The 448,024-nt window shown below is 42.0% G+C and overlaps 5 protein-coding genes and 3 long non-coding RNA genes across 14 annotated transcripts; 3 read left to right on the forward strand and 5 right to left on the reverse strand.

Moving 5' to 3' along the window:
• Positions 1 to 18,524: 18,524 nt before the first annotated feature.
• Positions 18,525 to 38,591, reverse strand: Nipal1 (NIPA like domain containing 1). 2 transcript variants are annotated; one of them, XM_048415129.3, is made up of 6 exons: positions 38,434 to 38,591; positions 28,738 to 29,004; positions 26,445 to 26,501; positions 23,270 to 23,360; positions 20,336 to 20,496; positions 18,525 to 19,511 (listed from the first exon to the last, which is right to left on the reverse strand). In XM_048415129.3, exons 1-6 carry the CDS (start codon positions 38,477 to 38,479, stop codon positions 18,883 to 18,885), a joined length of 1,251 nt encoding a protein of 416 aa, XP_048271086.2. In that variant the 5' UTR covers positions 38,480 to 38,591; the 3' UTR covers positions 18,525 to 18,882. The 2 variants fall into 2 exon arrangements, with proteins under 2 accessions (XP_048271086.2, XP_085547916.2); XM_085691790.2 differs by lacking the exon at positions 38,434 to 38,591 and adding an exon at positions 38,253 to 38,413.
• A 19,235-nt stretch (positions 38,592 to 57,826) lies between these two features.
• Positions 57,827 to 59,359, reverse strand: LOC148121152 (uncharacterized). Its single transcript, XR_015738562.1, has 2 exons — positions 59,253 to 59,359; positions 57,827 to 58,950 (listed from the first exon to the last, which is right to left on the reverse strand). It is a non-coding gene; the product is annotated as an uncharacterized LOC148121152 (long non-coding RNA).
• Cnga1 (cyclic nucleotide gated channel subunit alpha 1) lies at positions 58,822 to 83,074 on the forward strand. The gene is made up of 9 exons (XM_085691791.2): positions 58,822 to 58,990; positions 69,280 to 69,400; positions 70,143 to 70,241; positions 71,627 to 71,689; positions 75,109 to 75,150; positions 75,240 to 75,350; positions 76,591 to 76,698; positions 78,157 to 78,263; positions 81,238 to 83,074. Exons 2-9 carry the CDS (start codon positions 69,294 to 69,296, stop codon positions 82,629 to 82,631), a joined length of 2,031 nt encoding a protein of 676 aa, XP_085547917.2. The 5' UTR covers positions 58,822 to 58,990; positions 69,280 to 69,293; the 3' UTR covers positions 82,632 to 83,074.
• LOC146893832 (uncharacterized) lies at positions 79,979 to 87,440 on the reverse strand. Its single transcript, XR_015002694.2, has 2 exons — positions 87,247 to 87,440; positions 79,979 to 82,355 (listed from the first exon to the last, which is right to left on the reverse strand). It is a non-coding gene; the product is annotated as an uncharacterized LOC146893832 (long non-coding RNA).
• Positions 87,441 to 92,928: 5,488 nt separating this feature from the next.
• Nfxl1 (nuclear transcription factor, X-box binding like 1) lies at positions 92,929 to 134,211 on the forward strand. Of its 2 annotated transcripts, none has more exons than XM_048414781.3 (23): positions 92,929 to 93,062; positions 93,389 to 93,628; positions 96,411 to 96,584; positions 100,004 to 100,113; positions 102,068 to 102,198; positions 105,792 to 105,970; positions 106,183 to 106,344; positions 106,435 to 106,535; positions 107,118 to 107,232; positions 108,493 to 108,617; positions 109,447 to 109,569; positions 112,638 to 112,728; positions 115,206 to 115,326; positions 115,533 to 115,692; positions 116,615 to 116,706; positions 120,258 to 120,279; positions 120,640 to 120,780; positions 122,598 to 122,764; positions 124,002 to 124,071; positions 129,239 to 129,343; positions 131,336 to 131,422; positions 132,374 to 132,427; positions 133,394 to 134,211. In XM_048414781.3, the coding sequence occupies exons 2-23, from the start codon at positions 93,391 to 93,393 to the stop codon at positions 133,565 to 133,567; spliced, it is 2,742 nt and encodes a 913-aa protein (XP_048270738.1). In that variant the 5' UTR covers positions 92,929 to 93,062; positions 93,389 to 93,390; the 3' UTR covers positions 133,568 to 134,211. The 2 variants fall into 2 exon arrangements, with proteins under 2 accessions (XP_048270738.1, XP_048270740.1); XM_048414783.3 differs by having other exon boundaries at positions 96,414 to 96,584.
• A 3,894-nt stretch (positions 134,212 to 138,105) lies between these two features.
• Positions 138,106 to 335,769, forward strand: Corin (corin, serine peptidase). Of its 4 annotated transcripts, none has more exons than XM_087908967.1 (22): positions 138,106 to 138,319; positions 168,735 to 168,876; positions 181,154 to 181,357; positions 200,604 to 200,811; positions 213,557 to 213,741; positions 265,499 to 265,612; positions 272,710 to 272,817; positions 274,972 to 275,082; positions 277,089 to 277,205; positions 279,755 to 279,862; positions 290,468 to 290,699; positions 293,248 to 293,393; positions 294,116 to 294,223; positions 300,582 to 300,695; positions 302,447 to 302,557; positions 303,620 to 303,749; positions 314,724 to 314,837; positions 316,847 to 316,896; positions 317,048 to 317,222; positions 329,971 to 330,242; positions 332,374 to 332,507; positions 333,657 to 335,769. In XM_087908967.1, exons 1-22 carry the CDS (start codon positions 138,251 to 138,253, stop codon positions 333,849 to 333,851), a joined length of 3,147 nt encoding a protein of 1,048 aa, XP_087765093.1. In that variant the 5' UTR covers positions 138,106 to 138,250; the 3' UTR covers positions 333,852 to 335,769. The 4 variants fall into 4 exon arrangements, with proteins under 4 accessions (XP_087765093.1, XP_087765094.1, XP_087765092.1 ...); XM_087908966.1 differs by having other exon boundaries at positions 138,116 to 138,824; XM_087908969.1 differs by lacking the exons at positions 138,106 to 138,319; positions 168,735 to 168,876; positions 181,154 to 181,357 and adding an exon at positions 199,242 to 199,444.
• LOC125387332 (uncharacterized) lies at positions 260,334 to 268,494 on the reverse strand. 2 transcript variants are annotated; one of them, XR_015738563.1, is made up of 5 exons: positions 268,395 to 268,494; positions 263,182 to 263,716; positions 262,093 to 262,467; positions 261,223 to 261,411; positions 260,334 to 260,572 (listed from the first exon to the last, which is right to left on the reverse strand). It is a non-coding gene; the product is annotated as an uncharacterized LOC125387332 (long non-coding RNA). The 2 variants fall into 2 exon arrangements; XR_015738564.1 differs by lacking the exon at positions 263,182 to 263,716 and having other exon boundaries at positions 268,395 to 268,459.
• Positions 335,770 to 336,494: 725 nt separating the features above from the next.
• On the reverse strand, positions 336,495 to 426,476 carry Atp10d (ATPase phospholipid transporting 10D (putative)). The gene is made up of 23 exons (XM_048414828.3): positions 426,026 to 426,476; positions 397,850 to 398,176; positions 395,561 to 395,755; positions 390,123 to 390,327; positions 387,603 to 387,688; positions 384,706 to 384,812; positions 384,305 to 384,436; positions 383,823 to 383,950; positions 383,460 to 383,712; positions 374,732 to 374,970; positions 369,261 to 369,449; positions 366,397 to 367,006; positions 365,728 to 365,834; positions 363,795 to 363,921; positions 361,922 to 362,106; positions 354,120 to 354,426; positions 353,355 to 353,431; positions 352,090 to 352,215; positions 347,748 to 347,948; positions 342,658 to 342,738; positions 341,435 to 341,539; positions 339,395 to 339,582; positions 336,495 to 338,318 (listed from the first exon to the last, which is right to left on the reverse strand). The coding sequence occupies exons 2-23, from the start codon at positions 398,137 to 398,139 to the stop codon at positions 337,991 to 337,993; spliced, it is 4,266 nt and encodes a 1,421-aa protein (XP_048270785.3). The 5' UTR covers positions 398,140 to 398,176; positions 426,026 to 426,476; the 3' UTR covers positions 336,495 to 337,990.
• Positions 426,477 to 448,024: the final 21,548 nt, after the last annotated feature.

Consider the following 448,024-nt stretch of genomic DNA (forward strand, 5'->3'; position numbering starts at 1 on the left):
GAGGAAGCCTCTCTGATGATGCTGAACTAGCCACTGATCTATGAGTATAACAGAATATCATTAGGAGTCATTTTATTGTTACTATTTTAGACCAGAATATTTGGTTTTACCCTAGATCTCTGGGCTATCTAGTCTCTGGTTTTGGGTACCTGAGCAGTATTCTAGCTGTCTCTCCCTGCATCCCATCCCTCAACCCTATTTTCTCTCCCCTTCCTAACCTGATCCTCTTGTTCCTGACTCACCCTGACCCCACTCTACTATAAAATCTACTCTAGCTCCCCCTCCCAGGAAGATCCATGTATCCCCCTGGTCCCTTCCTTTAGACCTAAGCTCTTTGGGTCTATGGATTGTAGCTTGGTTATCATTTATATAATTGCTAATATCCACATATATTTAATACCTATTGTATTTATCTTTCTGGGTCTGGGTTACCTCACTCAGGATCTTTTTTTTTTTCTAGTTCCATTTATTTGCTTGTAAATTTCAAGATGACATTTTCTAACAGCTGAGTAATACTCTATTGTGTAAATGTACCACATTTTCTTTATATATTCTTCTGTTGAGGGACACCTAGGTAGTTTCCAGTTTCTGGCTATTATGAATAGAGTGGCAATGAACATGGTTGAGCAAATGTCCTTGTGGTAGGATGGAGGGTCCTTTGGGTATGTCTCCAAGAATGTTATAGCTGGATCTTGAGGTAGATAGATTCCCAACTTCCAGAGGAACTGCTATATTGATTTCCATAGCGGCTGTATGAGTTTGCACTCCCACCAGACTGACAGACAAACTTAAAAGATATATTTAATCTAGCACCAGGTTCTTGTTGTTGCTTTATAGAGGGAAACATAGCAGAGTCTAGAGGATATGCAGCCTCTTGAGTCTATGAATGTCCACCTGGTCTCCATGAAGCCAACCAACTCTCATCCTCACCTGCCCAGAGAGCATGCATGATTTCTAGGGTTGGAAACATAACATGTGGTGTAGGGCGCCAAGGCGCCACAACCCTGCTGTCATTTCCTGCCTCTCAAGCAGCTTCGGCCCCGCCCTGAGGCGCTTGGCGCGCTTTCCTGAATGGCACGATCCAGCCACCAATCGTGAGCTGACGCATAAGATCAGGAGCGGCCAGAGCCATTCAGACTCAGACACGTCTCAGGCTTTGTTCTGCACTGCTTATAAGCCGTGCGCGCCAGGGTCCGGGGTCCTTCGCCATCAACCTCAAGTTTGTACGCTCCCAATAAAAGTATGTTCTGAGAAGAATCCTGTTGTGGTCGTCTCTTCTGCTGGCGGACGCGGCGTGCCACAATGTGGGGTTCACCTTTATGCTAGAACTCCCCTTCCTTGGTTTCCCACTTGCCATGTAGGCTGATAGTTCACTCGTCTCCATTCTTTCTGTTACCTAACATGTCTTAGGATCTGCAGGGTACACCACAGATGTGTGGTCTGGCATCCCACATTTCAATTTTGTCTTGAGTCACTTACAAAGGACTGGTTCTGGGAGGAAGTAAACTTAAAGACTCCCTAGGTAAGTTCTAGGTCTTACAGAAAAGCAAATTGGCCTGCTATGTCACCCTTTACTCTCACACACATCAGTACACAGAGCTGGCAGCATTGCTCAGAAATACTACACATGCTTATCATGGACGAAGTTCTCTGTTCAATTGCCAGCTAAAAGCATTTTTTCTTTAAAAACTTCTCTTAATTTTTTTCATATATGGCGTAGGAGTTTCTTCTGTTCATGTGTTGCTTTCATTGGTTTATGTATAAAGAAACTGCTTTGGGCCTGATAGGGCAGAACTTAGGTAGGCAAAGAAGACAAAACTGAATGCTGGTAAGTAGGGCAGAGAGGGAGAAGCCATGGATTCTCTGCCTGAGATGGACGCTGGTTAGAATCTCCGGTAAGCCATAGCCACGTGGCAATACACAGATTAATGGAGATGGGTTAAACTAATATGTAAGAGTTAGCCAGTAAGAAGTTAGAGCTAATGGGCCAAGCAGTGTTTTAATTAATACAGTTTCTGTGTGGTTATTTCGGGTGTAAGCTAGCCGGACAGCCAGGACAAACAAGTCACCCTCTCCATGTAACACCCTCCCACCACTCCTCCGAGATGTCTCCAGTTTGCTCACTACAACAAAAGTTAAAATCAGAGCAGGGAAAACTAAAAACTATAAAACCAATCAGACCAAAGAGCAAAACAAAACTAAAACAAAGCAAAAACAGCACACACACACACAAAAACATGGAGTTCATTTTTTTGTTGGCAGAATATTCTTGGGCATTGGGCCTGCTTTTAAGTGTGGTTGATATATCCAGTGACACTTCATTTGAGAAAATTAGTTTCCTGTTTTTTCAAAAGATATCAATTGCAGAGGACTTCTTGGTTAGAGATGAGACTTTGTATCTGTGGTGGTTTGAATGAAAATGGCCCCATAGGCCCTTACAGAGTACTTATTGGAGTAGATGTGCCCTTGTTGGGGGAAGTTGTCATTGGGGGAGGGGCTTTGAGGTTTCAAATGTTCAAGCCAGGCCCAGTGTCTCACTCTTCCTGCTGCCCGCTGGTCTGAATGTAGAACTCTCAGCTACCTCTCCAGTGCTATGTCTACCTGCATGGCACTATGTTTCCTGCCATGATTATAATGAACTTAACCTCTGAACCTGTTAAGCCAGCCTGAATTAAATGTATTCCTTTCTAGGAATTGCCATGGTCATGGTGTCTCGCCACAGCAATAAGACCCTAATTGAGACAGTGTCCATTTTCCCTTCTTAGTGCTGGAACCTCCTTTGGCTTGACTCTGCAGGTGTTGTGCGAGCTATCACAGGCTCTGTGAGTTCACATGTGCATCAGTCCTGTTGCATTTGGAAGAGGCTGTTTCCTTGGTGCCCTCTACCACCTCTGACTCTTACAATCTTTCTGGCTTTCCTTACACAGGGATCCCTGAGTTTTGAGGGGAGGGGTTTGATAAAGACATCCCATTCAGGGCTGAGTGCTCGCAAGTCTCTCACTCTCTGCACACTGTCCACTTGTAGGTCTCTGTGTTAATTTCCATCTACTGTAAGAAGCTTCTCTGATGAGGGCTGAACGATGTACAGATCTGAGTCCCTGCCTGGTGTGGCAGCTGTATTGACTGAAAACAAATTTAAAATTAAAGAAAATGAAAGCACACAGTGTGTGGATAGTCTTAAGTTCATGATGTGCAGACATAAGTGTAGCCAGACACAGGCTAAGAAGTGATATTTCCCAGAATTCCAAGCAATCTGCATTCCCTTTCTAAATTACTAACCCAAGAGTTGTTTGAAATTTTTTTTCTTGAATTAGAAACAGTGTCTCTCTATGTAGTTTTGGTTGTCTTGGAACTCACTATACAGACCAGGCTGGCCTTGAACTCAGAGGTCCTTCTGCCTCTGCCTTCAGGGTTCCAGGATTAAAGGCATGTGCTGCCACATCTGGCAATAAGTAGTTTGGGTATCATGCTCTCTAACACCAAGGATGAGTGTGAGCTATCTCAGTGTCTATATGGATGGGATCCTCTAGTAAGTACTCTTTGGTACCTGGCTTTCATTACTAAATAATATGTATTTTTGGTCTATCTGTGAGTTGCATCACATTTTACTTTTTCATTTCTGCATTGTCTTGCATTTTGTAGTCATTCCACTCATCTGTTTTACTTTTCTTGAAAATTTGCACTTCCTCTAGCTTTTGAACTATTAAGATTTTTCTGCTGTCTTTTGGTGAAAATATGTCTATAATTTTGTTAGGTGTATGCCAAGGAGCAGAATTTCAGCGCCAAATCCATATGCACATTTAGTCTTTGGAAAATATTAAGCAGTGTTTCTAAATGAAGATGCCAAGGATGCTACCAGTAGCCATGTTTGAAGGTTCCACTTACTCCTTATCCTCAGTTATGCCTGGCCATGAAAGTGGCCTAAAGACTTTTAAAGATGACTTGGATCAAGTTAGGTTTTGTCAATGAGCAATGATGCAATATAATCTCTATTCCCCACTGTTTGCTGTCACCATTGCAATATATTTCAGATGCAATTTAAAATATTGGGGAAAACTGAATAGATTTTAGGTGCGACAAAAAGAAAATTTAGAGGTACGATGCAGGGCAGAAAGGGAGAATTTGGCAAGAGAACTCGAAAAATGGAGACATGAAAGATGTATGTTTACTGTAACTAAACACATGTGCGCGTGTTCACACACACACACACGCGCGCGCACACACACATACACACACAGTCTCACTCCTGTGGGTTTTTGCCTTTTTAATTGCCTTGCAAGGAGCCTGGGTATTTTTAAATATTTGATGAGGAAGCTGATCGATCTGGCTGATCAAGTATAGGGGTTAGCACGGAGACTGATGCAATGCTTGTCCTAATCAAGGAAGTAAAAGGAACTGGGGAGGCACATACACAATAGCTGGAGGAAGGGCAGTGCCTGCTGCCTCTGGAAGACTGAGAGAGAAGAGATGTCTACTTTGTTAGGCTGCCCGTGATGTGACTTTTCTTTCCTTGCTCTAGATTTCAGGGGAGTCTTCTGGGATTATGAGTACAATGTTAGACTGGATTTTGATGCATGTGCAAGAAGCATGTAGGATGTATTTCAAATCTGGTTGAATATGACACATATGAACAAGCAGAAGCCAGGGAGGCAGAATACCCAAGAACATGGGCTGGAGAGTTGGCTCAGCAGTTCAGAGTGCTGGCTGCTCTTGTAGAGGACCCGGGTTCAGTTGCCAGCACCTACACAGCAGTTCACAAACACTCTTAATTTCAGTTCTGGGGATCCAATGCCCTCTTCTGGACTCCAAGGGCATGTCACTCATGTGATGCACATATAAACATGCAAGTAAACACTCAAACACACACAACAATAAACACACCCTTTAGAAAGGATACCCAATAATATAGCCTTCCCCTACCCTCCAGGATATGTAAACCATACATGACTTGGGTATAGCTCAGCACAGGGCATTTGCTAGTGTGCTCCAGGCCCTGGGGTCTATCCTTGGCAATGGAAAAGAATCCTGTCTAAACTGTGAAAAAGGCTTTGGGTAAATGTCAGCGGTGTGGTTGCCACACTGGCAACGGGATGAGTTTGTTGGCTAATTTAGCGAGATTTTGAGGGTAAAAGGAGTTTTTGCTAATATTGGGGCTATCGATAATAGATACTTAACTCCCAGCCGCTTGGAGCAGCTCATATCTGGGTAACAGCTGCATTGTGAAACAACCAAAGCATAAATGATGAGCGATGCAGAAGAGACGCATCAGCCACGAGTGCAGGTCACCAGGAAAAGCAGTAGGGCAGGGAGAGTTCCCTGAGCCATCCTGGGGAAGAATTTCTCTGTTCCTTTTCCAGAGAGGGAACTGGAGAAGCTGAAAACACACACACACACACACACACACACACACAGAGAGAGAGAGAGAGAGAGAGAGAGAGAGAGAGAGAGAGAGAGAGAGCTGGTGCAGATTCCCAATGTTCCCTGTAGGAAGTATGACACTGATCAAATTGAATCACATTCTGTCTTTCCTTGCTATGGTTGGTGAGAAATGCCTGTTGTTGGAAGATGCTATGCCTGACTCCTTGGGGATAGGTAAGAACTGCAAGACTTTGCATGGACAACAGAGCTGAGCGCCAGGTGAGGGGAGCTGCCTCAGAACCCGTGTGTTCCGTTGTTCTTGCCCAGGTGTAGGTGTCTCCGGCATTCTGATACTGTCAGACCTGAAGAGTCTTCCTGAAGGAATCTCCCAAACTGACAGTGGGTTCAGTCACCAGCTAGTTACTGCTTTCAGGAAAGTCATTTTCTTCAGGATTTAGCGTCTCTACCTGATCTGGACTCGTCTTCCCATTCTTAGAGTAAGAAAGACTATCTTGGCATTTGTTAAAATAGTAAGGAAGTTTGTTTGTTTTAAATATGGTTGCAGAGTGGACCAAGACCATGGCAGTGGGGAGAAAGACTGAAAGCAGCTTTCCATACAGGAAGGATAGGGACTGGTGGGGAGAGGGGACAGAGAGACGGACGGGTCAGTGGTACCAAGGCTCCTGATGGGGAAACCAAGGGCAAAGGCAACCTTGCTAGGCTGGACTAACCAGAGGTTAACCTTTTGGCTAGATAAGGATCAGGATAAGAATTTTGACGTTCAGTGTGTTGATGAGGAATTTGATCAGATATCATCAGGGTGGGGAAATTGTTGCTAAACTGGCTTATCAGGATTAGCTGGGCTTAGGAAAAAGAGCTCAGGAGAGGCAGGCTACAGCTGGGACACTTGACAAACTTTCCTCAACACCCATCACATAACTCGCTCACCTCAGGATGTCAGGGGTTTGCAGGTGCGCGCTTTGCTCCCCCACTGCCACCCCCAGCAACAGCCTCTTTTGTGACACTCAGATTAATTGCTCTAATTCGATTTAAATGTCATCCTGGACAATGTAGGGATGATGTTAGGTGCCCAGTCCTGGAGGGCCATAAACTCCTTTATGCCCACAGAAAGCAAAAGCAAACAGAAATGCTTCTGTTTCCTTTCATAACGGATCCTGCTCTTCTGCCTGCATTGTACTTACATACAAAAAAAAAAAAAAAGGAGTCGGGAATGGAGTCGACTCACATAGAAGTCCACTTGAAAACAGGGTCTGAGAGCTGTTTGGAGGACCGAGGACATTATTAACACAGATTTGACACTCTGGCCAATCATAGCCCCCCCTTGCCTTTCTCTACACTTTTAAATCATAGCTCTACATGGAGAGAAACTCTGGTCTTTTCCTGAACAGTATTAAACAAACTCCATCTTTTTACTTTTTCATGGGGTGTTTCCTTTGGTCTGTTTTTCCGCTCTCTGCCCCTGCAACTCTAACACTGGGAAGAACAAGGATCTTGTCTGTTTATTCACCTACATCACAGAGCCCAGAATAAAGCAGAGGAAAGAAACATTCGTAATACAATCCAAAGAACAAGTGTAACGGGACCATGCAAATCTTTGTCTTCCAGAAAGAGGAGCTGGGCTGGTAAATGTCTTTCCTCTGGGGATTCTGGGCTAACTCATTATTCTGTGACAGTTGTGGGCTAGTGTACCATCTGGGTCCGTCTGATGACCTTAGTCAGTGCTCCTTCTTGGGCATATATCTTGCTTTTCCCAGAATAATTTCATTCATATACAATTTTCTAGATCCCACTTTCCATTTTTAAATGGAGAGATATGGATTATTTTAGGATCCGGGATCAGATTAATGGACATTCACGGAATTATGAATGCATAATTTGGGTGTAGAGGAAGCAGATTACCGTTATATGCACAGTGGGGATGGAACTTGCCCTCTTTTCTTAGAGGTGCACGCAAAGGCAACCTATACCTTCTTTACCCTGTATGTAACTGCTCTGATTTTCCTCATGTCCCCTGCTGGCTGGTAGGACTGGGAAACATGGTATGTTTTAACCTGTAACAAGTGCAACAATGAGAATATTCTCCTTAGGTAAAGGAGGTGTGCCTCAGGTTTTCCTCCCCTTCCCTCTGTCCTTGTCCAACATGTAATGTAGGTGTAGAAGGGGGACAGGCATGGCATTATCCCGGGTGATATGAGAACATTTAACAGCTGACTTGGTATAGGCACAGATTGGTGGGAAGGAATGTTGTCTGCCTAGACTGACCCTATCTTTCCAGAGCAGAGCATGACCAGGTAGGTGACCTTGCAATGGTGAGAAGGAAAAGGGAAGTTTGTACGGGACCAGCGTCTCCTGGCACACGGGCTCACAACAACATTCTTATCACCCTGCTTGCCCTTGAGCAGTTGGTGACTGGCATAGGCTGGTCTCTTCTGACCTGACCAGGCAACAAAAAGTTTTTCCTGGGCGGTAAAATGTCACCAGAGCTCTCACAAACCAGGATTTTCTGGAGACTGTAGGTCACCTTGCCCCTGAACGCTATTTCAACCCTGCTGCTCAGGGACCCGTACTGAACACAGACAGGAAGGTCTGGGTTCTGTGCATACCACTTGGGTCCTGAAAATAGCTCAGAGCACCGAAACAGGGAACTCACATTCCAGCTGCTGCCTCAGCCTCCTGCTTCATCAGCCTGTGCTCAGGGCTTAACTCACTGCAGCTGCTTGTGGCCACCTTCAACCAACCCTCCTAACTCTGCAGGGCCTTCAACCCATCCAACAGCGCCATCCCACAAGCCACTGCGCCAAAGGATGTAAGCCTTTAATTTCCTCTTCCTGGTGTGGCACTTTCTCACAAGATGCAGCTGAGAGCGTCTCAGAAATACTCCTGAGCTTGTTCATATTCTAACCCACTTTTTGGTCCTGATTTAAGTTCGCTAAGTGTTTGCGAAACATTACTGTTTTAGAACCTTTCTACACACACCCCCAGCGCCCCCTCCCACTCAGGCTTTCTACGAACCTCAGAGTTGAGAGCCACATCCTAAGCCTGTAATTCATTAATGATTTGAATCATTTAGGGGAGCTTTGAAAAAAACCAACACTCAGGCCAGACCACAGCCCCAGCTAATCCCAATCCCAACGGTAGGTATTTACATTTTCCAAGTTATTCCAATAGCATCCAAATAAGAAAGCCAGGGTGTTTTAGATTGTGTCTCTCGAACTTTAATATACACATGGGCATCTGGAGAGCGGCGCAAAATCTGATTCAGAAGGTGTGGAGTGGGACCTGAGAGCCTGCATTTCTAACATGCTCCGAATTGATGGCAAAGGTACTCGTCTCCGGCTCTGCCTGCCTTCCCACTGCTATAATCTCCCTCTCCAGGCTCAGTTAGCAGGGTGCTGGGAGAGGAAACCAGACTTATAAATAAAGGAAGGTTTCAAAAACAGAGTGGGTGCCTGAACTGGCCTTGGCCCATAACCATACTGATGAATATTTTGCATATCACCATAGAACCTTCATCTAGCGATGGATGGAGATTGAGACAGAGACTCACATTGGAACACTGGACTTAACTCCCTAGGTCCAAATGAGGAACAGAAGGAGGGAGAACGTGAGCAAGGAAGTCAGGATCAGAGGGAACCTTCATCTGACGATAGATGGAGATTGAGACAGAGATCCACATTGAAGCACTGAACTGAGCCCTCAAGGGCCAAATGAGGAACAGAAGGAGGGAGAACATGAACAAGGAAGGCAGGACCACGAGGGGTGCGATCACCCACTGATACAAAGGGACTGATCTAATGAGAGCTCACCAAGGCCAGCTGGACTGGGACTGAACAAGCATGTGATCAAACCAGATTCTCTGAATGTGGCTGACATGGGGACTGTCTGAGAAGCCATTGATAATGGCACTGGGACTGTTTTCGTCTGCACGTACTGGCTTTTTGGGATCCTAGTCTGTCTGAATGCTCACCTTCCTAGACCTGGAGGGAGGGGAGAGGAACTTGAACTTCCCACAGGGCAGGAAATCCTGACTGCTCTTAGGACTGGAGAGGGAGGAGGAGAGGGAGTGGGGGGAGTGGGAGGGTATTGGGAGGAGGGGAGGAAGTGGAAATTTTTATAAATTATTATTAATAATAATAATAATTTAAAAATGAAATAAAATAAAACACACCTGGGGCTGGGGAGATGGTTCAGTGAGTGAAGCGTTTGCCTCACGAGCAGGAGGACCCGGGATCAGATCCCTAGCACCTACATGAAATTCAGGTGTCTGTGTGTGCCTGTAATGCCAGTGCCAGGGAGGAGATGGGAGGATTTGGGGACCTGCTGGCCAGTCAATCTAGCCAAACCGGCGAGCTCCAGGTTCAACGAGGCACTTTTTCTTAACAAATAAGATGGAGACACAATTGAGGAAGAAACCTCACATCGACCTCTGGCTGCTACAAAGGCATAGCCGCTCCTTCCCCACCCACTCCCACAAAACAAAGTGTAGTCATTGGAGACAGAAATAGTTTTCCAGCAAATACTGAATTGAGCTTTAAAGAATCATTTGGAACCCTTTCTGTCTGTTATGCAAGACTACAGCAATGCATTTTCTGGACTCTCTTTCATAAAATACGCACATGAAAGAGTTTCATGTAATGGTACAGCTGCCAGTGCCCAGGGAGGACTTCTCAAATAAATAGCCCATGGCTCACTAAAATGAGAACCTTTTTATTGGTGGGTACTCTTTCTGCCTGGGTCATGACTTGGAGGTACTGAGGTCTAGTTTTCATTGAGGTCTGCAAGGAGGCAGATGAAGATAAAAACATAAATGTAAAGTTGATAAATAAAATATGATATGTTGAGCAGATAAGAACTCCAGAAAGCCAGGTGTGGTGGCATACATACTCCTTACATCTCAGGAGCTGAGAGGCAGAGGTAGGTGAATCTCTGTGAGTTAAGACTAGCCTGGTGTACACAGTGAGTTCCAGGTCAACCATAGCTACAAAGTGAGGCCCCGTCTCAAAATAACAACAACAAATTTTATTTCAGAAAAAACAAGTAATTTTAGTGTAAATATGGTGGTCACTCCCAAGGTTGTCACTTCCAAAAATTCATACACTCTTCTGTTGGTCCTTTTCCTGCTATAACAAAATAGCAAGACAGAAGGGTCTACCAAAAAAGGGTTTGTTTCATCCATAATTAAGAAGCTGAAGCCAAAGACTAGTATCTTCCTTTAGTTCAGCCTCTAGTGAGGCTTCATTGGCCACAATGCATCATGGATGGCAACACTATGACTGGGGGAGGGGCTGGGGGGACTGGGGGCTGGGAGCCATTCATGTGCTTTTATAGCGACATTTTCTGGGAACAAGTGGCTTCTCCTAAGAACTCTCCTTATTCCTTGCAAGGGTGGTATCCCAGTGATCCCACCACTATCCAGTGTAGTAGCCTTTCTCTTGTATTCTAATAAACAAAGCTTACCTGGGGATCGGGAAAGTGAAACAGCCACATTGGCCTGTCTTACAGACCAGCCAGCAATGACATACACCTTTAATCCCAGTAGCCACAATGACAGGTAACTTTGATCCCAGTGGCCACCCTAGTTGAAACCAGGCAGTGTATGTCTTTAATCCCAGTGGTACACATCTTTAATCCCAGCCCTAGAAAGGATTATAAAACCAGAGGAAACAGCTCTCAGACACAACCTCATTCTGAGATTCCTGGAGACAGGATCGCCATTTCAGACTGAGGTAGAAAGTAAGAGCCAGTGGCTGGCTGCTTTGCTTTTCAGGTCTTCAGGTTGCGCACCAATATCTGTCTCTGAGTTTTTATTATTCGTGCTTTAGTCTACTAGGTCCAGCCTCTTCAAGGTGCCACAGCAGGGGCCTGGAGGGATGGCTCAGGGATTAAAAATCCTGGCTGCTCTTCCAAGGGTACTGAGTTCAATTCCCAGGAACCACATGGTGGCTCACAACCATCTGCAATGGGATCTGATGCCCTCTTCTGGCATAAAGTCAAACATTCAGATAGAGTACTCATACATAAAATGAATCAAAAAAAAAGATGCCACAGTACCTCTCTACATCACCATTCTGGATGCCAAGTTCCCAGCACATGAACCTGTAGAGGGCAAACCAGATTCAAAGCAGGCAGCCTCCTGTCCCAAATGTACTTCAGATGTTGAGACTGTTGATACCATCTCTACAACAGGAATTCCCATCAGATGAGGTCTGTGGGTCAATGGGGAGGATTTCTGGGAGATCAGGTGTGAAAATAAGGAAGAAAACAAAAAGGCTTCCTCTGGGTGTGTTCAAGGGTCTGAGGCTTGTGGATCTAAAGTTCAAACTGGCAGCAAAGAAAACGACACCCAGGCTTTCTCAACACCCTGCACAGGTGTGGGGCAGAAGAGAATGGGGAAGTGGCTGGACAAAGAAGCTGCCAGCATCCATAAAAACTGGAATCTACTTCCTTATTATCATAAATACAGCAAGTGACATGCTGATCCAAAAAAAAAAAAAAAAAAGATCTAGGCCTAGTGTGCTTTCGCTATGTATCAGACAACACTACTCATGGTATGCATTCTATTGCTCTGCAGAGACATAATGGTACCACTTAGAACAGAAAGCATTTAACTGAAGCTTACTCACAGTTTCAGAACTTTAGTCTGTTATTTCCATGGCAGGGAGCATGGGGCACAAAGGCAGAAGTAGCTGAGCATTCTTCATCAGGATCCGTAGGCGGCAGGAAGAGAGAGACATTGGGCCTGGCTTGTGCTTTTGAAACCCTCAAAGCCCACCTCCCGTGACACGCTTCCGTCAAGAAGGCTACACCTCCCAATCCTTTCAAATAGTACCACTTCCTGGTAACCAAGCATTCAGATCTACAAAGCTCTGAAAGCCATTCTCACTCAAACCACCACAGTGTGGGATGAGCTTGCATTCTTTCCAGACATGCTGAGCTGCAGGCTTGTTGCAGGAGATAAATGAGTCCCTACTCCTTTAAGCTATTAGTCTCATATTTAATTACCCAGAGTTAATTCAGCTCATAAATAATACATCTCTGTTTACTTTCTGCACAGTAGTTACTGTTCAGTACATGTCTGCCTGGAAATAGCCATCAAGCTCTTTGCTGTATTGATGGTACTAATAGGGTGACTATCACCAATGCCCAGGAGTATTAGTGGTTCAGTCCAGTTGTGGGGGGCCAATATTGACTGTCAACTTGATGGGTTTTAGAATCACTTAAGGAATAAACCTCTGGATAGGTATTTGGGGGCATCTCCAGAGATGCTTAGCTGATGAGGAACAGGCACCCTGAATGTAGGTGGCATCATCTGGTGTCCCAAACAATAAAAGCAAGAGAACAGAGGACCAGCATCTGCCATTCCACTTCCTGACTTTGGCGGGAATGTGACCAGTTACTTAATGCTCCTGCCACCTTCTTATCATCTACCCATGTGCCAAAACAAATGCTTGCTCATCTAAGCTGCTTTTATTGGGTATTTATCTCAGCAACAAGGGATGGAACTAGTGCTCCAGCCTCGCTATGTACTCATTTTTAGTGGTTCGAGCCAACCAAACCACTGGATCCTCAAACTCTGTAAAATGGGGACAGCAGCCCAGATCACTGTAAAATGGGGATAGCCCAGATCTCCCCGAGCTGCTAGAATTCAGTAAGGATGGTTGTCCAGGGTGAGAGGAAGTGGACTTCATTGATATGGGAATGTCATGCTCAGGGATCCAGCATGGTGGGGTCCGAGAGGGCTGTCTTCCTGGCAGTAGACGACCAAGCTCTTGTAATAACTTATGTGAGAGAGGAAGACAGAATGAAATTCCTGGTGTCTCTTTTTACAAGACCACTGATCCTCTTCAGAAGGCTCCTCCATCAGAAGCTCATTTAATCTTAAATCTCTCCAAATCTTCTGCTCCCAGAGAACATTAAACTGGAGAGTGAGAAACCCTCTCTCGAACAGCCCTCCCCCAAAACAACAACCGAGATCAGTACCTCTTTAGGTGAAGGTCTGTGCTACCAGCCCACAATCATGGTAGTGGATTAAAGCCCTGTGAACATACATTTGCTCTGCATTGATGACAGCTGAGGTTTATTAACAGGCAGGATGAAAGAAGAAGCATATTCTCCAGTGCCTGGTGACTAACAGACTTTACTGGGATGTGCCTGGCTAAGTCATCACATGCCGGAGATAGCCATTCTGCTGCTTCACTGATGGACAAATTCTAAGGCAGGTATCAGAAACTCAAATAGCTATGGGGTCAAAGCTGAACGATGCAGGGAAAATACAGTGAAAACAACTAAAAGTCCACGACCAAGGCAGGATGTTGTGGTCTCTCAAGCATTGGCAAGATGGAGAAGCTAGAAGAATTCTCATCAGTGGGCACACTACATGTAGAGTTTCAGGAAATCTCAGAAGACGTTCCTTCTTCCCCCCCCCCTTTTTTTTTTCAAGACAGGATTTTTTGTTGTTGTTCAGCCTCTGGGTGTCCTTGACCTCTCTCTGTAGACCAGGCTGGCCCCAAACTCAGAGATTTTCCTGCCTCTGCCTCCTGAGTGCTGGATTAAAGGAATGAACCACCAGTGTCCAGTTTAAGTTCCAATATTTTTTTAAAATAGGACTTGTTACTTTGTGGAGTCTGCAGTTAATTTGAGAAATAAAAATCAAATGAATTTATTTTTAATTAATCGTTCCAATTTTCTTTTGTACATGTTTCTACTTAGCAACCCTCTTTGACCTACTTCAATTGTCCCCTTTTGGAGGCAGTAGACACCCAGATGTGTTGGATGGAGGTAGTAGACTGGGAATTGCTCAGCTCCTGGGACAGTGGGTCACATGGCCATCTTACGGGTACATAGGGCAGCACCTGACCTCACTGGACCGGTTTTCTTTCTCCTTTCTGCTGCAGGCTAATCTTCAATCAGCAGGTGCTAGCCTGTAGTGGAACTCTTGTGTATAACTTGAATCATATCAGGCCCCCTAAGCCCTGCCTGTTTCTAAACCAGTTTCGTTCCCACAGTGCGGCAACATCATTTTGTAGCCTGCCTTTCCTCTGACTCAGGGAACCTCTGTGCCGTGACTTATCTCGGCTGAATGTCTTTCTCAGTACTTGGTGCAGGGACAGAACTGCTGCATTGTGGATGTGCTTATGTCCTGTGGTCCTGAGAAGCAGGCTCCCCAAACACTGGGAAACTTTGCCCTCTTTTTTGTGTGTGCATGCAAGACTACTTGGAAGGAATTTTGTTCAGTCTTGGTAACCATAGTGCAATAAAGCCCTGTTTCACTGTGCCCAGAGGGATTCCTGCTGTCTGTTTTCTTCAAGTCTTCTTCATTAGAATTCACTGTTAGCAGTACCATGGCTAAGCAGTGAGAAATTTCTTTTCTAAAAACGTTATTTTATTTTTATATAAGTTTATGTGGGTGCAGGTGACTCACAGAGGTCAGAAGAGGATGTCAGAGCCTCTGTAGTTGGAGCTGTGAGCCATCCAGTGTAGATTCTGGAACCTGAACTGAAGATTTCTGATAAAGCAACAAGTGTTCTTAACCACTGAGCCATTTCTCTAACCTGAGAAGAATCCTTTTGCTGTTGTTGTTGAGACAGAGTTACTCTGTGGAGTCCTGGCTGTCCTGGAACTTGCTCCGTAGACTAGACTGACCTCAGACTCACAGAGATTCATCTGCCTCTGCCTCCCAAGTACTGGGATTAAGGACATGCGCTTCTAGTTGGGAAAAATATGTGGTTCATTTATTAAAGTAAACTTTGAGAATCTTCATAACCCAAGCGTACCTCTATGTGGCGTGTGTGTTTGTGGTATGTATGTGTGGTACATGCATGTGTGAGTGTGGTGTATTTGTATGTCTGGAGGCTGATGGCAGGCTTCTTCTCTTACACTGCACCTTATTTTTTGAGACAGGAGCTCTCACTGAAGCTGGTGTTTGCTGGTTTGACTAGACTGGATAGACGGGATTTTGCAGGAATCTTGTCTCTGCTTCCTCAGAGTTGCGATTACAGGTGTGCCAATAGGCTGGCTTTCCCCATGGATCTTAGCCATCCAAACAGGTCCTTGTGATTGTGTAGCACATATTTCACCAACAGAGCTGTCCTATCAGCCTCATTATCTGTCTCTTGATGGCTTCATTTAGGTCATGGACAAGGAGTCGCTGCTTTTTACACACAGCCTGCTCTGGAAGACTAAAGTCTGTGTGGCTTCAGTGTAGACACACTGTTCCAGCACACAGACACCGCTGGCCAGCTCTCCCACAGATCTACATTCCGTGGACTGGGTAGCTGGTTGTTGCCTCTGCCTCCCGAATGCTATTTGTTTACAGGTTTCTGTCCCACCTGGTCCTGCAGTCATTCAGTCTCAAAGAAACACACAGAGGGAGGTCTATAGTAATTATAAAGTGGTTGACCTATTAGCTCAGGCTTCTTCTTTACTCTTACAACTTATAATAACCCATAATTCTTAGCCATGTGGCTTGGTACCTTTTATCAATGAGACATTCTCATTTTGCTTCCTCTGTGTCTGGATGACAACTGCAGACTGAATCTTTCCTCTTCCCAGAATTCTCCTGTTCTGGTCACCCCATCCATACTTCCTGCCTGGCTACTGGCCAATCAGCATTTTATTAAAGTACAAGAAGACAAATCTTCACAGGGTACAAGACCATTGTCTCACAGCAGTTGCTGCATTGGGAGGCTTGCATGCTGGGAGCCTCCTTCTGGCCCTGACTGGGTGTGTTAAGGCACAGCACATTATATCCCCTTTTATTTATGAAATAGAGGAAAGCAAGGGTATGGGGCACAGGAAAGAGAGAGGTTTTGTATGGTACCTTAGACAATTCCTTTTATCTGAATTAAAAACAACTGAGGGAGCTGTTTTCCAGCCCGAGGTTGAGTCTATAACAGTTGCATTGGCTTGGGTGTCAGCTGTCCAGAGACGCTTAGGTCCCCAGGACATGCATAGGTAAGTACTGTGCCACTTTATATAAGGGACTTGAGCTGCCATGGGGGTGGTCTGGAGCCAATGCTGTCATACATATGATTGGCAGCTGCTGCCCCTTGTCTGTCTGTCTTTCTCTCACTTTCAAGCCAGGGTTCTGTGCATAACTCCGGCTGTCACAGAACTTTCTCTGTAGACCAGGCTGGCCTCAAACTCAGAGATCTGCCTGCCTCTGCCTTCCAAGTGATGGAATTAAAGGCGTGTGCCACCATGCCTGGCTCCCTTTTCTCTTTTAAGTTATTGACCTGAAGGAGATTTCAGTATACTAACTGCTTGGAATTTCTATTTTGTTTAACAAATCGTCGCAGGATGAGACAGTTTCTTCTGTCCAGGCACCAGGTCTGCTCTGCTGGGCGGTTTGGTGGCGAGTCTTACCCAAACAGATTGCAATGTGAAAGAAAAGGCCATGTGAGTTCCTGTGCAGCCATGTCCCCCAAACTTTCGAACTTTCTTTTAAATCTCAAAACAAAATGGGAACAGTTCTTAAGGCCTACAAACTCAGCACCAAAAAGCACAGTACAACCACATTATTTTATTTCAAATATACAGAAATATTACAAATTTATAAATCATCTAAAATGAACAGTATTTACAAGCATTCTTGAAAAATATAAACTCTCATGAACACAGTTTATCAAAAATATTTGAGAACATTCAACATATTTCTATGCCTCCCCCCCATAAAGCTTTGGCAGGTGAAAGTGATATTTAGTTTGGCTTCGCTGGTTTTATCATCCCCCCTGGTGTTGAGGATCAAATCCACTGCCTTGGGTACGTGCTGATGGAGCACAGGCTGGTGGCGCCACCGAGCTACATTCCCCCTCTCTAAGAAAGATGGTTTTGTTGGAATGGTTTTATATTGTCATTGAGAGTAGACAGTGATGAGGTCCCCTTCACTTGATGTCTAGGGTGAATAATGCGGCCGAAGTTGAGGAAAGACAGGGATTCATGAGATCTTGTGCTTGGAAGTCCTCCTCGTTCTAGGGAGAAGACACATTGGGTTAGAATGTGGGTTCAGTGTGAATCAGCTTTAGCGAAGTGCCTGCTCTTTCCTGGGCACGATATAGGAGGCATTCCACATTCGCAAATTAGTAGCTTCCGTTTTTTTAGAGATAAGTGTTAATTCAATCCATTGTAGCTAAATCTAAAGAGTTTTATGAATATCGTTTGCTCTGGACTAAAAACAGAATCATCAACCATTGACCTAACAGTGAAATTATGATTGACAAAAAGCTGTTTTCTTTGCATAAGTATTGATATTGACCAATAAATCATACGCTGTCCATGTGCTGACAAGGTACATTCAAAGGCAGAGTATGGGCCAAGCAGTTCCAGTGACAGGGAGTGGCTATAGGGACCCAGCAGTTCACTCTGCTTAAGCATCATCTTCTTGAGAAAGGTTCCGTTTTGGTGTTTGATTTACAATAGAATTTTAATTTCCACAGAGTTTTCACCAATATTTCATTGTTTCTCCACATATGACAACTCATTAAATCTCTCACTCTTTCTCCTGGGCATATATGTCAACACAAGTTCATCTTCCAACCCAGGACACATCGATTCTTGTGTTCCAGGAACGTCTGACCCGTGCACAGTGTACCGAGGGCAACACTTGACAGCTAAGATGTCAGGTAACAAGTGACAGTTAATAAACATCTACAAGTTAAGACCACTAGAATGGAGAACTGCCACAACCCGAGAACAGAGGTCCAGAGAGATGACTGATGTCCTCACCAAGCAGATGCCCCGGAGGACCCAGCAGGGTTCTCACAGCTAAAAAACAAAACCAGTAAAAGAATTTGTACAAGTTTCAAACACACTACCCCTTCAGAAGAAAATTCCCTACAAACTTGTGTTCACAGCTTATCTACCCGACACACAAAGGGAGGCAGTGATGGATTGTAAACATGCATTTGACTTGAGGTATCAACTCATGGGATGCCCGTGGCTTATCAGCTTCCACAAGCAGACACTGCAGTGAGCACTCAGCAATAACCCCCGCTGGAGATCCTCAGAGCAGGGATCTAGAGTCAGAGAAATCCAATGCAAAACGGTAAGGAGCAAAAGACAATTTCTGTAGTATGTCTGGGGTCTTAACACTTTGTTTTTAGAAGTTTCTCTCTCCCTACACACTTATTAATGAGCTGAACTGGAAAGCGTGGCCAAGACAAATTTAATAGAAAAAAATGCATCCATAATTCAAAACAACAGTAGACTGTGTTCATTCTGAAAATTCAAAAACTGTTCATAATTTCCTTACTAAGGGTGAAAGTGGGAATTATCCAGAGACAAATATAAGTCTTTGACTACTTTTGTGCGCAGGGACTGTTTCAGTGGTTGTGAAAACATAAGAGAAAGACATGAATCTTCTAGAAGAAGATCAAACTTGATCCAATTTGATGGTGAGAACAAAGTCTTTCTTTTTTCTTGGCCTCCCATCTAGAGTGTTAAATATGCGAACACACAAACAGACATTCCAAAAGTAAGTTTCTCTCCAGGTTTCTCAATTGAAGTTCAAAGTTTATGGAGACTTCGGTCATCAGTCCTGCTAAACAGGGTGACGTCATCATCATAGCCCGAGGCTGCACAGTCTGCATTCTCTAATAAAACATAACTGTTCTGATGGCAATTTGGAGAAAGGACTTCCATCTTAGCAGTGGATGTGAGCTCACTCCAGGTGATGTCTGTGTTTTTAAAAGCATGTAGAAGAAAGATGCCATTGATGATGGTGAAGAATCCACTCAGGGTCCCAATGACATCTCTGGCTTTCATGCCATACCACTCCTGGAACAAAATGGCAGAACAGGTCACCACCATGGATGTGAAGAACACGTAATAAATGGGAGTCACCAGAGATGTGTTAAAAGTGTCCAGGGCTTTGTTGAGATAGTTAATCTGTGTCGTCACTGAGAGGACAAGCACAGCCAACAGGATGAAGACGAGGGGGTTCTTGTAAACAGGCTTCCACTCCAGCAGCTCCTTGGCGGCGATTCCCAAGCCCTTGGCAGAAGAAACTGAAAAGGCTCCGATCAAAGAGCAGATTGCAATGTAGACCAAGATATTGGTCTGTCCTTTCTTTGGTGCCACGAGCACAATCAGCACCAAGGAGATCACAGAGACGATCAGAGCAAAGGAAACGAACCCTGTTAGGAGGAGAAAGAGTCAGACTCAGGAGATGCTAACAGGACCAAACCTTCCTGAGGTACCACGCGTCATCAATTTAAGAGCACAGGATTTCGAACAAGTGGAGTAAATAAATGCCGTTTGGCTCCTTAGTGATTCATAGAGCAATTCACAAACATATCATCTGAATCGCCACAGTATCACTGCAAGACTGGCCAGGTGTAGCATTTTCTATTTTTCCTTAAGGAAGAAGGGGCAGGAATTTGGGATCATTAAGAATCCTTTGTTGTCGGGCAGTGGCTCACGACTTTAATCCCAGCACTCGGGAGGCAGAGGCAGGTGGATCTCTGTGAGTTCGAGGCCAGTCTGGTCTACAGAGCTAGTTCCAAGAAGGCTCCAAAACTACAGAGTAACTCTGTCTCGAAAAACCAAAACAAGAGACAAAACAACAACCAAAAATACAACAACAAAAACCAAACTAATTGTTAACTTCTTGAAAAAGTTATAATGAACAAATCTCACTGTGGTTTACAATCCGTGGCAGACTTGTTGGGCACCTTCAGTATCAACACACATTTCCTTTGGTGATGGACATGGCGGAGCATGGGTGATGTCAGTACTCAGGAGACTGACAAAGAGGGCTGTACATTCAAAACTCTCCTTGAATGTGTGTGTGTGTGTGTGTGTGTGTGTGTGTATCTCGAGGGCCTATCACAATCAAACCAAACCAAGACAAAAGCAAGTATGCAGACATCATTTAAAGGAAAGAAGAAAGTGACATCAGTGGGTTTTATTTCTTCCCTTTTGTTTGGTTTTGCTTTGTTTTTAAGGCTGAATCACTGACCTGGATCCCTCAGTTTTATTTCCATCTCGTGCAAAGAAGTGACTTCTTCCTCTTGCGGGGCATGGATAACCATCACAGTGGACCCCAATATGCTTAATATGCAGCCTATTTTCCCATGAATGTTCAAGTGCTCGTTTAAAAAGTAGGAAGACAATATTGCGCTGTTGAGAGAGAGAAACAAAATCACCACCGATCAACTACTGTTTGATTCCACCGCAGTTTAGAGGTCGCACTAACGCTCGTGTTCACTGCACCCCACGGAGCTGACTAGAATATGCTCTGTGACGCTGAAAGGCCTTAAATGAATAGCTCAGAAATGATGGTTAAGAAAAAAAAAAAAAAGAAATGATGGTTAAGGATCCCTGTTCTACTGCGTTTACAGCTTGGGAGACACCATAGGCATGGAATGCTCCTGTTTTCTCCCCATTGCCACAGAGTTTAACTAGCTTCCAACCATCCCTTGTAAAGCAACTGCAATGAAAAGTATTTTATAGCTTTCTGGCAACAGTGAACACCCTTATCTGCAATGCTTCGGTGGCAGGTGTTTTGGAGGTGGCTTGTTTGCAAGGACGAGAGCTCTTAGGGAGGGAGCCTGACCTTAAATAGAAGATTCATCTGTACGTCATAAAGGCTTGACAGACTGACCGGAGGGAAATGTTACACAGTATGTGTGATACGCTCATGTTTCCACTCCAGTCTGTCACGTGAGGTCAGGCAAGGAACTTTTCACGCAGGCATCCTACGCAGGCTCAGAATATTTCCAATTTAGGATGACCTTGGGTTTGAGTTTTGAATTAGGGATGGTCAAGCTGTACCCTGCTGTTTCAAAGGTACACACCCTAGGCTGAGGAGATGGGCCATTCAGTAGTGTCGACGGCACAAGAATCAGTACCTGAGTTTCACAACTAGGACTCTTATAAAGCACAAACAAACAAACCAGTGTGGTTGTGCATAGTTTTAAAACCCCAGTGCTGGGGAGGTAGAGACAAAAGGATTGAGGGCTTGCTGGTCAGTGACCTATTTGTCAAGTTCCAGATCGGTGAGAGACCTTGTCTCAAGATAAAAAGGTGCACAATGTGTGAAGAATGACCCTTGAGGCTGTCCTTTGGCCCTCATTACACACACACACACACACACACACACACACACACACACACACGGGGTGGGGGAATAGATAGATACCTAGCTAGCAGGTGCTCTGTTCAGAGTTGATACATAACTAACACATACCTGTACAACCATACAGACTGTCAAACAGTGAAACACTTTCTCATGTCTACTCCTGCCTGGGTATTTCTGACTAGCTAATGCTCTCAATGCCTCGCTTGCCATGGTTTGCTTGCTAAGTGCTCAAGGTTGGCACTACCATAGATACCATAGATACCATAGATAGAGTAGGACACTCTGCTGCCACACCAAACAGCTCTCTGAGACTTCTGCCCATCAGCCTCCTTTCTTACCATTCCCAATAAATGGTGCCATTTGACCTCTAGACTGTGAGTATTTAGGAATCAGAATCAGGTGCTTTCTCAGAGTTGCCCCCTCGTGGTCACTTGTGGGACTGCAGTGCCAGCGAAAAAAAGTCTTCAGACAGCTAACACATTAGTTTATTTAATTCTCTCAATTCTATAGAGACACAAAGGAGAAGTATATAGGCCTAGCCAGAAGTTTTCTACTAGGTACTGATAATTTACAGACTCTAAAGAGACAAAGACAACAAACTGGAAGTCAAGGCACACAAAGAGTTCACAGGTCATCAAGCAAGTTGGTTGGAAGCTCAACGCAGATCAACTCAGAAAAGTCAGACCCCGTGTGCTGGTTGGTTTTGTTAACTTAGCACAAACTAGAGTCACCTGGGGAGAGGGAGCCTCAATTATGGAGTTGCCAACATCAGACTGGTTTGCAGGCATTTCTTGATTAATGATTGATGTGGAAGGGCCCAGCCCACTAGGAGTGTTGCAACCCTGGACAAGTGTTCCCAGGTTGTAGAAGAGAACGTGCTGATGGAGCCGTAGGGAACCAGCCAGCGAACACTGTCTGCATGGCTCCTGCTCCATCTCCTACCCTGAGCTCCAGCCCTGGCCTCCCTCAGTGACAGACTAGATAGGAACTGACCCTGCCCTCCCCCAGCTCATTTTGGTGACTCGGTTTATCCCAGAAACAAAAATCCAAGTAGGACCGCCATGTACTGTAAGACAGGAAATCCTGCCACAGGGCACCCAGCACAGGTACCCGGCAGGCAGGGGTGGGGTTTTAGTGAGGGCTGAAGTGTAGCTTAAACATGATGGGTGCCTTTGAAGCCCTCTGATAACTGCTGTCCTTAGTCACTATGGCAACAAGGAAAATTCAAAGGAGTTTCACAGTTTACTCAGATGAGAGGTACAAACCACACCAAAAACCTCTAGCTAGGCTTCACTGTGTCAGCACACACACACACACACACACACACACACACACACACACACACACACAATTTATAATCACCTTGTTAGTAGTAAGCCAAGCTCTCCTGTCAGGTTTTTCTCTCTCTTCTTTTTGTTTTTATTTTGCTTGTTAACAACTTGCCAACGTATGTCTTATGTCTCTTGCTGTCTTTATGTAGATTTCTCAAAAAAATTTTTTTTCAGAGGCAAGATTAGTTTTTTTTTTCTTTCCTGGGGATCAAACTCAAGGCCCAAGAAATAATCTTTTATGCCTATATTATAAATGGCGTCTCTCTACACTCTCAGGAGTCCCAGACATTATTTGAGGCCGTATGTGTTTTAAGAACTCAGGTGCATTGTGTGTGTGTGTGTGTGTGTGTGTGTGTGTCTGTGTGTGTGTGTGTGTGTGTGCATGCTTGCACGCGCTGGGATTTCTTAGCAGAATGCTTCTCGTTTGTGCCCTGCTGACAGCATCTAGCCACAGAAGCCAAGTTCTCTGTTGTTCACCTACCTTACAAGAACACTCAGAGCCCCCAAGGGGGTGATCAAGGTGGCAGGTGCAAAGGCATAAGCTGCAAAGTTCGCTGCCTCTCCAGCTCCCACTGGAAAGCAAACAGAAGTATGAGTGGGCAGGATAATATCAGAAGAGACAAGCAAACAACTCATGACAGCAGCAGACTTCTGTCTCAAAGATGCTAAGCCCTACCTGAAAGCAAAGGTTTAAACTTCTTGAAGCCTGTGGGAAAGGACCACTATTACTGGATGTACAGCTATGTAATTGTCAGTAAACAACAATGTAACAACGCTGAGGGATGAATGCACATTTTACACACTTTTCAGTTGAGACCAGCTAGCTCCTTGTATGTGGAAAACATATTTGGTCAGTTGAATGAAGTCAGTAGAGGAAGCTTTGGAGTAAGTTGGGAATGAGCAAATTTGCAATTTAGCTATAGCAGTACATCAGACATCTTATAAAATGAGAAGGGCCTATAGGGATCTGGTGTCTGGGAGGAAGATACCCAGGAACCCCCACCACAGGCCCACGGCAGGAATCTCTGAATTGGAGATGACCTATAAGCAAGTGATGATGTCTCAGAAACTCAAGAAGATCCAAGTAGCTAATGTTATGTCATCTGAGAAACCTGAGATCCGCACCAGGTAGTGTGTTGCAAATAACTTCCAGAGTGAGGGCAATTCCCCCCAAGAGCTGGCTTTTGTGTGGAAGACAGTTTATTCTCAGAGACCACAGTGGGACACTTTTCCAGAAACTGCAGTATTCCACGTTGTCCAACTGTGCCAAGCAAACACATACAGAGAGAGAAAATAGCAGTGTATAATCTTTCTTTGTCTACTTTGCTACCACACCCAACCTACAGGAAACCCAGCATTAGAACATCATTAAAAAAATCTAAATTGTTGTAGAAACTACTTTAACTATGTTTACACATCTTTAGATGTGTTACATTTGTTTACGCTGTGGAATATGACTTAAGCTGTGGAAGGGTGCGTTACATTTGCTTATGCTGCATATGTTTAATGATGCACGGATGTGTGTTTAGTTATGTAAAGATGAGTTTCATTTGTTTCACCTTGCCTGCCTAAGGCACCTGACTGGTCTAATAAAGAGCAGAACCACCAATAGCTAGGCAGAGAGGGACAGGTGAGGCAGGCAGGCAGTGAGAATAAATGGGAGGAGATATCTGGGCTGGAAAAAAAACGAGGATTGGGAGAAGAGGAGAAAAGAAAAGAGGAGACAGAGGAGTCACCAGGCGCCAGCCACTCAGCCAGCCATAGAGTGAAAAGGAAAGAAAGACATATAGAGTAAAGAAAAGTAAAAATCCCTGGGGCAAAAGGCAGATAAAGAGAAGCAGGTCAATTTAAGTTAAACGAGCCAGCCAGAAACAAGCCTCAGCTAGGTCGAGCACTCAAAACTAATAAGTCTCCATGTCATGATTTGGGAGCTGATTGATGGCCCCAAACAAAAAGCCTGGTACACTAAATTTTCAGAGCAATTAGAAGACCACTCTCATTAAAAGAGCCAAGGCAGCCTTTTCAGACTACTCGGCTTCCTTTGAAGCCCTTATGTTGTTTATAGTTTCTATTTTATAGATGTCCTTCCAGGCAAAGCTTCCTCTCATATGCTGATAGCGAGATAGCCCCTCTAACGCATGTTCTCATCCACAGTACCACAGCTTTCCTTGGTATACATGGTACTGTAAATGCAGCCATACGATTTTCTCCTTAGATTTTCATTCTAAGATTTAGTTTTGTTTCATGCCTATGAGTGTTGGCAGGCATGTATATATGTACATTTTGTGGGTGCCTAGTGCCCACGGAGGTTAGACGAGATGGTCAGAACCCCTGAACTGATATTGAAGATGGCTGTGAGCCACCATAGTGCTTGGAACTGAACCCAGGTCCTCTGCGTGAGTATCATGTGATCTTAACCAGAGAGGCGTATCTCCAGTCCCTATATTTTTGTTTGAAAATGGGGGGAAGAGTGAGGAGATACATGTAAAACACACACAGAGAGTTAGAGGATCACATAGATAAGACAAACTGGAACCTTCCCAGGGCAGAGCAGTCAACTTTTATTCAGCAAACGGGTATGAACACTTCTGGAAAATGGAAAGAGCGCTACAAAACTTAAATGTTTTTTCATCACCCCTTTTAGCTTCCATCCTTGTTAGTCAGAAGATACTTAAGCTGTTTCTTTTGAAAAATTAAAAAATGTTTTCTTTATTTTGTGTGTATAAGGGGTTTGCCCCAGCGTATGTCTGTCCACCTGGGGCCTGTGGGGGTCAGGTGTCAGATCCCCTGGAACTGGAGTTACAGTTGAGGGCTGACACATGGGTGCTGGGACTCAGACCTGGGTCCTCTGCAACAGCATCGGTGATCTTTACTGTTGAGGCATCTCTCCAGCCCCCAAGTTCTTTCTTAGAGCAGGGTTTCTTAAATGTTGAAATAAGTTACTTGGCCATGGAAAGCAGGGACACTTTTGAATGAAAATATAAATTAATAAATAAGCCACCAAGCTGAGTTAAGAACTCAGAAAAAGAGCTGGAGAGATGGCTCAGAGGTTAAGTGTACTGGCTGCTCTTCCAGAGGACCGACTAGAGGACCTCGGTTCAATTCCTGCACCCACATGAATGCTCACAGTTACCTGTAACCCCAGTTCTGCAGATCTGATGCCCCCTTCTGGCCCTGTCATGGATAAGGTGCACAGACAGCCATGCAGGCAAAGCACTTATACACTTAACATATAAATAAATCTTACAAAAAAGAACTCAGAAGATACAGGAGGGAAGATATTTCTCAATTCTCATAGGAAATAGGAGAAGTTTGTGATAAACTATATTGGGACTCCCCATGGGAGGCTTCACCCTCACTGAGGAGTAGTAGGTGGGGGGAAGATAGGGGAAGCGGGAGGAGGGGGAAAAGGGGGGGGGACTGGGATTGGTATGTAAAATAAAACATTGTTTAAAAAAATAAAATAAATATAATACTGGAAACACGAATTTCTTCCTTAGCATTCCTTAGCCAAAGCAGGAGGTGTGAAAACAACCTATATAATACACAGTTAAATAGAAGGTGATGTGTGACATCACCAGTCATTTCCAGACAGTTCCATCCTCTGCAGGAGGGAAGGGTAACTGAGTCTGAGAACTCCCGGCTTTCATACTTACTCGACAGCAGTCCTGCCCACCACATCCATTCCTTGAGGTAAGAATGTCCACCTTGCCCTGGGAAAAAGAAAAACAGAAAACAAAAATCAGGTCATCACCTCAGGAGATAAGAGCAAAACTGACTCCTAGGAGAGGAGTTGGGTGTTCTGCAGAAGGCAAGGCTCTTCCTGATCACCTCAGCAGCTGTCAGTCCTTCCCAAGGCCTTTCCGGGTTTTCTGTTACCTTTGACTCCCTAGAAAGTTTCTTTGACTTGTGGGGAATTTTACTTAATCACCAGGTTCAATAGCAATATCAGTCGGCAATACAGGCACGGGTATTATAAATTCTGAATTTCTTTGTTTCAGCCATGGTTAGCATTAAAACCCAAACCATAACTTGCAAGAGACACTGGTCCTAGAGGGAAGAAAATATTGGAGACAGGAGTTTTTGAGACTGTGGACGAGTCAGTTAAAGAACAACAAGCATTGGACTGGTGGGCTCTGTTTCTCCTTCATCTGGAGATATGGAAGGCTTTTCTGAAGCTGCCTGGACTCACCTCACCATGACCACAACGGCTGACCTGAGTCACTGCTAACATGTTAGCTAGAGAAAGGGGAATTTTCTCAGCTCTAACACTTCCTGACTTTGGCCTCAATGATTCAATAAACTAAGAGGATCTATAAGCAATAAAGATGATCTTGCAAAATTGTTTATCCCTACTTCTTTAGTATTTTCTCCTCATCGAATTTACTAATGACTAGACAGGCATCACCTCATCACACTGGAGGTTTGCATCTCTTCTCTGTGCTTTGTACTTGAAGGACTGACCTATTTCGTCAGGTGTGGTGGTTCGAAAGAAAATGACCCCCAAAGGGAGTGGCACTGTTAGAATGTGGCTTGTTGAAGTGAGTGTGGTCTTCCTGGAGGAAGTGTGTCACTGTGGGGCGGGCTTTGAGGTCCCTTTCATTCAAACTTTCTTCAGTGTGACTGTCCACTGACTTCCTTTGCCTGCAAGACGTTAACTCTCAGCTTCAGCACCATGTCTGCTTACTGCCGTGTTCCCCATCACGATGCAATCGCTCTTTATGTATTAGGAATTTTTATAACACTGTGTCATGTATTCATAGCCTCCTACATCATCTGATTGTTTAGTTTCAAGTAAGTTATTTCCAAATAGGATGTCTGTGTGTGACCTATTTTACTCACCTATTCAGAGAATTTCTTAAGTTACATAGAATAAATAGTGTTCTGCCAGGCGGTGGTGGCGCACGCCTTTAATCCAGCACTTGAGAGGCAGAGGCAAGTGGATCTAAGTGAGTTTGAGGCCTGGTCTACCAAGCAAGTTCCAGGATAGCCAGGACTGTTACACAGAGAAACCCTGTCTTGAAAAAAATACAAAAAAAGGTAGAATATAGTCTTCCTTTATACAGAATAGATTCATGCTTAAGAAGGCTTTTGGGGGGGGGGGTTAAAATTATTTCGCGTTCATAGAACCTGGAGTGTATTTTGCAGAATGGTAACAGGCAGAACTCTCACATTTTTCCCCTCTACTTTTTCCAAAGTTGTCTCAATATTTTTAGTTGAATAACTCATTTTTATTCACGAGTCTGAAATACTACTTTTAGAAAGTATGTACTAGTGGCTACGTGTAATCTATTCTACTCGGACATCTTCAACAATCCCTTACTATTTATTTTAATTCCAGCACCAATTTGTTTTCATTAAGTCCAAAATATAGTATTTTTTTTTGATGGAGCAAAGCTCCTCACACACTGTCCCTTCAGAAACTTGTTTACATAACTTATAGTCACTTATTTTTCCATATTGACCCAGGAAAAATATTTAAGTTTCTTGTGCTATTATAGTTTATAAAATGAATATGAATGTGTGGATAATACAATCAAACAGGTTACTTGGCATCTGAAATATCACAATAAATAAATTGTAGTATAATTGTATCACTATTCATTGATTCCACAAATATTTGGTGGGTGCTAAACACTGTTGAGTGCATGTTTTATGAGTCTACTATCAATAAACAAGTAAACCTGATGACTGAAATAAATAATACATCCAATATCTTAGAGGCAATGAAGGGAACTGTGTGGTTCAATGACAGACACTGAGGGGGGGGTGGTGAAGGAGACCGGTCAAGGGAGGTGGACTATGGCAGAATTCAGAGCCGTCAGTCAGCTAGACGAAGGGCAGCGGGATGAGAGTTTTAGGAAAAGGGAAAAGCTCCTGGGGTAGAAGGGAATGTGCTCTATTTCAAGAACTCAGGTGAAGACTTTGCCTGTTGAACACGTTTCTTACCTGCTCTAGTAATGCCCTTGTTGGCCAGTTGCAAGAGACCCTTCTTCTTGAGTATGAAACTTGAGCCGATAAAAATGCTGGCGCTGATGGCCAGTGCCAAGCCGGCATATAGACTGTATTTGTTTTCCACGTTTGCTGAAATGCTGACATTGCTTAGAGTGGAGTTCAGGTCCGTGTAGAGGACAGGATAAGGCAGCAGCTGTGACACATTTGTGATTTCACAGGAAGCCTGGGAAGAGTTTGGACAGACCAGAGACAGCACGTAACCTGGTAAAAGAGAGAGGAGGAGATGTTAAAAATGCAAGGGAGCTAGGTAAAGGCTTATTCCTTTCCACAAAAGAGATTTCAGTGGATGGAAGCAGGGAACTTCCTAAGAGGTGGTCCACAGGTCAAAGATCTTCTTCTTCTTCTTCTTCTTCTTCTTCTTCTTCTTCTTCTTCTTCTTCTTCTTCTTCTTCTTCTTCTTCTTCTTCTCCTCCTCCTCCTCCTCCTCCTCCTCCTCCTCCTCCTCCTCTTCTTCTTCTCTTCTTCTTCTTCTTCTTCTCCTCCTCCTCCTCCTCCTCTTCTTCTTCTTCTTCTTCTTCTTTTCTTCTTTTCTTCTCCGTCTCCTCCTCCTCCTCCTTTTCCTCCTCCCCCTCCTCTTCTTTCTTTTTTCATTCAAGACAAGGTTTCTCTGTTTAGTCCTGGCTATCCTGGAACTCACTCTCTAGACCTAGACCTGGCTGTCCTCCAACTCAGAGATCTGCCTGCCTCTGCCTCCCTAGTGCTGGGATTAAAGGTAATGCGCCATCACTGTTCAGCCCTATACACACTTTCAATTTAGCTTGCACACATTCTTAAAATTATTTAAAAATGAGAGATTTCCCATGGAAGTTCAGGATCCTCTATCAATTGGGAGCACGTAGGTCTTGGTTCCAGTAAGGAAGCAGCCTCTTGGAAACGTGAGTGCTTGCGTGGACGTGGCTGATGCTCCACAGTTCACCACAGCCCAGCCCACCCCATCCACTGCACTCCTCATGATCAGGCTGGCTCTCAGAAAGAAGGGCTTGTGGACAGGAGTGTGGAGAAGGTTATGGCAATGCTACTGGCTTATAAACTACCCTATTATAGGAAACTTAGCTGACCCATTTGTGAGTTAGGAATTGTGCATTCCAGAAAATACATTAAACTTTAATTTTGCATGCCGCTTGCCCAAAGAAAATCATATTTCAGTCTAACTAATTGACTTGCTCCTGAATAAACAGAATATTGTGGGAAAAAATGAATTAAACATCAGTAGGCTTTATAAAGAATAAGACCCAAGTAAGAATGCAAACCCACTGCACCAGACCCATTCCATGCATTGGAATTTTTAGACTAAACCCTAAAATATGAAATGGAAATATTTTACACAAGATAAGAAACTTCTAATAGTTTTTCACTCAAACAGATTCTGAGTCAAAACTTTTAAATATTTTTAAAAAATTACATAATTTAAGGGATTTCTGAAAAAAAAATACACTGAGAAATGTTCTAGAACATTGCTCTAAATGAGTAACTGCACATGTTTCCAGTAGCCAGGACTCCATGCTCTTCCAGTGGGCATCTCATCAAACCCAAGACGTGAGCTGTGCGTGGTGGCACTCCCGTGTAATTCAGGCCCTTGGGAGTTCAGCTTACAATTTTGAGGTCAGCCTGGATTACAGGAGGAGAAGCAAGCAAGCAAACAAACAAACAAAATATAGTCAACCAAAGAAACAACCAACAACAAACAGATGAAAAGAGAGCCCGGGAGCATTTTTGCTCGGTGCAATTCTGATTCCATTCATTCCTGAGAAAACATTGAACTTAACTTCCCAATGCATTCCTGTCCTTCACAGGCAGCTAACATAACCATTCCAGAACTTCATCTACGAAATTGGGGTGGGCGGACCTCATTCCAGGAAAACAATATGCCTTCTAAGCAGCTGATGGAGCAAAAACATTTCCTCCTCTTTAGGGGGTGTGGGGACAGCGGCACAAAGGGAATGAAATAATCTTGGTTGTATTTTCCAACTTCTCTGCATAAGGGGCAGAGTAGAAGCCTGGGAATTTTGTGACAGGAAAAATAATGAAAGTCTTGCCTGGTTACTGACCTTAGAACGTCAATCATTTTATGCTTTGGGAGTGTGTTCAGGGAGGGAAGCCCACAGAGGCTGTGACTGAAGGAGAGGGTGTGGAGGTACCCAGCACATGGGGACAAAATGGGTGGGGCAGAATGTGTGGGTAGAGACCCTGGAGAAGTTTCAAAGCTATCTCTAATCAGAGTAGGCGTCTCAAGATCCCAGGAAGCCAAGTCATTATTCAAGGAGTTCAATCTAGACTTTACTCAACACTGAAAGTCTATAATAGTCATTTAAAAATTGTAATAGACACTGTCAGTCACTTTGAAAGTGACGTCAGACAGCTTGCTCAACCGCTCAGCTTCTCTGATGTTATTTCTTAAAATATTAAGTGAAAAATAGGAGATATGTGTCATTTGTAAAAAAAATAATTAATAATGCTTGAACTATGTCAATGAATCAACCACACAACTTAAGAAATAAAATATTACTCCTTATAGGTGGCATCTACCCTGGACTCTCTTTAAACATTTCTCTCCTTAAAATGGTGACTTCCTTGCTATAGTGCCACTGCAAAGGGCACAGCTAAGCAACCTGAGTCAACCTTTTTATTTCAGAAAATTATAAACATAACAGATTAGTAAAGCCTGTAAAATCTTAATGTTCACACAAAGATGAAACGCTTTCATCTCTCAAAACCTTATATGCCTATAGAGAATCATTTAACTGTCCAGTTTATGACAGGCTATCTGACATCTAGGAAGTGTGTGGTTGGGGACAGCTACATTTCAACTTGAGAATCAGAGCAATGCATTCCCAGGCTGCAGAAAGCATTGTCTCACCATCTAGTCCTCTGCGTTGATTATCAGCCTTCCCACTGTCGGCAGATGGTTCTTCCCCTGATGTAGACCAGATGTTAAATGTTCAGGAAAAGCCTCCTGCCCAGGGCAGTACTATTGGGAGAGAGCGGCACCGCCAAGAGGTGGGCTCTAGTGGGCAGGGGGTCTTTGAATCATTGGAGGTGTGCCCTATCATGGCACACCTTCCAGGTTTTTCCCTCTCCCCATGATGAGGTGGGCAGTTTAGGCCTGCTACATGCTCCTACTGTGACAGGCTGCCTTACTACAGCTCCAAAGTAATGCGATAAGATGTCCCAGACTGGAACTTCCAAAATTATGAGCCCAAATGTATTATTCCTCTTTATAAATTGATTCTCTCGGTTGATTATTCCTGCACTGATACTAAAAGGTCACCAGAGGTGATATGAATCCAAGCTTCAGCTTGCTCATAAAACCTCTCACTATCTCTTCCTCCCTCAGAGGTCTTATTCAGTCGAGGCTGGCTTTGAACTTGCTACGTTAGCAAGAGTGACCTTGGACTTGGGCTTCTCCTACACCCAAATGGTGGGATTACAGGCATGCACCATCACACCTAGTTCATGTGGAGTTTGAGATCAAGCCCAGGGTTGTATTATAGTTGGTAAATACTCCACCAAATGAGCAACATCCTTAGCCTGAGAAGACTCTTGCACATCTGGAATTCTCAAAGCTGCTGCTGGCCTTTCAGCCTGGGTCCCACTCAGGAAGAAAACACAGAGAAGACCTGAGAACCAGTCGCAGGCAAATACGCGGCCTGAGGCAGGAACCCAGTCTAGCTCACCCTCAGCTGACTTGCAGACACACCGGCAGGAGTAGAGTACAGCTACCCGTCTCTTTGGCATAGAAAATCTGAAGGAAGTCTTTCTGCCCACCACAATTCACTCTGCAGACTCGAGTCACCGTCGGCCAGGTTACACCTTCCTTCCTCAATCTCACGAACTATAGCGTCGTTTTCCATCCTGATTACAACAAAGCTTCAATTGCTCCCAACCCTCGACTTTAGAACCTCATATGCTCTGGAGCTTGCTGGCCTCTGACCCTGTACTACATCGCTTCCCCCTCTCACCCGTTCCTCAAACAGTACAAGTTATACCTCCATTCGTCCATCCAAATATTCACGGACTTTCGACTGCCCCGAATCTTTTAGAAGCTGGGGGTATAGCCGTGAGTGTAACAAAATTCTCACTCTCTTGTTTCCTAACGAGGAAGGATAGAGAAAGGAACTGTGTAATATGCTTAAATGCCAAGAAACGCAGGGAAGGTGCATATATGTGTGTATTCCAGAAACAGGATGAGGCAGGAGACGTCTCTGCTACATGTAAAAGCCAAAATTGGAGACAGAAGGGTGTCTGAGGGTAAAGGGACTGTGTAGTCAGCTGGGTGACAGGGGGGAGATGCAACAAGATGTGGTCTCAGGGCAGTTGGGGCAAGATCGGGTGAACTGAGCTGGTGGCAAAGAAGGTCACACCCTGTCGATCTTCTGTCTTCTTTCCAGAACTCTGCACTGACTCTCCTTTTCATTTGGAAAGCGCAAGCACCCTGCCCTGTACTCTACAGACTTGCATCCTGCTTCCTCTGTGAACCCTCACTAGATCCAACTCCTCTGGAGTTGTCTTAGGCTAGTTCTTCCTCGCCTTACAGCTTTTGTAGAGGCTACTATTCAGTCCATTATAGAGAGCTAGCACACATAGCCAGCTGCTTCTCGGCACTCAAATGCTTCCTCCTAGGTTTGTGGGCATAGCTCAGCGTCAGAATGCTAGTACAATACACCCCACCACACCACAATCCTTAGACAGCCATTCTCTGCAGTCCCAATCAAAGAAGCTTTCAATTCCCTCTCAGCAAAGCCCCCCAGTTAATGCCCCGGATCAACTACCCTTCTCCTCGCAGCCTACGTTGTTATAGCACTTGCATATCCACACAGTTATGGATTTGCTCAACCAAGCAGCCGTTGAGCCCACACCACCCAAGACGCCAGGCTAGCTATGTATTTATTCACGGGTAGTCAGTGAACTGGTGAGGGAGGTCAACAGGACAAGCCAACTGGCTGTGGCTCCCACAGAGTCGACGGTTTTAACGAAAGCACAAGAAACCAGAATAAATGGGGAAGGCAGAACAGGAAAGAGAAACCATTTAGACTAATTTGAAACAGAATGGGGGTTAGAAATAAATTAGAACAAATTTGGAGCAAAATGAGGAAGAACTGCACAGATTTGGACATCACTTCAGAGCAGACAGATGTGCATGTGAATTCTCCCACAGCTGAGTAAGATGCCCATTATCCCAATTAACAAAACAGAACTGAGAGACGAGGGTGCAGCTCAGAAGCACATGCTTGTCTGGCATGGGGAGGCCTGAGGTTTAACCTCCAAGCACTTCAAAGACAAAGAAATTGCAACGAAAAACAGTGCGGTAGATGCAGCAACAACAAAATGCTTCAAAACGGAGGTGAGAAGCTGCCACAGGTGTAAAACCTCTATTTTCATGTCAGGTCTTCTCCAAGTGGCCTGCGGAAGGGCAGTGTCACAGGACCGCTGGCCCTGAGGCTTTCCATAGTGAGCTGCTGCTTTCCCACACTCTACCACCAGTAAGACAGGTCAGCCAACTGCTAAGAGTTGAATCCTCTTGGGGGCCGCGGGACCACGGGGGTTGGGGGCACCCAGGTGTGGTTGTGCACACCTTTAATCTCAGGGCTCAGGGGCAGAGGCTGGGTGAATCTCTAAATTTAAGACCAGCCTGATCCACATTGTGAGTTCCAAGCCAGCCAAAATAAATAAATAAATAAATAAAATGTGTAGTGAGACCCTTCCCCCAAAACACTAAAAATGAATAAATGAGCACATAATTTGAAATGAAAAGCAGGAAAGGAACACAGGGGCATTCCAGTGACCTTGCACACATACTGAGCATTTTAAAAGCAATCATTTATAGTTCATACTAAATATTAGGCTCATTAATGGACATCATTGCTTTCTGAACAACTTTTAGTGGAGAATTTTATTTTCTTTTTAAGTAGTGCTTAATTTTGGCACTTATGAAATCTTTATGACTTAGAAAAAACCCTTATCTTAGTTTTCTTATTAAGATACAAAGAAAATTTCCTTCTGAGAATTTGATAAGCAGTTATACTTTATACAAAAAATGAACGTCTTAATAAAATCTAATCATATGATAGATTTTGAGAAACGTCTTTCACGTGTATTTTTTTTTTAAAAGTGACACATTGAAATTCTAAACTCACATCAGGTCTCAGGGGCCATAAAATGGGTAGGGCACTGTGTGTTAGCTCCAGCTGGAATAACCAAGCAGCGCCTATGTTGATCTCTAAACAGGAATTATTTCCCACATCTCTGGAGGCTGGGAGTCTGAAGTCAGCCTGGCCTCGTGGTTGGGCCCTTGGCGACAGCCTCCTCTTCCCTATAGGGGGAAATTTCAGGCACTATAGGCCCCAAATCCCAGATGCTACAAAACATCAAGCTTTAGAGCACTAATAAATAGGACATTAGGGGGAAATTCCACACCAGGCAACTCAGTTTTATCTAAAAACTTATTTAAAAATATTGTATAAAATGATCTTCAGAAAACATGTATAATTTTTATATGAAATGTGTGTGAATTTATTACTCAGACTTGAGTCCCATTCCCAAGATATCTCATTATGGTTACATAAATATTTCTCCAATCCCAATATCTGAAATACTTCTGATCCTAAGCATTTAAATGAGGGTCACGCAGGCTGTAATCTCCTGCATGAAGGCCTCATTCAGCCCTATGACCAAAGGCCCCATTCCTCAACCCTGCCACATTGGAATCAGGGCGGCAACGTGAATCCAGGAAGGACGCACTGCTCAGTGTACTGCATGCCCTTTCAAGCGAAATACAGGCCCAAATAATCCCATGCTTATTGAACACTCACTCTGAAGCCGTATTAAATTCTCCAGTTCAGTTTCTGTATCTGTAAGATGGAGACTAGAACTACGGAATTTAGTTATGCACGAGAGTGAATGAATACACATTTTATATGAATGTCTCGATATTTCATCAATATGGAAATAGACGAGGAAGGCATAGCCAGTTCTCAAAGAGTCATAATTCCTCAGTTGCCAATTCTTAAAATTTTTTAAAGTTATTTTTATCTCAAGGATATGTGTTTTGCCTACGTGTGTGTCTGTGTGCTACATTCTTGCATGGTGGCCGAGGTCAGAAGAGGGGGCTAGATCCCCTGGAACTGGAGTTGCAGATGGGTGTGAACTGCCTTGGAGATGCTGCAGTTAAACTCACGGCCTCGGAAAGAGCCCTCAGTAGGCCTGACCACTGAGCCATCTCGCTAGCTCCTGGTTCCCGCTTCTTAAAACCAAAGATATTCAGGTCAGGAAGACAGACAGCAACAACCCTATACACCATCACAGAGCCTTTTCTCTTTTGTCTAGCCATAACCTGAAAAGTGGCTCGCTCCATGAAAGAAAACTTTGGAAACCCCAGATTCCTCTCTGTCTGAAGCTTGCTTTTCCAACCCCAAGTCAGTTAAGAATTCCTCTGAGATGAGAATTTATAAATGTCCTTTTGGTTGCCAAGTCATCATAACGTCACCTCCACAGTCCCTGACAGAGGATGCTTCTGCAGTTGGGGTGTCCCAGGTGACGGCTGTAGTTTTCACATTCTGTTTTTATGGGCCACGTCTCCAATGTTAATAAAGCCCCACTGGCTGTTCAACTCCATCTGAGTTCTGTTAGAACACTTGCAAACAGTACTGAAAAAAAACCAAACTTTTTTTTTTTTGAGATAACTTGGGGTTATAAGGTGTTTTGAAGTATTCAGTCATGGTTTAAAAAATTGAAACCAAAGTGCTACTGTAAGTTTTTCTCTGTGGGCCTCTAATGGGACTACTTTATGTTCAGACTCCATGACTGGAGCCTCTTTTGGTCTCAGCTAGACTAACACTTTCTCTAAGGGATCTGGGCCCCCAGTCTTCAGGACCCCGCCCCCACGCTGTCAGGGTCTTATCTCTTAGATTTTGCCACCATCATAGGGCCATTATCAGTTCATTTGGGTCTTGGTAACTATCTGTCACTAGGGTAGGAAACTGCATGAGCCTTCTAGAGTCAGGGCCAGACTGATGACAATTTTTCCTAGAACCTAGGCCCAGTGCTTGGCTCACAGAACTCTTGTTCATCACCTCAGAGGAGTCAGTGAGAAGCACACTCTGTCTAAGCCCCCATCAGGCACTGCCCTGTGGGTTTCCGGTGGTATTACACCAGCACCTACTGTGACTGCCAACAGCATGATTTCTTGCCACTTTAGAGATAAAGAAAGAGTCTCTGCCTCCTACTGGAAACACAGATGAACCTCTCCCGACTTCCCCAGCAACTTCCTGCACAATTAATCACAGAGGTGAAACAGAGCTCCAATATTTTGTCTTACTAAACGCATGCGTAAAGCAGGAAAAATATCCAGAGGTCAAATGAGTGGGTGCAATCAGCTTACAGATCCCTGAACAAACAAGGGCAGGGTGCATTAGTGCCAACATGACTTAGTGACTTCAGAATTATTTAGAAAGGGGATTAACTCCAACATGGCTGTCTAGGAAGTAACTCTAGATACAGCTGTCTTAGAGACCACCAATGTCAATTCGAGGAGAGTTGGTGAATTGTAGCGACATTTTCTTTTACATGTCTCTCCCGTTTCTTACTAGCTGTGTTTTGATGCCTTCCTCCCTCTCTTCCTCCCTTCTCTCTCCTCTTCCTTTTCTTTCGATTCCCCTAGTAAGCTATACACCAGAGAAGCCAATAGGAAACGACATGAAAGATGTTGGCAAAAACTGAAAGGTGCGGTTTTACTAGACAGTTCTCTGCCCTCTTTCTCTTTGAGTCATTGGCAAGTAGATTAGAAATGGCCTTTGCCCGGACGCTGTAAAAAATGATCACTTCATTTGCAATGCACACTTCCCAAGACTGCCCCACTCCTTCCCTGCTTCCATCCCAGTTCACTCTCGCATTCTGTGATGAGACGGTAGGAAGCCAGTGGATGTGCTGAACATCTATCTGGCAGAGAGCAAGGCCCAGGGATTTTACAGGGCAAGGTGAGGGCCGTAAATCCCACAGTGGTCCGCTGGAAGAATTTACAAAAGGGCACGCCCAGTTCCCTGTTTGAGTAATTTCCCTACTCAAGGGACTGCTCGGCAAGTCATATTCTTAGCTCGGTGGGAGCTGTTCCATTCCGAAGGCAGAGCAGCCACGCTAGCGCCCGCCCGACTGTGCCGAGCGACTTCTCAGTGGGACCCAGGCGCAGCCACGAAGGACGCAGCGTGGGAGACCCGCGGGTTCCCCGGCACGCCCTCTGCCCAGTAGGTGGCGTGGATCACGGACTCTGGAATTGAGGCTGAGTCAGAGGAAACTTCCTCCGCGGTCCTTAGCATCCCGAGTTTCCCCGCCACACATTCATTACTACGCAAATGACACGGGCCCGCCCCGAGACCAAGTGGGCGTCCCGTCAGTCCTGCTCCCATTTGGGCTTTCCCATGGAGCCTGGAGTGTGGTGGGCACAGCTCAGCACTTACTGTCCGGTTGATGGAACAGCCGACTGAACGGTGGGAACACTGAATGACGAGGGAACCATGTTAAAAAAAAAAAAATTCGCACATTTCCTCCGGTCTGGTTGTATCTCAGTCCGCGCATCTGGGCTCCCAGCTACTTAAGTGCAGGTATCCCGACTCCCCCGCCACCGGGGCTGACGCTCACCTTCTCGGCAGGGCTCTCCGGGCGGCAGCCTCAGCTGACCCCCCATGGCCTGGGGTCCGGGCTTCCTCGGCGCCGGCGTAGTTTCTCACACACCTGTGTCCCGGGACCCGCGGAGGAGCTTCGGAGTCCTCCGAGAGTGTGCGGTCTCCTCCCCCGTGGCAGCCTCAGCCAATGAGACTGGCGGGGTGTGGCAGCGGAGCGAGCCGCGCCCCCTGGTCGGGTGGTTGGAGGCGCATTCTCCGCCCATCGACAGCCGCCGAGGTTCCTCCGGTGTCCTACGTGTCTCTAGGGTGGACCAGGGGTTCTGCGGGTGAGCTGTCCAGAAACACCTGTTCCAGAAGTTGATGAGGTCACAGCGTGGATGCTGCCGAAGCCAGTCGGGGAGTTTACTGGAGTAGAGTCTGTGCTGAGCCCCGCTTCTGGCTGTCCGGGAGCCGAAGATGTGCTGGCTGGTGTCTGTGGGTCCTGCTCATGGGGGAGTCTTCCATCACTGGCTTTTGTGACACAGGGCTGGAGGCTGCCGCAGAGCCCTGTCTGCGGGACTTCTGAGCTGAGTGCATGCGAAAGTTTATTTTGGAAATTTTTGAACAGGCTTGGGGCTTCTGGTTCTCTTACGTACCCCCCTTCGTTGTTCTCCACGCCTGCTTATTTTCAACCAGCAGACATCGCCCTCTCCTTACCCCCACGCCCAGTCATATAGATATGAAATGAGCTTTTAACGGAACAGCAATGCCCAAACTGACAAGATCTGTTCCCACACTGAGGTTTATGGTATTAGCAATACGTCACACTACAGGCACATACATGAATCGACTCATGGTATCGTGCGGTTAACTCTAGTTCGCAGAGGAGGGATTCAAAAGAAAGAGTGAGGCGGAGAACCTAGCCACGAGGTATCTATACCTCGAGAAGTGGGCACACTTCCTGCTGAAAGTTTCAGAAGGAAGAACCGGAAGCGTGCATGCGTGTGGGCTGCTTTTGTGCCCTGTCTCTTAAACGCTGTACTCCTATCTGCTCTCCTCCCTTTTACTCTGGGGGTTCTTGAGCAGCTATTAACTTAATTGCCTAAGAGTTTCACTGCAGAGATCCAGCTTGCTTTTCTTGTTTCCAGGCTTATGAGACAAGACTTAAATCCAAGTTAGTCAATAATTCAAGGTGCATACTTTTTACGTGGGTATGACTTGTGGAAGACTAATGGGGTGGGAATAGGAACAAGTGCCAGTGGCAAGGCTGACTTAAGACAGCTTTAGGTAGGGAGCCTTGTGAAACAGACGTCTATTTAAACGCTTTCCTCGGACATCAGAGTTGAAGTTTATCTTCATCGCATTGGCAATGATTAATAAATCGTTATCAGGTACTTATATCGGGTGCATATGACTATTTAACGAACATCAGTTACTATATGGCAAAAAGTATCCTAAGCACGTCATAAAACTTTTTTAATTCGTATTTTTAAAAAAGCCAGAAGGGGATACCAAATATTTTGCTCTATTGCTCTTCCCTTTATTCCCTTGAAATGGGGTCTGTTCCTGAACTTGGCCCTAGCCTAGGCAGCAAGTCCCAGAAATCCTTCTGGTTTTGTCCTCCAGAATGCTGCATGTAAGCCATGTTAGCTTTTTAAGTGGGTTCTGGTCCTCTTGCACATGCGGAGATGCCATTACCTTCCAGGTCACCTCTCCTGCACTCTGAGATGAAGGTCTGTTTTCACAGGAGGTACATTGTTAGAATTCTTGCTTATTTCAGTTCTGGAAATATAATTAAAAAAAACTCTGAAAAAAAATATTCAAACTTACTTAAGATCACTGATGTCCCAAGTCCAATGTGGCCTACGCAGAAATCGACCATGAATTTTCCTTCCCTGACTACTTCTAGATGAACAGATATGTGGACACCACACAGAATGTCATTAGTGCATTAACGGGGGTGAGTGCTATTCCCATCCAAGACTATGCTGTTTAACCCAAAGAAGAATAACACTTAAAGGTCTCCAAGGTGCCCACTCTTGATTTTGGGAAATCCTTTTATGATTCAAAACATAGACTGTGACAGCAAACAAGGCATTCTAAAAGGCAGACTCCCATTTACTGGACTCTGTGCAAGGTCACTAGACCCAGCGATGGTTGTGAAAACTGAAGGTTGGTGATGCTTCTGAGTCTGAGGAATCAAAGTCACACTGTCTTGGAGCTTGGGCAGGTTCGGAGAGTGCCTCCTGTATGAACTTTTAACCTCCAAACTGCTACATTATGGTGAGTTGCAGTTCCCTGGGCTGGGGGTGGTGGCAAGATGAGGGGTAGCTGGTAGGTAGGCAGTCATTTGTAATGTGTTCTATGTAACACTAGCTCACTGCTGTTAGTTTGTCATGGTCCCCACCGTTTATCAGTCTATTTAAGGGGCTGTCAGTTTTGATAATCTTCCTAAGAAGCAACTGATTTTCTTCTGCTGACTCAAAACTCATTGTCTCCTGTTCTTATTTTGAATACTTTCTTCCTTATACTTTGAATTTAATTTATTTTTTGTACTTTTCAATGGAAAATTTCAGATAATTGATAATGAGCACTTATTGTCTTTTAATATGCATATTTCAAATATGTATATTTGAAAGGCTAGGGAGATGTGTCTGTGGTTAAAAGTGGATACTGTCTTGGAGAGAACCTGAGTTTAGTTACCAACATTCACACCTGACAGCTCACAATTTATGATTTCAGCTCAAGGGAACCCAACACCCTTTTCTGACTGTCATGAGCTCATGCACACACACACCTTTAATCTCAGCAACTCTGGAGGCAGATGCAGGTGGATCTCTGAGTTTGAGGCCTGCCTGGTCTACAGACCAAGTTCCAGAAACTTGAAAAACCAAAACCAAGCAAACAAATAAAGCAGAAAACTATGTATTTGAGGCTACCATTTAACTGCAAGTACTACATCAGCTCCAGCCTACAAATTTTGTTGCATTGTGTTTTTATTAACATTTAGTTCACAATATTTAAAATCATTCGTTTTCGTTTCTTCCTTAATCTGTTTCACTTAGGAATACATGGCTTGGCTTCCAGACGCTTGGTACTTTCAGGGCTGCAGTTTCCCATTTCTTTCGGACTGACCCTACTTTCTACAGTATGTAGAAGAAAATGGGAAAATCTTTCACTTGGTCCAGTAAATCCTAGGAACCACATATGCAACACTTTACTTCCCAGATCTCCCTCCCCCTAGTATGTTCTTGGTGCCCTTTCTGTCTTGTCAAGCTAACCTCTTCTTGAGTTGCTTTAAGTCAAACAAATTCAGCATCACTCTTGAATCCATCTTTTCATTCCCACCCCGCAGCCACTCAATCAGCAGATCTTATTTGCCTCTGCTTTAAATCTATATTTAAAATCTTATCCCTTCCTTCCACCCAACTCCCACCATCCTGGTTAGAGTCACAGTCACCCCTTACTGAATTACTGCCACAGTGTTCTAGCGTTCCCTGCCTCATCTTCCTTCTCAGACCGTAGTTCCCTAACTTCCTCTATCCCTTGCTAATGATGACGGTGTCTCTGCTTCTCCTTGACAATCCAACAGAACCTTTCCCGGGAAGTGGGCATGGCTAGTACCGTCACTGAACTCAGGTCTCCCCTGAAAGAAGCTTTGCCTAAGGCCTCCCTTGTGCCATTTTCCTCCTGACCACACCTGGCTTACGTGTCCCTCCTGTATTTGATCCTTCTCCTCCTCATCAGAATGCTTGCTTCATGAGGGTAGAAATTCACTCTTGTTAGCTATTGACTTCCTAGTGCTTAGAAGAGAACCTGGTATTTCATATACTTGAATGAATAATTTTGCATCGTAGTGAGCCACACGCTACATGTTGAGTAACAAGCAAATAATGGGCACAGCCCTAAACTCAGAGGGTTTATAGTTCTTACAGGAAAGATCATCATTTTGTTGTTAAGCAATTAATTATACAATCTTTAATCCTAAAAGTGGAGGTGTCATAAGGCCTGAGCTGGCTGAAGGTCTTGGTGGGCTGGGAGACAGGTTATCATATACCTAACACAGAGTCAAAAACCAGAATTTCTCAAATCATAGTTTTTTAACAATGGAGATTCATAAACAACCGATTTCATGCAAATGAGCATCTATAGTTACAGGCACTTGAAACAGGATTATAAGACTGAGAGGACGCTGACTAAGCAGGACAGAGAGCCGGGGGAAAGTAGCCTATTAAGTAGATAATCCTTGTAGCTGTGTTCTCTCTGTCAGTCAAGGTTACCACAGATCCCAGGAAATGACACTCAGCGACAGGTGGACTGGGTCAAGCTAAACACACTGTAGAGGGGAAAATAAAACATCACAAAGTATCCTTACCCCTTTAAACTTGAACTGGTTGGGGAAACTTCCTATTATATGTTTCATATACACAGACAAAATTTCTACTTACCTTCAGCTTCACCAAGAAACACACCCCTTCCCTAAGGCTTCCGTGTTCTCGTCCCTTCCTTCTTAAATAGTCATGCTCCTTGCATGTGGTCCCTCAGGTCTGTATCACAACCTCTCCTAATGGTCTCCCTCCCCAGCACGGTCTCTGAAGACAGGACTCAGACCCCCGCTCCCGAACAGCTTCCCTGTCCATCACAGGTGCTCAGGGGTAGCTGCTCCCGGCAGCTCCTCTAGCTCATCACCGTCTCTTTGAAAAGTGTCATGACAGGGAAATCACAAGAATGCGAACATCCTGCTGCTTGAGGACACCTGTTGTATTTATCTTAGTTGCATCTTCCATGTGTGAAGGACAAGAAAAGACTGCGCCAAACTAGTCCTAGAAATGAACATTTGAAGCCAGAAAAAAATGTGTGTTTATTTAACTTCTAAAAGGAATCAGACACGTTTGTATAAGAACATGAGTAATCACTGTAATTTAAAGTTATCCCTAGCTACTTATCTGTTAAACGTTACACTAACTACCTGCCCATTTGAGGACTTCCACAAATATCCTTATTACTGTGTCTCGTTTTAATACTTGTAATATTATAACCCTGGAGAAAATTGGCAACAAGATTTTAATAAAATCCATTAGGCAGAATTTTTTGTTTGATTTTCAAACATTTGAAGCGATGTCCCGTTGAGAAAGGCCTTTATTTATCAGACACATGCAGATTAATGGGCTCAGGTTCACACCAAGGATAAGGATGACTTGGGTGGTGTTATTTTCACCTACACACAAATCCGCAAATCCAGGACTGAGCCGCGGACGTCCTCCCCGGCCGATGCCATGGAACTTACTTTTCTGAGGAATAATTAATAAAGCGAGCCATTTGTGCCGCTTAAGGAGAGGAAGAACAATGTCATATTTACTACTAAAGGAAAGTTACAACTGAATTTTGACAATGCCAAGATTAACCATATATCTGAGTCTGTTTTGGATGCATCACTGATCGACACTGCTGGGAGACAGGCATCTCATTTAAACAAGCACAGGTAAGAGCCCAGTGATAATTTTAGATATACATACATACATACATACATACATACATACACATACATACATACACATACATACATATACATACATACACACATACATACATGTACATACATACATATACATACATATATAATATATAAAATTTATGTTGGCATGTGTTTTTATTTACAAATATCCAAGATTTTGTGTTGGTTCCCATGATACAGGGTTTGTAGAAACAACTAATAACTGAATCTTGATCGTCTCTGCATTTTGATTCAGATTTGTGAATTAACATGCAAGTTTAATTAAAATTAGCAACAAAGAAAGGTCTTACACTATGACTTTGTTAATCTGGATATTATAGCTGTAAATACCACTGGGATTTTGTGAATTTAAATTTACTTTAAGAAATCCAAGGCAATGATCGTGACAGCTGTGTGTTTCCCCCAAAAAAGCATTAGATCTTTCTCTTTACAGTGTGTGAGGATTGAACACCAAACTCACACAAATGGTGACAAAGTGTTAACTGTAGAAATGTGAATTCCAATTTTTTGGAGACTTCCAAGTGTTCTGGGCTTTTAGAAGTACTTCTATGTTAGGTTGGTCCTCCATTCAGAGACGAAGACGTGGTCTGTGGGGAAAAAGGGACTCACAGGGGTGCCCCTCTCTCTTCAGTGAGGGCCAAAATTTCACCATGCCAGCTACTTTCTTTCTGCTCTCTTTTTCCAGTGTGTGTGTGTGTGTGTGTGTGTGTGTGTATGTGTGGTGTGCCTGTGTATATGTGTGTGTGGTATGTGTTGTGCCTATGTGTACACGCATTGTGGGCTATGTGTGTGTGTTTGGTGTGCCTGTGAATATGTGTGTGTGGTGTGTGGTGTGCCTGTGTATATGTATGTGTGTGGTGTGTGTGGTGTGCCTGTGTATATGTGTGTGTGTGTGTGTGTGTGTGGTGTGCCTGTGTATATATGTGTGTGTGTGTGGTGTGTGTGGTGTGCCAGTGTATATGTATGTGTGTGTGGTGTGTGTGTGGTGTGTGTGGTGTGCCTGTGTATATGTATGTGTGTGGTGTGTGTGGTGTGCCTATGTATATATGTGTGTGTGTGTGTGGTGTGTGTGGTGTGCCTGTGTATATGTATGTGTGTGTGGTGTGTGTGTGGTGTGTGTGGTGTGCCTGTGTATATGTATGTGTGTGTGGTGTGTGTGTGGTGTATGGTGTGCCTGTGTGCCTTGTGTGGTGTGTGTCTGTGTGTATATGTGTGTGGTGTGTGTTGTGCCTGTATGTATATATATTGTGTTATGTGTATGTATGCGTGTATATATGTGTCTGTGAATGTGTGCATATGTATGTGTGAGGTGTATGCCTTTGTGTGTGTATCGTGCATGTGTATCAGCATGCGTGTGAAGGGCTGAGGTTGAAGTCAGGAGTCATCCTCTATTACTCTACCTTATTCACTGAGGCAGAGTCTCTCAGTCAAACTCCTAAGTCACCGACACGACCAGTCTTGCAAGCCAACTTACTTTAAAGCTCCCCTGTGTCTACCTGCTCTTGGAAGTAGAGGCAGACCACGGTGCCCTCAGGATACTTCCATGGGTTTCTGGCTTCCTGAACTCAGGTCCTTTACCTTTGCCCAGCAAACTTCACAGCTGCTGAACCCTCTCTCTGCCTCGCCACGTCCTTGACTCTCCACAGTAAGCATGCGTATTCTAGTTAGACCTCAAAGAAACCACTCTTATCAACTACTGCCATACTTTATTTTAATATATTTAAAAACTGCATTTATCATTTTATCATCCTTTTACTATGATTTAGCTTCTTTAAATGTTAGTAATTTAGTCTATATTAGAAAGTTAGATACTATTAAACAAAACTTTATGAAATGCTCCTCTCAGTATATGCCGAACTCCTGGTTTTTTCGTTTTGGCATTTCTATGTATACATCATTACACTACCTGTTCTGCTATTGCTAATGTGTGAGGTCACTTCCTGCTCAGCGGTGTCCTTGCTAGATCAGCCACCAAACAAAAGAAGGCAAGTGTGGAAAATCAGAGCGTAAAGGTGCTTAAGCACCCAATCTTTATCTTCTGTACCATGTATCTATTAGGAAATACTCCCTTTCCTCTCTGGGAACATTTGTGGATATTGCTAATAAAATAATTCCAGTAAAGCAAAACAAAACAAAATCAAAACAAACAAACAAAAAACAAAACCCACAAGGCCAGAGAGGCAGCTCTGTGGTTAAGGGCACTTGTTGCTCTTCAGAGGACCAGGTTGGATCCCCAGCATCCACGTGGCGGCTCACAACCCCCCATACATACATAACTCCAGCTCCAGGCTACTGGATGCTCTCTCCTGATCTCTGAGGGCACCAAGCACACATGCGATATACAGACATACATATAGGCAGAACATCACACGTACAATAAAGTGAATAAATCCTATTAAAAAGAAGGCCATACAATCTGTATGTTATGGCCATACTCAAAGTTAAAAATGAAAAAGAAGTATGTAAATTAATGCTCCTATCCCTTGGAAATGACCTTTTTTTATATTTAAAAAAATAAAGGAAAAAAATCAAAAACCCAAACAGCTTTTCATTAGTTGACAACAGTAAAATCCATTCTTGCTGATCTTTGTTTTCTTTGGAAGGATTATTTTTAAATTGTGTAGTTGCTGTGCTAAGATAAAAAAAAAATCCAAGTGAAATTATATTTTTTTAAAGAGGAACCAATGCATAAATTTAAAGTAAGAATCAAAAGTTAAACTAGCTAATAATGAAAATGAAAAAAAAACTGACAATAAATGTCCAAGAACTACCTCCAAAAAGTTACTGCAGCCCCAAATATGTGGTTTTTACTTGTTAGTCTTTTCTACAAATGTTTAATACTTTCACAATTCAAAGTGTCGTCCCCCCCCCCCCGCTTTTATTTTGTTTTTCAAGACAGGGTTTCTCTACAACTTTGGAGCCTGTCCTGGAACTAGCTCTTGTAGACCAGGCTGGCCTCGAACTCACAGAGATCTGCCTGCCTCTTCCTCCCGAGTGCTGGGATTAAAGGTGTGCACCACCACCGCCCCAGCTCAAAGCATTTTCCTAAACAAAGACTTTTCTTTGCGTTTTACTGTACTCTCCAACCAACAGGTCAGAGGAACGGTCTATGTGGTGCCAGGGCTCTTCAGTTCATTTGACTGATAGTGTGTGACAGGCAAGCCATGATGACACCTTAGGTGTGGCTGTGGTCTTAACCCTGCTTTCTCAACAGGTTCTTCACACCCCTCAGAGGAGAAATGCATCCCTGCTCCTCGGCAGATAAACTTGGCCACCATTCTGAATGACAATAATTGGGGAAGTCTTTGCTTTGGGGGTAAAATGCTAATTACTATTCCTGACAGTTTTCGAATGTCCAAGTGTGGATCAGCTTGAGGTTTGGCTATGTCTGTGCAGTTAATAAGAAAGTAATTGATAAAATATAACCTTTATTCTTGATAGAATGGTAAATTTGTAAGCAAGAAAGCTTAATGCAATAGGAAAATGTATTTAAAATTAATAGACCATAGGAAAAATTCTAGATACTAAAAGAGTTCCAAATATAATATTTATTGTTTAATATTGTTTCATCCAATATAACAAAACAAGAAAAAGATTAAACATTGAAATTCTTAGATTCTTTTTTTCTTTTCAACTTTTGAGACAAGATCTCACTGTGTAGCCCTGGCTTGCCTGGAACTCACTATGTCACTATGTAGACCAGGCTGGACTGTAACTCACAGAGATCTGTCTGCCTCTGTCTCCTGAATGCTAGGACTGAAAGTATGCTCCACCATGCCTTGATGTGAGATTAATTTTTGAAGATATTTATCTATGAATAATATGATTGTGGGCTCTAAATTCTCCAGTGGATTAATTTAAAAACCATAAAAAGGGATCAGCTTAATGAGATGATAGATCACAAAATAAAATATGAATGGTTAACTTTTCTTTAGATAATGTGAGGGCAGATCTTATAAAAATGTGAATTGTATTATATAGAGTATATTAATGAAAATTGTCAAAAGTACAAATCAGGTTTTCACCAAGAAAATATCTCTTGTCAGGTGATAAAAACTGATATCTTAATACATTGATTCTTCTAACATCAGCCTATAAATTTAATAAGATCTCTTTTTAGAGCACACGAGTTTTCTCAGGATCATCTTTTTCTGAGGACAGCAGTGATCAATAAGCACATGGTTTCCACTTGCAGAACAGTCGTGGTAATCCAGGAACAGTCTGTAAAGGGCCGCTGAATACCAACGCTTATTTTATTGGACGCAGGTGTGGTGTTTGTGCAATGAAAGAAACGACAAAAGTTAAAAGAAAAAGTTGGTTGCTTATTATGGGCTTGATACCACATAAATTATAGAGCAGTGGTTCTCAACCTGTGGGGCGTGATCCCTTTGGGGGTTGAATGACCTTTTCACAGGGGTTGCCTAAGACCGTCCTGCATATCAGCCATTTACATTACAATGCATAACAGTAGCAAAATTACAGCTATGAAATAACAACAAAAATAATTTTATGGTTAGGGTCTCCACAACATGAGGAACTGTGTTAATGGGTCAAAGCAATAGGAAGATTGAAAACCACTGTTATATATAACAACGGGAGCTCAGGGATGCTTGTTCTCAAGTCTGATGGGCGAGGGGCTCATATACAAGGACCGGTGTAACATAATGACTCTGCACTAATAACAAGTTCTCCAGGAAGAGACAGTAATACCTGGTACCCCAAACCCAACTGTGTCGGTTTACTTGAAAAACCACAGCAAAATGCAGCCAGAGCCCATCGGTCGCAGAGCAAGAGTATTCCAAATTTGTGTCTCTGTTGAACTCATAGATATTTTGGTTGTTATGTCCTAGACAGTTCAGTGGATCCACTGTTTGCATTCCGGTGGCCATCAAAATGGATGCTCGGGTGACTTGAGGTACAATGGAAGAAGTGAATCAGGTTCACAGGCTGGGCAGCTGACACAAGAGAACACCCATCTTGTGACTCTGGAGGCTGTGTCCAAGGTCAAGCTGTCTTCCCTGCTGAGTTGTCTCCCCTGGCAACTCTAGAACACACTTGTACCTAGCATTTCACCCTTTCCCTCTCGTTTCTCCTCTTTACCTCTCAGCAGCCTACATGGCGTTGCTTTGAGAAAGCAGTCAATGAATGAATGAATGAAGGAGAAGCAAAAACTGTTGAGGCACGGGTTGGACTGTATACTATTTTCAGGTTCTTTCCAGTCAAAATACAATTATTTTGTTTTGTTTTTTGAGACAGACTTTCTGTGTAGCTTTGGGGCTTGTCCTGGAACTAGCTCTTGTAGATCAGGCTGGCCTCGAACTCAGAGATCCGCTGCCTCTCCCTCCTGAGTGCTGGGATCAAAGGTGTGCACCACCACCACCCGGCTAATACAAATATTTTTAGTGTGTTCATTTGGAGATGAGGTATAGACTTACGGAAGAAGACAAACTGTTACATTGAGTGTTGACTGTGGACTGTAACTGACAGAGTGTGTGCAGTTACCGTCCAGGGGACTCCATGCGCTCAATCCTGAGTATTTGACTAAAGTGTTGACTCACCTTTATTAGTACCATAAAATGCGAGAGTGATGAAGTAAGAGAGAGAAAGGGAACTCCCCACCCTCAGAGGCCTACAGAATATTGAGACAACAGGCCAATTGCCTGTAAACATAGATATGTGTAACAGGAAGTGGGTGCTTAGGGCTTGTCTCTTTTCTACTTCTACAACAACAGAATAACAAAACAAACTTCATGTTTGTTGAGCAGTCAAGGAGTGGTCATGGGACTGTGGAGGCCAAAGATCAAATATTCAAGGTTCTGAGTTCCTTCTTGTTTGTGGAGAATGAGAAACCATATGGTCTCCCGGCATTATGTAGCCTGTGTGTTTACTCGTGATTAGAAAAGCATATGGATTTTGAAGAAAACGTTTTGGTGATGGGAAGATCTTGTGATGCTCCAGGGTCATAATTGATACGCTATAGTTTGGATCTTAAATGGTCCTAAAGGTCCATGTGTTGAGAGACTGAACCCTTGGGTGGGACTGTTGGGAGATGGTGAAACCTACAGAAGGGACCTAGTGGGGAGGTTGTAGGTCACTGGAGTGTTCATGAAGGGAACAGTCAGTTCTGACAAATTCCTTTTCTTCTCTTTTGAGTCTTAGCCTGGGGGAAGTAATTTTACTCTAAGCTCCCTGATTTTACCATCTGCTACTCTCATCAGATTTCAAAGCAGTGGCTCAACCTTGTCTTGAACTGGAGCCTTGAGCCAAAGTAAACCTTTCCACCTGTAAGTTGATTATCTCAGGTATTATTTGTTATAGTAACAGAAGGATAACTGACATGTTTTCATATAATAAATATGCTAAATTAAATATTAAAATATACTATGATTGCTTTCTCTGATGTTTTATAGTCCTATAAGTTTGCTTTTATTATTTATGCTGGCTTAAAAGGAGCAGAGGAAAACATTTGATGGTTTTGTTAATTTCACTATTGATTGAGATTTTTATCTTGTGGGAGATACTTTATGCATTATATGTGGTTATAGCAATTGTAATAATGTTCATTATAATATTAATTTCCTTGTTAAAACTATTTATTCCCAAGAAAGTATTGGGGGTTTCTTCCTACAGTGCTAGCAGTTGGCTTAGGGAACTTGGCAACCCATCTCTTCTCAAACAACATACATACTTATCAACAGTGTTGTGTCGGATCTGCAACAAGTCTTTAAGAGAATTACAGCTTGCTTCTGCTCCTGTGATGATAATTATTATTTTCTTAATAGTTCCCTTGACAATCTGGGCTTCTCAGAGTGATGATTCCGGGGTAGAGGATGATTTTCATCACGCTGGCATTTCATTTTGAGACAGGGTCTCACTTTCTAGGCCAGACTAGCTCCTAACGCATGGTGATTCTCCTGCCTCAGCGTCATGAGTGCTAGGAGTAAAGGTGTGAGCCACCACATCTGGTTTACCATCGTCTGTGTAGCTGAACTTGGATTACATGATTACATTATCCACTCGTATTTGTGTGACTTTTTAAGCCTTCAGTGTACTTTTAAGTCCTTTAGCTTTCCACAGAGAGCCATTACGATAACATGAAGGTATCACAGAGAGCCATTACAATAGACATGAAGGTGTCATCCCTGTTTGGCAGAAGAGGAGAAGGCCAGAGCTCAGAAAGATCTCAGTTGAGGCTTCATAGCAATTTTCTGAAGTCTGTGCTTAGAAACCACATCCTTGCTAAGCAGGTGACTGCTGTGGAGCAGGCCAAGCCTGTTCTGGTTCTCCATAGTAACAATGCCTTGAATATTGCTGCATGGTAAGAAACAACTAAGCCCTGCAATTAACTGAGATCGGGCAAGACTGGAAAACAAGCCTGGTTGGCTGTTGGGTTATTTATCCTGCCTTATATGCCAGAGCGTGCTCTTGTCTCAATGGAACTTCACTCTCTTTGGCCAACAAACATCTTTTGCATTAATGAAAAAAAAAACCTCACATTATTTTAAATTGAATGTGCTGGACTGGAGGGATGGCTCAGAGGTTAAGATCACTGGCCACTCTTCCTGAAGAACCAGGTTTGATTCCCAGCACCTATGTAGTGGCTCACAACCATCTGTAACTCCAGTTCAAGGGTATCTGACAACCCCTGACATCCTCTTCTGGCCTCCACAGGTACCACATTTATGTGATGCACTGACATACATGAATGCAAAACACTCATACACATACAAATTAATTAAAAAAACAAAAAGCAAAGGTGTTTGCACAAGTGCCTTTTGCTGTTTAGGAGAATTTCATCTATGAAATATCTTTTCCCCAGCAAACAAAAATATATTAGGATAAAGTGTGGACAGACATAAAGAACAAAGAAAGAATACTCAGCGTCCCATGACTTAACATTAATATGAGTTAGTATTGGAAGTTTATCCTTTCTGTGTGCATTATATAATTTTAATAAAATTCTATCACTATAAATATTGCTTTAAATTATGTTTTTTCTACCTAATGTATTTATTCCTATTGTTAAAAATGCTCTTTAAATAAATGTATCCTTTTAGTATAAAATTTAAGCAATGCAAAATCATTTAATTCTAGGCTCTTCAGAGCTATCATCTTACAGAGGTCTGTACCTTTTTGTCCCCTTATACTGAGAATATTTTTTTTCTCATATAACATATCCTGATTACAGTTTCCTCTCCCTCTACTTCTCCTGTCTCCCCTACCTTCCTTCCCATCCAGATCCATTCTCTTTCTGTCTTTCATTAGGAAAGAACAGGCTTCTAAGAGATAATAACAAAACATAATAAAATAAAATGTAACAAGATAAATAAAAAAAGCCATCATATCAAAGTTAGACAAACCAACAGAAGAAAAAAGCCTTAAGAGCAGGCACTAGAATCAGACACCTACGCACTCACTCAGGAGTACTATAAAAATACTAAACTAAAAGCTTTAATAAATATATAAAATATATATACAGAGGATTTGGTGGAGTGATCCGTATCTATCTCTCCCTCTTTTGATTTTTCGAGACAGGGTGGATTTCTCTGTGTAATAATAGCCCTGGCTGTTCTGGAACTAGTTCTGTAGACCAGGCTGTCCTCAAACTCACAGAGATCCTCCTGCCTCTGGCTCCTGAGTGCTGGGATTAAAGGTGTGCACCACCAGCGCCTGCGCCCCCCCCCTTTTTTTAATTCAACCTGAATTTCACTTGTTGCCTTGCTGTAGTGGGTGACTGTGAACTCCTGATCCTCCACCTGCTAGGTCCTGAGTGCTGGAATTGCAGATCTGAGCCACCTGTTTACAGAGCATGGCATGGCAAGCACTCTATCGGTTGAACTACATTCCTAGACTGTAGCAGTTTATAAAGAAACATTTTGATCGAATGGAGAAGAGAACATCTCTTAGTTTTTGAAAGGCACATATGGAAAAAGTGCATATGTTAGAGGGCTGAAGAGATGGCTCATCAGTTAAGACACTTGCTGCTCTTGCAGAGGACCTGCCTGGGGCTGGCTCTCAGCATCCACATCAGGTGTCTCACAACTGTCTGTAACTCCAGTTTCAGAGGGTCCAATGTCAGTTTTTACCTCTGCAGGCACTACATGCATGTAGTATATATACATACACATAAATACATATGTACATACACACAAAAATTTTAAAAATTTAAAGGTGTATACTTTACTTTTACATTCAAATGCTACAAATAATGCATAAATACCAAGAGTACTATCTATAATAAAGCTTGAGACCATTTTCCCTGGAACTACCAACATGCAGGAAGCTTCTGTTCAGTCATGTTTGGCCATCTTTAAATAATACTTTCTGTGAGCTGCAAAATATATAAACATCTTTGCTTGAAAATTATGCTTTAGGGTTTATATATTATACCAACCTTATGAAATATATCCTCCAATTTGTTTGTGATTTATGTAGAAGTAGTGCACTGCTTAGGTGACAGCATATATGCAGAACTCTGAATATATCAATAGAAGTATATTTTATTATATATTAATATATCATTATCTATGTGTGTATACATATATATATATATGGTTCTAATGATAATTAATATTATATTGTTGAATCCCAGAGAAGCTAGACAACAATGAGGACCCTAAGAGAAACATACATAGATCTAATCTACATGGGTAGTAGAAAAAGACAAGAACTCCTGAGTAAATTGGGAGCATGAGGTCCTTGGGAGATGGTTGAAGGGGAGGGGAGAGGCAGCGAAGGGAGCAGAGAAAAATGTAGAGCTCAAAAAAACCAATAAAATAATAATCATAAGCTCAAAAAAATTAAAAAGATTTTATTGTTGAGTTGCTATACAAGTCATTACCTGGCCAATAGGACACTTACTTTTATGACTTAGTATGTTAGTAATGAACACAAAAACATAAGCAGGTGACTTCTGAAAGGTAAAATTCAAAGTTCAACCTTAGTTTCAAGACCAGAGAGATAATGATGCTATAAACATAGCAGTCATTTATTAAATATGTGCTCAGTTTTTAGTAAGAGAGAATCCAACAAAGATAAGGACCAAGGGTATGAATATGAAGGGTATTAATCTAAAAGAATGTAAATGACTCATAAACATGAGAGATCTCCAACTTTATTAACACATCCACACCAAAAACTTCACTGCAAAAATGTTCACTTATCAGATAGAGGAAAACTTTGTTTGACAGTCTCAAGTGTTGGTCAGGAGCAAGTGCCAAGCTTGTTTTGGGCTAGCAGAATGTCAAATGGAATGGCCATCATGGCAGCGATGTGGCTGGTTTAATAAACTAAGCTAGAGCTAGCAATACTGTTCCTGGACTTACATGTTGGAAGCGTTCCCAAGGCTGTGTCTATGGAGACATACAAAGGGTGTTTACTATACAGCGAAAGTATTCTTAAGCACCGAAGTATTTAAATGGCAAAAAATAATACAAAACTGTTACTATTTTTCTTACTACATTTTTGTTTTGTTTTGTTAATTTTGGTTTTATTGATATAGGATTTCTTTGTGTATCTCTGCTGTCCTGGAACTCATTCTGTAGGCCAGGCTGGCCTCGAACTCACAGAGATCCTCTTGCTTCTGCCTCCCTGAGCACTGGGATTAAAGCCATGCACCACCACCACTCAGCTTCTTACTACATTTTTACAGAGAAATTTTTTTTTCTTCCTATCAATCTTACTCTTTCTACCCTGTCACCATAGGGCATAGACCCTTTGTAAAAGAGATGGGACCATATTATCTTTGTGGAGAACTGTCCATACAGAAGAATCCTCTGAGTTTTAAATACTGCATCATATTTCATGGTTTAAGCCATCTTTTTGAATTTTTTTTTAAGTTTTGGAAGAAAGGGGGAAAAAGAAGATTAGAACTCAATTGCTGAAGAAAGGACAATAATTCTGTAAACAATGATGAAATCTTGTAGGATCTTGAACAGCAGTGAGTGTGAGAATAGAAGCTCCTTAAAAAGAGTAATTAGGTCCAATTTGTGTTACCCATTGGTGGTTTTTGGCAGAGGCGGGGACACAAGGGTAGGAGGGTGAACTGGGAGAAATGGGAAATGAGTGTGATAGGGTGCATTGTATAGATTCACAAATAATTAATGAAAATATGTTGGGGAAAAAAGATTAATTAGGGGGCTGGAGAGAGTGCTCAGCAGTTAAGAACACAACACTCTTTCAGGGAACTGAGCTGCTGTACCAAGTAACCATGCTGGGTGACTCACAACCATCAGAACTCCAGTTCTAGGGAGCTGACACTCCCTTCTGACTTCCACAGGCACTTGCCACATGATCTTGTTGTGCCCTGTGAGGATGAGTCTTGACCAAGGTGCCTTCATAAAGAGCTGAATGGCCAAGAGCTAGGCAGGAGAGGATAGGCGGAATTTCCAGGAAGAGAGAGGGAAAGGAGAAGGAATCTAGGTGAGCAGGAGATGCCAGCAAGACTCAGACCAAGTTGGACAAAAGTGGTACAGAGAAGAGGCAACCCAACCATGTGGCAGAGTGTAGATTAATGGGGAAAAAAATCAGGTTAATTAAGTTATAAAAGATTGTTGGAAACAAGCCCAAGCTAAAAGCAAAACTTTCATAAGTATTAATAAGTCTCTGAATCGTTATTTGGGGACTGGTGATCCAAAGATAGTCCGACAAGGAAATAAACAACAGGCACTCACACACACACGTGTGTATACTCACACATAGACACACACGCATGCACATACACACAGATAAAACTAAACCTTAAAAAAGAAAATGAATTAGGGAGTACTGTGCAGACATGGAGGGAGCATGGGACTGGGACAGAATAAACACCTTTAGAAGCTTTGTCGGAGAGAGATAATAAAAAGCATCTGACAAGTTGAAGTGGGTGTTCATATGAGAAAGTAGAAATAAAGGCAAAATCCTTGTAGGAGTGGACTATGCAAGACTTGACAGGAGCTAATGGGAGGGGAAAAACTCAAAGATAAGCCGTCCCAGTTTTAATAAGCCTGGTGAGCAAAGACATAGAGACTGTGTGGACAGGAGTGGTAAGAAGGGAGGTGCTCACAATATTTAGATTGGGTAAAGGGATGAAATGTGTATGGGAACTAAGCAGGTGGTTAAGGCTGGTGTATGGAAGTGTGTGATGGTGTAGGTGGATGCTACACTAACAGGGTCTAGAGTCAACTAGGAAGCAAGCCCTTGGGCGTGCCTGTGAGCATCACCTAGACCAGATTAACTGAGGCGGGAGGGCCTGCCTTAACTGTGGACCATATTATTCCCTGAGCACAGGTCCCGGACTAAATAAAAAGGAGAAATTGCCACTATCGTACTTTGGGGGATAACCAAGAGGTATCAGATTGGACTTATGAACCACTAATTAGGGGGTAATTCAGGCCTCATATTAGAAACCTAACCACTATCTGGGGATGGGGAGGTCGTGGACCCCCAAAAGGGAGCCTGCTCCCACCACTTTTCTAACCCAATGAGATTTCTTTCCTTTGGTTTCTCAAGACAGGGTTTCTTTGTGTAGCCTTGGCTGTCCCGGAACTTGCCTTGTAGACCAGGCTGGCCTAGAACTCACAGAGATCCACCTGCCTCTGCCTCCTGAGTGCTGGGGTTAAAAGCACGTGCCACCATGTCCTGCTTAACTTCTAACTGCATTCTAAGCCCTAACCTCATGTCCACAGAGAAGTGTAGCTTTCAACCTTCAGACGGACTCCGCATCTACCTCAGAATGCTTGAACTCGTATGCACTCAGTAGACATTTCTTTTCTTATTTTTCTCTGTCCCTCAGCCTTAAAGCACAGAGGTGGAAGGCGACATCGGTTCTCATCCTGCCCACCGCTGTGACACCAGGGTGTTAAAACACAAACGATCCCCGTGACATTTTCCCTGAAGCGTCAGTTATAGATGTTTTTCCTCAAGCCTGAAGAGTTGATAGCACACAGACTGAAAGTCCCGATGGAACTACTTAGAAAGTCAGTGCTGTCCTGCCCCAGACTGCTGGCTCTCCTTCAGCCCCTGTGACTCAAACCCTCATCACACTGCTATGCTTTCCCACGGGCATCTGGACCCTCTGCTCCTTTGTCCTGTATGTGCACTGAGCTCCGTGGTGCTGCCTTGTGAGACACATGGGACACTGATGTCCTTCCAGCTGAGTGTCCCTGCCATTCCGGGCAGTCTCAATCGCTGTGCAGTTCTATTGCCGTTCTCCGCTCTGGAGACCTTCTCTTCATTTCCACCATGGTCACCCGAGCCCTGACTGGAAGCTGCTTCACAATCACGTGCTCACTGAGAACCCTCGGCTCCTGGCGTCCGCCCTGGAACTCTGCTTTTCTCATTAGACCTCTCCCTCAAATTTGTTTAACAAATTTGTCCCCTTGACTTCTACTTCTCCATTATGTTTCATTGTCTGGCATCTCCTCCTCAAAGCCTAGAGCAGGCCATCTCCCAGTTAAGTGTCTTGTGATCTCCTTATCCCGTTTGTATGGCTGCGCTTCCACTCCCACCACCCTACCGACCCCCAGTCTCGGAGTTGATATCCAGCCTCCTCTTTATCATTGGAACCACTCAGTGCTGGGAGACAAAGGCCATGACGTCACGGTACTGCCTGCTCCACCACTGTAGCATTGGGCACCTAGTGCTATCTTATCATCTGTCTATTGCTTACCACTCTGGTCATCTCCTGCCACCTATGGAAGCTTTTGTGTCCTTCTGTCTCTCCATAAGTTATCGTTCCATTGTAAAACTGGCAGTGTCTCACTTAAAAACCTCCAACCCTCATCTTCTTTTAGAAAACAGGCTACTCAACATATCAGTGACTCTCTCTCTCTCTCTCTCTCTCTCTCTCTCTCTCTCTCTCTCTCTCCACTTACTCCCATCTCTCTGCCCCTGCTGTGCTTTTCCGAATACAACCTTGTTTCATTTTTTTAAAATTTATTTATTTATTAAAAATCTCCACCTCCTCCCCACTTCCCATTTTCTTCCCACCTCCCCTTCTCTCTCCCCCCTCCAGTCCTAAGAGCAGTCAGGGTTCTCTCCCCGTGGGAAGTCCAAGGTCCTCCCCCCTCCATCCAGGTCTAGGAAGGTGAGCATCCAAACAAACCAGGCTCTCACAAAGCCAGTCCATGCAGTAGAATCAAAATCCAGTGCCATTGTCCTTGGCTTCTCAGTCAGCCCTCATTGACAGCCATGTTCAGAGAGTCCGGTTTGATCACATGCTTTATCACTCCCAGTCCAGCTGGCCTTGGTGAGCTTCCATTAGATCAGTCCCACAGTCTCCGTGGGTGGACTCACCCCTCGCGGTCCTGACTTCTTTGCTCATGTTCTCCCTCCTTCTGCTCTTCATCTGGGCCTTGGGAGCTCAGTCCAGTGCTCCAGTGTGGGTCTCTGTCTCTAGTACCTACTGAAGAGCCTACATGGAATCCTGTTTGGATCAGTGTTGATGGTTCTGCTCAAGATTGCTCTAGACTTTCTTTCTTTTCAGGGAATTTTCCTCCAGATTCCCTGAGGAGGAGTGGGTGGATCTTCTTGGCTTCTCTAACACCTCTGTTCTGAAGCACCTCTGTGCAGGTGTGACATTGTTGCTCCTCGGTATTGCTCCATCCGTTTTTAAGTGAACTCTCTGGAGATGAATGCCATCTTTACCTGTTGTGTCTGCATGGTTTCTGTGTCATCCAGTGCAGAAATGCAGCAGGAACTCAGTGCATGGGGCAAGGGGCAAGGGGTAAGGGGCAGGTGGTGAGTCAGGATAATGAGTACCCAGGATGGGCCTCTCTGTGTGCTGGCCTTGTGTTATCTGTGCTATCTGTTATCTTGTGTTATCTCTTATCTTGATTTCAAATTAAGTCACTGTTCCTGCACCATTCCTTGTGCTGGTTGGTTTTTGACAACTTGACACAAATCTAGACCTGTGTGGAAAGAGGGACTATTAACCAAGGAATTGCCTCTATCACGCTGGCACGGCCATGTCTGTAGACGTTTTCTTGATTGCTGATTGACATGGGAAGGCCCAGCTCACTGTGGGCAGCATCATCCCTGGGCTGGTGGTCCTGGGTGCTGTAAGAAAACAGGCTGAGCAAGCCGTGAGAACAAGCCGGTAAGCAGCTCCCCTCCATGTACCCGTTCCTGCCTCCAGGTCCCTGACTTGAGTTCTAGGCTCAACTTTATGGGATGATGGGACAATGTAGTTGTTGTGTTTTCTTCCCCCTTTGAGGGCCTGCCACCAGCTCCCAAATAAATACACAGAGACTTGTTCTTACTTATAAATGCCTGGCTTTAGTTTGACTTGGTTCTAGCCAGCTTCTCTAATTAAATTATCCCATTTTTCTTTAACCACATTTTGCCTCTGGGCTTTTTACCTTTCTTTATTCTATATAGCTTTTTTTCCTTTTTACTCCAGGGCTGGTTGTGTGGCTGGGTGTCTGGTCCCGGTGCCCTCTTCTCTTTCTCCTTTTCTCACTCTTCACCCTCACTCTCCTCCCTAGATTTCTCTTCTTATTTATTCTCTGCCCACCAGCCACGCCTATTTCTCTCTCCTGCCTAGCTATTGGCTCTTCAGCTCTTTATTAGACCAGTCAGGTGTTTTAGACAGACGAAGCAACACAGCTTTACAGGGTTAAACAAATGCAGTATAAAAGAATGCAGCCCATATTTGTATCAGAATGGTCCAGAGATGTCTATCTGGTCCTTTTGGTATGGGGCATGGTTTCGTTCATTTATTTTTATTTTAATTTTTTTCACTTTAAAAATTGATTTACTTTTTGGCAGTTTCGTACATGTCTCTTTCTCCTTTTCTCACTCCTCGCCCTCACTCTCTTCCTTAGATTTCTTCTCCCAGGGAGTCCCCCTCTTATTATCAGATCTTTTCGTTTTTGCTTTGTTTTTCCACTGTGTTCAACCAAGGCCATTTGTTTGTGGCTGGAGCTACACATTTGGAGCATGGGCAATTCAGCAGTGACTCTACCACTAAAAACAAGGACCCCCCCCATCCTTCAGCAACAATGAGTTGCCAATATCTGCTTGACCAGTGCTGGGGCCCCATGAGCCCCTCCTTCATCCATAACTGAATGCTGACTGGTCCAGTTTTCTGCAGGCCGTGTGCAGGTAAACAGCAACCACTGTGGATCTATGAATGCAGCAGCCATATCATGTCCAGAAGACAACATCTCATGGCGCTTGTCTCTATCGTCTGCCTCTTACCTTCTCCCCGCCCCCTCTTCTGTGATGTTCTCTACCCTTGGAAAAGTGATGTGGATGCCCATTCTGAGGCTGCGCACTCAGCAGTGTCTTATTCTCAGCACCTTATCCAGTCCTGAGTCTTTGCACTAAGCACTGTTCACTGAAAAGAGAAGTTTCCCTGACACATCTGAAGGCAGCACTAGCTTCCTATTTGAGGTAGTTTAACAACATATCCATCTAGCATGGCAGGAGCAGGTTCACTTTAGTTTCTATGAGTTCCCCAGTCATGAGCCTTGGCCAGATCCCCAGCACCAGGCATGAACTCGTTCTTATAGAGTGGTCTTCATACCCAAACAGAATGAAATTGGTTACTCCCAGAACAATCATTTATACCATCATGCCTGTCAAGTTGGTATTGGAGCAGGTAAGGCCCACAGCTAGGGAAGCCCACGGAGGACCTTTCTTCCTTGGCTGATTGCATTTCAGCTTTTACCGCTGTGAGAACTGAGGAATAGGAAGGGAGCTTCCAGGGAAGCTTCAGCAGGATCTTTCTATGTCCAAGCCCAAAGTATGTGTTATCTTAAGCTGAGGGACTTTGCGGTCTAGTTCTTGTGGTCAACCAAGGGCAGGGTCAATACACTCTGTTGCTTTGGGACAGGGGAAGTTACCTGAGCCTGGCATTGCTGCCTTCATTAAATAGCAGGGCTCCTGGGAGAAGAATTATTCTCTCACTTGGGGGGCTTCTGCTTAAACTCTTAAAAATTGTATTTTTAATTAACTTATAAAGTAATAGGTTTCCGTACGACTTCTTCATATGTTCTTAGTTTGGTGACTCTTCCCTCTATCATTTCTCAAGTCCATCCTCCTACCTCCACATGCCTGTCTTAGCGTGGCCACCCCAGTGTTTCTCCTACCTTCATAAAACATGCGTTCTACTAGCCTCGCCTCTCTGAAAACCTCCCCAATCCATCACAGCTTCTTTCTAGATTTCAGGTCTCTATAGACATTCCAAGATAAACATGAAAATTTAAATATTCAAAGCTCTCATCTACATATAAGAGCTAGCATGAGTCATTTGACTTTCTGAGCCTAGCCTACCACTCTTGGTATGTTTTCTAGATCCACCAATTTTCTTATATTTCATAATTTCATTTTCCTTTTCAGCTGAATAAAATCTCATTGTGTATGTGCCACATTGTCATTGTCCGTTCTTGAGATGATGGACATTTAGAATAATTTCATTTTCTAGCTCCTGTGACTATAGGAACAATCAATGTGGGTGCACACATATTTCTGTAGAATGCCATATACCTTCGGGTATTTTTCCAGAAGTGGGATATCTGGGTCACATGGTAGTTTTATTTTTCTTTTTCTGAGAAAGTGCCAAACTGATTTACATAGTGGCTGCCCCATCCGTGCTCATCAACAATGTATAAGGGCCCTGGGACAGGGCTTCTTAAGCATTTCTACTTGTGACCCCTGAAAAAATTTTGTGGGACTCCCTCTAAATATATAGATATATAAAATGAGTGTGTAAATCAAACATTAAGAAATAGTAAGTCATGAAGAAATTGATTTTCAAGCAATTCTTTGGCATACATATAATTTTATTATTTATTAAAGACTAAAGCAAATTTGCATACTAATAAGATGGATGTATTTATTTGCTTCACATATAGAATAAATTCTAACTTAATGTTTGACACTTCAGGTTGTACAATGTATTTTTCAGAGTTCATCAATATTTTGTTATATAATTGTTAATGATGAGACTATCACTTTCTATAAATACTTAGCACAAAATGGTTTAGGTATGTTTTGGGCTATTTGATACATCGTTGGAAATCCTGTTCTAACTAACTCTAAGCTGGAAATCAGTTAATGACTTTTTTATGCAAAATAAAACTGAAGTCAGAAATGCAACCAAGAATTATAAAACAAAGAAAACAAAAGCCATGTGTTACACTGACACTGCACAATCTAAAGATAAGCATTTAAATTTAATGCATGCTAAGGAACAAACATAGAAAGTCTAAAGTTTTCCTGAAGCTAAACCATTATGTTCCATAAGAGCAGAAAACTTCCTATGGTGTAAAAACACCGCAGTTCAGAGCAAACAGTCATCTTGAATCTGAACTGAGGTGTTTTGGACCCTATTTGTCGGTGCCGTGCGATGCGACAGCTTTTCTCTGCAGACTGCACGTGCTGTGCACTGGGAACCAAGGCTGCAGTGCAGCCTCTGCAAGTCACTGGGTGCCAGGAATGCCTCACATCCACTATGCTTTGGATTTTGAACTACCCCTTGTATCATACCTAGACTCTTTTCAGTGTTGTCAAAAATGCTGTGACCCCCAACATTCAGCTGTGTGACCCTCAAGTGGGGATGAAACCTGCAGCTTAGTGTGCTTCTTTGATGGGAGAAAGGAGCTACTCTATTCATGGGTGTAAGAATATGTATTTAGATACAGTTAGAAATTATATTGATTTAGGAAAATGGCAATAGCCTAGAATCTATGACCTCTTTAGCCATGGTTTTTGGTTTATAGTATCAGGCATGAGCTCCTTCCTATTAGAAGGGCTGTAAGCACAGTTAGACAGTTGTTGGTTACCCCAAGATAAAAGTGTCACTATTGCACCACTGGGTGGGCCTTAATGGCCCTGTCGCTGTTGTGGTCGGTGGGCTTCACAGGTGGGCAGAGAGCTGATTATTTTATTCCTTGGAAGTTTGTGCAGCGCCTTTAAACACTGTGAGAGCTGGAAGTTAGGGCCTAGGGTAAAATTTAACTTTGCTGTGCCTTTGCTGATTGCCTGTTTAGGGTAATTTAATGCTGCTATTTCTCGGTTGCGATCTGTCTGTTACCGTTACAGCTAGCATTGTCTTGTATACTCTCGTTCTTTTGTACACAACTGCTACAGTCATGTTGTGTGTGATGGTTACTATATTGCATAGCACTATTATTGCGCTGGAGTCTCTTACTCTAGGTATGTTATTATTTGCTTCATAGCCGGATGTTCCTGTTAGTGCTGTGGAGGCCTAATCCTAATCTTTCCTGGCCTGTACAGTTCCGGTGGATAAATCCGCTGTCAGCTAATCTGAGGCAGCCCTGCGTGAGGTCTTCTGTTTGCCTTTGCACACCTGAGAATCTTCTTTTTGTCTTTCGCTGGTAACAGCTTGGTTATAATATATCCTGGAGTAGACTTGGCTGGCAGTCCTGATGCCTGTACCTATGTGTAAGGTTTTTGTTAGTATTTCTTTGAATAAGATTTCTACTCCTTTAACATTCTCAAATCCTTCAATCCCAATAGTTCAAAAATCTGTTCTTTTAATACAACTCTAAAGGAGTTCATAAGCTTTATTCATTTCCCTTTATTCTCTTCTCCTCCAACTGAATATTATAGAGTCTGTCTTTGAGGTCACAAACTCCCTCAGGCTGATCTATCCTCCTGTGATAGTTAGATGTCATTGTTAATGTAATCGGGATTCAGAATCAATATGGGGACATGCCTCTCTGATGGTCTGAGTCTTTTCCGCAAATGTTTTGTTTTTGTTTTCATTTTTCAAGACAGGGTTTCTCTGTGTAACATCCCAGGCTGTCCTGAAACTCTCTCTGTAGACCAGGCTGGCCTCAAACTCAAAGATCCGTCTGCCTCTGCCTCCTGAACTGGAATTAAAGGTGTGTGTCTAGCTTTAGCCAGTTTTAATGGAGCAGGAAAGACCCATTCTGAATATGAGCCGCACTGTCCTATGGACCGGAGTCCCACACTGAATGGAAAAGAGACAGGGAGCCGTACACTAGCGTTCGTCTTACTCTGCACCCGGAGGAAGACCAGCCTGACCTCCACTGCTAAATGAGTCCCTCCCTCCCTTAAATTGCTTCTTGTCAGCTGTCTTATTACAATGAGGAATGTAGCTAACCCACCTCTTATGGAAATTTTTTGTTGTAATTTAATCTCAACACTAAACTGTGCTTGTAACTCAAGAATTTGATTTTTAAAAAATGTTCCCATTTCAATTTTCTCAGGATATTGGAATATTATTGTCCAATGTTGGCTTCAAACGAATCGGGAATAAAAAGTGGTCATTTTGAATTCTTTCTGAGAGTCCCTCCATGCTGACTACTGTCTGGCTAGTTTCTGGCACTTCAGTAAAGTGAAGTCAAGAGTCTTTAAGCTTTTGCTTGAGATTAAAGGATTGGGTGCCCTCGGCTTCCCAACTTATCTCTGTGCTAGGCTTGGCTTGTGCGGTCAGGAAGAATGAGAAGAATACCTAGAAAGAGTAATCGGTTGCCATAGGCACCCTCTGGGAGCGGGGTGGCCCCAGATACTGTGTTCATAGTGTCTGCCTGTGATGACACTCCAAGATCTGCCTTGCTCTGGGAGCAGTTAGTTACCAGGTGGAGCCGCTTCAGGTTCCTGTATGACTCATCAATGTCACCAAGGCTACCAATCCATGCCACACCCTGACCTACAGCTCATCGAGACTGAAACAACACAGCACATACGTAGTCCCACACTATTATAGATTGCCCAGTGCCAGGGTAGGCTTGTGGGCTAAGAGCACAACAACCAGCCATGGGTGGTGCCAGCTAGAGCAGAATTCTATTAGACGTGAACCCAGTATCATTTCTGTAATAAAAATATAGAGAGTAGAGGAATGGCTCCGCAGTTAACAGTGCTTGCTGTTCTTGCTGAGGCCCCAAGTTTGGTTCCCAGCATGGTAACAGGTGGCTCCCAACTACCCGTGGCTCCTGTTCCCAGACCTGGGTGACCTCTGGTTTCTGCAGGCACCTGAGTGTACATGTACATAAACTCACGCAGGTAGACACACAAAAGCACACCTTTCAACAGTTTACAATTTTTGAAATATTTTTAGATGAAATAGAATTACATCACTTCCTCCCTCAGACCCTCCCAGTTACCTTCCCTTGAACCCCTCTCATGTCCCTCAAGTTGATAACCTCTATCTTTGGTTATATTTGGCGGTGTGTGTGTGTGTGTATAGACAGAACCTGAAGAGTCCATTTTTGTTGCGTGCGTATACATACTTTCAAGACTGAACTATGCGTTGGACAACTAGTAAGAGGGCTCACCTCTGGGAGAGGCTAGTTCTCCTTCTCCCGGCAGCCGAAAGTTGCTTGTAGTTATTTGTCTGGAGATGGGGGCGCCATGAACATCTCCCCTTTCCATGCTAACATGTCCACTGATATCACTATTGTACAGTCATGTTTATGGAGTCCTTTCTAGAAGAGACTATCTCACAGCAGGCTTCCTGCTATTCTGGCTCTTAAAAATCTTTCCAGGGCTGGGGAGATGGCTCTGTGGTTAAGAGCACTGCCTGCTCTTCCGAAGGTCCTGAGTTCAATTCCCAGCAACCACATGGTGGCTCACAACCATCTGTAATGAGGTCTGGTGCCCTCTTCTGGCCTGCAGACATACACACAGACAGAATATTGTATACATAATAAATAAATAAATATTAAAAAAAATCTTTCCACCTCCTCTTCCCTGATGTCCCCTGAGTTATATCTGTAGGACTTGTGATGTTTATGTAGGTATTTGGTTGGACTCCCCATTATCCATTGATTTTAGCATTGTGTCCAGTTGCAAACACAAACTTTTTTAAATCATAAAAAGTAAATACAAACTGTGGATCTTGCTTCATAACTTATGTTTTCACTGAGAGTTAAAATAACGAAAATAATGAATTACATTTTAGTACAGAGGACTTGGTGCCAGACTGGTACATTTATATTTTAAGAAGCTTTAGTGTATGCTAAATATTATGATTGGCAGTTTTGGATGAACTTTCCTCAAAAGTGCACACTGCCAAGGGGCCAAGCACCTCAGTACCTGTGTATTAAGAGGTAGACACCGAGAACTATGGGAACAAAAATGTGTGATGAATTCTTCCCCCCCCCCCAAAAAAATTTACTGAAGTCATCACAGAGGGGATAGCGGAATTGGTTTTTGATCGGCAAGTAGGATTCTTTCTGGGAAAGCAATGAAGAGTTCATGTTACGGGGGCTGGAGAGGTGGCTCAGTAGTTTAGGGTACTTTTTACTTTGGTGGAGGACTTGGTTTCAGATTCCAGCACCCACGTGGCAGCTCACAATTGTCTGTCACTCCAGTTCCAGGAGGTCCTATCTACTTCTGATCTCTGCATGTTCGGCATACATGTTGTATACATACACACACTCAGGCATGTGCATACACACACACAAAATAAATATTGAAGAAGAATTCATGCTATGGGAGCAGCATGATCATACATGTAAACGTGCCTGCCATGTACACTGTCAGGTGTACAATGTAGAGAAATGAACAAAGTTGATCAAAGTTCCCAGATTTTGGATACCTCAGTATGATTTCTGTTCAGTGAGAGCAGTTCTACAGCTAACAGAACATTCCTAGGATGAAGGAAGGGTATTTCCACATCACTGTTATTTTTAGTTGTGTGCACTTAGGGTGTATATGAGTACATGTGTGTGCATGGAAGGTGCAATGTGGGGAGAGCAGAGGTTGACACTGGGTGTCTTCCTCAATTACTCTCCACTCACTGAGTCTGGAAGTTTCTGATTTAACAAGACTGGCTGACGAGAGAGCCCCAGGGATCCTGCTGTTTCTGCCTTTTCAGCATCGCCACACAGCAGCATTATGTGCACTCTGAGGAATCAAACTCAAGTCCTCATGGTTGCATGGAAACCACATCACCACCAAGCCATCTGCTGGCCCTGCCTCATCTTTCTTTGAGTTTCTCCTCATGCTTGTCTTAGTTGAAGGTTTCTATGGCTGTGAAGAAACACCGTGGCCAAAGCAACTCTTACAAAGGAAAACATTTCATAAAGGGTGGCTCGTTTACAGTTGCTGAGATTCCTTCCATTATCATCATGACAGGGAGCGTGGCGGCATGCAGGATGACGTGGTGCTGGCTACATATCGATCAGAAGGCAACAGGAAGTGAGACACACCGTGTAGTATCCTGAGCATAAGATACCTCAAATCTAGCTCCCACAGTGACACTCTTCCTCCAACAAAGCCACACCTCATAATAGGGCCACTCCCTATGTGATGATAGAGCCCAATTATATTCAAACTTCCACACTTGTGAACTTGGGGCATACTTTATAATGATTTTTGGTCCTTCAATAAATGACCTATGAATGCATTTAAGAAGAAAATGTTCTCATTGTCTTGCAAGTTTAGACTAACAGAAAACTTTGCACAAATTATAGAAAATACTATGCATATCTTCAAAGAGCAGCAGAAAAGTTTAGCCACTAACATTCTATTTTATTATGTCTGTGTGTGTGGTGTATGTATGCATGTTCGCATGTGTATATTACTACGTGTATGTTCATGTATGGGTGAACATACATGTGGAAGCCAAGGTTGATGCCAGGTTCCTTTCTTGATCCCTTTCCACCTTATATATTGACTCAGAGTCTCTCCCCTGAACCCAGACGTCATTAATTGATCCAGTCTAGCTAGCCAATTGCCAGGGATACTGTCCCTGTCTCCCAAGCTCTGGGATTACAGATTCCAAGCCTGCTTGGCACTGGGTTCCAGGGGGTCTAATTCAGGTCCTCATCCTAACATGACGAGTACTTTATCTATTTACCAAGCCCAATCCCCAGACCCGATGTTACTCTTCTATGTTCTCCAAATAATAAAATCTGGATGATGCACCAGCCTTTCCTTCGCTCTCCCACTTCTCCATCTCCCTTCTTGCTTTACTTTTACATACTCACCATCTCATCTCCTCCCTGACTCTCATTTTGACAGTGTCTTCCAGCACTCTGTGTACTGACAGTCGAGAAAAGAGTTTGGTCATTTTCAAGCACTAGATGGCACACCAGTTATTCCCTGCCCCCTTTTCTTCCTCTTCTCCTTGGCTTTATTTTGGGGGACCAGGACCCAACGGTCATTGTAAAGCTGGGGGTAACAGGCTCCAGACTGAGTTCCAACCATGGTTCCTAAGCAGCATCCCAGACCTGTCCCGCAGATAGCTTCTTCCACCCCCCACCCACCCCACCCCACCCCCCCCCCCCCCGTCCCAATCTAGGAGGTTAGTGAGAAGATGGCGCTGGAGCTGTTTTAAAGGAACGCACCTTCCAAACTGTGAGTCAGAGCTCAGGGAACCACTTCTCCTGGAGCCTGATTGATCTCTGAGGCTGCCCTTTCTTCTACAGTTCCCCAGTACAAATGGAACGCCTGGTTCTTAGGACCCAGAGAACTGGTGACTGACTGGTCAGGGATTTCTGCCTTAGAAAACCCAGGGCTCCCCTTGCCTATTCTTTTTGCTATTGTTTGTTTGTTTGCTTGTTTTTGTTTTTCAAAACAGGGTTTCTCTGTGTAGCTTTGGAGCCTGTCCTAAAACTCACTCTGTAGACCATGCTGGCCTTGAACTCATAGAATTTTATTTCATTCTGTCTTGGTGGACCACAAAAGCACATCATAAATGGAGAGGATCGGATGTTATGGGCCAAGAGAGAGGACTGGATGCCGTGTGCCAAGGGAGAACATTGGATGTTGTGGGTCAAGGGAGAGGATTAGATGCTGTGGGTCGTTCCCTGTATTTTACACCCCCAACAACTGTTTCAAAAATCCTTGTAAATTTACCAGATTTTAAAAACTTCTGAGGGAATGTTATGTGAGTAGAGTAGAATTGTTAAAATGTAACAGCAAGATTTAGGGCTGGAAGTAGAACTCAGTGGTGGAGAACATGTCTACATTCTATTCACAACATCAAAGAAACAACAATAGCTTGTCCCCATCACAGAAAACAAAACAGGATTTGCTCAATGAGCAGCTGTTTTTAAAGTCTATTATATGCCAAGCACCCTGCTGCTGAGGCAGAGTTCTCTACAAAGCTCGCAGTGTAGCTGTGAAGATGGAGAACGTGGCGGTTTAGCCTATGAGGGAATTATTCCAATGGATGTACATTGCTGTAGCAGAGAAGGGGGGACGCGGTTAATTTACTTTGGGGTGAAGATTCCTTGCATCGGACTCGAGAGATGGCTAGCACCTGCCTAGACTCAGTTCCAGGGGTCACTGGCAAAGGCACGGAGGCGTGGAACAGCGTGGCTCAGTTGAGGAACCACAGCCTGGACACGTTTTCTTCCTTAGTAGAGCTCTGTTGTCGCAGCCCGGCCTCTGACGTGTGAACACAAAAAAGTCTTCTCATTAACAAGTCTCGTTTCTTTTCAGACCTTAACCTCACCATGAAGACGAATATTATCAACACGTGGCGGTCCTTTGTAAGTATCCCCAATGCGATCGTCCCCGCTCCTGGACAGGAAATCCGGCGGATGGAAAACGGAGCTTGCAGGTGAAGCTATGCTCCTTCTCACGCCTTGTTAATGCAAGCCCAGTTTTTTTTTTAACTTATCTAGGTTTGATTTCAATTTAGCTTTGTAATATGTATTCTTAAAATTCATAATCTATCTAACTTAGTGAATGTATTTATACTCTGAACCAGCAAAGCTTGTCTATCGCGTGAAGACTGTTATGGAGGGTCGTTTATGGAAGCACCTATTAAGTGACTGTGACAAATACTTCTTTACTCACAGATAGGGTCTTTCCCCATGGAAAATATAAAATCCAGATAGATGACATTGCTATGCATCAATGTGAAAAGGTATATAGAATATGAAATCTAACAATATAATTTGATAGTATAATTGGAAATAGTTACCCTTAAGTGACTAGAATATGTGTGTGTGTGATAGAATTTTCTTTTAATAGAAAGAAATATCAGGAAGTGGTAGTTCATTCATATGTATAAAATAATCTAAAATTAGACACTACACTTGCTATCAGATAAACATTGTTGTCGACCAGGGCATCAAACAGTAGAGATGCTGAAGACTTAGCGTGTATTCCTAGCAATCACTGAGAGAGGGCGCACACTCTATAAAATGCTGTTCCTACCTATTCTCACCATACATGTGCGTGGGTCTGAAGAGGGGTGGAAAAAGATGGAGTGAGGGCTCACCTGGATGACAGGTGGCCTTCCTCTGAGCCGGTTAGAACATGAATCCTGTTCACCTCTGCTTCCCTTTGAATGGCAGCTCCTTTTCTGACGACGACAATGCCTCTCTGTCTGAAGCAGAGAGTGAGGACTCTTTCTTTAGAAACGGCTCACAGAGAGGGCGAGGACCATCCCAGAGGTAAGCAGGGCCGTCTACCCTCGGAATCCTTCTTTTAAATATCACTAGAATGCAAAGTCTCCTGTTCCTGCCACGGAGTGGCTTGACACATGCTCTTGTCAATGAGATACTTTGCAAGATCTCATGAGTACCTTGCTATTTCTGTCTCTTACCTTTGCCCTCTTTTGGAAAGCTACTGACGTTCAATTATTTATGACCCCAGGGTTCCCAGTCATAAATATTCCCCGTCACGTGCCCTGAAACTAATGCCTGTTCCTCAGAAACTTGCCCCGTTTCCTCCCTTGACCTGAACCTGCAGGAACAAGGGTCCCGAACACTGAGATGTTGAGTAGGAGAACTGGGGATGGGAGATAAAGATGAGAAAAAGAGAAGACAAAGCAATAGCTGGGACCAGGCGGCATCGCATAGGATGACCTATGCCGAGCAACTTTAAGAAGTACAGCTTTATATATACTATCACGGGAAGAAAGTGGCCAAGAGCAGCAGAGAGCTGAATCAGATGATGTTAGCAAAGAGAACACATCTCAGACACAGATGCCCCAGGGCTGATCATCACAGCCCCTGGGAAGAGCTGGGTCTTCAGAATCTACAATCTTGACTCCTTCGAGGCCCTGGCTCCAGTCTCAGACTGGCCTTGTCAAATCTGTTCCTGGACAAGGACAGAGAACTAGAGTTGCCTTTGTCTTATCATCAGGGCCTCTTAGAAAGCCTTGGGTAGGTCTGGGTCCCCACATTTCCTTGATTTCCTACTTCTTTTGAATTCCTTCAGGGTCCTGGAGCAGCTGCACACGAGAGGGTGGGCTATCATTCTCTAAACTGCTAGATCTGGCAGAGCCTGCTCCCAGGAAATAAAATGTGAGACTAGAAAAGTATAATGTCCATACAGGAAGTAAAGCAGGCATGTTCAAGTATAGACCCTGAAGCCATTGAAGATTGAAGGAGTGTGGTAGAGTAGGGATCAGGGTTTCTGATCCTATGCAATGTACTGTATTCTTTGTTATCATTTTCCCTCTTTTTATTCCTTCCTGTGTCTAACTATAGCTTTCCACTATTTCTTTGAAGTATTTATTCCTCCTCTTTCTGTCTTCTCTGACTATCTGGGGTCTTTTGGTGGAAGTCGGTGCCATCCATCTGGGCTCACTCCAGACCGGAGATGATGCTAATTTTGGTATGCACCTTAACCAACAGTCGTTCGCTAACCACTGTGGGGTCAGTGCACTAGCTTCTGGCGAGCTGTGTGTCACAGAGGTTCCGTACATCTTAAACAGTAACCTGGGCAATGCTATGAAGTGAGCAGGAAACTGTAAGTCCTTTGATTTTTAAGGCAGTTTGCTGACCATGAGCAGGGTGGTCATTGCGCTCTCTCTGTGTTTTTCCTCTTCCAGGGAGCAGTACTTGCCAGGCACTGTGGCTCTTTTCAATGTTAACAACAGCAGCAACAAAGACCAGTAAGTACGTCTATGGAGGAAAATAAAGACAAGTAAAAAATAACTGGCAGTATCTGTACTTGAGATACAGCTAATACTTAGACTTGTACTAATTTAACAGAGGTGATCTTCTATTATTTTCTTGTTTGCTTTTCTTGTTAAATATATATTGTTTATATCTGGAAAATGCAGCTGTTCCCTATTAAAAGTAGCATGTATATATTTTACTCCTTTACTTGTGTATGTTTTTAAAAGGTTCATGTTATATATGCAATTGCCCTTCCTTAGGACAGAACGGATGTCAAAGGTCACACAACACTGAACCCTTGTACCTTGGACCACATTCTTCAGGAGACAGCCTCTGAGATAGAGGTCTGTGTGCAGATATTTATGGAATGTGCCCTGTAGCATGACATCCTGGAGGGAGTGAGGGTGACAGAATTAACTGGGCAGAGGGAGATGCTGATTTCAGAGAAGAGGTTTGCTCTTAAGGGAGTTTTGGCATCTGTATGTGCTTTCAACTCTGTGCCATCCTCAGGTGACAGAACTGGGCCTTTGCAGTCACACGGAGTCATCCAATGAGAGCAGTCCCAGGAAGCTGGGAGATAGATTTTAGGATGGTAGTGGTTTCCTTGTTCTAGGCCTTCCTTCCGGGGGCAAGGAGAAGCTGGGTTGTCAGCAATTAAATGTCGGTGCATTGAGAATGAATACCTGAGACCTATGTGTAATTGTAGCCTCACAACCCAGCTGTGCTCTGCTCAGATGCACTCTTTTAAAGGAAAATTCTGGGCTGCCCTCTTCCGGGCTTCTGGATGTTCTTTTGTCCTGTTCAAGCTTGCAAGAAGAACATCAATGGGATGCAGAAAGATCTCTGACAACGTTAGATGTTTCTGAGGTTTACATAGAAACCCCTTATCTTCTTTAATTCATTCTAGAGCCCTGCCATCGTTGTGTAGATTTTCTCCCAGTCTAGGAAAATGCAAACATTTAGCTAATCACCATGCCTTCCCTGGGATGTGGCTACTAGACTTGTCCATCCACTATAAAAGATGGGCTGGGGAATTCCAAAAGATGCCATCATGGATCCTGTGCCCATCAGATACTTTTCTGCTTTCTCATTGCATGACAGCAGCGCTGCCTACTTTTGATGATCAGCATTATAAACTTTCCAGTCTGGTGATTCTTCTCTGCCAATTGGTTTCTTGGAATGAGAAGTCGAAAGTGGCTAGGAACTAGTCATAGATTAATATTTAATAGGACTGTAACTGTTCTCTTTGGCACAAGTGTAGATGCTCTTTCATCAAATGAGGACCTCTAGAGTCACAAAACCTAGGTGTGCAGGGTTGGGAAGTGTACTTTCCCTAATTAAGTACCTTAGTTCCTAGGCCGATTCATTCTGTTCATGTGTAGGTGTAGAGCACCACCTAATGACCAGCCTCTTCTCACACACACAGTGTCCTGGATTATAGTAACTCACCTTCAAGAAATCTGCACTCCATGGCAACATTTCAGTGGTGCCTTCTGAAGCTCACTCCATACCTGTACCATGTCAGACACTTCTGGGTGGAGTAGCATATGATAAGACCATTAGATTCCAAACTCAGATTCTGTGCTGGCTACTTTTCTGTCAACTTGACACAAGCTAGAGTCAGTAGAGAGGAGGGAGCCTCAGTTGAGAGAATGCCTCCATTAGATTGGCCTGTAGGGTATTTTCTTACTTCCTGATTGATGAGGAAGGGCCAAGTCCATTGTGGGTGGTGTCATTACTGGGCTGGTGGTGCTGGGTTCTATAAGAAAGCAGACTGAGCAAACCATGATGACCAAGCCAGTAAGCAGCACCCCTCCATGGCTTCTGCATCAGATCCTGCATCCAGGTTCCTGCTCTGCTTGAGTTCCTGTCCTGACTTTCTTTGATGATGAATAGTGTGATGTGGAGGTGTAAGCCAACTAGACCCTTTCCTCCCTCTCTTGCTTTTGGTCATGGTGTTTCATGACAGCAATAGAAACCCTAACCAAGGCAGTATCCAATGCCACTCTTCTGTAAAGTAGACACAAAGTGATGCTGCATAGCACTCTGTATAGGTGGGCCATGCTTTAGAAACGCCTACACAGGGATCCTGGTCAAGTTTGTAGCAAAAAGCAATATATACCACAATATAAATCAGTTAGTATCAAAAATATTTGATGTCTTTTCTCTGTTGGCAAGGATTCAAGGCAGTTAATTTGCCATCAAATGACTACTCTCCTTAAGGGTTAAGCATGGAGTCATGTTATAACAGCGGGGCTACCTACATGATCCTGTAACTGAAAGACATGTTCGACACCAGCTATACTGATCAGGAGGCCAAACATGGCTTTTATTTTTTGTTGCCATGGATGCTGTATTTTTAACTATATTGTGCCAGTGTGTAGATGTCACATGGAGGCTGGATTTATCAGCTGAGTCCTTCAGTCTGCTTGGCTGTTCTCTCACCTGGGGCACAAAGATTTTCAAACGTTGTGCCCATGACTCTATTAGTCTACCTTTTCTCTAGAACTGCTCTGCCTGATCATTCAGTCCTTTTCCCACCTAGGTCCTTAGCCAAACAGTTAAGGCATTTGCGAATCTTCATGTATCCTTAAGTTAGCCACACTTTTCCCATAGAAAATGAGCGACTGAATGGTACTTGAAGCTGTGTCACTGGGGAGATTGCCTACACCACTGTGTTTCAAAACCACTTATAGTTTCATAGTATAAACATAGCCTCCTTGGGGTTGCCCACCCGACCCATCCACGATCTATGCTTCAATAGTTACTCCTAAGGAAACTCTTCCTACAGGTAGGCCATGACGGGTGGGTGCCCATGAAATAGCGCAAAGCGACATGGGATGGCATGGTGTGCTTATCCGCCTTCTCAGCTGCTTACTTCTTCCCTGTGGTTCCTGATGTGTCTCAGGTCTCCTGCTTGATCATATTCTGGGTTAATGTCCAACCTCATGATCTGATTGAATGACCACAGAGCTCTTTTTTTATTAATCACGAAAAAAAATGCTGTCCACAAGATTATTCTCTTGAAAAAGAGTTTATGACATTTTCTTGAGATTTTTGGTGTTTTAAATTAAATGTATATGTGAACAGTATTCAAAACTTTAAAAAAAACCATTACTTTCACATATTATAATTCTGGAAGTATACTTATTCGGAAACTTATTTATTTAAAGTTAGTGAGTTCTTTTTTTCATATTTTACTCTGTCCTTTTAAACTTTTGTTTTCTGTTAACCTGGACATGTTTGGCTTATCTGTCTGGATACCTATTTGATTTTGGCCACCATTTTAGTTTCCAAGTACCGTGGTAGGACTTTGACTGCACAGCTAAGAACCCTTGCTCAATGGAAAGCAAAGTAGTAAGAAACTGGGGTTGAACGATGTGATCATGTGACAGATGCTGTTTTTCTTTAGAGACCCAAAAGAAAAAAAGAAAAAGAAGAAGGAAAAGAAGAGGTAAGTCAGACTTGGCATGAGTGCCCCTAAATGTTTTTCTGCCTGTGCATTACCTGCATATGGTAACAATACATACTCAACTTTTCCAGCAAGACAGATGATAAAAACGAAAATAAGAAGGACCCAGAGAAGAAAAAGAAGAAGGAGAAGGAAAAAGAAAAGAAAAAGAAGGAGGAGAAAGGCAAAGACAAGAAAGAAGAGTAAATAGTTTTTACTGGTATTGGAAACAGAAATGAGCTTGCAATGGGTTTTAGACGTAGGTAAAATTTCCCAAAGAAAGCTTTGAGCAAAGAGCCCCAGGTGAAAACAAATATCTTTAAATACTTAAGAACAAACATTTTGTATAAATTGTTATCAAAATAGATTAAAAACTTTCTTCTAGGTTCCCTAAAATTAGCAAGTATAAATTTTCTAATTAAGAATTTTTGCTGTGTTGGGAAATTTTCCCTCACAAGCATCACTGAGGAAGAACTTCCCACTCAATATTCAGGATAATGATCATTGGGTACCTAGGAGCTCATGAGTCTGTAAAGACCAAAATAAAACTTGATAATCTCATCAACACTTCAGAGTAGTCTCTGCTGTCTGACAAGTATCCTAAAGCCACGATGCTTTCGGCAACAGCACAGTGCCTTCCAAATGCTGGCTGTTGAGGGCCTCCTTTTCAAGCAGACAGGCGAAAGCTAGAATTTCCCAAGAGTAAGGCAAAGTTATGTTTGCAAAGCTTTTAAAGAAAAAAAAATTACCAAAGAGAACTTGTTCTACAAAACAACCTATCAAACAACAATTCAACTATTTGTGCCTGTTCCAAAAATTGCTGAAGCTTGCGCAAGGAAAAGAAATTCTTAAAGATATCGACTTGGTACCAGAACATTTAAAACACTCTAGTATTGATCGAGTGTTTTATTCCTTTATCCTTTATGCCCTCTACTACCTCCCTCAAAGATCATTCCTGAAAATATTTGATTGAGAATGATACTAAATTGTGCTGCACTATCGTCTTTCTCTACAGATGAGTTGCTGAGTCACACCCCTTCCCCATCAGTGTAGTTCATGGCCATTTTGTTTCCAGATAGGGGTAGGGAATTGATGGCAAAGTCACCATTCTCTCAACCTTAACCTTACAGAGGATTGTTGGGAAGTCTATAGTTTCCAGTAATTTATATCCTTATTTGCACTCAGTGATTGGGGTATAAAACAGACAGCATCATTGTGGTAAGCACAGGGCTTCAATGAGATTCTTACATATGGTTCAATGTAGGACTGGTGATTTAACTCTCTATTCACCCCTTACTAACTAGCCAGTTTTTTGTGGTGAATATAATTATTGAGCTAATCTTCCTAAGTTAAGGGGATCCATTTTCTATTTACTCATGGTTGATTGACATGCCATATTTGATATGATAAATAACTGTGCTCTTCGTTTCTAATTGTGGCTAGGGAGAAGAAAGAAGTGGTGATTATTGATCCTTCAGGAAGCACATACTACAACTGGCTGCTTTGCATTACTTTACCTGTGATGTACAACTGGACAATGATTATTGCAAGGTTTACATATATGTTTTCTGTGGATATCAGAGCACTTAGAAGCCTACTGCCAACATACTTTGACCTAGGGTTCTTGGGGCAATCTTCTCCACTACATGTTGGGAAATGTGGCTGAATCATTCTCAATGTGTTTACCTGAGGTCAGGGTGTCTTTGATTCTCAACGTGTGTAGACATACAGTCCTGGGATGGGACGGGGAAGAGAGTAGAAGTGTTCTTTTAAACTTCTAATTGTTCAGTCATGGGATTCGGACACTAGGAGAAACGTAATTCTTGGTCTATCATATATAATGATGATGATGATGATGATGATGATGATGATGATGATGATGATAATGACGCCCATAATGGAAAACAATGAAAGATCTGGTATCTTTTAGAAACATCTCAGTTGTTCAAGATTAGGAACATTTTTCCCTGAAGCTTTTTGGGTATAGACAGGGAATACAAGCTTTGTGATCAATGAAGTTTCATCCCGTGATATTTGATTTTAGCTTCAAGCTATTTATCAATTTAAGCATATATATGGGATATGTGTGTGAGGGTGCACATGCACATGTGTGCATATGTATGTGGAGGCCAGAGGTCAGCCTTGTGTGTCCTCAGGATGCTCTCTACCTTGTATTTTGAGATAGGGGTTCTCACTGATTTGCCGATATGACTAGACTGGTTGGAGTGAAACACAGGGCCATGCTCCTCTCTGCTGCTCCAGAGCTAGGATGACAAGCATGTGCCAACACGGCAGCCTTGCTGTTGGTATCACGCTTGTTAATGTGGGTTCTGAGAACTCATGCTTGCACAGCGAGCACCTTATCAGTGGAAGGATTGCCAGCTGAAACAATGTATTCGGTGGTGGTGGTGGTGGTGGCTTTTGAGACAGGGGTTTTCTGTTGTAGCCTTGGCTGTCATGGAACTCTCTCTTTTGACCAGGCTGGCCTTGAATTTAGAGAGCCTCCTGCTCTGCTTTCCAAATACTGGGATTAAAGGCGTGAGCCATCATGCCCAGTTAATTTTTTTTTTTTTTGGTTTATTTAACTTTATTTTCTGTCCATTGGTGTGAAGGTGTCAGATCCCCTGCACTGGATCCCCAGGCAGTTGTGAGCTACTATGTGAGTGCTGGTAATTGAACCCTGGTCCTCTGGAAGAGCAGTCAGTGGTCTTAACCACTAAGCCATCTCTCCAGCCACAGCCCAGCTAATTCTTATCGAATGTCTATCTATACAAGTCCAACTAGTATTGACGGAAAAGATGTTAGAATTCAGAAATATGGGGAGATGAATTATTCCCATGAAAGGACTAATTTGGAAAAACTGTGATTGACCAAATGCATTCTAAAAACCCCTTTAGCCTTAGCATGTTGTATGTCCCATCACAAACAATATACACAAAGGGACAAAGGGACTTTTTATTTCAATTCGTCTCCATGTCATTTTTTTTAATGCATGTCTTTCTTTTACAGAGCATGTTTTGACGAACTCCAGTCTGATTACATAGAATACTGGCTCATTTTTGATTACGTATCAGACATAATCTACGTTGTTGATATGTTTGTACGAACAAGAACAGGTACGTGTGATCTACTTTGGGTCATCTGAAATTTCTTGCTTTTATCTCCACCCAACTGTTCTTCAAGGTAAACTCACAACCTCAGCTGAAAACATGAGTGACATGTTCCCCCTCGCTGGCTTAGGTCACTCCAACTGATCCAGAAAGATGTTAATGTTTTTTACATTTATTTATTTATTTATTTATTGTATATGGGTGTTTTGCCTGCATGTTTGTCTGTGTACCATGTGCATGCAATACCAGAGAAGGCCAGAAGAGGGTGTCAGATGCCCTAGGCCTGGAGGTACAGACTGTTGTGAGCTACCATGTGGGTGCTGGGAATTGAACTCAAGTCCTCTGGAAGAGCAGCCGGTGCTCTTACCCTCTGAGCCATCTCTCCAGTCCCCTCAGTAATCTTTTGAGTGTGGCTTAGTGGTTTTCCTTCGTTATTTTAGTCATTTGGCTTATGCCAGGCAGAAGACTAAAGAACAGAAATATTTAGTCAGTCTCTTGTGGGTAAAGGGCAATCTCTGCCACATATGGAGATACTTTGAAAGGGCACAAAGAAAGTGTCACTGCTTTCCAGGAGCCCCTTAATAGAGGTTTTACAGGAAATATAAACTTTGTAGTTCACAGAGGTGTATGTTAAGTAGGGTTTACCGATCTACTGCCTCTCTACTTAGTGTTTAGTAAGCAGGTGTAAAGAGTATTGTTTTCACACTGCCCGCTCCCCTCCACCCCGCTGTAAATGCTACACACAGCATAGAAGCCTCTAGGAGTCCCTGAAAGCTTGCTCTCTAGAGGGCTGGGCAGGGCTCAGCTGCCGGAGCTTGCCTGTCGCTTTGGTAGCCACTGTAGGAGAAGAAACAAAGTCCCTTTCCGACACAAGGCTTCAGTACGCACGCCAGGCCCACAGGGACAGCCCAGAAGAGAAGATCCTAGGTAATGAAGGACGGCCTGCAGGACAAGAGCGAGAAGGGCAAATGCAGTCTGAAGGGAGATTGATGTTTCATGCTGAAGGTCAAAAGCATGTTCATGAGAAACAGTATGATAAAGGGGCAGGTGTCGACACTTCTGAGAGCAGGCCTAAGATTCTGCCAAGGAGTATCTGCAATGTTTGCTACAATGTCATCGTTCTGAAGCTAACTAGAGTTAGTGAGACCCTGCAGGTTAAGGACTGGGCCTGGTAAGGCTCTTCCTTACTTCAGGTGTCTGGCACACTGCTGGAAGCAAACACCTGTATTTTGTTTACAGCCATCTTACGTTCACAAGTAAGATATTCACCTTTGCAGGCAAGTTCTGGACCTAGGACATTAGCCTAGTGAGACCTGCAGGCACCAGGCTTTTAGCAAACAATTTGCATTTTCCTTTGTTAGTCAACAATCACAGACCCTCAGGATTTACTTATCAGCTAGGGTCGGCTCCAGGCCTGAATTCCAGCAGACCTGACACACCTCCCCTCCCACTGGCCGGTTTGCTATATAACAGCTTCTGAGGATATAATAAACGGCGGTTTGATCAGATATACTGTCTTGCCGTCATTTCTCATGTCTCTGGCTCTTCCATTCGTCTCCCATAGGTTTATCAGGGACCACCGTTCGCATCCCGCTGGTCGGGATAGACACGACTCAACCTGCATTTCTGATTAAATAAGTATACGTTAGGCTTCCCACAATCCCTCCTCAGCTTCAGCTATTGACTTGCATGGCTCACCAAACCAAAAAACAAAACCAAAAACACATTTTCTAGTTTATTCTATTAATAAAGGTTGTAATAAAAGACGTGAACAGGCAGATGCCGAGGTACGGAGAACAAGTGTAGAAGGGCTTGAGAGCAGGAGCTGCTGTCCTCGCGGAATTGGGTTATGACATTCTTCTAACACCCTACATTTGCTCTCTCACTTGGATGCTCTCTGATCCCCAAAGCTGTGGGACCCTCACCCCTTATTCTCAAAGGGGCGAGAAGAAATTTCTTAGCAGAATATTTTCCCAGGAAGATAATGGCCTTCCCCTCTCCCAGGGAGATTCTGAGCACAAGGTCACTTTGCTCAGCCCAGCCAGCCACCTGGTACAGGCTGCTAAAGATGGCCTAACTCAAGAACAGTGGCCTTGCTCTAAGAACAAGAAAAATGCTGACTTAGCAAGATGGGAGGGAGCAAAAGTCCTTGCATCCGTGCCAAAGCAGCTCCAAAGAGTCTCTTTGGAGTTATGCCTTTAAAAGCTTACCCCACAGAGGAGATACAACTCCTCTCTCTACCTCGTTGTAACGGGGATGGAGATGAGTTCCAAGCATGTTTGTATTATGCTGATTAAACCTTGCTTTTTACAGTCTGGGCCTCTCTGGTGGTCTCTCTGGGGGTTGTAATCTGGGCACAACAAAGCCAATGATCTTTATGGAAGGCTTTTATTGTATAGTAACAACACAATAAGTAACAAAATTAAGTTCCTTTCCAGCATCCTCCTCCTGGAGAAAGTGGGGGTGGAGGTTAAGAATATCAAGTCTGTAAATGTCTGTTTCTGGGGACCAGCCCCATCAGGCCTGCCAGGAGTGGCCTTACAGAACAAAGATATCTTTACCACCAAGAAATTCAAAGCACTGGAGCTCTGCATTGGGAGCTGAGGCCATGACCAAATATCAGAACAAAAGATACCACTAGCATTTTGGTTTCTCAGGAAAGCGTAAGGATTTTAACAGTGGTGTGTCAGAAATTGGGGACAGGAACCAAATGTGCAACTTATAATAATGCTGCAGAATATGAATGTGATTCATTAGAGAAATGATTTTACCTGTGTAACCAAAATCATATATCAAAGGATCAATTAATCAATCATTCTATCTACCTACCTATTTACCTATCTGTTTATAGATTACCTTTATACTAAAAAGTGTCATTTTCTATTTCTACAACAGACTCTTCTATAATGACATGTAGGTTTGGTCACAGGGGTCATTGTACAACTAGGAAACAGCCTGGCTTTCCTCTCTTCTACCGCAGGTTATCTGGAACAGGGGTTGCTGGTGAAAGACAAAGTGAAACTCATAGAGAAGTATAAAGCCAACTTTCAGTTTAAACTTGATGTCCTGTCAATGGTGCCCACTGATCTGCTGTATTTCAAGATGGGGTGGAACTATCCAGAAATTAGGTTAAACCGACTGCTAAGGATCTCTCGAATGTTTGAGTTCTTCCAGCGGACAGAGACAAGGACCAACTATCCAAACATCTTTAGGATTTCCAACCTCGTCATGTACATCGTCATTATCATCCACTGGAATGCGTGTGTGTACTACTCCATCTCGAAGGCCATCGGGTTTGGGAATGACACATGGGTCTACCCCGATGTGAATGATCCTGAATTTGGCCGTTTGGCTAGAAAATATGTCTACAGCCTTTACTGGTCTACGCTGACTTTGACAACCATCGGCGAAACTCCACCTCCTGTCCTGGATTCTGAGTATATCTTTGTGGTAGTTGACTTCTTAATTGGAGTTTTAATTTTTGCCACCATTGTCGGTAACATAGGATCTATGATTTCCAACATGAACGCAGCCAGGGCGGAATTCCAAGCACGAGTTGATGCGATCAAGCAATACATGAATTTCCGAAATGTGAGCAAAGATATGGAAAAGAGGGTTATTAAATGGTTCGACTACCTCTGGACCAACAAAAAAACAGTTGACGAGAAAGAAGTCTTGAAATACCTACCTGACAAGCTAAGGGCAGAAATCGCCATCAACGTCCACTTAGACACGTTAAAAAAGGTCCGCATCTTTGCTGACTGTGAAGCTGGTCTGTTGGTGGAGCTGGTGCTGAAGCTACAGCCCCAGGTGTACAGTCCTGGCGACTACATATGCAAGAAAGGGGACATCGGGCGAGAGATGTACATCATCAAGGAAGGCAAACTTGCTGTGGTGGCCGATGACGGAATCACCCAGTTTGTCGTGTTGAGTGATGGCAGTTACTTCGGTGAGATCAGCATCCTCAACATCAAAGGCAGCAAGGCCGGCAACCGAAGAACAGCCAATATTAAAAGCATTGGCTACTCAGACCTGTTCTGCCTCTCAAAAGATGACCTCATGGAAGCGCTTACGGAGTACCCAGACGCCAAAACTATGCTGGAAGAGAAAGGAAGGCAGATCTTAATGAAAGATGGTCTACTGGATTTAAACATTGCAAATCTGGGCAGTGACCCCAAAGACCTGGAAGAAAAGGTCACACGAATGGAAGGCTCAGTTGACCTCCTGCAAACACGATTTGCCCGCATCTTGGCTGAATATGAGTCGATGCAGCAGAAGATCAAGAAAAGGTTAACCAAGGTCGAGAAATTTCTGAAACCACTTATCGAAACAGAATTTTCAGCTCTCGAGGAGCCTGGAGGAGAAAGTGAGTGAGCCCACAGAGTCTGCATGGGACTGAAAAGCTGGACGTCAACAGAAGCATGCACATCTCATAATCTTCATGAGCACTTGGCCAGAAACAACTGTACAGTGGAAGAAACAGATTCGTCTGGGAAGTTTTTCTACGGGGAAAATGTGTGTGGCTGGATGGCATAAAGCCGTTGTGCAATACTACAATTAAAGACTCATCTAACCCTGGGATTTTTCACAACGGGTCGTGTGCAAGGACTGGACTGATTACTCTGTCTGTGACAGGATATGCTCCCCCCCCCACAGATGCCCCTTTTCTGTAATAATCTTTGTAAAAGCGAATCAGTATTTCACACTTCCAAGCCGCTTGCATTGTTGAGGAGTCTGTTCAGTGTGACTGTGCCCACTGTGTTTGAGATACCGTTTTATGAAGAATTAGGATGCAATAAAGTGAAACTGATTACAAATCCAGAGTAAATATGATTTATCTGGTGACTAAGTAGGGAATAGTAGTGTCTGGCAGACTTCAGGCCACTTGAAGGATACTTGCCTTTGTGGTAAGATAAGTCTGAAAGGGTGATTGAGGGAAACTTCTTATTGATAGGAGCATAATAAATCAGATTTTATGACAAGAAAATATATGTGGACATGAGTATTCCAGTGTTTATTGACATCACAAGATGATGTAGGAATCTTTTAATGTTACTGTTAAGGAGCTCTCAGAGTATTAAGGCTTGACATCAGAGACTTCTTCCTTTCCTGTCTGAGTTTTTATTTCGCTTCCTCCAAACTCACACTGATGCTTTTACATTGGACTGCTGATGGGTGTTTGGTCAAAAGCCTGAGGTAAGGAATTATGCAATTCCTTTCTTACTCCTCTAGGGAGAGGGCTCTGGTGGGCTAATATGCTGTTGATGGTTTAGGTTAGCAATGAAAGGACGCCAATGCAGAGGTTCAAGACTGGGCTCCAGCTTCAACTGGGAGTTAAAAGACAGGATAGCTCTCAGGTGGTGCCCTGGCGGGTTCTAGGGTCCATTTTCCTATATGCTGCAGCTGGTGAGGGGCAGGGCCAGTTCTCTCACCTGCCACCCCATAGCAAGGGGTGGGGGAGAGGGTGTCTTTCCCTCACCCATGCAATCACATGACAGATGAAAGGGACAGGGTCAGGTCTTCGACTGACTCTCATACTCTCAGGGTTGGCTCGCCAGCGTCACTATCAATAGGTTCAGCTCAAGTGCTAAACTGGCCTGGCATGCAAAGACATGCAGTTGAGCCAACCCTGAGGGTGAGAACAGGAAAGCTGACCCCGCCTTCCCCCCCACCACAGTCGGGACAGAGGGCTCTGCACTTTGCCTGAGGAAAACAGTGGAGCTGGCCCTGGTGGTGGGAGTGTTAGTGAGCTGGACAGAGGGACTGAAAGCAGAACAGGCTGTATTGAATGACTGTCCCAGGTGGTACGGGAGAGTTGGGGGGGGGGTGGAGTGTAAAAATAGGGGAAAGCTGGTCCCAGGCCCTGGGCTGTGAGTTGGCTCACCCCAACCGCACCTCCTCTATGAACTGTCAGAGCATGAGAAGGGGACAAAACTACAGATCTAAAACTAAGATCTTCACAACACAGCGAAGTCCACAGGGAGTCCTAGTGAGAACCCTTTGTAGATGATGTGACCGAGGATGGAGGCCTCGAATCAGACAGCTGACCCATGGCCATGAACTCTGCAGATGAAGATGAAAGGACCGAAGGGTAAAATGTATGTGGGAGTCCCTGGGCTTCCCTGGGAAGTGTGTGACCACAGCTGCCACAAAGAGATTTTTTTTTTCTTTTTTCTTTCTTCTTTCTTTTGCTTTGTTTGCTTGGGTTGTATTTTGCTTTTCTTTTAAAATTTGTTTTGCTTTGGAGGGTTGCAAGAGGGGGATGCTGGAGGTGGGGTGGGGAGATAGGATTGGGATGTGTGATGTGAAAACCACAAAGAATCAAGATTATATATATAGAGACAATACATATGGCTTTGGGGAAGCCCACGCCAAGAACCTGGGAACATGCTAAAGCATGACCTCACCTTTTAGCTATGCAGAAACCAGACCTATCTAGACAACAACTTTTGTCCAGGGTGAGCATCTTTAATGTATTAAGACAAGGACAGACATGGCACCAAGGTGGGCGAGTTTGGGATGAGAGAGGAAGCTAAGGTGGAAGTTTGCAGGTAAATTCTGAGAATTGAAGATGGCAGATCACTGAAGAGGCTGGATACTGGTGAGTGTTCCTCCATGTCCCAGCACTTTTCTGTGATACTCACAGGAAGAGACAGTTTTGAAGCATTAAGAAAACCCCAAAGCCTGAAGTTGCATGTTTTTCCATTTAGAAATTATCTAGAGCCTAATTCATCCCTATTATACTGGCTAGTTTCATGTCACCTAGACACAGCTAGAGTAGAGTTATTGGGAAGAGGGAACTTCAGCTGAGAAATGCCCCTATCAGGTTGTCCTGTGAACAAGCTTTGGGGCATTTTCTTGCTCAATAGCTGATGTGGGAGGGGCCCAGACCTCTGTGAGTGGTGTCACTCCTGGGCTGGTGGTGCTGGGCTGTCTAGGAAAGCAGATCAAGCAAGCCGGGAGGAGCATGTCAGTAAACAGCATTCCTCTGTGGCTTCTGTCCCACTTTCTGCCTTCAGGTTTCTGCCCAGAGTTCTTGTCCTGGCTTCCATCAGGGATAGACTTACAAGTTGTAAGGTGAGATAACCCCACCGCACCCCCAACTTGTGAATGGTCATGATGTTTTATCACAGCAATAGAAAGCAATTAATAAGCCATTTAGTTACTTTCTATTGCTTTGATAAAACATCATGACTGGGGAGTAGAGGAAGTCCTGAGTGAGTGTATAAGGAGCAGATGAAATCCCGTGTGAATGTGTGCTGTGGACATAAGCACAGCCATGTCAAGGGTAACGATAGCTCAGACTCATGGGAATGGCAAAACCTTCCACGGGGCAGACTCAGAGAAATGGCAAAACCATCCAATGGGCAGACTCAGGGAAACGGCAAGGCCTTCCCCTGGTGGATGTTGAGAGTATAGACAGAAAATGAGACCACAGCTTCCTCCTAGGAGATATTTACAGCCTGAAGCTGCTCCCCTACAGAGATTTGCTACTGAGATGAACTAAGCCTGCCTCCTTGTCCAGCTACACACAATAAACTCACCTTCTTGATTCAGATGTATAGAACAAATGAATTGAGCTTTTGGGTTGCTGCTGGTGCATCTCTACCAGAGTGAACAGTCCACGCAATCCCAGCTTTTCTGTATGTGTCTATCTTTTCCTTACTCCCCATTGCCCCAGTCAGGTCAATCCCTAAACAATGTAGGTCATGAAAACGACCCTGGCAACTTTTGAAAGGAAGGGTTTATTTGGGCTTATAGTTCCAGAGGTGTAAGCATTCCTTAACATCACAACAGGGAACCAGGGCAGTAATCAGGCATATCAGTAGAATCAGTTAAAAGCTTAAGCCACAAACAGGAAGCAGAGATAGCAGACTAGGAATGGTGCCAGACTTCTGAAACCTCAAAGCCTACCCCAGTAACACATTTTTTTCTAGCAAGGATATCCCCAACCATCCCTAGACAGCGCCACCAACTGGAGACCAAGTATTCAAATACCCAAGACTATGGGGGACATCTCATCTAAACACCACAGTCTCCAAACTTTGATCCAGGGATGTCAAACAATAACTCATATCTTTACAAGTTACTTTATATTTTAAAAATCACAGAAAGTTTACATAAATGAAGGACAGATTTATCTGCAAAAATCTAGGTTCCTTATTAATGCATGAAAATTATGCTTACACAGAAGTCAGAGAAAGAATCACTATTGAACCTAATACCTCCACCAGAGGTGGGGACCAAAAGTGTCAGTAGCCACCACGCCTAACAGACCTAAAAAAAACCCAGATTTTGTTCAGAAAGACAAGTATGAGATCTTGTCCTGCTTGTCAACACCTCTTAGTTTTGTTTGGAAAGCGAAGACAAGCTTTCACGGCTACTTGAAGTCTTGAAAAATGCCTTGTGCCTTTTTCGTAGTCATAACTTTATGTCTGGTAATACCTTGCTATGGTGAACTGAAGGAATCAGCAAATAAAAAATGAAATAATTGAATACAAATTAAATAAAAAGTAAAGAAAGAATGGTGTGGGAAATCCTTTTATATATGCATTGCTTTGATTGGCTAATAAAGAAGCTGCTTTCGGCCAATGGCTTAACAGAATATAGCCAGTCTGGAAGATTATGTGTGTGTGTATATATATATATATATATATATATATATATATATATATAGAGAGAGAGAGAGAGAGAGAGAGAGAGAGAGAGAGTAGGTAGAGTCAGGGAGAAGCCATGTAGCTGCCTGCAGGAGATAGATACACCAGAAACTTGCTGGTAAGTAAGTCACAACCATGTGGCGATAATAGAAATGGGTTAATTTAAGACATAAGAGCTAGTTAAAAATATGCTAAAGCTATTGTTCAAACAATATTGTAATTAATACAGTTTCTGTATGATTATTTTGAATCTGGGCAGCCAGGAACTGATAGGGGAGTTCAGCCAATCACATTCTGTTCGTGGGGTGTGTCGCCCTAAGGCAAAAGTTTACCTTTAAACTTGGCGGGTGAAAGCCCCTGCAGCTCTTTCTCTCTCTCCCGCTCGACCTGGCTTGGATCCAACGTTCCAGCAGGGTGAGATTCTGTATAAGTTTTCCCTTCTGTTTTTATTAAAGCTGTATCTTTTGTAAGATAGTCTGGGGACTTTTCATTACCGATCGCCCTGCGGCATCAAGGAACGAATGAACAGATTCTGCCAACAAAAGAAAAAGAAAAAAGTGTCACAGATACACACACACACACACACACACACACACGCACACACACACATGTTTGCCTCAGCTTTAGTGACGAGATCTTAACTTGGAAGCAATGCAATTTCTGCAATGTAGGAAACAGCTAAAATGAAGACAGAATAGTTATCACAGAAACATACCAAGAAGCCCTTAAGTTATGTTGCCACAGCCTCTCTATATAAATTTTATTTAAGTATTTTGCAAAGACTGCTCAGTTGTTAAGACTATTTGTTGCTCTTGGAGAGGACATAGGTTCAGTTTCTGGGACCCACATCAGTTCAAACTTGGATGAAGGTTATTTGCTTTTACGTTCAGGACTTGGCCTCCTTGGTTTTTTTTGGGATTCCACAATCTAGACACAACAGTGGGCTGGCCACTAGGCTTAGTAGGTGTTTGACAGGTTAGTTAGATGAATGTTTGAAACAACATTACATTAAATATGACAAATTTTTGGTATTTTTTTTTTTGTAGCATGAAAAATAAAAACCCAGAGACAGATATTGGGGTTCAACCTGAAGATCAGAAAAACAAAGCAGTCAAGCCACTAGAGAGCTCTTACCTCTTCAGACCGAAAGAGCGAGTTCCTGTCTCACCCCACTTTATATTCCTCTCTAGTGCTGGGATTAAAGGCGTGCACCACCACCGACTGGCCTCTATGGCTAACTAGTGTGACTTCTGGGATTAAAGGTGTGTGTCACCACTGCTTGGACTGTATGGCTGACTAGTGTGGCTGTTTTGCTTTCTGATCTTCAAGCAAGCTTTATTTATTAAAATACAAATACAATATCACTACAATTTTGGTATGAAATTCTTTAAAGAAATAATAAAATGTTAGTTGTTAAAATTATTTTATTTTCATAAAAGTCACATTATAAATACTTTGAAATATAATCATTGTGAGTATTACTAAGTCATTTCCTAGTTACATACATTTTAACCTGGTCCGAAAAATCAACCTGGCTACCTAATGTTTCTAATCATTCTCTGCCCCAACTATGGATGAACAGCTTTTAATTTCTTACTGAATGGTAAATTTGCATTGTATATTGCAGTATTTGAATGAGAATGGCCCCCATAGGCTCTTATAATTGGCAATTTGGAAAGAATCAGAGGATCAGGAGGTGTGACCTTTTTGGAGGAAGTGGTTTCCGAAGCCCACAACAGCCTCAGGCTGTAGTCTCTCTGCCTCTGTCTAGAGTTGGGGATGTGGCTCTCAGTTAATGCTCCAGTGCCTGACTGTAAGCTCCCTTCTATGATGATAATGAACTAAAGCCCTGAATTTGTAAGCAAGTCTTACAATTATAAGAGAAATGCTTTCTCTTGTAAGAGTCGCCTTGTGTTATTCCTTTTGATCTCTGGTCCCTTTAAGGGACAAGCCACGCCCACTCCCAGCGACTTCTGACCTCTCGTCACCATCTTAACTTTCTTTCTGTTCCCTCTCTTGGCGTGTGCACACGTGTTTTCTGTCTTTCTCTCTCGCTTTTCCTGTTTCTGTCTTTCTTTCTCTTTCAAGTAATAAATGTTCAGCCTTATGTCTATTTACTATGTCCTGTAAGCCTTTTATCCGCCGTCTCCACCTGCCTGTTTGGGTGACTCTCCCGGCCGCATGGCAGCACCAGCCTGTACCGCTCTGGCAGCCGTCTCTGGCAGCCGTCTCTGCCTGGACTAGCGGCTGCGGTCATGCCAGCATTATATTTTTTTAAAGAATAAAACCTTGGTCGTGGTGTCTCTTCACAGCAACCATAAGAGAGTGTTTGCTATGGACCGGCTCAAGGGAGCCACTCAGACCGTAAGGGAATCAGGGCGAAGGCACAGGAGAAATCAGGATACAGCGAGGAAAAGTGACACACAGACACTCTCAATGTTTTTGAGACATGCTGTTGCGATTTACTTACTTCAGTGCAGGATTATATATTATTACAAACAAAGAACTTGGCAAAGGCATATATCATCAGATCATAAAATAGAAAAGAACAGCATAAAACAGTTTTACAAAGAGAATCTTTAAAGATGCTTTGGCATGAGTACAAGGACTTTTGCTTTCTTACATTTGTAAAGTTACCCCTTCTTTTTTCTTGTTATTAGAGAGACCATTGTTCTTGAGTTAGCCCACCTTTATCAGCTTGTACCAGGTGGCTGACTTGGGCTCAGCTAAGTGACCTTGTGTGTCTGGGTGAGAAAGAAGAAGAAGGCTACTATCTTCCTGGAAAAACTTTCTGAGACTCATTTTGTACCATTAATCTCAACTCCTTTCCCTTCCCGACTCTCAGGGTCAGACGTTGTAATTAGCCTAGGTTTTCTGGCCATAAGGAAGGTTGCATAGGCCTCCTGTTAAGTTGCACATAAATGCCTAATGCTGTTTTCCTGTAGAAGGCTTCTAAGGTTTTTTCTGCTAAGATTAATTCCTTTTATTCCACATTATCAAGGAATTGTCCTAATGATGATTTTGGCAATTCCCAGAACTGGCTACTTTTTTAAGGCTTTAATTAATAGTGGAGCAGAATTCAAAAATGTCCTCAGCAGTCTTGTTTATATCCACAACTGCCTGGAATAGTCTGATCTGTTAGCAATATGTAAGGATCACAAAGAACACACAGACAAGGGAAAAGACACACATATGGCTCCAAGGACAGCCAGGTCGAGTCAGTACTAATGGCGACTCAGGCAGCATTACACCACAACTGGTTGCCAAGGGACTGCCTGGAACACACAGCTCCTAGAAGCACAAATCCCAATCCTTCCGGCAATATCTGTCCATCCAGTCAGCATTTCTGCTACACTGGTGAGACAGCCGTGGATGTAGGCTGATGGAGACTTCCCATAAAACACGAAGTGCCCCTTTCCAAGTGGAATTCAGATCTTATCAGAAAGGGTACAGTTCTGCACAAGGGCTAGCAGAGGGGGCGGGTGGTCTGTTCTGCACAGAGCCAGTCTATGGGGCAAGCAGGAAGTAAGGTTTCGGAGTGCCCACAAGGGCAGGTGATAGCAAGCGGTGGAGTGGGAGTGTTGAGAGCAGGACAGCACTGGCAGGCTGAGCCTGATCTGCAGTAGATACGGTGCCAGCGAGAGTCAGGACAAACATCAATGGTAAAGAGAATGGTGGGTCAATGTGTGTGTGTGAACATGGATGGATGACTGACTGCCACTGTCTGTGTTAGAGGAAAAGTATTGTGAGGCCACACAGAGCTGCCAGGCGACTGACCTGCTGCCGTGTCGCATCCACAACTAACACCAGGAACTCACTTCATGCCTGCAACTTATCTCTAGTCCCTTCCATGGTACTCAGGATGCTTAAAGGAGTCAGGGTCACAGGATGTATGTACAGGATTGTGAAGAGAGAGGCAATGCATTCCTAACTGGCAGTGTTTAAGATGTACATGTAAAAGATAAACACATCTGAAGAGTTGAGTATAGAAACTCTGACAAAACCAATCCAAATAAGGACCATATGTCAGTATGTCAACTAAACTGCATTGTCAGATGGCTGGACAACAGGCATATCCAGGTATAAGAGATCTCTAGACTTAGTTTGGAACAGCTTTTAAAAATAGAGGAATAATGAACATGTAGTGAATGGTGTAAGTCACAATACATACATGATGAGTTATCATGTCTGTACATGCCAGAGAAAGTACTCTTCTTATCGGGACAGAACATTTCCACACCCAGGATTACTACTTTTCCCGGAGGAAGTCTTAATTCCACCAGAAGTGAGCATGAGCATTAATCTGCCTTCTTACACTGGTTCAACAAGTTCATAAAAATGGAACTACAATGACTGTAACAGATTTTAAATATATCCTCATGAGTCATCGCCATCTATTAAATATGAAAAATTTAAATATGTATTGTAACGTTTGCGTTACTCTCCACAGTACAGTTCGCACTACTGTACCATTCGCTAGCAGGGCAAGGGTCTGGAGATTAAAAGAACACACATGGGGCATTTGTGAGGAGATAATGCAGTCTATTCAAGTTTAGGAAAACCCTTATACACCTAACAGCTGCACAATGGAATTCCCCCCAGGCAGGTGGGAAATTACCAGGCCCAAGATGGAGTAAACAATGGTCCTATAGCTAACCACCAAGGGGGCTGAGGGAGCCCAGGAACAAACAGGATGTTTAGCCAGAAATTGCAACAAGAAGTCTGTGGAACTGACTTCTTAAAAGAAGTCCCACACTAGGTCAGAATTGAGAAATAGATGGTTATTTATTTAGGGGTAAACTCACAAATCAGAATCCTCTGTTGGAACGGAGATCAGAAACCGAAATCCGCAAACAGAACAGAGAGGCTGGAAAAATGGCTGGTCACATGCTCTGCATCAGCATATCTATTATTAAGAGACCACGCCACAGAGGGTGGGTTACCACTAGCTGTAATACTTTCTGCAGCACCTCCCCCTTTTGTTTAAATAAGAGAGTTCTAAGCCTAATACAAAATCATATACAATAATAACAAATATATTCAATAATTATTCTATCCTAGTTTAAGTCTTACATAATAAATAACTTGGCCAAGTCAGGCGAGGAAAGTAACTACAACTATCTAGTCTTCAACCCCACTGAAGATCCAAGAAGGGAAATAATATTACTTGAGTAAGCAGGAAGTGCAATCAAGCAACTTCCAAAATGTAACTGTTCTTAAGATGAACCCCGGGAGGAGGGGCAGACCTGTGGGCCCTACAATGTATAAATACATATATTCAAATGCAACATATATGTGTAAATATTTTGCACACTATTAGATGTTTATGACAAATTCTAGACGGTAATTTAATGATTGTATAATTCCAAATATCAACCAAAATTCTGCTCGGTCCCAGACAGATCACTAAACGCAGACGGACCACTAAACGCATTTCTGTAATCTATACCTGTGTTATTGTATACTCAGTACAGTCTAAAAGATTAGCTCTTGGCTCTCAGTTATTTTCCTGAAGGAAACATACTTGAGGGAGCAGTCTTGAAGGTAAAATAAGACGTCTCCAGGGGAAAGCTTGTGACGCTATGAAAGAGGTAATAATAGGGGTTGGATTTCTTTGGGAACTCAGAAGGGAGCTTTCTCAACTCAAGCCATTTTCCTACAATGCTCCAGAAGCTTTCCCGATCCGGTTTCCCACGGCGACCACAGTATTTTCTTTGTAAAAACATTCCAGGCGAGAATCTTCCCGCCACCTGCAAGCAGCAAGACTGCGGCGAAGACGGCTTTAGGTCAGCTGAGTGCTCTCTGACTGAATCCTGACACCCGCGGATTTCCGGAGAGCGTTTGCTAATGGATGGGTTAGGAGCAAGCTCTCAGCGCGCCCACCAGAGAAGGTGTTCGGCTTTCACGAGCCCCAGAGCACGCTGGGAAATATAGTTCCCCAAGGCTGGGAAGAATCCCGTGGGCGCACGCGCACCAAAAATGCATTAGCCGCTTCCGGACGTGGAAGCGGCCGCACTGCCACGGAGTCTGCGGTCCGCGGGCGGTGGCTTCTGGGAGTTGTAGTCGTTGGCGGTGAGCGCCGTCGGTAAGGAGACGTAGCTTTCGGCTCGGTCCACCACAGCGGTTGGTTCCCGGCTGCGGCCGCACGGTCAGTCCTCGCTTCTCTGCCCACCGCAGTTCTCCTGAGCCCGAGGAGGAGTTCCGGTGATCCGGCGCTTCCTGTCCCGGCTTGGGGGGGGTCCTCGTGACTCCGCGGTTCATTTCTGCCCCAAGCCCTCTCCCTCCTCACCGGTCGCTGCAGCCCGGGTTCGGCGGGGACTCGCCCTCGGGAGACACAGGGCCGCGACCTCCCCAGACCAGGTCTCCGTGTCGCGGGGTCCGTCGGCACCCAGGCTCGACCTGGCGGCTCCTCGGCAGCCACCAGCAGCCTCGGACCCCCGCTCACGCTCCTTCCCCTTTATCTCTCCTCTGCAGGGATGGAGGCTTCCTGGCGCCAGGTGGCCGCTGGCCGAGGCCGAGCCCGAGGACGGGCTGCCGCCGTCCCCTCCTCGGGAAATGGAGACCCTCTCGGCGGCGCTGGAGGAGGGCGAGTCAAAGGGTCCGGGAGCGCGGTGCCCTCGGGCCCCAGTCCCGGCGGAGCAGCGACCCTGCCCTCTGCAGGTCGCAGGCAGCGATCAGCGGGAGGCGAAGCCGTGCAGATCCTGGGGACCAGCGGTGAGGATGGCTCGGGTCCCTGGCCCTACCAACCTCCCCAGGCACTTACCAACTTATCCGTGGTTCCCAGTGCCCTAGTAGTCTCAGTCACTTTTTTTTCTTTAAAAAAAAACAACTGCTCAGGGAGTTTAGTATCGGGACCTTCTCAGAACAGGTAGATTTCCATCTCATCTCTTTTATCTTCATTTTAATTGATATTGCCTTTGTTTTTTTCTCCGGCCAGGCCCTTCCAATCACTAGTTTTTACCTACCTGAATCCTCTAGACCTTAAGTTTTACATGATGTTCAGTTGATCTGGTCTCTTTGTTCAACGCACTGCTTGTTTGCCGGTAAATTGATCGCCAGTGTTTGTTTTCTTTGAAAATCTAAAATGTGTAACTTTTGTTGTTGTAAAGCAAGATCTTGTGCCTTCGCATGTTTGTGTATGGTAACAGCACGCTGCGCTAAGGTCTCAGAATCCCAGGCGGGATTGGGACCTCCATCCTACATTAATGCTGCTTTGAAGAGCAGGCATTGATAGCCGTGTTTACCAGGCCACCTGACATCTTTGACAAGCGCCTTGATTGTTGCAGTGTTTCCGACTGATTCCTCTTCATAAATTTCAGGTCTTTCTTCGGGTGTATCTAGTATTGCTGCCATGGATTTGTCAATAGCCTTGGTCTAAGATCTTGATTTAGTGGAACGTTGAGAGCAATTCCATGTGCATGGAAAAACATGGAATGATCCCTGAAATCATTTTGTGTTTGGGATGTAGTTTTCAGAAAACTTTTAACGTTTTTTTTTTTTTTTTTTTGGAAATCATATAAATGCTTCATTTCTCCCTTCCCTTTAGGAGCAAAGTTGAGCCTCTGAGTGGGTTTCTCTTAGTGTAACTTGAAAGTGTTGATTTTCATTACAGTTGGCCAGTTTACCAAGGTGAAGTGTACAGTTTGGAGACCTGTGAGCAGATTGATAAGCTCACTTGGATTTTGTGGGTAGCAGAAAAGCAAGCGTTCTCTAGCTGACTAGCTGACATTTGACTGAAAGGAATAATGTGTGAGAAGACTTCTTGGTCACCTTGTCTGTGATTTCCCTCCAGATGGTGTTACCTAATTTATGGTAACATATATACTTACCAGAGTCTTAAGTGTTTCTATTATATCTTCCCGACTCTTTTTTTTTTTAACACCCCCTCCCCTCAAGATTAATGGCATCCTCCTTATTTTGCGACTTAGGTCTTACAGCAGTTACTGTTCTGCCTTCTAGTTCTTAAAGATTCCTGATGTAAGTGCATATACATTTTCTTCCAATTTTACTCCAAACCGTCTGGTTTGCTTAAATAATCACCAATTGAGTGAGTGAGTAAGAAAAGGGAAACATTTCCTGAGGGAAACTAAAGGTATACTGTTAAGTACAAATAGACCACCTAAAGAGGAGATTTACTCTGATAGCTTGTCAGCCTGTTGTAGGAAGGAAGTTTTTAGTTAGTGATTTAGGAAAGTAAATTTAAAATCCTCTAAATATGAGCACCCATTCAGCTTGTGAGTCTTTTCTGAAGCACCATTGCCAGCTACAGAGCATAGAGCTTGTTAGCGGAAGCACAATTCGCAGGACCTTATTCTCAAGAAGTTGGAAGTCTCATTGCAGACATGTGCTGGGAAGTTATCTGGCTCGTTCTGTATTATTGTAATTAAGTAACAGTGAGGAGTACAGAGAGTGCTCTAGAAAAGACTAGAAATGAGAAGATCTGGCTCAAATGTTATTTCAGACCCCTTTTCTGGACAGTAGTAGAAAAACAATCCAGTCCTAGTTAACATTTTTTTTGGAGTGAAATTGTTAGAAGCATGTTTTTCCTGTTAACGTTGTGTGTGACTGCCGAAAATGTCGTTCACCTTGAGGGCTGGAAGGATTGGAGCTTTATAGGAAAGCAGCTAATAAATACAGTAGATAAACCATGGATATTAATGTGCAAAGGCACTGTGGGCCGGACTGGGTTCTGAGACTGGTTTGAAGAAGCATTACCTCCTGTCACTCTTGTGTGCCCCCATTGAGTATGTTCCCCAATTTCTTAAAAATTATGTATAATGTATTTTAGTGATTTCTATTCTTATTTTTGAGGCAGTATTTTACTATGTAGCTAGCAGTGGCAGGCCTTGAACTCAAAGATCTACCTACTTTGGTCTCCTAAGTCCTAGGATGTAAGATGTGATGTGTGTTGTCATACCTGGTTTCTACAACTTTTTTTATTGATGTTCTTTTTTTTTTTAAATAGAACAGAGTCTCTGTATTATGTAACTTTGGCTGTCCTGAAGCTCTCTATGTAGACCAGGCTGGTCTCAAACTCACCTGACTCTGCTTCTTGAGTACTGGGAGTAGAGGCGCTTGCCACCACGCCTGACTTGCATAGTGTATTTTAACATCTCATTTCCGTTTAAATTTTTGTTGGTATTTTTATTTTGAGACCAATGAGCTGTTCCGCACTATTACTTTACTTTTAGATCTTCTCAATAGTTTGTTTGACTCTGTAGCTCTGGCTCTTGATTGCTTTGGTAGGATTCGTTTAGTGTTTGTCGTGTGGTTTTCTTTGGTTCTGTGGTAAGAGATTAGATTTTCTTTCTCAGGTTGTAAGAAGATAGGCTGTTCTAAAGGTGGCTTTCAAATGTGTGTTTAAAACTGACCCAATAGTCAAATAAATTGATGCTCACTGGCCTGAACACTAAAGGTGCCATCTCCATCATACCGTGCTTTGGGAAGAAACCGATTGATTGGCAGAAATGAAACCTTTCTCTTTCTGCTTTGCAAGCAGAGCTAATGTCTCAGAGGAAGTTTGAGGAGATCAAGAAGGCCAATCAAGCTGCAGCCAGGAAGCTTGTGGAGGAGCACTGCAGCTCCTCCGAAGAGGAGGGGGATGAAGACTTCGAAGGAAAGCAGGGGAAAATCGTCGCCAATACATTCATCTCATACACTACTCACACAGGTATTAGCTTACCAATTTTGACCTTTTTCGCTATATAAGTAGAAGTATATTTCTGATGTTGTTTAGATATAACTTAAATTACTATAGAATAGTTTTTCATTTTCAATGTGGATATCTTGTGAAGTTGAGTACATTTTGTTATTTAGATGATGTGTTGTTAATACTAATCTTTGTATAAAGTAGATTGTATGGCAAGTGCTCTTTATAGCCCTAACTCCTAGAGAAACAGGCCGGGGGAGTAACTGACTATGGTTCTCTTAGGCTGCAGGACTGTGGGGCCACCTCTTTGAGTATATTTTTCATTTTTTTCTTAATCACGTTAAAATTACCTTAAAGTCCATTTTTTCTTGACTTTATTACTGAGTTTTATGTCTTATATTTCATTTTCGTACTTTTTTTTAAAATTAAATCTTTAAAAGTCTGACATATTCATTATCTGTTGTATGTTTGGGTTATACTTGAAACATCCCCCTCCTTTTTTTTATTTAATATGAGAGAGTATCATAGTGATCCTGGTATATATATTTATTATTATCAAGTTATTAAAATAGATATTTCAAGATCAGTACTTAAGTCATTGGAAACATCTCTCAGTATTTTATATTTTATGCTATTTATATAGTCTTACATTCTCATTTTAGTTCCTTTTTTTACTTTAAAGTCTTGTTAGAGCTAGACAATTTTTTTTTCTAGGAAATGACTCTTCATAGGAGAGAAGATTCTCCCGATATGACACAATTAGTAACTGGCAAAGTTGGCTTCTATCTGATTTGCTCAGCTTTGAACTTTTTTGGGGCTCATTGTATTTTCTGTGTAAAAGCAACATGATTCTGAAGTAGACAAGACAGCTGCTCTTGAACCTGTCTGTTGCGAAGGGGCGGGGAGTGGGTGCAGTCAGTAGACTGGTTAAAAAGTTGGCTCGCAAACCAAGTTGCTAAGATTTGGAATTGAGCGTTGCTCGTGTCTGACTAGTATTTGATGTGCTCACCTTGGCTCAGGGTCTCTGTTATGTGGAATGAGTACACATTTTGTAAGCTTAAGTATTAGAAGTTTTCTACCGTAGTTGATTTTCTTTCTCTCCTTGTTTTTTTAAAAGATTTCTTCCATTAAAAAAATTCTGTCTTTCTTTAGGTATAGACCTTCTATCATAATTTCCACATGAGCTGTCTTCTGTTTGTTACTGCTTTGTTCCTTAGTTATTACACAGTGCTCTACTAAGAGCAGGATTGCTAGTTCAACAGGGTCAAGCAGAGCAGAATTTGTATATTAGCTGGAATAAACATGAGTTAGGAAGGCTTCAGACTGAGACGCATGTAGTGTGTGTGTCACGCCCCCCCCCCATCCATCCTCCTTTGGGTGCTTTGTGAGTTACCTGTATGCATCGATGAAATTAGCTGCAAACGTTGGTATGCATTCTCTTATGAAATTGACCTCTCCTGAGGAGTGAAGGAAGTCCAGCTAAAATGTCAAGCCTAGCAAAATAACATCTGATGGAAGCAGTTTTAAGGCTAGAGAAGTTCTTGCTTCTGGATGACTTCCTAAATAGTGTATGGTAAAGAGGACCTCTCTTCAGTCATTCTAGGTGAGAGGCAGGTTTTACCTTTCCATGTGGCATATAGTAATAGGATACAGCTGTCTTAGTGTAGATAGTAAAAAGTAACTATAATTTTCATGCTTTATGAGTTTTTAGCATAGTTTTTATCTCAATTTCTGTTTTTGTTTTTCGAGACAGGGTTTCTTTGTGTAGCAGCTCTGGCTGCCCTGGAGCTCACTCTGTAGACCAGGCTAGCTTCAAACTCACAGAGTTCTGCCTGCCTCTACCTCCCGATTGCTGGGATTAAAGGTGTGCGCAACCACTGCCTGACTAGAATATTATTTTGAAGTGTGTTCTTTTGTTTATGCTCTGGAACATTTGTTTAATGATGCAAAGATGTGTTTGATTAAATAAAATTCGCCTGTGGTCGGTAGGTTGCATCAGCAATTAGCTGACAGAAAGTGGTAGGGAGGAGCCAGGTGGAGGAGGGGCAAGGAGAAGCACAAGGGCTTCTGACGAGACAGGAGGAGAGGAGGGGAGCTACTTGCTCTTCAGCCTCTCTGAGGAGCAGAATTCCCTTTTAACCTTTGAGTCTTGAGTTCTTTAGAGGGACAGAGATTTAGTTAAATTCCTCTCTTAGCTTTGAAAGAGTCAAGTTGGTGACTGAGGAAATGGAATTCTATTAGGCTGCAGCTTTTGTGGCTTAAACCGTGGATTAAAAAGCAACCACAATTATAAAAGAGGACAACACATTAATACTTTGATTCTCATTCCTGGATGTTCTGCTGTATGCATGTGATAAATTAAGGGAACTGGACCAGGTAAGTGTTTTAATTGACTAAATGCTAGAGCAGTGAGATGGTCTCCATCTCACACTGGTGAGTTGAACACTAACATTACCAAGAACCCTTCCAAGTTTTCTGATCTTAGCCTTTGCATAGCTTTATTCTAAAGAATATGTCATCTTCATCAGTGGATACTTCACGCTGGAAAAGATAACTAGATTATTGCCATAGTGTATTTTGTCCTTGGTTAAGCACGTATTATTGACTTATTTTTTTTGGAAATTCAGTCAGTCTTTTTGAGTCATTTTGTTTTATTAAAGGCATGTAAGTTCATTTTCTTACGCTAACATGACCTGGATTACCTCCCGTTTGGTGTCATTTGTATTTTAGAGTGCTGCCCTGTCATTCTTTCATTAACTGTTTTTTTTTTTCTTGAACCTTTTTTTCCATTAAAGCAGAGGATAGGGATTGAGAACTCTCTTAGTCAAACTGAGGTCACTGACTTCTGTTTCTCAGATTTCCCATGTATATCAATGAGGTGATAATAGTTGAGCTATGGCGATAGTCTTAGTGCTTAGAGAGAAATACAATACTTGCTTAAAGGAAATAGACGGTCTGGTAATTTCTTTTCCCTAAAAATGTTTATACTGCTCTTTAAAGCAGAAGTAGTGAGCATAATTTAATGAAACGTGGTTGTTGTGCTATAGGAATCTCAGCATCTTCTCATTCACAAGATTTTATTAGGAGTGTGTTACATGCTAACCCCTTCCTTCAGGAGTTAGCTTTTCATTTTCCTTTGTACTTCAGTTTTTGATACTTCATTACTTGCCATATTGGTGGTCTTGCCAGTGGTTCTGTCTCCACCAAAACTGCCAGGGATTTTAAGCAGAAAGCAAACTAGTGAGTGAGCTGCAGTGCTGTTAGTTCATGGACTTGGTAACCCTTGTCAGTTCATTGAGTATTTGTTTTCCTTTGTTAAGCTTTGAGTTTTCCTGTTTTCTGCAGTTAAAATTGTTTGGCATTTGTTACATAACATGATTGTTAGTGAAGATGTATTGTTTCCAGGTGTTGTTTACTATTTTCAATTTTTAAATTTTAAGATGGCGATATACATGAATTAGAGCGAACCAAACAGTATGTGAATGAAGCTTTTCAGGCCGGGGCTATGACGTGCCTCATTTGTATCGCTTCAGTGAAGAGGAACCAAGCAGTAAGTTCTCCTTTGTGATACGTCTCTCTCTAAGTATCACTCACATTTATATACTTAGTTCTTTATTGTACTTTCACTTAAAAATTTATTTGATGATTTTGTATATGAATTTATCTTCATTTTGTAAATCTAAAAATGTAAGGAATTATCTCTAGGTAATATTTAGCAATATTGATATCTCAGACAAGTATTTCAATCTAATGCATGTGTTGTTTTAGTAAAGTATTTTTTGGCATCTATTTAGAGATTCCTACAAACACGAAAATGTTACTATGTGGTGCTGTGATCTAACCAGAGCCTAGTGCATGCTAGGCGAATGATCTACGGCTGAGTTACATACTTTGCGTGTGTTTTAAATAAAGATAGGCATGGTCTTTGCCTTGGAGGAACTAGCAGTTGATAGTGAAACTCAAGGCTTATTAGCTTCTAACAATGTTGGAACATTGTGGCCAGGGTCACTGGGGGAAATAAAGAGTCAGACATTACTCATACTGTTCTGAGGAGCGCTTTTCCTGATGGTGAAGCTGTGGTAAATTTAAAAGGGCCTTAGTGAAGCAGTTAAAGAGAAGTGACAGCTGGGCATGACAGGCTCACCTGTGAGACCTCATTCTAATCCTTTCCTGCTTCAGCAGCCTTAGAGCAGGTCCGATGAAATGCTTTAGTCATGTAGGGTGAAGCTGAAGTCTAATATACGGACGGGTTGGCTAGGGCTGTGCAGCAGTGGCCGGTGTCATAGTCCTCAGAGTCCTTAGCTTTCTGTGATTCTAGCTCCTGAGTAGTGTATCCGCACCAGTGCTTGCACAATGCTTGCTTTTTTGTGTGACTGCTACCATATCCCCTAACTTTTCAAGGTTGTTGTCCACCTTGGGAACTGATTTCAGCCAATATACAGGCTCAATGCAGCACTGAGGAGTTCGTGTCTCCTGGAACAACATTCTTCACCAACATCCCATTGGTGAACGTCCCAATCTTGTTAGGGTGTTAGAACACTTTTACAGTTCTTTAAAGGACTTACTGCAGTGTTGAACTGCTGTGGCCTTAGTTGTAATGACTTCTACAAAATACCATTATTTGGCATTTCTTCCTCCTCATTTTGTCCACTCATTCCTCTAGGTTCCCATTTTAGGTAGGCATTTGGGGAATCAAAACTAAGGAATTAGCTGTTTCTTTTTATGTAGTGCTGCTGTCGACATTGTTTCACGGTACATGTCTGCCCCCCCCCCAATAGTTGTAATAAGGAAAACAGAACTAAGGCAACTTTGTGGACTTTTTCCTTTATTTCTATGTGGGTTCTGGGGATCAAACTCAGGACTCTACACCTTGCACACTAAGTGCCTTTAACTGGCGAGCCATCTCATCTTTCTTAAGCTTTTATGTTGTATGTATTCTTAGTTTTTACTCAGTTTTTTGAATTTTGTGTAAGTGCTGTACTTGGAGGATTTATATAAAAAACAGGTTATACATAGAAATTTTATGGCTAGGATCCTTTTCTTATATTCTTTATAATTGGGAATAATAGATGACTAGCAATAAAAAATTGATGAAATATGATACATCAATCTATGTGATAAGATGTATAGGTGTATTTGGCAAGAAAATGTTTATATCATGTTATAGAAGATGTTACCAGTCAGCACCAGTATGTGTATTGAATATATATATGCACATATACATATGTGCATGTTTGTGTGTGTGTGTATATATATATATAAATTAGACATCATTTAGATTTGTTTTTTTCTAACTGAATCTGGGTGATTAATATTTTTGTTTCATATATTATACCCCTAAATACACTTGTAAATATCATGTCTTTTGTGATATTAGAAGCAGTTTGTTTTGTTTTTTAGTCTTTAGGTTAGTCTTGAACATCAATGTGTGATAATCATTTTAAAGTGTTGTATAACTAACAAAGAAAAATCATGTATAATGCATTTTGACACCTTTGTCTTAGGTTTGGAGCTGCTCTGGATGTTTCTGTATATTCCATATGCCCTGTATTCAGAAGTGGGCTAAAGACAGCCAGTTTCTTGTATCTTCTGTGACAGATGAGGATTTTGGAAAGAAAGATTATCCTTGGCCATGGTAACTATTTTCTGGGTCATTGGATTTAAGTTGTGGAATAAATGAACATTACAGATCAGAGGTTGTGCTGCTGGGCGCTTCAGTCCGTTTTGCTTTCCATCACTCGTCTGGTTTGTGAAGATAAGAGACCTTGCTAATTTTCTCCTTTCAATTTTTATGTAAATGCTCGTATCTTTCAATAATTAACAAATCATTAGACTGGTTTTCCTGTGTGTTGTAGAATGGGTGTGGGTTCCTGTAGGTCCGTGGGAGAAGACACAGGCACTTTAAGGGTGATTTTAGCCTTTGCAGCTGCAGGAGTCCCAGCTTCTTAGAGACTGAGTGCTCTCCCTTCACCCAGGGCTTTTTTATTTTCTCCTATTTACACCTTTAGCAAGTTGATTTCCACATCCCCAAAACATAGTAACTTCCAGAGGGACAATGCCAAATGCAAATTCTCGATTAAGGAATATTACAGTGTGCTGGGATTTTTCCCAACCAAGTTTTACACAGGCTTTGTACCCTTGGGAAACACTCAGACACATTCACATGTTAAACAGAGGTGCTAAAGGCAAAGGGTAGATTAAGGCTACAAGCTGACAGTCCCAGCCAGCTGCAGCTATGTAGAAGTTTCCCTACACCAGTGAAACTGTCAGTTCTGCTTTCAAGGACTTATCTGTGGGAATCATTCAAAAGTGTTACCTCTCTTTCCTCTAGTTCCTGTTAATAATCATTAGTGTCAGACTGTGTCTGTTTGTCATCTAGTATATTTTGATTGTATGGTTTCCAGTTATATCTTCAATTTCAACATTACATTTGTGTATTACTTATCATTATTAATTTATCTGCATTTATTTTACCAGTTTTGTTTATTATTGCTGATTATTGGATCTTGGACTTCTGCTATTTTTTGAGGAAAAAGTGGAGAAGTAAAATCATTTGTTTCTGCTAGTCTGCAGTGGTAGATTCATCGTTAAGGTTAATTAAATATAAGCTCAGGGGGGTATTGTATGCTTATATTACAATTTTTGTAACTGATTTTTTTTTAATTTATAAGGTAGTGTTCCTTTTCCTAATACCTTCCAGATAGTACAGGTTTAGGCCTAATAAAATCTGGTTTTGATTCACGTCTTCCTAATTATCCTAAATACCAAGATATTTGTAAAATTGTTGTGGTATAATTTTTAAAAAATATTTTAGACAAGGACTATTTTTTTGTAAATAATTCTCAGCAATCTTGAGATTTCTCCTGTTATCCCTGAGACGTGCAAGTTAGCTGAGAGCAGCAGTGAGCTCACACTGCTAAGAGGCAGAGCTGCAGTTCGAACCTAGGATTTATTCTTTCAATTGTAGCCTTTTTGAATGCACCGAGTTAAGCGTGGTAGACTGCTTTCTGTCCCGCACATTCTGTTTTGAAAGACTTTAAATTTGAAGTCTATACTTGTTACTTATGGCGGAGGATTTCAGTGTTGGGTGCAGAAGAGAGCCAGGTGCCCAGCATCATTGGCTTTAGAGATTTGAGCTTCATTCTTTCGCTTTTGCTCTGTTCGCTTCTGTTTTAAGTAGTGATTTTTCTGTAGAGGAGCAAAGTGTCAGTTACCAGAGTAATGAATTTCTACTTCTCTCCTAGGCCTGGAAGACAAAAGTGTAATGTTCTGTGTAGTATTTCTCATGCTATTCTGAATATAATAAATGAAAATAAGTGGTTCTTTAAGACCCTTCTTTGTTTACCTCTTATCAAGATGTAACCAGAACCTGGTAAAAATTATTACAAAGTAATTTTATTGAAATGAACTTATACTTTGTTCTTCTAAGGTCAGTGCTTGTTGAGTAAACAGGATAAGACCTTGATTGTTGATGTTCATCATTTTAAAGTGAAACTATGCATCACCCCTTACACACATCACCCCTTCCAAAGTAGTTGTGTGTCTCTGCAGGCAGGCAGTAGAGCACATAGTCAGCACACATGGATAGTGTGACACATAGTCAGTGCCTGTTAACCATCTAAGTACATCTCTTTCATAGCAGCTATAAGAAAGTCATTTTCCTTTTAATAAAGGGAAATTTAACTCTTTGAGCAAAATGTCATTTATTTATAAACATGAGGTGTGGCATTAGTTTTCAGTTTTTACTTTAAAAATCATTCTGTTTAATTGTGCATGCGTGTGTATTGTTTATCTCTGGATATGTGCATACACATGCTCTGCAGAGGTCAGCACTGTTGTGATCTGGAGCTGGAGTTACAGGTTATTGTGAGCCGCATGAAACTGATCTGGGCACTGAACTTAGGTCCTCTGTCAGAGCAGCAGAACCATCTCTTTATAACTTGTTTTTGAAATTTAATTATGAGAACAAATGTGTTTTGGTTATTCTGAACATTTGCGTGGCATTTATTTGGAAGTACAGCATGTCCTCATAGCAGTGAAAATACATTGATTTTTATACAGAACAAATTTAAATGGTGATGCACAAATAGCCTGTTACAGCACACTGACTGTTCCAGTTTGAGAAGAAACAAGGTGTAGAGCATCTTTTAGGAATCATCTGTGATGATCTCCAAGTGAATTTTTGTTATTCTTGTACCCAAATTTACTTTGATGTATAACTCACTCTGCTTTATCGGAGAATATAAAATTATATTTAAACTTTTCTTGACTTAAGTAAGCTTGAAATATATGTATTTTGTTTTAGAAATTGAACATTAGGGAATTCTCAGAGCTGGAGAAATGGCTAGTGGTTAAGAGTACTTCCTGCTCTCGCAGAGGACTCAAATTCGCTCCTAGCACCCATAGGGTGGCTCACAACCGTCTTCAACTCCAGTTTCAGGGCATCTGATACCTTCTTTGGGTCTTCATAGGTACCAGGCATATATTTGATTCATATATGCATGCATGTCAATTTTTCATAAAATAAAAAATAGATACGCCTTTTAAAAAAGGAAAATTAGGAAATTGTTTGCATTCAAGTTTTCTTTTTTTCTTTTTTCTCTGAGACAGGGTTTCTCTGTGTAGCTTTGGCTGTCATGGAACTCACTCCGTAGACTAGGCTGGCTTCTACCTGACGCTTTTTCCCCTCTTAATTCTTATTTGTTATGTTTCTTCTTGCTATATTCAGCCTATGTATAACATGATTGCATTTTTATTTTTCTTTGATCATGTATTTTGTTTATTTGTAGAGTATATAACCAAACTTAAAGAAGCTGAGACTTACATAAATCCGGGTGAATATTGCAGAAATGTAGTTTGTAGAAATTTTGGTTAAAAGTCTTGGCTAGTAGAAAGTTGCTTTCTTTTTGTGGTTGTACTTTGGATGTCTGTGTTTAATGCATAGAAACTCACTACATGAAGCTATCTCACGTTTTAGAAGTATAAATACGGAAAAAGTAGTTGTTGCCAAGTTTTATGCGTAGCTTCATCTCACATGCCATATTTGACTGTTGGCTCCTGTATTGAAGAGTATTAGTATAAAACATTTCCATATTTCAGAAAATTATGTCGTGCAAAGATTGTAGAAAAATTTATTTTTTTTGCCTAACAAAATAAAAGTATAGTTTTGTTACTGTTATCTCTTACGTTACTTTTAGTGATGGGATTAATATTTCATTTTTTTTGTAGTCCAAAATGTAGATTTGAATACAAAAGATCAGAAACACCTAGTAGATATTATTGCTACTGTGGGAAAGTAGAAGATCCACCTTTAGATCCGTGGCTTGTACCTCATTCATGTGGCCAAGTATGTGAGAGGGAATTTAAGCCTCCTTGTGGCCATAAATGTTTACTTCTTTGCCATCCAGGTGAGTTTCATATTTTATGTGTAGTTGTTTTTGATTGGTTGTTTTTTCTTAATGTTGAAGCACACAGAATTATCCAAACTGAATTGAAGTTTGCTGTGAAAAGGGATTGTCTTTAAAGTAACAATGAAGAAAATGATAGAGGTTTCAGGAAAATGTAAATTGAAGACATTTTGGTGACTTTTAATTACCTCACCCCCTTTGTTATATTCCAGGTCCCTGCCCTCCTTGTCCAAAGATGGTCACAACTACTTGTCACTGTAAGAAAGCAAAACCTGTCCCTCGCAGGTGCAGTGCCAAGCAGTGGTCTTGCCAGCTGCCGTGTGGGCGCAAGCTGCTTTGTGGGCATCATAAGTGTGAAAATCCTTGTCATGCAGGTAAAAGAGCGGGCATGGGAAACTGACTTTAAACAGAGTCAAATTCGTTGCTTTTAGTATTTGTGTACTAATGAATGATTGTAATTTTAGGAGACTGTCAGCCTTGTCCAAGAGTTAGTAGACAGAGGTGTGTTTGTGGCAAAAAGGAAGCAGAAAGAAGTTGTGCGAGCCCAGTGTGGCATTGTGACCAGGTAAGTGTTGGTGCCCTCTGAGAGTGTTAGAGTACAGATTGCTGGAAAGCACAAGTGCTTGTTCGCTCTGCAGGGTAAAAGGGAAGGAGGAACAACACATGTGGCTGTTTTACAGTCGAATATTTTACTACTGGAGACAAAGTTTGCTTTTTTTCACCTCAAAATAAGTTAGTTGCTGAATTCTTAATTCAGTGTGTTGTTTGTTTTACCCCTTCCCTTTCTCCACTGAGCATTAGCTTCTGCCGTTCTCCTCTTGAGATAATGCCACTGAGAAGGTAGATTGTTTTTGTGGGTTGCTTTTTCTAGCATTGGAACGGGTATAGTACTGGTTAGAAGTCTGGTGGATGGTCACACAAAGCTGAGGATATATCTGTCCTTTCTCCATTTGTATGATACACTCTGATACACAGGAAATAAGAATTCATATGTGTAAATGTGTACATATATATGACACCACCTGTATTAGACATAAAGCATAATAATGTGAGGGGCATAATGAAGTTGTTTGTGAGTACAAATGGGTTATGTTTTATATTACCTTTTTGTCTAGTTTTAATCTCTTGATGAGTGCTTTTATTTTAGGTGTGTAGAAAGACACTGCCATGTGGTAATCATACATGTGAACAAGTTTGTCATGTTGGTGCTTGTGGAGAGTGTCCTCGCTCCGGGAAGAGGTCCTGTCCATGTCAGAAATCAAGTAAGACTTGTTTCAAAGGAAATGAGCTATTGAACTATGAGAAGATGGGGAAGAAATGCTCATTTATATTACTAAACCAAACAAGCTAATTTGAAAAAGATGTGTGCTATAGGAATCAAGCTACATGACGTTCTGGAAAAGGAAAACAGTGACAGACTCGGGTTAGGGAGAAGAAGGGCCGGAGAGCTAGGCGTAGGGGGTTTAGGGTGCTGACAGTCCTCTGTGAGATGTTATGTGCCAGTTCTGTTCATGTCCACATGGCATGAGTTCTGAGTAATTGTGATGTAACTTTGTGAGGTCATGAGTTGTAACATTCCGTCTCTTGGTGTACATTGGTACTGAAGGAGGCTGTGCTGCTGTTGTCTCTAGGTATCAGCTTCCCCTGAGAACTTAGTTTTTCTTTGTTTCTAGAGCAGTGTAGTAGCTGAGTAAGCTTGCTTGAGTCATTTGTAAGACTGTTTTTACTACCTGTCATAATGTGATTGTTAAGGTGAGTTTTTATGGTATTTTAAGGTTTGTCCTTTTTTTCCATCCTGTGAGATTGATCACATTTAAAAAGAAATTTTATGTAGAAATCCCTCAGAGTTTTATGTCCTCATACTCATTTCTCTAGCTAACAATTTCTGAAGTAGTTTGCTCATAAAAATGTTTGTGTAAGCCAGGCACTGGTGACGCATGCCTTTAATTCCAGCACTTGAGAGGCAGGGGCAGGCAAATTTCTGTGAGTTCAAGGCCAGCCTGGTTTACAAGAACTAGTTCCAGAGCAGACTTCAAAGCTACAGCAAAACCCTGTCTTGAAAAAAAATGCTTCTTTATAGTAATTTGTGTATCACATTTCTTCATAAGAAAAAGCTTACCAGGTATGATGATTTCCACCTTTAATCCCAGCAAGTGAGAGGCAGAGGCAGGTGGATCTCTGCCAGTACGAGGCCAGCTGGTCCACATAATGAGTTTTAGGACAGCTAGGCCTACATAATAGAGAAACTGTTTCTCAAAGAAAGAAAAGAAAAGACAGATAAGCTTGCCAGTGTTGGCAGTGGTTGGGAGCTGTAGGCAGGAGAATTGGGAATTTAGGTTTAGCCTTGCAGAAACATTAGGAATTATTTTTATTAAAGTTAATTTTTTTCTAATTTTATGTGGTTATAAAATTTTTATAGTTCAAAAGGGCTGTCATTCTTCAGGAACTAAAGAACAGGGGCCTTTGTTAATGACCCATGAATGATGCATCTTGTTTAATGTTGACATTTTGTCTGCTTTCAGAGTTTTCTTTGCCTTGTACAGAAGATGTCCCAACTTGTGGAGACAGCTGTGACAAAGTGCTTGAATGTGGGATCCATAGGTGTTCACAGCGTTGCCACCGAGGGCCGTGTGAAACGTGTAGACAGGTTAGTTGTGTCCCATACGCTTTCTTTCAAGAGCTTTGCATCAAAATATGTCAGAAGAAACTGATTTTTTTTTATTACTTTCATACACATCTGTGACATTGTGTTACTCAGGAAATCAAATCTGAGCATTACCCTCTATTGTTTCCCTTGGTACAAGTTAAAATGTTCTCATTTGCATAGTTCAGTATGTGGGCTGTTTGCCACCAGAAGTTAGAACTCTGTTGAATTCAAACTAGTTGCATTGAGAATAGTCATATCTAGATTTGACACTGTAAACTTAAATATGTACATTGTGTGAATTCAACCATACTACTCCATTAACCAGCTAGGATGCTAAATATCCCATTTGTCTTGTACTGAGATGAGATGGAGGTGTTATGGTTGGAACCACCTGTAAATGGTCCTGTAATTTATTAGTTTTACTGTTCGATACCAGATTTCTACTAAATTTCATAATTAATTCAAATATGAGGTCCAATTTGGAATAAAGTAAAGCAAGTGTTTTAGAAGACCGCTTTGGTTTAGTTATTTTTTTTAAAGACTTATTTATTATGTATACAGTGTTCTGCTTGCATGTATGCTTGCACTCCAGAAGAGGGCGCCAGACCTCATTCAAGTGGTTGTGAGCCACCCTGTGGGTGCTGGGAATTGAACTCGGGATGACTGGAAGAGCAGCCAGTGTCTTAACCTCTGAGCCATCTCTCCAGTCCCTTAGTTAGTTTTTAATATAAATTTGTTATTAAGATTTTTATTTATTTAGCAATATAGAAATTGCTGTGTGGAGCAAAACATTAAGTCAGTTTAACGATGTTTCTTGTGCTTGGCCTAGGAAGTGGAAAAGCAGTGTCGCTGTGGAAAGCATACAAAGCGAATGCCGTGTCACAAACCTTACCTTTGTGAAACTAAGTGTGTTAAAATGCGGGACTGTCAGAAGCATCAGTGCAGAAGAAAGGTATGTATGATAAACTTGCTAACCTGATTTAAGAGTTGAAATTTTCCTTTTGGGTGTATGATAAACACTGTTTTGATTCAAGTATTCAGGCGTATTCTTTGTTTTCTATATCAAATAATAGTAAATATTGTAGGTTAACAGTTTTTTATCAGTGGGAAATCATGCCAGTTTTTGAATGTGGTGACACAGATGGGTCCATCACTTAAGACTCTGAAGCAGAAGGATCTTGAGAACAACCTGGGCTCATATAGCCTGGCTTTGTTACTAAACAAAAAACAAAACAAAATACCAGAGACTGTATGTAGTCTCTGACTCACACACTAACTCTCAGCTTGGGTTTGGGGTGGTTTTGTTTTCTGATTGAAGACGCTTAGAGTGATAGTATTTGGTGGTTGACGTCTAACAAAGGTTAGGTGGTATATTAGGGTATCTACGGCTGTGAAGAGACACCATGACCACAGCAACTGTTACAAAGAAAGCATTTTATTGGGGTGGTTCACTTATAGTTCAGAGGTTTATTAGTCCACTATCATATCAGGAGGCAAGGACGTACACGGGTGCTGGAGAAGGAGCAGGCAACAGAAAGCTGTCTGAAACACCACGTAGTATCCTGAACATAGGAAACCCCAAAGCCTACCCCCACGGTGACACCCTTCCTCCAGCAAGGCCATATGCACTCCAGCAAAGCTACACCCCCTGTTAGTACCACTCCCTATGAGTTTATGGGGCCAATGGCATTCAAACCACCACAGATGGTAATAGAAATTAGTTGGATGCCTGGCTTGGAGTGAATCTGACTCTAGTGTTTTGTTGGGTCTGTAGAGTTGTAGGTCTTTTGTATTTTTTCTTTCCTTATAAAGTATACTTTGTTCCTTGGCAAGGTTCCTGGTTTTTAAATTCAGTGAAATGTGAATAATTTCAGCTTTTTTTGTTTACTGTTAATGTATGTCTTTTCTCATTCTGTTAGACTTTAAACCTATTTATGTCTTTAATGTGCATTTCTTACAGTGAGCATTTAGACTTCATTTAATCCATGGTGGCACTATTTGTCATTTAATTTGGCGACTCATTACTTAGATTTAATGTGATTATCTTAGTCTGTTAAACATCTTTGTCTTGAGACAGGGTCTCAATATATAGCTCTGGCTGTTCCTGGAACTCACCATGTAGACCATGTAGATAGAGCTCTGCCTGCCTTTGCCTCCCGAGTGTTGGGATTAAGACCTGTGCCACCATGCTTACCCTGTTAACCATCTTGATAGTGGTTTTTCTATTTATCCATTTCTTCCTTTCTCCTTATTTGGCTTCTCTTTGACCTGTTTCTCAGTGATTTCTATGTTTTATATCTGTGTGTTCAGAAACTCCAACTATATTACTTTTATTACTGTTTTAAATAGTTACAGTTTTGAAGACTTACTATGTGCATTTGTTTCTGTCTGCCATGTGAGTGCAGGTAGCTTCAGATGCCAGAAGATAACATTACATCCCCTGGAGCTTGAGTTACATGAAATTTTGAGTCACCCGACATGGGTGCTAGGAACCAAACTGAGGTCCCCTGGAGGAGCAGCAAGTGCTCTTAACTGCTGAGCCATCCCTCCTGCTTCAGTATTATTATTATTTTTTTTAAGAAATGTTTGAAAGAATGAAAAGTAGTTTTTTGCCATTATATATATCATTACTTTTTACTTTTTGTGTAGATACAGATTATTACTGCCTGGGAGCCAGCCTCCAGCAGCACAGGGCTCAGAGGGAATCCACGGAGTCAGCACATACTAGAACTTTTTTATCTGAGGGGGTTAGGGAAAACAACACTGACTCTCTCTCTATAATTTCCTTCTTTATATTTTATTCTTCTATATTTTTCCTACTGTATACGATTTTTCTACAGCTTATATACCCCAACAAAATTTTTCAGGTAATATAGAAATTACTATGTGGTTACATTCAGTTTTTCAAGTGAATGATTATAATGAGTACAGGTAAAAACAGCATGTTTTCCTTATCTCTTATATGATTAAATATTTTGCTTATTACAGGCAAAAAACATTAACCTAAGAATTCACGTACATTCATGCCCAAGCAACTTGATAGATTAACCGTGTGGGCAAGCAAGGTATTCTTCTCAGTCAAGCCTTTTACTGGCCAGCTGCGTTTTGCAGTTACAAAGAAAGGGCCAGTTACTTTTTTACTTATCTTGAGGTGATAATCTCATAAAAAGTTTTAAAGGGATCACAAATCTAAACTTTTATATATGGAAAAGAATCGGCCACAGTCTATACAGCTCTTCAATAGAAATTCATGTGTTCTAGCTGTGTGACTCTTCCTTGTTTTATTTTTTGTCATCAGAACTATATCTTAGGTTGCAGTCATCTTTATAATAATCCACAGGTAAAAATGCCCAGTAGAATGGGATGTCTCTGTGAGATAAACAAACTACATTACAGGCAGTGGAATCTCCCCACACCCATTCATATTATGTCAGATTCACCAGAGAAAGATGACAGCAACAAATAAAAGGCACAGCAGAAGCAAATACACTTTGGGGTCTATGGTCGTGGGCCTTGCCTATCCAAGATTCGCTCGGCGGGAATTTGGCTCTTGGTGAACTGACACCCTGAAGTCAACTGCCGCCTGCCTCTCCTCTGACAGGGCCACCTGCATCACCTTTGTTTCTTTCTTAGTTGCTTTCTCATCCTGTGTTTTGAAAATAACCGACGGCCTACATATTCAGCCAATTTTATTTTAATATAAATTAGCCAGACTCATGGTTTGAAAATTGGACTGGATTTGATCAAATTCTTAGGTTAATGTAATTTTCTGAATAGAAAAGTAAGTGAATTTTTGCAATGGAAATATGTCATAAAATAACTAAGAGAAAAGGAAGTTTAGCTTGGTGTTAAATTCTTAATATATTGTATTATTATTTACTAGAATAATGTTGATACTCTTGAATAATTTTATCCTTAGAGTGAAAAGAAACTTTGCTTTCTAAAGATTCTGCAAATGACTAGGACTAATGTACAATGTGTGGGGTTTCAAAAGCTCTTTGTATATTGTTTTCTCTCTAGTGTTGCCCTGGAAACTGTCTACCTTGTGATCAAAATTGTGGACGGATGTTAGGATGTAGAAACCACAAGTGTCCGTCTGTCTGCCACAGAGGTAAAATAGCACAGTAGATGTTATTTTCTGTTTGTTTTCTTAGTTCTTTAGAGTTAGTAGAGAACTTCCAGTTCACTTCCTTGTTTGGGCCTCCTAACACTCAGGAGAAGGTAATATAGTCACTAGACTACTAGTTTTGAACAAGGTAGTTAAAATTAAGTCCCTTAGGAAAATGCCTAGGGAGAGGTGTGGCAAAATCCAAACTCAAGTTTGGTGGTAAGTTGTATCCTCTTTGTGACACTACAGTGGCTTTTCTTAATCTCGTTTTTTTTTTTTAAAGGTATTCATTGATTTGGTTGTACTCTGAATTTTATATACTTTTATGGATTTTAGATGTAAAAGGGTTATCCTATCTATGCTAGTGGAGATTTTAGTCTCAGGATCCCTTATACTTTTTGAAACCCTGAAAGTTTTTGTTAATGTGTGAGTTTTATCCATTTATATTTGTTGTATTTGACATTAAAATAAAATATAACCACTGTAAGTGGTTTATTTAAAATTATTTTTTTTGTAAAATACACCCTTTATATTTTGATACAAATAGCATGGCTTTTAATTTTTGGTAAAGATTAGAAAAATTGGGAGGAATAGAGATATGAAAGAAATATATATGAAAGAAATACACAGACATAGGTTACAACTGGAAGGGTTTTCCAGTGTATACTGAATACTGAATACACATGTCCACATTTATTTTATATGCTTATATACCCCAATCCAAAAAGGGGGGAAGAAAGCAAAATACTGCTATAACATGACACAAAGGACAACCAGACAGTTATGTGTTTCAATACTTGAGACATCAAGCCACTATTTCCTGAGTTAAGCATTTTGATGTTTAGGGCAAGATAATGCAGCAAATATACCATAGACCAGTATCCTGTTGGCAGCCTCTCCCTGGTTCAAACCTCCTGTCTTAAAATGAAGGAGCAGGAATAGGCTTGAATTCTCTGACTTTTGGTCAAGGTAGAGCAGACCCATATCTATGAGTCATCTTAATATCCAAAACACCAAGTAACCACACCCTAGGTCAGGATATCTTGTTTGTAGCCACACCTTAAGTTAGACCTGTTGTCAGTAACTTTGAAAGGGCAAGAGTAGGCACAAACTCTCTGACATGTAGTCAAGACAGAATAGGCCCACATCTGTGGACCCTCAGATGAGAAATGAAATCTTAACCTAAATATAAATTTTTTTTATCACTGACAGACATATTTGATTTTGAAATTCTTCCTTTTAATAGTTTTTGATTTGTGACTCACACCAAGTCAGAATGTCTTTTGGCCATCGAATGATGAGCTTTAAATGTGTCATTTCCCTTATTATTTTTTTTAAATGGCTTATGATTTATTTGAAGAAATTAGGTAGCTCATTGGTTTCCCAGTCTGGATTTTGTAGATTGCCTCTCTAGTATATTTTAAAATATTTCTTTATCCTCTGCAATTTCCTATAAAATGTTTGGGCTAGATTTATGACATTTGTTGTTGTGACAATGCTTATTAGCTCCCAAAGAATCTTCCAGGTGCTTAAAATGATTATTTAGAAGATGGTCGTATCACTCTGAACATCGGTTTAACTCAGTTTGATACGTAGAATCATTATTTCATACTGTTTTCTTCAGAGAGAGAGAGCTGCTAGGCTGTGATAGACTGCAGCCTCTGACCAGCAGGGCCTCCCAGCACTCACTCATTAATAGCCAACCACTGGTCATAAGAGAAAAGTTGCCCTTCTTGAGGGAATTTATCCTTTGAATAGATGTAATGAAAATAAGCCAAAAGATTATTGTTAGTGTTAGATTCTGCGAAGACTTTGTTTGCTTGTTATGGTTTTGAATAAGTAGCATGTTAAATTTGTTACTTAGAACAGAACTTTCAGAAGCAAGGATGTTTCTAAAGGTTACTGAGGTACTGATATATGTAATGAAAGATATAAAATCATAAGTGTGTGGTGTTGTGAAGCTTGTGAATGTGATCATGTACTGGATCCAGACCATTAAACAGAGCTCGACCAGTATTTCTCAAAGCTTGTATCCTGAACTACTCTCCTGCTTTTGAACTGGCTGTCAGTTTTTTCTATTTCCTTTGTATGTGCGGAATCAAGCACTGAAGCACACAGCCTTTGCATATAGCTTATTTTGTTTGATGTGCTAAAAATAGTTCATATTACTGCTTTTCTTTTTTATTTTTCTCAAGACAGGTTTTTTTTTTTTTTGTTTTGTTTTTTTGTAGCTTTGGAACCTGTCCTGGAATTAGCTCTTATAGACCAGGCTGGCCTCAAACTCAGAGATTCACCTGCCTCTGCCTCCCTAATGCTGGGATTAAAGTTGTGTGCCACCACTGCCTGGCCGAACTGCTGCTTTCTAATGGCAGGGTATTGCATTGTGCATTGTACAAATGCATTAAGTTTATCGATTAACTGTTGATGTGCATCTTGGTAAGCCTGTCAGTGTCTTCTAAAGTATTGGATGTTTCCCTCAGGCAGTTGCTATCCATGCCCAGAAACTGTAGAAGTGAGGTGCAGCTGTGGTAAGGCCAAGGTGACAGTGCCCTGTGGCCGAGAGCGAACCACGAGGCCACCCAAGTGCAAAGAACTGTGCAGGTTGGTGAAACTCTCCACACCCCAACATCTGATGCCTTCACCTTTAAATTCTTACTGACTTTAGGTAGTATTCTAATTTTATTTTGTGTTAGTGTTTTCAAGCAATATTCATAGCATAGACTTTTTCTATGATTTTTGAAAGTACATAAATAATTGCACTTCAGATGTATTGTTGTCAAAAATAACTTAAAAATTTTCTGATTTAGTCGACCACCAACATGTCATCATACAAGTCAAGAAAAACATCGCTGTCACTTTGGCTCATGTCCACCATGTCATCAACCTTGCCAAAAAGTGTTAGAGAAATGTGGGCACTTGTGTCCTGCTTCATGTCATGATCAAGCATTAGTGAGGCAGACTGGCAAGGTAAGAACAGTGGTGAGGAGTTTCTGCTTGGCTGTGGGTTGTGTTTTCTTCACTGATTATTTAACAAGTAACCAGAAGGGTGTCTTATGAGCATTAAGCATTCTACTCGGATCTGGGGGTGAAGAAGACAAGACTTGGTCTTTTGTCTTAAGAAACTTGAAAAGGCTGGTGTATTGTTCAATGGTGGAGACCTCCCCAGTATCTCCAAGGTCCTGGGTTCATTCTCTAGTACTAGGAGGAAGATGGGAGGGCGTGACTAATAAATATTTGTAAATATAGTATGATAATTATGATATTTAGATTAATTAACCACTTTCCCTTCAAATATGGCTAGGGATATGTTTATTTGTTTGTTTATTTTTAAAGATATATTTATTTATTATGTATGCAATGTTAGAAGAGGGCATCGGATCTCATAAATGGTTGTGAGCCACCATGAGGTTGCTGGGAAATGAACTCAGGATAGCAATCAATGCTCTTAACCTCTGAACCATCTCTCCAGCCCTAATATAGATATTTATTAATTTACTTTTATTTATTCAGTATTTATTGAACCCCGGTTATATGTAGAGTTCTAGGTGATGAGGAACATAGGAGATTATCACATCTAGTTGGTGGATACTGGAGTTTAAATGTGCTCATTTTGCTTTTGGTTTCCAAGAGGTTAAGGAGACTATGCTGCCTCTGTTTTAGCTTCTAAACTGATAATCTGCCTTAATTTTTAATATTGAGTGTATGTGGAGAGGAATAATCTTCACAATGCAGATGGAATAGAATGTTTTCAACAAGCATGTTTTGTTGAGTAGTTGGATCTAGTTGCCTGTGGGAGCAAAAGATCCACAAGAACTATTTCCTTAGTTTGATAGGAAGGCTGCATGGGATCGCCCTTCTGACTTTACAGTGTATCGCATTTTACTCCTAGCATCAGCCTATAGGCCCCTGGGAGCAGCCAGCCGAGCCAGCATTTATTCAGACTGCATTGCCCTGTCCTCCGTGTCAAGTTCCTGTTCCTGTGTAAGAACCCGAATTTTAAGCTTTAAAAAAAAATGTTTCTGACATAGTATGAACTTCACCTTCTTCACTTTTTAAGTTTTATATTTCAGGTCTGATCTGCATACTATAGTCTCTTTGTTCTAGTTCATTCTTTCTTGTTTTTGGTTGCTATGACGCTAAGCTTCCTATGCATGTCTCTCTGTTTTCCTTGCGCTTGAGTGCACGATCCTTAGTTTCCATTGCAGCAACAGGTACCGACAGTTCTGAAAATATTTCCAGGAGGCTCATTATTTGTTACTTTTCCTGGTGATTCTCATGCTAAAATGCAATGTTTCTGAAAACAGCTAGGTTTAGATGTTAAACTTGAAGGCGAGTGTGCGAAGGAAGCATTGGGAATCCAAGCAAAGTTTCCTGGGTGGATCAGGGAATGGTAGAGATTGAGTTTTAAGGAGCTGAACCTGGTAGAATGGAGAGTCCTCTAATGTGTCATACTTTCAGCAGAGGCTGTGGTTTAGAGAAGAAAAGGAAACAGTTCTGAGGCGTAACAGGTATTAGAGAGGGGACTGTTAACAGCAACTTAAGGTTCCAGACCAGCAATTGGTATGGATTTTCAAAGATAGAATTCTGGTTTTTGCCCTTTCTAGAAGTCTCATTTTTCTTCTGCAACTTCTTTTCTGCTATTCATGGTACTTAATCCCTTTTACATGGTGCTGGATTCAGTTTAGTCGTATGTTAAGTTTTTGAACTGGTTGGAGAGATAGTTCAGTGATTAAGAGCAGTTCTGCTCTTTAAGAGGAACCAGACTTGGTTCCCAGGACCCACGTAGCTGCTTACAACAATAACTGTCTCTAACTTTACTTTTAAGGAATCTAATGTCTTCTGGTCTCTCTGGACACCAGGGACACACATGGTACACATGGATATCTGTGCAAAATAGCCACACACATAATAATTGAATAAATATTTTTTTAAAGTAAAGACTTTTAAAACTCCAAGTGTGGTAAATATGCCTGTAATCTGAGCATTCAAGAGTCTAAGGCAGGAAGATTATTATAAGTTTAAGGCCATCCTGGGCTATCTAGTGAATTGAGTTCTCGTGAGAGGTTGACAAAGTGAAGTCTTATATATTTTTTTAAAAAGAAAAAAAAGTCAAAAATCTCCATTAATTTTGCAGTATTAGTATTGAATATTAGCTTGTATTCTTATGGTGTCTTTTTTTTTCTTCCTGGTTTTATAATTGTAGAAGTACTAGATTCTCTGAAAAAGTTGGGAAATACGTCTCTTTAAAGATTAGTGTGAATTCTTCAAATGTTGGTTAGAACTGAAGCTTCTCATCCTGGGCTTTTCTGTGCTTGTTTTTGTCTGTTCCAGAGCTTCATACACAGTAGTTGGGAGTCAGAAGCCGTTTCATACTGGCCTTTTATTTTGCTTAACTTATACATTTAGGTTACACTTTATTTCTTTAATACTTTGATACCTCACTTCTTTTTATCACTGAATAACAACATTATTGTACTTCCTGGACATCCTATAGTCTTTTTTAATATAATATTTTATTTAATATGATATTAAATAATATATTATTTATTTAATATTTAATAATATAATATATTTATTTAATATAATATTAAATAATATAATATTTTATTCTTTGAGAATTTTATGCACAGTAGTTTGATGATATTCTCCTCCTATCCTTCTCCAGCCCTCACCAGATCCATCCCCACCTTCCCACCCACTCTCAACTTTGTGTGTCTTATTTTCTTTACTAACTCACTGGATCCAATTTATGTTGGCCACATACACATGGGTGATCTCACCCATTAACCTATAGTGAACATTTTGGTTGTTTTTAATAAAAAATAAAACTGCTACAGATGTTTATGTGCAAATATCTGTGTATGCATAACTTTTAACTCATTTGAATAAAAACTTAGGAGTGTAACCGCTGGATAGTATGGTGAGTTGATGTTTAGCTATTTAAAAAGCTCTCAGATTAGCTACCAACGTAGCATACCAGTTTGCGTTCTCAGCAGCGTTACCTGCTCTGCATCCTATTAGCATAGGGCATTGTCAGTATTTTAGCCATTTTCTTAGATTCATGGAGTACTGTCTGTTAATTTACAGCTTTCTAATGACTTGATGCCAGGCAACTTTTCACATGTCTGTTCAGCATCTGTCGGTCATTTTGATAAGATTTATTTTTGTTCAAGTCTTTTGCCCATTTTCTGATTGGGTTTTGCTTTCTGTCTGTTGTTAAGCACAAGAGTTCTTTGTATTGCTTACCAGATAAGTTTTCCAAATAGAGTTTACTCATCTGTCTCCTTTCTGTTGGGTTCTTAGCTACAGACATTTTTAGTTTAGTAAATTAGAACTCACCTGTTTCCTTTTATGGGTTGTGCTCTTGGTATTATGTCTAAAAAGTAGTTATGAAACCCAAGATTATTTAGGTCTTATCCTGTGTTTTGTATTTAGGTCTGCAATCCATTTTGAGTTGGTTGTCAAAGGTGTAATGTCTCTGTTTTAAAGTGGATATAAATTTGTTTCAACATTACCACTTGTTGAAAGGAATATTCATCCTGTAATTTGCCTTTTCTTTGTCATAGACCAACTGATTTTATTTGTATAGACCTAATTTTGGACTCTTTGTTCTAGTTCACTAATTTGTCTTTCTGTTTTTTTCATCACTACCACATAGTCTGAACAATCTACCTTTGTAGTAAGTCTCATACCTGTCAGTGGATGTTAACTCTTTAGCTTTGTTCTTCATCAAGTTTGTGTTGACTGTTTCATGTCTGCTGATTTTTTTCATGCGGACTTAAGATTAGATATTAGGATTTTGTTATTTTGTTTTGATTTTTGAGCCAGACTACCATGCAACACAGGCTGGGCTTGACCTTGCTTTGTAGGAAGTCACTGTAGAGTTCGTACTGGCCTTAAACTCCTCATACTCTTTAAGTCTGAACACTGGAGTTACAGTGGTATACTACCTCGATTGACTTTGGGTGAGGTCTTGGAATTGTGTTGAATATAGATAAAGTTGAGAAAAAATTTTACCCTAAAATTGAAGTATTTACCTTCCTGTTTTTAAGCATGGAATCCTAATTTAAACTGTTTTCTCCTCAGCATTTTGTAGTGTTTTTTTTTAACCGTGTTGTTCAGCTATAGTTATATTTTTTTTGTTTTTGTTTGTGCCAGTGAAAAATAAGTGTCATGTCCCAGTTGCTCACTGCTAGTCTTTTGCAAAGAATGAGCCTGCGTAAATCAACTTTACACTCTGCTGCTACTGTAATTGCTTATTTCCAAGTTGTTTGTTTGTTTACAACTTAATAAAAGCTAGTGTAGTAAGCATATTTGTTCAGACACCCTGGTGGTGGTGCATGCGTTAATTCATCAGCACTTGGGAGGCAGAGGTAGACAGAGCTCAGTGAGTTCAAAGCCAACCTGGTTACAGGACAGCTAGGACTGTTTCACAGAGAAACCTTTCTTGAAAAACAAACAAACAAATAAAAAAAAAAAACCAAAAAGCAAAAAAGAATCTCAAATGTTTTCATTTTATTTTTTTCTTACAGGGAATGTCTGGGGAAGCATGAGGTGAGTTATAGGTGTAATCTTTAAGTTTAGTTTGTAGTCTTTATCACTTTGCCCTGGAGTTGTTAGAAATAATTTACTGTCTTGGGCTTATACAGACTGCCTAGGATTAGTCATTTAAGCTGTATACTCTGCCTTATGTGGGAATTAGCCTCTGTGTGTTCAACTTTCCTCTCATTAATAGATGCTTAGAGGAATGTCTTGATATGTGCTTAGTTTTGATATAAATAATTATTAGTGGAAAAATGTTAGACCACTGTGAAAATTGATCTCAGATCAGTCACTTTGGAAATACAAGACCAGAAAGTTTTGTGTAGACATGTGTGTTGTGCTAGTTGGCTATTTCTTATATTTATTTTTAAGGTGAGTCCTCTACCATGCCATGCTGTAGGACCCTATTCTTGCAAGAGACTTTGTGGAAGAATGTTGCACTGTCAAAATCATACATGTATGAAAGAATGCCACAAAGTGACTGAAGTTGATGGCTCTACTGTCAAAAATAAGGTAACGTTCTTAGGATGGAAGCACGCATAATGACTGTATCCTTGATACCCCAAATATGTTATCTACCTTCCTTTCCTTTCCTCCCTCCCCCCCTCCCCCCTCTTTCTTTCTTTCTTTTTTTCCCCCTTTGGAGAGAACATTCTCATGGGCCTAGAACTGGAACTCACAAATAGGCCAGACTGGCCACCTGGAGGATGCCCAGGGGTCTGCCTGTGTCTGCTTTTCCAGTGGTGATATTCCAAAAATGGTTTACTGTGCTCAGCTTTTTATGTGGGTTCTAGGGATTGAACTCGAGGCAATCCCAGTCTATATCGTGAGTTCTAGACTAGCCACAGCTACATAGTGAGACCTTAAAAACAAACAAAAAGAAACATTATTTGTAAAAGAATATTTTTTTTATCATTTGATATGTTGTTTTAAAATTCTAAATACCAAAATGGCTTAGACTTTTTTGAAAAAGGATTTATTTTTTAGTTATGCATATGTGTATATGTTTCTGTGTGTAGAAATGCGCATAAGTGTATAGATGCCCACCAAATCCGAAAGTGTTGGATCCACTGGATCTTGGATTACACATGCTTGTGAGCTTCCTAATGTGGTGCTGGAAGCTGAACTGGTCCTCTGGAAGAGCAGGAAGTGCTTGTACTGACTGAGCTGCCTTTCTAGCCCCTGACCACTTAGAAATCCTTGATAAATTGTTATAATTGTGACTTCATTTAGGATGTCATTAAAAATTCTTAACCTTTAAGTCTTAGTGTCTATATCTGTAGCTGTTTTGTACATTATTTCATATAGAATGTTTGAAATAATATACTACAGTTAAAATCTTTAATCTTTGGTAGACTCTAGCCCTAGTTATGTAACTAATTGATTATAGCAGAGGGAAGTGCATTGTTAAGCTTGAGGTACACTTTTGAGTATAACTTAATTTTATACGTTGTTAACAATATATTATTTCTGTAGTTCAGTGATAATTGTGTTTGTTGGGTTAGAATGTACTGATAATGTTTTATTTGATGTTTCTTCTTTTAATGGTTATTTCTAGGAAGTAATGTACAGTTTTAGTAGGGATACTCTGTGTGGTTAGAGTAATTATAAAGGTGAGGTGGATTGACATAAAGTTCATAGGCATAAGAATCTGAACGGTACTGGTCCTATTGACAATCTTGTTATTTTTATCTTGGTTGATTTTTAAGATTAAGAACAGGTACCATTTAATTAATTAGTTAATTAATTAAAAGAGTTTCTCTTTTTTTTTCTTGTACATTCTATTTATTTGTACATATGTATCTGCAGAAGCCAGGAGTCAACATCAGACATCCTTTTCAGTCAGTCTTCACATTGGTTTTGGTTCTGGTTTTATTGAGACAGGTTTCTCTGTGTAGCTTTGGTGCCTGTCCTGGACCTAGCTGTTGTAGACCAGACTGGCCTCGAACTCACAGAGATCTGCCTACCTCTGCCTCCCAAGTGCTGAAATTAAAAGCTTGTGCCGCTACCCCCGCCTGGTCAAATCTTTTGAGACAGGGTATCTCACTGAACCTGGAACTTTTCAGTTGGCTAGAGCAACTGATTAGCAGGGCCCAGGGCTGCTCCTGTCCCTGCCTCCCCAGTGTGGTTGATAGAGATACACACCTCCATACCTGACTTTTACATGAGTGCTGGGGATTATTCAGCAAGCTCTGTACCTGCTGAGCAATCTCTCAAGCCCTATTATCTGAGGCTGAACTACTTTGTTTTAGTGGGGTCATCTACCATTTGTAACCTTAATATGGAAATGTTATAGATATTTTGGTGATTTATTTCTTTGTAATTTTTAGGCTGGCCCAGAATGCCTTCAGTGTGAAGAAGGGTGCTCTAAGCCACGGCCTCTGGGTTGTCCTCACCCGTGTGTTTTGCCCTGTCACCCTGGAAAATGCCCTCCTTGTGTTCAGATGCTCAGATTAAAATGTCACTGCAAGATCACAAGCCTCTATGTGGAATGTAGGTAAGTAGACAGAATACTCCGTTTAGCAAAGATTATCACTGACGTCTCCGGAAGAATCTTGTAGAATACTTAGAAAACATTGTGTGTGGCCGAGACTCTGTCTGGTGACTGAACTTTCAGCGGGGACCTGAAAGGAGAAGCTGCAGCCTCACCTCCAGTGCCTTGCTCTGATGTCAACCAGCCAAGTTCTGCTTCATTCTGTTTGGGGGTTTGTAGAAGATTTGGCTAGGAAAAAGTTGTATCACTGCTTTCACATGTTTAGATTATGGTAGAACATATAAGTGATGGTGTAAACCTAGAAATGTTTTGGATAGAAATTTGCCTTGTTGATAGCTACTTAGGTATGTTTTTTGATTTGTATTTTTAAAAGGTAGATCTTTATTATTAAAAAAAATCTTATAACATTTATCATAGTAGTATTTGCTTTGTCTTTTTTTCTTACCTAAAACTATGTACATTGTGTAGAGGGGGGAAAATTGCCATTGTCATCTTGATAGATCTAACATAATTTACTATGTGTGGTTGCCACTTTTACTTTAGACTTCTGAAAAATCAGGCTTGTGAGAGTGCCTTCCAACTAGCTTCCGACTCTCACAGACATGTTCCCATCTGTTTTTCAGCATTTTCCAACTTTTTGGTACAATGACAGCTCATGGCTAATTTTGAACTCTTACCTTGCTTTGAAATCACTTGCTGGATATGTTTTTCAAGTTTATTTTTGTAATAGTTTTTCAAAGTAGTTGCATATAAATTTTAGAAATCCATCTAATTTTCTTGAGTGTTTTTCTTTCAGAATTTTATTGTGTGTGTATGCGTGCTCTCTCTCTCTCTCTCTCTCTCTCTCTCTCTCTCTCTCTCTCACTCTCTCTCTCTCTCTCACACACACACACACACACACACACACACACTTTTGCATGTGCACACCTTTGCATGCCATGGCACATGTGGCGGTCAGAAGACAACTCTCTGGAGTCATTTCTCTCCTCTCCCTTTAAGAGGGATCTGCAGATTGAACTAGAGCATCAGGCTTGTGTGGCACATGCCTCTGCCACATGTGCTGAGTCATCTCCTCAGCCCCCATGGTACCCTAGCATAATTGTTATGGACATAATTTAAATATTCTATGGGAAAATGAATTATGATGCTTTTATAGGTATGCTTGAAATCATGAATGCTTAGAAAATGTACAAAAAATGGACTTTGGTTTAAATGTCATAAAAATTTTTCCTATATTTAGAAAAATAACCACAGCTGATATAAATGAAAAGAACCTCCTCAGTTGTTGCCAAAACCAGTGCCCCAAGGAGGTAAGTTGTAGTTGGTTTTTTAAGTTTAATGTTCTTGGACATTGCTCCCTCTGGTTTTCTCCTTGTTGACTGCCTCAGTTCAGTTCCTGCTGGACCCACTAGAAATGTGCTGTATGAAAACGGTTAGGATGGATGCACATCTCTGTTGACTTAGGCTGTCTTAGTTAGGGTTTCTGTTGCTGTGACTACCATCACTCCTATACAGGAAAGCATTTAATTGTGATGACTCTCTTATATACTTCAGAGGTTCAGTCTGTGTTCATCATGTGTACATGCGGTGTGCAGGCAGACATGGTGCTGGAGAAATAGCCAAGAGTCCTCTATCTCACAGGCATCAGGGAGAAGTCTGAGACACTGGGTGGTATCTTGAGCATATATGAGACCTCAAAGCCCACCCCCACCGTGACACACTTCCTTCAGCAAGGCCACACCTCCCAGTACTGTCACTCCCTCTGGGGCCCATTTTCTTTTAAACCACCAAAGGGGTTTACGGGCCTAGTACAAGAAGTGACTTATTTTTGTTTTTAGGGAACAGTTTTAAAGCCAGCTTATACATTTTACTGTAGAAAGTATTGACTAAGTGCTTACTGTCTAAAATAGGACTACAGATTAAAACTGTGAGCCAGAAACAGTAGATTATTAAAAACAAAAACAAGGTGCATGTGTACACGTATATATTTGATTTTAAAAAGGGAACTATCATATAGGTTCAGTAGGATATAAACAGGGAACTATCACGTGGTCCAGTAGGATATAAACAGGGAACAAGAAACACTGAAGGGACATGAAGGAGTGATGTAGGTGATGAACATGGGTTCTGAGTGAGGAGAATATGAAGCTAATTAATTGTTTTTCTAGTTCCAATCCTGTCCTGAAATTTTTGTTTTGGCAGTGGATAAACCCATAGAATATATTCAACACTGAAGGTGTAAAATTTAATGTAAAGTCTCACAGCTTCCATTTCGAATGCTAATTTTGTTTATAAGTCCATTAAGTTGTATAGACTTGGGGTATGGTTAATTTAGGTGTATGATTTTTTTTATTTACAGGTTTTAAATATAATAACATTTTAAAAATGAAATGTTACATATGTGTACATAGCATATATATTTAATACAGCTAGGAAGTCAATATTTTATAATTCCACTCTCAAAAAGAAAGCATTGTTGGTATCTCCAAAGTCTGTCCATGTCTTGTCCTGAATGCGTTTGTTAGGCATTTTTTTCTATTCTAAATGTTACCACCACTTACTGTAAATTTTTTATTGGGCAGGGGTGCTTGTGTGGAAGACAGAGACAGCTCTGTGGTGTTGGTCTCCTCCACCTGTACGTAGGCTGGGATTTCAAACTCATTGTCAGGCTTGCTCAGCAAGTCTGAGCAGTTTGATCCGCTGAGCCATTCACTGGCCTTTTATTTATAGGTCTTGCTGCAGGTATGTGCAGCTACAGAAACACGACTTAGTATTTTAAAAGCGTATGCTTTTGGGATTTGTTTGTACATTTTGTCCCTTTATTCTGTCATAGGTGTGCTCTATAGTTTTTGAATAAATATTTGGGTTATTTCTAGCTTGGGTTGTTACCAAAAACACTTGTGCTGACTAGTCTTACGTGAACTTGACACACAAGGCTGAGTTATCTGAAAGGAGGGAACCTCACTTGAGAAAATGCCTCCATGAGTTCCAGCTGTAGGGGATTTTCTTAATTAGTGATTGATGGGGGAAAGGCCCTGTCCATCATACGTTGTACCATCTCTGGGCTGGTGGGCCTGGGGTTCTTCTATAAGAAAGCAAGCCAAGTAAGCCAGGAGAAGCAAGTCAGTAAGCAGCACCCCTCCATGGCCTCTCCATCAGCTTGTGCCTCCAGGTTCCTGCACTTTTTGAGTTCTTTTCCTAACTCCCTTGGGTGATGAATAGCAGTATGTAAGTGTACGCCAAATTAATCCTCTCCTCTCCAACTTGCTTTTTGGTCATTGCGTTTGTTGCAGCAATAGAAACCCTAACTAAGACAACACTGCTATGGACACATGCTGCTTTGTGTATGCATAGGTTCCTATAGGCACATAGAAGTGGTACAGTTCCTTGCCCACAGAGAACATTTGTTTAATTTCAACCTTAATAAATCATATTGAATTGATTTCTAAAATGATTTTATGTACCAATTTATTGACAATGAATTTTCCAATTATGGAAAATTATCACATTTTCATACTTTGTGAAAGTTTCTATTGTTACCCATTTTTGCTAATACTTACATTACCAATTTTTTAAAAAATTGTTTTTTTATGTGTATCTTACAATTTTACTCCTGATCAGTAGCGCGTGAATGTCGTCAGGATTGTGGCATCCCTTTTTGCCTTTGGGTGCTTGGACATACCAGCACCGCTGGTTCTAGTGAACAAGTTTCACTTCTAGTTGCAAGCTACAGAGCTAGTTTTGAGTAACTTATAAAAAGAGTGAAGTTGGGGGCATATCTTAGGGAGGACATTGGGTGTTGGCATACAGAGTCTGAAGGAAATGCCTTATAGCCAAGCATTCAGCTGGTCAGGATCTGTGTCTACAGAGAGACATCAATCCTGCCTTGTCTCCTTGACTACTTCACCTTGGGTCTAGACACTTACCTTGTCTTATATCTACAGACATAAGGCAGGAAGCTGGAATAGCATATGTAGCCATGGCTATGATACCAACTCTTGAAGTGTAGATTAAGAATATTAAAAATTTCTAATAAGATAATTTATTTAAACAGTTGTAAAAGAAATAGGAAACTGGGTAGGCCCCTAGTTCATGAGTTCTATCAGTTCTTACGGGTTGTGGGGGGGGGGGAGCAAGAGCAGCGAAGACTGATTGTTAGATGAGATGGCAAGGTCAAATGATGGATTTGAGGAAGACATGTGTAATTAGGGCTCAGAAGACCAGAAAGAGGCCTGCATGCTAGCAGTGGCGTTCTGGAAAGTGTGAGGACTTTTAGTATCAGGAAGGCGTGACATAGCACCAAAGCTTTCCACCCTTTCATCAGCCTCCAGTGCATTGGAGGAGTAGAGCAGTGACGAGTGAGGGCCTCACTGGAGTCATGGCTCCTTCAGTGGTTTTGTATCCCTTTATTTATTTATTTATTTATTTATTTATTTATTTATTTGTTAGACTTGTTTATTCAAGTATCCGAAAACACTCTTTCCACTTCCTCCCCTCCTCCCAATACCCTCCTGCTCTCCTCACCACCACACCCCCCCCCCCCCCCCCCCCCCCCCCCCCCCCCCCCGCGCTCCCTCTCCTCCTCCCTCACCATTCCCCAGAGCAGTCAGGGTTTCCTGCCCTGTGGGAAATCCAGGTTCCTCCCCCCTCCCTCCAGGTCCAGGAAGGTGAGCATCCAGACAGGCCAGGATCCCAAAAAGCCAGTCCATGCAGACAAAACAAGACCCAGTGCCATTGTCAATGGCTTCTCAGTCTTCATTTGGACCTTGGGGGCTCAGTCAGCCCCCATGTCAACCACATTCAGAGAGTCCGGTTTGATCTCATGCTCGTTCAGTCCCAGTCCAGCTGGCCTTGGTGAGCTGTCATTCAATCAGTCCCCTTGTATCAGTGGGTGAACGCACCCTTCGCAGTCCTGACTTCCAGTGCTCCAATGTGGGTCTCCGTCTCTATCTCCTTCCATCGTCAGATGAAGGTCCCCTCTGATTTTGCTTTCCTTGCTCACGATCTCCCTCCCTCTGCTTCTCATTTGGGCCTAGGGAGTTAAGTCCAGTGTTCCAATATGTGTCTCTGTCTCTATCTCCATCCATCGCCATATGAAGGTTCTGTGGTGATATGCAAAATATTCATCAGTATGGTTATGGGCCAAGGCCAGATCAGGCACCCTCTCCTCTGCTGCCCAGAGTACAGTCTGGGGACCTCTCCTTGGGCCTGGGAACCCCTCCAGAATCAAGTCTCTTGCATACCCTAAAATGGCCAACATCAAATTGAATGGAGAGAAACTCAAAGCCTTTCCACTAAAATCAGGAACACGACAAGGCTGTCCACTCTCTCCATACCTCTTCAATATAGTGCTTGAAGTTCTAGCAATAGCAATAAGACAACATAAGGAGATCAAGGGGATTCGAATTATAAAGGATGAAGTTAAACTTTCGTTATTTGCTGACGATATGATAGTGTATATCAGCAACCCCAAAAACTCTACCAAAGAACTCCTACAGCTTCTAAACACCTTTAGTAATGTGGCAGGATACAAGATCAACTTCAAAAAATCAGTGTCCCTCCTATACACAAAGGATAAAGAAGCAAAGAGAGAAATCAGAGAAACATCACCTTTCACGATAGCCACAAATAGCATAAAATATCTTGGGGTTACTCTAACCAAGGAAGTGAAAGACCTATTTGACAAGAACTTTAAGTCTTTGAAGAAAGAAATTGAGGAGGATACCAGAAAATTGTATTTCTTTATTTCCTTTGACCTTGAGAATCGTGGAGTTCAAACTGAAGTGCAAGATTTGAGTAGAGGAGAATGTTTCACGTGAAGGCTTTCAGGATAGAGAGATAGCAAATAATTAAATATAATTAAACACCGTGGCACTGAGTTGTCTTGACGACCTAAATAACACGTATTAAAGTAGTGTTAAGGGTAAACAGATTGAAAGGCTGAGCAATTGTGACAGTGACAAGAATCCTTCCTCATGTTTCAACAATGTAAGGAAGAGGCAGTACTCCTGGGCTCTCTGTGTTCACTTAGCAGTCCACGTTAGCCTGCGCCTGACCTCTGTCACTCATGGCTTCCATTGTTGCCCCAGGGCTCCTCGTTTCCGGGACTCTGAGAAGGGACGTGCTTTAAGGCACACAGCACTTACGCTTGCTTACCTTTATTGGCTTAGTCACCTGGCTATAGGGTAACAGTGACATTTACACTTGAAGTGGAGATTGAGAATATTAAAATTTTCTAATAAAAATAGTTTGTATACAGGGAGGGGAGCAGAGAAAAATGTAGAGCTCAATAAAGAAATAATTTGTATAAATAATTATAATAGTCTGTCTAAAAAAAGTTGAAGGATCAGTTCATTAATTATTCAGGGTTAATTGACACTATGTGTGACACTCTTAAAATAGCCGTTAGGGAAAAAGGAAAGGTAGAGTATGAGCAAAATGTAAATGACCAGTGTTTTTTTTTTTTTTAAACTTTAGCTTCCTTGTGGCCATAGATGCAAAGAGATGTGTCATCCTGGTGAATGCCCCTTTAATTGTAACCAGAAGGTAAAACTTAGATGCCCTTGTAAAAGAATAAAACGGGTAGGTATTTTAAATGATAGAATTCCTGTTTGCTTTGGTTTGTGTGTTGATAATTCTTTGGCTGTAATTTTAAGGTTTTAGTTTTTAGAATCTTTTCATTATATATAAACTAAGCCAATTTATTTTTGTAAGTGCTCGTCTAAAAATCAGCATTCACAGTCAAATTTTTGTAACTTAGAGAAATGAAAGATGGCTTTCTCTTGGCTCAAGCTCGGTGCCCTTTGTTGGCATATCACTGCTGCGCTCCGAACTGAAGTGTGAGCAAGGGGCTGTGAGAGTGATGGGGTGGGCTCCTGGGGTAGGAAATGGTCTGGAGTTAGGTTTGTTGTCCTTTTTATATGAAGCTTTTATTTGCTGTCAGTATTCTCCTTGAAAATAGTTCCTTGAAAAAACTTTATAGCCATAAAGTAAGCCTCATTAAATAATACTCAAACCTGGAAAAAAGTAATTGTAGGATAAAATATTTTTTAAAGTTTATTTTTTATTTATTATGTATACAGGAGTCTTTCTGTATGTACATCTGCGGGCTAGAAGAGGGTACTATATCTCCTTACAGATGGTTGTGAGCCACCATGTGGTTACTGGGAATTGAACTCAGGACTTTTGGAAGAACAGCCAGTGCTCTTAACCTCTGAGCCATCTCTCCAGCCTTGGATAAAAGATAATGATGGAAGAATAAGCACGTGAAAACTTAGTGACCAGAAAGATCATCCTATAAGAATTAAGGCTGGGTAGTGGTGGTGCACACCTTTAATCCTAGCACTCGGGAGGCAAATGGAGGAGGATCTCTGAGTTTGAGGCCAGCCAGCCAGAGTTCCAAGCCAGCCAAAAAACCCGCAGGGTTAAAAAAAAAAAAAACAGTTAAGAAAAACAATTTTTTTACTCAGTTTTCAGTTGACCTCAAACAGGTAGAGGGGACTCCTTAAACACTTTCTTTGATTTGCCATGCTGCAGTTATAGCTGTATCATGTTATACTGTATTCTCATGATCCTTTCTTTAAGCTAGTTGGTTTCTCTTTGCATTAATTCTTTATTCTTCCATGCAACAGACACTTGTTGAGTTTCTTCTGTGTGGCTCTTGGATTTCCTTAGTTTTCATAAATTTTCACTATACTTTCTTATAGTAGATAAATTCACATTTAAATTTGTATTTAGTTTGTATTTAAATTAACCCCATTTACAAGAAAATATTTGCCAAACTATTTTTAATCTGGATGTGTCTTCAGTTTTCTGAAATCTCAGGTTTTGCCCAAATGTAGTTTCCTACTCAGTACTTAGAAGTGAAGGATTTTCATAGGAACTTGAAAATGTTAATAGTTGAAAGAAATCTCTATAATTCTTCAGGAAAGCTCCAGACTGTTTTTCGCTAGCAGCACTAAATGTGAGTATATTACCGAGGTAGATGGAGCATGATAGAGTTTTGGCGCACTGTGCATACTCACACAAGTGTGTGGTCAACATAGGTGGTTGCGAACGCTCTACCAGATAGCAGACAGCCAGAGCCTTTCCTTGTCTCCAACAGAGAGCTCTGTTGGGGAGTACTGCTTTAGAACATTTCCTAGATGCTTTGGAAGAATAACAAGAATCAATATATAAAGGATAAAATATTAAGTATACAGGATAAAAATAAAATTCAGCTGAGTTGATAGAGGCATATAGTAAATTATTAAGTTTATTATTTTAATTTTATAGTTTTAATTATCTTAATTAAATGAAGTAGGGGAATCCCTTTGTTTTGGTTCAGAGTATATTGCTCTTTCAGGGTACCTCATGGCAGATTCCACACGCATCCTGTAACTTCAGCTCCAGGCACACGTTGTGGTGTCTGAGTACTGCATTCATGTGCACCTACCCCCAGCCAGAAAAAGATAAAAAATAAAGGAGTATGCATGAAGCATATTTATAACCTTCAGCTGTTAGGTGAGCTTTGCTGACATATAGTTGTGATTTGAAAGAAAAATTGACTAAATTTTCAATTTTTATTACTTGTAGGAATTGCCATGCAATAAAATACGTGAAAGTCAGGTTTCAGTGGAATGTGATGCAACATGCAAGGAAATGAAGCGGAAAGCGTCTGAGGTGTTGTCTCGTTAGATTTATTCCTAGTGCACTAATGGCCTTTTCTCTGCGATTACCCAGTTCTTTATATTAGTAAAACCACTGTGCTTAAATTAAGAAGACTCCTTGTATAGGCTTATTTTGGACCAGAGGTAGTTTTATTGCTTGCTGTGTATCTAAACTTTTTGTCTTTTGTATTCGTTTGTGTGCTTGCTCTGGCCCATAGCCATTTTTTATAATGATACTGTTAGCCTCCTGAAAAATTGGCTAAAGTAATGCAAACGTAAGATTTGGGGATGGTTTGCAGTTTGAGATGTCTTTAGTGTTGATTCTGCCAACCAGCCAGTCCACAAATGATTGGTTTCCTTAATTCAAAGTCTTGTCTTCCAGACAAGCATGTGAGAGAAATGATCAGTTTCTTTTTCATATTTATTTATTTATTATGTATACAATATTCTGTCTGTGTGTCTGCCTGCAGGCCAGAAGAGGGCATCAGACCCCATTACAGATGGCTGTGAGCCACCATGTGGTTGCTGGGAATTGAACTCAGGACCTTTGGAAGAGCAGCCAGTGCTCTTAACCTCTGAGCCATCTCTCCAGCCCTCAGTTTCTACTCTAGGAAAGTGTTGTATTAATAATTGATTCTTAATATGGTAACTTAAGGAAAAGTTAAAGTGTTTTAATTTCAGAGTCTTAATGATTTGCATTGTGATCTAATCTCATAAAGCTGATAAGAGGGAATGTTTATTTAAATTATAATAAAAACATAAATTATATTCACTACCCTGAATCTATTAGATGGAATGGAACTTGATCAAAACTTCTCAGTGTAATGTTTACATTTCTTTATAGGCTTTCCAGTGTAAGGCTACCAAAAGTTGCTTTAGATCTGTAGAGCCTGGGTGGGAAGATGCCAGACTGCTACAAAGAATTTGATACCTAGTTGTTTATTTTACTTTTAAATGTAAATAGATTAAAGAAGCAGAAGCCAACGCTGCCCTGGAAGAAGAAAAACGAAGACAGCAGGTACCTCAGTGCCGGGCAGGCTGTCTCTTCTGTAGTTGTTCAGCATGCAGCGTGGCGGCTAGAGTCACCAAATGCATCCCAGCATTGAGTTTGTTCTGTGTATCAAAATTCACTTGAAATATTCTGGTTTGTTTTGTTGACAAATGCCTTTTTATATTAAATGAAATTCACTGATAGATGGTCTTTAAGTGTAACTTATAGCTACAGTAGCAGGTGTGTTAGTGAGGATTTACATTTTCTTCAGTTAAACTATGTTGTGTAGATAGTAGATCTTTGCTTACTGGCCATCATTGTTTAGTCAGTTACTGTGCACTGTGGTGCATTCTATTCTCATAGTAACTTAGTGGTGCTTACGGAGGAAGAGCCAGCCTCTGACGACGACTGCCACTCCAGCTGTCTTCCTTTACAGTTGGGTTTCAGTTCTCCCTAAAACACTCACTTGCGTTAAAGCATGAAGCGGTTTTTTTTTTTTTTCCATTAAAGAAAAAGTATTTGATAAAGAATCTAGTTGAGGCAACTTTTTATTCCTTACTTGTTGGCTTTCTGTGATATAAGCCACTAATTCTTATTTCCTGCATTATAAAAAGGCTAATATTATATGTGGAGCATCTCTGCATTTTGAGTAAGGTGCTCTGGAGGTAAAAAGTGGAGTTAAATTAAGAAAGCCGTTGTCTACATTCTAGCATCCTTTGACTCAGTCAGTTGCATGTTTAATATCAAAGACAGGCTTGCAGTCTGAAGGAATCACTTCATTGGCACTGAGTTCTGTTTTTCACCTAACTAAACTCTAACATTTGTTGAATACAGTCAGCAGTCGATGAGAGGATCTTTGTTTCTGTTTAAATTAATATATTTATTGTACTGTTACTATCAACATTTCTCAAATTGTTTAATTTTGATTTCAATAGAAAGTTGCAATTCAGTATATTCTTTGAATTTAATACAAATGAAACTGTTTTGCTTTAGGCTGAACTGGAAGCTTTTGAAAACAGGCTGAAGGGTCGCCGGAAGAAGAACAGGAGAAGAGATGAAGTGGCAGAGGAGCTGTCTCTTTGGCAGAAATATAAGTCCTACCTCTTCCCGGTGTTCGGGGTCTTGGTGGCAGTGCTAGTTTGGTACATTGCCCATGGTGTGGATTAATGATTCTTTAAATCTTTTAATATACCTCAGACTAGAGTTAAGTAAATGTTCAGCTTAAGATATCAGAAAACGTGCTTTGTAGAACATGACACGTTCACATTTTTCTGTGTCCTTGTCTGGCTATGGTTAGGACAGGTACTTAGCTTTATCTGAATTCGTGACCAGAGGCAGTGAGGTACAATCTGAAGTCAGAGCAGAGAGCTTGGCTGGTGGCACCGTACTTCCTTAGTCTCTTTGTCTGATGGTTTCCATGTTCAGTCCTCTGTCCATTTTGTGACTTCAGATAAGACTGAGCCATCTGTGCAGCAACGGGAATATTTCTCTGGTCACTTACCGGGTACTTTTCTTGATCATGTAACTTTGTACTTTTTTAAAGAAGTGATTCTATAAAAGAATCTGAAATTCTATATAATTTCAGGCTTTATAATTAGATTCCAGATTAGTTTATCAGAGAGGAATTTTATTGGCCATTGAAGCAAATTTTACACCGTTTTCCTCAGAAAATAGAAAGAAATGCCCTACTAGGTTCCTTATAGGAGGCTGTTTTTTGTACAAGAAGCTTAACTGAAGTTGGCATGTTTTGTAAAACTTTTATGTATCTTTTGATGGTAATAATAAAGGAAAACTAAGATTTCTGAGCAATACGTGCTGAGCACAGGGTTGTGAGCTTTATGTACGGTTTCATTTCTGTTTGCTGCAATTCTGATATATTATAGTTGGGAACAATCAACTTTATAAAATTAAACTGATAGAGAAATAGTCAATAAGCCAGATTACATAATTTGTAAGTCATTTAAAGTAGTTTTGCTATTTAATTTTTGTATTATTGTTTTCATTAAAAATTTTCATACCAAATTTGTAATAAATAATATTTCTTATTTAGAATATGCAGGAGCTCCTAGTTTTAGGTTAGACAATTAGTATTGATGGCTAAAACTCTAGTGATAATGCAGAAAAAGAACAATAATATTAGTAATATTAGCAGTAATAGTTTACATTTTAAACATCACTCCAAAGGAAGATTGTAAAATCTACATAAGATAGGAAGCAGAGTAGACTCACAGAGAATGAGTGTGATTCCATGTGATAAGTGGTATTCAAGACAATAAATGGTGCTGGAGAGACGGCTCAAAGTTAAGAACACTGTTCTTCCAGAGGACTCAGGTTTGATTTCTAGCACCCATGTGGCAGCTCACAGTCAGCTTCTTTCTCCAGGTCGTGGGAATCTGATGCTCTTTTCCAACCTCCACAGGCACCAGGCACTCATGTGATATGCAGTAAAAACACATATACTACACATAAAACACCCAATAAATCTTTATAAACCAAATAAGACGAGAAATAGTATAGAAAATGATAGAAGGGTGGAAGGGGTCTAGTTCAGGTGAGAAAGTTCATCAGAGAGTTCAGTGTTTGAACTGTGACCCTGTCTGAAAACTGGAGGGAAAGTCTATGAGAAGGGAAAGCAGTAAATAAAGGCACTAAATTTGGAATTTGATTCATTTGGCACAGCTGAAGATCAGAAGGAAGGGCTGAGAAATGAGAATTTAAGTTAAATGTAAATTGAGAGGGGGCAGTACTCTATCTAGGCCAGTTCTGGTTGGGGGAAGACCATGCTAAGGATTTGGGTCTTATTCTAGTCGGAGTGGACAGCATTGAGCAGTTTTAAGCAAGGAAGAGACTTGTTTGGGTTTTTGCGGTTGCTGCTGTTGTGAGGAACAAAGACTGCAAGGGGTGATTTAGGGGTAGGATTTGGGGAGCAGAGGACAACTTGTTGGGCACGGGGTGGGGGGATTGTGATTTAGTTACCTGGGACTCAGTGACTGGGGTGAAGATGCTGCAGAAGTTCCTGTCTGCGAAGAATGCGGGGAAGGTGAGGAGGAAGTGGATACCTTAGGTCAAGGTGGAGTTACCTTTTGTCCACATTCCCAGGTAAAATGCTGTCCCATTGGTAATGGTGTGGGACGGCAAAAGGAGGAAAGAGAGTCACCCAGTAGTCGCCAGGAACTGCAGAGGTAAGACCGTTCACCCTTAAGTGTAAGCATCTCCAACACCTACCTAATGTTTGTATTTTCCTTGCTTTCCTGTCCACATCAGAGTGAGTGCTGGGAATCAAAGGGCAGTCACCACACCTGGCTGGAATCAAAGGCACGCCTCACCTGACTGAGTTCAGAGCTGTTAATGTTAAGGATTTTAATCACGGGAAAATCGTTTCTGGTCGGAAGTAGAATTTGAACACAGAATCTCCAGAACTTCCAAGAAATACATCTTTGACATAGCGTCCCATGTCACCTCCAGTGTTCTTTATTGATGCCCATAGAGTCCTCTGTCTTCTGAGCACCTGGTGCAGTGAATAGTACTCCCCATCCTGCCGTGTGCATAAATTTGTTGTGCCTTTGTCCATTCCAGCAGACAAAAGGAGTGACTAGCCAAGTTAAGACACAGTGGGGAAAAATGGCCCCTTTTGATGAGTTCAGTGCTAAGGGTGACTGTCTCAGCTTCAGGCCTTTTATAGTCAAAATTATTGAAACATTGGAAAATCTCCAGTCTCCAGGACGGGTAAATGGGCATGGTGGTACAGGAGAATTATACCAGTACCCAGGAGGCTGAGGTAGTAGCAGGGTTGTGTATTTTAGACCAGACAGGGCTTCAAAGCAAGACCTGTCTCAAAGTGGCACACCAGAACTTACACATTCTTTTGTTGTGACATCCTTAACTTTGAGGGTTCTGTTTGTTCATAAGACTCAGTCAAAGAAGATGAAAGCACAAGTTCTTAGGACAAACACACACAACTATTTTGTCAGTAATTTCTCTAAGTTTCTTTAATCTTTGTGTTTTTTTTAAAATTATGCAACTAGTTTGATATATGCTTGAAGTGCTAAACAATAAAACTTTCAGGATGGTACAAGAAATGTTAATTTTTTGTAATATTAAGATTAAGACATTAGACAGGTATTGGCACTTTTTAAAAATGAATTGAGGGGCAAGGGCTTTGGTTCAGTGGTAGAGCACTTGCCTAGCAAGCCAGCAAGCACAGCTTTAAATAATGTAAGCTGAAGTATTTATGAGATTATTTTTATAAGAGTAATTCCAATTGGTTACAAAAAATCAGTGAACACTATAATTAAATTGAGTATAAGACACATTTGAAAAAAAAGACACATTTGATTTCTTACAGTATGAAAGTTAATTACTAAGTATAAACAGGTGGTCACCCTCATTTTTATACCCCCTCTCCCCCAGCAGCAAAAAACACCTCCATCACTGGTTCTGTTAGGGTAACTGGAGCTGTTTGAATCGAGTTTGGGCAATGTTTACCTTAATAGTACAATCCGCTTTAGGAACACAGCGCAGAAAATCGAGGGAGAGACCATGTTGACTCCACTTAGCTAAGTCTGTTTCATAGATCCCACAACACCTCCACCAGGGGGCAGAACGTGGAAAAGAAAGGCTCATTGGGCGACAGGGTGGGTGTTCCTTCACCTAGTGCTTCATTCACAGACGGAGGGAAGATCTCTGGCCCTCCAGGTGCTGCTGGCAGATGTGCCTCCTGGGTTCCGGGTTCCCTGATGGTGGAGGTGTGTGATGATGCAGGGTCCCACTGATGCTGGAACAACATGAAGTCAGTTTTTAACTATACACCACCTATATGCTATTTCCCAGACTGCTTGTCATTTTGGAATTACCCATTACCACTGCCTTCCAGTTGCACAAATGTGCCTTTGTCCGCGCAATGATGCTCAAGGGACAGGTCACACAGTAGCCTCCTATAATGGAGATGGACTACGTCAGTATAAACGAGTAAGTTTTAAAATTTTGAAGATTTTGATTGAAATTAAATAAAAAACAGGTCTAAGAAAACTTGTCTTTGGCCCCTTTATTTTATCCTCTTATTATTTGATTAAACATTTAACAGTTGTCTTGGTCTTCAAGTGGCAATGCGACCTCGGCGGTGGAAGGTCTTCAGTGCCCTTCTTGCTGCCTTAGGAATGTGGCTCCCTGTGGATGACAGGGGTGAATTTGCTGAGCCCAGACTTCAGCCTATGGATGCTCTTGGCAGGCAGTCACAGGTTGGAGCTCTCTCGCTCCGGAAAGCCTGAGCAGCGATTCAGTCTTGCAAAAAGCAGTTTCCTCTCTAAACTCTTAGCAGAATTTTGCAGTTTCCATAATGCAAATAATGCCTGCCTTCAAGCCTTCCGTCTTTTTTTTAAACAAAACAAAGTTAGCATTGAATTGTTAGTGTCTGTGGCAGTCATTTGGTACGTGCCTGGCTAGATTCCTGCCTGAAGGGATGGAGTGTCCTGGGGCGTGATCAGGAGAGTTCACTATCATTCTAAACAAAGTTCTGGCCTCTGCTGCTCCTGTCCTTTAAATTTTTTTGTTTTCCTGGTGTGGAGGATTGGGGCAGTAGACTCTTGACTTCCCATTTGCCTTAGAAGAATTTTTTTTTTGAAGGCGGGGTGGGTATGCAGGAACTGTCATTATTAGGGTTATGGGTAGGACCCAGAGACGTGAGTGGAGGGAGGGAGTGGTCTGCGGGTGGGGTCTGCCAAGCAGACAAAATATGGGGCTCCTTTCCCCTGAGTACAACTTCACTACGAGTGAAGAGAAAGACACCCGTAGTGTCTCTTCTGTAGAGCTGAGAAAAGCTACTGAGATAAGAGTGGACGGAGAAAAAAAGATATGTTCATGAAACGGCCCCCCGCCTTTGCTCCGGAAGAGCACGGTCGCCGAGCTAGAGCCCCAAAGAGGGTAAGATCCACATTCCGCGCTCCTCTCACGCACAGGTTGAGTGGCCTGAGTCCTGGTGACTTCAGATTCAACCCTTTTCTCCCTGTCCCTTCCTCCCTTCATCGGTTGCCACCTCCTCCCTGTCTGTGGTTCAGTGAGTACGGACTTCTCGGTGACACGCTCAGTCAGTGCCCTGAAGCCGATTCCGAGGCGGACGGTCCTCCACTTCGGTGACTTGGCGTCGGGGACGCTGGCAGTCATGGGCAGGGTTTTCTTCAGCGTTCCGGTCAACTCAGTGCGGAGAGCCCGCTGCTCCTGTCCCGGGCGATGCTACCTCTCCTGCAGAATCCCTCCTACTGCTGCCCTCCAAGCACCGAGTGGGCTTGGCTGCGCGCGGGTTCCGGGGAAGGCTGCAGGTGGAGCCGTCGGATCTGGCCCCTCGGGGACCGGTGGCTTCCTCTCCGGGCCCACGTTCCAGGTTCCCGGCAGCTGGAAGGATAGCGTCGGAGCCCCGCCTGCCCCAGACGTAAGCTAGCAACCCTACTGCACTCAGCCGGGCTGCGCGCAGTGACTGGGTCCCGTTTGCAGAAGCGTCCCCTATTGGGGGCCAATCTGCGCCCCGGAACGGTCCCATGCGTTGGCACGGCAGAACAGAGTGCTGGGAAAGCTCTCAAACTTTCCCTCGGGCGGGTACCGGTCCCCGAAGCACCGGCGCCAGTGGCGCAGCAGGCTTTGAGCTGCTAGGGTTTGGGACCGGTTTTCACGCCGTCCCGAGGAGGGGTGGCCTTGGGGCTACGCTCTCCAGAGAAAGGGAAGGGCACTGCAGAGCTTTCCCCTGACCCGAGCCTGAGGAAACCCAGTCTCGGGTCCCCTTGGCTGCGGAGTCATTAGGGTCCTGGAACCTCCTGGTTCCTGCCAGGGTCCCAGCTGCGCAGAGGCAGATAGGACCAGTCCCTGCCGGCGGGGAGAGGGCTGGTTAGGTGTCGCGTCAGGCCCTGCTAGAACTCGGTCCGGGACTTCCACACGGGTGCTCTGGAGGCCGGAGGACGGCAGTGTGCGCGCTCTGTGCGGCTTCCCATTCTGGGGAGCGAGTTGGGGCCTCAGTTTCTAGCTTCTCAGGAAGGTTGTCCCGGCAATGCACTCTCACTGAAACTTCCCAGAACAAGGCGCTGAGAAGGCTTGCGGTACAGGACTTCAAGAGTCTCTATGTCCACGTCTGTGCTTTATAGTTATTCCATTTTTAAGATTTGAAGGAATCCACCGATGAACTCGGAGAATCCGAGAGTGCCACCAGAAAAGGGAGCCCAACCAGGCACCGCCTCAAATTGTCCTTCTAGAACTTATTTTGGCAGAGATGAAGTTAGAAGTGCGGCAAATATTAATTTTGGCAAATCCCCCAAACAAACAACAAAATCCTATGCTTTGGGGGTATGTATGTCAATCACAATACCGCCAGCATTAGCTGGCTGCCTGGTACCCCATAGTCTTGTAGGAGATTGCTCAAAATCAGTTTCTGAAAGCAGGGTTCTGGAGTTGCCAAGTTCCTACTCAGTGGAACAGTGAAGACCTGCGGATTCCTCCTTATTCCAAGCGTTTTCACTGTATAAGTGTCTTTAGAGTGCGGGGAAAATGGAGTAACCTAAGCCCCAGGAAGCTGTGAAGCTTTTATAGGGAAGGGACCTATTCCAGAAAGTTCCTTGTGGGTAGGGTTACAATACAAACAAAAGCCTGAATTGTCCTTCCAGTTGGGTAAGGGGAGGAGGGAAGAAATTCTTTAGTAATCTCTTCAAGTAGATTTCCAAGAATGAGGAATTTTTTTAAGACACGGAATAGATTCCACCATAAACTTCCATGTTGCAGAGATCTCAGCGTTAGCAGAGTGGGCACCAGGGCCCTTGTGTCTGCCATATTGGAAGGAAAGGGGGCCGAGGAGGAGGTCCTGCATAACTTCAGGATTAAACAGGGCCAAGGCGCACACACAAATGCAGTTAGGTTCAGTGTAGTCTGGGTGATTATCATCTCAGTTGTGTGTATGTGTGTGTGTAAAGCTTCAGGAAGCCATCCAGGGTAGCATCAGTTCCCAGAACAGGGTGATTGCTGCTGCGTTGCAATTGCCCCCCAGTCTCACCATGGGGCTGCTCTCTCCATGAGTCTCATTGTTCCTGGCAGGGCTCAAGGCAACCACTGTGAATTTCGAGGTGCCTACTCTGGGACATCTGGAACAGGTATCATAAAAGCTGGTGAAGGACAGTGTCATCACGTCCCTACAAAGCTAGCTTGTGCTTCAGGCTTGAGGGGGCGAGACCATTTGTAGATAGAAATTCTTTTTTTAAAATTTTTTATGATTTATTTATCTTTATTTTATGTGCATTGGTGTGAAGGTGTCAGATCACCTGGAACTGGATTTTCAGACAGTTGTGAGCTGCCGTGTGGATGCTGGGAATTGAACCCGGGGCCTCTAGAAGAGCAGTCAGTGCTCTTAACTACTGAGCCATTTCTCCAGCCCCCAGATAGACATTCTTTAAATTATTATCTGTTAGATATCCTCAGGCCCCAAGGAAGAGTCTTTGCCTTTAATAAAAGCAGCCTCTGAGGTTTGTTCCATGTCTTTCCCTGACAGTAGAGGGGGTCATTCGGGTTGGCAAGGCAACAGAGCCAGCAAGTGCCTCCAAGCTGCCCTAGTTCCTCCACTGTCCCTCCACTGTCAGGGAGAGAAAGGGAGGGTAGTGTCTCCAGAGAGGGAAGACGCACTGTGTCCTCTCTCCATCCCTCATTATACAACTTCCACTCTGAGAGGGCTGCTCCACGCTGCTCCAGGACTTCCCCCCTCTTTCTTTTAGCCTAGTGTCCTTCAACACAAAGATATTAATCTCCCAGCGCTGTTCTGGGAGCTCCCTGGGGACAAGGAAGAGCTGTGCCACCAACTGTTTGCTGAAAAAGTCTACGTCAGACAAGGATTGCTTATCCCGTCATCTTTGCCTTAATAAGATAACCAACAAGTACGTGTCCATGCCCTATCTGTCCCATCCATTCTGTCCAGGCAAATGGAAAACCATCCTGGCTGGCTTAGGGATACTGACTGAAGTTCTAGGTCCCCGCCAAGAGGTCAGGTAAACCAGGTTTGCTTTGTTGTTTCCTCCAAATTTCAGCCTCCACCCCTGTCCTGATCTTTCTCTGGTTCAAATGGAGGAACTAGTGAATGAGATGTGCCATAGCGAGCATTCTTAAGAGAAAGAACGGACTTGGTGTCAGAGCGCCAGCTCAAGGACCGTGGTCAGGTCAAGTCCCTTGCCAAATCTGTTTCCTCCCTCAGAAAGTGGGGACGGTGCTGTTTCCGCCTACAAGGACACCGTGCGATGGAGGAAACCCTTATGATAAGCAGCTGTATGTAATAGTCAGTGCATTCTGTAAAGCCTCATTAAGTATTTAAGAAGATTTCTCACTAAGGTCTTGATGTTTAAAAATATTATATGCCTCTAATGTATACAATTAGATTTTGAAATAAGATTATGACCCTGAAGCCACCACCACAATGAATTCCACGAATGGATCTAATGCCTCTTTCTGCCCTCTTAATTATGCTTTTATCATTTTGCTATAAGAATATCTAGCTTGAGATCTATTCTGGTAGCAAAAAATAACTTATAAATGTAATTTAGTATTGTTACTTAGAGGGTAGCTCTCCAGGCCTTAGTCATCTGGCAATACTTGAATTACATGCCTTTTCTGAACACTTCCCACGTCTCTACCACACCCACCTTGCTCTGCTCTCTCTTTCTATGAAAGGGACTCTTAGGAGACTCATACGAGTGGGATCCTGTGGGGTGTTTATGTCCGTGTCTGGCTCATCTCATTCGGCATAAGATCATTCATCTTCTTAGAAACAGGAGGATTTTCTTCTTCTTTTCTTTTTTTTTTATGCTTGACTAGTACTCCATTGTGCGTCCGTACACTTTTCACCCTTCCTTCACCCACCATTTGACCTTCAGGCTCTTCCACACCCTGAGCATATGAACAGTTACTGCAGTAAACAGTTTTTTCTCAAGAGCCAGTTTTCAACTCCTTTGAGCCAGTTTTCAACTCCTTTGGGAATATTGTCTGTCTGTCTGTCTGTCTGCCTGCCTGTCTGTCTATGTCTATCTGTTCTATCTATCCATCTAGTATTTAGAGTAGGATGGGTGGGCCCTAAGGCATCTCCTTTGAATTTTACAAGGAGCTTTCTTTTTTTTTAATATTTTATTTATTATGTATACAATATTCTGTCTGTGTGTCTGCCTGCAGGCCAGAAGAGGGCGCCAGATCTCATTACAGATGGTTGTGAGCCACCATGTGGTTGCCGGGGATTGAACTCAGGACCTTTGGAAGACCAGGCAGTGCTCTTAACCGCTGAGCCATCTCTCCAGCCCTACAAGGAGCTTTCATACTGCCCTTTCACACCGTCTCCTATAATGGCTGCACCAATTTATACTCTTTCCCCGTGCGTCTCTGCCAAGTCCCTTTTATTCTCTTGTTTTGGGATTGCGGACAGCGTAGCCAGTTGAACAACTTCCATGTACCCAACGGCCATTTGTGCAATTTCTTTGGGAAAATGTCTGTATGAATCTTTTACTTAGTTTTAAAATTGTGTTATTATTTATTTATTCATCTTTGCCATTGGATTATAGGCGTTCCCTATAAAGATAGCAAAGGTTCATAAGATATTTAGCTTGTGACTATTTTCTCCATCACACAGTTGATGTTACTTCCAGATCATTTCTCTTGCAGGGCAGAAACCCCGTGTTCTGCCCTAATCCCAACAGTTCACTGTTGCTTTGTTACCCAAGCATCCTAGGAGGAGAAATGTTTCTTGTTTCCGCCAGGAGTTTTGCAGTTTGAGGTCTTATCTTTATTCCTTTAATCTAGTTTTCTTTCTTTTTCTGTATGGTGTGAGATAAAGGTCCATGATTACACTTCTGAATGTGGGGATCCAGTTTCCCCGGCACTATGTTGGAGAGAGACTCTCTTTCCCCTAGTGTGTATTCTTGTTACCTTTGTCGAGGAGCACATATGTCTGGTCTTGTAAGCTCTGTTCTTTGATCCACAGGTCTGTTTTTATATTAGAACTAGAAGGCTTTGATTCCTGCAGGTTTATAATATCATCATAACTGCTTAAATTATTTCGATGTAGATTAATCCTTTAAATTCAAGTTTTCACTCTCACTAGTGGTATCCTGAGCTCAGTACCATACGTGACTGACTACGGCTTAGACAGCAATGCTGGAAGGCCCTCTTCATTATGGACTGGGCCTTCTTCCCACTTATTCCTCCGGTAGTGAAGGTTCTGCCTAGCGCCCCCTTCCTGAATGGCTTTGTGCAGCTGAACCATTTCAGGGGTTCTGAAGTCTTCCATAGCTTCAGCTTTTGTTGACGACTGCAAAGAAGGCAGCTTGTGCACCCTAACCATCAGCTCCTCTGGAACTTTCCTTTCGGCCTCTTTCGCTTTCTCCATGGATGGGAATGGTCAAGACTGAGGCATTCTTGACTTTGGAACAGACCCAGCCTCCACAAAGGGGCTCTTTCCCACCAAATCTTTCCTACCTTGATGTTCTTTTACAAGAATTAAGGCATTAGAAGGCCGAGTTTGATGTTTGGTACAAAATCCACCAAGGGTGCATGGTTTGTGGAGGTTGTAAATGACTAACTCACCTCACTCTGTTGGGCCTTTCCATGATATATCATCATTTGATAAACTCTGCATTTTACTTTTTCCTTGGACACTTTATTCTACCTTATTCTAGAATATAAGCTTCCAAGGGCAGAGCTGTTTCAGCATCTTTATGTATTATTATGAGTGCCTGGTATACAGTGGGCGCCTAATAGTTATCTGTGAGTGGCTGAGGTAAATTTGAACCTGGCCAAAAGAGAGAGGTGCTACGTTAGTTTCCGATGGCTGCTATGATAAAATGGAAACTACAGAAAAGACAGTTTCTGGGGCCACACACTTGATATCAGGGTGTTGATTGGGTCTTGATCCCTTTAAAGGGTTTATGGGAGAATCCTTCCCTTAAGATTCCTAGCTTCTAATGAATATTCCTCAATGTTCCTTGGCTTATAGATATGTCATCCCAATCTCTGCCGACATTGTCACATGTCTCCCCTCTTGTCTTCAGGACACCTGCCACATTGGATTGGCAACTCACCCTAACTCCGTGTCTTGTTATCGTCAGTGGGCCTTCATTTCTTACTTCCGAAAAGGTTTTCTCTTTCTGCTTTGGCAAATGTGTTTTAGAGCGGGGACCAAGTTGTAGTTATGAATTAGCAATCAAGTGATTTTACGGTTGGAGCTCGCCATAAAATGAGGGACGGTCTTAGAGGGCTGCGGTAGTAGGAAGACTGAGAACTTTAGAGTAAGTTATCTACTTACTCTAATACTTACTCTAAATACAGCGCAAGTCTATTGTTCTTGCAGGCGCACAGGCCCCGGGCTGCTGGGAGATGACGCTCTGCTAACCGGAGCTCTCTACCTGGGCACTGAACTGCAGGTCCGAGCGCCCCTTTTCAGGTTGTTACCGTCCCAGGATTCTCTCTAGTCCTTATAAAAAGAGAACCGTGATGCCTTGAGGCACAAACTACCCTGTCTCACTCCTGCCGTCTGCCGAGCTCTGCTGAAGGGTGTCCAGAGCCTGTGAGTTTTGTCTTTCTCTCATCCCGTTGGCTGTTGCCCCATCAGCTCCCCTGTGGGGCATTTCTCTATATCTATCCCCTCAGAACTGGTAGTGACAAATGCATGCCAGCCCCTGATTAGATTGGTGGAAGGGCTAGAGGGACCCTGCAGGTGATCTGTGTCACCATTCGGCAGTGGTGCTGATGCATATGGAGAAGGAAGGACAGCGAGCAAGCCACCAGGCTGACTTAGGACAACGAGCAAGCCACCAGGCTGACTTAGAAGTACAGCGAGCAAGCCACCAGGCTGACTTAGCAGGGGGGCTGAAAAGAAAGGGGGTGGGTTATAAAGGCCTTCTGGCAATACCCATACACTTGCTTAGTTCAGGGATCCTTTAGGGTCAATGGCATTTGAAGAGTTCTTTCTGTTTCCAGTATCTGGGTGAGGAAGGATTTAAAGAATAGTCCCTTCTGCCACGGTGGAACATGGATCTCTCCGAAGCCATGGAGATGTCATTTAGTTAGAGTGCCCAGCCTATGAGAGAAGACAACATCAGGAGCCTTCTGTTATTACTTTTGCTTTTCTGAAACAGGGTCTCATGTAGCCCAGGCTGAACTTAGACTCCATATGAATTGCTGATCTTCCCATGCTACTTCCCAAGTGCTGGGATCACAGGCATGTACCATGACGCCCAACCTGACAATACCAGGGGCTCTTACCTGGGGGCTCCATGGCCTTCAAAATGGTGAAAGATTTCTTTGCAAATAGTTTGGTGTGGCTTTTTCCAGATAGGGCAACACAGCTCCCCAGGGGCTGGCAGGTGCTGGGTCTTTGAAGCGCTCATGGGCACAGCTTGACCTGGACAGGAATAGATTCTCTCATCCAGTTGGCTTATACGCCAAGCATGGAACTAGACCCTTAGGGATCTATTGATGAACAAAATGAAGTTCCATGCACTTGGGAAGCTCAACTTGACTAAGCCTGATCTTCACCCAGTGACCTTGGTGAACGCAAGATGATGTAGAGCAAACTGCCGTAAAATCCTGGTGCCTTTTTGTGTACTTTTCTTATGGTTCACAATGTGGTCCTGTGTTAAGGATGTGTGCTCTCTTCTCCTCTTGGCTGGAGCCAATGAGCTAATTAGGTATTCCACTGAGGAGTCTTATTCCACCTCTGGAGAATACATGGAATCCAATGATAGAAATTATATCATTCTCCGGTGCAGTGCTCCACTAGGGATTTTCAAGACGTATTTTGATATTATGAAATTGTCACCTTTGTCTATTTCAGAGCCTCTTCCTCCAGGTAGGCAGGATGCCTGTGTGGCTTGGAAGTCAGAATGTCGTTGATTTGCTTAATATTTCTCTTATGCTTAAGACATTTTTGTCCCAGTCAAGTAAGATTGGAAATGGGAGTTTAGCACTAAACGGATGCTACGAAGCCATGGGACTTTGCAGGTGGAAACCAGGTCCCATTTTCTGTGTCCGGGAGCTGCACTTTTGATGTGGTAGTGGGAAATGAGCAGGGCCTGCGCCACTTCCTCTCTTCTTCCCGCTCAGCCGTGGTGACAGTTGGTGACCTGGTGTGCTCTTTTCTCCTGCCATCAGATGCGTGGCTTTTTATAATGCCACTTCTCCAACTCCCTGACACCAACTCAGTGCCGACAATTAAACTCATTTCTGACAGTCTACCTGGAGCTAAAGGGCTCGTCCTTCAGCGCTCCCTCCCGATGCTGGTGGCAGGTCCCCAGCCGCCTGACTTCTGACTGATGAGCTGTAAGCCGTAGAGACCCCACAGCCACTCTCCAGGTGTGGTGATTTGGGGAAAACGGCTCACGGAGCTCGGGAAGATGTTTTCCTTAAACTTCATAATTTATGATGAAGGGCACACATGATCGGCCAGGAGAAGGGGTACGCTAGGGTGTGGGTGAACCCCTCTGGCATGTGATGCACTGGCTAAATAACTCAGAAACTCTCTAAATCCCAGCATTCAGGGGCTTTTGTGGGGGTTTAATCAAACAGGCGCAATTGATCGGTAATTGAATTTCCAGCACCCAGCTTTGTCAAGGGGACTGAAAACTGCCAGCTTCTAATCAAGGTCTGGTCTTTCTGGCAACCAGCCGCGTCCTGGAGCTTTTTAGGGGCCCATCAGGAATCCAGAATCACCTCATTAGAACAAGAGGTGTCCTTATCCCTGCTGTCCCTCAGAAAATTCCAAGGGAGGATTCAGGAACTCTGTGGGAAGTGGATGAGGGGAGTGCCCCAGGAGGGCTGCCAGGAGACAACGCCCCACGCAGACCTCAGCTTGCTTTCCCTCTTAGCGTGTGTTTTCTGGCGCTTATTATCCTGAACCTCAGCCAAAGGTAAAATTGCCTGTTCAGCACCCAGGGAAACCCAATCAGAGCAAACTTGGCCAGCAGTGTAGACCACTGCAGCCCTGGTTTCTCTGAGGGTCGCTGCTTTGGCTACAGGTCAGGACTGAAACTGCGCCTGGGTGTGAGGCACGGGGAGGCGGGAGGAAGGGAGAGGAGGCAGTTATAGAAACAGTCTTGCACCACCTGGCCCGGAATCAAGTCAGGAGAGAGGTGGGCTCCAGGGTACCACTGAGGAAGAACTTGGTACCTGAGGAAAACGCCCCTTCTTAAATAGCCATATATCTCAAGTTATGAAATAGGACGGAACAAACAAAATGTGTTCAGAATAGCAAAGTAGCCGAATTATCGAGTAATGAGGGAGAATTCTGGGGTCTCTGGAATTTAGGAAGGTTGGGGATAAAGCAGTTTGGTAAGTAGAGGGAGTCTGATTAGCAAACCGGGATAACCTTTCAGGCAGCCCTGGGTACAAGGACCTAGGAGAGTTGCTGAAGTCTCTCTCTCATCATCTGCTGGCTGGGGTCCCTCTAAAAGTTCCTTTCCTGGAGAAACAGTACTTCTCTTGTAGGCTCATGGCGAGGTCTTGGGAAGGCGGGCTTCCTGAGACTTACTGTGTAGCTGCAGTCTTTTCCTTGCTGCTCCCATTTCCAGGTGGCACACTTTGCTGTGTGTATCCTAGAACAACATCCGTTTTGATAAGAAATATGCATGCTAGGAAGTCACTTGTTCTCCCAAAGGAGATTAAAGGAAGAAGTGTTGCTTTTCAAAGATAAGTTTCTCCCATGAGCAAGACAAAAAAGCAAAAGCAATCAGAAGTTGATGTGGGTTTTGTCCAACAAAAACACAGTAGCCACCGATACTGTCTCTTGGTGCACTTCCAACAGAACCAGATGAACTGAATTTATTTTCAAGGGCTCAAAAACCAACATTTTATAGTTTTAGCATGTAGCAAATATAGTTATTTAATATTTTATCATGTTTTTCTTGTAACAAATCCTTATGCTTGGCAACTCTTCTATCTAGTGTAAATTCAAATAAGAAACATTCCGAGTTCTCCCTCATTGGGTCATACAGGGCTACCCAGCAGCTGCTGATGCATAATCAAGAACCTGGGAATGCAGTTGCTTGGAAAAGGAAGGTTTCAGAAGTAGCTCAGTTGACGATTTGGAGAAGTCAGTCCATCCTGGCTTATCTGGGGGTGCGGGAGATGTGATTAGAACAGGCCTCTGAGGACGAGGCCTCGGGTCAGGGTTTTGACTCAGTGATATGATTACAGATGAAGGTGGGGAAGTTGTGCTTTGAAGGGACAAGAAGGGACCACAAGACGAGGAATTCAGGCTGCCGCCACAGCTGGAAAAGGCAGGTAATAGTCTGCCCTCCGTACCTTCAATGGAAACAGCCCTGAGGCTGTCTTGATTAAGCCCAATAAGACTGATTTCAGGCTTCTGTCTCCAGAAGGAACGAGAACATTGCTTTAACCCATGTAGCCTGTGGTAATTTGTACTCACGGGATAGGAAACAAATACATCGCAAATACATTATCGCTAGCATCTTTCTCAGGTCCTCTCTGGACGTGTTCCCCTGGACTGCTTCATCTAAGCATGGATTCCGGTATCCGCAGCTGGGTGCCTGTCTGTTACTGCCCTGCCTACTCTGGCTGGAGCCTGCTCTTCCTTGGATTCAGCTGCAGCCTTTGATGATAAAACTCAGTTGGGATCTTAGCTGCCTTAAGCAGGGAATTGAAGTTTTTTCATAGTGGGTTACAGTACATAGCAGCGAGAAGGAGGTTGGGAAAAGCTACCAGCTCTCTTGAGTGTTTGCTTCGTTTGGGGTGATGAAGTTGGAATGTATTTTCTTGAGTTGATTGTGCGTGCACTGTATGAGTGTGGCATGTGTGTGATAATGTGAGTGTGCACATGTGTACATGTGTGTGCATGCATGAGTTCCTGAGGTGTTCACAAGCCAACTTCAGTTATCTTCCTAAATGCTCTGGCTCTAGATCCTCCCGACTCCACCCCCAGTGCTGGAGTTACAGATACATACTATACATACCATGGCATCCCATGACATGACTTCACAAGGGTCCTGGGGGTCAAACTCAAGTCCTCACGCTTCCCTAGAAGGTATTTTACTGACTGAGCCATTTCCCTAATTACTAAACAATATTTTTAAAGCTAAAGATCACTGATATATATATATATATATATATATATATATATATATATATATATATATATTCCTAAGAGAATCAGTAGGTTTAGAGCATTAGTCTATGAATGTTAGCCATGGTCTCAAATGACGTGCCAGCAGGCTATCATCTGGAGGGCCTGGTCTCCCAGGGGCTGTCAGGCCCTCTGTCAGTTTCTAGCTTGGTGTGCCTAGGACAAGGCTCAAAGTCTTTAGTCCATCACGTCCTGGGCACTACTGATGAATATCTGACCTTCAGGAAGACCTCAGCGTGACACCCCTGTGCCGAGGGATATTGCTGAGAGAGACCCCACAATGGCCTTTCTGGCCAGTAACATAATCCTCCCATCAGCGAGTTCAGTGGTCACTAGGGAACTTAGGGGTTGGCTGCTGACCCTAAAACTTTCTTCTGTTTTGTGTCTCCCACTCTGAGGTCTAAAGCAGACGAAAACCCCGAGCTCCCCACTTTTCAGCTAAAAATACCTCTTTCGCCACAGACCCACTGAGTTCTCAGATTTCCCAGCTGGAGTGAGTTTTCCGGACATAGGGCTACCCCAGTGGAAAGTCTATAAGCAGAGAATACCAGGTTAATAATAGTTCTGGGGAGGCCCCTGCCAAGCTCTCACACCCAGCTGCCCAGTTGGGGTAATCAGTGACAGGGACGGGGTAGGGGTGGGAGGAGCCGGTCAAGGCAGCAATGATGGAGGGGCTGCTTCCTGCATCCACTTTCTTTGCCTAGTAGGGAAGGGTCGCTTGCTCACTTGACCTGGCTTTTGTGGTCAGATCCTAGCCTTGATGAATTTGGCTGTGATGTCTCTTACCTTGCCTTCTGTGTAACACTGGCACTGAATGTCCCAAGCCGTTTAAAATGAAAGGAGGTCAATTGCACACCCCCTTACCCCCTAGGGAATAAATGGCCTCCTTCAGGGCTAGCAGTGTGATGAGACGGTAGAACTCTTGCTTAGTGTATAGAAGGCCCAGTTCAATCCGACAGAGAAAAAGTACAAAAGGGAAGAAAGACCTCTTCTGGGGAAGTATCCTTCCAGTGGAAGAAAATGAAACACATGGACTATTTTAAAAAATATTTTAGTTAAAAATGAAACCTGTATGTATTTATGGATGGATAGATGGGTCAATTCATTGTTTTTTGAGATAGGGTGTCACTGTGTAACCGAGGCTGGTCCTGAACTCCAGATCCTCCTGCTTCAGCCTCCCTGCGTGCTGCAGCCTCCCTGTGTGTTGCAGCTGCAGGGATGTGCCCTCTACTTTGGTTATTTCATTTTAAATACAATTTATCTAATTTTATTTTATGTGTGTTGGTGTGAGGGTGTCAGATCCCCGTGAACTAGAGTTACAGACAGTTGTGAGCTGTCATGTGGGTGCTGGGAATTGAACCCGGGTCCTCTGGAAGAGCAGCACCCAGAGCTCTTTAACTGCTGAGCCACTTCTCCAGTCCCTTTATTTCATTTTTGAAAAAGGAGATCTTCCCATTAGAAAGTTTGTTGTCCTTGCATTATGTTTCTAAAACACACAGACGGACACTGAAAGTATGTCCAAATTGGCCTTTTCCAACCTGCAGTATTGGAATCTTTGGGCTCCTGTTTTATCCGGTTCTGGATGAGAATCATCCCTTTGTCCAGCATGTTAATACAGACTAAATTTCTTGTGTGATAGTGGTGTTCATTGTTTATTGCTGTCTTGGTCCTGCAGTGCTTGTATTTGCACAACCCTTTCTTTCCTTAATAATGGCCTGTTGTGGAATATTACCTTAGGTGTGTTACATTTGTCTATGCTCTGGAACATTCGTTTAATGATGTAAAGATGTGCTGCTTTTGTCTAGACTGCATTTGTTTAACTCTGTGAAGCTGTGATTCTTTGCCTGTCTAAAACACTTGACGGTCTGATAAAGAGTGAAATGGCCAACAGTGAGGCTGGGGAAAGGATAGGCGGGGTTGGCAGGCAGAGAGTGTAAATGAAGGAGAAATGAGCGGGAGGCAGGAGAGAGAACAAGGAGAGGAGGATGTCAGGGACCAGCCACCCGACCAGCCACGGAGTAAGAGTGAAAGTAACGTATACAGAAGTAAGGAAAGGAAAAAGTCCAGAGGCGAAAGGTCGTCGGGATAATTTAAGAAAAGTTGGCAAGAAACAAGTTAAGCTAACGCTGAGCATTCATAAGTAAGAATAAGCCTTCGTGTCATGATTTGGGAGCTGGGGGGTCAGACCCCACAAAATATCAAGAGAGTAAGAACAAAAAATAACAATGGCCCCAAAAGACACAGATAGTATTACCAGAAATTCAGATGTACTGAAGAGAAGTGTGTCCTTTATTGAAACAGTCAATTATTTTTTTGAGACGGGGTTTCTCTGTGTAGCCCTGGGTGTCCTGGACCTTGGCCTACAGACCAAATTGGCCTGGAAGTCAGAGATCCGCCTGCCTCTGCTTCCTGAGCACTGGGATTAAAGGCGTGCGCCGCCACTGCCCCACTGTTTGGGGCTTTATAAGGAAAGAAAAAGTCATAGGCTGAAGTTGCTCTAAAAAAGAATGAGAAAAAAAAAGTTACCCAGGGGAATTTGATGAATGAGAAGACATTTCTGTTGCTTTTGCTGTCAAATTGCTAATATGAAGGTTCCAGCCACAGTGCACGCATGCGTGTGTGTGCTCAGGCAATGTCCCAGGGGCCTTCACTCTGGGTCTATATTTGGAGACAGAGCTGAGGAAGCTACGTGAGGAACCAGTCTTCCACCTTTATCTCCACTGCCTTCCTCTGACCCCGATCTGGACTCAGGCATTTTCTTTCAGCCTATCCTGACAGATCAGCGTAGTGCGTGCAGGGGACCAACTCTTCAGGGTCACCATGGAGCAAGGGTCACGGAGAGGCAGGAGCAAAGTTGAAACTTTAATGAGTTTATCTACTAAGCTCCTGCATTGTGCTGGCATGACTCTCAGGAATGCTTGGGAGTAGGTGATGTGTGGAGAAGAGCGGAGGGGGGGGGGTGATCGGGAGAATACAAAGAGAGGAATACAAAGAATAGGAAGACACAAAGTGAGTTTTGAAGCCTGATTTGAAACCATTGCCTCCCACTTTGACCCTCTTCTGAGTATGCGTGTCCACTCCAATAGGAATTGCCTGTGGTGGTCCTGGTCCCCATGGTATGAGAATCAGACATAGAACACACACAAATTCACACCCCTACTAACTGAAAGCACCCCAGAAACATGGCAGAGGTGGTGCTTGTCATTCTACTTATCTATTGTGCAGTTTGTTAAGAGAAGAAAAAAAGGTGTAACGTGGATTGCTTTTCATAGATTTCAATATTTTCATGGTGTTTTCCTATCCAGACCCCACAGAGCATCACTATTGAGGCACGATGGTGACTCCATGGAGTCAGGATGATGGGTTAGTTGGGTGTTGGTTAGTCTGAGGTGATCAGTGCTGAAGCAGGGTAAGGGAAACGTGTACGTGCCGGGACAACAAGCAGCGTGTGGGGACCTGGAGAGAATTAACATGGCATCCCTCTGGAACACAGGGAGGAGCAAGACAGATTAGGCACGGACTGGAGGATTAACCAAATAATTAACTACATCAACAATCCAGCTCTCACATTGTTGGAGAAATATGGCGGTAGCACACTAGACCTGGGACCTTGCGACACAGGATTAAAGGTGGGGATCCGAGGGAACGGGAAGGGAAATAGAACTACACTCAGATGTAAATCGTTAGGCGCTCTGTGTAGCCACGGCTAATGTGCTGAGGAGAGCAGGAGAATGGGGCAAAGCTGCATTGTGGCTGATGGCTTCCGAGGGTTCAGGTTCATGGTAACTTGGCCTGCTTCAGCAGAACATCATGGTGGTGATGGCTTGTGAGGTAGAGGAGGTTCTTTTCCTCATGATAGATGGGAAGGCAGACTAAGGGACTGAGGAGCAGGTATAACCTTCAAAGGCTTGACTGTAGTGGCCTACATCCTCCATCCAGGACCTACTTCCTAAGGTTTCAAACCCTTCTAAAATAGCACCTTGAGTTTTGGACCTAGTTTTCAGTACAGGAGTCTGGGGGTGCAGTGAGCATTTCATATTCAAACCACACACACACACACACATGCATATATAATGTGTTTATGTATGTGTATAATGTGTTACATGTATAGTTATGTATACATTTGTATATTATATATACATGTGGAGAGTGTACCATATATGAATACCTTTCAACTCTACATGAACTACTGTGTAACCAAGGATGCTCTTGAACTTCTAATCCTTCTACCTCCATCCTCCCAATTCTGGGATTCCATGTGTGCACCATCACTCTGGATTTAGTTAGTGCTGGGGATTGAACGTGGGCTTTGTGCGTGGTAGGCAAGCACTCTACCAATTAAGCAACATTTTCAGCCCCATGTTGAATGAAACAGGAAACCACAAATCCACTCTTATTTAAAATTAAAAAAAATGGAAAATTTGGAGGGAAGGGTTATTAGCAAAGTTCAAAGCATCTTGTTGCAAATGTTTTAGTTATACTGTTACACTGGCGAAGGAAACAGTGTTCAAACTGAGAGACTTGGTTCACACACTCTTATCCTGTAGCTAATACGATTATCATCAATACAAACCAGGCAAATTGATAAAGTGCAATGGGAATATGATACCACTTTTAATGATATTTCTTCTAAAGATGCCTGAATTTAAAGTGAAACTGTACCTGGGAGACATTCTAAAGGATTGCTGGCTAGTAACTTACAAAAGTTGTCAAAGTCCTGGAAATGAGACTGAAGAAGAAGCAGACAAGCAAAACATGAAAACTGAGTCTGACCATTAATTCTGAGGTTTCCCTTTTAGGTGTGCTATGACTGTTAGAGTTATGAGTGAATCTTGAGTGGGGCCTGAGGATAAGATGGCAGACATGCATAGGTGCAATTTCTTGATTTTGATGGCCATATTTAGGTCATCTGGGAGGTGATTTGTGGTTGTAGGAACTATCCAATAGTAAGTTACAAAAGCACGAGACATTGCGTCAGCAGTTCAGTATCAAGGACTGGGAAGAATAAGAAATTCTTCATCCTTTCCCCCTCTCCCCGCACAGTTTTTCCCTAAATGTATAGCTTTTCAATTTTTTTTAAAAAGGAGAAAATGGTAATTTTTCCTTCAATTTTTAAGTTAACTTATGTGCACATATGACAAAATTTCTTTTTTCCCCTAGTGGACAACTTAGTATAATGCTAATAGACAAGTTGACTTGACAATTATGAAAGAATATTTTTCAAAATACTTCAGTCACAAATAGGATTATTTAAAATCATTAATCATAATCATAACTTTTAATTGTATATTTCCTCCAAAGTCTGAAAGTTGGTGCATCAAGGCAAGTAGTAAATATTAAAAGAAAAATAAATTAGTTAGCTTAGTCTGGCTTGGCTTTGATCTGAGGGTTTGTCTTTGCATAAGCAAATTTGGTACATTTATCATACTAAGCATATTTCTAAATATTATTTATATGTTTGATTTTGACTTAAAATACAGACAACGTTAACATGGGTAATAAAAGTGAGACAGTTGAAAGGTGGTATATATTTTCGGTGAAATAAATTGTTTGAAAGTTGTTTCATTGTTACAGTTACCAACTGTGAAAAAATGTGGAAACAAATTGAAAAATATGATTGATAGAATCCTGGGATATGACTACTTGAATCCTCCTTTTCTATCACTAATATCTGATAATTTTAGGGATTGTTATTTAATTCTTTATACTTTGGTTATTCTGACCATAAAAGTCAAACATTTATTGGAGTTTATATCATAAACATGAATTAACATATTAAAAAACAAAACCACCAGTGGAAAGAAGCTGGTATGTTCAATTATTTGGTTAAGGCTGAAATAATTCTGAGATTCATTTGGAAGTACTAGTAAGGAAGTATTCACTGATCCTTTGCCATTAAAGTATTTTGAATAATAAATGGTTTCCTGTTTTAGTTGAACTGGGAATTTTATTAAAAAGTAGAAGTCAGTTTTGCAAATTATTTTTCACATTATAAATCTTTTACTCCTTATTTTTTTTTTCCATGAGACAGAGTCCCAGGCTAGGCTGGCCTCAAAATCATGGCAATCCTCCTGCCTCAGCTTTCTGAGTACTAGGATTACAGGCATAGGCATTGTACTTAGCCTTGTACTTCATCTCCACAGCATTTAGTAAATGGATCTTTATGTCATTTATGGCTGTTTTTCTCCTCAGTCACACTGCGTTACTTGAGGACAGGGACTTGGAACTTGCTTGCCCCTTTGCAATCTCTGCCTCTTAGTATAGTTTGTGAAGCCATTTTCTCATGTGATTTTAGTTTGTATTGTGTGTGAGCTCATTTGTGTGTGTGTGTGTGTGTGTGTGTTTGGGAAGCGGGTTCTTATGGAAATACAGAATGGCTTTGGTTTGCTTCTGAGAGGCACCTTGGGGGCTTCATCAGTCTGGGATTACTTTTAAAATCATTTCTTTTACTTTTGGGAATAATAATATAATTATATCACCTCTCCCTTCCTTTTCCTTCCCCAAACCCTCTCATGTACCCTTCTTTGCTCTTTTTCAAATTTATGGCCTTCTTTTTCATCACACACACACACACACACACACACACACACACACACACACACACATTTCTAAGTAGGCGAGCACAACCTGCTCACTCTGTCTAATGTTGACTTGTATGTATATTTTTAGGGTTGACCATTTGGCATTGCTTGACCAAGTGATGTGCTCTTCCCTGAAGAAGACTATTTTTCCTTCTCTTGGTGTTCCTTAGTTGCCTGTAGTTCTTCATGTAGGATTGAGGCCTCCTGACCTCCCCCATGTTAGCATGCCTATTGTTTTTGTCTGTGTTCAGCTTGTGTTTAGACAGTCATGCTGATGAGACTTTATGGGTATCATCCTGACATTACTAGGAGACATAACCTCACAGAAACCTCCCTCTGGCTCTTAATATATTTCTACCTCCTTTTCCATAGCTCCCTCCTCCTGAATGATCCTTAGCCTTCAGTGAGGGACTTGGATCATAGATGTATCCCTTGGCATCGGCTCTACAGCTCTTCATTTGATCATGGTAGTTTCTGTGTTGGTCTCTGTCTGTTGCAAAGAGAATTTTCTTTGATGCAGAGTGAGGACTACATATATGGATAGTTATAAGGAGAAATATTTAGAATGTAAGGGGGGAGCTACCAACACTCACTGAGCTATGACATCTATGTCATATGACCACAACAGTAACCAACATGGTGTGATAACCCAAGGGTGCAGTAGTGGCATGCATACTTTTGCGGTAACCAACAGCTCTTTAATCAGACTTAAGACTGCTCAATAAGAGGGAACTCATTCCTTGTTCTGGAAACCTACCCAGGTCTAGCGAAGTCATGGGTCTTGGAAGAGAACCTACAATCTCCACTCTCCCGAATAGCATAATCTCTATCTACACTGCAAATATTATGATCTATTTTTTAAACTTGCATTTCAAATCTTGGGAATTCTATAGCAGCATAATGTAAGTTTATTGATCATGCTTACTTATAAGATAGTCTTGGGAATTTTTATTTCTCATGTCTTTTCTAAAACATATTTTTAAATCTTTACATTTTTCCTGTCACTGAAAACAATTTTTTTGTAGACTGTATTCTGATTATGTGTTAGTTTCCCCTCCTCTAACTCCTCTGAGATCCTCCCTTCCCACCCAACCCACACCATTTCTTTCTCTCTCTCTTCTTCTTAAAAATTTCCACATATTTACCACTTTTAGAGAGCTCCTCAGTAGAGCTTTCCAATCTGTCTTCATGGAGATTGTAGCAGTGTGGAGGGTCTAGCTTTAGCCAAGGCTCTTGGCTCCAGTCACTAACCCAGACCTTTTTTTGGGTCCCTTTACTCTCATTCCAACCCAGGGTCCAATCAGCTGGTCCTGATGGGGTGTAACTCCCTTCCGCCCTTGCCTCTAGATTCCAGTACCATGTTAGCATCAACCTTCACCACTTGGTCCTGACTTTCAGTCTCCTTTTTCAGCTTCCAGAGATGTCTCTTTTCTTGTGAATATATTTACACTGAATGGGTAATCATCAACAACGCTGTGGTGGCTACTCTGGAAAAGAGGAGGGAAGTGACTCATATTGTATATTTTCTTAAGCCTCTGGAAAGGAGACTGTTTACCTTGGCTTCAGGGTTGTGGCAACATTTTCAACCAAAGCTGCCTTCAGCTGCCTGTGAGATTAGGGGTTTGCCCATGTTTGCTATTACTCTATTGATTTGGAGTCTTAGAACCCCCTTAGAATTGTCTACTCCAGAGAAAAGGATTATGTAGGTGACCTGGTACCTCACATGTCCTGAGGATGAGAGGCAGACAGGCATTAGAAAGGACTAGAACTTGGAAGAAGCAGGCTAGTAGAACTGAGAGACATGAACAAATAGTTGTGGGTACCAGGAAAGAAGTTGAGTGCCTCTGCTGGGCACGTGTATATGAGGGTGTTAGAAAATCTGCATGCTGATGGGAGTACACATAACTGTTTCTCTCATCACCGCCCCTGCGTTGGTGGACTCTGAGTCTCTTCCTACATACCACACGGTTCTTTTCTCACTCCCTTGCACCTTCGAGACAGGGTTTCTCTATGTAGCCCTGACTGTCTTGAAACTCACTTTGTAGACCAGGCTGGTCTGGAACTCACAAAGATCCGCCTGCCTCTGCCTCCAGAGTGCTGGGATTAAAGACGTGTGCCACCACTGCCAGGCTGTCTTCGAACCTTTGATGGTTGCTTCCTTACTAGTATTTCTTAGGTCATGCCCAGGTAAGTCAAATATCTTGAAATGCACAAGAGTCCACAGGGAAAAAAAAAATAACTGACCTGCTCAAGAGACAATGATGTTACTTCCTTCAAAAGCACCCCCTTCAGTCACCACACACATACGTTGAGATTCATTGAAATGCATGGTCAAGAAATATGGTTATCTCGGTGCAAAACGCTGTATTACTGTTTCTCTGCTGTCCTTTATTAACTTGCCCGCATTACCTTGTCCCTGGGTGTGAAACTGAACTGGAGCCGTGATATTGTTGTTCTCTTGGAGGGAGGCAATAACGGGCCCAAGGGCAAGGATTATTCCTCATCCTTGTGTCTCTGGATCATATTGGGCACAGAAAAGGCTCCAAATAAACATTCCTGGAATGAGCCACGCTAGTATCAACTTTTGATACAGTTTGTAACATATAGGTACAATTTGTTATGAGGTACAATTTGCTATGAGGCTCTCAGCACAGATTTTCCCTTTCCTTTCCAACTAGAAGATTCACAGCATGGCGAGCTATGTAATGCCTGTTAAGTGTGGATTCCACCCTCTGCTCTAGGTGTTCAGAAGGCAACTGTCACTTCATCTAACACATACCATCCCTCCTCGTGCCTCTGCGTGGCGGGATCCCTTTCAGCAGGTGGGGTCAGGAGGTCAACCGCTCCACATCTGTTTATGCTTTGCTCTGCATCAAAATGCTTGAAATGGGTTGTTGCAGAGCATAAAATCCATTTGGTCGTGTATGCGCTCCCTTATTATTTTCAGCTGGAGAAAGCCAATATTTTAGGTGCCTGCTCCTGTTGCCAGTCGCTTTCAATCTTCAAGTCACAGTTCCCATTGATAGAGGCTCTGCGAGTCAGTGAAGTCTCTGTGGCGTGGACACATTCCAGTCTCCACTTGGCTATATGAAAAAGGGATTGCTTCCTTTTACAATGTGCCCAGCCTCTTTAGCTGTGTGGTAACATAATCTCGATGCAAAATTTAAAGCATTTTTTTATGAATAAAAAGTCAAATATTTAATTCCCTGAGGAATGGATCGTCCAACCTTCTTTTTTTTTCTTTCTTTCCTCACATCCTTTGTTCTAAAAATACAAATACAAAGAGAAAGAGATAAGGAGAGAAAAATGAAACACATCTTTCGGGCTCTCCACTGTGTGCGGAAAGAGTTCCAGCACAGTATCTGCCTTCAAGGAAAACTTTCATTTTCTTTAGGTTGTGTTTTCCATAAAATGACAGCATTGAAATGTTGGAGTATGAGGGTAAAGTCATCTCCAAAAAGGACGTGTGTGTGTGTGTGTGTGTGTGTGTGTGTGTGTGTTTATCCTCCTTGTTCTCCTAGTCCTCCTCCTCCTCAGGAAAAAGGGAGTCTGTTGTATGTTTGTAACTATTACAGAAATATGACCCTCCCAGCTTGCTCTGAAGAAAACAGGACTTAAAGATCTTCTTGTACCTCTAAGATAAAGATGATAACTTTCCTTCAGGGAGCTGACTGGAGAAGACACCCTCTGAGCTGCTTCACCCAGGGAGAAATCAGGTCTCAAAACTTTGTGAACTTGTAAGAAAAAAAAAAAAAGAAAAAAAACCCTGTTTGTTCTTTTCACTAATTTCACATTTTTTGTTGCATATTTGTGGTGTATCAAGGCATTGAAATTTTTGGTTTCTAATTTGTAGATATAGGCATAAGGTTAGGGTGAAGGGATGGCTTTATAAGGTCACCTAAACTTCTAGTAGTCGAGACAATTGCATAAGTCGCCTCTGAAACATTCCAGTCTGTTCTCTCATAATTCACACTTGAGCTGAACAATGCCACCTTGAAAGCGGGAGCATGAATGTGACATGCTGTCTGCATTATGGGGTAATTATTATCTCGTCTCCCGGACAGAGTAAACACTGTGCTGGTATTTAGCCTCTAGATTGAACATCCATTCTTAGAAGTGTGAATATGTGTCTCGGGAGAGGACTGTCTGGTGCTGCTGCAGTTTTCAGAGGGGGAGCCGGGGGCAGGGTTGACTTGCCAGAGCCATGTGTGCTGGTGTGAACTCAGTAATTTCATTTTGAGAGAGGGCATTGGGCTATTGGAACCTCGTCTGCTTCAATTAAACGACAGAGAATGGGCTGAAAAGACTTACTGAGAACCAGATGCTTTCTCCCTGTGCCTCCCGGGACATTCAAAACAAACATCACAACAAAAGACACTTGGGTCCAGAGGAATTCTGACGGATGGTTTGGAAGCGTTTTGTTCTCTGGTAGAGCAGAAGCTAATACAGAGAATTGACAGATGGTTGGTCTGAGAAGTACCTACATTGTTGATCTCTTATTCAACAAATCTGCTTTTAGTTCACGTGAGGGACACTTTCGCAGTTGACTGAAAACAAAGTGGCGTGTATGTAGCACTGGCAAATATTCACTATTCATTTGGGGTAGCAATTGTCTTGCTGATGCTTGGTGCACACTGAGTGGAGACGGACTGAAGAGACGCCATCTCTCTTTAGTACTGAAAAAGTTCTCAAAGCACATTTGGGCGCTGATATTTGGGGCATAAGAACGTTCTAATCTGAGTGTCCCGCGGGAGCCCCCTGTCGGCGCTGCTGAGCCTGCAACTATGATAGTATGCAATCTCCACAGCATTTTCAGGAGCTTCCTGTGGAAGACTCAGGGATGGGAGTGACCTACTGCCCTCGCAGCCAGTTGCATGCACGCTTTGCTAAAGCAGCAGGACACAAACGCATTTGCAGTTCCTCATCTTCCTACCTCAAGAACTAAGGGACCAAGTTTTCCGCAAACAAAAGCAGTGTTGATTTTGGAGGACTTTTTAACTGACAAATACTGCAACCTCACTCAATCTTCTGTGCTGACTTCATTCTATTCTACCATAATTTTAAACATGATCTCCTCTTCTCATTGTGACTTAATAGCCCAAAAAATAACAAAAAAGTTAGCTAGGTGCTATAATAAATTTTGCACCAAAAATAATTTTAACTAAATCCACCAGATGGTTACCAGAATTAGGGTAACCCTCTAGCTAGGAATGGTTGGTCACCCCAGATTTGCAGACTCTTGGGATATACATTTACCTGTCTGTGTAATTTTATGGTATTCTTGGGAATACAAGGATTTTGGTCTTTGTATTTAATTACATCTATGGTAGAGAGACACATTTTTTCAGGTGGAATTAACTTGCATACCACACAAAGCCTGAAGTGTCTGTCTGGCACTAATTTAAACAAACCATACACAAAATAGCATTATTGGAATATCTGTATATATGATGCTGTAGTATAAGACAGAGCATACCAATGTCTCTTTGTAGACATTATCTGAGGGTGAATATTATTTCTTAATAAGTTATTGGAGGCTAAAGATGACATTTGCTTAGTGACACCTTGGGATGATCAGAGAATATGTTCGTTGTTGTTTTTTTAAGTTAGGTTGTTGATTTGTCAAATCTGAACTTGAACCCTCTATGTCATTTTTTAAAACAATATTTATTGTTTTAGTTATGTGTGTATATGGGAATATGGGGTATTTATACATGAATGCAGGTGCTTGAGGAGGCCAGAACTATTGAATGCCCCAGAGCTAATGTTACAGGCGGTTGTGAGCCACCTGATGTGGGTGTTGGGAGTCAAAAGGGTCCTCTGGAAGACAGTGCGTGCCCTTCACGGTTGCTCCATTCCTCCAGGACCTCCTTTATATCTCAGCTTTTACCACTGCCTTAGTTACTTTTCTATTAAACACATCCCACTTAGGGTGCAGTTGTTGCATGAGAATGGAGCGGGATTGCTCCTTTCAATACCAAAGTCGGGTCCTTTTGAATGACAGCTAAAAGTTTAGGACATGGAAGCTTATAAATTGGCAGACCAAGGTCCTTAATAAATCGACCAAACTGTAGGCATCTCTTTTTGACTGTAACTACTATCAGGTACCAGGGAACAAGAATGCCTAGGCATTTCTGATTTCGGGGTTGGTAGATTTACAGGAGCATTTGTTCTCAGAGTCTTCGCGTGGCTGCGCTTGTGGTTTTGTTTATAGTAAGACTCACTACACTGTCTACAACACAAAGTTTCCTATTCAACTCCAAAGTTCAGAGGAAGGGGTACAAGTGTGGCCTTCCACTTGCAGTCCTAGGAAACTTGGTTTATTAACTTTAGGATGCTTTCCATAAAAAAAAAAGCCCTATCTCACTTAACATTTTAATATTGGCTGTACATTTGCAAATAATTTTCACCGCAGAGACTTTGGATGATTTAGGAGTAGAGTATATGGCGACAATCGAGGGACATATTATTTTAAAAGATGTCATTTGCATAACTGCAGAATAATGTTGTTTGGGTGATTTATCGACTCATTTATTTGAAAGTTGTTAATCCCCTCCAGTGGTTGGAGTGGGATATAGGCTTAAGGATGATACAACGAGCAGAGCTGGATCTTATTCCCTGTCCTCACTTTTTGTGTGGGTATATAGTGTGCATGTGTGTACATGTATGCTTTTGCACGCATGTCTCTCTGTGTGCACGTGTAAAGTGTGTGTCTGTATGTGTGTGAATGTATGTGTGCAGTGTGCGAGTGTGTAGATGTATGTGTGTGTGCGCATGTGTATAAATGTGTGTGTGTGAATGTATGTGTGTGGTGTGCATGTGTGCAAGTAAATGTGTGTGTTTCATGTGCGTGTGTGGTATGTGTGCCTCTGTGTGTGCACAGGTTGTGCAGGAGGCCCCAGGTTGATGTCAGGAATCACCCTTTATTGCTTTCTACCTTAGTCATTGAAACAGGGTCTCTCCATGAAACCCAGAGCTTGCCAGTTATTCAGTTTTACTGACCTGCTTGCTCCAGGGATCCCTTGTCTCTGCCTTTCAAAGCTGGGATTACAGACAAGCCATCAAACCCACCCAGCAGTTACCTGGGTTTGGAGAATCTGAACTCAGGTCTTTGTGCTTGCCATCCCCCTAGTCTAAGACTTAATTAAGCTTTTAAGCTTGATAAAAAACTGGCAATAAAGGATACGGTGTTGGAGGAAGGGGACGGGGGGGGGGAGGAAGATGAAGGGGTGGGGAGAGAGGGTTAGAGAGGCTTAAAAAGGGTGAAGGTAAGGCTTCTGAACAAGGTGGTAGGATCTGCAGTAGAGGTGGAAGGGCCGTCTTAGATGGGGATGGTGGTGAATTCAAGTACAGAAGTGAAACAGGTCTACGGCTCTAGATTTGGGAAAGTGTGCTAACCTCCACACAATGGTTTTACTGTTTCTGTAAAATAAGAATTGTTCTCAGAACAGGAGAGTTTGAGAAGGAAGCTTTGAACTCACCAGCCAAGTAGCCCTGCCAAGTGGCTCACCAGCACATTCTACCATCCAGACAGAGAAGAGTGGAATGTTCACCTGCTGTTGGCTTTAGAAGCCAAACTAAGCGACTGTCTTAGTTTGCTTTCTATTCTGTGACAAAGATTGTGGCCAAGAGAAACTTAGGGAGGAAAGGACTTTTTCAGTGTCAGGGCACATCATCTAAAGAAGTCAGAGCAGCAGGTCACACGGGAACCTGCAGCCAGGGACTGAATCAGAGCCGTGGAGACATGCTGCTTATTGGCTTCATCTCCTCTCCTTGCTCAGTTTGCTTTCCACCTGGTCAAACTGGGCCCACTGGGCTGAGTCTATCTCTGTCAATTACCAACCAGGAAAATGCCTTATAGACTTCCAGGATGGAACCTCAATGGAGGCTTCTCTTTCCACTTGACTCTCACTTATGTCAAGCTGATGAAGCTCTAACCATGGCAGTGAGGGGGAAACCCAGAGGAATGGGGGTGCTCAGAGCAGCTGTAGGGGTTATGGCAGTAAAGGTTCAAACACAAACACCCTAACGCAGGCAAATGGAAAAGGAAAGTCAGCAGACTGGGGGAAGATTTAGGGGCTCACTGGTTAGGAGGCCCCAAGGGACTGAGAGAGTGGATGTCACAAAGCTGATAAAAATAGCAAGTTGAGAGACAAACACATCAGAGTTAGGAACATAGAAGACAAGGAGGAGAAAAGCCCCAGTGGAAATTAACTGACTTAAGAAAATACCCCCGTTGGGAAGAATCTATCATTATATGCTGTAAAAGCAAACATGGTAGCTTTTCACATGAATGCTGTTCTTGAGATGCAAGAAGCAAGTTTCCTCCGGCGAGATTAGAACAACACCAGAATGAATTGCTTTATAATACACATGTGCAGTTCTGACGAGATGCTTAGCTCCCTGAACTTACTGCATAGTCCCAAGGGTGAGGAGGTTCAGTTCTGGAAGACTGGAAGATGAATGCCACCTGGGAGAGCCTCCTGAAAGGAAGCTTAGGAACAGTCTTTGCGGTTAGCTCGCTGCTGTGGTGATGGCTGCTCTTGGTTGCCAACTTCGACTGCATCTGGAATGAACTAAAAACCCAAGGGGCTGAGTACAGCTGTGAGGACTTCTCTGAGTCATTTGATGTGGGGAAACCCATCTTCCAGCTCACCTTCAATCTGGGCCGCACCTTCTGCGGGCAACCCCTCGAAAGGACATGGAAGAAGGAGATGTTTGCTCTTTGCCCGCTTGCCTTCCCTCTTGCTGGCGAGTTCATCCTTTCTCTTGTATTAGAGTCTACTTCCCTGGGGTTAGGGCATACACTGAAGACCTGCTGGGACATTCAGTCTTATGGACTGGACAACTCTGTCTTCTTTCATTTTCTGTTGGTAAACAGCCAGTGTTGGACCAGTGGGATCACAGCCTTGTAAGTCAGTGGTTCTCAACCTGTGGGTCACCACCCTTTCGGGGGGGGGGGTGTTAAGTATTTTCTTAGATGAGTCTCTCCGCCGACATAAATAATCCTTATCAGACCAAATTAGACCAAATTAAAGATGCCCGTGTTTAATGGAGTGCTCCCGAGTGCCCCCAGGAAAACATGGAGAGGGGGAGACCATGCAAAACCTGAAGACTACATGTTTATTCTCTGGGGGGCAGTTTAAGTAGCCTGTGGGAGTGGTTCCGACCTCCCCTGGGGAGGGATTACCATTTGGCAGGCTTTCTTGACTCTCCCTGAGGAGGGGCAATTGTTTAGCAGGCTTTCTTGGAGGTGGAGTTTGAGCTGAGGCAACTCCCACGGGAAGGAGTTTATGCCAGGAGCTGGGGTAAAGCCCCCAGGCAATCCAGACTTTTTGTATAAAGGGATGTTAGTGAACTGACATGATGCTTCTGACTAAACATTCCAGACTTTTTTGGATAAAGCTCGTGAGCTGAGGTGAAGCCCCTCAACCAAACATTTTAGACTCCTTGGATAAAGGGGCGCCAGCTCAAGTCTGGCTGCTTCCTATGGGCGTGGGGCGATGTGGGAGAGGGGAGAGCTGAGAGTTGGTGGGCTCACACTCAGTGAGAGGTGCGGCTGGAGCTGCATCCAGTTTCCCGTCATCCTGGAGACCTCACACAGCTGTTTCTAGAGGGAGATGAGAAAAAAATATATTGTTATTATTATCCCTATGAATGGGGCTAGTCATGGGGAGAGTCACTAACTGCCAGAAAGAACGGGACAGAGAAGTGTCCTGGTTTGTACAGGTGAGGCTTGGGTGTATAAGTGGGATACAATAGCAGATAAAACCAGATTTTAGTTGGAATGTGTCCTTGGTGTGTTAGGGAGCGGAGGTGATGCTTCCGACCAAATAGGGTGGAATGGCCCTTCCACAGGGGTCTCTTAAGATCATTGGAAAACACAGATATTTACATGATAATTCATAACAGTAGCAAAATTAAGGTTTCGAATTAGCAATGAAAATAATTTTATGATTGGGGGGTCACCACAAAATGAGGAACTCTATTAAAGGGTCACAGTATTGGGACCAAAATAGCTCATTTGGGAGAACATTAGGCTGAAGCGTCACGGCATTATGAAGGCTGAGAACCATCGCTGTGATCCACTCGAATAAATCCCATCTATATTTTATCAGTTCTGTTCGTCTAGAGGGGCTTGACTAGGACAGGTCTGCCCTGCATGGTTCTGAACCTCACAGACCACCTAGTGGACACGGCATTTCCAGCCACAGAGCAGCCAGACAACCACGTGACTGAGAAGACAGAACTAGAATACTGAGTTGTTTTTAGTAGTTCTCCCTTCTCTTCTTTAAAAAAGAAAAAAAAATAATAAAGGCATCAGTTTCCTAGCCATGGGTAAAAATATTGAGACGAATCAGGAGTGCAGTGTCCAGAGGTTGGGTACTTACGGATATGCGCTTCTATGGGGTTCTAGAACTCTGGCCTCTGATTCTCTCCTGGGGAATACTAAGTGATCTGTGCTTTGCTACAGCATTCTGGACAACAAGGAACCACTGTGTGTAACCTGGGACAGCTATCAGTAAAAATAGTCTCATGACGACCTTAATGGAGCGACGGCTTCTGTCATTGCTGTGGGGAGTCTGAGAAAGTTTGCGGTTCTTTGCCTCTCTGGATGTGTTTCCATCTCTAAGAGGCTTTTCCAAGGTTACTTTTCTAAGACTTATGCTGGTTGAAGTGAATCCTCCTTGTAGTCCTTTCCCGGGAGACCATATTCCATTCTTCGGTTCCCCATGACAGTTATTGTGAAGTGAGCTCGGTGAGGTCACTGGTTGGAAATCATCGGTAGACTTACTGTAGGCATGCGATACCTAATTGAGTACATTGGTCCTGTCACTATCTCTGTTGGCCTGCAGGCCTGCCAGATCAATGTTATCTCCAGGCCTGGAAGGGTTCCCTGTGTCCAATGACGGAGTTGTGATTGAGGCACCGTCGCAGACCTCCTATTTTATTATGCCGTTATTCTATCTTCCTGAGAATCAACTGTAGACTGATTAGATGAAGACACCTTGGCTGGTGCCTTGAACCAGGTGCGGTGAGAACAGGTTAGTAGATACGTGAGCCTAATAAATGAAGCCCTTCTAAAACCAGCATCCCAAGTTCTTTCAAACAGTGTCCTTTCATGGAGAATTGCTAAGGTTGCTGAAGACAGCATTGCATTCTGTGGGGAACGCTGCTTGCTGTAGACCTCAGTGACCATTTTAACGGGGCGAGGGGGTGTGAGGAAAGCAGAAATGGAGTATCATGCCTGCTTCAGAGAGAAACTACCTCAGTTCATTTCCTTTGCATGTTGTGGAAAGGACCATGGACCAGTTTTAACAATATTACAGGACCATTCTGGCAGAGCAGTCTGGAAAATGAAAAGGCTTTATGCAAGGCCGTTCTTTTTTTGAAAGCTACATATTTATTACAGAGGAAGAGTACTGGCCATGTGTGACAGGGGTTCATGAGAAGAAGTGCTTGATATTGGGATTGTTAGAATAGGAGAGATTCTCTGAACACACAGAAACCAGGCAAGGATAAGTTCGGAAGTAGGGAAAGAGAAGTGAACTAATTTTGGGTTTGGGCTGCTCAGCATCTGGAACAGGATCTGTACAATCTAACAAGAAAGAGAGCTCAGGACTGGAGAACCGTGGTCCAAAAGACCTCACAGACACTAACAGCCAAGTGCAAAGCTGTCAGAAGACCAAGGCCAGGGTTCAAGAATCAGGAACTCTTGTGCTCGGGGGACTACAGCAACAGCCTGTCATAACTCGAAGTACTTTCAGCAACATCTCGGGCTTCTGCTGAGACAGCGTCAGCCTTCAGCTAGCCGACTGTAATAAACAAATTCCCAGACAGGAGCTTGAACTTCGCACAATGGAAATCATTTGCTGACGAGAGGTTCTGAGCCATCACTGTGGTCTGTCTCCCTCTCTTATGGATAGACTGTGGGGAACTGTCAACAGCAGAGGGTGTCCCCTGAGCTGTTCTGTTTCCCCGACACCCAGGATGGCCTCTTACTTTGGACTTGTTAGTAGACGTGTGGTCAGTGATACTTAACGTAGTGGAACTATTACCACCTAAAAACGTGTTTTATCTAGATGGGAATGAGGCAAAGAAGAATGTAGTCTAGTTAGTGTCCTGTTTGTTCCTACACACTGGCATTCTATCTGCGCCAGACACCCCTGTACATCTGGCTCAGGGCAAGTTCGTGCTATGGTAATTCACAGCATTTGGAATACCGCCAAACTGATACATGTTTCTTTAAAAAAACATGCTAAAATGTTATTAAAAGTTTATCTAATGAGAAGATTTTTCAAAGTAAATAATAAAAAAAGCAAGAAGAAAATTTGGTAGAGTGTTTGCCTAACATGAGGGGACGAGGAAGAAGAGAAAGAGGAGGGAGGATTGGGAGAGGGGTGGAGGAGGGAGACGAGGAGGACTTATTTGTGTGTGCCATCATTCTCTTGCTCGTTACTGTTAGTTGAGTGCCTTATTTCATGCCCTCAAGAACACAGTGTCAAACCTCTTAGGAACGGCAATTCCCGAGAAGACAGCTGTAATGTAGAATTTCACACCAGACCCTGAACTGTTGTGTGATTTTAAAACCGTGTTTCATCTCTCCCTCTTCCGGCAGGTCTTGAGAGCCGACAGCGGTGTGGGCGAGGGTTGTCCTCAGAAGCTGGTACCGGCTAATCTGCTGCGCTTCCTCCTGCTGGCGCTCATCCCCTGCATCTGCGCCCTTATCTTGCTGCTGGCCGTCCTGCTGTCTTTCGTGGGTGAGTGACGCCGCCACTCAAAGAAAGGAAGTCAAAATTGCAGTGAGCGTGTTTTAGTGTCCCTGGGGAAAACTTGCAGTTTCAGCCACGTAACTGTGTGACCTGCTGTTGCTATCAAATGCCAATGATGGCTATAACAGAAACAATTACTCGTGAACACCGTGAAAAGTGCGGGATGGCTAGACCTGTCATTTTCCATAAGAGCTCACGGGTGCGAGGAAAGAATATCACACAGGACACACGCGCTGAAGATGGAAGGATGTGGAAGGTCCTTCGACTCAGTATGGCACAGGGGAGTTAATTAACACCTGAACCTTTGCAGGGAGGTGGATAGAAATTCAGGTTGAGGGCAGCAGCGGGTGCAGGAGCCAGGTAACTCCAGGACATACAGAGGTAGATGTCAGAAACTGGTTAAAAAAATTGGCAACATTGGAAAATGCAGCGGGACAGACGCAACCCACATGCCAGCAGGTTGTGTCTGTGGTAGGGAGGCATCCAGCCTTTAGTCTGTTGGTCACTGGCTTTCAAAGCTCTGCGGAGGAAGACCCAGGGTCACATTAGGTCAGCTTCGATTTTGAAAATTGAGACCTTCAGCACATACTCTAAATGTTACAACGGCAATCAAGTAATAGGTGCCGCGCATCCGTTCATTCGCCCATCTCAGTTTAATGAACAACAGCCTAAATTAGAAAGGCAGTCTCTTGGGAAAGACCAACAACCTGTTTTGATTGCTGTCCACCAATGTATTGGATCAGGCTCTTTTAACTGCATGTAACCAACTGAAACAGGTTACAAATAGCAAGATAGAGATGATCAGTTCCATCACTAAAGAGTTGAAAATAGTAATTTCATCAAAGCAATCAATTATTTTCTTGGACATTGGCTTAAGAAAGCCATCCATTTAGACTTGACAAGGTAAGTTAATTCCAGTAAATATAAATGCCTATTTGTTCATGCATGTTAGGATCATACGTGATATTTATTATAAAGTAATACTGTACTATCTTGGTATCCACAAAGGATTTATTCCAAGGCCAAACCCATAGTAGCTCACAGCGCTTTGTATACAGCTAATGTGCAACCTCCAGTTACTTAAAATCAACTTTAGATCTCTCATAATGCCTAATAAAATGTGAATGTAAAGTTAGTTGTTCTACTGCTCAGGGAATCATGAGAAAAAAAATGAAGTGTGTGGATGTTCCAGGTAGATGCAATTTCTTTTCGCCTCCAACACGGTCCACTTGTGGCTAGTTGGGTCTGTGGATAGAGAGGAAGGATTGTTTGTTTGCTGTGTGAGAATGTTTGACACTCATTGTGATAGGCAGTGGGTTACGGTTGAAGGGGCTTTGTATAAAAGAAGAAACCTGACCATGTTTATTTTTACAAACGATGGCAGAGATAGATACTGGACTTGGAAGGAACAAGTAAAGAAAGGAGGCTGGCTTAGGGTTCTGCCTCTGACCTAGATAAACTCAAGTTTGAAATAAAGTCCTGGGTGCATTAAAATAAGCAGAAATCAAGATGGATTGGATTGGAAGGTAAGAGAGGTAAAGAAATCAAGGCTGTTTCGTAGCTTGCTGGCTTGGGTAGTCAGGTTATTTGGGCCATATATGCAGGGGGAGCAGTGTGATGCAGGCAGGTGGAGGGCTCACTGGAAGATCACTTTATACACTGGGGTGCCATGTGACAACTGAGTTCAACAGAATTACAGCCTCCATGGCTATGACTTCTGTCAATTCAGCTTGGCCAAGAAATTGAGGAATATAAGAATTCCAATACGACACGTTCTTGGGGAATGTGTTAAAGCTATATTTGATATTTGTTTTATGGTTGTCTTTTGAATTTGCCTCTATCCCACTGCCTCAGGTCTGAATCCGAGGCATCAGTAGGGACGCTGAGATGGAGCCCGGCTGCCCTGAAGGATAAGGGAGTATCTGGCATAGCTGAAGAAGCAGGGGGTTGTGAAATATGAAGAGAAATGTATTAGTTAAAAGCCAAAGATCAGATAAAGAAAACTGGGTATGTAAAGACAGACCAAGGAGGGTTGGAGAACAAAGGAATGAGTCTGCAAACTCTGAGTTTCTCAGATGTTGAGGGAGTTGAATTGTGGTCAGATAGTGGCCAAGCAGGATGAGGACAGGGCCTAGTCCGGGAGAGAAGGTCAACTAGTGCATTCATCAGTGGCCAGCTGCAGGCAAGACTAGTCGAGAGCTCTTAGCCTCCTTACTGCCATGTCCTCCCAAGATCAACTCCCAACAGACTTACCTGCCGTACCTTCTCTGGAGCCGCTCTGTGGTTGCTGCGTTTGCAATTTGTCCAGATTGGTAGTTTTTATCTCTGGGAACACCTGTCTCTTAAGCGTTCCCTTGGTCACAGTGCCGTCACTGCTAAAACTCATTCTCATTGTAGGATGAATAGCTCACATCCCTGAAGACTATTTCTTTCATACTTCAGGTCGCATGTTCACGGAAATTTTAACACATGCTTGAGAGCCTCCATGCTTGGTAACTTCAGGAAGGGTGCTACTGAAGCAGGCCTGGTTATTTTTGAATTCATTTTTATTTGTTTTTTTTTTTGAGAATTGTATACAATATATTTTAACAATATTTATTCTTCTCCCTGCTCCTCTCAGATCCACCCCTCCTTCCCTACCCATCTGAATTTATCTCCTCTTCTTAGAAAATGCCCATTAAGTCCAGTTTAGGTTGTCCTTGTGTTATTTTTAGATCTGTGGCTTGCCACTGAAGCTTGGTTGACTTACCCAGGGTTACAATCTTAAAGAAACCTGATTGTCCCTCTTACTGCAGCTATCAGTTACGAATAATTCTTAGCTAGAGGTGGGACTTTATGCCCACCTCCCCATCTTGTGTCGGGATTTGGTCTGACTTGAAATTGCATAGGTCTTTTGTATACTATCAACTGTTCATGTGTGCAGTTCATATGTGTACTTGCGCTGTTGATTTATAGCCACCATTTTGGGTTCTTGGGATCTTTCCGCCCACTCTTCAACAATGATCCTTGAGAATATGAATCAAAACATCGTCATTTTTGATGACTGAATAATATCTCATTTATGGCCGTTACAATGTTTGTTCATTGAGTAATAGATGAACAGTTGAACTACTTTTGGCTCATGGCCTCTAATTTACCTGATAGCCTGCTGTGAATATTCATGTGTAAGCTTTTGTGGGTATAAACATTTTCATTTCTCTTAAGGATACCCCAACAGTAGAATTTTGCATACTTATGTGTGACACTGTGGACGCTTTTGCTTTGCATCCATCCCTAAATTAAATCTTGCTTGTACGCTGGAAACGTCTGCAAAGTAGGGATTTTCTGACGCAATCTTCAAAAGCGTTTTTCTACGTTCTGCACAGCACGATTTCCTCGTGAGGCAATATCTCCCCCCATAAACATTTCACAGTTTATAACTGAGACGCATGCTGTTGTCCTGCGCACCATAGCTGCTTTCCATCTTTGCTACTAAACTCTCATTAAATCCTGCTTTCGCTAGAGAAGTTCTAATTGCTGGGGGAGGCAATTCCAGGCTTCCCCAGCTCTTGGCTGTGGCTCACGTGTTCACGGGGACTGCTCAGGCATCCTGGGGTACAGGCTGTGGTCTCCGTTTCCAGTCTTTCCCATCCTGACTCAGCTTGTGACAGCATGGGAAAAAGATTTCTGAAGAGGAGGGTTGACCTTTGCAGCCGATGAATTTGAGGAGTGGCATGCAGGGTCTCACACAACACTTAACAGGAGCCACCAAGGCGAAGGGTAGCACCTTCAAGCATTTCAGAAGCTTAAACTGTCTGTGTGGACCCCAAGATGTGGATGTAAAATCACGATTTGGAATTCTGTAAGAAACTGAAATGCAAGAGAATTCATTATAGCTGGCTTTTTATTCCCTTGGTGATCATGCAGTCCTGATGGGCATACGACATAGAAGGAAGGGTTTACTTTTGAGAGATGAATTCTTTTATTTAGAAGAACCAAACGCAGAGCTGGAGAGGTCCAACCACTAAGAACAGAGGATGCCCTTGCCCAGGTCTTGAGCTTGGTCCCCAGCACCTGTGCCAGGCAGCTCATGGTGCCAGTAGCTCTAGTTCCATGGTACTGGGCACCCTCTTCAGGCCTCCTCATCATGGGGCACTACAGAATAACTGTCACCACATATCGCCACAGTTCTTCTAGTCCTTTCTTGTGAGCTTTGCCTTTAACAACCAAGCCATTCCCCCAGACTTCATCTCCACATTTCACAGGGGCTCTGCAGGGATACTCTGTGCTGCTCAGTGTGACTAGAGGCCAGACTTTCACCTGCCATTGTTCTCTGCTGCTCTGGAGAGCTTGAGTGTGACATGGTGTCACGGCTGTAGCCTCTCTATTAGGTACCTTTGACTACCGAAAGAAGCCTGGGTTGAGCAGACAGGGGAGAAATGTACAAAGTGGCCTTCGGAGGAGGTAGCTAACCTCTCCTAAGACAGGCTTAACCTTTTGGCCTGTTCTGTGTTGTCCTGTGTGTCATCTGTGAACTTCTGTGCAGGCTAGGAAACCTCCCATAACCCCACTAGAAAAGCCTCTGTCTGTCTGTCTGTCAGTTGCCTCCCTGGGAATTCCAGCTTGACTTCACCACAATCACCTGGAGCTGACTCTTCGTCTGTCTCAGTCCCCCTCGTTCCTTCCTAAGGGTTTCAGCATCTTATAAACCCCATTTCCTCACCAGCTTAACCAATTAGAGCCTCCAGGACCTTTCCTGTCTCATAAAGGTCAGGTCTCATTGTGGAGCCCAGCAAAGCATCAAAGCCCCATCTAGTCTTAGGTCATTGCTCACTTAATTTCCTTCTTAACTCTCCATTGAACACCGACCTATTAAACCCAGTGAGCTTGGTGCCAAACACTACCTCCCTCATGTTCTCTCAGTAACACCTGTTTTCCTATTGTCTTTCAGTCCCTGATGTTCATAGGGACCACGGTTGATGGTAGCCAAGCATCCCTAATGGCTATTTTGAGCTAGTCTGTCAGGCATTGATCTCCCTTGTATTTCCTTGGGCTATGCAGTCTTTTCTCATGGAGGCATGAGTTTATTGCTCATTTCCCCACTTTCACAGAGCTAAGACTGATCCAATCTACACCTATGCCCTACAGCCTCTTGACTAGGCTGTCCAGATTCCTTAGATTTCTTTTTCAAGTCTTCCCCACTTCAAGTAATTCAGAGGCAGAGTAACTGTCTGTACTAGCCATTATTAATGCCCTGCCTACAATGTGAATCATGGATTTCCTCTTCCTTTCTAAAGCAAATCTCTATCACTTCTACCTTGCTCTCTCTTTCCTAATCATTCAAATTTTACCATAAATTCCAAGTTTTGGGAATGCCAATAACTTCTTTTGCACAGAACTAATTTGAATTCTCTCTTGTACCTTGCCAGACACAAGAGATGGCAATCTCATCTCATCTCTTTCTTTTCAAATTTCGCTTTTCCTACTGGAAGCTAGTATGAAGGATAGCATCCCTCTGTCTTTTTCACAGTGTTTTTCCTCCCTTGTGTTCTTTAGGCAGTTGGGACTCAGCTGCATGTCATACGGTAGCCCAGGGGAGAGGCCAACATCTGTTACTCTAACTTGCATTTGTCCTATAAATGCTACTTTTGAGAATTGTTATATATTCTCTAGCCCATTGGTCATTTGAGGGGCATGCCCACAATCCCACGCGATGCTGTATTCAAGGACACATGTCACTCTATACTAAGTGGAGGAAGATGGCTACCCTGGGATTTCTCCATCTTCAGGTAGCTGATGTCTTGCTTGATAACCCCACTCCCCTTTATTCTGCAGGGTTGAGGGTTGTAATATGGCTTCCCATGTGCTAAACCAATGCTTTGTCATTAAGCCACATTCCAGCACTTTTAATGCTTATAATTGTTGCTCTGCAGAGAATGAGGTGATATGGGTTGAGCGTGTGTCAAGGAATCTTCATAGTCATGAGGTCTGGTTTGAACTGATTTTTCAAATTGTTGTTCAAGTCAGTTTTGTTTCAGCAACACTGTGGTCTAAAAGTCTCGCTGGAAGGATACTGAATCTTTCTATCCCAGGCCATTGAAATCTTGTATACAAAAGCCTTGAACTTAACAATGTCAACAGTGAATTGCTCTTGTTTTATCTGTAGGCTTCTGGAGAGGAGTCTGAGGTTACCTCTCTCGCTCTCTCCATGCCGTGAAAGCTCTAGGTATGGCTTGTTAGACTTTTATTTCCTGACATGAAGAAGAATGAAAAGGCAGACTGGTAGAGAGATTGCAGGAAATGTGTTACATTTTGCACCCACTTCTCTTGAATTCAAGAGAAAAATAGTCTTCAAAAGTGGCATTCCTTCCCTCAAGTGGCTAGTTGAATTTGAGAGTGTTGAAGCAGAAACTGCGTTTTTTTCCCTCTTAGCAAACTTCCTAACAGTTTAGAGCTTCTATAAACATTTGGAATTATAAAACTCTAAACTCCTTAATTCATAATGTTGGATTCTGAGCATCATTTTCAAATGAAACACTCCCCAGGTTCTTATTTACACTAGAAAGTATAGGGTTCCCGATGATCTGTTGTGACCTCATTTCTTAGTGCTTATATAAATCTTCAGATTCTTTTCATAACGTCAGCTTTCTGGTACAGATTCACCAAGGGAAAGTTTTCAAACACAAGCCTATGTCTTCGTCAAGTCCTTAGGCTGAAGTTAGATCCACGCCTCAGGTTTCCTGAAATGGTGATCAAAGGGTTTGTACTCCAAGAGCAGTCTGTGGACCAAGCAGCACATCCTCCTGGGGACCTTGAACTGCAGAATGTGGTCTCAGGCCCACAACAGTGATATCCCTTGGAGATCTCTGTGGCTCTATCCACCCTCCCCACCCTGCAATAGATCTTCCTCTTTCTGTAGGCCAGTGGATCTTTCTTATCAAGGCTACCAAAGCTTTTTGTCTAATAGGCTATATCTGGAACTGATTGTTATTAGAACCAGACTTTGAAACAAGAAGCGTATGTCTGCTCTCTGGGTTCTGTTCCCTTAAGGTCATCCTTCTCTGTTTGTCCAGCAAATGTCAAAGTGTCTACCTCAAGTTCCGCTCTCATTTTATACACATCCCTTTCTTGGCAACGTCACCCTTTCCCATCACTCCATTTATCATTTGTACATCCAACAAGCAACTACGGTGGAGGACAGAGCAGGTTCTGAGTGTTCTTCTGGGGCTTGAAACAAACAATTCCTCATGGGTGCCTTCCTAAAGTGTAAACATATGTGCTCCAGGAGCGTGATGAAGGGGCATTTTATGGGGAGCCTGGCAAGGCATTCTGCAGGAGTTTTTTACATTGCTTCAGCTTGGCCCTTCCCCTTAAATAGTGCCAGGGATTTCATACTAAATATATGCAAATGAATTGTAACAAGATAAGCCTCCACAGGTTGAGTTTGCGTTCTCTATTATCCTTTTCACCAGTCAGGCTTGGTTAGACACTGCTATATAACAACAAATGTCAAGACATCAGTGGTTTTGAAACAGCACAGCTCTACAAGTGGTCTGTGGGCTGTTGGTGGGGGAGAGTGCACCTTGCAGGTCTTCCAGGATTTGAGCTGATGCAGCAGCTGTCATCCTGAACTTTGTGTCTGTTGTAGAAAAGGTCTAGAGGCTGTGATAGCAGCAATTAAATGCTTCTGCCCAGAAGCAACACTTGTTAGTTTTGCTTGTGGCCTCAAACTTGTTAGAAGGCTGTACCCAAAAGGCCAGGGACTGAAGTCCCTCCATGTTTCTTACTGGAAGGAGTCAGAGTGAAGCGTCTGGTGAGCAGCACCGAGGACAAGCATGCTTACCATGTATGTGAATGCCTTCCGAGTCCCACATGTGTAAGCCTTCCCCTCATACACTTACTGATTTTGCTTCTGTCTCTCTTTGCTGCTTTTGCCTGGAGTAAGAGCCTAGCTTTCCCACTTAGATTGTGACAACGGCTTCTAATTCTGCTCTGTACTTGATCCCTTTAAACATCACCTTCGCAGCACAGTGGTCATTCCCATAAGACTCTTAAAAGTTCCTCATCTCAACATGATGTGTTCCAAACCATTGACACGAGCTGGTTTCCATGTCTGACCTCTACTTTCCTACAGCCTTTCCTCTGGTTCCTTGTGTGCTATCCGTGTTTAATTACTTGCCGCGAGGCTTTTCTGTGCCTTTTGTTCTGTTTAGAAAAATGTCTTGTTTCATATTTCCACCCGTTATTCCTCACAAATACTTTGTTCCAACCTAGAAAATCTGTAATCCTCCTTGAAGATCTCCAAGGATGCTTCCCCCTAAGAAATACTTTCTGACTTTCTCAAATGGAATGATGATGACGGCTCCCTCAGTTTTAGCCAGCAGACAATCCTATGCGTATCTTTCTCAAAGCACACTGTTTGTATTCTATAGATTTCATGCTTACTTTACTTAAACAATCTATGCACATTTTGATGGCAGGAACATGGTTACTAAGTCTTATGTTTTCGGAGAGAATAATTATGCAGTTCCTGGCACATGGAGAATGTGCCATGAATTTGTCACACACATCCAAAGACACAAAGATAAAACCACACCTCAGAGGACGATTCTGCAAACATATAATGATCTATCTGCCTATCTATCATTTATTGGTCTATATTCTTTGTCTGTCTGTCTATCTATCTATCTATCTATCTATCTATCTATCTATCTATCTACCTATCTATCTATCTATCTATCTATCTATCTATCCTCTGTCTGTCTATCTATCCTCTGTCTGTCTGTCTGTCTGTCTGTCTGCCTGCCTGCCTATCTATCTTTCTATCTATCTATCTATCTATCTATCTATCTATCTATCTATCTATCTATCTATCTATCTATCTATCTAGTTTGGAGTGAGAATTCTGTATTAGGTGTATGTCTGTGTTCTAATCATGTTCTTGGGCAAGTTAGCCATCAATAGCTTTCTCTCTGATACTCTTTGAAGAAGGCTTAAATGATTTTTCTCATTTCATAGGCTTGCTAGAAGGTCAACTCATTGATGCTTATAGTGAAGGCCCCTAGCAGCCTGTAGAGGTTCCTTACTACAGCTTTAACAAATGATCACACTCTTGGTAGCTTCCATGCCTCTGTTATCTTAGAGTTAAGAAAGTCAGAAATCCAAAATAGGTTTCACTGGGCAAAATTTCTTCTGGAAGTCCTAGAGGAGTAATCCATTTCATTACCTATTCTAATTTCCAGAAACATTTTTCTCATTGAGTCTTTCCCATATTTTATGACTGACACGCATGGCTTTTTGGTTTAGAAGGACCCCTCTGAGTATGTTAGAGTCTGTTGAGAAACCCAGGATAGTGCTTCAACTTAAGATCCTTGGTTTAATTGTATCTGCAATGTCCCTTTGTTGTGTGTGGTATACAAAGCCACACAGTCACAGGTTCAGAGAACTGAGATGTGCCCGGTTCAGAGGAAGCGTTACTCCGCTGACCTCTGTGCTCTTTCTCACTATATAGGGTTGTTATCACATGTCGATCATCACTCGAGCTACAGTTACTTCTCAGACCTTGTTAAATTGTTTTTGTTTTAGAACCCAGACACTCAAGAACCATACATCCTTGGTGTAATGTATCATCTACCAATAATTTAGTTTGAAAGAGTCATGATGTTTTCACTCTGAATGTGTGTTAAGTGCTTAGCCTTTGAAACTTAGTCATTCTGTGATGCTGGGGAACACACTATAGTGAGAGAAAGTTGAGATGTAAAAATATCTTAACAGCACTGAGAACAAGATTCTGTTGTCGCCTAGAAATGACCAACAGCGGTAGAGACGTGACCGCAAGCTCAGAGCTGCTTAAGCGTCTATACGCAAGCGTAAGCGTTGACGGGCGAGGTCTCCACAGCGAGCCTCTAAACGTCAGAGTGCGTCTGTTTTCCTTATTCCACGGCACTTGAGAGTTTGCCCAGCTAAGGGCAGAAAGTGGCAGAGACGGGGCTTTAAAGCAAGGTGAGCAGGCTGCAGACACTGTCCTGTTACCTGCAGCACCATGAAAATCAGAATGGAGACAAGGCTGGGTGAGTTTAGCAGAATGAACTCGTGCTCTGGGCCCCTAGAGCTCACCACCTCTACAGTCCTTACCATGGTTCTGGTTGGAATCATGTAACATTGCTGACTCATCTCATCTTTATAAAAAGTTTATAAAAAGGCTCACTAGGCGACGACCAGCTATGTTGGGAGTGGTCAGCTTCCAGAGATGCTTAAAAACATCTTAAAAACATTTTTTTAGGAAGTTCCAACTTTTAAAAGTCATCTTTTAAGTCCCCCTCAGCTCTCACCATCTGCTCCATTCCTCTCCTCTCTTTCCCTCCTCCCCTTGCTCTTCTCCTTCCCCCTCCCTCCTAAATATCCTTCAGGAATGTCAACTTCAGCAACTGTCGAACATTATCTTTCCCTGTATTCTGACAGATTGCTTTGCCACGCAGAGCTGAGGGCTAGGAAGCTGCCTGTTATTTTAAAGGAATGTGTTTTCTGAGGCAGTGTTTTCTACAAACACCATTGTTTCCAGGGAGGGACTTCTTAGCCCCAGCAGATGCTCATAGCACGCTCAGTACCATGGCGAGGCTAAAAATATAATCAAGATTATTAATAAGACTAATGATTACAAAAATATTAGAACCAACTGTTGAAGCATGCCCTATGGCAAGGAGCTGATGTTAGCAGAATTACCCAGAGGTGTGGTCGAAAGGGGCGGACCTGTGCCGTGCAGGAAGTATGTTAATGAAGCTTGTTGCCTACTCAGGGCTAGCACGGTGAGAATCAGCTTAGTGGATCTTTTTTATACATCCGCATTAGCAGAAATACGTTATTTAAAAAAATCTACGCAGAAATAAGCCAGGAAAGGGAGTCGTTAACATAGAGGTGAAATTGCAAGTAATAACAAAATAATGCGAAATTAGAAAGAGTCAAGAGCTCAGGTAATTAACCGGTCATATTCACAGAGAGTCAAATGGAAGATTATCGAGCGTTTGTAATACAGCTTACGTAATAGTGGTGCTTACATACTCATTTTCTGCGATTGATAATAGATTCTGAATTGTTCGGGAACTGGAAACAGTGGAGCGGGTGGGTGCCTTGCTTCTTCATCTGCGCCTGGCATTTCCTCACAGCCACTCACGGCTGAAGAGTGTGTTACCTGCATCACGAGGCTCGCGTTTGTGTCCAGCGTTTAATTTAGACTCCTTTGGCAGATGAAGCCGTTGACCTGTTAGCCGGGAACAGCTGCTTTGCTATTTTGATTTGGAGTTAATGTTTTCCTCATGCAGAGGAACTTTTCTCCCCCATCAGACCGATAGTAAACATTGTATTTATATTTCCCTTGTGTTTAATGGTCCTTGGGAATATTTAGAAAAGTGATATCCAATTAGATCATTCACTATAAATGCTTTTTAGAAAAAAAATTCTCTCTTGGGTGTTTCTAAGGAGGGGCCAATATCACACTCCTTTGCTTTCATTGTTGGGCTTGGTTACATTGCCGAGCTCACAAACCAGAGTCTACTATCTATTTTGATTGAGTTAAACACACGTGATCTCTTTCAAGATCTTAAAAGTTCTGCCTAAAATCAAACAAGGGAATTATCAATAATCTTAAGAGCTTATTGACTCTCATTTCATGTATTTATGTTGTTTTGGTTAAAGATGAAAGTAATTTACCTTCTCCATTTATTTTGTGCTATAATTGGAGTTTTTTTATTTCTATTATATTTTGTGATAAATAAGTCTGGTTAATTTTGTTTATCTCCAAATTTAATTAAGCCCTGGAGAAATTTAAGGCTGAAAGCAAGCAGGTTTCACTGTTTTTGGGTGACTCGTACAGTATAGAGTCACGTGAAGTGTGTGTCCTGAGTCCAGGGCCATTCAGTGATCTGTGACACGGAGAAGCTAAGACAGTGGAAAAGGAGCAATACTGGCCTCGTGATGTTTTATCCCTGGTGAGTCTCAGCCGGCATAAAATTGTCCCACATTCTTTGCGTTCCAGACACAGCGGTGCATTTGAAGTTCTGGAGAAAGCAACAGTTTTCTTGAACGCTGTCTGATCCATGAGGGAATAAACACTCACTCACGCTGTCCCCATGAAGACAGCGGGTCTAGCGGTTGTTACCTTGCCTTCTGTGTTTGCTTGGATAGATGACAGTTGGGCAAATAACATAACATTTTCTTGATGTTTACTTTTTTATAGAATTAACACTTTGAAAAATATTTAAAATATGTATGTGTATATATTGTCTTTCAGGAACATTAAAAAAGGTTTATTTTAAATCAAATGCAAGTGAACCTGTCGTCACTGATGATGATGTTCAAGTGCCTGGTGTTTTCCTGGTCACTACAGTATATAACGAGAGCACAGGGGCACCTGCTACGCCCCCCAGCCAATTCACTCCGGCCTGGACGCCTAGAGCTCCTCCTCACTCTGTGGACCAGAGTCACAGGAATGCAAGTAAGTCTGAAGTTGCTGAGCATGAATGCCTTGTTTTCCGTGACGACTCATGATCTGAAGTCATACTCACAGGTCATATGAATACCTAGACGGATGCCTGTCCTTTTATTTTGGAGTGCCAGCTGCTCTGCAGGCAAGGCTGAGACGGAGTAGGCGACAGCAATGAGCCAGCATTTCTGAACTTTGTGAGAGCTGCTGGCACCACCATGAGCGCTGGGCTAAAGTTACCTATTTAGAAGTTATTAAGTTAGTAAGTGAGGTCACGTATGTGTTCTCAGGGCCTCTCTGGAGGGACTCCCCATCCCTACAGGAAGAGGAAAGCATGATTAAACTCACCCTGTTTGCTTTAGAGGTGCCCCTGTGTTCTTTGTCCCTTGCCTCCTTTTATTCGCGGGGACAGTGACTTGACATCTCGGAGACGGAAAGCAATCACACCTTCAGGAAAATGGCAAGTACTGCATTCCTGTCGGGTGAAGTTCAAGGGAGGAGTTTGTTAGTTCTTCTGGAAAAGGAGCTGGGCCAGAGAGAAAAGACAGACTATGGAGACATCCTCTGGAATGTGACTGAGTCCCTAGACAGTTCCAGGACCCTCAGTAAAGTTAACTCCACTTTCAGAAGACCTGGTGGGATGGGTTTATATACAAAGGCATTCTCAAACATACAAAAATGTATGAAGTCCTTCTCTGAAGTCCCTATAGCAAGGTGATGCCATCTGGAATTGTATAAAACTCATCCATTCATGATCACATTGTTTTCTCTCCCTTCATGACACCCACCAGGGGAAATCACATCCTAGTCTGGGCCAGAGTGTTTATTTTCATTCTGAATTAGGAAGGGAACGCTTAAGCTGCCTTTTAGCTATCAAGGTGTGGATTTACCAGTGCTTGAGAAAAAGCAGAATTGTTTTGTTACTCCAACTTCAAAAAAGACAGACTGCTTAGATTTCACTATTTCAAAGTGTACCCACTGGTACCAAACATCTCTTAGACTCAGTGTTCGTCAGTGATCCAGATGTAGGCTTGCTTATGACCTGACAGCAATGCGACAAAGCAGAATTATGCCACGTTGAAATTATTTTCCTCAGGAGTTTAATTTCGAGGTTTCATATTTTGCTCAAGCACTTCATTACTCTCAAGGACAGTGTTTTCCATCAGACATGAAGAAGTCGTTTACATAAAGACAACCCAGTTAATGTGGCCGCAATTATAGCAACTATTCTCTAAGTGGAATTGTTGGTAGTTAGAACGTCCTGTCATTCATTAAGATTCAAATAAGTTTGACAAGCACATACCCTTGAGAATAAAACAGAACAGAACAAACATGACAAAGCAAAAAAAAAAAAAAAAGAAAAAAGCACAGGGTGCCTGCCATTTAGTTTGGAATTTTGATAGAACTCTGACTTGGTCTTTATCCTCTTCCTCTGGCTGGACTGGAACTTATTTTGACATGCAGATGAAATCCAGGTGAGATTACATGAAGAGACAGCCTTTCACATGTTGCCCCTCTGTGTTGTTCCTGGGTTTGACTGCATGCAGCTGATCAGGGGACTTTCCGATACACTGCCCACATTAACTGGAGCCGTTGGCCACTCCAGTTAAAGTACCAGCCTGAGCTTACGGAGGGTTTGATGGTTTTCAAGGCGTATCTAGATGTGAGACCCACAACGGACTGCTGCAGTTCTCAGGATGGGTAAGCACATACTTCAGTTTTTGAGGCGTAAGATCAAATTGACAAGTCCAGTATCATTTGCTTGGTGATAGGTGACTGAGAAGCTGTGTCTCAGATCTCAGGACTCCTGGGTCAGTGCTCTCCGACGGTTCCTGGTAGAAGTTTATTGTTTCCCTTACGGTGCTTGCTGGGTTACTGCACACATCTCAGGCTATGGGAGAACAGCGTCACCTACGTTTGGCTTTTTTGTCCTCTTTTTTTGTTTTTGATGGATAGACAAGGTATTCTGATATAAAAGTGATCACTTGAATGAAGAGGTGAAGTGAATTCCATGAGAAGTGCTAACATACGATTTTGTCACATTCTTTAGTGGCATCTGGTCACACTCCTACTGTTTCATGTTGTTCAGCCAACTTTAAAGTATCATTTAGTGTCTTCTTTTTATAGTACCACCTTGCAGGAAAACTTTTTTTTCTGTATTTTCCCTCCCCTGTTTTATTACTGTTCTCCAATTAAGAGTTTTTAAAGTTTCTGGCATATGCAAAAGCTATTTAAGTGTACTTTGGTCCCGAAATACTATAACCAGACATTCTACCTGAATTCTTTGCCAGCTCTTGTCCAAAGGTAGCTGGAAATAGTCTTGCTCCAAGACACTTCCTCCTGGGGCACCCCCATGCTATGCCAAAGTTAAGAATCCTGTAGTTACAGGATGTGATTAGAATATACTGCGTAACTGTGCTTCACTCTGTGGCTCCCCAGCCTTTCTGCGTGCAAGGTGGCTTGATGTGACAGGCTGTACTTCTGGGGTTTCCTTACCACTCTGCAAACTCCAAGGGCAATATAGGGGAGGAAGTGACCCACCATAAACTTTAATGCTGTATTTCAACAAGAGATTTTTCTAGGCTGCTTGCTCTATCTGGGTTTCAATTTATAATGTTTTCGCTTTGTATGTATTGTAAGTATTTAAACACATGTTGAAGGAAAGGGAAAACTGATTAACAAGAAGTCTGGGATCACACATGGCGTGATTCCTGCTAAAGTCACCTGTGTGCTCTGGTCAAGTGTTAGAAGGCAGATGGATGTCCCGAGAACTTGAAGTGTTCTCTTCGCAGATCTCTAGGAGCTAGCCTCTAGATAGTCTGCTTCAGATAAAAGTCTTCCTTTTCATTCATTCACTTTTTAAAAACAGTGGCTTTTACAAAGCAAAACCGAAAGAAAAGAACATGAAAGAGGCATGGGGACTTGTGTGTGGGGAACAGTGGGGTGCAAGATGCATACAAAAGGGAGGAGGGATGTCTGTGGCCAGAATGCATTCTATACAGAGACCGAGTTGTCAAAGAACAAATTAATAAAGTAACTGTTCCTTGTCAACATATTAAGTCCACCTTTGAGTGTGTACAATTCAGCAGTTTTTAATGAATTTATAACATTTATAAAGTTGTACAATTATCACTACAACCTAATCTTACTTTTTTGGCAGCAAATATGCTGTATACTATATCTATCGCTCCATATTCCTTTTTTGTGCAATCCCTAGTCTAAACTATTCTAATTATGTCTTCAAGGGTTTGCTCATTTTGAAACTTGCAGCTCTGTCTAACCTGAGGCCCATGACCTGTGTCTGGCCAAAGACAGCCACAAATATACCTCAAAATCAAAGTTGATTTAGCATTTCATGAAATGGTTTTAGTAACTCAGTTGTGTGGTTCTCAGTGTGAGCTTCATACAGCACAACGTGGTATCTTGATGTTAAAACATTGGGCGTATGTGGAAGGGATCAAACCACACAGGCTTCTTTTAGTATGCTATAGAGTGCGTCCATATCAGGTATGATGATGTCATCTTTTTCTTAGGGCTACATCATACCCATCAAATGGATCTGTAACACTTATCTGTCTGTCCTTCCACTGAGAGGTACCCGAGTTGTTCCCATGGTTTTAGTGCCCTTGAATTGTACTGCTGGGATTACTTGTGGTATGGACATGTGTCTCCAGTTTTGCTGGTGTTATAAGGGGAGTGGAAATGAGCTGTTTCTCTAGTTCTCTAGCCGGTCACTGTCTACTTGTTCTATCCACTAAGAAGAGCAGGTATTGACACCTCCAGCTATCGTCATTCTCAACATCATCTTCTTCCTCATCATCTTGCTCTTGGCCATTTTCTTGACTATTTCTTGGGCCTGGGGATAGGGTATACTTGAATGATCTAAGAATGCTATGTAAAATTTTCTTAATTATATGTTTTCTATTAAGGGTTATAACATGGTTTAAGTCTCTTTTAGATCACTTGGCAACATAACTTCTAACAGTTATCGCCATGGAGTTTGGGTGCTTGTTTGTGTTTTTATATGTAATTACATCATTCAGTAGTTATAAAAAAGAAATGAAACACATTGATTTTCTTCTCTATTGAAGACAAAAGGGTGCCTTTGTAGTAGCTCGAAAAGAGAAAAATGGCCATATAGTCACTTAGCCAGGATCAGCATGGTAGAAACTTCTTGAATATGTAACTTACATTACAGCAGCTAACTTGGTACTCAGCTTGTTTTAGCATAACAGCAGACATATTAATTAATTATTAACTAATTTAAATTTTATTGATTTTGTTTATAGTTCCTTTGTAAAATCCATGGGTTTATATCTATATCTATATCTATCTATCTATCTATCTATCTATCTATCTATCTATATTCCAATAATGTTTTCTTTCTTAACTTTTCTATGCCCAGGACTCCTTTGGCAATCTGGTGAAGGCAAATGCCTTTCCAGAATATTTTGATCCTAAAGTAAATTACATAGAGTTAAAATAATGAGAATAAAAAACAGTCACTAAAATGTTATAAATGTAAAAAATCCATTAAATAGTCAAATGTCTGCTTATGTATTAATGTATTAGATAGTGAGGTCTAGCATCTGGTCAGAAGTCATAATTTCTAACAGGAATGAACATAAATAGTATTCTGATGTCTGCAGGATCTCCCTGTGTTGATCGGTTAACATCTCTGATCTGTGTATTTTTTTCTCTATTTGTCGCCCATGTTGGTAATTTAATTACCACACATTTTAGTCAGAGATTGTGGGACAGAGATGCTACTTTGCTCTCATACGGGTGTGTAGACAGACCGAATCTTTCGTTAGACTACTAAGGTCTGCATTCTGATGAAGGTGGCTCGAGACAGAGGAAAACAGTTTGCTGGTGCTTAGCAGGATCTTCTGTCTCTTTAGGTCTTAGGATTACTCACGAAGTTGACAGCGTCATGACTCATGAACATCTGCCCTTGTGTTCCACTGGGGACCAGTGTTGAGCCCAAGTGGCCATGTTCAGCTGTTGGCCCTCTTCTATGTATTAAATCAAATTACCCAGGCTAAAAGCACAGTTAGGAGATTTAGCCATGACTAATGTAAGTATCTAAGTATGAACAAGTGAATTGCTGAGTAATTGTTTCATGCTGGCTGTTGGATGCTCAGGTTTCTGGTGAAGACCCGGACAGCTATTGGGAGAGAAGGATATGCTTCCTCGCTCTCCTTCTTCCTTACCCCATCTCTAGCTGCTTTCCCTGCACTGTATTAGGTTTCCCCAGGAGACAGCAAACTGAACCTGCCGTGCAGAACTGGGGCTTTGGAAGAGGTAAGGGAACAGGGTCCGCATCATTCTTTTAAGATAGTCAGTATTGTTATTTCTGGAGTTGTTCTCCAACCCTTTCTCTTAAGAAATTTCTGTTACATCCCCCATGTGCCCCTAAAGGTAATGTTCCCACAGCATATTGAGTCAGATTAGCCATGCTGGAGAGGTTTGTGGCTCAAACCTTTCCTTTCCAGATCCATTACCACTGCATCTTTAGGAGAAACAGCCCAACATCCTTGATCTAACTAGAGGGAAAACCACGCACAGTAGTGCATTGATGTCAGCAGCACTAAACAGTCTGGCCAAACTCAAGGCAGGAAGCGATCCTGCAGAAACCAAAGGCTCAGCTAATAGCACAAATTCAACCCAAACTGAGTGGTCCGCTTTACTATGCGGTTCTCAAAGAAAATTGATACTATATATGTATTGACCTAAATCATTCAATTGGCTCAGGGATTGGGGCTTTGTGCAGTTTTGTATTGAGAGTGGAAAGGCTCAACTGGTGGGAATTCGTTGGCTGTTATTTGTGTCTTCGGAGAATCAACCTTTCCATATAGTTGGCGTTGAAATGAGTATGGTGATGAATTTTCCAAACCCAAAGCCTCTTATCTGTCCCCGTATGATGCAAACCATTCTTGTGCTTTCGTGTTGGCACATACTATTCCTTTCTCCCTCTACTCTGAGTCATTCACCTAATGTTTGCCTGTGGTGTTTGAGTCGACACCACTTACGACACTTCGCTTATCATCAGGTCAAGCTGTGGAAACCTCTGCTGGTGCCTGTGTCCACTTCCAAGTTTGATGGGATGGTTCAGTTCCAGAGCATTTGGCTTAACCTTCTGTGAAGCTTTTATTTATCTGTGCTTATTTGTTGGGCCCTAGCTCTGGGTTGTCTCCATGGACCTTAAAGTTAAGTATGCTAGAAATCCCATCCATCCATTCAGGTCATTGCCTTGAGACCTGAAGGCATTACTTATAGTTTGAGGGAGAAAAATGAAAAATTATACAGAGGTCCAAAGCCGGAAAAAAAAATGTGATCCCTTTTAATTCACTAAAAATAATATTGCTATCTTATGCAATTTTAATGCTATAATGAACATCTCATTTCCTCAAGATTAAGTTTTAATTACAATTATAAAAATATGTTTTCATTTAAAAGTCTATCCTATAGCTTCCATATTTTATTACATGAACTTATATTCTTTTTCATCATGTACTTGTCTGTGCTTTTCTTTATTATGGGGTCTCTGGGAGCGTTTCTGTAACGAATAGTTTCCTACTGGAGCACTTTCTACATGGCCTACTGCTAGCCACTGTTACAAAACTGTTGCCAAAACTACTGGCGCCCATGTCTTTTCCTAAAGTAGGTGCCAAATAAACTTTGAAAGTTCATCCCCATGAGAAACTCCATAGGTATTTCAGACTCACTTTATCTAAAACCAAATTCATTATGGCTTACAGGCTCCAATCTTTTTCTACAGAATTTGGAATTTCCCAACAAGCCATTATATTAGTAAATTTAGAAATTTATAGTGTATGTGTCTTCAAACAATTGAACAGGGGCTTTACTCTTTAACTACAGCAAATGGGAGGTCAACCTTGTACACACAGAACTTTTATCACCTTAGGAAGTTGGGGAAGTAGTAGTTTACACTTCTTCCTTTAGACGTGCCCTTGAATTCTTCACTCGTTTATTGAGTAGCCAAACTCAGACAGCTTGGTTTGCTTTGGTTAGAGTTTGTACATTTGCTCTGGCGCATGTCCTTCGGGTCATTCTTTATCAGGAGAACACTGCTGTTTGATAAGCTGGTGTCTGTTAGACCACAGCTGTTATGTTATTTTATAGTTGGTATTACAGAAAGTTTCCCAATGAATCACAGGAAGGTTTCTGTGAAAAAGAACTGGAGACCTGAAATCTAAAGCCCTGATTTATTCTGGGGTTTAGGGAGTGGCCAAGTGGCCTTGTCCCTGTTCATCAGGCAGAGCAGTGAAGGAGGTAAGCTGGGGATACGTAAACACCATCAAAACTCATAAAGGCGTGCGCCTACAGGTGTCAGCAATATCTTGTCCAGACAGTCGTCAGGATTCTGGGGCCCTGTCAAGAGCAATCGCAGCTATTATTCCTAGCATGTGAGGAAGCAGTGAGCAGTTGATATCAGCAGACTCTAGTACACTAGGTTGCCTACGGAAACTTCCTGCCTTCTCTCATCTTATTAGAATACTCTTCACTTTCTTTTTAGTTATTTGTTTATATTTATCTAGTTATTAATACATTTTATTTATTTATTTTACATCCCAGCCGTAGCTCGCCTCTCTCCTCTCCTCCAGTCCCTCCCCCACCCCCACTCTGTTCCATCCCCCAATCTACTCCTCTTCCATTTCTGTTTAGGAAATGAGTATCAACAAAACGTGATATATCAAGTTGCAGTAAGACTAAGCAACTCCCCATGTATTAAGGCCGAGCAAGGCAACCCACTATGAGGGGTAGGGTCCCAAAGAGTCAGAGATAGCCCATGTTCCTCCAGTTAGGAGTCACACATGAGGACCAAACTACGCAACTATAACATATACACAGAGTGCCTCGGTCAGACCCATGCAGGCTCCCTGATGGTTGGTTCAGTCTTTGTGAGCCCCTGTGAACCCAGGTTAGTTGATTCTGGGAGTTTTCCTGTGGTACCTTTGTCCCTTTTGGCTCCTACAAGTCTTCCTCCCCGCTTTCTGCAGGATTCCCTGAACTCTGTCTAATACTTGACTGTGGATCTGCCTCTGTTTCCATCAGGTGCTGGATAACACCTCTCTGATGACAACTGGGCTAGGCACCCATCTGGTCACAGGATATGGGCTACCTATCTGCTACTACTAGGAGTCTTACCTGGGGTCATCTGTGTAGATACCTGGGAGATTTATACCTGATCCTGAAAGGCCCCCCTGCCCCAGTAGTCTCTTTCAGTACTCTCGTCCTCGACCTCCCAACTTTATCACTCATGTTCCAATCAGTCTACTCACAGAATCTCTATTTCCCCTTCCCAGGAAGATCTGGGCATCCCCCACGAACCTTCCTTGTTACCCTCCTAGTCTCTCTAGTTCTGTGGATTGTAGCGTAGTTATCCTTTACTTTACAGACAATATCCACTTATGGGTGAGTATATACATTATTCATCTTTCTTGTTCTGGGTTTCCTCACTCAGGATGATATTTTCTAGTTCCATTCATTTGTTTTCAAATTTCCTGGTGTCCTTACTTACTTTTAAAAGCTGAATAATACTGTATTGTATAAATGTACCACATTTTTTTTATTCATTCCTTGGTTGAGGGACATCCAGGTTGTTTTTCAGTTTCTAGCTATTACAAATAAAGCTGCTATGAACATAGCTGAGCAAGTGTCCTTGTGGTATGATTGAGTATCCTTTGGGTATATGCCCAAGAGGGGTATAGCTGGGTCCTGTGGTAGATTGATTCCCAGTTTTCTGAGAAGCTGCCACACTGACTTCCAAAGGGGCTGTACAAGTTTGCATTCCCACCAGAAATGGAGGCTTGTTTCCCCTTACTCCACATCCTCTCCAGCATAAGCTGATGCTTGTGTTTTTGATCTTGAGCATTCTGACAGGTGTAAGATAGAATATCAGAGTCATTTTAGTTGCATTTTCCTGATGGCTAAGGCTGTTGAACATTTCCTTAAGTGTTTCTTGGCCATTTGACATTCTTCTGTTGATAATTCTCTGTTTAGATCTCTACCCTATTTTCAATTGGATTGTTTGGTTTGGTGGTATCTAGTTTCTTGAGTTCTTTATATATTTTGGAAATCAGCCTTCTGTCAGTTGTGGGGTTAGTGAAGATCTTTTCCCATTCTGTAGGCACATTTTGTCCTATTGATGGTGTCCTTTGCCTTACAGAAACTTTTCAATTTCATAAGGTCCCATTTATTAATTGTTGATCTTAGTGCCTGTGCTGTTGGTGTTATGTTCAGGAAGTTGTCTCCTGTGCTAATGTGTTTGAGATTATTTCCCACTTTCTCTTCTATCAGTGTATACCAGTGTATCTGGATTTATGTTGAGGTCTTTGATCCACTTAGACATGAGTTTTGAGCAGCGTGATAGATACAGATCTATTTGCATTCTTCTACATGCTGACATCCAGTTAGACCAGCACCAAATTTGTTGAAGATGCTTTGTTTTTCATTGCATAATTTTGGCTTTTTTGTCGAAAATCAGGTGCCCACAGGTGTATGAGTTTACATCTGGGTCTTCAGTTAGATTTCATTGACACAATTGTCTGTTTTTATGCCAATACCATGTGAGTTTTGTTACTATAGCTCTGTAGTAGAGCTTGTAATCAGAGATGGTGATACCTCCAGAAGTTCTTTTGTTGTCCAGGATTGTTTTAGCTATCATGGTTTTTGTTTGTTTGTTTTGTTTTTCCATATGAAGTTGGGTATTCAACTTCAAGGTTTCAAGCTCTTTCAAGGTTTATAAAGAATTTTGTTGGGATTTTTAGTGGGTATTTCATTGAATCTGTAGACTGCTTTTGCTAAGAGGGCCATTTTTACCATGTTAATCCTACCAATCCGTGAGTATAGGAGATCGTTCCATCTTCTGATATCTTCTTCAATTTCTTTCTTTAAAGACTTGAAGTTCTTGTCATACAGGTCTTTCACTTGCTTGGTTAGAGTTGCACAAAAATATTTTATATTATTTGAGGCTATTGTAAAGGGTGTTGATTTTCTGGTTTATTTCTCAACTCATTTATCATTTATATACAAGAGGGCTACTGATTTTTTTTGAGTTAATCTTGCACCCAGTCACTTGGCTAAACGTGTTTATTAGCTGTCGGAGTTCCCTGGTAGAGTTTTTGGAGTTGCTTATGTATACTATGATCTACAAATAATGACACTTTGACTTCTTCCTTTCCAATTTGTATTCTCTTGATTTCCTTTAGTTGTCTTATTGCTCTAGCTAGAATTTCAAGTACTATATTGAATAGTATAGAATGGACAGTCTTGTCTTGTTCCTGATTTTAGTAGAATTGCTTTGAGGTTTCCTCAATTTAATTTGATGCTGGCAATTGACTTGCTGTATATTGCTTTTATTATGGTTAAGTATGTTCCTTGTATACCTGATCTCTTCAAGATCTTTATTATGAAGGGGTGTTAGATTTTGTCAAAGGCTTTTCCAATATCTAATGAGATGATCATGTGTTTTATATGGTGGATTACATTGATAGATTTTCATATGTTGAGCCATCACTGCATCTCTGGGATGAAGCCTCATTGGTCATGACGGATGGTATTTCTGTTTTGTTCCTGGATTCAGTTTGTCAGTGTTTTATTGAGTATGTTTGCATTAAGGTTCATGAGTGAAACTGGCCTTAATTCTATTTCTTTGTTAAGTCTTTGTGTGGTTTGGGTGTTAGGGTGACTGTGACCTCACAGAAAGAATTTGGCAATGTTCCTTTTGTTTCTACTTTGTAGAACGCTTTGAAGAATATTGGTAATATTTCTTCTTTGAAAGTCTAGTCGAATTCTGCATTAAAACCATCTGGCACTGGACTTTTGTTGGTTGGGAGACTTTTAATGACTGCTTTTATTTCCTTAAGGGTTATCAATCTATTAAATTGTTTATCTGATCTCGATTTAACTTTGGGAAGTGTTATTTATCAAGAAATTTGTTCATTTCTTTTAGATGTTCCAATTTGTGGTGTACATGTTTTTGAAGTATGACTTAATGATTCTCTGGATTTCCTTGAAATCTGTTGTTACCAGATTTTGTTGATTTGGATATTATCTCTCTGTATTTAGTTAGTTTGGATAAAGGTTTATCTATTTTGTTGGTTTTCTCAAAGAACCAGTTCTTTGTTTCATTGAGTCTTTGTATTGTTCTCTTTGTTTCTATTTTATTGATTTAAGTCCTCAGTTTGATTATTTTATGCCATCTCCTCCCCTCAGGAGTGTCTGCTTCTTTTTGTTCTAGAGCTTTCAGGTGTGCTATTGCTAGCATGAGATTTCTCCAAATTCTTTATGTGGCCACTTAGTGCTATGAATTTTCCTCTTAGAACTGCTTTCATTGTGTCCCGTAAGTTTGGGTATGCTGTGCATTCATTGCCATTAAATTCCAGAAAGTCTTCATTTTTTTCTTTATTTCTCCCTTGACCCAGTGGTAAACCAGCAGAGAGTTGTTCAGTTTCCATGAGTTTGTAGGCTTTCTGTTGTTTCTGTTGTGGTTGAAATCCAGCTTCAGTCCATGGTGGTCTGATAAAATACAGGGAATTATTTCAATTTTTTTTGTATCTGTTAAGACTTGCCCTGTGGCTAAGTATATGGTCAGCTTTGGAGAAGGTTCCATGTGGTGCTGAGAGAAGGTATATTCTTTTGTATTTGGGTGAAATGTTCTGAAGATATCTGTTAGATCCATTTCAGTCATAATATCTGATAGTTCATCATTTCTCTGTTTAGTTTCTGTCTGGCTGACCTGTCTGTTGGTGAGAGTGGGGTGTGAAAGTCTCCTACTATTATTGTGTGTGACTCGATGTGTGATTTAAGCTTTAGTAATGTTTCTTTTACAAATGTGGGTGCCCTTACACTGGGGGCAGAGATGTTCAGAACCGAGACATCATCTCTCTTATTAATTTTCTGAGGACACAAAATTCTTTCAAATTGGCTGGTTTGAGAAATGACTCTGGCAGAACGTTCGCTTTTGTGTAAGTTATCGAGGATGGCATTCATCATTCTATCCAACGGGTCTATTTCTGACCTGGGTTGACTTTGCTATACAGCCAGAAATAGACTGCAAGCTCTGCTGTCTAATTGGCCCATAGGTGAGGGCTTGCAACCTGTTTCCCCCTCAATGCAAGTCCTGCTGCTTTCATATGAAGTATAAGGAAAAGCTGTTGTTAATTATCTGGGTCTCTTTTTGACATGCAATATTTAATTTTTAAGAGAACATGTACAAGGCATCTTTTAACAATTTTCAAAGTGTAAAACACTGTATTAGTGCCTGTACTCAGTGCTGTACAACAGGCCATTCACAGTCTTTCTTCCCATATAACTCAAGTTTTGTGCCCTTTAAAACCATTATCTCAAAAAACAGAGATACAAACAAACAAACAGCCCAGCATCTCCTAGTAATTACCTCCTCTCACTTCAGACCCTGGTGACTGCAATATTACTTTGGTTTTTTTAAGATATTGAAAAAAACTTTATTGTTTTATCTTATGTATATATATATATATATATATATATATATATATATATATATATATTGTCTGCATGTATGTCTGTGCACCATGTGTGTGCCCAGTGCCCGGGAGGCCAGAAGGATACTCCGGAACAGGAACTACATGTAAGTGTTAGCTACCATGTGGATGCTAGGGATCAAAACTGGTCCTCTGGAAGAAGAGACCATGCTCTTAACCTCTGAGCTATCTGCCTAGTCCTGATATGAATCTGTTCTTAATATTTTAACAATTTCAGCTTCCGTGTATATGAAAAAACCATTGAGTGTGGTTTTTTTTGTGCTTGGCTTGTTTTGCTTAGCACAGTGTTCTCTTGGTTCACTCATGTTGCTGCGGATATCAGAGTTTCTTCTTTGAGTTTCAATCCAGAGCTTCAAACTTTTTAGACAGGCACTCCCTTCTTTCCTCAAGTTGCTTCTTACCAGGCATTTTGCCATAGAAAAGAGAAAAGTAACTAATACTGATGTTAAGAGACTGGTGTCTCCCAGCATTGTAAGGGGTCACTTTCTTAAACCCAGAGCAGCAAGTTTTCACCCAAGACCAAGAGTTTAGAGTCTACTACTGCTGTTCCTCAGCTCTATCCTTTGCACCCCAATCACCCTCAGGGTGATTATAGCATTATAGTATATACTGTTTATCTCTTCATATTTCACCCACCTTTGATGTTGGTTAGAATAGCCCCCTTCTTTCCTCTTGTGCAGTGAGGTCGCCTGCTAAAGCCAATGAGAATGAAAAGGGGTCACAGTGCAGCTCTTTCGGGACAAAGATGAGAGGCTCCCCTTTAAACTAGAGAGCTACTCACTGTCCAAAGGATAGTTGAAGACAGAAATAGAGCTTATGGCGGAAACCGCATGGGGGCACCTCATACACCATCAAGACTTCTAGGGCTATTCAAAACAATAGCAGCCATGTGCGTCAGCAGCAGCAAGGCCATGGGGTCTCAGATATAATGGCTTTCTCCAGCTACCTCCCTACCATTCCATACAAAGTCTTTTGAAGCTAATAGTTTGTCTAATTTAGTCTCATCTTACATGCATCGAATAACCATTGGGTGTACCCCCGTGACATTCCAGGGAAAATGTATTATTCTGAAGTGGGAGGGTAATGGGAATAAATTACTAACCAATTTATAGTTGGTTGACTTCCATTTCTTTGGCATGCCTACAGTGGAAGCTCTGCTTTGTTTGAGTTTGGAACTTTGGTCTTCTCCCGGTCTGGCAGAGCGTGATGCTATGTTCTCCTGAGATTCTTGGCAGTTGCAAAACCTCAACTTCCAGTTGGCTACCTGATCATGCAACTGGTGCCAGCTCCACACGACTATATTATACACAGTGAATACATTTGACCTATTCTACCTTAGTTTTTGTACTGCCAGGGGTTCCTAGGGCCGCACACATGCCAGACAAATGCTCTACTACTGAGCAGCTCCCCAGCCCTCTTTAAGATTTTTTACTTGTTACTTTGAGACAAGATTTCCCTAAGTTACACAGGCTTGCTTTGATCTCATTCTGTAGTTCAGGTTGGCCTTGAACTTGTGCTCCTTCTATTTTAGATTCCTGGGTAGTTAGGGTAACAACCTGTGCCGGGAGACCTGGCTGATATTTGCAATTTTCAATGGATTTATCAGAACCTACCTCCATCAAGTTGAGGTATACCTATATTCCTTGATGTGATAAGGAAGATAATATTTGATATATTGTGAAAAGGTGCAGGAGCACTTGAAATGCGATGCTCTTGGGATATGCTTGTTGACTGAAAGCTTAGATGTCTGAGTCAGGCCTGTGCTATGGCTCCATTCCCCTCAAGGGTGGCTTAACTGTGGTGATTAAGCCAGGAACAAGGAGGGAATTGCTCCCTTTTGATGATCTCATCTGATGACTACAAATCCTCAATAAATGTCAGACGATGACGCCATAAGTATCGTAATAGGAACAACGAAGACAGAAAGCAAAATGTTTGAATAGGAACATAACTTTTGAGGAAAATAAAAGAGTTGGGTCAAGTTGCTCCTTTTGGCATTTGAATCTTACATTTTTGCTGCTTGATTATTTAGTTCTGGTATATTTCCCAAAGGAGGAATTTTACATTTAAAGCTGTCAGTTCAAATAATAATCATAGTTTTTCCAAATATTAATTAGGTTTATTTGTGAATAGCAGAGCCCTGCTATGGAAATATGCCTGACATAGTGAACTATGGGCATTCAAAGTGGAGGCAAGGGGAATCTCTTTTTGGTGGAAATAGGGATTACATATTTTGAAATAATAATCCTTGACTAGAGGGATTAGCTCTACAAGGGTGACTATGTAAGGATAGTGTCAGTCCAAGATGAAGGAAATGGTCCTTGGGCAGATGTCCTTGCAGATATATTTTTATGTAAGTTTGCAGTGGCTGTTGTGCAAGACAGCCTTTTGTGGTCCCTTCAGCCTTTTGTGATGGTTATTGTTGCCAGAAATTAATGCATGAGAGCGCATTGTGCAAAAACATCCCCAATTAATTAACTACATAATTAATTGTTAGGGTTGATAAAGAGACTCCATTTGATTCTATGAGTAGTCCTCAGCTCACTCTTAGTAAGAATAGGCGGGTTGTGGGTAAGAATAGGTGGGTTGTGGCTGTGCATCTCTCTCTGGGTCGGTGTGTCCCTTCTTTGGTTCCTTCTGAGCATCAGGCTCATGGGCACATGTCTCATTGTATGAGCTAGGCACTGGATATTTATATGTATTTGTTCTGAGGCTCCTCCCCCACCAGACTACAAACTTTTAAAGGCAGGAACTTTGCTTACTTCTCATTATTTTATCTGTGTCAAGAGAAGTGCCTGGCAGGCACTGGAGTACAACCGGGATTTGTCATGCGAGGAGAGAGACCTCTGTGGAAGTCAGAGCCATGGTACATGGGGCTCTGCAGAACTGGTATAAATTAGGTAAGAAGATGCCTGGGCTAGGAGACAGCTGCTGGTGGGAAGGGACTTGAGCCTGGGCCGAGGTAGATCGAGTTAGAGTCCAACCCTGCCATTTGCCAGCTCTGTGGACTGTCGGGGAAACGACCCTACCTTGTTTCCTCAGCTGTGAATCTGAGATAGCGGTTGTAAGCAGAGCAAATGAACTCATGCCTGAGAATGGGCTGGGGACAATGCCGGGAGCGCTACGGCCGCTCAGTCAATACCGAGCACAAAGATACACAGACAGAAGTGAATGCAAGAATGTTCACAGCAATGTCACCGCATAAAGGACTGAGGGCCACATGGGAAGTAGCGTCAAAATTAATGACAGACTTTATGAGAGTAACTAAAGGGAACTTTGGAAAGAAGGCCGATCCTGCCGTGACTTTCTCTCCAAACCACTGAGCAGGACTGTGTACAAAGAGCTTGGCCTCTTAACCTCACAGAGCCACAGGCCTTGGAGACGGGCAAACACGTGGAGGGACATTGCCAGGGGAGACGGAGAGGCAAAACCACGGCTTAAAAATGCATTTTGGGCAAATTAGGGCAAACCGATTGTCTCTGATACAATCTTCTCTCCTGATGTGATGAAGCTCAGACTAGCAGCCCTTTAATTAAAATGTGGAATTGTATCTGTTTCCTGATACGGTATCAATTAGACTGAAGATGGCAAAACTCTCTAGAAAGCAGATTTGTCATTATTTTTAATTTGAAGAACTCCTGCCTGTCAATTGCATATTTACTGTGGCTTTGTTACTACTTTGCTTTCATTTAAAAAACAGATTTTATTTAATCTTAAGAAATATTTAAAAGAAAGCACTGTTGAAATAAATGCAAGTCAAAATGAAAGCACACTATTACTACATTGCATTGATAAAAAAATGAGACATTTAATTTGTGATTAAAAATGAGAAAGAATGTTACTGATAAAATAGAAAAACCCAGTACCAAAATGTCTAAGGAGCGAAACTGGAGTCTTCCCTCCCATAAACTTCAATATCCTTCCCAGAAAGGTCAGGCCATGAATATTGTCATTTAAAAATTATTCTTAATTCTTTTAGATTCATTTATTTTTTTCTTATATGTATGAGTGTTTTGCTTGCATGTTTACCTGTGCACCTGTGTGCTTGGTGTCTCTGGAGACCAGAAGAGGTGTTGGATCTTCTGGGACTAGAATTACAGATGATCGGGAGCCATCATCTGGGTACTGGGAATTGAACTCCTAGTCTTCAGGAAGAACAGCCCATGTTTTTAAGCTCTGAGCCATCCGTCCAGCCCAGGTGATCATCAATTTAAGGTTAGTTGTGCAGAATCTTAGATCATCGATGTTAGTTTAGACAAGTTAGCCATTTATTCTTTGCGTTTACATTAGTCAAGTACGTAAGAATTCTGACTCTCCTTAATTCCTGATAAAACAGAACTTGGAGCTTAATGAACACAGGGGAAACCCCTATGGAAGACCCGCCTTCAGTTTCTAAGTGTAGCATTGAAATCCTACATTCTAACTCAGTGAGATCCCAGCAGCTCAACCCCAATCCAACCTAGAAGACCACTTATGTTATGTTATGAAAGCAAAACTCCCAAATCACGAGCACAGCTATCAGGTGCGCTGTGCTTCCACAGCTCGGCATCCTCATGAAAGGGAAGCTCTCTATTAGTCAGTGAATTTTATGACAACTGTCGTTGAATCACCGCTAGCTGGAAGCACTTGTTTGGAATTGAGGCATCAGCGAGAATCAACAGTTCAGCAGGGCCAGGCAACAGTTTTCCTCCTTCAGGTCTGTCTTCCAGATTCTCCACCACAGTTTTGCATCCGAAGTAACTATTCTTCAAGATGAAATATAATAACCAAACAATACTGTCTATAAGGAGCACCAGGGCCAATTATGTCCACTGTATTTTATATGCGTTCTCATGCGTCAGTCCTGGCCTCTAATTTCCATGAGACTCTCTGGTAAGTTCTCAGGAAAGAAAAATACCCCCTGCTTTTCCTCCACCCTATGAAAAACAAGTTTGATGTAGTAGAAACCGTAAATGAGCCCATTTTCAAAAGGCTGGCCCTCGTCCCCACAGAGAAGTGACTTTTCACGGTGCACAGTACATTGCTGGCTTAGGAAATAAATCTTTGTTGGTGAGAATGTGCACACAAACAATATGTGTTTCAGAGACAATGGAGCATTCTAGGAAAAAATAATATTTGACCCACACGTTGAGGCAGGAGGGATAATGAGAAAGAAACACAATTGTCTGCACATAAAAGAGTTGCAGTTGGTAGCCTTTGAAAAGAATTCCTTTTTCTATTTTTTGGCCATGGGTGGATTCTTTCTTAGGTTTGTTGAGTACTCTGTCCAACCTTAAGTTTTACAGTTTTTCATGTCTCTGGCAATTATAAAGCAGTCTGTGGTCATTGTACCAGTCAGCACTGCCCTCCTTTGTGCCATCTGCCAACCTCGAATTTGTACGTGTTTTCACCACCTAAATGGGTTCTTCCTCACAAAAGTTCGCAATCTCATTCCCTGTGTTTCTTCAGTGTTGGCTGTGCTGTGGACAGGTACAGAGCAATGAGTAACTGTACTAAAGGCTAGGGTGCCTAAGCGTCGGCCTCACTCCTGTTGCTGGCCTTCTAAGTTTCTGTAAGTCTCTTTTTGTTATCTTGTCTGTCTATTTCTATCTGTCTATCCATTACCTTTCTCTCTAACTACGTATTTACGGAAGTTGTAGCTCCTTCATTCATAAAGAGAAAATTCATGTTGTAGTGTTAGACTTGAATTTTATGATATAATTGTGATTTGGAAAATCAGTCTAGGGATATAAGACATTGTTATTTGTGTCCTTCCCTCCTCTTTTTTTTCCTCCGTTGAAGGAAGGTTAATTGTTTCACTACATTTCTGAAGCTGCTGAATTTTGTTTTTAAGTAGTAGCTTGCATAAATAACAAAAAACTTAAGTTAACTTAAAAGTATTAAATGGTCATTAAACCCATATAAGAGTATAGAATAAAATGGTAAAATAAAAGTATACTACGATTGCATTCCATGAACCCATACCAATATTTTGACTTATATTAGACTAAGCGTACATGTTCCAGGGTGGAAGAATTGACTGGGCCATGGATCTGACATTGCCTATCAGAACTGACTATGAGAGAAAATGAGATCAGAGGCTCTGAGATGACTGTGAAGTATGCTGGAGTCTGGATAGTAGGTCCTTATGCCATTGTATGTCTTTAGATAGACATATTTTCCTAAGGGCTGTTTTTGCTTATTAGCTCATGCCCACCATTCCTTATGATTAAATGGTCTTCCAAAGCACCTTACATATGGAGAGTTACTTGTTCCAGTGTCTGTTCATGTAGTTTAAACACATCTCCACTGCTGAAGGCTTGGATTTCTGTCTTTGAAAGACAGCTCTGTGTGGTCCATATACATAAATCTATGTTCTCAACCATAACTATTTCCCTAAGATAAATTCCTGTAAGTGGCATTAGAGTGTCAAAGATTATGGATGTTTAAGCACATTGATACGTATCATTCTTCCCAGGTAAGGCTCTACAGCAGCTCCCTATATGAGAACTTTCTTTACTTTCTGAGGAAACACTGGCTCTCCCTCCCTTCATAAATATTACTAAATTGATTTCATTGATATACTTTCATATAATTATGTGCATATAGTTTTACTATAGTACTGTAATATGGAATATATGCTGCATTATGAACTCATTAACTGGTCGCAGTGCATAAGCTTACAGAGATTTCTTACGTGACTTCTCAATGTAACTGTCTCCACTTCCCAGGTGCCTGCATGGCCATCACTCACAGCCAGTGTCAGATTCTTCCGTACCACAGCACCATGGCACCTCTCTTGCCAATTGTCAAAACTATGGACATGGAGAAGTTCCTCAAGTTCTTCACGTACCTCCATCGCCTCAGTTGCTATCAACATATCCTGCTATTTGGCTGTAGCCTCGCCTTCCCTGAGTGCATCATTGATGGTGATGACAGGTACTTTGGAACCAAATCATTCAATGATAAGAGCCCAGTTATTCTAGGGACAAGTGTCCAAGAGGAACAAATCGTCCTGTTACTATCTTTTATTTTTGCTGCTTTTAGGAGGAGAGAGGACCCACATCTGTCATAGCTAGTTGTAAGTCTCTGAAATGAAAGTATTTGGAAAATACAGATGAATTTTTATTGGAAGCAATTACCCCTGTATTTGTTGGTGCTTTCGGGAGGATGCTCAATTGCTGTTTCAATAAGGGTCTGATAGAAGGAAAGAAATGCACCCAAAGGGGTAACTGAATGTTTGTTGGTGAGACTGGTTATGGAGGTATAGGAGGGGAGAGAACAGTTGATGAAGAGAAGCACCAAGATGAGAGGGTGTAGCTCTACTAATGAAGGCTTGAAGAGAAGAAAAGGGTCCAATTAGAAACTCGTAGCTAAGAGGGAGGGGTCTCCAGAATGCCGGTGCCATGACCCACGGTGACAACAGAGGAGAGAAATAAATACCCCAACCCTTTCTCCAATCATCCTTCCTGTCAGAGAGTTTACTCAATTGCAGGGGACAAAGACATCCAGTGCAATGGATGAGATCCAGAATCTCTTTAAACCTCATCATCTAAGAGGTTCCAAATCCTATTTAAATCAATTATGAATGACATTCTGGATGGTTCATCTCATCAACATGAGGATCTTGTGCTCGGGTGGAGGGTTAGATGCAGAGGGACAAACAGACTATTCAATAAGATAGACATAATTTTTAATAACAGTCACCAACCCCAAGAATGTCATGGTTATTTGAAGTACCAAATGTGTATTTTGGAGAATTTCAGAGCATGTGGTAAGTACCTATTCATGTACAACTTCAATTATTTTCTGAATTGAAATGTTAGGAGCTTTTCAGAATAGTAATAGCAGAACACATGTCATTTTTCAAGTGAGGTGCATCATGTCATTAGTGATAATTTCAACAAGTATCATACACACTGCTTAAACTGTGTGTGAAACACAGGGCACATGGGTTTCAGGCAAACACTTGCTATTTTCATCACAAGCTGCTGCACTGCCATCGGGCTGCGGCAGAGCAGAAGCAGTGGATGCTGACCTGTAGAAATAAAGGACTGGGAGCGTGTGCAGAATTCAGAGAAACTTGAATCACCCAGGAGTCAGGTACAGAAGTTGCTTCCATGGGACACAGATAGAGAAGCGGGATTTGATCTTTCTTGTGGATTAAAATACAGGATTCTTGTGTGGGCTGTTAGTATGAGCTGGTGGCCATAGTGCTTGCTTCGTGCCCTGCACTCAAAATAAAAAAAGTTAATCACCAAGAGATGCTTTATTTTCCCAGACTGTGGCGACATAGTTGGTGGCTGTATTGGTTTTCTTGGGTGGCTTTAACAAATTGCCACCTGCTGAATAACTGGCTTAAATAGCAGAAATGTCTTCTCCTATAGTTCTGAAGGCTGAAAGTCCGGGAGTCTGTGGGGGATGTCTGGTTCCCAGGACTCTGGGGAGAACTCATTTTTCCCTTTGCTGGTTTCCTATTATTTCTGTTCCTTTTTCTTGGGCCCACGTTTCTCCAGTGTCTTCCTCTGCCATCACAGAACATCCCCTGCCTGTCTTCAGCTCTTCCTCTACTGTGTCCTGTAAGGATGCTGTCATTGAATTTATGGATCCACACAATCTAAGATAAGAGCTTCACCTCAAGATCCTTAATTATACCCACAAAGACCCTGTCTCCAAGTGAGGTAGCACTCCCAGTCCTGGAGATTATGATGTGGACCTCTTGCTTTGAGGCCGTGGTTGGGAGAGCAGGGTAAGGAAGCTGTGTGTCATGGCTTCCTCACCCACAAAAGAGAAATAATAGTTATACTCACGTTACAAAATTCGTGGGAGGATTTAATGACTTGTGGGGCTTGGGAGACTGCCTGTTTCTTAGGAAAAGCTCAATAAATATTAGCAATAACTGTAAAGTGGTGATTTGTGAAGGACAAGTAGAATTAATGGAGACCACAAAAAATACTTCTAATATATATACTATATGTGAAGGATTGCAAGGATAGATAGATAGATAGATAGATAGATAGATAGATAGATAGATAGATGCTAGCTGACTAGATAAAATTGAGTACTCCTTTGCTTAAAAAATTACATAAAATGTCAAAGGTTTTTTTAAACTGGATTTTCATCCCATTTTTGTTTAATTTCCAAGAATTTCACTTATAGCTTTTAAGTTTAACTCCTCTGTGGCTTCATGCATGCACACAGGAAAACAATGAAATAGAGTGTATTCAGAGTCTTGGAACCAGTAGGTTCATTATGTTGAGCCTCTTAATTCTAACCCAGTCTCTCTTTGAATAAACACTTTTGAGCTGTCCACAGTTTTCAGGGCACTTTAAGATAAATTTGTTTTCCCCTTGACCTGATTTATCCTTTGATAACTGCACTAATATGAAAGTTTTCCATTTTCTGTTATAATGAATAATAATTTACAGTTACTTTTTAAGTGTTCTTTGGGGATTTATCCTATTTTTATTATTACATTTCATTTTGTAATTGTAGTGTTAGACCACGCTTCCTGCTGTCGTTTAGTGTGTGTGTGGGAACTGTAACTAATTTAATAAGCAGAAAAAGTTTAGCAAAGCAAATGTCTTGAAGAAAACCATTATAAGGTCAAACATATTTTTCTTGTATTTTACTATTTTGTATCATTTATTATATGCTACGCTATTGAAATAAATGAAAAGTGTTTGTTTTCTAGTCTAGAGAAAATAGTTACTTAATAACATTTAAAATTTAATTGTAAAAGATTATAGTGGGATGTATAAACAGTATAGTTTTTAACCTGATTCTTTGAAACCACAGACGTTACTGAACTACATTGTATGTTTAAACAATGGACTTTGATTGTCTTTTAGACTGAGATTGCTTTGACCAAATGTGTGTTGACATGTACTTCAACATAGTCTAGTTGAAAGGCAGGAGGACATATGGATTCAGTGAAACATAGCTAAAAATATATAATGTTTACTGATAAACTATTGGAATGGCTCTAAAGTGTGTAGGTTAGAGGGTATTGATTAAAAATACCAAGTAGCTATCAAGAAAATATTGGTTAGCTAAGAGTATGAGATGTAGCTGACCTTTGGGTATATGAAACACATGCCAAGTCTTGGCATACTTTTGATAGGTAACTGTCACCTTCTCCCACCTTCTTCAAACAGCTGACTTGTAATTTTATCAGCCCTGAGAGTGTGTTAACATCAGTTGACTTAGCTTCTAGAAGATTCTCTGGAAACCTCACTCAAATCTTCTACTATGTTGTAGGGAATTGATGGGTTAAAGTAAGGAAATTAATGCATTGGTTATTGATCTTTCTCCTCAGGAGAATAGGCTTTAGCAGAAATACCCAGAGCAAGGAAATGTAGTACCATTTCCCGTAGTAGTCTAGATTTCTATAGGGTTGCGTTGGAGAGTAAATGAACTTCCTCAAATGGACGTGTGTGTGTGTGTGTGTGTGTGTGTGTGTGTGTGTGTACTCTTGCTTGCTTGTGAAGGTCAGAGGTCAATCTCAGTGTCATTCCTTAGGAACTAGATGCCTTGTTCCCTGAAACAGTGTCTGTCATTAGCTTGTAGAGTAGGCAGGCTGGCCAGTCAGTGAGCTCTAGGCATCTTCTTGCTTTCACTCCCCAGTGCTGGGATTACAAGCATGTGGGCACCATGCCCACTTTATTTAAAAAAAACCACACACACAAGTTCTAAGAATTGAATTCAGGTTTCTGTGCTTATGTGGTAAGCACTTTACTAACTGAGCCATTTCCATAGCCTGGACGATAACTAATTTTTAAGTGTAAGAATTTCTAGTCATATAAAATTATACAAATTTAAGAAAGAGTAAGAACCTTTCTGAGCAATCCTTGCTTAAACTAACCCTAAAGTTACTGACAGTTCTGATTGTGTCTCCTTCTTTCCTATGACTTACAGAAAGTATTCATGCATGATCTACACCACTGGGCAGATAAATTCTTCCTAAACTGCGGTTCCTATTATTGATGGAGTACATGAATTTCTGGGCTGATATAAACTTGATTCTGTGTTTAGAGATGCCAGATTTTTTTTTCCGTTAGACTTGTTTATTCAAGTATCCGAAAACACTCTTTCCACTTCCTCCCCTCCTCCCAATACCCTCCCGCTCCCCCCACTCCCCCCACTCCCTCTCCTCCTCCCTCACCATTCCCCAGAGCAGTCAGGGTTTCCTGCCCTGTGGGAAATCCAAGTTCCTTCCCCCTCCCTCCAGGTCCAGGAAGGTGAGCATCCAAACAGGCCAGGATCCCAAAAAGCCAGTCCATGCAGACGAAACAAGACCCAGTGCCATTGTCAATGGAGATGCCAGATTTTTATTGTCCCCTCCCCCTTTCTTACTCCTGGCTTTTAACTGCTGATCCTTTAACTACCCACGAGATCATTTAAGAACAAACTATATAGCGCCGTTACCCAGACACTGTCATCTCTGGGCTTTCTTTGAGGCTTAGATGTCAAGCTGAACTTCATGACATAGCTTTTGAAGCTCTTCTTGCCTCTCAGGTATCACAGACCCAGCCTATCTTCCCTGACCTTCCTTTCCATTTTTCCATAAATGCAAACCTCTTTTGAGCAGCCTTTGTGTGCACATGCTGTTCTTTTTGCCTCGAGCTTTCCTCTCACATTGAGCCCACGGACTCCAAGTCCAGGCCATAGTGAAGTCTTTTCTGAACACCACAGGTTTTCTTTTGTCCTCTCATGGCTACCTGGTGATGCTCTTGTTTTCATCATATGTTAAGTGTTTTCTACATAAGAAGCCTATTAGCTTTTGTATAGAAAGCAGGAGGAAGGAGACATTTGGGAAATGGTTGAGTTTATGGGCTTTGATGATCGTGAAGGCGTCGCAGGTACTTAATTTGCAAACTCATCAAGTTGTATGCATCAATTCTGTAGAGCTTTTATATGTCAGCCTCACTTTGACATACTGATGAACAGATAATAGGATTTTCCTGTTTGGAAGTCATCATACTATAAACTGAGCCTGAGATGCCTCCAGGAAGTAGTCAAGATGTGCCCAATGGTATATTGGAGTGTTTTTTGAAAAACCAAACTTCTTGTTTTACAAAACTACAAAACCTTTAAAGAGCAATCTTAACTGTTCATATACCTGGTGCTTTCAAGCTGTTTTTGAGGTGGACTTTCCTAATAACGTTTCAGTTGAAAAGTAACACATTGGCTTAGAATATAGTTTTCGGAGCCTTCCTGTGTGGCAGTGTTATGTCACGGCACAACCTGTGACAGTCGCCTATGCACATGCAGCCCTGGCATTGTGGTAAATTCTAATTGTCTAATAGGAGTTAGGCCATTCTTTGGCGAATTCATTAAATGTATTAAGTTGCCATAATCTTATGGTATTGTTCTCTAAAAAGAATGTGCACATTGCTAATTTATCTTACTAAGGACTTTAACTCTATCTTAGAGACCTTATGGTGTCATCTTTGGGTACACAGGGAAAATTGGAATTAAAATAATCATATTAAAAATGTATAGGTCATTGTCCAAAGAAAACAGACTCTGATCTGGTGTGGGAGGTCCTTCTATCTATGTGTTGTTTTCATTGGTTAATGAATAAAGAAAGTGGCTTGGTCTGATGGGATAGAACAGAACTTAGGTAGGTAGGGAAAACTAAGCAGAGGAAGGGTAGAGTGAGAGAGAAGCCATGGAACCTCAGCTGAGACAGACGCTGGGAAACTTGCCTGGTAAGAAACAGCCATGTGGAGATACACAGATTAATAGAAATTGGTTAAATTAATACAAGAGTTAGCCAATAAGAAGCTAGCGCTAATGGGCCAAGCAGTGATTTAGTTAATACAGTTTCTGTGTGATTATTTCAGTTCAGGGCAGCTGGGACAAACAAGCAGTCTCCTTCCAACACTGATCCTGTTGCTAGCTAAGTATTCCAGACTGTGCAGTGGCCTTCCCTTGATGGTTCTCCTTAAGTTCCAGATACTACCCCTTTTTCTTTTAAAATTTAGATGTCAATTGCTCCTGGCCCCAGACCATCACACTAACTCTTGCTGGTACTAGAAAACCCTGCCTTTGTCGGTGGTCCTTACACTGAACACCATGCAGTGCCCCAACTTCAGTGGATCATTGTTTCCCTACTGGAATCATAATAATTACAAATAGAGACAAGATAATCACAGTCCTGGTTGTTAGAGGTCCAGACTAAAGTGAGTAAGGGATGCTCTGGCTCCTTCCATTATCTCCTTTCTAATGGGAGACAATGGCAAAGGCAAGCCTTCTCTTGTACACTTCTTCATCTCCATGCCTAGTGCAACTGAAGCCCAGGGTCACTTAGCTGACTCTTCTACTCCACAGACTTAGTGTGTATTAAGGTGTTGGCTAGAGCTGAGGTCTTATCTGAAGGCTTGAATGGGGAAGAATTTATTTCTGAGTTCATGAATTATTGGAAGAGATTCATTTTCTCAAGGTCTGTTGGACAATGGGTCACCCTCAATAATGGGGTCCTTAAGAGTCCAGCTCATAAGAATCCCTCTCAGGCTTCAATTAAAGGTACCATAAATAAGCAAAAGGAACTAAAATCTTAGGGCTAAGAAAACTACTCATAATACCTTCTTCCTAACCATGTTTCTTTCTTCTTTTTCTCATTCCCTATTCCTCCTGTTACAAATGTTCCCAGTCATATATACCCTTATAATGACCAATTCTCCAGCCCTACACATAAATACATACATACACACACACACACACACACACACATACAGAGAGAGAGAGAGAGAGAGAGAGAGAGAGAGAGAGAGAGAGAGAGCGAGCCTTGGCTGCCAATTCAAAGGTGGGAATGGCTAGTGCATGTCTGGTGAACTCCTTAATGGAGAAAGTTAGTTAAGAAAGGAATTAAATCATTAGAGAAGTCTAGAAGGGAAGGCTAGTGTGCTATGCTGCATTGCTAGGTGGTAGATAAAGAACTAAAAGGTTTATTTTCAGTAAAATTATAAATAACCCTCGGATTGTGTTTTAAAGTCAGTGTGCAGCGTTTTTTCTCCCAGCATGCGGAGATGGCAACCTACGTAAACAGTCAGGAGGAAGCTTATGGCTTCTGATCTGAAACTAATGGCTCATTCAACAGACACTGCAAATTCTACAGGTCTTCAGGTTCAGAGTTTACACATATTGCTCTAAGAAGTAGAAACAAAGAGGAGACCCAGGCCTCCAAATTATCAGTTCCAGGCTATGCTGATATCAGTCGTTCTGATCATGGGCATTGTGGGTCTATGACATCAGCAGGAAGGAGGTCTTTTTCTGGGTTGCAGTTAATTATCTCTTCTGCTGTCCTTGAGAGTAAAACACAAGCATTAAATTTCCTGAACTAAAATCATCAGTAAACTGAGGTGAAAGTGAGAGTAAGGAGTTAGGAATCTTTTAAACGAGGTAAAACCAGGGCATGCGTATTCTTCTGGCTATCTGAGTAGCTATGATTCAGCAGCTATGAGCAAGTAGCAATTCTGTGTCCTTGGATATCTGTGTATATCTTAAATGTAATGCTCTTGCCTGCACCCTAAATACTGACCAAACGCCTGCTGATAGATAATTGCAGGAAGGCAGATCTCTGCTTTTACCTAAAAGAAAGGAACGAAGGTCTGGCAGTGGGAAACTGTTTTCACATGTAGCTAGGGGAATGTGATCAGTGAACCCCAAAAGCATAGGAAAAAGTTCTGAGCTGTGGGAATTAATTCCCAAATACATAACAGAAAGGGAGTCAGCTGCAGTGAAAATCTATAGCAAAAACAGCCAATGTATTCACAAAGCAATAATCCCCAAACTCCTTGAATTTTGGCTTAATATTTACCAAAGGCCCTGGCTCTGATAAATTTCTCATGAGTAATTACTATGAAGTGTTGCAGCTTGTAGCACCTCAAGGCCAACCATGTAGTTTACCTAATATGTATGGCGACTTGCTTTGTAAAAGCCAGCAAGAAAGTGGTGGGGTGTGAATAAGGTAGAACTCACAATCCTATGTAGCTCAGCATTCAGATGGCATCCTGCTAGTTTCTATGGCTGGAGTAAGTCCATAGGCCAGCACATAGTCAGGAGAGGGCTCTCACTGGCAGGAGCAGTAGAAGGCAGAGATCATGGATCATGCTTTAAGTTCTCTCCACTGCAAATCATCCTCCCAACACCCATAAAAAAGACTTTTAAGCCTGGAGTTCTCCTAATATATTTTAAGCCTTGCTCATCAAAAATAGAACCTGACAACTGCACTATGAGATTCTGAATGGGGATATTTGACAGCATTTAGAGAGGACATTTGTCCCAAAAGGCATTGGACTACTGTTAATTTCTTGGTTTTTTTCCCCCTAAATATAGTTATATGAAATGATTGTTTTGGGGGAGAACCCAAGGGAAAGCACCTACATAGCACCTGGTGGGGGGAGGGAGGGCATAAGCAGGAACTTCCCCATCTGAACTGTGTGAACTGCAGCAGTGAGCAGTGTGGTAAGATAGACCGAGCGCAATAGTGGCAAGAATGCTATGGGGGTAACTATGACTCCAATTGTAAATCTCATAGACCCTAGGGGTTGAGCCTACTATTATTATTCTCTCCAGTGGATGAGTTAGCAAACTGCTCTCTAGCTTTGAATCTCCAGACCCATCAATTAGTGCGGCTCTTAGATGTCGTCAGAGACGTTTCTTCGAGCAGTTGATGGTGGCTAAGGCAGATGGTGGCTGGTCAGCATGCAGAGCAGAGGAGAAGTGTTGGTGGCCGGCTCAGCCACAAGTGGACCGTCTGTTAGCACAGCTCCCCCACCCCAGCCAAGGCTCAAGGACCATCCTGTAAAAAACGGAGAGAAAGAGTGAGAGAAGTCAGAGGTCAGAGAGGACCAAAGCAAAACAGGGTCTTCTGGACTTGGTGTGATCTCTGTAATCATCATTCCCACAGCAGCTGTGGCCACCTGCCCAGGACCAGGCCAGCCAACCATCTATTGTAGAGCGAGAAGGAGATTCTTGAGATCTCACCTCCGAGGACCTGTGAACAGCTGATGTCTTTTGTGTATGGTCTGCGGTGGATCAAGCACACTCTAGTGGACGGCTCTGAATTCAGCAGTATATGGGGAGCACAGATTGGACTCAGTAGCTTATTAAAAACAAAAGGACACAAAACTGGGGGTTAGGAGGTGATGGTGGATCTGGAAGGCAGCAGGGAGAAATAAGGGATGAACTTGATCCAAAGATATTGCATAATGGTGGTTATGTGAAGGTCTCAAAGAATTTTTATAAGTATTGCTAAACAGTAGCTCAAATTGAAAAGAAAATGTTTTCAAAAAGAAAAGCATGATTTATAATGCTTAAAAAAGCCTAGTGGCCCTCAGTTTATTTTGCAGCTCTTGCCTATTCAGTAAATTTACATTTATGACTATTATAAAAATTTTCTAGATAAACATCTATATATTTTTAGATATATCATAATAAAATTTCTTGGAAATAAATTTAGTAATAAAGTTATAGATAAAATAAAAAATATTCTTGGTAGATTAATTATTTAAAAACATCCTTCCTAGTGAATGTACTGTAATTCCTTATTATTACTCTGGGATAGCTTATTTCCAAACCCATCAAATGTGTCAATGAGCGGCTGTAGAGGTACATCAGAACTCTCCACGTTCACTTGGGTGTCAATGAGTAGCTGTAGAGGTACCTCAGAACTCTCCGCGTTCACTTGGGTGGAAATGCGTTGGAGACCTTTTTGCAGCACACCGAATGTACTTCACACATCAATTAAGAGCAATCACCCTTTCTAAAATAGTCATTCTGATAGCCCAAGTGGACCTTCCCTTGTGTTGAGCACTGTTTTCCAGTTGCCAACGCGTTGTTGCTTGGATATAGATACTTATATTCCAAAATAGTGTAGGCTGTCTCACCACCCTGCCCCTGTAATGAAAAGCAAAACACATCCACCCCTTGCAGGCAGCCAAAGTCCAGGCTAAGCAGGAATAGATGGCTCCTCATTTGCTCACCGTTTGCAAGGGCTCCTAGTTGTTCATGCTCCACCCTAGCTCACATATCCCAGCCAAGCGATGTAAAACTCATGGGTTTCCGTCAGTTACGCCTTTTAGGAGACCTATTTGGAAACACTCTAGACAGTTTCCCTAGGCACTAATATTAGAACAGACGGTCTGATGGTATTTTAGTATTATATTTAGTATTATATCTCCCCAGCACAAACCTTGAGAAGAATGTCCATTACTTCTTGCAGTTCAGCAAGAATGACGGGGTTATCAAGGCCTCATTGCTCCTCTGAGAAACATGCTCTAAAGAATGAATTTAAATTTACAAAGTCTTCATAATAAAAGAATTATGGGAGCTAGCCCAAACTCGAGCTCCTGCAAATCCCTCATTTTTTAAATAGGGAAACTGAGTCTCAGCATGAACGAACTGTTGTCTTAAGGTCAGACAGTAGCAGAGGATCCAGGGGAGGGTCTGGGGTGGGGGACTTAGGAAAATGAGCATAGTAGAGCGTCAGGGTCCATGATGATGGGCTGGTTTCCGAGTTAAAGACTTAACTTCAGGACGTGACAAAGGGCTACTGGGTTCTTGTGTGAAACCTCTTCATCACTGTTGCCCTGGGAGAGGCTGCGAAAAAACACACAAGGTGAAGAATAAGAGGCCTCAGAATGGAAGAAGTTCTCACAACCACTGGGGAGACTCGTCTACTCTTAGTTTGTTCTACAAATATCTAATTGTGGTTTGAGCGAAAATGGCTGCAATACGCTCATACGTTTAAATACTTAGTCTTAATATTGGTCCAGTTGATGGAGCTCTTTGGGAAGGGTGGAGGTGGGTGCTGAAGGAGCTCTGTTACTTGGGGGCAGGCTTTGAGGTTTCAGAAGCCCTCACCCTTTCCAGTTACTTCTCTCTGCCTTCTACTTATGGATCTATGATGTGAGCTCTCAGCTGTTCCTGCTACCATGCCTCTGTTCTCCCATCACGGGTTCTAACTCTTCATAATCATAAGCCCCAAATTAAATGCTCAGGGATGGTTATGTGCTATGGTTATGTGTTGTGTCACAGCAATAGAAGCACTAACACACTACTATGTTCCTGAATGGTTATCAGGACCAATCCATGTTCTCAATGTAACTTGTTCAAATGCAAAACTTCTCTTCCTATACCTTCACCATCAAATTTGGTTGCATATTGACCTAAGTAGATTATTTTAAAATGTAATTTTAGTATGGCTTTTTAAAAATCAAAAAGTATTTTTTTTAATTAGAATGTTATTGTTGAAGGATGCTTTCTGGTGAAGGCATGTAATACCAGCAGCGTGGCAGGTTGATGCAGGATGATCACAAATTTAAGGTCTGTTTGGGCTATGGAATGAGTTCAAGGCCAGCATGGGCAACTTAGTGAGATCTTGTCTCAAAGTAAGGGCAGAAAATGAGAAATCTAGGATCAGTAGCATGGGCAGCTCACTGAGTATGACCACACAATGTAAATCTTGAGAACTCCTCCACTTCTTAGATGTAACAAAATCTCTCCTTCAGGGCTTTCATAGACCATGTTAGATCCAGTGTAATCCCTGGGTGGTAGATCCCATCGTGTTTCTGTAGACTATGGGACAAATGGGGTATGCTATCCAAGCTTGTCTGATCAAGGAGTATGTAAAGTCCAGTTATCATATGAGAATAGACATTGTTATATGGTGTATAGATCAAGACCTGGAAGCTCACACACATGCTTTCTCTTCTTACCTCTGCCATCGGGAAGTCAGTAGTAACAAGTGTGTGACATTTGACTCTGTCTCAGAATCTTCATTGGTCTGTGCTTCCCAGGAAATGTTTATCACAGTGTTCAAACGCTGTATGATTCTGTGATATCAAGATTTGAAGTAGTTGTTTTGATGGGATTCACTAAGTTTCTACTTCTTTATCAGTTTCCTTTAAGTCCTTTGACATGTCTTTGGCAGAGAGAATGACAAGGATGAAAGATACAGACCAACAGCTGTGAGCCTGAGAAGGCCACTTGGCTCCGAGAGAAAGCCAGACCACTGTTAGCACTTAAGTTGACATCCCTGAGCAAAGCTGGGGTCTTGGAGGGTTTGGTTGCAGGCAAAGAGGATGAGGACAAGCTTTTGAGGCGTCATTGCTTTGACCTTTAACAGACACTGGCTCACATCTTTTACTTGACAGAATACAAAATAGAAGACTGGTAAGGTTTTTTGTTGTTGTTGTTATTTAGTACACAAGATTTTCTGAGTTGCAACTTGTCTATATGAGTTTCCATGAAAGCCAGGGAGGAAAAAAGAACAGTTTTCTTTATTTGCCACTAAGAGATAGTTTGGATTTCTCAAAGGAAAGATAAAATAGAGAGTAATATACCTTTTGACCTACTTTTGATCTTTCAAATTGGGGGAGCCTCCTTTTTTCAATTTTGTTGACCAGTACATTTTAACACTAGAAGCTTAAGAACAATCATTTTGGGGAAACGCCGCATTATGTGCTGCGAAAGGAGCTTCTTCTCTTCAGAAACCGTGTAATTGGACGGCTGAAACTGTCCTGGGACTGAATATGGAAGTTTAAGTTGCTGACTGTAGATAAGAAATGTAAGCTAATAGTCCACATTAACTTGCTGCTGGCTAGCTTTCGTTTTATTATTATAGTCTTGGGACCTGGTCTATCCGATATTAACTCCCCGCTTCTCTCTGTTTTAGGCGTGGCCTCCTTCCCTGTAGATCTTTCTGTGAGGCTGCACAAGAAGGGTGTGAATCTGTCCTGGGGATGGTGAACTCCTCCTGGCCCGATTCCCTCAGATGCTCTCAGTTTAGAGACCACACCGAGAGCAACAGCAGTGTCAGCCGGATCTGCTTCTCACCGCAACAGGAACATGGAAAGCAATGTAAGTGCCTGTGGTTCCTTGGAAAGTTTTATTTAGATATACTACCTGCTCAGAAATAGCGGCATAAAGAGGTCTGCAGTTTGGTGTGCTTTAAAAAAATGAGAAGACTTATTAAGGTTAAGAAACAAGGTACTAAAAACACCTAAAAGTGCGCCCAGTAACCCTCTTAATTTGCAAAAGGAATCTCTATCTGGATTCCCATCACCTGACTAGCTTTGCTTATTACAGAACTTCATGTCACTAAGATAATTATATCTATCTATCTATCTATCTATCTATCTATCTATCTATCTATCTATAATTTAAAAATGCATGATAGTTTTGTGTCTTGCTGCATTTGCTCAACATTATGCTTGAGCAACACAGTGTGTTTACTACAGGTTCCATTCCTTCTCACCGCATGCAGTGCTCTAATAATTGAGAAATGCACTGCAATTATGGCAGGTCCCATTCCTTCTCACTGCCCTAATATGTAACATTATGCTTAAGCAATGCATTGTGTTTATTGTAAGTTCCTTCCTTCTCACTGCATGCAGTGCACCCAATACTCCATTATACAACAATGTATTTCTCTAGTCTGGTAATGGTGGACATTTGGGCTACGGGCAATTTCAGTTATGATGAAGAGCAATACTGTTACTATTTTTGCACATGTCTTTGGTTAAACATAGTTGTGGGTTTGTTCAGTCAAAATAGTTCTCTAAACTAGTTGTATGGTATAGCTGTAGCTGGAGGTATTTTCTCTGTCCCATCTGGTCCCGCTGGACTGCTTTTTCTCCCGCCCACCAGTCCCCACAAGCACATATGAAATAACCATTCAGAGGTTTAATATTAATTATAATTGTTTGGCTTATGGCTCAGGCTTCTTACTGACTAGCTCTTCCATTTCTAATAATTGTATATTGCCATGTGCCCCTGACTTACTGGTAATACTCTGGTATCTTACTCCCCCTGCAATGGCTGCTGGCATTGTCCTGACTCCACCTTCCTTTTCTCTTTATCTTTGCTCTTATGTCCTGCCTGGCTCTATTCTATCTGGCTATTGGCCAAGTCAGCCTCTTTATTAATCAAAGGTAATAAAACATATTCACAGCATACAGAGGGGCTTCCCACACCAGTATGGACTTATACTCCTGGCATCTATGTGTAAAAGGTCAGCTTGTTTCTATTTACTACTGACATTGGCATTTTTTGCCTCTTGCATTTTTACATTTTTGGCGAGAGCCTTAAGGCATCTCATGGTGATTTTAAGTTGTTTTTCCAGGAGAAATGTGATCATATTTTTAAAAATGTTTAACTTTTTCACTATCCATTCTGTGGTACAAATATTTGTCCATGTCCCAATGGACTCATTAATTTACAGCTTCATATGTAGCATGGACATACCTCATTATGGTTTTGATCTGAAATGTTTCACAAAGACTCATTTGCTAAAGGCCTATCTACTGGCCTGTAGCACTGTTGAGAGTCTCTGGAACCTTTAGGAGGTAGAGCACAGTAGTATGAAGTTGGGTGTCTGGCATCTAGCCTCTGAAGTGGGTATTGAGACTCTGGCCCTTTCCTTCCTTCCTTTTTTCCTTCCTTCCTTTCTTTTTTTCCCAGTCAACATGAGGAGTTGAAGCCTCATCTACCATGGGCCTTTACCATTATATTTTTACCTCTTATTAGTCCCAAAGTGATGTGGGTGACCCTGGACCAAAATCTGAAACTCTGAGGTGAAACAAATCTCTCCTCCATTTAGACTGTTTACTTCAGGCATTTTGAGATTTTTGTAGTGGAGCAAAACTAGTAATACAGTTAGTATTTACTGGGCAGATGTATTGCCAGTATCTCTGACTGTGCTTCCACATTTCCAACATGTATGCTTCTCTTTTCTGTACATAGAACAGAAGCAGAGTTTTCCCTTTATTATTTTTGTTAATTATTTGAAATTTTCATATGATGTACTTTGATCTTATTCACTCCTCCTGTTTCAACTCCTCTGAGATCCGCTTGTTTCCCACCCATCCAACTTTGTGTCTTCATTTAAAAAATAATCTACTGAGTCTGATTTCTGATGCCCATGTGCTCTTGGGTGTGTGGCCATCCATTGGAATGTGGTCAGCCTACAAAGTGCTAGATCCTTAAAGAAAACGGACACTACCTCCAGTACCTCTCTATTGCCAATAACTCTTTATCCAGGGGTGAGACCTCATACCTACCTCCCTACTTAATGCTGGGGTTTTGTCTGGTGACAAGTTGGGTTCTCTGGAAACAGTCACTAAGGGGACGTCTGAGATATGCTTACTTATTAGACTTCAGGTCGTTTGTTGCAGAGAGGGAAGAAATCAGCTTTGGTGGAAGGAAAGGCTTAGAATAGGATTAAGTCCCGTCAAAGTCTCAGCCATACGCAAGGGCACCTTATAAACTATTTGGTCTCAGTCAGAAATGGCCCATGTTCCGCCCTAATGGTCAAGTCTTTCAGTTTTTACCTCTATCAACCATTGACGTTGTACCTCCTGGGAAGGGAAGAGCATGCCCTTGAGTAGGGCACCTCTCTGCAGAAATCCGTGGGTGAACTAATGGTCTCAGTGTCTTGAAAGCTAAGGGCTGTTAGCTCATGGGTGGAGCCACAAATCCTTTCTTGAAGCAGAGGAACATCGAGTGGACCGAGATCACTTAACAGGAATCTGAGATGACTTTGTTCCATTTTTTGTAAGACTTCATGTAACTCTGTCTTGTGTCTGTCCTGAGATGCATTCCTCCAGGGATCTAAGCTTGAAACTCAGGGAGTGGCTGTGTTCCTCAGGTCCCAGGATAGGTCTGAGTTCAGTTACTTTTATTCTCAGAATAGCATAGTTGCTGTAATTTCTACCTACTTTGAGAATATTTCTGCTTGGTTCTTTAGACTCTTGCTTTTTTTTAAGATTTATTTATTTGTTATGTATACAACATTCCATGTATGCCTGCACACCAGAAGAAGGTACCAGATCTCATTTCGGATGGCTGCGAGCCACCATGTGGTTGCTGGGAATTGAACTCAGGACCTCCGGAAGAGCAGCAAGTGCTCTTAACCTCTGAGCCATCTCTCCAGCCCCTAGACTCTTGTTTTTGTGATAAGTGCCATAAGGAGCCTTCCTTTTAGGTATCAGGATCCCCTTCTGTATGTCTTTCCTTGCTACCCAGCCACTTCACTCCTGTAGGGTTGGAAAACTCTATGGCTTCTGGGACTCCTTACAGGGGCTCCGTGCCCAGACTCTCAGTTGTAGAAGCATGGCAAGAACTGGCATAGGGTGTGAGGCTTATGAAAAGAACGTGGATTTTTTCTTATTTATTTTTTTAGATTACATTTTAATTGCATTTCTCCTTTCTCTTTCTACTCTTCGAATCCTCCCATATACCCCTCCCGCTCTCCTTCAAGTTCCCTGTCCTTTGTCAGAAGGTGGATCTTAGCTCTGTAGATACCTCTCTCAGGGATCTTGGCTGCTCATGACCTAATTATTTCCTTCTCTCAGTTGCTTTTAAACAGAATTTTTTCGTGTTTTATCTGCTTTTTCTGTTTGTTCCTGATGGAGACCCTGACCGCTCACAATTTGTTACACTGTCCAGAAGTAGAAATCTATCTCATTTCTTTTGAACACATTGTTTTAGTGTGCTGTTAATTCCCGATTCCCACTCCCCCAAGCCGGCAAAGATGTTGCAATATGTTCTCAGAAGGGAGGGGGTGGGTCTGGAAGGGTTCTTCAAGCCTTCCTCACTAGCTCCATTTGTTCCTGGCTGGACAAAAACAGTGTGTTTATTCGTGTTAATTTTGAAAATATCACAGTTGACATAAAATTAAGAATCCATCAGAGGTCTGATGGTCAGAACCTGAGGAAATATTTTGATCAAAAAGTAGCAGTTTTTTAAAGTTAAAATTACACACACACACACACACACACACACACACACACACACACACACACCTGTATCTACTCTTCAGTAAGTCACCCTGAGATGTCATTGGGGATATCAGTTCTCCACCATCAGGAAATGTTGCACCACTTCTAATCTTAGAAAAGATTGATGGTTTGAGGGCAAGATGCTGTAACAATTATAATCAGAACCATGTGTTCAATAGAAGAGTAATTTCTTAAGTACAGTAATCAGAGTTTTGGGTTCTTAGTTGCAGTTATTTTTAATGTTACTTTTTTCCTGAAAGTTTTTTCCATCACACGTCATCTGTTTGATAAAATATTTTTCTAGAATTTTAAATAATTTTTTCTGCCTTGTACCTGGTGGACCAATAAGCTTATACCAAATAAAAAATCATTGATATATATAATCTTTGTGTATGTATAAGAATATGATTTCTACTGTACCTATATAACAACTGAAAAGGGTTTATATGCTAATAATATATTGTATATCAAGTAGAAAAAATATTTATTATTTAATACAATCATATAGGGGGTGTTCTATAAGGGCACTTTAAGACAGTCTTTTTCCCCTGATTTTTATTTATTGAGCAAACTGAGTGCCTGTTCTATCCTGAATATCACCCCATGGCCTCTGAAAAAATGCAGTTGACGATAGTGAACATAGTATTACTATTTATTCACACAATGAAGCATTTCTTAACCATAGAAGATTTTTCAACAGCTCCCATTTTTCCCATGGGAATGTTCATTAATATATATTCACATTTTCAGTTGTTACACTTCAGTAGAAAAGAGGCTGTATGACTGAGTCCATCGTTGAGATCAGACACCCTGCTAAACATCCCTCAAGAAACAAAGTACAGTCCCCATTTAAAAATGATCTGTGATCCAAAATGTTAGCGATGTTGAACTTGAGAAACTCTGACAGAAGTTTATGTTTTGAAAAGTTCTCTCTTAAATCCCATCACTACCTCCACTGCCACCACCACCATTAGTATCAGCACCACCACCAAAGTCCGCATCGTGACTTTCAAGGGGACCCAAACATAGTCTATGACAGACACATGTAAAAAGAAACAGAACGCCAGCGAGTCGTGCAAGCATGTTGACATTCAGACATTGCAGAGACATGGGACAAATGGCAGGAGGGCAGTGTGGAGTCAATCCCGTGGATGAGTAATGAATATTTAAGTAGAAAAGGTGTTCTTTTGGGCAAAGAGGAAGGGAGAAAGTGTTCTCATGTAGGCAACAGACTGAAACTGTGCCAGTGTTGGGTTCCTGCTTAGCCCTAGACACGAATAAAAACTGACTCCCATCCTGGTCCCCGCCTCCTCACTTGTGAAATATTTGGCCCGATGACAGTGGTACCCCCTTCCCCTTTATATTTGGTACCTCATTCTCTTTACTAAACTGCTTTCACGGCTGTTAGCTCCTTTTGCTTCAAGTAAGTCCCTGAGGTATTTTCATCTTCATTTTATAAATTAAGAAATTGGGGGTGAGAGAGGTCATCCAAGCATTATTTTAAATCCAACCCCTCCACCCCCAATCTCCCACTTTGGCTCCCACCAAACAGCACGCTATCCTGAGAGTCCATTAGTAACCCTTGAATGCTCCCCTCCACTGCAGGCCCTTTCTCACCAGAACTCTCCAGTGTCTTTCCAGACTGCGTTGAGCCAAAGCCTACAACCTGTAATAACTGCTTTTCCCTTGGCATGATTCTGTGAATTCATGGTTCTGTGAACTCGGCTCCTCTTGGCTGCCTTTAAATCACTCATAATTCCTGAGACATTTGCTCTCATACAGGCCACACAATTGTCTTATCCTTTCTATCTCTGGGCCCTGCAAAGTAAATAACATACTAAAGTGATAATGCTGTGGGAACCGTTTTTAGGAGGTTTAAAAATAAACATTTCTGCGTGTTTCCATGGCCAAGTTGAGAGAACCCCAGGGGGCTAAAGTTCAAGGCCCATCAATCATTCTAAGTGTTCCGACTAATCCTTTACTTTACCTTGGTTGTAATCATAAATGGAAAGTAGTTTTTAAGTGGGCTTTCTGTGAGTCTAAAGAGCTCCCCTGCCAGGAAAGAGCTTAAGATATTTATTCTTCCATTTTCTTCCTCCTTTTCCTAGTATTGTATTTACTCTGCCTGGCTCTCGTTGCTGATAGCAACCACTTCATGGTATCAGACTCCCTAATTGCAGTTTCTGGATCTTGGTAAAACATACACTCTCAATTTCTATTGAATCGCAGGTTCATTTCAGAGAGATTACGCCATACTATTTCTTTGAGATTCTTAGAATCAGTGTTTGGACAGTGATTATAGGCAGTACCCTGAAACTATTAAAAACTAGCCATGCACTTTTCAATACAATGACCGGCTTTAGATAAAACGTTTTTTTTTTTTCCCAGAACCTCAAATCTTTTTCCCTTTATAACTTTAAATTATTTGTGTTTTGAGATTACCTAAACAACTTTTCTATGCATAGGTATTAGTAGGGCTTTGACTTAGCTTCAGATGGCTTTATAACCGTTGGGACTTGCGAAGGTCGAAGCCCTTCAAACATCTACCCCTCAGTTTCATGCCACAAGAAACAAGGTTTGACTGTGGAACCATTTTACTCCCGAGATAATGCGTTTCAGACAGCTTTGGAAGACATAATGCACTTTGCGTATACAAATGTTGCAGTTCAGAGGTCACACTCTTGGTGTCAGATACTCTAGTATAGTTAGAAACATGCCCCTTTCTCATGATTTCACAGGCTGCTGAAGCAAGAGATACTTAAGCATAGACTCCAACCTCAAACAAGGAGTTGGCCTCAAAAGGCATATTTGAGAGAGACATAGGTTAGGGCAGGTTGGGGGTTGGATGGGAGTTATTCAGTGAAGGAAAATGGCCAAAGGAGTAGTTTATTGGACTTTGATGTGGATTGGTGGTAGAGTCCTTGCCTACTAAGCAAGAGACCCTGGACTGAAAAACAGGGCAGAAAAGAAGTAAATTACTAAACCGTTCGCTGTAACGGGCAGCTGGCACTGTAGGCAATGGGAATGGACCGCAAACAGTACACAGCCCGCTAGTCTGAGAGTGAGCAGTACATTTTCTTCCTACAGTCTTTGAAACTGAGAGGACTTGGTATAGCCCTCGAATACTACTCCTTAGAGGAGATGTGAGGAGAAAGGAAGAATGGCGACATCCTGTGGGGGACGCTTCCGTCCCTGCTGTTTCTCCAGCTACAGTGTTGTTTACCTTTAGTTTCCAGAACACTTCTCTGACACGACCCACTTCCCCGCACTCCGGCTACACGCTAGACTCCGTCCTTTGCCTCTACTGATACCGTAATTGTTGATATTCCGCAAGATCGCAGTTTTAGCCTTTCTTTTTTTCTCAAGGCTTTTCTGTTTTCCCTGGGAATTCTCATGTGCTCCAGTCACAGAAGCGCAGACAACGGAAGCCTATTTTATCTCATTTCCCTAAGTTTGGACCCACAGTCTCCATCTTTGCTTCCAAGAAGAGTCTCCCCATCACCGTCTCCAAGGCTTCTGTCCACGTTGCCTCCATACCCGGTCCATTCCTCCTTTGCCTTCGAATCCCTCTTCTCGGTTTTGACCTCCGCTCTTGATTCCCAGAGAGAGCTCCCTCCTCCTCTCGCGGCTTAGGCTCTCTCTCCTTTGTTCTTTTCTCTTTATTTCCCTCACCTCTCAACAGTGGAAAGCAGGCTTCATCCTTAGACCTCTTTCTGGTGACTGAATAATTATGGCTGTTAATGCTGCTGATACCCGAACAAGCTCTGTTAGGGACTGCGGACCACCAGACCCTGAATTTCTGGTAAACTTGTTTTCCTCTGCTCTGAGCATCCTGCAGCTGCTCTGAGCACGAGACCATGATGAAAGATCCCGAGAGCTGGGGCGTGGCCAGAGCCCTATATAAGCTGCCCCTGGGCACAATAAAGTGGGCATTCGTGGCATTCTTGTATGAAGGATGACCCGTGTCCCCCGTCTCTGTCTCTGTGTTTGTCTGTATGTATTTAAATCTCCAGCCTGGTTCCCGGCTTGCGTACCGTAGAACATAGAGCAGACACTGTGTTTTATCAAGCTCAAAGGTGGGTCTCTACTACACCTTCCTTCTGAATTCTCGACCTATGTGCATACATGTGTTTTCATATGCAAACATGTATACATGAAAAATACATACACACACACTCAATAATTCTCTCTCTCTCTTTCATACATACTCCCTTCTTTTTCTTCCCATGTGAGTCTCTAAAAGCCTTTTTAGATGTGTACCAGCCAGCCTGATACTGCCTTTGTCTCTCCTCTCATGCCTGATTTTTCCATTTGGGCAAATAATAACTCTGTTTGTCTAGTCATCCTAGCCCCAAACTTGGGTTATTCTTGAATTTCCTTTTTTCCCCATTCTGATGTATGTAAGCAGTCAGCAAACTTCATGAGTTTTTGTGTTAAAGTACATGTGCGGACCAACCAGTGACCAGTCACTATCCTGACAACCACGGCGTGGACCAGGTCATCCTAGTTCATGCTGAACGGCCCTTCTTGTCCTATATCGGCTCCCATGCTACCTTCCTATGCTCCTGTAGATTAGGTGAGAGTCGGAATATAGATCAGGCTGGTCTTTAACTGCTCCGTGAGCCTCCTCCTGAGTGCTTGGGATTGTAAGCGTGCCTCACTACAGGTGGCTTGGAAGTTCTTCACAAGATTTGGCCCGTGACTAAAATAAGAAGAACCACTGTTAGCTGTAGGCTTCTCTTCCTCACCTGTACTGTATAAGCCAGGCTCTTGAGAAGCCCGTGGAAGAGGTTAAGGCCAGCCCGATCTACTCTGACTCTTCACACAGCAGCAAAAATGATCTTTGAAATGTTCATATTCCTCTTCTGAAGAAATTGTAAGATCCACCTTTCTCACTTAGCACTGAGACTACCAGTCCAGACAAACACAGATCCTCCATCAGACTGCTGTATGACGCAGTCTGGGGGAACAACAGTCACGTAGAACTCAGTGTGAATACAGTCTTCTTCAGCCGAACACTGCAGACAGCTTGCTTTTCATTACTTCTCTGTCTTCTAATACTTTAATAATACTTCTAATACCTAATACTTTCTTTTTACATGCTAGGCTCCAGCTGGTCTGTTTCATTTGTCCATACTAGTATTCTGATAAATATGTGTACATAATTCTGATATATATATATATTTATATGTACTCTATCCTGATATATATATAAGAATATGTCTATAATAATATAATATATTAATATACTAATAAATATATAATATATAAATATATATAATGGATGTTTATTGGAATGACTTACAAATTGCAGTCTGACAATGGCTAGTAATGAATGGAAAGTTAGGAATCTAGTAGCTGTTCAGTCTCACGAGGCTGGGAGTCTCAGCTGGTCTGCAGGAGTCCCATAAAAGGAATGGATGAGCTGACGAGGCGTGGGCAAACAGGCGAGGAACAAACCCTACTTTCTTCCATTGCCCTTAAGCAGGCTGACAGCAGAAGATGTCCAGATTAAAGGTGTGTCTTCCAGCATCAGGGTCTGGATTAAAGGCATGTTGTCCTCTTGCCTCAAGATCCAGATCACAAATGTGTCTTCCATTGTTGGATTATAGTTCCTTCCAGTTGCAATCAAGTTGACAATCAAAAATAGCCACCACAGAAGGATACTTCTAGATGAATTTTTCTGGGATTAGAATTTGATCTTGCTCTGTATTGAAACTTATTTTCTTAAACCATCTCACCCCTGATATCTCCTTTTGATCTTGGACCACAGACCTGCTCACCTTGGACCATGGCTGTTTTGGGGGAACCACAGTCCCATTTTGCCTTTGCTGTACATATACTCAGCCATAAAAAAAGCAGGGCAAATAAAAACTCTTTCTTGTTGAGCCTGGGAGCTGCCTGTTCCCCCAGGAATCAGTGCTCTTATTTAGATTGTTTGTGATAAGGATTCTGTTCCCTACCAAGATTTGTTTTGCTTAAGGGAGCATGGTGTTTTCTACACTGAAATGGGAGGATGGCTCTCCTCGCTTGTGCCTGGACAAGTCAGCTGCTCAGACAGAGGCTGAAATCAGGGAGGCAAGAGTGTGGGTTAACCCCTGTGTTTCTTTAAGAAGACTCTCATGATCTGTGTCTAGAGACAAGAGCGTCTATCTACTCTTAGTTCAATGTTTTGCTCCACGTCAGACATCTTATTTGCGATTCAGATTCCAATAGCGTGTGAGAATTTTCAGGAACAAATCAAAGCCCTCTTTCGATACAAGTACCGTGTAGTTCTAAGGCCACTTTGACGCATGGTCAAGTAAAACTCTCCAATAAAAATGTTGCTCCTCATATCCTAAATGATTCAGACTCTCATCAATTTTAATTTTTACTTTAGCTTCATATCCTTGTTGGTGATCAACTTAATCCTATCTAACACACCTTTAGATCACCAAGTGAAAAACTTTCCGTTCTTTCCCCTTTCTCATGGGAGGACAGCTCCACGAAGCTTAAGCAGTCCTTGGAGCTGGGCTACAGTGATGTGGTTGCCTAGGAACTCAGACATCATAGACTTTGAACTCTTAGCCCTGGACCACCCTGTGAAACTAGCACAGGATTAAAAATCATGTCAAAAAATCTGTGTGTCTCTTCTGAAGTCGAGACTTCATTATACCAAACAACATTGCCGTCTTCCTGGCTGTGACCCTAGCAATCAGAAGGCAACTTGAAGTCTCCCTTTTCAACAGCTTGATCCTGTGTTTATTTTGTGTCTAAATCCCCGACACACTTAAACAAAACGAGCTAAGCCCTGAGGCAGGATAGCAATATTCCACAGCCGAGTCTTCCCAAATAGTTTGCTTATGTTTCCCTAAAAGAATTTTGAAACATGACACGTCTCTTATGCGACTTCAAGTTAATTTCTAAAAACTCGATGATTACAAATGATGGCAGAGAGTGTGGAATAATGGGTACTTTAATAACTAACCTTCTATTACTTCCCTCGATGTGCTGAATGGCGCTGAAGTCCCAAAGTGGGTTGGCTGTCATCTACTATTCAAAAATTACAAGCTCCTCTTGTAACATTCAGCAAAATTTTACATTGTTACTTTTTGTCTGAATTAATTTCTACTTCTCTTCTCTCACAGAGCCTCATTTTGGCTCAAGATCTAGTTAATATTTAGAATAAATAATCTCTGAAGCAACACCATGTAGAAAAATAGAGACCAGTGCTTTAAAGTTGTCCCCTCTGCTGTGAGACTAAGTATCAATAGTTTCTTTTGATTAATTTATCATGATACTTTTGACTTAAGAATATGTAAATATTTGTAAATAATTACTCTGGTTAAATTTGAGATTCGTCAGAAATTTGTATTTTGATATTCTTGTTGTTTGAGTGGTGTGGGAAAATTGTCTGTATTCTGTGAATCATGTTTTAAATAAACGCTGATTGGCCAGGCAGGAAGTATAGGTGGGTCAACCAGACAGGAAGTAGAAGCAGGGCGATGAGAACAGGAATATTCTGGAAAGCAGGAAGCTCCCTCCACCATTCCTGCCCAGATCACCAAAGAAACAACATGTGAGCTGACAGCTGAAAAAGGTACCAAGTCATATGGCTAACATAGATTAGAATTATGGGTTAATATAAGCTATAAGAATTAACAAGAAGCCTGAGCTAATGGACCAATCAGTTTTATAACTTATGGAGATTTCTGTGTGATTTTCTTTGGGATTTGCCAGCTGTGGGGTACAGGGTGGGACAGATACACCAACAAGCCGGCCTTCATGTTACATTTGAGAGGTTTTGCTTTTAAGGAGCAGATTTGTGTGGTTGGAGAGATGGCTCGGAGGGCACCCATATTGGGCAGCTCACCACTGTCGCTCCGCCTCCAGGGCTCCTGTCTCCTCTGGTTCTGTCCCTGCACTCATGCTTACATACCCACACAGAGATGCGTGCACAAACTCATAAATCAAAAGATGGTCTGTGCAGAGTGTGTCAGGAAATTACCACTCTTCATGTTTGACTTTTAGATGGCAATGTTTTGGAAACTCATTCCTACAGTTGAGAACATGGTAATGGAGGGTGCTTTATTGTAACAATGGTGTTCAGTTGACTGAGCAGCTTTCCTGTCCAATGTCCAGATCACATAATAATTGATCTGTCATTAACACACAGAGCTTGTGAATGGATTGGTGCATGCCAACAAGGAAATTCACGCCCTCCATTTCTGGAAACATTACCGGGAGTTATGGGTTTATGCGGGGGGCCATCCTGGCCTGCAGGAATGAATGCCACCAAAAACGAGAATTCCTTCTCTGGTCACATCTTTATTTGGAGCATTCCCTTGAGGAAAATTGGGGAAGGGAAGATAGAGCAGGGACGAGAGAAAGCTTAGAGAGAGCGTTGGGCCCAGAGGCAGCTGCTTTTAAGCGGTGGAGAGGCTTGAACGCTGTCCTGATTGGTTAATGCCATTCTGCTGTTCTGAGCATGTGCAGGCAAGGGTGCAGGCAAGGGTGCTCAGCCCCACGTGGCTACCTCCAAACTGCAGGACCACCTGTGCCTCCAGGTGGCTCCCAACAGGTTTATGCTTATTATTCTTATTTAATGGAACTTTAAAAAATTCTACATGCTCTACAAAAAGTTAGAAAGATTGACATATTACTAATTTCAGTTGATCTCCAGCAATATGGGAATTCTTTTTTTTAAATTCATTTTACATACCAACCACAGTTCTCCATTCCTCCCCACTGCTCCCCGACCTCCTATCCACTCCTCACAGAGGGTAAGGCCTCCCATGGGGAGTCAAAGAAGCCTGGCATATTAAGTTGAGGCAGGACCAAATCTCCCCATCAAGGCTAAGCATGGGGAATGCCCATTTCCACCATGGGGAATGGGCTCCAAAAAACTAGTTCATGCACCAGGAATAAATTTTGGTTCTACTGCCCAACAAAAAGACTAAACCATACAACTGTCACCCACATTGGAGGATCTAGTTTGCTCCCAAGCAGGCTCCCCAGCTGTCAATCCAGAGTCCATGAGCTCCCACTAGCTTGGGTCAGCTGTCTCTGTGGGTTTCCCCATCATGATCTTGAACCCCCCCCCCACTGCTCATATAATCCCTCCTCCTCTTTGACTGAACTCCAGGAGCTTGGTCCAATGTTTGACTGTGGATCTCTGCATCTGCTTCTGTCTTACTGGATGAAGGGTCTATTATGGCAATTAGGGTGTTCATCCATCTGATTACAGGAGAAGGCCAGTTCAGGTACCCTCTCCACTATTGGTGAGTCTTAGCTGGGGTCATCCCTGTGGATTCCTGTGTGTTTCTCTAGCCCCATGTTTCTCCCTAACCCATAATGGCTCCCTCTATCCAGGGATAGAGTATCTCATTGCTTTCCTTCTCTGTTCTTCCCCCAACTTGGCCATGCTGTTCCTTCATGTTTTTATCCCCCTTCCCTGTCCCCACTCCCTGTTTACCCAGGAGATCTCATCTATTTCCCCTTCCTAGGGTGATCCATGAGTGTCCCTATTCGGGTCCTCCTGCTTACCTAGCTTCTCTGGGACTGTGGGTTGCAGCCTGGTAATCCTTTGCTTTACATCTAATATCTGTTTATGAGTGAGTATATACCATGTTTGTCTTTCTGGGTCTGGGTGGTCACTCAGGCTGTTTTTTTTCTAGTTCCATTCACAATATGGTAATTCTTGGCAAAGTGTATTGTGAGTTACCACCTGCTTAACAAAATATCAGTGTTGTTGGTTTTACCTGTTCAATTTACATTAAATTGGCATAAGTGATCAAAAACTATCTTTAGTGGCAAGCTGATTCCGCATTATGCATCGACAGTGAGAGGCTAACTTTTCTATTTCCAAATTTACATATAATATAATTCACAGTTTTGTGCACAGGTTCATAGGTTTTAACATACCATATATTTTTGTAATCATTAACAGAATCAGGTAGTTATAGAACAATTCTCTCAAAGCCTGTCCTGCTATCTCTTGTCTGTGCATCTTCACTCCTCTTCACCCCTGGGGATCCCCAGTCTAGCCTCCCCCAAGAGAAGTTTTGCTCTTCCAGCATGTTATGTGCATTACATATATTATATATTATGTATATCATATTATATATATATGAGAATATATATATTCTCACACTGTAAGCTACCATTTGAAGGCAGCTTCTTTCACTTAACATGCTAACTTTATCATTCAACTGTGTTATCCTGTGTATCAACAATTTACTCTTATAACGCTTACTGGTATTTCACTGTGTGGCTGGATTTCAATTCGTTTATTCACTCATTTGTTGGAGAATATTTAGTATTCCCCCCAGGGTTCTTATAGTTAGGAAAATTATTGCTATTATAAACATTTACCTATATTAAAAATGTTTATTTGTGTATGTGTGTGTTATGTGTATGTTTTATGCATGTATGTATGTACACATATACTTGTATGTGAAAAAATGCACCTTTGAGCCAGCAGTAGACTTTGGCTACCTTCCTCTTTTATTTTCTACATTATGTTTTTAAGTGTCTCTTATTGAACCTCGAACTCACTGTTGTAACTTCCCTGGCTAGCTAGGAACCCCCAGGATCCTCCTGTCTGCTCCAAACTTAGAGCCTCATAGCTATGGAGTGAAAACTTACCCTCTAATCCTTCTCTCTAGCCCACTTAGCAACTTCTAGCATGTTGAATTTCATCAAATGTTTTTCCTACATCTATTGGCATGATCATATGATTTACTTTAGTTTGTTAACATAAGGATCACGTTTATGGGTTTCTAATGCTTTACCTCGTGTTCTCTAAAAACCGCCGCTTGTCGGAATGTTGTGTATCTTGGCATGGTTGTCTTTGTGTTTATCCTATTTGACTTTTTCTGAGAAGCCTGAGTCTGAATTTATACCTTTGATTAGATTCATGAAATTTTAGCCACTAGCATTTCAAAGCCTTTCTTCTATGTATGTCTTATTCTGGTGCCTTTTGGATCTCAGTGACGGGAAGTGGAAGATCTCTGACTGTTTATGTATGTTTCCTGACTGGTGTTGTGACCACTTTCCCCTCATTCTCCCGCTGTCATTCATTACATGGCACTGATCAATAAGCCCTCTGCCTCTTCTCGCTCCCTTCATTCTGCCACATAGTGACTATTCAAGTCAGTTTATTGCATACTTTAGTTTTAAATTTACATTTGATTCTTTTTAGCTGTTCTTTATATACTGTAGACTTTCACGAGTTTGAAATTTCTTGTCTCCTGCTTCATTTGACTCTTCCTTCAGGGAGTGTGGTTATAATGGCCATTCGACGGTCATTACATAATTTCCACACCTAGGTCATCTCAGGAATGATGTCGCTGTTTGTGTCTTAACTCTAGAGTTGCCGGGAATGGCTTGCTTCTTTGTGTGTTACTCTAGAACTACACACAAAGTTTGACTGTATTGTGTGACAATGAGCCCTGTTGGAAGTTGCGTTGCCTTTTGTCCATTGCTTGCTTTTATTCAGTGTTATTTGGCTTGGTTAGATCACATGCCCCATTGACCCCTGTAGACTTCAACTCCATGTCAGGACTTTTCCAGAAGCGGCCTGGCACATGGCTATGGGCTACTCTGTGGTTTACTTTTCAAATCGTTGATATTCTTCAGATCAGTTCCATGCAAGCATGCCTAGTGGATAAACTAGGACTTAGTATAAGTACCTTAACAAATATTGCTCTTCCATGAATTTGTGCAAGTAGAACATGAGAGGGTTGGGGAGAGATAAATGATACATTTTAATTAAGATAAAAAAAATAAAGAAAAATACCCTTAAACCACTTCTTTCTCTGTGGTTTTGCTCTATTTCCTTGATTCCTGTGGACCCTTCAGCCTGGTCAGGGTCAATACCAAACTTGGCTGCTGTAGCCACCGTTCTCGGCACATGCAGCCTTGGGGCTGGGTCTCCCTTCCAGAGAAACTCCAGGACTGTAAGCAGTGGCAAGGGTTCCCAGCCCCTCTACATCGCTGGAGCCCCTCCTCTGGCTCCTGTGGCCATTCTATTCTATCGCTGTACATGGTGTATTTTGTATGGATGGGTATTTCCCCGAATCCCACCTACTGCACAGTCCAGTCCACATTTGTACTGTCCCCATTTTCCTCGAGGAGATAGAGATAGGAAAACGCTCACCCAGAACACTCACCCACTCCTCCCCAGTTTTTCTGCTGTTCTTTCATTGCCAGACATGGCCGACAGTTGCTATATCTATCTATTGTAACCTTGAGTTTTTTAAATTCATAGGAGAGGAAGAATGAAACATTCTTACTCAACCTTAGCTGTACTTGTAGCTTAGAAACCTCAGATTTTGCTCCTAATTTTAGTGTATATACTTAGATGGACAGGCTGCCAGGAAAATATAAAAAAAACCAACCAAATAAAAAACCCGAATATCTTGACAGGAGTTTTGTTGCCTCCCTTCCCTCCTTGTGCTGTTTGAGCTTCACCCTAGAAGTAGGGCAACACATATCCTTGGCCACTCTTTGGGGTTAAGAAGGCAAGGCAGCTAGGCGGGGACTGGTTTGATTGTTTATGTGTTTGGGATCCTGGATGTTGTTGATCCCGGGAGAATGTGCAGTCTCAGGTTGGGACTGGATGAGAGGTGTGCCTTTGCTTTGCTCAGTTGGAAAGGAACACGATGAAAAGGGAGGTGGGAAAATACAAAAATCTTGATGGCATTACCCTGGTGGTGACTTCCATCCTGTAGCCCCAGTGCTCATAGGGAGAGATTGGAGGCAGCAATGTGAGAATCTTTGGAAGGTCATTGGCTTATTAGTCTGACATACTTAGAGGCAACAGCCTGTCTTCAACAAGGTTGAAGTGTCTTTGACTTCCACATAGATACTGTGATATGTGGGTCCCCTCACATCCTCACCATATACAACTGTCTCTGACCATGTAGTCAAGGAAACCCCTGCTTAATCGAAGCATATCGCATAGTTAGAAGATGACTATTGGACTATATTGTAGTATCTGTATTGTTCTGGTCCTCCTTTTAAAACGATGATCTGTATGTACCATCATGCATACATGATGAAATATGAAATGATTGCATTAACATACCTGACAAATGTCAAGAACAGAAAGCTCTGAGTTGTAAGGATAGGTTAGCGAAATGTAAATTCATATAAAATATGCCATGCATATAAGTAGATGAGCCTTCATTAACGGTGTAAATGGTCAGATCAGATTGCTCACAAACCACAGCTTCTTTCTGCTCCTTCATGGAAATATTTCCAATTTTTTTCTTGATTTTTTTTTGTGTGTGTAAATATCAAAACAGGGCATAGGAAAGATACAGTTGTTGGGCTTAGAACTGCTGATGTCAGCCTGGTAGGCAGGAGTTTTGAGGTCTGGTTTCATTCATCTTGTGGATGTCAATGATGTCTGACTTAATCTAGGCGAAGAATTTGCACTGAAAATAAGTCTTTTGGATGACTGACTTCTAAATTAAGGAAACATGATGGTTTAAGTCTACCCAGTATAGAACAGCGGGGGCAGAAATAAGAGAGCCTCAGAGTATCTTTGCTTCGAGAGGTCTCTTATTTTGGACATTAGGTGCAGATGCAGACATGAGCACTCTGACCACTGACTTGTTACTCATGGCATATCTGTGCTATTTTTGTGAAGCAAAGCAGTGCAGGCTGGCTTGACTAGAGACTTGGTGCCAAGAAAAGATTCACTACCACGGGGCTGCATATTCCTTATGCACCTGAGCGTCGGTCTTAGAACCAATTCAAGTGGGAACAACAGTGTGTTTCAGATGAAGAGAACCACTCTGAAGTCTAGAGGGAATGGTAGATGAGTTACTCCTGTCCATAGAATAGAGTACAGAGACTCCTAAAGGGTTAATATTTCCCCAACTTGCCTAACACAGCGTGTGGCCCCATGGGATCTGAGTTTTTACTCCATAGGATTTTGTGAAATATTATTCTTTTGGGTTGTTAAGCTGTTTCCAATTTTCCCCATTTGACACTTCAGAGGGCTCCCTGCTAAGTGTAGCTTTTGAACAGAGGATTTTTTTCCCCCAGATTTTAAAGGATATAATCTGAAGACTGGAAAATGTCTTGCTTAACTGGGAAACTCAACAGCTGGGGGATTAACACTAGAACATTGCAGTAAAATAAATAGTAGACTGTTGTTCTGGTGGAAAACAAAACTATTTCATATTATTTAATAGCTTTGTTTATGTGAACAAATTATAGCATTATTAAGAGCTAAGTGGAGAAGAATTATTTTTACTTTTTTTTTCAGAACATAGCTTAAAGAAATGCATTCACTCTGCCAAAAGACAGATGACAAATTTAGTTAGGATCTAATTTGCTTTTATTTGTAATTTATGGGTTAGGGCAGCCTCCATCATATGCAACAGAGCGAGTATTTGCAATGGGGAATAGCAAACCCAGAATTAGGTAAGGAGGGGATAAGGAAACAGCTACAGGAGGGACACTAGCTGACACCAGGTGACATTTTCTAAGAACTGAAGGAGAGGGAATTTTATCAGGATGCTTTCTCAGTGGGCAGTATATCCTGCTTTCAGGAAAATAAAACAAAACAAAAGCTTAACTGTTTTTTTGGGAGCTATCTTCTTAGAAGATTCAAATTGTTCATGTGGCATTTAGCAGGAATGATACTGTTTTGATTTTTACCTTGGTCCACTGAGGCCGGATGAAGGACCTAAGGCTTAAACAGTGGCCTCCACATTGGTTGTCAAAATTCCTCTACTTCTGTCAGGTATGAACAACACTGATGGCCATCGCAGTAATGGCAGTCCTGACTTCCTGTTACAACACGCTGTTTCGTGGCAACAGTGCCCTCACACTCACTCATTTATTTGATTTTGGGGGGGGGTCACAGACCATTTTTGTTTGTTTGTTTTGTTTTTAGAGACAGGGTTTCTCTGTGTGGTAGAGAAACTAGCTGTCTTGAAACCAGCTTTTGTGTTGTAAGAAGCCATTTGTTTGTTTCCAGGCCACCACACTCCACAAATAATCACGCAGAAACTCTATTAATTAAATCACTGCTTGGCCCATTAGCTCTAACTTCTTATTGGCTAGCTCTTACATATTAATTTAATCCATTTCTATTGATCTGTGTATTGCCACAAGGCTGTGGCTTACAGGGTAAAGTTCCAGCATCTGTCTCCACCAGGGCCACATGGCTTCTCCCTTTTTACTCAGCCTCCTTTCTCCCAGCATTCAGTTTGGTTTTCCCTGCCTACCTAAGTTCTGCCCTATCAACAGGCCAAGGCAGTTTCTTTATTCACCAATGGTATTCACAGCATACGGAGGGGACTTCGACATCACTCTTGTAGACCCAGGCTGGTCTCCAGCTCACAGAGATTCACCCCCCCTCTGCCTCCCTTGTGCTGGGATTAAAGAGGTCACAAACCATTTTACACTCAGTGAAGAGATGATTCCGGACATTGAGAACTTGAGAGGTTACAGTGTAACAACACTATTTTATTGTTGTTGCTGTATACATTTGTTACATACAACTCTAGTAATAGCACTATTGTGACTACTTACAGGGTGCTATAATGTGCTTGGAGTTCACCAGCTTCTTTATAAAACCAAGCAAAACTGAACATATCAACCATGGTCTAGATGAGAAATTTATCCAATCAAGTTGAAGAGTCTGTTAAGATTTTTTTTAAATAAATAAATTTATTTATTTATTTATTTATTTATTTATTTATTTATTATGTACACAGTGTTCTTTCTCCATGTATGCCCATATGCCAGAAGAGGGCACCAGATATCATTACAGATGGTTGTGAGCCACCATGTGGTTGCTGGGAATCAGGACCTCCGGAAAAGCAGTCAGTGCTCTTAACCTCTGAGCCATCTCTCTAGTCCCTGTTAAGATTTGCAGTTAGTGAGTTTTGCAGTGGAGTCTATGCAGTTATCCACACATTTATCTGTGTGCCTTTGGGTGTGTCAGGAGCTGCGTAGACTCCTCCTCCTTTAGCTGCTGGGCAGCAAATCCTACATCTTATGACCGTGTTGTTTAAACACAGAGTGCAAACCAATGGCTTAGAAGTCTACCTTCTATAAAAAGGGCTTCCTGTAAAATATGAAGAATTCTAATGTGCCTAAAATAGTCACTGACTAGACAGGAGCCTTTTGGATTGGAAAAATTCAAGTTTGACACAACAGATTCAACTCTCTATCATGTTACCACAGAACCTACTGAAGGGAAGATTCAAACTACAGCATTATGTTGCTTTGTGAACGAGATAAGTGTCAGCAAGTCAATGAGAAAGTTATGAGACTCAAGGTGAAGAGGTTTCTTTTGAGGCGTTGAGGAAGGCTAGTCACATTTTTTAGGATTAGAAAGGCTAGTCAGTTTTTCATCCTGATTCACAGTTCAAATTCTCTGCTTTAGGGATGAGAATTGTGGTCAATCATTTGCATACTTGAGCATCAAGATAAGGGCTGTGTCCTGAAATTTACATTACCATACGTGACTTCAGCTTACAGGGACTTAGCAACACAATAGTTCTTGTTTGGAGTGTTTTCATGAGAGAAAATTGGACTGGAGGAAAATTCAGGGTCCAGTTCAGTTTGCAGGTGGATACTAAAACTCAAAACTGAATTGCGGGGCCACAGCCTAACATGTGCTTCTGAAATGTGATCCTTCCTCTCTGGAACTCCCCCATCTCTACAGACACAGAGCAAGACAATGACTTTCTCCATCACTGTGACAGAATCCCGGACAAAATCAACATAGTTTCACACAGGCAGGCACAGAGACGTTCACAGCACTGAAGTAGGACCTGGCTCATACCCCAGTGGGTCAGAGGTCACTGAGGCGGCACCACAGTCGAGGGTGCTATAGCCTTTAACATGTCAACATACTAGACCCCACCCCTAAAGCTGCTGCAACCTGTCAAATCAGTGTCACTAGCAGGGACCAGATATTCATATGAGTGAGCTTGGAGAAGACATTTCATGTTCAAACTCTACATAACTGGTGAGTGTTCAGCCTTAAACAGAACAGCCATATTACATTCCCCCAAGGGCTCAGGGACTATTTCTGAAGACAGGGCAGAGCAATTTAAGGGCTGGAAGATGGAGAAAAGTGTCAAGAGAGGCATTCATCCCAGGAATGATTGCCACTGAAACTGTGAACACACAGCAGCTATCCATACCTGCATAAGTGTGGGTCCTTAGCCGTTCTGTCTCAGAATCAGATAAGTCCTAAAGACAAACACAAAGAGCAGAAACTATCATTTCAGGTTGCAGCACTCTGATTCTCCAGTAAGCAGTTGTGAGCGTATCCAAAGTTCAAAACCCTGTACAGTTACGGAGAAGGGCAAGTCCATTGTCCTTCTGAGGTGCATGCATGGGCAAAGCTGCCTGTTGCTGATGTAACTGTACTTCTTGCCAGTGATTTATCGGCCACCGCAAGTGCCAAAGGCCAGATGTTCTCTCGAGAAATACCTGGTACTCATCCTGAGGTCATGTGCTGTCCCTCACAGCACAAACTAAGTATAGAATTGGAAGCCAAAAGAGCTTGAAGACCCAATTAAAAAACAAGCGGGTTATACTCCAGAGGTGCCCACTGCTAATCCACGGTCCCTGGGCAGCAAGTGAAAGGCAGAGCCCGGAGAGAAGAGTTTGCAGGATGCCCAGCAGTGCTGGCCGCCTCCTAGTGGCTGCAACTGTCAGAAGACAGTTCCTTTTAACATTTAGTTTTAAATCTTCTAATTTTTTTTGTCTGTAATTCATGGGTTTGGTTGGCTTCCAAACAGAATGAGAGCTCCTGGAACAGAACAGAACAAGGGGTGTAAAATGGGGGCAGCATCGTAAAATGGGGAAACCTGAGCGGCCACATCAGGTCACTTCAGATGACCCTTCCTTAGGGGTTAGAGCTCTGAAGAACATCCTTATTAGTGGGGACACGAGAATCTCATGTTTTAGAAAGAACTGGTCTATTTGTGGCTCTGTACGCTTCACTGAAGTTTTAGTTGTTTACATGGAATGTGGCATGAGTGACTTCACTCTCATTTTTAGCCTGGTCTGATGGGCTGAGTGCAGGAACTCAGCAAAAATGATGATCTCTCATAAATTTTATTTAAAAGCTTCATTCTGCAGAAAGCTATAGATCACCAATCACGATCCATTAATACATCACACATGTTTATGAAGGGGCTGAGGAGATGACTCAGCAGTTAAGAGCATTTGCTAGTCTTGTATAATACTGGGGTTCGGTTCTCCGTACCGTCAGGTGGCTCACAGATTCAGCAGAATCTGATGCTGTCTTCCGGCCTCTGCAGGCACTGCATTCATGTTCTCTTATGGAGAAGCAGGCACACTCACATACACATAACTACAAATAAATAAGACTTCCCCAAAGGTTTATGGAGTAGCCCCTCTATGCTGGGCATTGTTTCAGACACTGGGGATTTGAGAACAAACAGGACAGAAAAAAAATCTCTGTTCTCAAGGATTCACAGACCAGAAAATTTGATGATCCACCGGGAAGAGGAAAAGGTGGAAGGCATCCTGGCCACTACTGTTTAGGTCTGATTTTCATAATGTCCATTCTCTAAGAATATTATTTATTTATATTCTCTAAGAATCATATTTGTTTATAGTTTATAACTAATAAGCATTTCTTTACTTTCTACTGTAACACACGTAGTATAGCTGTTTTCTGTGTCTTGATCTTCCAGTGAGCATGTTATTTTTAACACCGTGAAAGTCATGGTCGTTGTACTTGCCAATGTAGAAAATACGGGGAAAAATGAGAGTCTGGAAGAAAGAACACTTGGGCCCGTGAATTTCCAGACTATAGCGCGTGTACATGCCTGGGATTCAGAGACTAGTTTGGGGCTAAGTGAATAGGAATTTGAGCATCCTTAGCACACACAGGAGGTAAAATCTCCAGCCTGGCAAGAGAAGGGAAGGGGAAGTGGGGAGCAAGCAGATGGGAGGAGGGGACAGCACAGGGCATCTTACAGGTGGCTTGTGGGAGTGGTACTGACTGCCTCTGCCTTCCTCGGGCTCACAGGGGATATGGGTGACGGTTCAGTATGCATACCTGTTAACACAGTTGAAGAAACACTAAATCTAATTATTAAGCAGGCTGGGCTCCTTCTAGGTTTGGTCAATTGGAAAGAAATTACAGGAAACTCATGAAGATAGCATGGGTCATTGCATTTTACAAAAAGATAGAAAATGTGTACAGTATACTTGAGCGCTGATCTAAAACTCAAAATTTCCTAGACCATAACTCAAGTTAGGTTACAATAGTGCCAATGTTTTGTTGTCTGTTAAGAACAAAAACATTTGTTTGTGTGAGACTGGGCCTTACTATGCAGCCCCACAGGCCTGTAACTCATTATTTGACCAAACTGCCGTGAACTTGTGTTGGTCTCCTGTCCCCTGCCTCTTTGGTGCTGGGATAACAGGTTTATACCACCAGGCTCCACATTAGCAAGGTTCCTATACTGATAATGACACCAACAATAATACTGATGCTGACTGCATGCATGGTGGGTACCATTCCTTTCTATATTGGATACTGTCTATGACCTGCTTTAATTTTGGCACAGCCCAGTAGATATATCTTATTATTCTTATTTTTATCGAAAAAGAAACTGAGGTTCATCATTTAAGAATATCTTATGATGGGGCTGGAGAGATGGCTCAGTGGTTAAGAGCATTGCCTGCTCTTCCAAAGGTCCTGAGTTCAATTCCCGGCAACCTCATGGTGGCTCACAACCATCTGTAATGAGGTCTGGTGCCCTCTTCTGACCTGCAGGCAGACACACAGACAGAATATTGTATATATAATAAATAAATAAATATTTTTTAAAAAAGAATATCTTATGACTTAATCACCTGTCATTGTCCATTTTTGAATGAGAATGACTAAATTTTTGTAGAAAAACATTAATTATTTTCATTGTAATGGGGGGGTCACATCTTGATTTGTATGAATGTGAAAACACAACTTATGCCTTCAAGGGGATAAGAGATAGTTCATCGGGAAGCCAAATATGAGTGACCATGGCCTGGGAATATAGATTTAGGCTGCTTCAAATCTATGTTTCAAGCTGGTAACAGTTTGATCACATTCTTTTCGTGGTAACAGAACAAAGACAGCCATAAATCAAGGCGCTTTAAGAATGGGTTGTTGGAAGTATTAATGAGGTGGACCCAGAAAGAGGAAACTCAGCTATAGGCCTCAGATGCTTTCTGATGGCCTTTGTAGACTTTTGATGGGTGGAAACCAGGGTCAAGTAAGTTAATTGCTTTGATACATTTTAATTAGACCCCAGGCCTGTGGCATGCCAACCTCTCCACAACCTTGGAAATTCTGGTGCGTTAGAGCATTCAGCAAAAGTGCTGCTTCTGTCCGGGAACTGCCGTTTACTTGGTGCTGGGAATAGTAGCGGGGGCAGTGCCCTGTGTGGCTACCGCTGTGCATCAGTTTAGCATGTGGGACAAAACCAGAAGCCATTGTCACCCCATGTGGCAGCTTTCCCCATACTCGGGGAGTCTGTACTGCTCGGCTGCCCTGTTCCGTCTCTTAGACACTATTGCTCTCCTCCCACTCTCTCGTTGCCACATCATAGGTGATGAGCGGCAAGGTTGTCTCTCTGTCGTATGGTAGCTGCAGAACTGCAGAACTATAGTAACTATAGTAACTGTCCTAGCTTCCATCAGCCCCAGCGTGGTTTCTGAGGTGATATCGATGGAAATTCCTATCCAGGGCAGTCAGGAAATAGACCAGGAAATTTCTTTTGCCTTATTCTCTCTCTCTCCCTCTCCCTCTCCCTCTCCCCCTCCCTCTCCCCCTCCCCCTCCCCTCTCTCTCCCTCCCCCTCCCCTCCCTCTCCCTCTCCCCCTCTCCCTCTCCCTCTCCCTCTCCCTCTCCCTCTCCCTCTCTCTCTCTCTCTCTCTCTCTCTCTCTCTCTCTCTCTCTCATGTGTGTGTATGCACATACATGTGTGTGACTGCACGTAGAGGGCAGCAGACAACCTCAAGTGATGTTCTTCAGACCTCACACACCTTATTTTGGGACAGTTTCGAACTGGCCTGGAACTCTCCAAGTTGGCTCAGCTAATGGATCTCAGACAGGCTCAGAGATCCACCTGTTTCTTCTTCCCAACAGGCCCACAAATTTGTGCCACTATGCGTGGCTTACTTAGTGTGGGTCCTGGGAATCCAATGTAGATCCTTGTGTTTTCAAGGCAAGCATTTTACTTGCTAAGCTACCTTCCCACCATCCTTGTTTTTCTTTTTTTTTTTTTTAAGACAGGCTCTCAAGCAGTCCCAGGGTGTCCTTGAACCTGATATTTAGCTGAGGGTGACTTTGAGTTTGTGTTCTCTCTGCTTCCCTCTCCTAAGTCCTGGGATTATGTGTGTGCATTATCACATGCAGATTTTTGTGAGATCTAGTAACTGAGTCTTGTGTCTTTAAATGTGAGGCAAGCATTCTTTTCTGTCTACAGGTCTAGGAGATGAATCAAAAGGTAAAACACACAAATTTGCTGTGTAGGTCTCTTCCTGTCTTACAGTCTCTTGTCCAGCTCACATGTGCAGGCAAACGCAGATGGGTCCTGAGCCTAAGTTCAGAGGCACTCACTCCAGGGAAGAAGGCTGTTGCTAGTGGTCTGAGCCAGTGCTGGGGGTTTCGGAAATAGGATGGCTGGGAGACAGGCAGGGAATCAAAGGAATGTATGAAGGGCATCTTGACTGGGAGAGCATGGAGTGGTCAGGACTAAAGCTGGGAGGCGGCCTTTGAAGCTGCGGCCCGGAGTCTGCTCTTGATAAGGAGAGCAATCATGGGACCACTGTGGGATTGGTGACCCGGTCAAGGCTGTGGATGAAAGAAAACAGTCTCTAACCAACTGGTGAGGTAGAGTATGCACCGGTTGTTGACGCTTGAGCTGTCCGTGAGACCCAGTGAAAAGCCAGAAGGACAATGGCAATGGAAAGTAAATGACAAAGATCTGGGATTCAGAGAATTCTGAATTTCCACACAAAAAGTGATTTTTCCTTTAGCTAAACTAAACAAAGCATCTCTTGTCAAGGCGTGGCCATCTTTTTGATGTTGTTAATTTATTTTTAATGCCACCCTTTTGTTCTGATTTTTGTAATAGTTCTGCTATGGGGATTTTGTATAATATCAGTTACAGCTCACAGATATTTCCCTTGCTATTTTAAGGAAGATAATATGTCTCATTCCAATATGTCATTCTGGTGGTTAACGTTTCACTTCTAACTGTGTGTGAGTGGTTTCAGTTAGGACGGCTTTTTAAGTACTTTGCAAAACATCAATATTATTGTGTGGGACTGAAACCTTTCTTTAAAAAGTAGATAGAAACAAAGGACCAATGAAATAAATGAAGCTGTCCTTGAAACTATGTTTATTATAATTGCATTACATGGGAACCTATGCAAAAATAAAAAGCTGTACTCGCTCTTTATAAATTTTACATATGCACACATATTCTGTGTACTTTAGTGGACTACTGAATTGGGATCCTTTAACTAAGAGGTTATAATTTTTCCATGAAAAGAAAAAATTATAGGAAATGATAACGGCCCTGTGATGAGACTGACTTATGGCGCACTGGCTGTGTCTCTGAAGAGGGCAAAGTCATCAAAATGCTTCATGGTTAGGCCTGTCTTGTTACTGAAAGCCCACTGAGTGGAAGACATTGCATGTATAGAACTGTCATAACTCCGTCTGTTCCTCCCTCACCTGGCTCCTTTTATGCATGTATTCTTCTAAACTCCTTCCCCAAAACAAAAGGTCAAGTGTGAAACCAAATATTGGAAAAACTCAGCTGGTTTGTGCTGAATGCTGACCGCTCTGTCATCGTACAAATGGAACAGGTGTTGGCAGGAAGCTGATGGGAAGCAATGAACCCGGTGCTCTCACATCTTGTCCCATGACTCTTCAGTCTCTCCACTGGTGAATGTGCCTTCCAAACAACCAGTTTACTACTAAGGAGCAACATAAACATTAGGGGAAATAACGTGCTACATTTAGTTCAATTGAGCGTGTCAAACGACAATTTGAATCACTCCCCAAATGTTTAAGATTGGGAAGTCTTCTACTTCCCTTTTTCTTCTGGGATACCTCCTGCCAAATAGACGCCGAGTTCAGACTTCTCTCCAAAACTCCCTAGAGGAGGCTTGAATGGTGTTCCTTGGCATACTCTCAAGGAAGTAGAAATTGGTCCAGGCCTCCAATTGCCAAAATGTATTTTTTCATGTGTCCTTACTGGAGGGGAGACGCGGAAGTAAGGACTTTCCTCCATGAGCCTTCTCTCTCTGTGTTTGGGGGCCAGCAGCATCAACAAGACCTAATGCGGCCAGGTAGACTGGAGAACCTTTCTGGTTTTTGCAGTTTATTGCCAGCTTTGATTCGAAACTAAGCATAGTGCCTTGGGAGACGGTGGCTGGTGTGAAAAGTATTGCTTGCATGAGTAAGATATTCCCACTTCCTGTAAACCAGTGTAGCTTGGAGGGAGATTTGTATTTCTTTTCAGGTTAGCACACCCTTCCTTAGAGAGTTAGTTTTGGTTCTAACGTTAGTTTCATCACTATTTTAGTTCTGGCTTCTGCTTCTATCACTGTTATTTATCCAACACAGTTCTGAATTCCACCCTGTGAGCAGCACTTTCTGGTTATTACTAAGGTGATTTTGAAAGCTGCGGGGTTATGACTTGAATATGAGCTGTCCCATCGCACACCGCTTTAATCTACTAGTCACAAGAACAACATTTAAATCCCGCTCTCCCGAGTGCTCTTATCATCCTGGTTTTCTAGAGGACGGGCAGCAGCAAAAAAGCTCTACTGATGTGCAGTTAAATTTGTCATGCTTCCTTTATTAAGAAATTCTGTCGATGACCTAGTTCAGAGGTCATCAGGCTATAATCTGTGAGCCAAAAGCAGCCTGTTACTTTCTGTTTCTGTGTGTGTAAGTCTTGTTGAAAGACAGTCACATCCACCACATTTTATATGGTTTACAGATGTCCTTGTTCTACAATGAACAGTAAAACAGATGCTTGTGCACCATAAAGTCCAGGTCCTTTACTTTGTTACACATAGAAAAGTTTGCCCATGTTCCCTATAGAATAATCCATAACTGTGTAAGAGCACTACATTAACAACAAATTACCTTCACTTCTGTTATAGTTTACACAGAAATTGTACTCTACAGGTTCATCTTTCGAATGCTTAGTCTCCAGTTGGCGATGCTGTTTTAGAAGGTTCTGGGAACTTCAGGAGTTGGTTGGAGAAAGTAGATCATTGGGAGTGAGTCCTTGGCAACATCTTGTCCCTGGTCCCATCTTCTCTGCTTCCTGTCTTCTAAGGGATGAAGGACAGCCTCATCCACACACTCTTGCTACTGTACGTTCTTGCCAAGTCCATGGGGACATGCATGGATTAAATCACTATCCTATATAAATCTTTCATCTTTAAACTGCTCCCTTGCAGTCATGGTGATATGTACATAAGTGACAGAGTGCCATTTCTACTCCCTAAATATCTTCAGAAGCTAGTTAGTTAATTAATCATGACTTTAGTTTTGCCATGTTAGCTCTTAGGCCTTGGTTTGCTCCTTTAGAAGGCAGGACCATATCACTGATGATGTTTTCTAGCTTAAAACCTTCAATCTAGAACATTGAATTAATCGTACCTTACCTAAATACTTGAAAAGAAACGTGCCACATCTGACCGAGGGCTGATCTCCAAAACAAATAAAGAGCTCAAAAAAGTAGACATCAAAATACAAAACAATTCAATCAAAAATGGGGTACAGAGCTAAACAGAGAACTTTCATCAGAAGAATTTCAAGTGGCCAAAAGACATTTAAGGAATTGCTCGACATCCTTAGCTATCAGGGAAATGCAAATCAAAATGACTCTGAGATACCAACTTACACCTGTCAGAATGGCTAAGATCAAAAGTACTGAGGATTACTTATGTTGGAGAGGATGTGGAGTCAGGGGAACACTCCTCCACTGCTGGTGCAATCATGTACAGTCACTTTGGAAGTCAGTATGGTGGTTTCTTAGAAAATTGGGACTCAATCTACCTTAAGACCCAGTGATACCATCCCGGGCATATACCCAAAGAATACTCAATCATGGCACAAGGACACTTGCTCAACAATGTTCATAGTAGCATTATTCATAATATCCAGAACCTGGAAACAACATAGATGGACCTTAACTGAAGAATGGATAAAGAATATATGGTCCATTTAGTATTACTCAGCTATAAAAAACAATGAAATTTGTAGTCAAGTGGATGGAACTAGAAAAAGACATCCTGAGTGATGTAACTCAGACTCAGAAAGACAAACATGGGATGTATATAAGTGGATATTAGATATAAAGCAAAGGCTAACCAGACTACAGTCCACATTTCCAGACAAGGTAGATAACAAGGAAGACCCTAAGAGGGACACATAGATCACCCAAGGAAGGAAAATTAGATGAGATCTCCTGGGTAAACTGGGATTGAGGGGAAGGGATGGGAGGTGAGAACTTGAGAGAACGGGTTGGTCAAGGGGAGAAAGGGATGGAGTGGGAGAGCAATGAAGGAGAGATCTTGATAGAGAGAGCCACTGTGGGGTTAGGGAGAAACCTGAGCTAGGGAACTTCCCAAGAATCCACAAGAATGATCCTAGCTAAGATTCCTAGCAATAATGGAAAGGGAGCCTGCACTGGCCTTCCCCTGTAATTAGACTGGTAAATACCCTAACTATAGAGCCTTCATCCAGCAACTGATGGAACAAGATGCAGAGATCCTCAACCAAGCACTAAGCCTAGCAACGGGAATCCAATTGAAGAGAGGGAGGAGGAAATATATGAGCAAGGGAGGTCAAGATCATGATGGAGAAATCTACAGAGACAGCTGAACCAAGCTCGTGAAAACTCACGAACTCTAGACCAACAGCTGTGGTGCCTCCATGGGGTTGAACTAGTCCCTCCATATGTGGAAGACAGTGGTGAAGCTTGGATCCTCTGTGAGGCACCTGGCAGTAGGAACAGGATCTATCCCTGGTGTATGAGCTAGCTAATTGGAGTCCATTCCCTATGGTGGAATGACATGGCCAACCTTAATACAGGGGTTACAGGGGTTACTTGGTCCTGCCCCAACTTAATGTGTTAGACTCTGTTGACTCCCCATGGGAGCCCTTACCCATTGGGAGGAGTGGATGGAATCTGGACTGGGGAAGGGGAGGTGGTGGGGATAAGAGGACGGGTGGGGAAAAGAATTGCGGATGGAATGTAAAATGAAATTTGAAAATTAAATTAAAAAATATGCTTGGGGTTAAATTTACAGCTGGCAGGAATCATAGAAATGTGTGCACTGAGGATGAACAGTAACGATATGTAGCTCACATAGCCAAGCTTTCCATATGCCAGGTGTGGAGAGCTTGTCTCATGTAACCTTCAAAAATGCCTCATTAGTGTGCATGTTCCCATTTGTTTCTTTGTGGTTCTGGGACTTCAATCCAAGGCCTCACACATGCTAAGCATAGCATATACTCTACCACTGAGCCAGGACCCAGATCCAATAGTTAACTCTTTTTTTGTTTGTTTGTTTTTTGAGACAGAGTTTTACTGTAGTTTTAGAGTCTGTCCTGGAACTAGCTCTTGTAGACCAGGCTGGCCTCAAACTCACAGAGATATGCCTGCCTCTGCCTCCTGAGAGCTGGGATTAAAGGTGTGCACCACCACCACCCAGCCCAATAGTTAACATTTTAAGGTGCTGAGATTTGAAGACTTCTACAGCTGGTAAGAGGCAGAACTGGGACCTGAACAGAATCCTACCCCATGTTCTCTCTACTATAGCAACACTGTGCCTTCCCAAGCACCACCTTTATTTTAATTGACTATCTGATGGCACCTCACTTATCTAGAGACTGTATCTCAATTATGTAGAATACAGCCAATGATTACATAGAAGAGAAAATGATTAATATCTAATTATGAAAGCTTGGCCTTAGTTTAGACTTTTTCCCAACCCACTTAACACTTAATTAACCTATATATTTTTTTTAAATCTACATTCTACTATGCAGCTCAATGACCTCTTCTTAGTACGGCACATTTGACTTGCTCTGAGTCTGCCGGCAAAATCTGCATGCCTAGAATCCTTGTTCTAGTCTCTCTCTCTCTCTCTCTCTCTCTCTCTCTCTCTCTCTCTCTCTCTCCCCCCCCCCCCCCGCCCCGTACCAGGAAGTTCCGCCTATTCTTTCCTGCCTAGCTACTGGTCATTTAGTTCTTTATTAAACCAATCAGAAGGCACTTTAGGCAGAGACATGTCTTTACAGTGTAAACAAGTATTCCACAACAGGGAATTGTTTTACCACCTCGTATATCTTGGTTTAGTATTTATTTCGTATATTTTGGAAAGGTCTGCTAAAACTTCTTGCAGAAACCAAAAGTTCCAAAAACAGTCGGCACCTCGTGGCTCTGGATCTGCAGGTCAGGAAGGAGGACTGTTGCCTGCGTCCTTCATAGGACATATCTTTAAATGTCTTTGTTTTCCTGTCTGTATTATGACATCAGTTTAATACTGTCAGTCATACTAGAGAACCTTGAGTTATTGAAAACTCATCTACTGTCAATCATGTTGAATGATTTACAGTCTCATTCAACTAATAAATCAGTTACATTTGGAAGATGAGCTTCCAAATTAGTGATTTCAAATATGGGAGACGTTTCTGGCAGAGGCGATGGTGTGGGTGCATGTCTAGGCTGAGCTGGATTGCTGGAGTCTGTTACATTTGTGTCTAAGGTATAAATGAGCCACACTGTGGGAAGGCATGCCAGCTTCTCACTGGGATGTGCAGGGTCCATCTCTTCCTGGGCACTCAACTCTTAAGCCAGGACTTGCTGTTGTTCTCTGATCAGCCCAGCAGGTCACACTGGCACAGGAGAACACAACCAGTATCACCCAAGCATCCCTGACACATAGTCGCCTTGTGCAAATCACATTTATTTTTCCTTAGCTAAGCAGGAGCATTGAGATACCCTTTCCATTGTGTCAGGCCAGCTTGTCCTATGACGTCATCCAAAAATCCGGCTCCACCTACTTCTTGCTTCAGCAGTCTGTGCACTATGGCCCCAGTCTGGTGGCTGAAGTCCTCTATCTGTATTCCAGCCTACGAGGCAATGAGAAGAAGCTCATGGCAGTGAGTCAAGGACAATCCGGTTCTGTTAATGTTGGGGAGAACTTTGTCACGTGACACAGTCCCAAGAATGGCCACCTTGGGTGCATTGTTAATGTCCTTACTAGATATGAGTTGGGGAGAGCATTAGGATGACAACCAGGTGTGGTGATACTTGGTTTGTGATCTAACAAATAAAGCTTGCCTGAAAACCAGAGTGTGGAGGTAAATCACTATGGGCGATAGAGGCCGGGCAGTGGTGGCACACACCTTTAATACCAGCACTGGGGGGGGGGGGGGAGAGGCAGATGGATCTCTGTGAGTTCAAGGCCACCCTGGGCTACATTGATCCAATCTGCAAGAGAAACAGCCAGGTGGTGACTTCCACCTTTAATCCCAGTATTTGGGAGTCACACACCATTAATCCTAGCACTAAGGAGATGAAGACAGGAAGGGATATGGCTAGGGGGAGAGGGGAATATAAGGCAGGAGGAGACAAGAGTTCATTGCGTTCAGTTTGAGAATTTGTGGAGACAGGATCTTGCCCCCTTGGCCTGAGGATTTCATAGAGGTGAGAACTAGTGGCCGGCTGCTCTGTTTCTTTCATCTTTTAGCTTTCACCCCCAAATGTCTGACTCTGGGTTTTTATTATTAAGACCAATTAGAAATCATGCTACAACCAGGAGTCTCTCTTAGCACAGTGGTGGGTCTTCTGTGTATGCTGTGCTTCCGACAGGATGCAATCTGGTGGGCGTGTCAGAAGAGATGAGGGTGAGCAAGGAGAGGCATATGGCTATGAGATCAGGCATGGAGGAGCATTGGGATGCTGGGACTTTGCTACTGGAACTTCTCAGGAACTCTCTTGGGGTTTTTGTCTCCATCCTAGATTTCTTTGGAAGGTTAAGCTCTGACTGACTTCCTGGGTTGGTTTACTATGTATTAGTGTGGGACTCCACTCTTTTAAAGACTGTGCTAGGCTTCGGCACTACCATTGTTCCCTGGTAATTTTGTTGTTGTTGTTGTCCATTTGGTTTTACTTTTTTTTTTTAATTTTTCTCTCACTATGCATACCTGGCTGGTCTAGAACTCACTCTGTAGACAAAGCTAGCCTGGAACTCACTGAGATCTGACTGCCTCTGCCTCTCTGTACTACTATGGCCACCCTCCCCTGGACTTTTTATTGTAATTCTTAACAATATGATCTTTAAGTGGCATCTGATGGGACAGCAGACTTGCTTCTGAGCCTCGACTGTATCCTATGTGGTAGCATGTTCATCAGAACACATGTGAATTTGTTTGGTGGGCAATGTGGATGCTGAACAATTGGCCTGGCTCCCCAAGGCAACATATACCTCAGGACTGTCTGTCTGAGACCTCTAAGGACTCCATAATTACTGGACCTGACCTTGATCCCTACTGGCAACAGCAGGAGCAGCCAAGATGGCAGCAGCGACCATAGGCAGAGGGAAAAGGAGTGGTGAACACAAGGGAAGTAGTGGGGTCTTGGTTATTATACCTGGGGTCTGCCCTGTGGCATCTGCATAAACATTACCTCTCTAATGAAACTTGAGGCAGAAACCACTGGCTTTTCAGAAGCAGTCTTCGTTAGTAAATTAACAGTGTAAAATGAGAGCCTACATGGGAATCAATAAAACATCTATCAAAGAGTCCTAGAGTTCTGGAATTTTAAAATTTTGAATGCTGAAATATTACAGAGAAAAAGTCATAGACTTGGAGGAAAAAATACATTTAATCTTCTGAATGGAAATAGTCTGTACTTTTATATTATTTTAGGTCAGCCAATTATCAATGAGGAACATAATACACAATGAAAAATTTCAGCCAGATGGCGGTGCACACCTTTAATCCCAGCACTTGGGAGACAGATCTCTGTGAGTTTGAGGCCAGCCTGGTCTACAAAGTGAGTCCCAGGACATCCAGAGCTACACAGAGACACTGTCTCAAAAAATAAAACAGATAAACACCAAAATAAAAATTTTCCTTAAAACTTACAATGTATTTATCTAAAACACAAGCCTAATAATATATATTTCTTTATGCAATTTGAGATTATACAGAAATAATAAATATACCTTCGATTTCGTATGTGGTCTTCTAATTTTATAGTAAATATCAGAAAGAAATTTAATCATTTCAACATGCAATTTCATATAAAATTAGGATCTGAACAAGACCTGGTAGGTCATGCTTATAATCTCAGCATTTAATAGCCTCAGACAGGAGGACTGGAATGAGTTTGTGGCCAGCTTTGGTTACATATGGATTCCTTGTCCAATGTGGGTTACAGAATGAGACCCTGCCACAGGCAACCAGAATAAGTAAATAAAATTGGATTCAGAACCATGCAAAGAAATTCATGTGCACAGCTAAATATTTTCACTGAAATAATTCTACGGTGGGGCTGGAGAGATGGCTCAGCAGTTAAGAGCACGCTGGTCTTCCAGAGGACCAGTGTTCAGTTCCTAGCCGCCATATCAGACTGTTCATGGCTACCACAGTATCTCCAGCTTTAGGAGATCCCATGTCCCTGGCCTCCACAGGCACACACATGTACCCGAGCATGTGTGCATACACACAGCCTGTATATATATATATATATATTTACACATATTATATATATAAATATATATTTATATAATATAAAATTATTATATAAATAATATAATATTAAATATATATTTATATATAATATATATGTATATATATATAAATATATATATATTTACTTAAAATCAAGTAAAAATCTTTAGGCTACTTCCACGCATGTCATCAACAATGCTAGATATACTCAAGTTTGTGATTGAAATGATCTTCCCGAAATTGCTCTAAATAGTTTGCCCCAGAATACTCCTAATAACCCCATTGCCATCGCTAAAGAAGAAAAGTCCGTGTCGGAATTGAAAACAAACAGAGGCTGCTCGCAGTCTGTGTTGGTGCAGAGGTGCTCGGCAGCACGGCCAGCTAAATAGATTGAAAATGACTTTGTGAAAAGCATACATTTTGATGGAGAACTAATGAATTTTCAGAAAAAGTCTTACTGAGCCATCAAGAAACACACTAGCAATGCCTTATCACTTATTGTATCAAATTGTAGAATAAAATACTTATGCTGTATATACATGTATGTTGTTTCTTATCTGCCATTATTGCTGCTATTATATTTTAATGCAACAAAACATTTTTAAAAGAGAAAAGTTTATATTTATAGTTGTCTTAAAGTTCCATTAAAAAACGAAAAAAACTTGTGCAAGGACCCCTTCATAGTCTATCAGACCCTTCCAGTTTGGTAACTGGACACAGAAACCACTCATACATGGATTCAGATTATTGTGTTTGCTTATCACTTTCTCATTTCTTATGGTACTGGGGGCTGAATCTAGAGCTGGGCTTGCCAGGTAAAGACCTGGCCTCTGTCCCGTCCCTCTGGTCCTATAGTTATTGTCTTTCCATGTTTACCTCTTCGCTTGCCTTTCCTGTGTCTTTGCGCATGAGATCTTACACCTTCTCTTTCCCCATTAGTTGCATGACTTTTTGAAGTTTCTGTGGGGTCGGGGTTGTCAGTAGCAATGGAGAAAGAGAAGGAAGTCAGTGCCAATTTAGCAAGGAAAGCTAAAAGCACACGAACCTGAAAGGCGCACAGGCAGAAAGACACACATGTCTCTTGGCTGCTCCAAGATGTGACCGGATTCCTTCAAAAGATCAGTTTTGAGTCTTTTGAATACTTTTATGGGGTAGGAATTGAGCAAGTCTACCCCTAGTTATCTTGAATGGCTAAGAAACCTGCTACCCGGGCAAACGTAGGCACACGTCTGTAATACTGATACTCAGAACATAGGAGGCTAAGGAAAGAGGTCAGACTAGGCTACGGAGTTTCAATTCCAATCTGGCAACAAAGCAAGAGAATCTTCTAGACCTGTCTCAATCAATAAACCAATCAATCAATCAATCAAACAAGCAAGCACGCAAACAGAATAGAGTTAACTCAAACTGAACCAAGGGCTATGACTAGAGAACATCTTTGATACAGGCCATGGGAAGCAGGACGGAGGGCAGATCAGCCAGGAGGACAGAGGCCCACTTGTCTGAATCAGCCATGGAAAGGAGGGCCTTTGCATGTAGAAGGAGCATGATGAAACAGCCAGACATCTGTGGTAGGCAGAATGATGCCTGATGCCCTCTCTTTGCTAATCCCTGGATATGTTAGTTATCTGGTCCTAGGGAATCAACACTGGAGATAGACAGAGAGCTGCTCTCCTGTGCTCCATACAGAGTGAGTCTCCTGGGTTTCCTCGGTGGCCTTGGAATAATAACAGTTTTCTGAGAAGTGGAGAGGGAGACGGAGAGATCAGTAGAAGATGTGGGGACAGACTCAGGTCAAATGACTCAGGTCATTGTCAGCTTTGGCAGTGACAAAGGAGACAAGTGGTAAGGCTGAGAGAACAAGGTCTGTTGCCTTCACCCAGGTTGCGGCAGACTTGGCAGTTGCAGGAAGTTAATGCAGGCCCTTGAGCATTTGTTGAAACAGTCAGGGCTCCAAAGTCTATCTGCTTGGATCCTCTATGTAGCTCTGTTGCCCATCAGCCCTTTATGGGGAGAGCTCGTCACTTTACAAAGCCTCAGTTTCTCCTCTGATAATTGAGGTCTTCATGTCAGAGTTGTCTGCATTCTAAAGGAAAACAGAAACAAAGCCTTCAGGACATACCCCATACCTGGGAACATTCTTGTAAGCATTACCTAGAAGCAAACAAACACCGTGGATGGAGTCAGGAAAAATGGTTCAGCCCTTATGAGCACACACTCCTGCAGAGGATCTGGGTTTGGTTCCTAGCACCCATGTCAGCTGGCTCACATGGGCCTGGAACTCCAGCTCCAGAGGATATGTACGGCATTCTCTTTCTGACCAAAGGAAATTGTATTCACACGGACCCCACCCATCTCACATATACATAATTTAAAAATGAAACATAAAACAGTTCCTGGATTTCTCAGTCTGGGATGCTTAGTGTGACAAAGGGTGGCCCTCCACTCTTTTTTAATTGATTAATTAATTAATTAATTAATTAGATACCAACCACGGTTTCCCCTCCCTCCTCTCCTCCCTTCCTCCCCCTCCAGCTCCACATCCATTCAGAAGGGGTAAGGCCTCCCATGGGAGTCAAGAAAGCATGGCATATCCAGTTGAGGCAGGACCAAGATCCTTCCCCTTGCATCAAAGCTGGCCAAGGTATCCCACCATAGGGAATAGGTTCCAAAGCCAGATCATGTGCCAGGGACAGGTCCTGGTGCCACTGCTAGGGTTACCACAAAAGATCAAGCTACACAACTGTCATCAGATGTTACAAGGAGAGGGTCCCTTGTTTGTGCCAGCTGCCCGGCTAGCTTACACCCAAAATAACCACACAGAAACTGTATTAATTAAAACACTGCTTGGCCATTAGTTCTAGCCTCCTATTGGCTAACTTTTACATATTAGTTTAACCCATCTCCATTAACCTGTGTTTCGCCATGTGGCAGTGCTTACTGGAGATTCTAACTGGCCATCTCAGGCAGGGAATCCATGGCGTCTCTCATTCTGCCCTTCTTCCCAGCATTCAGTTCTGTCTTATCTGCTTCCCTAAGTTCTGCCCTATCAGGCCCAAAGCAGTTTCTTTATTCATTAACCAATGAAAACAACACATGAACAGAAGAACCTCCTACACCAATCAGACACAGAAGGCCTACATCAGTACCATGCTGGTTCCCTAGCAGTTGGTCCAGAATCAGTGAGCTCCCAGTAGCTCAGCTCAGCTGTCTCTGCAGGTTTCCCCATCATCATCTTGACCTCTCCTGGCTTATATAACCCCTCATCCCTCTCTTCAACTGGAATCCCAGAGCTTGGCCCAGTGCTTGTTTATGGATCTCTACATCTACTTCCACCAGTTACTAGATGAAGGGTCTATTATGACAACTAGGGTAGTCACCAGTCTGATTATAGGGGGAGGCCAGTTCAGGTCCCTCCACTCTTAATGCTCGCGTACTTTTGTAATTTTCTGCCTTTTCTTCTTCAGCTTCTATTGATCTTTGGCTTTTGTTCTAGTTAGGTTTACTCTTGCTGTGAGGAAGTACCATGACCAACTTGAGGAGGGACACTTTTATTTGGCTTACACTTCCACATCACTATTCATCATCAAAGGAAGTCAGTATAGTCATTCAAACAAGGCAGGAACCTGGAGGCAGGAGCTATCACAGAAACCATGGAGGAGTACTGATTACTGGCTTATTCATCCTGGCTTGCTCAGCCTGCTTTCATACAGGACCCAGGACCACCAGCCCAGGGATAGTCCCACCCGCAATGGGTTGGGCCTTCCCCCATCAATCGCTAATTAAGAAAATGCCACACAGCTGAATCTTACGGAGGCACTTTTCTCAGTTGAGGTTTTATTCTTTCAGATAACTCTAACTTGTGTCAAGTTGACAGAAAACTAGCCAGCACAGTTACCTAGGCCTTTCGACCTATTAGGTTCACGCCTTGTCTCTGTTCCTTGGGCGCCACTTTTCCTTACATCCTCACACTAGCTTTCTAATGTCTTTTTAAAAAAATAAGTAAAAAGAACTATTTAGTGCTCCCTCAGTGTTTGTGGGTGATTGGTTTTGGACCCCCACTCCATCCACAAACCTAAGTCTATGGATGCTTACAGAATAGACTGTAATATTTTTATATACCCAAGGTGTAGTCTTTCTGTGTGCTTCAGATCATCTCTAGGTCATGTGCAATCGCCAATACCATGTAAAATGTTGTACAGTTCATCATTCTAGCACATGGTTTAGTGAGTAATGTTGAGGGATTATATGTATTGTGCGTGCATCGTGTACGTGTGCTTGCATCTGTCTGTCTGTGTCTCTCATTCAAATGCAGCCATCACAGACCTAACTACATGTCTGATCCATAGATAGGCAAATCCACAGACAGGGAACCCAGGAACACAGCCAATCATACGTATGACGGTCGCTGGTTTCCAAGACAGGTTTTGCTATATTCTAGGCTACACTATTTTCAAAGTCTTTAGAAACCCTGAATGAGCAACTGAATAGAGAATCCTCAGGAATTGTCTTTTAATTGAGGACCTTGGGCTTCTCTGAAATAAATAGACTCCAATGTGAAAATTTTCCGCTGGGAAATGTTTTGGAAGGGAGACCTCCCAGGAGTCCTCTGAATCAAGCCTAATTTTCCGTGTTGGCTGTCAATTTTTTCTTTTGGAGTGAAGCTGCTGAGAGAAGTTGACAAATTTCTTTAAAATTCTTAGAGTACAGCAGTTTCGCGTTTATGATACAAGCGATTCCAGAACTTTCTTACAGCTGTGAAGAGTTTTATTCCTATTGGGATGACATGGTGAGAAAGTCTTAACAGGGATCCATAATGAGATTATCTTCTAATGAGAGCCCCCACGGAAAACTTCATTTACACTCCACCAAAATCACATTGTATATGAGTTACAATGGCAAAAATATATAAAAAGCCACTTGAAACAAAATTGTCTGGGAAAAAAAAACAAACCCTTGGTTCCTGAGGTTATTTCTTATTATGACAAATGTTAGCTCTGAAATATAAGCACACAAAACATAAATTAACATTTTGCAGTCGTGGAGTCTGCGTTGTTATATAAAATGCAAAGTGCCCTTTTAAAGAAATGCAATTTTGTTAAAAATAAACATTGAAAACACAATACAATTGTTTTGGAATTCCTTCACACCCTGGGGTACCTTCCGGGTGTGTTTTCCACAGCTAAGGGCGTGCTCGCCCTCTGGTGGCTCATCCTGAGTTATGAGGTGGCTCCTGCTAATCAATCGCCTTTGACCTTTTCCTGAAACCTAAATCTGAACAGTATTCTGCATCAGAGACCTGGCTTCTATTCCATGAAATCCAGGTTGGTCCATGTAGTTTGTGTTTGGGCTGTGTTAGTGGTATGGGAAGGTTAACTACTCTAAGAAAAATCAATTAGGCAGTTATTCTGTGGATTTCTCCCATGGCCTTGTCAAATTCAGTTTTGACAGTTAGGGAATATGTCTTGATTTCTTTATCCCTGTGGACTATTTTTTTGTGTACTTTGGCCAGAATACGGCCCTGAATTTTAGCCATGGTATTTTCTATTTGCTCTAAAAGGCTCCATGTTGGATGCCAAATTTCTGTAGTTCATGAGGTGCATCCAGCTCTCTCCCAGTTCCTGTAGCTACAGCTGGAACTGGAAGAGACAAAAGGCACTGCCCTCCTTGTGCTGTGATTTATGGAGACATCACTCATAAAGGTGGCATATTTTACTTCACATGTTGTCCGTTAAACATTTTTATAGTTAAAGAGTCCATAAATTTAAAAGGTAAACAAATGATGGACAGTAGCAAATTATGGCAATATGAAAAGTCCTGAGAAATCAGTAAAGAAAAGCCCCCGGAAAAATGCACAAAAGGCATGGGTGTGCTCATGAGTTGTGCGGGACGCCCCTCTAAGTCAGTCCTGGCCGAGGCAGGGTTTTGGGGTTTCAGACACACAGCTACAAACCAAGCTGTGGGTACCCTTGGGAAAAGCTGTATTCCGGTGGAGACTCATTGAGACTCCAGATCCTCTCTCTCTCAAGATGAGGCTTTCAGAAAGCTTCTTCCCCATGTGACCCCTGCCCCGGGGCCCATCCAGCCCCTATCTTGTACTTTGGCTTGAAACTGTATGTTTCCTTTAGGAAAATCGTTTGGTTTAACCTTAAGAAAAGCCGCTCTGCCAGCACAAATAACTCCAATTAGACCAGATTAGACCAAATTAAAATGCCCGTGTTTAATAAACACATAGCATGGCGGGGAGACCATGTGTTGTGCCCCCCCCCTCCACCCGACCAACCCACAGTGAGCCTAAATACCTGTCTCCCTGGGGAAGGGTCAGCGCTTGGCATGCTGGGAGTTTCAGTCCTGGCCAAGGCAACTAGGGGGAAAGAGGGCTGAGATGGAGCTTTTTGCTCCATTGGTGCTCCGTGAATGACTGCCAGGGGCTGGGGTGACGCCCTCAACTTAATATTACAAAAATGGCAAAATTCCACTTTCCAATAAAAGTGATTCCCACTGTTGTCCTCAATACCCCTATGTCACCTGACTTTGACCAGGACCCTTGTCCTAAAGGTCTTGGAACTAAGCAAGTCACTTGGGACTGGCAGTGCTGGCAGAGGAGATACCAAATGCAGGCAGCAGCGAGGGAAGCAGCCTTTGAGTGTCCAGAGTCTTTCCTCCTCTCAGGGATGATTGGCAAGCGATTTCCAATCCCATGTGTCTTTCTTGAGACTGCTTCCTCTCCTAAACGCCCACCTCTTGTTTCCTCTGCTTATCCCATCCCTCTGACTGGCTCAGTGCGGACTGCCCACCGTGGTCTGGACTGGATATGATATTTCTTTTCTTTTTTTTTAAATATAATATTTCTTTACTGATACAAAAGAACATAGGAGTCCGGAGAAGATGTGGGAAGAGTACATTTACTCCAACCCTGTGTGCTTGGGTGCTGAGTCCTTAGTCTTCCAATATATTCGAATTGGTAGCAGTGACTCTGGAATGCAAGTTAATTGAATTGTACTTATGTTTCCTTCAAGGAAGGTTCATCCCCCCCCCCCCTTATATTTGGTCTGTGTGGCTTTGTTATAGACTTTCGTAACTAGGGATGCTAGGTGTGGGTCTCTGTTGCTGTATCAGAGGCCTAGCAAACAGTAGCAGAAACAGAGGAGACCAGGAAGAAGGACGCAGGCCCCTCCCTCTTTCTCTTTTATGTAAATGATTTCACAGGGCAAAGGATTTGGCTGCACTGATCTGTTTTTTTTTTTCTAAAGCAATTGACTCCCTTCTCTGCCTATAAGTCAATAAATCATTAGCAAATCCTTTTTAGATGTTGTTGTATTGGTTCTTGTGTGTGTTCATTTCAGAGACACAATCTTAGAAGTAATTGTAGCTTGGTTGTTCCAAAGAACCCATCTTCCCTTACCTTTGCTGTGTAGGTAGGCGGTGATGTCTCCACAAGTTGGAGCCAGGAGTTTTGGTTGTATGCAGATCAACCCTTTAAGCATCCAGCATGCCTGGCTCTTTCAGGAGAGAATCACACACTTCCTGGCCTCAATGAACAGAGCACACTGGGCTTTGCCCATTCTGCAGCATGCACCATTGTTATCAATAGAGATCACATCATTCAAGACAACGTCAAATAGGTAGAATTCAACTAAAACAAAACAAACCAAACCGAAAGCTCAGGCGCGTAAAACAGTTTTCTAAAGCAATACAGATACTTTAATTTAAATCCACAGCTGTACTTCTCCAAGATCACTTTTTTGATATGTCAAAAGTATTGCAAATAGTTTATTTTTGCTTTGAACTTGCCCCCCGTCCCCTACACACAAAATTCAAGCTGGGTATTAGGTGAGTTTTGAGAATTACTTTTTTCATCATCAACTTTTCATTCTTTTAACTATGAAAGTGTTCAGGAGTGGAGTCACTTGACTCTTTGAGGGGCAGCTTGCACAGGACCAGTCAAACTGCTTGAAATAGCCAGGTTTTCCCAGCTCTTCCCTGAGTCAGCCACTGCGCGCTGTCACTGTGGGTTGCTCCATGGAATGAGGCAGTGGTGTGGTTAGTGACAGGGATGAGGACAGCAGATGACCTCAGGCTGAACTCTGACACAGAGCTGCAGAATCTGCTTCCAGCCCCTGGCTGTCTTCACATCTGGAGGGTGGATGAGGTCCCTGTGCCCTGACCGTTTGAAGGATGATAAATCTCTGGAATAGACTACATTATACCAACAGGAAGTGATCAGAAAGAAGTATGATGAGTGTTCACAGGAATCATAGGGAATTTATACACATGTGATCCATCTTTAAAATTCACAAAATAATATAAATGTATGCTTGTTCTATTCTTGCTTATTGGTCAACATAATATTATAGAATCATAAGCAATTTATTTTAATTTTAAGTGGTTAGTACATAAAAAGAACTAGAAAGAATGGTTATTAAATTTTCAGTATGGTTATAATGAAATCTATAGTGTCTTGATACATCAAATGAAACCTGTCCAATTTCTAAGACCCAGCCCACCCAAACGCCATCGTGTATCAGTTTAGTCCACTTTTTTACTGCTATAACAAGATCTATAAGACCGGATCCTTTGTAAGAAGTTTGTTTTGGTCCATAATTCTGGAGGCTTGGAAGTCCAAAAGCATGGTCCTGGGTAAGGGTCATGTTCTGCTCCACCTCTTGTGGGAAGCAGCGAGCAGGCATGTGTGAGAGAAGGAGACGTAAGAGCAGCCTCTTTGTATAACTGCCCTGTTTAGTTTCTCAGTCTAGGTCCATGTGCGAATGTGAAGCTGGACATTCTCTCCACATCCTGTATATTTCCTTTATTCTGTCCACCTTCATGTGTATTCACTGGCCTCTAGAAAGCTGCTCTCTTTTTATCTGGCACTTGCCAAAGGTAATTTGCATGCCATCATACGACGATGGCTTTGCAGCCACAGTAGAGAGTTGAGGATGTCACTGGAGGAGGCCTTATGTCTCTAGAAAAATCTCAAAACCATGTCAATGGTCTGGAAAACCTTTTTTCTCTTTTAGAAGTTCAGTATTTATTTTCTAAGGCAAATTCCAAAAGTGGGTGGATAAAAGTTTTTAATCTCTCAAAACTCTAAATAAGTCATTATCTTGGAATTTAGAAATACCTGCCTGGCTTATTGAGCAGTTAAACTATAAATAGATGGTTTTGAATTTCTGTGGTTTTTTTTTTGAATCTTTACATAACATCGCATGTGTCTTATTTGCCAGTGAGTTTTTAAAAAAATGTGGCTCAGAGTCCTATTTGAGGATTAATATTTGTAGAGTATACTAGAGTGTCATCTTCGTAATATAATCCCGGTCTGGAAGATTCCGTGATCCTTTTTGCCTCTCTCTTTTCTTCTGCCCCTCATTCCTCTCTCCTTCCTCCCATCCTTCCTCCCTCCTTCTCTTTACATTTGAATTGAACCCAGATTTCTGTGTACTCTGCATCCTTGTACCTCTGTCTGGCCTCTGTTTCTGTCCGTCTCTGGTCCCCCGGCTGAATGGTGGCATCATCTTACTGAGCCATCACGACACACTAGCAATGCATTATTACTTATTGTATCAAATTGTAGCCTAAAATATTTATGCTACAACTGAACGGTGGCATGGGGCTGCTTTAGAAATTCCACTCACATTCTCTTTCCACTTACACATGAAGATTTTATTTCCTCCCGATCACTTTTAGATAGCTTTGTGATGACGAATTTCTCTGTAGAGTGATAGATCTTCCATCATGCTGTCAGACAGGTTCTACCTATGCTTAGCTCTTACTTTTAGGAATTAAAGCTGAGAGCCATATGGGAAAGTCCCCACAGACCCAAAGCATAGCTTGATTTCATAAAAGGGGTGGGGGTGGGGTGGGTTAAGTCCAGGAGTAACTCAGGCATGGAGACATTTAATTGGGGGAGTTGTTTTGGATTTTATTTGATCTTTTGTTTGACAGAGACAGTTTCTTACTAAGTAAAAGATGCATAAAAAGCCCCTATGAGTATTAAATTAAAGAGCTGTGTACACTGGTTGAAAGGCTTGGTTTCACATGGTGTTTGCAGGTGGGGCACACCATGGACCATAAAAGAAGCCACCGTAACACTGCTCTTTCTAGAATATCTAGGTTATGGGCCATCTAAACGAAGCTGTCATTGGTCACCTATCATGTACTACTTTTGAACAATGTTCTGTGTAAGTCAGAAGGTTCCTAATTGGGAGTTTTGCTCTTTGAGGAAGAATAAAATCTATATCATGAAACCATTCACTGAGAACTCACGATGATGTGTGTTCTCACCTTTGGAAAGGGAGATGCAGCTGGCAGGTGGGAGAGAGATGTGGAGAGCATGTGGGCTTGGCCAGCACGACTGGTGTGCAAAGAAGTGTTTGCTTTGGTCTGGGGGGCATCGGGAGCACGTGGTAGCTGCTGCCTGGGATTTGGCATGTCTTTCCTTTGTTTAGGGGGAAGAAACAGCATCTCAGAAGAGAATGGCTGTGAGGGAATACTTAGAAGCAGGCCCCTGGGGACCATTAGAGGAGATGTGGCAGAATGTCCTACCTGACACAGGCCTGAGAGCTGGGTGACCATAGCCCCATCAGCAGCTCTCAGAGGTCTTTCCTTAGTTCTTCAACTTAGTTCTTTCACTTAGTACCAGGTGAGCCCCACAGATCCTTGCACCATGGCCCTGTTCTACGTTGCCAGAAAGGTCCCTGTAGAACACGTCTGGATAGTTCTCACTGCCATTTAGAGTGCAGTGTGACGCAATGTGATTCTGGTGAAGAAGCTGTTGTGGCATTTCCTTATTTAACTGTTTTGTTTTTACATGTGCTTATTTAAGGAGGCCTGTCAGCGCAACTGTGGGGAAGGTCTAGGAACACATGCAGGAGCGGGTTCTCTTGTTCCGCCATGCGGGTTCTGGGAACAAACCCAGTTATCAGGCTGGGCAGCGAGCGCCCTTACCTGCGAAGCCATCTTGCTGGCGCAGATACGGCATTTCTCATATCCATGGGTGGGAGAGTTTAAAGCTATACCCCACTGCTTCTTCAAGTCACTGGGCGCCACTCTGAGAACTTGTGGTTCCAGGCATCAGTCCGCATCCTCCTTTCAGAAGCATGGAAAGTAGGAGGGACGGTTCAGTCCTTTCCTGAATCTTCTGCCTCATAAAAGTGACACTTCTCTTCTTCTCAAATTCAAGTATAATGAATAATAACTATAACAAAAAGATGAAGACCTATAATAGAAATTATAGCCATTAATAACAAAATATGAGCTATGTTTTTACAGGTTTGAATTGAACACTTACAATCTTCAAGAAGGAGTTTTAAGTGCTGATTGGGCAGCAAAAACCTTTCTCAGAGGAGACTTGCCTGTGCCTGTGTATGACACAGCCCCCCTACATCCCTTTCCTGCCCATCACAGACATTTTCAGACATACGCCATCCCAATCCAAGGAATGGGTGAAGTTCCTGCAGATGAGGGGCTGGAGCATCAGACACAGGCCAGAGGAGACAGCTATTTTTGGTAGAATATTCTTTCCCTTCCTGTTATTTGAGAAAATAGCACTAGAAACAGGCCTTGTCTGCAGGCTTGACAAATATCCCCCTGACACTCCGAGAAATTTTGATATTTTGTTCATTTATTAATCTATCAGTGAAAAGAACATCATAAGATATTCATTATCCTCGAATATGGAGGGCTGCAACCCCAGACCATCATTTCGTTCTACTTTCTAGGCACCTCATGTTCCCAGGCTTCATTTATTACTTTATAAATAATCTAATTTCTTCCTATTATGTGGCAGTTTCATCTGAGACTCGGGACACAGCCCTAGGAAAACTAACAAATCCCTCACTCTCAAGAACGATACATTCTAGAAAGGAGCCAAAGACAACTTTTTAATGTAAATTGTGTGAGTTGTAACAAATGCTTTTTTTGTAGCTTTGTAGGCTAGCTTGACTTTCGGCTGTCTGTGGTTGATGGTCCCGGATGTCCGCACTAGTGGAAGTGATGGACAGAGAGCTTTGGGTCAAAGGATGCTGCTGTAGTTGAGCCTCGTGATGCAATCATGTAAACTCAGCTCCATTCCGGGCAGGGCCAGTGAGACCAGGAACTCTCAGCCGACCTGGGCTCTCTACTGAGATCCAGTCTCAAAACAAACCTTGAAACAAAACAAAACAAAATTTAATCGAAAAGAAAAAAAGTGATGTATAAGAAGAAAATGAGAAGGATTTCTTGGCTTAGTAGATAGTCATATCTGAGGAACCCTCGTTTTTGTAATGAGTTAGAGGGATAGAAAGATGGAGTCTCCATGTTAGATTATATATGCATTCCCGTGTCTATTTCAGTGAGTGGTCATTATTTACTTGGCCCGTGGGCAATACTTAGTGTCTTTCCTGCGGCTCCTACAGAACACGCCCATTCAAAGGCATTACAGCCTTCATCTTAAAACCCTGTTTTGTGCACATCGACCATAACATTTACTTGCTTTCTTCTGCAGCAAAGTTGTTCCTTCTCAGATGCTCGCCACCTGCTCCTTCTGTTGACACATCCCTTTCTGGCTTTTGCCCCAGTACTTCACTGAAACTCTCCTCAGGGTCTGCACTGGCCTCTGCATTGCAGATCTGGAGTTAGTCTCCATCCAAAGACGGGCACTCGCTCAGTTGTGCAGGGACTCTCTTTCTCAGAAGCATCCAGACTGCGGTGTCCTCCTTTCCTTTTGGGGACTCTCACTCCTTCCATACCCAGCCTTCTAACTCGCATTTCTACCCTAACCTTCACCAAATGGAAGGCTCCCTTATTATGACTCACCCTCCTTCTTGGCAGGCAGAGGCCGAGTAGTTTGGTAATTTGATCAGACCCTTGGACCTTCTCTTCCTCTCTTTTTTTCTTCCCGGAGCTGAGGTCTGTCTCTTATTCATAAAGACACTGCACTCTCCCCGGCAGTAGATCAGCCCCTGGCAGATTGTACTTGCTCTACTTCACGGATTCAAGTAGCCTCTGAAAGGAGAGAGTGGGAGAGGGTTACAGCAAGCGCTTCCAGCCCTGTGTGGACTGCAGCCCTGACAGGCTCCAACTCTGGGTAGAGCCCCTGGAGGTGCTGTTCCAGCTTAGCTTTCCCTCTAGAGGTGGAATTGAAGCTGAGCTGCAGGCTTTGAGGAAGCTCAAAGGGAGGGCTGCTGGGGCTCCCGCCATCAAGAGCTGGTGGGGTATTTCTGAGATTCTAGGTTGACCACTGAAATGAGAGGGCATTGCCAAGATACGTTCATGCCTGGAACTGAGAGAGAAGCCAATAAAACTGGGAGCAGTTGAAGAAACTTTGAAGGCAATTTTGGGTTGTGAACTGTTATTTCAGAAATTTGTTATCACACACTAGAATATTGAGAAGGGTCAGCCGTTCACACGGGGACACACTCTCCCGCGGCCTTGGCAGCCAAAAGTCCAGGTGGTTCATAATTCACCCCATCCTACCTGGACACCGAAAGTGGCATCTCAGGGGACACAGCTGAACACTGCTGTTCTTGTGGTAGTATTAATTGTCCTAGGTATAGAAGAAATTCAGCACTGGTGAAACAGTTTCAATAGATGATCAGTTGCTGACATACTTGACTAAGGTGGGGCCTTTGCTTTCTTCACTGCAGGATCTATAGGGACTGGATTGGGGAGGCACTCTGTAAATACCTTCTCAGTTAATTTAGGAATCTTCCATTTATCTATCTGCTCTTGATTTTAAGGCCAGTACATTCCTTGTAGAATTGCAGAGGAAGCTGTATGTGGTGTCAAGATGGCCCAGCATGGCTTCCCCTCGGGGCTCCGTCTTTAGCATCCAAGTGATAACTCAGAAGCTGTGGGAGGATGATTGGGAGAAGATGATGAAATGTATGGCAAAAACTCCGCAGAAACTTGATAAGTTCTCTCTTCGATTGTCTTCCAACGAAATAGTGCCGATGTGGAGTGTCATCTCATCTGGATCCGATTCACCTGACCATCTGACATCTGTCTTTTGTTTACAGAGAAAAATGAAGGCAATTTGAACTTTGGCTCAGGTCCAGTGCCCTGGAATCGGAGAGAGCAGAACAGGGCAATGGAGGATTAGACGGCAGTCTGTGCATCAAGATTCCAGGCTGATTGTCACCTCGTACTAGCAATGTGGCTTTCGGCCATGGCTGTCTTAACCTCTCAGTGCTCTGGTTATTCTGTCTGTAAAGTACCATTGCCCTCCAGGATGTCAGGGCGAGAATGCCTGCCTCAAATTTCAAGATTTCAATGTTTATAGCCTTTGGTAAACTGAAAAGCTTACATAAGAACATTGCAAATTCTGCATACAAGAATCAAACAGAAAAGATTCTTTATTCTTTAAATTTTAAAAAGTGGTACTGATGGCAGGACTTGGAACTTCTTTATTATCTCTGTGTGTCCACTGCCCACAATATTGTGTTTCATAAGGACGTGGTGATTCAGGTATACACTGTGCTTTATGCAAATTCCCTCCTGCTTTCTCCTGCCATCTTCTCCACCCTCCCCATCCAGTTAGTCACCTTTGCTCCCTAGACAGTTTTACCTTTACTCTCCTACCAAATAGACACACATTACTTTATATATTAATATAGATGTTATAAAATCCAAAGGAGAGAAAATGCATACTCTTTGTCTTTTTGAGATTGACTTAAGCACAATGTTTCAAAGAAAGAATAAGGACACAGTTTTCAACATCTTAAAACCAGAGAGATTTCCCCACCCCCTCCTAGTGTGGCACCACGTAGAAGTCACCTTCTGCTGAATCAGCCAAGACAAGAGAGGCCAACGACGAGGCAGCCCATGCCGTGCAGGGGTTTAAATTTGATCTGGATTTGAGATGGCCACATACAAGAAATGGCTTCACTAAAGTCATATTTACATGAAGTCTTGGGATGCACTCTGGATGTCGGAACTAATTCATGTTGACCTTTCACCTGCATCTCCTGAGGACTCGTCAGAGCCGTGGGTGGGGAACACCACTGAGGCAGCCGCTGAAAAGACATGGCCTCTTCTGCCTCATGGTCTGTGTGGTAGAGAACCACGCTCACAGTGGGATGCACACGCCGTTACAACTTTCTCTTAGTTCCAGGGGAGGGCTCTGCATAGCCAGCTAGTGAGCTCCTAGTGCACTGTTTCATCTTCTGTCTGGTTGCCCGTGTGCCTATTAGGAGTCTGGATTGTAGTTATAGGTATTCAGGCATGTGCTAAATTCTCCAACCCCGCACACATTAGACATGTTGAGTGTTTCGGCAGTCGAGATCCACAGAGGTGATTAATTTGATTGATTCTGAAATGATACGATCCAATGAACATCATATTATTGATACTGCAAGATTATCAAATCAGCTAGGCCATTGATTTTTTTCCTGAGAGCTTTTGGGGAAAAAAAAATCTATGGATATAGCTTTATTTAATTCTTTGAGGCTTTGTGATGATGTCTGGCCCCATTGGAGATTTAGGTGGCTTTCCCCATCAAATACTAATTTAGAACCTTCTGAGTGCCAGGCCTGAGCAAGTGAGACCTGTGATAGATGGGACTCCCTACCTGTAACTCTTGCTCTGTGCTTTTCTGCATTCCCATGTCTAAATCAAAGAGTTCTCAGGTTCGTAATTCCCCTTATTATGTGCACAAGGGTCACAGAATCAAGGAATACACCGTTCAGAAGGCCGTGGCCAGGCACCCATGCCTGTGACTAAGATGCACCGGAGCTTTAGCAAAGGGAGGCAGTGTTGATTTTATTTTCTATTGTTCTGACCGTTGCTTTCCCTCCCCCCAAATCTAGCACCTTCCCTGACTAGAGAAATACACACAATTGCTATATTTGTAAAATTCAGAATAAAATGAGGCAACAAAAAAATGTTCCCTAGCCTTCTTGCTAGAGATAATTAACTACAGTAGTTGACCTTGCACTGTGACAAATTATAATATGCTTTTTAATCAATAGGTTTTTTTTCCCATTTGAAGTATCTTGAACTCCCTCCCCCCCCAGGATGCTGAGTATTTTCCATCCTGTGTATTTTCATTGATAATCGCAATATTCTTTACTGTGGAGCTAGCAGATTTATTTAGGCAGTCCCTTCCAATTACAGAGTTCTGTCTATGGTTTCCTAGTCATAACCAAGGATGGGATGAAGAGCCTTAAAGTAAAACTCGCCTATGTTGATACTGACTTCCCTTGCACTCAGTCCAAGAAATAAGATTGTTAGTCTACATTTCTACAGTTTAAAGGGTACCCTGTGCACATAAGCACACATAGAAGTTTGTTTGTCTCTGCTTTATTGAAATGACTTACCTATTTATTAATGACCCTCCTTGATACTACTTCTACCTTTCTCTCTGAAATTTGTTGCATATTGTAATTTTCAAGTAATCAGATAGTTTTCAACTTTAAAGAAGAAAAAAACAAATATCATAATAATAAAAGCAAAAAAAAAAGAAAAAATTAAAGAAATAACTGAATGTAACTGTTCACTGTCAGGGAAAAAGAGAAGGAAAATAGTATATGTCATGTCACAATCCTTGTGCCCAGACAAAGGCAAATGTATTTCAAATACAGGGCATGGGGTCTTTGTGCCCATATCCCAGGGCACATCAATTGTCTCACTCTATTTTTATTGGCACCGTCTCTGTTCCTGCACACAGCAGCATTTTAAGAGGGAATTGTTTGTTCGGTTAATAACACTCCACTTTCACATTGTTCACAATTGTTAAGAAAAAATATTCCCATTCGGCATTTTCGCCACATAAATCATGCAGTTGTTGGGGGCTGCACACTCTATTGTTCCCCGAATACACAAAGCTCTTGTGCAAGCCCGCTGGTAAATTGTACCCTGGCTGTCTCCAGCAAGCACTGTTTGGGTTACTTCCAGGTAATTCTACCATAAGTGTTCCAAAATCCAAAGGAAAATTGATGACAAATGGCAGCGAAGGGACCTGCACGCAGATCTATCAAATCACAAAGGAAGGTTTTCTTTTTTTTTTCTTTTTTTTTTTTTTTAATTTCTCTCTCCTAAGTTTAAAAGCAGAAAGGAATACAGTCTGATCTCGCTGCCCCACTTTCTCTTTCAGCGCTCTGTGGAGGGGGCGAGAACTTCCAGTGTACCAGCGGGCTCTGCATCCCGGAGAAGCTGCGATGTAACGGCTACAACGACTGTAATGACTGGAGCGACGAGGCCCTCTGCAGTATGTGACAGGCTGCGTGGGTTTGCCCGGGTGGGAAGGGATTCCTCTCTTCGGGGGGGCGAGGGGAGGGGGGGCTCGGCGCTTAAAACACCTCACAGTCAAACGCTAACACCCAGGTGGGTCGCGAGCAGCCTGCCATTGTTTGCCAATCTTAAATCATCCAATAGATTTGCCACCCCCCCCCCCCCCCAGCCACCATCCTGGGTTTGTACCCGGCTCACAGGACCACTGAGCTAGATGCCCAGGATAACAAACAGCTCAGAGATTAAAATGGTTTTCCAAAAATTTGTCCTACGATTGGGAGGAAGGTTTGGGTTTATTTTGTTTGGGCGTGGAATTTTGTTTTTGTTTTTAAAATTTCATGAGTATAATGGTCAACTGTTTTAAGGAGATTTTTTTTTTTAAAAGAAAACCCTTTTATATTAGTGATTCTAACCTTGAGAATTACACTACACCTTCCATACTCAGAGCAGAGCTGAGCAGTTGTGAGCCAGTTGTTTTAATAGATAGATGATTAATCACAGTCAGCATGAGCAGAATTGTGTTTCCGTCCCAGGGAGACCTTCCCATCTTTTTGGAAGGAGCTGCTAGTGCTGCCTTGGCTAGAGTCCTCCGCTCTGTTTGCCGGGTGCCAGCTCCTCGCCCTGTGGCAAGGCCTAGGAGGCTTATCTGCTGGAATTTTGGGCAGGTGGCATATTGTGGTATCAGAGCGCTGTTCGCCAGCATGTGGTTTCACAGTACTTGAGTTCCCAAAGGATGACTGAGTGAAAAACCAAATGATGAGGGCTGGGCCTGTGTCAGCCTCTTCGAGGGTTTCAACACATCTTGATCTATTAAAGCACTGAATATTATGTTGCAACCGAAGTCAGTTTTGCTTGATTCAACATATCTTCAAACTTTTTCTCCTGTGAACTTTCACCCTTATTTATTTGTACATATATTTGTTTTGTATACTACCTAGCACTTGGTAGAAATTAAGTTATGCTGCGTATATTTTAAAAACTTCCTTTTAAGTAAACCTTTGATTTGTTTTTACAACATGGAATTTTCAGGAACGCCTATGCACACAAATTAACACGTGAGACATTTTCGTAGGTTATATAGTCACATTGAGGACATCAGCAGAAAATCCTGTGCACAACGACCATGGTGGGGAATTCTGAAAGGCTCAACTGAATTATGTCCATTTTAGGGGAATGCAGCAGAATCTCTTTTATCTCCTGCGGTGGCCAGTATTGGGGCCTAACCCAAGGTCAGCCTGCGCCTTTACCCCTGTGGTGGGCCAGAGCTGCTTGCATCATTTTGTTCTCTGTGGTGCTGAGCTTTGGTTACACTGTCAACACAGGCATCCCCTCCGGCTGAAGCTTTTAAAGTGGAATTTGAGGGAGTCAGTTTTCCTAGTTACCAACTGAATGAGACGGTATTGCTCTTCTGGAAGGTACCTAACCATGTCTAGGGAACAGGTTTTAAAATAAACTGGTCACTGTCTTTCATCATAGTCATACTTCAGAGTGGCACAGTCTGGCCCATTGAGAAAATGCAACCCTTTAGCAAATGTCCCTGTGAAAACTCACAGTGAGGCATAGATAAATGTTGGCGCACTATCATTCCTGACCATCCGAGGGCACTTAAGCTTTCCATGTCTGGAGCATTGCACCACGAACGAGCCTTTGGTGACTGACCCTACTCTCCTGGGGTTACTACCATGTGGGGAGAACCATGTGTGTCTAAAGGACGGGGTGTGTGCAAATCAGAGTGTCACCACAGCCCCAGGTACTGAGGAGGAGAGAGGCTTGGCTAAACATCCCTGGGAGAAGCAGAAGAAAATACCTAGCTCCATATCCTAGGGCGCAGAGGCCAGACAAGAAAGCAAGCTAAGATGCCCCCTTGTGCCAAAATTCAACAGAAGCAAGGGAAAGGGCCTATCTGTGCTGAATTATCCAGCAGCCATGCCAGACGCAGTTACCTGGGCTTTCCTTAGCATGGTTTTCCTGCACTAGCATCCCCACCCCTCGCCCCACCAAAGAATACTGATATACTAGGTCCGGAGGTGACTTTTTTGCATAGTTGCCCAGGTAATCCAATACGTAGCCTTTGTACCAGAGGTAACTCATCTCTTTTGTTGTCCGTGTTCTGTATTCTTTTGACTGAGGGACCATCTCTGAGAACAGTTGAAGCAGGGACTGGATATATTTGGCACACAGCAGGTGATTATAGGTAGGAATTGCTTAAAAGCCCCAAAGAGCTGGAGGGATGGTTTAGCAGTAAAGAGTACTCATGACTCTTGAAGAGACACAGATTTGATCACCAGCACTTACATGGTGGCTGACAGTCTTTCATTCCTCTGGGTCCAGGGGATGTGGTGGCCGTTTCTGAATTCCAAGGGAACCAAGTATGTACGTGCTGCACAGACACATATGCAAGCGAACCACTTGTACACAAGAAATAAAATAATCACTTCTAAATCCCAAAACAAGTTCCAAAGAAAACAGTTTCCATCCTTTGGTTGAAAAAGTTCTGCCATCCAACAGTGAACCAGATCTGACCCTGCTGGCTTCCGAAATCAGCTGACGTTGGGCTTGTTCTCAGAGGTGTGACTCTCTGGTACAAGGAGTCAACCAAACACTTTTGGAACTCTTTACTCTGAACTTGGGGTAAAATTGGTGTACGTATTATTATTTTCTCTTTTGGAGACAGTGGCTACTTAATTGTGAGGAGTGACATACAATATAATGACCAGCTGTGTGCATGCTGAGCTGGCTGCCCATTTCCCTGTACTTACCACTCCTGTTTCTGTGACCTTGGGCACGGCAGCCCTCGCTTTCTTTGCCTTCATTTCTTCATGAGCAATGTGGAAGACTTTCTCTAGAACTGAATTGTTGGCTAGAAACCTATGGAGCTCTGTCACAATGCCCCAGGAATGCTGAGGTTCGAGGGTATGGTGGTGCTTGTCACTCCAGTTAGGGCAGTCTCTGCCCTCCATTTTGTTGCTCGTGACTAAGCCAAGTACTCTAGAGAAACAATTTAAACGGAGAAAGAATTTTATTTCTATGGGTGGGGGAGGTTTTGTTTGTGCGTGTTTTGCTCATAGTCTGGGGTGACAGCACGTGTGGTTGTCTGGAGTCTTCCTGGGTCAGAATGCCATGTGGCGCAGTGGCTCCCCTGGTGGTGGCCAAGGAGATAACAAGGAAGCACGCGCCCATCATCATCACGTCTCTGGTAACCTGTTTTCTAGACACCTTTTTCCTGAGATAAGGACGCATGTAAATACTAGAAATCATTCCATCAGAATAATAAAAGCGCCTCATTTGACATCTAAGAAAAGAGTTTCAAATGTGTGCAAAATTCATTTAGCGTAGCGACTCCGTGAAAAGTACTGACTCAGCGAAGCAACTGTGGTTTCTTGAATTTCAGCCATCCGTGAACCACGGTGTAGAAACCCAGTGAGCAGATATGTTACAGGACTTTTAGTCTACTCAGGGGAATAATACACAAACACAGAGAATGCCGAATCTTTTCTTTTTTGTTAATTGCCATTGACGTTTTTCCCCATGTAGAAAACGCATTCTAATGACCATCACCTTCTACCCATCAGCTTCTGTTTTCCTACCAGTCTCCTTTGCACACTATTGACTTTTTGCTTCGTTTTGTTACCTACTGAGTTTATCTGGTACCGTCTGTGTGACCATTGGTATTTACCGTGTGTGAGAACGAACTGCAAGACATACAACGAAATCCACTTAAAGAGTTTTTATTAATAAAGAGTAGAGAAGGAAAAGGAGAGGGTGCACAGGTCTGAAAGAAACATGGAGAGAGAGAGAGAGAGAGAGAGAGAGAGAGAGGGCAAGAGAGAGAAGGAGAAAGAGAGGGAGAGAGCTGGGCGTGTACGCTTTTAAAGGTAGCTCAGCACATGCGTACAGGGGCTTAGGTAGCCACGCCACGAATGCCTATAGATTAGTAGATTACCTAGCCACACTGCCACGAGCCACATGCGCATAGATTATGGAGGGAATGCTGAAGGCGCATGCACAGTCGTGGCTTACCCCCTCCCGCCATGCTAACACCTGGACCTGGGGTGACTAAGCAGTTTGCTCGAATGCTAATGGGTGCAGGCTGTGATGGAAATGCTAACAGCCATGGATTTGGAACCATCAAACAGAGTTTGGTGAGGTCACCATTGGGAACACCATTGAAGACAGTGACTTTCACTCTTCAGAACCTTTTCAGTCGTCAATTTTCTGTTAGGGAGAGGTGGAACCCTATGATGCCCTCCTCATTCAGAGCTGATTGGCGACAGGCCTCACATAGGCAGTTGCTGCCGGATTCAAGACAGCAGTTGTTGCATTATGCCCAGATGCAAGATCGACTTCTCAGGTACCGTTAAACCTCAGTGATTAAATCAGATACAAAATATGACATTTCAAATGCGTTTCTGAAAGCACAAATACAAGAAATGTCATAAAACCAAACAAGGTGGTAGACAGGCAGCGACACAAGATCCTATTATAGGGAAACAGGGCCACCATGAACTGGGCTGTGCAGAGAGGCCGGTGGGAAAAGGAGGCGTTAAGCTAGGCCTGTACCCTGTGTTTATGTGCTAGGACAATGATTCTCAACCCTGGAGATGCCATTTTGCAACGTGCGGGGACATTTCTCACTGCTACAACTGTGCGCGCTAGCGTCTAGTGGTTTTCAATCAAGAATGCTGCTAAACATCCGTTCCCATGCATCAGTGAATTACTCCAAGATGCTAGTAGTACGGCAGGTGAGAGCCCTCCTCTGGAGGTAGAGAGCAGTAGAAACAAAAATCCAGGTATTCACAAGGCCAGCCTCTTACAAGTCTGTTGAGAGAGGAGGCAGTGCCTGCCAAGTCTCTTAACCTCTCTGGTCATGTCACAGTGAGAAGGTTGCACGAAATGACCTTTGCTTACTAATTCTGTAGAAGGAAACTAAGCTGTCCTGCTTGCTTCTTGAATAGAGGCAAAGCAGCTTGTGTTTATGGAGTGGGAGACTGGGCAGACGGAAGGAAGTCCTGAATAAAAGGTCTTTCTGTGTCTTGGCATTCGGCTTTAATGTAATGGTAATTTTGAGGGACAAAGGTTAATAGTATACTTCTCAGATGCCAAACTGAAGTAAATATTTACATGGGAAAACTTCAGAAGAAACATTTTTCCATCAAGTTTTCTGGGAGAGAGAGAGAGAGGGAGAGAAAGAGAGAGAGAGGGAGAGGGAGAGGGGAAGGGAGAGAGAGAAAGAGAGAGAGAGAGAGAGGGAGAGAGAGAGAGAGAGAGCTGGAAGGGAAAAAAAGCAAAAACAAACCAAACAAAAACAAAAATCTAACTTAGGTCCAGGCAAAAATTATGCTTGAACTGAGCAAGAAAATCACAGCAAGCACCTTTTGAAAATTATGATTTGTTGGCCCCAAATTGCGCTGACCACATCTCTTTTCAGTGCAAATAAACATTTACTCCAATAAAAGGAGCCACTATGATCTTTGCTGTTTGCTGTGGGCTCCTGGCTGCATGGTATTCTTGGTTAGGGTTTCAAGTGTTTACCGATCTGAAGGGCGGTGTGGAAGTCACAGGCTGTTTTCTAAGCGCAGAGAATTTGGTATCTAACTTCTGAGAGGATCTCGTCACTGAGGAGGCACCCATGGAAGTTGCATTAATTCTTTAAACAAATACCATTTATGTGGTAGTTCAGCAAATGACAGTGCTAATCTTAAAAACTTCTCTGCAGAGGTGTTTTGGTATAGATTACCAAAGATCCAGAGCAGGCTTCCCAGAAGACACAGAAACTTCTGGAAATTTCTAGTGTGTTCTTGGTTAATCAAATGCTAAATGGAGTATTTAATTCCCTAGTGCTCCTACCATCAGAAAAAGTAAAGCACACTGCTTGAGAAGAATGTTATTCATGGTTTCCAACCTTCCCCTCTCCTCTCTGGGAGATGCATGGACTCTTACACTCATGGCTAAGTTGAGTAGACTATTTTCCGGGTTAATGCTTGGTCTACCAAATTAATTCAAGACTTCCTAAAAATAATTCAATTTAAACAAAACGAAAATGAAAAGACCTTTTAAGCACTCTCAAAAAACTACACATTTCTGAATGTCCACTCCCTTCTCTGCCCTGTGGATATCAAAAGCAAGCAAGGCCATGACCTTCCTGGGCCAGCTGTCAATCACATGCAGCAGAAGGGTGCAGTATGGGAAGACAGTTCCCTCTGTCGCATAGAAGGAAGCAGGACTGTCAATATGAAGACTAACACCTCTTCTTGTTCTTATATTTTCCTTTATTATTCCACCCTTGCTTGAAAATTATTCAGGTTGGGAGAAATAAAAAAATAAAAAGTGCTTAAATTTTTCTGTATACATGTAAGTGTGTAATATATAGTATGTATATATGTATATGTATATATAATTTTTTCTTAATGAAATCACTGCAGAGGATCTACAAGGCTCATGCCATTCTTAAGATGAGGTGATTCTAGAAGTTGAGATAGTTTCTCACAGAAGAAATTTTTTTGAAATAGATGTGTACGAACTGTTTAACTGATCTATGGCAAAAAAAACCCTCTCATTTTAAATTGGCACAGCAATTGCATATACTTACTGAGTATGATGTGATAACTCAATAATGTATACACTATATAATGATCAAATGCGTCCGTATTTGGTATCACTTCCTTATGCTTACTCTTTAGTCTCTCTTAAGATTATCAGAGACTATGGCCACTCTACTGGGCTTTAGGACGCTAGAACTTGGGGGAGGCTGGAAAACAAGTGCAAAGACTCTGTGAATAATTGCTGTTGAGCTTAGCCTGTGATGCTAAAGGTCTGCTCACCATGTTAAGTAAAAGTCAGATAAAAACTTCTGGAAAACGATAAGAGACCTTGACTTGGGAATCAGTGTCTTGGTCCTGGTTCTTCAGTGACTCTGCCAGCCATTGGGTGTCTCTAACTCCGTACGTATAAGACAATAAATAGCCAGGGGTCAGGTCTACAGCGAGGTTTCCCTCTCATCCTAGCCTTTGTCCAGCTAGACACTAGTGCAGGGCGCTGCTCCGATGGCACATCTGTCCTTTTCCTTGTCCGCAGACTGCACCGAGGACCTGTTTCACTGCCACACGGGCAAGTGCCTCAGTCACAGCCTCGTCTGTGATGGGTACGACGACTGTGGGGATCTGAGCGACGAGCAAAACTGTGGTAAGTGCAAGGCTCCCTCAAAGGACTGTCCTAGAAACCACAGGCACTTGTGACCGAGAACATATATCTGTCTGTTCACTGTCTGACTAGAAGGTTGCAAAACAAAGCAAAGCAAACCAACCAACTTCCCTGTTCAGAAGGAACAGTGTGAACACGGGGCTCAGTTGTGTCTTCTGCATCTGTACCCTGCTTCTTACCTAACCGCCACACTAAGGGACTGTTAGGGACATAGAGAGGAAAGGCGGCGGGATTGTTGCAGTGCTAGTGTATCCCCGTGTTTTGTTCTGTTTAGCCTCTGGCTACAGCGGGCTTTTGTTTGGATTTTGAGCTCCTGAGCAAAACTTTGCTGAGAGATATATTATAAAGTGTAACATGTGGCCAAGGCTCCCATCCCCCACAGCATATGACTTTAGTGACTCTGTGCATGGTGTATTCAACAAGGGTTGGATGCCAGATTGGTTTTATGTGCAGATGCTGAGTTTTTGTTTTTCCAAACATAAGCCTTCCTTTGAAGGCACATATTAATTCTGCATCATGTCTTTGGAATCTAAACCAGCAAAATATCTCTCGGTTACTGATCTTTATATATCTTGTGATTTTATATATCTTGTGATTAGCTTTACATGTTTATGCAATATATTATTGAGAGTTGGAAATTTGTAATATGTACCAAAGGGCAAACTGGAACAAAGACAAGTGTTGGACAATAGTCAACATTTGGGATTATCTAACGGGATGCTAGAAAGAGTTGGAGTGTAAGGCAAAGGAAGCCTTGAAGTGGATATAGTCAGCAGATAGCCCCAAGTGGGGAAATTTGGTAGTTTCTAGGAGTATTGTCTAACTTTTGCCCACTGTATCCATAAAATATTAAAATTCCAGGTGTATAATCCACAAACTAATTATTAGATATAGGTGGGACTGTCTAGATTTGGGACAAAGAACAAGTGAAAATTGTAATCTTGCCCATTACAGAATCTAGTGTGAAGAACCCTTGCAGTTCATTTAATCTACACCCTCCCCCCCTTCTCCAATGAAGGAACTGGGAGCTGGGAGGTTGGGAAAGTGCCAGAGTAGGTGGGGTTTGAAAAGTGGGTGTGTTAGTAGGTAGTATACTTGTGTGAAAAGGACTGTAAGTACCAGAGGCCTCTGAAGACGAGCAGATGTTGTTCAGTCTATGCTTTCAAGATGCCTTCGTAAACTAGCAGCAATTAGTCCTCCCCTGGACCAGTCTTTGCTCCGCTCTCTGTCTCCAGTGGACTGAGCATGGGCGGATCTCCTGGTTCCTGCCCGAGCTTGTGGTTACTTTTTTCTCCACACCGTGCCTTCCGTAGTCTCTGTTTTACTTTTCTACAATACCTTTGGTGATTCACTGTTGCTCAGGAGGCTATGACAGCAGTCACATTCATGGAGACATGTGAAACTTTCTCATTATTGCACCTGCTATTTCTGAACCCTTACCATTCATAGAACCATTATGTTTATGTCACAATAGCCCTCAGAGCTATGAATTCTTCCCTGCAAGAGAGGAAACTTGCTAATTAGTGAGCTCCCCAACTTGCCATATTCCAGAAATGTGTGGATTGGGGCAGAAGAGATATCCAGATGCAAAGAAATCGTAAGAAAATAGTGATTTTCCTTTCTTACCTAGCAGTTCTTTCAATCATGAGCTATAGATTAGGATAATCCAGTAGAAAATCCAGGCTTAGCGTCGGGGGGTGGGGGAGGAGGGATGACATAAGGAGACACTCATCTTTCCAGCTTGCCAGGGAGATGTAATTCTTAGAAACCCAACTGGCCTGTTATAGACACACCAATCAACCCTCTGCATCCGGAACCTCACAGCTTACTTCTGGTCATTTGACTCACTGGAAAAGTCATAGGTTTTTTTTCCCTAAATAAAGGAAACCAGACATGCCAACCATTAGAACACCTGCCCCGAGAAACAAATGAGTCTGCCCACAGGAATGTGGACAGTGGGGTTTGGCTTGGTGGAAGGCGGCGTGTGAGCTTGGTTGGAGCCATCCTAGGGACGTTAGTGATGGAACAGAAGCAATGAGAGTGGATTCTCTTCAGCCGGAGCGGTGGGCACAAGTCTAAGTATTCCCCATGCTCTTCCTCTCCCTCCCCATCTTCGTCATCTTTCCTTTTCTCTAGACTGCAACCTCACAAAAGAGCACCGCTGTGGGGACGGACGCTGCATCGCGGCTGAGTGGGTGTGTGATGGGGACCACGACTGCGTGGACAAGTCTGACGAGATCAACTGCTGTGAGTGCCCCCGTCCCCACCCCCGAGGAGTCTCAGTTTGCTTGTTGTTCTTTTTGTTCCTGTTCAGACTGCACGGAAACCAAAGTCCATTATGTAAACAGCACGCAAGGAGGATGATTGCTTAAACTTTGGTTCTATCAATCTGATTCCATCTTCTGTCTATGAATGCAGCATTCAAGAGGTGTGAGAACAGTATCACTGTAGCTGTGACCTCAAACCTCTCTCCTCCAAAGTCCAAGCTTAAATTGGCCGATCTGGCCCAGCAGTGCCTGCGTTTTCTCTTACTGCTCCTGTATCCTTCATGTTTCTGGGAGCTTTCCAAGGGCAATTCTCTTCCCAGAGCCCAGGGAGCCCCCTTTTCTCTGCCTATGATATACAAGCAGTTAAGCCTCCAAGCATGTTCTTAGGGGCCATTTGTGGGAGGACTGCCAGAAAGAAGGGAGCATGCTATGATCCTATAGTAACACGGAGAGAATCTGATAGCGATTATTATTTTATAGCAGGCTATGTTTCTAGATAAACGGAAACTTGTTTTCACATCGACTCGTAACAATTCTGATTGTTAGTCATGTTCTCCCACTTGGGAAACACTCTGTCCCTTGGAAGACAGACATGAAAAAAAGTTAATAGTAACAGTTACATGTTGAAATAGTACAACATCTGAAATGATTAAAATGACATATCTATATGTATTTGAATGAAATATTTCATTTCACTTGGTACAAAGGGTTGACACACAATTTCCTTGTGGTATCTGCATTAATTACAGAACACTGGGTAGATGTCACAGTCTGAGAATCTTTATATGGAAAGGCATGGTATTGTGTTTAGCCCATTCATGTCTCCTATGTTCTAGTTCACTTATAAAATGCAGTACAATGCATATGCTTCTATACAGTTGTTATACCAAATTGTTTAAGAAACAATAATAAGGAAAACACTCTGTGCTTGATACAAATATATTTGCCTCAATATTTTTTATTTGTAATTAGCTGAATCTGTAAACTTAGAACCCATAGATATTGCATATGAAGTTGAATATTTACTTGGCTTATTCGTTGAGGCAAAAATAGAAATGAAGATAAAATAGTTGTATTTTGACAGATGAGAAGCTGTATAAAACGTTTCCTAATCATGGTACCTGGCTTTCTCTTCCTCTGCTTAATTTGAAGTCTTTGCTTGGTAAGCCCATGGGCTAGAGTGGCTGTATTAAAGGATTGAGGAGAGCGAGGCTGTGGTGGGCTAAAGAAAACATCTGGTGGGGAGCCTTGATTCAAGAAGTGGGTCTTAACGTTAGATGATAACTCAGCGAAGACTGAGGTCTCATGACACATGCGTTTCTGATGCTTTAAAATGCTGGAAGTTTAGAATTTTGAGAAATCACAAGAATCGAAAAAGCTAAAGGTAACCAGACACCCCATTTACAAATGCCAGCCATCAATAAAAGTCAGACAATGAAGTATTCACTGTGTAGTAGGTATTCTGGGATTTTTTTCAAACACATTATTTCACTGCCTCGTTAGATTAGAAAGCTGTGGACTGAAAGGCCTGGTGTAAAGTCAGACAAGCTTCTTTTCATAGTCTTTCCCTGCCTCCCGGCAGCCTCGTGACTTAGAACTGAGCGAGGTGTTCTCTCAACTTCAGTTCCCCCATCTGTAAAACAATGCTATGACATCTGTTTCATAGGGATCTGACCTTAATATGTAAGACAAGCCTACTACGGTTTTTGTCACAAAGTACACCCCTTATTAACTGCAAGTGTTTTTTCAATCATTGACTGTATCATTGAAAAGCACTCAGTTCTTAATAAGTGCTCTTTTATAATGGAGAGAGAGTTCAGAAGGAAAGAAAACCTTCCAGAAACTCTCGGAAATAGAAAAACAAGTAGCACCACACCCCCTTATGCTTGCACAGGATTTGTCGGTGATACCTGGTAGGTGGCTGTCATTTGTATGGTCAGTAAGGGGCATCAGTAAGCAAAGTGATGGTTCTTTCGCCTCCCCTAGCTTGCCACAGCCAGGGCCTGGTGGAATGCAGAAGTGGGCAGTGCATCCCTAGCAGCTTCCGGTGTGACGGAGACGAAGACTGTCAGGACGGGAGTGATGAGGAGAGCTGCGTTGACCGTGAGTGTGTCCCCAGTGTCCCCAGCCCCCAGAGCGTCCTGTTTTGGTGGCTCTTTCTATGGGGGAATGAACAGGATTTCCTTACAGATGATTCCAGATTTCCTGGTCACCCCTTTCTCTTGGTGAATATGGAATACTTAAGCGGCACAGGCTGGAAACTCTTCCCTAAGGCTAGAGAGGAAGCCACACGCTCAGATTCTGTTGAGTCTTCTAGGGAAAGCCTAGTAAAGAGAAAACTTCAGTGTGTAGCATGCAATTAAACGTGATTAGATCCCCAAAAGAAGGAACTGGCTCGTGAAATTAAGTGTAACTGCATCCTAATTTGGCCATGTTCGGAGACTCAGTTTAATGTTTCACATTGCCAAGCAACAGGCTTAAATATACTTTTTAAAAAAGAACATAATATCCAGGCATGATGGAAATTAAACATGTTGGGTTTTAAATGTGATTATACACACACACACACACACACACACACACACACACACACACACACACATATATATATATATATATATATATATAAAGCAAGTTCCATACTGATTATTTTAAGACCCGGTTTGTCTGGAAACCTCCCAGCATGTGATTGACAGACTATTCCCAAACTTAATAACGCCCCCCATATTGTCTTGTATGGTATTAACAACCAACATTGCACGGGGGCATCAGCATGGCCACTGCACCCTGTGCTGAGCTTCATGCCTCGTGCGACTGCTTGCTGCCTGGGTGGCTTTAGGGGAGTCGCTCCACTTTTCTAGGTCACAGTTTCTCTATCATCTCAGATGATGATAAGTCCTATGTGGGGCAAACGCCTGGTGAGAGCTGAACAAATACGGCATGTTTTCACAGGGCTCATATGGGAACTCAGTCTAACCAAACAGCCGACGGAGCTCACAGTCTCACGAGATGGGGAGGCTCACGGTTGATGTCCAATTGTGTAGGACAGGTGGCAAGGAATTCAGGGTGCTGGGCTTCTGCAGGCTTGACAGAGAGCCCCCAGAAAAAAGGGTATGGTGGAGATGTACTAGAGTGTCAAGCTGAAGAATGAGAGGCGCTCTTGAGGAAGCGAGGAGCTCCCATGAGCTCGGCAGGCCCACAGCACTACCCTACCAGTGGTCTTGAAATAGGAAGTGGAAGGTGTGTTTAGGCTGCAGAGTGAAGACCATGTTGAGAGTTTTGCTCCAGGCTTCTTTTCTGTTGTGTTCCTGCTCAGAAAGACCTTCGCTTCTCAGGACAACTTCCCCCACTTCTTTAGGCAGCTTTGCCCTCCTGAGGTAGTCTGCTTCAACTTTCTTGATAAACACCTCTGGTAAAGCTGTGTTTTTGCAGCCCGGTGAGGTGGAGCTCACTACACCATCCATGCTAGACTTTGAGATTCACAGAGGAAGCCATATGCTTTTGTCTTCCAGTGTTCAGTTTCTGGTTTGTTGCATAGGCTTGCTGCAAAGCAGACACTTAATATTCGCTGAACTGTTGACTGCATGATGTCCTAAAATGTCACAAAGAGCTTACACTTATAAAAAAATGTTTAAAGTTGCCTTGAGGGAAAAAAAAATTGCCCCTGATCTGATAGCTTTAAATGACAAGAGTGACACCATTTCTGCAAGGTGGCAGTATATAACATTTCACTCTAGTAGGACTGGAGGAAGAATTCCAGTATAATACACAATGCCTTAGAAATATGGATAAGCATGATTGCATATGTACATATATGGCTGCTTAGAGTGCCTTACAAGATATTCTGGATTCCAGATGGCGTGTCTGAAAGTAATTGACCATAATAACCGGGGAGAGATGGAAAGAGAATGGGTAGCAATTTATTTCTGTATCCACTTAAGCCACCAATGACCGGGAAATCAATGGCAAAAACAGTTTTCTCTCCACACACCTTAAGGAAAAGCCATCAGGGTGGAGGCTGCCGCCGCCCTGCCCCCATTCATTTGGGAAGAAGAAGCCCTGATCTTAGGTCCTCAGAGCTTGGCTGTTGATCATGTGCAAGGATACAAAAATTATGGGTAGCAGCTATGAAAGACTTGCACCATGCTCACGGATCCTTGGAATGGGGCATTCATTTTGATGCCCTGGTGATTACCAGGGAAAGTGTTTTCCTTAATCTGGAGAGTTGGGGGCAAATGAGTGTTTGAGATGTCATTTATGACCCAGCATGCCAATATCTCTGGGCTACCTTTTGGCCCTCGCTTTTAATGGACACCGTTGTATGGGCACCATTGTATGGGCACCGTTGTATGGGCACCGTTGTAAAGACAGCTACGCTTTTTCTCACTACAAACAGCCATCTGTTGTTTTCTTTAGTGCGGTTTGCCCCTTTTCTGTTCATTTGTACGGAATTCTTTCGGGTACTGGGCTGTATTTAGTTGACGGGATGGTGAGCCCAGAACACACCTCTTCCACATGTGTTCAATATCTGGGGCTAGACTGGAAGGAAATTAAAGCTGTGTCACTCTGTGGCTCCAGGAGACATTCTTAGTCTTTCAGGATTGAAAGGTTTGGCAGGTGCTGAAAGCTACCGGTCTTTTCCCCTTCCACAGGTCAGACGCCATGTCCAGAAGGAGACGGGGGATGCCTCGACAGTTCTTGCCTCGACACATGTGCTGGTAGCTCTCCGTGTGACTCGGACGGCGGCCTGAGGAACTGTAGTAAGTACAGCGGCTGACACGGACAATCTTTGTGACAGACAGTATGTGCAGCCTCTTCATACCTCATCGTTATAAACTACTGAAGTTTGGAATCGCTCCAAAAATATATGCATATATATTGGCTTTTTCTTTTGTCTAAAGGTTGCATGTGGTAGCAGAAAAGAACCAAAATGGTCTTGATTAACTAAATAAGAAACAAATGTGTGGTCGTGGATGGGCCATCAATCCACATTGCCTAATGTCATTACCACCACTTTCAGCTCAACATCAGCTCCTATAAATTATTTTCATGGCTCCATCTGTGGGCAGATGTTATCTTTCTTCTTTTTAAAGCACAGCTTCCAAACTGGAGATTCCATCCAAGAGGCAGAGAGGAGACTCAGTGAAACGGTCTCGTGAAATTTGGTCAGTCTATTCTTTCAGTAGATGCGTTCCCCCTGTATGAAAGACACTGGTGAGCTATCACGGTCTGGGAATCATCGTGTGCATTTGTTTCGGGGCCGGCGCAGTGGCTCCAATGGTGAGAGCAGGTGGCTTTCTCTCCGTTGATTTTCAGTAGAGATTAGCCGAGGGAAGATTGGATGGGCAAGAGTGAAGATTATCAAACTCCCGTGGGAAATTTTAATTGAATTAGAAAATTTCCAGGTTTTTAGAAATGATTTCTGCCTCCAGAACTCAGCTACGAGATCGCACTCACCTCTTTGATGTGGGGTCATTAATTGTTTGCTCCATCTTCAGCTTGACGTTCAAAACTTAGAAACAGGCCAGTTCCCTTGCAGATATCAAAAGAGAGTTACTTCATATCATATACCCTCTCCATGAAGGCCACCAGAAGCTTCAAGGCCAGAAGACTGAAGAGGCAATGGACTTCTAGTAACCTTGTAACACTTGAGGTGAATTATACCCCCGACTGGGATAGCCCAGAATATCAGTGCTCATGGATGCTCAGAAACCATGGCTGATAGCAAAGCCCCCATCTCTCTGTAGTTCTCACATGAGCGGACCATTTCTCTAATGTGTTATATTAATCCATCTTTCCATTGCTAATGACATAATACCGCAGACTACACAATTAACCAGCAAAGAAAGGTTTACTTTGTTCATAGTTCGGGCTCAAGTTTGAGGGAGCCCCATATGGCCATGTTCTTCCCACTGCAAGAAAGTCAGAGTACCATAGGTATCCCATAGAGACAGAAAAGAGATATCCCCTCTCTTAGCGCAGCCCCTCAGTGCTCAGTCGTGGGCTCAACCCTGATGCTTTTGTCACCTCCTGTATGTGCCCCTTCTAAGTGTGGTGGTCTGATTAAGACTCTTCACTCTTAATACCTCACAGTGGGATTAGACGACTTGATTTCGGCACAGACACGTTATAATAGCATAGGAAAGGACAGTCGATGTTAGCCTGTCACTAACATCAGCAGGGGCAAGGGACACACATCAGGCTGAAGAGTGCTTGCCTATGATGCATGAAACCCTGACTTCAACCTTTAGCCCTCATGTTCTTTCATGTCCACAATACCAGCACTTACTACGCCGTGACAATAATATTAGAAGTTCAAAGTCATCCTTAGCTGCTTGGTATATACCTGGTATATATGAGACATTGTCCTCAAAATAATTTTTAGTAAGAAAAATTAAAAAAAAAGATGCACTGGCCACTTTCTCAATCAGCGATATCCAAACTATATATTCACATTTCAATACATTTGTGAGTATGTTCTGGGTTCACTGATTCCATCATTTTGCTTTGCGTAGTCACAATCATGTCTGGATCTTTTTTAGAAGAGTGATTTATTTTATTTCACTTTCAATTTTGGATGAATAATTTTGAAGCGTGACAGTCATGTCAAAGCCATGTGCTCAGCATTAAAGTTGTCAGTGTTGTTTGACATGGAATGACACTGTGAGACTAAAAACTATAGGTAGGACAATGTTAGCCTGTGCCGTGGACAGGGAGACGGGAAACTGAAAATCCTATTTTCTCTCCATTTGAAACAATTCAAGATCTGAAAACGTAGGGGCTAACCATATAACTGAGTGGTTAAAACCACTGGCTGCTCTTCTTCCAGAAGACTCGGGCTTGATTCCCACTACCCACACAGGGGCTCATAAATACCTATAACCTGAGTTTCTGGGGATTCAGCAGCTGTTTCTGGCCTCCGTGGTCAATGCATGCACACTGTGCACAGAGATACAGACAGGCAGAACACTCATACATATTAAATATAAATTAATTTTAAAAATCTCAATCTTTCCTCAAATTCTAAAAATTTAGAATACAGTGTCATCTTACAAAAAAACAATCCCAGGAAGGGCAAGCTGCCAGCTCTGGCTTGTACATTAAGCAGAACTTGCAGTGAGTATACAACATTCCAGGTACACAGGGGCTCTGTCCTCTTTAAGGGAGAAGGCAGAAATCATGTCTCTAGCTTACTGGAGGTAACTTCCAGCACGGAGAACACCCTGTAGTCTCCCGACTCACATTTACCACATTCTTTTCATGTTATTTCAACATACATTTTCCCTAGCATCTCCCTAGCTCCTACATCCTCCATGCATATCTCTGCTCACTCCTTTCCATGCCCAGGAAACACCGGAAGACAGCTTCTTCTGAGTGTTGGACATTTGGTCAGGCATTGGTCCTTCCATTTACTGACAGTGATATCGGTACCTAACTTCCAGCTATCTCCCAAGGAGTCCCTGGGTGGATTGTATATGTGCGCTTGCTTCTCTGTACAGATGCATAAGTAGCGTATCCTCTTGTAAATCTGCTCATTGACAAGGAAACGTGATATTTAACAGTCATCACCAACATCAGCATCAATGGTGTTTAGTTTCTTCACCCCCACCCACCCCCTGATGTTTGTTTCTTCCAATTGAAGCTTACAAAGAGATAACAGGGAATAATGGATCGTTACAGAGTTATTTGAAGTAAAGCTGCTCATTCCTTCCTCCTCTTTCCTTCTCCTTTACCTCCCTCCCTCCCTCCATATGTCTTTCTTTTTCTTTCTTTTCTTCCTTCCTCCCCCTTCTTTCCTTCATTCCTTCCTTCCTTCCTTCCTTCTTTCCTTCCTTCCTTCTTTCCTCTATCCCTTCCTTCCTTCCTTCCTTCCTTCCTTTCTTTCTTTCTTTCTTTCTTTCTTTCTCTCTCTCCTCCCTCCCACCCTCTCTTCCTTTCTTCCTTCCTTCCTTCCTTTCTTTCTTTCTTTCTTTCTTTCTTTCTTTCTTTCTTTCTTTCTTTCTTTCTTTCTTTCTCTCCTCCCTCCCTCCCATCTGTCCTTCTTTCCTCCCTCCCTCCCTCTCTCTTTCTTTCTCTATTTCTTTCTTTTGTGACAGGGTCTCACTATGTATCTCCATCTAGCCTAGAACTCTTTATGTAGACCTGGGTGGCCTTGAACTCACAGAGATCTGCTAGCCTTTGCATCCCGAGCTCTAGGATTAAAGGCATGTGTCACTGCACTTCTTTCTCTTCTTCCGTGTAAAATTATACCCTAGCGTACAGAGGGAAAATGAATGAGTAGACACATAGATGATGAAATATATACCAGAGCTGATTACTTAGCATGTGAAACAGTCCTGTTTGGTTTTATGTTCTTGACATTGAATGAAGAAATTTGATATTCGTCTGGCAGAGCCAGCACTTCACCAAACTTTCTTGGATTCTAGTCTCTGAAGACACTAGTTCCTGCCATCTCATAAAAGTTACGCAGCTTTTCAGTGGTCTTTCAAGATGCACTGGATGGGACTCAGTTCTCAGGATCTTTTAGATGCCCTTGGTGATTCCTGATTGAAGCCAAGGTAGATAATGACTGCGCTAGTGGCCAGTTTGTGACTTGGTACATGGATTTGTGCCTCTCTGACTCTGGGTGTGGAAGGTTTTCATATTTCTCTGTACATTTATTGTTCACTAGAGCAGTGGTTCTCCGCCTTCCTAATACTGCAACCCTTTAATATAGCTCCTAATGTGATGACCCTCAACTGTTGCAAAATAGAATATTTGTTTAACTATGTAAAGATGTGTTACTTTTTTTATGTTACATTCGTATAGCGATGTAAAGACATGTTGCTGGTTCACCTTGCCTGCCTAAGGCACCTGCTTGTTTTAATAAAAAGCTGAACAGCCAATAGCTAGGCAGAGGAGGGATAGGTGGGACTGGCAGGGAGAGAGAAAAGGGGAGCTAGCCAGTCGGCAGGGTGCGGGGAGATGGGGGAGCAGCCTGCCAGGGTCCAGCCAGCTAGAGGCCAGCCAGCTAGACATGGAGGAAGAAGGAAAGCAGGACAGATAGTATGTAGACAAGATAAATGAGCTTCAAGACAGCATATAGATTAGTAGAAATGGGTTAACTTAAGTTTTTTTTAAAAGTTAGCTAGAAACAAACCTAAGATAATTAATAATCAGTCTCCATGTCATAATTTGGGGGTTGGTGGTCCAAGAAAGCCTGTCACATCCAACCATAAAATTATTATTTTGCTACTTCATAACTATAATTTTGCTACTGTTATGAATAATAATGTAAATATCTATGTTTTCCAATGGTCTCATTTGACACTCAAAGGGATTGCAACCCACCTTGGGAACCACTGCACTAGAGAAAGCCTGTGGCTTACTTTCCATTACCACAAATGCCTATCATTACAAACAAAATCCTCAAGTTTACATCTTTGGGCTAAGACACTGTAGTGAAAGGCTCAAAGCATCAGGAATAGCTTTGAACAACCTGGGCTGTTCTGTCCATGCCTGCCTGGCATTCTGACATCTGTCTCCATGCCTTGCACAGAGCAAATTGAAGACGTAGCCTGGCATTGGGGGTAGGAGTAAACATGATGTTTTTATGGCACAGGGGAACCAATCTATCACTTTCCCCTCATAGGATATAACCCAGGCGGAGGGAGGCCCCAGGTGGAAATAATCATTCCTGTGGTTGTCTTGTCCTCTTTGTACCCACATTCATCAAGACCCCATGAAGCCTAGTGTGGCTGTCGTGTCCCCGGGTATTTGCCCGGGTTCCTGGTGTTCTAATTCCCATTACTTCATTATGGCCATTCACCTATTCACTTCCTCCTCTTTCTAGTGCTCTTATTGCACATTGAGGAAGAGGAAGGAGTGAATAGCTTTGCTCTAGACAACTTCCTCCTCATCTATAATCTGTTGCCGGATCTTTGCAAACTCCAATCAAAAGAAACAAATAGCATGGGGCTGTGATCAAGGGCAAGACATCAAAATGGTTAAAGACTTCAGTTCTTGGTAGCAAACAGTTAGGAGGAAAGGTGTCTTTCTACAAGGGTCCCGCCTTCCGAGTGAGAAGTAGATGATTAATTGACACATTATTCCCCGGTGACACAGTGAGTTAATGAATCGAGGCAGGGAGAGCTACAGCTGCTGACATCACAATGGGGGGCGGGGCAGAAACCACGTGGCGGCTGAGGCGAAAACACAGCAGCTGTTTACCATCCTGGCAAACACACAAAACCCAGGCAACTCCTGGATCTCACTGAAGTTCAGGAAGTCAGGCAGGCAGGCAGGGCGAATCTTCTTTAGCTGTGTGCGAGCAGCAAACCCAAACTGTGTGTACTCTGCAGGGCAAATGTCGGGGTTTTTCAACGGTGAACTGTAAAGAAAAACAAACGATGGAGAGGGAAACCAAAAAATTTCAGATACTAAAAAGACAGCCTCTTAAAAACCAGGGAAGCTTGAAGTGGAATATGACAGTCAAGAAAAGCCAGACAGTGACAGCTCTGAGATACGGCTTTCCTTTGGGAAGAAAGGAGAAGGCTGAAATAAGACAGGATCTAGAGGGCGTTTGTGTGTGTGTGTGTGTGTGTGTGTGTGTGTGTGTGTGTGTGTATGTGTGTGAGGTTTTGCCAAATCTCCTTTACTGTGGTCACAAGGGAATTTACTTTCTAACAGCCCACAGACTGTTATAAACAAAGTGATGAACACGGATTGAGAGTTTGCAGCAGAGGATGCTGACCAGTGTGACGAGATGTTGGCCGTGTCTTCTTTTCCTGCAAATGCTCATCACTTAGGACCCAGTTTCCAGTAACCTCGCAGCTCTGCAGCCATGTAATTCACAACCCCTTCTTCATGTGGGATTTGACAGCTCTTGTTGTAGATTTTGAAATATCACAGACAGCACACCAGGCTTTTTAAAAGTGGGTATTTATTAAACCGTATGTGCAGTCAGGACCTGGTGAGCAGAGAACTTAAGAGAGAACCTAGGCGCAGGACGGGCCCAGTGCTAAGCATCCCACATTTGTGACGTGGTCGCCCTCTAGCGACTGTTTCAAATTAGGCGCGATGCTTATGCTTGAACTATAAACGTTTACTGATCAAAGCTAATGAGTATCCAAGAGTCTAATTTGCTCAGCAATCTGTAAAGAATGCCTTTTAAGGGAGCAAAACATAAGGTCCAATCCTTACCTCACTCAATAAAGATCTCCAGCATAGTGCCTGCTTATCATGTAATCTTTTTGTCATCCTTGGCTGCAAAATGCTGAAAGTTACGTTTTGACAAAACAGAAGAGATGCACTCCCCATTTGCCAAAACAGAGAGAAACTATCCATGAGATTTGATATTATCTATTCACCACCTAATTGAAGTACACTGATAAAAGGGTAAACCTTGGTGGGGTGGTAGAGAGAGAGAGAAAGAAAGGATGCCTCAGATATCTGTGTGAATAATGCCATTCTGTAAAATTATAAGTGTATTAAGGGAAGGAGAAAAAGAGGCCAACATCACTGGAATTGAAGATGTTTGTGGTAAACAGTGAAGCCTGTGATACAGCAACAGGGAGAGTGACAGGATGGGTATGATTCTTCACTGGTAAAGACAAACACAAACCTCTGTAAACACCTGAGCACAAGGATGTGAGCAGGGAAGGGGATGGGAGGGGCTTTAAGGTCCTCTAAAAACTCGGAGAGAGGCAGGGAGACAGAGGAATGGTGGAGAATGAGATGCTCGTGCATTTTTTGTTATTGCTAAAGAGAAAATATGTGAAGAATCTAAACATGATATTTGAGAGTTCTGTTTGTTTTGCTCTGAGCAGACAGAGTCATTGATTGTAGATGAAGCTACTTAAACAGCAGACATTTCTATCTCACAGACCTGGGGTCTGGAAGCTTGAGGTCAGGGTGCCGGCATAGCTCAGACATGGAACTTTCTCAACCACAGAAGGCCAATTTCCCCTTGTATCTCCTATTGCTAGAAGGAGTGGGAGATTTCTCCGAGATCCTAGGTGTTGGGCACTGATCTAGTTTTCAAACACACGGTGCTCATGACCTTGTCACCTCACAAGGGCCATGCCTCCCAATATCATCACACTGGGGTGAGGATTTAATCTTATGGCTGTGAGAGAATATAGACAGTGGGTCCTGGACCCCCTTCCTTCGTAAATAGAGGAGACATCAAGGACCAGACCTTTACCTCCCCTGCCTTCTTGTCTTCCCACCTTATATTTGTCCCCAATACAAGGCCAGTTTCCTGCTGTCCTGGCTTCCCCAGGAGACAGAGTGTCCTAGCACATCTTGCCCATGACACCTTTAATCTAGTCAGCCCCTTATGAATATTATATACTCAAACCTCTCAGTCTCTGGATTAATTAGTACTCTTGAGACAGTTCTTGTTACTCATTTATTTGTATCGTACCCCTTTTCAGGCAAGGAAGTATGACAGGAATTGATTACTCAGAATAAGGCATGGAATTTGATTTTATAACAATTTTATAACACGTGTCTAATTAACTCAGGCTCAATGGCATAAGCTGCTGGAATCACCACGGGGACAGAGAGCCTCTACTGTCTTCCCTCAAACCTGTCCAACCCATCTATTCTCAAAGACTTGAATCGCTCTTTGTGCTCTCCCACTGGACCCCTAACATTCGGATCAGTGTCACAATGCCAGCTAATTCAGGCTGCCGTCACAGAGTGCCATAGGCTGGGAGGCATACACATCAATCATGTGTGCCTCCGAGATCAAAAAGCTGAAGTCCACAATCAAAGTCCTGGCAGATCTGCTCTCCAGGGAGGGCTTGCTCACTTCGTGGCTTGCCAAGTCCTACCGTCTTGCTGTGCCCTTACGTGGTGGCAGAAACAAGACCACCAGCTTTAAGAATGCTGAGTCTGCAATGAGCTTTTCTCCTGCTATTTATACTGAATCTAAGTCCAATTGCCTTCCAAAGCCCCTCCTCTGAATGCTGTACCATTGGGGTTATGCCTATGAATTTGGGGGTGAGGGAAACATAGTCCATGATGACCTTTATCCTAGCCTGTTCACGTGTTCTGCAGCCAGCACATGAGTGTTCTTTTCTGCCAAGACCGTGAAGTACAAAAATGGCAGGGGCATTGCTTTTTCTTTTTCAGTGCCTAAAACAGCCCCTGACACATTTCCCCTTTTTTCCTTCCTCTGTTCTCTGATGTCAAGGGCTAAATGTCATTTCTTTAAACTCTGAGACTGATGTGGGGGAGGCAAGGAGGTTAAGGAGTAATACAGCAGGGTGTAACGAACATGAGCCCAACATGCCTAGAATATCAGGACCCTCACGCTCTTCAGGAAGAGGTAGAGCCGGGAGTCAAGAAAGTCTCCCGGAAGTGGTATTACGTGGCTGAGAAGGGATGAATTACTGAGGAAGACAGAGAAGGACTATGCCTAGCAGCAAGTTCTAGAAGGGCATGACATCTGGGAGCATGGCCCATTTGGGTGAATGATATCAGGACAAGATGTAGGAAGAGAGGAACCTACAGGCTACACGAGAACATATCCTTCTGGAAATATTGGGGTTGCAGGGGGCATCGAACCAACCACAGCAAAGATCTGCTGAAGCCATAGTTGTGGCAGGAAAGTTAGGCTGTAATTGAAGAAAGTTCGGCTGAAGTCAAAGTAGCCTTAGACGCCAAGCTAACATGTTTGCATTTTATCCTCAGCAAGAAGCATTCAACAGATCACAGCGTTGTCTTAGGCTAGCATATTGTAGCCTTAATCTTAACTCCACTGGTCAATAAGAAAGTATAAACTCAGAAATCTGTCTAATTGCCCATTTAATTAAACTCATTGATTTTTTTTTTTTTTAAAAAAGTCTGTGAAGATACTGGGGCCTATGCGGTTTTAGAAACAATGACTAAATCAGCAAGAAATAAAAAAAAAGAACTGAACAAAATAACAATGAAAGAGTCATTATCAGATAGAGCTGAGTCAACTTGAAGAACGGCAAAGGGCGTTCTAAAGCGTGTGTGCTGGCCGTGTGCTGGCCGTGTGCTGGCGTGTCATGCGCAGACATGAATACAGCCTGTCATGCGTCTTCTGGAGCAGGGTCCCTGGTTTTGATGTCCATGGACAGATGCTGTGTGTTACTTGTATCTAGTTTTTGCTTCTCCATCTCTGGGCTTCTTAAACTTTCCCCCTTACAACCACTTTCTGTTTTAATTCTGACTTCAGGTATAGAGGTAGAGAAAATAGGAATGCAAACTAAACATTTAGCCATAACAATTCATAAAGAAATTTGCTTTAAAGCAAATCTTTGCATAAGCATAGCTTTACCATTTATTAGAGATAAAAAACAATTTATTAGAGATAAAAATTTTGTGTACTATTTGATACGCGTATTTGCGTATATGAGATAGATGGGCCTATTTTACATAAAAATAGTAGTTGTTGAATATTTGATTTGAAACTGGGCATTTGGCTCACACTTGCAGTTCTAGAACTTAGAAGACTGAGTGAGGCACAGAGATGGCCTTGGCTCTGGGGCCAATCTGAGCTATATAATGAGTTCCAGAGCAACCTAAACTAGAAGATAAACAAAATTAAAGAGCGGCAAAACAACCAACCAACACCTAAAACAACAACAAAAGCCAATCGATACTGTAAGACATAGAACATTATTAATGCTTTTTAAAGTTGGTCCTTGCTTAATTGTATAATTCTCTACACTGAGAATGCAGCTTTCATTTGCATAAATACATAGTAGAAACCAAGAAAAGTGTATTTAGGACTTTCGGAAACCGTGGGAAATGCTATCCTAATCTCAAGATGAGACAAGTTTTCGTGAAATGAAAGTCAGCATTAAGTAAAATTCTAGCACAGTACAATTTGAACTTATGCTAACTTGGTCCATGCTGAAGAAAGATGGAAAATATTGTCTTTATTTCCTGTAATTAAATCGTTGGTTTCTATAAGTGATGAAAACTTGGTATAGCCAGTGAAAGCATGCTAACTCACAGCAGACGGTGTTCTGGGGCCCAAGACGAGCTGTTCCATGCAGTGTTTGCTGTTGTGTCGCAGGGTGTGATGCCATGCATCCTGCAGAATGCATGTGTTCAGACTAAGACTGCAGGGAAGTCACAATGCAACATTTGCAAGTGTCTGAAACACCTTGTCTTCACTATGGGCTTCATTTTGAACTAAGTTTTGGCTGTTGTATGTTCAGAAACCTTCGAGTGTTGCCAATTATTTTACAGCCCACGTGCATGGTTATGTAACCAGAACCCAGAGTTTTAGAACCTGAGATTTAAATCAAGCAAAGTAAACTTTGAGAGTGGAAAGCTTAAAGAGATTGTTTATAATATTCAGATTTGTGGTTTTTTGTTTTGTTTTGTTTTGTTTTTGTTAGGTCAATGTGAGCCAATCACTCTGGAACTCTGCATGAATTTGCCCTACAACCATACACACTATCCAAACTACCTTGGCCACAGGACTCAAAAGGAAGCATCTATCAGCTGGGAGTCATCTCTCTTCCCTGCACTTGTTCAGACCAACTGTTACAAATACCTCATGTTTTTCGCTTGCACCATTTTGGTTCCCAAGTGCGATGTGAATACAGGCCAGCGCATCCCCCCTTGCAGGTAAAACAATGGACCAGCCACTCGCTGTCTCAGAGAGAACCAAAAGAACACCAAGCTGGGTTCAGACAGAATAAGCATTGCTAAGGTCATGGGCTTTTATCTGTATTCCGGGGATCATAAAGTATTCTTTTGAATGGCAGTTAAGGTTGGGGTGCTGCTCAGTGCTAGAGCATCCTGTAGAATGTATAAGGCCTTGGGTTGGATCACTAGCACCCCAAAGCAAAGCAAAGCAAAGCAGAGTGTGAGGGAGTGGAGGAAGGGGCTGTGTCTGTTGCTTTGTCTGGATGTCTTGTATTCATTTTTTAGATTGATTGAATGTCTTCTTTATCAGTGTGTTTAAGATGCTGTCCTCTGTTAGTGCTTACAGGTCAGTGTGACTCCATAGGGGAATAGGACAGCCATCCCCAGGTGGGACAGTGCGGTATATCACTGATATTTTTCTGCTTGTCTGAATGAAAGAAGACACCTGAAGAACAGAGCTGGGACCTTGGGTCTGAACGATACAGTCCTATTGCTATGGGATCCAAATCAGCTTTGAGTCTTCCCTAGCTACTCTGTGCTCTTAAGACAAACTACTCTGTCTCTTTAGCCCTCACGTCCTTTCGCTGGTGGAATAAGTATTTTGTTTGTTGAGTTTTGTTTCAGCGAAGCGTTCAAGAAAGGGCTGTGAAGTCAAATAAATGCCAAGGCTGACAAATCGGATGAAAGCTCTCTGGTGACTTACGTAGCTCTTAAGAGAGCACATGGGCTCAATTGCTTGGTGGCAGCTGTGTCCCATTCTGGGTCACGTGTGAGAGGTTGTAGTCAGAGAATGTGCATATCTGAGATGACTATCCCAGAGGTCACCGTGGCTGCATTCTGCAATGTTGTCTTACAGTCAAGAGTGCCTGTGCAGACATACTTGCCCGAATGTGAGAAGTAGCTTCAGAAACCATATGTTGGGAGCGTTAAGAGAAAGAAATAATATCAATATAGTGGACAGATGGGAAAACAATAAATTTAAGGCTGTATATCACGTGGATGATGAAGTAGGGCATCTCTAGAGTCAGGGCAGGAAACAGTAAGATTTCAGAATGACTAGGGCAGCTGAACAAATCAAAAAAGATGAAGAGAGGAAAATTTAGTGTTTTCTTGGACAAAGCTAATTCTGAAAATTTTATTGCATACCCAATGAAGTATTTTTAGAGTTTCTACTGATTTCATATTGAAAAGTTATTTGTAAAAATTATTCTGATTTTACCAAGCAAGGTCAATGATGACAGTGAATTCCTGCTTTGAATATGGCATCCCAAGATGTGTTTGATTTTCTTTTTATATCCATGTTAAATTCTCTTAATAAATCCATCTTTACCATAGCTATAAGTGTATATCCATATTAAATTTCATGGTTTAAGTTTATAACCTAAAATGACTGGTTGTAAATGGTTCTGAGATATTATTGAGTGAACATGTTGATAAATTCCTTTTGGCGATTTTAATTCTTTTTTTTTTTTGCTTTAATGCTATGTCTTTTGATTTCAGTGCCAGCATTTTGATATTTATGCATAAACTTATTTTATTATAACAAACTAATGTGTTCCTAAGCTTATGAATTAACACATGGCTGTTTCTGCTGAGTCTGTTTACTAATCTTAACATTTAATTTTTAAGTTGCACATCTGAGATAACCAACCTTACTGAGCCTCCTAGTGTGGCAAAAGCTTAAGGGTTATTATGTCTCTTGTTCACAATTCCCTTTGACTGAGGTTACACCATCATTGTGAGTGTCTATCACCAAGGACCACACAGATTTTGACAAGAACGTCCTTGAACTCTCGGTGTTGCTGTTAGTATTATTTCCATTGTATAGTAAAACCCAGAAGTGGTAGAGACGGCTGTGGCCGCGTTGACACACCTGTTGTATGTCTAGCAGAACTCTAATCCAACAGATAGGGCAAAAATAATACTGACCTTACCATTTTTCAAAATGAATATGAGAATGGCTCCTATTCGTGACTGTTGAAAATTCCAAACCTAAACTAGAAATTGAGTTTTATCTTTAGAACAATTAAGCAAGCAGTATTGATGGAAGCTGAAGAAGGGGAAACAGAGGCAAAGCCCCCGGTAAATCAGCATAGCACAGGGACCCTCCACCCCCATACTCATCAGAGGAACTCTCAGCTGGAGGTTCCTGTGTAGGCTCAGGGTCTATTGTGACAGACTATATAGGAAGTGATGTTGGACATTCTTCTTTTTAGAACCAAAGGCTGGGGAGTGTTTGCCTGAAACACAGTAAAGTAGAAAGCCAAAGGGAAGGCAGTCATAGTCTTGGAGAGAATTTTATTGTTCTATCTGAAGTTCAGTCTCTCTTGGTGAAAGCAGGTGTGTCCTCTTTGTAGAGATATTGCTTGTTTGGGTTCTCTAAGTGCCGATTATGTATCTATGCATGCTGGTATGTTTCTACATACTTCTCTTACATACAGTTCCACATAGTATTGAAATCTACACGCACTCTAATCATTTCCAGCGGTGTCATACGACTTTTGGCATGTTGTCTTTCTCTTTGTAGACACCTGTGTGAGCACTCCAAAGAGCGCTGTGAGTCTGTTCTTGGGATCGTAGGCCTCCAGTGGCCTGAAGACACAGATTGCAAACAATTTCCAGAGGAAAATTCAGACAATCAAACTTGCCTCCTGCCCAATGAAGACGTGGAAGGTGAATGTTCCAGTTTATTCCATTAGGGCATCTAACATGGATGAACATGTCAGCCAGTCTTTGCTGTCTCTGAATTATGGAGGGTTGGTTGTTTGCTTTCTATTTAGTCATCAATTAGGCTTCAAGGGTAAGGGATGCTAAACACTGCTTTATTGCCCTAGAAGGCTCTGGCACCTATCTGCTAGCTGTTATCATTGCTAGCATATGTAAAATAATTTTAGGAAATAAAAATGAGGTCAGAGATGAGCTTAGTCATCCAGCTGTTTCCCACTTTGTCCATACTCCTCTTACAGTGCCAGTTATTTGTGAATGTTGCTTGTTTTAGGAGCCATGCAGCTAATGAGAAACACCAACCCTTGGCTCTTCCAAGTGAGAAGGCTGTGTGGGATTATTAATAGACAAGTAGTCTTGAGGATTGGCCCATCAAATGAAAGATTAGAACCTCTGGGAAGCTGGGATCATGGATTGCACAAGGGATTTTAGGCTCAGGCCACTGTTAGGTGTCCATTTAGAAAGGTAATTAGTTATTGCAAAGCACGGGCACCAAGTGCTGCTCTGGAGAGATGGGGCCAAGGCTGAAGGAGATGAGCAGAGAGAAGAAAGCCGAGCAAACTCCGGGAGCTGCAGCTGTCTGGTGACCTGTTCTATCTTTAGTACTTGCCCACTCTCAATGGAAACCCGGATGTCAGTTGACGTCTTTGCAATGCACTGCTTTTTGACAGAATGTTCACCAAGTCACTTCAAGTGTCGCTCAGGACGGTGCGTCCTGGGTTCCAGAAGATGCGATGGCCAGGCTGACTGTGATGACGACAGCGACGAGGAGAATTGTGGTATGTGTGTGAGAGATGACTGGTTTTTTTTTCATTCACAATAGTAACTGTCAAGTATAAGGAACTGTGTTGGAATATGCAAACAGTTTGCTTGTTCTAGGAAGTAGCATCTGGTCTAATGCTACTGCGTTTACTTCTGACATCCACAGACCATACGCTATCAATTGATATGATTTTTCTACTAAGTTACATTTTAATTTATATTAAAATTGCAATTATATCATATATTAATATATGATATAAATTCATACACACACACACACACATATATGAGAAAAAGAACAGTTCACAAATGTGAGGGACTATTTTTGTTATTAAATTGCAAAGCAGTTCAGTTATTTGATTTCTGGGAAGAATAATGATGTCTTGGCATAGCCTTCCTGAGCTGCTAATAGGGCATCTGCATCCACAAAGACAGTTCAGGCCACAGTGTTCACATTTAATTGAGATTTATTTTCACGCCCCTCTCTCTTTGTTTCTGCTGAAAAGGATAAAGCTCTTCTTGACACCTTTTCTATTGAGCCCCAAAGTCATCATGGGGAGACTGAAGATGCCAATGGCTATTTGAACACCGCCGTTCTCGGTTTATTGTCCTGAAAACTGTAGCTCTTGTCGGCTGAGAATGTGCCAGGGATCAGAACACAGACAGTGTTTTCCAGCAAACAATGCCTGGCATTGAGCAGAATGATTGAAGTGCTATCTAAAGGCTTGCTTGCTTATGATTATTTAGTCTGTCATACCCTAAAATAAAATTGACATTTTATTCATTGGAAGCACATAAGGTAATATATCTTTTGAGATTATTTCATTCAGTTGGCCTTTGAAGTATGAAATATTGCCTTCCCCCTCAAAATGAATTTTCATAGTAAATATTGTCCTCCTGGCCAAGACAAAATGCCAAAAGCAATCAACTGAACCACTATCAGCAACTATAAATATGGACACACGCATCCTCTGGAAGATTACAGTTGTCAGGATGATGGTACAGAGGTCAGTGTAATTTTTCTATGGAGCAATATTTAATAATTTGAGAACTTACTATAGTTCGCCTGTTTGTGAGCTTTCTATAAAAAATAAAAGTAAAAATTCACTGACTGTCACATCAGTAGCATATCCAGAATGTATTAGATTTTTTACTTAAGAACTTTACGGGGGTATAGTATTTAAATGTATGGTATAAGATCAATTATCTTAGATTATTCAAAGTGGTTATATGATTCTATTGAAGTGCCTAAATTTCCAGTGGGTGACTAAATATTTGGCAGATACTTAGTTTAAAAAATAATGGGCCTTTAGTCGCAGTACTCGGGAGGCAAAGGCAGGTGGATCTCTATGATTTCCAGGCCAGCTTGGTCTATAAGAGCTGGTTCCAAGACAGGCTCTAAAACTCAGAGTAAACCCTGTCTCAGAAACAAACAAACAAAAATAATGGGTTATGTCACTTGGGGTTGCACACCTGAAATCCCAGCACTTAGGAGGCGAAGGTAAGAGGTTGACAGCTGAAGGTCATGTTCAATGATAAAATGAGTATGAAGCTAGCCTGGGCTGCTACATGAGTCTAGAAAACAAAATAAATAAAATAAAAATTACAAAATCTTGCCAAGAATAAATGCTCTTCATTCTATGATGTGGGATTCCCCTTCATATGCTGTAAATATGTTTTATTACCGTTGGTTAACAAAGAAGCTGCTTCAGCCAATGGCTGATACACAGAACAATAGAAATGGGTTAATTAAAGATGTAAGAGCTAGCTAGGAATACGTCTAGGCTATTGGCCAAGCAGTGTTGTAATTGATATAGTTTCTGTGTGATTATTTGGGTCTGAGCAGCCAGGAAACAAATAAACAGTCTCCAGCTACAATTCTAAAGTGCATTATGAAAGATAAATTCACAGTACTATAGTATAGTACTTAAATGACCCTAAATACTGATATTCTAGTTAAATAATAAGTTTTCATAAAAATTTTAATCTTATAATTAGCAGAATGCCACAATGATAAACTAAACTTTATTTCATTTTCAAAATATCATGGCTACCATTGATAGTTCTGATGTAAAAAGTTAGAAATTGATAAGAAATTAATTCATTTGGAGCTAAATTGATAGTTTTAATAGTAATAATTTACATGAGAAAATTTGCACTGAGTTTTTCAAAGTGACTCATGATGGACAAGCTCCCCTTTGCATGCATGTATGCACTCAGATGGACTGTCCAGTGTGTTGGGAACACACATCACTGATGATGTCAGGTCCCAAGGAACTCTGGGTACACTCTCCAGTTTATGCTCGGCTGTTAACCTCTATTTTCTTGTGCACATAGACCCATGAGGAAATAGAAACAGGGAAGCTGGGCTGCATTCTGTCTTTCTTATTGCTCTGACTTATTCTATGCTTCTTGCATTTAAGGTACTCAGTACTTGGTACTGCATACTGTGAACCCACAGCTCACATAGAAGTTTTAGCAACACTACTGGGGGTTCCCTTCAAAACAACACTTACTTCCGTTATGAAACATTCGATGTGTCAGAAATTAAATTGATTGTATATTTCTTTAGCAATTTTCTGTCTGGAAATGTGATTACTAAAGCACATAAATTACAGATGTACTTTCAAAATCAGTGTGGGAGAACTTAGCAGAGAATTTTGCTCTGAGTGGGCTTCTACTCTCATGATTAAATTTTTTGTTGTTGCAATTGCTACTGTAAACAAGCATTGCGAGGTTGGTTAATATTCAAGTGTTTTCAACAAATGCTTGGAAGAACTCTGTAAACCTGATTGCATCACCAGAGAACTGACTCACAGGAAGGAAGCCTTGGAGACACAGAAGGGATTAGCAGAGTTAGCAGTGTTAGGGCAGAAGTGCCTCCTCATCTTACAGGTTGACAGCTTGCCAGTAGTAAAATATAAAACATATCCATATACAGTTAAACTAGTAACTTAATAAGATCAGTTTTAGCATAACACTTTCCATGAACCAAACAGTGGAGAACAAACAGGCCTGAGCAGAGAAGCAAACATGAAAGGCAAAGAAAACAGCAAAGTACAGAGGACCATGTCTGGGCCCATGGCCCTACTGTAGCCAGGGTCTGTGTCCAGGTCTGTGGTTCCTGTTACTATTGAAGGCCATGAGATTGCCCAGGGTCTGAATGGGCACCTGAGGCTATGTTAGAGTCCAGGATCCATACTGCTGGGCCCATGATGGCAGGCTTGCACTGGCACCTGAGGCTATGGTGACAGCCAGGCCCAAGCTGCTGCTGACAGCCATGTCTGGGTCCTGCTGCAGCTGGGGTTTGTGTTGATATCCATTGCCCATGTTATCACATGGGTACATGTGAACCATGTATTGAACCATGTGTTGAAGTACAAGGGCCATGTTGATCTGTTCCTGTCCCTCACTGGTCTAGGGGAACGCCCCTACTCCACGCACTGGAGAGCTGACCCCGCCTCTTGTTTGCCTTCGAATAATGGACCCCAATCATCTCAGCACCAAGACCTGGTCCCACCCCTCACAGGTCCCACCCCTGGTCCCCACTCTCACACACACACTTGGGAAAGATGGCCCCACCCATCACCTGAGTGGGGTGGTTCCAGCAGCTGGACTGACCAACTTAGCTACCCCTCAGACACACATCCAGGTCCTTGAGTTGGTGCTCCCCGACATCTACCCTGGCTATGACCTGCTGGAGCATGTGAAGGGACTGGGTCCGTGAAACCATAGCTGCAGCATCTCTATGACTCAGGGAAAAAGCAGGGTATTTGAGAGAAGTTTCAGTGAGGGTCCAAATATTAATGGTGTACCAGAAGCCAGAGGCCCTTGAACCAGGCCAGTAACTCATTACACAGTGAACAGTTGCAAGTTAAGCTGTTTGAGCAGACGAGTCTCCGACATGATACAGAGCGGCACCCAGTGCATTGAGAAGAATGAAGAGGTCATGGAGAGGAGGGAAAGACAGAGGAGCAAAGTGGTTTTTTCTTGTTTACTTGCTTTTTTGTTTTTTAAAATATTCTCATTTTTATTTTTTTAATTTTTAATTTTAATTAACTTCTTTTTAAGTTTTCCTCTGGGAGGAGGATACAGTAAGGGTGAAGGGTGGATACAGAGGGACTGGGAAATGGGTGGGTTTGGGGTGCATGAGTTGAAATTCCCAAAGAATCAATTCAAAAATTATACTTCAAAAGCAAGAAAACAGCAATGGGATTCCGTAGTTGATTTTTGCTGTCAGGCTTTGACACTGACTGTGTAAGGCTGAGGCTTGCTTTCCTTAGGGTTAGGACCGGTCTGGGTGAGCTATTATGTAAATGCAGTAGTACCTGTGCTCTGATGCCGTCAGGGGGTCTTCTCAGGGGGCTGTTAGAAGAGAATATGGCATAAGTGAGTTCTTTATCTCGAATGTAAAAATAAAATATTTAATTACCCAAATATAGCATCATAACCCCTAACTGACCACTGTCCTGATTAGTAAATAATGATAAACCCCTACGCAGAGATAGTTTGGGAGCAGTCCAAACTGTCAAGTGGCTTCATTTATCTTCAAATTAAGAAAAAACATGGTTACCGATTATCTTTGGTCTTTTATTAAGCTCAGATACAACAAGTACCTTAGATGTAACCAGAATTGCTCCCCAGAGTCCGATTCTCTGGGGTCCTCAGAGGATCATTCATGCGATACTTTGGAAGTTTTATGGAAGGGCTTTGGATACTTTGGTACTCTTGACGAGAACTAAGGTAATTTATCACTCTGAAGGGCATGGCTTGTGGATGAGACCACTCTGCGGTCATCAGAAGAGTAAGTCGTTGTGTCTGGACATGGGGCATACCCTAAGTGTGCTTTTAGGATGCATCTGTGTGTTTGGTCTCTGACCTCTGAACAGGCCTAATTCCTCCCTGCTAAAAAAAGAGCAATGATTTTTCCCTTTGGTATTTTGCTGCTCAGTTCAGTGTGTTGCTGTCTTGTGTTGTGTAATGGATGGGGCACCGTCTTCAGAACATTGCAGTTAGGGTTGGCTTCCTCTGCTAGCTGAAAACTCCAAATATCTTGACCATGAGCTCTCTGAATCCATGTCTGGGTCTAAGAACATTCCAGTTCTTAGGATGAATGGCCAGTGAAGGACTCTGGCCATTTACCTCTCATATCTTTGGGTGATGAAACACTCTAAATCTAATTTGAGGTTAGGGAAATTTCTACTCATGTGGAGTATTTTGATTCTTGATTGGAATGACCATTTTTAACAGTGAGATTTTTTTCTTGTAATGGATTCCAAGAATCCTAAATTAATCATCCATGATATTTCTCTGAGTTCTTTGCCATAGGTCTGATGGGAAATAACATTTTTAAAGAGTATATTTATTTGGTCATTGCTTTGCATTTTAGATATCTTAAACTATATTTTCTTGGGAACTAGAGTGTTTTGTTTTTTAGATGAAGTGAAGTTGAACTTGAACTAACCATGCTTCGAGGGTCTACCATGTGCTAACCACTGTTCTGGGAGGAAATGACTGGCATCAGCAAAGACAATGGAGCCCTTGAATTTGAGGACAGCATTGACTACAGAGTAAAATCATCTAAAAAACCACAAATATATAATAGTTTAAAACTGTGAAATCATTTCTTTCATACCCTCACAGCATAATGAGGACCATGGGTCTTCTGGGGGCATCTAGTACAGTAGAATCTTGGCATATCTTAGCTGATATTCAAACACACTGCACTTAAACCAAATGATATATCATAAGTGTAGTTGAAGTACTTGCTCCTTGGTGGGGGGGGTATTGAAGTTCAAGTTGTAAACTCACAGTCTTGATCTTTTCCAAATTATTTCTGTTTTCCATACTAGCTGATGAGGCAGATAGCTGACCTTAGATATCTGGCCACCAAAATGCAATGGTTTTTGCACCTGGCTCTTAAACGAATTTTATAGGCACTTAGCATACGAGAAGCCTCTTTTACAGATGGCCCCTCAGTTTGTAGACTGAAATTGCATTTTAAGATTGCACTCTTTTGGCATATTTGCCTAAAAGCATAGCTTTCTTTATAGATGCCTTGCATACTGGCAAGTTGACTCAGAAAGTGAAAGGAACAACTCAGGAAGGATGCTAGTGCATAGCTGCTTTTTTCCTTTTTTCCGTTTCCCGTATGTTGATTTGGATTTTCTGTTAGAAGAGCTGTTCTGTTCGTCATGCAGAATGGGAACTACTGGATGCTCTACTCTCAAAACCACATTGTTCGTAGTAACCACCGACCTTCAAGAAGGAATCATGCCATCATGCTGAAGTTTCCCTTTTTACCTTGTTTGATTAAAAGTTGCCGCCATTTTCAACTGTGCATCTATCATGAATGGCTCTTTCTTCTGTTTCCAGGTTGCAAAGAGAGAGATCTTTGGGAATGTCCATCCAATAAGCAGTGTCTGAAGCACACATTGGTCTGTGATGGATTTCCAGACTGCCCCGATAGCATGGATGAGATAAACTGCTGTAAGTACCTTCACGAATTTCTTAACAGAGGTTTTCATCTTAAATATCATTTGCCTCATTTTAATATAAACTAAACATTTGGAAATATATTTATATATCTCAAAATTTTCAGTTTGCTTTGTTCTTCTGACTAAGATTTTGTCTATGAAGGTATTCCTTCATATTCCAAGAAGATAAATGTCTATAAAATACATACACATATTATTCTAACAATATGGAAAGATTAAAATACCACGCAGTATCCAAAAAAAATGGAAGACAGAAAATGTAAAGCAGAGAAGCAGAATTTGACTTAGATTCATTACATATCTTTAGGTGATGGGGTAGTTGGTTTCCTGTTAGTTAAACAGATTACCCGAGGGAGTCAATTTAAGAAGTTAGGTTTATTTTGGCTCAGAATTTGGGATGTTTCAGGCCATTTTGTAGACTCATTCCATTTGAGCCTGTGCAGGAAAGCGTATCATGGAGAAGAGGAAGCAGCAAAGACACATATTAACCTCAAGACTGTGTATTAGAAGAGAGCGAGATGATGCGGTGGTCCCTCTGGCTCCCTCAAGGACATACCTTCACTGACGGCAAGATGTCCCTCACACCTTCAGACCACTTAGTCGCTCTTCAGCTTTCCAATAGCACCACTGGCTGGAGAGCAAAACTTCAAGAGTGGGCTTCAGAGAATACTTATCCCAAACACAGCAGTCGGATAATAGAAAATATTCAGTAATATGTGCATTGTTGTCCTGTGTTTTCGAAGTAAATATGCATATATAAAACAATCAGAGGATCATAAAAAGTTTACACTTATATTAACAATGGTAGGATTGTTTTGTGCTTTTGAAATCTTTTATGTCTGAATGATATGTAGCCATGATCTTTAGAACTAGTTAAAAATTTCTTAAAGTTACAAGTAACAGAAAGCTCAACTCAAACTAACAAAAATGAAGACACTTATTGTTATGTGAATCATGCATGTGTTATATTTTTATAGTAAAAGTCATGCAAAGTGAATTCATGAGGCTATAGTAGAAATGTATCACCTTGTCTGTGACTCCTTTATTTTGACCTCAGGCTGGATGGTCAAAAGCCAAGGGCATCTGCGTGGATGAGCTGCCTTGGCCACATTCCATAGAGGAAGCGGGGGTTGTGCTCCTTGCTCTGGAATATCACTGAGGGATTCCTTGTGAGTCCACACTGGGAAGAGTCACAGCCTGTAGCCAGGGGCTTTTGTGTGGATTAGAAAAGACATTCACTACAGACATTCACAGCATAGTCCCAGTCAGGGATTAGAAGCTGTCTGCTCCAATCTGGCCTAGTTCCAAGGCTAAGTAAGGCACACGGCCTGGCAGGCAGAGTTTGGGTGGATGCTATTTTGCAATGCATAAATCATAAAACCGTAGACCAAGGGTCTCTCATGGAATCACGTTTAATCCTGGAGCGATAATTACTCTCAGATAAGAATAGTCGGAAAAATGCCACGACGTTGTTAAACTAATCAAGATCTTCCTCTGGGACTTGGGATGGCTGGTATGAACCTGGCCAAAATCAGGTTTCCTTCTCACGGAAGGAAGAGGGGAAATGGATGCTAAGTAGGCAATCAAGGAGATTTACTATAATTTTTAAAAAATCCGAAAGAGATTTATACGTGACTCAGAGAGTAATTTAATAGTGGGACCCCTAAAAAGCTATGTGTCTACGTGAACAGAGTTTACTTTCTCAAACGTTTCCCTTTTCTTCCTTCTTGGTCCCCCTGCCAGCATTTTGCCAGGATGACGAGCTGGAATGTGCCAACCATGAGTGCGTGCCACGTGACCTGTGGTGTGACGGAGGGGTCGACTGCTCAGACAGTTCAGATGAATGGGACTGCGGTAAGCTCCCGGTCGCTGCCATCTGCCCTGTATTCACATGCCTGTCAGCCATTTCAGCTAAATGAATCCTAAATTACTTCATGGGTTTTACCAGCCAAGTTCATCTATTTTGTTTGCCTGTTTAAGAGTTGACAGTGGTGATTCATGGGTGTTATTTCTAAGTAGCAAAAACATTCCCTCCCCCCAAGTTACTTCTCTGTTTGAAATGTCTATATTATACGTCTAACATTCTGCATTTAAATGTTTGGAAGCATGTCGTTTTTAGACTTAGATTTTATTTCCTCACTCAAATTCAATAGTGGTGATTAATCAGTCATTCTTGGATCATTTACATCCCCGGAAGAGGATCTGAATGTGGTCTCTTCTTCAGCTCCGTGTCTTGCCCCTCATCCAGATGCAATTTCCAGCCATGGGCAGGACTTGAAGGCATCTCAGTTAATGTGGCAGCTGTGATCTTGATTTTTTGACTAATCCCCCATTCCACACTCATCACTCCTCTCATTCACTCGGCTTCTACCTTCGTCTTTTGCAACCTCTGGTCAAATCGTGAATTTTATGTGTACTGTGCTCAGATATACAGTGTTCCTCAAATGAACTGTGGCTGACCCAGTGCAGAGGCAAGGGTCTGTGCACGTGCCACGTGAACCCTAGATTAGCACCACCCTCACCTGCTGCCATTTTCCAATGCCAAAAAAAAAAAAATGCACGGAGTTTCAAATAGCTCCTTGCAATTAGTTCTGCTAATCCCTGGGTAAGTTCAAGGCACCTGGGACTCTGCCTCTGGCCACCTTCTAATTCATAAAGGAAGGTCGGGAACTGCTTGTCTCTTTCATTAGCGTCTGCAGTGCTTTGAAAGCAGAGAGCAGAACGAATTCCTCCCTTTTCTTCGTCTCCTGTCACATTGAGGGAGCAGTGGTTTGCACAAAATGGGTCAACCCCAAGTGGTTCTCAACGAAAATAAACATGAACGAGTGCATGCAATCACAGCAAAGGCATACAAACTTCTGCTCCTTGGGAGAAGGAGTGTTTTTAATTAGGCTTTCTCGTATTTTTCCCCTTCAGTGACCCTCTCTAAAAATGGGAGCTCCTCCTCATTCCTGGCTGTTCACAGATCTGCAACCAAACACCACGTGTGTGCCGACGGCTGGCAGGAGGCGTTGAGTCAGCTGGCCTGCAGGCAGATGGGTTTAGGGTAAGGTCAGTAGTTTGTAGCACTGATGAGTTTCTCAGAGGGCTTTGCGAACCTAAGCAGTAATATCTTCCTTATGATGGATGGAGAACCGGGAAATAAGAGCCCTCCAAAGCCCTGGAAATGAATCTGGCGTGAGGAACTTATTTAATTCTAGGCACCTGCTCTGTAGAGTGTGGGCTGCAAATCTGTTATGCTGAAGCCCCAAAAGTAAATGAAGTAACTGTATTTTAAGCACTTCTGAAATGGAATATGTTCACTATTTATAAAGCGTTCAGATGGTCTCCTCTGTGGAACCTGGATGGGAAACTCTTCACGCCCTCCTCGAGGTTACTGAAAATTTCTTCTGAAGCAGCACACACTTTTGTTTTTTAAAGGAAGAGTTGAGAAATAGAAGTCAAACCTGCTAGTATTTCTGTTTATCCTAAGTAATACAGAAAATATGCGTGAAGAAAAAGACCCACTCTGGCTTTTACGTTCCCAGGCTGAAGTGGACGCTCTGAAATGCGGATGCACACTGTTTTGTTAGGATTTCTGTTTCAGTTCCTTCAGCAAAGAAAGCCTTCATCTGCACCGTCCTCGAACACCTATAGGATGTTTATACACATGTATCTGTTATATTACTTAGCTGGCATTTTGATTTGTTATGGTAATGATTTATACGAGATTTTAGTGTAAGAATAGGAATGAGAGAAATAAAAGATGAAGGAGCCTTGTTATTCTAGTCTTAAAAGCCAAAGCTGATGGCATTTCCAGGGAGCCACAGAACAAATGAAAATTGTTTACAATAAGGAGCCACTTAACTCAGAAACTAGCCACATGATTTCGCTACCCCAACTTGAAGATCATATCACGGCTAACATCTTGAGCCCTTTTCTTCCATGTAAAGACCCACATCTTTGGAAATCTAAGTAACTGGTGCTATTTATAATAATAAGAAAATTTTAATCTTTTCCAGCATTAGAAAAAATTATAGCTGTCATGATCCATTAAAATCCATTAAATTATTGTGTTCAAATGAAATGGAATATGATTTTGATTAGATAAATGGAAGCCCCCTTGAAATTGCTTAACTTGGGTCTCTCACTGAGACCTAGGGGTATTTCTTAATATGAAAATTCAATTACATAATGAGACCAACTCTACTGGGAGTTCCGAGGATAAGTCAGACCTGCAAAGACGTCCATCCAGACTACAGTTTCAGAAAGCCACCTTAAGCAGAACTGTTGAACTGCAAATGGAAGGGATCTTGTTTGAAATGTCTCACTATCTTCTTTCGTATTTTATGCATATTAGATTTTTACTGAGCTAAAATATGCACACCAAGTTTGAGTATTTTGGTTGCAGTTGGCATACTTTCAGTGTCGCATGCTGTCTCCGTTGCCTCGGTCTAGCACGCTTTTATTACCGCAAAGCAAACTATGTGCCCATATGTGCAGTTGCTCTCGATTGTCCTGCAGAACCAGCAAATCACTCACGTATTTTCCATCTCTACGCATTTCACTAGCATTCTGGATATTTTAATAAGGAAGCGTCCAGCTTGTGATCTTCTTGTCCAGATAATATTCTTAAGCATCTGTGTTACAGTGTGCACCAACTCTTCATTTTTGTTCATAACTCACACTTCCAGTGTTATATCATGTTCAGTTATCCCCTTCAAACATTTGGGTTGCTTCTATTTCTTTTTTTAGTGCATATGAGACTTTTAAAATAATTTTTTTACCAGATATGATATTGAATATCTTCAATTCCAACAGTCAGGAAGCAGAGACAAGACGATTGCTTCAGGTTTGAAGTCATTCTGCTGTGAACTTCACGAGCATCTAGATCTATCAGAGGGACTCTGAAAAAAAGTTTACTTATTCCATCTTCAATGTTTTATCAACTCTGTTTTGTTTTGTTTTCATTTTTGTTTTTTTTGAGACAGTTTCTCTATGAACAGCCATGGCTGTCTTGGAACTCACTCTGTAGTCCAGGCTAGCCTTGAACTCACAGAGATTCATGTGACTCTGCCTCCTGAGTGTTGAAATGAAAGGCATGCCTCTCCACAGCCCAACCATTTTTTCAACTCTGAAAGTGAAATGTTAATATTTTAGAAAATAGGTGTATAGATTTTTTTTCATTTTTGATAACTTTATTTCACTGAGAGGCAGGGAGAATCTAAGGTTGAAATATAGCTGAAAAGCTATAATTATTGACTGAATTCATGTGTAAATGAGTAAATAGCATCAGGTCATCTAAGACTGGCTTTAGGGATACTTGTAAATTTACTTTAGTGGATCATAGAAATACAGAGACGCAGAAGCGGGAAAGAATGACAAACAACGGGCAGGTGAGGTCACGTTTCTGGTGCAAGGATGGGCCTCTCGGAAAGCTGCTGTTTCCTAGGTCTCTGGAGCACTGCGCTGAACAAATTTATACGTCTGCTACTGGTGCCTCAAACAAACTCTAAATAACCTTCACCTTTGAGTCACAGTCGTTGATCACAATGTCTTTCCAACCACAATTGGTCTCCACGCCAGGTGGGAAGGAAAGGGGGATGGCTTTCCATCTTCCTTTTTAGAATGGAGTGCTGACCGCCTTCAGTGGCTGGCCCATAGCTTTCATACGTACCCTGCATCGAAAAGTTGAACCTTAGAAACCCACCCTTAATTAGTTCTGCTCATCTTCCACCTTCTGTTTTCATTTTGTGGAGTGTGTGCTTATGAGCACTGATGTAATCTAGACATTGTGTGTAGGATGCAAAGGGGAGCGTCATCATTGGGTAGGAGGAAAGATGGTGTAGTGGGAAAGATACTTGGGAGAACAACACAGGGCATAAGATAGGCTTCATTTTCATATTTGACAATGGTACACGCTTAGAGCAGAGTTCATGAAATTCTTATTAAAGTATAGAAGAAGAAATAGTCATGTCTAATCTTTGCAAGGATTCATTCCGTAAGCACAGATTGAAACCAGCGCTGTAATTTAGCATCTATAACCAACTCATCCTTCTCCTAAGAAAGGTGTTTAGATCTACTTCAGTAGGTCTAAAAAGACCTAGTTCATAAACTCATTTCTATGCCGAATTATGCATTTTCAGGAATGGCGCAGCAATATTTCTGGTAGAGGCAGTTGATTAAAAAGATGTACATGGGCTTCCGTTTTTCCAGACTCAGCTTCTGCTATCCATTTCTTAGAGCAAAAATGGCAGACCATAACTGTCCAAGGGAAAAGATTTGGTGTTTTGTGTTGCACCTGAAAACTTACTGTCATCTGTAGGTTCTTCCAGAGTTCTCCTCGGGCTGGAAGCACAATATTTCACTGGTTAGACAAAGGTATAAATCAAGCTCCTGGGGGCTTTTGACAGTGTATCGACTTCTACTTACAGTATCAAAAACACATGCGCATGCACGTTTTGAACAATACAAATCAGAACTTATTCTGACCTCTAATCCTTGGCAAATGCAGCTTTGATACATCTGGCATTTGAGGATGAGTGTAGGGGATGTGACCTCCCAAGTCTCCTGGCTCCATAAGCTCTGTCTCTACAGAACTGAGTTCATCTGGAAACTGTGTCTTGGATCTGTTTGACTGGCAGAATTTCTTTATGGAGTTAGCTGTAATTTGAATTTTTTGGCTTTAATCTTTTAAAGTTAATCAAAAGAAAAGAGTCATCCTTTTGGAGAATGTTTCTATATTTTGGGCAAAACCAGAGTCAAAGACACCATCTACTATGTTACCCAGTAGTCTCTAGTGTTTGCTGGGATTAATGCTGTTGTTGCCTCCTGGGGTTTACTCCCTGGGAAAGAACTGTTTACTTCAGGATGGTTGCCTTACTCGCATGAAACTTCAGAGCTCTGTGTTCACTGCAGTTGAAAGTCCAGCCCAGGATGCTGCTCTCGTGCGTATTAACCCTGGATAAGTAGCTCATGGTAGTTCCAAGGTTTTAAAGAATGGCATATAATTTGCTTATCCTAAAATTTACCCTTTCCATTTGTAATTGCAATGCTTTTGCTATATTCACAAAGTTACATAGTTTATACTGTCTGATTCCAAATGCTTTTATTAGTGTCAGCCCACAGTACCCCACCCCCAAAACACATGACTATTAGAGACCAGTTTTCATTTATTCCTCCAGGCCCTGACGACTACAAATCATTTTCTGCATCTGTGGGTTTTTCTACAGAGCACATTTCCATAAGAAGAATCATATAATATCTGCTATTATTTTTCACTTTTTCCGTGTAGCAGGGTGTTTTCTAGGCTCATCCATATTGTTGATTTATGATGCTGCAATGAAGCTGTAAGCTTTTACATGAGTATACATTTTCAAGTTTCTTGGGTAGTAATACTTAGAACTTTAGTTACTATAGCAAATGATAGCACATTTAATTTTTAAAGAGCTGCCACACTGTTTCCCACAGGGGCTATATCATTTCAGACAACTACCATGAAGGTATGAATTATAATTCCTTCATATCCTTGTCAACTCTGATTGTTAAGTTTTTTTTTTTTTGCTAGCCAGCCTGGTGATAATGTGAAAATATTTTCACTGTGATATTGATTTGCATTTCTATAATTGCTAATGATGTTCCATACATTTAAAAAAATATTAGTCTTTCACTTCTGCCTTAGATTTCCAGAAAAGATAGAATTCTTTATCCCTAAGGATTCATTTTTTCATTTTGTGTGTATTAATGTTTGCTTACATATATGTCTGCATACCATGTGTATGCTTGGCGCCCATGAAAGCCAGAAGAAGGCATGGGAACCCCTAGAATTGGAGTTAACAGGCGGTTGTGAGCCGCCATGTGAACACTAGGACTGACCTAGAGTCCTCTGCAAAAGCAGCAAGTGTTCATAACCACCGAGTCACCCTCCAGCTTTAGATTTCTTTTTATTATTAATTATTTTTAAAAGGCATGTATGTGTATAGTATATTTTGATCACATTCATTCATCATTGCCTTCTTTTGTGTTTATTGACTGGGGAAAATCTACCCTATGTAACAATCCAAGGGTTTTTTACTTCTTGAGAAAAATACCTACAGTACTGAGTATATGTTTGTTTGTCTAAGCAGAAGCCACATGAAACAAGGCCATAGAGTGTCATGCCCTTCACATGGAAGCTTTGGAACCTTTCTGATAGCCTTGTGGTGTATGCTCGGGGAGTTAAGTTCTTATATATCCTAAAATGTTGGTGGCTAAATGTCTAGGGGCAAAGAAAATCTAGACTTCAATGGGTATGTTCATAGTGCTTCCAAGACATTATATTTTGGGTAAAAGAGAATATTTTCCAAAAAGGTACCCATGGGAAGAAGGTTTTTTTTTTCTTCCATTAGACTACTTGGTATCATCTTTGAAAAAAAACAAAGCTAAACAAAGTATTCCTGTTGTCATAAGCACATGTTTATGGTCACTCATGGTAAGCTTTGTCAGGAATTTGGCTATCTACTAGCAAACTGGATTTCAGAGCGTGTCAGTTGAGCCTGTGAATAATTTATGAAATTAAGTGGCAACTTCTCAGCGAGGTAGAGAAAATCTCCGTTATTAACAAGCCAGGAACTCAAGTTAATCAGATTCGCTTTCTCTTGTGCTACATTTGGCTGAAAACAGCTCATCATTAAAAATAGATTCCCACCAGTGCTTATGAAATAAAAACCAGCTTCCCTGAGTTCTCCAGAAGCAAATACTGTCCAGAGCCAGCCCTTCCCCTTCTCGTCTCGACCCCACTTGTGAACCATGGAATTCAGGAGCAGGAATTTATCTTAGTCCATACAAATCTAGGCTATCAGCTTCCCAGATGTTAGAGCACTGATTTGGACATGACTGTGAATGAGAACGGGGTAAATAAAAACGTGGTACAACTTGAGTGGCCTTCAGCCCTTGGCCCAGAGGACTTGAGTTGTTTCCACTGGAAACTGTTACACAGCAGCGTCCTTTTGAGATGTCACCACACAGCTTCTGGTGATGGCTTCATTTCTGACCTTAGCTTCTCGTCATGCTGTTTTTAAAAATTACCTCCAAGTCAGCAGCAACATGCTACCTTCATCTCAAAACTGTCGTTTCTTATTATATTACAATCTAGATAGAAAGTTCAGTCCTTTTATTCTAGCATTTTATAAAATATCAATCCCTGTTATACGTTACCAATCTTCAAGCATCCCCTACTTCTTCACTAGATATTAGACACTCTGATCTGATGACTGATGTTCCAGCACTCTGAATTCCTTCCAGCTAGGGCAGCTTTCTTCCTGGAATTCTGATCACTAGACCTTCGCCTAAACCCTCAACCCCGCCATCATCATTCACGACTCAGTTCCTACTTGCATGACTCAGACCAGCTTTCTGACTGAAGCGGCCTTCACTCTACCACATTTGATGGCGTCTTTTTTTGACGTCCTTGCCCAGGGCCCCAAATAACTTTTGAAAACAAGCTGTAGTCTATTTCCCTCAGTGAAATGATAGCCTCTAATTTCTTGTTTCAATTTCCGTTTATCCTTGCTAACTCATAGCTGTCCATTTTAACGTCCGCTTGACTGCATCAGCTGTTTAAACTCTCTTCAAGTAACATTTGCTTTTGAGTTTCAAACCATCTGGTAGCCAGCGGTACCCGAGCTTGAACATGACTGGCTAACCCATTTAAGAAACGTAAGTCAAGTTTAATTTTAGCACCCTCCCTTAAATTTTTTACATTACCCCAAAGCCAACATGCAAAGGACCGTGTAGATTCCTAATGGCAGGGCGCAGTAATCCTTGGAACTAAAATATTCCCGTTAATGACCCTGGTAGATGAATGGCAGGCAAACCATTTATCTACATTTGCCCTCTCTTCCGGAACACTCTTCCCTTGCATCTCATGTTCCTGTTTCACCATCCCCTTATCCCCGGGAGACAGACGAGTGCTAACGTCTATGAGCAGGACTTGACTTATTGGCTGAGGTGAAGGTACATTGATCAAAACCAGATGAAAGCCCCTCACTCCCAGGCTCTTGTGAGCGGGATGGAGATGCTTAGCATTCTTCAGCAAGATTTGTTTCTGTCAGACCTGGGGGAGTCTTCTCTTCTTTTTGGTCACAATATTGATTGAGTGTTTGGTTTACAGCCGTGAGGAAGCCAGTCACCAACTTGCACGTAAGTCAGCTGAGGATGAGCAAACCGCGGCTTCATCTTCTTCCCTCCCTTGCTGCCAAAGAAGTGGAGATGAGGAATCTAGAGCCTTGAGGCTCCTTAGTTCCACAGCACCGGGTTTTGAAAGATGGGCACCTCTCTTTAGAGGTTGTTCTCACCTCTACTCATTGACACTCGGGTATTGCAGTGCTAATATACGTCATCAACTATTTTTTGTTTGTTTGTTTCTTGATGTAACGCTATTAATCCACAATTTACATTTTTCTGAATTTTGGATTCTTTATCTAGAGGGCCATATGTTGGTTCCATTTCTTTCTTGAGTCAAGTTGTGTTTGTGTTTAAAAGCGTTTTCTATGATTCCAAAAGCCACAAAGAAAGGAAGGGCACCTGACGAGACAAGGCACTCTGTCAGAAAGTTAAGTTCTACTCTTGCTATGGACATGTGAAATCTGTTGCTCTTTTCTGGATGTCTAGATACAGGGTCCCTGAGTTGTGCTCACTTGGATTCTTAAAGTAAGCAAGGCCAGTTATAGCAGGATCGTGGGGTACTTGTTATTGCACACCAAGCCCACCGGTGAAGACGGAACAAGAATGGTCTAAATTTTCTAGTGATTTGATGACACTTCCTTTCATAGTAGCAGGACTGGGGGACTTAGCTCAGCTGACAGATGCTTAAATGATGTATACATGGCCTGGGATTGATGCCGGCACAACACCAAAACAAAGCGTCATCTGTCAGGATGTTTCAGAACTCTAAGTCTTGTCTTCTCATTTTGTCAAGGGGGAAATCACACATCTGTGAACATCTTTTGCAACTGGGCAAATCCTAAAAAGCAAACTCTTTTGCTTCTGTGTGGAGCAGAGTTTCCTTGCTTTCTACAGAGGGACATTTCTTGACCTCAGCTCTATGGATACTTTAAATTCTTTTATAAAAATGACATATTATTTGCACACTACTTAGGTGTGTTCTTCTACATATTCAATCATCTCTAGATTGTCAATAATGCCTTTTTTCTGCCAGTGTAAATTCTATATGAATACTTGTGGCTTAAGGAATAATGTCCAGATTTTTTTTTTGCCATCTTCTCTTCACTTCTTAGGTATTTCTCTTTCTCCAGTGGGTACATCTCCAAGGTGGAGTCCTCATGCACTGAGGGCCAGCTGTAATATCTTTAGGCTCAGAGCAGAGAGGTTTGTTTGGCCCTTTCCCCTATTCATGTATCTTTGTTTGGTTTTGTGGCTTGGTGATTTTTGCCAGCTCCATCTGTGTGACCATGACTCTGGTAATGCCCACAGCAGCTTGGTAGACTCACCCTAGTGTATACAACTGAAAACAATGACTGCCTCCCCCTGAGAATGCAAGAGGGCTCACGACTGCAACGGCCATGCCAGAAGATCGCATTTCTCAGCCCTTCTTCTTATGTCTCTTACATTCTCTTTCTATTCCCATGCTGTAATGCTCCCAGAATCTTAAATGTCCAGTTTAGAGCTGACCATTCAACTGCCACTTAGTCTCAGAACCCAGAACAGCCATGAGTCTCTGTATTTCCTGCTGTTCATTGCAAAGGGACACTAGTCTGAGTAACATTTCAGACATACATATTCCAGATATATAGACTTATATTAGAGTTACTGTCTGAAAAGAAACTCATAATATTAACCACATATATTTAAAATGTTACTCAGTGATCCTATTTTTCTGAATTTGTATTCAAATGGTTCTTGTGCTTAAAGACAAAGGTAAAACAAAAATATTTGGGATGGTAACTGTTGCTATTTTATTAAAATGTAAAAAAATTAGAACCAACATTGATATTTTTGAAGAGTAATTTAATTAAGTAAATATATGAAACACACACACACACATACACACACAATCACTGTGTAGTTTCAAAAGACTGCCGCATGCCCTGTGAATGGAGAGGTCCATGTGGTTTGTCACTGTGTAAGAAGTGGAACTCAGGTATTGACCCTGGGGATTCAGTTGCCGGTTCTGCCATCTGCTCACTGGTGACTGTGGTACGACCACTTACTCTTTTTGTCTTCCAATTTTTCATCTCAAAAATGAAAAGTAATAATAAAGCTACAGAGTTCTTGAGAGGGATAAAATAAAACAAGTTGGTCTTGTAATATTTGCCATATAAAATAGTTCCCATATATCATCAAATCAGCAACATAGAAAATACATTGAGGAGAGGGTGGCATATGATGTACATAGTCTGAAAAGTCTTGATATAGATGCTCAAAGGCCATTTAAATTTTGTCTCTATGTACCTGAAATGGCAGGGAAATACTTTTTTATTTTATTATTGTGCTATTTTCATGTACATTTAAGTATTGATTTCATAAATTTTTATTTTCAAATAAAATTGTATTGACATTATTATCCCCTTTCCTTCTTTCAACCTTCCCATGTCCCTCCTTACTCTTTCTCAACACTATGACTTCTGTTTTTCTTTATTTTCTATACATATCTGCCTATGTATATGTGTGTATGTGTGTGTGTATGTGTGTGTGTGTGTGTCTAAATATATAAACACAACCTGCTAAGTTCCTTTAGTGTCGCTTGTATGCATATGAGTTGAGGGATGACCTCTTGGGATTGGATCACTGATTGTGGGACTCATCCCCAGGGAGGACCATTTCCCCTGTTCTCTGCATTCCCTGTTGCCTGTAATTCTCTGTCTGGAGGTGTGTCCTGTGAGGTTTCCTCTTCTGTGCTTGATTTCTATGGGTGGTATGCGTCTTCAGGTCTGGTTTAGGCAGCCACAGTGGTGAAGGATCGTAGGTGAAACCTCTCTGTCGTTTCTAAGAGACATGATCTCGCAGCAGCTCTCCGGGTCCTCTGGCTCTTACACTCCTTCTGTCATCTTCTCTAAGCTCTAGATGCAGGAATTGTGTTAATAGATTTATCACCTGTGGCTGGGTACCTCATGGATTACTTGTTCTCTGTATTTTGTTCAGTCCTGTCTTTCTGTAATGACCTCCACCTGCCGCATAGTACATTGTGGGGCCTCTTCCCAAAGCAACTAAGAGGCCTGGTCCTTTACATATGAATTGGCTAAGGGAAAAATAAATTAACATTTTGTATAAGAACCTAAATTCTTCAATACCTAGGCTTTAAATATTAGAAAACAGTGGAATAATCTTAATCAGTGTGACTGAGTAAGACAACCCCTGGAAAGTGTCGGTGAGAGCTGAGTAAGAACATAAAGAACACAATGTTACACTAATACATTTCCCAAGTGCTGAATTCTCAGTGCATGAAGCTTTGTGATATACTGGAGGGAAAACTCACTTACAGTTGTTTATGGTTTTTGGAACCAGGGTTTCTCTGTGTAGCCCTGGCTGTTCTGGAGCTCACTCTGTAGACCAGGCTGGCCTCAGACTCAGAGATCTGCTTGCCTCTTCCCCACAAGTGTACCACCACTGCCCAGCACACTTATAATTTTAAAGTACTTAAGTTGTAATTAGCCCTTGATTCTCTGTATTTTGGGGCCTTGTTATATTTCAGGATCACAACGAAGAAGAAAAGAGACAGAAAGATAAACTTCATTTGTTTCTGTTTGATTTCTGCTGTTAGGTTTTGGACGTTTTCCAGATGTTAGAATTCTAACAGCTCATCATGTTCAATGTCAACAGAGAGACTGAGTGAAGTTGCTTGGCTTTAGTTTGTCTTTACTAACTCCCTCCCCATTGGCTAATCACGCTCCATTCCAAATTCTCCCAATGAATTTCTTTTCTTGAAATATTGATTTACAATGGGAAATATATATATTTAAAACAAATGAGTCCTAAATGATAATGCTGCCTGTACAAAGACCATGATACTGTGAATATTTACCCAGCATTTGCCTTGTATCAGAGAACAAGCTGTGACCGAGCTGATCCCAGGACAGGAAAGCCAGCCCTGGCTGAGGCTGCACTCGAACTGGGAGAACCTCAATGGAACCACCTTGCAGGAGCTGCTGGTACACAGGTGAGAGCAGACCCTCAGCAGCCATATATGTGTGCATATGGAACAAGGGCTGATCAAGACTATTTTCTCTGTTTTTAACCTGAAAACACTCAAATTTGCCACACCAGTAACTAACTTTCACAGAACATCTGTTAATCTTTAAATGTCAACATTAATTTCCTCTTCATAGATAGGATTAACTTGAACAAATGTCATATTTAATTGGAACTATTAATATTTTAGGGGGGAAATTTGACATCTAATCTCAAGTCTTTCAATGTCTTGCTTTGAAATGAACTCTCAAAACTGGGTTCCCTATAGTTACTATGTTGGACTAGTTATCAGGAGGAATTAGGTGAAAATACTAATAAGTTAGAATTTGAGAAAATAATAAACACAAAATAGCACTAAAGTCATGTAGCCTTAGTCTTCCCCTCATAAGTGATGACATATTAAAAAAGTTTGTCTCCTTTGATTATTGAGGCTGTAGGAGGAAAATAAATGAAAGGAATGGATTCTTTTTTAAAGATTTGTTTTTCCTGTGTGTACCTGGGTGTGTGTGAGGATATACACGTAAGTGTAGGTGCTCACTCATGATAGCAGAAGGTATCAGGTTCCCAGAACTCTTGGGTGACAGGCCTCCTGATGTGGATTCTTAGTACAAAACTCAGGTCCTAATCAAGAGTACTACATGTTCTTAACTGTCGAGCCACCTCTCAGGCCTCCTCCTTTTTAAAAGATTTATTTTGATTTTTAATAAGAATATTTTGTGGTCCTGGGGCTTGAGGCTAAAGTTTCACGCATGCTAGACAATTACTCTGCCACTGAGCTGTATTCCCAGCTCAAGGAATGAATTCTTATTAGACACTTATTGCATTACAGGTACTCTCCAGGTTTTGTTATCTAGTTGACTCATTAATTCCTTAGAATAAACTCCTGAATTATAATTACCTTATTTTAACAGCTGAGGAAGCTAAGGGTTAGATTTAAGAATCTTTAAGCAACTCTATCATAGGCCACAGCCTATATAGAGTAAGTGATGATAAACCCAAGTTAATTTGTCTGACTTCAAAACGTAAGTGCTAGATAGATCACCTCTAAGAACCCCAAAGAAAACTGAACGTGGCCCTTTGTTCCCCAGAAAAATCTTAAGGTTTCTTTATTGAACAAACTTATCTCCAAATTTCTTAATATTTTGTCAAAGGAAGTATTTTTTCCAAATCAGTGACCTAAATCTTTCAACGCAATGGTACTCTTCTAAGCTGGGTGTGGAAAAAGTCCTTCAGACCAAATAAATGAATGAATAACATTCACTTTGGGGTTTGTAGACCTGGATCACTAACTAAATGTGATATTATATAGCAAGTTTAGTACAAGGAGTGGAGTGGGCAATCTTTGTGAGTATCTAACTCAAAAGTCATAATTTTTAAAAAATATAATAATTCACCAACCAAAACTGGTCACTAGTCTCTATATACATAAGCACACATGTGCACATGTACACACAAATACATACATATACATGCTATGCTACTTGGGATTATATAGAATAAACACAAGTTCACCTTTTCCTGTCACCTCTTCCTAGATCCACAGTTTAACCTTGACAGTCTGGGCAAGATGTTTTTCTAATCTAAGTATCCTATTCCTTTATCTTCTATTTTAAAGTGTAAAGCAATATATTATTCTTCTCAGTCTAAATCTCAGGCTCTTTGGGGTTGGGGGAGGCTTATCCGAGATGTTCATCCTTCACCATAGACTCCAACTATCAAATAGGATGATGTAAAAAGCTTCCTGATAAGAATTTCTCTTTCCACAAATGTAATGCCTTGTTGGGATAGAAGTGCGCATTCTCCCCTGGAAGGCTCTGACTACACCTATGCCCTGGGAAATCTTGCAGTAAGACAACTGTGCTCAGAGTCTGAACGCCCCTGACAGTGGACCCTGTGTTGCCTGACTTTGATAACATGCTTTAGGTAAACACTAAGCATGCAATTTAATATTATAACATTTTATGTTTCCAAACCTAGGCAGTCCTGTCCAAGCAGAAGTAAGATTTCCCTTCTGTGTACTAAGCAAGGTGAGACTGGTGGTTTGTCATGGGACATGGCATTCATTGAACCGTGCTGGCTCCTGGGAAACAGGACCGTTTATGCATGACAACCAGAGCTCAGAATCTACTAGATTTGGTGACGAGTGAATCACAGACTGTGGTTTCTGCTCCTTGTTAGACTGCGGTCGCCGCCCTGCTGCGCGCATGAACAAGAGGATCCTTGGGGGTCGGACTAGTCGTCCTGGGAGGTGGCCCTGGCAATGCTCTCTGCAGAGTGAACCCAGTGGACACATCTGTGGCTGTGTACTCATTGCCAAGAAGTGGGTTCTCACGGTCGCCCACTGCTTTGAGGGGTAAGCTGCACCCTTTCTTTAACTTTTCTCTAGATCATTTGTCGCTTGGACATTCTCAGTGGCATACGTAACTCCTTGAAGTCATTTCAGTGCAAATATCATAGCCATTCTCCTTCCCAGGTCTCTATATGTGGAGATCTTCCTGCCTTTTTTGTCTTCTGCTCACTAATGGTCAATCGCTAAATGGTGCTTAGAATGTATGTGCTAAGGAGGGAGGAGGAAAATGAAGAAGTTCGGTAGACTGATTCCCAAGCCCAGTTCAGCCTCTGTTCTGGACATCTTAAGTGTGTTATACATATGTGAATAGACATGGAAATGGTTTGTTTGGAAACTGCATAAGTTGAAATGAATAACTAGTAGGTAGTTTGGGAAGTAGAATTAAAGGTACAATATTTGCATTAGGTTTCTCAGAGACAGAGAACCAAGACTTTCTCCCAACAATTTCTTTCCTACAAGCTTTGTGTGGGCTGGAAGTGAGGAAATCTATTTTGAAGCCTTTGTAACCATGCCAGCAGCAGCTACTAAGACTGAAGAAGTGTATGTATCTTTAAAAGCTATTGCTGTAAACATACATTGTGCATTTCTCCCTGTCATTGTGGGCTGAGTATGTATGTATTTCCTGGCATTATTCAGTCCCTTCCACACTTCCTTCCTGTTATTTGCTCATCATCCTGAAGGTAACCCCCCATAGAACCTGATGAGCCTTTCTCCATGGCTCTGAACACATGCAGTTGGTCCCATGGTGACATTGTTGATTTTCACAATTAGAAATGACGCTTTGTACATTGTTAAAACTTTTCTGGCAATATACCATGGGCATCCCCCTAGGTCCGATCTTGTAGCACTGTTATATTTCTTTTGGAAGCTAAGTACTATTCCGTATGGGCTTATCATGCATTTTCTACTTGTCTTCAGTTGATGAATATTTGAGAAACTTTTAATTTGATGTTATCATAATAATGCTGGGGGAACCCCTTCTTATACAAAACTAGTCTCCTGTGGCTGCTGTTGCTTCTAGAGGAGCATGTGAACACACTTAGCTCCATATGAGGATTACAGGCATGTATACTTGCTTTGCTCCTTGAGGAAATTAGTAGGGAGACATTTTTTTTAAAAAAAATGAGATTATAATATAGTTCCATCACTCCATTTTCTCCCTCTAGATTCATTTATATACCAAACTTAACTCTATTTCAAATACATGGCTTCTTTTCTTTTACTTGTTTTTATACACACACACACACACACACACACACACATGCACACATACACACATGCACACACTTGCATACATACACATACTCGTAAATACATAAACTTGCTTAGTCTACAATGTTACCTGTATTTACATGTTTTGGGGACTGACAGTTTAATATTGGATAGTTAATTGGTGTGCACTTCCCTGGGGAATACTATTTCTCCCATTCTTAGCATTTCTTAGTTGCCTATAATTTCCCTGTCTAGATGTGGTGGTTTGAATAGATATGGTCCTCATAGACTCATGTGTTTGAATTCTTGGCCATAGGAAGTGGTACTATTAGGAGATATGGCCTTGTTGGAGTAGTGTGGCCTTGTCGGAGGAAGTGTGTCACTGTCAAGGCAGGCTTTGGGGTCTGCTCAAGCCATTCCCAGTGGGACCGACTCCTTCTATTGCCTGAAGATCAAGATGTAGAACTTTCAGCTCCTTCTCTAGCAACATGTCAGCCTGTACACAGCCATGTTGTGCCATGTGATAATGGACGAAACCTCTAAAACTCTAAGCCACTCATAGTTAAATGTTTTTCTTTACAAGAATTGTCATGGCATGGTGTCTCTTCACAGCAAGACACTGACTACGACACTAGGGTTGAGGTCTCCTGAACTTCTCCACCTCCCGTCCACGTTAGCATGTTTATTAGTGTTGCCGCTGCTCAGGTCATTAGTCAGCCATACATATGAGACTTCATGGGCATAAATTCTCTGACATTTCTAAGAGACACAATCCATAGCTAATTCCCTGATTTTCTGACTCTTACAATCTCTCTGCCCCTATTCTGCAATGATCCCTGACCCCTCAGTGAATAAGTTATATTGTGGATGTATCAGTTGAGGCTGGGTTTCACAACTGCATTTGTTTGGTTGTCGTTTTCTTTAATGGTTCCTGTCTGTTGCAAAGAGATGTTTCCTTGGTGAGATACGAGAAAGACACTTATTTGTCTGTAGAAGAACAAATCTTTAGAATGTAGTTAGGGTTTGTGCTGATTTAGAAAAGAGGTGGTTCTAAGTTCTAAGATCTATGACTTCTCTAGTCCTAGGTAGTTGGCTGGGTTTCCAGCACCAGGCATTATTTCTCTCTTGTTGAATGGGTCTTCAGTCCCATCAGAGAGCTGTTGGTTACTGCCAAGGGTTGTGCACTACGACTGTACCCTTAGAGCTCTTTTCCCTCATTGGACATTGCTATGGTTCACAGGATTGTTGATTGTCTCCCTTCTGTAGAGGTTCTCATGTCGCTTTCTGATTACAAAAGCTAATCTTTCAAGTCAGATCCAGGATAAAGCCCTATGAGTATGCCTGAAGCACATGGTCATCCACCTCTGGGGTTGGGGGGTTAAGTAAGGGCAATAAAGTTTTGGGAGTCTTGTGGACAGCCCTGACCAAGAAAGATGACAGACATTTAAATGTGTATTCTTTTTTGTCAGTATCTTCTTTATATTGTTATTATTTTTTCCTTTTTTTATTGATTTTTATTGAGCTCTACATTTTTCTTTGTTCCCCTCCCTGCCTATCCCTTCCCCCTCCAACCCTCCCCCAAGGTCCCCATGCTCCCAATTTACTCAGGAGATCTTGTCTTTTTTACTTTCTACTTCCCATGTAGATTAGATCTATGTAAGTCTCTCTTAGTGTCCTCATTGTTGTCTAAGTTCTCTGGGATTGTGGTTTGTAGGCTGGTTTTCTTTGCTTTATGTTAAAAAACCACCTATGAGTGAGTACATGTGATAATTGTCTTTCTGAGTCTGGGTTACCTCACTCAAAATAATGTTTTCTAGCTCCATCCATTTTCCTGCAAAATTCAAGATGCCATTATTTTTTTTCTGCTGTGTAATACTCCATTGTATAAATGTGCCACATTTTCCTTATCCATTCTTCAGTTGAGGAACATTTAAGTTGTTTCCAGGTTCTGGCTATGACAAACAATGCTGCTATGAACATAGTTGAGCACATGTCCTTGTGGCATGATTGAGCATCCTTTGGATATATACCCAAAAATGGTATTACTGGGTCTTGAAGAAGGTTGTTTCTTAATTTTCTGAGAAATCGCCACCCTGACATCCAAAGGGGTTGTACCAGCTTGCATTCCTACCAGCAATGCAGAAATGTTCTCTTTTCCCTACAACCTCTCCAGCATAATTTGTCATCAGTGTTTGGTGTGGGTGAATTGTCTGTATTCTGTCAATCATGTTTTAAATAAATGCTGATTGGCCAGGCAGGAAGTATTGGTGGGTCAAACAGACAGGAAGTAGAGGTGGGGCGATGAGAATAGGAGTATTCTGGGAAGAAGGAAGTTCCCTCTTCAGTCCTGCTCAGATCACCGAAGAAGCAGGATGTGACCTGCCCCACTGAAAAAGGTACTGAGCCATGTGGCTAACATTAATAAAAATAATGGGTTAATATAAGTTATAAGAGCTAATACAAAGTCTGAGCTAATGAGCCAATCAGTTTATCATTGATGCAGACTCTCTGTAATTTTCTTGGGGCTTACTGGCTGTGGGAACTGGGCAGGACATAAACCCCAACAAGCCGGCCCTCATATTACAAGTGTTTTTGATTTTGGCCATTCTTACAGGTGTAAGATGGAATCTCAGAGTTGTTTTGATTTGCATTTCTCTAATGGCTAAGGATGTTGAACATTTCCTTAAGTGTTTTTCAGCCATTTTAGATTCCTCTGTTGAGAATTCTCTGTTTAGGTCTGTACTCCAATTTTTTTATTGGATTATGTATTCTTTTGGTGACCATTTCTTGAGTTCTTTGTATATTTTGGAGATCAGACCTCTGTCTGATGTGGGGTTAGTGAAGATCTTTTCTCATTCTGGAAGCTGTTGTTTTGTCTTGTTGACCATGTCCTTTGCTTTACAGAAGCTTTTCAGTTTCAGGAGGTTTCATTTATTAATTGTTTCTCTCCATGTCTGTGCTGCTGGAGTTATATTTAGGAAGTGGTCTCCAGTGCCAATGCATTCAAATGTATTTCCCACTTTCACTTCTATAAGGTTCAGTGTGGCCGGCTTTATGATGAGGTCTTTGATCCATTTGGACTTGAGTTTTGTGCATGGTGATAGATATGGGTCTATTTTCATTCTTATATGTACTGATATCTAGTTAAACGTGTATCTTGAATACTTGACAAATGGTGGTAAGATGAAAAATATGTGATAAAATTTGATGACTTTATTGGGGAAAAATATAAGTATCAAATCAGTACCTTTTCTTCTCTTGAGAATTTTCATATGTGAGACCCAAAATGATTAGAGGAGTCTCCAGAGTATGTCTGGAAACACACTGTAATGTTATTGCTCTAGAAGATGCCAGATGATTCCAGATGTCTTTTCCAGCTCTGATTCGTAGCCCACAGTAAGCAGAAGATTACACTAGCAAAGCACACCCATCAGTGGTGATTACCTAAATGAACCCACGGCTCTTCAAGGGAGCAGCACCCCTGATGGGTGTATTAATCCAAGTTTATGGACGGCTCTTGTCATTCCCACACATGGTGTCCAAGTTCCCTCTTGTACTGGAGGATCCATATAGTGAGGAGGGAAGCTTGCAAGGCGTATGTTTATAATTCATAACGTGAAGATGATACCAAAAACCTTGAAGAAATTTTGTGCAATACAAAATTTTACAACTGTCAAGAGGGGCCTGCTCATCTACACCAGGTTAGAGACTGCCAAATCAAACTCTTGCTTGACTATGTGCTCATAGTTTAATTCTTTTGTGGTTTCTCCAGTGGCACCGCAGCCTTTTAGAATGTTTAATTGCCAGGCATATTCTCTGCTGGGGCCATCAGTTGCTGCAATTATTGGGATTTACTTCATATCCTGATCCCCTGCTTTGGCAAGGCATAACATGATCCATCTGTGGGCCTTTTCATCCTGCCTCTTTTAATTATGTTTGCGGGAAAGAAAAGACAATTTGCTTTGCATTTCCACAGAGAGGTATTTAAAATTACCAAATAACTAATAAAATCATAAGACACTAAGTTGCCCAGATCAAGCCCCATATGCCCCAATACCAGTTCCGCTTCAAAGGCTGTGAGGAGGAAAACAACTTTGACATCCAGTGATGACCTAGCAGGCAATTCCCTCCCTTCCTCCACCCTTGAAAGACTGAAGGATGAACTTCCTGGGCCAGCCCACAGTCACAAATGATCCAAGCTTCCGATTGCTTTCCAGGGAACTTGTCTGCTAAGCTGTGCATCCCCAACCTTTAACTCTGTCATGTCACGTGTGTCTTGATTTCTACCACCCCACCCAGTCCAGAATTTTGGCTGTGCGTCTGCCTTTCTGCCCATAATACCCAACGTCCTTTCTCTCCCCTCAACATTTAGAGGCCCACAGGTCCAAAGAACATCTGTGCTTTGACAGGATCTTCAACATTCTCATCCCTGGATCTTTGTGCCAGCTACAGCAGGAAGGCCTCCAAGGTGAAGGGCCCATTTTTGTCACTTCCTCTTTCATGTTATTAAGAACAGAGACAAAGCACAACTCAAAACAAAAGAAAGAGAGAAGACAATGATGATGATATGTCTGACTCAACATTATTTGGATCTTTAATAATCCCTGAGAAGATTTCCATCTAACTCAGGAAAACCCCTCTTAACTGTCACGGAACAAATCAGACCCTAAACGTCCTAGCTTTTCTGATCTGAAAGTTTTATAATTCACCCAGAAAGGGAATTACTGAGGGCTGTGATGTGTCCTCAGGATTGCCCCTTCATCTTGGTGCTTATGAACTAGGTCAGTCATTCACAAGTTATTTTTCCGTTTCATCATCTGGCAGGATTTGATGCATCCCCATCAGTATAAGTGTTCATGATCACAGAAATTCTTGGCTCTGGCCTCCCACCTCCCCTGTGGTACTAGTCTCAGCATTATTAAAGTGTAAGCAAATGTGGCTTTGAAAACTTCTGGGTGACTAGAACCTGGCTCCATGCTCCCCACTGCCCTGTCTCCTGTAGAGTTATTCCAGTCTCCTCTCTAGAACAACAACAACAACAACAACAACAACAACAACAACAACAACAACAAAGTCTATGATATAGATAGTAGTTGGCCTGAATTACCAACTAGTCACCGTAGTTTCTGAAGCTTCTAACACTAATACTTCCCTTCTACTTTTGACTTTTGATTAAAAGAAAGCTTTAGGCAAATTAAGTTTGGCACAGTTTCATCAGAAGAAGAGTGAGTGTGCTTTGGGAAGCCTTCAGAAGCAGAAGAGATAGAGACGTACCGTTTCCGGTGCCATCGCTTCCTATGCCGGCACACCACACCTGGGACAGAAGGTTGAGCGTCGCTGGAGAACATCATGCACCTGACTGCTAAGGGAGCTCATGCCACATGTATGACCCTGAACCTCACATCAGTGTCTAACTAATGCGTGGACACTTTTACAGTAAAGTCCTTTCTCACCTCAAGAGACAGTAATTATTTGACAGCTTTTATCTCAACAAATCTCCATTGTCCTCTACTAATCTCACCTTATATATCCTCAAAAATATAGATATCATTCTGTCGTATCTTTCATCCTGTCTTATTCCCAGTTCCAAGAATTTCCTTGGGTCTTTGGTCTTATTTCCTGCTTTGCCTTTATTTGTGGTGGGTGATGTGCCCCTTCTGATTAACAACGATCGTGTTCCTTCTTTGTTCTTCATAGACTTTACTCCTGACAGTACCATTCATCCGTGCATCAGTTTACCCCTGGGAGCGCATAGTTCCTTTCACATCTGTGCCTCAACATCACTTACTTTAAAGTGAGTTCACTTCCATCCTCAACTATTGCTCCATTTTGATTACTGTCCACCGGAAGACTCATAAAATATCCGCTATAGTTATCCTCTCTAGCTAAGAAATGATGCTTACTGGAGCTTGGTAATCCTGTCCACCTTGCCAAATCAGTAGTGAGTTTTCAGTTCTAGTGATCAGCTAGAAGATCAGTAGTCTCTCACCATCACTCCCCAAATACTGAACTGTACATCCATTCGGTGTATAAAGCATACACGCTCGATCAGATAGGAGATGAATTTTACAGATATTATCTGCAAATCATATTCGAATGGAGAGGTGGAAGCAGCGAGAGTTGTAGGCAGGAGGCTCTGCTTGGCTGCAGTTATCTATTAGAACGAAATGAGCTGTAACAGACAGCGCTTTCCATGGAGGAGCCATTTTCATTTCCTACGCTTTTCTTTTGAAACACACTCCTACTCATTTTACGGCTGGGACTTTTGATAACTGCTGTAGTTCCATGCCACTCTGTGATAGGCTCCAATTCCACAGTGCTCGAATCCATATGTAGCTAAACGTTAAGTGTTCAGATGATTCTTGCTCCCCGCCCATTCATTGTGACCACTTGTGATGGTAGAATACAGACGGTGAATGCTACTGTTTCTACTTAGCTATACTAGCTTTGGGATTGTGCGGCTACATTATAATACCCGTCTTTTCCTTTCTTCCCTCCTTCCTTCCTCTCTTCCTTCTCTATTTATTCTTTCTTCTGTCCTTCCCATCTCAAAATCTTCTCAAATCTAATTGCTAAAGGTCACACACACACACACACACACACACACACACACACACACACACACTTGCTTAAGCCCTTCTGTTAGTTTTTCTGGGCCCTTGCCCTACAGAGTGCTCTACTTTCTGTAATTTTATCCCTGGTGACTGACTCCCGTCACACCTGGAGGTATCTGCCTCTATAATCTGCTATCACATTACTTATAAAGTTACCATCTACCTGATAAGCTTTTCCCCCGTAGTTCCTCAGTTGATGTCTATGGATGCTACTCATTGATTCAGAGCTCAATAGAAAATGTGTGGTGTAGGTGTTCCAAGGGCCAGCATTCTGACCCCATTAGTTATGGTCACTATCTGTGACTTACGCAACTTTCCATTAAGTATTTCTATATACCTCTCATTTCTCTTTGGCTCGAAATGGTCTCTCACTGAACTGGAACTTGCCAAGTAAAGTAGGCTGGCTTGCCAGCAAACCCCAGGGACCTTCTGTCTTCCCCTTCCCAGCTGAGTTTACAAATGCGCATGTCCACTCTTCTTCCCAGTGATAGTTCTGGGGATCTAATTCAGATCCTTGTGCTTGTAAAGCCAATCAGAGCAATTCTCTCAGCTCCTGGATCCAGAGAACTTTGGCATGACTATCACTAAAGATGGGGCAGGACTCTTTGAGGCTAGTTTGAGGTTTGGCATCCAAATGGGAAGTACTCTTCTTTATGTTGTGGATTTTAAGGTCATATACTTGGCTCTTTGTATCCCGATTTCCCCCATTAACTTTATAACCATGTCCTGTTTGTCACTGGGTGTCCATGTAGCCTAGAACTCTTCCCCGTCTTCTTCCTCCTAGAGACAGGTCTGTCTCTGCCCTCATTCCTGACTCCCTTTTCTAGCACACGCTCAGTTTGTTCAGACCATGGCAAACATAGCGTGAAAAATGATTGGTTTATATAACGAAATCAGTCTGCTGTTTATGCACTTCTCCTTGACCTCAAAAACCCCTTATCTGCTTTATTAGTTCTCTTTTTCCATGGTTGTGGAGGAAAAGTATTGAGAAACACTTTAAATTCCATATCATGTGCATAATAAAACAGAAAGGGATAATTTTGTCTACCATTTCCTTTTCTTACTCTTGGATATTAATACTGTGAGAATACTAGGTTGTGTAGCAAGACTACTGAATGTACATTAATAACAGTTTTTGGTTTTATTGACCCCCACATTTTACTGTTAGGTTTAAATTAACCCCAATATAGTTAATTAAGTACTTAATTTGATGTTATTTCATTTTATTGCAGATAATTAAGAATACTTAATTACTTTAAATATTGCTTATGACTAAAGCAGAGGTGAATTGTTGTAATACAACTAAGTCATTGTAGTTCTGGGGTAAGAAGCTTCTAATGAGGCAATTAATAAATCAATCTGAAAAAGTATTATTGATTTCAGATGTCTTAAACAGCGAAATTCAATGAGAATGTGGTATTTCCTCAATGGTCATGTAGACTTACTCCTGTAGACGAGGAAAAAATGCAACAAAAGTCTAGATAAAAGGAGGAAAGCAGAAAGGAGGAAAAGTGTGTACTTTAAGTGACAGAAATATGTAATGAAACGTAATTTTGTAGCATTATCTTGTCATTCCCAAGACATAACACGTCCTCCAACTTATTACAGTTATTTCATGAACTATATTTTATTTCATCTTCACTCAGTCCTATAATTTATATAGGCAGACGCCTTGCCTTTTTGCTTGCTGTGCTCTCTAGTACAAAGATTGGCTTAGAAAAATTGCAATTTATCCATGACATCATTTTATAGGTTTGGCATTACTTTCTTTAAAACAAATTTTGAAAGTACAGAATGTGTGACTGTAGAGAGCTGTTTAGTGAACTTTGGGCCAAGGATCTAATAGAACTGAAATAAGCTTGAACGTCCAAATTGACTACTTGCCAAAGCCAAGAGAGCCTGTCTCATGCTGATTTCCAGCTTTGATTTCCTCTCAAGTGATACGGTGGAAATGTCTAGGGAATTGGTACTTTAATATCTCTCCAAATGATTCCATGTGTACCCTGGCATGACAGATGAAATCGATCTACTCTAACTGATCTAACCAGAAGTTTGTGAGTGAGGAAGAGTGGAAGGATGGCGAGTTCTTTGTACCATAGTAGAAGGGCATGTGCACATGAAGGACAATCCCTTAACACTATTATCCAACAATATCCACAGCTTTGTCCACTCAGGACAACAAAGGTCTGTAAAAATAGGAGAGCATGAGTGCCCAAAAATGACTTTGACCTCGTTTACATATTTGGAGTCTACTAATAATGCTTTAAAATAATTTAGAATAAGTACTTGTTAACAAGTACCTTTTAGAACCCACTCTTTGTCTGGCCCTAGAAGGCCATATAGATAAAGCAATGAGTAAGACCAATAAAGTCCCTGTTAGAGTTACAATCTAAAATGTGCCCCCTTTTCTGGTTATTATTTACGTATGTATTTATCTATCTGTTTATTAATTTATTTATTGTCAACTTGACACAAGCTAGAGTTATCTTGGAAGTGGGACCTCGGTTGAGAAAATTCCACCATCAGATTGCTGTAGAGCATTTTTTTTCGGTTAATGATTGATGTGGGAAGGCCCAGCCCACTATAGGTAGAGCCACCCCTAGGCAGGTGGCCCTGAGTAGTTGAAGAAAATTAGCTGAGCAAGTCATTGGGATCAAACCAGTAAGCAGTGTTCCTCTGTGGCCTCTGTTTCAGTTCCTGCCTTTAGGTTCCTACCTTGAGTTCCTGCTTTGGCTTCCTTTCTTCAATGGACTGTGACCAGAATTTAGGCCAAATGAACTCTTTCTTTCCCAGGTTGATTTTGGTCATGGTCTCTATCACAGCAATTAAGCTAACCAACACACATACCCCTAACATTTATGCTCCAGCTGGTGGTACTATATTGGAGGGCTGTGGACTCATTAGGAGTTAGGGTCTAGAAGTGCATGGGCCTTTGAGGTTTATAACCTAGCCATTGGTTGAACACTTGCCCTCTGCTTTCTGAGCTGCAAATGTGAGGAGCCTTAACACACACACACACACACACACACACACACACACACACACACACACTCACGCATTCTTTTGCAACCATGCCTTCCCTACCATGGTGGACTGAAATCCTCTGAAACCATGAACCAAAACAAATCTTTCTTTGGTTAAGCTGTGTGAGTGGCATGGTCACATCTATGTGAATATACTAACACAGTTCTTATTTTCACTGATATAAAACTCCATTGGGTGGGAGAGGGCAAAATAGGGATTAGACAGATGGATATATTATCATTAAATGTCATTGATATCCATGAGGACCACAAGAAGGAAATCAGAGCAGGTTCATGAGCAGAGAACAATAGAGAAATTAGAATAGCAAGGTGTGGGGCTTACACTGAAAGCAGGAGTGAGAGGGACTTTCTGATGCCTGAAGTATTGGGTTCACGAGGGAAATGATTCAGTTAGAATCATTGGAAGCTTGAAATGCTTGGAAGCATTTCATTCCGGAAAATAAATTCTGAAAGTTTAAACTTCATCAATCATGTGGACGACTCTTGACCATCTTGGCCATTAGCAAGCATCCCGGTGAGTGTGTTTACCAGACAGTTGGATCAAGTTTGCAACCCAGGTCAGAGAATTTAGCTCATGGTCTACATTTAGGAGTCATCAGAGTATGGTATGTTTAAAAACATGGAGTTACAGGAAATCAAGGGAGTGTGGTGTGCATAGAGAATGCAGAAGAAGGGTCCCAGAGCATATCAGCATTGTCACCAAGAGTGTGGGAGAAGAACCCAGAAGAAAAGACAGGCAAGGGGGAAGCAGGGAGCAATGCAAGGGGGCAGCAGGGAGCAACACAAGTTTGGGGGGAAATTCCACAGAGTGGTGAGACCTGTAAACTCTGGGGAGAAAGTTAAGTTTTTTAAGGTAAAATTGTCTAACTATTGATGACAAATGCTCCCCTAAAATGAAACCTGAGATTAACCATTGGGGTTTGTAAGTGGTCATTTAAAACGCTGGCTTTAAAATTTGCACATAGCTGACCAGTGTTGTAGGGAGTGGGGCCCCTTATTCATGTCACCCTGCTAATTTGACCCCAGAAATAATCACGCATAAATTGTATTAATTAAAACACTGCCTGAAAAAAAAATAAAAAAATAAAACACTGCCTGGCCCATTATCTCTAGCCTCTTATTGGCTAACTCTCACATCTTGATTTAACCCATTTTTGTTATATTACCATGTGGCAGTGGCCTACCGGGAAAGATTTGGCATGTCTGTCTCTGGCAGCTCCATGGTGGCTCTCCCTCTGCCCCTCTTCCCAGCATTCAGTTCTGTCTACTCTACCTACCTAAGTGCTGCCCTATCAAAAGGCCAAGGCAGTTTCTTTATTCAACCAATGAAAGCAACACATAGACAGAAGAACCTCCTACACCAGACCTGAAAGTTTACACCTCCCTGAGGTGTTTGTTCTTCCTTGGAAGCTCCTCTTAGTCTTGCCTTTCCCCCCTCCTTTCTCTTTTTCCAACTCCACCCCTGTTCCTCCCTTTTTCTCTCAACTTTATCATTCTTATGCCATGAAACAGGCAACTGGCCCTAAGACCAAACTTGTTCTATTTTCAACAACACCCTATCCAGAAAGGTTGAGTGCTTGCTGCCAAAACCACAATAATACATCAGAGATTAGCATGGCCCTGCGCGAAGATGACTTGCAAATTTGTGAAGCATTCTGTATTTTAAAAATAAATAATTATAGAAATAGTGAAGTCTGAACTTTGCTTCCTCATATAATCGCACACTCAGCCATTCATTCCTCGGGCATTGTGTGACCACTTCTTATGCAACTGTATTGGGAGATAGGCTTGGGAACAGGCATTGTTTATATACAAAAATCACTTTTAAAAACCTGTGCAATCAAAGCAGATAGAATTGAAGGTACTCTTGAATTGTTTTAGGAGAGAGGATGCTGATATTTGGAAAGTGGTACTTGGCATAAACAACCTGGACCATCCGTCAGCCTTCATGCAGACCCGCTTTGTGAAGACCATCCTGCTACATCCCCGTTACAATCGAGCGGTGGTGGACTACGACATCAGCATAGTGGAGCTGAGCGATGATATCAATGAGACAAGCTACGTCAGACCAGTCTGTTTACCCAGCCCAGAGGAGTATCTGGAACCCGATACGTACTGCTACATCACAGGCTGGGGCCACATGGGCAACAAAAGTAAGCCAGGGGCATTAGCAATGTTTGTCCTTTCAGCTCATAACGGAAAAGCACTAGGCTTCCTTCTAGGCGTTGGCTACTGTTTCCCAATGCACATGGACATCACAGCCACACAGAGTAAAGGCTTTGACTGTGTTATGTTCTCCATTCTAAGCCAATTGTAAACATGAACAATCCATCGTAACACATAAATCTGCCCACCTCAGGTGCAAGCATAAGCCTCCTTCCTGGTAGCTCTTTCTCCAGGGAGTTCCTACCAATGTTTTGGATCTTCCATGCAAGGTGAGACTTAGCAGACATCCCTGCGAGAGAAGGCAATAGTTTGGACTACCTCTTAGTAGAATTTCTCAGAAGCTGTGTGGAATAATTAGGTAATTCCATTTCTGCAGGCAAGTTACATGATCACTTTTCAGTTCTGTAATTGATTTGTTCTTATCTGCATATACAGTGCATCCTTCTATAAAGAAATGTGATACATATCTTATGATTTAAATTACTTAAATTTGGCTTTATAAAAATGATTTGAAAACAAAACACGTAGAAATTCTTTTTTAACCATTCAATCTCAACCTCCCTAAAGGACACTTGCATGTAGTTTGACCTATTTAATGTTTAGAATAAGAACTGAGCCAACAAAATCGTTGCATCAGCTGCAGAAGTAGGCCAGTCTTCTCAGAATGGTGGTGTACACTGGCCTTCTAGCATCTTGATATTAACCAAAGGAACACCAACTTAAATGAACTTGTTTTCTCCTTGAAACTTAATCAGATAGTTTGTGAGCTGTTTCTTTTCTGTATGATTGAAAAAAAATGATGGAAAGGAAGTGTTTATAGACACTGATGACTCTTTCAAGAAGATCTTCCTATAAGAATTTTGAAGGTAGTATTGCCTTATAATGGGACTATTCCTATTCATGTTGCTGTATTAAGACCCTGATTGGTATTATAATGAAATGAGCAGAACATCCTTCACAGTGTCTCTATTTGTGTTCTTCTCAATATATATCTATATGAACTTACAGTAATAGGGTACCATAGAGCTTACACAGCAGTTAGGGGATAGTGTGAATAGCCAGCAATGGAATTTAATCAGGTGGATCCCATTGACCTTGGCCATTCTAGTCTCTTCCTTTCCACAGAAGGAATGAGATAGTCCTGTAACACACAGGATTGTTACACAGAAGAAAAGCACAGTGGTCCAGAAGCTGCTGATGGTATGAGCCTCAGCTACCCAAGGGTGCAGTACCTGTTGCTGCTGTCTCTTTATCATTGCCATCCTGATGACTTGTTAAACTTGTACTGCATCACATTTATTTTTCCTCAGATGATGAGTATTACTAGCACGGCTTGCCCATCATTTCCTCAAGAAACAATCTGTATGATTTTTAGGATGTCCAAATAGGATTTATGAGGTTTCGCTTGAAGACAACAACTGTTATTCTTGAAAATTGTTAAGCAAGACAGAAATAATATATTCTGTCTATTATAAGCAAGAAATGATATCATCCTTTTCACATCTTTTTGCCACAGCCTCTAGGGTTAAAGGTTCGATATTAGAAGAATGGCCACAGGAGCACATGTGGGGAGGGCCCTTCCCTGAGAGGGTCAGCAGATTTTCTCTGTACCTAGAGAGCACGGCAGATGTGCTGAGCTAAAAACTCTCCCTTGTTTCCCCCTTTTCATTGTAAAAGCTGATCTTTCTCCAGAGCAGATGGCAAGGGGGAAACGCAATCATTTCAACCCTTCTGCCACGCTGGAAAAATAAGGACTTTCATCGGATGATTGCTATTGAAAGTTCCGAATAAAAAATTTGGGTTGCAAACAAGTCTTCACCTTGAGATGATTTTTTTTTCCCAAAGACAAGGTTTCTCTGTGTAGCCTTGGCTGTACTGGATCTCATTCTGTAGGCTGAGGCTGGTCCCAAGCTCACAGAGATCTGCCTGCCTCTGCCGCCTCCCTCTCCAAGTGCTGGGATTAAAGTTGTGGACCACCACCACTTGGCAAGCTTTGAGATGGTATTAAAGGGAAAGAAAGCATTTTCTAGGTATATGAAAATATTCCTTTGTGCTGGCCTTACCTTCGAGTCACTTCTATGCCCCTGTGCATCTTTTGTTTCTTCTTTTCGAATGCAGTGCCCTTTAAGCTGCAGGAGGGAGAGGTCCGCATTATCCCTCTGGAGCAGTGCCAGTCCTATTTTGACATGAAGACCATCACCAGTCGGATGATATGTGCTGGCTATGAGGCTGGCACCGTGGACTCGTGCATGGTAAGCCGCCTTCTCACTGTGCCAGCAATCAGAATCCTCCATGACTTTGGTGAGCTTGTAGAGCTCCATTACAAGTCATGTGAGGTCCCTCAGGAACATCTGGAGAAATCGTTTACTGCCAGGAGGAGGACAGTTGTGTCATTCCGTCTCCTTTGATCATGTTGCTGGCTAGGTCAAGACTAATTAGGAGGGGCAAATGAAAACCAAAGCTTTCAATCCAGTGTCCTAAGCAACAAGGTAGGGGACCCCAGAGGATATTGGCAGGTGTAAAATTGAAGATATTAGGATATACATTGGCACCCCAGCTCCCACAGTGTGCGAAACGACTTGTCCCTAATGTGACCACCCTGGCATTGCTTGAGATCTTATGGTCCTCATTTGATTACCAGCCTGTCAAATGCCACTGCCTTCAAGCCCAGGCAGGATGTGTGGCCACAGCAATCTGCAAACCATGCCTCTTAGCAGTGTGGGGAAGTGGTTTTTTACTTTAACATTTAGCAGTAATTGTGACAAACTGTCTCTGGGGGTTCAAATGGGCAAGTAAACAAAGAAGCTGGCAAGGGAGGAACAGGTAGTGGTTTTTACACTGCTGTTCTGTTGCTTTGAAGTGATTAGATGGCTCCTCGGAGTTTAGAATTAAAGAGAGATGAACCATGCTTGTCTAATGACATTAATGAAATAATTACATAATTAAAGGGCATTTGTGATGGTTCATTTTAGAACATTTTGTGCAACTGATTTATGGGGTGTATGTGTGTGTGTTGATTTTCCATTTTGGGTAATTTCTACTTTTATAAGACCAACCCAATTTAAAGAATAAAATTGAGATGATTGGCTTTGATACATCAAGGCTTTTATGACATTTTGTTATGTGCAGGAAGTAACTAAGGGTCTTCAGATCTTGTGACAAGAACAAAAATCTCTTTACAAACTAATTCTATTCCTTTAAAGCTCAGAATCCATCATGCCTATTGGAAAGTTCTGTTATAGGGTGGAAAGCAAATACCCTCCTAGGCTTACGATGAAAACCTTATTTGAAGTTTTCCAACTCGGATAAGCTGGTTTGGGCTTTATTGTACCCTTAAGATGATAACCCTGTCACTAGAACTCTGAAATTCCATGACTAACATTAATTGCTGTCTCTTGCAGGGAGACAGTGGTGGGCCTCTGGTTTGTGAGCGACCCAGAGGACAGTGGACATTATTTGGTTTAACTTCATGGGGCTCCGTCTGCTTTTCCAAAGTCCTGGGGCCTGGAGTGTACAGCAATGTATCTTACTTTGTTGAATGGATTGAAAGACAAATATATATCAAGACTTTTCTCCAAAAGGAATTCCAAGGGTGAGCAGAGACTCTGCCAGCAACCCACACCAAGCACGGCCCTCTTGACCATGAAGAGTGCCCTGCCAAGAGCTGCACAGATGGGCTTTCGTGGGCGGGGCGCTCAACATGCCCTGCAAGACCTCTTGTTTGCACCAGACCCGTTTTCCTCAGCCTTTTATTTTTCTCCAGCTTCATCATTCATTAATTTCATGAATTCTTTTCAAAGCACAGAGCACAGTAGGTTTTGTTCTTTCCCTAGGCTAACCTTGAACGTAGTGTGGAAGTATCATCTCTGTAGAGACGACGTCTGGGGCTCTATGGGAACAAGTGATAGGACGTTCCTTTTCGTACTAGCACAGCACACAGATGGAGACACACTGACGGGGCTCCTCCAGTGTCTGTGCAAGCACAGCAGTTTAGGGGGCACCTTTCAGAACCGACCTTGGAGACTGGCTTTTAATTCATAAAAAGCCAAGATAATGTATATGCTTATGTTATTTACCAGACTCTTCTAAATAATTTGGAGAAGTTATGAAAGAGAAAAGACTCGCAGTATTGATCTGGACAGTTGAAGTTGCAAGACAAACAGAATGTAAAATTCTCTAGCCATCAAAGCTAACACTCAGAAGTATATTTCTATCCTTTCTGCATTCAAATTAAGATTGTAATTTCATAGACAAACTCCATAGGACTTTTCCCATTACTGGGGATGTTCAGTATATATCAGTTAGATAACTGAGATTTCAACAACTGGGGCAATTTTTGTTGAAACATTTTGTTTTTTTTTCTTATATGAAAATGAATGAGAACCTTCTCTACTTTGGAGACAAGAAACAAACAAAACAAAACAAACAAACAGAAAAACCAAAAAAAAAATGAAAAAAAAGAAAAGAGGAAAATTAAATGGTATCCCACCCATAATTAAGTCTGAAAATTAGTCTTCCAATGTTCACCCAAACCAGAAATGTCACAGAAATATATTTCAAAGTGTAGCAAAATGTTGCTTGGAAAAAAACATTTTGCAATTTCCCCCTAATGATGTCTAACATCTGGTGTTGCCATTTTGCCTCATTGATAATTAAAACAAAAAAAAAATTAAAGTTGCTTTTAAGCACTGGGCCACTTTACACAAATTAATTTCTGAAGCAATTAGTGGGTAAAAGTATTTTTTTCCACTAAAAAGCTTCAAAACACAAACCTTCATACATATCTAATTTAATTAGCCAGACATCAACTATGTAACATCCAAATGCCTTTTTGAACAAGTAGGATGTTCTACGAAACTTCACCAGCAACCAGACTGCCTCAGCATTCCAAACAGGGACTACCTGCAATTTTGTATGTGTATTTTGTACTCTTTTTCTATGTGTCAATATAGTTCAAATCCAAAAAGTTGTCTCAACCCTTATTTTCCATGTTGTTCCTCTCTAGTCCTGGAACTTGTTACAAAGAGTGTGTAGCACTTGCCCTGTGTTCACAACTGGATGAAGGTTTAAGACCATTGGTCAGTTTTGTTATAATTCTTGGTACATAATTCATGAAACAATTTTTTAGCCTTGATGAACTCATATTCAGTACAATATACATGTTGGAATTATTTTAAATAACTCTGAATACAATTAAAATGATATATTTTTTTCTGGAGGCATATAGACACCAAGTTCCAGGAAAGGGGCTATTTCTCTTCTAGCACGGTGTGCCCGATTTCCTGTCAGGCAAAATGTGCATGTTGTCTGCTGGCTCTCACAGGAGCCTGCTCTTTAGACTATTAGCAGCTTCACCTTTAGGCTTATGAGCCGCTGATAGGATCCATCGCTCCTGGAGTACCCGGAAAACATCAACCCTGCTAAGAGAACACGAGTCATCAATGTCCACAGCGCATTTTTGCAAGTGTTCCTACTCTTCAGAAACCTTTCATAATAAAATTATATCCCAAACCATTTATTTTTCATTTTCTTGGATTCCTCAAAATCTGGTAAAATATTCAAAATATGAAAATACGTTACACCACGCATGCTTTGCTCATCTGGCGTAAAATTGTTATTCTCTTATAAATTCAGCCTTTTAAAAGCTGTACAAAGATCTCAATCTCCTTAGTCGAGGGGCCAGGTGTTTTTCAGAAGTTTTGAAATAAAAAAAAGAAGTTAATCACCAAGTAATTAAACGCAGCAGTCCGTTCGTAGCGAGATACACAAATGATTGCATCAGGTATGTAAGTAGGTTCAGATTTTCCAACACATTGAGTTTGCACCTAATTTATAAACAAAGTTGGGGGTATTTGTGAGTTATAGATGTAAGATTATAGCCCCATGACATAAACATTCAATACTTTCCTATATTCCTATGAGAAGATAGATAATTCACATCTTGGAAATGACCTTTTGCTCACTCCTTTTTAGCATATTCCTTTACTCTTAGAGTAAAACCTTTTATATGCATATGAGCATCTCTTTAACATTTATTTGGGAAATGGTGATCTCAAGGAATGATTTCCAGTTGTTGTGGGGATGATGAATGATCTAATATCAAGTGATTTTTAATCCCCCCCCCCCAGACAAAGAGGTTAAAAAAGCATTCTGGCAAAGGCATGCCTTAGGATTTTCCTTCTCAGCTCTGGCACCAATTACAGCTGGATTCAGGGAGGAGTGATGGGAATGACAACAGCTTTCAATGAATATTATTTATTAAATAATTTATTTAAAAAAATCTCAGGGAAGCAGAAGGCAACTTCCTTTAGTCACGTGATATTGTCATGTTGCAAAAATGAGTCTATTTAAAAAGGCCATTTAACAATAACAGGAGGGTACAGAAAAGTCACGCGGACAGTACAGGCAGGCAATGCTAGGCCCTGAGGATAACAGTTTATAAGACTTTGCTGTAGACATTGACTTTTAGCATAGCGATTCATGAAGGGAACTCCACATGACTGGTAGGCGACAGCTTTCAGACGAATACAGAGGTTTTGAAAGTCTTCAACAACAAGAACTCAGGACCTCACAGTGGCAAATTGACTCTGGTGTAAACTAGCCTCGGGGCACTAAGTGAAGCCGGTGTCCATGATCTGTCTCAGCAGAAAACGTGCTACAGACATTTCTACCCTTAAATATGTTCATTTCTCTGAGAGCTTTGGGATTCCCACTGAGTGTGGCTTGTATCAGTCTTGTCCCACATCACCTTCTGTAGAGGTTACCATGCAGACAGTGGTTGGGCGCAGTAACAGCTATGAACTCTCAAATGGTTTCCGGGAGACTGCTTGGAAGCTGATTGTCTCATGTTGGTGTGGATATCATCCGTTTTTGAATGCGGGAAGTTGCTCACGGTCTGTAGGCTCAGCTGATTGTGTTTCATGACCTATCTGTCTGTGTCCTGATTGACAGTACCTACATATGGGGCGCTCATATGTCCTCTCTTAACAGCAAATAGAGCAGAAGGCAGCTGGTGCTGCTGGAAACACTGGCCCTCTTTTTTTTTTCCTTCCCTACGAAGGCTCTGCTTCAGCACAATGCTGAAATGAGTAGATACGCCGTGTGTGTGTGTGTGTGTGTGTGTGTGTGTGTGTGTGTGTGCATGTGCTAAACACCTTTAGTCAGGGACCAAAGGCTTCTCATGGGAAACAAAAGGCTCTTGGGGGTTTGTAACAGCCTTGACCATCCTACAACTCACTTTGTAGAGCAGGCTAGCCTTGAACTCGGAGATTCACCTGCCTCTACCTCTCAAGTGCTGGTTAAAGGCTGTAATGAGTCAGCTTTAAAAGTCCTTTTTTTTCCCCCCTTAAATTAAAATTCAGGTAGGATATCGCTTAAATCATTTTCCAAATACATGAGACTTACCTCTAAAATAAATACATTTCAAATGAATTCCCTTTGATAATGATTGCATTTATAAGACAATTGAAATTCCTTTACAAAATCTAAAAAGTTTCATAAAAAACAACATATGATCCTGAATTAAATATTCCACTTCCCTGAACTCTGCTCAGGTCAAACATGATCCCTTGTTTACAAATGTGCACACCGGTATACAGTTGCAGACATGGTGTTGGGTTTTCCACACTGAACAAAATGCTGATATCCCTTGTACCGAAACACAAGCAATCCTCACTTCTGAATTCTTCAAAATTTGAAAGATTACGTGCAACGCTAAGCAGGGTATCCTGTGTTTTTAACATGCTGAGGGTTCAGTCATCTTTGAGGCACCTGACTCAGAGTAGTCAAGATCTAGCACAGTCTCACAGGTAGGGATGTTTTCTGGCTCAATGGCAGGCGCTGTTGCTGGCTTCATGGCAAGGGCAGCAGAAGGAGCAGGCACAGGTCTCCCTGACTCGGCAGCTGGTTGGGTGGCACACTTGGATGCCGCTTGATTGGTCTTTGCAGTCCCTGCCCACTTCTTGAGAGCTTCCGCCCTCTCCTCTGGAGCTAGTCTGTCAAAGCACTTGGCTCTCAGAATGGGAGACGGAAACACGGATCCCTGAAGAACGCGGTATAGAAACCTAGATGACAAAAAATACCACAGAATCATGTTCACTTCCATTGCATCATGGGAGCCAATGGAAATAGTAACCAGTCAAAAAGAAGTAAAAGAGTCTGGTAGGCACTTGGTCTCTGAGATAGCGCAAGTAAGTAAGCTATAATATGGAGATTAAAATAATTTTAAACCTGGCATGGGGGAAGAGCCTCTATAATCCCAACACTTGGAAGGTTAAATTGGAGGGATAGCATGAGTTCAAAGCCATCTTAAGCTTGACGGTGAGTTCCAGGTCTGCTTGGACTATTATGCAAGACCATGATTTTAAAACTCAGCAACTAAAAATATTTAATAAATTAATATCTGTAAAGCAAACAGCAAGTACTCTCTATGCTTGCCAAATAAACATAAAGGCCCCCCATCTTCTATTGTTACAATGACAATAAATTGCAACTTGAGTTCTGTGGGGGAAAGCATTCACAGCACAGAAGATTCTTCTGCGTAAGTGAGGGAAGATGGCTGCTGCTAGCAGATTCATAGCCCTGGCCTGCAGGAAGCTTCTGGTGGTCTGAGATAGATGATACTCACTATAACAGTATAATAGGGGAGACTTTAGTCAGTGACAAGGCTATGAGGGGTTTGCTCTCCCACCGTGCCATTCATGAATGAAGCATTAAAATCTCATCCTCGGATAAGAATCACCAAACCTGCTAGTACCTTGATGTGGGACTCCGAGTCAGTACATTTCTGTTTGTAAGTTACCTAGTTTAGGTACCTATGATAGCTGTAAAACACAGACCAAAGCAAGGGCTCAGGGGAAGGCAGAGTGAATGAGAGGTCATGGTAGGTTCTCGGATAATCCCATGAGGCAAAGTTTCTTTCTTCCTGTGAACTGTCAATCAGATTGGACTTCTCCATGACAGAGAAATATATGTCTTCACTTGCTTAATCCAGTCCTGCTCTATGGTACAACTGAAACCAATATTTAGCTAGCATGTCAGCTGATTTCCTTACTACTGAGCTGGGCCGTCGGCCATTCATTCTTAGTGATTACCTGAAACCATGTACTTAATTCTCTTAAGGAAAAAACCAATGACACACCTGGGCAGAAGAGCTACGCAGGTTGTAAGAACACAAACTAAGTAGAATACTGGGTCCAGCATGTGTTTCTGCATAATCCAGTAGGGGTTGGATGGTGGGTTACAAGTCACACATAACGCTCCGAAAGCCAAGGCAAAGAAAAAGTAGGACAAGATGCTCCCAACCATGACCAGCATATGGATCCAAGTCTGCAAGACAAGAAGGGCCAGGAAAGGAGATGCTTACTGGTGCGTATTGCAACCTAGCAAAACCTGCTCCAATAAAGAAACAGTACAATAAACTCTGAGTGGTTCATTTTACAGACACAAGAAACCGAGGGCAAAAGGAAAGGGCATCATTCATGAGTGGCTCATGGCACTGTTTGAATTCTACAAAATTAAGTGTCAATGGGCGATTCTGTTGACTGGTTTAGTTTGTACTGTCCATGTACCAGGAGGTGTTTGTATGTCTTTTTCTTTTTTTATATATATAGTTGTCACTTATTGATCTGCTTACAGAATTACCCTAGAACAGTGAGGCAGGAGAAGAAGAAAATGCATGCAGTCGATTCAGAAAAGTGTATATCTTGGCGAGTGCAGTTGTTCGTTTCTGCTCTCTGGCCCTCCGCTGACTCCTTGGGATTTTGTTTGTTGGACATGGTTCCTCAATATAATTTCTGCTTGCTTATGTTATCCAGAATGGACTGTTGTTTCTTCCAACCAGGGAACCCCAACTGACATACCTAACATGTTATTTCCTCTGGAACACACATACGTCAGAGCCTGTGGCATGTCTTTTGGGAGAACCAAAAGTATCTCGACCAATGGTTTAACAGTTAAGTAGATGCCCAGATGAGACAAACATTATAGCTTTTTAATTTGGTTTAGCTGATGTGGTATTTGCATATATTAACATTTTATCACATTTGGGGCTTAGAAGATTTAGTTATAGGTCATTACACATAAGCAAAGCAAATGATGCCAAAAATAAATATTTGGTCCTACTCTATAACTTGTTAAAAATAATTTGATTTTATAGCATTGTATATCTTGAACCATAGCTTCATTCAGTGAGTTCCTGTTTGAAATCCATTTACCTTGATGCTAAATAAACTCCCAAAGTGATGAGGTGCCTAGCTACTCACCCATGTTGGTTTTTTGAACCCTTTCTCTGAGTCAGTCTTAGCTCTCACAATGGTTTACATGGTGAACAAAACAGGCATGAACCCTGACCTCACACAGATTATAGTTTGATGCAGAAGATAAACCTGAATCAGATAATTCTATAATGAAATAAATAACGATAGATTATGTTTAATCTTATGAACAAAAGCAAGAGAATAAAATGAGGTAATAGATGATTACAAAAGGTTCTAGAGGCAGAGAGTGCTTGCTAAGGCACACGGTGATCTAAAGGAATATTTGGAAGTTGGTCAAGATTCATGAATACAAGGGAAATCTAAAAAGTATCTCTACTAATAGATAACAGTAAGTAACAAGGTTCTGATGTGATAATAAACTCAATGCATCTGGGAAGCTGAGAAAGGGAGAAGGTGGAGCCAGCAAATGAGGTAGGGCACAGGTTAGGAGTCTCCCTGTGTGAGACTAGATAGAGGAGCTTTACTGGGCTTTTCAAGTCCATCCTAAGCATAAGAAGAAATAAAGGATCTTTGCCCAAAGAAATTAAAACATCATGGGGCATAAAGTCCTCCTTTACTAAAGTTAACAGAGTGAAGGTATGGCACAGAAGGTCATTGACTTCAGTGTGAAGCCATCAGCTTGGTCTAAAAGCCTACTAAGCGCAGCTGGTGTTTCCTGTCCCCGACTCACGTCTACGAAGTACTCACTGGTGACAGAAACAAAGACACACACACAGGTGCTTTCCACTTTCCCTGCACTCGGCATCATGAGACCCAGCAACCCTCAACTTTACACAGAATGACCAATTTTCTACAGGGCCATGACTCTTAGCAGCCCTGAGCTTACAACCACAGAGGGCTTGGCAGGCCTGCTGCTAACAGAAGACCCCCACCCCCACCCCAGGTAGAGGGGAAGCACTCACCAAACTCTTGCTTTCGATCACCAGATGGAGGAGAATGATGAACAGAGCTGATGTATTCAGGGGATTCCCAAACGTAAAGATGTCAGTGTCAGAGCCCTGGTAGGTCTACATGGAGAGGACAGCAGGAGGTGAGTGTGAGGGCTGCACACACTTGGTGTGTGACACCATTGTATCTACAGCTCAGATGTGGCCTGCGTAGTCTCTACAAGTAGCTCAGTTAACCAACCGGCCACTTAGGAAATACCAACATTCTCCCACATAAGGCTCTCTGTCTACATTTTGAACTTTCAGGTGGAATATTCCTCTTCATTCAGAATCATGATTGATCTTTCTGGAAGCTTTTGTTCATGCATTCAGCTCTGAAAGGCACACAAATGCATCGAATATGTTCCACTTAAGAAACCACAGAAGCAGCAGTTGTCAGTACCCTACACTGATTACTTCTAGGTAAATATCCCGTCCCTCTCACCAATGCATCTTCAAGTCCTTATGCTGGTTCTCAAATGATCCAGTTCTCTGTTCTCCCAGTATCTTTTTCTGAAGGCGCTTTCAGCTGCTTTGTCTAAATTCTCTTGCAGAGCAATATAGCGAGAATATGCAAGTGAGCTAATTCGTGTGATTTCATCTGAACACGGCACAGAACTGTCAAGCTAGTGAGCATCACTGTTTTTACTCTCAGTGCCGTACTCCGTCGACACACTCTGTCATCACAACGTGCTTCTTTCTGGAAGGAACAAGGTGCAGACAGCTGCACCGGCTCTCCTGCGCTTGGCGCCAGTCTAAACTTTTAAGATGATCTTTTACATATTCTTTGCTTGTTTTGTTCCTTCTTAACTTATCCGTAAAAGGTGTTTTTTTTATTAAGTTCTGAATATATTCCTTACAGGTACTTAAATTTAATATTCTGAGTCTTAGCCTGATAGAATTAGCCCAATACTCACTGATAGAAGCTCTTCTTTTTCTGATATTGTTCAATGATTTTTTGGCTAATTTATTTATATGGACAGAATTTAAATTTTATTTAAGCCACCGACAAAACTTAGTAGACAGCTGAGTGTTAATAAGAGACCCAAGAGAAATAAACTAGGTACATAATTGAACCCATTACCTAACATACTATGAGAGGTTACATATATCAGTTAACTAATAGTTGACGGAAAGCAATGTACGCAGAAACATCATTAATTCATGAATGGCAAATACACAGACAAACAAAGACTTACAAAGTAAGGCACAAAAAAGCACACCAGACTTTGATAGAAGGCATCCAGCAAGGTGATCCAGAATGTGAGAGGTACGTATGCCTGGAAATAAAACACATGTTGAAGAGGGAGCAAAATTAACAAGGGTCAGGGCAAAACAATAACTCGCTGGTCCTTCGGTTTTATTTCATAGTAGGAGAATGCAGTCAGCGAGCTAAGACATGTTCACTGTTGCATGTGGCAGGAAAAGTACCAAACCACAGGAACTCTTATTTAACTTACTTGATCCATTTTTTAAAAATCTAATTTTATTTTTAGCTTTTTGAGGGTTTTCCACAATGGTTTCCAGAGTGGCTGGAGCAGTTTTCAATGACTGAAAGTTCCCTTTTTCCTCGAACCCTCTCCAACATCCACCATCAACTGTTTTGTTGCTCTTAGCCATTCTGACTTTGGTAAGACATATAAATGCATATATGTATGTGTATATATATGTATAAATGTAACAATAACAACTAGAGAAAGAGAGGCCATGATTTTAAAAGGAGGGGGTGGGAATGGGAAAATTAGAAAGAGGAAAAGGAAGAAGAAAATAATGGAATTATATTTTAATTAAAAACATAAAATCTATTTTATCATAGATCAATATTTATGTATTCATGCATGTGTGTCCATGTGCGTTGTTTTCATATGTGTGGACAAGCATGAGTGTTTGTGTATGTGCATTTGTATGCCTGAATACATGTGTTTGTGTGTGTACATGTGTGTGTGTTTGTGTACATGAGTGTGTGTGCGCACAGTGTGTGTATATGTATCATGGATCAACATGTATGTATTCATACATGTATATCCATGTTTGTTGTTTGCATATATGTGGACAAGCATGAGTGTTTGTGTATGTGCATTTGTGTGCCCAAATACATGTGTTTGTGTGTGTATGTGTGTGCTTATGTACATGAGTGTATGTGCACAGTGTGTGTGTGTGTGTGTGTGTGTGTGTGCTACTTCTGCATGGGACTGATTGAACCACTGGTCACACATGTCAAATATGTACTCTGCTACTGAGCTACATCCCTAAGTCCTTCTGGATCTAGTAAATACCTGAAACAGATCTAGCTCTGTCCACTGACCAGAAAGTACTATTCAAAAACCTAAACAAATCCAGCACTTCTATGTTTACTTACTCTATTCCCACCCCTTGCCCCCGTTACCATCAGATCTGTTTATGAATGGCTGGTCAGTCACCTTAATTGACTTCTATGCTTTTCTTTGTAGCCCTCAACCCAATCTTCCTGTATGTTATACTGTGAATATAGTATTTCCTCCAATCATCTTATGCTTCCAAACTTGGTCCCAGCTGCTGGTCCTGTTTTGAGAAGTTTTGGAATCTAAGAGTGGGGCCTGGCTGGCAGAAGTAGGTCAACTCGGCTCTTGCCTGCCCAAGTGCGGAGTCTTTGCCTCTCCCTGTACATCTGTACCCCACCCCCATTCCTCCCTCCTTCTCATCCCTTATAATATGATCACACACACACACACACACACATACAAACTGTAAGGTAAAATAAACCGTTCCTTACTTTATAGGCTCTGTCAGGTATTTGGTTATAAAAATGAGAAAAGTGGAAAAAAGCTACAGAACTGGCAGAAAGAAGTAAAGTCATCAGGGAAGTGCAGATTAAAACCAATTTTCAATTCTATTTCACACTAGTAAATGGCCATGAGCAGGAATACAAACACAACAGATGGTGGAGTGGCTATGGGGAGAGGGCATCCTTATTCACTGTTGGCTGGGTTCTAAAGTAGTGCAGCCACTTTGGAAATCAGGTTTGAGGTCTCTCAAAAAGCTAGAAATAGAACAGTCTATGACCCAGCTTTAGAACTCCTGGGGAAACCCCCAAGGACTTTACATCGTACTTCAGACACACTTGCAAGGCCATGTTCATCGCTGCTGTATTTACAAGCGCTAGCACACAGAACTCGCCTAGATGTTCACTGACGACAGATAAGGAAAATGTGGTCCGTGTCTGCAGTGAACATTGCTCAGCTGTAAAGAGAAACGAATTGTAACATTTGCAGGTAAATGGATGGGACTTCAAGAAATTATACTCGGAGAGGCCACTCAGGCTCAGAAGGACAAATGCCACACGCTCTCTCTCATGTGGTTTCTAGTGCTGACTCTTGTTTTGTGTGATTAACTTGGAATACATGTGGAACCACCTTTTCCTCGTGTGTCTAGACTGGGACTCTCCATGAGATTGTGCTTTATCAGACTGGTTAGCTTAACAGAACACTGTGTGCAAAGAAATGACTGCAGGATTCAAGGGCTGGAAGCAGAGCTCAGTTCTCCCAAGAACAAGATGGACTTAGCCTCAGTCTATACAAACTGGCCTTTGAGACCCTCCTGTAACACATGTGTCTCCTCTCCACTCCTTTCCCAGAGGACACGGGATTTATCTGGAGCCGGGGGTGCAGGACTATGCTCAGTGGCTCCTACCATACCGTCTGGCATCTGGGCCTTGAACTACAAGGTAGGCTGGATGGCTTTAGGGAAGCTCACGTGGCTGTTTGGTTTGCATGGACCTGCACTAGTAAAGGGCCCTGCAGATCTCCTCCTCCTGCTGCGAGCTGCGGGCCACTCTGCTTTGTTGGCTGTTCCTGTTAGGTGTGGACAGTGAGTCAGCCACCTCTTCAGAGATGCTTTTCAAGTCAAAATAAAGTTTCAGAAAAGAAAAGCATCATTTACAATCTCTTTTATCAAATTTATGTTTCCAGCCCGACTGTTCGAAATAAAAATACTGAGTTCTTAATGTGGCTGGAAACATTGTATGTGTTATCTTCCTTACTCCTACAGCTTCTCCAGAAGGTAAACAAACTAAACAAGGTAAACAAGGTAAAACAAGGTCACACAGCAGAGAATCAGAATGCAAACATTCCATTATTCCCAACCCACGCTGATCTGTGTGAATGTCTTCACAGTAGCCCTCGGGGACCAGCACACAGATGTCTGACGGCTAATCTCACTCTGCTCTGTCCAGTGTTTCCATAGAGAACCTTTCCAACCCACCCATCTGCTTCAGCTATGTCCCTGGGAATGACACGCCCCAGGACTCGGCAAGAAGACATTTCTAGCTTTGGTGATTGGTGTAGGAGGTACTTCTGTTTGTGTGTTGCTTTCATTGGTTAATAAATAAAGAAATTGCTTTGGCCTGATAGGGCAGAGCTTAGGTAAGAGGGGAAGACAGAACAGAATCCTAGGAAAAGGAAAGCCAATTCCTCTCTGTAGTTCTGGCCTGCCACAGAAGAAGCAAGATGTGACTGCCTCGCTGAAAAAGGTACTGAGCCATGTGGCTAGCACAGACAAGAATAATGGGCTAATATAAGTTATAAGAGTTAATAAGAAGCCTGAGCTAATGGGCCAATCAGTTTATAGTTAATGTAGACCTCTGTGTGATTTTTTTGGGGGGACTTAACGACTGTGGGAACGGGGAAGAACAGAAACTCAGTCAACAGATGATAAGTACCAGAGAATGTGAATGACAAGAACCAGGCTAAAACATCAAAGGCAAACATTTATAATGGCTTAGAGGAAAATTTGTTGTTCCCACTGCCCTGGGTTTTGCAGCTGTGTGTTAAAACATTTCTCTTTTACTTCAGGTTAGTCTGGGCCATTTCTTTTCTTTTTTTCCCCACTTTTTTTCATTACCCCTTCCTTCCTTCCTTCTTCCTTCTTTCTTTCTTTCCTTCCTTCCTTCCTTCCTTTCTTCCTTCCTTCCTTCCTTCTTTCTTTTTTTCCTTGTCCATTATAAATGTGAGGACTGTGGCAATCAGTATTCTTAGTACTGGAACACGTGACACTTGGGGCTGCCCAGCCTTGCCTACACAGGTGTCTAAGGCTCCTCCTCTGTCAGGAGCCTCACAAAGTGTTTACAACAACACTTTACATCTGGCCTAAGCACCACAAGGGGAGCCCAAGGACTAAAGGGACCGTCAGAGCCCTTCCTGCCACACCGCACGAAGGCACACCTTGGGCCTGGACGTAGAGACTAAACTGTAACACTCACTAGCTCAGCTCAGCACCAAGAACAGGCTGCTAAAGGCAGCACCTTGTGCTTGACTTGTGCCTCCTACAAAGAAGAGTAAACGGCAGCCCTGCCTTGCAGGATATTTGGTAGATTAGATCAGGTTAAGCACTTAGAACAGTGTCTGCCATCCTATACGTTTCCTGTTACATCCATGTTGGCCATTATTAATTGTGTGAACAATGAATCAGGAACAAGAATATTTAGACAGCCACTCTAGTTGGCAGGCTACCCTGCCTACTACCCACAATCCTCCAGGGAAGGGATGATAAGGGAGCAACAGAAGCAGGGAAGCAGGAGAGAAGCCAGTGCTGAGCCAGAACCCCGACATCACTGGGGTGGAGATGGGAGCCAGCCACTGAGATCACTTCTGTCCTGTGTGACACCAGACACTGAGGAATTAACTTGGGCTTAGGAACCAGACTGAGCTGGTTTCAGATCCTGGTTCTATCCTTTATTAACTCTGCAAGTCTGAGGGAAGTTACTTAACACATTTGAGGTTCAGATTCCTCATTTTGGAGTGGGAAAAACACTAGATTCTTTCTCAAAAAGCATCTGTGTGGAGATGAATGAGGCAGGAAATGTTTGCTGGGTACTGTAACAGATTGTGCAGTGGGTTTAACAAATGTCAGCTGCCATCAGCAAGGTCACAAACTCTGAATTTCATCTGATAAGTACATAAGAACTTTTTAAGATTTGCATTGATACCACTGACTTAACATCTGCCATGTGAGAATAGAGCAATGGTTCTCAACCTGTGGGCTGCGATTCCTTTGGGGGGGTTGTATTATCAGATATCACAGTACAATTCATAACAATAACAAAATTATATTTATTAAGTAATGATGGAATACTTTTATGGTTGTGGGGTTACTACAACATGAGGAACAGTATAAAAGAGTCTTGGCATTAGGAAGGTTGAGAATCAGAAGCAACTGTCCTGACTATCCCATAATGTGTGGGCCCAGCTTACTGGAGTCATGCTGGCTTTTAGCAGGTATTGCATCTGCTGACAGGTTTCTGTTGAGTACTTACCTCTGACCGCTGACCACTCTGGTAAAGTTCCGGCAGCTGCAGGAGGGTCTCTGCAGATACATCTTTCTCCAACACGCCATATATGATGGGGGGGACGGAGGTGAAGAGGAGGTTGAAGAAGATCAGAACCCAATAGTCAGTCATAGATGTTCCTGAAAACCCACAGAAGAACTGGTACCAGAAAAGGAGGTTCACGTAGGCCTGAGGACACAAAGAAAGATGTTCAGTGCTTAGAGACATCGGTGCACACTGGGAAGCCCTCCCACACTGCATGTCTGAGTCCTGGGCCTTCAGCCACTCTTCAGATTTGCCAACCAAAGACGAAGAACACAACTTGCCATGGTGGTCTTTAATTTTGTTTTCTTTTTAGTGAGTATTTTAGCAATATTATACACATCCTTACACCAGTACTATGTAGTGCCGGCACTATTCTAAGTAATTTACAAAGAATTCATTTAATCTTCATAGCGACTGTTGTTCCCATTTTACAGATGATGAACTAAATGCTTCTGTACCCATGCAAAGTAATAAAAGCAAATCTTAGTCTACAGGGTGACAATGTTCAGAGGGGAGGTCAAATGGTGAAGTTATCATGGTAGAGCCTGTGTGATCAGCAATCACATAAAATGCACTCTGAAGACTTTCCTCTCCCCAGAGAGGGTGTAGCCAGAAAGGACCATTACCAAAGCCCAACCATACCCACTCCCTGATTTCAGACCTCTGGCAACTAGACTGCTGAAAATTTCCATTGTTGTTATTGTGATACTTCATTATTGCAGACTGAATAAACTAAGTCATTGAGACCCAAAGAGAGTACGAAATTTGCAAAACGTTACCCAGATACTTATGTGCTATATAAGTGGTGTGGGAGGTCCTTCTGTCTATGTGTTGCTTTTATTGGCTAATGAATAGAGAAACTGCCTTGGCCTGTTGATAGGGTAGAACTTAGGTAGGTAGGGAAAACTGGACTGAATGCTGGGAGGAAGGAGGGCAGAGTCAGAGAGAAGTCAGAGAGAGCTGCTGACAAAGTCTGACATGACAAAACTTTGCCGGTAAGCCACTGCCACGTGGCAAAACACAGATTAATGGAGATGGGTTAAATTAATATGTAAGAGTTATCCAATAAGAAGCAAGAGCTAATTGGCCAGGCAGTGATTTAAATAATACAGTTTCTGTGTGATTATTTCTGGCCTAAGCTAGCCAGGTGGCTGGGAACCAACAAGCGTCTCCCTCCTCCAACATATAAGTGGCAGAGTTTTTGCTGTAGATAAATGGAACAAAGGCGAGTGCCTGGCTCAGAGAGGTGTGCACACGTTTGTTTTTCCACCTTTCTGCCCACTTATGTCATAGCAGTTAAATGGAATGGTGCCAATAGAGTGGCTAACATCCAGTTATCTTGAAGACTGACAGGTTCCCAAAGCATGGGATTCTCATACTTGAATCAGATGGTCCCTTGGGAAACACGGGGAGGTGACTACCCTAGACGTCAGTCTTTCCCCCAGAACTGCATCTTTAACTTGGCCAGTGCAGCAAAAATCCCTTTGCTCTTAAGGAGGGCAAAGAGAGGAGCACTGGACTGAGGTTCTGGGGTTGTCTATTATTTCAGGGCACATCTGCTGTTTGTCACTTTCTGAACCTCTGCAAACTCTGGTTTCAACCTGTGTACAATCAAATTTATATTACCTCAGGACTAATAGTCAAAAATAAGTTAGGGAGTGTCCACAACCTGTGACTAGTCTAACATATATTAAGATACTGGGGGTCGGGTGGCAGTGGTGCATGCCTTTAATCCCAGCACTCAGGAGGCAGAAACAGACAGAGTTCAAGGCCAGCCTTGTCTACAGAGTGAGTTCAAGGACAGGCTCCAAAGCTACAGAGAAACCTTATCTTGGAAAACAAAAACAAAAAATTGGGGGTGGGGGAAAGCAGTTGTTAGCTACTTTAGCATTCTGATGAAGAGTATAATGATGTTTGCAAGGCCTACAGCTCAAACTGGCTGCCAGTTCCATCTAGGGCAGCCACCTCCCCATGTTTCCCAAGAGACCATCCAATTTTAGCCAGAGAGTAAACTTCATTTACTCTCTCTCTCTCTCTCTGTGTGTGTGTGTATACATGAACACTATGTGTAGGTATGGTGCATGTGCACACTCTGTGTGCAAGTGGAGACCAGAGGAGGGCATCAGTATCCTGCTGTCACATTCTACCTCACTTCTTTGAGACAGGGTCTCTCACTGGACCTGGAGCTGTGCTTGCACAGTTAGTCCCAGGAATCTCGACTCCACCCACAACAGTGCTGTGGCTATGGAGCACGTGAGCAACCCAATCTTGTTAATGTGAGTTCTGTGGATTTGAACTCAGGTTATCTCCTCCGTCCAGTGCTTACCCATTGAACCATTTCCCCAGCCTGATTTCAGCATCCTGAACCTCCTGCCTCTCCACTGAGGATGTGAAGATACGGGCGTACATTTATGCAGTGATGGGAATCGAGCACAGGGCGTTGTGCATGGTACACAAGCATTCGTCCAATAGAACTGCAACCGCAGACCACCAAATAGCACAATATTGCCGTCACCAGCACCACAGATGCACCACCACAGATGTACCACCACACTTAGCACAGCGCCATAACACTTAGAAGACACCTTTCTACCTAGTGTTCGTGGAGAGGCACTATGGTCAGTTCCTCCAAATCTACCCAGTTTGGACACATGTAGTTTGGGGCCATTGGTGTGAACCCATAGTATTCATGGATAAGTTGTCCAACATCAAAGAAACACAGTCTCAGAAATGAAGTCACTTTAGAGACTTCTCATCCTCACCCAGATCTCAGTGGCTAATAATGGAATTACTGTTTGGCTAGGAAAATAAAGGGTAGACATTAAATCTGGAGTGAAAGTGATCATCTGTAGCTAGACAGCAGAAAGTAGTCCTTCCCCCGGATGTCCTGCCTACTAACTAGAGTGCCCTCCATCTCTAAGAGCTGCCGTGTCTCTCCCTAATATTTGTGTTTCTCAAACTTTGGGCTTAATAAAGGTGGTAAGGAGACTCGCATCCCAGTAATGATAAAGATAGAAAACGCAAAGATACTGCAGGCAGAACTCTTGGCAGAGTTCTAAAAGCCTTTTTGAAAGTCCTTCCTAAAAGCCATAAATGACAATGTCTTGAACATTCCAATGACATGTCACAGATTTCTCCAGATACAGACATTTCATATTTGAAAATATTTTTGTAAGGTATCTACTCTGAACAAATGTGATACTTAGATTTAGAAGATAATTGAGAGCTTTCTAGAACTTTATTGTACTACAAGGGGGTAAACCCACCTTGACTCACAAACAGAGATCTAAATAACACATTGTGACATATCCTGAAGAGGATGAACGCATTTTCCCTAAAGATGGTAGATGGTATTTCAATCAAGTGATCTAATGTATGTCCCCTACTAACATTCTGTGCTTTTAAAGACCAAGAATAAGGGCAGCCTAAAGACCGTGATGTTGCTACATAGTTCATCTGGAAGAAAATGAACCTAAGTCAGGGAGAGTGTGTAAGAAAGAAAACTGAAGTCCACTATTTTGCTCTAGGTGTGTAATACAACTTAGGATGCAGAAGTAGGAGGATATTACAGATTTGAGGTGAACCTGAACCACATAGTGAATACAAGGACCCCCAGGACTTAAGAACTAGAGACCACCAAAAATTTATACAGTAAAAGAAAAATAAGAAAGGAAGGAAGGAGAAAGGGAGGGGCAAGGAAAGGAGGGAGAGACGGAAGGAAGGAAGACAAGTATGCTTAGTTTAAATGAAATAAGATTAGATATGAGGACTTCCAAGCAAAAATCACACTAAAGTTCCAACATCACAATACATCTGCAAAGCATAAATAGATTTTATGGGCAGGGTAGAAAAATCCTTGAGTTTTCAGCTCTATCCCTCCTTGATAGAGGACAGGAGCTGTTACTTAGGAGCAGCAGATTTATTTATCTACTCATCAATTTACTTATTTGCCATCCCCAGTAGCATGGAAGCAAACCTTTTCATTTTCTACTGACAGCTTGAAACATTTCATAATCCTGCTTGTCACTATCTTTCTATAGAAGGTCAAAAATTCGACTTAAATGAACCAGTTGGGACTTAATAGAATGCAGAGTGTGCCAGCAGATGGACAGGCCTAGCAATTTGTAGCCAACAGTTTATGCACACATTCCCAGATTCTCTCTGGGAGTACATGAGAATGGCTTCCGGCTGTTCTCCAGCACCAATGAACACAACCAGTCATCCCTGAGGTCACCAGGAGTGGTTGGATTGGAGAGGGGGTGGCGAGGTCTTGGCAGGTACATACCACATTCTTGTAGAAGAAATAGAGAATCATGTTGGAGAGTCGTGTGTAACACCAGTGCCCATGTACAAGAAGGAGCTTGCTGAGATGTCTGAACTGAGAGATGGCAAAGTCACTGGCCATCACAGCCTGCAAACAGGGAGAGCAACAGGGAGAGAAGACTATCCTCAGCAACTGAACATGCTAGAACACACACAGCCTAGCAGTTATAGCCTGACAATTAGTAAACCCAAATCAGTTAACTTAACCCCCAAGTAGATCCCAAAAGAGAGACTACACATATACACAGGCATATATACATACACACATATACACATACACACCCACACATTTACACATATACATACACAGATATACACGCATACATAAATAATACACACACATACATACACACACATCACACATACATATACACACATTACATACACACACATACACAGATACATATATACATACACACACATTCATACATACACGTACATACATATACACACACATACATATAAACACACTTACATATACACATACACACATATATGCATATACACACATACACACATATACACATATGCACATGTACATATACACACATACATACACACATCACACATACATACACACATCACACACACATATACACACATTACATACACATACATACACACATACATATATACACATATATACACACACACATACATTCATACATACATATACATACACACATACATATAAACACACTTACATATACACACATATGCATATACACACATACATATGCACGTGCACATACACACATACATACACATACATGCACACATATATGCACAGGCACACACACATGCATACATAATACATACACACATGTACATATACACACATACAGAGAGACAGCAGACACAGTCATATCTTCCTCCTTCTCATTCTTTCATGTCTCCTTTCCTTTCCCTTCCCTCCCGATCCTCTATATTTTATATGTCATGTATTCAAATTGTAGTAGATTTTTTTCAATGAGAATTTAACAAACATATTACATGCCTACAAAGTGAAATCCTTTGATGCACACAAGCTTTTTAAAAACAGAACACAGGAACACAGCAGAAACTGGCCAGCACCACATATTATTCACAAATGACCAATCGTGGAACTGATGAAGGCCCGGCCTCTCTTACTCCTTACCCTACAGCCCCACTGTCCCACCGCAATTTTATCAGAGAAGTTCCCTTAGTAGGCAGATGGTCATGGTAGCTGGGTGGGTGTGGACTCACCTGCATGCCTTCTTGACCTGAGACGCCTATCCCAATGTCAGCCACTTGTATCATGCTAACATCATTAGCACCATCACCTTCATGAGGCAGAAGGAAACATGAGACACATGTGAGGTGTAAATTGCAAATCCCATGGCTATTCAAGTGAACAAATTGGTCCTTTGGGGTACATCCCACTTTCCAGAGTTACAGGGAAACCAGTGAAGCAGAATTAAATGTAGCATCTCACTATCATTAGGAAAGTTTCCAGACTCAATACTGTCTTCAAATCTTTCATGTTGTGTGTCTTAGGATCCCATTGCTGTGATAAAATGCCATGATCAAAAGAGAAACTTGGGGAGGAAAGGACTTACTTCACCTCAGAAATCATAATTCATGACTGAGGAAAGTCAGAGCTGGAACTCGAGGCAGGAACTGACGCAGAAGCCATGGAGGACGCTGCTTACCAGCTTCCTCTTCCTAGCTTGCTTGGCCTGCACTCTTCTCCACCCTGGGACTCATTTTCCAGGGTGGCACCATGCACAATGGGCTGGGCCCTCCCAAAGCAATCAGTAGTTAGGAAAATGCCCTACCCGGCTTGCCTGCAGACAGATCTTAGGGACACATTCTCTCAACTGAGAATCCTCTTCCCAAATAAGACTAACTTGTGCCTAGTTGACGATACATTATCCAGGACACTGCGAGACCTTCGTAGGCTGCCCCTTTGCGTATCATCACACAACGGAGAATGCCGGGCAGGGTGTCCACCCTCCCACCTCCACTCACCAATGGCCAGGGTCATCACGTGGAGATGGTTACGAACGAGTTTCACCACCTCACTCTTTTGAAGGGGCGTGGCTCGGCAGCAGACCACAGCTTGGCACCGTGAGGTCAGCTCCAGGAACTGCCTTTGCACACTCTCCTGCAGAGCAAACTCCAGGGTCTTCCCAGTGATAACAAGTCCAGCCCGGCCAGAGCACTGGGGGTCGGGAGGCCGATGGAAGTCCGTTCCTAGTGTGGCTGGCTCAGGGGAGGCTTGAGCTCTCTTCTCAAGTTCTTTCAAAATTGCGCTCATCAGCATCTCACAGGCACCCTGAACAAAGAGCGAGAGACAGTTAACCTTGGGGCGCCGCTGGAGAGTTGGCTCAATTTCTCATTCTCTTTCTTTAGCAATCGCTGGATCAGGGCTGCCTTGGGTAGTGAACCGTGGGTTACTTTCAAAGAGCCCACTTCAAAACTTCTCGGCTTTGCAGCTCTTCCATGGGCTTCTGTGGACGTGAGGCAGGTTAAGAATGAAGCACCTCAAGCAGTTCTCCAGCTAAAACGTCTATGTAGGATCTAAAGTTCCAACACGGAAGTCCCATGCAGGCTCTCTGGTTGGCAGTTCAACCTCTATGGGTCCCTATGAGCCCACATTAGTTGGTTCTGCGGTTTTTCCTGGGATGTCATTGACCCCTCTGGCTCCTACAATCCTTCGTCCCCTCTTCTGCAGGATTCCCAGTGCTCTGCATAACTGTAACAGTTCTGTATTTTGGTCTTCTCATGGGACTCTGGACAATGGGAGCAGGGCTGTCTCTATCTCTTTTACTGGCTTTTGGGACCCTACTCATACTGGGTTGTCTTGTCTAATTTTTATACGAGGGAAGTGCCTTGTTGCGTGATATTTAAGCAAACTCTGTAAAGATGTGTTGCTGTTTTACCTTGTCTGCCTAAGGCACCTGATTGGTTTAATACAGAGCTTAATGACCAACAGCTAAGCAGGAGAGGTTAGGCGGGACTTCTGGGCAGAGAGAGGAATTCGGGATGAAATCTAGGCAGACATCAGGGAGACTTGGAGCAAGTTGGATGTACAAAATAGATGAGAGATAAAAAAGCCACGCAGAATGTAGATGAATAGGAACAGGTTAATTTAAGTTATAAGAGCTAGTTGGGAACAAGCCTAAGCTAAAGGCCAAGGCTTCACAATTAATAGTAAGTCTCCGTGTCATTATTTGGGGGCTAGCAACCCCAAAGGAAGTCTGACAGGAAACCCAACTACAGTGCCTAGTCTCACTTCAGCTTGATAGGCTATGTTTGGTTGATATTCATGGGAGGCTGCCTTTTCTGAAGAGAAACTGAAGAGGAGTGGATGGGGGGGGGGGTGAGGAGAGAGACTAGGAAGAAAGGGAGGGGAAACTGGTCGGGTGGTAAAACATGACGAAAATAAAAATAATCAAAAAGAATTCCATCAGCTAGGCAGCATCTCTTTCCCAGAAGTGTATCTCGAGAGCCCCCAGGTCTATCCCACCAACTCCCAGTTGTTTGGCATTAAGCAAACACACAAGCTCTCTGAGCTTCAACCTTCCCATATGCAGAAGGCACATGCTACCTCCGTCCTAACACTGCTGCAAGGACCAACGAAAATGCAGACATCTAATCTAAGGCGCGGGGGGGGGGGTGGTGCCTCATCTTCTTTCTGTTTAACATATTAATCTACTCATAAGCATTTGCTGAGACACCGTATGAGTAAGCATACTCGTGAGGGCTTAGGAGACACACCCTCATGGAGCTTGCATTCTGGCAGGGATGTCCTTAGTGGTGTATAGCACAACAGGTTGGTGTGCATCTGTACGCTACATGACACAGGAAATGTTTGAAGGGCAATCATCTCTTATGCTCTACTGGACTTTTATTGTTGCTGGGCTGGAGGCTGAACCTTGGGCCTTACACACACTATGTATGTGTCCCATGGCTGAGCCATGCCCTCAATCCCCTAAGTCACATTTGTATCCTTTATGGTGAAAGAAAAAGCACATCCTGGCTAGAGAGGTGACTCAGCTGCCGAGAGCATTTTCTGCTCTTGCAGAGGATCAGAATCCAGTTCCTGGCACTCACTAGAGGCTCACAGATGCCTGCAACTCATTTCAGTGGGATCCAACATGTCCTGGATTCTGTGTGCGCCTGCACTAACACATGCATAAACTCATGCATGCACATGTGCGCACATACAGACACACACAATTTAGGTCCTTTGAACACTCATTAAATATTTGCTGAATGGATTCTACTCAGGATGATTACTAATCAAGCTACCCAGAAAGCATTGCATTGAATGATCACTAAGGCTAGACCTCAGGTCTAGAATCAGGAGACTTAAATCTACAAACCCAGTTTGAAATAGTTTGCTGATTCAAGAATATTCCATGAGTAATTGTTTTTAACTTTTAAGTGCTGCCTACCAAGCATTTCTTAACTTACAATAAAATACAAGGAACAAAGGAAAAGTAGGAAATACGACGCAACCAAGACTTAATGACTTTGATGACTACAATCATCATGAGTGTAGTTTGAAGAGTACCGGGGCCTTTAAGAGGTGGGGCCCTGTGGATGGTCATGGGGTCATGACCACCCACATGAAGGAGTGGGTGCTGGTCTTTGGCAATGGGCTAGTCGACTAGGAACAGACTAGTTCCTCCAGAAACAGATGGGGAAAGGAGTTGGCCTGGTCTCTCCTTACTCTCCTGCTTCCTCTCCTGTGTGAGCTTTCTTACCACTCACCATCTGTGCACATAAGTCCACGGAATGCTCTCCGCCGTGGGACACCTACCCGAAGCTGTGGCTGGCACCTTGCTTATGAGCTTCCAAACCGTGGGCTAAATAAGCCTCTCACCTTCTCTACTGCACCTGGCCTCACAAATTTAGTTACAGCGCCACAACGTAAAGTCTAGATCCAGCTTTAAAATGGAGCTCCTCAACTACGTAACCTTTGAACAAAGTTGACCCCATATACCTCTAAAGCCATGAAAAAAAAAAAAGCCACACCTGCTTCTTGTTGATTAAAATTACAATAGTAAAAACTATTTGCACAAGTGTTTATTTTTAAGTTTGGTGAAAATAACATGGCATAATTTAGAAAGCAGCAGACTGCTTGGTAGTTTTTAAAAGTCAGAATATTCAATATGAGGTGGTGTTTTAGTGGAACATAATATAACTACAATAATGTAAGACAGTCTCTGCAGCATGAATAGTATATGGTAGAGTTCACAGTCTATATTTATTCTTCATAACAGAGTTGTGAATCACCTGTAGCTTTATGTTTTACATAGACATTTAATCTATGAGTGTTTAGTTTTTAGCAGAATTCATACACACACACACACACACACACACACACACATGCAGATACATATTCAGTCTTCACTGTTCATGGATTCCAAATCTGTGAGTTCCGACACTTGCGACCATTTATTTTCAACCTATACTCTCAGGCTTTCGAAGTCATGTACTGCAAGGAAGAGTGACATTTGGGTCATGTGATGCACACCCTCTCAGCAGAATCTGGGCAAATTGATATGTTATTGTTTTTTATTGTTATTATTATTATTTTGTTTTTTCAAGACAGAGTTTCTCTATGTAGACCTGGCTGTCCTAGAACTTGCTTTGTAGACTAGACTGGCCTCGAACTTAGAGATTTGCCTGCTTCTGCAGGCAGAGTGCTGAGATTCTGTTTGATGGTACTTCTTTTTTTTTCCATCTTTCTCCCTTTTGTTAGTGATTTATTATTTGAAATGGCTCCTAATTACTGTGTTGCTAGTGTTCCCAAACCCTCAGCAGCTGTGATGTACGGTTCTGAGAAAAGCGTTAAGTACTATCTCTTCAGGCATGAATCAGAGTGAAGCTGCCTACACATTTAATGGGAACAAATTTACAATAAATATCAAGTAAGGTACTATGAGAAAGAAACACACGTGAAGCAGTATTATGTGTTGATCAATTGACAACGTATTGTGTGTAGCCACAAGTCTATAGGAAGTAAACTGAAAGCCCCTTGGGGTAGCAATCACTGTTCATTAATCCAGGTTCAAGGCAATGCCATAAAACACAACTCCAATTGTAGGAAGTGGCTGTTTCTAAGTAGTGTGCAAATCCCAGTATGATATAGAAACATCTTGATGAAGAAGAGACCAAATTCAATTCAATGCTAATTATTATTTCATACTTTATAAAAACAAAAATATTCTGGTGTCTCTGCCTATAAAATGAGTCGAGGTGTACTTGTTACAATTGTCAAGACGACATGTTACAATTGTCAAGGTCATGAATGGAAAGCCTTCTAGAGCGTCTAATAAAGATGTTAGGTTATTCTTAGGAATAAGGTTTTATAAGTATACAACGTAAACTGGAGGAGCAATCTTGTGTGTGTGAGGCAGTAAACAATGTTAGGACATGGAAATGCGAACACACACACACACACACACACACACACACACACGCGCTCCCTGAAGACTTTTAAGTGGATACAGTTTTGCCTTCGCTTTGCTGGTAGTGGATTTCACACAAATTTATGAAGTCACTGCACTGACATGACGTCAGACAGCCCAGAACTAACTGGCTGCTAAGTTTCTCATTAGCATGTTACAGAAGAATTCACCACAACATGGAATGGGCTTTGTGATCTGAGCCCTCTTTAGCTTTTGTGGACTCCAAAGGAATGAAGATTGGAAAAGGAATATATTTACAGACTAGTGACTGAACCAATAGTCACAAAACACAATTAAATTATATCCACTGTTTTTTTAAGTTATATAGAAAATTCACATATATGAAGTTAGTTATTAGTAGCAACTAACAGTGCACCAAACACTTCTTAAACTGGTAGTTTTAAACGTCTTCCAATATACATTGTGTATTTATAAATAAATTTTATAATACTGCTGTTTTTTAACAATCAACTAAGTCAACAGATATATATCTATGCCTGCCTGCCTGCCTGCCTGTCTGTCTGTCTGTCTGTCTGTCTATCTATCTATCTATCTATCTATCTATCTATTTTTAAAAAAAACTAGAAGAAAGGGTTTTAGATGTTTTTATCACAAAGAAATGAGAAATGCGAGAAGGAGCAAATACTATCAATCTGATTTAGACATTACAAAATCCACAGATGGAGCAACACATGACACTCCACTAATGTGTGCAGTTTTTATTTTCAGGTACTAACTAAAAATGAGTTTAGTTAAACCAGAGAGACGGATCTGTAAGCAAAGCGGTTGCAAGCTTCAGGACCTGAGTTCAATGCCCAGAAGTGGGGTGAGAAGGCTGAGCATAGGGGCGCTGCTTATAAGGCCAGCAACATGAAGGCAGAGCTAGATGCGAACAGGCAGATTCCTGGAGCTTGCAGGCAGATCGGTGTGATCCAACCAGCAAGCACCAAGCCAAGAAAGACCCAGCCAAAAGAAACCAAGAAACAAAAAACAAAACAAAACAAAACAAAAAACAAAACCAAACAAACAAGCACACAAGGTATATAGCCCCTAAGGACCAACACTAGAAGTTGACCTCTGGCCTTTACATGTACAAGCACACTCATGCATATGTGTGCACACTTGTGTGCATGCATATATACACACATTTTTTTTAATAAAAAAGGAAGCCGGTGCAAACATTAGAAACTTAACAGCATGCCAGCTGTCAGAACACCTAGCTGACTGACCCACTTAACGTCATATTTACTATTTCCGAGAAATAAAACGCCCTACAGCAGCCTTCTCACTCTTCGGCGGCACTGATACTTGGACTAGAATATCTTTGATTGTGTGTGGGGGCTGTTCTGTGAGGTATAAGATATTTGGTAGCATCATCTACCTCTGATAACTAAAACTAAAGCATCCATCCTACCTCAGATGTTCCAAATACAAGGTCTTCAGGTCTTGCCAAGTGTCCCTGAGGACCCGAGTGAAGCTAGGCCCTGCTTCTCATGATGACACAGATCACCATGTCTAGTCTCACATACACTGGAAGCACTTTCCCAATAAATGCAGGGAGTCCCAGGCCCATGAGGCATGCAACGTTATGCTTGGTTTTCCATGCATGCAGACTTGGAGCTATCTGGAAGGATGCTTGAACTGTCAATATGCTTTCTCTGAGAGAAGATTTTAATATTTTACCTTTTCTAAAAGGCTTTCATATTTGACTGTTCAAGAATGACCATGTATTATAATCTTAAGATAAAAGCTTTTCGTGTCTAAAAAGCGCTAAGTCAAATTAAATACACAAATAATTACTTTATTTTATTTTTCATTTGTTTGTTTACTGATTTGATGTGAGTATGTGTGGGTGTGTGGTGTGTACCCATGCCATGGTGTACATGTGATAGGCAACTTTCAGGAGTGAGAACTGGTTATCTCCTACTAGGTTGGCTCCGGGGACCAAACTCAGGCCCCAGGCTTGGCAGCAGCATTTTATCAGCGCTAATTAATTTTATTTTTTTTTATTTTAGGATTCCAAATCTCTCACCAGACATTTAGCATTTTTGAAGTGTTGCTGGCACTGAGACCATCTGCAGGAGGAAGTCCCAAGTCCAAGTTTTGTGAAGTCCCTTCACAAAACTGATGTCGACAGGGAACATTTCCTCATTTTTGCCTCATAACCATGTCAAGGCATAGGTGTCACTGTCTATGATGGGTGAGGAAGAAGAGGCCACACAGGGAAAATAACTCCCCAAGAACCTATGCTTGGTCAGCAGCAGGTAAACATTCTACCAGCCACTCAAGGCACATCCATTTCGAGCCACTGAAATGATTCTGTCTTTTGATGGTACTGGGGGCTGACCTTGGTTATGAATATGGCCCCAGGTCTGCCATAAAAGAGAACTCAGTCTGTGCTGGCTAAGGGCAGCGTTCTTTCCTCAGGACACATTACGGAGAGGAGTGTCATTGGAGGCTTAGCCATAAGACAGCTACCCAAAAGTGGCAGCGTCTGCGGAGCCTGATTCCACGAGGTGGCACAGAAGACATCACAAAGTCAGGATGCGGTGACAGAGTGATGGCTTCACACGGAAGCGAGGAAGCAGGTGGAGCTTTCAAGCAAAATAAACAGTATGCACATATCTTGGATTGAATCTCTCTGCTAGGAGCAGTGTGTGAAATGCCCACTTGCTTATTCAAATATCCATCCTAGTGATTAACTGTAGCTTAGACAAGCAAGCAAACAAACAAACGAATAAATAAATAACGGGCTACCCAAAATCTTTTCAACTAGCTTTGCTTTAACACCACATTCCCTTCATTTCTACAATGGTGGGTGCTCTTAGGAGCAGTATCTAAATTTACCACTAGAGGGCAGGATTACACTGAGAGCCTAATTTTAAAATTGATCATAAAAATATCTAGTTACTAACAAAAATTACTACCTCCTTCCAACTTGAAAAGGAGGTAGATTTGTCTCAAAATTTCATATATATATATATATATATGCACATACACACACATATACATACATACACACACACACACACACACACACACACACATATTCTCGTTTTTGTCTGTTTTGTCAATTCCCTGGTCATACAGTGAGAATGAGGAGAGTGGTTCCCAAAAAAAGGGAAGACCTTTTTTTCTAATGCCTGTATTCAACCATGATGCCTCTGAATAAAGCTTTTAGAAAAACTATGGTATCCTCCCAAATACGAACAAGGTCACCCGGGAGCATAACATCAAGGGCTGGAGACGGCCAGAAGAGCTTCCCTTTCCCTTGCATACATCAGTCGCCTAACGCCCCATCGGCTTTTGAGTTAAAAGAGTATTTGGCTCAAGCATCACCGTGCATACTTTACTCTGCGTATTGAGGATGAAGAGCTTGTCATCTGGCTCCAGGAGTTTGCATGCATAAGCTATGTTGACAGCTGTCTCCTGCTTGTCCCCCGTCAGCATCCAGATCTTGATGCCAGCTTTGTGAAGGGCTTCTATCGTCTCGGGAACTCCCTCCTGCAGACGGTCTTCAATGCCGGTAGCACCTGAAAAGTAATCAAACCACAAATAAATAAATAAATAAATAAATAAATAAATAAATAAATAAAAATAAAAGGTTGCTTAGAAATCATAGCCAGCCAGGACTCACGAGGCCACTCATTGAATCCTATCCATGGGACACTCAGTCCTGAACTATTTATAAACTGCTCCAGGGGCTTCCAGAGAGCCAAAGAAAGCTGCAGAGAGGATGTAAAATAAAGGATCGTGGAGTTATCCAACTCATTCTCCTTTTGTTAGTATTCTTTTCTACAAATTCAAAAGCTGATTCTCTTCTTTGCATAACCTTGCCCTGAGTGCTACAGTTCTATGAAACTTGCATGAGTGAGGGCAGGCTCTTAAAGAACCCTATGGGCTACAAGATACAATGTCTGTTAGGGATGTTCTTTTTTCCTCCCCTTGAGACAGGGTTTCTCTGTGTAACAGCTCTGCCTGTCCTGGAACTCGCTCTGAAGACCAGGCTGGCCTCGAACTCACAGAGATCTGCCTGCCTCTGCCTCTCGAGTGCTCGGATTAAAGTTGTGTGCCACCACCACCTGGCTAGGATGCACAATGTCCTTTTCTGGAACTGGATGCAGCCCAGATGCGCTTTGGAATTCATGTCTTTCCCACCAGTGATTCGCTATACATTTTCTATTTTGCAATACCTGTTAGTCACACATATTTATATTGCTATAGAAAAACCAGCAGATTTTCATGCTAATTAGAGTATCGATACTAAAAATAGTGTTACATCATTTCAGATTTGATTTTGCTGCCAAATGAGTTTTGGCATTAAACCCAGAGTCTTATTTCATTTGCAAATGCAGATTAGAAAGCATACATCTAAGCTACTTAGGCCATCATAAAGAAATTATTAGTATTTTAAAGGGACATGACTATTGTACTTGACAGATTTAAGTGAGATCATTGCTTCCACCTAGACAGAGGCATGGAGCTCAGAGGGGCTCTCTCAGCACTCAGTCCTATCAGAATCTACATCTCATGGTCCGAGCAGTGTTTCGGAACTGGACGGTCCCACAGAGCGACTCAGCAGGCTTTCAGCAACTCCAGTGTTATGGTCACATGACACACACAGACCAACAGCCCTGGACGTTTACAGCTCTTAAGTGATTCCCAGGTGTGGGCCAACCTGATATGACAGGTGTCCCTTGTGCAATTTGGGTTGGGATCAGGAAAGAGAAGAAGAAAAAGAGACTCCAAGCTCACTTGCAGGTACAGAATAAAGGACATGGACTCTATACATGGGGAGAGGAGTTTCTTGCTTTTCAGCTCATGTCTAAGTCTTTGAGCATGAACATGTCACTGCACTACTGTGGGCCCTATTTCTTCTACATAAGATGTATGTCTGCTATAAAGATTTAAGAAGACAACAGATATCTAAGTCTTCACTCAATCCCTTGCAAAACACTTGCAAAACTCCTCTCAGACTCGGATGTTTGTTTGGCTTTACACTCCATGTTGGGTGTTTTGGTTTTACACCTTACCAAGAATGCCTACCCTGTTCCCACCACAGGCAAACTGAAGTGGACCACAGGTCTGAAGGCACTGGAACATAAGAAGAGATCAGGACGGACACAGTGGTGAGAACCACGCATGCTTACTAGATGGACCAGAGAAGAATGGATTGACAGGCGAATCTCTCTGCGCGGGGACTACAGCACCTTTTACCTACCGAGTAATGTGAGTTTGGTCTCCAGTCTCATGGCAGATTCAACTAGCAGTTCTTCCCTGTTGTCGATGCTGGTTTCAGCTAAAAAGTGATCCCTCAGCCACTCTGTATATTCAGGGTCACTCATAACCTAAGAGAGGAAGAAGAGAGGCCAGGAGTCAGGCCATTCGACTTTGCAGTATCTTGCCAGGACTGACAGGTGGCAAAATTCCATGCCAACAACTTCATTACTAAATTTCCCACTCTGGGCACACTTGTATCTGACCCATATCCCCTCAGCACAAGGACACAAAAGTCCCAAACTCTGATATAGCAAACACAAGTCTGCTGATGGAGAGACATCACAGCTTAGTCTTCTCGGGACATCTGAAGCATGATCTTTGGTAAAAAGGGGTTAACCTATTTAACTAAGGCAGGACAGAAGAAGGTGGAACAGGCCTCTTGGTGGTGGTTCAATCTGGGAGCATTCTAATGGTGCAGCTAAGAAAATGTCCTCCAGATTGTTTATTTGAGGGATGCCACAGCCACCAGCACCTCAGAGGTCTTTGAAGATTCATTCATATGGTTAAGCTTCAGAAAAGATAAAACAAGAGGCATCCTCTAGGAAACGCAAGGTGTAGGTTCCCAAAACTTTACACAACTCTTGGAGAAGGAACCAGTGTCTTCCTATCTTTAGGTGCCATCACGGGTGAATCTGCATTCCGGGTCTTAAAAGCAGGACTGAGTAGAGGGAAGCAATTTTTTTCTCATATACTCATTTTTTTTTCTGCCAGGTAATTTGATTTGGGGAAATATACCATCTATGGGACTACATCCAAGTGAGAAGCCAGAGCTGATTCGACCATGAACTCCCCGCTCTTCCTCAGTTGTACCATTGCGGCATTTGATCCTTCATGAAGCTGGTTGCCTGGGTTCCTTGGGTTCCTTGGAGGTCCCCAACAGAGCTAGTTCCACTTTGCCTCCCACAATAACTAAGAACTAGAACGCAGGTAGTCAGTGAGAGGTTTTGGTAGTAAAAGTCCCCAAATCATTTCTGGGACTCTGGTTATTTCTTACTATTCAACCTTTCATTTAGAAAGGTCAGGCCATGTGACTGCTTTCGGTAAAGAACAGTAAAAACTAGGATAAAAACCTGCCAAGTTGAATTGAAAGATCAATTTATAGGCACATAGGAAAACAAGACAAAACAAAACTACCAACTCTTCATGAGAGAAAAATGAAGGCTTCTCTCTGGTTATTTTTTTCAAATCATATTTAATGCTAACAAATGGTGAGCATTATACAAAAGGTTCTCGGGGGAAGATAATAAGATGTTGGGATTTTTACTTTCCAGAAAATCAACTGTTTACACGCAAAGCCACTTCTATGTAATGTGGGATGCATGAGATGTGTAAGAATTCTGAGAATAGAACACTCCGGCACCTGCCAAAAGCCTTTGGGGACAGAAACCTAACCCAGTAGTATAAAGAATGGAGAGGCTACATAAAGGAACCCTTGTTAAGTCGGGAGTGAAACCCTAGCCCCCCCCCCCATCCGTCCCAGTCCCCTGGCCTGGGAGTTGCATTGGTCTGGACTTCAAATCCCAGCATGGCACTTCCTGACCACTCCCACAGGGTATTTAAGCGGGCTCCCAGAGGAGAAACATGTGGTTCCGGGTTTGCATGTGCTCCCTGCTTTCCTGTCTCCCTGCCATGTGCTCGGCCACCCAAGAGAGCTGTATTTAATAAAATGAGGGGCATTTTAATTAGGCTTAATATGACCTAATTGGATTTCTTTGCGCCAGCGGAGCCGCCCGTTTTAGGATTTTTTCCTAACAGCCCTAGTCCGAGGAGCCTACCTGGTACCTGGACTGGGACTGAGGTCTAATACCCACTCATTTTCAGTGGTGATGGGCAAGCCAGAAGTGGCAAGCCTGGAGCACGCTGGGCGGTCTCACCTTCTTAGCGATACACAAGGTCCGCAGTCCCCGTTTGGCGTACTCATCCAGGTGGCTCTGCGTCTTCTCCCTTATTATCATCTGTTGTTTTTCCAGGTTTGTTCCATCTGAAACCAAGAACAGAAAATCTTTATTCCTGCCAGGCTGCCCAATTAGACTTTTTTTTCCCCTTTGAAAAATGACAGTTTAATCCATAATAAACAAAAAGCATTTTCGCTTTGAATCTCAACTGTGTGTCTAGGGAAGGAAGTCAGCAGCAGAATTCTTCACTTTGATTCTCTTCCCCTGGGCAGAGGAAGTGGTAAAGCTTTGATATAAATGCTGCCGTGATGGGTCAGCGCTTCCTATTCTCTGGGGCGCACCTCCCTTGGTAGGCCATAGGCTCTTCCTGACTTCACAGAGTGACAGTATGGCTCTCAGGAGCCCATCAAAAGGTTTACGATATCCATTTTCCCAAACATGCAGCCTTACAGAGGCACAGCTAATGATGAATTACAGATATAAACAACCATGGTCTCTACAGCTTTAGCAGCCCTCTGCCTTCCCACCCAACCCTAGGCAGCCTTTCCCTTTCCAAGTGCATCCTTGTAGCCTTTACCAAAAGAATTGGGAGTGGCGGCTGACTCCCCAGGCCTGCTGATGGCCACCATGACAACTGTGTGAGCCTACCTGGGGCAGCCACTGACAGCAGCTCCATGATCACAGAATCGGCGCCCTTGGTATACACCACGACTTCTTTGGAAAGAGGATGCCGGACCACCACTGACATTCTTTTCCTTACCGAGTCAAAAGGCAGGATGTGTAACAGTTGAAATGTTAATGAGCCCAAAGCAGCGAAGTCCACCATGACCTGCTCTGGGGTCCGAGACTGTAAAGTGCAACGGTAAGCCCTGGCGGCGTACACCAAGGCTGCTTCATCTGGACTCTCAGCTTCATAGCACAGGTTGGAGGCCAAGGGCGGTGGCCCATCTAGGGCTTCAGCCGAGCTAATGGTGAGTCCCACAGCACTGTGTTGTGCCTCAGTTTCTGTACAGCATGATGAATTACTGGCCTGGGAGCCTTCACCCATCCGGGAAGACTCATCCTCCATAGGAGGTGACAGTTTTGTTCGATTAAAGAAAGAGATTCTGCTCACAAAGGCAGAAGGAGTCCCAGACGTCACATCCTTCCCCCCGGCAAGAGATGGTGAACTTGATCTCCGGACAGACAACTTCTGGAAGATGTTTTTAATCTCTTCCAAAGATTTGATGGGCATCCCAGTCAGTGAGGAGAGCCCAATCTAGGAAAGACCATGGGAGAGGTTTCACTAACACGTCCAAAGTTAGGTCATCACAACTGACGGAAAAATGAGATATTAAAGAGTTACCCCCAAGTCCAACTGGGGGGGGAAATGAGACATGAAAGAGTTACCACTGTCTTAACTGTCAAGCTGCTGTCCCCCTCGAAATTCCACAGCAAACAGAAAGACATAAAAGCCACCAGGGACAAGAATGTGCCACACACAATGGCATTATACATTCCTCTAATAGCTGAGAACGAAGGATACAAAATGCTAATATTGGCCTTTCTTCTAGAATTCGTTCTAAGGAAATAATTCTCCATGTATAATATCTATCATCTTTATTGGCAGAGCTTAGCAATATCAATTGAAAGCCAACTGAACCAGGCATAGCAGCGCTTGCACATAATCTCAGCACTTGAAAGGCAGAGGCAGAAGGACCCTCAATACAAAGGCAGGCTGGACTCCATAATGAGACCCTGTCTCAAAGAATCAGCTATGAAACAATCCACCACCACTAAATTAAGAATTCAAATTAACTAAATAATCAATATCAAAACAAAATGTCTTGAAATTTATTTTAAAGTGATGTTTATAGACAGCATGGATATATTATTAGAAAAGTTCAATGCTTTTGGAGTATTATAGGAAAAGTTCAGAAAACGGTAAGAGAAGATAGAAAAAAAAAAAAAGACCACACATCACCAAGTTCACAGGAGGAAATCAGCCAGAAGGCTAGCAGAATACATCTTTCCTTCCTCTTTTCAGAGTCTATAAAAGGTTCTTATCTTAACATTTACAACAAAGCTGGCCATTAAGTGAAAGCCATTTAAAGAGGAACTTCTCCACATCATCACGTGATTTTAACTCCTTACTAGTTCACAGTTTGTTCTTATTTGTACCTTGTCGTCGTTTACACTTCTAGTATCAGAGATTTAATTTCATGCCTACCATGAAAGACCACTCGATGGATTCTAAAATTTATTCCTTAGAAGTACGTGGAGGATTAAAATGTTTTCTTCAGAAACCAACTTCATAACCATTGGAAGGGCTCTTGCTGATCAGTCTTTGATGTCATCAGTGACTCAGACGTAAAGCGGGGCAAGCTTCTGCATGGTGATGTCTCTGTTTCTCACAGGATGCTCTCTTTCTCCCTACCCTAAGAATCTGGAAGAAGCAGGGGCTCTTTATGTCTCCAAAGATTTTATTCCAAGCGGTTATGCAGTACGTCCGTTAGGACATCTACAGTACTTTGTAGGAAGAAAATACCAAAAGGCACCAACTTTGAAGCCTGGTGCAAAGCACTGTGTGGTACAACTTTTCATGAATCCCGTTGTTTATTCTCTGATGACGTAATCGCTTTTCCAGAGCATCTTCTCAGGCAACACTATGGAAAATGAAGTCTCTCCGATCAGGTGCAGCTTAATTGGAAGTGAATTACTTTTATGCTAAAGCTCCCATCTCTGAAGTTGCCAAAAGAAAATGATCGGTTGGAAAATTAAAATTTAATTGGGTTTTGCTGTAAATTGAATTTTAAGTGGATGTGCGGGAAAGGCAAGATATACCAGGAGGCTAGTATGCCTCGCTAGATCACTGGGCTCTACAGTGTTTGCCTCCTTAAGTGGAAAATGAATTTTCCGTGAGCTTTAAGCTACAACTCTACTGAGGAACTGTTGAATCTTGGCACATCATACTCACACTGGAAAACAGGTAGACTGAGTTAAAACAAACCTAGCTGGTACATGAAGAAAGCTCGTCAGAGTCGGGACCATTAAATTAACGCTTCAGACTTTGTTTGATGTCATGTATATGATGTTAGGGGTCTCAGAAGGCTCACAGACAGCTTCAATTTAGTAAGGCAGGGAAGGCAAAGCAAAAGTTCCCATCAGTGATTCTGTCCATGGCAAGTAACAGAGTGAGCCCAGAGTCCCACTGTCTCGGCTCATCCCCCAGCCCCATACACTCACTGGTTTTGCAACCCTGGTGAAATCCTTCCAAGGCATCTTCAAGATGCCAAAGAACAGAGCCAGAGTCCTTAGCTCCTGGGGCTTTGAGAGGACTAGACATATTAGCACCAATAAATCTCCTAGAGTATGTGAAAGTGCGGAACCAAGAAAAGTCTGAGTAGATGGTTTGCACCGCTACCCTTGCTGCTATTTTTATATACTATCTTTGCATAACAAAACCACTATGGAAGCACGGAAAGCCCACATTGTCTGCTGCTGAGCAAACCCTCGTTTGCACTAGAGTTTACCTTTTGCCGAGGCTGGTTAGGAGCAGAAACCACGACCGTGTTACAAATTGCCAGAGCGATGAAGAAGTCTAGGATGTATAAAATCTCCAGGGGTGGACTCTGCGTGGTACCATCCAGTGGGGTGAAGAGCTGAGGGGTAATCTGGCTAAACTTGTCCAGAAGTCTGGTATCTGGTACCACGTCCGTTTCCTGAAGAGACAATATGACAAAGTATTGTTATTAGCATAAGGAGCGTCTACAGTGGGTAGTTAAGTGAAGCGTGAGATTGTAAGTTAAATTTTATTTTTTCCTAGACTTATTTATTTACGTGTGTGTGTGTGTGTGTGTGTGCATATATATGTGCACACTTATGCGTGCACTACAGAACATATGGAGATCGGAGAACAATTTAAGGAAGCTGGTTTTCTCCTTTTACCATGCAGCTTCCAGAGATTAAATTGAGGCTGTCAGGCTTAGCAGCAATGCCTTAATCCACTGAGCCATCTCACCAGCTAAGTAAATATAATTTTTAAAAGTTTAATGCATATGATATCTTGGGAAATGAAACAATCAAACGAAGCATATATAAATAAAAGTAAAATACAGATTGAATACTATTAATGGAGAACACTTTGCCTTTCAGTTAAACAGGAGATAGAACCACGGCCTTCAACCAAAATCTAGCTGAAAGTGTTTCTCACTTTGAAACACATAATGCTTGGCACATATTTTATTGTACTCAGAATTCTAGCATGGCTGTATTTTACTCAACGACCGATGGATACCAATTATTTCTAAAGTGAGATTCAATTCTTGTCAGAGTACTGAACAAAACACTTTTTGTTCCGTTCATTAATATTATAAAATACTTTCTATAAGAAAAAATATTAAAAGCAGGCTAATCCGATATTTCATAGCCAGGGAATTTATTTACAAGAGCTTTCTAGCAAGTGTGGCCTCCTTTTAAGAACTCCTGGTAAGGATTCACTCTAAGAAGTTCAGTCACTAGAGTGGGGTGCGAGAGCCCCATTTCATCTCATGCAGTGCATCTCAGACTCATCTGAGAGTACTATTTGTAACAAACGTGTCATAGAAGAAACCTGATTTTCACACAGCTTCTCTGCTGTAGAGTACAGCTTAGAACCACGGTCCCGCAGAAGCACCGCTATGCTGCAGGGAAGCCCAGCACACAGACTGCAGGGAAGAAGCCAGGAGAGGTGACTGGCAGTGGAGAGTCCAGCAGGGACATGGTTGTGACATGGTTAACATTCCTTGCCAACTTGACTGGATATATAATTCGCTAAGAAAAAAATCCTGGGTGTGACCATGAGGCTGTTTCCAGAGAGGTTTAATGAAAGATTAGAACTTGGGGTGGCACCATCCCATGTGGTCCTAGACAGAAGAAAGGAAGAGGCGGCCAGCTGGGCACCAGTTTTTGTCACTGTTTCCTGACTGTGGGTCCAATGTGATCAGCTGCCTCAGGCTTCCCAAGCCATGCCTGTATTCCTCTTAAACTCTGCGTTGCTCTCGTCAAGAATTTGATTTAAAAAGCAAGAGGAAAAGTGAGATATCATGGCTAGTGCTTCTACATTTGCTAAGAGTGATCACAGGCTTAATGAGAGAAGAGCAATGCTGGCAATCACACGTTCTCCACTTGTGTCTCGGCTCGGCTCTGCTGACAGCTAGCCAAGGGAGCGTTCCTTAATGCCCTGTTCCTTTGCCTGCCTGCCTTTCTTCTCCCTTCCTTTCAAGTGACACATGATCGCCTTTCAGATTACCAGGGTCATGACAGGTTTAAAATTCACGTGCTATCAGCTGTCAGAAAGTATTCTTAAAATTCTCTCTAAATTCAGCAAGTAGATGACTACAAAGCTCAAATCCTGTTCTGTGATCGTGACGGTAAAGGCGATGCTAAAGCTAGGAAAAGTCCTGTGTGTGTCTGACACAGTCATGAAAGAGACACTCCCACCAGCAAAACTCTGCAGATAGGAACTGCCAAAATGAAGCTGGGTCTACCTAGATACTTGGGACCACAGAAGACCCTGAAGTCACCATGAAAGGGTACAAGATAAAGGAAGAGCCTACAGGAAGACATGAGGAGACATTCACGTCAGACCGAGGCTCCAGGAACAGAGGGTTCTGTTTTGGGCAAAATAACTTACTCCCTCCTGACTAAGCTAGTTCTTGAGTGGAGGAGAGGGTTCAAAATTGTCACGTGCGATTATTATTTTTTTTTTGGCTAAATGACTATAACCATAATTATTTTCCCAAGACCAGAACTATCTTAGCCTTGTAGTACAAGGCTACAAGGTTAAGATAGTTCTGCTGCTGCGCTGGATAGCTGTTGCCATCTTCCATGAAACCATGCCTGTTTAGTTGAAATAGCTCTTTGCGAAACAGATTTTGGAAGTCTCTTTAAGGCAAGAACCATATTCTACTGATCTTGGAAGCCCTAACCTAACCCAGTACATGACACACGATAAGCAACCCAAGTTTACTGTATACTACTATTAAACTCTTCCTGGCCTTAGATTCTATCTAGGAAGGGTAAAGAAACAAACTAGAATCATTACCTGTGAAAATAAATGCACATAGCTCCCAAGCAGTCTCGACCAGGCACCTGGTTAATATTCCGAGAACCCTTCCACTCACGATTAGATTGCAGAATACACAGCATGGCACAGACTGCTCCTATGCCCGGGGTTCTCAATCTTCCTAATGCTGGGACCCTTTATACAGTTCCTCATGCTGTAGAGACTCCCAATCACAAATTATTTTGTTGCTACTTCATAACTTTAGTTTTGCTGATTATGACTCATAATGTAAATATCTGATATGTGGGTTATCTGATATATGACTCTATGAAAGGGAGGTAGGGGGTCGTGACCCACAGGCTGAGAATCACTCTTCTGCACTGTCAGCAAAGCCTTGCTGGTTTCATAGTGGGCGGCACAGCTCTGCCGCCACCCTGTGTGATAACACCGATCATTTCCAAGTTCACGTTCATTATCAGGACCCCCACTTCTACTTGGCTGAAGGAAGTCTATTTCAGGCTTTTTTTTTCTTTCATTATTTTCTCCCCTATTTGGATCCAAGTTAAATATGCACAAATCCAGCTAGGCTTTGCTCTTTGCTCTCCTCCCTGTTTGCTGAAGCTTTCGTACAGCTTCGACATAATTTAAATGTTGCCTGTTTTAAAATCAAGAGTAACAGTACTTAATTGTCTCTACAAACCTCTAACCACCCACGTTTTAGTGATGGAAAAAGATGTTCTACTGGGTGACAGAGCTGACCAGGCCGTTCTGAAGCTGTCCCCACTCCTCTCTAGTCTTCCTCTTCTAAGGTTTGATTTCATTTCCTGCTGGCCCTGCAGTCCCCCAAACTGTGATTCTACTTAGGTTACTTTGGGTTTTGTGGACACACAAGCCTTCTCTTGGACTCTTCTGACTCCTAAATACCACATGCGTGAAGGAAAAATACAAAGGCCACACACTGGTGGTTTTTCCTGTATACAAACTCCTTGACCCAGCAGTTCTGAGGATTTGATGTGCCCTGTGTAGTTTGCCTACCGCCCTCCTGTGGGTACTACCTTACAACTGTTTTCTAGTTACTTGGCAACAACACACACAAAGGTGCTCTTAGCTTAGGCCTCATGGATGGATTTCTAGAGCAAATGCAGAAGAAATTGTACAGTGGCTTTTCAGGTCAAAGGTTATATAGATTTCTCAAAATATTAAGCTCAGCTTATAAGACTTAAGACTCAAGAGTGAGAGAGAGCCACGTTTCGTGGGAGAACATGATCACTTTATACTATGTGTAGGAGTGTACCTTTGCAGGATACAGAACAAAAGCAACCCTGGAACTTCCAAATAATTAAGAGAACACAGGATACTGGAGGACGGGGCAAGTGGAAACAACCAAACAAGTGGGAAGACTGAGTCTGGCAATCAGATTCATTCAACAACCTTCCAAATTATTGTTTTGAGAATGAATGTCGCAGGCACTGTGATATGTGTTAGGATTCAAATGTTAAAGTGTCCTTGCTCTCAAGGTGCTACTGGTACAATGTCAGGCACAGAAATAAGGCCAACATTATGCAGACAAATGGACAGTGGGACAATTCTTTTGAGAAGCCTTTGGTACAGGTAATGCTAATGTTTCATCAGATTCAATAAAGAGAGGGCAGACTATATCTCAGGCAGGGGAGATGGCACAGAAAAAGGCATGAAGGCTTCCAGAAGTACCTCTTTGTTCTGAGAGAAGGATGATGTCTGTTCAGGGACCAGAGGAGGAGCAGGCAGCCCTGCCTTGATGCCAGCATGGGTCTACCACCAACTACATGTGGTTAAAGCGTGTTTACCTTCAAAGGTGCAGAAAATGTACCAGTTCAGTAGATGACTACAGAAAGATAATATCATAGAGAAAAGAGAATCTATATACATATACATTTCTTTCAGGCATAAGATTAAAATGAGTACAGAAAAAAAGGACGTGCATATTACTTGTTAACTGCCTTTCAAAGTCTGGAAAGGAAAAACATTACGCATAGATGTTTCAGAACAGACTGCTACATAGGAAGTTGTACTGTTAGGGGTGTTATGTCCTTAGCGCCACAGAACTGAGTCGGTGGTGCTCACATCATTACTGCATATTGCACATTTCATGGCAAGGTGGCGAAGAGCCTAGAGATGCTCTGAAGAACTCAGGTCAAGTCAGCCGCCCAGGGCCTACTTATGTCATGGCTATATCACGAAAGTCAGGCCATGACTATAATGGAGCAACCCAAGGGGGCCCCAAAGCTGCATTACTCTTCTTATGCTGCCTTCTTGGTTAAACGTGGGTGTTAATGAACCCGAAAGTCTGAGACGGCAGGGAACGTTTTAGAGAGGTCGTCTTAAATTCAGTGAAAATGTTGAGTTCTAATTCTTTTACACAAGCGTCTTTTCTGCTTCCCAGGTTCTACACGATCTTCTACTTTCTCCTGCAGTAAAATGGTTGTTAACGGGGGTGAGGAGTCAGTTCTGAAGGGTTGCCCCGAGACACAGACCCCTTGAATAGGTCTGCAATGAAAATATGAGGACGCGCCCTTTGTGGGGCTAGGGATGGGGAAGTCTGGGTGGGACGCAGAGGAAGACTACACAACAGTGAGAAAAAAAGACACCAAAAGACCTATTAATTAGTTAATCAAACTTGTCTCCAAGATAATTCTGGCTAAATACTGGTGGGTCTTAGAGTCAGCCATTATCCTTAAGTCAAGGTAGCCTTCTGATGAGAAATATTACATTTTTTTCAGAAATGCTACCTGACTTCTCAACACTGAATTATGCAACAAATCTCAAATTCATATTATTTTTGAAAACTTATTATATGTCATCATCACGCTGAACTGTACGGATGTCACCTCTTTTCTAGACCAAGAAAAGCAGTGCTGTTTGGGATATTCTAACCAGGGCGCTGTTCTGTTCAGGATGGGGTGATGTTGCCACACTTACAATGGGGCTACTGAAGGCAGCCTGTCTGGAATGAGGCACTTCCCCAGATCCTTCTCCGCTTCCTAGGGCAGTAGCACTCCCGGACAGATGAGTTGAAGGCTTGCTTCCCAAAGGCCCCCTGGGGACTGTCCTGCAGCCCTGGGCTCTGGGCTTTGCCATGTTGCTGATGGAGCCACTCAGAGCGTCTGCGCATTCGTCCTCTTCAAAGCCAGCTTCCTGGTAGGACTCCAGCCTCTTGGCTGTAGAATAAAATTCACACTGGGTCACCATTGAGAAGAACTTGCAGGCTGAATACAGAAAGTAGTTCCTGAGATATTGACACCATCTTTTGTCTGTCCTGGCCTCCAAATTCTCCCCCTGAGAATCTATAGTCAATAAACTTACCCTACCCTTTTTTGGGAAATGAAGATACAATGGCCTAGGTCTAGCATCTTGTCTGCAGCTCCATCCACATTCTGCTACCCTGCTGTGATGCAGAACTCCTTGCTTCAAACACCAAGCCCTCCACTTGTGATTTGGATCCTGCCCTCTGGGTCCTCAAGGACTTTCTTTTCACATTTATCATTCACATACGCCAATCTCTCCTCAACCAATTTCAGGATTTTCTGTCCTAACTCTTCATTGATCTCTTCTCAAGGTCACCTGTAAACTCCATCTTGTCAAGTCCAGCAATCATATGTATGTATATATATACATATACACATATATGTGCATGTGTGTTCTTATCTCATTTGAACCCTTAATAATATTCTACTCCTTCTAGAAACTACTCTTTGGGCTTCTAGCATCATCCTTCCCTGTTTTTTCTTACACTGGTAGCACTAGCTGTATAGTTTTCCCAGCTGTCTTTCATACACGTTTATTTTATTTTACTTTGTGTATGTGTGTCTTCACACATATGTGGATGTGTAGGGGTACATATATGTGTACATGAATGTGAAGGTATGTGAAGGACAGAGAACTTTGAGCACTGATTCTCAGGATTCAATGTTATGTTTCTACCTCTGTGTTTTGAGATCACTGGCTTAGAATTCACTATGGAAGGTAGAATGCTCGGCCAGCAAGCTCCAGGATCTGTCTGTTTCCACCTCCTCAGCGGTGGGATTACAAGTGGACACCACCATGGCTAGTTTTCACAATGTGGATTCTGGGGGTTAAATGCAGGACTCCATGCTTGCAAGCCAAGGGTTTTATAGACTAAACTATCCTCCAGCCCTCAGGTAGAGTTTGTTGCCTTTTTGTTGGGATGGGCATTGAACTTAGAACCTCAAGCACTCTAGTCAAGTATTCTAACACTATGTGTGATAGTTTGAATGTAATTGGCCCCCATAAGCCCTTAGGGAGTAGCATTATTGAGAGGTGTGGCTTTGAGCCTGGGGCCTTAGACCACTGGGCCATCCTGACAACCAGGAGGTCTGGCTCTGTTGGCATAGGTATTGCCTTGTTAGAGGAAGTTTGTCACTGTGGAAGTTTGCTTGTAAGAGTTGTGGTGGTCATGGTGTCTCTTCACAGCAATAGAAACTCTAAGATGTTCTGCTATATCCAGTCTCCACCTACCTTTCTTCTCAACCCTCAGTTACTGGCAAGTCGCAGGACTGCCTGCTTTCCTCCATCCACACACCTCTTCTGGGCATTCTCATATGGTCTGATCTTTGAAACGGAATGTCTTTATGCATAGCCTAGAAACCTGTGTACTGGTTAGTTTTATGTCAACTTGACGCAAGCTGGAGCCATCAGAGAGGAGTAAACCCTAATTGAGAAATCACCTCCATACAACCAGGCTGTAGGCAAGCCTGGAGGGTATTTTCTTAATTAGTGATTCATAAGGAAGAACCAGCCCATGATGATTGGTGCCACCCCTGGGCTGGGGCTCCTGGGTTCTATAAGAAAGCAAGCTGAGCAAGCCAGCCAACAGCACTCCTCCATGGCTTCTGCACCAGCGCCTGCCTCCAGGCTCCCATCCTGCTTGAGCTCCGGTCCTGACTCCCTTTGGTGATGAACTGTGATGGGAAGCGTAAGCTGAACAAGCTCTTTTCTCTCCAACTTGCTTTAGTCATCGTGTTTCGTCACAGCAAGAGTGACCCTAACGAGAACGACCTGCATCTTCAACTCTGACCTCTCACTGGAATCCAGACTCGTGTATTCAGCTCTCCACAAGACACCTGCAGTTGGTTATCATAAGACTCTTCTAGCAGATTGACACTGGTGTGATTTATGCTTTCACCTCCCTTGAGTCCATCTCCTCAATAGCAAAGATTTCTCAGGTAGGGCCCTATATTTACTATTGATTCTAACCTTGCCATTACTGCCCAAATACACTTTTGATTTTATCACCCCACAAAATATACACCTTAAAATGGTCGGAGAAGCTCATGTTTTATTAATATGTCCCAAGAGTCCAATGTAGTTGCTCATAGATACTCAAGAAATACTTAAGGAGGAGGAGTTCTACCCAGAGAGAACCTTCATCTGGCGATGGATGGAGATAGAGACAGAGACACATATTGGAACACTGGACTTAACTCCCTAGGTCCAAATGAGAAGCAGAGGGAGGGAGATCGTGAGCAAGGAAAGCAAAATCAGAGGGGGCCTTCATCCGACGATGGATGGAGATAGAGACGGAGACCCACATTGGAGCACTGGAAGTCAGGACCGCGAAGGGTGCATTCACCCACTGATACAAGGGGACTGATAGAATGAGAGCTCACCAAGGCCAGCTGGAATGGGACTGAACGAGCATTTGATCAAACCGGATTCTCTGAATGTGGCTGACATGGGGGCTGACTGAGCCCCCGAGGTCCAAATGAAGACTGAGAAGCCATTGACAATGGCACTGGGTCTTGTTTCGTCTGCATGGACTGACTTTTTGGGATCCTGGCCTGTTTGGATGCTCACCTTCCTGGACCCGGAGGGAGAGGGGAGGAACTTGGATTCCCCACAGGACAGGAAACCCTGACTGCTCTTGGGAATGGTGAGGGAGGAGGAGAGGGAGTGGGGGGAGTGTGAGGGTATTGGGAGGAGGGGAGGAAGTGGAAAGAGTGTTTTCAGATACTTGAATAAACAAAAAAAAGAAAGAAATACTTATGGAAAAATTAATAAATAAGTAACAGTAATCTTCCGCTCCTCCTGGGCGGAGCTGAGCTACTTCCCCTTCCTCCTCAGCCTTTTCTCTTTCCTCTCTCTCCTCACCTTTGTACAACAGTACTGTCCTGTCGATATGGTAGCCAAGGACTTGAACAATCCATTCTTGACAGTACATTTGTTCACCGTGTATTATTAGACCCTTTACAACCCAAGACACTGCAGCTACCTGACATCACCTTACTCTCACATTTACAGCAAATCCACTGAACCACACATAAATGACTCAGGACCCCTCCCTTCTTCCTCGTACCAGAGGCTCGTCAGCACATGCCCGTCGTACACCAAACCTATCCTGGCTGTCCAGACTTCTCCCTGTTTCCATTACCTTAGTCAGCTTGGGCATCATCTTTCAACTGAAGTAGTGCAATGTCTCAAAACTAGTCTCTCCGCCCCTCTGAAATCCACTCCTCAAACAGCAGCTAGAGTGACCTTCCTAAGGATAAAGCGGATGAGATCACATCCAGTAAAAACACTTTCCGATGGCCTCGGGATTCCTTCAGCATAAACTGGGCTCTTTATCCTGCCTTAAACAACCTAACGTGACCTTTACCTCCCTCTTGTGTCTACATCAGCGGTTCTCAACCCGTGGGTCGCAACCCCCAAAGGATCATCAGAAAACACAGGTATTTACACTATGATTCATTATAGTAGCAAAATTACAGTTATAAAGTAGCAATGAAAATGATTTTACAGTTAGGAGTCACCACAGCAGGAGGAACTGTATGAAGGGGTCACAGCACTGGGAAGGCTGGGAAACACTGCTCTACATCCTTAGTCTAATTCAGACTTACAGGCTTACTCTGAAAATGAAGCTCTCTACAGCATGAGGGCCTGTAAGAGTTGCTCCCTGGGACTGAAATCCGTTGCCCCTGAACATCAAGATTTTGTCATTCAGATGTTAGACTCTAACATCCCACTTTAAAAGGTCATGCCTAGGCACGCAGTCCAAAGGAGCCATCCAATACTCATATGACACACTTTATTCTGACTGTCTGCCAGGTCCTGATCACTACTGATCTATTTTTATATTGCTGATGACTTTTTCCCTTAGAAGACCTGCGAGAGCGGACTTCTTATTCTCACTTATTATTAAACCCGCATCAGAGGAACAGACAGTGAGAGCATACTCTTTGTGTTGGTGGCTGTGTCAATTTGGCCTAAGTCCAGCTACTGAATTAGATATAGATTGGGGAAATTGTTTTATACAGTGTTTCTATGTTTTATTTATTGTAATAATTTTGCCATATTGTTAAGGGAATGGAAAGGCTAAGAAGCAATATTGTTGCTTGTTTGCTTCCTTTTTTTCCCTTTCTGTTGTTTGCTTGTTGAAACAAAGTCTCCTAAGGCACGGGATACTCAGCATGAGGACAAGGACGGCCTTGAACGCCTGGTCCTCTTCTCTCCACTTCTGAAGTGCTGAGATTATAGACATGACTTGTAAACATTGACTCTTTCTGAAGCCCTCTAGTGCAGATGAACACAGAGCTCCCATCCAGACTACTCACTGGACATTTACAGTTTGCATGGGCTGAAGGACACCACACACAAGGCCTTTGCTTCACTGAATCATTATGATATTCCTCTGAGTAGGAACTACTACACCTCCATTTTATCTTATTATTTTATTTGGTTTTTGAGACAGGCTTTTTTTTTTTTTTTCCTGTGTGGCCCTGGCTGTCCTGGAATTATCTCTGTAGACCAGGCTGACCTTGAGCCTGGCTCAACACTCATATTTTATAAGAAAATAAATAAACCTTATTTGTCATCTCACTGAAACAGACTAGATTGGTCTTAAGATCACCATAGCCAAGATTCTGTGAGCTACTGCTAGCATGTTTTTAAATATAGCCATATGCATGAGTGTAGCCAAGTTAACACAATGTCAATCTCTCCAATCAACTTTCTACGAGCTCGAGTTTGTTTTTTAATCTTAAACAAGTATTTGGTAAATGAATAATGGATGAATAGGCACATAAATTGTGTATCTGTGCTAAGGGAAAGTTATGGGTAGGGATTTACGGTTACTGAAGTATTTTTTCATCAAAAGTCATACACACACACACACACACACTCATTTTCATCCTCAAAATACTTTTATCTGCCAGTAATTGTTGCTGCTCCTTTTGCAGCTGAGGAAACCAAACAGAATGACTAAATATTCTAAACAGGGTTAGACAGCTGCTTGAAGGTAGAGCTGGGGTTTAAATTTAGTCTTCTTGCTTCTAAAGCCAACAGTCGTATCCCTACACCACGGTTCCTTAACTCTAAACAGTTAGAAGAAGTTGAATAGTTTTTGTCGTGTTGTCATGGTTTTTTGTTGTTTTTTGGGGGGGTTGTGGTGGGTGAACAGGTTCGCTGTGGCACTTTTGGCAATGACTACTGGCACTCAGTGGCTAGACATTGACATATTATAGGGAATGGTGTTGAGATTGATAAAACTTCAGATACTTCAAGACATTTGTTGGTAATGAGATGCCATTTTTAAAACAACTAAAATGCCTCAAAACTCTCATTAATGGGTTCATGAGATTCCTCTGAGCCATCCACGGGGAAATGAGGATCACATGGTTGTGTAATTCGCATGACATCAAGTAGCTCAGCTATTATTGTAGGACAAACTTGCTCAATAAGTAGAATTTCGATGATGGAATGTAACAGACAGAATGACTCAACCTTTACTTATTTTGTGGAAAGTTCTAGAAATCTATAGGTCAAGAAAATTACAGTGTGATTCAGAAAACAGAGTCACTGGAGCTAAGCCTCTAGGCCCAGAGAAAATTATATCAAAGATGGCTCTGAAAAGCCAAGGTTCATATCATATCAATAAGTAAAATATGCCCAAATGATGATAACAGTCATAAAGATGATAACTCCTTCCCAGAGAGAAGCGTCTGCGTTGGTTCTCTAAAAGTCTCAGAATGGGCCCAGAACTCGTTGTCTGACTTACACAGGAGTCAGAGTCTGTCATTATTCTCTGTATCTAAAGGTAGGTCCTGCATTAAACAAATTGCCTCTTATTCTTTTTCCTTACTTAATCTCTCATGTTTTCTTTTGCTATTTCCTTCAAAACTAATCTGAAATCTGTTTATAGCCTTCTACTTGCATTGACTTGATATCTGAATGAAGTAGGTCTGAGACTATGGAAAAATCAGCTTGTAATTTATAACATGCTCTCCAAAGGGCTGACACAGGGCCGAACACAGCATGTTCCAAGAGCTTTCTTCCACACATCATCTGCACATCTTCCTAAAGCACTCACAATAAACTCCTTTCTCAGCCATCCACGGCATCCCATCTTTCTTGCAAACAGCGCATTCAGCCAACTGTCCTCCAACCACATCATCCACTTATTACCCCAACCTCTGCTCTGAACTAATTCTCCATACATTTTATGCATTCCAGGGAGGTCTGATGTCCTGCCTTTAATATGTGAAATTCCATCAGGGCAAAATTCATCTCCAAAACTACCTGGCTGTCTGAATGTCGAACCAAATTTGGAACAAGTATTTCCGTGCATGTGTGGTATATGACATGTACATATTCATGTAAGTGTGTGCCTTTGAAAATATGCATGGATGCATATTCAATAATACATGTATGCAAATGTGTATTGTGGAAGCCAGAGGAAACCACTTTAATTTTTGAAACAGTGTATCTCACTGACGCTGGAGCTGATTGATTTGGATTGCCTGTTGGCCAGTGAGCACCAAGGGTGCAGGAAAGCCCATCTTTGCCCTCCAGTGGTGAAGTCACAGGTGCATGGCATCACAGAGTTTTTATGTGGGTGCTGAGGATTTGAAATCAGGTCCTCATGCATATACTGCAGACATTTTAACAATTGGGCCATCTCCAAGACCCAGGAATATCAACATAAATGTGATAATTAACATGGTATTTTTATAATTACAATTACACATCTGTCTCCCACACTGGACCATGAGCTACTTAAATGGCAGACTTGGCTCTTATTTTCAAAACAATGATTAAAAATAACAATAATGGCAACTCATATATATGTCCTCTACCTGTGCCATGCTCTGTCAATTTCTGCACAAATAATCTTAATGAAGTTGGATGCTATAATGGACCTTTTCTCTCCCTGAGGCTCAGAGAAGTTACGAGTCTTGCTGAAGTACACACACTTTGCAGGTGGCAGAAACAGGGTTCAGGCTTAAGGAACCTGACTGTAAATTTGTTATTCTTGGACAGTGTTCTTTGGTGCCTCCACAGATCGACACATTTACAAACTGTACATCATAAAGGCACTTGCCAGACAATCCCAAATTAAGGGACAGTCTACCAAATCCCAGTACAGTGCCTGTCAAAACTGATAAGTTCATTCAAAGACAGAGAGTCTCTAGAAAATGTCAAGTGTACAGCAGCCTAAATGATGGCTGTTACTGGCAACCCGGGTGTCATCAAGAGACCACAAGAGACGCAAATGAAAATGAAAGGTACTTTCAGAACCTGAATTTCAGATAATGATGATATATCGATCCCAGTTCATCACTTACCAAAGGCATGTCCTGACCCATGTCAACGGGACAAATGGCGTGATAACACACCGGACCCTCTATAACATCTTTGCAACAGTTCGGCATGTAACTATCCCAATGTGACAAGTTTATTTCTTAAATGACATTTTTCAATAGTCTCTCTCTTAAAAGTAGGAGTAGCTTTCTTTTCTTTTCTTTTTCTTTCCAGATGTCACATTTTAATTTTGATATGCATACTACTTATGTGAGAATTCTGTTAAAATGAGATTTTAATCGCAGCTCCATCATTCCTAATACAGCCCAGGTGCTGCTGGTGCCGCTGGCGATGCCAGGACGTGGGCCACACTGCCAAGTTGGCAGGTTCTGAAACACACCAAGTACTGTCAGATGTGTTTAAACGGTTTGTATGTGCGAAGGGCTTATCTCCACGCAGCGGTATTCTTTACAGAATTATCTCCTAGGCAATTCTTTGGCTAGAAAATCCTGAAACACTGGCCATAGAAACCCAGGTACTGTTAATAGCTTTCATTTTAGTGAAAGTATTATGTCTTGAACTACATTCTAGGAAGAATCGGTCCTTTTCCCATATCCGTTTATCTCCCATGCCTCTGTGTGTGTGTGTGTGTGTACATCTGCACTGAGGAAGATAGAGTATCAACAGAAATTGAGCATCCATTACGGCACTGCTTCGTATCCGTCCCTTCAGCATGGAGTGTGTGTCACGGTGTGGCATGTCACTTAGCATCTACTAAGTTCTAAAACAGCGGTTCTCAACCTTCCTAATGCTGCAATCCTTTAAGAGTTTCTCATGTTGTGGTGACCCTGACCATAAAATTATTTCCGTTGCCACTTTATAATTGAAATTTTGCTACTATTACCCCCCATGAAAGGGTCATTCAACTTCCAACGGGGTCACGACCCACAGGTTGAAAAGCACTGTTCTAAAGGACCAAGAATGCAGCATAAAGCCCAGTAGGGGGCGTTCCCTACCCAGTGCTTAAACTTGGCATCTTCTTGAAAGAATTATTAGGGATTTAAGTAGCTGGGGAAAAAGTTAAAGGCAGTTTTTGTAGAAATCCCACACTCACCATTTTCTTCATGGCAGTAGTCAAATCCAGCTACACTACACCTTCGAAAAACCATCTTATTTTCAGTGAGGGTTCCTGTCTTATCAGAGAAGAGATATTGGATCTGCCCAAGATCCTCAGTGATGTTCAGAGCTCGGCACTGAATGGTAGAATCCATTTTCTCATTGTAGAAATCTACATCACTTTGAATAAAATAGATCTGCCCCAGCTTCACGATTTCAATGGACACGTAGAGAGAAATGGGAATCAAGACCTAATAAAGTGCAAACAATTTAAGAAAATTAAAGTCAGCGACTGGAGGGGAAGAGAGATCGATAAAGAGTGGAGATATAAAATTCCTCTGTTAAGTGTGGCCGAAATTACCTGCAACAAGATGATCATGGTCCAGAACACGTAGAATCCTGTCAACACAGGTGACGCGACACGCCCATCCGGCTCGGGAATGTTAAAGAAGAGCATGTTCTCATACCTGCTCAGCCATATTCCGTGACCTTTAAAAAGTACACAGACACCAAGATGCTACAGAGCATGTGCAAATAGAGAGCCACACCCCTCAAGAGAAACAGACGAGAGTCCATGCTTCGAACACTCATTGTTTGTTCTCTATAACAAGCTCAAATGCAAAGGGCTACAGTCTCTCATCCTTGACTCACTGTGGCAAAGAGGAAGAGGATACACTCACCAGCAGTGTTTGTCAAGCTAAAGGATGGGAGAAGAAAACATGTAGGAAAAATTAACAAATAAAAATCTCTTACCAAAACCAAACATAAGATATTATTTTGGAAAAATAAAACTGTATCAGATGATACTGACAAGATATTAGCAGATAATTGAATTTTACCCACCAAGCGCACCAGTTAAACACATTACGACCAGAAGCAGGACACACCAGAGGACATCTGTATTTGCTCTTCTCTCTAATTTACTTCGCTTATACCGTGGTCCACTGTTGTTCAGCATCGCTTTGGTCTCATGACCTGCGTGGAAAGAAGGATTGGTCTGAAAATGTACAAAGCAAAAGCAAGGAGCAAGCATCGCAGCTAAAAATCTCTCTGGCTGACAGTTTAACCAAATGTGGCTGTGTAACGTTTTGTCCCTCCCTGCATTGATCGAGGAGAACCAGGATCTGTGGACAAGTTCATCGGGGTACAATTTCCCTTCCATGGGCTCCATTTTGAGTACACAAAACATGCTAACACATAAGATACGGAGAGAAGGACGTGACAAAGGATGGCAGAGAACGAACCTGCATAGACCACGATGCCCACAACGGCCTCTGTGTTCCGAATGGTACATCCTCTTAGCAATAAATTCTCTTTGCTGAGGCCCACCCGTTCTTTGCTGGAGTGTTCTCTGTAAGAAAGGCAGCATATAGATTTATTTTTAAATGGCAAAGGGAAGGAGGTAAAACATCAGTCTTTATCCTGAAGGTTCTATACCCCATGTGGTAAGTTTGACAGCTCAGAGGAAAGGCTTCAAGTCTCAGGCCCATTTGCTTTTGCTGCTGTAGTTAACCTACTGTGGGTAGGAGAAAGCGTCAACAAATTGCAAATCCCCATTACTTCTAGAAGTTGCTATCTGTCACATTCCATTACTGCAAGAACTCAAAAACACTCTCAATAAAGATCCCGCTTTTCCAGGGCACACTGCATTTGAAAACTTAATCATTGGTGAGGGAGACAGTCTTGCTTGAGAAAGGTAGTAGCTTTGATTTGGCTGAAATTAAGCCACTGGCAAATAGTGGCTTTTAAGCCATTAGATGAAAGACCGATGGGAAGCTGTATAATCAAAGGTGAAGGCTGACTCCTTTGATAATGGGACAGGGGACATCACAGGCTACCAAGTTATGGGAAAGGAAGTAAAGACCCCAGTCTGTATCGGAGAATTGCAACCTTAAGTCTATGGCTTCTGAGGCTCTGGGACGCCTCTAGAATCATAAACGATATTTTGTTTGTGTGTGTGTGTTGCATGTGTGTGTATGTATGTGTACATCTTGCCATTCTTAGAGACAGAATCTGATTCGTTCAACAGATTATAAAAGAGCCTAGGGACAGCTGACAAAGTAAAAGGTCCAGAGAAGCAAGGCAAATTTCACTAGAAGGACACAATTGGCCAAACCCAAATGTGGCAAGTGTTTCTAGCAGACATGGGGTGCCTCACTCAAAGAATGGTCTGGGGGGACAAAAGGAGAGGACAAGGCTCAACACAGGGAGAGGGCAATCCGCTATCCTGCAGTGGGGCAAATGACCTCATTTCTTGGGCTAGAAAAATTAGAAATTGATTAGCTAAATGTAATGTGTAGAACTTACTTTGGTTCTGTTTTCAATAAGACAATTATCAGAAAACATTCTTTTTTCATCAGCTGGAAAAATTTGAACATATTCCTGGTATTAAATGAGATTAAAGAATGGTTTTGATTCTCCTTGAATGGGATAATGGGCTTTGTGTTCTTGCTAAAGTCCTTATCTGCTCTGCGTATATGGTGATGCACTCACAGTGAAGTCCTGTGTCATAGGGCCGGGAAGGAAGTAGGGAAAACGGCACAAAGTTAGCACCACTGTGAAGTGGCTATGGCCGAGGTGGAACGTGGTGTGCACTGCACTGTGAATCTGGTGTCCACTGCACTGTGAACCTGGTGTCCACCGCACTGTGAACCTGGTGTCCACTGCACTGTGAACCTGGTGTCCACTGCACTGTGAACCTGGTGTTCATCATGGCACTGTGAACCTGGTGTGCACGGCACTGTGAACCTGGTGTGCACGGCACTGTGAACCTGGTGTTCATCACGGCACTGTGAACCTGGTGTTCATCATGGCACTGTGAACCTGGTGTGCACGGCACTGTGAACCTGGTGTGCACGGCACTGTGAACCTGGTGTTCATCACCGCACAGTGAGCCTGGTGTTCATCACACTTTTCCTTCCACTTTCACACATTTGGAAATGTGTGTAACAATCAGTTTCAAAATGATCAAACAATCAGTTTCAAAATCAGATTAAAATGTGTGTAACAATCAGTTTCAAAATGAGCGAAGCAATAACTGGACTAAACTACAGTAGCAATCAGAGCACAGGGCAGAAACCGGTGAAATGTTTACAAAACCAAGCAGAAATCACCTTTCACACACTGTGAAAGTGCCATCTTAATGTTATCAGTAGGTTCTGATTTTTATCATTAGGTCTTCTAAGCAATAACCACTAGTCTTTAAGCTCTTGCTGTTTCTTACAAGTAAACATTGTCAACAAACCTAGCACCTTAAAACCCCTACAAGTTTCATTTGGGGAGAAAGAGGAAGACAGGCCGGCCTTCTCGCTCTCAGTTTTACAGTCTTTGTTCTCCCGGGATCTGTGCAAAGGGATATCAACTCAAGAGGCCTCCCTGAACCTAACCCAACTCAACTCTAGACATCCAGGAAATGGGATCAGGAAAATTTATGTCGTAAAAACAGGAAATTAGGTGGCAAATTTTCTCCAAGAATTATGCCTAACATTTTTCTTGCAAAAATAAAGTTAATGAGTATTAGTTGGCTCAAAGTGATAAAACATCTAAGTGCTGGAAACCAAGTTTGAGACTGGGAAAAGCCGCAAATTACAGGTGTCTTTGCAAAGGGTTGAGGATGGCACTACCAGCGTTGGAAGTGAACTCTGCTATGGCTTCCCGCACTCTAAGTCAAGCTTCCCAATGAGTGATTAACTCTTTCCAACCAGAACTGCACAGCTGCTCTTGCAATTCTCACAGCGGGAATAGAGCATCCTAAGATAGCATTTGCAGACACAGAAACACTCCCCTCCAAACTGCACCATCTCTTGGGTTAATATGTTTGGCATGGTGATGCATATCCGTCATTTCAAAAAGATGAGATGGAAGAGCAACAAATTCAAGGCAAGCCATGACTGCATAGTTAATTCAAGGCCAGTCTATACAGCCCCCTCAAAACATTCTTATACCACTGGAAGGGATTATAGGAATACTTTTAGAGGGTTTTATTGCTTAGATTGTCTTATTATAGATGGAAATGAGTATTTATTAGATTAGTTAGGTATGCCAAATGGATGATGGCCAAACTTGCAGCCTCTAATGATTTACATTGGACATTAATACACAAAGACATTGTGCCCACAAAGGTAAGTTACACAGCACTCACAGAAAGCCTCGGAATCTGCTGAGGTCATTGTTTGGACTTTCACATTCTATCCTACTGGAAAACTTCTCAGGATCAACTTCAGAATCCTAAAAATATTTTGCCAACATCACAAAAAAAGAGAAAGAATTCATGATTATATCTCAGTATTTAAACATTGTATTATTTTGGTCAATTCTTAATACATATAGTAGCATTTTTTTTTGCCTCGAGTATATGTTGTAAATTTCCTAGATTTAAAAGAGTTAAAAATAAAGAAAACACAGACAAAATTATGGGATCCATAAAGCAATGAGAATGACCTTGGGAAGCTCAGATGGCATCCACAGAAATGGAAGGAGGTTTTTCAGATCAATCACATGGCGCAAGTTATGTGTGCACGCAAGGCTCTGTATCAGAGGTTCCACTCATGGAGCAAACATTAGAGTGAATAGGGTATGGAAAATATTTTGTTCTTGTTTCCTATAATCTGATGGTTGGCTAGAGAATGTTGGAAATGCCTTGGAGTATAAAAGAATTCAATCTTAGCCAAAGCTCATGAACAAAATTCCCAAATAAGCAAGACATAAGATCTCACAAAACTCCCCCATGGAGCAAACAGGTACTTTATTATTCTGCTATGAAACCAGTGGGGATGCAGGCGAGATGAGTAAAAACCAAGTCTGGAAGACGTGGCTGTATGAAGAACACTGGCATGGTGGCTCATGATTGTAATTCTAGAACCTAAGACGCTGAGGCAGGAGGTTTGCTATGTGTTTAAAAGCAGCTGGGGCTACTATGTACTGAGGTTCATATCCAGGTTACAGATTATCTATCTTCTCAGAGAGAGTGGGTCTGGCTGTAGCTGTTGGAGTAATATTTTTATATCACTGTAGTAAACATGGAAAACATGAAACATATGATTTGATTTGTTAATAATACCTATTGAATTTTTTTATGTACTAGACTCTACATTATGTACATTAACTATATTAACTAATTTATTTTTCACAGTCCCAAGTGGCTGGTGCATTACAATCCAGTCTAAGCACAGCCAAGGAGGCACAGGGATCCAATAATTTGCTCAAGTTCTCAAAACAAGCTGCAAACTACAAAGGAGGTGACTGTGCCCATGCAGAACTGAACCCAACGTGTGCCTGTTAGCCGACTGGCAGCAGCTTAACACACATTTAGTGCTGTAATAGAATTCTAAGTTGCGCAAGGTGTTGTCAAATCATGGGCCTAGGGCTGCTTATAAAAGTTTCAAAGACAGGGAGTTTAGAGGCAGCTGAACCACAGAGGAATCTGCATGAAGATCCAATGGATGGAAAGAGGGGTTCAATATGAGATGAAATGCTAAGGTACTAGGATGCTAATACAGTTTTATTTATTTTATTTTATTTATTTTATTTTATTTATATAAGATGAAGAAATTCCAGCTTATTAGCTCTTCAGGTTTAAATAAAGACCATTAAACTTTCAATTCCTTTATTGCTGTGAGACAATGATCTTGTACCCTGTAAAGATTTTGTCATTTGTATTGCTTTAATAAAATGCTGATTGGCCAATAGTCAGGGAGGAAGTATAGGCAGGACAACCAGAACAAGAGAATTCTGAGAAGAGGAAAGGCTCAATCTGCAGTCGTAACTCAGATGCAGAGGAAGCAAGATGAGAATGCCTTGCTGATGAAAGGTACCAAGTCACGTGGCTGACACAGACAAGACTTATGGGTTAAAGTAGGATGTAAGAGTTAATAAGAAGCCTGAGCTAATAGGCCAACCAGTTGATGATTAATGTAGAACTCTGTGTGTTTTTTGGGACTGAATGGCTGCAGAACTGGGTAGGACAGAAACCTGTCAATACTTTATTTTAAGTGCTTCTAAACATAGAGACTGGAACGTGATACTTAGCTATGAGTATGCTTTTCACATGAGTCAAACAACGATACTAAAAAAAGACACATTAACTCCATGTTAATATGAGGAAACTCAGCCATAATGTATTTGAATAACTTCACAAGATCATTATCTTGTGAATAAAAGACACAAATGAGTGGCAGAGCAAAAATTTAATTATTCAAATCTGTGTCAGTCTGATTTCCCTTATTACAGAAGATGAACAGCCTAGAAGTTTGTGGCATGAGAAACCATAATTTTTTTTTTAAACTTAGGAATATAGGTAACTAGACATGTTAGGAAAAACAGTGAAAAGACCAAATTTAAAACCCTAAGAGTAAGAAAATGAACTTAGCAGGTGATTGTTTCTACTGCAAATGAACTCTGTTGGGTTTCTCATTAGCTGTGCCACAGAATCTGACTGCAGACCCAAGTGTGTGAGCGCCAATGTCATTTTTATCCTATTATCTATAAAACACAATACACCCCGTCCACTGATATCTGAAAATGGATTAAGTCTTCTCCAATTTTATTTTGCCAGTGGCAAAAATTAAATTAAAAATCTCTTTATCTAGCCTGTGAAAATGAGCCCAGACCTTTCCTGAGGAAGAAGGATGCCCATAACTCCGGCGGGGAAGACACTCTTTACCTGCTCCGCATACCCACGCACCACCTGCCGCTGCTTTAAATTGCTCTCTCCGTCCAGGCCAGAAGTCTCGATGTGACAGATGCCATCAGGGTCTGTGGAAAAGAGTAAGACCATGTCTGCAGGGATGATCTCATTACACGAGAGGCGAATGAAGTCCCCCACGGTGACGTTTTTCCAGCGACAGTCAATGTACTTTCTTTCTTTCCTGAAATCGAACCAGGGGATAAGAAAGACAGAAAAAATAGTAAGAAGAAACATAATCATTTCTTAAAATCTTAGTGTGGGACTTATGGATTTTTGTGTATTAAATGTTAAAGGAGACACTACAAAATTGGTAAGGCCAAAATTTCACAGACGCCGCATTGGGAAAACGTAGTTATTAAGTTCCTTAAAGTTCATTCAGCTTTTTCTCCCCCACTGTGGGATGTCAAACCCTTTCACTGTATGAATACAAGTCTAGAACAGAATTACAATGAACATTACATGAATATATTCATATGTAGAACAGTTCTTTCATGTGATTCTGAGATCAGGTATCAAGGACCTGAAGAGGTGACAAGGCACGCTGTCTGACCTCAGAGAGCCCTGTGGCACACACCTATGCTGGATAATTAAGGATAACCTAAGGAAATGCAATACCCATTGATGGAGGAGGGTAATCTGTCTATTGTGTTATTTTCATTGGTCAATAAAGAGACTGCCTTGGCCCCTTGATAGGACAGAAAATTAGGTAGGCGGAGAAAACAGAACAGAATGCTGGGAAGAGGGCTATGAGGCAGACGCCATGGAGCCAGCCACCAGGTCAGACATGCTGAATCTTTCCCGGTAAGCCACACCTCGTGGTGCTATACAGATTATTAGAAATGGGTTAATCAAGATGTGAGAGTTAGCCAGTAACTAACTCTCTAGAGATAATGGGCCAGGCAGTGTTTTAAATGAATACAACTTATGTGTTATTATTTCTGGGGCTAAGCTAGCTGTGCGGGAGCTGGGCAGGATGAAAAGCAGGCCTGCCTGCAGCTCATCACTACAACCCATACATGATATTCTTTTTTTAAAAAAATGGTTCTACCACCTAATTACCTCTGACTCTTACCTACTAGAAACAAAAGCAGCCTTTCATGTCTATGAACTCTGTATCTGAGGATTCCAGCAATTGCAATTCGAAAATATTTAAAAAGAAAAACACATACTAAACATGTATAGACTTTTCTTCCTGCTATCATTTCCTAAAGAAATGCACTTAACAACTATTGACATCACTTTTGCATTGTGTCAGTACTGTGAGTACACTAAAGATTAATTAAAGTGCACAGGAAACATGTGTAAGATAAAAGCCAACATATCATACCATATCATGCAACATATCACATGAGGGACTTGGGCATCTCTGCAAGTCTCCTCTGCTCCCCCACCGAACACTGATAGAGGAGTTTACTCCTGAGGCTGCAGCGTCTGATCCCTTCAAGAAAGAACTGTAAATTTTCTCCCTTCTAAAATGCACACTAGGCATTGTGGCACACACTTGCAACCCCAACATTCAAGAGGCTAAGGCCTCAAAAATAAGTAAGCAAATAATTGCAAAGCAATTTACTTTCTGTTATATTTATGGAGATAGAATTTGTACTCACTCCCTAGACTCCTCGGAGTTACTTGTAACCTAAGTTTTACGACATATTAAAAGTCAGATTAAATTACATTAAATGGAAATGCTGCCTAGATTACTTGAATAGCCTCTGCCATACAAACCACATCAGCTATGTAAGGAAATGCTTAGTTTGAAGGGCTAAGTAACTAAAAATAAGTAAATGAGTACCTAATGCACAATATCAAATCTAATTGGGAGAAATCTTTGATTATCTTAAGAATTTTTTAGTCTATATAAAATGGCAAATCCATAATTTATTTTATTTTTGTTTTGCTTTTCAAAATCTCCCTAGTGTCTATACATACTACTGAATCCTTCCAAGGAAAGAAATAATAGAAGATTTGAAATAAATAAAAAAAACAGAGATTATACTTTGAAAGCTCAGTTTTATATGCCACACATACCTAGGAAAGGGATTATTAGGTATTCTAGAAATTTCATTCTACAGAAAATGGAGTCACTAAAGTTCACAAAAAAAGGTGTGTCCCTACTTCTGTATGCTCATTCCTATAGCAGAGTAATGGACTATTGAACAGCAGCCTAGTGGGTGGTTAGAATAGACAGGAGACGAATGGAATGATGCTGAAATAATTCAAAGGACAAATGAGTAAAAGATTAAATGAAGACATAATTAGCTAGCAGAGAGAGCCATTTCCTGACTTGTTCTGCATGTAAGCGACTTCAAGGATGACAGAATGGTTCTTCACTGGCATGATGGGGTGACAGATGGTGCCCGTGGTCAGGTCCCAGATTTTGGAACAACTAATAATATCTGAGGTGAGACAGCAAATTCATTTCAAGAAGCTTTCACGTCACATGAATGAGGTGTACAGTTAGTGTAAGCTTCTAACGCAGTTGTTGTGCATAAAGACATGGATGTAGAAGCCTGAGGTACATAAAGGGCAAATGGCAACAGGCAAAGTAGGATGCAAGCATCCTTAGGGGCAAAGTCTTTAAGATGACAGGGAAGGAAAAGGGCATCCAAGAAGAAGTAATGTCACGAAAACCAAAGGAGAAGAAAATTTCAAAGCGGGATGAATATTATTCTGAATCTACAAAGGGACCCTGTTGTTGTTTACCAAGGACCAGCACACCTAGGGCATTTGCTCATCAGGAGGTCTGATGACCTTCAAGCAGGATGATCACATGAACTCTGTTGAAAGGAAGAATGTAGGAGTAATTGTTGGTGATATCTAAAGGCCAGAAAATAAACTGGACCACGGAGGGAATGCATTGTATTCACAATTTGTTTAAACCTTCCTAGTGTGTGGGTAAATGGTCCTCCCGAAGCCCAGGGATTGAAGACCTGCTCCCCAGTTCATGATGCTATTGGGAAGTATTTTGCATTTAAGAGCTGGGTCCTCATGGGACCATGTTATCTGCATGTGATATTTACCCATAGAAATAAACTACATTGTGATAGGCTAGTTATTATGAATAAGAACCAAATTTTCAGCCTGGAAATGTCAACACTCTTCTAAAAGTTTGCTTCATTTAATAGCTCCTTTGCATTCACCCTAAATTTTCTGCAAAATATTTTGGCTTCCATAATCTTTTTAATGTTCCATGGGCATTTCAATCAGCATACGTAAATCAACATGGTATGGCTTCATAGCCTATTTTTACTTCTTTTTATCTCTATTGTTCCAAAGACAATTTGGGGGAGAAAACATAATAAACATTATTTCTTCCATAGCCCTGAGCAGAAAAAAATTGCCTGGAATGCAGATAAAAAGATATAAAGTTACCCAGCTCTCTTATAAAATGCAGCCATGAAGCGATAAAATGGGCATTAATACACTAGACTAGAGCATTTCATCACTAAATGTATATGCAAAACACCTAAAAGGACCCCAGAGGAAAGGCTATGCCAGGTCTCCCATTGGGCAGTTAGTATCTAGGAAACAGAGCAATGTTATTACAATGTCTCACATGCTAATTAAATGACTTGCCCATGTGCCTCTTGCTAACTGGCGTTAACCTGACATCATAATGGTAGCGGCTACCCTTTACTTGCCTCTTAAAATACACTCATCACTGTGTTTGCTGTTTTATCCTTATATTCATGATGAAATAAAATGGCCGTTTAGCTAGCTTATGTAATTTGCCCAAGGCTACAGAACCAGTAAGTGGGAGGTAATAACATTTTAGAAAAATACAGAAATCAAAGACATATTATTGACTATATAAAAGTGGTAAAAGTCTACAAGCATCTACACTTAGAAGAATCTGTATATAAAATGATTACACACATATATATTACGCACATGTGCACATGTGCACATATATGGTGTGCTCCCTTTTTGCCAAATTTGGTGTTACTTGGTTAATCTCAAAAGTGACAAAACCTGGATTTTGTCACTATGCGGCCATCTTCGAGCTAGTGACCAAAGGTCAATGTGGTCTAGCATGCCACCTCTCTGTCTCCGGCATTTCCTAAGTACTCAAGGGTTACCGAGTGACTCGTGGAATTGGTGCACACCTCTCTGTCTCCAGCATTTCCTAGGGACTCAAGGGTTACCGAGTGACTCGTGGAATTGGTGCACACCTCTCTGTCTCCAGCATTTCCTAGGGACTCAAGGGTTACTGAGTGACTCGTGGAATTGGTGCTCTGTGGCTTTCAACTGCAAATCACAGACTTCGACTCTACAACTACTTTAGGATTTGATAGCATGTATCAGAGCTTCTTGTTTCCTTCATAAATAGCATAAAAATAGAAGTAATTTTTTCATTATTCAGATCACCTCACATCACCTTACAATGATGAAAAATAAATTCTTTTCCTTGCTTTTTTCAATAGATCTGTAAAGAAATGTGAGAGCTACAGAAGAAACCTAATTATGAGCAGAATTCACAATCTTGCAGACATTAGCGTGAATACCACATCTCCAAACAAGCTTCCCCTGAACCTTTTTCTTTGATTCTCATACTCATAAGAGAATATTATGATTCTTGCAAGTTGCCCTAAGCCATGCTGGTTTTTCAGTATTCACTTACATCTAAAAAGAAGCACGTAGGAGCTTGTACCAGCAGCATTATGATTCACCTCACCTAACCTGAGTTCTCGCCTGGATACACAGACTTTCTCTTTACATACTGCAAATGACATTGCACAGTAACTGAATTCACCAAATAAACTCTCTCCATTGGATGCCTCAGGTATGGCTGCAATAGATGCCTTGGGTTTTATGAACAAAAAGAATTCTATTCTGACTTCATAATCCTTTCCTCCATAGTTAATTGACTTCTCATGTTCCATCCAACTTTTCGTAGCCAAGTTTTTCTCTTTCTCTTGATCTTCACTGTGGTTCTCATACCCAGGCTGGCGACTATCTTGTCTCAGTCTCCCAAGTGCTGAGACGATAGGGCTATGTCCCTGCACCCATCTCACGTGCTGAGATGACAGGGCTATGTCCCTGCACCAAGCTCCCAATCCAGTTCAGATCCTTTCAGTTTCCAGTGACCGAGCCAGCAGGGTTTTCTGGTCAGGTCCTTGGTTGACAATGGCTCGTGTTTCCCCTCTAAGATTTCAACTAAATTCACTGAAGAATTTTTAGAAATGTTAAGCAAATCAATAATAACACCTGGCAGTGTAGTTCACCAGTAGAACCCTTGACTAATATGTAAAAGATTATGAAGTCCTAGGTTCAATCTCTGGTATCAGGAGAGGGGGAAAAAACCAGTAACAACAGCAGCACAACAAGGGTCCTGATCATATGTAAGGGCAGAAAGACTAACATGCTTATAAATACTACAGTGTATTCCTTAGGGACACAGCCATTCCACTCACCTACTGTAAACTTTGGTTATTAAATTGTTGATCTGCTTATCGATTTTGTATTTCCGGTAGTCCTCCAAGCCATCCTTAATTGCAATAATTGTTAGGACCACCACCAGCGGCAGCATCGTGATCTCCTTTTGGAAGGCTTCTACCAAAGGCACCCAGTTCAGGATCACGAGAAACAGGAAGTATAAATTGGCAGCCCTGCAAGCCAAGCACACACAGGGAGGTTTGTACATAACACTCCAAGAGCTGAAATAAAAGAAGCAAGGCACGGCTTTTTTTCTTTTGCCTAAGTCGGTATTAGCTGGTCTGGTCGATCATAGGACAGAGAATTATCAAAATCTAACAAATATGAAGTATTTATATCTATCCAGGATATTTGGCTTGGATCATACTTGAATAAATATAAGATTTTCTTATTAAACATATAATAGTGAACATTTGACTGTGATAGTCTTGAGTTATGTAAAACATACTGAAAAGAGGAAGTACTGTTTTCTCTTTAAAAGTTAAAAAGAAAAACCCAGGCACTCTGAATTAACCCATTAGATTCAAGCAAGGACCAAAATCTAAAGGCCAAAATGAGCAGGGAGGCTGGGCTTTTCTCTCCTTGAGACGGTCTGGATTTTTTCACACTATTCAGAACCACAGAGCTCAGGGAAATTCTTCCATCCCCAAAACTTCACTATCTTATGTATTCAAATTTTTAAAAAGAACGAACAAGAAATCTCAGCTCTGCATACTTATTATCAGGGATTTTCCTTTTCCCTTCGACCGTGAAACTCCTTAAAAGCATAATCTATCCAAATGTCTCCTTTGTAATCTCCAATTTGTTTTGCTCCGAATTTTTCTTTTTTAACTGTTTTTGTTAGATCCGTGGCTTCAGTTGTTTCTCTGTGGATCACATCTAAGTCCACAGCTCAAAAGAACACCATAAATTTTGTTCCTTTACTTACCAAATGTACTAGACTACAGTCTGCAGACATAAACACCTGTAGGCCTTAGGCTACTAATCTCAGAAAGGCATGCCTGCACACAGAACCTATGAAGTGCAAATCGTGACCGTCTCTGGACTGAGCAGCTTGGGCATTTCTGACACAAGGAGTTGGACAGCCCAGCTGCTCTTTGGTCCTGGCTCTCCTTTGGTTGGTAAGTTTTCTAGTCATCACGGCATGTCCATCTGAGGTTCCTCTCTCCGTTGTTTCCCCAAAGCTAGTTTACAGCACGTGTACTGGGCTGTTCCCCCCCCCCCCCGTCCCCACGCTCTTGTAAGCACGCGTCCCCTGACAGCTACACAGCAGCATCCCAAATGTCACTTTTTATTCAGTTTATTTCTAAGTCCTTCCTTGTGCACATCCCACTGCCTCCACACAGACCCAAGCAGGTTTTTCTCTACCCCAGAATCGTGCCTGCTGTACGGACTCTCAAGTCTCTGCTTTGACAGCAATACTCTTCTGGTGGGCTGGACCCATCTGCCCCTTATTTTCTATTGTTCCCAACACAGACTCTAGGCATCATCTGAAAGGAAACCTCCCAGGCTTCAAGCAAGGTGTCTTTGCTGAGGTCTTTGTGTTTGCACTGACACGCCTTCCTCTACTTGAAATATGCTCTGCCTGTTCCTGGGCAGAAGACGCCCACCCTCCATGACTGAGTGTCACACAGTGTGACTTCTCTTGAAGCTTTCACTTCAGGATAACTGCAGACCCACTGTGGCCTCTCACTGGCTGCACACACATGTGAATAACCTACAGAATCCATAAGGAAAGTAGCAGGTTATACCTGCATTTTCTTCACTGCCCAAGATCTCAAGTCAGCTTCGATAAATGCCTGCTAAATTGAATTACATCATTGCTTCACTTAAGAACATCTTATTACATTTGCTTAAGAGTCCTTTTCTTCTCCCTATTATCAAGTAAGAAAAATCTGCAATTAAAATGCAATACGGTTTAATAGAAAGGCCATTGAAGCAAGACAGAGAAGGCCCAAGGCTATGGCATCCACTCTGCTGCTTATGACCGGTATGGCCTTGGCTGAGTCATGGACAGTTTCCTATCTGAAGATAGCACAAGGGAACAGCATCTCCTCTGATAAACAGAAGACGTCTTTCTAACTGTAAGGAACTGTGTGAACCCCAAGCACCCTTGCTCCAGCCCGGGCTTCAATCGAAATTGCTTTGGAAGCCTATATATTAAGCTTGTGCAGCGGGACCATGACAATGCATGGGTTGATGGCAGTTTCAATGGAAGAAATGAAGAACACTCTGAGATATTCCTTTTTCGAAAAGTACCACAGTACCTGTGAAACTGCTCAAATAAGTTTCTTGGCACGAAATTCAGAAGCGTGTACTTGGTTGTCCGTATCCGATTATTCATGTAGGTTCCAGAAAACCTTTCATACTCATCTTTGAAGCATGGAAGGTGAGGGATAACGACACGATGCTTTCCTGCCGGTTTGGGGGTTGGGGAGGACTTGCCCCCACAGACGAGCAGGGAGGAATAGCTGTATGGCCTCTCATCTTCATGCTGGGTTCTCCCATTCATCAGCCGATGCCAGTGATGTCTGGCCCACTGAAGAAGCTCAGTCATGTCCAAGACGCAGGGAGACCCGGGTGGTGCAGGCGATCTAGCAAACAAAAACACATTTCCCATAAGCCTCTGCAAACGTGCAAAAGAGAGCAGTTTTCTAGACCAGACAAATGTCTGGTTACCCTAGTGTGTCCACGGGTAACTGGGGGTCTACAGCTCATCTCGGCTACACCTTCTAAATCAAATTCTTGTTAAAGCATGCACCTTCTTCCCCATGAAAAGACAGTGTCTACAAGCCCTTTCCATAACTTGGAGTAACCATCTCGGCTTTAATGTACTCAAGTCTCTTTGCTTCTCTGGCCATCAGCTTTCTCTGTTTTGAAACTGGACCATGCGTACATGTCAGGAAGTTGTCACGAAGCTTACATGAGTAGCATGCAAATGGTCCAGCTTAACTGGTAGGCAGTTAAGAAGTCTGTGTGGATCACAAACAAGGCTACAGGTCCTTCCCATCCCATCCCTGTTCATCAAGAATGACCCTTTCTTCTCCTTATCAGTATCTCTCTCTACCTCAGCCACATGCCGCAGTCTGGCTAAAGAAAGGAACAGCAGACAACAAGACACTGCAGAAGTGTGCAAAGTGCTCTTTACCAGGTTGCTCATTCTCACTGACCCCCAGAACCCTTTCGCCACCACCGAAACCCAATTATACCAAGGCCTTCACGAGTGAGGCTGAGGCCACTGGCTCTCATCTGACCACAAACACGTTAGTGTGCTCAGGGGACAACCTAGGACAAAAATGAGCAGGAGTGTCCTCAGGTGAACTCAACTCAAATCAGCACCTACCAAACTGAGTCAATCAGGATTCTGTGCCAAATTCTGTGTGATGCATAATCCCATCCTCATTTTCTTTACTTCTAAGTATTCCTTATTTCCCCGGAAATTTACTGCTGACGAGGAAAAGTCTAGCATTTATTATTCCAAACACAATGCAAAACTCTCTATGCACATCATCTCGACATTAAATCAATTAGGGCTGAGGTGGTGGCCCATCAGTTGAGAGCATTTGTTGATTGTTCAGAGAGCCAGACTTCAGTTCCTAGCACCCATGCCAGGCGGCTCACAACCTCCCGTAACTCCTGTTCCTGGGGATCTGATGCCATCTTCTGGCCTCTGTGGGCAACCCACATATGTCTATGTATACAGAAGATATGCATGCATACACAAGAAACACATACATAAAAATAAAATACATATATTTTTTAAATCACATCAATCCTATAATGTTGGAGAGGGTGGGAATACACAGCATACGGTCATTGATGATTCAGATGCTAACCCACCCGAGGAGCGATTCTGATGGAGGTCAATCCTGTCCAGGCAAGACCCTCAGGACCATCAGCTCTGGAAACTGCAGCTCACTTTTGCTAAAGCAGCTTGGTGTCTCCCCAGCACCTGCATTCTGTAATCTCATGTGATGTGTATATGTAATCTCATGATTACATCTCAATCTTATGGGCACATATATCTGTGAATGGCCAGGAAGAGGACTTTTATTTTAGCTATATAATTTTGATATATAGAAAATATACTAGAACATGCTTCATACTTAGATCTATTTGCCCCATGAGGACTGTAGACATTTAAAAGCCTGATTTGCTCTTTTGCTTAGACTAACTGCACACAGTTATCTCACTTTCACTGCAAAACAAGTTCAAAACTAGACTTTTTGTACAAAGCCCATGAATTTGGAACTTTGTATCTATACACAGGGTCAGAGTCACAGATGTCCAACCAGGTTGCTACATGAACACTCTAGGAAAAACATGTCAATTCTTTGCTTGCCAAGTCTGTTAACAAAAGACCTATGACCCAAAGCTTATCTCACTGGGCACGGTACCCCTGCCCTCTGATCACAGTCTTTGTCCTGTAACCTTGGACCCTTATGTTGCCATGGCAATGGCTCAGTTCCTAATCGCTTACTCTAGAAATGTGCTATTGACCAATGAGAGGTAACTTTTGTAATTTTTTTTTTTATCACTTTAAAGCTCCTGTAGGAAAAAGGATTTTTAGGCTAGAGAAGAAGCCAGGAGAAGAAGCTAGAAGGAATTAGAAGTAGGACAGGAGACGGAAGGATAGAGACTGATTCAGAAAAGCATGTGTGAGAGAAATTCATTCCCCCTCAGACATCCTGAGTCCTCTGCTGGCTGTTGCTTCCATTCTAAACCCTGAGAGGGCCTTAGGGCTGGACCCCAAAGGGTCTTGTTACTATAACACAAGTAGCTACAGCAGATTCAAATCATATCTTTATGAATAAAGGATTTATTGTTATTGCACCTCATTTGCCGACGTTTTTTTAGAGGATCTGGCACTTGGAAAATGTCCCCCAAAATTCACAAATTAGACAACAAGCATGTCATTGAGTATGCCACAAAAAGTCCACGGCCCTTGATGTCCATCTTGATTTAGCAAGGTCATGATTTACATATCTACTCCTGGTGTTGATCACCTAAGTTTCTTACTTAGAAAATCTGTCACGTATCCTTGGCATCTGAATTGGGGCATCTACAGATTTTATGGGGAAAAACTGGGATATGTACCGATCCTGCACTAGGCTAGAATACAGACACAATAAAGACGTGGACCCCTTTCTCCAAGAGCTGAGGGTCTAAGGGACCTGATAGGCACGTACATACCAAACGCTATCCTGTTGTAAAATCCCATTTAAAACACTGTCGTCCTTTAGGAAGATTATTCAAGATGATTTCCTTTCTAAGCTTCACTCCAAGTTTATAACTGGAGTACTAACTCATTTTTCTAAAACACGATACTAATCAGAAATTAATCCCTTTCCCCCAAGGACATTGAAATTAGACTCAATTTTTATGAATCTAAAATCCTATGTCACCATGCACCATCATGGGCAGATGTGTTCTGACGCCCCTCACTCTAACGATCAATATTTGAACAACCTATTCTTGACATCTGTTCACTGTGCACTGGGCCTTATAAGATCGAAGATACTGCAGTTGACATCACCTTATTCACATATTTACAGCTAATCCACGGAGTCGCAAATAAATGACTTAAAATCCATTAGATCTCTTTAAAAAAAAAAAACTCACCTGAAACAAAGCAGTGAGAATAAGCAGGGTAGAAACATGCACGTATTCATGCCTTTATGCTGCAGGACTGGGGGCTGAACCCGAAATTCTGCACATGCTGTACATACTCTTGGTAAGCATCCTCCCTCTGAGCTATATATACACTTATCTATTTTTCTATTTTTTTTTTTGTAGATTTCATTTTGAGACGAGGTCTAAACAAGTTGCCCAGGCTGGCTTTAAACTCATCTCTAGTCCAGGTTGAGCTTGACCTTGCTATCCTCCTGCCTCAGCCCCTGCATAGCTGAGATAATAAGTCTGGCTTGGAAAGCCACCTAACAAAAAGAGCACAGCTTCCAAGGGCATGTCTTTGTCTCTGAATGTTGGATGCTGTGATAATGTGTGCCCCACTAGAAAGGCAGGCAGTCTTATCAGTTTTATACATACGATAGGAGGAATGGTTTTGCTATATCGGAACTGTCCTTGGGATCCTGTCCTCTAAGGCACCTACTTACAGAGAAGCAAGCCATTGAAAATCAACTAGCTAAACTATCTTTGCAATACAATGTTTAGATGTCCACACCTGAAATGCACCAGAAAAGCCCGATCTTTACCTCATATAAAAACAGCTTAGGTTTCTTTTTAAAGCTGTAGCATGAAGTGTATCCTAATTAACCAAGGTAGTTCATAGCGAAGACAGGATCCTTTCACAGAATAAGGAAGTGAGATAATGCTCCACTAATTACTCAGCACTGCAGAGCGAACCACCTAACGTCACACTAAATGCTTCCGTGCGTTGCTATAGCACGAGCACTAGGGGCATCATGTCAAATCTCACACTTCTCTTTAGAAAGCTGAAGTCAGTGGGGTTTGCTATCGTTTCTGCAGACTTGGAGTGGGAAGTTTTCATCTGCAATTAAACGTCTTTTAAGATGTAACAAGGCGTGTCTGTCTGGTGTCCACACCCTCATGTCACAATGGAAGACTTGGCTCTTTAAATTTCAGGGCAGTTTCCTGACAAGGTAAACAGAAGATTAAAGAAACAGTGAACAGATATGGAAGGTGTCAACTTCTGGTAATTTGTGGTGCAATTCCCTAACAACCTCACCCTAACAAAAAATACTCACGTGGTTCACACAGGCAAACGGCTTTACCTGGCACAAAGCCAGGCAAGAAACTGTAGCTACCCTCAACTCACCCAGCTTCAGAGAAATACTGGCATGACTGAAGAACAGTTCACTGCCGATGTGTTCCGGTGTCTGCTTTCCTCGGTTCCTTCCCAGTACCCTCAGACTGACACTGGAGTCTGCACCCACTCACTCTATAGTTCAGCCATCCTGCTTCTTTTTATCGAGGGATTTCAGTGGATACCGAACTGGGGCTGGCTCAGTGCTCCACACGGCCTCTCTTAGCCATTCCACTCTTGACAGCCTAGCGGCTCAGAATCAGAATAACTCCATCTCATCAGTCCTGTGGCCCATCCCTCCAAACTGATAGCTGGGAACTGGATCTGGTGACCCAGGCCTGGAACCTCAGCTACCAGAAGGCTAAGGCAGGAGGATTACAAATTCAAGGTCAGCCTGAATATCTTAGCAAGCTCTTGTCTTAAAATGAAAAGTGGATTGGGGAGGACCAGTGGGGACCGGTACTTGCTCCAAGACTGATGACCTGACTTCACGTCCTGAAAAGAACATTGTGTGAAGGACAGAACTGACTTCCAGAAGTTGTCTGACCTTCACCTTGGCATGTGCGCCCCCACCCCCACAAACACTAAATAAATGAATGGATGGATGAATGAGTAAATAAATAAATGTAAAAATGGTTGAGGGTATAGCTTTGTATAGAGCACTTGCTTAGCATTCAGCAGGCCCTACTATCCGGTTTTATTTTTTAATAAACTTCTATTGCATAGTTTACAAACATTTTTATTCTTTTTTCAAATTTTTAATTATTTTACACCAGCCTGTGTCTAGGTGTGGGTTAGATACACATGTATGAGGTCCCTATGGAGGTCAGGAGCATTGCATTTCCCGGGGCTAGACTTACAGATGGTTTTAAGCTGTCTGATATGGATGCTGAAAATTGAACCGAGTCTTTTGGAAGAGCAGTAAGTACCCTTCGCCACGAAGTCATCATTCCAACATACTTTATTCTTCATAACTGAGCCTGAACAAATTTTTCAGCTGGGAGACTCATTCATTCATTCATTCATTCATTGCCCCCTGAATCCCACGTCTTATTACAGGTCTATGTTTGTGTTTGTCTCATCTTAGTCTAACTTGGTAGGTTATGTATTCTGAGACATTCATTCATTTCTTTCAGATTTTTCCAATTTAGTGGAATACGTCCTTAGTTTATGTCCTAAGGGCTTTCTAAGGACACATACCTTCTTGTCTCTAATTCTCTTAATCTGTTCTCTCTCTCTCTCTCTTCATGAGTTTGGCTAAAATTGTTGATCTAACTTATGTTTCAAAAAAAAAAAACCCAACTCTTTGTTTCATTGATCACCTTATATTATTTTTGTTATTTCTATTTTATTAATTGTCATCCTGGTATTAATCACTGTTTTTCCATCTACTGATTGTGGGTCTGACTTTTTCTTGTTTTTTAATATCCTGTGATATCAAGTTATGTAAGCTATCAGTCTAACTGTGTGTGTGTGTGTGTGTGTGTATACTAAAGCACAAGTCATTAGAAGCTAGAATACAGAATTAATGTCAACCAGTATTATTTTTTATTTTTTGACATTATACATTTTTAATTTATATTTTTAAAAGAAAATAAACTATCTTTTTACATTTTACATACCAATCCCAGTTTCCACTCCCTCCCCTCCTCCCATTCCCTCCACCTACCCTCTCACACCACCCCCATCCACTCCTCAGAGAAGGTAAGGCACATTGTTTTGGGGAAAGTCCAAGGCCCTCCCTACAATATCTAGGCTGAGCAAGGTATCCATCCAAAGAGAATGGATTCCCAAAAAGCCAGTACAAGCAGTAGTGATAAATCCTGGTGTCACTGCCAGTGGCCCTGCAGTCAGGTCCAGCCATACAACAGTCACCCACATTCAGGTCATCATGAACTTATGCTAGTTCCTTCCCTGGGGGGGGGGGGCGGTGGGGAGGGAGGATAGAAGGGGAAGAGAAGGGGAGAAGGGGAATGGGAACGAGAACTTGAGAGAACAGGACAGTCGAGATGGATGAAGGACAGAGATGAGAGCAAGGAAAGAGATATTTTGATTGAGAGAGTCATTATGGGGCTAGCAAGAAACCTGGCACTAGAGAAATTCCCAGGAATCCACAAGGATGACCCCAGCTAAGACCCTAGCAATAGAGGAGTGGGTGACAGAACTGCCCTTGCCCTGCAGCCAGAATGATGAATATCTTAAATATAACTTCATCCAGCAACTGATGGAAAGAGGCAGAGACCCACAGCGGAGCACTGGGCTGATCTCCCAAAGTCCAGTTGAAGAGAGAGAGGAGTGAGAATACGAGCAAAGAAGTCAAGACCATGATGGGGACACCCACTGAAACAGCTTATCTGAGCTAATGGGAGCTCACCAACTCCAGTATTATTTTTTAAGAATTAAGTGCCAATTGGATCTGAGAACTTAAGCACAAGAGAGAAAGTTGTGCTTTTAGGAGACCAAGGAGAAAAAGTAAACCTTCAGAGGAAATTAGCAGACCAGGAGGAATGTTTTGAATTTCCACCTTAAAACTGGTCCGTTTCAGCTGGGTAGCTTTGTAGTGTGAATGGGAAATGTCTCCAACACATTCCAGCCCTTATCCTCAGCTGGTAGAGATATTTGGGGGGATTAAGGAAGCTTTAGCAGTGAAGTCACTGGCTGTAACTTACTATCCTTGCCCCAGTTTCAGGTGCCCCTGCCTTCCAGCCAGGGGCCATGTGAACAGGTCCTGCCGCACACGGTCCCATCACGAACTAAGATGCCCCTGCCCTTCCTTCTCCTACCATGATGACCTAAGACTGTGACCGTGAGAATAAATCTTCCCCCCCATAGGTGGTTCCTGTCAGGTATTTTGGTCCCAGTGATGTCAAAGTAGCTAATGGAGACAGAAAGACCGAGAATCTTATCAAGTTTATTCTGGTTCAGAGGCTTTCAAAATGAATTCCCTACAAACTCTAGAAAATACATTCTCTGAGATGCAACCTAGCATATATTTACATGCAGTTGCAAACAAAGGTTCTACAAACAGTTGGCGCCCTTGCTGCTGGCTCTGCAGACGGACACTTCCTGTTCTGTCTCCCTCTTACATCACAATAGTATTGATTTCCACGCTCGCTAACGTGTTGCAATACATTCTCTGGCAGCCACGATCCCAGACTGAATTGCAAGTGTCTTCGGGAGTGGATACATCCACATTCCCAGCCTGACAGATGCACACACTGGACTCTTCCTGTAGAAGCATGCTAAAGATGCCAGGAGGACTGGCAGGCACAGGTGCACACAGCACATTACCACAACAGCCAGGACAGAGCCTTTTAAACTTTCTAGTTCGGCCAAGTAGAATGTATGTCATCACCTAGAAAAGAGTCTCATGTTAGCACTGTTTCCCATAAACATTTATCCAGGTTCCATTAAGTCATGCCTCATCAAAGATCACCGAGGCTTGTGATATTTTAATGTCTAGCTTTTGGGGATCACTTAATCTAAAGCAGACTTTCTTAAGCTTCCCAGTCATGAATCTTTCTCCCTCAAGAAACTTTTTATAGGACCCTGCGTACTACAGTACGTAAAACAGGTATGCAAATCAAACATTTATGGATAAGAGATGCTAAGAAGTTCTCTTAAAACAGCCAATTTGTATACTAATAAGATGAGTGCACCTGCTTATTATTATGTAAGGAATTAAATCTGGGCTGAATATTTGATACTGCATGTCATAGAGCACCTCCCACTGTCAGTGCCAAGGATACTACTTTTTTTAAGTGCATGAAACAAAATGACATTAAGAACACTTTAGACATTGTTGAAAATTAATTTTTAAAAAAAAGAGGTCATGAATTTGAAAGGGAGCAAGGAGGGATATATTCGAGTGTTTGAAGTGAGGAAAAGGAAGGGAAAATGATGCAATTATATTATAATCTCAAAAAAATAAAAGAAACACTTTAAGAAATTGCTAGAAATTTTGCCTTAATCCCAAAATTTAGAATCTACTTAATGATTTTATTTGTTTTGAAATACGAGTCGACAATTAACACAGCAATTCTTAAAATCAAATATCCAAACACAATATAATCCAAAGATGTACTGATTTGATACATGCTAGGAAACAATGGTAGAAAAACATCATAAGTTTTGTTTTCCATAATTAAACCTTATGTTTCTATACGAGCAGAAAGCTCTTATTTAAACACTAAATAAAGACACCGCATAACATAGCCCAAGTCTGAACCCAGGTGTCTTAGGGAGCACTCATGGGTCCTGGGTGACATCATGATATGCCCCGTGTCACATGCACTATTGAGCCTTCAGAACCAAAGCTTACAGTGAAACTGAGACAAGACGCAGGCAGGCACCACCAGAAATACCTCAGTTTATCTCACTTTTCACGTAATTTTTGACCACTCATGTTCACACGTATTTGTTCTTAGCAGTCTGGTGTTTGCAGCCCACATACACATTTACATAACCATGCACGGAATTGCAAGCCATGGTCTAAAGAGCCTGACCTGGCAGCCACCAATCAGCAGCGTCTACTTGGGCAACTTTCTACTCAGTGCTGTGCCAACAAGTACATTGTTTTCATTTCCTTTTAAGAACACAGGGAATCAGCATTTTAAATTATTTAAAAAAAACATAAAGAATTGGCTTCTCCTAAAAGGAAAGCAACAGAAAGGTGGCGTGCATTTTTGTCAGAAGTTTTTCATTACGGCCCCTGACTCCAGCACACCACTTCATAGCTCATCCACCTTAGCTAGAGTTACTGTAAGCAGTTTGCTCACCTTTTAAAATAATTTCTCCTTTAATTGACATATAATGGTTATACGTATTTACAGAGCATGTTACAATATTTTAATATATGTCTATGTTGGACAATGATTAAATCTGGCCAATTAACATATCGAGCACCCCATGTACCTATCATTTGTTTGTGATAAGAACATTCAAAGTTCTTTCTTCCAGTTATTTTGAAGCAGTCAATATAAAAATGGTACCCATATTTACCTCGCTGCACAACAGAACATCCGAACTGATTTCTCCTATCTAACTGGCAACTCTTCACCAGTCACTCCCTGTTTCTTCCTCGTCCCTATCCCCTGCCTCCTGACAGCCTCCTACTACAGACTTTTGTGAAGCCAACTTTATATTTCCCGTGTTTGACCATCCTCACCACATCTTTACCCATCAAAATCCCCCTGCTGTGTTGACACAGGCTCACACAATGGCCACAGCGCTTGTCACACATTTGACCGGTACAAGCAATCTCTGGACCTCAGTGTGTTAGAGAAAAAATAGATGCCATAGAGATCACAGGACACACGGTAGATGAAAATTATTCCTTTGCACCCATACTTTCATCGTCTGCCATCTCTTAGGCTATCTCCACGCAGAGACTGGGACCTGTAGGCTGAGATGAGGTACAAACTGCTAGTGTTTCCCTGAAGGTATAAACTGAATTGCTGAGTCTAAATAAATACTCTGTTCAATGTGCTTGTAATACCTGGGAAGGAGCCAACACTGACTATCCACACCAGTGTCACAAAAGACAAGTGCGACAAGAAATCCTCTCTATACCATCCAAACTTGTCACCAAACACTCTCTCCTAAGCTCATGACGACCATGTTTGTGAACCAACTGCATTCGCCTTGTTCTGTTTCCCAAGCTCCCGTGATAAGGATGCTCCAGAGCCTGGTTAATGAGGCTGCCAAGTCTCCTCCCAGAAGACTCTGGTCCTGGGGACCTACAGTGGAGCCCATGCATGTGTAATTTTATTAGCACCCTGATGACTTATCATCAGTAAGGCTGAGAGCCTAGAATAACGGCTGTTCTTCTGCAATGCTGCTCTCCCTTACTAGAGGGCTGGCCAGACGAAATACTCACCCACCGCACTGGCCCCCACTGAACCGCTGGCCTGCTGTTAGCTTGACTGAGGAAAGAGAGAGACTGGGAGGTGTGCACACAGGCAGAAGGGCAGGCCATTCCCTATTCTGCTCCCATGTTCAACCCTAAGCATGGCTCGGTCATTGGACTTGGCAGTGTGTTGCAAAGGCCTTCCTTTTTCAGTAGGGAACTTAGGCAATTGCTCTCCATGTGTCACTTTAGGGCTTGGCCAAAGCTAGATGATCAACAAAAATCTGTTGATCACTGCACTTTTAGAGAAAAGTGATTATACTGGAAAAGGAAACACAAATTCAGAACCGCTGTCTTACTCTTAGAAGCAGGGATGAAAGATCTAAGCTTGGGGAAGAAGGGGTCATCAGTGTTGGCTTATGAGTGCATCAATACACCAATGACAGAAGCAGCCCGCTCCTCCAGGTCTGAGCAACTCTTTCAGAAAAGCACAGGTTTCTCTGCTCTTGTGTCTATAAGATCAGTGAAGAGTGTAGCAGTGATTAAGAACAGTGAGTTCAGCAACCAACATCCACTCCTGGAAGCTCCCTTACCAGTTAACTCCACTCAAAGGGCTGTCAGCATCAAATGAATACTGCAGCTCCTCAGAATAATATTACAAGTGCTAGGTAAAGGTTAATTATTGCTGTATTAGTTGAGAGTCTGTATGCATATATGATAGTAACAATCATACCCCAGATATTCATCTGTGTTTAATTTTATAAACTCCAATACGTGCTCAAGCACTGGTTGCATTCATCTTTTAGTGACTTTGCTCCATGGTTAACTAGAGTGCTTTCTAGGCACCTAAACAGCTAAGGATAGCAACTCCCTCCCCATCTTCTCTCTCAGTTACTCCCAGGGGCAAGTATGACACCGGGAGACAGAAGCTCCATAGCACAGCTTAATGCGGAACCCTTTGAAGATATTTTTCAAGACCATTCCTAGTGCCCAAGATGTAGCCGTATTTTCCCCAGGCGCTGCTTTATCATTGTTTTCTGCTAACAGCCCCAAGTTCCCACAGTATAGGTCACCTGATTCTCTGCCAGTGGTAGGCACTCTGACTTGAGGATTAAGAAAAATATCTTTTGGCAGCATGGCCAAGGAGAGATGCCTGCTCCATCCCCAACCTCATTAACCCCCGAGTCAGGTGGGAGAGCTGGTACTGAGGTCATAAGAGCAGGAGAGCTGCGCCCATCAGCTGCAGCACCGCGGAGAACAGGTCTAGCCTTGCTTGGGCAACACAGCAGAGCTGACCCTGAAGTTGTAAGTGTGGGAGAATTGATACTGAGGATGAGAAAGCAGGAGAAGTGGCCCCACCCTTTGCTCATCACTGCAAGGGGTAAACTATTCAGGGCAATGCAGGAGAGCTCACCCTAGTAGTGAGGACAAGGGAGAGCTGGCGGGCTGACCAACCCTGCAATACCCAGGCCCAGAACCAGGATTATGAGCTGGCCCACCCCAACATCCATCCCATCCGTGATCTGCTGGAGCACGGGAAGGGAAGGGACCAGTCTTGCAGACCCAACGCTGCAGGATTTCCATGACACAGGGCAACAAGGATAACTAAGAGGAGTTCAGTGAGGGGTCAGTATTGATAGCACAGCAGAAAACAGAAACCTCCAACCTGACCTGTGAGTCTTTGCCAAGAACACTTGCAAGTCAAGATGTATGATAAAAGGGTTTACTGTGGGACTGACTCGCCGTGTCACACTGCAGCTTCCATGACAAAGTTGTTCTTTTAAAATTTTTTGCTTCACTTTTATTTTATTTTATTTTATTTTATTTTATTTTATTTTGGGGGGGAGGTTGCAGGGGCGAATGGTGGATACAAAGGAAAGGGGGGGAATGAATGGGATGAAGATGCATGATGTTAAAGACAGAAAGAAGAAATAAAAAAGAAAGTAAAAAAACAGCAGAAAATATCATGGATATAGCTGGATCACCACCTCTTCAGTCTTCCACCAACTTTCCTTATTTCCTTAGAAGAATCGCTATTCTGAAGTTAGTTTTTATCATTCTCATACATTTTAAATACAGTTTTGCATATTCATTTATCTACAAATAAAACATAGTATTAGTTTTGTACACTCAAAATTTATATAGGTGAAGGGATGGGGACAGATTTGATCAAAACACATTATATACATGTATGAAATCCTCAAACAATAAAAGATTTTTGTGGCATGTTTAATCCCAGTACTTGGGAGGCAGAGACAGGTGAATCTCTGTGAGTTTGAGGCCAGTCTGGTCTACAGAGTGAGTTTCAGGACAGGCTCCAAAACTACAGAGAAACACTGTCTTGATGAAAAATTTTTAAAAAAATGCAGAAGAAGAAGAAGAAGAAGAAGAAGAAGAAGAAGAAGAAGAAGAAGAAGAAGAAGAAGAAGAAGAAGAAGAAGAAGAGAAAGAAAAAGAAAAAGGAAAGAAAAGCATATTTTAAAACCATACAAAGAAGTGAGAACGTCCAGTTCAAAGATGATCAGTTGAAACCAAAGAATGTTTATGATTTAGATACTCCCCTGTCCTGAGCTCATTTCCTGAGGCATTTTTTTCTAGAACACACACACACACACACACACACACACACACAATCTTTTACTACTAAACTATACTGCATATAGTGCTCATTAAAGTCACTTACTATATACAAATCACTTAAAAACACACTAAGTTCTCAAAACTCCATTTCCCTTGATGAATGCTTAATTTGGCAAGCTGGAAGCAGGAAAGATTATCAAAAGGTAAATACAGGATAATGAATTCTCTTGGGTCCAGTTAGCACTTAAAAGTTTCAGAGGTCACCACCAGCTGACAAACAACTTCAATTACACACATGAGGTCATCTGTCTAAGAGACAAACACAGGTTCACATACAGTTACTTCAAGATAGCCTTTCTCCGCATGCATCCGAATCTCTTGAACCTCAGCCCTTTGGTTTCTGAGCCAGCAAGTCTGGGATGGAGCCCCAAAACAACCATATTTAGCTAGCAAATTTGTAGGTGGTGTTATATCACACATTGTTGGGAAGCCCATTTCATTTTAACATGAAAACCAAGGCAATATACCAATGGCTTGACAGTTGGTACAAACAGATCCTCATAGGCAAAGGCTGAAATGAACCAAAATCTAAGAAAGGTTGAGTTTACACACCCACCATCACACCTACCACCACCACCACCTTCAGGCTAATAGGTTTCAACGATTAGTTCTTTTGACTTAATACTATTACTACCCCTTTCAACCACCATTCCCAAAAACTTAGCAAGGAAGAATGATGGATCTCCACCTTGAGAGAATTATACCTTCCTTTTCACAACTGACAGAAGAAAACACTAACAACGTATCAAAGTTTTTCTATGCTCTAAATCCTATCAGAGTTAATAGTGAGTATTGAGAAATTTACAGCAAATATGAGACAGGAATTCTTTCATAGAAAACTCCTCTCAGGAAAGTCCCATTGGCTGCATATCAGAGACATTCATGCCCGAAGCACAGGGCTCCCTCGTAAAACTCAAGCTTGCTCCAGTCTATGCTATCTATCACCCAGTTTTCTAACTCCCTCTACAAGAGGCTTAGCTCCTGGGGAGACCGGTTCTTTATCTACGTGTTGTGGGAATGACAGTGAGATTGCTTGATCTCTTTGTGGGCTTCTTTCCTCTATCAGGTCTGATATTGGCATGACCCCCTTAGCGGTAATTATCCTGTTACCTACGAAAACAAAGCGTCTTTCCTTTGCCTCACGTACTCTTCAGGCAAGAAGACAAGCATAGAAAGTGTCTGGACGTTGCGATGACAAGAGCCAGCTTATATCACAAGAGCAGTGGCTCTTCAATAAGAAAGCTATATTATCCATTTTCCACACCGGGTAAGTGGGATCTCTTCAATGAAATAAACTTGGACTTTTGAATACTATGTAATATTTCTTCACACTGAGTTTTTAAATTAAATTCCATTTAGGCATAAATATCCTACATTTTAGGCACATACATGAGGCCAGGTAAGGGTACTGCCTCACTCAAAATAGTGCTATAAAGTAATTACTTTTGATAGCGAATGATCACTATCACAGACTGGGGTGTTAGGTAAGGTTATAAAAAACTTAGTCATACTTCCACTATACCTCTAAGAGGGAAATGTTTATGATAGTTTTGTTATTTTTTTATGGGCCTTAAATAGGAAAAGGTCAAGTCAAATCAGGTGCATTGCCCTTACACCTTGTTAGAAACAATGCTTAAAACTAACCTTATTCTATCCCCAAGTCATTCTCAGCAAATGTGCCCTGACAACCCACCACGTGCCAGACACCACGGGTGATGCTTAGGAACAGACGGAAGAGGTTCAGGTTCCACATCCGAGGAGCAGCCTCTCATGGAGGCTAAGGGAGGTTCTCAACCCCGACACATGCACGCAGACAACATCAAGAAGATGACTCGCACATTTATATATCCTTCCTGATGAAGGGCCAGATTAGGCTTTTCAAATAAACAGGTTTATTTTGAGGTTACACAAATGGCAGAGGATAATATATGACTGAGGTGTCTATGAAGATGTATTGTTTTGTACTAGAAAAAGAAGTGATTTTTTTATTTCCAAACACATTAAAGTTTCTTCAATTCTTTAATGTGAAAATAAATTTTTACATATAGAATATATATTTATATGTGTATATATCATCTATGTACACATATCTATGTTATGCCACATTTATACGTGAAAATATATGTAAAATCACATATTTAATAAATGTATATGCATTTATCTGTGAGTGTGAGATGCTGAGGTTTATGTCACAGTCTCACACATGCTGGACAAGTATTCTACCACTGAGCTATATCCAGCCAATATTTTGTGCATAGATATTCCTCTATTTAGGATAGGGTTATGGTCTGGTAAAATCACGGCATAGCTTAAATGTTGTGAGTCCAATATAATACAGCTGAGAACCATGACTTAGTCCACTTTCAATGTGTTCAGAAAGCTGACATTAGCCTAAAGTTGGGCAGAATACTCTCCTGCATCTGTTCCTCAACACAGTGTGGCCTATCTCTGTGATTCACCGAATACCTGTTTGCACAGACCACTGCCAACACAGCAGCACCCTGTGAAAGAGAAGTTCTTTCTCAACGTGACTCTGTGGCTGAGCAGGAGCAATGCCCATTGCCGTTGCTCAGCACCAAGAGAGAGAATCATATTACACATTTGTCTAGGGGAAAAAAAAAAACAAGTTCAAAATCTGAAGTACATTACTGTTTCTACCAAATCTGCATTGTTTTGGTATCAACTCACAGACAAAAAAAAATTACAATTGGACCACCGTATGTTGGGAAACATAGTACATATTAGCAGATACATGTATTAGAGAGATAGATGGGTAGATGGGCGAATGGATGGATGGATGGAGGAAGGGATGGATGGATGGATGGATGGATGGATGGATGGATGGATGGACGGACGGATGGACGGACAGATGGACAAATAGGCAGATGGTTTTAGATGGTTCATTCAGATACAGAAAGCTTCAGGGCTTCTCTTCTTCAATAAGTCTCTTATTTTCTTGAAGGGATCACATGGATAAATGAGCCTTTTTTGGTGGATACTCAGCATCAGTTAGTTTGCAGAGCAGCAAGGGAACATTGCAGGTATATAGATATAACATCCCTGTGTTATTTACTTACTTACAAATGACTTCCTATTTCCCTTAATAAATTTTGAAAACCGAATAAAAATATACTGAAACATTGAAAATAGCTATTTTTAATACTATGTTTTTAAAACTATATTTTGGAAATCCTAGATACTTCTAAAATACTATGCTATGAAACTAATAGAATAATATGCTTTTGAGATCTGGCTCTTCAATGTTAATAAGGTATTAACATATGGAATATTAATATCATAAACATAAGATATTAATATGTGACCTATTATTACTATCAACATAAAATCACAACGATACTTACTCTGTTCAATACTTGCCATGATCTATGATGGAATATTTACCTAAACATTTGTATTTGCTAATTTCGGAAACATCAGATGTGGTCAATAGAAGATTTTTCACAGGTATTTGAAATAGGGTCCAACATATAGAAATACAATTTACCTTGACACAAATGTTACTTTACGCAAGACTCCTTTACCTAGTGCTGCGCCCATCACTATCAGGTCAAGCACCTTTCTGCTGCCCATCATTCTCACACGGTTTTCTTTCCTCCTTGACCAACACCTACCCCTCTCGTGTGTATTCTTTACACCTGCTCCTGCTTTGCTCTCTTCCTTCTCAGAAAAACCCACATTCTGCTTATGCTCTAAGCCGTGACAGCGAAACTTGTATGCATTCTGTCTCAGTGCCCACGGTCTGAAAGGAAGCGACCATCCCAGATTAGCCGTTTGAAACTCACAGCCACAGACCACAGGTCAGCACGGTTGCAATCAGAGAATCCAGTCTAGTAACTCACGCCTCCATGCACAGTTGTTTCGGGCATTTTTTTCTTCCTCCTCTGATATCTAATATCTCCCATCCTCCAATATCCTTCTTGTGCCTGATCGTATTTCTTTTATCAAGGAAAGCAAAGCCGCCATGCGGGAGCTTTCACGAGGTCCCCCAGACAACCTTCTCAACCACACATTCTTCCCAAAACTCAGACTCCCGCACTGAGCTGCTGAGGAGGCAGCCCATCTCCAGACAGACACATGATAGACTAAGTATAAGTTAATTATACTATGTTCAGACCAGCCTCCACCACAGATCCCTTTTCCCAGACGGTGGCTGCAACACCCTTCTGATGCACAGATCAGAGCCTCCGTGCTCTCCTTGAGTGTATGGCTTTTTCCTCATATCCCACATCCACTCGGTCAGCCAATTCTGTTAGCTTGAAAAATAATCTGGAACTTATCACACCTCATCATCTCCTACAGGACCTACCCCCCAGCTCCACCCCTACCTCCCAGCCCCACCCCCTTCCCCAGGGCCATCTCCATGACCATGGCTCTGCTATAACCAGAGTTAGTTATGGCTATTTCCTCAATGGGAAACTGTAATGCTCCCATGTTAATTGTAGCAAGAACAATGTCTGTGCATGATCTTCATCATATTAAGCTCAGTGTGTGCTTTACTTTTCATTGAACTTTCCTGTCATTTTCTACAAATGACAATTCTCTTAGTATTTTAGCTTTTGCCAGTTTCCTTCCCCCATCAGAGTAGAAATTGCTGTTTTTCCATTCATGAATACAGCCAAGAACAGGATCGAGTAGAGAGCTTCCGTGAATATTTGCGGACTGAACTAATGAATGGATGAGTGAATGGCACCCCTCCTATATACAGTGCAGCTACAGTCCCCTTGAGCTGCTTCGTCCCCTCGGCCCTAGAGGCCCTAGACTGGAGGCATTAGCATCAGCATATCCTGTATTGCCCTACAGCTTTTGTTGCAAGGGCTAGAGTCATAAGAATTTGTACTAAGAACTGTAGCATGTAATCACGAAGTAGACATTCATCATGAAACACAACAGGATGGCAAATGAAATAAAACAAATAGAACCAAGTTTTTAAAATAGCTGAAGTACTTAAACCTCATTGTTCTACGGCTCTCAGGGAAGGCATTCTGCTGAGCAGTCTATATTTTCAGGCCACTTAAGACATCGCAGAAAGTAGAAATTAATTCCTCCTGGGATGGAAATCTCCAGGCAACGCGTACTCCACGTTCCTGCATTTCACAAGGCACCCGGTACATTTTCTTCTCTGGGAGCTGAGCACCAGTGTGCTGGGGGCTGAGGTACTAGCGGTGCCATCAGAACTGTGTCTGGGTTGTCCTGCATTCACCACCTCCACCAATGTGCACACATGGTTTCCTAGCCTTCCCCACTCCACCCCCACCAAAGGGCTGCCATTATAGAGAGGACACTCTTCTAACTCCAAAACAGAGGTTAATAAATGTAAGTACATCATGACTTCTATGGCCTTCAAGAAGTGTAAGACCGAAACATAGATCAAAACTAACAAGACTGGCTTGACTTCATACAATCATTGCCTGCTGTTCAGATACCTCCTGTCCTCATCAGATAGTAAATAGGTACTGAAAACCTCACATGGGGCAGCCAGGTCCTCTTCCCGGCCCTGAAATCAATGTCTGGCACCAACTCCGTAATTTTTGGCCTGCAGGAGTACACAGTCTAGAAAAGGGACCAGCCATGAGCCCCAGGAGGTTCCCTCATTAACCAAAACCTCAGAGAGTAGCTGCCATGAGACAAGCAGGGGCCAGGCAGGTTTCGGAGCAAAACAGAACATTAAAACACCAAGCAATAAATAAATAAACAAGTTCTGAAAGGAAGCAAGCACAGAGAAGTGTTCACTTTGAACATTAGAACCGAAGGATCTTGTTAAACTGGCAGAATGCAAGTCTCCTGCTGGTCTTTCTTTCCTCGTGCACACTAAAGGGGGAGCAGACTCTGTTTCATGAGACAAGTGTGTGTGTGTGTGTGTGTGTGTGTGTGTGTGTGTACAAGCGTAAACTGTGGTAAACACCCTAGACTGTGGTTGCAAAGACAGTCTTGAAATTAGTATTAGGAAGATAAAGAGCAATGAGCTAACGTTGTCTAAATCAACATCCCTACATGGCCATCTCATTTACTGTTCTAACGGTAGCGGAGCAAGGCCAGCACAGAGCAAGGACCCAAGGATTATTTTTAAATACATTAACTACTGTCTGTCAGGTTCTAGGGATTATATTATGCATTTTAGCAATAGTTCTCTCCAAACAAAACAAACTTTAAAAGGATGAATGCTGATCAGTTATGACAAGCATTGAATGAATGAGCAGGTAGGTCCTTTGCCAGAGATCTGTTTGGTCAATTTGGTCTTTATCCTCAAAATGGCTTAAAGCCATCTCGCCTTTGCCAGAGGAGGCAGTTCTGTTCAGCTTTAGACTACTGATTATGTAGAAGGGGCCAGGTAGGCAATATCTAAAGACACTTTTGGTCATGGATATGATCGACAAGGGAGGCTGTTAAATATCCTACAGCACCCAAAATGGTTCCCCGTGGGACCCCAGATCAAGAATGCTGCTGAGAAACGCAGGATCAAAGCAAGCTTAACAGCGGGATAAGTGACAGGATGGGAAGGATAGGGTTTTGTTGTTGTTGTTGTTTTGTTTTGTTTTGTTTGAGACAGGGTTTCTCTGTAGCTTTGGAGCCTGTCCTGGAACTAGCTCTTGTAGACCAGGCTGGCCTCGAACTCACAGAGATCTGCCTGCCTCTGCCTCCCAAGTGCTGGAATTAAAGGCGTGAGCCACCACCACCCAGTGGATAGTATTTTTTTTTTATCACTTAAAACTGATTAATTGTTCAAATTCAAACTCCGTCACTCAGCCCCAGCAGAATTTCTTAGAACTCTCAGTTTCTCCATAAAAGATAACTGGCAATATTACCCACTGTGTAGGTAGGTTGTTCTTAGGAGTTCATAAGAACGCAAGGTATCTGAATATAAAAGACCAGTAAATGCTAGTTATACTATAATGGGAATGCTTATTAATTGTTAAAGATTGACATGTCTGCTATTCAGGAAAAGCAATTTAAAGACCATAAGGCTTAGGGCTGGAGAGATGGCTCAATAGTTAAGAGCACTGACTGCTCTTGCAAAGAACCTGGGTTTGATTTCCAGAGCTATCACCTTCATCTGGCACTCAACACCCCTGAAACTCCAGTTCCAGGGATTCAACACCCACTTCTATCCTCCACAGGAGCTTGCATGCACGTGATGCACATAAACTCACATGCATGCACACACACACGCACGCACACACAAAAACTCAATACTTACAGGTGAAAATAACTTTAAATATCCAACAAAATATTTCATCTTAAAGTTGAGAAAAATGAGGTTCAGAGAGACTCACTTTACCCAGCATCACAAAGCAAGTAAACAGCTGCTCACATCCGGTCACACCCCAGCTACTGTATATCTAAGTGAACTCTTATTATTCCTAGGTATGACTTTCTTTATGAGTAACGCCATCGATTATTTAAGTCATCTTGGATAAGAGGCTTACTATGACTGCTGGAAGTTTATGCGAATACGGCACAACAAAATTAGCTTTATTTAGACATGAACCATTTAAAGTTGGAGCTCATTTATGGGACCCATCTCACTGAATTCCATCCTAAAAGGTTCTATTAGCATCATACTAATCTGCTTTAGAGATCATCTCTTATGAAAGTCTATATCACAAATTATTCATTTATGATTTAAATGAGGAAAATATTTTGGAAAAGAACCTTAAAACACACAGAAGTTGATACACTATATAAGATCTACAATAAAATATTTTGAAAATGTTAAGACTGGTTAACTTTGAGGTATTATAATGGAGTTTGATTTTTAAGTGTCTTCCTTATGAAAACCTGTTTTTACCATGTTTATTCCAGAATTATGAAAGAGACCTTCATTTTTATCTTTAAAGACCAAAATTAACTCTAATTCTAAGTATAATGCCTCTTGTCATTTTGAAGCCTACATATGATGAAACACTGGACAGCCAGAAGTTAATAAAATGCTTCTACATTTAAACTATTGGGACTGGGGGTGGGGGTAGATGCAATACTTTAAGTTTTGGGTTATTTTAGAAGGGGATAGTTTTATTGTTATTGCTTTGTTTTGTTTTCTGGTTTTTGACACAGGGTTTCTCTGTATATCCCCGGCTGTAGTAGTACTCACTCGGTAGACCAGGCTGGCCTCGAACTTAGAGATCTGCCTGCTTCTGCCTCCCGAGTGTTGGTATTAAAGGTACTAACCGATTGAGTTTTTGTTTTCTTTTCCCTTTTAAGAAAAATCTCATAAAGTGTATAACAAGCGCACTGCCATGGTAGTAAAGGATAGCGTTCATACTCAGGTCCTCTACTACAGTGTCTATGTCAACGCCCAGCTTTATACCAGATTACCATAGAAGAAGCTTATATGCTAAATTCTACTTTAAAAGGACTTCTTATTATCAAGCACAGTGACATTGAGTTTACTTCTGTTTGAAACTGGGATCTTCTGTCAGAAAACAAATGACATAAAACTAGCCAACATGATCTTTAGGGATTAGACATTGTGCTTTATATATTTGATTTATAAATTTGGGGGTCTTAGATTAGTAATGTTTTCAATCATCTCAGAGGAAACACAAAGGTATTAGTGCTGCAGCCTGCAAGGCTTGGCACCTTGGTCTAACTAGGGGCAGTGAGGGAATGAAGAAAAGATGGACATGCACACAAAAAAGCTGGGCTCAGGTGATCATGTATACCCTGATGGTGTGGCACCAACTACACAGTCACATCTCAGCCCAGTGGGAGGAGTGAAGTTGAAGCCGGCTCAGGAAGAGGTCTCTGTAGGCCAGAGGCCTCAGGCTGTAAACACCCTAAAGGAAGAAGCTGCAGTTGCTAGCTTTTGTGCGCTCTGAGTTCCTAAACACTCCTCACACACACACACTGTCAGCATACACACTCCGACCTGAGCAAGGCTTCACCAACTCCGAGACTCACAGGCCTGTCTCTCAAAGCCCAGAAAATATGCTGGCCTGCTTATCTGAGGCTCTTCACTAAACTGGTTCTCTGATTCTCAGGAAGTGCTGAGTAAAATATTGGCTCAGTCTTTTGCCCTGCCAGGTACAGACTGTCCTGTTTTCAACTCAGGAGGTCTTCAGTAGGGGCTAAGAAACCGCATTTCTAACAAGCTCAACCAATACCAATGGCCCAGGTCTAGGGACGACACTGAAAACTATAACCTGGCAATTCAAGTCTTCTATGAAAAGTTTTAATTACAGTTTCTATCTTCCTCCCAAAGTATTGGCCAGTGCTGTTTCTAATGCAGCTACTCATTCTCATTCATTATTTTTGTATGAGTAAACATAACAATATTTAGAGCAAAGAAAAATAATCTGAGGAATGATGAAAGAAAAATATAATAAATAAGGAAGATGAGGTTTTTTCATAGCCAAAAATGGAAGTATTAAGCTTCTAAAAACCAATAGACACTTGAAAATTAGATGTCATAACAATATATAACACCAAATATTTTCTAAAGATCTTTCACAAATTATTACCCTTACCTACATATTTATATATTTACCTATTTATATATAAATAGATATCATATATTTATTACATATGAATCAAATAAGCACATCAAGACTCAAATTTTGAAACATATTCCTTAAGGCAAATGACATTTCTGGACATACAATGAAGAAGACAGGCGTTCCTTCACTTATTTTGGTTGAACTATAGATTTGGTTGAATTATACATTTCAGTACAGTGGATGAAAACCTTAATTCCTAAGACCTAATGATTTGGTTTTGGAGGTTATCTGCCGACTTGAAGTCCGCTATAAATATCCCATGGATAAGCACTCTTTCTCAATGACTAAAACTGACTTCAACACATGACACACTGTTGTTGAAGATTGGATTATATATGCCAATTATTTAAGCTGTCTCAGCATACATCGTCCAATTGTCTCTGAGGTCCATTAGCTAAGCATGACAAATATGGCATGTAACACCAATAACAGACAGACCTAACTGTACATGGTACAAAACAGAAGTCAGCAAGCTCTGGAGCCTGAGTCTAGGCCACAGTGACAGGTAACATGCACCAAGAAGTTCAGAATCATTGGTAAATATGGAACCTGCTGCCATGCCTCCTTCAAAAAAATGATGAAGAAAATCAAAACCAGACAGCAGGTCAAGTGTAGCTGCTTCTACTATTACAAGGCCAAAATAAAGAGATGGAACACAGGTAATGGCACTGCTTCTACATGAAAGCAACGGGTGGTAGGCATGAATCTACCATATCACCTCTGCTATCACAGTCAAATGTGCCACCAGGAAACCAAAGGAACTGAAAGACCAGTAATGCTGCCATCCCTGGTCTACAATAAATGGGTCAATTTATTACCACAACAAAAAGGAAGTCAATAAGAACAATAAATTGGATGGCATAGAACTAGAAGTATCAAGCCTTCTTTGGTGATTGAACAAAGTCATGTCTTCCCAAGCTGTGGTTTATTTTACAGACCCCCTCTTTTATTATATGTGTTATGTATGTTTGCTGTGGAAAAATGCTCTTGTACACTGTAAATATTTGTCACTTGTATTGGTTTAATAAAATGTTGATTGGCCAATAGTCAGGAAGGAAGTATTGGCGGGGCAACCACACTAGGGGAATTCTGGGAAGAGGAAAGGCAGAGATGCAGTCGCCAGCCAGATGCAGAGGAAAAAAAGTGAGAATGCCTTACTGAGAAAAGGTATCAAGCCATGAGTCTAAATATAGGTAAGAATTGGGGGTTCATTTAAGTTGTAAGAGCTAATTAGTAATAAGCCTGAGCTTAACTGAGGTCAAACAGTTTATAATCAATATAAGCCTCTGTGTGTTTATTTGGGACTTCTGTTTACATATGTCTAATACTTATTTCAGAGTCTGACCACTTCTGTTGTTCTCCTCCCATTACCAAATACTAGAGGCAGTGTGATGTTAAGAACTGATGTGAATAAAAGAAAAGTTTACTCTAAGGGGAGACTCTGAAAGAGAAAAGCTGCATTGGGTATCTACACATGTTAGAAGAAGAAAAGGTCAGTCAACTTCATGGGATTATAAAATGGAGACCTAAGAGTCAACACATCGACCTTGAATCAATACTGATACTGTAATCAGCTATGTTCAAATAGCAGCAAATGCATCTGCATGAAGGAGCACAAGCTCTGCCAACAGCTTCACAACTGGTCACTTATTACAAGTGCTCACCTTTCTGAGTCTTGCTTTCCAAGTCTCTCAAATGAAATATCTATCCCCAAGGTTTTCCAATGACTACATACCCCACTGTGTCTAGACCAAGGTCATTTAATCATTCATTAAAGTGATTTCTCTCTATGCTCCCACTATAAGCCAGAAACCAACCAGGCCACAAATCAGACAGACAAAAATATCCCCTTACTCTGGTTTATTGACTTGACCTTGTCCTAGGTACCACATTGGGGGTGAATAAAAAAGCTCTAACACGTGATGAAAATAGCCAATTCAAATCTTAAAGATCAAAGAAAGGCAATCACACAGTGTGTGAATTTAGGTAAACAAAAAGTCCCATTAAAAATAAAATCACTGTATGAGGTCTGAGGATGGAAAGAGAGAAGAAAGACTTCCCAGAAACGAGCATTTTAAGTGAGCCTTGACAGCAGCTTAGAACTCTGAAGGGAGGGAACCTTGGACTTTGAAAAGGCAGTGTCATAAAAGGAGGGAGGTGGGAAACGTTTTGGTGACTTTGAGCAGTTCCATCCAGCCGGAGTCTCCAGCACATATCAGGGAGTGATGGGCCTTGAAAACGGTGATCTACATGAGGACTGGTGAAGTTTTAAGTGTTGAGACAAAAATTTAGATTTTTCTCACAAGAACTGTAAGAGACACTGGAATGGGACAAAAGGAAAGGAATTTTCCAGGAAAATGGGGCAATGAGCTTCAGATTAGTTTTCCAATGAGTATTAATGGAAGGGAACACTTCCCAAGGCATCTCTCAGGATTCCTTGTGATGAGTACAGCACATGTGTCTGTCAAGAAGAGTATCTCGACTCACTGTGAACCATACCGTTTTTTCCCTGAGCGAGTTCTGCACTGTCTGCTCACCTGTCTTCTGCCTGTTACCATTACTCTATTTGTACAGTGCCAATACCTCACACTTCTCTTTCCTTGACTCATTCATATCGATCAGGACCAAATGAAGCTGGCAAACCCATACATGTCCAACTGGGCATTGGGACTACCATACTCCCTCACAGCCTGGCTCAGGAGAAACAAGTTTGGTGTGGGAAGTCCGTTTGTATATGTGTTGCTTTTATTGGCTCATGAATAAAGAAGGTGCTTTTGGCCGATGGCTTAACAGAATATAACCAGGCTGGAAGATATATATATAAAAGAGAAAATAGTTAGGGTCAAGGAGAAGCCATGTAGCCCCACTGGGGACAGATGCTGGATGCCAAATGAAACTTTGCCTGGTAAGTTACAGCCACACGGTGATACAGAGATTAATAGAAATGGGTTAACCAAAGATATAAGAGCTAGCTAGAAATCACTTAAGTGATTGGCCAAGCAGTGATTTAAATAATATAGTTTCTGAGTGGCTCTTTCAAGTCTGAGCAGCCAGTAACAAAGAAGCGACCTCCTACATACAACACAAGTACCTCTTTAGCTATCAGCATTATGATCCCGAATCTCCTAGTCTCTTGAACGTTAAGAAGTGACTCTCTGTGCTTTTCTCTAAACAAACTATACAGTTTATACTAATTTGCTATAGCAACCTATAAGACAGTGGTAGATTTAAAACCCATAAGAATGATCTTCAGTGAAAAGTAGGTGTAGGGCTGGAGAATAAGCTCAGTGTCTAAGTTCTTTGCTCTTATAGAGGACCTGGGTTCAAATCCTAGGACCCACATGGTGGCACTCAACCTTAACTCCAGTCCCAGAGGATCTGAGGACCTCCTCTGTCCTCAGACAAGCACATGGTTCACATGCATACATACAGGTAAAACATTCATTCACATGAAATAATAAAATAAATAAATCTGAAGAAAGTAGACATAAGTGGACAGTTCAGAAAGAAAAAAAATGAAATTTCTAAGTTTGGGTATGTGTATAAACATCCCAATAATTTAAAATAATTTCATCATAGTAATAAATCTCCGTGTTTGCACACAAACTGGGGAAGACAAGTCAAAGCAAGTGATATGAAGTATGTCCTTGACAGGAAAAATGTAAACAGTTGCGAAATGGTATCTTACTTCTAGAATTAAAACTATACAAAAACTAATTTATTGATGAGAAATAATCCAAATGTCAGTAGCTCTTATGTTAGAAAGAGAGATTATAGGTAATAATGTCACAGATTTGATTTTGTGGCATTAATTTGTACTTTTCAGATTAGTAAATATATCTTAGTTGTCAGGAAAAACACAATCACTCTCTTAATAAAAGAAATTTGTCTGAGAATGTAGACCATGTAGGTGGTATCTCAGCTCACTCTTGCAGAGTGCCCACAACCCCCCTTATTATATTCAGCACAGGCTAAGCATCGTCATTTCTGAGCTAGACTGGGTGCTGAGTGTGTGGGGATCCAGGAAAGCTACTCTGGACTGTATCTGTGAACCATGTGCGGGGACTGTGTCCAGCACAAGGTTCCCGAGGGAGGAAGCTCTCCCTGCTTAGGCACTGATGACCTGTTATGTGTGTCCTCACTGATGTGTTCTTCACGGCCCCCCAATGATGTTGCTTGTGGTATTAAAAAAAAGTGTCATGGGAGGGGATTTCCACCTTACTTAAACAGTAGGTCAAACATGGAAGAAAGGCTTTAATGTGTGAGCATTGTTTTAAATTCTTTAAAAATTGATACGAGAATTAAGGCTGCCCAACAGAGTCATCAATCCTATAATAAGCTATAGCCAAATCCTAAGCATTTTCCTTCCATTAACTGAAAATAAATAACATCCTATCGGTTATTTATTTTAATCACCAAGGATGAGAAACATTCAGTTTTTGTTACAGGAAGGTCAAACATTCCCCCACATCCTGTTTCAGATTGCTGAATTTTCCATTTTTCCCCACACCACACATGTTAGGTTAAATAAATTGATAGTTAAAAAGTTCTTCTCTTTTCTCTATTAACTTCATTCAACAGTTTGATCTCATTCTGATACACACAAGCTATTAGGGTAGCGCGCTATAAGGTACATCTGAATGAGAATAAAAATCTGTAAGAATTCCTTATTATCTTTGAGGATGGACTGCAGTTGGGGCGTATGCAGGACACTGAACTACATTCTGCTACACAGAATACACTGAACCATTCTGCTACAAAGCTCACGAGCCTCATTTTTACTCTGAAGAAAGCAAGAGGTTTGGTTTTGTTTTTTAAAGCACGGCCTAGCACACTTTAAACGTGGATACAGAAACACTGGCCAGAATGAGCCCTCCTATCTTCTTTTGAACGTCTTTGAAGATCGACTGGAGTTAGATAGAGGTTTGCTTTGAGCCAATAGAATTGTCTTCTCTCACAGCAACAGCAGCAACAGCTGTCTTGAAACAAAGCTAGGGGGAATTTTAGTTGTCCTGTCCTGTCAAATGAGCATACTTTGAATACATTTATTCTAAAGGCACATAGTCCCAAACCAACCTTCTGATTTCCCAGGTTGGAGGAATGTATCGACTAGCCCACATCTTTCCCTACTGACGCGGTGAAATAAAACAAGTTTTATGATGTCACATAAAGCGTGCCCCCCAAGGACAACTAAGTTCTTCAAAGTCAGAGTACTCAGGAAAGAATGCGGACATCCTTTTATTTAATTATTTTCAGCATTCCGTTCAAAACAGTTTCACAACAAGTTCCAACACAAACACACAAATACCTTTTCCTCCCTAGGGATCAACCTGCGGTTTATTCGCTGCAAGAACGCACCAACAGTTTCATTTACCAGGGGCAGGCGCGCAGACAGTCAAAGCTGCCTTAAACTACTGGATTTCGAAACGGGACAACAAACGTTTGTGCAAGCCTGTGTGAAGGCGCAAGTGTGTGCAGTTCATCTTTTACAAAAGAGGTAGAAATCAAATAACTGAAATGGTGTGATCGCTTCTCCATTTTCAAGTCCCGTCTCGCACCAGAAGTGGCAGAAAAGCTGTCACTAGCCCGGGGCACAGCTGGGCTGAGAGTGAGCCGAGGCCGGGCGGGGGCGGCTCAGCCGCGTCTCTCTTACCTGTCCCTCCCTGGGCGCTCATCACAGCATGGTCACCACGGATCCCAAGGTGCCAGAAGAGAACCGAGCCGGGATCCAAAGGGCGGGGTGAGTTATGCTTCCAAGCCAGCCATTCGTCTTTGCGAAGCAGAACAAAACCGATTTCTCGGCTGCCCAACTCCGCGTGAGGAGCGCGGGCGCCAGGAGCCGGCGGAGCAGGAGTCTCTGCCTCCTCCAGGCCTCCCGGGCTCCGGGCTGACCTAGCTTCCGCGGAACGCCGATCTCCCGCGGTCCCGCCCCCGTGACGTAAGGGGCGGGGCCTTGCAGCGGCGGCGCCCCTGGCTCCAGCTGTTTGACCCAGCAGAGGCCGCACCCCGCCCAGATGTCCCAGTGACCCAGTCTGATGGTCACTCTCACCGCAGTTTGCAGGCCGTCCGGCGAGTTCTTACATCACTGTGATTTTGGCTGGACAATGCTCTGTTTTACCGAAACTTGAAACATCTAGCGGTTCTGTTTTGGAGGGTAAAGACATTAAAATCTAAAAGTGTAATGTTAAAGATGTGCGACTAACAATTATTTTATTAAAAAAATACACACACACAGTTCTGATTTCGGCTTCTTTCTCTTTCTCTTTCCCTTCCTCCTCTACTCAGGATAATGTGGTTTTATATCTTATATCTGCCAGGGTCTGTCTGCTTTAACCTCACGCATTCTTCTTTTTCCTTTTGCCTATGCTTTTCGTTTCTTCAATTTTAGTCTCCAATTTAAAAAAAAAAAAAAGAACCTATCAATCGGTTCTCTCAAAACGTTTGCCCCAGTGCTTCAAGACGGCAAGAGGGTTCGTCAACCATGCTCAGGGGCAGGTCCCGCTCCAAGAAAAGTAGGAAGGCACAAACTGGACTGGGGATTCGAAAAGTTAGAGTCGGCTGAGTTGGGAGTTGAGCGTGAAAAGGGTGGGTTTGGAAGTGTAGGGGAAGGGAAGGGAGTGAAAAGTCATTTAAAGAAACAGAACATTTAAAATAACTCAAAACAAAACCCAAATTCAACTGTCGGTTACTCCACTGTAACAATGTAAGAAGCGGATTAGAACTCCTCGGCTCTGCTGCAATCGTGTGAGTCCGGCTCCAGTCCCTCAAGTGCTTCTCGAAGGCACATCAAAAGCGAGAGAACTAATTGATCAAGGTAGGGCCTCTCACCAGGACAAAGCAAAGGAGCTGGCTGGGGCGGCTCGGCAGCCATCCCAAACTGAGACGCCAAACGAGTTTTTGCACCCTCCTGGGAGGTGCCAGTCTGGAAAGAGGAAGGTCTGGGTGTGGCTTCCTGTGGAGCCTCCATCTGCAGGCAAGGGCAAAGCTCCAGGATTTAGTCAACTCCGGGCTTCTGAAGCTCCTGGCCCTACTAAGTCTTTTGCAGGCATATTACTATTTCTGACAGGATAAGTGGATTGTTTTGTCGTTGTTGTTTGTTTGTTCTGTTTAAATTCTTGTTAGTTCATTATCTGCTAACATTTAAAACTTCAGCTTTGCCTCCCCGCCTTTCCTGCACCTCCCACCCCTCTCCACCCCCATTTCTGGCAGGGAAGTAGCAGAGAGGCCTTTTGGAGAAGGTGCCGACCAGGACAGCTCAGGCATACTGCGGGCATTTGCAGCCTGTTTGGAAATGCTTAAAGTGAGTGGTTCTAACTAGCTACACATCAGAGCTGATGAGAGTTGGAAGTTAAGGCCCCGCCCAGGCCAACTGAACCAGAATCCCTGGGGGTGGGGCTCTTGTAGTCCCGGCTCTTGTCAGAGAATTCTAATTCACGTCCAAGATTGAGAATCATCCTTAAGATGTGAAGTGATAACTTAAAGAAAACATCCACATTACATTCATAAGTTCAAAGATGCAGTTGCTGAATAATGGGAAACTGTAATATAACTTATCTGATATGTTTGTATATTTCAATATAAGTACAAAAAAATATACTGCAAAATCCACTTCAGAACTGCTCACTCCGGAAAGAGAGAGGAGTGATGACGTCAGATCACTAGCTTTTTATTTGTGTCTGTATTATGCAACCCAAATAAAGGAATTGGTTTCCCTTCTGTGGTTCAAATATGTGGAATCAAAAATATAAAATTAATATTTACAAATAGTGGTTATTGCAAATAGCCACTGTTAACGTTGATAGGTTGCCCTGAGTCTCATGATCTGGATTAGCAGGGACTTGATTGCTGTTATTATTTCTTAAAAGCTTTTCTGAGCATTGGTATTTTTTTACCTGATGTTTTTCATTTTTAAAAAAATATGTGAAGTTCTTAACTTATTCATTTAAATGTGCCAATCAATGGAGCTATTACTGAAATAATGTTTACTTTCTTACGTTTCAGATAACATTCCATTTTAGTGTGTTTCTCATGAGGACTTGAAAAACTCGTGTTCACAGTATATAATACAGATTAAAGAAAATTCCATCTTTCCCTCATGGGAAATTATTTAACCTCTCAACACTAGTAGTTTGATAATAAATTGTTGGTGACACGAGAGTTTGTTGTCTATGTCTGACTTGAATCTAAATCTTAGTCATGAAAAGCCTTCAGCATATGAGCACGGAGCACCGTCAGTAAGCGAATCCAGCGAGTGTTTTATGGTTATATAAAGTCAGGTAGCCAACGTGCTTATCACTAAGTAAAGACATAGCAGCTGCTTTGAAATGACAGCCATCAATTTACTGGTTGTATTGTCTCACATTTCCTTGGTCATGCTCAAGAATTAATAAAGCATCAGTTGACTAAGAATTATCAGAAAAAATTATAAAGCTATACTTTTCTTCACATGATTAGTAAGATACTTCCTGTCCATGTTTGTGTGAAAAAGAAGGTTTTTTTTTCTTTCTTTGCTCTATCATTTTAAGGTAAGCATGTTTTTATTTCCTTCAAAGTACTTTGCACAGACTATAGAGGGGCTGATTTTCCGTATAGATGATGAAGCACTTTTTTTCCTCTGGACTTGTTGAGAGGGCATGACTCATGCACAGATTGGAACAATCTGTAGCTTTCAGAAGTGGGGGAGGAAGAGCTCTGGTTTTAATAAGCCATACGTAAGCCTTCTTTATTAAACATGTTATATTTCCTAATTGTGTTTAGTACTGCGTCACAGGAATTTTTTCCTTCTCCGTTTTTCACCTTTGCCACCTTCTGAGTGCTCATGGGCTACTCTCCCAGGTTATCCATAGTTCTCAGCAGTCTCTCACTTATTTGATAAAATACTCTCTACAGTCCTCTGAGGTCATTCTTCACTCAGAGATGAGAGGTCCAAGGTAGGAGATGTCGCAAAGTGCCCAAGACTGTGAGCAGGAGCCATAGAACCATGGCTCTCTCTCTTACATTTTCAGCTTGTGGGTACAGAACTCTCAGACCTGACTGAATCATTTGGGGAGACTGGCAGAGCATTGCAACTGTGCAGAACCCAAAGGCAGAGAATGGAGCCTTTCCTAATTGGATCAGAACTAAGTGATGCCTTTAAAACTATTTTAAGATACTACCTCACCCAGTCAGAATGGTTAATATTAAGAAATCTGAACGTGGGGTGCTGGGGAAACTCGGTGGTTAAGAGCACTGAGTGCTCTTCCAGGGGATCTGAGTTCAATTCCCAGCAGTCACATGGCAGCTAACAGCTGTCTATGACTCTAAGATCTGACACTCTCACACAGACATACATGCAGGCAAAACACCAATGCACATAAAAGAAAAATAAAATAAATTATTAAAAAAGAAATCTGAAACTAAACGTGAAAAAGTGTGTGAAAAGAAAGAAACTCTTGATCACTGGTGGTAGGGGCACAAATTAACACAACCATTATGGAGAAAAGTTTGGAAATTTATCAAAAATTTTAAAATAGAACAAGCATATGTCCTACCTATTTCTCTCCTGAATATATACCCAGAGCATACCATTCCTATCACAGAAATATTTTTATACACCCATGTTAATTGCTGCCTTATTCATTATGGCAAAGAATTGAAATCAACATAGTTGTTCATCAACAGATGAATGAATAATGAAAATTTGCATCTCTCTCTCTCTTTCTCTCTCTCTCTCTCTCTCTCTGTGTGTGTGTGTGTGTGTGTGTGTGTGTGTGTGCGAGAGAGAGACAGAGACAGACAGACAGACAGACAGAGACAGAGGACAGAGACAGAGATAGAACTACTCAGTGCTAAAGAAAAAAATGGAATAACATTTTTTGGAAAATGTGTGGATTTAGAATGCATAATATTATGCAAGACTACATAAGAAAAAGCCATGCTCTTGCTCATATGCTGTATCTAGCCAGTAATATATTCATGCATGTAAACAAATATAAATGTAGGTATAGTATAACATGTAGAGAAAAAGAACAAGACAGGCTAAATATTATGGGATGAAGAGGGGTAGATGCAGGTAATAACAATGAGTTCTGAAAGAGGATATAAAAATAACTGAAATTCTAACTCTCTCATGGATTCTTCACTTTTTAGGGTGGAGAATTAAAAATAAAAAATGTATAAAAATATTTTTGATAGTGAAAGTATAAAATTCAATGTAAATATATATAACGTCTATTCTGAATGGTCATTCTATCTGTACCAGAATAAAAGTTCATTGAGCCATATAGTCTTTGGGTCTGGTTAAATTTGGTGTGTGATTTCTTTTCATGTGTAGCAATTCAATAATGAAATTTAATAATTAAAAAATAAAGCTTCAGAATAGACAGAACTATCCACAAATTTTACCTAGCATAAGTGTATATTGGTCATGTACTATTCCACCAAGACTCACAGTTACTACCAATCAGTTTTCCATTTCCTTTTACCTTGGGTTGCTTTTAAATTCCTTTGCTACCCACAAGGAAGGAACAGATTTGACTTCATGCCAGCTCACCTTCTACAATACTCTTTGTTTCTGGATAAAATCTGATGCCATAACACTGACTCTGTGAGTATCAGACATCTGATCCTTGCTAGGTATCAATAACAAATGAAGGAACCGGTAGATGTTTCAACTCCAGAGTTCCAGATAAACTCATCAACTCCTAAGTAATCTAAACTCATCAACTCTTAAGTGATCTTACACGATCTCTCATGTGATCAAGAAAACCACTGTCAACAGGACTAACTAGAGTAGAAGTCCTCATATTGAACATGATCCTTAAGTAAAAAAAAAAAAATAGTTCATCACTTTCTGACTTTCAGGTGCAGTTGAGATCAAGAGACAGACATGTCTCTGGAGTATGTGTAGTCTTCACTGAACAGAAAAACCAGGATTTGGGAGACTTTGGAAAGGTGAAGGCATATGAAACAGTTCTACCATGAGAGCAAATGGGATCCAGCCTCCGTGAAATGACACATAGCCTTGGGTCAGAGTGAATACGACTATCTTGAATAGACATGGCTCATTGATGTGCAAAAGAGTGATGTCCGATAGACACATCCAAGCTGATTCCTTTTATGTGGTACATGTGTTATACTAATCAGAGCTCACTGTCAACATGCCAGGGTCACATGTAAGACAGCATCTGGTCAGCTCCCTCTGACTTAAATTTCTGTCCCACCCAGTCCCGCAGTCATTCAGTCTCAAAGAAACACATGGAGGTCTACATTGTGAATAAACTGATTGGTCTATTAGCTCAGGCTTCTTATTAACTCTTATAACTTATATTAACCCATAATTTTTGTCTGTGTTAGCTTGGTACCTTTTTTGGTGAGGCAGTAACAACTTGCTTGCTCTATGTCTGGCTTTTTCTCTGTCTGGGTGACTACTGCAGACCGAAACTTCCCTCTTCCCAGAATTCTCGTTGCCTCTACTTCTTGCCTGGTCACCCCACCTATACTTCCTGCCTGGCTAATGGCCAATCAGCATTTATTTAAAATACAAGTGGCAGGGTACAGACCATAGTTCCACAGCACTCCCTCCCTTTTTTAAACAAGAACTATGAATCGAATCTCCTTTGTTTAGCTTTTCTACTGCCCATTATCCATAATAACTTGTAACCAAAATTCTAAACAAAGGCAAACATCCATAATTCATTTTTTTTAAGAATGTGGGTCCCGTGTCCATACTGATGTATATTTTGCTTATCACCATAGATCCTGCATCTGACGAAGGACGGCGATACAGTCGGTGACCCATATTGCAGCACCGGACTGAGCCCCCCGAGGTCCAAATGAGGAGCAGAAGGAGGAAGAACATGAAAAACGAAATCAGTACTGCGAGGGATGCTATCACCCACTGATACAAGGGAACGGATCTGATGAGAGTTTACCAAGGCCAGTTGGACTGGGACTGAAAGAGGACGTGATCTAACCAGACTCTCCGAATTTGGCCGGATTCTCTGACTGTGGCTGACCCGAAGTCTTTCTGAAAAGCCATTGACTATGACACTGGGACCTGTTTCCTCTACATATAATGGATTTTGGGGATCCAGTCTGTTTGGACCCTCACCTTCCTGGACCTGGAGGGAGGGGGAAGCAGAGATGCAGGGATGGTTCAACATACGCAAATCTATCAATGTAATCCGTCATATAAATAAACTGAAAGAAAAAAACCAAAAAAAAAAAAAAAAAGAATGTGGGTGTAGTTTTCCAGGCTACTTCTTGCTGATTAGGGGTACTGATAATCTTATGGGAACCTAAAGAAAATTTAGAATTATGATCAAGTCATGACTGTAGTATTCTGTGAGGCTTCATCATCTCAGGCAGCAGTTTTTGAACTGTTCTAGATGTAGAACTTAGATATCTGGGTCATTCCTCCTATCAGAGATTTCTCAGGAGATTCTTCCTTGGTCCAACCTGATTTTTCTTAATCCAGAATGAATCCACAGTCCCTCATTTCCTGTGGAAACAAAAGCAAAATCTTTTCTCCAAAATGCTTTAAAGTCAAAGCATTTTCAAAATATATAGCGGATTAATCCTGCAGCATTTATAATCAAATGTCTTTTAGCAGCTTTTGCTCCTTCCTCAGTCATCAAACAATTTAAAGACAACACAATAACATACAGTATCCAGAGTCTCTGTGTATTTTTCATCTTTACGTGGCTTTATTTTAAACTCTACTTCTTTTCTTTTATTTTTAATTTTTGGCTTTTTTGAGACACGTTTCTCTGTGTATCTTTGGATGTCCTGGAATTCACTCTGTAGACCAGGGTGTCCTTGAAATCACAGATATCTCCCTGCCTCTGTCTCCCAAGTGTTGGAATTAAAGGTGTGTGCTACCACATCTTGAACTCACAAAGAACCATCTGCCTCTGCCTTCCAAGTGTTGGAATTAAAGGTGTGTGCCAACACACCCAACTATTCTCTTTTTTTCTTTTTTCTTTTAAGGACTTTATCCTTTTTTCCCCTAAGTCTACTTTTTCCCCCCTAAGTCTACTTTTTTTTAAATACACAGTTTACCATTTAGAGGTTGTTTTTTTTTTTCAACTTTGAATCTATCTTTACTATATATCTCTCTTTTTCTTACCACAGGAGTCTTTAATTTGCTAAGCAATACAGCTAGGATTAAAGTCATGGTTTTGATGACTGGATCCAGCCCATTTCTTATCTTCTTTTGAGAGTCTAGCCTCCTGGCAGAGGTACTGGCTGGAGCCATGTTTATTGCCACAACTCTATAGTGTTTCAAGGTCCCTGCCACTACCAAAAAGTATGCAGTCAGCTTTTCATCAACACCATTTAAGTGTTTCCTGGCAGGAGCTTTTAAAAGAGCTGCAAGGTTTGGCAGTCAGGAAGCCTCTCTTAAATGAGAGTGCTTGCCTCTAGCAAGCAGAGCCCACCTGAGAAAGTGCTGCTATCAAGAAGCTGTGCTTAACTCTATGTTTTTCTATCTAGAATAACTTCCCAAGCTCTCTCTGGCTTTTAAGTAGATTTGTTTAGCCCATGTTGACACATCAATTTGTTGACTAAGGTTTCTGTCCCACCAGGTTCCACATTTGTTTAGTCCCAAATAGAGGTCTGCATTAATTATAAACTGATTGACCTATTAGCTCAACTCCCAAAACAGGGATATCTGGAGTATATCATGGAAAATCACTTCTTGGCTCTGATAAAGGGGAGTCTGGGTCCCATGTTCTCAAGTGCCCTTTCAAGTACAAGCCCTAGGCAATATTGGGTAGGTCTAGGAGATGAGACCTGGTACCAAATATCCATTTTCATAACTTGGGGATAAATAGCTATATTTTTAGCTGATGTGGTTTTTCAAAGAAATCCTAGTCAACTGTGTGGATTCTGTTTAGCATAAACACATTGCATATTAAACTTTGCATAAAAAATTGAATAGGATTAAAAATCCATTTACATTAAGCTTTTAATGTTTTAATTAAAATTATTGCTATATACAATGTATTTTGATCACAGTCTTTCCTATCCCTCAACTTTTCCCTGGAAAAACTTCATGTTCTCTCTCTCTCTCTCTCTCTCTCTCTCTCTCTCTCTCTCAAAAATATAAAGAAAAAAAGGAATAAGACAAAAATTACCCCCATCAAAAAAGTGCACATGTGCTTTCACACACACACACACACACACACACACACACACACACACACAGACACACACAAATACAGAGTCCATTTTGTGCTTGCCAAAACCTATTGGACATCAGGTTTATCCTGGAGTGTAGTTGGTATGTCCAGTGACACAGCATTGAAGAAAATGTTCTTTCCTTTTTCCAGCAGGTATCAATTGTAAATAGCTCCTTGGTTAGGTGCGGACATTGTATCTAGTCTCTCTTCTTAGTGCTGGGATTTTTTCTGTTTTCATCCTGTGCATTTCTTGTGCACGTCGCCACAGCTCAAAAGGACACCAGCATTCAAAGAAAGCAGTTGCCAATGGAATGAGGAAAATACCACTTACACATCTAACAGAGAATTCGTATAAAGAATACACAAAGAACTAAAAAAAAATGAACACAAGGAAAAATAACCCCATTAAAAATGGGGTCTAGAACAGAGTTCTCCAAAGATAAAAAGTAAAGTGTTTAAGAAATAAGGTTTAAAATGTTCAACATCCTTTACCATTAGGAAAATGCAAAACAAAACCACTGTGAGATTTCATCTTATCCCAGTCACAATGACCAAAAACAGTAAAGAAATCACAGCACATGCTGTGAGTATGCAATCAAAGGGGAATACTTATTCATTGCTCATGGAAAAGAAAATTAGTAGGGCCATTCTGGAAATCAGTGTGGTGGTACCTCAGGAAGCTGAGAGTAGATCTACCTTAAAATCAAGTTATAGCGTTCTTGGATATATACCCAAAGGGTTCTACATCTTATTAAGGAGATACTTGCTTATCCATGTTCATTAGTGCTCTACTAATAATTGGCAGAAATTAGAAAAAAGTATCAACTGATGAAAGAATAATAACTACACGGCACATTTACACAGTGGGATATTTTTCCACTGCTAAGACAAACAAAATCTGCTGACAAATGGATGGAACCATCCTAAGTGTGGTAATCTAGACCCCCAAAAGACAAATCCTGCCTGTTTTTCCTATATGTGGATGTGAACTTTTAGTTTATGCATGTTTCAGTCAGAAAGATAACCGAGGTTAAGTAGCTATTCAGGAACCAGAGTGGGAAGAGGATATAGTCCAAGGAAGGGAAACTAGAACATAGCGATAAAGGAGAGAAGGAGAGAAGGAGGAAGCTAGGATTAAAAGAGGAAAGAAATAGAAAGGCAGGGAAAAAGAAAAGAAGGGATTATAAGGAATGACAATGAATACTAGAAGCCTTTTGAAAAGCCACAGGGAAGCTTACTACCGTTTAACATTCCTAAAATATATGCATATGTGATAGACGTTTAAACGGAGTTTCCATACAATGTGGGAGATCATACCCCAACAAGACATCTCATGTCACCAAGTAAAACCTCAGCTTCAGGAACAGATTACATCTTTTTTAGTCACCTGTCAAGGGGTCCCATAGACACTCTCCTAACATCACAGACTCAATTAGAGCCACCAATCACCCTTTCACAAACAGTCAGACCCTACTGCTGAAGATAACACCTTCTTCAATCATTGAGCATGAAGAAATTGAGGTGGTACCTAATTTGAAGCTTCATTTCTATGACTAATGTTCCTGATTCTAGAAAGTACATTGCACACAGCTGGAAGAGAAAACTAACCATCAATATCACCCAGATATAATCCTGTAACCTACAACAGAGACCTGTCTGCAAGATATATTGATACGATAGTGGCATAAATGTTTAGGAGTAACAGATCACTTTTAGATTGAGTCCATGCTCACTCCATGAGAAAGAACCCATACCTGATGCTACTGAAATGCCTAAGTACCTGAGACTAGAAAACAATGGGCTCTAGGGGAAAACCTACTGCTATTACTCTGCTAAAGAAACCTAGCAATTAAATGATTTGTAATGATATACACAGCTCTACTCATAAATCAGAACATCACTTAACCCTCATTAGAGATGCTTTTTCTTGTAGTAGGTGTTAATTAAGGCAAAGGCCCACAATTGGGCAATGGGCAGAGGATGAGAAACTAAGTCCTAAATAGTATGTCTTTATCAAATCCCTCCCCATTATGGCACAGAGATCAATGTGGAAGAGGAAGCAAAAAGACTGGAGTCAGAGCAGGGTGATGCCAAAGAAATAACATCATCTGGACACAATAGGCAAATGTCTTAGTTAGACTTTTATTGCTGTGATGAAATACCATGGCCAAAAAGCAAGTTGAGGAGGACAGGGTTTATTTGGTTTACACCTCAGCATTGCTGTTCCTCACGGAAGGAAAACAGATCAGGAACTCAAACAGAGAAGGGTCTTGGAGGCAGAAACTGATGCAGAAGCCATAGAGGGAAGTTGCTTACTGGCTTGCTCCCTATAGCTTGCTCAACCCACCTTCTTATAGAACCCACAACTAGCAGCCTGGGATGGCACCACCTACCATGGGTTGGGCCTTCTCCCATGATCACTAATTGAGAAAATGCCTTACAGTTGAATCTCATTGAAGCATTTCCTCAACTGAGGATTCTTCCTCTGACGACTCTAGCTTATGTCAAGTTGACATACAAAACCAGTCAGTACAACAAGCGTCAGGGACTCTTTCAGGTTTTAAAAGACTTCTTTTATCATTTAAATGTATGTATGTGTGTGTGTGTGTGTTCCTGTAGGTGGATATATGTACATAAAGTGCCCATAGAGGTCAAGTGTATCAGATCCCCTGGATCTAAATTTACAGGTAGCTGTGAGCTGCTAATGTTCAGTGTCTGCAAGAGCATCAAGTGTTATTGACCATCTAGCCATATTTATAGCCCCAACATACTCTATTTTTAAAATAATTTTTATTTATTATTTAAGAATTTTATGTAAATACACAATGTATTTTGGTCAGATATATCCCTAAACCTCTATGCCAAATTCTCACAGATACCCAACTGCTATATCCCCCTCCAAACTTTCTTTGTCCTTTTCTTTCTATAACTTACTGAGTTCAATTAGTACTGCCTATACACACATGGGTGTAGGACTATCCATTGGAGCATTGACAATGTACCAAGAAACAGCCCCAAAGAAAACAGTTGCTCCCCAAGAAGGGTTTATGTAGGCAACCAAGAGTCTGTGATTCCATGGGTACAACAAACTTGTTATGTCCAGAAGGTGCTCTTTTGTAGCTATCCTCATGCTTGTCAACCTCTGGCTCTCACAATCTTTCAGCCCCACCACTTCTACATTGTTCCTTGAGCTTTCTGATATGGGGGATGAAAAGAAAGGAAATGGGGATATAGAAATGATAGGATAAAAGTGTAGAATATTCAGTCTACTAAAAAGCAACAGCTAGTCTCAAGTATTTTACATTGGTATGGATTTTTGTATATTAATAAAAATGTAAGATTATTTTTGCTATAACATACTATATATATGCTTCTATTGCTATTTAAGGTATTGTACCTATGCAGCTCATTTTAAAATATAATGTAAAGTTCCAGACCTTAAAACTATTATTCCAAACTGTTTAAATAATTAAGAAATGCAGTATAATAATTAGTCATCTATAACAATCAAACTTGTAGTTAGGTATGTATTCAAGGTTAAATAGATATATTTTAGATAGATAGGTGGTCTTTAAATATTGCAGAGATCTATAGAATATGGCATTTAAAATGTTTTAATGACATGAGACTTTTCATGACAGTAAGATTTATCTGCTCTTGGCAGCACCAATCTGTTTCAGAGAAGATGATGGACATCAAAGAACCTCCGTATGGAGTTTGTTTTCAATGTGGCAAAGGTAGTCACTAGGCAAGAAATTGCCCTTGTCTCGACTGTTGACAGTATGCTGTCCAAATTGAACAAGCAGGACACAAAGGAAGTCAACTATTGAACTTTGCCAAGACAAATTAGAAAATTCTGTCAGATATTCTAGACCTATAGGCAAAAGATGGATGCCCTAACACTGCAGAGGAAACTTGGGTGACTGTCCAGGAAGACAGCTATCTCTGTCATTTCTATAGTTTTGGAATTTGTTTACTCTGCACTTACTCAGGTAAGATTTTAACCTTCTCAGCCTCTGATGGGATTGAAGACTAGATAGTTAAAGTTCTATAATTTTCCTTGCTACCAAATTCAAAACAGAAACTCACAAAAGAGATGTAAAGTTTATAGGTTGAGAGACATAAAAGCTTAAGTTGTTTACCTAAAAACGTGTTTCAAGATCTGAAAATATACTTTTTGGCTGGTATTACAGGTTATGATAGAATGTGGTTTAGAAATAAAACTTTGTACTCACTGAGATATGATAGTTAATAGAAAACTTTCTCTGAATTTGTCAAGCACAAATGGACTTGATATTGTGAAATGTAATTCTTATCTGATAATTGATCTAATCGTTTTACTATGCTGATGCTGATGTTAAAAACCTTTTCTTTTTATTTAGACAAAAAGGGGGAAATGTTGTAGGATATTTGATCACACTGTGAACCCTGAGTTTGCCTTTGCATTAATTAAGTAAAATCAGCCTTGGATCAAGAGGTGGAACTACTTAACAAAAAGTACTCGGAGAGAATGTAGAGATGAATAGAGAGATATGCATGAAGTAGTAGGGAGGGACTTTGAGTACAGTGGTCTTTTTTGGTTTGGTGGAACAGAAGGATACTTTCTCTCTGAGACACTGATGAGGAGAGAAGTTTAGTTAGATGCTCCTCAACCTCTCAGAGCTAACAGGTTTACACCCTAGCCTCTGACTCCTGAGTCTTATTGATAAATAGAGCAATAGAGATTTAGTTAAAAGCTACATTTGGTAGCAGCAAGAGAGCTGTTAGAGGGATCAGAAATCCTGCCAGGCCATAGCCTGAGCAGTGAGGCACTGACTGTTGGGCCATGGGGCCTGCAGATGGTAATCAAAATATCAGTAGATTCAGGTGCAGTCACTAAGCTGACAGAAAACAACAGTGATATACATGTTCCAATCAGAGCTGAGCACTCCACAGTCCCTTCTTCCATGCATTTTGACCATTTATAAATCTCTTTATTAACTACTATCCACGGTGGGGAAAAAAGCTCCTGATGAGGGCTGTGGTAGTTTGAATCAGAAATGTCCGAATACTTGGTCTCCAGTTGATGGTGCTATTTGGGAAGACTTAGAGGGTGAGGTATTGTTGGAAGAAGTGCATCAGTGGAGACAGATTTGAGAGTTTAAAGACTTGTGATAGCCCAAATTTTCTCTCTCTGCTTCATGCTTACAATCTGAAGATATGAGTTCTCAGGGTCTTGCTCCATATCTCCACTCTACCATTGTCTTAGTCACCTTTTATTGTTGGGAAGAAGGCAACTCTTATGAAAGGAAGCACTTAATTGGGGGGATTTCTTGCATTTCCGGGGGTCTAGTCCATTATCACCATGGCAGGAAGCCTGCTGGAAAGGTAGTTAAGAGCTATATCCTGATCTACAAGGGGGTGGGTGAGAGACTGGGTCTGGCATGGGTTTTTGAAACCTCAAAGACCACCCCTATTGATACTTCTTTCAACAAGGCCACATTTACTCTAACCCAGGGTCATACCTCCTAATCCTTCTTAAATACTCCTTCTCCCTGATAAACTAGGCATTCAAATAAATGAGCCTATAGATATCCCTCTTATTCAATTCACCCATCATCACAGTTTTTTTTAATTCATCTGAAACTGTAAATCCAAATAAATACTCCTTTCTATAAATTGACAAAGTGTTTTAGGAAAACAATAGAAAAGAAACGAATACAAGGGCTAAAAGAACCATTAGTCTAAGATTTTCAACATTATACTAACCTGTGAGCTAATAGTTTGTACGACTTGTAATTGCAACCACAAAATTCATTTTGTCATACAAAAATGACAAATTTATGAGATTCAACTAATAAAAGGAAGGATCTTTATGGTGTTTAAATATAATGTCAGCCATGGCAAAAAAAACCACAAAGTTGTAAAAATCAATAAAAAATTTTTGCCTCAAACTTGAATGAACAAAATAAAAATTGTATGTAGACATTTCAAGCATATAAAAACATTTACAAGAAGTAAAACTCCTTGATTCTTTTTCTCTGAAACCCTCAGAATTTGTATACCTGTAGACATAGAAAATAGTAGAGTGAATGACAGGGGATGCAGGGAGGGGAAAGAGAGGTGACCACTAGTTGGTACAAGGTTTCTTATTGGTTTGAAGCTAATATTTTGAAATTAAACCACTTCAATGAGAATGTACTTTAAAGGGGTGAATTCTATGGTGCATGGGTAATAACTCAGCAGTACTAATGATGATGATGATGATAGTATAATAAAAATCTTCACCAAAGCAAATGAAAGCGCTTCTTAATAAAAAAATGTAAAGTGCTTTAATAAGGCAGTTTTATATAAGTTCAATGTCTAGTATTTCCCCAGTAGTGTAAAGTTTAACAGTCGTGATAAATTTGTTGTACAAAGAAGACACAATGAATTTTGCACAAAGTCCCATGTGGATGGGTATGTCTATCTTTGTGAGTTAGGCAAACTGGAGGCATTAACAGAAAGAAAGTACTAGAAACTTCCATGTAACAGTATCCTGTCCTCTAGAGTAAGTGTGAGGTGAACTAACTCCATTGATGGCACTTGCAGAACTCGAAAAGAACATCTACATCTAAGGAAGGTAATTAGAGAAAAGATGGCAAATTCAGAGACAGTGTGACCACTTGGGGTTAGAAACTGTGGGAACAAAGACACTCAACTCTTTTGGGAACTCTTGTAAACAAGGAGTCCTTAATGTTTTATTTGAATTTAAGAAATAAAATGACCCTGGAAAACTACAGCAAAAATTTGAGTCCCTTGGATGCCCAGTCATTTCCTAGTCAATAGAAGGTTTAGAATTTACTTTTAAGTCCTCTTAAAAGTATTCCTTAAGTCTCCAGTTATTTGTTTACTTACTCATTTAAAAATATTTCCACTGGGGTTGGCAATATTTCTCAGTGGGCAAAAGTACCTGTTGCTAAGCTTGATGACCTGTATTCAATCCCCTGGTTCCCACATGGTGGAAGGAGAGAACCGACTTCTAAAAATTGTACAACCTCTGACTTTCACAGGTATGTTGTGGCATGTATGCATCTCTAAGTAACCACAAACACAAATAAATAATAATGTTTGAAAATTTGAAATAAAATAAAACCACCAGACACTCATCAACAATTCTAGGTTAAGGGAATACAGCACAAATAAAACAAAAGAAACATCTTCCTCTGACCTCATTGGATGGATGTAAATACTTAAAGCATCATCAGACAAGTGTAGAATGCCACAAGGAAGGAGGGAGTGTAGCAGCAGAGAAGGAGGGACTCATGCCTTGAGGGGAGGTGGATTAAGCTAGAAAAGAACATGTGAGCAAATATCTGAAGGAGGTGAGTATCCATGGACAAGCATGGGCAGTTCATCTGGGGGTGGGATATTAGAGGCAAAGAAAATATTCAGTACAAAGATTCTGAGGCAGGAGCATGTGATATATTAGAAGAATAGCAAAGTATGCATGTGTCTTTGTTAGTGTTTTATTGCTGTGAAGAGACACCATGAAGAGACACAGAAGTTATTATAAATAAAAGCATTTAATTGGGGTTGGCTTATACTTCTGAGCTTCAGTCCTTAACCATCATGGCGGAAAGCATGGAAGCATGCAGTCAGACACGGTGCTGGAGAGGTAGGTGGGTATTCTACAGTTGGGTTGGCAGTAAGCAGGAAGAGAGAGCAACACTGGGCTTGGTATGAGCATCTGAAACCTCAAAGCCCACCCCCAGTGACATATTTTCTCTAAACCCACACCTACTCCAACAAGGTCACAGTTCTTAATAGTGCCACTCCCTATTAGCCTATAGGGTCATTTTCAATCAAACCACCACACCATGTGTCCAGAGTGTCACACTGCACCAGTAAAATGATGGGAAGGTAAAGTAAAAGAATGTGACATCAGAGATAGAACTCTTAGAAGGACTCATGGTTTTTTGTGAGGGCCTTAGATGCTACCCTGAAAAGGCCTAGGAAGCTTTGAGTCTAGGACTGACACAATCTGGTCTATTTCTAACAGGACTTATATTAAGTTCTGTTGACAGACAACAATAGTGGACAATGGTTGAGTCAACAGTCAAGACATAACTTTAACAACAAAGAAAAGAGATGCCTTTGGCCTAGTTCAGAATGACAACTGTGAAGGTGCTGGTCTATTTGTTTTGGGGATAGAGTTAATAGGATTGTTATGTGAGTTTTTAGAGATACTGAGGTCAAGGAAAATTATAAGATTTGGTTCTGAACTCTTATTTAATCAACCTAGTTGTGGTTTATTTCAGAAAGATCCTTAGCTACTGATCTAGATCGGAGCTCCATGGGGAAGGAAGTGAATATGTGAAGAAAAGGAGCTGAGGCCTTCCTTTCGCTTTCATAGTTAATTGTGTGGCAATTAACTTTCTGGAATTAATATTTATTGACTTCCTGGAATTAATAGTTATGAATCACAGCATTTCTTTAAGGGCAGCTGTACTAGGATACCATCAGACCCTAATACTATCGCTACAAATTTCTATAATGTAAGATACACTTTTTCTGTTCTTGAATATCTCCCACTTTAGTAAACATAGCTCAAGGACTTCCTCCCCCTTTGATTTAACTGAATCTTATAAAAATATAAAAACAGGAAGTAATGATTTTAGAGTTGAAAGTTCACAGAACTCCACTCTTCGGTTGTTCATGTTGAAAGTAGAAAGACCTAAGCTCTAGAACACTGAGAATCATGGTCTATCATCAGCCTCATGTCCATGAAGGAACCCAGAATTAACACTTTGAAATCCATATTAGCCCAAAGTTCTAGGTCGTATACAAAGCACATAGAAGGGTAAAGAGAAGATATTGTAGACATCAATTATCTTAAGATGATGTTTTTAGTTTAGATGCTCAAAATGAACCAAAAGAGCAATGGCTGACACATGTTTATGTGCTCCAATATTTGTGAGAAAAAACAGAATAACTCACTGGAGGGTTATCTGACTTTCAGAAGGAGAATAAAACAACCAAATACAGCTGCACACGTTGGTTGTTCTCTGATAAGGCTAAAGAGATTAGAAGGGATTTCCTGCTTTTTTGCTTTTCTAACTCAAGTTCTTGCATTAGTTACCAAAAGAAACAACACATTACAAATGGCATTAATGCTTCATTAAGCCTGATTTCTAGGGAGAGATCATTTATGCTGATAAGTGTAACTGTAGTGACAAGGGGTAATAAATCAAAGAATGTCTAAACTTCTTGGTTCTTTTTTATAAATAGTTATTCTCTCTCTCTCTCTCTCTCTCTCTCTCTCTCTCTGTGTGTGTGTGTGTGTGTGTGTGTGTGTGTGTGTGTGTGTGTGTGTGTGTGTGTGTGTGTGTTTGTGTTTTGCTGGAGACTGAATCCAAGGCCCTGTGCTTACTTGGATAACTATCCTACCAATGAGTCCCCTTCTCTTTCTTTGATTTTTGACATTATTTTCAAACATGTTTCTTTGAACCTCTGGCTTCCTTTCTCAATCACCGTGTCATATACTGATGTAGAATTCATATGAATGTTTTTTATTATCATTGGTTAATAGAGAAGCTGCTTCAGCCTATAGCAGGGCAGAATTAGCATAGGCTGGAAGAGATATAGAGAGAGAGTAGGCAGCGTCAGAGAGACACCATGTAACTGCCAAAGGAGACAGATGCCAGATCCTTACCACTAAGCCACAGGCTCATGCTGATCCATAGATTAATAGAAATGAGTTAATTTAGATGTAAGAGGTAGCTAGAAATATGCCTGAGTCAATGGCCAAGCAGTGTTGTAATTAATATAATTTTTATGTGATTATTCATGTCTGATCAGTCGGGAAATGAATGAGCAGTCTTTATGTACAAATGGCACCAGCATGGGGAAACTACATTCACATCAAACCTGAGAGAGCTTGGGAAGGGATTCTAGAAATAAAAGAACAAAGTTAAGCATGACTTCTTGGTAGCTGAATTTTCTCAGATAGACTCTGTTTGCTGGCAGCAAGCAGAGGCATGGATCTTTTGAGAAGTCTTCCTGACTCAGTATTAATGGAAAAAAAATTGCACAACTTCTTTAAGTTCTGGCTTCCTGGTTCATATTGGCAGAACTAACTCTGGCTCTTTCAGGAGGTCCTGCACTTAAATGGGGCTTATGAGCAGTGTGTTACAAATTGCTTAATGGCAACATACATCCATTGCATCCCTGGAGATGGCACCGTGTGCATAACTTGCAGAGGCAATGAACATACCTCTGCCATATTGGACAGGGCAAAGCAAACAGGCAGAGCCATGGAGTTGGTCCTAGCCACACCTGATTAGCAATAAAAAAGCACACCTGGTCAGAAAAGGATTTCAGATACACACTAGGGCAGATTCATACATAAAAGACCTCTAAACAAGACACAGTGTTGGATAAATATATGAGGCTTGGGAGAGAGAAGAAAGAGAGTATAGGCAGTTATAAAAAGAAATAGGTTCAAAAATTATATTAAGCCTTTAAAGAGATAGTAAAAGTAATATAAAAGAGTACAGACAGTCATAGATTAAAGGAGTAAAGAAAGTAAGCTGTAAAAGATGGAAAACACACAGAGACTCTGAATTATGTATATTATTGTGTTTTCTTTAATTTTTTTGACTGCAGAGAGATATATAATTATGGGGCTGCTAATATATATATATATATGTGTGTGTGTGTGTGTGTGTATGTGCGTGTATTAAATATATATGTATTTTAAAGGTATCTTGATCTTGACTTCAAAATTTGAGTCTAAGAATATGTTACCTTGGAACAGAGGTTCTGCTTTTGATTACACAGAGGATGGGAAACTGTATTCCATCCAGGCCAATGTGGTTTAATGGAATAAGACCCCTTCAAAAGGTCTCCATGAATCCTAAAAATATTTCACCCAATATACAGCAGGAATCAATTTGGAGAAAACAATGCTCAAATTCCCAAATGATTCTTCATAAATGTTTGTTTTAATTTAAATGGGAATATGATATAGAGATCAATACTTTGCATTGGTATAGATACAAATTTAAGGTCAATTTGCTATTCTGTGCATATATATATTTCTACTCTTGTTTAAGATACTATGTTTATGCAGCTTATTTAAAATGTAATATATAATTAAAATTACAGATTCATAGATAATCATCTATAATAGTCAAACTTGTAGTCATGATAGTTAGGTTTTCTAGATGTTCAGAGATATATTTTAGATGGATAGGTATTCTTCAACTCTTTTAAAGACCTACAGAACATGGCATTTGAAAGGTTTTAAGAATTTAGGTTTTTCATGACAGTGAGACACATCTATTCCTGGCAGCACCAATCTACTTCAAGAGACTGATGAACATCGAAGAGGATACTTATGGACTTTGTTAGCCATTTGGACAAGAAACTGCTCTTGTCTGAACTGCTTGATGATATGTTGCATAAACTAGACATGCAGGACCCCCAGAAAAATGACTGCTGAACTTGTGAAAAAGTGAGACAGTCCTTCAGAGTTCCTGCTTCATGAAAGAGTCTGTCAGACATTTTGAAGTACACAGAAGAAAGTAATTGATAAACTTTGTCATTACAAGGCAGAAAAGATCTTCAAATTTCCAGCTTCATGGAAAAGTCTGCCAGATACTACGGGCCTATAGGTTGAAGATGGATGCCCCAACATTACAGAAGAACATTGAGTGACTGTCCAGGCAGCAAGATGTCTCTGTTAATTCTAAAGTTTTGGAAGTTGCTTACAATGCACTTCCTGTTTAATTAGGTAATATTATATCCTTCTGAGGTCTTTGAAGATTTGAAGACAAATAGTTATAGTTTTTTTTAAGTTATAATAAAAGATAAATTAGATATGGAACTTTAGACTCACAAATATAAAATAGATGATAGTTTTATTTCTTTAATTTTGTCAGATACAAGTAGACTAAATATTGTAACTGCAATTCTTGCTTGAACCTGTTTTATCATACATAATTTTACTATATTAAAGTTAAAACTTTCCTTTTTATTTAGACAGAAAAGGGGAGATGACGTGGGATTCTACTCTGTGTGCTATGAATATGTTTTATTACAATTGGTTAATAAAGAAGTTTCTTTGACCTATACTAGGGCAGAATATAACAAGGCTAAAAGAGATAGAGAGAGAGAATAAGCAGAGTCATAGAGATGCCATGTAGGAAGACTGAAGGAGACAGACGCTGGATGCTTAACAGTAAGCCACAACCTTGCACTGATACACAGATAATAAAAATAGATTAATTCAAGATGTAAGAGCTAGCTAGAAATATGCCTGACTCATTGGCTGAACAGTGCTGTAATTAATATAGTTTCTGTGTGATTATTCGGGTCTGAGCAGTCGGGAAACAAATGAACAGTCCCTGTCTACAATATACTGTTAGAAATAATCTTCAAAGGTATTTGGGCTAAGACTTTATTGGCTTCTTCACACAGTGTCACCATCTTGTGCAACTCTAAGAAATGATCCTGCAGATACCTGGATTTCAGATCCTAACCTCCTCATCTTTCAAACTAGTGGCTAGGAGGGGTTGTGAGTCCATAAGAAACTTCATACGCTGAGCACATCATCTCCAGAAGACAAACTAATAATGCCAACTGTGCTATTTCAAAAACCGCTACCCTGTGGTCAAAGTCAAATTGATAGATATTATTAAATTTCCTTTTAATATGGTAGTTGGGTGATCTTCCTCTTTTCTGCAAGATGCTTGTAAAACATTACATGTGTCTGGTCTTTCTGCATTTTTATTTGAGAGAGCTGTAGGATTTGCCTTGTATCCTGGAACATGGAGTGACAATATAATTGAGCATTATTTTGATGGCATCTGCTGGGCAGTGACTTTTAGGAATATCTAGTCTGATGACTCAGAAGTGCAGGCCTTGTATTGCTTTAAATTTCTGCCAGTTACTTGGAAGCATTTTTTTTTCCTTTAGTGCAGATATTGACAGTTCATTCTTTTATTATGTGATCCCAGGATCAAAGTAAATTTTTCAAGGTTGCTAGCAAACACCTTTGCCCATTGATCCATCTCATGGTTTCTAAACATTGTAATTCTTGTCCTTGTGTCCCTAATTCAGGACATCTCCCTCTCTGGGTGCTGTGGGCATCCTGGTATCTTATTATCTCTCTCTCTTGTTCTTGCCATGCAGAAAGGAATGCAGAGAATTCATATATTTATGCAAAATCACAGATTGATAGGTTGCTAGCTACGCAATGTGACCAAAGTCCTCAATATTATGGACTTGGGGTCTAGGTTTAGAGAAGGGCAAAGACAGCTGTGAGGTGGTACGATAAACTCACCAGGATGGAAGTTCAAGTACTGTGAGGACAACTTGGCTAAAGGAAAACAGGCAAACTGTAACATGAGGGGCCGGCTTGTTGGGGTTTCCGTCCCGCCCGGTACCCCAACAGCCGGCAAAATCCCAAAGAGAAATTACACACAGGACTCCATAAGGTTATAAACTGATTGGCCCATTAGGTCAGG

This window comes from Myodes glareolus, chromosome 8 (genome assembly GCF_982192425.1).
Source record: "Myodes glareolus chromosome 8, mMyoGla1.1, whole genome shotgun sequence".
NCBI classification, from domain to species: domain Eukaryota; kingdom Metazoa; phylum Chordata; class Mammalia; order Rodentia; family Cricetidae; genus Myodes; species Myodes glareolus.

Excerpts from the sequence above, each read along its gene's own strand:
- Corin (XM_087908966.1), top strand. The coding sequence starts at position 138,558 with ATGGGCAGGGTTTTCTTCAGCGTTCCGGTCAACTCAGTGCGGAGAGCC. Across the intron at positions 181,358-200,603 it reads CCAGAGTCACAGGAATGCAA|GTGCCTGCATGGCCATCACT; the intron begins GTAAGTCTGAAG and ends TCCACTTCCCAG. Across the intron at positions 290,700-293,247 it reads CAGCGCATCCCCCCTTGCAG|ACACCTGTGTGAGCACTCCA; the intron begins GTAAAACAATGG and ends TTCTCTTTGTAG.
- Cnga1 (XM_085691791.2), top strand. The coding sequence starts at position 69,294 with ATGAAGACGAATATTATCAACACGTGGCGGTCCTTTGTAAGTATCCCC. Across the intron at positions 71,690-75,108 it reads AACAGCAGCAACAAAGACCA|AGACCCAAAAGAAAAAAAGA; the intron begins GTAAGTACGTCT and ends GTTTTTCTTTAG. Across the intron at positions 75,151-75,239 it reads AAGAAGAAGGAAAAGAAGAG|CAAGACAGATGATAAAAACG; the intron begins GTAAGTCAGACT and ends CAACTTTTCCAG.
- Nfxl1 (XM_048414781.3), top strand. The coding sequence starts at position 93,391 with ATGGAGGCTTCCTGGCGCCAGGTGGCCGCTGGCCGAGGCCGAGCCCGA. Across the intron at positions 106,536-107,117 it reads CAGTGTGGCATTGTGACCAG|GTGTGTAGAAAGACACTGCC; the intron begins GTAAGTGTTGGT and ends CTTTTATTTTAG. Across the intron at positions 115,693-116,614 it reads TAGTGAGGCAGACTGGCAAG|CATCAGCCTATAGGCCCCTG; the intron begins GTAAGAACAGTG and ends TTTTACTCCTAG.
- Atp10d (XM_048414828.3), bottom strand. The coding sequence starts at position 398,139 with ATGACTGAGCTTCTTCAGTGGGCCAGACATCACTGGCATCGGCTGATG. Across the intron at positions 384,437-384,705 it reads GGGCATCGTGGTCTATGCAG|GTCATGAGACCAAAGCGATG; the intron begins GTTCGTTCTCTG and ends CTTTCCACGCAG. Across the intron at positions 367,007-369,260 it reads CTAACCAGCCTCGGCAAAAG|ATTGGGCTCTCCTCACTGAC; the intron begins GTAAACTCTAGT and ends GGTCTTTCCTAG.
- Nipal1 (XM_085691790.2), bottom strand. The coding sequence starts at position 38,370 with ATGCGCGGACTGAGATACAACCAGACCGGAGGAAATGTGCGAATTTTT. Across the intron at positions 29,005-38,252 it reads GCTGTTCCATCAACCGGACA|GTTACGTGCTGTCTCTGGTC; the intron begins GTAAGTGCTGAG and ends CTCTTTTACCAG. Across the intron at positions 23,361-26,444 it reads GTGGGCAGGACTGCTGTCGA|TGGGAGCTGGAGAGGCAGCG; the intron begins GTAAGTATGAAA and ends TTTGCTTTCCAG.